Source organism: Ambystoma mexicanum, chromosome 5p (assembly GCF_040938575.1).
Source record: "Ambystoma mexicanum isolate Mex_15411 chromosome 5p, UKY_AmexF1_1, whole genome shotgun sequence".
Lineage (NCBI taxonomy): Eukaryota > Metazoa > Chordata > Amphibia > Caudata > Ambystomatidae > Ambystoma > Ambystoma mexicanum.
In genome coordinates this window covers 132,578,519-133,155,234 of record NC_090930.1, presented here as the reverse complement: position 1 = coordinate 133,155,234, position 576,716 = coordinate 132,578,519, and the positions used below count along the sequence as shown (strand labels likewise).

Sequence of the window (576,716 nt, the reverse complement as noted above, 5' to 3'; positions counted from 1 at the left end):
CAACAATGAAGGTAGATAAAACACTGGAACAGCGTGCTGGGTCCGCAATCCGCAGTCTCCAAGACTCTACGTGACTCCGCTTTCAAAAATCCTCTGTTTTATAAATCGGACCACACGGTCCTACAATGGCATGAGACCACATAGAGACAACTTTGGGCAAAGTTTCTCCAGCCTCAGAAGCAAAGGCATAAGTTAAAAAAACGAATATTAGAGTACTCTTAAACAGTGCAAATAGTTTGAGTTCGCCAGAGGAGTTGATTCAATGCAATCGGTAGGCCAAAGTAAATGGACTAGTGTCTTGTATAGGTAAAAACGGTTCTGGTATTTAAACGGAAAAGTCTTTGCCACGGTTCTCCGAAGTAGTTCACAGAAGAAAGGTTCATATGTTGGGTCACAAGTTGACTAGGCCTGCAAGTTGCCAAAGTTGTACGCACTTTCGCAGTGAGAGGTAAGTTCTCTCTGTCGCATTTTCACTGTACCTTATATTGAAGAAAAAGATGCAGCTGAAGACTTCTGTTCCTGGCAGTTCCTGCAGATCTCCCTGTTCTTGAGCCTCAGTCGTGGGGACAAGAGGGAGGACATCGGGGGACTCCTGCACGGCACAGGGACTGTTCAGAAAGCTGGCAAACTGGCAAATCTTCGATTCTGGTAGCTGTCTTAAAGCGCACAAACTGGTGTCCTTCACCCTGGTTAATCCTAACCATCTCTGAGAATGGTATCCATCTTACGAGTTGATTGGTCCTACCAACTCAAAGGAAAAAGTCGTCCTTGAGGGGATTCTCTGTCGAGGTGGACTTGGCGATTCGGACCTGCAGCAGGGCTCCACCGGCAAACCAACGGTCCAGTAGTTGCAGCAGCCGTCCTCTTCCAGCTCGTCTTCGGTTCTTTCGTTCCAGTGGTCGACTCTGCTTTCCAGTTCAAGAGATTCGCCTTTTAACAGTTTTCTCCCATTCATTCCAGCCTTGCTGCCACTCAGCCAGCTGGGTGGTTGTCCTTGCCGGACAGTCAGCCAGCCAGTCACGCCACAGTGCATTTGGATCTCCTAGGAGACTAAGCACAGGGAGTTTTGGGCACCTCTCTCACTTCCTGCCCACCCCAGACACTCAGGCGCCAGAGGCGGTCTTCAGTCCTGAAGCCTGCCAAAGGCGTAGAAACAAAGGGACCAAACCTAGTTTGGCGCACAGAGACAAAGTCTAGAAGGACCATTCCAAAAAGAAGTGCGAAAAAAAGAAGACCGGGACCTGTTTAAACAAATTGGGATCAAACAAACATGGCTCGCGCTATTTTTAGCTACCGGTGTTCGCAGTCGGGAAAAATCATGGTAATTCGTTGTAAAACCACTACCACCAGCCATTTCGATAGGAAAGGATAGCATTTGACTGCTACATGAGTTTCTAGACATAGGGGATACTAGGTAACCCCTCCAGCACTCTATTGGAAGATAGTGTGTGCCGGGTGTAGGAATTTAAAAAGACTAGTAAAGTCAATTTAACTTTACATTCTCTGGGAAACAGTAGTTTATCCCAGAGACGCTATTTAAACCTTGGGTCAGCCTAAAAGGCTTCCCTGTGTCACTGCACTGAGGGTGCTGTGTGACACACATGAAAAGATGATGCCTATGGAGTTTTCTAAAACCCCATAATTAAAGAACACAAAAGTAAAACACACATCAAAATACATGAAAGAGTGGGAAAAAGGCTCACACTCTTTCCTGGTACAAAAATCAAGCCCTCAAAGTCCAGCAAAGTTGCTGGGGGTCTCTAAGGTGAAGGGAATTAAGACATTTATGAGAATACTCCCTAACAGACACCAACACCACACATCCTTGACTCCCCACGGGCTTCTCCCTCGCGGGGAGTCCGGTGGGATAATGTAGTGTTCGGCAGGCCGGGGGGCGGGGCAAGCAGGATCAGTGATGGCAACAGTGAGTAAGGCACCAAGCAGCCAATCAGGCACCCCTGCGGGATGCCAGCACCCTGCGCCCTTGATCCCCACGGGCTTCTTAATACCCTGGAAGATACTTTGTTGAAGAAAACACTAAGGTATTGCACTGTGTTCCAAGCTGCATATTGAGGCATTAATTGGGTCTGATATCCTTAAACGCCCTAGTATCATGGAAAAAACACTCCCCATATGCAAAGTATATGTCCTCCAAAAGATTCCTTGTTCGTTGATCTTGGGACCATTTTACAGAGTAAAGCGGTTCCATCTATGGAGGCATTTGTTCGATCACAGGAATTCTTTTTAATGGAGATTGGCTGTGATATCGAGGAATTAACACACAATCCCCTCAGGTAAAGAAAAAGCTCTACTTGCGGGGTTGGAGGTTAACTATTGGCCAAATGCAAATCTATCCTTGATATTCTGAATACGCTGTGTTTACACATAAACGCAAAGCCATCCCAAAGTACTCCATGCTTTTTGCTTGTAAAGAGTTAAGAAGTATGTACTTGAGATTTAAATTGAATCAAATTCCGATATTGGAATGTATCGGACCAAGAAAATGCTTGGCTGTCACAGAAGGAACTTGTAGATTGTGTAGTAATGTCAATGTGATTGAAAAATTGAAACACCTGGTTTTATCCTGCCTGCATTTACACAAGCCCAGAGTTTTGTATTTTTATAGGTTTAGTAATCCCTCTTTTATCCATGTTGATGATTGCTTATGGGAGTCTTTTATGCAGGGAGAAAATATCTCCCTTATGTTAGCCCTGGCAAGATTTTTAAGGTTTCTTAATAGCATGTTGGAGTTTTATTTCAGGGTTTAATAACCTTGAAGTAGGTCCTAAGTTTAAGCCATAAATGGTATTTATTTTAATTGCGAAAGTATGCATAATAGTGTGATAATGTATTTTTGTATAAAACATTGGGTTTTGTGTGTGTAAGGATGGACTATAGAAACCAATCACAACAATAAATGTGCATGATCAGGGAACAACCAACTCCCTGCTCTGCACATTTAATGTGTTGGGAAGGGGACACCGTCTTACCACCCCTCCTCCCCCAAGTGCTTCAGAATAAGGCAAATACCATGGAAGGTAATGTAAGAGACCAGGGGGGGAGGTGGGTACCCTTAAAGGCTTCTACACAATCATATTTTCGCATGCTTCATAGATGCAGTGCACATGGAGGAATAGACACCATCTTAGATATTAGCAGCCATATTGGAACGTAAGGTCTAAACGCAGCGCAGCAGCCAGCATCACAGGCGTATGCCACGAACATGAGGCAAATGATAGGCTGTATCCTGCACACTGATGAAAAGGTCCAGAGCCACAGAGATCGATAAACCGTTCATTCTCCCAAAATGTTGCCAACCCTCATGCTCTGTGAAGAAAGTGTTTAGCACGACCATGGGAGGAGGGCTGGGTATCTTTGTATGATACAATCCCACAAGAAGCAGAGCACGGGCCTCCGACCCCCAGCAGTCCACATTCTAAGTTATAGCACCCAACTGCCCCAGCTTTAGGACCTCTGAATTCCAAGGTATCAGCCAGCCCCAGACCACTGACCATAAATCTGTTAGACCACCGATGTATCAAAGAAGATCAGAAAGCAGGGGTTTCCTGCCTTCACTTCTAGGTCATGTGACTTGTGCTGCGAGGTGCAGGGAGGGATGAAATGATGGCCCAGAACGAGGATGAAAAACCTGGAAGGGGTGCTGGCCTGTCTGAGAATTAGTGAAATGTGTGAGTTAGGATGATCCCGGCTTTACCCCCAGCACCCTTGCTCGCCTGTCTGCTCGTACCAGGTGAACTGTGCAGCTTGTGACCGATGATGAATGCAGTATCACCCACATGGAGGAGGTTGGATGGACAGGGCTGGGACCAATGGCCTGGCATCCCCTATGGAGCAGGCAGCCTATGTATAGGGTATCACCAACCACCCGTGCAGGTTTATACGGTATGTAATCATGTCACTGATGACACTATGTACTCTTGTAATGTGCTGCTCATGCAGATTTTGACAGAACGTTCTGTGGCAGCAGGGTTCTTTGTTGGCGCATTCCATTTTTTGGTGGAAATTAACGTGTTATACTTGCAAGTGTTGTATTGATCCTTTTTCCTTAGTGGGTTGTATTTTTACTGGTGTGAGCATCTAAGTGGCTTTTCGACAAATGTAAGAATCCATTTTCTTTTCAAAAGTACGGGGGAGGAGACGGACTTGGGCTAAGCCTCCCAAGCCAGTCTGGTGTGCAACTGCTCCTTTAGATGGTCTCTGGCATCAGCCACTACTAGTTTTAATTTCTATTTGTAATTACTGCTGACTGTGGGTAGTTTTTATATATTTTAAATGTTATTATTTTTTAACTACTTTTCTAATTTGATTTAGTTTGGGGGTGCATACTGGGTACAGATCCATCCCCAGCAATTTAGGATTTTCCACATCCCGGCACTTTGTCACTCACTAATTTAGGATGTTCAGCATCCCAGATCTTTGGCACTTTTAGACTATTTTAGGATTTTCAGCATTCTGGCACTTTGTCAGTCTTAGACTAATCTAGGAGGTTCAGCATCCCAGCTCATTGGCACTCTTACTCTATTTTAGGATTTTCAGCATCCCGGCACTTTGTCACTCTTAGACTAATTTAGGATTTTCAGCATCCTGGCACTTTGTCAATCTTAGACTAATTTAGGATGTTCAGCATCCCAGCTCTTTGGCACTCTTAATCTAATTTAGGATTTTCAGCATCCTGGCACTTTGTCACTCTTAGACTAATCTAGGAGGTTCAGCATCCCAGCTCATTGGCACTCTTACTCTATTTTAGGATTTTCAGCATCCCGGCACTTTGTCACTCTTAGACTAATTTAGGATTTTCAGCATCCTGGCACTTTGTCAATCTTAGACTAATTTAGGATGTTCAGCATCCCAGCTCTTTGGCACTCTTAATCTAATTTAGGATTTTCAGCATCCTGGCACTTTGTCACTCTTAGACTAATTTAGGATGTTCAGCATCCCGGCACTTTGGCACACTTTTTAAAGAAAGGTGTCGGAGTTTTGAGTAAATAAGGATGGCTAAGAAATCGATTGATAGACGAGATAGTTTGGATATAATTCCACAAGACCTGGAAGACATCTTGACACAGGTTAAGGGATCTACTGCACCAGTTTGCGATCAGATATACTCTGGAAAAGGAAGGAGTGACAGGGATGGGGGGGGGGGGTCCCTTGGATGGCTAATACTTTTTAGGGACATATATTGCCCAAAACCCTGAGCCAAGTATAAACCTTTCCAAGACTCTATTTTTGAAAGAGACTGTAAGAGGATTCAATTCAACGCTACAGCTAAGTCAATGCCTAGTCTGGGATACTGATGGAAACCCCTATTGATATATCTTTATGTCCAGTTCATGAGTTCTGGATGACTACCCCTATATCACACCCCTCTCTTGGAATCCCCCTGACCCCACTGAGCCAAGAAGTAGTTCTGTTTTGCAAGTTTGAAAGGTTTATTTAAAAAAAATTAAACAATATATATATATATCACACTTTTATGATAAATTAATAATTAATATCACACTTCAGAACAGGAGCAGTTAACAACAATGGGTAATGTTCTACTAATAAACTGATTTGGTTACCCAGGAGTAGTATAAAGGATGAGGTAGCACGCTTGGGAATAGGAACAGAAGAATAAGGTGGTAGAGAATGCTTTATCTAGTTTCAGATGGATGCAATGTTGAATGAAAATGCAATACAGAAAATACTCAATATGATTTCAACAAAACAATGTAATCACTTTTCTCTGGCAATCCACTCCCCCCCCCATTATGCAATGTAAGGAAATGAAGAGGAGAGCACACAGTTCTTAGAAATGCAATCAAATGTAATTCAGTTCACCCCAGCAAGCTTAGACTACAGAAGTTTGAAACACAGGCCCAAAATGCTTTTATATGTGCTGGCAATGAAGTGAGGAATATGCTGAAAATGGTTTTAATTCCCTTTAGGAGGTTCAGGGTGAGTGAAATATACTTGGTATGAGTTCAGGCTCACTTTAGCAAGGATCTAGGAGTAACTAGCAGGTTAAACAAATTTTTGGCAAAGGAAGGCAAGGAAGCTGCTGTTTTCACACGTGGCTGGATTTTTAACCAAATCGTGAATCGCGGCAAAATTCGCGAATGCGTGAATCACGATTACGGCAAAAGTATAAGGACTCCGGTTCTGGTCTCGGCACTTCACAGTGATCTGGATCAGCTCTCTGGTTCTGCTAACAGCGGTCTGGGTCACTCTGGATCTCTGGCCTCTGGTTCTGGATACTGCTCTGCTTTTTCTGGGTACAGCACTGCTTCTGGATTTTTCTGGCACAGGGTTTTAGGCCAGAATCAACAGCTGGGTCCGGCTGTGAATAGTCTGCAAATGATTTTTGGGCCTGCTGACAAATACTTTTGCTTGCAGTGGGCCTTCTTGCTTCAAAGTTCTGTAGTCTCTGTTTAGCTTGGAAGTCTAAGTGTAGGATCTCTGGATGTGAAGTCGTCGGTCAGCATGCTCCGCAGCAAATGGAATTGAATGTCTCTACCTGTCCCAGCAGTCTCTTTTTATGTGTTTTGAAAGTGGGTGTGTGCCTGGGCCTAGCTAAGCCTGCCCCTTTCTACTTGTCATTGGCCCAATTCTCCCCTCTCCCATGATTGGGGGAAGGAACTGTGAGTCAGAGTGATGCTGTAGGTTTTATGGGTCAGAGGATCCTCCCGTGGTCAGTTTGCCCACAAATCTATATTTGACCTAAAGACATATTTCATAGATACACAGTGGTTTGAAATTACATGCACCCATCACGTATCACATGAGGTATACTCTGTTCAAACTCTGATGTTTCTAAGAGCTTGCATTCAGAAACGTCAACATTTTGCGTTTTTTACTGGTTTTGCAATATTGGTTTTTCATTAAAAATTATACACATATACACGCCCTGTCCATACATACTCCAGTAAATTCCCATGTCTCTAGCTTAAACACAGAGTCTGTAGTATCCATAAATAGCGGGGTTTTGCCCCAGAACATCACACAAATTGGAGTTTGGGCTTGAATCAAAGGTACATTTTTTAAATTAAGGCTCTCAAAGTTATACATTCCTGTCATTTGATTACAAAGAGTTATCAGTGTTTCTGTAAAATATATATTTTGCTTTCAATTCAGTTCTCAGAGTGTTGGATTCCGCCTCCAAGACTTGGGTGGGTCAGTGATCACATGTGTCTTCTGCTGGGAGCTCTTTGCGTGCAGACAACAGTCAAAATCAGCATATTCTATTCAAGTGCAAGAGCCTATTGTGTGGTCTCCAGGAGGCTGCCAGCCAGTCTGCCTTCTATCAATCAAGAGGTCATGTGAGATTCTGACTCCTGGTGTGAATCTCTGGACGTGAGAGGTTTCCCAGCCTTTGGCCTGTTAATTAAATCAGATTGTCTTCTGGGAACAGCATGTGGTTAAGATTTTAATTAACTCCCAGCCTTTGATGTAAAGGCCTCTCCTGCAACTCCTGACATGCAGTTTCCCTGTTTAGACCGCTAGCGCCGCCCTCAGTCAAAAGCAGGTACTGCATGCATTTTTTTGGATCAGTCTTGAATTCAAGCATTTCAAACAAGAGATATTACATGGAAGTATATTTTCCAGGTTCAACAAATGGCATTGGTGTAGTTCTGCAGTAAAATAATTTTGTGCCCATAAATTAGCCATGTTTGACCTGAAGAAAACAAATTCCCAACAGTTATGGGTTGCTTTTGGCAATCAGCATTGCCCCTTTTACAATGGTTTTAGGCTCTGTGCCCTTCTGTGCTCACAACATAGGCAAAAATGGGTGGCACCTTGGGTGACCATCTTGGTGTGCGCACAAACTGCGTGGTTCTCCTGGATTCTGGCGCACATGTGGCCTTTTTGGCTATCTTGGATTTTCTAAGCCCACAGCACCAAATGTTGCAGCATGATAGCTCAAACGTGGGTCAGGACACCCAACAAGACATATCCTGAGTAAACCGATGGTAAAAATGGCGACCAGTCTGGAGTTTCAGATTCTCAATAGCCACAAAATTCTTATGAGACTGGAGAGGAAATTAGATTTGGCTCTGGGTTGTAGGTGCCAGGGCGGAGGGTTCAAGGATCGATATCCTAGGACAAAAGTACCCCCCCTCCAGATGAAGACGGAAACAAAGCAGCTAAAGATACACATATTCTCAAGAGGGGCAATACTGCCCATGCTCCAACAGAGAAAGGGGGAATCGATACCACCTTGTCAGGCCCACACGATAGTGGCTAAAGTCTCCAAGCGAAAGACGCCAATGGGGTAACCGATCACACTCCCAAAATAGTTGGCCTGACTAAATCAGTGCCTAACCCATTAGGGGCACTAATGTCCATACAGAGTGTGGTATCAAAACAGTTCATACTGAAGGCAGGAAGAAGTATGGAGGTGGGCGAGAGGGTGTCCTGTAATCCAGGCACTGATGAACAAAGCAGTAAAGACACAGGTGGAAGGGGTACAATTGGTAAGTCTAACTTCTCATTGGATTTAACCCCCGAAGCAGCACTATTTGATCTGATTCTGTCAAATGTCTCGAGATTGGACATTACGAGTGTGGAAGACACTATTTCGTTGATGAAGAAGGTGACTTATTTTATTAATAATTGTTTGGTAGTTAGGTGTAGTTCTGCGCCGAGGCCAATAATGATATAATCACAAGATGGTATATATAAAAGTGTTTATTAATGCTAACATCCAAAGGATCAGTATCAGCGTTCTAATACAATCCTTGATTGTGTGCATTTCTATGTGAGCCTCTCTGTTAAAACCAACATTAACCTGGAGGTGGCACGTGATAATGTTTCACCCTGCTGCGGGCTTTGTCAAGGCTATTTAGTGTAAATCATCAACATTAGAAACTCAAAAAACATAACCTGTGCAGAGTCACAGGTGATTGTGGGTTGGTAGTATTGTGCAGTACATTGCCTGAGTTTACACCAAATGTCATATTTAGTGTCCAGTCTGTGGTTGGTAGCCTACGTTAGGGTGTTTAGTATCCTTGATTAATTAAAGTTAGCCTTTGCAAAGCTATAGACAAAATCAGTTACATGCATATGTATCCCCATATTATTAGCTGCTTGGATGCATTAGTCACATCAGAAGACTGTTAATATATACATTGGGGCCATTTCCCATTTCACTGTTATTCCTGTGCGTGACAGAGCAGAGAAAGAGGGAGAAAAGAATGAAGAGGAGAGTTAGGGAGCTTTTGTTGAATAATTTAGCTGTGAAATAGCAGGTAGAGTAAAGTGCAGACCAAGCAATCGACCCATTGGCCTTAAAATGGTGTGGTGAGGAACTCCCAAGTGATTGGTCTCCGTATATCTAAGTTGATGTCAAATCGGTTTGTATTTTATATGTGGCCTCATTGTAGGTGCAGCATTATATCTCAGTTTCTAGTTGCATAAGGGTTTCCCCAGTCTGGTTGGCAACTCATGGTGTCTATGCGTGAGAGGCTACTTGCTCATGTGATACTTCACTGTTGCAGAGAGGTGTTGCTGCCCTCGTGATGTTACTGGCAGAGTAACAACATAATAAAATGGTCAGACGCTGGTTGCGCCAGAAGAGGCAGCGCTGTCAATTAACAAGGGACTGTGGTGAAACCATAAGTCAAATTACCTGGATGACGTGAAGCGAGAGTGTGCGTCGAATACAAAAAAGCGATTTCCCCCTGTGACGATGGCTGGCCACAAACTTGCAACATGAACTACCTTCTAATCTCAACTATCTTGCTTTTAGATTTAATGCCAGGTTAACGTTGAGCGATCAAATCGAAAAGTCTTCCTCCAAAATCAAACGGATATCTGGGGATATTTTTAGGTTTGTGAAAACCATTCAACAGACCATGGGCCTTATTACAGGTCTGGTGGTAAGCGTGCTGGTGGTACCGGCGGGTTGCCACTGGACCCGTAAATATTTACTGGTGCCTGACTTCCCGGTGCCACCGGGAGATTACAACCCCGGCGACCCAGAAAGTCATGTGCCAGTAAAATGTAAGTCCCCATTCCCATAGAGTCCCATATGACTCTATGGGAGTGGGGACACGGAAGCACCAGCACTGTTGCTAACGGTGGTGGGGCTTCCGTGACTGGTCTGTCTACCGTGGCCGCTGTGTCGGCAGGGTCAGACCTGTCGGGCATGGTGGCTCCAGCAGGCAGACCTGTAATATGATTGTCTGGAAACAACGATGCTGGTAAGCTTACCGGCACCCTTGTTACCGGACCGGCAGGGTAATAATGAGGCCCCATGTCTTATTATATAGGGGGCAAAGCTATACTAGCCGGGTCTCACGGATGTGAAATTTGGGGTTATGCTTTTAAAGTAAGCAGATATTTCGTTTTTGCCACAGTATCAAGTCAGTCTCTCTTGACCTTCCTCCAGACTCCGCACTGACACCTCAAAGCCGGGCCGGCCTTATTGCAGGACCGCCAGGGGTGCCATTAGCCCCCCGCCACACCAGCTCGGGGGAGTCTTTGAAGGCCTCCACCGAGCTGGTGTGGTGGGAGAAGGCGCGGCAGGCGCCCTATTGAAATTAAATGTGCCCGTTTTCGGTAGAGGGGCGCATTTAATAACAATAGGGTGCCGATGCTTTTGCATCAGTGCCTATTGAAGAATTGGGCGTGCCCTCTGCCCCTGACATGACAGGGGCATGGGGGGAGAGAGCTCCACATTTTTTGTTTTACTGCCTGGGGGCGTTGCCTCCGCTAAAGCCGGCTCTGCCTCTAAAACACTGTAGTGCCACTCTGTTTTACATGGGATTATGCTGCATGCCGGCCGGCTGCATATGCATCATGAACTACCCACTGAAAAATCTAACCATGAACCACAACACAAACTCAGCAATGCCATGCTGGCAGGTAGCATCATAATGGGACCAACATCAAAAGGAGCGGCCAGAGAGTAGGGGGGAAGGAGGGGAACAGGGGTCCCAATGCACTGACCCGGTGGACATTACATTGCACCATTGACTGCTAATTTGACAATCGTTCCCGGAAGCATTTCTTGGTAATGTCGTGAATGGTGCATCCTACAAGTCAATTTGACCCGCCCACTCAAGGCCCCAGATGGAAGCCCCTCCCCTACCATTTGAAGTGTTAGTCCCCATTAAAGTGTCGGCCTAGTTGTACCCCAGCTAATAAGGCGCATGTGATTTGTGTTCAATTTGGGTGATTTTCATGCAGTCCATCAGCTTTTTAGCTTTGTGAACTGGAAAATAAAAAGTACACCGCCATTTTCTGTGTGTAAAGAATTTCGACATCCACATAGCCTTCCTACCAATGAGGGAACCCTGCTTATGTGTAATTTTCATGCACAATTTAAAGTGTCTCATAGCCCCACCTGGAAGTATGCACACACATCCCAAGGTTAAATATCCAAAGAATGTAACTGCAAACTTCAGATCTTTATGTCTCTCTCATCAGGGGTTGGGGTTTCACTACATTTCTAAAACTTTTCCTCTCTCGATCTTCCTCGAGACTCCCAAACGCGTGCCCGTGATAGTGACAGGGGGGCATGGAATGCAAACAACCGCGGGGTAACCTGCAGCCCTGATCCCCATATATCAGGAGGGGGTTTGGCGCCCTTCTCGCTCTCCATGGCAGGGCAACCCTGGGTTGTTTTGCTAAGCGAGGGCCAGCCAGGGTGGCTTTTGGAAGCAATGAGAGTCAGTACTTTTCCATGGGGAGCCGAGCTGCTGCAGGCTGCACCTCCCCCTTACCCCCCCCCCCCCAGCATAGATGGCTTTATCACACGATAGAGCATGCATCGTGCTTTCTATGCGTAAGGCGACATGTACACAGTGGTCGACGTGTAAGAAAAGAAGTAGTGGAACCATGTTCCCTGCAGGGCTGCTCCAGCTCCCCACAAACCCCATTGCCACGCCCCCTCCCATGCAGAATCCAAACCCCCCAACACACGCACCTGCTGTTTAAGGGAATGTACACTGCATTGCACTGAAGTGCACTGAAGTTTCAACTTCTTCCTATACTTTTATTGTAAAAAAGCATTCTGGAACAATTTCTTTAAAAAAAATAAAAGTATAGAACAGTAAAAAAAGTAGAGGAGCACGGCTCCCGCACACTTCGACCCCTGCATGTGTTGTACGTGGCTAAAAGGGACGGAGCCCCTTTGAAAAGACACACACCAAGGCGGGAGGAGGGCGGAAGGGGAGGGACGAGGGGAGGAAAAGGTAGTTATGATGTTAATGGAATAAAAAGAGGTTGACATGAATCTTGGCTCCGTGTGTATGTTTCCCATGTGAATACAGCTAATTACCACAGGACCCTAACAACGAAGCCGACACAAACCCTCGTGTGACGGCAGCATTTGGAGGGCCTGTGAACTCAGCAGAGGTGGATCTGAGCGCCCGGCAGATCAGGCGAGCCTGTGCGCCCAACAGGAAGGAATAATTAAAAGTGAACACACCCCGTGCATAAGATTAGTGGCGCCACAGTGCATGCGCACACGCAAAACACCAGCACTTTACGCCCACATGAGAATCGGTGCCTCTGATCTGAAAAATTAACCCCACTATTTTTCAGATCAGAGGCACCGATTCTCATGTGGGCGTAAAGTGCTGGTGTTTTGCGTGTGCGCATGCACTGTGGCGCCACTTATCTTATGCACGGGGTGTGTTCACTTTTAATTATTCCTTCCTGTTGTTTGATCACCTAAGACCCTCGCCCCAAACTACACCAAAGACACTATATCACAACTAGCAGCACCACCATGCAGCTCTGGACACAGCAGAAGCAAATGCCCAGCCACCACTACCGGGAGTACTCTCCTCTCATGCCAGCCTAATGAGAAGACCCGCACCATTCACACTGAACCCACACCACGACCAGGGTCAGCGATGGGAAGAGTGGATGGAAGAATTCGAAGACTTCGTAGGTGCTATTGGCACACAAGAACCCCCCAACATAATGAGCATCTTCGCAAACGTCGCAGGGAGAGAAATAAAGAACATCATATGCACAATCCCTCCACAAGACCGCACCACCTATTCAAAACTCCTAGAAGCCATCAATGAGAAAATTGTCATAACACCCAAACGTGACTATGAGCGATAGACTTTCAACCAATGTGGCCAACTCCCTCATGAATCTATAGGAGAATTTGTCATCCGCCGTCAAAGAAAGATAACCAAGTGCGACTTTGCCAATTTTAATGATGACAAAGCGATAAGGCTACGCATAATAGAAGGGTGCGTATCTTCGATGTTTAGGAAACACCTTCTAAAAAAGCCTCTTTCCCTCAAGGAGGTACTAGATCTGGCCAGGGTATACGAAAGGGTTGACGTCCAGGCCGCAGCTATTGAAAACCCAAAAAAGGGCGACATCATCGCAGCTGTAAGCCCCTACACCCGATACCCAAATTTGCAAAGCAGAACAACTCCTAGACACCCCTCTCAACGGACACAGAGTGACCACCAATGCTACCGCTGTGGGTTTGAATACCCACACAGGGGACCATGCCCTGCTATTGGTCAGCGCTGCCTACGATGTGGAATGGAAAACCACTTTCAAGTGATGTGCAAAGAACAACTCCCTGAGGGGAACTCAACCCGCCAACGAACTGCCACCCGCACAACGGAGATGCACACTGAACAGCACAACCAACACCCCGTCGAGAGAGGAACAACATACCCATGAACTCCTATCAACGCCCGAACACTGTCAGAGCACTAGAAGGACTCCAGATTGAGCCGGACAGAAAAGATCACAAACTATATGACATCCGCCAATGATATCCAGTACAAACACCAGAGCAATGGGTGACACACATGAGAGATCCTCTGCCACCTCATGAACAAGACATGGACCCATACACTAACTCCCCACCAAGATATCAGCAAGAGGAGAGTGAACAAACCCACTGCCTGCAAGACGTGTACAACAGGGAATACGTTCGACTCCTCAGCATCGACGTTGAGGACACTTCAGCCCCCAGAGTGACGATACAAATGGGAAATACCAGAAACAGATTTGTTGTCGACACTGGAGCGACGGTAAACGTCATGAACGAAGATCTGTATCTCGACATTGCCTCTCTTTACCCTCTACGAGAATCCAGAACGCACATCTTCCAATGGGGAGCGGCCCTACCCATGACATCCAAGGGGCAATTCCAATGCGATCTGACACATCGCGACCTCACAGTGACATCCACAATCCACGTCATAAAGAGCCCGTCTATAGGTCGCTGCCTCCTCAGCTACCGAACGGCTAGTGCCCTAGCGCTGATTGACCTACAATATGACCAATCAGAGATAATAAAAGGACACCCCTCAACACGAGAAACAGTCATGTCAATAACATGCCAACCTCTCTCGAAAGGAGACCTCAAAGATCAATTCCCCAAACTGTTTGAGGGAGTAGGAATGCTCAAAAATGAGGTAATCAAGCTACACATCAACCCTGACATCGCCCCAGTGCCACAGCACCCCCGCAAGGTGGGCTTCCACCTCCAGGAACAAGTGTCAAAGGAGATCCAGCTCCTCCTCCTCAATGTCATCATAGAGAAGGCAGATGGACCAACACCATGGGTGTCCCCAATAGTGATAGTGCCCAATGACAACGAACGCCTACGTATATGTGTCGACATGCATATCCCTAATACTGCCATTCAAAGTGAGAGACACCCAGGTCCAAGCCTGGAAGAAATGCTTATCAGGTTAAATCAGGTGAGACACTTTTCAAAACTAGACCTCAATCAGGGCTACCACCAGTTTGTCCTAGACCCAGCCCCAAGAGCCATCAACACCTTTGCGAGACATGATGGGCTATTTAGATACAAGCAACTAAACTTTGGTATATCATCCGCTGCAGAGATCTTTCAAGAGACAATCAGACGCATAATATCATCCAAAATGAATGCTCTAAACTACAGTGATGATATTTTGATCTTCGATAAAGACCAAGAACAGCACGATAAAGCACTGACAGCCGTTTGCAAGATCCTCCCAGAATCAGGGCTGACACTAAATGAACTAAAATGTGACATCAACAAGACCAGCCTTAAATTCTTCGGCCACATATTTTCAAACAGAGGAATAACGGCCGACCCAGACAAAATAAAAGCCATAACTGACAGGCCCTCACGTCAACGGCGGAACTACGCTCCTTCCTAGGAATGGCAGGATACTGTGCGCGCTATCTTCCAAACTACGCCACAATCACCAACCCACTCCTTACCCTCTTGAAAAAAGGCCACCCTTTTGTCTGGGACCAGCCCTGCCAAGCAGCGTTCACAACTATAAAAGAGAGCCTTGCCAGCCACCGCCAGCTGGCATACTTTCATCCTGAGTGGCACACCATCATCACGGTAGATGCTAGTCCAGTTGGATTCAGAACCATCCTGGCCCAAACTGACACCAATGACAACACACGTCATGCGGTGGTTGCATACGCCAGCCTCGTGCTATCACACACAGAGAGAGCCTATTTGCAAGCCGAGAGGGAGGGCCTTGCTGCAGTATGGGCCTGCGAAAAGTATCACCACTTTGCCATTGGCCGAAAATCCACCCTCGTAACGGACCATCAGGCACTCCTCTCCATATTTGGCAATCCCAAAACCAAAATGCCTCCCCGAATAGAGCGCTTGGGGATAAGACTACAAGAATATGATTATGTAATAATCCACAAACCCGGAGGTGAAGCCAACCCAGCAGACTACCTGTCCAGGCACGCCATGATGAAAAAAGACGATGCCCTAGCCCATGAGGCTGAAGAATACATCTCCTATCTGTCCTCCAACGCCATGTCACCGACAATCTCAACAGCAATATTTGTGGAAAGAAGCAAGGCCGACCCAACAATCAAAGCCGCCGTCTACCTCACCCGCTCCAACAAAGGGAGAGAGTGCCAGAAAAGAGGAAACAGGGGGGAGGAAGCAGACAAGAAAGACCTTGATCGACAAGCCAAAATACACGGAGAACTGACAGCCACAGACCAAGGCATACTAATACGAGGAAACAGATTAGTAGCTCTGAGAGATCTAAGGAAGACCCTAGTAAGACTAGCCGATGAGGGCCACAGGGGGATTGACAACACAAAAAAGATTCTAAGGAATAACATCTGGTTTCCATACATGGACGCTGTAGTCGAAGACATGCTGACACATTGCAGACCCTGCCAACTAGCAGCAAAGGGGCCAACCCCGAACCCCTTACAACCAACCACACTTCCAGCAAGGCCCTGGCAGAAAGTGGCGATGGACTTCTATGGACCCCTGGAAGAAGGAGGATACCTGCTGGTAATCATCGATGAATACTCAAGGTTCCCATTTATCAAGCAAACTCCATCTACATCATTCGCCGAAACAGCACCTATCGTAGATGAACTATTCAGTGAGTGGGGCATCCCCAACATCGTCAAGACAGATAATGGATCCCCGTTCCAAAGACGCGAGTTTGCCAGACTTGCAGACCACCTAGGTTTCCACCACCAAAAGGTCACACCACTCTGGCCCCAATCCAACGGGATGGTAGAGTGGTTCATGGTCACCATCAAATTAACCAGACAGAAAGCTGTAGTGGAGCAGACAACCCACATGCATCTGCAGTATGCTCGGAAGCTACAGGAACACTCAGCACGACACAACGGGAAAACCGCCAGCCGAGCTGATGGTGAGATACCAACCCCGAACACGCATCCCTCAGTAGGAAGACTACACACCAGAAGAAGACACGGCCATTAGAGAACGAGACGCTGAAAAGAAGAGAAAGGCCAAAGAATGGGCCAACAAAAAGAGGAGAGCAAAAGAACCACAGCTAGCGGTAGGACAGGCTGTCTTAGTCCGACAAACCCAGCGAAAGAAAACAGACACACGCTACAGCCCAGAACCTCGGGTCATCACAGCCATCAAAGGACCCATGATCACGGCGACTGAAGATTTGGGGGACATCAACAGAAACTCCTCATTCTTTAAAAGACTATATCTTGATGAGTCAGAAACACAAGAGACAGCCGTTGAAGACCCAAGCGATGAAGACGAAGCAGAACCCCCAGCTGAAGCAATTGGTGAAAGCAGGGATTCTCCAGGCAGACCACACAGAACAGTGAAGAAACCGGTGAGACTCATCGAACAGATGTGACCCGGCTTTTATCTTAAGCATGGGGGAGGTGTTGTACGGGGCTAAAAGGGATACAACCCCTTTAAGAAAAGACACACACCAAGGCGGGAGGAGGGCGGAAGGGGAGGGACGAGGGGAGGAAAAGGTAGTTACGATGTTAATGGAATAAAAAGAGATTGACATGAATCTTGGCTCCGTGTGTATGTTTCCCATGTGAATGCAGCTAATTACCACAGGACCCTAACAGCACGAACATGCTGCGGGGCAAGGCTAGACATTGAAGAGGGAACAGCACTCTGCAAACCCAATGTGGACAAGGCTGGTGGATCTGAACTGGCAGAGTGGACTCAACAAAAACACTCCATACAACTCATCAAACTAAGCCATCAAATAAACAGCTCTACCCACTCCTAAACATTCCCAGCCACCCACATTAGCCTAGCTGCTTTTATTTATTTATTTATTTTATTGTATTCATTTCTAAAGCGCACCACAGTCCGTGGGCATCGAGGCACTCTTACAGAGTACAATAGAATGCTTGCAAAATTTCAGGTATGGGTTATGCATAGTTTCATGGGAACAGGAGGTTTTAGATGAACAACCAGGTTTTGAGAGCTTTCCGCGACGTATAGTGAGGGAGTTCTGCTCTGGCAGAAGTTGGCAGGGAAGCTGACCCGCCTGCTTTGGCGCGTTTGACTTTGTGCAGCACGTGCTGATGGAAGTATGGTGTTCTGGTGGGTCTGAATGAGCTTGCCATAGTTACCTTGTTGGAGATGTAAGGGGGGGGGCTGTGTTGGCAATGTACCTCTCAGTGATGGCTAAAAGGACGCGTTCTCTGATGGGGAGCCAGTGGGCATTACGCCTTGCTGGGCTTATATGGTCCCTTTTGGGAATGCTGAGGGCGGCTCTGAGTGCATTATTCTGGATGATTTAAAGTTTCATTCGGTTTTTTGAGTAGGTGCTAACAAAGAGGAAGGTCTAGTTTTGACCCAATGATGGTTCTGGCAATAGTGAGGCAGTTCTCGGTGGACAGGTAGGGTGTTGCTGCATTAAGTAGTTTGGTTGAGTAGGCAGCAGAGGATGCTAACCTGTCGGGACATCGAGAGGGTGGCTTTTAGGTGGACTCCTAAGGTTTTGACTGATGAGTATATAGGAATACGTATTTTATCTATTGTGAATTCGGTGTATTGGCTGTTGAGATTGTTAAGGGTTTCTTGTGGCCCAACCAGTAGGATTTCTGTTTTGTCTCCATAGAGGCACAGCCAGTTGTCAGCCATCCAGCCCTGAATGGTGGAGTAGGCTGTATTGAAGGTATTGGAGTCTGAGTAGTAGTTACCGGTGAGGGGGAGTAGGAGTTGTGTGTCATTGGCATAGTTTGTGTATGCTATGCCGATGGAGTCAAGGATGTTGAACAGTGGTCTCGTGAAGATATTTTAAAGTGTGGGCAAGATGGTCGAGCCCATTGGGACTCCGCAGTGGATGGTGGTTGCGGTGGCACAGGCTTGTTCTGAAAAAACTCTCATTGCTCTTTCTGCTATGAGTGAGGCGATCCAGGCTTTGGCTTTCGGTGAGAAATGGACAGAGGTAGTGAGGTGGTGACATAGAGTGTTGTGGTCCACTAAGTCAAAGGAAGCTGGCAAGTCTAGGAGGAGGAGAAGGGCCAGCTTGCCTAAGTCCCTGATCTCACCAACTGTTTTTTTAAATCAAGTAGTGCTGATTCCGTGCCATGGCTGGGTCGAAAGCCGGATTACCGTAGTCCTAGGATATGATTAGTTTTGAGGAAGGGTTGGACTTGTAGCTACACTGCCTTACCTAGGATTTTTAATAAAAAGGGGACAGTTATTATAGGCCTGTAGTTGTTGGGTGCAGTGGGGTGGAGAGAATTCTTTTTTTTTTAGGAGTGGCCTTACCCATGCTTCCTTAAATCGTGGGGGGACGAGACCTGAGGCAAATGATGCATTTATACAGGCTGTGGAGAAAGGGGCAAGGGTGGCTGCGCATTCCTTGATAATAGTGGGAGGGTAGGGATCCCCTTTGCATTTGGAAGGTTTCAGGTTCTTAAGGCTAAGGACTTCAGGTTCGGAGACTTCTCTGAAAGTGAAAAGGGGGGAGGTGTTGGGAAGGTATGTTCAGGGTGGTAGTGGTAACTGTGTGGGGTGGGGTATTCAGGCTGTTCTAATTGGTCTGGATTTTGCTGTGTAGGAGGTTTATTTATTTTAGCATGGCTGATTGGATGTTGGAGCATCAAGCTTTATGTTTGGTGAAGGATTGCGCAGGGGGTACTAGAGCTTCAAGTTCCCTGAAGATAGAGACAATTTCCCTGGTGTCTGATTTTGCGTTGGCAATCCTGTTGTTGAAGGAGGCGGCTTTGGCTAAGGAGAGCAGCTTTTTGTATTTGGCTGAAAGATTTTGAATTCTAGTTTTAGGGATTAAGCTGTTTTTTTTTCTCCAGGCGGTAAGGGTGATACGTTTACTGTTTCGCAGTGCAAGTTGCTCTGGGGTGTGCCATGAGTTTGAGTGTCTGATGGTTTTCACTCTACGTGTTATTAGAGGGGCTATAGCATTGCTTGCTTGGGTTAGTGGAGTTGTATAGGTCAACAAGGACGTTGGGGTTCTTAGAGAATGGAGGTCTGAGAAGGGGGTACTTCTAGAAATGGTAGAAGGTTGTCTTTAGTCACGTTGCGCGTGCTACGTGTGGAGCAGGAGTTAGAGGGGCAGTGGCTTGTTTATTTTTCTGGGGTGAGGGGATGGAGAAAAGGAGCATCTGATGGTCTGTCCATGGTTAGGGTGCATTGGAACGTATGGAAGGCAAGCAGTTGAGGTTGGCAATCCAGTCTAGAGTGTGACCTTTGATGTGAGTGGGGTTGGTGACACATTGTGAGAATCCAAGGGTGTCTAAGGCCCTGGCAAGATTATCGGCTTGTAGGTCTGCTGGATCAGTGAGGCTAGGTTCAGGTCCCCCAGCAGGATGATTTTTGAGGAGATCTTAATGTTGTCCTCAAGGAGGTGGAGAAGGTTATCATTGAAACTAGTTGTGGGACCTGGTGGATGGTCGATGATGTGGAGTGTGATGGTGCAGGTGGGGGAGGAGGAAAGCTTGAGGGAAAGGATGTTGCTGTTGTTTTCGAGCGAGGTATTGAGCTGCCTGAAGAGTAAGGACTCTTTGGCTATGAGGGCCGTTACTCTCCCTCTAGCATTCAGGTGGTCCTGTCGGTAGATGGTGTAGCCTGATTAGAGGGCTAGGGATAATGTGGGCCAGAGGCTTCGTGGAGCCACATCTCTGATGGGGCTAGGGCATTTATGTTGTGGGCTGCAGCATGGATATCGAGGGCGTGCGCTGGCAGGGAGCGAGGGTTAACAACAGCACAGTTAAGGTGTGCTAGGAGTTTTGGGGGCAGTTTAGGAGTGGGTGCATTGGTTCTGTTTGCTGTGTGCCCAGGATTAGTGGTATGGTTATCTGTGGAGAGCGGTCAGGGTGGGCCTGGATGTTTCAGCTGTAATATTCTGAGTAATAGAGTTTACATTGGTATTCATATCTGCTTTGGCATGCAAGATATTGACATTGAGATTCATATGCATTTCAACAATATTGTGCGATACATTGACATTGTTCTGCAGGGCGTTGACGGAAGATTCCTTCGGTGGGACTGCAGGAGTGTTGGTAGTCTCAGATTTATGAGCGAGGGCAGCCAATGTGATTTACCCCATGATGTGAGTCAACACCCTTCAGCTACAAGCCATCTTATTCCTGAGCCAACATCTCTTTACATCTTGACCCAAAGGGTCTAGCATTACAAATGCAACAATCTTTGTCTAACCTAAGTGCGCCACCCCCATGATGACAACGGTTATGCCCTTCGACCTAACAGTTTCGATCATTTGGCCCAACTGGACCACTTCAACTGGAACTAGCCATCCAAGCTAATCCACTTGATTTCTGGCACCAAACCTGCATGGGATAGAAATATTTTTAGCAGAACTCCTGTCCCATTCAACCTATAGGGTGTGGCCCACCTGATGCTATGAGTAGGGAGTGGGTTATCTCTGTACATCTCCCTGCATGTCAGAGAGCTTGGAATGTGAGGCCATGTTGGAATGATCTAAGCCCTTGTGTTCCACCCATGTCATTTAGGAATATGCAGCCTAGGTCGTGGCCACTGGGGGACCCTTCGCTTATATGTATTTTACGTAATATGGACCAAAATGAAGCAACAGACCTTAAAGACTTACCTCCGCCTGCAGAGAGTTGCCTTTACAATATGCATGTGGCTTTAGTCCTGTGTCGGGAGGGAGCATGCTCTCTCCTGGTAAAACGATTTGGGTCGAATCATGGTAAAAGCTTGTTGAACCGGATGATCCTGAATCACCTGAAATGTGGGTGATTCATTGTTTATTCTATTGGTTATTTATAAAGCGTCCCTCTGCAATAAATGATGTTTAAAGGCACCACAAGACAAAAAAAAGGGTGGGGGCAGGGGTGAAAAATAACAATAACGGTCCTACTAGGCCTTGTGCAATTCGGATCGTGGAAGTGCAGTCACAAGACGTGCAGGGAAGACGGGAGTGGGGAGAGGGGTGGGGGAGTGCGGGTTAGAATGGAATGGGAAAAACTAGGGTGGGAAGGGAAGTGCCGGGCAGTGTAGAGAGTGCACAAGTGCTGGAGGAGAGGAGGAGGATGAGGAGGGGGGAGAAGAGGGCTCCTCTGGCTAGGCGAGTGCTAAGTGGAGGCCAGGTGGGCAAGTTGCAGGGAATTCAGGGAGTGAGGGTCTAACCGCTAAGTGCGAGGTCGAGGGTGGATGCAGACCCAGCCAGGCTAGTGAGGGCAAGGGGCAGTGCAGGTTAGAAGGGGCCAGGGGAGACCGGGTGCTGGGGTAGACTGTGCAAGGAGGGCCTGGCGCCCTGTAGGTGAGCAGTAGAGGGATGGAAGAAGATAAAAGGAGGGTCTTGAGAAGTTTCCGGAACTTAAGGAGATCCGGCTCAAGTCTGAGAGGGGCAGGGAGGCCATTCCAGAGGGAGGCTCCTGCCGAAGAGAAAGATCTACCCCCAACTCTCTGCTTGAGAAAGCGTCTAATCTGCAGAGAGTTGGATCTAGACTGAAGGGCTCTAGCATGGAGATATTTAGAGAGAGAGAGTTGGATGTAGCGGGGGTCCCAGACCCCTGAAAGCCTTGTGGATGTTGCAGAGGGTCTTGAACTTGATCCTCATAGTCACTCTCAGCCAGTAGAGAGATGTTTGGGCTAGAGATATGCAGCCCTTGGGCTTTAGGCCAAGGATAAATCATGCAGTCCTATTCTGGATTAGTTGATGTGGGCGAAGGGAGGATAAAGGTAGATTGAGGAAGAGGCTGTTGCAGTAATCCAGCTTAGAGAGGACCAGAGCTCTGGTGACATTGAGTTTCTGGGGCAAGGTGAGGAAAGGGAGAATGCCTCTGAGGAGGTACAATGGAAAGTAGGCTTTCTTGGCAAGGTCTGCAATGTGAGGAGAGAAGGAGAGAGAGGAGTCGAAGATGAAGCCATGGTTTTTAGCCTCACAGGAGGTTGAGGGGAGGGGATCCATGGTTGGTGGTCAGAGAGTAGGAGGGAGCAGGGGTCCCAATGAAAAGGATCTCAGTCTCAATGGCATGAAAGCAGAGATAGTTAGCAGCGCACCATGCCCGAATAGCAGTCAGACAGTCCGGAATGAGAGAGGAAGAAGAGGTGGAAGTGCAGGGAAGCTTGAAGGAGAGCTGCATGTCGTTTGCATAACAATGGAAGTGGGGAGATGAGGTGGAGATCAGGTGGGCCAGAGGGGCAAGGTAGATGTTGAAGATCCACGGCAAGAGGATAGAGTCCTGAGGGATGCTGCAGGTGGAGAGTGTGGTGGAGGAGAGGAAAGGGCCCAGTTGAACCTGGGAAGGTTGGTCAAATAGGAAGGAGGTCAACCAGTCCATTGCCAGGTCTGTGATGCTGAGGGTATCACAGAGCCAATTTATATGGGTGGCTTGATTGACTATGTCAAAGGCAGAGGAAAGATCGATAAGGATGAGAGTGGTGGGAGAGTTGGAGTCAAGATTTGAAAGGAAGGCAGTAGTTAGCCGGGCAGGAAGGGTCGGCAGAAGGCTTTTTAAGGAGAGGGTGCACAAGGGAGTGCCTGAGGGGTAGTGGGAAGGAGCCAGTGGCAAAGGGGTGATTGCAGAAATCAGCCAAGGCTGGAGCAAGGGAGGCAATGTTGTCCTTGATAGTTCTTGAAGAGCAGGTGAGCACCTGTTGGAGGAGACTTTCATAGAGGACTAGTTTAGAGACCTCATCAGGTGCTATCGGCAAGAAGAATGAGAGTTGGAGGGAATGAGAGAGGGGGGCCAAGGGAGGCCTGAGAGCAGCTGAGGGAAGAAGGAGGGGAGTAGAGGAGAGTGAGGGCAGGAGTTTTGGTTGTGAAGTGGGAGACTAGGGAAGTGCAGAGGGCCTGGGATGGAAGAGGAGATGTGAAGAATGCAGAAGGATTGACGAGTTGCTTGCAGATTTTGAACAGTTCAGCCAAGTTTTTGGTGGCCCCAGATGCAGGCTTGGATATGGGCCCTCTTCTTCGAGCGGATGTAGAGTCTGTTGTGAGAAACCTGAAGGTGTTTCCCTAACTAGTCACCAAGGATCTGACATCCAGGTGACCATGACATGGCCATCGTTATTGGATCCAGTTGCTGGGGGTGGACCAGTGAGGGAGGATCACCTGGATGGGGGGTCCACAGGGAGTGGGACACCGACGGATGAGATGCAGCATCCCCCTTCATTTAACCCTTTTTCCCATCCTCTCACGTAGGATATTCCAAACCATGCCCAACCCCCCCTTTCCACTGTAGCACAACACCATGGACAACAAACTAACACAAGAGCTGTTTACCTGACATGTCCGCATACCAGGGTCAGGCAAAGTCAGGCAATTGATCAGAATCACATACACCTGATGTCCCTTTACCTTCCCCACAGACATAAAGGATGGAGCCAGTGTGAAAAAAGGCAAACACCGCAGACAGCAAATCGAGATGCTTACAACGTGGCTGTTCAAGAGAAGGAGAAAGGCGGTGGGAAGCGAGAAGGTGGCGAGAAGAGAAGACACCTTGACCTTTTCATCCCAGACCCACAGAACCTTCAGCGAAGAAAATCTAAGACCGCAGACAATAGCCCCAGTGCCATGCTGCAGATGTCAACGGTAAGCAGGACCAGCCTATGTTGATAAGGCAGAGCGAGGGAAGCTCCCGCGCCTGTGGTACCAGCCTTGACTCCAAAGAAGACAAAAGCCCAGCGGTTAAGCACAAACGGTGAGTCAGCGAGGAACCGATAAAAGCCGGGTTGTGTTGAGTGAGAATCGCAAAGGGGCAGCTTTTGAAGCAGAAATAATGAACTTCGAATGAACTGTGAAAAGTGTGAAGGAGAGACCAGTTGCAGAGGGAAAACAGCGCCACGTGGGTGGTGATACGAGAGACTCTGGTCGAGCCCCATATTGAGAAACTACAGAAGCCAGAAGGCCATAGGAAGGCTGCCAAAGGAAGCAAAGTGGTCACATGTGCGGGTTTTGTATTTGTATTTTATTTATATTTATATAGCGCTTTTTGCCAAAGCGCTGCAAAAGAGAATATCAGCAGTACATTAAAATCAATATAATCAATTGTGTTCAGTTAGCCAATAGGAGTCAGACAGGAGACTGTAGTAGATAAGATTATAGGGAGGAGCGAAACAATGAATAAGAGGTGATAGATCGGAGGGATAATGGAAGAAGGTTCCAGTAAAGAGGAGCCAACAGCTAAAATGACTGAAAAACGAGATTGTGCGCAGGGGGCACGTGGAACAGTAAGTAAGAAGAGTCCAGTAGAACAGAGAGGACGAGACGGGGAGTAAAATGAAAGAAGAGAGGCAAGATAATCAGGGGCAAGACCATATAAAGATTTAAATATAGACATTGAAAGTAGAAAAGAGGAAGGGACCCGTACAATCAGACTTTGATCCAAAAGTTGACTAAGAGAAAGGGAAGTAAATCCTGCAGTAAGAAGAAAACCAGGAAATGAATCCCAGGGAGGGATTGAGTCAAGAGTCCCAAGAAACAGTCTGTTTTGGAAATGCTTAAGACATAATGATTTGTGGTCTACAATTGAGAAGGGTCCGCCCGGAAGAGGGGAATCTAGATGTGAGGCCATCACCCTATTTGAACTGAAGAGTACGATTGAGAAGGGTCAGCCCAGAAGAGGGGGAACCAAGGAGTGACTTGTCATCACCCTAGCGAACTTTCGTTTGTTAAAGGAATTTAACTTGACCATCGATGGCCCTAAGGACTGCCATTGAAACTGTCATCTCGTGCTGGAGAAGCAGAGATAGTACGGTGCTCCAAGCTCCCATCCTACCCTGTGCTAAAAGGCAGGGAAGGGAGACCCAAGCCACTGTACCCTGACTTATTATTTGAAAACACTTCTTTTTTTCTTAAAACTTAACCCAACACCCTTTGAATTTAGCATAAGGAATTGGTAGTAGGTTTTCTTAGTATAGGCCTTTTTATTTGACTTGACATCACTAGGACTGCCTTATTTTTCATTTGAAGGTCGACACCTGTCCCCATCTTAGATTTAGGTTTAGATTAGGCGTTTTTCAAACCTGCATACTATTTTCATTGTTCAGTAAATACCCTTGAACTGTGATCACTTCTGTCCGTCTTACTTTTGCCCACCATGAGTTTCACACACTGTATTGCATTGGATGCGCTTGAAGCCAGCCACTTCTGCTCAGCAACTCTGTATTTGTGTATCAGAGATTTAGGTCGGGCTCATACCAGGTGTTGCGCTCGGAGGCAGGCTTCATGCGGATCCTCATGACCGGGCAAAGATGTCCAGGGTGTTGTAGATGGAGAAGCACACCAAAACAGTTTGAGAAGGCCTACCCACTATTTCAGAAGATATCTCAATGGAGCCCAACTCAACAGCCAGAGATGACAAACACACTGCCAGACATCCCGCTTTTTCTTATTCCAAGGAACAGGCAGTTCCTCAGGAATTTCCGTATGTTCCTATATAGAGTCTGCACATTTATACTTGTCTTCAGCCCTGACCAAAAAGAAAAATCCTCCCGATAATGCCATTCTTGGTCTGTCACGGTACTAAAATGGAGTTTGTGTCTGAACATCACATGTTTCATGTTAATATTCTAACCTGCACTACTCCCCAAAGAGTCCTCCTTGCCAAGGAAATCACTCAATGTCAATTTCTCCATCTTAATTGTTAGTTGTCACCCCCAATGTTTATACACTCAAATGTCCCAACAGCAGTTCACAAAGTGGACTCCCCACCACTATTTCCTCTATGGATTTATTCTCACCTCTTCTGGTGGCTTCACAGCAGATATGAAACACTACACCCATCTCCTAACCTTTTGTGAAACACAACTCACCACCCCCTGTTAATGGTGTTCCTTTCTGCCATGTTCTTATGTCCAGAAGTCCTCATCCCTCACTCCTCCCAACAAAAGTTTTGCCAAGACATCCCCCTCTCCACTCGCACATATGTTGCATTCCTGTTGAAACTTGCGGAAAACCCTGTGATAGGTCCCTTTTCTAAACCTCTGAGACCTAACTCTGCTGGCTCAATCCTAAAAAACTAACGTTTCATGGGTGGTGGAACACCCAAGAAAAGGACCCTGGGTAAACGGCTCACTGTATTTGCAGCTTGGGCTCACCGTGGTCCTCCATTGCAATCTCAAATCCATACCCAGCTCACCCATGAAGCCTCATCACCTGCCATCATGGGTCGACACTGCTCGTAATGTCAACGCCAGTCCATACACACAATATTGACAAAGGACTGCTAATCTTCGACCGGTTCTGTCGAATAACATGGGCTGCTTGAAAAACCCAGCCTGGGTCTGATAGAATTGCACACCGAAATGACACCCACTACTGCAGCGCCTGGGGTGGTCTGCCTCGCCGAGCAAAATGTTGGCGGGGGGGTTAGCCAATCGGGTCACTCAAATGTTTTTGGTAAAGCAGGCCACCACACTGAGTGGAATGCATAGCACGACAGTCAGTCAGTCCATACCTCACCGTACAGCCCAACAAAGGAATAGGGTACATTCCCCGAATATCACTCCACAGATGGCCTCAGACAGCTAAGAGCTGAAGAAGGCCTACCAAATGGCTTAGGTTAAACCTGCCTGTACTGTAACCCTAGATGAGCCTCATCCAAGCCTGCAACCAGTAACTAAACTAGTAACACCCTCCCTGTGCAGCATTTGACCACCATTATCTCATGGCTGCACTATGTACAATTCCTCTACTTGGATCACCTTCGATCCACTACACCCCAACTTCTAGTGATCCGGAAGAAGGGTTCTTGGATAGACTTCTGGCCACACATCACAAGTACTGAAGCAACTTGACTCAGTTCCAATCTCCTTCCATGCCATCTGCAAGACTGTTAGGTTAAAAAAAAACTTCCTTTCATGGTACAAATATACAATATGAGACATTCTGAAAGCCACACTGCCACTTGTGAAGTACAATTAAAGGAATGTAAAGACTCCAGGGTCGAATGTCCTTCTTGAGGGGGAGCACAAAGCAAAAAAAAAACTGGACCTTGTACAAGATCAGAACCAGACTCTGGGGACCAACAAACAAACCTGTAGGAATCCAGTGGTGATCCAGGAGAACTGTGACAAATCTCCTTGTCACCATTACTTTACATAAGTGCATGATATGATAGTTTATTTATATAGCGCCTACACACAATGTGTTTCAAAGTGCTTCAAGGCAAGGGAGGGAACAAGGGAAAATACAATGGGCCTCATTACAAGGTAAGCGGTAAACCATGGCACTATTAGCGCCATGGTTCATGCCAGTAATTTACTGGTACCGCCTTGGAGGAAAGGGGAATTACTGCCCTATTCCAAGGTTGGGAAGGCGGTAATTCCTCCTTCCTCCATTGCCCTTCCCCATTCCCATTTTTGCACCATAGGGCATAATGGGAATGGGGAAGGCGCTAATTACGGTACCGCAAATTGCGGTACCGTAATTAGCACCCCGGTCCCTTTGCGGGTTCGTTTTTTTTAATGTACCAACCCGCAAAGGGACCTCGTAGTAAGGTGATAAGGGTTTACCGGTACCGTTAAAATACCGGTACCGGTAAACCCTTACCGCCTACCGTGTAATGAGGCCCAATGACATTCTTACAGGCCATGAACAGTAAGGATGTGAAATTAACTATCGTACTCGGCCTGACGACATGTCATATAGTGCAAGAGTTAAGACCTAGATAAGCAAGGGAGGGGGAGAGTGGGAAGGAAATGGAAACAGACAGGCGACTACCGTACTAGGACTGACGACATTTCTGGTAGAGCCAGAGAAAAACAAAAGGTGAGGGAGAGGGGTGCAGAAAGGGAGGGGAGCAACAAAACAAGCGACTATCATACGAGGCCTGACGACATTTCAGATATTGCTGGATAGGAGAGGGAGGGGAGGACAAGTAATTGTCCTTTTCTTCGTCTGGCCAAACAGGAATTGCCCCTTTCTTCATCTCCCCAAACAGGAATTGCCCTTTTCTTCATCTGCCCAAACAGGAATTGCCCTTTTCTCCGTCTGCCCTTAACTTCGGACGCCCGGACGAGAGACGCTCTTGATCTAAGAGTTAGGAGCAGGAAGGAAGAGGTAGGGCTATATCGTGTGATAGTAAGGAATTATGCCGCCAATCATTTGAAACTGGGTGCTACTATCAGCCATACCTACTGCTGAAGAAAAGGAAGGTACGAGTAGGGGCAGAAATCTCACATTGGGCTCTCAATCACATGATCTAAGCAAGCCTAACTCAATGCTCCAGCCACCAGGCGCCCCATGCACGAAGACAGCCATAGCTACCAAACAGTCCCCAGACTGCAACATTGGACCCAGTGCCCACAACTGCAACCCTTGACTGTGCGTACAACCTGTCAGGTTGCCCAGGGCGCTGCTGGCCACCACGCTATGATCATTAATGTACATGGGAAAACAGGTATTCCATTTAATTTGTGCGCTTGTTAAGGTGCAATTTTGCATGTTTTCTTACATTAAACCGATCCTTACCAGTTGGGGTATTCCTCCTTTTCTTTGTCTAAGTTTCATTGCTCAAGTGCCGTTGGAAGTGGGTTTCTGTTTAAGTTCAGCAGCGCATGGTCATAGCTGTGCTATGGTTATTTTGGCTAGTCCCCCTGGCTATGCATCACTCTCCTGCTCCTGTACTTTTGTATCTCGCTATTGGTGCGTTATTTGTGTTCGCCTTGAGGCCTATGGGTATTTGGCGTGTTAGAAGAATTACATATAAATAAATAAATGGTAGTTGCGCCGTTAAGGTTGGTTTGGAAACATTAACTGGCCCATTTTTGGGATACATTTTGTGCCCCTACCACAAGAATCCACGCAGAAAGATTGTTTAGGGGGACCTTAATAATATGTTGACTTTAAACAAAAAGCTTTCCCTGAATTTGCACTGTTTTTCAATGATCTACAATATCATGTCTGCGTCCTTACCGTGCATAGTCCGTGGCCATTTCCAGTGGACACATTGGGCCTCATTAAAATTGTTGCGGTAAGGAAACAACGCCGCCGGTAGTGATACCGGCGCCGTTGTTGCCATGCCGCAATATTACAAGTTTGCTCGCGGGTGCCCGCGAGTAGACCAGGATGGTAGCAACGTCATCCCCATGGATGGAGCTACCATCCTCCCCATTTCCATTGAGCCCCCTGGGGGCTCAAATGGGAATGGGGACATACCAGCTCTGGGTCGCGCAAAAGGGAATTACTGGGTCATCCAAGGTCGGAATGGCCCGATAAGTCCCCTTTTGCGGGACCTGGAGCTGGACCCGAGTTTGGGGGTAGCCATGCCAATATTAAGGGCATGGCTACCTCCAAACTCGTAATGAGGCCCATCGGCAAGCTAGGACCTTTGGACCTTCCTCAGACTCCCCACTTGGAATGGCCATTGGCCATGTCACGGCCAATGTGTCCCCGGGACATGGCTGCAGGCTGCATTCACAAGACAATTAATCGATCGACCAAAAGATGTGGTCATGCCCATGGGCCCAGCCCCGGAAGCAGCAGACTCCTGCTAGTCCTACTGGGTATGGCCTGCAGTCCTGCCCAGTGGCTACTTTAACTGAGAGAAGGCCGAAGGCCCCGCGCCACAGTCAGCAGAAGCAGGCAGTGGGCCTACTGCTCATGGCCTGCAGCAATGTCCAGTGCCTTATTCGACTGGGGCAGGTTTTTCAGTCTCACCTGAGCACCCCCATTAAAATAGATCAGGCCTTTCAGCTAGTCGCCCAACGCGGCATCTGGGTACAGCCCTAATGCGCCCTTGAACACAGTCTGTAGGCTTGGATGCCACAGTCGGGTTCGGGCAAGTCTGAGGTAAGAACAAATGAGTGTACTCCTGCTACCTCTCATCAAAAGGGAGGTATAATTTACTAGACATTATAATTCTGTCTAACGGTTCTGCAAGTTAGGTCTCCTGAGTTATAGATCCTGAGAATCAATTAGAACATGATAATATCCACCCACGGTATCATTATGCTAAGTGTTGGTAAACATGTATTTATTACATTCACCAAAAATCATAAACAAATGTTTCTATGGACAGTTGTGACATAAATAGTATCTGAACCAACAATTATGACAAATTACAATAGTTTTTTGAAAAGAACAACAAAACAGTACATGATGTACATAATGGTGTGTCAGTGTCAATTATACTGCATTGACAAAATTGTAACATCAATTCAAAGGACGAGAAAAAAGTGCTTATTAAATGAGACACAATTCTGAATGTTTTTTGGCTCAGGTGCAGACTAATTATTCAATGAGTCCACTACTCTATTGTACCTAAGGGATTTCGAAGTTGCCCTTAGATTAGATATAGTTTTAAACCGACAATGAATGTTCCAGGGTCTTGAGATCGAAGATATCTATGCCAAAGTGACAGTGGATAGTTAAGCAACCTCTGTACACAGGAAAACAATTTATTCAAGAGTTTTCCTGTATTCTTCACGTTTCGGCGGTATTGGCGTGTAACAAGTCCGCTTTCATCAGGGCTCCTAGTCTGGGACCCTGTGGGGGCTATAGAGATATCTAGTGAGTGGAGTTATAGTCCAAGTACCAATAATTACTGGGTACTATTGTTATAAGTCTAATCTCTCAGCGCCGGTCAAGTTTCTTACCTGCCGGTGCTGCAAATCTCAAGTCCTCAGCTATGGTCACACTGGTGCTGCATGTCAGACAACACAGGTAGTTTTGTGGAAGCCAGCGGGTTGGGGAGCTCCGAGAGGAAATCAAGGAGTAGGGCTTTCTGTGAGGGTGAAGAAATAAGAGGCAGTTTCAAGATGGTGCTGCAATCCCCTATATCCAGATGGGAAGGGGGGGTCACCTGGTCTAAAAATTCTAGAGCCAAGAGGCCATCATATGTAAGCTCACTGAATAAACAATGTGGGGTACCTGGTATCTGAGTGAATAGAAGTGGCATGTCCAGCAGTGGTTGACTATAGCTCGAGGCGACAATTGTATGTCACTTTCCGTAAAGTGGGTTCCTACAGGAATCAGAGCTGGGTGACCAAAAGCACCCGTTCAAAGCATTAGTCAAAAGTTCCTAAAACACTATTGTATACATGCTATGAATAAAGCAAGACAGAGGTGGCAACCACAACGGTTGCACAGTGTGAAATAACCAGGTGTCTATCAAGGTCCCAAGGTGTCACAGGGTAGTATGTGGACTTACACATCTTATATGTGTTTTCAGTGCTTGTCGGCCGTGGCGCCGTAGAAAACCCCAATGTAATGAAAGGGTGTCCGTGGTGCTTAAACCGTGCAAGGAGAGTGTAAAAAGTGAGGCGTACTACGAGTTAGTAGAACGAAGCTACCCTGGATTGGTGCCCGTATAAGATGAAACCTAAAAGATAAAAGGGTACCCGGGCTAAGGTGGAAGGCCGCGTAGAGAGGATTTAATAATGGTGAGAGACCAGTAGCAGCGTGCGAGGTCACAGCTGGTGAGATGGGCAAACAGCAAAGCAACAAAGCGGGATGTCGTGGCTTACACGTGTGTGCATTCATCCGCAGCCCAAGTAGTGGAAGGTGCTGTCCGGCGTCCGCATCTGGAATGAGACGCGCGCAGGCCCATTCCGAACAGTCGTATATATTTCGTAGTCATAGTAACCGCGCATGTGTACAAAGTGTCTGAGCAGCCTCTAGTATCAGGTTGGCCCTGATGCCTCGTACATGTCTGGACTCCTAGGTCAGGTAGGAAGGAAATCAGAAAGAATACATTCTTTTTGGGAACAAATGCGTGTGCCCTTGCTGGTGGGAAGGATTAAAGTTACCTACCAGATGGGCATGTCCCTGACTGTGTGGCCCTGGAGCAAAAAATAAATAAGGAAACCTATATGAAGGCAAAGAACACAATGTGAGAATGGGGCTCCCAAGTCATATGTAGAGTGCACAAGTTACCTGTGTGCCTAATGCTGTCCCTGACCTATTTTGCACAGGAGCAGAAAATAAATAATCAAACCTGCATAAAGGCAAAGTAAACAATCTGGAAATGGGGCTCCCAAGTCGTATGTAGAGTGCTCAGGATGCATGTGTGCCTGATACTGTGTGTTGGAGTGTATCCTTGCCTGCAGAGATAGAAACCCCCTTGTGCGCACAGGCAAGAGTATGAGGAGTAGTGGGGCACATAAGCCACATGTGGCATGTCAGAGGAGTTGCTGGCACCTAAACAAGGGTAGGCATCGCAGATTCCATATACTATACTACAGGTTGGAACATTTTGTTTAGACCGTGATAGTAAGTGTCTAATCAGGGAATCCACCTGGATTCATTCCTGACAAGGCTGTTTTGGATGTCTGGTCCCCCCTTAATTTTTTCCAACACCCACCAAAGGATGTCATTTGCGGTGTGGTTGGTGGCTAAAAAGTGTTCCACTAGAGGTGCTGTTAGGTTTTTACATCTAATTTTTGATCTGTGTTCAGAAATTCGGGGAAAGTCTGAGACCCGACTCTGGCCCATAGTCCATTTGCCAGGTCGGGGCATTCCCCTCCCCATGGTTTCTTCTGACCCTGTCAGGGAGTGGGGCAGAGGTCCACAACATGCCCCTATAAAAATGTAGGACCTCCCCAGAAAACCTGTGAATTACAGCGATTGCCCTCCTAAAAGTCTACCCCTCCCATTCCCGAGCTTCCCCCCAGATTGCCACTCTGTAGCAGAGCCAATCCCCTTAGTGTGTTTGGGGTCCTGGGTTTTAGCCCCCAAGATACAAAGTGGCCAATGAGGTAACTTATATGTGGGACTGTGTGTTGTAATGGTCAAACCCGGTGTCCAGTCAACTGGTCGAAAAAAAACTGGTCGACTGCAATTTGGTCGACGCAATTTGGTCGAAAACCAAATGGTCGAATTTTTTTTTTATTTATATGTTTATTTTTCGGGTTTTCGTTTAGTAAAAAAAGGGGTTTTTAGAGAAAAAAAGGGGGTTGGGGGGGACCCCCCCAAAAAAATGAAAAAAAAGGGTTAAAATAAATTAAAAAAAAAATCGACCATTTGGTTTTCGATCAAATTGGTTCGACCATTTGTCTGGTCGACCAATTTTTTTCGACCAAATGTCTGGCAACCGTCAAACCCATATAAAGCGATTAATTTTGTGGGTACTTTTGGGACACTTTTAAATAGAAAAATCGCTGTGTGGATTTTTGCGTGAAATTTGCTTTCACACCGGAAACCTGCCTTTTCAAAATGGCTGCTCCAGCTTATTGCTGTAGTTGAGAGCCATCTCCATACATGGAGAATAATTGTAAAAAAAGTATGTTGTGGCAACACCTGTAACTTTGCACCCCTCCAACCTCCTCACATAATTTGTGAAATAATTCTGTTCTTCTATATTCTTTGGGGGGAACGTGTGTGACAAAGTAGGAAGCTGCCCACACAATGCGCGTGGGGTGTCCAACTTAACCATAACGACAGAGTCGCTACCGACTGTCGAAATATTGTGACGTGAGATACCAGTATTTACACAATGCAAAAATATCACACTCTGTCAGCATCTCAGCCAGCACTTTCACTACTCACCGGAGGTCCCTGCCTGGATTCACTCCTTCATCAGTGACCGGACCTCTAGACTGTTCATAGGGGAAGCTGTCACTGACCCTATCCCAGCTCCCCTAGGAGTATCACTGGGATCTTGCCTCTCACCCACGCTCTACAATACTTACACCAAACCCCTTTTCGACCTACTGGATTCCTTGGGTGTCATCTACACCAACATCGCAGATGACACCCATATACTCATTCCCATTGCAGGTAACTTCTCCCAGGACACTCACACAATCAATTCCATCTACAGTACTATACGAAACTGGATGGCCACACACAACCTTTGCTTGAATGATGAGAAAACGAAGCTCCTTATTGAAGGCTGTCCATTTCGTCTAAAAACCTTGACCCATCCTTCTCCATCTACACAGATGATACCACCATCTCTGTTCTAAAACAGGGTAAAACCGTGGGAGTACACCCGGAGGCAGAAATAACCATGACAAAACACATAACTGCCCTTTCGTCAGCCACGGCCTACACTTCGCAGCTCATTTCACTGAGCAGACAATTCCTGATTCCTACCAACTGCGTTACACTCGCACATGCTATCAAAATTGGAGTACTGCAGTGTGCTCCTCATTGGTACCTCTGCCACCAACCTAGTCAAGCTGCAGTTAGTGCAGAACAAAGCACTTCGTGCTGCACTTGGTCTTAAGCGTCCAGACCATATCTCTGCCATCAGACAAGAGGTACACTGTTTGCCAGTAAAACACACATTGAGTTCAAAACTCTATCCCTCACACACAAATGCATAAACAATGCAGCACCCACATACCTCTACGACACAATCACCCAGAAACCACTAGGTAGAGTCCTCAGATCCAATACCAGTATCTCCCTGGTCAACCCCCTATTTTAGGTGTAAAAAGGCAGGAGGCCATAGCTTTGGGGTTACCGCACCCACCCTCTGGAACACCCTCTCGATGGACATCAGAAATGAGCAATTGTACAATGTATTAAAAAAACTTGCTAAAACATTCGCTATTCAATAATTATGAATGATGTCGATTGCAATCTAATGTTATATGTTTAACCTGTTGCTATATGTGTAACATCACTGCGATACCCCAGAGTTTGGCCATTATATAAATGTCATAAATAGAAATAAAATAAAATAAATCAGGGACACGCTAGCCTTTCAAAGCTGAAGTGCCTGCATCAATGTTTGTGGTGTAAGAGTTTTAAAAAAAAACTTTATTGAATTTTTCCATAATTACAACATGCCAAAGAAATCTTACATTAGCATAATAATCAGAATATCAATAAAACACAACAATTTAGTATAATTAAGCTCAGGTAAAATAGAACACGATGACTAAGATATAACTGATAATGATCTGATTATCCAACAACATGTAGACATTATATCAGTATAAGTATATACATTATATACAAATACACAAGACACTAGGCATGACAGACATCAATCCCCCCACCCCAATTCGAAGTGGTGTAAGAGTTCTTAATCCGCGTAGACTTCCATAAAGGCCGATTGGATTCCAGGAATCTGGCAGGCACTCCATCTGCCCTTCCACTGGGATCCACTGGCATGCCTTCCTGCTAACCAGGAATCCCACTGCAACCTTCTTTTGTCGCCAGAGCATCACATCACTGAGGCAACTGGAGGCAGATACTCATATTTTCCCAAAAATGAAGAGAACATAAACACAAATCAGACTTAAACACTTTTTATTTAAGCGCCACCAAAGTGTTTTTTTTATTTTTATTGAGAAATACCTATCTTGAGGATATATATATATATATATATATATATATATATATATATATATATATATATATATATATATTTTCAATGAAAACACTTTGTTAAAGGGATGTTATGGTTACAAGTAAAACCAAAAAAAACCTGAAATTCTCCAGTTATGGTAAGCTAAGCAACCATAACTTGCGCCACCACCGTGCACTGCTAAGAATAACACCCATGACATCAAAGATGACATCACAAATATAAATGATGACATCACTGATGACATCACATGTGCATTTAATTTTCATAGGAAGTCCCTACAAGGGGTTGTGAATGTAATATTGGCAAGAAAGTGTCAGGGGTCATCTGGAGATGTGTTATGAACTACATACTTGATTATGCAATGTATTGCTCGAAAGAACATTCCATTGTAGTGTTGTTTCTAAAACAGGAACCTACTCATACAGAAACATAGGCATTGGCTGCAGCATACACCGTAGACATGTAATATTTCTAATTATCCCATGTTGGATAGTAAAACGCTGAATGCTTCTGTATCACACTTTTGCATCTTGTGAAACATATACTAAGTAGGTAATAATGCATCACTTACTACATGCGTGTACGTTGTCCGGTCAATGGATCGACACCAAAAGGAACGAATGCAATAGGGTCGGGTTAATAGGACCGAAACCAAAGGGTCGATTTGTTTTTCAAATATATATTTTTTTTGGTTGCCGTATAGTAAAAAAAAGAGGGGTTTAGACTAAAAACAGGGGTTTGCCTTTGCCCCCCCCCAAAAATAAAAATAAATAATTCAACCCTTTTGTTTTCGGTCCTTTTGATGCAACCCTATTGCATTTCGGTCCTTTTGAGTCGATCCTTTGACCTATAACCTGCTTGTACTACTACACACAAAACATAAGAGACCACAATGTACACAAATATGGGGCTTATACAGGGAGAGTTAAAGTAAGTAAACAAGAGGCAGTATCATGAGCCACTCTGTATAACCAACATGATTATCTTTACGCATAGGAATGATGGCTGTGTTTCAGGCCTGCTTTTTCCCCTATGTATGTGCATCATAAGATGCGATTGAATTCTAAGGAAAGTACTGTAAGAACATGTGAGAATAGCAACGTCTACAAATGTAATACCTTTTGAATTTTAAGTTTTTGACTGTCAGTGAATAAACTCCCCTGGCCTAGATATGTCAGTGAACAAAAAAAGAAGGGGCTAGACGTGGGCTGTAGGCGTGAGCAAAGTTTTTTCCCATTATGTCTATGGGAAAAAAAATAATTTTTGGACCCTCCCTATAACTTTGCCCCCCCTGGACCAAACCTCACCAAACTTTGCAACTAAAAAAAAGAGTGGGCCATATACTTTTTTTGCAAAGTTTGGTGAGGATTCGTCCAGGGGGAGCAAAGTTATAAGCCGCCCAAAAAGTGCTCTTCCTATGGGATTAACAACTTAACCATAACTATACGGTCACTACCGTGGCCATGTAATATATCATTATATATATAGCACATTGGGCAATGAACAGAAGTTATTTGTTATCCATGTGGCACTTTAACCCGAAGGCATCTAAGCACTCGTCCAAGTCCCTAATAGTAAGCCATGATAAGTTAGAACAGAATAGCTAGGATTTTTTTTGTTGCTAAAAGTCAAAACCCTTGCCACGCCTCAAACTTCAATAGGAAGCATCTTCCAGTGTTTTGATGGCCTTCAGTAAAATTAAAAGCGGAAATTCCAAGAAATAATATACAAGGAGAATTTAACCAACCAATGACAAAATCAGTGATCACAAATCGAATTAAATTGAATGCTCGAGGAGTAGGTGCCAGCAACGAACGCAGATCAAATAGCACAACGAAATGTGAACGATTGCTCAGAGCAAAATACTAACACTTTGAAAAGGAGAAGGAGGTTGGCCTAAGAGCAAGCAACAATGGATACGAAGCAACTGATCAATTAGCACCGTTGGCGGGTGCAACAGCCAATATGGTGGCGCGAAACCCAGGCTGAATCTAGCGATGGAAGCCCGGGTTCAGAGCTACCCGAGTGGTTGACACACCTGGTGCTGCTATTTTCCCACCTCCCCTGCCTCCCCCCACCAAATGCAGCCCCTGCACCCCATCTAGTATCCTTCTCACATCTAAATCTCTTTAGCTCATAAGGGCTCCTCTGCCCAGGCTGCAAGGCTTCCTGTCGAAGCTATGGAAATGGAAGAGGGGCTCTGAGCGAAGCCCCGCCTTCCATTCCTATGGCCACTCTGCCGCCCCGGCCGCTGCTGCGAAAGAAGCAGCGTAACCATTTCTTTCTCTTTCTCTATTGCTATTAGCACTTTGAGGGTTTGCCTTGGGGTGCTAGTTATGTTGCTGTTTATTTCATTGTTTTAGCACTTTGACACCTGTTGCTACAGCGCTCTATAGCACCGCACCGGGGCCCAGCGTTAAGGCCCTCGCTTCCCTCAGGCCTATAACTTGGGCTCTGGACCGTTCCCGGCCGGTGAAGACTCGAAGGGGTGTTGCTAGGTCTGGAAAAGATCTGGGGCTAGCTGGTCTTTTGGTTGTAGCCCCTGAGCTTCTATCCGGGGGCTACAACCAGAAGACCCAGGGGTTATAGTCCACTCAGCTGCCCACTCCAGCAACGCATCTAATGTCTACATGAACTACCGAATGCTCAATTTGCCAGAGTATGACCAACAGTGGTTCTGGGTTGATTTTCTCTGCTTTCTTTCCCTCTGGTTATGAAGTTGGCTTCTAGACTCATGGAAGTAGACTCACTATCCTGCAAGTGGCACGTGGAAACTCCATTTGCCTTATGTCACAAAGCCAAGTGTGATCAATGGCACTCCGACACAGAGATAAAGGTGTAAATGCACATTCCTTCAGAGTGGCAAACATTTCTGGGCCTCAAAACAAAACAAAGACATCATCACAACCAATTCCCAGATCTCTAAAATTTTCCTGAAACAACTAACGAGGAGAATTGATTAAATCATTATTTTATTTATTTATAAAGCGCTGAAGCCCACAGGAGTCAAAGCGCTAAAACAATGAAAGAAACAGCAACATAACTAAAAACACACAGAACAGTGATACCAGTGCAACAAATCAAGAGACAAACTTATCGAAAGACAGCAGAACTTTAAAGGGGAACTCATTCATTAAAGGCCTGGCCGTACTTTTTGTCCATAAGTCTGAACAGGCCACTTTGGAAAGAAGGATTTGGCCACCTGGGGAAAAATGTAACGCAACAACAGGATGGATTCCAATTAAGGGTCTAATACCAAAATGCCTCATCAGGAGTTGGGCGGTATCTCGGCGCTAATTGAGCCGGGATACCGCCCAATGCAATAAGCCTAACTGCAACTTGGTCAGGCGCATTGTGCACCAGAAACTGAGTTGCAGGGCTTATGGGGAGGGAGGACGGTAAGTCCACACATTTCCATTGGGTCTGTTCGACCAAATGGAGATGGGTGGTGCAATCACTGCCGGCACTAATACCGCTGGAGGTAATAGCACCAAAAATGCCCATACCGCCTGCGCATTCAGAGCTAGAGGTGAATGCGTCGAGGTAGGGCTATCCTGGTGATTGGGCAGAGCGTTACCGCCACATTTTTCCACTCCACCAAACTCCTGATGAGGACCAAAGTCTGTCTTCCTTTCTTGGAGGTTACTGTCAATTCTCATTCCCTCTTAGTCTGTGGATTGGCGGGTTAGATGAGTGCCTATGCGCTTCTTTGTGTCTTTACTGCAATTCTTCTGCTCCTCGTCCAGGACACCTGGGATACCAAGTGATGCTTCAGAGCTCACAGAATGATGCCAGCCGCCTAAGCTTATTTACACCCTGTGTCAGGCATCATATCCTCCCTCCCTGTCTAGGGGACCTGACTGTAATTCCCATTCAGCTACTTCCTCGACTTCATGCTCTCTGATACCTAAGGGAGCCCCTCCTGCTTCCTCACTCTGCTCTCCACTCCACCTTCCACTTCTCTTGCACTCCCCTCAATCCTTCCCCACATGCTCATACATTTTCCCCTTCTCAAATCCCTTCTTGCAAGCTTGCAGCATTCCTGCTCCCCCACTTTATCTCATGCAGCCTTGTCTCTGCTATATCTTCTCTGCCCCTCATCTCTGACCCTGCTGCTCCTCCTGCCTGGTGTCTCTTCCAAATACCTCTTCCGTGCTCCTGAACTCTTTCAACCCATCTGGTATCCAGGCACTGTTTCAAATATATAGTTTCGAATGCCAAAGTTTCGAAACAAAATGCACTTTCATCTGGATCTTCCTCCTAACCACTTCCTGATAACTCTACCTCTCCACTCCTACTTGTCTCTCCAAACACTTATATTTATTCATGCCTCGTTCCCTTCTAAATCTCCCCCTCTAACTATCTTGCTCCTTCTGGTATTCCTTCTCTTCTCCTTCTTACTACACTTCTACCTCCTTATTCTACACCACCTCTTTGCCATCCACCTTCTACTTACTGCTACTCCTTCTGGTAATCTCCTTTTCTCCTTCTTTCTCCACTTCCACCTCCTTACTCTTCACCACCTCTTTGCCGTCCATCTTCCCCTTACTCTTACCTCTGTCAGAATCAGAGGAATTCGATTCCTTTCTCACCTGTTTGGTTTTTGAAGTTTTCTTCTTTGCAGAAGTTTTCTCTATCTATTTTGTAGATCGCGGTTCGTGGAGATAGGGGCGAGTCTCCCCAGACGCCACCCTGCTGGCTCAAGGCCAACCAGGTAAGCACCAAGGGCAACTGCCCAAGCAAGGTGTAAGTTTCCAAATGGTCCACGCGGTCAGTTCCAGGAATAAGAATCCAGGAGTGATCGTAAGCAAGAAATCCAGGAAGTAAACTGTGCAAACTGTGTAAATCAAACGGGCGAACAGCAGCCGCCACCACCAGAGGCAGGAAGGTACAAGTTCTGGCGGTAATAGAGACTGCACAAGCTATAGCACAGGAGCAGGGCAGAACAGGTAAGGAGCAGGAAAAAGTGGCAATGTTCCAGAAATGAGCCGAGGCAGAAGGAACAGCAGCGCAACCCCGGGGCGGCACTACCAGGGAAGAGCAAGGAAGTAAACGCAAGTAAGCACAGAGCATTACCGAGGGTTGAGACGCAGCGAACACATGTCTCGAAGGCATTGAATTGAAGTCACTTAACAGAGTAGGGGCTCGAGCCGGGACGTCTGGATTAGATCTACCACTTGTGCAGCTTAATACAGTGTGCTAACTGACAGGATACATAAATCCTGTTGGATCACCACGCTGTGTTACACTGTAAAAGCACCCCTCAAAAGAAGGACGCTCTAAGGAGACGGTCTGTTTTGCAAAATAAAATACTAACTTCTGTAAGTCAGGAAGGAAATCAATTTCCAGAATGATGACCTTGGTAGATATCAAAATAGCCAGAGAGCACCTCTTACATAAGCTATTGGTGAGAAGCGAATGGACGGAACAGGACCAGACGGTGTGGTTGCAGGCAATTGCACCCCAGATCACTGCAACAGGGTCAGACATATGGAGAGATCAGGGTCCATTACATGTGGCCCTGAGTGAACTATATATGGCCCCTAAAGCCAAAGATGAGCACGACAAGATTGTCAGGATAGCGGCATATTTATATTTATATATGGGAGCCATACAGGACAAATGTGCTGAAGGCCAAGATCTGGCAAATAGGCAACAGATGGCATTCGAGAAGGCCCAATCTGACCTAGTCTCTTCTGAGCAGAGGCTGCACAGGAGCCAGGAGTCAGAAAATGAGAGTAGACAGTATCTCATTAAAATCAAAGAGGATATGGGTATCCTGCAACAGGAAAAGTCTGACCAGGATACCAGATTTCTGGCCTTGCAGAAGGAGTACCAAGAAGGTTTGGACGCCCTACTGCAGAGCCAGAAAAAGCTGGAGCAACAACTGGACTTCAATAGGGCATGCGCAGAACAGGTAGTCACCCTGCAAAGCCACCTAGATAGGGAGAAGGCAGAGAGCAACAAACTGATTCTGAAAGACCTGGATACCCAGACAGAATTTGAGGAAGAGCGCCAGAAAGCTGGTGCCCTTAAAAGGCAGAGAGATGACCTGGCGGCACAGATGCAGGCTTTTAGTCAGGAAAGGGACACCTTAGGCCAGGAAGTCTGCCAATTAAAAGGAAAAATTGAAGAAAATCACTTGGCCCAGGGACTGGGTGACCTACAAAAAGAGCATCAGAACTTAATCTCTCCCAGTCCCTGGACTCTGCCACCCCAATCCCCCCTGGTGCACAGGAGCACATGGCCACAGGGATGGCAGATTGCTATCCAGCCAAAGGTATGGGGCTCATAGGCCAGTACCACCCAGGAACGGATGGGCGGGCATCCGGGTATGGGCACCTAAGTACAGTGCAATTTAGTGGGGAACCCCAGGAGAGTAGGCACACTAAGGGCATCCTGAAAACCTCTGCCTAGTTAGGTCTGTCGGGGGGGGGCACCCATCAAATTCTGGCAGCAAGGAGGAATCTGAAGACTCCTCTGAACGTCACAGGACACAGGAGACCAGGTCCCCACATTCTGCCAGCCATTCCCAGGCTCACAGAATCCGGGAAAACCTGGAAGATCAGACGGACACCTCTGGGAGCAGTGCTTCTGAGTCAGAGGATGAATGGACCAGGGTTACCCGAACCAAAAAGGCCAATAAGGCAAAAAGGGCCTTGCTTAGGGACCCCTTAAAACAGATTAAGGCAATAAAGTGTGTCATCACCCCTTATCACAAGAATGCCAAGTATTCTGTTTGGGAACACTTGGAGCTTTATGAGCAAATGATGGAGACTTTCCATTTGAAGGACAGCAGTAGCTGCATTCAGTATGTCAAATGGATGTTCTCCCCAGAATACTCCAGTTTCATTGCGGGGCTGTAGGACCAAAACCATTCAAGATGGTCCACATATAGAGCGGCCATCTTGAAACATTTTTCTGTTCACAGAAATCCCCAAGAGGCTTGCAAGGCAGCCTACAATTTGCAATGTGGGGAGGATCAGGCCCCACAAGAATTTGTGCAGGAATTGAAGCGTGCCTTTGCGCAGACTACCAGAAGGGTGCGCATGGACAGCAAAGAATTTGTTTTTCCATGCCTTACCCAAATACATAATGACCCAGCTAGTGAGAGATTTTCATGAGAAAAGGTCACTAGACTGGGTCATTGAACAGGCCACCCGGATCTATGAGGTGCAGATGCCCATAGAAAATAAAAAAGGTTGCCCCCATTTTAGATTTGGAGATGGGGGGGCCTAAAAACCTGCCTGCACAGAATAACTCTAAGCCCAGAAGGCCCTCGGGCCAGTCACAAACAGGGAGTCAAGGAGGTAGTAACACCAATGGGATCCCTCATTCCCCTGATTATGTAAGTCCCCGTAACAAGGGAAACCGGCCCATCCTGGGTTATGTGTGGACTCCTCCAGCCCAAGGGGGGGTCCAGCCAAGCACCTAACCCAGGGAACTCCCCTCCTAACTTCCCACAGGAGGTCAGAAATTCCCCAAATACTGGGCAGAACTTTTTTCCCAGGTATCCACCCAATTTCCAACCCCAAAATCATCCATCCTTCTTTCCCCAATTCCCTGAGCCCAGACCACTTAATCCGGGAGAGGGGAGGCCAAGGGTGGAGGGGTACCCAAATCTTCCCAACCTGGGGTAAGGGATAGCTACCCCTCCCGGGATCAGCCCAGGGGAGAAAACCGAACCCCGTATCAGCCTGAGCGGGTTTCACAGTTAGAGCGCCAGGTCCAAAATATGGCACAGGATCTGGGTCACATGCTGAGGGCTCAACAGAACCCTCAGATGACCATGCCGGCGCAGAATGCCCCAAACTCTGGGCCTGGTGCTCCAGAACAATGACGGGGGCAGCACCCCAATAACCCACCAGTTCCCAGGGAGGAGGCACAAGGGGAAGGGGGGTGCAAAGCCTGGGAGGAAGCTTCCTTCCCCACTTGTAAACAGTCCCTGGAAACCCAGGAACTGGAAACAAAATCTCCTATGCCTGAAAGTCTGCCACCCAAGGAGCAGAGAGGAGGTAGGAGAAACAAAGGACCCAAACAGACCCATTTTGTGGAGGAGGTACAGATCTTCCAACTTGAGGGAGAGGGATCCTCAGAGGATCCTGGGAAAAGGATCTTCTCCTTCAGAGATGGGGGAACTCCTCCCAAAGAAGAATGGGTCCCAAGGGATCCAAATCCAGACTGGGTAGATGTGGGGACTGAGCTAGCGCCGCCCATCATCTCATCCCAGAACCAACAGCATCAAAATCCCGTGGTTCAAACCAATTCTGGTGACTGCCTCCAAAAAGGGGGGGCGGCCCAGAACCAGAACCAGGGGTGCCCACAAAGGCTCTGATTTCCAGTTGCCAACTTTTTCTTGCAGATTCCCATGACTCTCCGCAGAATTCTGCCCAGATCTCTTCTCTCGCAATGTCTAAAACTAAAAAATTAGCCCACCAGTTGTCCAGAAATGTGCATTATCTGTGCCCCCTTGAGGAGAAGGAGGGAAGATACTATGCCCCGGTACACGTGCAGGGGCAGGGTACAATTTTGGCACTGGTGGACACTGGATCCCAAGCTACCCTTCTGTCCAAAAGGGCCTTTGATGAACTAAATGCAGGAAGGGGGAGAATTACCGAATTCCCCTCACCTCTCTTCCTGGACAACTTCAGAACTTTGACGGGAAGGAAATTCCCAACAAGGGGACTGCAGATTTGGACATTAAAATTGGGCGACACAAGGTGAAACACCCGGTCATAGTAGTGACTCAAGAGGGCACCCCTTGTTTACTAGGGAATGACCTCCTGAGAAGGTTGTCACCCCCTAATAGATTGTGTAAACAAGGTCCTCTGGACCCAGAGTAGCCGACCAATAAAATTAAAACAGAGTGTCAACCATGTTAGTTTAAACGGCACATGCCACATGGTTGAACAAAAATCTGACCAAGTAGAATTTCACTTCCAGAACAACCAAATTCCAGACGTGACAGTAATAGCAGTAGGACAACAGACCAGTGATGGGGGGTCCGCTCTATTTCTGCAAATCAACCTTCCTTCCGGTTTAAGGTGGTATTCCACACTGGAAGGAAACACTCTGAAATTCTTTACTAATCCACAATCAGACATTCCCACTCTGATAGTCCCGAAAGATGTGAAATCAGCTCAGAGCCTGGCTGATATTCAGCAGATTGGAGAGCAGTTGTTCATCCCTGTTCAGTTAAATGATGGGAAGGACTCTGTTCTCACCCGAGTGTGTGTGAACAACGGTAAGAGCTTCATCAGCAAAGCCATGTTCTGCCAACTCCCAAAAGATCCAGCCATTCCCACATTCAAACTGATAGACAAATGGGAAATTGATCTGGAAACACCCAATTCCAAACATCTCCTGCCAAGCAGGTCTATGCTCAAAATCTCCATTGGCAACAAGAGCATAGTCCATAATTGTTGGGTTGTGCAAGCCATCACTGCTGCCTTTTACTTAGGCAGTGACATTCTCAATCGTTTTGCCATTAGTTTGGACTTAATAAACTTCAAAGCTTGGTCCCGATTAGCGGATAATCCCATGGTCTTTGATGATACAGAAAAAGCATTTAGGTCAGCTCAACTGCTGCCTTATGCAGTTGAAATTCAGATTGGAGAGGAAGTCACCATCCCAGAAAGGACCCGACAATTCTCACTGGAAGTGAAAGTTAAAAGAGGACAAAAATTGAAAAACCCTGATGCTTATATTCATCTAAATGCTTCTCTCCAACAGCAAGGGTTGGGGGTAAACCCAACACCATTAGTCGACATAGAAAATGACACCATTCCAATAGAGGTAGATAACAGTGACTTAAAGAGTACTACTCTAGCCGCAGGCACCATTATTGGAATGGCGGTTGATGACCGACATTTCTCCATTGATTTAGGAAATTAACTGTTAGGACCAATCCCCAAGGACTGTTTTGACAGTGACAGTGATAACATTACAACACCAGACAGGATCTTTACCCGGTATGGGAGGAACTTCCTGGTGTACACTTCCTGCCCTTATGGTAAGGAAGATGTGACTTGTGACTTCAGAAGGGATGAGGTGATTTTCCAGGTCCATGAGGGCTGCCTTTCCCAACGAAGCCTCCAGTCCAAATCAGCACTCTGACCAGGGACTTCACCCAGCTGGAGGAGGCCGCTGAGATAGCAAAACCAGAAGTCTTTTCAGGCTTCAGGCAGATGGTGGAAGAGAGAGTCAACCTAGCTGATGCCTGTGTGACTCTGGAACAGAAGCAAAGGTTGAAACAAGTTTTCTTGGATTTTCAAGATCTCTTTGTGGTAGACTCATATAACTGTGGTTGCACCGACATCCACACAATAACAATTCCCATGGACCCTGGCATGACTCCAGTGTTTGTGAAGCAATATCGCTTACCTCTCGCATCCATGGAGTCCCTTACTGAAATAATTAAGAACCTTGAGTCCCGGGGATTAATCCGTCCAGTCCACAGCACCTTCAATAATCCGGTGCTGGGAATATTGAAGCCAAACGGCCAGTGGAGACTCTGCACCGACCTTAGGGAGCTCAACAAACGGGTCCATACTTCCCGATGGCCTCTTCCCTACATTGACCAAGGGCTGGCTCAGATCCAGGGGTCACAGGTATTCACTGCAATAGACCTGACCAATGGATACTGGACTGTGCCTGTCAGTAGGGAGGACCAATACAAGCTAGCTTTTACCTTTGGGGGCCAGCAGTACACATGGACCCAGACTCCCTTCGGATACCTCAACTCCGGCAATTAATTCAACATTTTCCCACACAAGGCCATGCCCGACCTGGGTGCAATGGGTAACATGGCTTATGTAGATGATGTCCTCATTAAAAGTTCATCTGTGGAGGAACACATAGCGGAGATCCGTTATGTTCTGACACAGTTGAGGGCCACCGGAGCAAAACTTTCCTTTCAGAAAGCACAGTGGTGTAGAACCTGTGCTCATTTCTTGGGGCATGAGATTACTCCTCAGGGTCTCTGTCCCCAGGAAAAGAAAGTGGAAGCACTTCAGAAACTGAAGGACCCCACAACTCTGCAGGAACTAAGGAGCCTCCTTGGACTGACTAATTACAGCAGTAAGTTCATTTAGGGCTACACAGAGATCACAAGATCCCTGAATCATCTCTTGAAGGGGGGGGTCAAGTGGGAATGGGGTCCAGAACAATCCGAGGGAGTAAGACAGCTCAAAAGAAGCCTCTCACAAGCGCCTTGCCAAGCTTACCCTGTCAGAAACAAGGAGCATTTCTTGGAGACAGGGTTCTCTAATACATGCTTGACTGCAGTATTATATCAAAAGCATGACAAGGTCAATAAAGTGATCTCCTATGCGAGCAAGACTTTATCCTCCGTGGAGGAAAAATTCAACGATTGTGAGAAGGCACTCCCGGCAACGGTGTGGGCATTGAAGAATTACCGCCCGTTTATCCAGGGGGAACACATCATAGTGGAGACTCCACACCAGCCTCTGCAATATCTCCAAAGTGACAGAATCCAGGCCGGAAATGTGAGTAATTCCCGAATTACTTCCTGGATTCTGTCAATGCAAGGCTTTCCCGTGGAGGTCAGATATGGCCAAAACAAGAAGAGTCCCCTTGCGCAAGGTCTGGCTGACTTGCATGATTGTGCCAGAGAAAACTGTCTCGAGGACGAAAGTCTAAAAATCAAGGACAACATGAAGGCATACCTTCATTCCCCACACAAAGACTTTGAAGAAGACAAGTGTGAGGGAATGCCCACTGTCTATGTGGACGGATGTTCTTACCATGTTGACAACAACGGGGAAAAAGAACTAGTGGCTGGCGTAGGGAATGCATGGGTGAATGAGTCCCCAGAACCCTCCGCTGGATACAAGATTGGTCCCCAAAGTAGTCAGGTGGCAGAGTTGATGGCTGTGCATCAAGCCATCCTCACTGCTGTCCAACATCAACTCCACGAACTGGTCATAATCACAGATTCAGATTATGTACGGAACGGGTTCGTGGAGCACCTGGTTAACTGGAAAACCAGAGGCATGTTATGTGTTAATAACAAACCCTTGAAACATGGGAAGTTAATCCAAAATATTGATGATCTGGTCACCTCGAATTGGATGACCCTCTACTGGAAAAAGATCAAGGGTCATTCCAAAGTGGAGGGACCAGACAAAACTGGAAATGACTTAGCTGACCAGCTGGCCAAAACCAGGGCCACCCAAGGCAATCTAATAGAGATTGAGTCCCTGTTGGGGGAAATCCAGGTCACTACTATCACTAGGTCCCAGACAAATGCTCACAATGATCTTCCAACTGCACAATGGAGTAAGGAGACCTCAGATGCTAATTTGATTACGGCTCAGAAGGGGGATCCAATAATTGGTAAGTTTTACCAACACATTGAGGACCCTGAGAACTGTCCCCTGACGGATACCGATTACATTGGGAAAGAGGACCTTAGAGTGTTGATGAAATGTCCAAAAATGTTCTGAATCCAAGACGGTATATTGGTAAGGAAATCCCAAGCTGGCCATGATCAGTGGGTGGTTCCTACCTCATTCCGAAGCCTGATGTTAAATCACGCCCATGATGCGGCCACAGCCGGTCATAGGGGGTTTCACACAACACTTGAGATCTTAAGAGAGGTTGCATACTGGCTACAAATGGGGCAGGACCTCGACCAGTTCTTGAAGGGGTGTCTTGTGTGTGCACAATTTCAGCCAACATCCCTCACACACCGTGTTCCTCTCCAAAAGAGGGGGATGGTCGGATTTGCAAGTCGACTACATAGGGCCCGTGATTCGCTCCTCTAGGGGGAATAAGTACATGTTGACGGTGACATGTTTATTTACTAAATGGGTGGAATGTCTCCCGGACCCAAACTGCAAGGCAGAGACAGCAGCTGCCCTGATGATCAACCACATCTTTTCGCGTTTTGGTCTACCCCAAAGGATTGAGTCAGACAGAGGTAGCCATTCTACCAGCGAAGTAATGACTAAGATGTGGGAGATACTGGGGGTTAAAAGGAAGCTACACATTGCTTACCGACCAGCTTCTTCTGGTGCAGTAGAACGTTACAACCAAACCATTGTGAGCATATTAAAAAAGTTTGTGGCAGATTCTGGGCCAAGTTGGGATATCCGATTACCTCTGGTCCTAATGGCCATCAGATCTACCCCTTCATCTGCAACTAAAATGTCACCATTTGAGCTGATGACTGGACGCAGGATGGTGCTTCCCCAGCATTTGCTCTACAGGACCCAAGAGCAAACCTTGATCAATGCCTCGACAATGCATGAGTATGTTGAAAGTTTAAGGAAACACCTCCAACATGCTTTAGCCTATGCTCCGCGAAACCCAGAAAGATCAGCCGATAGCATGAAGTCTCACTACGATTTGAAGACTACTGGGAAAGAATACAATGTAGGGGCCCGGGTTTATCTATACAATTTCCAAAGGAACCAGGCCAAACAGCGGAAATTTCTGCCTACATGGAAGTGACCTTTTGAAATTGTAGACAAGATCTCCCCAGTCGCCTACAAGATCTGCATCCCCAAGAGTAGTTTGGCGGAAGGGGAAGACAAGTGGGTCCATATAAATCAGTTAAAGTGTTGCCATCCCAGGCACACTGTGCAGCAACTGGAGGAGTCCTCTGCAATCCCAGAGGGGGCCTCTCCAGATTAATACAAGTCCAACCCTAAAATATTCCACATATAGCCTATACAATTCTATGATTCTTGAATGCAAATGTCTCCAGATGTATAAAATGTATATGTTCGCCCCACCATTAATAATGGTGGGGAAATGTCTACGAATATGTTTCTGCCGCTTTTGATTTGTCATCCTAGGAGAGATAAACCATGGAGATTGACCAAGGAGGACGACCCGGGGACCGGGAGCAAAGATCCGAGGGGCCCGAGGTACCGCCCAATACTCCCATCAGGACCGGCGAGGAGAACCGATCGATCCACCCTGATGGAGGAAAAGATGCTGAACTGTGCCATCTGCGGAATCAGAAGAAGATGATGCGGACATGCCAGCACATGGATCAAAACATCCTTTGCACCCGACTCCCCCTCGACTCGAAATCAAAGTGTAGTCGAGCGGGGGGGCTTGTCAGGTGTATCGACCCACGTTCAAGTTATTATGCTGCAACATTTGGTGCTGTGGGCTTAGAAAATCCAAGATGGCCGAAAAGCCCACATTTGCGCCAGAATCCAGGAAAACTGCGCCGTTTTTGCGCACACCAAAATGGTTGCCTGACCTGCCACTGACCAGTGCGAGTGTGATGGGCCAGAAGCGCCATGAGTGAAACGTGGTGCCAAAGGAAAAACAGCGGAAAAAGCTCTTTAAAATCACCTTTGTTTCTCTGAATGAAAGTTCAAAATGCCTATTTCAAACATTGCAAGATATTCAAAAATCTTACTGAAAACCAGCAGACGTCTGTTAGAATGAAGTCTTGTGTGCATACCAAATCTGGAAAGATGAAGAGCCTAAAATAATGTTCATAACAAAACTGGCTGAGCTGTGGATGTCAGCAGCTTAAGTGAAATGGGATTAAAGCCACTAAAATCGAAATGTTTAAAATAAATTAGTGACCTACTTTTGAGTGTCACATAGGTTGCAACTGTTTAAATGTCATAGTTTTGAACTTAGAATCAGCGTTCTAGCTGCATGTGTCAAAATTGTAAGTTTGATTTGAAAGAAGAAAAATGGGAACAAAAGTGACCTTTGGCTGAAGCGTGGCTTAAAGGGACTGAATTCTGCCCAGCAACTACCCCCAACAGGAGTTTAAACTTGCCCAGCAACTGTATTCACAGGCCTGGCCTCCCTTCTGCTGCCCCACGAAAAGGAGATCACACCTCTCTGATTGAATCAGGGGTGCCGGGGACTGCAGGGAAACAGAACAATGAACTTCCCTTTGCTCCAAGCAATTGCTAAATCAGGGGGTCGTAAATGGCTTCCTCTTGGAAGGAAATGGGAGGGGCACTGCCTCTGTGAGCCAGCTGTGCTTGGAGGAAGTGGACAAACCAGAAATTCCCCCAGGGGCTTTGGGAAACCACACCCCTCTGGGCTAGAGCATAATTTTAGAAAGATGGATAATTCATAGTACATAATTATCAAAATTATATCAATAATATCATGATTCCTGTGATTTTTCTGTGCACATTTTAAGAGGTGATAGGACTCTGTGGTATGTTCTGGGGGGTAGTAGCGGAAAATAGGGTATTACTCCAAATGTCTGTATGTTAAAAATCTGACACTTCATCATCCGATGCCCATATTCCTTGCACACATTTGTGTAAATTCTGGAAATGTTTAGAGGTTGTGTTCTGGATGGAAAGGGCAGAATTCTGTCAGAAGTGAACACAACATCTTACAAAGACAGGGATCGGATGGTTTGGCGCTACAGAAAGTATGTTAACTGGACATATAATATTAGAAAAATTGTACATAGATAAATATGCATTTAAGTCAAAAATAGATTTGTGTGCAAAGTGACAAGGGGAGTGTTCTTTCTGTATGCCATAAAAATGATGTCTCATGACATGGGATGACTCAAAATTCAGTTCCCCAGTCAGGCGACAGAGAATCCTATAGCCTATCAGGATCCTCAGAGCGTTGGTATAGAAAGTTAGCCTTCCCACCCACTTTCAAAAGACATAAAAACAGCCACTGAGACCCAGGTAGGGACATTAACTTTCCACTTCAAACTGATTTCTTGCGAAGCGCTTTGCCAGAAGACTACAGAACCAGAACTTAGAATCCAGACTTCAGAACTTGCAGCAGAGATGCCTAGTCCAAAAGTTGAATCCTTCTCAGCAGGCCTCAGAATCCAGCCACCTAATCAAACTATTCAACAGCCGGGCTGTGCTGTTCGCTTCTGGCGAGAACTTTTGCCGGAACCTGAGACCCAGACCAGACTGCGGTGTCAGTACCAGAACTTTTGCCAGAACCAGAGATCCAGACCAGCAGAGCAGAGCTGACCCAGATAGCTGTGACTTAAGAACCACTCGCTAGAAGTCCAGTCTAAACCTGTTGACCAGATCTTGACGGCCTAGTTCAAATTTATAGTGTGAGTATCCAGCCAGAACTGTGCAAACCAATCTCTTAGTTTAAAATAATCTAATTCAAACCATTTCCACCTATTTAGAACTGCATAGAAATCGTGTGTCTATTCTGTGATTTCAAACCTGTCAAAGTGTCATTTGTCATTTGAATCTTACTTTATTTCTGAGAATCTACCTCCACTAAATTGTCCGTATCTTTTGAACCACATGTCCTAGGAGCGAGATTTAACTTTCATTTTAAAGCTAAGAATATAAGATTTCCAACAAGCCCAAGACTTTCTACTCCTTATAGTTTTTCCGTAATCTTGCTCGACGCACTCGGAAAAAGTGCCGCGAATTGCAATTTGACTCAAACTTCTTCACCTGTCAAAAATAGCTGTCTTTTGCTTCCATTGCTGAAATTCGTTTTCAACCTGATAATCCCTTATGAATGATTGCTAGTGTTGACCGGAACTAATTCAAACTAGCTGTCACCCACCCTGAACCTCCTATAGGGAATTAAAACCATTTTTAGCATATTTTCACTTCATTGCAAATCACATTAAAAGTATTTCTGCATGTTTTAAAAGCATATCGGTTGCTCTAAGCTTGCTAGTGGGGAACTTGAATTTGTATTGCATTGTGATTGTCTTCCTGAAAACTGTGTGCTCGCCTTCCATCTCTTTATATTGCATAGGGTGGGAGTGAATTGCCACAAGGGAAAAAGTGATCATATTATCTCTTGTTAAAACCATATCAGTTTATTTCTGTGCTGCATTCTGGGTTTAGTGGGGTCTCCCACCACTAAAGGATATATATTTGTTTCATGCAGTTTTTTCTTTTGCCTGCTCCTTCTGATTAGGCCAAATATTGAACCATTCTATGCCAGCAAATACACGTGTCTAGTAATCAAATATAATTCAACCAAATTCCCACTTCCATTGTCCCAGAACATAAAGTAATGTGAGCCTAATAAGAATCTCCTCTGAGTTTTACTGGCGCACTGGCAAGACGTGAAACAAAGTAAACTGTGTAATAAGGGTGCCTGTTCCTAGTCATTCTTTGACAAGGGCATGCAGCTTGTTTTTGTGTGATATGATGAAAAATGTGACGTACTACAAAAATGCAAAATGGGTTTACTTTGTGATTCATGTTGTTTTGGAAGAATGATTGATGCATGGGATATGTGGGGGCTTTGAGAGCAGATGCACAAACTAAACTGTGAACACCAAACATTCAAATTTACCAGAAAAGGGAGAACAATTCAAATCATCACTAGTAGCAAGACAACATTTTTAATTCTGTATTTTAATATTGCCTACTAAACGGCATTCATTTTATCGGGGAAACATAAAAGAATAAGCTGTCCCTGCTAAAATTGGAGCACATGCATGCATTTACTTCTTGAGCGGAACATTAAAATGCATGCAAAGTAACTGCATAATATGAAAATGCCTAAGCTTGCCAAAGGAAGAAATACAACAAAAAAACGCTCAATTTTTTATTTATTTGTTTCGTTTACAAAAAACCTTAACAAAACCAAGATAAATACATAGAACATATTATTATAGAAACAGGATAATTGGTACTAAATCCACTTTAAAAAATAACAAATACAATTCATAAGCATATAATACATTCACAGCAGATTAGCAGCATAGTATTTTCCCCCCAAATTACTAATAGAAGATCCATTATCCCAATAAAAAAGTTTAAAAGAATGCAGATTCAGACAACACCAATTCAGTAGTAAAACATGATTCCCCATACACAGCCGATCCATTATGAAATTGCAAAAATATATAGCAGCACTTTTTTCAATCAACCCAAATTCAAATATTTCAAAAAATTATACTACAGCAATTCCATCCGAGATTTATTTATTTATTTATTGGACATTTGTATGGTGCGTAAACACAAATGTTCCATGTGCCACAAGACAAGATGGGCGGGGTAGGATTGGAACAAGGGAATCATGAATGTAGAACAACAACATTATATTGGCCTTGTGACAATCCTACCTTGCAAGTGCTTGAGAAGGTGGTAAGTGCAGGGGAGGTGGGCAGAAGGAGAAGTGCAGGAGATGTGGGGGGCGGTGGAGGCAGGGACGTGCTGGGCGGCCCAAGGTGACATGTGCCAGGGGAAAAAGGGGGAAAGGGAGGATGAGTATGGTTGGCAGGGAGGACCAAGTTGGGCTAGTCCGGGAAAGTGAGGCAGAGGACAAGTGCTGTTAAGGGATGCAGGTGGGACTGGTGGAGGTTGGTCTGCCCCCTGTATGACTCTGAAGGGACCAATCCACAGTCACAGCAGCAGAGGGAGAGTTAGCAAGGGACTAGTAGAGGGAAGGAAGAGGAGAAAAGGAAAGTCTTGCAGAGTTTCCAGATTTTAAGAAAATCCGGCAGTGGGGAAGGGAGGCTATTCCAGAGGTAGGATCCAGCCAAGGAAAGGGATCTACCTTCCACTCTCTGCTTGGAGAAACGCTAGCCCTGCAGATAGTTGGAACCAGAGGACCGAAGGACTCTGGCTGGGAGGTATTTAGGGAGGGAAAGCTGGATGTAAAGAGGTTGCAGGCCTCAGACAGCCTTGGGGATGATGTAGAGCGTCTTGAATGTAATCCTTGTGGTCACTGGGAGCTAGTAGAGGGTTGTTAGGGCTGGAGCGATGCAGTCCCTGAGCTTGAGGCCAAGGATAAGGCTTGCACTCCTTTTCTGGATTAGTTGAAGGGGGGAACAGAGGAAAGAAGTCGATTGAGGAAGAAGCTGTTGCAATAGCGAAGCTTACTTAGAGAGAACCAGGGATCTGGAAATGTTGAGCTTCTAGGGGAAGGTGAGGAAAGGAATAATGTCCCTGAGAAGTTGGAGCTGAAAGTTGGACTTCTAGGCAAGGTCCGTGATGTGTGGAGAGAAAGAGAGAGAGGAGTCAAAGACGATCCCAAGATTATCTGCCTACAGTTGGGTGAGGAGATGGGACCCAGGGAGTGGGGGAAACAAGGAGCAGGGGTCTCAATGAGTAGGATCTGGCATTAACACAGAGATCATTGGCAGAGCATCATTCCTGAATAGCAGTCAGGTATGCAGGAGGAGCAGGTAGAGCATTGCAGCTTGAAGGAGAGTTGTGTGTCATCTGCATAACATTGGAAATGAGGGGAAAAAGTGGAGATCAGGTAGTCCGGAGGGGCGATGTAGATATTGAAGAGTCATGGTGATAGATTTGAGACCTGATGGACGCCAAAGGTATGGAGTGAGGTGCAGGAGAGAAAAGGACCCATTTCCACTTGGGAGGGTCTGTCTGGAAGGAATGAGGTAATCCACACCAGTGCCTTGTCCGTGATGCCTAGGGTATCATGGAGACAGTTTATGGGGATGGAATGGTTGACTGTGTAAAAGGCAGAAGAGAGATGAAGGAGGATCAGAACAGAGGGAGAGTTGGAGTCAAGGCTGGAGAGTAGGTCTTCAGGGGTGTCCAGGAGAGCGGTTTCCATACCTCTGGCAGCCCTAAAGCCGGAATGGTGGTCGTATGGGCAGCCAGCCATTTCGGTGTGGAGGGTCAGTTGGGGGATGACCAACTTCTCCATGAGTTTGCCCAAGAAAGGGGTGATATATGAGGCAAATGCAGCGACTGGCACACGCTTCATTGGTCGAATGACTGAGTGGAGACTGGCAGTGCAGGTGCAGGCGTCAGGGGACAGGGAAGGTCAAGGTGGGAGGAGAGAGTGGTCAGACCAGGAGAGAAGGGTAGTAAGACGGTTAAAGAGAGTGATGTCTGTTGAGATGCGGGCATCAAGAGTGTGCCAGGCTGAGTGGGTTGGGCCAGAAGGAAGGAAAGAGAGGGAAAGAGTGTCACAGAGATTGCGGAAGAGAACAGTGGCCACATCAAGGGAGTCGAGATGGATGTTGAAATCCCCAAGGAAGATACGTTTGGGGGAGGAGGCAAGAAGGGAGGAAGCTATATCACCCATTGTGAGAGGAAGAGGGAGGATGGTCCGGGGTGTCTGTAGATGGTAGTGAGAGTAAGAGAGAAAGTATGTGAGACAGACAGCCTGCATACAAGGCTTTCAAAGGATGAGTAGGTTTGACTGGGGGTGATGGAGGCAGGAACCCACCCGGGGAAGGTCAGAGTCACTCCACCACCAGCCTGATTAAAAGCCTTGGTTAGCCAACGCCGCCTGCTTAGGTCGGAGCTGAGAATACTGCGGATATTTTCCAGCTTTATTTCAGTTTGTTTCAGCAACATTTATTCTGTAGAGGATCCCAGTTCTTTCTTTTATTGGTAGAGCACCCCATCTGGTAAAGAACTCCAAATATGAATGCGCAGCTCCTGTGCATACTCGTATTTTGTAGCATAAACCTCCAACATCCTGCAGTCAGAGAAGAACATTACTTCCCAACCAGATGCATGCTTAAACTTTGAGCCCAGTCTCCATTTGCATCTATGGTAGGCATGGAAATTGGTGAATTTATTGTATTTTATCTAATGGAGTAAAGTGAACTGCAGACAGAGCCATGGTGCTGATGGGGTTTATTTCTCTCCTGCGCTGTCTTCTGTTTAAGTCAGGGCCATCTTAATAGGTTTTGGTGACTGGGGCACAAATAACACACCAAATATGTGAAGAGACCCTGAGACTCTCTGGTTATGCCAGCACTCATCCCCCCTCGGTGCGATCACTGCAAAATGATTAATATGCTGCCAAGGTATCAATTAACATAAGCATGGGAGGGAACTCAACTCCTTCAAAGTCCCCTTACCCTCGCCCTCGATGCTGGAATGAGAATAGTAAATAAGGGACATTTCAAGTGCCACATTAGCTGTCCACAATGAGGGTGCTTGTTTTATAGTTTAGGTATAGGATGCATTTTAACAATAGCAACCCCACGGAAGGTATACAGACTGCAGGCCAAAGATCGGTAGCTGTGTGACAAAAGTGCACCTACCCCAGCATAGGTACAGAACTCAGATGATCAGCTGCAGAGAATGGAAAAGTGCTGATGCATGGATGAAGAAGACAGATTGGATGCAAAACATACATAATCTACACATACCACTTTCTAGACGTAGGATCAAGATTAGAAGTTACCGGATTATCAAACATAGACTGAGGTTAGAAGAGGTCATATGTCTTATGCGATGTTGCATTGAGAGTGACAAAAGAAATGTGCGGTGTGCAATGATCACTATTAGCATATATGGAGCAAGACTATAGTCACTTAACCCATTAGTGTGGATTGTATGAAGAGCGCACCCTAAAAACTAAATTACTTTTTCATGCTGACAATTCTGAAACATTAGTGACTGGTAATTTTGATGGGTTAGGCACTAGCTGATTAAATGAGTTTCCCAAGATCACACAATGTTGCACTTCACATTATTGTTTCCCTAATTCCTGTCATACAGAAATGTGCAATTCTTTTTGATTTTTTTAAATAATACTCTGTTTTTTAGACCTGAAAATATTTTAAAGAATTATTGTAGCTTTATCCTATCCATTATAAATGAAAGTCTACAATTAGCAGAACACTAATTGAAGTGAACCTAAATGGTTCATCTCAGTTCTCCCCTCTATGTAAAGATGTGTATACATCCAACAAAAGAAAGTTTGAGTTCACCTGCTTATAGTCATTGTTTGACGGAGACTTACAGATTGTTATTCGTGAGGTGAAGAACAAGCGAATAATATTTGTGTCAAATAAGCAGACCTTAAAATAACTTGTTAGGGGCCTTTGACATTTGGTTGGCTCGCTGCCTTCATTCCACTCAAATGTACCACATGAAAAGAAAGGGCATGCAATGGGCTACACAATGCTAGCAGGAAAAGATAATGCAAACCCTTCAATTGAAGACACCACAGTACTAGACAGAGGGATAATATTATCTAGTGGTGGCTGGTGAATTATTTAATTGGTGGGGTGTTAATCTTTGTCACATATTTGCAAGACCAACCAAACATAGCGAAGGAGCCCGAACCAACCAAGCGATGTGCGGGAGTCGGGGGAGGGAATTTCTCCCAGCAAGAAGAAAATAGCTTAAAATGGTGCACTACACAAAAACACTCTCAGTGAAAAACTGTTCAAAAAGCCAGACAATTGAAAATAGTTTTTGCAGGGAAATTCACGAAAAAATCCAATAGATGCAAGTCACCAACAGTGCAAAGGAGCATTTCCCAACACATTTTCATGATGCCGCGCACCACAATATATGCCAATATAAAACATATTTTCACAATGGCTGTGCCTATACGTTTCCATGCTGGCTGCACCTATATATGTCAGTACTCACATATAAGAATGTACCCATTCACCTATAAGAACATACTCATGTTTGCATTCTGCATAATGGCAGTAATGATACCATAAGAAAACCTGTCTAAACTGGCTCTGCCCATATATGCAAGTACCTGCGCATAAGACGATACTCCTGTTGGCTTTTGTTAGGGAGAATTCTAATTTCTGTGCTAATTCTCTTCAACTTTATAGAGCCTCAGCTCTTTTGCTGGATTTAGGACTTTTTAATTTTAACCCTGGAGTGAGTGAGACCTTTTTCTCACTCTCTCATGTGTTTTTACCTGATTTGGATTCTGTGTTCTCACAAAGACTCTGGGGCAATTCACAAGAAGGAAGAGGGGAAGCAGCCCAAGAAAGAGGGTAAAGGAATTCTAATTCCCACCATCCAAAAGAGGGCCACAAACTTAGCAAGGGTAACTTCCATGGGAGACCTGATAGGTCTAGTGAACCCTCTGGTGGCAAACCAGAGTGAGGTCAACAGAAACCCCCATTCCAGATAACTTTTGGGAAATGTTTTGTATGTGGGCCTGTAGATCATGTGAAAGGGGATCCTAGATGTAAGGGTAAACCTTCAGGGGTCCACACTTCCTCCTTAGCCTTCATCCCTGAGGGAGGAGCACAAATGGCAAATGCACACTTTCAATTACTGGATGCAGAATCCATTGGAGTTCAAGCCAGTGTATCTTTAGTGTCCCTGGTTCTGTGGGAACAACAGAATGGGGATGTTTATATCTCCATTCCAGATAACACCAAAGAATATTATAAGGACTGTGTTCTTGTAAATGGTCAGGAAACCCCTGCCATCAGAGACACTGGGCCAAGCATTACAGTGGTGGGTGAACGTTTTTTCAAACTCGAGGATGTAGCTAAGGCAGGCAAAGATCATGCTAAACCTGCAGGAGGCCCTATCCAAATGGTTCCTATTCTGCCAGCTCTCATCCAGTGCAATAACATGACTGTTAGGATCCCTGTTAGTGTACTGAATGTAGTGTCTCGGAGAGTCCTGTTGGGAAATGACTCGAAAACTCTTGGAGCAGTTTCTAGTAGCCCCAGGCCTCCCAGCAGAAAGGAGCAGGAGCAAACAAGATTTTCTAGAGAGGCAACCTTAAGAGACTCTCAGTTTGAGGGTGAGGAGATTTCCAATACCTCCAGTCCACAGGAAGGCCACCCTTCAATTTCCAAGAAAAAGAAAGACAAAGGAGAAATCAAGATCACTGGGATAAAGAAAGGTCTCAAACCTAAACCTGTTCATAAGACAAGGAAACCGCTTAGAGGACTATCCCAGGTCACCCCAGTGACCCCTTCTCCAACTGAGGCTGGGTGGGAGGACACCCAAATTCTGTGGAAACAGCTAATGGTGACACAGAGCTGGAAGAAAAGCTCCCATGCATTGGAGATCTGGATCCTACAGACCATACTGAGCTGCAGACTTTACTTGCAGAAGGTGGAAGGACAAAGAGAGTGTCCCTCTCTAGAAGGTCTGCACCAGCAGACAGCTTCCCAGATGGAAGGACAAGAGCCAGGAAAGCATTGGCTTTAGAAGGAGGGTGACCTCCTCTACAGTGAACCTACTGAGTCTACCCCAGGGGACTTCAGGAGACTAATATTGCCTTGGGAGGTGAGACAAAGGTTCCTACAGTTAGCACATGAGATCCCTTTGGCTGGTCATTTGAGCTTCAAGAGGACCAAAGAGAGGCTATCTCTGTAGAAGATGGGGTCTGATGTAGATACATTCTGTGAGTGCTGCCACACTTGTCAGACTTCTGGAAAAAGTGGGCCCAAGAATGTAGCACCTTAAGTGCCCCTCCCGGTGGTGGGAGTCCCTTTTGAGAGGGTGGGGATTTGACATTGTTGGTCCCCTAGACCCTCCAACTTCCTCAGACAACTGGTTTATATTGGTTGTGGTAGACCATGCTACCAGGTATCCTCCGGCCAAACCTATGAGAACTGTTACTGCTAGGTCTTCTCTGACAGGGGATCAAACTTTATGTCTCACTACATGCAGACCATGTGGAAGAACTATGGAGTGACTTGCAAGTTGTCAACAGCCTACCATCCCCAAACCAATGGGTTGTTGGAGAGGTTTAACCGTACTATGAAGAGCATGATAGGAGCTTTAGAGGAACTCCTTAGAATTAAGTGGGACCTTCTACTGCAATGCCTTCTCTTTGCTTATAGAGAAGTCCCTTAAGCAGGGGTTGGGTTCAGCCCCTTGGAACTTGTTTATGGTCATCCAGTCAGAGGCTCTTTGGTCCTGATCAAGGAAGGGTTGGAGAGTGCTCCTTCCCTACAGCTAGTGAGAGTCACTGACTATGTGCTGGATCTCAGGAAGAGGATGGCACTGATGGTGACAGAAGTCTCCAGGCCGGCGTGTACTGGCTATGGTGCCTACAAGGTAGAGGGCAAGTGGATAGCACCTTTCAAGATTGTAGGTAAACTTGGAGAGGTCAACTATTTAGTAGACTTGGACAACCCCATGGAGGCCCGTAGGGTCTATCACACTAACCATCTGAAGGCTTATGTTTCCAGACCAGAACTGGGAGCTTTGCTTCTAGCCTCTTATCAGGAGGAGGAGGAGAGGGGGCCTTTCCCTGATCTCCACAGGGGAAAACCTTCAGATGAGACAATTGAAGGAGTAAAACTCTCTTCAGATTTGACTCTGCAACAACAGGAAGAGTGCAAGGCTCTGTTGAATCAGTTTGCCTCCCTGTTTTCACTGAACCCACTGTTCACCCATTCTCATTGGTGACAGTCTCCCTGTCAAAATCAGGGGTTACAGAATGTCAGATCACGTCAGATCTCACATAAAGGAAGAGGCCAAGAGGATGCTTGACCTTGGGGTTATTGGGCCATCTACAAGTCCATGGGATAGTCTAGTTGTACTAGTGCAAAAAGCAGGAACCAAAAAGTTGAGATTCTGTGTGGACTATAGAGTTCTTAATACAGTCACCACGACTGATGCCCATCCTTTACCCAGGACAGATGAGCTGGTGGACAAACTTGGTTCAGCCAAGTTCCTCAGTACATTTGACCTGACCTTAGGCTATTGGCAAATAGCTCTGACAAACCATGCCAAGGATAAAACTGCATTTTCCACCCCAGGAGGCTTATTCCAGTTTATGATTATGCCCTTTGGACTCGAAAATGCACCTGCTACATTTCAGAGGATGGTGAATCAAGTTCTGAATGGGTTAGATGACTTCTGCCTGGCATACTCTGATGACATTTCAGTGTTCAGCCCCACTTGGGAAGAGCATCTTCACCACCTAGGATATGTATTGCAGGCTCTGGAACAAACCCATCTGACCATAAAGGCTAGTACATTTTCAAATGGGTCAGAGTAAAGTGGTCTACCTTGGACATGAGGTAGGAGGAGGTGAAATAAGGCCATTGCCTAGAAAAGTACAAGCTGTACAAGATTGGGCCACCCCTACTATTCAACCTCAAGTGAGAGCCTTTCTATGTCTCACTGGGTACAACAGGAACTTCATAGAGAACTATGGGACCATAGCTTCTCTAATCTGATCTCCTCACCCAAATTCTCCAAGAAGGTCAGGTGGAATGAGAAGTGTACTAAGGGCTTTGAAGGACTGAAGAAAGACCTTTGTTAAGCACCAGTCTTGAGAGCTCCTGATTACAACCAATCCTTAAGTGTACAGACAGATGCTTCTAATACAGGGATAGATGCAGTTTTGAGAAAGGCAGGGAACACCCTATCTGCTTCATCAGCACGCAGCTGAAGGACCGTGAGACAAGGTGAGCAAGCACAGAACGTGAATATTTTGCCATTGTGTGGTCTCTGAAGATGTTTAGGCCATACTTGTATGGTTCTACTTTCATTATTCAGACAGACCACCAACCCTTGAGATGGTTTATGCAGATGAAAGAGGAGAATCCATAATTGTTGAGATGGTCCTCCAGATTTCACCATTAAATTCTCCTGTCCCTTAGTCTGGTGGGTGAGGGGAATGAGTGTTAGGGATAATTCTCATTTCTGTGCTAATTATTTTCAATCTTAGAGACCGTAGGTCTTTTGCTAGACTTAGGACTTTTTAATTGTAACACTGGAGTGAGAATTTCTTCTCATTCTCTCATGTGTTTTACCTGATTTGGATTATGTGTTCTCACTATTTATGGAGTCTGACAAACTCCATAGGCATTTATTTTTTGTGTGTTGGCACACAGCAGCTTCAGTGCAGTGCCACTGAGAAGTCCTTTGGATTTCTCTTAAGGTTTAAATACCTTTTCTTGTGTGAACTACAGTTCCCAAGAATAGTAAAGTGAAATTTACTTTACTTACCTTTTCTCTTTGTAGGTCCAGCACACACCATCATATGTGGAGTGTTGGGGGGTTACCTAGTAGCCCCTTATACTACATGATCACTACTTTAAATGGCTGGTGGCAGTGATTTATTTTTTCTACCATTGTGCTTTTCTACCGCAGGCTGAACTCTCAGCTTCAGTACAACACCCATGGGTGACATTTTCTCCAAATGGCCCCTGACTTCTTTTTTAGCCATTTTCTGTTTTTGAGGTCTTTCTTGGGTTTTACTCTGTACATCGAAACAGATTTCAGCCCTTTGTTTGTCTTGCCTTTCGCTGGCTTCAGCTCTGAAGCCTGCCTCTGGCTCCACTGTGTCTGCAAGGCCAGGATGTGAGGGAGGGTCCCGAAACTCCCCTGTCCTTTGTCTCTAGGAATGCCTGAATGCAACCAGTCCTGATTGGACAGCCACCCTGCTGTGTGATTGACAGCATAGGCTGTGCATGAATGGAAGACACCTGCTTAAAAGGTGAGGGTTTTGAGACTAGAGGCAGAGTCAACCACTGGGAGAAACACCCAATGAAGAAACCATGAACAAAGCTGGCTTCACCCTCCTGGACCTTTGAATTGCCTGGTGAAGGCCTGCTGCTGAGCTGAAACTACTTTTTCAATTTGACAGGGCACCTCCGGAAGGGACGACTTCTGCCCTTGCGTTAGTGGGACCAACTAACCCTGAGACGAATTCCACTGGACCATCTTCCCCGTACTGCTGCAAGAACCGAATGCCAGGGGTCGAGTAACCCGTAGTCGAGTGCAACGTCTGAAATCCGGCTAAAATCTCCAGGAGTCTCCTACGGACCATCCAGAAGTTGGACGACCAGATTTCAACTCCCTTCACCAGAGTGCAGGACCCAGAGAGTGAAGAGAGCCCTACCGGTATCCAAGATCTGCAACTGTGCTGTTTGCTAAGGGCTGAAACCGCAAAGTGCTGCTGAACCGAAAAGAGCCCGTAGCTGGAAACGAATTCCCAAGTACCGCCGCAGGAGCCCGCCAGGCGGCTTCCCTCTGGTCCCAATGATTGAGGCTCAGGAACATGGGTCTGCACCGCTGTAGCAAGACAGAATCCAGCTGGACCACTCTTCTTCAGACCAGAGTTACTGTTTAGACTTGGGGTACTTACCTCATTGTCTTTTGAGCTGTGCTTTTCTCAGTTGGGGACTGCAATAGCTTATTCTTTAGAGTCGAGTCCAGCTCTTTTTCTCACAGGCTTAATAGCTTGTGACCCTTCCAGTGATTTGTTACAAACTCTCTAACTTTGTGCAAGACTGTTCTGAACTAAGAAGTGCCTCAGTTCCATAGACTGTGTTCCAATTGCCTTTGGCTGTCCTGGCTCCCTGAAGACTCTTCTAGTCCATTGCCTTTGATGTTGTTTGTCCCTCATAGGTGGTAACTTGTTATAGACTGTTATTGCTGGGAAAGGCTTGTCTAGATTTCATTGGAAGATTTAGTTGTCATCACATGTACTGAGAACCTGTTTAACCTTGTCCTTCCCTAAATCTTTCTTTTCTGCAACCTCAGAATACACAAAGTATAACTAGTGTGATATATAAATGGCATCACTGTCCTTGTGAATGAAGTCACTGCAGGGGGTAGGAATTGAGTAAGAAGCATATCCAAAGAACATACATTAACTTGGTCTGATTCTGTAAAGACATTTTTAAAGTATATTTACAGTGTTACATGAATTGCCTTTTTAAGGAACGCTTATTTAAAATGTATGTTAATTAAATAAATAACTATTTATAACAGAAACCTTGAGTGTAAGTGTTACTTGTATTTATGAATTTCATTTGTACAGCTTTACAGCTCACATTAACCCCTCTTGAGATAGACCTGGCTGCTCAGTCACACTACCAACTTGTGTAGTACAAACCTATACCAAAAGTTGGGTTACCTAATGCCAAGCAGATACGTGTTGTGTAGTCTCACACAGTGTGACTGCATCAATTCTTACTACTTAACCGCTTTCCCATTAAAAATGCCATGTCATGTCACAATTAGAAACTAGATAAAATGCAGACCAGTCCAGACAGACAATAACACTTATCAGTTATGCTTCATGGTAATTGCCATGCCAGAGTAAGATATAGCTAGACTGGCTGCATCAAAATGCCAGACTGGCCATGTAATAACGCATATCATGCTTGCTTTATCATAGATGCCCAGTTGAAAGATGACATGCCAGAGTAAGAAATAGCTAGACTGGCTGCACCAAAATGCCAGTCTAGCCATGGAAGAACGCTTCTACGTGTGTGATCATGCTTTTCCAGCAAGCATATGTGTTGTTACATGGCTAGACTGTCATTGTTGTGTCATATGTCTAGCCATTCAATACTGTGGCATGACATGTTTTACTGTCCATCTATGATACATTATCATCGTTGCCAAGTTATAAATATAGACTCCTTGCACAAATCAACTTCCCAGGCCGGCACAAACACAACACTCATTCAACCACACATACGCGCAGCATTCATTTCAAACAGCATTGACTTGCTCATTCAAACACACATTCCAGCACTGAAACAGCATTCCCTTCATCTTCCAAATAGATAGCCACGCATTCAACGAGCATTTCCTCGCTTATTCACATGCATCAAATCACCTATACATCAAATGCTCATTCACACACACATACATATATAACAACATACTGAATTACATGTTTCACTTACGTCAGCCCCAGTCCGGACCCTGCTCCTCTCTGACAATGCCTCCTGTGACAAGGTGCCTCCGGCTGCCGTTTAAAAGAACAGAGAGTAGGAAGCACAGAGGGCTTCCTGGTTCCTGCACAGGCACACAGGAGCGTTGATAACAGAGCTACCCTTCCGGTTGTATGTGTGTGTAGGTGCAGGAGCACCCCTTGCACATACAAGCAGTTCCCAAGCCTGCATCCCCAATGGGCCATGCAAGGCAGGGAAAGCAAACACACTCCTTACCCCGGCCTTGCGTGGCTCATGGTGCATGCACACTGTGGAACTAAAATGTCAAAAGGAAAACGTGATTCCCTTTGATAGTTTAAGCCAGCCCCTGAGCACTCCAGCTGCAACAAGCAGCTGGGGAGGGATCAGAGATTACAGTGGGCTGGGGAAGCTCATCCAAAATGGGTACTATAGATGAGCCACCCCTGAGATGATCTGTCCAAGATCACAGTGTCGCCTGGAAGTAAAGCTGAGATACTGACCTTGACACTTTGGCGCCACTGTCTCCAATTTGGCTACCTAATCACCTCTCCCGACTCATGCAGTATTCTCTTTATTGGGATTGGGAGTGACTAGACAGTTTTTACAAAACTCTTTCAAATCCAACAACGTTGTTATTCTGAATGCAGCAGCTTTCGCTTGGAGTCTCCTAGACTCCCTCAGGGTTGGGGGAGCCCAGGAGACTCCACGCGAAAGCTGCCGCAGTCAGAATAACAACGTTGTTGTATTTATGATTTCCGTGGCTTTCCAACCACATCAATCACAAATACAACAATGTTGTATTTTTAATTGACGCGCCGCAGCTTTTTGTCTTCATTTTACGCACCGAAAACGTAAAATGAAAGTGAAGGCAGCCTTCTCAGCTCTGCTCTGGCTGCAGTAAGCAAAGCTCCCAGTAGGGGGCTTTTGCTGCTTTTTTAGTGCTGCCAGGGCAGAGCTGAGCTGAGGAGGCTGCCTGAAATCACAAAATGGATGCTCCCATGTAAACACTTTGAGCCTCGTTTGCTCAAAGTATTTACATAGGAACTTTCATTCAAAATATGTCCAAACTATGTTTTAGACTATTGTCCATCATTTTAGCAAATAATATCTCTGAGCGCACTATTCCTTTGAACTTGATGTTGCCCGGGCACCATTTTGGCATGTGCATGGCATGCTCATTGCTTTTTGTTCCAGTGGGTAATGTACGGCCGTGTACGCAGTTCAGAAAACTGTGGGACGTTCTCTGTGTGTGTTATTCGAGTGTGACTCAGTATTTCTATCACCAGCGAGATGTGTGTTCCTCAGGGACGTCATTTGGAGGTCAGAGCTGCGACCCCTGGGGTCTCCCTTGCTACCCTGTGGCCCCCCTACATCCCCTAAAAATAAAAAAAAGGGCTGTTTTGTTTGTTTAGATGTAAGCTCTTGGGCTGTGACCAGTGCCATGTGACTCTTTGTTTCTGGAGTGGCTGGCTTTCTTGTTCAGACCTCTTAAAAACACAGGGGACACCAAAAGTATAACACTTTGAGCAGTGACCCAAAATAAAATAGATTAGGAATAACAAATAATTTGATTTTCTGGAAATCTATACAATAATTGCTTGACTCATTAAATGTTTATTTCAGGAACATTTTAGGGGGTGAGTCACTGATTTAGTCCGTTCTTAAACCCCTCAACTCAGCCTTTTGTCCTTCTGAGGTCGATAAATGAGTACCAACACAGGTTGGGTGATATTGTATGTATATTTTTCTATATAAAGCACTTAAGCGTAAGTGCTATCTATTAACACATAATTATCATTTGGCCTTCGACGTCAGCTTGCATTCACATTCATTTGGTAATATGTGCCTATACACATTGATATGCATGCTACATATGGTGATCCATTCTTGTATGAAATGTATATCACATTATAGTGATATCGTAACCATATTTTTTGTAGTGAACTTAGGAACAATGCTATGTGATTCCACTTCCTGTTTTGTCAAGGGGTGAAAGGTTGTGTTCAATTGCTTCCTGTGATGCCACTTCAGGGTGGGGTCAAATGAAATCACTTCCTGCGATGTCATCAGAGGTCAAGGGTCGTGTGATGTCACTTCTGCTACCCCTGGCATTTTGGTGAGATGACATCCTGGTGTTCCTGATGCTAGACTTTTAACAATCTTTCGCACTTGGGGAAAGGCGCTCAGCTAATCAGGTGGCTGGAACAGCAGGAGAGAATCACATTCTCCACATGCTGTCTTCAATCAACCAAGGCCCTACCCCTCTCCTTATTGCCTCCCTGCCCTCTCACGCCACCAAAACAAACCATACCCCTACACCACACCCTCCACACTTAGCTGCTGGAACAGAGCTTTTTGCTCCGCTCGCGGCACTCCTCCCGCTCCCGGCTGCTGTTATAGAAATGGAAAAGGGACTTCTGCAGCCAATCTACTGAGGAAAAAAAATAAACTATTCTCCAGCCCTGGCTGAGGCCCTCACTTTGCTCGGGCCTACCTAGGCTCAGGCTCAGGGACAGTTACCGGCCATTCTCACCCCCCACAGCGGGGGTGAAAGCTATATTCCATCTTTACAAGCTGAACCTGGCTAGTGCACCCTGATAATAAGGATACCAGCACAGTCATTATTCCCTTGCGAGATAGGGGACATATTTTTGAGAAACCGGCACCACTAGAATGTTGGTGTTTCAGAATCTTTAACCATACTGGTTTGTGACTTCCTTTTAGAATAACTGAGGGAAGGTGTAACGCCATTGTGCTAACCGGGCTCAAGGCCCCCCTGCCCCTCACCCCCGAAATGTGAGTTGAGGGGTGGGGCTTCCGCACTTGCTTTTTGTTAGGCAGAGAGGTGAGGGAAGCCTTGCATGTAGCTGGCGGCATTCACGTTTTACTGTGCTAGTGCAGAAAAATGCATTTACACAAATGCAGCTAAACCTTAAAGCTGCTAGTTTCAGGAAAAGCTTCCCTCACCTCCCTGCCTAACAAAAATCAAATGCACACATTAGCAGCCCCTTCCCCACGCATGCGTGCCACCATATAACGTATGTGCTCTTCCACCTCCGAGGGGAGGGGCTGATGTGCACACTTGCTTTTTGTTATGCAGAGAAGTGAGGGAAACATTGTTGCATGCTAGGTCATTATGTATGCATTTATGCATGTGTGCAAGGAGTGTGTATATGTATTATGTTTTTTTTTATTTGTAAATGATTTATAAAAAAACCTTTACAAAGAGAAAAGAAAGTAAAAAAAAAAAAGAAAAATAATTCAGCACAATTATGTAAACAACAATTTCATGTTACATTGAAAATACAGGGACATGAAATGGCACCACATTGATAGACATCTCAAGAAATGAGAAAAGATAAAAACTGTCAAACACTATAAAATCAGAAAAATGTTACTCCAAGCTAAAGAGACTCTTTGAACGTTCAAGACCGTTCTTTAATTTGCCAGGATTTTACAAATGCGGCTACTGAAGCTACATCAGCTTGTGATATCGGGTTCAAGAATCTTGTCCACAGTTCCGTCAAGTCAAGATGTTTGTTGACACCTACAATTTTGCTAAAGTATGACTTTCTTTCAAAATGCAGACCTGGGCAGTCCAGGAACAGATTTGTAATGTTTTCTACAATATCAGTGTTGTTACAACTTCTGCACGCATATTCATTATGTAGTGTGTGTGAATGAGTGTATGATGAGTGGGGGTACTGGGTCCGAGTGTGAATGAGCGAATGTACGGTGAATGGGGCGGGAGTGAATAGAATGTTTAAATGAGTGAATGGGGTGTGTGTGTGTGTGTGTGTGTGTGTGTGTGTGAGCTGATTTTGGCAGGTAGAGGGTAGGAGTTGGGGAGGCATGGGGCTGGGTGTGAGAGGGACAGGTGGGGAAGGGGGGAATTTGCTGAACATGCTATTATAGGCGGCATCCATGATAAAGTAACCATATGTGTTATGTGGCTAGAATGGCTTTTTGATGCACCCAGTCTAGTCATTTATTACTGTGGTATGACTTTTTTTTTGCTGTGCACTTTGCAGTGCTCCCATTACAAGCTGCGTTTTCTCTTCCTGCCGGATCTACAGACATGTTATCACCTCATTGCCTTCTAACACTGGTTCCTCCACATCAGCCACTTGCTGACAAAGAAGGGTTTAGAGCTCTTCAGTGGGCATTTAGGGTTTAAGCTCCTTGCTGGCTGTCCAGCTTGTGATAATCAGTGGTTATTAACCTTATGCTTGTCGCCACGGGTGCCTCCGACAGTTTTCACTCTAAGCAGGGTGCCCCCAACCTTAATGTCGAAAAGGGCCCCCAGACATCTTCAGCTGGGCCTGGTGACTTCCCAACTCTTTACTCCACTGGTCAGGCAGGGGACTTCATCCCACTTGTTTTTAAATGGTGTCTACTGGATCCAGTTGCTGCCATGTGGGCATCTACTGAACAGGCACAGAGAGCATTTCAATTGACTTCAGTTGCTTCTTGGAATTGAGTATTCGTATCTATTGCTGTCAGTTTTGGTTCACATTTTTACACATCCAAATATATTGCTCATGTTTTTTCTTTCCACTGAACGCTTGTAGTCCAGTGTCCAAAAACCTATTTGCCACAACTGGATCTAGTAGAAAACCATTTGTAACTGGTTACGTTGAATTTTAAGTAAGGGTGTGGTAAATGGACTTCGGTAATCACTAAGGCAACCACCAGGCGGCGCTAATCACCCACTCCAAATAGGTTTTTGATGGTTACAATGGAAACCAAGTGAGGCTCACTGCAAGGCCCTCGCAGAATGGAGAACTCTCACTGCCGTGAGTGACTGCTCTGCCACTCGGAACGTGTGTTTTCGCAAAACATAAGCCCTATCTGAGCCAGTAGAGTGTCCTGCCCTGTGCTGCGTGACCATGCCCTTCGTCCTTGGAGAGGCCTCCCTTGTCTTGGTGACTGTAGAGGGGAAGGTTAATCCTGTCACACAGCGCAGCCTGGCCTTGTCATGGCGCCCACTTTACACAGTATCGCATTCCACATCTTTGAGCCCAAGGTCTGCCCCTGGTCACGTGTTGTTGGATATGCGTGCACTCGTTCGTCGTGTTTTTGTTTTCTGTGTCCATCTGACTGCAGAGACCTGCCCGTTTAGGCGCCCCCTAAGCAGGCGATTCCCAGAAGTGGCGCGGGCGCCACCGTGTTGATGGAATAAAGGCGCGCGCCATGCGCGTGTATTTGTATACGAACGAGGGATTTTCTGCTGCTGTTTGTTTCATGTGCATTCAGCATTCGTTATCAAAAGTTCTAACCCGAGGCTCTGAGGCAGCAGCCTTAAACTTTTTCACTATTTGCCCATCTGGTTTACAGAATGTTCTAGATCCTAAAGCCCGTCTGATCTGCGACAATGGCTAATCCCACTCACTAGGGTAAATGGGGGGTTTAGATTCCATTAAAGACCACGAGGCGAATAATATGCATTTACCCGTCCAGCAGCAAAGAAAACAAGCATTGGCAATGCCAAACATATTTGGGCTTTTGGCATTAACTGGCCATTGATGGTAGCAGGTGTGAGTACCTGGGCATCTAATATAGGGGTGGAAGTGGAAAAAAAGGAACTAGTGGTACTCTGACTGCATTCAAAAAGGAGGCAGTGGGATGGTTGGATAAATGGCCAAGAGGGAAGGGGGGGGGGGTGGGGTGGTGCCGGGGAGGGGGATATGTCACCAGACTTTGGCTCAAATAGTTGGATTTCAAGGTGTACAGTAATAATGTCTTATAGAGTTTATTTAAAAATAAAGTATAATAAAGACACATGTACATCATTATAGCAACATGTTAAGCCAAAAGCATATCATCATGGAGTTAGTTTTCACATCCTGAATAGTGAACTATACGTCCCAGAATGCAAAATAATAACCTGAAAAAACGAGTTAACCCCACAGTGCTTACAGTGATTTAAGATACGTGATAAAAGAAGTTGTCTAGTAAACAAAGATAGAGAGGCAGATTCTTTGTCACAATTACAGCACCTATGTTATTCATGATGTTGAAAACATTTGATTAGTGACTTAACGCGACTTTATTTTTTGCATTTCAGGCTAGTGGATGTAAACAAATCTTTAAAGGGGCGCTTTGTGTTGTTTACTTTAACTTTCACAGATTTGAAAGGTAACTGGTGCTTTGCGAGCTCTTTTGAGTTGGAAATGTGCCATCATGCATATGAAAGACTCTGCCACTGATAAAAGAAATGTGTTTGCAAATTGAGCACCATAATGACCTGCAGAGCCGCGGACGCTGCATGTGTGTCTGCCTGGCTGACACCTGGGAAACTGGCAGCGCTTGAATGTCCAGCCTGAGCCGATTGTATGTTTGGCTCAGGAGGAAGAGAGAGTGTCAAGGACGCGTTTCTTGAGCCTTTGAACTAAAGGTACGCTCTGTAAAAATTAAAAGAACTAGTGGTACGGCGCACCAATGATTTATATCACACTTCAATCTCTGATCTAATAACAGTGCCTGACAAATGCACAAACTGTTGGCTTTGCCAATGCTTGTTTTTAATAGGACTTCAGTGAAGGACACACAAAGTGCTAATAAACCAAGTGGCTGAGGCAGACCTGGTTAAGACATTTATATTACACTCGCAGTGGGTTTATAGTAACAATTAAGCCATTCACTCTCAGAAGACTGCTTTGAAAAGACACTGGCAGGCACATCGAGGTCCGTGTCATGAGTCCTTCTTCCTCTTTGCTGCTTGTCACAGCAGACAATCACTCGCAATTTGTGTCCCCTCAATTCTGCGTGTTCGTGTTTCTCTTTCTGTGCTTTAAGCATTAATATACATGTGGTTACTGCTTTGTTAGAATATACAGTTATGTTGCTGTGTGGCTGTACTCCAGAGGGCTGCACTAGCCCCTTGGAGCTTACAAGGTCAGTGCCAACAACCAGACAGAAATCTTTATTTAAGAATAAATTAAGCTATTAACGCTCATTTATGTGCGAGCCCAGTAAATTAACGAGCTGGCTGCTCTATTCAGCGCGTTCGCTGCGTTTCTTATCTGGCGAACAAAACCCTTTATGTTTAGAGTCCGCGGAACGCGGTGCTTCAGCGCATTGGGGCAATTCTGCTGCTCTATTAAACTCTATTAAATGCATTTTTCTTTACTCAAGAACAGGAACACTTTATTGTTGAGGACACATAGACATGGCTGCATGGCATCAGACATCTGAACTCAGTTTGGTTGAGACCCCGCCCCCACACCACTCTGCCTTTAAATTGTCTTTAAAGTGATGTTTGTCTTTGCTGCTCGACGAGTAAATAAATAAGTAAATGCATAATAGGACGCTTTAGAACAAGGGTCCACATCCATATTGCTTGTGCAAGGGCTCAAAGATAAGTTTTCAATAATCTCCCTAGAAATCTTTATCACACCATAAAGATAAACAGCAGAGCCTGGCACTGGGGCTTCAAAAACCCCTCTTATAAACTAGCTTTACATAATATCTGCTTGCTTATAACACACACAAGTGGTTTGTTTTTTTGTGGCTATTTAAAAATGTTCTTCACATCATGATGTACAAAAATAACAAGCTGCATGTCCAGGGAATGACCTTTGTGCTTTAGTTTTGAAATGACACTTCCAAACACAGAAGAGATCTGTTTAGGCTCTCATTACTTTGCACTTTGGTCATTGCAGCCTCCGATTCAGTGGAAAATAAAACTGCAATGAATCGACTTCAACCAAAAACATTGCAAAACTCCGACTTATCAAAAATAACGCACTTCGACCAGAGCACATCGCGCAAGCAAGACATGAGTCCCACTGGCTACCAATCAAAGCAATGCATAGAGTTTACAACCCTCTCCCTCAACCAACGGTGCTTTCACAATACAACACCCACCTTCTTGAACCAACGCATCTCCAAAAGGGACAAACCACTGAGGCTGTCTGTGCTCCTCCCCAACCATGACCCTAGGGACGCCAATATTCACCAGAAAAAGAGCCGGTGGAGCTAGTTTCACCGTTACTGCCCCACGCTCTGGAATGCCCTCCCTCCATGTACCCAAGGTGAACCTTCATACTTATTGCAAATTGTAATTGGTTATTTAAAACGCGCTTATTACCCAGAGGTTTCTAAGCACAGACCCGGGGATCGAGCCAGTGTTGCTCCACGTCGTCTTGCTTCCTTGGCGAGCACATTGCCCCTGAGCTATCCTCCCGATTTTTAAGAAATACATTGAAAACTTTACTATTCAACAAATATGTATAAAACCTGCAAAGCTTTGTTCTATGACGATACTCTATCGCTGAAACCAATATATGTACTAGCGCCGTGATACTTCCGGGTCTGAGTGCTATCAACACATGAAATAAATAAAATAAATAAATAAATCGGCATGGAGCATTTTATGTACGTAGAAAAATGAGTGGAGCAGAAATTCTGACGTAGTCAGACCCTGGTGTGGAAAGGATCAGAGGGGTGAGGGGTTGCAATACTTAAACATTACACCACTTTTGTAATCAGCAGGTCAGAACTTGGCTGCTTTTCAAATAACCTCACACTCTGTAATCCGTTCTGTAAAGTAGCGGCGAACTTTATCGAAATTCGAAGCCATCAGCAGCTTTCTCTCTAGCTCTTCGTTTTTTGGACACAGTGGGCCTTCTTTGAGAGTTGAAAGGACAGGTGGGCTTGCATAACTTGGGGGGGGGAGCACTAAGCTATGCTTCCAGAAGCTGCACTGGGCGCTGGCTCCTGCCTGGGCACAGCATATTATAAACGTATATGGCTCAGTGACTACACACTATAACTCCGAGGAATTGACCTGCAATGCTCAGTTGTGGACTGGCCTATAGGAAACTCTGGAGATTTCCCGGTAGGCCTCTGCACCCTGGGCCCAGGGGTGGACTGGCCTATTGGAAACTCTGGAGATTTCCAGGTAGGCCTCTGCACCCTGGGCCCAGGGCTGGACTGACCTATAGGAAACTCTGGAGATTTCCAGGTAGGCCTCTGCACCCTTGGCCCAGGGGTGGACTGGCCTATAGGAAACTCTGCAGATTTCCAGGTAGCCTCTGCACCCTGGGCCCAGGGGTGGACTGGCCTATAGGAAACTGGAGATTTCCAGGTAGGCCTCTGCACCCTGGGCCCAGGGGTGGACTGGCCTATAGGAAACTCTGGAGATTTCCAGGTAGGCCTCTGCACCCTGGGCTTTCCTATGTGTGGTAACCTATTTTATTTCCAAATGTTCTCATAGGAAAGACTAAGACTAATACCCAGGACATGAAAGATGACATCATAAATGTCATTGATGACATCACTGATGACATCACATGTCTGGCTTCCCCTTTTTTCCTTCACTGCAATATCTAGGCCACATGGTTTTCTTCAGTAACAGGCAGGAACTAAAATTTGAAAACGTACTATATTTGTAGAATTAACCTGCAAGTATGTTCTTACAGTAATTCCCTTGAGGTCCAGTCACATCATATGAAACATATACATAGGGGAAGACACAAGGTTGAACGACAGCAATCCTTTCTGTGCAGGAAGATAATCAGTAGGGTTATCAGCACTTTCTGATAGTTCTGTAGTTTGTTTATTACTGTACTTTCCCTGTATATGGTCATATTTGTATACATTGTACTCACACTACTTTCCTTAGGGTCCAGTCAAATCATGTGATACATATACATAGGGTAAGGAGCAGCTTTGAAAAAGAGAAATGATTTCTCTGCATAAAGATAATCAGTTAGGTTATGAACACTTTCTGCTACTACTGCCGCTTTTTTCCTTACTTCAATTTCCCTGTATATACTCATATTTATATGTATTGTTGTCTCTTTGTGTTTTGTCTGTAATAATGCAATTATGTATTAAGTGGGTTTTATTAGCTACTTGTTACATGTTTCACAGTACACAAAACTCTAATAAGAAAGCAGTTATCATTTCGCTATTCAACATGGCAATATTATGAATATTGCACCTCCATCAGGTATGCTGCACACGCTGCCTATGTTTCTCCATGAGTAGCTTAGTATACTGGATAGAACTTCATAACAGAGTGCTATTTATATCAATGCATTACTTAATGCACTAAGTAGCACATTATATTTATTCCAATTATCCTTGACATTTTTTGGTGAACATTATAATAAGAATCCCTTCTACAGAGTTTTAATGAAAAGTAAATGCACATGTGATGTCATCAGTGATGTCATCAATGACATTTGTGAGGTCATCTTTCATGTCCTGGGTATTAGTCTTAGCAGTGCACAATGGTTGCTTAGCTTACCATAACTGGCGAATTTCAAGGGTCTTTCGGTTTTACTTGGAACCATAACGTCCCGTTAACAACGTTTTTTTTAGTGAATGTCATAGGTGTTTAGTAGCGCAACTTAACCATAACGTCCCTTTAACAATGTTTTTTTTTACTACATTTGATAGGTTTTTAGTAGCGCAACTTAACCATAACGTCCCTTTAACAATTTCTTTTTGCTGAATTTCATAGGTTTCTAGTAGTGGCATGTAACCATAATGTAAACAAACATTTGACTTCATTGCACACCTTCCGAAAAATGCCACATGACCATATGCTGGCGCACAGCGTGGTGACGTGACCGAAAACCCATACACACTTCACAATATGATCTGTGCCTCGTGGACAGAGTGGAAGTACATTTTGTACTGCTGTAGGAACTTGCAACTTCAACATTTCCCATGCACAACTCCAACACCTATTCGTACGCAGCCATTAACAATCTAGTACACAGTACATACTTTTAACAAAACTGCTATTTATCTTAAAACGACATCAGCTAAGGCCATCCCTCCTCCCCAAGAGCCACCACCACTGCTGTAATGAAAGAGCATGAGAAACACTACCCCTAGCTTACAAATAACACACACACAACATTTCCCCCCGTCCACCTACCCCTCCATATTACTGTATGGAGCCTCTTTCCTCAGTTCCATCAGCAATTTTCATTCTTAGCTCTCCTCCCAAAAAAAGCCATCCATAAACAAAATAAATGTTCCTTTATGATCCACCTTTCGCAGTTAAAAAATGAAACAAAAAAAATGCATACACTCCGTCTACTTTATATTTCTCAGTAAAGTACATAGACGCAATAAGATTTTCCAACATTTCCATTTGCAGTTTGTGTTATGCTAATGGGAATATTGTAGAGTTCATCCTCCGTTCCAGGGACTGGAACGTTGGATAAGGGGCCAGCAGGCCAAGTTGTCAGCCCAATCGAAGCGAGAGTGCATAACAAGTTCTCTGGATCATTACCCCCCTCCGACCCTTAAAATGGGGGATGAATGCCATTAACAATCTAGATTTCCAAAGCAGTAACCCGTGCTACTAAAAAAGATGATTTTTTGTCCTAAACCGGGATGTCTCTGGCATCCCGGTTTAGGAAAGAAAATCCCTTTCCAAGATGGCCACCATAGAAAGGGAAGGCGGGTGTTCCATACAGGGCCCTTCTTCGCTTTACATTGTAGCCTGCAAACAGCAAACCCTGTGACCATATTGACATGAGCACATTTTTCTTCCCATTCAAATGTATCATAATGTGCAACAACTTTACCACAAAGCCAGTCCCAGGTGGACATGGCCACTTTAATCCTATGTTTTGTCCCTTCTGGTAACGGCCAGTAGCCACATTGTCCGGATCATGACCGTATACCATAACCCCGACATTCTACCCACTGCCCATGGCTACAGCCTACCCCTCAGTCACTGAAGCTGTACCGCAATTTTTTAAACTACATTATGACACTTGTCAAATACGAAAACACTGCCACATCTCCAACACCATGCTTTTCGGTCGTTGCCAATTAGCCTCACGCACATTTCTTTCCAAATTTTCCAATTGCAAACTTTCTTTTTCCAAAACTGTCAAAAGAATACACAAATGATTCGTCATACTAGGTGTGCACAAAATCCCAACAAACTTTGTGAACTCATTCGCAATCACGTCAGAAGTATTCCAACCATCAGCATTAACCCTCACCTCCCCACACATTATTTCTTAAGTTTCACAAGTGTAACGGTCAGAAAATATTATTATTCTAAGGGTTCGACCATGTATTTTTTTACAAACGTTGATGTATCGCAAACATTATCAGTGTACCTTACCTCATTTTTCCTCTTTTAGAAACATACGAAATCTGACAGCAGAGCGTGTCCATCTTGTGCTAATGTTGTCCATTGCTGCATCTGGCTAAGATAAATCGCCCTGACGTCACTAAAGCATATGGCCCGCCCCTGATCCTCACATGACCAACCCTAGTTATATTCAACACCTTTCTTGATGACATTCCTCTCCAGCGTAGCCAAATGCGCCCATAAGCCCTACGTGCCCTGACACAGAAGCTGAAAATGAACACACATTGACGTACAACATAGCACATCACAATTTGAAATAATAAACCTTTTTTTAAAGAAAACAGTAACACTTTACAATTTGTAAAGTACTTTTATTTCACAATAAAGTGTCAGAGATCATTGGACTATTCCCATATGCAAACAAATTGCAAAATTGTTTCTGCGCTTGTGATTGGAAATGTTAATCGTGAGGCACACGTTGTTCTTTTCCCATACACAAAGTATTCGTTTTCGATAAAGGAATCGCTTCGGGCGCACAGTGAATTCCAGGGCGTCGGCATGAACTTGGGCCAAGACCACATTAAAAGATGTTATGTTACTCCTAAGCGCCAGTGCAGCGTACGGACACATGGGCCCTGCGCGGTCGTCCCACTAAATAGTCACAGTGATGCAGCCGTTCACGAGTACGTGCACCTGCCGTACAAAAAAATCCATCACTTGGCATCTGGAATCCATGGCAATCACAGTAAGGCAGCATGTAACTATTTGGAAAACATAACAGAAAATACGTATCAATAACCACCCTTTATTACAATACATTTATCAATTTCTTAAAGTGGCATACAATTTAAACTAACGATTACTACACACAGCAAACAATTTAAAAAAAGACAAAAAGAACGTGGAAACTGATGCACAAATCGATGTGGTCATACATGACATTTAAAGACATATTAGCGTTGAACATGGGTGAATCTAGTAATAGTGTACAAACGGCGAGATTTTGCACTCCCCATAACTACAAAAAGATGACAACTACACAGAAAGATAGTACTTCAGTTACATTGCCAAAATTAATGATCAGGTAATAAAAAATTAAATCTCGTTCCGGTGTAGAGTCGTCAAAAGCAAACTTACATGATATTGACCATCTCCATTCTCTTCGTGAAACTCAGACAGCAATGTGCTTGCACCAAAGAATCCTCATGAACTGATATTACATGTGTCTTATAAATGTTTGGTATGCATAACTTTATCAAATTTTCCTTATTGCAAACTTTCACTCCGTGCATTCTTACTGAATATTCCCTTTCGCTCAAGGTCAAAAAACAATTGACCGTTATGGGTTCAGTACCATGCGCGGGCCTCCTGAGCTTGCAACCAAAAAAGCAAAGCTAGTTACCTTAATCAGAATCCAAATACATCCTCACTTTGCAACAACATGGCTCAACGCATTCGTGAAAACTGGTACTGCCATACACTTGCAGACCCGCTGTTTCCATCAAACACTGCAGGTGGCTGCCTCAGATTTCAAACTCTAGGACGCCAGTTCGACTGCAATATTATTTTAAATACATTGTAACACAGACACAGTAATTCTTCGCCTGTACTTTACAGACATTATACGTATGACTTTCGTGACAAAAAAAACACCATTTTTTTCTTCCTGCTGCCACATCCCATCCCAGCCTCATCAACCCTCACCTTCCGAGACAGTATTTGATAAGTTTAACAAGTGCAATGTTTTATTTATATGTGTTAGCAGCGATTCCACAGACACCAAAACACGGATGAAAGATGACGGGCGCATCAGAACAATCTAACGCACTTCACGCTCTTCACCGTCCAATTAGTGAACGCGTCACATGTCCGCGGACATGACACTGCCGATTATCCAATTGTTATCTTGTCCGCGGAGCGAACAGGGAAGTGTGACCGTGGAGCGGACATAGATATCACTAATTCTTTGAGACATACTTTTTGGTCGTTTTAAAGAAAACTACTGGACGGATTGTCACCAAATTTACAAAAGCACGCTTTCGGGACCAAGCTCCTGCCGCAAATTTGGTCAAAATCCATCCAGCGGTTTGGGCTTAAGGCGTGTGCAAAGTTTTTCCCCCATTCAGTCTATGGGAAAAAAAGATGTTTTGGAACCCCCCTATATTGTTTCCCCCCTGGACCAAACATCACCAAACTTTGCAAAAAAGAGTGGGCCATATACTTTTTTTGCAAAGTTTGGTGAGGATTCGTCCAGGGGGAGCAGAGTTATAAGCCGCCCAAAAAGTGCTCTTCCTATGGAAACAGCAACTTAACCATAACTACACAGCCACTACCGTGGCTGTGTAATATAGACTCACAACATATATACAATGCTATATTACAATGGGGTTGCTGCTGCAGTCAGTCACCCCTTCACAGTACCTTGAGGTCTGTCCTGGGGCGCTGGCTCTGAATTGTTGAAAGGCTGGAGAGTGCTGGTTGTAGGCTGGTCTTGTTAATATTGGATGGTGAGGGCCCATTATCCACAGGTCTCGCCTGAGGCTTGGCCTCTCTTCTGTTTTCAGGATGACCCTGTTCACCACGTGGGTCCACCACATTTACCACCAGCAGCCCGGGTTCTTGATGCTGTTCTGGACAGCCCCCTGTGCATAAGGGGGACCACCCACACTCACCGCCACACACCTGCAATATTAATCATAATTTAGGGTGGGCCCTGTTGGCTGGGGGGCCCACCAGACATCCCCGCCATGACCCTGCAGCCTAAATATTATTTTAGTGTGGGCCCCGTTGACTGGGGTGCCCACCCAACATCACTGCCGTGGCCTCTTTTAAGTCCATGGGGGGGCCCCGTTGGCTGGGGGCCCACCCGAAATCACTGCGTGGCATGGGCACCATTAACAGAGCCAGCATTGCAATGGGGACTCATCAGGCCCCCTCCTCGCCCACACCCTCAGCAATGCATTATGGAAACGTAGAGAGGGCGAGCCGCGTCTTCACCCGGGCCGCTCTGCTTGGCAGCCCGGGCTTTCTTCACCTGGGCCGCACAACGGAGCGACCCGGGACTTACCCACTGCCTCCTCTTCACCCGGGTCTTACCTTTTCATTGATCCAAACTTCGAGGTGGAGTGCACTTCCACTGCGCAATCTGCATTACCTACTGGGCTGCTCCTGACATACACAGCACGGGAGGATTTCTCAATGACAGGCCTGCCTCGCTGGCCATGAGGCAGGCCTTTGGGGGCACGGCCGGACAGCCCGGTCATTGCCGCGCCCCACACGTGGTCCTGGCTGGGCTTTTCTTGATGGGTCTGAGCAGCCACCGCTGTGGAGCCATAAATGTATCTGCAACCTGTCCGGTCTGGCCGCTGAGCGGGCCAACAGGAGCCACGGCCCAGGGGGGGCGAGCAGCTCCTGACATAGCAGCTCAGCCCACCTGCACAGTCTCTGAGGGGGCTCCCTGTTGCGCCAGTCGAGGCATTAACCTCCCAGGTAAGTCTCTCTTTTCTTTCCCTCTCTTCAACTGTCCTTTTTAAATCCTGCTGGATTCTTCTCTTCTTTCCCCTGTCCAGCCCCTTCTTGGGTAGGGGAGTTCTTTTCTATTGTTCTGTCCTTTACTTCTAACATTCCATCCAGCCACATGGTGGGCTGGATGGATTCTTCCAAATCACACAAAAAAAACATATAAACAAACACTCACTACCCTTCAAAGAAACTTGTATTTATTATTAACTTGGTGTCTGTGTCTTTTCTTTCTGTGTGTTCCCTCAGAGGGCCAGCATGTAGGCCACTAGACGGGCCCCATGGGGCCACGTGCTTCACCGGTCTCTACCGCCTGCTCACAATCCTTGATGTTCCTGCAAAGCTCTTTGCCTGAGTATTGCTAGCTGAATTTACAATATTTTGCTTATGAACCAAACAGGATTTAGGAAGGGAACTCCCCCAACCTGTTAATCTGAGGGCATTGACTGCATTGATTGAGCAGTCTAAAGCCACAGATAATCGACCAGTAAATGCTGCTTTTATTGATTACACATCAGATTTTTAGAATGTGAATCGGCAGCACCTTTGGCAGAAACTCCATAATTGTGGTATTCTGAGTGGATTGCTGAAGATGCTCTGTTGCTTTCTGGCTCGGCACAGCAGGGTGCCTTTCCTGTTCAACAGAAACACATAACGGTCTTAAACAGGGCTGTGTCCTTTCCCCACATTTATTCAATGTATTTCTCGTGGACATTCGTGGTATTCTTAACTCACCGTATGCCTCACTGCCATGGTTGGAAAGCTGGAAAATGCAATGGCTTGTGTACGCAGATAATGTTGAGCTGCTTGACTCCATCCGGGTGTGTCGGGAGGATAGCTCAGGGGCAAAGTACTCGCCTTGGAAACAAGACTTCGCGGAGCAACTTAGAAACCTCTGATAAATAACCAATTACAATTACTCTGCCTGGCTTAGAACTGATGCTAAAGGCATTCCAGAAATACTCTAATCTGCATGGTTTAACAATGCAATTAGCCAAAGCAAAGATCATGACATTGAATTTAAAGACTACTCCTACTTACAATTGGTGTATTAATTATACCAACATAGAATACGTCACTCAATAGCCTTATATAATACATCATCCCATTGGTAAGACAGCTTGGGAGGATAGCTCAGGATCAATGCACTCTTCTTGGGACCAACACAGGTTCGATCCCCGGATCGCGCTGTGGTATATATTTACCCACTCAGCTGTGATTTACCAAGCTGCATATGCGCAAGAAACAGCAATATGGCTGCGCTGGGTCCTGTGCGCGCCAGGTTCTCCAAATTGCGTTTTACAACCACCAAAATAATGGCTGCACCACCCTGCCACACACATTTCAGGCGGGCTGGAACATTGTACACACCGCAGGAGTGTGCCAGTGTGCTCTGCAACGTTTAAAATGGAATTAAGTGAAAATTTGAAGTAAAGCACTATATAACCTCATAAAGCATGAACATAAACATGAATGGGCAGCATTACTTTGCTGAAAATCCCCATAATTCCCTTTAAATTGACACCTTTTTAAACCTTTAGAAGTGCTGCTTGATGCTAAACTCATCCAGTCCTTATGACACCACTGGGATAAAAGGGGCCCTGTAATGCCCAGGATCATCCATTATGTCACAGCAGAACCGGGCCTAATTCCTGAATGACAGCCCCTGTCAAAAGTAACTTTGAAAAATTAACCAAAGACTCTGCTTCCACTCGCACCGGAAAGCACGCGTATTTCTCCACAATGAATCAAATATTAGTTGTCTTCAGAAGACCTTCAACTATCTGAACCTGGTCAGTTTCAGGTATCATAGTTCAGATGAAACTCATGCTTCCAGGAAAATGCCTATGGCTGCAAGGCAGTATTGCAAAGGCAGATGGGGCTGCCAAATCAAAATGAATGAAAGAAATGTTAGCAGTTTTTTAACACATTTGGTAAAATGGTTTTTGCTGACTGAAGAAAAAATGGCCTATTTAAAAGTAAATAGTTAATGAAAGCCTGTTTACTTAGCAATGCTCATGGATTATGTGGCTGGTGATAATATATACATAGGCTATTTTCATTCCACAGGTTTGTTAAATAAAGACTCAGAAATCAGGAAATAAAGACTTTTAAATCAACTGGGTTGAGTTGGCAAGCTCTAAAAAACCTGTTCTGCCAGTTGCTAGCCCTGTAGCTTCCCATAGGAAGGGAGGCACACCATGAACTTCCAGGACAAGATGGTGCGAAGTGCCAGCTTGAAAAACTTTGTATGGGACAGGACAATGAGAGTTCACAAGCTCATCAGACATTCGTCTGTGTTCCAGGCTGGGATAATAGCAGTCCTGGGACACTTACCTGTCAAGTGTGAAAGGGCAATAAAACCTTCAATTAGGCCTGGAAACCCCCTTGCCTGGGAGGAAATGACAGCTGCTTGCAGTAGAAGGAAGGAAAAAAAACAGGATCAAGTAACAAAGGCACCGCCTTTTGGTGCCAGAGACTATATTATAAAGACATTTTAAAGACTCTTATTTCTGTAGCAAGAATCAGCAGAAATTTAAAAGTTTGCAGTGTTAAATCTAATTTTGTGGGCCATCTTTTAAAACTTGGCAGAACTCATTGCCGCATGGGGAACAGAAGTTACGAAATGTGACAGATTCCCAAGAAAGTATTAATGTGGCAAACATAGGATTTTGTACATACATCCCTGGGGACAATTCGCATTTTTGTATTTAATTGTAGAATTTTAGGCCAAATCTTTAATGTGAAAAATTACCAAAATGTGTCAGAAAGGCGAAACAAGGTCGCACAGACTCAAGGTTTGGACTAATCTGTGCTGCACATCATAAGTAACCTGTGGGTATAATTTTCCAAGAGATTACAAGTAAAGAAATGCATGTTTTTGGCAAAATCTGATTTTAAGTAAAATAAATGTGGGAGTGTTGGGACATTGTAAACCTCACCTTATAAACCTGACATCATCCCCTTAGAAATCCAACCAGCAGAGAGCAAGGCAGAGATTACTACCTTAGCCCAATCCTATTGTTAGGGCCGTGTGTAGCAAAGCCTGCCCCTGTCATATACTGTGATGATATCACCTGGCATTATAAATAGGAGTCCCTGACAACACACAGACACACACTGATTATTGACTGATTCCTGATTTCCTACACCGGTGTTCTGTTCCGATTCTGCTTCAGCTAGGCCTCAATCCTAAAATAATCCCCATAACCAAGGGAAACTCTGTGGTGTTGGGAAGCATCCAAATCCAGCTTGGCTTGCCGCCACTCACTGCATGCTGCTGCTATCCTGCTATCCTGATGCCCTATCTTATCCAGAAACCAGAAGTGCTACCCGGTATCCAGTCCATGCCCGCTGATTCTGTCCGGCTGTCCTGTGTTAGACCAGACCCGTGTGGTGACCAGAACCGCTGACTGTCCAAAACCCAAACTGAAAGTGGAATCTGAGTATCCATAGGAACCATAGAAACATAGTAAACCTTGCCTTATTTGTCCTATCCCAATCTCTAAAACCAACCTATCCTTACTTTAATAACTTGTAACCTTGTTAGAATCCTTATCGCAACCCTGTCATTGATTTCTAGTGCAAGTGCTATCTATTTAGTAATTATTGTAATTTAAATTGTAAGCTATCAATCCTATTTCGAGTGATCGGACTTGTTCCGCCAGGGCGGGCGCTGGGGATCTAGGGTTGAACTCATGAATTAACCCTGGAGTTTACCGTGTCCCTCTTTGATATTCTAGCCTGAATGCTCTAGTATAGAGTAAAACTGTTCTTGTCCAAAATAATTTTCTTTTCTGTTTCACTACCCGATTTTTCTAAAAACGCCTCTTATTCTACATTGCATATCTCTCTCAGTTTAATAGCTAGAGACTTCATTTCACCTCCTGATTGTAACTAAGATCTATAGCTACACCCCAGCAAAATAACTGCACCTCACCCGTTTTTATCAAAAACTGTTTGGTTAATTTCAGGCAGGAATGAGCATTTTTACAAAGTTTTACACGTGTTATTTTTACTATCAATGGTTTTAAACCTCCATTCATTTTCGAATTGTATACTTTTGCTCAATCTATTGCTTATGACTGCTTGTAACTTTCCAGTGTTGCTCCCATAGAGAATTGTACTTATTTAAGGATTTTTTGCACACATTCATTGTTTTATTCAGCCATTTCCAGGTGTCATTTTAAAATTGCAAGGGTTTCAAATCCGTTTTTCCTCTCTTGTTTGGGGAGGGAAGGTTGGATTCGAATTGTGCTTCTTATTCCTCTTTCCTGATGACCTGCTGCTTCCTTATATCTATTTAGAATTGATTATTTGTGGGTTGAGGAATATTACAGGGGGAAATCCTAACTTGAGTGCTATCCTTCTAAACATTCAAAAGTCTCTCTATTCTCTGGTGTTTTCTATCTGTGTTGCTAAAGGGTTAATTTAAGTTCATTGCCTACACTCCTATTGTTATTGTCACCACATTGGTGATTGCTGCCCCATATATTTAAAAAAGTGTATGATGTTCTTGAATTTTAAATAAATATATAAATAAATATTTCCTTTACCAACCAACCTGGTTCCTGGTCCACCGTGACCCGGGCTATTTGAAAAAGGGGTGTGATATGAGTGGTGTATCTCTCAAATATTGAACCGATGTATGACAAAATAAGCATTTCAGTTGTGTGCTGCATACTAGGCTGAGACCAGGGTGTATTGCCTGATTGAAATCCTTAACAGCGCTTAGAAACCTCTGTGTATTGAGTGCTTTATAAATAACCCATTATATTATTATCACTCTAATGAAACCAGGAAGATAGCTCAGGGGCAAATGACAACGCAGAGCAACACAGGTTCGAATCCCGGTCCCGCAGTAAGAGACTGGGTCTCCAGTATTAAGTGTGTTACACAAGATTAATTATCTTGGAATCATTATTGAACCTCCAACTAACCTGGAAACCTCATATAAAAAGTAAATGAATGCAATTAGTGACCATATTGAAAAACCAATTTGGGCAATATGGAGGGTATCGTTTGAGACGACTAAAGGTTAAGATAGACACAGTTGTGTTACATGGCTGTGAGATTTGGCCTGTAAAAAACACATATGCGATTTATAGATTAGAGAGCAACTGTCTATATAAAGGTCGCTTGATATGCCCAGTGCTTGCCAAAGGACTATATAAGATCAGACTGAGATCAATGCAGCCTAGAGTGTCACAGCAAATCCATCTATTGCATATTAAATACAAACTGACGCTGAGATTTAAGTATCCTATCTCTTGCTTCAACTACATACCATTTGGGACTGAATTGGGGATAATTCCAAAATATGTGACTGAATTTATATTGATGAAAGGGGAAGATCAATTGTTTGTTTTTATGGCGATTAAAATGCGATGTGAAATAAGGAACATGTTAAAAGAATTTAAAACATTTGTATCAAAGTCCCATTTTCAAGTTTCTCTTTTTCCCTTCTCTTGATTATGCCCTATTCTTTGCATGTTTTTTGTATGTTTTGTATAAAGATCATGTTGATTGTATGAACAAATAAAATAAATAAATACAATCTGAGTCTCGTGTATGGTGTCAGAAGTGGGATGTATACCGACTGATACAAGCTGGGGACCCATACTGTTTACTAAGTTCAGTCCCAAGGCCAAAGCCCCTATGGTAGCCACAGCGGAATCCATAGGGTTTGACCTTCAAAGTACTGAAGAAATTGTGATACGGGGGTTTTCTCTACCGGAGATTTGTAGAGCTGCCACCTGGGTTTATCAAAACATTTTCATCAACCACTATAGGTTAAATGCCTTCCACCCAGGGGTTGGTTCCTTCGGAGTTGGAGTTTTTGTCTGTGGGGATGTGAAATTGGAGTTCTTAAAGATGTGTGTTTTTCTGCACTGTTTTTGGCTCTGTGTCTCATTGGGACCTTTTTACCCATTGCTGCTTTGGTATACCTCATGAGGTAAGTACTGGAATGAGGAAGAGTGGATGTGGAGGTAATGCTCTGATTACTTACCAGTAATCTGCATTACTCCTAGTCCTACTCTTCATCGTCAGAGTACTGATGATCCTCCTCACCCTCCCTGCGGGGAAGGTCCCATGCTCCGGCTTGGTAATATGAAACTGAGTGACATGGCTATGGGGTAGGAGTTATAGGGATAAAAATAAATAAAAGAAGGTCCTGTGTCGGAGGCAGGGGCCTCATGAGGCAAGTACTGTGTCGATGAAGAGTAGGAATAGGAGTAATGAAGATTACCAGTAAGTAATCAGAGCATGCATCCGAACGGGAGTGGAACCGCACTTTTCAGGGCGGAACTACACATACTTGCTAGGCGCTCAAGGAGGTTTGTGGGCAATGGCGTCACACAGCAGGTCTAGATTGGGTGAGCATGAGCGATCATGGGATGGAGATTATTCTCGCGAGAATAATTGAGATCCTGACGAGCAACCCGTGAAGAAGTCCAAGGGCTACAAACGATTTGGTATTCATTCTTGGCGGTTTAGTATAGAATAAAAAAGGAGGATTATCGAAGAAGAAAATACAAAAGTGGTGAAGAGCTTTTACTATGTCGTTTCCTCCAAAGACAGCTACAGCATTAGGGTGTGGTCTGCACTGCTCTGTAGCTACAGGAAGACCTTGTGCACTCCAGCTAGTCTTCTCTTTACCAGTTAACCTTGCCCTTTCCCCTTGTTTTCGTGGGCTATTTTGCATTTGTATTTTTGTTGGATCATTTTTAGTTTGAGCTATTAGGTGTCGCTTGCGCCACCTATAAGCTGAAACTATTGAGTACAGATAGAGAGAATTAGTATATGAGGAGGGAAACAAAGGTTGTAGGTGTTGTTTGGTTTTTTGCCCACCCATTGACTGCCCTTGGCCATGCTAATCCCTCTGGCCATTCCCACCCTGTTCCTGCCCATTCCCACCCTAAACACAGCCTCATGGGAACTTTTTAAACTTGCTATAATCAAGCTTTACCATCAAACTTTGCACTTAAAGTGCCTGCCAGTGTTTTTTCAAAGTCGTCTTCTGATAGTTAATGACTTAATTGGAACAGTAATTAAACGGATGGAATAAGAATGTCTTAACCAGTTTTCCTTCAGCCACTCGATTTATAGGCACTATCGCGTCCTTCATTGAAGCCCTGTTAAAAACAAGCATTGGCAAAGCCAACAGTTTTGGCTTGTGTATAAGTATACTGCATTTGCCAGGCACTGCTATGAGATGCCCAGCCACACACATATTTTATTTTCACCTGCTACCATCAATAGCACTTTCGTACCACTACGGCTGTGCCTAGCAATTGCCTTTGGCCTGGCACCACAAAACACCAAACTGTTGGCATTGCCAATGCATGTTTAAAAGGTGGTTGACAGCAGAGATAAGTACAGGTTTTAGGCTGTGAAGCAGGAGGGGGCAGTGATGTCAGAGATGTCTAGAATCCCTGGATATGAGGAGGTGGAGTGGATGGAGGACAAAGCAGGCATATCAAGCGCATATGACACTCTAGGACAGGCCAGGACTTTGAAGTAGAGCTGTGGGAGCATGCAAAAGATGTTATGTGACTGGGCCGGCCAAGTCCATCGTGGATGTTCACCAGACCGGACTGCTTGGAGCTCTTCAGGGTGCCAGAACACCAGGTCACTTCCGAGGTGTAGTCTGAGAGGTGCAGGTTCTGTGGGAAGGAAATACAGCGCCAGTGAGGCCGGAAGCCAGTTCAAAGTCTGGGTACCGGTCCAGTCCTTCAACATATCCTGTGCTAACATTGGAGGGCGTTCAACGAGGAATGTTGGCAAAAATACTGGGCTCAAAAGGACATGGCGGGGGATGGCTTGCACGCAGGTGACAGGAGAAGGAGGCACAGGGAGCTTTTGAACAAAGACCAGCCAAATGTTATAGTGAGCCTTCACCTCAACAGAACTTGCACAGGTGCCAGACTTCCCCTCAGAGGGAGTTAAGAAATGTAGGAGATGTTATATGACTCTAGCAGTCGGGGGCGGAAGGGAGAGGAACAGTTGTATGGAGTGGAGGGTGATTCTACACTGGCACCACAATTGCCCCCTAATTTCTAGGGTGTGTCGTTTTGTGAGTGCTCCTTGAATGTGTTCTCTAATGTATCCCTTTATTAATAAAATACTTTTAGTCCTGTTGATTTTTTTCTACCCCCCTCCCTGGACCCACCTCTTCAGCCCACATTCCCTCCTTCTTATTGCAAACCCAAAATTGATTTATAGAAATTTAACCACTGGCCCAACCAATTGGGCCTGCCTAGGTGGGGGTTACCATTAGCGAAAAATTGAAAGAAAAACAAACACATGCACACACACACACACACTTTGGGAACATTTTGTTTATTTTAAATGTTCTGTATAATGTATACTTACCAGCACAAGGAATTACCATTCACACCCAGGGGCAGGGTGCTTTGCCAATCAGGTGGCGGAGTCAAAGAAGCGAAAGACATAACTTCCTCGCTTCAGACGAGAAATGAAAGGGGAACACGAATGTCATGTGGAGCGGAAAGCCGCCCCAGCTTGCATACGAGGGAGAAGGACTGGAAGCTGTGGGTAATCGCTCAGGAGAGTCCCATGTTACTGGGCACAATCCCTTCAAAAATATTGGTATGCGGGCTGCCCAGGGCATACAGGCCTGGAAAAGAGCGACAAACAATGGGGAGGAAGAGAGATCAATATTTAACATAAAACCCAGGGAAGTATCCCCATAAAGAGATAACTACAGAAACACCCCGGTTTTGAGGATACTAAAGAATCCAGAAACGTGGAGGAAAATGACAGAAAAAATATGCTTCAAACTAAGAACTGTGAAGCATTTTGTTTTCCCAGAGAACTTAGACTTTTTGTGTTTGAGACATACCTTTAAGAACATTTGCAAACCAGTGAGTGATGGCAGTGAAGCAGAACTGGGAGAGCATGTGACGATTGGAAATACATCCAGGGTAAAGCCTGGAACACTTTGAGAAGCTATATGAAGAAACACATGAGTATAGAGTACTCCATCTTTTCTGGTAGGGCCAGTTAGTGGACAGGTTTGGAGAGAGGACTATTTGCGGGTTTCTTTTGACTAACAATGAGCACCTTAGTTTAGTTTATTAGACAGGGAATCTCCTTCTATCAATAGGGATTGTAAGGCATTTTCTTTAAGTTAAATAAAAACCTGTGAAATGTATACTCTCTGGTCTGAGACCTTCTTCTGGCATACCACATATGGTGTTAGTGTGGGATCCGTACCACCTGATACAAGGATGGGATCCATGAAAGTTCGGGGTCCATGGCCAATGGCCAAAATGCCCACTCAGGCTACTCCCCAATCCATACGATTCAACCTGTTTCATGTTGAAGAGGTCCACTTACCTCTTAGCAAACCCCGCTTAATACCAACAGGCGTGAGCATTTCCCCACCTACTGGAACCTATATTCGACTAGAGAGTAAATCAGGGCTGACCTGGTGACACTCATTAGACGTTGCATCAGGGGTAATAGACCCTGATTATGGGGGAAATACAAATCGTCCGACATAACTATGGATTTAAGCCAATGTGGTTAAAGACAGGGACATAGTAGCCCAGGGAATCCTAGAACAAGCCATCCTCCCGATTCCCCAGGAGGTTGAATGATTAACTGAGATTGTAGGAGGGTCCCTAGGCTCCATTTAGGCAGGCACTGACAGCCCCGGTGAATTAGAAGTTGATGATAGTTTCGCATTAGGGTCCTGTGATGAATCCCGAGATGTCGTCACTTCTCCCTGAGGGGGAGCCCCTTCCCATGAGGCCAGGGCGGTGAGGCCACCACCCAATAGTACCCCTGAGGGTGCTACTCAGCGGGAGGATCTCATGTGAAGAGACCTCCACTCTGGGGACAAGGGAGAACATCTTGGAAGAATGCAGTATACCCACCCTCCAGCCATGCCCTATACATCCCTTCAGTCCTTATACCCCTCTTCCAATACAGACTTCCAAAGTGAGAGTAATTGGCCAACGCATGCAAATGCCACTGTCGGCAGTAAGGAGAATGTCGGATGCACACAGAACAGTGGCAGTGCTTTGTTTTATTCGTATTCGTATTTATATAGTGCACATCAGCCTGAGGACATCGTGGCACTTGTTACAGTATAAAGCTTAGTAACATAGTCATGAGCAGTATATATAAAAGGTTACAATATAGTTATATTACATTTCTGTTTATATTACAATATACAAGACAGGAGTAGAGGAGGAAGTCGCAGTGCTAGGAAGGAAGGTGGTCTTAAGGTTGCTGCGAAGACAGGGATGGAAGTGTCAGCTCTAATGGTGGCGGGGAGTGAGTTCCAAAGTTTCAGTGCAATATAGGAGTAGCCTAGGCCTCCAGCTGTGGCTCTCCTGATGCGTGGTATGTGTAGCTGGTTGGTGTACTGAGCTCTGGTGGGGCGAGGGAAGTGGTCCTTGATATTGCTTCAGATAGGTGTGGGTGCAGTGTTGTTGATGCATCTGTGTGTGATGGTGAGGATTTTCAGAGTAATTCGGTCTTTGACCTGAAGCCACCGTGCTGCATGTCTGGCATGGGATATATGGTCTCTTCTAGGGATGCTCATAGCGACTCTGAGGGCATTGTTTTGTGTGGTCTGCAGTCTTTGAATGTTCTTGACGGAGGTGCCAGCTAAGAGAGCGAAGCAGTAATTGCGTTTAGCGCCTATAGTTGCTCTAGCTATGGCCAAGCAGTTGGGGGCAGATAGGTAGGGTTTAATGGCATAGATGAGTTTGGTGCTGAACGTTGATTCAGAGGCTATGGCGCTGACTTGTTTGTTTATCAATAGATTAGCATCAATGTGAACACCTAGAGTCTTGACGGAGGATGATACAGAGATGGTTGTGTTGTCTATGTTGAAGTTGGCGTATTGGGGCTGAGCTTCGTTATTCGACTAGTGAGTAAATTGGGGCTGATTTTTCTGCCCAAGGAGGAGAATTTCAGTCTTCTCCCCATTAAGACAGAGGCCATTAATTGCCATCCAGGCTTGGATAGTAGCATAGATTTTGTGAAGGGCAGTGACGTCTTGGTAATAGAGTCCAGATAGAGGTATACATACTTGGGTGTCGTCTGCATAGTTTGTATATGCAACACCCATGGAGTCAAGTAGGTCGAAAAGGGGTTTTGTGAAGAGGTTATAGAGGGTGGGGGCTGTGCATGATCCTTGGGGGACACCACAGTTCATAATGGTAGGATCTGCGTTTGCTATGTCGGATTAGACCTTCATGGCTCTTCCTTCGAGGAAGTATGTGATCCAGGATGCTGCTTGTTTAGAGAAATGGGCTGCATGAGTGAGGTGGGTGGTAAGTGTTTGGTGATCTACTAGGTCAAAAGCTGCTGATAGATCGAGAAGGAGGAGCAGGGCAGGTTTGCCTTTGTCCATGATCTGTGAGATTTTTAGGTCTAATAAGGCAGATTCTGTTCCATGCCCGACGCGGAAGCCAGATTGCCTTTTGCCTAGTATGGAAATAGCTTCTATGTATGATTGGATCTGGTTGTGAGCTGCTTTGTCCAGGATTTTCAAGAGGAACGGGACTGTCGTTATCGGTCTGTAGTTGTTGGGTTGCGCTGGGTCAAGTGTGGCCTTTTTTAGAAGTGGCCGCACCCAGGCTTCCTTGAGATTGTTTGGGACAGTTCCTGTTTGGAATGAGGCGTTAATGAAGGCTTAATCAAGGGTGCTAGGTCGTTAGCGCATTCCTTGATGATTTTGGGAGGGCAGATGTCTGCTTTTCAGAGAGATGGTTTGAGGTTTTTTGATGAGATTAAGAACCTCAGCTTCAGTGATGTCTCTGAAGGCGAATTGAGCGTGATTTAAATGACTACACTTGTCTTGTGTAGGGCAGTTAACTTTTTGGTTTGGGATGGCTTTGCAGTGGTTTTGGATTTTATTCTGGAGGAGTTTTATTTTGTTGAGCATGGCGGACTGAATGCTAGCGCACCAGGCTTTGTCTTTAGTTATCTCGTCTGTGGCAGCCGGGGCTTTGACTAGCTCATTAAAGATTGCAAAAAATTCTTTAGCTTGGGAATTGGCCTTTGAAATTCAGTGCTATGGGAAGAGTTTAGGAAATAACTCAACACAGTTAACACATGCAGTAAGGTGTATTGCCAAACAAATTGCTCCACCATTTACCAGAGAAAATGAGATGGACACAACCACACCGGCAGTAGATAGCCCGGCACAACCCCTAATGCCTGGAGAACGTGTTGTCAGAGTGCACACAATAATGGAGGAGAGAAATCAACACTCTCTCCCCGAACCACAGAAGTCGAATGAATTGACACAGGCACCTGATTTGAGTACACAGGACCTTGCTAAAGTCGAATTGAGCCCAAAGCATAGTACTGTCCGTGATACGGTAAACAGTTTTGTCAGCGTTCATACTGTTCAAAGAAAACACGGAAAACACTTATCTGAGCTCCGAGAGGCCCCTCGGGACCTCTTGGAGGTACCGTCGTACACTGTCTGTCTGTGAGCCTGCACGATCCTCCTCGCACACCGCGTTCATCGGGGAAAAAGGAAAAAGAAATATCAGCCGTTCATGCTGGCCGTGGATTCCTTCCGGTGTGCAGTCATTTTTTCGAAAACATAATGTCGAAAGACAATAATGTCGGAAAAAAAATATCGAAAAAAAAAGTCACATTCTTTTTTTTAAAATTATATATTTATTTTGGGGTCCGGGAATAAAAAAAAGGGGTAAAATAAAAAAAAAATTGAAAAAAGGGGGGTTGGGGGGACAACCCCCCCATTTTGAAAAAAAAACCGTATTGAAAAAGAAATTCGACTTTTTTTTCGACATATTTTTCTCGAAAAAATTACTTTCGAAAAAAATACTATGAACCATTTCTTCCGCTGCCCACTCACACCGCACCCGAAATGCAAAATAAGCCACACTGCGTGTGTGCCGTTGCCTACTTATGCTGCCCATAATCGACTGCAGCTGGCAACGCTCACGTAAAGGACTACATTTCTTCCCACAGCATGATGGGATTTGTAGTCTTTGTCCCCTCTTCGTGCAATCCAGCTATACAGTGAACCTTGTCACGCCCTTATTCCTAACATTACCTCCTCTCCCAGGCCTCTTCGCAGGGCCAGGTTTTGCCAGAAGTCTCAAATGAAAGAGTTTCACTAACCTGGGAGCATGCACTGCCTCTGCTGGTTCCCATGAACAATCTTCCGGTCCATAACCTATCCACTGGAACAAGTACCATAACCTTTGATGCTTCTTCTTGACATCCAAAATCCTTTTCACCTCATATTCCTCATGTCCATTTTTCACAATAGGCGGTGGCCGTTTGGTCTTCATCCCGGGAGCTGCAGGTTTAAGTAAAGACACATGAAATATCGGATGTACAAGTAAAGTCTTTGGTAAACGCATTTTCATCGCGGTATCTGATACACATTTACATATTTCGTAAGGACCAATAAATCTAGGCATACATTTACGGGAACCTACCAGTGATAAATTCCTGGTTGACAACCAAACTCTATCCCCAATATGATACCGAGGACTCTCTTGCCGATGTTTATCAGCCTGTTTCTTATATGCTTTCTTTGCTCTTTCCAAATTTTTGCGTGCTCTCAGCCGGACGTCCAAAAGCAACTCTTTACGCTCTTGTAACACCGGCATAGTGTCCATATCTGGTAATTGTTCGGGTATCATGTTTTGCTCATGCCCGTACAAACATTCATTAGGTGCCATTCCCAAGGAACTGTGATAGGTATTATTATATGTAAACTCTGCCAACCACAGTGCCTGCACCCACGAGTTTCTGCCATCTCCCAGATAACCCCTCAGGTATAGTTCCAACGTCTGGTTCACTCTTTCCGTCTGTCCATTACTTTGGGGGTGATAACTAGTAGACAGGGCACAGTTGATTCCCAACATCCGACAGAAGGCATGCCAAAACCTCGATGTAAACTGAGAGCCTCTATCAGACACGATACTCTTTGGCAAACCATGCAATCTAACCACATGTTGTAAAAACAACTCTGCCAACTTGCCTGCCCCTGGGATTCCCACACATGGGATAAAATGAGCTTGTTTGGACAGGAAATCCACCACAACCCAGATGGTGTCAAACTGATTATCCGGCGGAAAATCAGTAATAAAATCCATGGAAAGGTGAGTCCATGCTCTTTCTGGAGTGGGCAATGGCTGTAATAACCTTCTCTTTTATACATGGTCAGCCTTGTTCCGCGCACAATTTTCACATTGTAACAAATACCTCTCCACATCCTTTCTCAAATTTGGCCACCAAAAGTATTTCTCCAACATAATTTGCATTTTCCTCTGGCCTGCTTACTCTGCCAAAGGGGATTTATGACACCAAAATAAAGCCTTTTTCTGTAACTCTTTAGTGGGTAGATACAAATGACCCTGGTGATAAGGCACCCGTACTGCACCGTTCTTGTGGGATGACTATCCTTCCACTTCTGAAGCTGACTGGGTGAGAGGACTTTTTTTATTTTTTTAATTAAATGTTTAGTAACTGCTCCAATGACCTTTTCAGAAGAAATAATGGTCTTGACTTCCCCTACCACACTGTCAGCATTTTGTTGCCGAGATAACGCATCCGCCTTCCCATTCTTTCTACCAGGCCGGAAGGTTACCACAAAATCAAATTCATTAAAATACTGGGACAATTGCAATTGTCTTTGACTCAGGGTTTGGGCAGTCTTGAAATATTGCAAGTTCTTATGATCTGTTACCACTACAACCTGATATTTTGCCCCCAGTAAATAATGTCTCCACTCTAGAAAGGCTGATCTAATGGCCAACAGTTCTTTGTCCGTGATGGAATAATTTTGCTCGCATCCTGTTACTTTTCTTGTGAAAAATGCCACTGGATGCCATACTCCCTCCTCATCTTTCTGTGATAATATGGCTCCTATCGCAACATTGCGAGCATCAGTCTCCACCTGAAAAACTTTCTCCGTGTTGGGATGTCTTAACACCGGAGCTGTAGTAAAGGCTCCTTTCAATTCCTTAAAAGCTTTTTCTGCCGCAGGACTCCAGACAAATTTGTTTGACTTTCGAAGTAATTGTGTGATGGGAGTGACTATGTTAGAAAAATTACCAATGAATCGCCGATAAAAATTGGCAAACCCCAGAAAGGATTGGATATCTTTGATACACTGTGGAGATAGCCATTCCATCACTGCCTGTACCTTTTTGGGATCCATAACAACCCCTGTTGGTGTCAGGATAAATCCCAAAAACTCAACCTGCTTCACATTGAATGCACACTTCTCCAGTTTGACACACAATTGATATTCTTGTAGACGTTGCAACACTGCTCTTACATGTATTACATGCTGATCTGGGGAATCTGAATAAATCAAAATGTCGTCAATGTAGACGATAACAAAAATGTCAATAAATTCTCTCAAAACTTCTTGCATAAAGAACTGAAAAGCCGCAGGGGCGTTACATAAACCAAATAGCATTACAAGATACTAAAACAACCCAAACTTAGTCAGGAAAGCTGTTTTCCACTTATCCCCCTCTTTCACTCTTATCAAATGATAGGCACCTGTCAAATCCAACTTAGTGTAAATCTGTGCATACCGCACTTGATCTAACAGTACTGAAATCAAAGGTAAAGGAAATCTATTCTTGACTGTAACTTTATTTAAAGCACAATAGTCAATGCATGTTCGTAAAGTGCCTTCCTTCTTAGGAACAAAAAATAAAGGTGAAGAAACTGGGGAAGTGGAATGTCTGATAAAACCTTTAGCTAGCATCTCATCCAGATATTCTCTTAGATATTGGTTTTCAGTTTCTGTGAGTGCATAGATGCGACTGCAAGACAACTTCGCCCCTTCCTCTAAGTCAATCACACAGTCATAGGGTCGATAAGGGGGTAATCTTTCAGCTCCTCCCTTGTCAAAGACCTTTGCAAATTCCATATACTGAGCGGGGATTCCTGATTCCACCACTCTCACTATTGGGTTTAGCAGCTTCCTTTCGGCCAACCGCGCTGCGGGTCCTACTTCAGTAAACATGTGTTCCTGACACTTCTGTTCCTCAGACCATAATGTCTGTTTCTCCCAATCAATTCTTGGATTATGCTTTATTATCCAGGGCATTCCCAAAATCAAACCAAACTGAGGTGCTGCTATTAAGTCGAAAGTGATTTCTTCCTTATGACCAGATATGCACACCATCTCCAAGTTCTCTGTTTGCTTCCGAATGGGCCCCGAAACTAACGGGGATCCATCCACAGACTGTACTCCTTCCACCCTCTCCTTGTCTTGTATTGGTAACTCTAACTGTTCAGCCAAAGCAATGTCTACGAAATTGCCCATAGCCCATGAATCAACCATCGCCCATACCTCCTTTTTACACAAGGCAAAACACAATGTCACCAATATATACAAATGAGAGGTTCACACAATAATGCATACAATAATGGAGGAGAGCATTCGACACTCTCCCCTGAACCACAGAAGCCGAATGAATCGACCCTCCCACCGTGGTTGGCACAGGCGCCTGATTTGAGTACACAGGACACCACGTGGCAGCCAATGGGGGGAAGAAGGGTTAGGGAGAGGTTGTGGATAGGGTGTGGGAAATTAGGAAAACCGGATAGAGGTTTAGGGAACACCTAAATTGGATAGGGAGAGGGGAAACACCTGGAAAAAAACCCTGCTTAACTGTTTAAGAAACGTCATGTACTTCTGAGGATCACCCGTAAACCGTTCAGGCGCTTCTAACGGTACACTGCTGGGAGGTTGAACGATTACTGGAGCGTTTCGACTAGTGGCATTTTCCCTTGTCTTAGACCAACTAGCCGCTTCCAAAGGGGTTTGTTGAGCTACCAAGCCTTGTACTTGTGCCTTCAAATTATCTGACTCTTGGCGAGCATGTGCTAATTCTAACTGAATATCTTGAAGTGCCTTTAGCACTTCGGCCAAAGGCGGAGGAGTTGAATCCATTTGGCTTGGGTGGTTATAAGTATCCCAATATGGGGGTGGCTTATTATGTCAGAGTGCACACAATAATGGAGGAGAGCAATCAACACTCTCCCCCGAACCACAGAAGCCTAATGAATCGACCCTCCAACCGTGGTTGGCACAGGCGCCTGATTTGAGTACACAGGACACCAAGTGGCAGCCAATGGGGGGAAGAGGGTTAGGGAGAGGTTGTGGATAGGGTGGGGGAAATTAGAACAACTGGATAGAGGTTTAGGTAACACCTACGTTGGATAGGGAGAGGGGAAACACCGGAAAAAGACCCTGCTTAACTCTAACCTGCCTAATGAGTAATCTGACACTTGCTGTAACCTACACAATCCTGACCAAACCCTAACATATGTTCAACACACCTTAGTACGTGTGCACATGTAGCAGACATACACATAGAGCAAGCTATTATAAACACATGACAATGGAGTTTATTTCCATAGATGAAAAACAAGACACATGGCCCATTGGGCGAGCTGAAGCAACACATAACATACATCAAAGTTTCATGCCCCCCATGAATTGTGAACACTTGTAGGAGTACTTAGATGGTTAGAGACCCAGGCCTATTATAGCAAACTCTGTAATACATTTTTACCCCTCGTGCCTGCTAGTGAAACCACACTGCTGTTTGACAGACTTCAAAGAAGAATAATGTTCGTTTGATTTGTAGCCTTGCTAAAGTCGAATTGAGCCCAAAGCATAGTACCGTCCGTGAAACGGTAAACAGTTTTGTCAGCGTTCATACTGTTCAAAGAAAACACGGAAAACACTTATCTGAGCTCCGAGAGTCCCCTCTGGACCTCTCTGAGGTAACGTAGACTGCCGTACACCATCTGTCTTTGTGCCTGCACGCTCCTCCTCGCACACCGCGTTCATCGGGGAAAAAGAAATATCAGCCATTCATGCTGCCCGTGGATTCCTTCCGCGTCCCACTCACACCGCACCTGAAATGCAAAATAAGCCACACTTGCGTGTGTGCCGTTGCCTAATTATGCTGCCCATAATCGAATGCAGCTGGCAACGCGCACGTAAAGGACTACATTTCTTCCCACAGCATGATGGGATTTGTAGTCTTTGTCTCCTCTTCGTACAATCCAGCTGTACAGTGAACTTTGTCACGCCCTTATTCCTAACACTTGTGTATGTCCACAGCTTCGTGAGGAAGTGGAATTCTCCACAATTCCACCGGCCCTACGAGGTGAACTGTTGAACCCCCCTGGCGGTGAAAGTGAAAGGATCCACCTTTCAGATGTTAGAACGGTGCATGACAGTGTAGCGCCAGAAACTAATGATAACGAAAGGGATATCACAGTGCCATAAGAGAGAATACTGCATAAACTACGAATGAACAAAACCAAATATGTAAATACAGGGAAGTAGAATATGAGAATGTAGCATTAGTAATGTAATTAAGAATATTTAATTGTTCCTCTTATGTTCTGTCTATTTTTCCATTCTTCATTTCTTTTCATTTCTTGCTCAAAAACCTTACTTCTCCACTATAATGCTTTATCCTACTATTCCTGCTCTCATACCCAACCTTATGTCACTCCCAACTATGGCTTAATTAACCCCCACCCCATTTTCATCCTTTCTCTGCTGGTACAACTGCGATGGAGCTAACGCCTCTAAACATAAACATCCAGTTAGATAGCAGTAGGAATAGAATAAGTGCCACAAGGGCATATAGTGACGAATGCGGTCTCAACTTCGTAGCAATCTTTTTTACCGTGACCATGCTTATTTTGGGGATGTATTGGAGTGTTGCTTTTATCTGGGGTTCCCATATAAAAGAGGGGGTAAGATGGAGGGGAAACAGTAATGCATGTTTAAATCTGATTGTTTGAATATGATTACACTATCATCATCAGAAAATGAACAATGTGGGACAACAGAACTCGAAAGATACCTTTTGCACCAAATTATACGCTGTTAACTGCCATCACAATGTTATCCCTCCCAACCCCAGGTTCAAATGAACAAATAATTGTGCAACCTAACATATTAACTTCCAAAGAATGGAGTGAAATGTCTAGTGAAATCTTTTCTGAAATATCTACCTCTAAAATGGTTGAAATACGAAACACCCCCTCAACCTCAAATGTACATTCAGACTTCACCGTTCCACCAAAGGTGTGCCCAGTGTACAATATGCAATATTTAGGGGTAAATGGTACTAACGTTATATGCAACACTACCCAATCGAGTATATGTAAAAGCAAGTTTTTTTATTTATTACCTGAAAATGTGTATACCATATTATGTGACAGGAAGAAATGGTGTAAAATAATGGCAGAAAGTAACCTACCCCTCTCGTGTAACAAGAGGGGGAAAAGGGACATACATCCACATAGTTATGATGCATATCATGGTTTGGGGATGGATAAAGTGGAAGACATTAACCATCCAGGGTAGTCCAATAGTTGGTATTCAGATATGAGCGCCACTGGAGGGCAGGTTACCAATGGAAGTTGCTATGTGTGTTCTTTGATCACCCATGCTTCAGGGTCACCCAAAGTGTGGTACCACAAGAAGTACCTCTATTAGAAATGCAGTGGCTCATTCATCTCGCACTATGCAGGATAAGGAGCACCTTCCAGGCACACACAGTAAAAGTAACACTCATGCCGTCCAAAGACAAGAACTGTAAAAAAAGGAACTACAGGCCCGAGGTGTTTCAAAGAACCTTTCCTGGAAATCGAGGGCACCGGCATTGCAAAGGGAAGATGGCAAAACTCTACCTTATGTGCAAGGCTGAGGGGCTGCGCGGCCTCTCCGATGTGAAACTGGACTATGCAGAAAAACAATGTGCACAAATTTGGAGGAAGCATATCACACGACTAATGTGGATTTCAGCACTTCAGAAGCCAATAAAAGTGCAGGAAGAAACGTATGGACTGTGTTTCTATGGTGAAGGAACAACAGCAGTGGGGCCTAATGCACGCTGCAACAGAACAATCATCCTTCCTGATCTTCGAAAAGGAACAGCAGCACTAATGGACTATTATCAGTATACAGCAAACAGGCATACCTGCACCACCCACCATCCTGGAGGGGCTACTGTGCGCTCGTGACACTACATTCAGCATTGCTGGTAATAACTCAAGAACACCTGAAAGGGGAATTGCTACTATCCGATGGACAATTCGAACCACAGCCAACAAAAGCAACAGCCACTTAAGGGCCTACTTTCTTTTGCATCCTGCCTGAGCCAGAGCGACAGGATCATCTGTTCCGGAAAAAGGCACTCAAACTACATATCACAGAAATCATATGACCTCCTCGCACAGATACGGGACAAATACAAGTTTTTCAACTCAGCAGAGACATTTTTGCATCACTCGTGCCCAGTGTGCAGACAAGAGCAAACGTCAAGTGGCTCCAAATTGTCAGGTGGGAGCTAATAAAGCTTGCTAACGATACTGACGAAGGGTTCAATGTCATAAAGGTAGACGTAAGAGCCCTATGGTTGATGACGATGCAGAACTGATACGTCCTCGACCTCCTCACTGAAATGGAGGGCAGGGTGTGACGAAAAATCGGGAGTTCATGTTACACATTTCTATCTTCTTCAGATGCTGACAACTGGACCCTTTCACACGTGATCGCGGCAGTACATGAGGTTGGGGTGTGAACAAAGAAGGAAGGAGGTGTTGCAAAACGCAGACTGGTTCACCATGGCTTTCGACTGGTTACCCTTGTGGCTTGCAACAGCAATGAAATACTAATACCCATCATTGTGTTCCTCCTGCTCATTTTCTGTGTGTGCCAGTTAGGGCTACAATGCTGCACTGTTGCGGTTCCCCATGGTGCGAGAATGATGGTTAACAATTAGTACTAAATATGGGGACAACAAAAAGGTACTACATGATACGAAAGATATACAGTTGCAAACTGGTGAGAGTGATGATCCTAAATATCGCCCAGTGGCAATGTACCACACCGGGGACGAAGTAGACAGTTACTACCACACTACTACCAAACAGCCCCAAGATCTTGAGAATTATAAGGAAGTGTGGGTGGACCTGGACGGCATTGGGGACTGTATTTATATGACCTGTACTCCTGAGGAATATGCTCGACGCTGGGAGAGTTTGATAAACATGTGTAGAGCATGGATGCCCATAAAAGGTACCCCTGAATGGGATGAAGCAGTAAGAAGGACTGAGGAATGCAGAAATACTGGGGGTGGGTATTCGTTACTTTAAGTGTAACGAAAGGGGGGAATGTTGGGAAGGAGATGGTCCTATCCCACCCCCCTTTCACCTCCTTCCAGTATTCAGATGATGTGTTGGCCAAGAGGGGAGGCACGCAACCCCACAGCATGAGTTTCTTGTAGACTAACGTCGAAATCCACACTGTAAAGCAGTCCCCAGGCCCAAGCCATAGATGCCATTTTGTACTACCAAGAACGCCATCTTTGTACCAGGCCCAAAAATAGTCCCCCTGCAGATTCAGCTCTCACATTCCCAGCACTGCACACAGACAGCCCACAGCCCCACCACCCACTTGCCAGCTCCGCGTGAGCCTTGTTCACATGGAAGTCCAGCCATTTATTGTTGCAAATGTTTAGTATCATTCCCAATGACTGTGCTCTCTGCCGACCGTAAAACCAGAGTAGACCCAGGTCTGAGGTGCCCATTCATCTCCACAAACCTGCCCATGCCCCCTCAGCCCCCACTCTGCCAGGCCACAGTACACTGGCCCGCCAGTCCTCCACTCTCTTCCATGTAGATAAGCGTTTATCTTCTGAACCCCTAGCGCTGACCATTCCAAACCCCCCACTGTGTGGTCAATCCTGTGCTGCAGTATATTGTCGCCTAAAACTAACACACGTCTGGGTATATCACGAGTAATCAGGTACATCAAACACCACAAGGGAGACACCTGGGAGTGAGGGCTGCTGGTGAAAAGACCCCAGGAATGCAGAGATTGGAATAGCACTATATTGTCTTGTGACCACTAGTCGACCCCTCATTCATGTAATGATTTTATGGTACTCATACTTCATGTTCCATTAGTCATTGTTATGTTAGCTTAGATAGCTCGGATTGTTGCATTCTTGCCCTGACCTTCATTGCAGCGATGTGCCCAGCAGACCCATGTGCCACTATACTGCCCGGGAGGCAGCGGCCAATTACAGCCTGGCATCCCCTTTAGAGCAGGCTGCACCATGGTGTTCATCCAATCCAAATTGTGATTTTTGACTGTATGTCAATGCAATAGACGACGACATTGTGTCTCATAAGGTGCTACCTATGTAATTTTCAGCAGAGCGCTCTCGGGCAGCAGAGTTCTTTGCTTGCATGCTTTATTTTATATAATGTTTGTTGATCCTTGCAACTCATCTCCTAGTGTTATACCCTTATGGGGTGTCTACTTTATTTACATATTGTATGAGGACACGTGTTTAATTTGGGTGTGTGCCTTCACTTGCCAGGGCGTAGGCAATGGCCCTGCCCACCATTTCTTGCAAAATATAGCCCCAAAACCTTGTCTATTGGCTGTGTCTGTAAATAGTGTTCTCTTGTTCTCCTGGTTCAGTGCAGAGAACAGAGCATTGTTGTAAGTGGCAAAATGGTGCGTGGTGCACACTTTACGGTGGCACGTTTAAGACAGAAAGTGTAGGGCAGACAACAGAACGTTGCCTTAAGTTATTAAATGGTGCACACTGAACGGTGGCACGTTTAAGATAAAAGTTCAGTGCGGACAACAGAACGTTGCCCTAAGTTATTAAATCGTGCACACTGTACGGTGGCACAGTTAAGATAAAGGTCCAGGGCAGACAACAGAATGTTGCCCAAAGTTATTAAATAGTACACACTGTGCAGTGGAATGTTTAAGACAAAAAGTGCAGGGAGGATAACAGAACGCTGCCCTAAGTTATTGAATGGTGCACACTGTACGGTGGCACGTTTAAGATAAAAGTGCAGGGCGGACAACAGAACGTTGCCCTGAGTAATTAAATGGTGCACACTGTGCGGTGGCACGTTTAGGATAAAAGTTCAGGGTGGACAACAGAACGTTGCCCTAAATTATTAAATAGTGCACACTGTATGGTGGTACGTTTAAGATAAAAGTGCAAGGCAGACAACAGAACATTGCCATAAATGATTTAGTGGTGCACACTGTGCGCTGGAACATTTAAGACAAAAAGTGCAGGGTGGACAACACAACGCTGCCCTAAGTTATTAAATGGTGCACACTGTACCGTGGCACGTTTATGATAAAGGTTCAGGGCGGACAACAGAACGTTTGTTTATTCACTTATATTGCGCGCCGGACCCGAGGGTAAGAGGGCGCCTGAGCAGACAAGGATATTCTCAGCTTAGTTACAGTGCTGTACAGTATTTACAGTGAGTACATAGGTAAACACAGTTACAATAGAGGCAGTGATATACAGTTTAAGAATATACATATTTACATGGTTTACAGTGGCATGGTAGGTTGGGCAGTCAGTTAGCAGTCGTTAAAGGATAGTTCCGGGACTTTTTTTTTATTGTCCCTACGGGTCGGCCATGTGTTTGTAAGCATAAATCGGTAGATCGTAGGAAACTTTCCTATGGACCTTACCCGACTTTTCGCCCATTATCGCACTCGAAATCAGCCTCCATTTTGTGATAATCCTATCATTCCGCCGCATCGACCTGGCTCACCTGCCTTTGCGGCACTAAATCAAATCCCCCGCCCCTGAGCCTGACATCAGCAGACGCGTACTGCCCATTTCAAGCACGTCTCGTGTCAACAATCGCTGCGCCTCAGCTATTGACGTGTTGCCATGGAAATGGCAGGACGCCTCTTTCCCCAATAAGTATAAACACACCGTTTCACAACACACAGCAGCAGATTTTCGATTCCATTATTCTCTCTGTGTTACTTTGAGTATTCTGTGACTCGTTTCAGTGCTCTGGTCAGCTACCTTCGCTGCTTGTAGCCCGTGTGAACACCTGTACCATCTCTGTAAATTATTTTACTATCTTTACCGCACAATGGCCACAATAATGCCGTATATGTACGAGCCCGAGTACACCGAGGAGGAACTACTGGAAAGGCAAGCACGCGAAAACGATGGGGATTCGGACGGCAGTTGGGAGGACCAGTCAACGGATGAAGAGCCTGGACCATGTCGCATGGACGGCGTCTCCACCTGGTGCACGTGCAATCGGTGCGAGCTAATGCCAACTGAGGAGGAGAACTGCTGCTGCCGTGAAAATTCCGGGTGCTTGGCCTACATTTCGGAAAGCGAGCAAAGTCTGCAGGAAGGCGAGCAAAGTCCGCAATGCATCACCGAGCTGCCAGAGTTCAGGGAAGCCTGCCTCTCACGGACAGTGTTGAGGATGATGATGGTGCTTATGCACGAACTTCGTGGCACTGTTCGTCCGCGTAATCCGAGTAACGAGTAAGTATACTCTGTTTGTGATGTCAGTGATGCCACCACTATTTCATGGTCGTCTCCCACATATAAAATTACATTTACATATCATTCGAACGCATGTAAATTGGTTCCATATAGTGCATTTTCTAGATATAATTTTTTTCTAAGAAAAATGACATGTGTTACCTGAATCGACATTGATAAGAAAGTTTGGTCAGTTTAATACAGTTTGCATCTTTTTTTTCACAGGTGGTACAGGCTGGTGGCCTATCGTTGCTTCACTTGGTGGCTTCACGGGAGGCTCGGACACCGCGTTCGGAGAGTAATACCTGCCTGTGCGGTACTTGCCATTAGACAACATTTCCCCAGTGACAGTGGACAATACCGCGGATTTTCCCTCGATGTGCTGCAACCTCAACTTTACAATGTGTAATGTTTATTATTTATGTTTAATTAAAATCTAAAATAAAGCACAACATATATTTTAACAATGGTTGTTTTGATTTTTTAAATGAATCTAGTGTGTCTCCGTTGAATAGCCTTCCAGTGCCTTGTCTTGTCACACCACATGTCTCCGGCCAGCATCCTCCCTCACGCTGGCCGCACACCTTCAATCCACATAACCGTTGAACCCATATATGCAGCAGTCATACATATATTCTTTTGTGGGTTGGCATCAAGCGTTGGCAATAAAAAGCTGTTGGATTTTATTGATACAAAACATGGTTATAGGTAAATAATAAATATGGTTGATCATAATAAATCCTCTTTTTGGGCACCGGGTACAGAGATGACCCCCATATATTCTCCTGGGAGGGTGAGGTATTTATAAACTCACCCCCCTGCCTTCCATGTAGTAGATCCTGCAGCCATCCTCTTACATTCAGTTAGATGGCCTCTCCTTGGTGAGGCCCTGCGGCAAACGGGTCTTGTCTGCACGACCACCGCCCCGATCCACCCCCCTGCCCTATCAAAGGCAGTTCGCACCGGGGTACTTGCGCTGCTGGCAAGTGGAGCTGTCAGGGAGCGATAAAGGCCAAGAGGTGCCAAAGACCATGTACACTTCAAAGTGGTCTATAGAGCATGGGTTGTTGTTCCCATGTCTACCTCCAGACCCCGTGTCTCCTGCCAAGCATCCCCCTCACGATGGACGCCCCCCTGCAATCCACATAAGTGTGTCTCCATTCACGAGTCTTCCTGTGTCTTGTCTGCACGACCACCGCCCCGATCCACCCCCCTGCCCTATCAAAGGCAGTTCGCACCGGGGTACTTGCGCTGCTGGCAAGTGGAGCTGTCAGGGAGCGATAAAGGCCAAGAGGTGCCAAAGACCATGTACACTTCAAAGTGGTCTATAGAGCATGGGTTGTTGTTCCCATGTCTACCTCCAGACCCCGTGTCTCCTGCCAAGCATCCCCCTCACGATGGACGCCCCCCTGCAATCCACATAAGTGTATCTCCATTCACGAGTCTTCCTGTGTCTTGTCTGCACGACCACCGCCCCGATCCACCCCCCTGCCCTATCAAAGGCAGTTCGCACCGGGGTACTTGCGCTGCTGGCAAGTGGAGCTGTCAGGGAGCGATAAAGGCCAAGAGGTGCCAAAGACCATGTACACTTCAAAGTGGTCTATAGAGCATGGGTTGTTGTTCCCATGTCTACCTCCAGACCCCGTGTCTCCTGCCAAGCATCCCCCCTCACGCTGGACGCCCCCCTGCAATCCGCATAATGCCACGACATATACACGTCATTCATTCACAAACACACCCCTGTTTCGAATTCTTTATAACCCACTTCATATTTCTAATGAGAACTTCTTTGCGCTTTGCTAGTCAACCCGTGAAGGTGCTGGTTATCTGCTCTTCGTCTCTGTGAACTTCCGTGACCACTTTGAGCAAACTCGTCAGTTTGCAACCTGTGAACTGCTCCCTGTTCTACCACAAGAAACTACTCTTATCCCTGCATCTCTTTGTTCGTCAAGGTAAGTCCATGTACCATAATCATTTTGCGTCCAATTTTTTAATTTATATCTATTTGCTAGTAGTCATCAAATTGCATCCATGTTTTCTTTTCGTTCACGACAGTACATGCAAGGAACTAGTCACATGTTCTGAGTTTAGTCAAATTACTTTTTCTATTTTTTGAAAGTTATTGAAATACTTATCCGCATGTGAATAACGTGTATAGTTCCAAGAACCAAAACGGACCTTGCATTGAACCTTTTATGTGTCATTTAATGTTTTAACACATTGGTATTCATAGAGAATTGTTGATCTTTACTTTTCAGAACTTTCCATAATGCCTGCCTGTTCCATTGGCGGTTGCCCTTCGAAGACCCATAACAAATCTGAAGATACTATAATGCTTTTTCCCTAAGACAATAGATCAGATAAGAGAATGGGTCCGATATTGCGGATATCCAGCCTCTGAGCTAGAAAGTAGAGTCCTAGAAGTCTTTGCGGACAAGAGGGGTGATCGATACCGCATCTGCAGCAGGCACTTTAGCCCAGACATGTACTCCACATCATTGCTAATAAAGAAGAAAACACCGCGAGCGAGGCGAAAATTGCTCTCAACCGCTATTCCCACTCTATTGGTCCACATCCCTCCACTGGTGAGTCAGGTTTACGTATTTGTCTCTCGGCCTTGCGGTAGTGTGTAGCATTAGCTAACAATAATTTCCCCATTTATGTATCCACTCAATATGAAGGCGGAAGATTCTCCATCCGTGTCGTTATTGCAGTCATCAGCCACTTCAAGCGCCTATCGGGTAATCTTACTTAGCTACTCTGACACTGACTTGTTTTAGGCATGTAAATCAATAGTTTTAATTGATCGTGTAATTATTTTACCTAATGGTACACCACAGTACTCGTCCTCTAGTCTTTGTTTTCAGTTATAATTATTGTTATCCAAAATAATGCAAGTACTGTCTTTCAGGGAGATGCTGAGGAGTCCAACGCATTGACGACAACCGTAGATGTCACTCAGATGCTCGAGGTACGTTTCCGGACAGTTCCATCGATGGAGATCATCAGATCTTGCATTCTTGTAGCGTGATTGTTACACACAATGTTTCTTTCGTTTTTAGCCATTGGTATGTCCTTCTGTCGTCGCCCTCCTATGTCTTCTTTTTTCAATATTGTGTTCATTACTAATGAAAGTCCTATGTTTCAGGGAGTCGATGGAGCATTAGTCCAAGAAGAAGGGGGAGCATGCAGTTACGGGTCAGCGCAACAGCTTGCAGAAGTGTGCACCGCAGTTACAGCGTCCCTTGATGTTCTTATGCATTTCGAGGTATGGATACTGACAGATCAATCATGCGAGATCAAATGACGTGATTACATCCGCTATACTTCCTTCTTTATTAACGCAAGTACTATGTTTCAGGGAGCTGACGGAGCTTCTTCAACAAGAACATCACCCCTAGTAGTTGATGCAGATCTCTGGGTGGTGACACTTCCAACGATGGAGCAAATCGAATCATATTTAGATATCCATTATTTATTTTAGACAACTGATCATTTGTGCAGGTCTATTTAGATGAGCCGTTGACGCCTGCAGAAAGTTTATGTTCTTTTAAACAAAATAGAAAACCATACTAATGCAATTACTGTGTTTCAGGGAGTTGCTGAAGCGTCATCTTCAATAATATCATCAATGGAAGTCTATGCGGAGCCCGAGGTATGGATCTTGACAGTTCAATCTAACTAGATCAACAATGCGTGAACTATTGTCGTTTGAATGTTCTACACAATGCGTTCATTCGTGTTTTGCTATTGAGATGTACGTATGGGTATTGGTCCCCAAGTACATTTTGTGTTTTCAATATTATTATACATACTAATGAAAGTTCTATGTTTCAGGGAGTCGATGGAGCCTCAGTGAGTGATGGATGTGCTTATCATGAAAATATAGTCGTTGCAGCGCGAGAGGAAGTGGAGACATGCACACACGAGTCGGAGCAACAGCGTCCAGATGTTGAAGTTCGAGGCAAGAAAGTTTCAAAGAAAAGAAAGCAAAAGAAGGTTAGTGTCCTGTTCACTATATTATGTTGTCTTTCACTGTCAATAGTTCAATACTGTAAGTTGTGTTTAAACTGAACATCCCTTTTCTAATCTGTCCTCTAGTTGCGAGTGGGTGTAAGAACTAGATCTACACAGACAGTGAAGCGAACGAGAGATGTTGCTTGTCAAACCTTTTGGCAGGGACTTGAGACTGGAGATGCATCGTGCCAATGGGAAGAATATGAAGTGATTGACAACGGAGCTATACCACCACCAGCCATTGATAGTGAATGTCCTCCTGGTAGTTTGGATGCAGTCGGAGATCAATTCACAGAATCCACACCCGCAAAAAATAAGAGCGCGCGAAAGTTGAAGACATTGTTTTTTTCTCCCATCTCCGGACAAGGAACAGATGTTGCAATGGAAGAGAATGAAGTGGACGACAATGAAACACCATCAATATCACTCAGCATAGCGGAAGACGATATCAGAGATTGTACCTTCCATGCGAGTGACATGTCCTCAACGTTACAGGCCGAACCAGCTGGGATGCAGAGTGACAGTATAAGGAAAGAGGCCAAATTCATTGTATTCGATAGCTGTTTGATGGATATTATTATGATGATGAAATGTGGGCATTCGGTTGGTGGGGAAGTATGTGGGGAGCCATTGATTAATGTGACTCGTGCAATTCGAGGCACTAACCTTAGAATACATGCCACCTGTACACAATATCATCCGTTCGCATGGTCTGCACAACCCATGCTGGGGCAACTGCCAGCAGGCAATCTACTTTGTGCAGCGGCCGCACTTTTTAGTGGTTCAAGTTTTAAAAAGTTACAGTATTTCTTTCAGTTTGTGGGAATCCATTTCATTGCGAAAACTCAGTTCTACAAATACCAAACCGATTATCTATTTCCAGCCATCAGCGAAGCTTGGAGAATGGAAAAAATGTCAATGGAAAGTACATTCGCGGGCAAACGCTTCAGGCTAGCCGGTGATGGACAGTGCGACAGCCCAGGATTTTCAGCCAAGTACTGCACCTACCACTTTCAGGACATGGAAAGTAAGAAAATTGTGAGTTCGGTGGTCGTGCAGGTGTCACAAAGTACATCCTCAGTGGCCATGGAGAAAGTTGGCTTTGTAGCATCATTGCAAGAACTACAATCGCGGGGAATGGTGATCGACCTGATAGCCACGGACAGACACGTTTCAATTGCCAAGACAATGAGAGAACAGTACAAAAATATAAATCACCAATTTGACGTTTGGCATCTTGCAAAATCAATCAATAAAAAATTGTCGGCTGCAGGTAAAAAAAAGGAATTGCAAGGTATTTCACAGTGGTCCAAGTCAATCAGCAACCATCTTTGGTGGAGCTCAAAAACATGTGAAGGGTCGTTGGAAATTCTACTGGAAAAATGGCGGTCAGTAATTTTGCACTGTAGCAACGTACATCGATGGTCGACAAATGAACATTTCCACAAATGTGAACATGGCCATTTGTCCACAGAGGAGGCACGGAAGAAGAAGTGGTTGATTCCTTCATCACCCACTCACAAAGCCATTGAAAAGATTGTATTTGATAAAACTATAACAAAAGCTTTGAGGGGACTCACGGAATTCTGCCACACAGGAGATTTGGAGGTGTTCCACAATATGTGCCTCAAGTACAGGCCAAAACGATTGCATTTTGGCATGGAGGGCATGATAAATCGGACTCTTTTAGCGGTCTTGGCACATAACCATAATGTTGGCCGTCAACAAAGTAGGACGACCGGAACTTTAGGGACGCTTCGCTACAATAAGGCCTTCACTAAAAGAAGTAAACAATGGGTGATCAAACCAGTGTTTGAGGATATGCAATATGAGTTTATTGAGAAACTTATCGTTGACGTCCTAGATAGGCACATACATGGAGTGGTGAACGAACCTATGCAGGGGACAACTGCATTGCCACCCAACATTGCCTCTGTTCCATGTCCACCTAAAGCAGAGCTCATTGAGAAATACACATCACGGTTTAAATGATTGTAATTTGATTGTCTGTTCTCTCGAGTCTCCTCATGTTGCAGGCCCATTGCAATTAAACCAAACAGTAATATAAATCATTTTTACAAAAATTATAGAATGTTTCCGTATTACAAACACATGGCCGACCCATAGGGACAATAAAAAAAAAGGCACGCAGACAAGATGTCCCTAAAACTAACTGCAGCTAACTAGAAATGTGTGCTCGCTCAAAGTGAAGGTCAGCTGCTTTGATGTTTTGCTCGGGTGGCGGAACGGCCCACGACCCAATATAAGGTTCTATTGTGATTTGACCTTGACAGGCCGGGACCATCCTGAAAGACTAAGAAAAGATAATGAATAAAATTTCAGAAACGAAACGATGAGCCACGTTCATTAGAAGAAGTAACGTCGGCAAAGAAGGAGTGGTGTTTCGGGTCTGCCCTACACAGAGACACAATGGAAAATGCAAATATAATGTAAGTAACTTTTGATGAGTTTATACCGCAATTTCATTACTATACAGTGGCTTTAAAGACGGGTTCAGTTGTACTTGTTCGTTCTATGTGGCATATTGTTTTCTACCGCGCACTATCTTGAGGAGAAACATCTGCTTTTACTGAAGCACCTCAAAACCTTCCTCTTTGCTTCTGCTTTCTCTCTCCCTCTCCCCTGCTACAACTGGTCCACTGTCTGCGACCTCGGTCCTGGGCCCTTCCACTCTCCACCTGCACTGCCTCCCTGTCAACCCCTGCACTGGGGGACTGTCTCAGTATCCTACAGCCCCCCCTTCCCAGCACTTGTTCTGCACTTACCTTGCACTTGCCACCAGCTGGCCCTATTTATTTATTATTTTATGCTACTTACCTTGTACTCCACTCCCCCCCCTCCCTGCCTCGCCACGCCTTTAAACACTTGTGTACACCCAGTAGCGCTGTCCTCGCTATGATTTTAATAAGGATCTGATGGTGAGACTAATTTCATTTTTTATGTTTTTAGGTACATCATTCACTACTGTCTGTGTCACGAGTACCAGACACCGGCGGACGGCTTCTACAGCCGCCAGTTGCTTCTCCGCGTGAACAACGTTACCACCCTGACCATTTTATGGGACGATCGCCAAGTACAAGTATGCCCTTACGCGGTACTAACGGTTAGATGCAACATACCTACCGTTGTGGTGGCCTAGTGCCTCGTTGTTGGAACAGCCATGCGATTATCAGTGCGACCGAAGAGCTTATTTTTATCGTAAACCAACACCCTGTGTACTGCACACGAACATCGCTTCCCTCAAGACGAACTAATTTGGATCGAGAGCAAATAAAAATGCAAATCGCTGAATATTCTCTAAACATTTGATGTCCAATAAACGTACTTTGCCAAATGTACAATCTTGCCGTTTGCTTTTAAACCACGGTTTCACATTCCGAATTGTGGTGCTGTATTGTGAGATGCTCTAAGACCCTGTGTACAGGAAAGGACCATCGCGTTCCTCAATACGAACTTTTTGGAACATGAGCAAATAAAAATGCAAATCGCTGAATGTTCTCTAAACATTTGATGTCCAATAAATGTACTTTACCACATTTACAATCTTGCGGTTTGATTTCAAAGTACAGTTTCATATTCCGAATTGTGGCGCGCTGTGTTGTGAGCTGATCTGTGTTGGTTTCCGGGTTCTGTGTGGAGTCGCGTAGAAGACGCCTGGGCGCGTTTGCCTACGCAGCACAGTCACGTCACGGATAGAGGCGGGGAATATGAATGTTTTGATAAAGTCTGTTTCAGGGGCGGGGGATTTGATTTAGTGCCGCAAAGGCAGGTGAGCCAGGTCGATGCGGCGGAATGATAGGATTATCACAAAATGGAGGCTGATTTCGAGTGCGATAATGGGCGAAAAGTCGGGTAAGGTCCATAGGAAAGTTTCCTACGATCTACCGATTTATGCTTACAAACACATGGCCGACCCGTAGGGACAATAAAAAAAAAGTCCCGGAACTATCCTTTAAGTTTTAACCACTGGATGTAGTTATGTCTGAATTGGGTATAGGATTGAGAAATCCTTAAGGAGGGCGGTAGGGAGTTCCAATGTTGGGCTGATTTCACCTGAAAACTGTTGCCACCCATTTTGGTTCGTTTGAACCTGGGAACTGTGAGCAAATTTGCATTTGAGGATCTAGTGGGTCTGTTAGGTGTGTATCTATGAATTCTGTCGATTAGGTAGCGGGTAGGTAACAACGTTGCCCTAAGTTATTAAATGGTGCACACTGTGCGGTGGCACATTTAAGATTAAAGTGCAGGGCGGATAACAGAAACTTGCCCTAAGTTATTAAATGGTGCACACTGTACGGTGGCACGTTTAAGATAAAAGTGCAGGGCGGACAACAGAACATTGCCCTATATTACTAAATGGTGCCCACTGTGCACTAGCTCGTTTAAGATACAGTTCAGGGCGGACAACAGAACGTTGCCCTAAATTATTAAATAGTGCACACTGTATGGTGGCACATTTAAGATAAAAGTGCAGGGCGGACAACATACCGCTGCTCTAAGTGATTAAATGGTGCACACTGTACAGTGGCACGTTTAAGATAAAAGTGCAGGGCAGACAACAGAACATTGCACTAAATTATTAAATGGTGCACACTGTGCGCTGGCTCGTTTAAGATAAAAGTTCAGGGCAGACAACAGAATGTTGCCCTAAGTTATTAAATGGTGCACACTGTACAGTGGCACATTTAAGATAAATGTGCAGGGCGGACAACAGAACGTTGCCCTAAGTTATTAAATGGTGCACTCTGTATGGTGGCACATTTATGATAAAAATGCAGTGCCGACAACAGAGCATTGCCTTAAGTTATTAAACGGTGCATAATGTGCAGTGGCACATTTAAGATAAATATTCAGTATGGACCACACAACGTTGCCCTAAGTTATTAAATGGTTCACACTGTGCGTGGCATGTTTCAGACAAAAAGTGCAGGGCGGACAACAGAACGTTGTCCTAAGTTATTAAATGGTGCACACTGTACGGTGGCATGTTTAAGATAAAAAGTGTAGGGTGGTCCACAGAACATTGTCCTGAGTTATTAAATGGTGCACACTGTACAGTGGCACTTTTAAGACTAGAAGTGCAGGGCGGACAACAGAACGTTGCCCTAAGTTATTAAATGGTGCACACTGTATGGTGGCACATTTAAGATAAAGGTTCAGGATGGACAACAGAACGTTGCCCTAAGTTATTAAATGGTGCACACTGTACGGTGGCACGTTTACAATAAAAGTGCAGGGCGGACAACAGAACGTTGCCCTACGTTATTAAATGGTGCACACTGTATGGTGGCACATTTAAGATAAAGGTTCAGGATGGACAACAGAACGTTGCCCTAAGTTATTAAATGGTGCACACTGTACGGTGGCGTGTTTACAATAAAAGTACAGGGCAGACAACAGAACGTTGCCCTACATTATTAAATGGTGCTCACTGTACGGTGGCACGTTTAAGATAAAACTGCAGGGTGGACAACAGAACGTTGCCCTAAGTTCTTAAATGGTGCACAATCTACGGTGGCACGTTTAAGATAAAGGTTCAGGGCGGACAACAGAACGTTGCCCTAAGTTATTTAATGGAGCACACTGTACGGTGGCACATTTAAGATAAAAGTGCATGGCGGACAACAGAACGTTGCCCTAAGTAATTAAATAGTGCACACTGTGCGGTGGCACGTTTAGGATAATAGTTCAGGGCGGACAACAGAACGCTGCCCTAAGTTATTAAATAGTGTACACTCTACGGTGGTACGTTTAAGATAAAAGTCAAAGGCGGACAACAGAACAATGTCCTAAGTTATTTAGTGGTGCACACTGTGCGCTGGCACGTTTAAGATAAAAGTGCTGGGTGGACAACAGAACATTTCCCTAAATTATTAAATGGTGCACACTGTAGAGTAGCACATTTAAGATAAATGTGCAGTGCCGGCAACAGTACCTTGCCCTACGTTATTAAATGGTACACACAGTGCCATGGCACGTTTAAGACAAAAAGTGCAGGGCGGACAACAGAACGCTGCCCTAAATTATTAAATGGTGCACACTGTACCATGGCACGTTTGAGATAAAGGTTCAGGGTGGACAACAGAACGTTGAATGGTGCACACTGTACCATGGCACGTTTAAGATAAAGGTTCAGGGTGGACAACAGAACGTTGCCCTAAGTTATTAAATGGTGCACACTGTGCGGTGGCACATTTAAGATTAAAGTGCAGGGCGGATAACAGAAAGTTGCCCCATGTTATTAAATGGTGCACACTGTGTGCACTTATCCGCCCCTGCACTTTTTGATTAAAGTGCAGAGCGGATAACAGAAAGTTGCCCTAAATTATTAAATGGTGCACACTGTACGGTGGCACGTTTAAGATAAAAGTGCAGGGCAGACAACAGAACATTGCCCTAAATTATTAAATGGTGCCATTTAAATGGGTGTGCACTGGCTCATTTAAGATAAAGTTCAGGGCGGACAACAGACCATTGCCCTAAATTATTAAATGGTGCACACTGTATGGTGGCACGTTTAAGATAAAAGTGCAGGGTGTACAACAGACCGCTGCTCTAAGTTATTAAATGGTGCACACTGTAAAGTGGCACGTTTAAGATAAAAGTGCAGGGCGGACAACAGAACATTGCACTAAATTATTAAATGGTGCACACTGTGCGCTGGCTCGTTTAAGATAAAAGTTGAGGGCGGACAACAGATCGTTGCCCTAAGCTATTAAATGGTGCACACTGTACAGTGGCACATTTAAGATTAAAGTGCAGGGCGGACAACAGAATGTTGCCCTAAGTTATTAAATGGTGCACACTGTATGGAGGCACATTTGTGATAAAAGTGCAGTGCTGGCAACAGAACATTGCTTTAAGTTATTAAATGGTGCATAATGTACGGTGGCACATTTAAGATAAATATTCAGTATGGACCACACAACATTGCCCTAAGTTATTAAATGGTGCACACTGTGCGTGGCACGTTTAAGACAAAAAGTGCAGGACGGACAACAGAACGTTGCCCTAAGTTATTAAATGGTGCACATTGTACGGTGGCATGTTTAAGACAAGAAGTGCAGGGCGGAAAACAGAACGTTGCCCTAAGTTATTAAATGGTTCACACTGTATGGTGGAACATTTAAGATAAAGGTTCAGGGCAGACAACAGAATGTTGCCCTAAGTTATTAAATGGTGCACACTGTACGGTGGCACGTTTACAATAAAAGTGCAGGGCGGACAACAGAATGTTGCCCTACGTTATTAAATGGTGCTCACTGTATGGTGGCACGTTTAAGATAAAACTGCATGGCGTACAACAGAACGTTGCCCTAAGTTCTTAAATGGTGCACACTGTACGGTGGCACGTTTAAAATAAAGGTTCAGGGCGGACAACAGAACATTGCCCTAAGTAATTAAATGGTGCACACTGTGCGGTGGCATGTTTAGGATAAAAGTTCAGGGCGGACAACAGAACATTGCCCTACGTTATTAAATGGTGCACACTGTACGGTAGCACATTTAAGATAAAAGTGCAATGCCTGCAACAGAACCTTGCCCTACGTAATTAAATGGTGCACACTGTGCCATGGCACGTTTAAGACAAAAAGTGCAGGGCGGACAACAGAACGCTGCCCTAAATTATTAAATGGTGCACACTGTACCGTGGTACGTTTAAGATAAATGTTCAGGGCGGACAACAGAACGTTGCCCTAAGTTATTAAATGGTGCACACTGTGCAGTGGTACGTTTAAGATTAAAGTGCAGGGCGGATAACAGAAAGTTGCCCTAAGTTATTAAATGGTTCACACTGTACGGTGTCACGTTTAAGATAAAAGTGCAGGGCTCACAACAGAACATTGCCCTAAATTATTAAATGGTGCCCACTGTGCACTGGCTTGTTTAAGATAAAGTTCAGGGCGGACAACAGAACGTTGCCCTACGTTATTAAATGGTGCACACGGCGTGGTGGCACGTTTAAGATAAAAGTGCAGGGCAGACAACAGACCACTGTCCTAAGTTATTAAATGGTGCACACTGTACAGTGGCATGTTTAAGATAAAAGTGCAGGGCGGACAACAGAACCTTGCCCTACGTTATTAAATGGGGCACACTGTGCCATGGCACGTTTAAGCCAAAAAGTGAAGGGCGGACAACAGAACGCTGCCCTAAATTATTAAATGGTGCACACTTTACCGTGGTACGTTTAAGATAAATGTTCAGGGCAGACAACAGAACGTTGCCCTAAGTTATTAAATGGTGCACACTGTGCGGTGGCACGTTTAAGATAAAAGTGCAGGGCGGACAACAGAACCTTGCCCTACGTTATTAAACGGTGCACACTGTGCGCTAGCTCGTTTAAGATAAAAGTGAAGGGCGGACAACAGAACTTTGCCATAAGTTATTAAATGGTGCACACTGTACGGTGGCACGTTTAAGATAAATGTGCAGGGCGGACAACAGAACGTTGCCCTAAGTAATTAAATTGTGCACACTGTGTGGTGGCACGTTTAGGATAAATGTTCAGGGCAGACAACAGAACATTGCCCTAAGTTATTCAATAGTGCACACTCTACGGTGGTACGTTTAAGATAAAAGTGCAGGGCGGACAGCAGAACGTTGCCCTAAGTTATTAAATGGTGCACACTGTGCGGTGGCATGTTTGAGATAAAAGTGCAGGGTGGACAAAAGAATGGTGCACAGTGATGTTTGCTTTGTTTGTTTTGTTTTGTTTATTCATTTATAGAGTGCACCGGGCCCTCAGGCATCTGGACGTATTACAGAAGATTTGGACATCAAATACATTTGCATGCTTATGTATCTTTTTGCAAAATATACAATTTTATACATTAATTACAGTTTCTTGTTGTGGTGTTCTAGACGCGCTTGAGGTCATTGGCCACATGCACTCACAGGTCGTAGGAGCGCAGCCACAGTTTACCATTATTCTTAAAGGAGTGGAAGGGAGATATGGCTCTTAAGGCATCAGGGATAGAGTTCCATAGTTGTGCCACCATGACTGGAAAGCTAGATCCTACTTTTTTTGGGGTTTGAAGTTGGGGATCCTAAGGCTATTGGATTGCGCCTTTCTGATGGGGCGTTCTGAGGTGTGTTTGGTGAATCTAGCCACAAGGTATTGTGGGGCCTTGTTGGTGAGACATTTGTAGGTAAGGTTTAGTGATTTAAGCTTTATTCTGTTTTTTATGGCGAGCCAGTTAGTGGAGCGTCTCACGTGGGAGATATGCTGCGATTTTGGGATGCCTAAGGCAGCTCTTAAGCCGTTATTTTGGAGTGTCTGGAGTTTATTAGTGTTGTGTTTGCTAGTGCCCAGGTGTAGGGCATTGCAATAATCCAGTTTAGATAGGATTAGTGCGCGTGCAGTCCTGGTGCAACTTTCAGTGGACAGGAAAGGTTTGCATGCATGGATCAATTTACAGGTGTAACTGGTGGCAGAGGCTGTAGCGTTGACTTGTTTATTGAGGTTAAGTGCAGAGTCTAGATAGAAACCTAAGGTTTGTACTTCCTTAGAGACTTTGATCTTAATTCCATCAATGATGAAGGGGAGAGAGTTTATTCAGTCTGTTAGTTGACCCAATGATTAAGAGCTCTATCTTTTCATTATTTAGGCACAATCCATGGGTGGCCATCCATGTTTGTATCATTGCGTAAATTTTATTGATCAAAGCTACATCTCTGTCGTAGTCCCCTTGGATAGGGATGAGAATCTGGGTGTCGTCAGCATAGTTGGTATATGAGACACCCAGATTGTCTAGTATATTGAAGTGGGGCTTGGTAAATATATTATACATGGTTGGAGAGACACAGGATCCCTTTGGTACTCCACATGTGATTGATACTGAATCTGCTGCAGAGGAGGGTGAGAATACTCTCATGGATCTATTCTCTAGAAATGAGTTGATTTATGCAGTAGCTTCCTTAGAGAACGGGGTGGCTGATTTTAGATGGTTGCCCAAAGCTTTGCGGTCAACCAAGACGAACGCGACAAATAACTCCAGAAGGAGAAGAGTGGAAGTTTCTCCTTTGTCTTTTCAGTTGTCCAATTGGTTCTTCAGGTCAATGAGGGTGGTCTCTGGCCCGTGTCCTGGTATAAAACCTGATTGGCGGGTGCCTAATAAGTTGTTAATCTCCAAGTAAGATTGTTTCTGGAGATAAGCAGCCTTATCAAGGATTTTAAGGAGGAACGGTACTGTTGTGATTGGCCTATAATTAGTGGGAATGCTAGGGTTTACTTTCTTTTTTTTTTAGTAGGGGGTAATACCCAGGCGTCTTTGAGGTTGGAAGGAAATGAGCATGATTTGAAGGAAGAGTTAATGAATGTGGTGATGAATGGAGCTAGTTCCTTGACAGCTTCTTCAATAATCAGTGCTGGGCAAGTGTCCCCGAGACAACGGGAGGGTTTGAGAGAGGTGATGATATTTTGATCTTTTCAACCTCTATTGTTGAGACGGAGTTGAATTTGAACTGGTTGCATGGTTTAATTTGTTTGTTGGCTATTTCTTGCAATATAGTTTCTTGTGTTGCTAGTGCAATCTTGTGCAAGATAGTTTTTTTGGCTGCAATTTTCTCTTGAAGCATGGATATTTTGTTACAAAGGGCATCTTGGATGTCAGTACACCAAGTTTTGTTTTTGATACAAGAATCATTGGGAGTGACAGGGGGTTCTAATTCTCTTAGGATGGAGAAGAGTTACCTAGTACTCGAGTTAGGTTTTTTAATTTTTTCGTTAAGTGTGTCTTTTTTGGTTTGAATGATTTCCTTTTTGTACCTGTCTGCAAGGGCAGTGAGATAATTCTTATTCTGATCGGATGGGTTATTTTTCCATCTGGCTTCGGCATGTCTTTTGTTGTTGCATAAGGCTTTCAGGCTGGGAGTAAACCAAGAGTTCAGGTGAGCTATGGGTTTCTCTTTGCTGAGTTTAAGCGGTGCAATTGAGCCGATAGCTGAGTTGATGGTATTATTATTATACAGGTCAACTGAATCCGTTGGGTCAGAAGGTAGGTTCACTGAATTAGTGATAGGTTGGATCAGGGGTAGGAGATTATTGACTGTTACGTTCTTTTTACTTCTTGTTAGGGCGGGTGGGGCCATAGATTTAGCTGAGTTTTTTTTTTTTGATTCAGCTGATGTTACTCAACTTTTCAATTATTTACAGGTACAAAAAGCAATTTACAAATCTATTATTAACAAATTTAGAAATGTCAAACTCATTGTTGACATAAAAGCATCATGTAACAATATCATTCAACGCAGAACTGATTATTACCATAAATAAAAGTAAAAAGAAAAAGAAAAAAAATGATGCAATGCTGAAAACAGTAGGATAAAATCATATGCCACCATATACCAACAATGAAACAATACCATCTAGAATCTAAGTGTGTGGTGATTATGTTTTTTCTACTGTGTATTATTCACTTCTCAACACAGTATTATTTCATACAGAGATCAGAATCACAAGTCTATCATCATACACAGTGTATAGACTGTCTTACTCTCATTAAGCCTAATCATTCAAAGCTTTGCTGTCATCATTCAATTTTAAAAAACACAGCAAAGTGTGTCCCACAGGTAATGGTCTACGGGTAATGTGGTATATGAATTACCTGCACTCCCATTTGATCCGAACAGAAAAAGCACAAAAAGTGGAAGAGAATGGATCACTCCTACCTGGATGTTCTGATCAGTGTTCCCAGATAGTGTCCCAATGTTCTCTGTGTGTTCAAAATCACATCACATATAAAGGCCCAAAATCTATATTTTTGTCTGGGCCATTTCATTCAATTTTTCAACTTCATTGAGCATGAAATCTAACAACAAACTCAGATGTGCTTTTCACAATTTATTGCAAAACATATCGATTCTTTGTACAAAAACGTATAACAATATTGTTTAAAACAAACTCAACTTTAAATAAATATCAGAAAAAAAGGAAAAAAGAGAAGAATCATCCAAGTTGAACAAAATTGTCAATAATAAATAAATGTCGACAAGCTAAGCAGAAAAGAGAAAAAAGAAAAAAAGTATAACAAAGGCTTCCCAATGAGCATAAAAAATCACAAAAATTGGATAGAAATCCTACAATACAAAATGCTGGTAAATAACTATATCAACCTCATTTCTTTCCAAAAAGGTCATCCAATTTCATGACATTGGTAACTGATGAATTTGTGAACAAAAATCTCAATAGTGTTCCAACTCAACTTAAATTGGAGAGTCTAAATTGTTCCACAGTGTCAACAAATGTTCAATTATTTTTGTTGTAGAATTAAGGGTTATAGCTGATAGAAATTGGGTCATGTGTGAACTATAACCCACTGTTTCTTACAGCTCTGCTCAAGGACTATGTATATGGCCTGTCTGTCCATAAACAGGCCCATCACTCACACCTGCTAGAAGAGTCAAAAATGGCGCGGTGAAATACGTTTCGGCATATTGATCAGAAAAAGGCTGCCTTCCTCAGGACCTAAGGTCATATGTGTAAGAGCACCAGCCCTAACGGAAAGGAGATCAAAAAAGAGGAAAAGCAGGTCACATAAAATAGAAAGATGAAAGTGCCTGGCTCTCCAGCCCTCTCGCAACACCACTATGAATTTAAAAAGGTGAGGAGTGAATTAAGAAAAACTTAAAAATAATGATTGGGTATCTGTAAAGTGAAGAAAAGAACAGAGCTTAGGTCATATTGAGATACAATATCCACAGAGAACATGTTCTCTCAAAGTCCGAAGTAAGTGATATAGATAGGTATATAGCGAGAATGCCAACACTGTACGCACATTAGCGTGACCTAATGCAGCCAGAGGAGAGGGAAACTACTTGGAGTTTAGCAGAACATCCAAATGGTGCCACAGTGGCCATGCACGTGAAGTATCCTGTCATAGGGTGGTACAGGGTGTGCTTGTAGGCATACTAGCTACTAGCTAAATGCACTGCTACTGTAAGTGTCCACCAGGGATGGGCCCCCTAGAGCTAAAATTCCTGATCTAGAGTGCTTTTTTGTCAGTGCCCCACAATTTAATATTTATTTATTTTGATGTTGATTTGTATGACATTGAAATGATGGGCCCATCATAGGTGTATGTTTTTGTTTGCATGATCCTACTAGATCAACGTAGATGCTCACTCTAGCTGTTTTTCTTTCTTTTAGCCGTTTTACAGCCCCTAAGAACCAGCAATCCCACAGACACAGACTGCTGCCTGCTTGTGGTCCTCTGCCCCAGTATTGGAATGTACACACACAAGGGGGATGAGTGCCCCTGGTGTATGTTTCTGGCGCTGTGCCCGTCACACACATGCCTGCAAGACCGCCAGCTGGTCCAATGTCCACAGGGTTCCTTTTTTCCAGAGCAGGCTTTTCAACCCAACCGAACTGCATGCTGGGACACATAAGGCAGTAATGTGCATCTGATGCAAAAAGTCAAACTACAAGCTCCAGCATGCAAAGTGCTTTTACCAGAATAAAAAGACCGAACTGAAATAGACGACTGATCTGGGGCGGGATGTTGGTGATGTCATATCTCGGGGTGACACAATGCGCTCAAATGCCGGCAGCCGGTGTTAAACCCTGTTTTTTGGTGCCGCAGCACCGTCTCCTGGGATACAGAGAGGGCTGCGCCGTAGCCCTCAGCATGGTCCCTGTGCCCTCCACTGGGCTGGCCTCGGAGTGGGTTTCCTGGGAGCAGACCCATCCCACTGGGCTGGCTGCAGCTCTGGGCCCTGCCCCCTCGGCTGTACTTATAGCTCGGGATCAGGCTGGCACCGCAATCGGAACTGCCAGCCCACTCTCCCAGTGTAACACCCAGTGTAACAGAGAGCATGATGTCCCGCCGTATCCCCGGGATGCTCCGGCCTTTGCTCAGCGGACTGGGCACGGGCAGGGGCCGGTGCAGGCAGCCGCTGGCAGCCGCGGGCCAGACGCCGGCGGCCTCCAACACCGCTCGGCGGGAGCTTTGCTGCACAGCCCATCTGCAGAGCAGCTCTGGAGACTCGGGGTAAGTGGGCTCGCATACAACTAAGTAGGTGTCCTGCATCCCCTGAGACAGAGGTCGGGGCTTCTCTGCTCATTTAAGGTACGCGAGGCGAACAGACAGCGCTTTAATTTTCAAAAAGGAAACAGACATTCACCATAATAGGCTTTAAGTGGGCCGGAGCTCAGCTCATTTTGGGTAAAAAACCTGCTCTTGCGCTAAGACCTTGACAAGACTCCTTAACCCTACTGTATTCATGTCACTCTGTGTGTCACGCTACATTTGCTTAGTTTTCTAGTTGTCCTACTTTCTATTTGTGCGCCACTTTCTATTTGTGTCCATTTCAATCACCCTCACACTTTCGTTCACTCTGTATAGATTTCTCTTTTTTTTCAGAGCCTGAGCCTTTGGAGCATGGCGCCTTGAAACCTCTCGGTCAGTAATTCCAACCAAAAGCTCAGTATATTCTTGTACCCACTTTAAGTTTGTCAACCTGATCCAGCTATCTCTCAAACACGCTCATCAATCACAGACTGATTCTTCCCTGCTTTGCCACTTTTATTGTGGCAGGCTATGAGAACTTTCATTTTTTTTGCAGATAAGGGCCAGTGAGAATACATTATTTGTCCAGAATCACACACTTTGTTTAAACAGTGAAGCTGAGATTTTAACCAACTGTGTAATTTAGGCAATTGGCCACATACCTTCCACACTCTAGTTTGAGTAAAGATTTTGGTTTTAGATTGCAGGAACTACAATCTTATAGAGGTTAAGTGCACATTTCACAACTCACATAGTAAAGCAACCCGACAACATATGAATCTTCATAAACGAATGTTATGCCAAAAGAGTATCATTGTTGTTTAATTTTCCACATGCTGAATGGGAGACTACAAATGTCAGATTGCAAAGGAATACAATCCTACACCATTATACTTTCAACACTTGACACACAATGTTATATTAACATGTATTTGCATAGCGCCTCGTTCTATAGGTTATGGCGTCGAAGTTCTTTGCCTAAAGGAGGAGTATGATAGAACATGCAGTAGTGGTGGGTAGGGGCAACGTTGGGTAGATAGTTGGGATGAGGATGGAGGATAGATAAGATGCTCTGGAAGACATGAGGAGGATAAGCTGGAGGAGCTATGTGTATAGATGGACCACATTTATCGAGGAGCTAAAATGTATGCTATTGGACGCAGCGCTGAAGGGAGAGATACCTGAGAGTGGTGGTCACCGTATCTAATGAATTTACTCACCTCACCCTGTTGTGCTTGCATATTATGTGCTCAAATATTTATACTGCGTCCATCGCTATGGTAGTGGTTTCACGGCATCTGTCCTTATATGAAAGGTGCCATATTGTGACCCTACCAGCGTGTCGCCCGACCTTCTTCTGCAGAAAGGAAGTTGAGTTTGGGGAGCAGATGACAGGAAAGAGAAATTAGACCAGAGAATGACCAACATCACAGAGAAAAAAACATTGAGATGATTGGGAGGGGATAGGATTGTCATGGGATGAGTGGGAGGGGATATGATTGTCTTGGGATGAGTGGGAGGGGATAGGATTGTCTTGGGATGAGTGGGAGGGGATAGGATTGTCATGGGATGAGTGGGAGGGGATATGATTGTCTTGGGATGAGTGGGAGGGGATAGGATTGTCTTGGGATGAGTGGGAGGGGATAGGATTGTCATGGGATGAGTGGGAGGGGATAGGATGGTCATGGGATGAGTGGGAGGGGATAGGATTGTCATGAGATGATTGGGAGGGGATAGGATGGTCATGGGATGAGTGGGAGGGGATAGGATGGTCATGGGATGAGTGGGAGGGGATATGATTGTCTTGGGATGAGTGGGAGGGGATAGGATTGTCTTGGGATGAGTGGGAGGGGATAGGATTGTCATGGGATGAGTGGGAGGGGATAGGATGGTCATGGGATGAGTGGGAGGGGATAGGATTGTCATGAGATGATTGGGAGGGGATAGGATGGTCATGGGATGAGTGGGAGGGGATAGGATGGTCATGGGATGAGTGGGAGGGGATATGATTGTCTTGGGATGAGTGGGAGGGGATAGGATGGTCATGGGATGAGTGGGAGGGGATAGGGTTGTCTTGGGATGAGTGGGAGGGGATAGGATTGTCTTGGGATGAGTGGGAGGGGATAGGATTGTCTTGGGATGAGTGGGAGGGGATAGGATGGTCATGGGATGAGTGGGAGGGGATATGATTGTCTTGGGATGAGTGGGAGGGGATAGGATGGTCATGGGATGAGTGGGAGGGGATATGATTGTCTTGGGATGAGTGGGAGGGGATAGGATTGTCTTGGGATGAGTGGGAGGGGATAGGATTGTCATGGGATGAGTGGGAGGGGATATGATTGTCATGAGATGAGTGGGAGGGGATATGATTGTCTTGGGATGAGTGGGAGGGGATAGGATTGTCTTGGGATGAGTGGGAGGGGATAGGATTGTCATGGGATGAGTGGGAGGGGATATGATTGTCATGAGATGAGTGGGAGGGGATATGATTGTCTTGGGATGAGTGGGAGGGGATAGGATTGTCTTGGGATGAGTGGGAGGGGATAGGATTGTCATGGGATGAGTGGGAGGGGATATGATTGTCTTGGGATGAGTAGGAGGGGATACGATTGTCTTGGGATGAGTGGGAGGGGATAGGATTGTCATGGGATGAGTGGGAGGGGATATGATTGTCATGAGATGATTGGGAGGGGATAGGATGGTCATGGGATGAGTGGGAGGGGATAGGATTCTCATGGGATGAGTGGGAGGGGATATGATTGTCATGAGATGATTGGGAGGGGATAGGATGGTCATGGGATGAGTGGGAGGGGATAGGATTGTCTTGGGACTCTGGAGAGGACACCTTGGTTTAGAGCAGTTTCATTGTGATGTCAATATCTAGAATTGACCAAACGTGGTGTTGGATGTAGTTGGATGTCGAGTGGTTGCGTGATGGACTTGAAAATACTCAAGCAGGGCCTGGTCGTGTGTATGAGCTTCCACCGCATTAGTTTGTAGTTAGAAATTCCCTACATCAAGGGAGAGCACTGGGTTTGCCAAGCCAGCTGAGAGGCATCAAGAGTCGGACGTGTACAGAGGTATGCCTGGGGAACATGGGGTTAATCGGTATGGGATTAAGTGGTTAAGGGGTATGGGAGTGGAAGAGGAGACATGATGGATGTGTGTCCTGTAATATTAGGTTCTGTAAGAGATGAGCTAGGTAACAATCACTGTAACTTATTTTTTTTAATTTATTTAAAATAAATACATAAATAAAATAACATACATAAAAAGTAGCTCAAGCCTCCAGCTAGGAAGATAATTACAATCCTAGACGGAACCATTCGAGCCACTTGCAGTATGTGAACCCTGGTCTTGGGAGCAAGACCACGCAGAGCAACAGAGGTTCGAATCCCGGATCCGCGCTTGGAAACCAAGGTCAGGTAGGGGATTAGGCACATTATAAAAAACCATTAAAATCTAAAAATATGAACTCCAACACACACTAGATGCCTAACAGCAACATCCTCCAGCTCAGACTTAAAGACGCAGGCTAGCAGAAATTGTGTAATACGGGCACCTGCCTAAAGTGATTGCTTGGCAGAAAACATACAGCTACGCTTGTGTTAAAATGACTTTTGCAAACCAAAGTAACCAAAAAGTGGATGGGGGAAGAAGGAAAGGGTGGGGAAAATGATGTCGCGCACCTCAAACTCCTTCTGATGCATCTAAAGGGTCCTGCAAAACCATTTTGTAAAGTTGGCCCCCTTTTGTGGAGGAATAATGCAAAGGGGGCCATGGATTTGTCTGTTGGCAACTATACTAAATAGGGCGGAGTGCATTGTGGGGCGTGTAGTCTTGTTGCGTCAGTAGTAACTGCTGTGGCCTTCTTTTTGGGACACTTGCACATAAACTCTGAGTGAGGGAAAGTGCATTGTGGGATAAGTTACTATAGGGCCACAGTGCATTCTGGGATATGCTGTGTGTTGGAACCTCTCTTCTGAGTGAGGTATAGTGCATTTTAGGGCATACCGTTCTGTGGGGGAAGGAAAACGGGGGACTCAACAACACAGAGCACTTTGATGTAGGGGTTGTGTCTAGGACTGTGGTTCTGTCCGGCGTCCTTTTGCACCAGGGTCCCTGTGACCCACATAATTGCAATATACATGATAAGGTTAACTTTGCTATGTTCTGATTCACGTCATGACTCAAAGGGCTTTCACATGTTGCATAGTGGCACGTCACGCTGCAATGCAGTGATGTACGGTATGGCCATCAGCACTGACTCAAGACTAGTGAATTAAGCAGTGTTCACAAGTGTGATGGGTGTCCCTCCCACGTGTATTGCCCCTTTAAAATGGGCCATGACGGTGTCATGGCCCAAGCTAATAAAAGGAGCTCCTGCAGGCACGTGAGACAGAGCGGCTGCAGACTCCCAAAGAGGAACGACTGAGTCCGTGTCTCATTATTGATGTAGGCCGCAGGCCTACACGTGGAGGCACAAGCCTGCACACCCTGATGCCGTGGGACCCGCATGCCAGGATGGCAGCCGATGTCCGCACGGTCAGAGACCTGGCAGGCTGTGACCCCACTTCATGGTGCTGATGCCCCATAGCACCAGGGGCCCTGCCAGATGTCCAGGGCAGGCCCCAACCCCCACACATAGTGGGACTATATGGTGCTAACAGAGATAGCACACAGGGGCACCTGCCGGATGACCATGGCAGGCGACCCCCAACAATGGCGACGAGGACGACGAGTCCGCATTGCCTCCCCTGCTGCCTGTAAGTGGTGATGGGGCGGAAGAGGAGTGTTTGGCCCCACCGCGGCTTCGCGTGGCCTGCGCCTCACCGCCACGGCTTGGCCGGTGTGGGCCCGGGCTGCCCCGCAGTGGGGTACACTGGAAGAGGAGCGTTCGGCCCCACCGCGGCTTCGCGTGGCCTGCGCCTCACCGCCCCGGCAAGGGCGGTGTAGGCCCGGGCTGCCCCACGGTGAGGTACATACCCGGCGGCGTCCCGCCGCAATGAGATGAGGAAGGCGATTTGCAGCATCCATCGCCGCACATGGGGGAGCAGAAGCTGTAACAAAGCGGCATGTGGCAGACATCGCTACGCAACAAAAGCCGATGCGGGAAGAATGCCAATTGGATTTTCCCGGCCGCGGCCCTCTGAGGAGGGTGCTCGTGCGGCGGGGGTGTTTGTCTCGTTTGCAGCCCTTCCTGGCCCACCTCCCTCTCTGGGGCAGCATCTCCCGGCGCCGGAGAGAGAAGAATAACGCGGCCGCAGCTGCAAGGAGGTGGAGCGGCAGGCCACCGCTGCAGTGAGTGGATGTGCCCTGCAGGCCTCCGCCCTGGCGACCCCCAACAACTAGTTTTGCTGCATTGTGAAAGATGTGCAGCTCGTCTTGGGAGGATGGCTCAGGGGCAATGTGCTTGCCTTGGAAGCAAGACGACACGGAGCAACACAAGTTCGATTCCCGGGTCCGCGCTTAGAAACCACTGGGTATTAAGGGCGTTATAAATAACCTATCATATCATATCAGCTAACATCGGTTTACCCTTCCGAACATCCCAGCATCTCTACACCAGCACCTTTGCCTGCACGCCACTAGCCTCCCTGCCAGTGCTTTAAGTCTCCAAAAAGTGAGGCTGAGCTGGGGCCCTCTGGTCCCACCAAGCTACGCCGCCGGCGGGTTATCATCCCCTGCCACAACCTCGACGGGAAATGAGCCCGCCGGCCGCCGCCCATAAATAAGTCAGGCAACAGAGTCAGGCAACAGGCAACACTGTGACTGGCAGAATGGCCACCCAGTCGCAGCGTCACACATGAGCGACGCTGTGACTGGCTGACACTTCTGCCAGTCACAGCTGCACGCACTGGAGTTAACTTCCCCGGCCGGCCGTCACTGTCAGCTTTCCTTCTCTTCAATCACCGCTGCGGCGCCAAGTCCGACCCCTGCTGCTAAATTTCATTAACAGCAGGGGCCATTGAAGGGAAGATAAGAAAGCTTATAGCTTATAGGCTGGGGGGAGATTAACCACTCCAGTTCATTTCTGAGGTCTCCACCTCACGGGATGCAGCAGGAGGAAGCAGCACACTGATCACGGTGCATCAGTGCTCACCGCTTTATTCACACTCTTTATTTATCTATTTATGTTTTATTTTTTTATTTTTAAAGTAATGGTCCATTTAAGAACCTTTGTTGTGGACAAGGGCTTGAAAAGGCACATGTGATACTGAAAGCACATACAGAAAAACTAGTTGCCATAAAATATGTTGACAAAAAAGATTTGTGCACTATTTCAATAGTATTTATATGTCCGCGTTTGGTGTGCTAAATGCATTTTTTTGTTGTTGGGACAAATGTTACTTTTCACTGGCATCATATAAAGCATGCCTTTGTTAATGCGCAAGTTTAACATTTCACATTATCTTTTGTTATGATTAAGTCTTGAAAGACAGCCTACAAGCAATTTTTTATAATGTTGTGGAATTGCATTCTGGTTATTGTAGGCTTCAAGATGGGGTGAAAATACAACATGTGTACTCTTATTTTTTTTTTCTTAATATATTTCTATAAGGATTCCTATATTGCAGTAGTACTTCACTTATGATGTGTGTACTTTTCAATTCTGATTTATAAAACTGAGTATTGTTAAAAGCCTAACCTCGTGGTGAGGAGGGGAAGGATCAGAGGACAAGTTTGTTGGGGCGATTTCCCGGTTCCATGGACGTGGGAAGAGAGGTTGCTGGACTGAAACTGTTCTACCTGCCCCGGCGCTGGTTTTCAGGGTACAAGTTGAGATTACATGTGGGTTGACAGTGTCCGCCCACTTTTTTCACAGTGCCAACTCCATCCCAGGGGGGATAGAGGAGATGGAGAGCAAGAGGGGGTCTAATACCAACCTGTGGGTGGCAGGGGTGAGAATCGGTAAAGACAAGGATCTCAGAACCAGCCTGGGGGGTATAGAGCAGATGGAGAGGGAGTCTAGAACCAGCCTGGGGGTAGAGAGCAGATGGAGAGGGAGTCTAGAACCAGCCTGTAGGGTATAGAGCAGATGGAGAGGGAGTCTAGAACCAGCCTGGGGGGTATAGAGCAGATGGAGAGGGAGTCTAGAACCAGCCTAGGGGTATGGAGGTGATGGAGAGTGAAATGGAGTCTAGAACCAGCCTGGGGGGTATAGAGCAGATGGAGAGGGAGTCTAGAACCAGCCTGGGGGGTATAGAGCAGATGGAGAGGGAGTCTAGAACCAGCCTAGGGGTATGGAGGTGATGGAGAGTGAAATGGAGTCTAGAACCAGCCCAGGATGGCAGGGATGGGGATGGGTAGCGAGAGGGATCTCAGAACCGGCCTAGTAATTACACCAACTGCCCCAGTTAAGGGTCCAATAAATAAATAATTACCTTGAGCTTTGATTTGTTACACTTTAAGGCATGTAGCAAGTAGTCTGTTACACGATATGTACTTATTAATTTGGCCAGACTAGTTTTACATGTTCCTCTTTAGGTCACGCCCATCAATGAGGCCACACCCATTAATTATTAGGCCATGCCCCCAGATGAGGGCTCCCCTCAATTTCTTACCCCACTTAAAGCACTGCTCCCTGCCTTTGCACAACATGCATCGCACAAATCGAGCACTCTTTGCATCCCCCAACTCCATCACCCACTCTTCTGCTTCACCATACCTCTACACCAGCCTTCACGCTGGCAATGAGCCCCTAGCTCAAGGCTGGACTGGCCTACAGGGAGCTCTGGAGATTTCCCTGTAGGCCTCTGCACTCTGGGCCTTTTTTGTGTGTTATTTCCAAATGTTCCCCTAGGAAAAGCGTTGGGATTGCTGAAAATGTGTAATATGGGGCTTCTTTGAACATTACTTCCAGGGCCTCTTGCTTTCCAGCCCACTCCTGCCCCAGCATGATGAACATCAACACCCAGCAAGACCCATGCTTGCTTTCTTTCTTTCTTTCTTTCTTTCTTTCTTTCTTTCTTTCTTTCTTTCTTTCTTTCTTTCTTTCTTTCTTTCTTTCTTTCTTTCTTTCTTTCTTTCTTTTTCTCTTTTTCTCTTTCTGATTTCTGCCTTCCTGTCTTTCTCTCTCTCTCTTTCCCTTTCTCTTTCTCTCCCTCTTTCTCTTTCTTTCGCTTTCCTTTTTCTCTTTCTCTCTCTCTTTCCCTTTTCTCTTTCTCGCTCTTTCCTTTTTCTCTTTCTCTTTCTCTCTTTTTCCTTTTTCTCTTTCTCTTTCCTTTTTATTTCTCTTTCTCTTTCTCTCTCTCTTTCTCTATCTCACTCTCTCTTTCCTTTTTCTCTTTCTCTCTCTCTCTTTACTTTTACTCTTTTCTATTCTGTGTCTCTCTCTTTCTCCAATCAGCTCTACATCCTATTTGGAAAGTTTTGTGCAGATTCATCGAATAGCACAAAAGTTATCAGAACCTCAAGACTGGCGGACCCAAAGCGCCAAGAAGCCACGCAAGGTCCGATGTGAATGGAAAGGCTGCGCTGCGGCAGGATGTAACATAGGCGCCGCAGCGGCTGCTCGCTGCCATTCGGGACCCGCATTGCAGCGAGGAGAGGAGCTGGGCGTGTAGGGATATGGGTCTTTCATGTGGGGGCGGGGAATTCCCTGGAAAGCAGCGCGGTGGGCACGGCTACTCTGACTACAGCACAGTGCCTTATTGGAAATGTAGTCTGGTAGGGACCTCTATACTGAGTGAGCCAGAGGGCATTCTGGTATTTGTAGGGAGGTGGAGCTCTGAGATTGCATGCAATGGTAGACATATAGTCAGGCAGAGGCATGCATACTTCTAGAGCGTTGCATACATGTAGTCCAGTGTATGTTTGCAATGGTTGTCAGAAGCAAAGTGCATTATGTTACACGTAATCCAGTATGTAGATCATATGTACTTATGCCAGGGTATATTTACTGAGTGAGCAAGAATGGACTCAAACAGGTGTGTGCATCTATACTGAGAAGGATACAGCATATTTTGAAACTTGTAGTGCTGCCACAGCATCACTGCACGATAAGAGAGCATTCTGGTACATGAAGTCTTTTTGGGTCTCAGCACAGGGTACGACAGCATGGTATCCCATGATGATATTGGCGGTAAAACGCTGTTGAGAAAAAGATGACTGCATGCATTTTGGGTCATGTGTTCTGAGTAAAATAAGGTGTACGGTGGGATATGTAGTTCCCGGGGCGGTGGAATCTGTACTGAGCGAAGGAACACACAGTCTGGAATGTGATAGGTGTGCCTAGTGAAGAGGCTGTACTTAGCCCTCGAGGCTGTATCTGGCAGTTGAGACTGAGCGGGCAATGCCTTATGTTGGATAGGGCTGGCCTGTGTGGCTGCACCGTCATGTGCCTCTCCTGGCCTTGCTTATGGTAACAGCACCTGGGCATGTGAGGCAGAGACACAGGACCTGCTATGGCCGTGGCAAAGCATAGACTATGCAGCTGTCTGTAGCCTGCAAGTCATATGCTGCTCTCGCTCTCCCTCTCTACCGCTCTTGCTCTCTACCTCTCTCGCTCTTCACCCCTCTTGCTCTCACTCTCTAGCTCTTTACCTCTCTTGCTCTCTAGCTCTTCACCCCTCTTGCTCTCACTCTCTAGCTTTTTACCACTCTCACTCTTTCTCTCTTGCTCTCTTCTGCTCTTGCTCTCTTCCTCTCTCGCTCTTCACCCCTCTTGCTCTCACTCTCTAGCTCTTTACCTCTCTTGCTCTCTAGCTCTTCACCCCTCTTGCCCTCACTCTCTAGCTTTTTACCTCTCTTGCTCTCTAGCTCTTCACCCCTCTTGCCCTCACTCTCTAGCTTTTTACCACTCTCACTCTTTCTCTCTTGCTCTCTTCTGCTCTTGCTCTCTTCCTCTCTCGCTCTCTAACTCTTTACCTCTTTACCTTTCTCCCTCTCTCCCTCTTTACCTCTCTTCCTCCTGCTTCCTAGTACTTTTCTGCTCTTGCTCTGTAGCTGTTTACCGCTCTTGCTCTTTACCGCTCTTGCCCTCGCTCTCTCCCTCTCTCCCTCTTTACCTCTCTCCCTCTTTTCCTCCTGCTTCCTAGTACTTTTCCGCTCTTGCTCCGTAGCTGTTTACCGCTCTTGCTCTTTACCGCTCTTGCCCTCGCTCTTTCCCTCTCTCCCTCTTTACCTCTCTCCCTCTTTTCCTCCTGCTACCTAGTACTTTTCTGCTCTTGCTCTGTAGCTGTTTACCGCTCTTTCTCTCTTCCTCTCTCGCTCTCTAACTTTTTACCTCTTTACCTCTCTCCCTCTCTCCCTCTTTACCTCTCTTCCTCCCGCTCCCTAGTACTTTACCGCTCTTGCCCTTTACCGCTCTTGCCCTCGCTCTCTAACTCTCTACCTCTCTCACTCTTTACCTCTCTTACTCTTGCTCCCTAGTACTTTACCGCTCTTGCCCTTTACCGCTCTTGCCCTCGCTCTCTAACTCTCTACCTCTCTCACTCTCTACCTCTCTTGCTCTTGCTCTCTACCTCTACATATGGAGAACCACCACTTATGAGAGATACGCAGAAGACACAAGCTCTTACATGAAAAGAAAAAGAGACAAAAGTAAGAAGAAAACAGCCTGTCATGACTCCCAACAAATAAATAAACAAGAGCGCAGGGCTAAAGAACTCAGTCAGTTTATTAAATACGAGGTCTTTGAGCAAACATGCAGAAAGCATCCACGACCTCATCATTGATATGCTATGTATCACGGAAACTTGGTGACAGGAGCCCATTGGACCCACCTGTACTGCTGCAGCCCCAGAGGGGTATCATGTTCTCTACATAAACAGAGAGACCGGGTTAGTAGGAGGTGTAGATATCATTATTAAGGACTCTATTCATACATATCCTTCCACCACGACCTAGCTCTTTACCATTCTTGCTCTCACTCTCTAGCTCTTTACCTCTTTTTCACTCTAGCTCTTTATCTCTTTTTCTCTCTGGCTCTTTACCTCTCTTGCACTCTATCACTTTACCGCTCTTGCTTTCTAGCTCTTTACCTCTCTTGCTCTCTAGCTCTTTACCGCTCTTGCTCTCTAGCTCTTTACCGCTCTTGCTCTCTAGCTCTTTACCGCTCTTGCTCTCTAGCTCTTTACCGCTCTTGCTCTCTAGCTCTTTACCTCTCTAGCTCTTTAACGCTCTTGCTCTCTAGCTCTTTACCTCTCTAGCTCTTTACCTCTCTAGTTCTTTACCGCTCTTGCTCTCAAGCTCTTTACCGCTCTTGCTCTCAAGTTCTTTACCACTCTTGCTCTTGACCTCTCTTGCTCTCTCACTTTACCGCTCTTGCTCTCTACCTCTTTACCTCTCTAGCTCTTTAACGCTCTTGCTTTCTAGTTTTTTACCTCTCTAGCTCTTTACCGCTCTTGCTCTCTAGCTCTTTACCGCTCTTGCTCTCTAGCTCTTTACCTCTCTTGCGCACTTGCTCTCTAGCTCTTTACCGCTCTTGCTCTCTAGCTCTTTACCACTCTTGCTCTCTAGCTCTTTACCTCTCTAGCTCTTTAACGCTCTTGCTCTCTAGCTCTTTAACGCTCTTGCTCTCTAGCTCTTTACCTCTCTAGCTCTTTACTGCTCTTGCTCTCTAGCTCTTTACTGCTCTTGCTCTCTAGCTCTTTACTGCTCTTGCTCTCTAGCTCTTTACCGCTCTTGCTCTCTAGCTCTTTACCTCTCTAGCTCTTTACCTCTCTAGCTCTTTACCGCTCTTGCTGTCAAGCTCTTTACCGCTCTTGCTCTCAAGTTCTTTACCACTCTTGCTCTTGACCTCTCTTGCTCTCTATCACTTTACCGCTCTTGCTCTCTACCTCTTTACCTCTCTAGCTCTTTAACGCTCTTGCTCTCTAGCTCTTTACCTCTCTAGCTCTTTACCGCTCTTGCTCTCTAGCTCTTTACCTCTCTTGCTCTCTATCACTTTACTGATCTTGCTCTCACACTCTAGCTTTTTACTGCTCTAACTCTTTACCGCTCTTGCTCTCAAGTTCTTTAACACTCTTGCTCTTGACCTCTCTTGCTCTCTATCACTTTACCGCTCTTGCTCTCTAGCTCTTTACCTCTCTAGCTCTTTACTGCTCTTGCTCTCTAGCTCGTTACCTCTCTTGCTCTCTATCACTTTACTGATCTTGCTCTCACACTCTAGCTTTTTACCTCTCTAGCTCTTTACCCCTCTTGCTCTAGCTCTAGCTCTTTACCACTCTTGCTCTCTAGCTCTTTACCTCTCTCACTGTCGCTCTTTGCCTTCTTGTTCTCTTTTTCTCCTTTTCCTCTCATTCCCTCAGGCAACAGTTGTTACTTTTTTCTATTTTTGATAATTATTAGTGTTTGTTCATACTGTGAGTAATGTGCGGGTTCGATAGCACTACCATCTAACAAGTGGAGAGCACACAATTAAACATTGCCCCGGTGCTCCTCGGAGAAAGCAATCTTTGGTTGTAAAGGATGTGACCATTCCAAGACCAATGGCACTTTGAGAGAGAGCATTAGATGTGTATTCTCAGCAAAAGCAGCAATTAAAAAGGGAAATGATAGCTCTACTGGCATTGTAAGCAGACCCCCGACAGTGCTCATTTCTAATCATCACTCTCAGTGCATATGTGAGATCTTGCACTTGTCTTACTGAGCAAAGCACGCTATTAAAACCTAGAATAACTGCATACATGATTTCCTAACATACTCTTTCGGAATACCTCCCTAGGGAAGGGGGCAAATGAAGCCCTGGCTAAAATGAATAAAATCAAAGAGCATTTTGGGAACACAAGAATAACCAGAGTCCTTTATGTGACAAACTTGCTTATGATAAGAGTTGTCTGCTTGAATCACTAGGCACATGGGCTTGGTGCACTTTCCAATGTTTACAACACTTACCCTGATATTCAAGTGTTTGTAACCATGAACCAATGGTCTCCTTGCTAGGTGTACGTACCTCTCCGGAACAGAATGAAGAATGTTGACATGTACGTTAAATTGCACACAGGTATAGAAGCAAGTTACTGTTAAGACGGATTTCTGAACTCTGTCCTGGCGGCGCAGAAGTTCAGAAGGCCAACCTAATTACTTGGAACAGGGTAACCTCTGGACAGGCCAGACCAATCAGGATAGCGATCGCGGCGGTCAAGACTAGGTCTCAAGAGTGGTGAGGGTGACTGAAAGCCCGCAATGAGCACACAAAGCAAGGACACTTACAAACTACTCCAAACAGGTGTTATATTAAAAATATATACACATTTATTCCAAGGCCTTTGCAATAATGACCGTAGCGAGAAATCACAATAAAACTCTAGTAAACCAACACATACCAAACCAATACAATATATATACAAATACAAACGAGTCTAAAGCGTTAGATGCACGAAATGTGTAGTCAACCTAGAAGGGGAGGAAAACAGGCAGTGCGAAATAATGATTAGACCCAGTCCGCCTTCAGAGGCACCTAACTAAAAGGAAGTCCAAGCCCTACGAAGAGTGGAGCCTTGTGCTCAAAAGTACCTGCACACGCTGGTGCCAACGGGCAAAAAGGGGAGTCTCTTCGAGGGTATCAGGCAGTTCAGTTTGGTGCACACATGAAGAAGAACAGAGTTCCGCGACTCAAGCGCAGCCTCCACTGTGGGCAGAAGCAGAGCGCGAGTACTGAAAGGCGTGCTGTTTTGACACAGCGGGGAAAAGCTATGGACTCCTGCAGGAGGGCGACCAGTTCCTAGCAATGCTACTCACCGATCCCCGATGCAAGCAGACCCAGGCTTCTCCGCGTCAGTTTCAGTGCTGGCAGGTTCAGGAGAGCAGGGGACGTCTCGTCGTCGTGTAGATTCTGCAGCAGCAGAGTTGAGTTAAAGATGTCCCAAACGAAGTGAACCCGCACAGTTTGTTACCACAGCAGGGCAACGGAGCGGCCGTGTGTATCTCAGCCAAATGTACACTACTCACTTCAGTTCTGGGAACGCCAAGTGTACGAATCGTGTGAGAGCGACAAGGACTAGAAATACAACACAACCTGGCGGCGGTTACAGAGCAAGACTCCTGGGTAGGCTGGTCAGTCTGCTGGATGGCCCAGAGACACTTCCGAAGGCTTACGTGCAGGAGATGGTGAAGATGCCGAGAATAGCTGTCCCCGCTATTCCAAGGGTTAAAGTACCAGTACAGGCCTTCTGGTTCGATCAGAGGTAGAAAGGGTTTCACAAAGCGACAGCAGTGCAGAGGAGCAGTCCTTCAGCGGGTCACCAGCGATTCCTCGGTTCAGCCTCGTGGTTGCAGGATACTTGGCTCCTGTATTCCTTTGTTCGTGAGAACTCAGGAGATCGACATGGTAGTGGCGTTTCCAGCCCCCTCTTATCCACGGTTCCCTTCGCACCAAAACAGAGGGGACCCAATGGGAGATCCGCTCATCAACACTCACACCATACGTGGACCTATCACGGACCACGGTGGTCCCAGGCATTCACACCACCCTAGACTCTCTGGCACCCAGGATGTGTATTGGGACCAGACATCCCAGCCCACATCCTGGAGACACACACAAGACCTGTAGAAGCCCACGAAAGCATCTGTGTTTCGCGGGAAAGTACATGCCCAAATAAGGAAGGCCCCGGGTCGGCTCGACCTGGGGAAGGTGAAGGGAGCAAGACGGTCAGCGGACAGGACAAAGCAGCCTCGTGGTCTGGCCATTTTGGGAGCCAGGCCATCATTTTGGGCTAAGCGCTAGAAACGTGCTTAAAACGCCAAAAGGAGCTCAAAACACAAGAAACGATCGCTGCCACCATTCCCGTCCGTGATTCACTTGCACCGATCAGTTACAATCCAAAAAGAGTATCTAAGGCCTGTAGAAGGCTAGAGACCCAAGAGAGCAGTAACTTAGCTTCCAGTGCCCTCTTGTGTCATGTTGCACGAAAGCCGCAACATGATAAAGAAACTACGGAAAACAGCGTTTCCCGGTACTGACTGTCTTAAGGGCATGTCAGTTTCCCCGTAAGAATGGAGCGAAACAAAACTAAAGGTCAATATATCCTAAACAAGTGGGATGCCCTATGGAATGAAACCTCAATAAATGTGTTTCAAAAATAGCATGAAGAGGGCCTGAGACTGTGTTCTTATTAGAAAATCATGTTATTCTATTGAAATTTCATAAAACATGTAAATACATAATCTCAGAACATACAAATTCTCTCCTCATACAATAAGTAAGACAACAATTCATTTTTCAACAATAGCAAATGCTATTGTTGAAAAATGAATTGTTGTCTTCATCATGCTATTTTTGAAACACATTTATTGAGGTTTCATTCCATAGGGCACCCCACTTGTTTAGCATAGAAGCAAGTTACGCCTGGACTAATTGAGACAAATATGTCATTCTTTTCAATCCTTTGGCTGTTTGTGTTGCGAGTGTCGCCAGAATCATTCTGTGACATGCAGTCCTGTGTGTGTGTGTGTGTGTGTGCATATATGTGGGGAAAGGTATCTGCATTGAGTATGACAGAGTGTATTCTGTGTCATGGTTCCCATTACCTTGAACTTTAAAATCTCTGACGTGCTTCCTACAACCACTATTTGTGTAGCCTTCCGGGGTGAATCCTTCACTAGTGAATATGCATGGATGCAAGAGATAATGCCGTGAAGTGAGCTGCATTCAACCTATGTCCTTAAAGGGCATGGGGTCTGCAACCTTTGGCTCTTCAGATGTTTTGGACTACAATTTCCATCATCCCTAACCAGCATAGTCAATAGCCAGATATCATGGGAATTGTAGTCTGAAACATCTGGACAGCCAAAGGTTGCAGACCCCTGTGGGTATGGAGGAAAAAGACATTTCTAGCAAGGCCTTTGCTTATACATGCCCACGTGTGTCCATCCACCCCCTCACCCTCTACTCCCAGTCTTCGGTGCGTTCCATGGCATGGCTATTGCTGTCTCTATGGCAACGGTGTACGTGGAGACGGCAGTGGGGGAGTTCAAGGCTTGTGAGGCTGCAGATAAATCGAGGATCAGACAGACACAAAATGAAAGGTCGCCTCTAAAAATGCCCAGCTGCCAGCAGGAGACGGCCGGAACCAGGCAACCCGTTTCTATCATTTCCAGCAGCCATCAAATTCCTTGCTAGGGGTGGGAGGTGATTTCTGAATGCATAGAAATAGTTTGTGATATGTGGCGCAAATGGGGAACGCAGCATTAACCAAGGTACAGATGTAAACAAGTAAACTGCGAAGCACAATACGATTCATGGCAACCTTCTCTATTCCATTTGGGAGATGCTAATCCAGTTCTGGCTTTCATTTAGCATTTTGGGGCGGGTAGTCCTGGAACTACAAGTCCCACAATGCAGAGTTAAAAACGGGACAGTAATACCGTCTCCCTAATGAAATGGCTAATATTGGCATGTATGCAGTACGTAAAGTGTGCTTCTGCATAATGGACACAATGCTCATTATATTTACTTTTTTGATGACTACTAGGGAAGGCCCTACGAAATGTGGGGCTCCGGGTGACAAAAGATTGTGGGGTCCTCTAATTTGATATGTTGTGACATCAGTAAAATCACAACATCACAGATTGAGTCTTTCAATACTCGAGGGAGCTATAGACAGTTCCATTTCCATGCTTCACATTTAGACAAGATTTTCAAAGGTGGGCCAGTACCACTTTTGGATACATTTATTGAATATTGGTGGGCGTCATATATACAAAGGATAGTGAATATTAGCCAGTACCGGATCTAGATAGAAATACAGAGATATTCACCCGCCACATTTAGAAAGAACAGGAACATTTAGCATATCACTTCTAGACAGTGATGCCAAGAACCAACCCACTAACAATTTCACCCCTCTGCATACACCTCTCAAACACTAACCAAAGGCAACCACAACCCTATAACGCAACACACCGCACAAACTTCACTACACCGCAACAACAAAACAAGCCACACATAGCTTCGCACAACAGCACACGATGGCTACCTACCAGAAAGCACCCCCGAGCTCAGTGAACGATGTGAAGCGGGCTGAGGCTGCCAACGGCACATCACTGCTCTCTTGCTCTTTTCACGCTCGTTCCCACTAACTCACCCCCTTCCCTTTTCAGAGCCGCCAGAGGACCACTTCGGTGGTGATAGGGCGCGGTACAAATATCCTTTAACATTAACATTTAAAGAACTTGACAGAAGTAAGCCAAGAGACACACACTGTGCTGTCCACTATATGAATGCTCACTGTTATTATTGCACATGTGGAAATATCACGATTGAGGCACGTTTGGAGAAGCGTACAGTATGAGCTGAGTCGGTTTTTGGGGATTCTAATTTCAGCAGATATGCCTCAGTGAGATAAACCAATTCTGACCCCACGCACTTTGGTTAAGTGGTGAAGCCGGGATTTGAGACCAATCTGAAACCTGGGCACGTGAGCACATATTCCCAGCTGTAATTGGTCGGCATTTTGTTTGTGACCATTTTCTTTGCAGCTTTCGCTTGAAAACAATCAACTACTCACCCTCTGTTTGCCCCTCCTGTGCCGCAAATAGACTTTCTAGAAGCAGACTGGCATGCATCCTAATCAGCGCCAGATCTGTCGCCAAAAACGGCACAACATAAAAGACTTCATATCCTCTGAAGGCCCTGACATGCTTTTCATCACAGAAACCTGGTTCTCTGAGGACTTCCGACCTATTGTTCACAAGGCCTTTTCCCCCTGGCTACACATTGTGCACAAGAGAACCAGCAGGGCAGGCCGGAACGCCATCCTCCGCAATTCACACCTTACCATCTCACACTCCGAGGAACAAGCCTGCAATGAGGACTGACAATCCCTCGTAGTGAAACTGCTTATCAGACCCCCTGGCTAAAACAGAAACATCGCTGATACTCTCAGCGACTCCCTAGCAACCATCCTGGTTGACCGCCCCCACCCCTACCCCTACCTCACCACTCTAGGAGATCGCAACGTATGGTTTGATGCCCCGGATAACCCCATGACACATCCACTCCTGGACAATCTGGAAGCCCTCAACGCAATGCAACTGATATCAGGTGCCACGCACACCGCAGGGCATACCCTAAATGCATTTTCCAGCTCCTCCAATCTGATTTCCACGCTACCACCCCTGTCCACAAATCTGGACGGACCACTCAGCCATTTTCTTCACACTGTCGACGGCAAACTCTCCACCTCGTTTAACTATCCCTGGACCGCCCACCGCTTCCCCACTTCCCTCTATGGAACAAGGTCATAGTAACCTCGAACTTGGCTGACTCCCTGCTTGCCTCCTTACCCTTTCTCCCTCTCCAGGACAGGTTTGCCCTCCATTAGCCATTTCGATCAATGGCTCTTCAATGCCTTCAGACCTCTCACCCCCATCAGATATCTCCTCCCACTGACAAAGCCCTCTCCCAGATGGGTCACCCCATCTCTCAAATCCCTCAAAATACAAAACCTGTTGGATCAAAGCCTACAAGGCAGAAATCTACCCAAAAAAATACTTCTATCGGAACATAATCTCTAATGGCAGCAAGAGCAGCAGTTAACTCCATAAGATCATCTCCAAATCAAAGGCACCTCCCACCACCCCCACAACTCCCAAGCACTCTGTGATGCCCTCTCGGACCACTTTCACAACATAGGGGTCTCGGCAAAGGTCATGTGAAATCACTTCCTGTCATGTCATCAGTGGATTGAAGGGTTTGTGATATCACTTTCGCTGCCCCCAGGCATTTTAGTGAATTGACTTCCGTGCTCAGCACTGCGTGTTTCAAGGCTTTCTTCTTTGCAGGTGTTCTTGCCAATACTTCCTCAAAGTGCTGGTGCAAACCCTCCAAAACATATGGCGAATTCATGCTGAAAGGAGGGTCACGGGCACAATGAGAGAGGGTTTCATTCTGTCAGTCATTCTGCTCGCCAGCCCGAGCTGAGCACCCTCTTTCAGGGTTTGCGCTGTGTGTTTATAGGGTCTCTTGGCTTGTGATGGGTTACTTTGGTGGGCTTTACTCCCAAGAATTGATAAAACTGCCACCCGCCTGGTTCACTTCACTATCAGCGAGCCAGGCAAGGTGCTTAGGGCAAAGGTAGTGCATGTTGTGATGGAGAAACCTCCAGAAAGCTACGGCCTCCGATCACCAAAGTGCAACACTGTGTCTAACAGGCTAATTCCATAAATAGCAAAAATAAAAGGGACAACGCAAACTGCCACATGGCTTATACCTTTAAGTTTTGCACCTGAGAAATGACTAGTCTGAAAGGGTGTGTTGTCTTGGGTATAGTGCATCTTGGTCACCCTGTCATCTCGTTGGAATGTTTCACCCACGCTTGGCCAAGGCAGGGAGCCACGAGGAAGCTTGGTTTGTGAATGAAGTGTACCCAACAGGGCCATATCATAATCCCTCGCCTTGAAACTGTCTGATTCTGACTGTGTCTGTAACCAGAAAAACGTTATTTGGGTAATAGTAGGAAAACGTGCCTTGAGGGTTTCCTGATTTTAAAAAATTGAGTCAAACATGGGAGAGCATAAACAGTGTCTGAGCAGATTGCGAAAGATCAACCTGGGAGTTAAACACAAACCCACCTGCATCAGCCTGCCAATCACACACTTTCCATTGGTACCGTCGCTTCCTTTCAGGAGTGGTGCAGTTACAGGAACTCAGTTCATGACAAATTCTCCCTCAGCACCTCCTGGCAGGGCCCCACAGTCATGACACGATGTCTAGAATCTAAACAAAGAAAATGTAAAATTAGATTTTTTTTCTTCCTTCAGGCTGTGGGTGCACCAACCCATGGGCATGAGGCTGTGGCCCCCGCAGAGGGTTGCGTCCCACAGTGTGAATACCGCTGGATTAGGGGAACATATCATCTTGTAGAAGGTATACAGGTTAGTACTTCATTTGCTGTCTCTTTTCTGTAACACAACCCTCAAACTACTTCTACATATGTATAATACTCATTATAAAGAACAAAAATGACAGCGGATTGGACTATGCAACATTGTATATCAGGTTGCCCCATAGACCCATCGATTGGTGGGCATTCCCCGCCAACCTTGGCCTTTTGACTCGGCTAACAGTACCAAAGGAAACTTAAACCTGAGTGCTTGGATCACATCAGATTACTCCCCACTTTTCCAATTAGTCCATCATCTCTCATCAGTCGGGCCATAAACCAAAGTTTCCCATCTGTAGTTGACCTTGTAGCCTCTTCTCTGTTCTAGGATATTTAAATAAGTTATTGCACATCATTATCTTCATTCGAGGCTTAATGAATAGCCCTTGTTTTTGACTTCTGAATCATGCGTGAAGAAACCACAAATTGTCAATTTTAGCCTCTTATTTACTGATATTTGATTTGGTTATACTTGGTGTCATTGATCCTCTTGGCCTCTAGAGACTTTCTCACCCTACTTTGGGTAGACTTTATGCACTTTAAATCATCCAATACTTGGGTTTTACATATGTTTTCTTCTCTTTAATCTTTGAGAATTATTTCTCATGTCATTACTCATCCGTCTGCCTTCCTCTGTGCTTTACAGCTATTCCTTAAAAATACCCTCCTTGATCCCAAGGCAACATAGACTCCTCTTCGTTTTGCACACAAAGCTGTTCTTCCAGCATCTCCTGACTCTTCAATCCTTATGTATTCACTGAGGTAGTTCAGTAGAATTTGTACACAAATTGGCGTCCGTTTTCGAATAATGACCGTCCTTGCCATGCTATATATTCCTCTATAGCAAGCTTCTATATATCTTTTCTACCTTGCGTTACTACACTTATTGGTCAACAAGTTACTTTTATTTTCTTTTGCGTTCATGATTACTTTATCGTTTTGTACATGTTTCTCTTATCACTTAAGTTACATTGTCACTCTTGTATATTCATATAGTTTCAGAATGGCTTTGAATATCTTCTTTATGACATCACTCAGCGCTCCTTAATGGTGCGTGCATACATCCTTCCATCCGGCATCCGTCCACACTTTCAGTGCGAGGCTACATTCGTTATGTTTGTCTGAGTGCATATCGTCTCCCATACACTGAATGCGGTATAGGCATAACACTTGGCGTCTCACACAGGGCTCTTCTTTTGCTGTTCCAGTATGATTGTGGTGAGGGGGCGGGAGTTAGGGAACATGCGTCCAACTGCTCCTCTACAGAACTATGTCCCTGGTATCCAACTGTTCCCACCATATAATTAATGCTACTAATATGCAAACATGTCCAGGTTGTTAATGTTGGCGCAATTACACTACACCACTGACTCCTCAGCCATACCACGGCACAAAATGTATTCCCTAGTATTGAGCCAAATCCAATGATATGATATGATATGATATGATATGATATGATAAGGCATTTATAACGCGCCTATACACAAGTGTTTCAAGGCGTGAGATGCTTTGCATCTATGAAAAGCTCCATTTACACGCTGTCAGTTTGGTCCTCTTCCTTGCCATGCAGTGCCACCTAAACAGACCTTGGTGTGTGTGGCACCACTGCTTGGCATGAGATGATGTCAGGTGCCGGGATCTCGGTGCCGTGCAACACTTTAATGGTAGATTCTGGCACCAGACCTTCTGGTTTCCCTTTTCCATCCCACAAATCCCATGGCTGGGGTGGGGGGGGGGCATAAACACAACCAGCCATAACATTTAATTGGCAAATGTGTCAACTTTATAGATTGCTGTTTTTGAAGACTGCTACATCTGTACCATTATCATACCATTTTGTAGGCAGCCCTAAGGAGAGGGAAGCAAATGGACCAAGCCCAGCCACCCCCAGTGGTCGGAGAATAGTTTGGAGAGGATAGCGAGAGGGAAGGAAGGGCACTGTAGCGGGGTCGGCTTCCTCACGGTGGGGCGATAGTGTCTGCTATGACTGGGGCCTGGCAGATGGTAACTCCCCTCTTGGGTAAGGATGTACTCTGAAACAGGGAGGGGCTCCGTACCCTAATGTGCATTTCCCTTTGCGGGGGGAAGGGTATGGAGGCGGCGCCATGAGATGGGACATTTAAACCTCAGGCTGTGGTGCCAGTGGTTTTTTGGCCCTGGTAAAAATGGCACACAGGGCTGCTTTGACAGATGTGCAGCCTGAGAAAGGAGCAACTGTCGGGCAGCCTGTTGCCTTCAGGAAGCGAGACCCAGCTCTTTTCATGGTGGTCAGTAAGGAGAACACCCCAATATTGAGCAGGGTCGCAGTGTGTTCCCTTAGTGTTAGAACAGAGCCAGAGTTAATTCAGAGTACCAGTATAGCAGATTGAAGGCGCACTCTTCTAGTGAGTGCAAGCATAAGTGTGGGGTGCGTGTGCGGAGGGGGCAGTGTGCGTCTAGCACCACCTTCTAGGCAAACCTATGAAAGAGGAAAGGACTGGCATCTCTGGAGTAGAATGAGGGTTGTTAGCACACACCTGGGCATGTCGAAAGTCATTCACATGGGCTTGCGTCTAGTTCCCTCACCTTCTTTCTGCTTAGTGTACACACTGCTTTCTTACAATTCTTCCTTTCCTTTGGTATATGTTTGGTGTGGTACACCTCCCTATACAAATTCTGAAAAAAAAAATAGAATGGGGCCCTTTTCCACTTTTCCCTAAATTCTTGCCACTAATCCAGGTGCAGAACATTTGCCCGGGGAAGTTCAATACGTCATGTTTATCAATACTTACAAAGTTGCTCCTATGTTCATGGCAAATACATTTGCATTGCGTTTGCCTGGCCATGCCCTTTTGAGCACCCATTAGAAAACTACTTATGTCTAATCTGCTCAAATGCTGTATTAAGAAAATACACATGCGTGTTTCTTATGTGCGTGCACCACGCGTGTACTTACCATTGTGAATAATGATTATTTGACTGCTTACGTCTGTGTGGATGTCTAGCGTAAGCCTAGAAAATGATATTGTAGGGTGCGGATTGAACCCCCACGCCCCCCCACTGCCGCCTCCCCACAGAACCTCTAAATCTTGCAGGCCCGATGGGACCGGCAGCACCAGCTTTTCCGGTATATATAGACTATTTGATTATGAATCTTTCACATATAACTATGAATGAGGTTCGTAGATTGGTATTGGAAAAAGGCCTCTTGTTCATTTCCAAAATGAAGCATGACCCATTCCAAACCTGTATAGAGATGACACAACTGATCCCTAAGATTTAGCTCCAACTGTTCTTTGGAGAAAGGATCTTTCAGGAGAATGAGAGTGTCACTAATCTGCAGAATAAATCCACATTTTATTAACCACCCTCTGGCAGTAGTGTTGAATCAGTAACCTTTGAAAGTTACATTTTTAAGAAACTTGTAGAGTTAGAGTCCAATTACCAACATGGATTCTGCAATTGCAGTAAAAAAGAATGAATTGCATTTCAATCATTGGCAAATGATGATACCATCACTGTAAAACCTGAGGGGAGTTACAGTAATTATGAATATTGATGACTACTGGAATATGGCAACAACATTATTGAATGATCACTCCAGTTACAGATGGCTGGTGAGTGATCCTACACCTCATATTAAACAGATGATTGGCCCTCTAAAAGCTCTTAGTGAAGGCTATATTAGCTGTAAGGAGTACTATTTTCTTACATCTGTGCACCCAAAATGGATTAGTCCACCCCCTGGACAACGCATTGTCTCGGGAATAATCTCTATTTTAGAGCTACTTTTCCAATTTGTCAACTTCTTTTTGAAAGATGAAGTGACCAAGATGAGATCATACTTTAAGGATACCATAGCCGTTTTATTTATAATTCAACAAATTCTCTTTGATTCGTGGTCACAATTTCTTGTCACCCTTGATATCGAGGCATTGTACACCTGGAACCCACAAGAGGAAATTGTGATCGTAATTGACAAGATCCTTTGAGCAAAAAACCCACTTCTGCCACTACCAATCTCTTTTGTGATGCAACTGACTGAAATAGCTCTAACCAAAAACATTTTCTTATTCGACAATGAGTTCTACGAACCAATTTCAGGCCTTCCATGGGGGCAACATTCGCCCACAGTGTTGCAAATCTATTTTTGGCCGACTTTGAGGAAACCACCATTTATGACATCAGTAATAATTTTGGTAACATGACAAAGTGGGTCTGATATATTGATGATGTGCTGCTCATATTTGATTTTTTTTGTATTTTTTGTTGATTATTTATATGGCGCACCAAACCCTAAGGTAACTGGGTGCTTGAAAGACTTAAGAGTTACATACAGTGTGAGGCAAATATACATTATACATTGACATGCAAGTATGGTTACAGATGGGTCAGTGAGCACGAAGCAGTTGTAAGCAGCTTAAGTAAACAGAGGTCAAATAGATGATGGTTTAATAGGAGGTGGTATAAACATCTTAGAGTAGGGGTTTGTTACTCAACCAGTCCTGGGAGCTTTCCTGACATAGATGAATGACCAGAACCGGTTTTTGAATTTCACTATGACATATAGCGAAACAGAGTTTCATATTCTTGATCTTACCATATCTGCAGACATGCAGGAGATAACTACGACTGCTTATCATAAACCAACTGATAAAAACTACAATTTAAAGCTATCATCCTCAAAACCTTAAACAAAATCTTCCATTCAAACAGTTCCGCAGGTACCAAAGAAACTGCTCCACGTTAGGAGAACATGACAATCGAAACATGTATCACAAAAAATTGCACACATGAGGGTACCCCCAAAAAACAGTACCACATGCACGGAAATGCGCAAGGAATATACCTACGTATATTACCATAACACAGCATGACTCCAGAAAATCTGCTTCAGAAGACATCACGGCAGTACTTAGCTATTCTCCTTTGGCAAATCGTTTAAAAACGTGATATCTTGAATCTGTGGTCTATTTTGAACATGGAAAAAACCATCATCCCCACACCAAGATTTGCAATAAAGCGCAGACGGAATCTGAGGGATTCATTGATTACTACTTACCATGAAAGAGACACTGTTACTCAAGGTACCCTATGAAACACCTGCGGCCCCATTGGACATGCCCCATGTGGACACTGTAGCGTGTGTCCACAAAGAGGAGCCTTCCTTGGTGTCAAAGATCTTTTACCAATTGTAACAGCTCTGATGTTGTTTACTTTATTTCATGTCCCTATGGGCTTAGATATGTGGGGATGACGGCACATCCAGTTAATGTCGGATTGGTGAACATAGGTCCTGTATTAGGACAAAGAAACTAAGGGGGCCAATGTTCTTCGGTAACAACATACACGGATGGACTTCACATAGACAATATTAGAAACAGTTAAAGTCCCTTGTAGGGGAGGTGACATAGCATCCTTCCTCTTTAAGGAACAGCTCTGGATTTCTCATTTGAAAACCGATAACAAGGGCCTATATGAGACCCTTGTTATCAGTTGTCATATCAACTTATCAGTTGTCAGTTATATATCAGTTGTCAGAGTTTATCCACCTTGTAGTAAATGCTCTGTTCAGCAGATCCACCTTTGAATAATAGACCATACTTTGAATAGAGTGGAACAAGTGCTCAGCATACCTGAACTATCATGGAAAATATGAGGAGTATAATAGCACCTCACAGGCAATGTGGGTATGATATTAGGCATAGCATTTTTTGTTATAGGCTTTTGGATTGATTTTATTATACTCTACTACACATTGGTTACATTACAATAGCAGTGTGCCTTCCTCAGCATGTTACTAATATTAACAAACATTGTGACGAAGGGATTAAGGATCAAGACCTTGTGGAGATTCAATTTATTTATTTTTGCATTTGTTGCAGCGCACTGAACCCTGGGGAATCTAGGCGCTAGTCACATTGTGAGACAGAAAAATACAGAATACAGAATACAGAGAATACAAGAAACACACCGGGGAGGGTGGTCATTGTGTCTAAAATCAAGAGGGGATGGAGAGGGAGACAGGTATCAGATTGTCTGTTAGCTCAGGGAGTTTTTAGGTGAAAAGCCACATTTTTAGATTTTTCCTGAAGGTGCAGTAGGAAGGTTCCTTTCTCAGGGTGTTGGGGAGATTGTTCCAGTGCTTGGCGGCCATGAAGGGAAAGCTCTGACCTCCTGCGGTCTTTTGGTGAAGATGGGCACTCTGAGGATATGGCAATTTGTGTATCTTAGAGGGTGAGTGGGGGTGTATTTCTCCACCCGGTGTGACATGTAGGCCGTGGCAGTGTTCATGGTGCACTTGGTTGTAATGGAGAGGGTCTTGCGATTAATCTGTTCATGGATGGGGAGCCAGTGGGTGTCTTTCCTAGACTTTTGTGACATGGCCGTGCTTGGACAGACCTAGGGCTGCTCAGAGGGCATTGTTTTGGATGGTTTGCAGCTTGCACAAGTTACGTTCAGAGGTTCCTGCAAAGAGAGCGTCACAGTAGTCAGGTTTGGCTCTGCTGATGGTCCTAGCTATGGTGAGGTGGTTGGTTGTGGTGAGGAATGGCTTGCAGGCATTCAGTAGTTTTGCAGAGGAGGCAATGGCGTTGAACTGGCGAGAGAGGTCAAGGGTGGCGTCTAGGTAGATGCCAGGGTTTTGGCTGCAGAAGATGTTTGGATCCGGTTGCCGTCAATGTCAAATGTTTTGTAGGCTGGGACCATGCTGCAGTGGGTGTAGTGAGAGCCTACAATGAGGACCTCAATGTTGTCCTCGTTGAGGCATAACTGGTGGGTAGCCATCCAGTTTTGGACAATGTCATTAACTGAGTTGATGCAGCACAAGGTGCTAGGTGCCAGAGAGAAGGAGGATGATTTGGGTGTTGTCAGCATAATTAGTGTAGGATATGCTGAGGGCATCCAGATGATCAAAAAGGGGTTCAGTGTAAATGTTGTACAGGGTTGAGGAGATGCAGGATCCTTTTAGGACACCACAGGTTACTGGTGTTGGTGGGGCAGCCTGGTCGTCCATAAAGACACAGGAGGATCTGTCTGCTAGAAAGTATCTGATCCAGTCTGTTGCTGCTGGGGAGAAGTTTGCTGTTCTGGTGAGGTGGTTACAGAGTGTCTGGTGGTCTGCGAGGTTGAATGCTGCTGATAGGTCCAGCATGAGATGCAGGGCAAGTTTGCCTGAGTCTTTGATTTCATCTAACTGTTTTTATAGGTCAAGTAAGGTGGTTTTGGTTCCGTGCCTTGGTCGGAAGCCTGATTGGCGGAGGCCCAGGATGTGGTTGTCCTCAAGGTATTGTTGGCCCTAGATATATGCTGCACAGTCAAGGAATTTAAGGATGTAAGGTATAGTGGTGATGGGATGGTAATTGGTGGGAATGATGGGGGGGAAGGGATGGTTTTTCTTAAGTAGCGGGAGGATTCAGGCTTCTTTCAGGGCAGTATTTATTAACATAACATAAGAGTGTATGTGGACATTGGGAGCACATTTGGTGCTCGCCTGTTTCTTAAAAAAGAGTGTGGCCTTGATCAGAGAACACATGAACAGAGGGTACACAATCATGTGTTAACCAATAAACGCACAAGAAGAATATGGAAATGAATAGAGATGAAGGGAAACTATAAATGTGGGCATTGTAAGATTTGTCACCATATGATGAATGGACAAATGCATGTAGATTTACCCAATGGAACACATAAAGATATCCAACAATGTGTTGACTGCAACACACTATGTCATCTACGGCATACAATGCCAATGTCTAAAATGGTACATTGGAAGTACCATACGTAAGATGAAAATCGGAATACTGGAGCACTTCAGAAGCATAAGATATAAAGACATAAGATATCCATTAGCGGCACACTTTGTAACAGAACATCCTGAACAAAAACCTGAACTCCTAAAATGTAGAGGGTTTGAAAAAAATTAACAACCCACTGAGGTGAGGAAATAAAGAACAACTCCTTCGCCAGACAGAGAGAAGCACAGTGGATATGTTCTATAGACACATGCTTTTCCGGTCTGAATCAGGACAATGAGCTTTTTAATTTTCTCTAAATTTTTTTTATAATTGTTTGAATTTATAACAAACTGTATTCCTTCCATTTAAATATTGGCAATATTTCACATGAACATGATTCTCCCAACCTTTGATGTATATTTTTAGATTCAAGATTTATCTATTAGATGATTTAGCCATCATCGAGTCAAATGGGGAAATTATTTTGTGATTTTTCAACAATTCTAGCAATACTTTTTGCAACACTTTTTGTTATACTATTTGTTATACAATTTGGTATTCATAATTTCTTACAATGGATGTAACAAACACAACTCACATTAATATCTTAGTAAAGAATATATTTTGACGCTTACTCGGTCTCATTCCGTAATGGCCGCCACTCACAAAACTCTGGTGATGTCATCACGCATGCGAAGCGTACGCGATGACTTCAGACGCGCACATTTAAATTTGGTGGCCATTTTAGAATGCTGTATCCACCAGGATCGGCATTCTACTCTAATATAAGCAGGAGAAATCTTAATACAGCGTTTTCATTAGGTAAGACTTGAGAACTTTATTCTTACTTTGGACTAAGTGAATCGCTAACTCTATGCATCACTAATAATAAGAGAAACCTTAATAGAATTTGAGCGAATTGTAATGAATCCATACTCTGTTTTAATAATGATATTCTACCGTACAAGGAGAATCCCAACAATACGTTCTCACTTCTCACTAGATCAAGATCACCTATGGGTGAGTTTTTAGATCTATTGTAAAATGTATTTCTTGTCCACTAAGAGTTCCTACTAGTTGAACACACACAGTTAACATGTATGAGCTTAATATATGCTTATTGTTATTTTACTAACAGACGCAACAAAGAGATGTAAACCTATCACTAATATAAGACCTGATAGCTCACCTCCTGGGCAGCCACTAGATGAAAGCGGTGAAGCACGCGTAGGGGATAACAAGCAAGGACATTAAGTAGAGGATAACAAACACAGCTTAAGAGGAGGATCAAGGACAAATATCATAATTGTTATTTTGAAGATACCCCAGGACGATCTGAACAACCTTATTGTACAATTGGAAAATGCATCATTAAATCAAAAATGGCACAGCACACTGCCTATTTGAAGTATTTTTGTTCTATTGTTGGTATCAAAACTTAAGCAACATCCACATGGATATTTGAGATTGCTGGTGCAAAGTTCAAGCTCCATTACTTCTCAAAATACTGCAGGATATTGGGCAGGCACAATTTAAAGGGGCTAACTAGCGACAGCCTTTTGGAGCAATTTAATCGAACAAACAGATTCTAATTATATCGCCACAGGTTTGTACTATGTCTGCAAATCTTTTTTGTACATTGAATACAGACCTACAGCCTCGTTACGAGTTTTCTGGTATCCCGCCGGTAATTTCAGCGGGATACCGGCAAATGCTAATACCGTTACAGGCACTTGTCTGCCAGTATTACCGGCAGATTACAAGTGCTGGTCTAAATTGTAAATTACCAAGCCCCATTGGACTCCATAGGGGAGATTTTGCTGGTATTATTGACAACGGTATTACTGTGCCGGTAATAGGCAGTCTTTTGTCGGTAGGGGCCAGATTTACCTCCAGCTTTAGGCCGGAGGAAAATCCTCCTTCCCTACCGGCAAAGTTGTAGTTGGCCGGTCCGCTGAAAGTGCCAGTAAACCTTATTACCAGCACTTTAACCATGTATTGGCCATGTTATAAAGAGGCCCCTAGTGTCTTTTTATCAGTCCCTTGATCTTAATGCATTTATTGGCTTCACTCCCCTAGATAAACGGTAGCATGCTGGGGTTTCTACAAGCCGCTTCCCGCTAGCCACAAAAACAAATGAGATTGTCACTTGGTGAGTCATTTTCAGACTCACATATTTATGGTGGAATTGCGGTGTAAATTGGAGGATATTTGATGGGTTAAGATTTATGAACAAGTACTGAGGACCCATTTGTATGTTTGTTGCTCCCTGTGTAGATACCTATTTCCAAATAAAGAGATATCATTGAAAAGAACTCAAGGCCCGTTCCCAAGACCGTATGACTACTTGCTCTATACATGAGATGTAAAGTATATATGTGGTCCTGAAGAAAGTGGGATAAACTACCATAAACTGCTGAAACCGGTTGTAACGTTATTGCGGGATGTCCAAGTATCAATCCAGCCTCCTTGTGTCTGGATATATGTACCTTTTCTAATTGAGCACTGTTGCACGAATGGGAACACAATTGGTTATGTCTGGAGTAGGGTCAGCTTTCTTTTCTGTCCACTCACCCTAGATAAGCACCTCATCGATGTAATCTAGGCTTGATATAAATATTGGGACAGTTAGTATTGGTTGGAGGGACATGCAATTGACTAGCTAATAGAATATATGAATGAACCGTCGGACCGATGCATCATTGTTTGAGACCATAATATTGTAAATCTAGCTAGGCCACATGCATAGCTGCCAAGTTTCCCCCTTTTATTGTGACATCTTAAGATTTTTGCTTTGTATGCTGGGACTTGTAGTCCTATCTTTAAATAAAACTGCAAGTTTCAGGATGCAAAATCTAGGGCTGGCTCAGTGTCAAACATGAAAGATGCATCATAGCCAGTGGGGGATTGTATGGTTTTTCTTAAATCAGATATGCCGAAACCATATACCAAAAACAAAGATGGTTCTGATCAAGAACAAATGCAAACAATTTGCCTGCTCTAGTTGTTACCCTTTTCAGTTTTGGATATTCGGTGAAACTCGTGCACCACCTGTAAGCCAATTCTTTTGGCATAGGAGTAAATATAGAAGGGTAATGTGTGGAGTGACACACAGCTTGTGGTTGTTTTTATCCATCCAGTGACTGCCTGTGCAATGCTAATACACCCTCCTACCCCGAAACACGCCACGTGATCTCTTTGAGCTAGGTGTATCATGCAGTAACATTAAAGTGTCTGCAGTTATGGGCCTTTGTTGTCTTTCTAGCATGTAATGGCTTGATTGCAGCTGCCCATCGGTTACTGTAAAATGTCTTTAAATATGTCGTAAGTCTTAAGAAAGTGTTCCTTCTAGCAAATTTGATATTATGTGCAATGTATCCCTACCTACAACCAGTTTAAACTACAAAAACCTTCAATCATAATGATGTGTTTATTTATATAGCGCTTTAATCCAAAGCGCTTTACAGAGCACATATTTACATACAATATCACCCAACCGTAATTGGTACTCCTTTATCTACCTCAGAAGGATGCTGAGGTAGCCTTGCCAGGATTCCAACCTGCGACCTGCAAATCACGCTCAGATCGCAGCAGTCGGCGCTCAACCCGCTGAGCTATCTTACGGGCTGTAATGTTCATTTGATGGGGGCCTGCTGTTGGCTTCTGCTTAACGATACAGCACTGATCATGCATGGGCGACTGTGAAAGTCATGCTGATGTTTCTTTCCAGCGAGTGTATTTTATTTTCCGTAGGTCACTAATTCTTTCAGCACTTCTCACTTCATGACTAAGGTTTGACTCGCTATCAAAAGTTTAATGTCCCTATGGAATGCCTCCTACCTCCTTTTCATGATAATTCAGTGTTCAGTTTAGAAAACATCCATCTAGAATTCAGTCAAGGACAGGAGCATCAACTTGAGAACATGAGTATTAACTGCTAATGAAATGTTCATCGCCCAGACTTCTTAATAGTGCCTGTTGCTCCCCGCTAAATGTGCATGAATGCTGGAAGTACATACATGTTATCTTTAAGGTTAAATGCATCTGTGCCACATATACTCACTGTTTCTTTTCCTAATTTGACAGAGTTCTAAATCTATAGGTATGTCTTATTTTGACATAGCTTGTACCTGCTTCATTTTGTAGAGTTGAACTACCTGATAAGAGACAAAGCTGCAAATGGCAATCCTTGAGCTAATCTTTGTTTTTCAACAAATACCCCTTTGCGGTCAGGGACATTGAATTAAGTTGTCCTCATAACTAGCGTGCACCTCCTCGCCGCATGCAAAGCACTGTTGGCAAAAAGCCACGCCTGGTTTAAGATGTCACATAAAATGTTCCTACTTCTCATCAATCGACCATATCAAAAGTAGTTATTTTTTTAATCTGGTAATACAGTGCTAGTCATAACTCTATTTGACATAGCTATGCAACGGGCTCAACGCGGAGCAGCACAGGTTCGATCCCGGGGTCCGCGCGTTATAAATAACCTATTATAATAATAATATAATACATTTGAGGCTATGACTGGGTCCATGAGCAGCTCCTTTTTTATTTATTCCTGCTTTTTAACACACTGTAAACGTATTCCTTTATGCACCAGAGAGCACCGCTGTGTGATTGTGCCCTTGTATCCTGGCCAGTGTCTTTTTTTAGGGGGTGACACAGCAAATCACTTTTTCAAGGAAAATAAGGTTCATCTTCTCTAGGCTTCTTCTACCGTGCTTTTGGCACACCCAGAGATTAATTTTCCAAACTTTTTACCCTGGAATACATTCTTGCTACTCCCATCCCTGCCTCTTTTCCTACGTCACCTCCCATCTCTTCCTTCTCAGCGCCTACCAGTCTGGGCAATGCTGCATGGGCATCCCACAAGCGAGGCAGGGTAACTGCTGTTACCATCGGCAGATGGGAGAGGGGCAGACCCAACCCCCCGCGACTGCTCCTCTCCTTCCCCCCAGCTACAGAGACAAGCAGTCTCGGCAGCACAAAAGCCACAGAAGGGTAAGGTGCGAACAGTCATCGCACCCTTCCTCCAAACAGCAAGGTGCTAAAGCGCCACAAGGAAACAACCGTCAGGCTGGTCCCAGTTTCAAAGATCTGGCCCCACCAGGGGGTCAGACAGTCGGCTATCCGGCCGGGGACTGCGACAACAGCTTCCCCCATCACATACACAACAAAGACCCAGGGCCTCCCGGGATCCTATAAATGAGAGCAACATGCTCAGAGTAAACTGCAGATTTAAAATAATTTCTGTAATATTGCAGGGCGACCTCACAGCGAAACCAATTTAAATCAAACTTGGGGGCTGCCCAATTTTCTGAACCCGGGCAAAAAGGCACCAGTCAACAGTTACCCAGCACGGGCAACAAATAGAATAGGCGCAAAGAGCTTGCTGATAACAACGGTTTAACTCCTTGATAAAACCCCTTCTTTCTTTTTCCTATAGCAGGCATAGAAAAACATGGGGCCCAAACGGAAAACACGGGCACCCGCAACACCGGCGCAGAAGCCCAAATCTCCACAACTGCTAGCAGCCATTGAAGCGGCAGAACACTACGGATGGGCATGGGTTAGAGAAAACATGTATGGCCTACCCAGGGAAGGAATTACCAGCCCACCCAGCCAGGAGGAGGTTTCTGCACCATTAAAAAGGAGAAAAATATCTGAAGGTGCCAGAAAAGGTACCAAAAAATTGTCAGAACTATGCGAGAATGTAGCGGAATTACAGCATCTAATGGTAGAAATAAGGGGGAGGCAGACACCGCCCACAAGGGAACCTGGGGCCTCAAACCCCACCATCGCAATAGAACCTACTATAACGGTTGTCAACCCACCCGTAAGACCACCTATTGCAATCCCGCCACCGCAAACACAGCAGTTGCCAATAGCCCCTACAGCTAGAAATGCTTCAGCCCCCACAACTCCAGCAACTGATCCAGCAGGTGCCCTAAAAGCTTGGACAACCCCAGGCACAGACAACACGGGCGCAACAGGGACACCCGGCAGCAATACAACTGACATTGTAACAATGTGTAATGCACAATTAGATCAGAAAATGAAATCCTTCCAAACAGAGATATTGAATAGATACAAAAGATGCCTGGCATGGAACATTGATACCACAATCAAAGAAGCCATATGGGCCAAAGAATGTATAGAAATCTTTTCCCTAATAGAAGCCCAGCGCAAAGGGAAAGACGCTTTCAGAGACCCCAAAGAAATAGAAGAAAAAGCTATTGCCAGAAACGGCCAGGGCGAACCAAACTGGGACAACTGATTATAGGCTTTTGCCATTTTAGCAACAATATACGAAGAAAAATTCCCTTTGGATGGCAGGAAGATCTGGGCATAAGTTGATAAAATAAGGGAAGTAAAAGTAACACAGACAGGGAAGACATGGCTTGCATACGACATTAGATTTAGGAGGAGCATGTCAGAAAGGCCGGCCATTGAGTGGGATGAAGTCCAGAACGATTTATATACCCTCAATGCCGAACATCCCCAGGAAGAAGATACCATGCAGTCTTCTTCCAAAAATAGCAAAAAATTCCCAAGTAAGCAAATCCCATGACAATGATAAATCCAAAAAAAGGGGAGCAGCCCTTTCGGAGGAACCAGCCTTGGGCGGCTAAAAATAATGCCCACAGACAGAACAAACAGCAGGCTGTCAAATACAACATCCCATGCAGAGATTTTGGGAAAAACCAGTATACATGGGGCAAAGAAAGCGGGTACAAACACGCCTGCACAAACTGCAATGGCGACCATGCAGCAAGCAACTGCACCAGACTACCAGCCAAGAAAGAATGATATCCCAGTTTTAGAACCAGGACTAACGCCCATCAACCCGGGCAATTTTAGGGACGCCCTAAACAGCTACCCTGACAAGGAAACCAGCAAGATAATATCGCAAGGTTTCACCGAAGGTTTTTTTATCCCATTTAAGGGCACTGGGTCACAACACATCCCGATGAACCTAAAGTCAGCCAGGGACAACCCCCAGATAGTAGAAACCAAAATCAAGAAAAAACTGCAACTTGGAAGGGTAGCAGGTCCCTGGGATTTCATGCCTTTAAAAGACTATTTAATATCTCCACTAGTCCTGGTCCCCAAAAAATAACCCGGAAAAATGAGACTAATTCATCACCTCTCCTACCCTAAAGGCCAGCCTTTAAACGACGGCATCCCAAACACAGAATCCGCGGTTTCTTACACGCATTTTCAAGAGGCTGTAAGGCTCATACAAGACTGCGGCAGAAGCGCGCAGATGGCCAATCTGGACATCGAATCTGCTTTCAGACTCTTGACAGTCCATCCAGAGTCACAGCAGTGGTTAGGTTTCACCTTTAACAACAAATTCTACGTAGATAGATTCCTCCCCATGGTGTGTGCAATATCCTGTGCACTATTTGAACAATTCAGTTCCTTTTTTAAATGGGCTTTCCTAAAACAGAGACCAGGGACAAAAATAGTGCACTACCTTGATGATTTCATGGTCATAGGGCCACCAAACTTCGAGGAATGCGGCCGGGCTTTAGCAAAACTCGAGCACATGGCCGCACAGTGGGGAGTTCCCCTAGCGAGGGAAAAAAACACCAAACCAGACACAAACATAATTTTTCTGGGCATCGAAATAGATTCAGCAAAGGGACTCTGCAGAATCCCCAAAACAAAAATATCAGAACACCTGGCAAAAATACAAAACCTGATAATGAGAGTAAAGGGGACCGTAAAGGAAATACAATCCTTGGCAGGCAGCCTCAATTTCGCATCCAAAATAATACCTCAAGAAAGGATATTTGCCAGAAGCCTGGAGTTTAAAATCAAATCACTCACCAAACCACACTTGCATATCCGGCTAGGCAGAGAGGTGAAACAAGACCTGGAAACATGGGGAAAATTCCTCAGAGATTGCAACAGGGTTTTACTTTGGCGAACGCCTCTAAATACCCGGTCAAACAGGGTCCTATACACCGACGCAGCTGGGAGCAAGGGGTTTGGAGCCATACTAGACTCCGAATGGGTGGCAGGACACTGGCCCAATTCATGGCAAACAGCAGGGTGGACAAGAAACGTCACCCTACTAGAAATATTCCCCATCTGGCTAACATTACACATCTGGGGCAGGCGACTAGCGAATACGGAACTTTTGATCTGGTGCGATAACATGGCTCTAGTGGGCTCCATAAACAGAAGGTCTACAAAATGCCCTCTAGTACTAAAAGTACTATGAGCCATTACAACAGTCACACTGCAAGTAAACGTTGTACTCAAAGCGAAGCACATTTCAGGGGCAGATTATAACATTGCTGATGCCTTATCTTGTTTCCAGTGGACAAGATTCTGAGAGCTAGCGCCACACGCCCAAGAACAGATGACGCCAATACCAGCAGAATGCTGGACAATAATGGGAAGACAAGAATAACGCCATCAATGCCAATGCCAGAGAGCACAGGCCGGGATGCCCAACGAAAATCAGGCACCTCAAAAACGGGTGCCAACAACACATTGGCATTAACGTCAGCACCAGAGAGTGCAGGCCGGGATGACAAAGCAGGCACCTCTAAGACAGGTGCCAACAACACATTGGCATCAACGCCTGCGCCAGAGAGCCCAGGCCGGGATGCCCAACAAGAATCAGGCACATCAACAACGGGTGCCAACAACCTCACAGGTTTCCTAACAGAGATGGCAGAGAGGGCGGTGGCAAGCACCACTGCAACGCAGTGCAGGAAGTGTTTGCAAACAGTATTTAAGGCCATAGGTGTAAACCATGTAGAACTTATAACGATTAAAGATATAGAAGTATTTTTAAAATGGGCCCGGGAACAAGGTTTCAAAAGGGATTGGGCAAAAAGACACCTGGTGGTAATTTCATACTTTACAAAAATTCGGGGCGATTCAGACCCCACCCAGAACGCCCTCATCTCTTACATAATGAAGGGATGGGGTAGAATAGAGGGTCCTCAAGTGGACACCTGCCGACCCCTTTATTTCAGCAAACTGGTGCAGGTAGCAAGCCATTTGGAAGCCATATGTTGGCACCCATACGAGATAACGTTATTTAAAACAGCTTTTTTCCTAGCCTACTTCGGGGCTTTCCGGGTGGGGGAACTCATTGCTTCCAGCACCAAGGCCACAAACGGCCTGGGTGTCATGGAAATCAGGGTGAGGCAAGAGAGTGTTAACATAGAAATGCAACAGTCTAACTAAAACGGGTGCGAAAAGAACCATCAATATTTGTTGCATCGACGAAGCAACAAACTGCCCAGTTTGCATCACCAACTTCTATTACGCGCAACGACCCAAAGTAGGGGGGAGCTTTTTAATCCACAAGGATACGTCGGCCCTAAGCCGATACCAGTTTAAAGGAGTGCTGATAAAAGCAATCAGCAGAGCAGGGTGGGATCCCAAACAATTCGGCACTCATTCCTTCAGGATAGGTGCCGCCACTGCAGCATGGCAAGGAGTTTTAGCACCGCAACTACTGAAAAACATAGGGGGATGGAAGTCAGACTGTTATAAAAGATATATCAGACCAAAATTGATATAGCCTTCCGCCCTAAAATTTTATTTCTCCCGCCCCCCCACCCCCACAGAAACAACAGGTGAATCGATGACCACACTACGATCAGCATGGATAGTTGGCCACTCTTTCGTTTTCAGGACAGGCAAATGGGCTGAAGAGACCGAAGAAGGGCCACCGTTCAGAAACACCATTACTTCATGGTGGGGATACAGAGGCCTACGCTGGGCTGACGTCCACGAAACGCTAGAAGAACTGGTGGCATACAGGGACCCCCCAGAATTCCTGATCATCCATCTAGGGGGCAACGATCTAGTTAACACAGCTAGACGCATCCTATGCGAAGAAATCTGCTCCTCCCTAGCCAGCATCTCGCACAACTGGAGGGGGACTGAAATATACTCTCAGCCATCTTACCAAGAAAGATATGGCTAGGGGCCAACTGCTACAAATCTATAGACATATCTAGAAGAAAACTGAACATGACGATAGAGAAATTCTGTATGACAAGAGGACTGGGTTTTATAAAACACCCAGCCATTACACTAGGCAACCCAGACCTTTTTCTCCATGACGGCACCCATCTGTCTAACCAGGGCATGGAGCATTTCTTTCGGGAAATCAATACAACGCTTGCTCACAGAGGCTGTCTCTAGGGCATACTCTTGGGGGAACACGGTCAGCCGGGAACCTGTCCGTGTGTGGCGGCATGGGTCCGAGGGGGTAACCTCAGGACCCGGTGCCCAAAAGTATGATACCATCATGATATGTGATGTTGTTATTGTCATAACCCATATCTGTACAATAAAATCCTATGGCCTTTTTATTGCCAACACTTGAAACAAGTTGTGAGCCTATCATTATGGGTGAGGGTTTGGGGTTCGGCCATTACTAATGCATGCATATGGGTTCAGCAGTTATGGGCAATGCTGCATGGGCATCCCACAAGCGAGGCAGGGTAACTGCTGTTACCATCGGCAGCTGGGAGAGGGGCAGCCCCAACCCCCCGCGCCTGCTCCTCTCCTTCCCCCCAGCAACGGAGACACGCAGTCTCGGCAGCGCAAAAGCCACGGATGGGTAAGGTGCGAACAGTCATCGCACCCTTCCTCCAAACAGCAAGGTGCTAAAGCGCCACAAGGAAACAACCATCAGGCAGGGCCCAGTTTCAAAGATCTGCCCCCACCAAGGGGTCAGACAGTCGGCTATCCGGCCGGGGGCTGCGACAACAGCGGCCCCTATCACATACACAACTAAGACCCAGGACCTCCCGGGGTCCTATAAATGAGAGCAGCATGCTCAGAGTAAACACAATCTGTTTGTGGACCCTGAACGGTGACCCAAGCAAACAGGAGGTTCACTGTTTACTCAGTGTCTTCCAAATCTTCTTGCTTCTTTACCACAGAACCCACCCACCCTACAAAAGGGGAGAAGAACAAAAAGAAGTACAAGGCACTGTACAGTGCCCACAACAAGTCGTGGGACACAAGAAGGCGGCACGGGTCCGAGGGGGTAACCTCAGGACCCGGTGCCCAAAAGTATGATACCATCATGATATTTGATATTGTTATTGTCATAACCCATATCTGGACAATAAAATCCTATGGCCTTTTTATTGCCAACACTTGAAACAATTTGTGAGCCTATCATTATGGGTGAGGGTTTGGGGTTCGGCCATTACTAATGCATGCATATGGGTTCAGCAGTTACAACCTTAACTCCTGTCTCCTGCCCCCACCACCCATTTGCCAACAGGCAAGTTCCACAGACGGCCACCCCGCTTTAACACACACTGGACGTGGGGGCGCACTGGTAAAGTTACGAACAATGGCTTTGCATTACTCTCGCAGAGTCACAGGGTCAGTGAACATATTACCACATTTTATTCAAATACATATGTTAAAAAGTAAATAAAATATAACATACACCAATGGAGTATCGTATCCAAATTCTATATATGGCAACCGATTTCCAAAACACAATCTCATATTTTCTGTCCACGGCTATGTGAAGGCAGTGTTATATTTCATATGCGGTTAGTAACACACGTGAGAGGTGTATTCACAAAAATGCATGTAACATGGCTCTCCCTATTTCCGTGTATACACAATTTTGTATTTCTAGATGCAAAGGAGACACATCTATGGACCAGACTTTTTTTTGTGCTCCATCCTATCCATCTTCAGGACACAGAGAGCCTCATTACGAGTTTGGAGGTACCCATGCCCTTAATAAGGGCATGGTACCCCCAAACCCAGACCGGGTTCCTTGAGTGGGGAAATACTGTGCCATTCCGACCTAGGAGGGCCCGGTATTTCCCCATTCAAGGAACCCAGACATGGTACATCCCCATTCCTATTTGAGCCCCCATAGGGCTCAATGGGAATGGGGAGCATGCTAACAACGGGCCCGGTAATGACGGGCCCGTTGTTAGCATGCTGGGCCGCTTGCGTGACCCGCTAAGGATGTCTGGTAAAACCAGGCGTCCTAAGAGGGTCCCGTGAGCGGACCTCGTAATGAGGCGGTAGAGGGTTAATGGCGCCGGCAGCTCTACCGGCCCGGTTAACCCACTAACGCCAGCCTCGTAATGAGGCACAGAATGTTAAATGAGACGCGTGAGTGTTGCACGTTTCTCCCAGTGCATGCAGTCATGCACTTTGCTGATTATAAGGAAGCGTCATTAAATGAGTCTGTCCCGTTTGTTCTTCTTATTTCCAAACTGAGGTATTACTAGGTATTCAGCCTTTCGTAGTTAATTGGGAGCACCCCAGCCATGGCCGCTTTTCCTTTAGCCCGCTGTCGTGCTGCCATCTTTTGAAGATGGCTAATCCTCTTGTCTTTAAGAGGGTGGCTTCTACCAGCTTTTCTTAATGCCGTGTGGCCCAGGCTGCCACTATTATTCGGGGCCAGTCTGCGTTGCAAATGCTCAATTCGGACGTATGCAATGTACGGTTCACGGACAGAAGCTATTGATCACCTTTAGTTCGGTCGTCAGTTCTGTCTCCTGCCGCCGCCAAACCATGTTCTATTTCGTTTAATGACGCTTCCTTATAATCCGCTTTACAGACAGCTAAGAAACTGAAGCGTCCATGCACTGGGAGAAACGTGCAACGCTTGCACGTCTCATTTAACATACATTCGGTGTCCTGAAGACGGATCCAAAGGAGCACAAAAAAGAGACAGGTCCATAGATGTGTCTGCTTAGCATCTAGCAACACAAAATTGTGTAGACACGGAAATAGGGAGAGCCATGTTGCATGCATTTTTGTGAATACGCCTCTGACGTGTGCTACTAAGCCCACATGAAATATTACACTGCCTTCACATATTAGAGAACAGACACTATGAGATAGTGTTTTGGAAATCGGTTGACATATATTGAATTTGGATACGATACCCAATTGGTGTATGTTCTTATGTTTTATTTGTTTTTTAACATATGTATTTTAATAAGATGTGGTAATGTTTTCACTGGCCCTGCGAGAGTAATGCAAAGCCATTGTTCGTAACTTTACCAGTGAGCGCCCATGTCCAGTGTGTGGAATAGCGGGGTGGCTGTCCGTGGAACTTGCCTGTTGGTTGCATTCCCTGTCCTCATCCACAAGCCCCCCGTTATCAAAAAGGAGGACCTCCGTGCTCTAATATATTACACCGCCACCCCTTTGTGCGTTCATGTTTGCAACTTAAGGTTCTTATTGTCGATGAAACCTCCTTTTCCGGTTGGTCGTTCAGTCCCGTTAAGTTTCAATATTCGGGTCACGCCTCTGCCAAACAGTTATTAGGTTAGGGAGGCATGACAGAAAAAGGGGAAACGGGCATATCCATTCTTTTTATGACTTTGCCATGTTTTGGACACATTTCATGAATTGTTACAATGTTCACACTTTTCCTCTTCTGCAGGGAGTCAGAACTGGCTGTTTATGTTGTGTGCTAATCACTAGTAGACCAGACCATCCATTTTGCATCAGGCACACACATAGTTGGCCAGTTAAGTGGGCCAAACTTTTTTTGCTCTGTCTGAAGTGGCGGAAGTATATTCAAGCACTGGATGCACCAACGACGAAATGCAACATTTTGCAAAGAAAACCTGCTTGAGATGGCGCATTTAGGGTGGAAAACGCGACGTGGACAATCTTTATCCTGAATCCCCCAATTTTTGGCTTTTCACTCACTCTGCCCCCTTCTCTACTCCATACATCTTAACTAAATGTGTGCACTTTCTGGTTGTACATAGACATCACATTAAAGGCTTGCTCCAAAACCTGAGCATGAAACGTAGATGTCTTGGTTTCTTGTAATTTTGAAAAGTTTAAAATAGTAGGATATATTTACTTTAAACACTCGTTGCTCTGATCTATGTTTGAACTGCAGATCGCAGGTTCGAATGCGGGCAAGGCACACTCCGCCCTTTATCCTTCCAGGTCAATATATGAGTACCAATTTTGATTGGTTAATAATAGTAATGTGTGTAAATATGTCCTATGTAAAGTGCTTTAGATTAACACGCTATTTAAAAAACAAATTTATTATAAAAACTAATTATTGTTACCCTTTGCTACAACATGAAACCACCTAAACGTGTAGAGAAAATACTTGTAGGTGACCATGAAAGCTGCAGACTAACCAACCTTCTGCCCGTTTTTGGCTTTTTGAGATGGTGATCATGTAACTATGAAAAACGTATAAAAGTTAAGGATTGCATACTATTCCGTTAGCATAGTGATAGCAAATGTGAACTGAAGTCTTTCTTCTATGTATGCTTAATGAAACACATTGCATGATCTATCATTGGTAGATGCTGGCATTTGGGAAAACCTATCACAGGTATGTTCTTATAGGGGGCATTGCTGGCATGCTGGGGCAAAGCCATTACAGGTTGTCATTACAGGGGCAAGTGCTGGCATGTTGTCCACAACAAGCAACACAAGACTTTGTCCTGATTCTGATTGGCTCTGGCAAATATGCAGCTCACCTGCCTCTTAGACAGATCTGATAAGCTTTCTGGTCGGCTGTGCTTGGTCATGTTGGTGTGATTGACCGCAGCCGTGGGTTAATCTATTTCAATCAATGTCATCTGTTACTTATTCGCTGTTGCTTGCATTTGAAAGTTTGCAACAGGTCCTCCGTAGCAACGGGCACTTTCTGGGGCCAGGGACACAGACACCCTTGCCCTCCTACCCCCTGAAACCTATGCCCTCCTCCAACACCCCTTGAAATCCATGTCACCTCTCCCTTGAGACCCATGCCCCCCTCCCAAGCCACAGAATCAAGGGATTACATACCTTGTGTCATATTCAGCAGAAACATATCTAGGCTTTAAATGGATTATCTAGTTGTTAATAAAATATACACATTGCACATCTCTATGACCCGTTTCCACAAGAGGGTGCTATACTGAAGACATTTACACTTTGTTTTTTGGATAACATAATATATTAGTTTGAAAGAAAATGAAGGAAGATTATTTTTTAAGCACATTTTTATTTAATAACCTACAGTTCAACCTGACAATTTTATTTTTCTTTATGAATGTGTCCAAACTAAACTTGGATAAACATTACATGGCGAAGCAGCAGAGAAACCAAAAAGGCATGTAGCAAACATCACAATGCACTTAGCATTTCAGCTCATGCCCACACAGCAGACAAATTCAACTAACCATAGAAGGAGTGAAATGAGAAGCACCCGGTGAGTGTGCGCTTTCTACTGGCCAAGGCTGATGTGCCTGAAACTCTGCCAAGATTAAACTATATATTTCCATCTAGATTTGCATATTGCAAAATCATTAATTATGTTATAAAATGCTATCTCCTGATCCATTCCAGACTCCATGCTTAACAGAGCCAAAGAATTCAATCTGGCTTTAATCATAAAAGGAAAATAGGGACAGTTAAGAGATATATCTCCTTCATCTTTTGTGGCAACGTGGCTCGAGGGGAAGTCTATGCTCTTAAAAGGGGTGTGAAGGTGAACCAGTGGTGACCCAAACACAGGATCACAGTCCAAAGTAAAGGGAATGGCCAATCAAGGTTCTATAAAAAAATATATATACTTTAATTAAACACACCACCTGTAATAGAACATATAGAAAATACTGTACAAAATCCCACCCCGAAGGAAGAACAGAAAAGTTGTAAGAAGAAACTAGCAACCTGAGCATGGTTCCAGGGGTGGTAGTAGAATTAATAACCACAAAAAGCATATGTCGATGTTGAAAACAGGTGTAATCATGACCTAGCCAGTCTGTACGGCCCAAGTGGACAGAGGGCGCAGTTCAGGGGCAACAGTACCTGCATTCAGTTCTTGGTGGGCACCAGGAAGGGGCAAATGTGGTCACTCTATGCAGCAGAAGGGGTGCTCTCAATGAGGCAGGTCAGAACAGTCCCAGGAATGCTTCACAGTTGAGTGAGGCCGAGTCAGGCCTTAGCCGTTGGGAGTAGGTCAATGAGTGACGCTCCAGCGGTTTGAGTCGGTGGGCAATTGTTATCGAAATGGTGACATTGGGGGCATCGATGTGCATGTTGATGAGGTGGCTGTTCAAGGGCTAGCTGGAATGAGCCAATGTTTTATAGCCCCTGATCAGAGTCGGTGTGTGACTCCTCAGTGATTTGAATCGGGTCCCGGCATTGACAGTCGATTCAGGCCTAGCAGGTACCGGGCTTAGTTAGAACACAAAGCAGCATGAAGCAGAATCGAAGAGCAAGCAATAGTTAGACTTGATTGAGGAGTGCAAAAGCCAGTGCTGGTGGCTTCCCTCTCGTTCATGGTGCAATAAACACAGAGCATCCATTTTGGTAGAACAGAGTGCTTCGGGTGGCTGGCCCTCCAGCTGCTGTGAAGCCCGCTCAGCGGTGACTCGATGACAGGATGGTTCCGCTGAGGGTCTCTCCACAGCAAAGGTCACTACTGATGTGCCCTGGGAGTGGGTAGGAGGCAGATCTTTCTTCTACCTTGGATGGCTCCTTCTTTACATCAGGCTGAGGGCTTTGAAAATCACAACTTTCTCAAAGGAAGTCCAGTGAGTTCTTCTCAGGCGAATCTTCATGTCTTGAGAGGATATGAGAGAATCTCAAGAAGGGGTGGGAGACCCCCTTTTTTATTTTTAAAGGCAAAAGTATACAGGTGATTGGACTAAAGCTAGCCTGACCTAGTGGCCCAATCCCTGTTCTTCAACGGGGTGGACTTTGCCCTTCTGTCACACTCAAAGTGCTTTGCTCGAGAGGAAGTGGGGGGGACAGGAAAGAGAGAGGGATGTAGAAACAAGATGGTGGAATTCTCCTTCCATTGACCAGGGCCTCCTGCCTACTCCAATCGTGCCCTCTTCCCTTCCCACTAAGAACAAAGGCACCTAGAGATGCAGCACTCTGGTGTGAGGCTTCTCCTTTAGAATGGGTGTGCTTCTTTGATGCCTGGGCACAGGACAGCTGCCTCTGGTGGAGGGTGTTACCTGCCCTCACAAAGAGATCAAAGAAGAGGCCCGGTCCTGTAGGTTCCTGTCTACACCCGGCTGACCAGAAGACACATCACCTTCCACAGTAGAGCTGATTTATAGGAGCTGACACACGCGTGATATCAGGTGGGATGTGGTGTCCATGATCTTAAGTAGTATCATGCACCATGCCTAAACTCAGGCATAGCTTTATTTAGAGTTTACCCTGCCACCAGTATGGGTTACTTATGATCATCATAGCTATGGTACGGGGGGGTGCATATCTTAAAAGCCCCCCTACATGGCAGAATCTTGGCTGTCGCTGCGGCTGTCAGGTGGGCATCTTGTGACCTTTGAATCTGCTCTCTGCCACGAGCAGAGCAGGTGCTGTGGAACAGGCTACCGATGCAGCAGGGCACAAGAACACCATGCTTTTGGCATGGAGTTGACAAAAAAGGTTTGCAGATTACCCTTTGGAGATGGAATTACCTGCAGATTTTATGTATTAAGAAAAATCAAAAAAGCCCGGGGTTTGCACCCTTGCCAGATGGCAATTCTTCACACTGCGTACATTCTAAAATGTGACATACATCATGCTCAGGAATTGATTTAAAAAAAACTGCCCTTGATCAAATGGGACCCATGACATGAAAGATGCGTCTCAAAGAAAGCCCAAATCAAAGTAAAGATGAGATGAAGAGGGAAATTATAAGGGGGCTTTGAGAAATGCCAACATAACTTTCCATTGTACATTTTGCATAAACCAGTAAATGGGTGATACTGCGCTATCATTTTGCAACGCTGTTCTTGTTGTAAAAAATATTGCTATGAGGAGAGACACTCACCTCCACTAACTAGACCAGCACCCTAATGACGCTATTTTACTTTACATGACTAGTTATTTTTACTGTGGGTATGTTGTTTAGTAGCACAGTAAGTGCTCCTATCAACAGCAAATATATACACAAATATGAACACCAGCCCACAGACACAGATCTCTGCCACAAGTGCTTCACTCACTGAGCTTTCTTCTTCTTCACTGCGGCGGAACTCAAACTTATAAATATGCATTTCAACTTTGATTATTGCATTTTATTAACATATTCCCCCCACAGAAACATGGGATTGCCAGAAAGGTTGTGCTGCAGTGAATGCACAAACTGGGCATTTAGAGGTTAAGTTGATCTGATCTGAAATTGGTTGCAATACCTCATCAGCACTCTATGCATAATTGTGATGTGTTTAAGTCTTTAAAAAAAGTGTAACAACGTATTTGCTGGGTAGCCAGGTTGAGGCCCCTCCCACAGTACAACATCTCACCATATGCAGACAAATAGATCACACATGCCCGGCCTGTTATCACTTTCCTATTGTTGTCAGCCATCACCTTAGCTAGGCGCTGATTGAGATTTTCATGGTGCTAATGGTTAGGGTGTTGATGCCAGCCCTGCACCAAAGATGAGCTGTAACAGGTGTGCTGAAAAGCGCACACTTGCAGAGAAGTAAGCATGTCAGTGTTTTTTGTTTTTTAAAATGATTGCCAACATTGAGCGGCTGGGACTAAGGCGTGATTGCAGCCTATGTCTGTTGGTTCTAATTTGTCCATCCTCTCCTACAACAGTTTGAAGTGCACATCATTGCCAGAGAAAATCGTCTCCATGAAAGCCTTCACACACCACATTTTGTCAACATCATTCCATCACTATTACTTTCCTGTTGCATCTGGGGATGCAGTTTTTCCTGTCACCTGCTCTTTGTTTTCTCTTAGAGACACAGGCTCCAGGGAGGTTAGCCTGGCTAATAACAACTGTGAATCGAATGTGCCATGGCTTAGAAGTGGAACCAGTATCTGACTCAGATCACATGTTCCTGGCCTATGTGCGGTACAAGGTGCTATACAAACAATTAGAAGACAATGACATGATTTTAGCCCTTACAGCATGCTGTGTGAAAGTATGTATTTATTTATTTAGATATTTGTATAGCACGCCTAACCATCGTGCATCTGGGCACTTATCTTACATAAAAGGTACAATTCTCAATTAGTTGCATAAATACAAAGTACAGGTTATTGACATGTTAACTTGGTTAATTGCAAAGTACAGGTTGGTCATGGTCATTCAGTTAGATACACAATGTGTATATGAACAGGCAGAGGAATCATGACAATCCAGTTATTAACATACATGGTAGATTAACCAGGGTGCTGACATTAGGGTTCTGGTTTTATCTCATTTGCAGGTTAAATGGCCTGAGTTAGTTACATAATCCATTTGTGAAGAGGTGTGCAACTATACACATTGCTTTCAGTATTGTTGCCCTCTTGGGATATACATCCCTGGTTTCTGAAACCATGAACCTGTTTATGGACCCTGTGGATGGGGGAGTTCCATGTCTTGCAGGATCAAGGGCTAAGGGAGGCTGCCACACCAGAAATGCTTTCCACTAAAGTGAGGACGTGCCAATGGCCTTCACAGGCTCCCTCCCACAATGTGATGACTGCATTTATTGCACAGAAAAGCATTTTTTAAAAATGTATATGGTTCATGTTATTTCGGGCACTTTAAATTAACCTGGCAATTAAGTAATCAGGGGTTTCAATGATCCGCTAAACGGGAATCACTTTATCAACCTCTGAAAGGATGAAAAGCTGCATTGGCCTTGACTGGGTTCAGAAACGGTGTCCTACAGGTTACAGAGTTCTGCACCTCATTTCCTTTTCTTTTAACTTTGTGTATATTTTTTGTACTCTGAGCAAGTTATTACAAATCCATCGTAAGGTAAAAGGGGAACTTTTATCTGCCCGTATCCTGATGGATAAAAGCTGATATTTGAGATAGATGGTGGCTGGCCGCCTCAAACATTGGCTACTGCAAGCATAACAATCTGGCCTTGGGGCTGTGGAGGCCAAATTGGAGAATCCTAGAAGTGATGGGACGATATTAGCACACAGCAGCACAGCAGCTGGTGGCTACAGTTTCACATCACATTCAACATAATTGCACTTTTAAACACAGGGAGATGCTGAGATTAGTCCTGAATAACACTGCACTGATCAGGTACTAAAGCTAGGATTTAAATCCAAGTGTCTGCGTGCTAAGCTCAATAGTATGGACACATTCCAATTTGTCATCACTGGGACTTGTGTTCAGATGCCGGAAGTGCTATTCAAAAAAATATTACAACTCAACACATAAGGAAGCACCACACCCCTGCCTTGCGATGTCCAGGGCAGTTTGCCCCTTTGACTGGCATCCCACTTGTGATGGCCCTGCATGGATGGTGAATGTGTGTACCTTCCCCAATTTGATGACCAATCGTCTCCCTTCCCTCAATCCTCGAGGAGGCGAGACCTGAGGAAGAGCTCTTCATGCTCCCGGCCGGCTGTCCTTCTGTGTCCGGCAAGTTGGAGTCAGAAGAGTGAAAGTGGTAATCGTGGGGGGCAGACAATCAGTAACAGTGGTGCCAACCTGCTACACTATGTACCGAGGGAGGGTAGAGGCAGAGAAACCACCTCAGGCAAGCTGCTGCTTTGTGCCACCCGCACAGGAGGAGAAGGATCCGATCCAAGGCAGGGAGGAATCAGGATAGAATCCTGGGCCTACTGCCTCTCAAACTGTGGGCCCTCCTGCTGCTTAGCCCTGGGGCTCAGGGAGTTTTCGCTCACTCCCTTTTGTACCCGGGCCACACCCAGCAGTGACAAATGATTAGCTTACTGCAAGGAGGGGTGGGTCCATCAGACAACATGAGCACCTCCATATCCATCATTACTTTTTTTTAGTTTTGGCTATTAGATGCACTTTAGCACCACCTATAAGCCAAAACTATTGTATTAGAGTACAGATGGGGAGAAATGGCATATGAGGAGGGACACAAAGCTTGTAGATGTTTGGTTTGCCCACCAATTGACTGCCGATGGTCATGCTAATGCCTATGGCCATTCCCACTCAGTTCCTGCCCATAACACATCCGCATGGGAATTCTTTTAGCTCACTTTAATCAAGCCTTACAATCAAACCTTGCACCCAAAGCCTCTGTCAGTGTTTTCTCAAAGCCATCTACTGAGATTGAATGACTTAATTGGAGTAATAAACATGCTGCTGGGGTAATAAAAATGTCTTAACCAGTCCTGCCTTTGTTAACCAGTTCTGCCTTCAGCCACTCAATTTATAACTACTATGCGTGCCCTTACCTGAAGGCCTGTTAAAACAAGCATTGGCAAAGCCAACAGTTTAGTCTTGTGTATAGGTATTAGGCATTTTTTAAAGCAATGATATTAGACACCCAGGTACGTGCACTATTTTGCACCTGGTAAGTGCCTTTCCTATGCCTAGCCAAAAGCCCAAACTGTTGGCATTTTCAATTCTTTTTTTTTTATCTTCCCAGTTCCTGGCTGTCATTCCTGCTCCGACGCCAGCAGTGAGCAGTATGTGTCCAATCAGCAAACTGATTGGTTGCCATGTGGTGGGGGCTGCACAATCCGGGGGAATAATGAGTAATCTTATTAGTTTGGGCTATTAGGTGGCAGCGCCACCTATAAGCCAAAATTATTGCACTAGTGTATAGATCGGGATAAATGGCATCTGAGGAGGGACACAAAGCTTGTACGCGTTGTTTGGCTATTTGCCCACCCAGGGGTGGACTGGCCTATAGGGAACTATGTAGATTTCCCTGTAGGCCTCTGCACCCTGGCCAGGGGTGGACTGGCCCATGGGGAACTATGTAGATTTCCCTGTAGGCCTCTGCACCCTGGCCAGGGGTGGACTGGCCCATGGGGAACTATGTAGATTTCCCTGTAGGCCTCTGCACCCTGGCCAGGGGTGGACTGGCCCATGGGGAACTATGTAGATTTCCCTGTAGGCCTCTGCACCCTGGCCAGGGGTGGACAGGCCCATGGGGAACTATGTAGATTTCCCTGTAGGCCTCTGCACCCTGGCCAGGGGTGGACTGGCCCATGGGGAACTATGTAGATTTCCCTGTAGGCCTCTGCACCCTGGCCAGGGGTGGACTGGCCCATGGGGAACTATGTAGATTTCCCTGTAGGCCTCTGCACCCTGGCCAGGGGTGGACTGGCCCATGGGGAACTATGTAGATTTCCCTGTAGGCCTCTGCACCCTGGCCAGGGGTGGACTGGCCCATGGGGAACTATGTAGATTTCCCTGTAGGCCTCTGCACCCTGGGCAGGGGTGGACTGGCCCATGGGGAACTATGTAGATTTCCCAGTAGGCCTCTGCACCCTGGCCAGGGGTGGACTGGCCCATGGGGAACTATGTAGATTTCCCTGTAGGCCTCTGCACCCTGGCCAGGGGTGGACTGGCCCATGGGGAACTATGTAGATTTCCCTGTAGATTTCCCGGTAGGCCTCTGCTCCCTGGGCCTCTTTTGTGTGGTATGTCCAAATGTTCTCATTGGAAAAGAGTTGGGATTTCTGAAAATGTGTAAATGGGGCCACTTTAATTATTTCCAGTATCTCTTTTAGCATACCAGTCCACCTGTGTGCCCACCGATTAACTACCCTTGACTATGTTAATCCTTATGGCCCTTCCCTCCCAGTTCCTGCACCTCCCCACCCAAAACACCTCCTCATGGGAGCTCTTTCAGCTCGCTGTACTCAACCCCTGCCATCAAACCTTGCTCGCAAAGGGCTTTTCCAGTGTTTTTTCAAAGCAGTCTTCTGAAGGTTAATGACTTCATTTGAGTTGTAAAGACGCTGCTGCTGTAATAAAAATGTCAACCAGGTCTGCCTTCAGCCACTCCTGTTAAATGCAAACCTTGGCAAAGCCAACAGGTTTGGTTGTGTGCAAGTATTGGGCATTTGCCAGGCGCTGCTGTTAGATGCCCGGGTACTTGCACCACTTTTCACCTGCTACCATCAATGGCCTGTTAATACCACTACGCAGTGCCTGGCAAGTGCCTTTCCCATGCCTACACGAAAGCCACAACTATTAGCATTGCCAATGCTTGTTTTGTGTGTCAGATGTGCCTGAAGGCATGCACGCACAATGCACATGTTCTTTTCAGTGTCGAAATGATGATGTAAATGGGAGAAAGAAATAAAGAACGCAAACAATGCTGTCTGGCCTCGTGACTTGGCCACACACCCTTAAGTGCTGCACCCTCTTCTCCAAGCAGTGTCACCCCAAGCCTGCCCTCCCCCGCTCTGTTGGCAGCCGGTACGGCCCCCCCACCCTAAAAAGGGTAGGGGCATTGGGCATGTGCCCCGTTTGCCCACCCATAAAACCGTCTCTGTTGGAGTAGGATTGTTTTGGTGAGGGTTTCAGCAAGACCTTTCATGTCTCTGCCATAAATGCAGCAGTGTTTCGGGGCATTTCGGCTGGTGTTATTTAGGATGTATATTGAGTGGCTCGTGCATGCTCTGGAAGGACCTTTCAGGTGAAGGTCTCCTGTTTGCGCATAGTCACATGGGTATTCCAGGCAATGAGTGTAGGACTCGGGCTCCATAGTGGACAGCTGTATATCAGGACCATAACAGGCAGGCCAGAATAGATGGCGGAGAAGCGCTACCAGTATAATAACCATGTCAGTCGATGCTCGTTGAAGCGTAAGCGCCGTGCACTTGGGAAACCAGCTCAGGGCTCATAAAACGGGGAAGGCGGGCCAGAGTAAAGGGATGTGCCGTGCGTGTTAAGGAGGTTTAGGTAACCAGTGGGCAAGGCAGACCAGGGGTGTTGCTAGGTCTGGAAAAGGTCTTGGCTACGCTAATGACCACGGGACTCTGGGCTAACTAGTCTTTTGGTTGCAGCCACTGAGCTTCTATCCGGGACTAAAACCGAACGACCCGGTGCTACAGCCCCCCCAGACTCCCCTACCAACGCCTCTGAGGCACAACAAAAGGCCACTTGGAAACAGCTGCGTTCTATGCCTTCTCAAAGTTGTCTCCTGTCTTTTTAAGCTCTGTGCTGATGAGAGTTTCGCAGCAAGTGCAAGAATGGGGGTCCTTTGGCTTTTTTTATTTACGAAAACAGTAAAAAGCATGAGTGTGTGTGTATATAATTTGTATTATGTGTCTATGGTTTAAACAATAAAACCTTTGCACAAAATACAATAAACAATAAGAAAAGTTATAAAACAGCAGTAGAAATCTCATTCACATGGGGCCTCATTCCGACCCTGGCGTTAACCAAGGCGTTATTAGCGCCTTGGTTGACGCCGTTATTTTTCCGACTCCGCCACAGTGAATGGCGGAATTACCGCCCCATTCCAAGGTTGGCGGGGTCGGTAATTCCCCATTCACCAAGGGCCTTTCCCCATTTTTGCCCCATAGGGCTCAATGGGAATGGGGAAGGTGCTAATTATGGCACCGTAAATTACGGTGCCGTAATTAGCTCCTAGGTCCCTTTGCGGGTTGATTTTTAACGCCTGCAAAAAGCAGGCGTTAAGTACCAACCCGTAAAGGGAACTCGGAATAGGGCAGTAAGGGTTTAACGGCACCGGTCTCGTTAACGTTGACCGTTAACGCTTACCGCCCTACTCGGAATGACCCCCATACACTATGAAACGTCCAAATTCCTCTGTCACTATACATGAGCCGAGCATAGTTCCTTGAGACCATGTACATAGCGCAAAAAACAAGTTCCTATAAGATATCCTCCAAAACCAACATTAAAAACATGCACTCATTTTTTAAAATATTTCCCAAATATAAAAGGCAGCTGCGACCACAACCAAAGGGCATCCGGAATAAATTTGAGGCCAAAATTGATCTTGTTCAACATTATGCACAAACCTATCATATCCTCTTGTGTGATGCCAACTCCGCTCCTTCCATTGCGTCAGGATATGCAGTGAGGCTTTTATTTTATTGTTACATAATCTACATTTGCGCAAGGCAAACAGTATATTGTCCCAAGCGCCGTGATTGAAAGTGCATGAATTTATGAACTTGGAGTCGAAGCTCTGGCAGCAAGCATAATTTCTTACTGCACTTATCAGACATGCCCTGTCTGCTGCCTTAATCACAGCACTTGCCACTTGCCGGCTGCACCACCAACGTTTATTCCCTTTATTATTTATTTATTTTTATTTATTATTATTGATCTGTTCTCCTCTGCTCCGCACTTTCCACTTCTCCCCACCTCCATGCACTTTTCCCCTTTCTTATGCACTTGCATGTTCTCATTGTCACTGGGCCTAGTAGGATTTTTGTTTTGTTCTCCCCTGCTCCCCTCCTTTGCCTTGTCGGCTCTGAAACACTTGTGTACGAGCGCGATATAAATACATTATATGATAATGGACACTGTGGTGGAAGGTATGGGCCATGCCTAAAACAAAATAGGTATAAAGTATGTAAAATGGGGGGCTCTCTATGCGACAGAACCTTACAAACATTGTTAAATAGTTGAATTCAATCTTTAAAAAAAAAAAAGAAATCTACCCTTTTCCCTACTTTTCAAATAGACTTCCCTTCCTTCTGTAGGGCACAGCACTACTAGGGACGGGGCTACATTAACAATCCTGCCACTCAGTGCCCAGTATTTGGGATTGCATACCCAGGCCCCTGAACCATTTTCCAGGCTTTTGCTCCCTTAGAGTGCCATGTAGACTGTAGACCTGTTACAGCCCGGATGAACGCCATGACAGAAAGTGGCCGATACCGTGGCTCCAGTGGAGACGCGGATATGTCGTGCCGAGCCTTCGGCACCTTGGTTTAGCCCTAACCTGCCGGCACGCAAGCAGGCTTGTAGACGTGCAGAGCGTAGATGGCGCAAAGGCTAGACCCTAACGCTAAATTAGCTTACAAGCAGGAAGTCTTGTTTGCTGATCGCATTATCTACGCGTACTGCTCATCAAAAGAGCTTTCATTAGTGTCCTCAGCGGGTAATCCATCACTTTGCTCTCAAACTCACTGTGATGCTTTAGCACTTTCTTCTGAAAAAAAAATTTGATCTAATCAGGCACTCCATAGTTACCGCTACCCAGAACGACCGGGAGCCCGGAGGTTGGGCCGATTCGCCTATGCCCACTAGCTCCATGGATTTTCTTAATTTTGACCCCGTTAATGATGAGATAGTGGTTGACGCACTAAAGAAACTCAAGCCAGCTTCCCCCCTTGACCCTGTACCACTGCATCTACTCCAGTCTCTTCCTGCAAATGCTTCTAAACAGCTGCTCTTCAATAGTCTTTTCTTTCTGGCATTACTCCTGGCACCTTGAACGATGCTCTTGTTGCGACTCTCTTAAAAAAGCCCACCCCAGCACTCTTTGCTGGTGGCCAACTATCGCCCTTTCTCTCTCCTTCTGGTTCTCATGAAACTCATGGAGGTGATTTATAACACCTCAGCTCTCTTGCTTCCTGGAAGTGAATGAACTTCTTCATCCATTCCAGTTAGGATTCAGACCCCCGGATGGGGACAGTCGGTCATGGTCTTGCTGCTTGATGATTTCGCACTTCTGCTGCATCACAAAGAGGTCGTGGTACTGATTCTCCCTGACCTCTCTGCGGCCTTTGATACAGTGAACTAGCGATTCTTCTGCAGTGTCTGGAACAGGTGGGCATTCGTGGTGTTCCTTTGCTCTCACTGTCCTCTTTATTAGCTGGACGGATACAAACCGTTTCCTTTGGCTCCTTTACCTCCACACCGACAGCCCTCTCTTCTGGTGTCCCCCAGGGCTCTTCTCTCTCCCCACTTCCCTTTAATCATTCTCTCCATCCTTTGGATCTTATTGCTCAGCACAGGGTTCACTTTCACACCTTTGCTGATGATGCACAGTTAGTGATTCATCTGGACTCTCCGACCTTGCAGCCTCCGAGAAAACTTGAACATTTGTCTTGCTAAAATTGGAGATGGATGGTCAAGAACTGGCCTAAACTTAATGGGGAGAAAGCTGAAGGTTTGGTGATTGGAGCTCCCAGCCTCACTACCAACAGGAGTACAGAGTTCTGGCCAGACACTCTGGGGCCATGCTCTACTCCCAGTAGCTCAGTCACAACCTTGGGGCTGAAGCTCTTGCCTTCGAGCTCAAGAGAGGCCAAGATTACAGCTATTTGCAGTTCTGTCTTTTCCACACTAAAATCCTTACGGAAGATTCCTCAGTTCCTGCCTGCTAACTGTAGAGCGCAGGTGGTCACATCCTCTATCATGGGGTTTCTGGACTATTGTAACAGCATTTATTTAGGTCAACCAGCTTTTCTGATCCAGGGACTACAGGTTCCACAGAACACTGCACCATGTTTGCCACTTGAGACCCATCACCTTACCTCATCAGACTATGTTTCACTTGCTTCACTGGCTTCCAGTAAAGGCTCAAAGTAAGTTACAAACTCTGTATTACGCACCATACCTACTGAACATGCTGACTCCTTGTCTGCCTGCTAGGTGCTTATGTTCTCTTGAGAATACCTAGTTTTCGCAAAGTGTGGTCAGGTGGTTCTTGCCACCAATGCTGCAGCAGATGGCTGATCACTCTCAGTTCTGCAAGGCCTTGAAGACTTACCCGCTTCAGCGGTACTAGGGCGGATTTACAGGTTTCTCTTGTTTAGCGCCTTGATGCCTTTGGGCCGTAGCACGCTCTATAAATATCAGTAAATAAATCTAGATCTATTCCCAGTATGACCCCATAATGGGTAGTTTCAAGACAGCAGATCATTTGTGTGTTTTAAAAAAAAGTGAGATCCTTGCATGCATCGATCAGACTTTAGACCTGCCTTTCACATGGAGACAGTAGCTTTGCCAGTCACAAACAATGTCTGCCATGTGCTATATGATTGGGGAATTGCTAGATTGCTTGAGCTCAAAACAACTTTAGAGGTCGTACGTGCTCTCGTGCAGAAGAGATGTGATCTGGTAGTTTGGGCGTGACTGCACCATTTGCGGTGGGATGAAGGCGGATTTTTGTATATTTTTCCCCTTTCAGTAATGACGCACCGTTTAAAAAATGATTTTTTTGAGGGTTGCCTAGAGTAGTCCAATGTCGGTGGTTATGATTCATTACAAACCTTCCAACCATCACTCTTCTTATTATTGTGAATCGCTTGGTAGCATTTAATGATTGGCCATGTTTATAGCTTACATCAGACCGCAGATGGTGATTGAAAGCTGTGTCAGTTTGTCTCTTTTCTGTCTGGGCCACAGTGAGTCATCTCCCACTCATCAGTATCATTAAATAAATAATGCACTATACATTTAGACATCTGGACTAATTGGCTTTGCCAATGCAGGTTTATGATATTTGCTTATAATATGGCCCTTTATACACTGCATCCGTCATGTATCCTGTTTGTCATTGACAAATGGTCGTATGTTGGGGCAAAACCATCACAATTAAGTTTGTTTAGGGGTAAATGCCGGCACCTTGGGACAAAGCAATCACAGGGGTGTCCTTACAGGTGCAAATGCTAGCATATTGGGCAAAGCATCCCAGGTGTGTTCTCACAGGGGCAGACGTGGGTATTTTGGGGCAAGGCCATCAAACTACTTATGTCTGCTCCACCTCTAGTCCTCTTTCTATTCAGAGCACAAACTTTGTAGAGTGGATGCCAAATGCCCCTCTCCAGTCCTTGGAGCATTTCCTGTTTCTAGTAAGCCAATGAATAGAATTGTTTTTGGTACTGTGAACATTTCTCTGTGCTATTTAGAAGGATTTAATCCATCTTGTACCATTCCTATATCCTCCAGAAGTGGTCAGGGCCCTGTGATAGATTGATGTTGTTAAGCAGTTGTTGTACCAGATATGCCTCTTTCAGTTTATAAAGTTTTATTTTATTAAGATCCAAATTACAATCCAAAAGTTTCCAAAAATGACAATAAAACAATCTAACAATAATTTAACATTTGAAATACAGTTTATAATATAATTACATAGTAATGCAAGATAAGAAAACAGAAATGTCAAACCTGAATTGTGTCATAAGGACCAGTATAAGAAAACCGTATAAACACAAGCATGAACGATTGGGTATAATGAGGAGGGAGAGGAAAAGAAAAAGAGAAAAAGTGTAGGAATATAGTGCATCATGTTTAAAAATAAGAAGCAACAGTAATCCAATCAATGTAAACTGTATTAAACTTGGCTAGATTAGACATTCATTTAATTCAAATTGTTAACAAAGAGTTGCCATTTTTTATCATGTTTGGTAGAAAGAGAAGGCGCGTTGGAAGTGCATTTCTCCATTCTATGTACATCACGGATATTATTCCCCCTTCCTTTGAGAGAAACGTTAGTAAAATCTTTCCAAATGGATGTAATTGCGTGAATTGCAAGAAGTTAGGAACTGATCAAATATAATAAAAGGTGTTTTAACTTTTCCTGCATTAAAGGATAAATGTCCTAAAAGGACATTAGTTAGATTTAAAGGAATAGAAATCTTAAAGATGCGCTGAAGGAAACTCCATACTTGGATCCAAAATCATTCAACAAAGAGCATTCAATCAAAAATATGTGACTAAAAGAACCAGAGGTAGAATGACACATCCAACATAACTCATCATCCAAAATCTTGGAAATACATTTTTTAGGAGTAATAAAGGCTGTATTTATGAACAACTACAGAGTTTGGGTTAAATTCACAGAGAGAGATATCACCTTAGCCTTAGTCCAAATCATGGATCACATTTCAGCATCAAAATGAGTTCCACAATCTTCTTCCCACTGCAATTCAGATGACTATTTAACATCAGGTGGTCTTTTTCCCTTGACAATTTTCTAAACATTAGAAGCATTAGAGACATACAGGGAATTCCATGAAGCGTAATCTAATAGGATAGCTAACCAGCTAATAGATATAACGAATTGTGAAGGTCAATTGTAACATATATGTGGGGGACCCCCCACAATCCCCCACCCAACGCCAAACCCCCAAAACCCATATATATATATATATATATATATATATATATATATATATATATATACATATATATATATATATATATATATATGGTCAATTGTGAAAAGGTCTATTGTGACCCTTTAAATTCGGTCAATTGTTCATTTGAACAATTGTAAACGAACAATTTGGGTAATACCATAATTTCTGCTCATGGTGTCCAAACATGCATTTATTAAGTTAAGATAATGACTAGGAAGATATCTTGGCAATGAGAATTTGCTTTTAAATACCTCTGCAGTGAGGTTTTCACCTCCCGTAATTATCTGAATAATAAATCTAACTCCTTTATCAATCCAACATTTCCAACAAATAGGTCTATCATTTATAGTAATCTTTTTATTGTACCATATGAAAGGTGAAAATGCTTTAGGGGGTTTATCTGTTTGATGAAAGAGGAAATCGTAAGACTTAGTAAGATTAATGGGTCTAAAGCGGGGTTCTCAAACAAAGCAAATTCGTTTTAAAGTTTACTGCCCACAATTCTTTTACTCTTCTTAGGACCGCATAGGAAATCAATAGGAATCTTGTTAATAGACTTAAAAAAGAGGATGGGAACGGGATATGGAACATTTGTAAATAGTATAATAAAACTGGTTTGAACATCCTTTCGTTGGCCTCCAATCTTCCCAACCACGATAGGAACAACGGCGACCACAAGGCAAAAGATTCGCAAAACTTTAATGGCAAGCTTTGTAGATTTATCTTAATTATTTGAGAAAGTGAAGAAGCAATTGAGATATCAAGATATTTAATAGAGATTGGACACCAGCTAAAGCCTAAACGGCTGAAATCTTGCTTAATACAGTAAACATTAAGTGGAAGCATCTCAGATTTGTCTTTATTTAACTTATAACCTGATAAATGGGAGAAAAGATCAATCGTGTCTAATAAATGAGGGAGTGTCGCAATCAGATTTTAAAAAAATACTAATTTATTTATTCGGATTTATTTAAAGCGCACGTCAGCCCGGGGGCATCGTGGCGCTGTTACATGAGGACATACATAATCTGGTTACTGTGGAAGGAAGATGGTTACAAAGCAGTTTTCATTACAAGGCACGTTTCGTATCAGACATATTTCGTAACAGACGTATGCGAGCTGGTGTGGGTGAAAGAAGGATGGAGTTAGTTGAATAGAGTGGTTTTGAGAGATTTGCGAAAGGAGTACAGAGAAGGTTCTGCTCTGAGTGCGTTAGGGAGGGCATTCCAGAGCTTAGGAGCTATGTGTGGGAAGCCAATGCCGCCGGCTTTGGCTCTTTTTACAGTGGGTACTCGGAGTTGGTTGGCGTGGTGGCTTCTTCTGGGACGGGTGGAAGAGTTCTTAGTTATAGTTTCAGATAGGTAGGGGGGTGCTGTATGATTGATGCACTTGTGTGTGAGAGTGAGGATTTTAAAGTTGATTCTTTCCTTGACTGGGAGCCAGTGGACAAGTCTTCTGGCCTGTGAAATATGTTCAATTTTGGGGATGTGTAGTGCAGCGCGGAGGGCATTGTTTTGCACTGTTTGGAGTCTGCTTAGGTTTTTTGATGATGTGCCTGCCAGGAGGGCGTTGCAGTAGTCCAATCTGGCTCCTATAGTAGCTCTGGTTATGGAGAGGCAGTTAGGCGTGGTGAGGTAGGGTTTTATGGTGTAGATGAGTTTGGTGGTCAGAGCAGAAGCTGAGGCGATGGCGCTGGTTTGTCTAGTCATTGAGAGTGTGGCGTCAATGTAGACTCCTAGGGTCTTGGCGGCGGAGGAGACAGGTATGCTAATACTGTCGATGATCATGTGAGAATAGTTGGGGCTAAGTTTGGTTAGTGTTTCGTTGGGGGCTAGGATGATGATTTCGGTTTTGTCTCCGTTTAGGCAGAGACCATTGATAGCCATCCAGGTTTGGATAGTCGAGTAGATTTTGAGGAGGGCTTCTGAGTCTAGGTCGTAGTCTCCGGAGAGGGGGAGGAGAACTTGCGTGTCATCTGCGTAGTTTGTGTACGCTATGTTGAGGGAGTCCAGTAAGTCAAAGAGGGGTTTGGTGAATAGGTTGTAGAGGGTCGGAGCAGTGCAGGACCCTTGTGGGACACCACAGTTTATAGTGGTGGGGGGGGGCGCTGTCCTGGTCAGAGTACACTTTCATGGCCCTACCTTCAAGGAAGGATGTGATCCAAGTGGTAGCCTTGTGAGAGAAGTGTGCAGCATTGAAGAGGTGAGATGTGAGAATGCTGTGGTCGACCAAGTCAAATGCTGCAGAGAGGTCGAGCAGAAGGAGGAGAGCAGGTTTGCCTGTGTCCATTATTTTGGTAATTTGATTTTTTAAATCTAGAAGGGCAGTTTCAGTCCCATGGCCTTTGCAGAAGCCTGATTGTCTTTTGCCTAGGATGGTGTTGGTTTCCAGGTAGTGTTGGATTTGATTGTGTGCGGCTTTGTCTAGGATTTTGAGGAGAAAGGGGACGGTGGTGATGGGGCGATAGTTGTTAGGGGAGGAAGGATCGAGAGAGGGTTTTTTCAGGAGCGGGCGGACCCAGGCTTCTTTTAGGCATTGTGGTACAGTTCCAGATGCGAAGGAGGCATTGATGAAGGCTGTAATGATGGGGGTGAGGGATTCTGAGCACTCTTTGATTAATGAAGGTGGGCAGATATCCCCTTTGCAGGTGGAAGGTTTAATTTTTTTGAGGAGGTCCTTGACTTCCGTTTCTGAGACTTCTCTAAAGGCAAAAAGGGGTGTTTGTGAGAGAGAGTTATTGGTGGAAGGTGTGGGTGAGCAGGTGGGGGTGTTGAGGGCTTTGCGTTGTGAGGCTATTTTGTCTTGGAGAGTTTTAACTTTATTGAGGAGGGCAGCCTGGATGCCTGTGCACCAGGCTTCATCCTTGATGATTTCATCTGGGACGGAGGCAGGTGTGGAGAGTTCTTTGAATATGGAGAATATTTCTCTTGATTTGGAGCTGGCATTAGTAATTCCCTGATTGTAGGATTCGGATTTAGCATGGAATATGGCTTTTTTGTAGGTCAAGGAGATCTCTTTAAAATCTTTAAGCGAGGATTGATTAGGTGCTGCTTGCCATCTGGATAGGGCTTTGCGTTTCTTGGTGCGAAGGTCAGATAGTTCTTTAGTGAACCATGAGTTGCAGTGCATAGATTTTTTCCCTTTTTTTTCTTCTAGAGGGGCAATGAGATCGATGGCTTGAGTGAGTGTGCTGGAGTAGATGTTGGCTAGAGAGGTAGGGTCATGGATGAAAGGAGGCTTGAGTTCAGGGATGTCGAGGAGAGGGGCGAGGTTGGAAGCAGTGAGTTTTTTGGGGCTTCTTACTTTAGCGGGTGGGGCATGAGTTAAGGTTTTATGAGTAGGCGTGGTAGGAATGGAGAATTGAATGAGGTAATGGTCCGTCCATGGGAGGGCGGAGATGGAGGTAATTGCAGATGAGCAGTTGTGATCCGCTAGCCAGTCAATGGATCTGCCTTTGTTATGAGTGGGGGCAGTAATTATGTGTTCGAACCCCATGTTTGATAGTTCTTTGGCTAGACTTGCGGCTGCTTTGTCCTTTGGGTCAGCTAGACCAAGGTTAAAGTCCCCTAGAAGGATGCTTTTGGTGGTGCTTTTGAGGTTGTTGCCTATGTTTTGGAAGAGTTGTTTTTGGAAGCCTAAGGGTGATCCTGGTGGTCTGTAGGTGATAAAGAAGTTTATGGTGCAGTTAGGTGAGAGGGCTAGTTTAGCCGTGAGTAGCTCAGCGTTGTTGTCCCATTGTTGATTACACATTCTTATGGAGAGGGTGTCTTTAAAGATGAGGGCGACGCCGCCACCACCTTTGGAGTTTTTTCGGTCCTGTCTGAGAATGGTATAGTTTTGAGGGAGAGCGAGGTAGATGGAAGGACTGGAGGCTTCATGGAGCCAGGTTTCGGATATGGCAAGTAAGTCAAGATTGTGGGTGGTGATAAGGTCATTGATTTCAATGGCATGGGCATGGATAGAGCGCGCATTGATGAGAGCGCATCTTAAGTCTGGTCGTAGGGTGTGTGTGTTGGCGTTGGTGGTGTTGGGGGTGGGCGATGTGTATTTGGGTGTGTGAAGCTGGGGCGTGATAGATGCAGCGTGATGGGTGCTAGGGTAGTGAGCGTGGTCAGAGAGGTGAGTCTGGGCGGCTGATGTATGGGTGCGAGAGCTGAGTCTGTTGTTCCTGAGGAGTATGGAGTGTGGAGTGCTGCGGAGAGTTAGGAGGTGTTTGGTGCGTGTTCTTAGTCTATAGAGCCTGAGGTGGAGTGGGTGATGTCCGGTCGGATTGGTGGGGTAGTTGAGTGTGGACTGGGGTGCAGATGGCGCTGTGGTGTGTATGAGGTCAGATGGTGGGGTAAGGCATGGGTGGGCATGCAGGTCTGGGTGCGCATGCGTCATGCTGTAGATGGCCAGAAGGGAGAGGGATGTGAAGGAGATGGATAGAGAGGAAGGGAGGTGTGTAGGCGCTTTGGGGTGTGTGCCAGGGGGCTGCATTTGTAGACAAGAGATGTACAGCAGGGCCGCAAGGGGCATGCAATAACACAATAGAACAGGGCCGCTAGGGGCAGGCAGTACAGGGCCGCTGGGGCAGGCAGTTACGCAGTGGATCAAGGCCGCTAAGGGCAGGCTAGGTTCGAATGGCAGAATATCACATCAAAATGGCTAGATTCGAATGGCAGAATATCACATTAGAATGGCTAGATTCGAATGGCAGAATATCACATTAAAATGGCAAGATTTGAATGGCAGGGTGACACAACAATTGGCTAGATTCGAATGGCAGAATATCACATCAAAATGGCTAGATTCGAATGGCAGAATATCACATCAAAATGGCTAGATTCGAATGGCAGAGTATCACATCAAAATGGCTAGATTCGAATGGCAGAATATCACATTAAAATGGCAAGATTTGAATGGCAGGGTGACACAACAATTGGCTAGATTCAAATTTGTATGGGCACACTATGGAATGAAGGCTGATTTTTTTGAGGTAGGGTAGGCATATAATTTTTTAGTGGCATAGACTGGGCAGGACAAGGAGTGGCTAGCAAGGTACATATGCATTGAGTGCGTAGCTAATAGTATGACTATGGCATTTTGAGCGGCACATATGAAAGTAACATGCATGTCTCGGGATAGTGCAAGGGGTAGATAAAGCCCGCAGGCTTACCTTAAAGGACAAAGGTCAAGGGACAAGGTGTCTCTGTGTTGCTCCTGCAGTGCGGGTTGCTGTGGGGGAGCTCCTGCTCTGACCCCTGTGCGTAACGGTCTTGCGTAGCAGTGCAGAGCATTAAGGGTGGGAGTAGTCAGTGTCCGAGCAAATGGTTGTGGCTAGTGGAAGCTGCTCGAGCATATGTGGCCGCAGGTCTGTGGCGTCCCGGGGCGAACAGGGGTGGAACAGGGCCTTTTTCCGGGAGGCGGCTTCCGCCTGCCGGCGTTGCGGATTGGGCACGGATAAAGCCTCGTTTCGGTGCCGCGTTGCGACCGCCATTTTGGGGTCAGGCCGGAAATGAGGACAAAGATGGTGCACCTCAGGTGCAAAGGTGTGCAAAAGCACGGATGGACAAATCTGGCAGGGGAAAAGACCAGCTTGTAGGTGCTGCTGGCTTCAAGTGGCCTATATGGACGCAGATTGGCCTCACCATGTGCGTGGAGTAAGCTGGATGCTTAGTCTGCTGGGGTCAGGCATCACGTGCTGGTCGAGTGGCATGGATCACGTCGGTCGTGGTCTTGGCGGTAAGGGAAGGGCTCCAGCCCTCTCACCCTTCGGGGGCACGGAGATATGTTGTCAGCATATGCAGCCAGTTTGTAATTTGGAATTACCACATTTAGTCCCTACAGTGGGCTTCATTATGAGGTTGGAGGTAGCCTTGCCGGTAAAACCGGCAAGGCTAACTCCAAACTTGCAACCGGGTCCGGCACCTGCGAATGTGCTCACGGATGCCACTCTGCCCGCCAGGTCAGAGCTGGCAGGCTGACAGGCACCCGCAAGCACAGCTCGTAGTATGGCAGTACGGTAGCAGCGGTGCCGGTAGCGCTACCAGCACGTAGTTACCTGACCATAATAACGCAGCAGCATCCCCGTCCTAGCTCTGAAAACTTTGGAACTCCCTACCCACTGACCTAAGAGCAGAATCCTCCTTCTCCTGCTTCAGAAAGTAATCAACTGGCTTCTCACCCAGGAGTCACCATAACGCTGTACTACCGTCTTGACATATTCAGCATCACTGTATATATCTCTTCTGTATATTTTTATGTCACTCCGCATTTCCATATGACTACACTTATTGTATTTATCTTCATGTTTTTGCTTTTACTGTATATCCCCTTGTAAAGGTTTGATTGTAATCTGTAACCATGTTTTCATGCTTAATGCGCCTAGATACCTGAGGGATTGGTGCGCTACAGAAACAAATAAATTAGTAAACTTCTGAAGTTACAGTGTTCATGTACGAAAGTCAGATAAAACAAAGATAAAAATTTGAAAGTCGAAATTGCAATGCCATGTACCACAAAGGAGTATGGGGGCATTCCCATAAAAGGATGAAACAGCAGGTAAATCATGCACTTGCCCGCTCCCTTTAGTTATTGAGTATAACTGTTCTAGGAGGGAAATTCATTTTCTGGGATTTCATATTATAATGACTCCAGTGGTAGACAGAAGAAAACAAAAATGATATATGACTGGTAGTTCCAGTGTCCATTGCCTCCATATTTTGTAGTCTTATAAAGTTCTTTAGATCTGCTGGGTCCTCAAATGAAGAGGTTTTACCATTGATGGTAACTCTAAAAGTGCAGGGATGAACAAGGCCATAACTCACATTCAGTTGCTTGAGCAAAGGACAATAGTAGAGCAATTCTTTCCTCCGTCTGGCCATAGCCTTAGACACATCTTGCGAAATAAAGATTCTGTGAACTTTCCATACCAGATGTTTCATTCCTTTTGCCTTCTGTATAATGAGCTGAAATTGTGTATATTCAAGAAGCAGAATGACTTTTGTCCTTGGCTTGGTTTTGTTGTGTCACTCTACTTTTTAAATCCCACTCTCTGTGCCCTTTGTATATTACAGACAATGGTGGAGTGTAGATTTAGAATGCTATGTAGGATTTTCTTGAGGAAAAGTGTGTCGTCCCCTTCAACTCCCTCTGGAAAGCCAAATATACAGAGGTTGTTTCTATGATTCCTATTTTCTTAATCCTCATTTTGTTTCTGAAGGGTATGCACTGATCTTTCCATGTGGACACCATCTTCAGCGACGCTGACTCTTTTCTCTGCTTCTTCAATTTTTGTTTTCAAAATTCGCCCATTGCTCATCCAGATGTTGGAATTTGATGTTTGTAGTCTCCATGAAGGGTTTAAGTGCTCTTATTTCTAATAAAATAGTCTCCATATTAGACTCCAATAGTGCTTGGGCAGGAGGCGGTGAGTCACCACTTTTTGGCCTTTTCAGAGTGGCCACCACTAGTTTTCTTTATTCCCGGATCGATTTGCCTGACTTTTTAAAGAGGCCATGAGAGGCAAATCAGACTGGCTAGAAATCACTCTTGATCAAATGAGCAGCTGCAGTGCCACTATCCCCTTGTTGTTGTGACCAGATTTTAAGAGCACAACACACTCAAAATATGTTGCTTGACGATAGAGGCACTACAATTACAAGAAATCACATTGCCTTTGCACTTCCCATGAACTCGTATTACTAGTAGGCAAAGTGAAAAATATTTTCCATTTATAGTCCTCATTTGGTAAAAGGCCCTATTGAAAGTGTAATATGAGTTTTTCTAATTGAAATGTTCCTAGTGAACTATATCACAATAAATAAAAAAATAAAAAAAAGGTCTCCACTCATTGATAAAATAATAATGAATAGAAAACTAGTAATAGTATAAACCTCTATGAAGAGGAAATACATTGTCAAAATCACCTGAGTGAGAAGATGGGAAAATAAACTCTGGATAGTGGTTAAAATAAAGTAACTCGAAATCACCTGAGTGAGAAGATGGGAAAATAAACTCTGGATAGTGGTTAAAATAAAGTAACTCGAAGAATAAAATTAATCCCAGCATTCAAATACAGCAAATTGTGTTGTGAGATAAACGGGCTTCCAAGAATAGGCCTGCATCAAAACGTCATACGCTGCCCGACGTTGATGACAGGAAACGTGGCATCATTTAACACGCCATCACGCTGCGTTGCGCCTTCGCTCCGTCTCAGGGAAGGCTGTAGAAGGAAGCCAGAAATTTACAGGCGATTGTGGCAGGGGATGGTGATAGGAAGGATGTGATTTTGGACATTAGGATGAAAATTGATCGGTGTGTGCGCGAGGGTATGGATCTGGAGTTGACGTGGGTTCCCAGTCACAGTGGCATTTTGGGAAATGAGTTGGTGGATCTGGCGGCGGGTGAGGGTATGAGGAGGGGAGCGATTGATGTGAGGTTGCCTTTGAGTGTGGATGAGGTGAAGGCTGTAATGATGAGACGGGTCCTGGATGAGTGGCAGGAGAGGTGGGTGAATGGGGTGAAGGGCAGGTGGATGTTCGGTGTTCGTGAGAAAAGTGTCGGTGAAGGTGGATCTAGGGAGTTCAGAATGGAGGAGGGGGGAGGAGGTGATGCTGAATCGGTTGAGGATAGGTCATGTGGGGCTGAATGACTGTCTATTTCGAATAGGGAAGCGTGAATCAAGGGACTGTGCGGTGTGTGGGGTGCCTGAAACGGTGGGCCATTTTTTGATTAGGTGTGAAAGACATGTTACGGAGAGAGAATTGATGAGGGTTCGGTTGACTGCGTTGGGTGTGGCTGAGCTGAGTGAGAGGATTATACTGGGAGGTGATGGGGAGAGAGGCAGGAGGAGGAATAGTGTGATGTTGGATTTTGTGAGGCAGACGGGGAGGTGGGAGGAGTTGTGAGCTTAAATGGAGCCAAATAATAATTAGTGGGTACGGTGCACATCATCCTATAGGATGGGGAAGCGCCTGCGTGGGTCCGCCCACGCTTTCGATAATTAAGAAGAAGAAGAAGAAGGAAGCCAGAAATTGCGCTGCTGTTTGGTAGAGGACTGGAGGAATGAGGTAAGAAAGAGTAAAGCAGAAATATAGTACTAAAATCCCTCGGGAAAATAATATAAAAGAGAAAGGAGCCAGAGCACCATTTCAACCCGCCATTTCATGCGGCACCAAGACCCACCCGCCCTGATATGCCACTTTCAAACGTGTATTCTTAGAGCTCAGAAACGGAGAGAAAAATGATCCTCTTGCCACCGCAGTTGAACGCTGCCAGTCTGACTTGGTTACCCATTTATACTAGAAGGGCTATGCCAACCAAGTTACAGATCAAAGAGATTAATACATTCACTAAACATGACAATCTCATAAATACAACATACAGACAGCACTAACCTGCACATACAATGAACAAATACATTTGGTGAAATACATGTTGCTTTCAAATGTACTCTGAATATGAACATTTCAGAAGTACAATTTGACACTTAAAGGAGCGCTTTAGGTCTTCTAATAAATTATATGCATGATAATACCTGAACCATATTGTTCTTTCACAGGGGCAAATCGGAGTGGGGCGGTTGCCTTATTGTGTAGCATGAGAATTCACGTTCCCTTCATTTTCCAGGAGATGGTTGTTGGGTCCATAGTATACGGTATAGTAGGCCCCGTATCTGATAGCATTTACTAAGCAACCCTAAGAAGCTCTGGAAAAGTGTCCAGAGGACGCAGGATTGAGACAGCGTGGAATCTAGGCCAGCACTTGGCCTAAGGAGATATAACCATGATTGTGACGGGCCACAGCTCTTCGCCAACTTCCGTTTGATGCAACGCTGAAGTTCAAGTCACTTTGCCTTATGTATGGAGTGTCCTGCAAGGGGCAAATGCTGGCAATTATTGGGGGGAAAACAATGACATGTGTATCATTAAAGGGGCACATGCTGGAATTTGGGGGCAAAGACATCACAGATGTGTCTTTTAATGGGCAAATACGGGCACTGCAGAGCAGCTCCATCACAGATGAAGTCTTAAAATAGAAACTCCTGGCATTTTGGGGCAAAGCCATGAAAGGTATGTCCCATGAGGGGTGTGATTTTTGTCTGTCTTCTGACTATACTGTAGATCTTGAAAAGATCAGGACGAGCAGCGGAGCGTCTATTTGTTTTTCTGCATGCACACGTGTTGCCACTTGCTCTCATTTACCATAGCTTCCAATGGAGGACATTGCACCCTATTAATGACCAGAAATCTTAACCTAGCAATGTATAAACCAAAACATATAGGAATTAAATTGTTTCACGTGTACTAATGGCATTTCTGCTTTGGTTTATCTTTTCTCCTTATACAAAACAACCATTTGTGTTCATATTCTTATATATATATATATATATATATATATATATATATATATATATATATATATATATATATATATATATATATATACACACACAGTTCTGTTAAATTCTAATCTTCACACTTAGACCTTATTGTGACTCAATTCATTCCTAATCACACAATTTCTAATGAAACAGTCCTGCACAATCCAGGAATCAGCAGGGACATGTTCATTCTAGTCTGAAATTATAGTCCAAGCATTGGTTAGGGCAGTTTTCATTTCTATTGTCACATGTTTACCAGGGCCGTCTTAAGCACTTCTGGGGCCCTGGGCACAGACTTCTTTGGGGCCCCCCTCCACCAAAATAAAGGAATTAGTGATCAAGAATATCTGACCCGCCCTCCTCCCCACCACAATCACAACCCATAGGTTGATATGCTGCCTCACAGCATTAAAAATAAGGATGTTTACTCCCTTTAAGTCCCCTTACCCTCTTCATTCTTCCTCTAATCAGACTGATCAACAAGTAGCATTTGAAGGCCAACATTATCAGTCTACGAAGAGGTTACTTCTCTTCTAGCATAGATACAGGAGACTTTATTTCAATAGAATCCAGGAAGGTATGCAGCCTGTAGTATTAATGTAGGACTGTATGTAAAAGGTACATGTAATCCAGAATAGACAGAGCTCTCACATTTGCTGCCTCACAGAATGCAAACGTGCTCAAGCATGGTGTTAGGGAGAATTCTCTGTAAAGGCTAATTTCCCAAACCTAGTGAGTCCCCCAGCAGCTTTGCTGGATTTTTTGGGGTTTATTTTTTCTCCTGCTAAGAGTGTGACTCTTTTTCTCCCACTCTTAGACATGATTTGAGGTGTTCCTTTGACTTTGTATGTGTTCTATTGGCTATGAGGTCCTTTTCCCCATAGGGCTTCATGTGTTTTTGATATGTGGGTTACACAGCACCCTCCGTGCAGTAACCCAGGGGTGTCGCAGCGACCCCCAAACATAGACTCCATACCCTGGGACTGACTACTGTCTCCCAGGGCATGTAAAGTCACCATTGGCTTTACTAGTCTTAAATTGTGAACAGAACCAGTACAAACCATCATATTGTGGAACTACTGGTCGGGGCAATTTGATTGCCCCAGGGTCTGTTGTTCGAGGGGGCACTGTCCAGTCCCCTCCGACCGAGTTTTGGCTGGTGGCAGTGGATACTACTTTTTATATTCGACTGCGAATATATTCCTATGGGATTTTCCCATTGTTCGAGGCTACCGCTTTTTAAAATAGCCTCGAACATACCGCAGGTTTATTAAATTAATATAAATTCACCGGTTGGTATTTTTTACCGAAACATGGTTCCAAAATGGCATTTGTGTTCGCTTCTGTGACTCCAACCCAAGTCGAGCCCTTTGTTCCACTTTTTGGCGGGCTTCTCCACAGATGCCTCCCAAAAGTGGTGCCACTCTGTCTGGGTACCACAGGGGGTGTGGGCGTTGGTTTAGGCACTCTGGACTGAGTTGCCTCGGCAACTCAAGTCACACTCTTGTGTGATTGGCCCAAGTGGTGAGCCGCCCGGCTCACCACTTAGCATGTTTGAGTGACAGCTAGGCTGAATGAATGGGGGTTGTCTGCATAAAAGCAGGGCTTTGGGGACTGGAACTTCAGAAGTCGCCACAGGACCTAAAGAACCCGAGGAGGGAGAAGCCGAGCCGACCTGCAACAATGACACCACCGGTGGAGCCCTGCTGAACCGTCTCACCACTTTTCCCGACGACAGAGGAGATCTCCAGTCCGGAGAGTCTTCTTCCTTTGACTGGTGGGGATAACTAGTTTGCCCGTCTTTTCGCCTTCCTGGACCATCTCGTGCCCGCTTTGCCCGTGCCAAGCACCCAGGCAACCAGAATACCACGGTTTACCACTACCACGAATAAAAGGGTAGTACCTTGTAACCGGGAAACTCCGGGAAACTCTGCGACTGGTTTCTTCCCTGGCAGTGCAATGACCTTCATCTTTCCTCCACGTTGAGACCTCCTCTTCCTCTGGACGAAACACCGACTTGCACCCGCTGCCATGAACAACTGGAGCGTTCTTCCCATTTCAGGTACTGTGTCCCGCCTGGCTTCCCTTGCGACAGATCGTTCGGGGTGACAGTAAATCCTCGACTTTCTAACCTGGGTTAGCCTGGGGCCTGTTAACTAACTTTTCCTGACTTGATCTCAATCTTTTGTGAACTATTTACAAAGACTCTTTGGGCATAACCCCACTGTGTGATCCTGGACACATTTTGCTTGCTCTCTCTAAGAGTGGGCCTGGCATTTGAACTTCCTTGCTCTCAAGTAAACTTTGCCTAACCTGCCTCACTGTGGTTCTTTGAAAAGTATTGAGATTTGTGTGCTTTCATAACTTTGCCTTTTTTCCTCCCTTTTTAAATAACTTATTAGAGTGCCATCTTATGTTAAGCGCTCACCTCTGTCTGAAAATAAGTGGTGTTTCTCACTAAGACTTGTCTAATAAGTAATTAGGGTTGTATATATATAATAGTGACTGTGTGCTGAATTTACTTACCTCTTTTTGTCCTAGTGTAATTTACAAGTGTGTCTTTAAATAAATAATTATATACTTTTTACACCAAAGCTCTGGTCAGTGTTTGCTTGTGCTACTGTATCTCTGTACCTATTGTGTATACTCTATATACTGCCTAACTCTTCTTGAGAGAGGTCTGACTGCTCAGCCACAGCTACCAGGTAAATCTGGGTGGTACAGACTGCTACCAATTGGGTTTACTGCCAACCACCTGTAGTCCTAAATCTTTGGCAGTGGTCCCTAAGGGAACTGCACAGGTTTCTGCCTAACACATGGATAGAGCAGACCAATTGGTAGGAAGGAGAAAGCTACACGTACCATAGCATGGATAGTGGATGCAGATTAAAAGCTACCAGGAAGGTGTCTGTATCCAGAAGACTGAGATTATGAGTGGGACATCGTTTTCAAATAGTGTTGCCATTAGAGATCAAAAGAATAAAGTCCCTGTGGTGTGCAATATATCAATGTTCACTATTATAGTGGAACCAACACTGTAGCCAGTGATACCAGGAGTGAGGCTGTTTTGAAGATCATACCTTGAGAAGGAAATCACTCTGAAGGGCTGACAATGTTGAAAGGTTTAGGGACTGGCAATTTCGAGAGGCTAGGCTATACAAGATTACATTAGATGCCCAGAATTACACAAACTGGTTAAGGGGTAAATCTGGGATTTGAGCCAACTCGGCAATTTCTGCATTTGAACACTTTCGTTACCAGTTCTTACCATGAACTAAAATAATCTCATTATATAAAACTGGCTTGCAAAGTACTATCAGCACATAACCAAACATGACCATTTTTAAAAACAAAATATTATAGAAGGGTGTAACACAGAATGATTCTAGCTTCATTCTCTCCATCATCAAGAGATGTATATAAGTTCCAACATACCAAACTTTGTGATTTAATAGATTTAATCTGGGTTGGTCTTTTGTATTTTAAAGCTTTAAATACTTCTAAAACACTGGCTTGTCAAATTGTCATTTATAAACGTGCAGAAAAACCTTTGGCTTTCACAAAAATGCTAAGTGTTTTTTGTGTCAAATGAGCAGACTTTAAAATATGCTTGCCAGAGCCCTTCACCATCTGGTGTGGTCCCTTCTTTCTACCACCCCTTCCACTCAAATGGCCAACATAAGAAGAAAGATCAAGCAATGGGCTAAACGATGCCACCAGCATGCGAGGAGGCAAACTTCACAGAAGACAGCACAATAGTGTACGAGATATTAGATGATTTGACCAGGATGACTATATTGTTTGCTGGCAAAGCCAGGATACAAGCATGAATGCTTTGGTTCCAAATTCTGATACTTATTCATCTCTTGGACTAACAGTTTATGCTCATCGTTGGAGGCGATTGCCTAGGTTTTATAACACCCCATCTGAGCAAACCAATTTCTAGACCTTCACCATAAGGATGACATGTTCGTTTTTATAGCAACGCCTATCTAGTGCAGTTACATTGCTGATAGTAGCAAGACCAAGTACATATGCAGGCAGGTTTATAAACTTCAGACATAGGAAAGGCTCAGCCAGCCTTACAGGAATGTGCTATTATAATCTTGCATATGAACACATATCACTGCAATGAGTGATTAACACACTGAGCTAACTTCTGAACCAGTGTGATACTCAATTTACCAGTATGCATTTCAAATGTGGCTATTGCACATAATCAACATAATTGCCACAGGAAGGAAAGAATGCTACAGGAGTTGTGCCGCAAGGAACACAAACTATATATACCGCAGTGAACACAGAAAGCATGACATGATTAATTGATTGAGGTAAAATGTACTTTCCAAAACAGACGGGCACTAGGTTTAGAGCCTCAGCACCATGCAATACAATATCCTTGTGTGTGCTATTTAAGTCTGTAAAACAAAGGAATCTAACTTCTTTAGATCAGGCAGCCTTGTGGGGACCCCTCCAAGGTAGGGGCCCTGCGCAAGTGCCCCTTTTGCCCTCCCATAAAAACGTCCCTGGTTTACACCCCAGTAACGTCGACACGTGAGGGATTTTGGGTACACTACACGTCACGTTAGGGATAGTGTTACAGTCATGCCCATGTCGACGTCTCCTTTCAATCTTTGAAAGAAAGATGCAATACTCTGCGATTACCACTAGATGTCGGACTATATGCACAGCATGTGAATCTAAGCAGATACAATCATCAGAAATGCTATTACGGTGAGTAATGCATGTCATTTCTCCATTCTGGTATTTGAATGAGAACAAACCCTTTTTTTCAAATTGTGCTAATTCATGTAACACGTTCTTGGTGTGTGCCTTGCATTTTGATAGGCAAGAAAGGGAGATTGACAGTAGGGCGGCATCATGTCTCGGGAGGATAGCTCAGTGGCAAGCAAGACGACACAGAGCAACACAGGTTCGAGCCCCTGGGTCCACGCTTAGAAACCGCTGGGTATTAAGAACTTTATAAATAACCTATCATATCATACATGGCACAAAGCTGCACTGTTACTGCTCCAGTGAGTTGGATCTTGGGATGACCTGGATGAGACCAGAACACCCCTTAACCCCCAAACGATCCTACACTAGCACCACCGCACCCCCCAGCTGCCTCTTATTGAACCTTTACCCCTGCTTACCATTCATCTTAACACATACTTTGGATTCCAATTTAGACAAGGCATTGGAAACGAAAGTATAGAAATGCATTTCATGCATGTTTAAACATAATAGTTTACAAAACCTATGGGGATAGGGTAGTGGGTCTAACTACTTATAGATTCCATAAGCGTTAAACATTTTCATTGGGTTATACATATCTGATGGCTCACCTGGAACCACCCCTATATTGATAAAGGTTAAACTACATCATCTTCACTGCAAGGGGTTGGTTGGCATGCTATTTGATGGGCGTCATGTCTCTAAGGATTTTGATAGGTTGGCACATTGCTTACCAACCTTGGACACTTGGCAGGTTGTCAGGATATGAGCCAGACAGAGTAGAGGAGAGAGGCCCATGGAAGACTCTTCCTTCAATTAAAAGTTACCATCTCTCATTCTCAGGCCATGAGACCAGACAATCCCTTTGTACTTGGCCTTGTGTGGTGCCTCATGTCTACGTGTGCGTTTGGGGAGTACGGCAGGTGTCTCATATGTTTGCTTCTAATGAATGGCCAGTGTTTTCCAATTATGGGTCACATGCAATGGAACTGTGTTTGGAATAGATTTACCTTCTATTTATTGAGCTTTCAGCTAATATTAATGTGTGTGTCATGTTCTCTATTACCACTGGGGAAACTCTTGATTTACTCTTCATGGAGTCTTTGGGCTTACTGTTTGGTTGCACCTCGCTAACAAAGGCTGGTTGTGCTCTTATAAAACTTTAATAAATCTGGGAGTATACTGCTTGTGTTTTGGGAATTGCTATCTCGTGCCTTCGTTCAGCTGTACCGATCTTACGTAATTTCATTTTAGCCTTGGCATCAGTTTTTTTTCACTGTCTGAGCTCTGCATGGATAAGTATTTCTGTGGATTCAGCCTTTTGAGATTTCCAGAGGCTTTGAAGCCTGTGCTCATTCAGAGACGTGCTTCTGCTTCCATTGTTAATAAGATGGCTGCCCAAGTACACTCCTGCATCTATATTTGCATGTCGTTCATGTTGTATTCACCATATATATTGGTCTATATATTGGTCATGTTAGTGTCCTTCACACCTGTGGATGCTATGTTAATTTTCTTAATGTCTAAATGCATATATTTCCTATTGTTCATGTTCTTCATGTAGAGTGCATATTTGGTTCATATCTAGTGCATGTTTTTCTACTTTTTCAACCTTAGTTTGAATGCTATTGCCATCTTCAGCTCACATTATTCCCAGGGACGCCATTTCACCAAAATACCATGGGTAGTGGAAGTGACAACACACAACCTCTGACCACTGATGACATCACCGGATGTGATGTAATTTGACCCCTACCCAAAGTGACATCACAGGAAGCAATGAAACGCAACCTTTCACTCCCAAAACAGGAAGTGGCATCACATAGCATTGTTCCTAAATCCACTACGAAAAAATATGGTTACGATATCATTATAATGTGATATACATTTCATACAAGAATGGATCACCATATGTATCATTAATATCAGTGTGTGTATAGGCCCATATTACCAAATTACTGTGAATGCAAGCAGACATCCAAGGCCAAATGATAATCATGTGTTATTATATAGCACTTATGCTTAAGCGCTTTATATAGAACATATATACATACAATATCACCCAACCTGTGTTGGTACTCATTTATCGACCTCTGAAGGATGAACGGCTAAATCAGTGACTCACTCCCTGAAGTGTCCCTGAAAATAAACATTTAATGAGTCTAGCAATTACTGTTTAGAATTCCCGAAAAATATAGTGGGCCTCATTACGAGTGTGGCGGTAAGGGGTTAACGGCACCGGTAAGGATGCCGGTGCCGTTAACCCCTTACCGCTGCATTCCGAGGTCCCTTAGCGGGTGCCGCTAAGACCGGCTGGTAAAACCAGCTGTCCTTAGCGGGAGCCGCTAAGGGACCAGGGAGCTAATAACGGGCCCATAATTTACCGGCCCGTTATTAGCTCCCTCCCCATTCCCATTGAGCCCTACGGGGGCTCAAATGGGAATGGGGAAGGGTTTTTTGAATGGGGACTTACTGGGTTGTCCAAGGGTGGAATGACCCGGTAAGTCCCCATTCAGAGAACCTGGACATGACTTTGGAGGTAGCCATGGTGCTAATAGTACCATGGCTGCCTCGAAACTTGTAATGACCCCCATTATTTGTTACTCCTATTCTTTCTTATTTAGGGCACTGCTCAAAGTGTTACACTTGTGGAACCCCCTGTTTTTTTAAGAGGCCTGAACAAGAAAGCCCGCTACTCCAAAAATAAAGAGCCACATGGTGTTGGCCACAGCCCAGGAGCTTATATTTAGGAGTAGCAAGGGAGGCCTCAAGGGTCATAACTGCAACCCCCAAATGATGTCCCTGATTGTTCCCAAACCTGCTATACCTGCGGGGGATAAGGCCGAAATGGCTGTCTCAGTGAGTAACATCTCTCACCTTTGATGTGGGGAAGGGGCAGAAGCAATGGGTGATGAATTTATCTGCCTCCCAACACATCTGCTGATGTAATAGGCACTTGAGGCCACACCTGATCTGGGGTGTGTCACTTTGACACTTTACCTTGCATTTGGTGATGTTCAAGGCATAAAACCACACCATTGGCGCACGTGAGACTGCACTTGGCACATGACAGCCAAACCCTGTTGGCATTGTGCATGCTCTTATTTTCTGGAGATTGTTTTGTATTGTTTATTTATATAGCGCCTATACACAGGAAAGTGTTTCAAAGCGCTCAAGTAGGGTGGGAACATGGGGAAAAAACAACGCTCAGAGCCCTTGAAATTCTGAGACGATAATAGTCTGCACAGGCAGAGTACGTGCAAAAATATAGTTAACAGTTGAGATACAGCAAATAGGCGTGATGGCGATTCTGCTGTTTTACCAGTGCGATTAAGGGGAGAAGGCAAGGGAGAACAGACAGACGATCTTCATGCAAGTTGCATTTCGATTGAGCAAGTCCATAGACGGTCACAGGGGGGGGTCCAAGTGCACCCATTCAGCAGAGACATGGGTAAAGTACAGATATAGCCACTCTCTTCGGTTATTTCAAGTGCAGTGAGGGTGGGTGTAGGGCTCTGAGGCAAGTGTGAGAGAGGACTGGCGGGGGTACCAGGGACCGGTAAAACTCTGAGGTACACCAGCCGGCCAGTCAGCAAGCTGTAAGGAGGAGGAGGGAGAGATGGAGAGAGCAGAGCGCTAGGTTAGCAGGGTAGAGGGAGAGAGAAGGCGGAAGAGAAGAGGAGGATCTTGAGGAGTTTCTGGAACTTAAGAAGGTCAGGCTCAAGATGGAGGATAGCAGGGAGGCTAATCCAGAGGGAAGCATCTGCTGAGGATAAGGATCTCCCTCTAAATCTCTGCTTGGAGAACCGGCTCACTCGCAGAAGGTTGGAGGAAGATGAGCGGAGGGCTCCTGGGAGACAGTATTTAGATAGGAAGCGTTGTAGGTAGGTAAGTCCCAGGTCCCAGAAAGCCTTGTGGACAATGCATAGGGTCTTAAACTTGATCCTTGCAGCTACAGGAAGCCAGTGAAGAGATTGCAGCACCGGAGAGATGTGTCCCTGGGCTTGAGGCCAAGGATAAGTCTCAAGGTTCTGTTCTGGATGAGTTGCAGAGGGCGCAGGGCAGAAGAAGGGAGGTTGAGGAAGAGGCTGTTGCAATCCCCCAGCCTAGAGAGAACCAGGGCTCTGGAGACAGTGAGCCACTGAGGGAAAGTGAGGGAAAGGTAGAGTATCTCTGAGGAGGTGTAGCTGATAGTTAGACTTTTTAGAGATGTCTGAGATGTGAGAGGAGAAGGAGATAGTGAAGTCAAAGATGACCCTGAGGTTCTTTGCCTCGCAGGTGGGTGCAGGCACAGGGCCAAGGGAGCTCGACCAGAGTGAAAGTGGGAAAGTGGGAGCAGGGGTCCCAATGTGAACGATCCCGGTCTTACTGACATTGAGGCTGAGGTCGTTTGCAGCACACTAAGACTGAATAGTGGTCTGATGGTAGGCAAGGTTTGTATGCAGTACCCTCTGGGAACACAACAAACAACTCTGACTACAGGTACAGAAAACTGAACCTTTGGTATAAGCTTGTACTACACAGTTTTGGTAGTGTGTTGAGCTGCCAGGCTTATCTCAAGAGGGGTCAATGTGAGCTGTAGTGGAGTTACACAGAGATTTACAGTTACAAGTATTCAAATAAACCCTTACACTCAAGTTTTCTTGAATAAACAATTATTAATTTATTTATCAGTCAGTTGGAATAAGCCTTCTTCAGAAGGGAGTAATATAATAGTAACACTCAAATACACTTTATGAAATACACATTCTTAATATCTCTAAATCAGTAGATACCCTTTTGGGATGGCCCACAATCACTACCTACACCCTCAGGTGACTTCAATTACTATGGTGCTGGGGACATTAATATATCACTGTTGCATTTAGGATCATATGGTATTAAGTCAAAGGAACAGATTATCTAGAACATACAAGAGACCACAAATATTCTTAAGCAGGCAAATACTTTTGGATCCCTCCAGAAAGAGTCATTTAGTACAAAAGGCTAAGCCAGAGTCAATGGGAAAACGTCCTATATAGGATGAAGCACCTCTGGTGATGGAAAAGTCTTTGCACAATGTTCTAGAGGTCTTTGAAGAATCAAATGTAGGCCCACAAGCTGATTAGACATGTGAGTAGTAGAAGATGCAAGCAACTCTACAGAAAGAGGTAAGTTCACTCAGACTTTGTATAGTACCTTTAAAATGAAGAAAAGATGCAGGGGATGACTCCTGTTCCTGTACAGCTCTGCAGATCTCACTATTCCTGGGCCTCAGTCATGGGGAAAAGAGGGAGGACGTCGGGGGACTCCTGCAATGCACTGGGATGGTCAAAACTTGCAACCGGCAAACTTCACTTTTAGTGGCTGTTCAGTGTTTCAGCTTCTCTCTTCTACCTCAAATAACAACACTGTGGTTCATGGCTGTCGAGATGGACTTTCCTTGCTTCTGGGGTCGGCACTCTGTTGAGGAGACTCAGGCTCGGTCAGTCCTGCTTCCTGGGAGTCCGTAGGGTCTTCCTGGAACTCTAGGACAGCTTAAAAGCAGTGCACACAATCTGGTGTTCCACTCCCTGGCTATACGGTTTCCAGCAGCAACTCTGTGGAAATTCAACCAGCTCCGAGATGGGTGTCCAGATGGCTTACTTTGGAGTTGATTGGTCCCACCAACTCAAGGGGAGAAGTCGTCCTTGCAGGGGCTTCTCTGTTGATGCCAACTTGGCATTTCGGCAATGCAGCAGGGCTTCATCGGGCAAACCAACAGTCCAGGAGTTGCAGCAGGCGTCCTCTTCAAGCTCTTCTTTGGTTCTTTCATCCAGTGGTCGACTGCCTTCCAAGCCAAAAGACTTGCCTTTTATTCAGTTCCCTCCCATTCATTCACGTCCCTCACTTCCTGCATACCCCAGACACTCTGGAGCCAGAGGCGGGATTCACTCGGGAATCCCGCCAAATGCAAAATTAACAATGGGACCAAACCTGCTTTGGCGCGCAGAGTAAATCTCAAGGAGGACCTTCCCACAGAGAAATGGTGAAAAAAGAAGACCGGGGACATTTTGACAAAAATGGCACCCTTGGGTGCTTTACTGCAGCTGTGAACGCAGCCTGCGGGAAATGCACATCATGGTAGTTAAAACAAAACCACTGTCACCAGCCATTCTTTGAGAAAAGGATAACATAAAAAATGTTACATGAGAAGCTAGACAAAGGGGATACTAGGTAACCCCTCCAGCACCCTACGGTAGGATAGAGTGTGCTGGGTCTAGAAAGTTACTAATGTAAGTAAAGTCAATTTCACTTTACTGCTCTTGGAAACAGTAGTTTAACCAAGATAAGGTATTTAAACCTTGGGGAGTCTGAAAGACTTTCCTGTGTCACTGCACTGAAGGTGCTGTGTGACACAATGTAAACGATGATGCCTATGGAGTTTGTCAGACTCCACAACCAAAAGAAACACAGTGTACAAAATCACATTAAAATACATGAGAGCGTGGGAAAAAGGGTCTCACTCTCTCAAGGTTTAAAAAAATCAAGTCCTCATAAATCCATCAAAGTTGCTGGGGGTCTCTAAGGTGGAGGGAATTAGCACATTTCGGAGAACTCTCCCTAACAACAGACAGTCATATATGAGCGAGGAGGCGGCGGCTGAAGGTAGCCTGAAAGATAGTGGAGTATCATCCGCGAAACACTGGAAGGTAGAGGTGAAAGTGGCAATCTCATGTGCCAAGACAGCCATATAGACGTTGAAACACCAGGGGGAGTGGTTATATTTCTGGGGAACACCACAGGTTGAGAGAGTGATAGTCGAGTGAAAGGCTCTGATACCACCTGGGATGGGCGGTAGAAGAGAAAGGAGATTAACCATGCCAGAGCCTGACCTGTGATTCCTCAGGTGTCATGCTGACGTGTGATCAGGATGTTGTGGTTAACCGTGTCAAAGGCAGAGGAGAGGTCAAGGAGAATGAGGACAGAGAAGTGTTGGTGTCAAGATTTGAGAGCTGGTCTTCCCAGGTATTCAGAAGAGCAGTTTCCGTGCCTCTGGATGCTCTAAAGCCAGACTGATGGTCGTGGAAGCAGCCAATAGATTCATTGTGGAGGGTCAGCTGAGTGATAGCCAACTTCTCCAGGAGTTTGCCCAAAAAAGGAGTGATGGAGATATGGCAGTAATTTGCTGGAATGGAGGGGTCGGCAGAGGGTTTCTTGAGCAGAGGTTGCACAAAGGAGTGCTTCAGTGCAGTTGAGAAAACTCCGGTGGAAAGGGAGAGATTACAGAAATCAGCCAAGGCTAGGCCGAGGGAGTCGATATTGTGTTTAATGGTTTTGGAGGGGCAGGAGTCCACGTGTTTTAATGAAGCCTTCATAGACTGGACTTGTCTGGTGACCTGACCGGGTGTAATGGGTGAGAGAGAGGAGAGGCTTAGAGGAGGGTGGGCCAAGGGAGGCTCGAGTGTTGGCTGTGGAGTGGAAGAGATGCAAAAAACTAAAAGCCACTCACACACTTGCACCAGATCCAGGTAACTCGTTTTTGTAATACACAAAAAATGAGTATAACCTTTACATTTTATTATACAACGGCCTTAATGTACGTTATCATTTTGCCTACCCACATGTGTGGCTTTCAATGCATAAATGGTGTATGTCTCTGATTTGTTTATCTGTTATCATGTAGAAAAAAGAAATACCCAAAAAACCGAGGCCGAAAACATCAAGACTTTTGGATGAATTTTGGTGGGAATTTGATACCTTTTTAAAAAAAATAGATAGTGTTTAGGGTTAGGGTAAAACAAGGGTGGGCACGGTGGGGTCTCCCCCCGCATAAAAAAACAAAGAAAGAAAACGCGTTTTTATGTTGCTATTTTAACGTATATCTAGTTATCTGAAGTGCAGACATCTGCCGGTGGATAAAGGGAACATCCTGCTCAGGCACTCCCTTTAATTTTGCCAAGGAAGATATTAACTCTGTGTGAGCCGGATCTTGCCACTTTTGACACCTTCAGATAGACAAGCCCTTTGATGCACTCTAGGAGCAGAGCCATTACTGGAAAGCAAAGCACCATCCATAGGGCGCAGCCATGCTGAAACCCTGCATGTGTGTGAGTTTCTAGGTGTTTTGTGTTAAGAGCTTCAGTGTGTTTGTGTCCTGGAAGGAGACATCATATGCCCCTAGTTATTAGAGACATTGTCTAGGGTGTTGTGGTATGTAAGTTGGTTGTAGAGGTGCAGTGTTGTTGTTTGCCGGCTGATTGGAGGGATATTTAGAAGCCATGTGCGCGTGGCTTAGTTGGTTTGCAGGTGGTCAAACATTAGGACTATCCGATTGTAAGATCCATTACCAATCTAAGATGGAGGAACATATTGATTAAAATAAAAATATCTGTAGTCTATATAAATAGAGGTATGATTTTCTTTAAGTAAAGGCTAGCCGATTCAGTTATGAGGGCTTCTTTAATTTACTATAAAGGCAAATCCGAAGCAATGATCCCATAATGCAGCAGTAATATGGTGCTTTGCACAGAAAATAAGTGTCCAAGCCGCTCATTGGGGGTCTTCGAGGGCACATCAAAGGAGATACCTTACATTGGAATTAAGCGTTAGCCCATTAAAGGGTACAATATATCGGAGTCCTCCACATACTGAGCCAACTAAGGTAGGATGCCCAGATTTTCGAAAGAAAAAACCGCGACAGGCCACCAACATAAAGGTAGGACTACAATTTGTCAGCGACTACCATCACCTTTCAATAGTGTGAAAAAGGGGTGCAGTGTAGAATTCCAGACATTCTTCTGGATATAAACTGTGCCTTTGCTGTGCTTGGTAGTACAGGAGAAGCCATTTCTAAAGACGTCTCTGTGGCACACTCAATTAAGTGTGTGGCTGTAAACTGAAATGTTGGGGGTGAGGGGTTTGAAACCCAGCGCAGGACGGCTGAGATATTGCTTAAATGCTAAGGTAAAATTACTAAATTCTTGTAACCTTTGTTGGGTAAGTCCCTGTTAGGCTGGATTGTTGGTAAATGAGCATTGTAAATACTCCCATGCGGTTGAACCCCCCAGAGTCCGCCATTGATCACACTACATTTCCCAAAACCTTAGGTAACACCCAGCTTCTGCTGCATGGCATGCAGTCCCGTGAGCTCACTACATCCGGCACCAGTTGGAGGGCTTAGTGCTTGGCACGCCTTTATAAGAATCCATAAAACTCCCTACACATGCAAAAGAGCGGGTGTTAAAGTATTACTGAACTCGAGGTTCAGGAGAGATTACTGCAATACAAGCCTTTCTTTTGTTATTGGCTACAGACCTTGCTGGATGAGTGCTGCGCAGCCAGAAATCTACCTTTCTGAATCTCACATCAATTTGCCTGCCAAAAGCGCATAGATTAGTGCAAGCATCCGATTTTGATGTAATGATGTGTTTATTTTATATAGCGCCTTAATCCAAAGCGCTTTACAGAGTACATATTTACATACAATATCACCCAACTGAAATTGGTACTAATTTATCAACCGCAGAAGGATGAAAGGTTGACTTGCCAGAATTCGAACCTGCGACCTGCAGATGACAGCAGTGAGTGCTCAACCCGCTGAGCTATCTTACTGGCATGTTGCCGTTAATACATAGCAATCCTACTGAATCCAAGTGTCTCCCACCAGGCGTACGTGGCAGTAGGCATTTACACCCGTTTCTTCTGCAACGTTTAAAAGATGAATACAAACCCGGGGATGCCCGGATTTGTGTTCATCTAGTGCACGTCATAGTGTAAGCAACACACTCTGCACTAAGGAGACTGCAGTACACACTTTTTTGTTTCTTCGTTCAATTTGCCTAACAACCACCCCTCCTAACCCAAGGTGCTTTAATAGGAGCTTTAAATTCATAATCAGTCAAATAAAATCTGAAGTGTAGTGTGTATTCGACTTTTTCTTTAACTTTGGGGATTTTTAATGACTGCTTAACCCATGAGGTAGGCACTTTAACGTTGCATATGTGAATCCAGCCTTTTTATTGTCATTTCTGCATATGCAGTTGTTTTAAAACATCGTTGTGACTTTGCAGCAGATCAAGAATCCTCTGGCCCTGTCTCTACCCTCACCCCAGCTCAGGGTAGAGATGCCCAGCGACTCCATGTCATAATGCACACCCTATTCCACTCCCAGGGTTTGCTTTTGCCTTAGTGCCTTAGTTTTATTGTCAATTCAAGCGACCCGTGTTCTAGAGGGGCAGGTGGAGGCCTCTTCTCTAGTCCCCGCCCCTTCACCACCATCCTATTGGAGTAGCAGACAAAGGCCTATCATTGGAAATTCATGCGGAAGTTTATGGGACATGTCTATACCGCTGTCCAGTCAAATGGTTGAAAACTTTTGATCGAATGACTATTTGATCGACAGTCAAATGGTCGGGGAAAAAAAGGTCGAATTTTATTTATTTATTTATATTTTTTTGTTTGGGTTGGTAACAAAAGGTTTTTAATAAAGAAAACAAGGGGTTGGGGGAACCCCCCCATAAAAAAAAACAACCCTTTTTTTCGACCATTTGACTGTCAATCAAAAGTCATTCGATCCTTTTGTTTTCGACCAGATGACCTACAACCGTCTATACCATGTCGATTGTATGACAGGCAATATGCACTCAGACAGCCATTCAGAAGACACCCTCATATTGAGACAATGAAAGAAAGTTACCAAGAAGGATGCCAATTGCCTAAGTGCCAGCAAGAGGCTATGAGAATCATAGATGAACTCTAAACAAAAGTTTGATGACAGCAATATGATGTTATAAAGAAGATATATAAGCCTAAACCAAAATAATGTGAAAATACTTAGGATTGATGAGCAGAAGTATTAAGAGAAACATGTACCAAAAGATGATGTTATTGTGAAAATAAGAAGATGAAGTAACTTGTCAACCAAAAACTGTAAATACGCTGTAATGCAAGGTAGAAAAAGAACATAAAAGCTTGCTAAAAAGAGGTGTGTGTTACAGGGCCTGCGGTAGCGGCCCTGTGGTTGTAGTTAAGTTGCTCAACTCATAGGAAGAATACTTCTTGGGCGACTTATAACTTTGCTCCCCCTGGACGAATCCTTACCAAACCTTGCAAAAAAGTATATGGTCCCATCTGAATGATCTTGTCAAGTTTGGTGAGGTTTCGTCAAGGTGGGGCAAAGTTTTAAGGGGGGTTCCAAAATTTTTTTTTTTCCATATACTCAATGGAAACAAAAGTTTGCTCATGCCTACAGCTCAAACCGCTAGACGGATTTTCACCAGATTTGCGGCATGAGTGGTGGCCTGGGCCCCAACACGTGCTTTTGTAAATTTGGTGTAAATCTGTCCAGTAGTTATTTTTAAAACAGCCCAAAGTAGGTAAAAAAGCATTTGTGATATCTGGGTTTGGTCCGCAGACTCACTTCCCTGTTCTGTCCACGTACGGGCATCCGATTGGCCTAGAGGACGACGTGATGTCCGCGGACATCAGATGCAGCCACCGATTGGATGGTGAAAAAGCGTGCAGTGTGTCAGATTTTTGGAAACGTCTGCCATGTTGGGTTCGCGGACAACTGCCAGTGTCTGCGAACATTGCAGTAAAAACATGTTAAAAAAACAACATTGCACTTGTCAAACTTATCAAACAATCTCTGGGGAGCTGAGGGTGATGAGGATGGGATGGGATATGGCCGTAAGAAACCAAAAGACAGGTGTTTTTCATCCCCGAAGTCCGCGAACAGTCCGGATGTGTGGTTGCCGTTCTCTGATGTTCGCAAACACTTCAGATGTTCGGGGACATCTATGCCATTTCTGCATTACAGGGTTGGTAGCAGTTTTTGGATGGCTTATAACTTTGGCGCCACTCAATGAAACTGCATGAAATTTTCGAATTTTATTCTAGACCTGATTTTGAATGGAAAGTGTGGAACAAAATTAGAGGGGGGGTCCCAAAATAATGTAAAGGTTTATAAATGTGGTGCCATTTGAGAAATTGACAAAGGTTTTCAGAAACATTATAGACCCAACCCTGGATGTTTGTGTAAAGTTTGAATGGCGTTTGTCAAGTGGGGGTTAAGTTATATGACTATTGTATGTACACACATTTTGACACTTTTGAAAACATAAATCATGGAGGGATTTCAAGCAAACTCGTGCAAGGCGTATTGGCAAGGACCTGAAAGCATGGTTTTGCAAATGTGACCGTGTTTTATTTTTTGACAAGTGTCATAATGTAGGTACAAAAAATAGTGATATATCTTTGGTGACTGAGGTATAGCCTGTGGCCATGGTCAGTGGCCAGATTGTCCGGGTCATGGTATAAGGTCATGACCCGGACAATCTGGCTACTGGCCATGACCGCGAGAGACGACAAATGTGGTTAAAGTGGCCATGTCCACCTGGGACCAGCTATGTGGTAAAGTTATTCGATGGTGGGATAGGTTTGAAAGGGAAAACAAAATGTGCTTGTGCCATGGAAAGGAAAGAGGGGCTCTGTACAGAGCCCTGCCTTCCCTTTCCATGGTGGCCATCTTGGAAAAGGATTTTCCTTCTTACAGCGGGATGCCGAAGGCGTCCCGATGTAGGAAGAAAAATCTTTCATTTTTTCCTTTAGCACCCCGGGTTCCTGCTTTGGGAACCTGGGGTGCTAATGGCCTTCATCCCCCATTGCAGGGGCTGGAACGGGGGATAATGGTCCGGAGCCCTCATTATCTGCCTTGATCCGCTTGGACCGATAACTTAGGCTGCCAGGCCGTTATCACAGTTCCAGTCCCTGGTACGGTGGAGGAATGCCACATTATTCCCATTAGCATAACACAAAATGCTAATGGAAATGTTGGAAAATCTTATTGAGTCTATGTACTTTATTGAGAAATGTAAAGTAGATGGAGTCTATAAGATCTTTTTTTAGTTCTATTTTTTTTACTGTGAAAGGTGGTTCCTAAAGGAACCTTTCCTTTGTTGTTTTTTGATGTAATTTATTTTTTGCAGGAGAGGTAACAACGTAAGGTGGCGAGGGAAATGAGGGAAGAGGCAACAAGCACTAATATGGAGGGGCAGGTGGACAGGGGAAGATGTTGCGTGTGTACTACTTCTATGGTAGGGGGCAGTGTTTTTCATGCTCCTTGATTACAGCTTCAAAAGCACTTTGCTATTGTTTCCCCCTGCAGAGTGGTGTGTTGCAGTAGATACAGAGGACTGTTGTCTTCAAAAGATATGGATCAACAGCCTCTTTATTTGCTTGCAAGGTAGCTGGTGGGATTTTGTGTCCCACCGGAATAGGCTGTGTGGTTAGAGTATTGGTTGAGGTAGATGAGGTGGAGGAAGACAGCCTACTACTTGCTAAGAAAGGTACAACCTTTCTGAGCACATTGCAGTGGTAGGATTTGGTGTAGCGGCACATGGAGCTGGTCCCGTAGGAGTACTGTCCAGTTAGTCCGCGACTGTTACAATGTTGCACTCAGTGCATTTCACTTTGGTAGCTTTAGCCTTTGGTACATTCCCAACGATGGTAAATAACTGCCACACCCATGATTCTCTTTTGGTGCTAGAGGTAGGCACTTCTTCTACCTCATCTTCTTGGTCCTCTTCATTGTCCTTGTAAGTACTGCACTTTTTTTTTGTGTAGGTGTAAGTTCCTAGATCAGTAGAAAATGCAGTTCCGAACTGTTCTCGAGGCACAGACCCAATTGCGAAGTGCAGACGCCTTTGCCGACACGTCATAATACAGCGCACGAGCGCATGGTCACGTGACACTGTCCAGAAGGTCTGTGATGATGTCAGACATTCGCGGACATCGACGGATGCAAAAACAGTGGAAAAAGTTGCAAAAAGTGTATAGAAGTGTTAAAAATGATGCTAGAAGGTAGAAAAAAGGTAGCAGGCGCCCCTCTCTCAAAAGAACAATGCTTGATAACCTGCTCAGTGGTTATTAACCACATTGAGAGTTTGCAGCCATCTGCTTTTTGCTCACTGAACCTTTCACAGAGGGGAAATATCCATTTGCATATAAGTCTTTGTCTTTGTCAAAGCGTGTGTTGCAAACTCTCATCTCAGAACAGGTTATCATGCCATGTTCTTTCTGGAGAGGAGCGCCTGCTACCTTTTTAGAAATAGATGCTAGGAGGCAGGAAATGGCAGAGTTTTAAGGTGAAACTTTGTAAATTAGACAGAAATATTGCTATATTGGGGTAAGTATGATATTAGTAAGTTGTTGGAAAATAGCATGCACTGGTAGAAACCCACAAAATTCACTGAAAAAACTTTGTTAAAGGGACATTATGGTTACAAGTAAAATCGAAAAACCTCAGAAATTCGTCAGTTATGGTAAGCTAAGCAGTCATAACTCGCGCCACCACCGCGTACTGCTAAGATTAACACCCAGGACATCAAAGATGACATCACAAATGTCATTGATGACATCAGGTCAAGAATCAGGTCAATGACATACAATGGACTAATTGTGACAGCCAAAAACAATTTGATGCAGCTTAAACACATGTTCTGTTCTGTCCATGTGCTGCTAGACGAGCCGAAAGTCCAAGGTTGGATAGGGTTGCAAACCAATCACTGGGCCTGCCACGCACTTCCATATAAAATGTTGCAGTTACTATCCCGCTGTCATATTCTCTTCTATAATCAGTATGTGGCATACATAGAAGTATCTCAGGGCGTGTCGTACAGACAAGGGGCAGCCAATGAGATATTAACACTTATATTATTCTATAAGTAGATATGTTCCCCTAATCCAATCCCTCCCGGTGTTAGGTTTTTAAAAATGCTACGTAGGGAGACGTCATGAATAACGTATGTAGACGTATATAAACCCTGTGCAAGCAAACTTAGTTGTGAATACCGAGCATCTACTTTGATAGCTGTATTTCTCCCTGCTTTCTTTCATTGAGATTAAATCAGTATTTTACCATCTTCCTTTGGTCTGTCCGATTATTTGGTCTGTGATAATTATTGGTAATTCCATCTGGCACACATAAGACGCTTCAAGGTGCTAGAGCACACTACAACTCCCTGGAGGCGATTGATGGAGACGTGAAAGCCCAGTACATGGTGTTGCTCCTAACCCCAGGAGGTGATTGATGGAGATGTGAAAGCCCAGTACATGGTGTTGCTCCTAACCCCAGGACGCGATTGGTGGAGATTTGAAAGCTCAGTACATGGTGTTGCTCCTAACCCCAGGAGGTGATTGATGGAGATGTGAAAGCCCAGTACATGGTGTTGCTCCTAACCCCAGGACGCGCTGGTTGGAGCCGTGAAAGTCCAGTACACATGATGGTGTTGCTCCGAACCCCAGGCGGCGATTGATGGAGATGTGAAAGCCCAGTACATGGTGTTGCTCCTAACCCCAGGACGCGATTGGTGGAGACGTGAAAGCCCAGTACACGGTGTTGCGCCTAACCCTAGGCAGCGATTGAGGGAGACGTGAAAGCCCAGTAGATGGTGTTACTCATTACCCCAGGAGACGATTGGTGGAGACGTGAAAGCCCAGTACACGGTGTTGCTCCTAACCCGAGGACGCGATTGGTGGAGACGTGAGAGCCCAGTACATGGTGTTGCTCCTAACCCCAGGAGGCTATTGGTGAAGACATGAAAGCCCTGTACACAGCATTGCTTCTAACTCCCGAGCATTCAGAGCAGTCCCAAGAGACCGCACCAGCCTTTACAAATTAGAATATAGAATTAATATCATACATAGAATCAATCCAAAGTTATTGGCTATTCTTCCAAACTGTCCTATCATCGCTGTCCCGCCCCTTCCAACACTATAATATGGGAAAGGAGAGCGTTCCAAAGATTAGGAACCTGCAGAGAGATCCTGTTCCGCTTAGATCTGAACATTATGAAAGTAGGAGAAAAATCAAAAGCTGAAGGAATTGATCAGGGAATGCACAGGCCGAACAATACAGGTGACTAGGCTGAGACTGTAGGACTAAACATGTTAAAAATACATTATATAGTGCAATTTCTAGCTATTACTTCAGCAATAAACCCCAAGCCAGGGATGGGAATTACTGCATCAGGTAATGCCCCTGGGCCCATACTTAACGATGGCCCGGGCATTACCACATGCGGTAATGCCCTCCTGGTGAGGGGCTTATTGCTATTAGTACCCCGGCCCATTAGACCAGGGCACTAATAGTTAATTTTTTTTATGTTGTGTGACGCCTTCGGAATGGGGAGAAAGGACTGTACGTAGTCACGTCTCCCTTTCCATGGCAGCCATTGAAAAACGAATTAAAAAGTAAACAAAAACGATGGCCGCCAGGGAATGGCGAGAAGGGACGAAATGTAGTCCCTTCTCCCTTTCCATTGTGGCCAGGGCGCGGATGCAATCGCTCCAACAAAGGCTTTGTTGGGCTGGTAATGACCCGGCGTGGGCCAATGAGCTTGCTTGTTACAAGCTCATTGACCCTCGCCTTGATGTAAAACAATCCATGGCACTCTCACCATTGGCTGGCATTTCTATAAAATCCTCCGATACATGCAGAAAATAGATCTAATGCTAGGTACTCAGACCATTGTTAAGGATGTGTCTTGTGTGCAGAGTGGTGGCAGGTTCCGATAAGCCAGGGTTGTCCAATCCAGGTCTTGAGGGCATGTAACCTTACATTCCTCATTTAATATTAATGAGAAAAAATGTGCATACATTTAGAATTAGTGTATGCAAATTCATCTCATGGATATTAATGAGGAGTATGCTGAAAACCCAACATGTTTCCGGCCCTTAAGGCCTGGAGTTGGAGAACCCTGTGTTATACCCATGTGTCATGGCAATGTCATATTCCATTATGCCCATTTAGCCAAGAAACAGGTTTACATATTTACAACAGTAATATCAGAAACTACTACGCCCACTTTGTTAGGTAAGAATTGATGCAGTCACACTGTGTGCAACTACACAATACTTATCTGCTTGGTATTAGGTAACTCACCCTTTGGTATAGGTCTGTACTACACAAGTTGGTAGAGCAGCCAGGCCTATCTCAAGAGGGGTAAATGTGAGCTGTAGAGCTGCAGCAATACATTTCGTAAATACAAGTGGCCAAGTAACACTTTCGTGAAAGGTTTAAGGAATAAATAGTTATTTATTTAATTAACATCAATTTTTAAATAAATATTCTTTAAAAAGGCAGTTTGTTGTAACAATATAAATATACTTTAAAATTACTTTTCAGAATTGTTGGCACAAACTCCCGGGTAGGCCAGAGAGCCACCAGAAGTTTGCAGACTCTCGGAAGGCCCAATACCTTCCTCGGGATAGACAGAGGACTTAGCCAATGGCAAGTTCAAACTGCGGTATATTACAGACAAAACCAACGGGGATCAGCACAGGAACAGAAAATATACCAGCACATCTCAACTCCTCCTGGCTCGCAGGCCAGTTTTGATGCAAAATTAAGTCACTGCTTTATCACTATCTGGGCCTTCTCCGGAAAACCTAATTGGATACTGAGTAATATACCACCTATAGTGGACAGTATATATGTTATTCTACTGGCCCTCGCATGTCATGTGGTTGGTGTGGTCCACCCCCAAGTCACATCAATATATAACAATGTTTCAGTGTGTGGGTCTTACCATTGGTTCTTGCCTGTCGCTACCCACACCTAGGATACTAACCTATGATTGACTAGAGCTGATGACCCCAGGCCTGGGATCCGCAAAGGTTCTCATCTCTCAGTGTACCTTTTTAAGGTAATAAGGACTATGGGCCTCATTACAACTCAGACGTTAAGGGTTAACGCCGTCGTTAACCCTTAACGCCTGATTCCAATTTTAACGGCTGCTTTTAGTAGGCGTTAAAATCCATGGCGCTAAACCGCCTTGGTGCTAATTACGGCACCGTAATTTACGGTGCCGTAATTAGCGCCTTCCCCACTCCCATTATGCCCTATGGGGCAAAAATGGGAATGGGGAAGGGTAAATGGGAAATGGGGATTTACCGCCCCACTCACCTTGGAATGGGGCGGTAAATCCGCCACCCACCATGGTGTAAACGTAGTTTACACCATGGTGGTAAAGTTGGTGTACTTACTGCCTGGGTCGTAATGACCCCATATGTGTCTGCATTCTAACTGGGATGTACCATCTTAGTATATGAGAGTGCTCATTTGCTCAGTGCAACACTTGTTTCAGATTGTAATATCTTTATTGCAGATCTCTATCTGGTAGCCTGAGATCGGCTCCCTTTGCCAGCGCTGGTTGCTGTCCATTGTCTGCGTTGGCCGGGTCACGTGTTCAGACACCATGATTTTGAGCTGTGAAGCTCTGAATTATGAGGAATTATTCCTATTTACTGCAGCTGGTGCCTTTGTCGTCTAGGGAATGGAATGTAATCCGTATCTTGTGGCCTTGGCAGTGCGTTGTCTCACACGTCTTGCTCTTGTCCACCCTGAATTCAGCTCAGCTCAGCTCTTGCTGAGAGGCCTGTGGCCTGCTGTAATTTTCGTAAACCATTGTAATGCGGTTTCTACAGTGTTCGTACTATACTACATTCTCCATAGGTTAGTCACACTTGGGTCTGTCGGGTCCCATAGGTGCTCCTGCAGTTCCATAGGGTTATTCGCATGTAAGCATCTGCAAGCTTTGCTCTGGATCTCTTGCTTCTTGCGGTTTCTGCGTTGCTGCATTTGGCTAATGGCAAAAATAATAAAAGCAATGACAGTGGGGGTCATTATGAGCTTGGAGGTAGCCATGGCGCTATTAGCGCCATAACTGCCTCCAAACCAGGGTCCGGTCTCACTGAATGGGGATTTACCGAGACATTCTGACCTATGCTGACCCGGTAAGTCCCCATTCCCATTTGAGCCCCTCAATGGGAATGGGGAAGGCGCTAATAATGGGCGAGCAAATTGTGGGCCCGTTATTAGCTCCAAGGTCCCTTAACGGGTCGTGCAAAGAATGGCTGGTCAGACCAGCCGTTCCTGCTGGGACCCGCTAAGGGACTTCGGATTATGGCAGTAGGGGCTTAATGGCACCGCCATCATTAACGGTGCCGTTAAGCCACTACCGCCATATTCGTAATGACCCCCAGTATGTATATGTATCTGTCCTCTAACTGTATAACTGTACGCTCATGTTCTTTGTGTATTTGAGTGCGTGTTTATGTCCTGGGGTGCAGATGGCACGTGTGCTTCATGTCAGACGCTGCTAGGTCGTGTTGTCTCTAACGATGTCAGCAACATGGCTTCTTGGAGCTTTAATCAAGACTGTCAATTGAAGTGTATTTGGTTATAGCCTGGGCTCCTCGACCACTCCGGTGTAAATTTGTACCGCACCTAGTCTGACCTATAAGCTTGCCTACAACCTTGAAGGGTCCAAGCCATTTATCCTGTAAGGCCCTCTGCCTTGTAGGTACCATAACCAATACAAGCTGGTCTGGAGTAAACTGTACCATGTTGGCCTTCTGGTCGTGCCAATGCTTGACCAGAGCCTGACCTGCTTTCAGGTTTTCTGAAGATTCTGTCATCGTCAGTGTCATCCTCTTCCTGAGGCCCAGCACATAGTCAGTGACTCTCACTGGCTGTTGGGAAGGAACACTCTCCAACCCTTCCTTGATCAGGGCCAACAGGCCTCTGACTGGATGACCATAAAGAAGTTCAAAGGGGCTGAAATCAACCCCTGCTTGAGGGACTTCTCTATAAGCAAAGAGAAGGCATGGTAGTAGAAAGTACCACTTTCTTCTCAGGGGTTCCTTAAAGCACCTATGATGCACTTCATAGTACGGTCAAACCTCTCCACCAACCCATTGGTTTGGACATGGTAGGCTATTGAGAACTTGTAAGTCACTCCACAGTGTTTCCACATGGTATGCATGTAGTGGGACATAAAGGTTGATCCCCTGTCAGAGATTACTTCCTTAGGAAAACCTACCCTGTTAAAAATACCAAGAAGGGCATTAGCCACTGCTTGAGCAGTTACAGTTCTCATAGGTATGGTCTCAAGATACCTGGTAGCATGGTCTACCACAACCAATATAAATCGGTTGCCTGAGGATGTTGGAGGGTCTGGGGACCAACAATGTCAATCCCCACACTCTCAAAAGAGTCTCCAACCACAGGGAGGGGCACTAAAGGTGCTGCATTCTTGGGCCCACCCTTGCCAGAAGTCTGACAAGTGTGGCAGCTCCTAAAGAACTTATCTACATCAGCCCCCATCTTGGGCCAGTAGAAGTACAGAGATAGCCTCTCTTTGGTACTCTTGAAGCTCAAGTGACCAGCCAAATGGATATCATGTCCTAAGTGTAGGAACCTTTGTCTCACCTCCGAGGCACTACTACTCTCCTGAAGTCCCCTGGGGTAGACTCAGTAGGTTCACTGTAGAGGAGGTCACCCTCCCAGTAAAGCCAATGCTTCTCTGGCTCTTGTCCTTCCATCTGGGAAGCTGTCTGTTGGTGCAGACCTTCTAGAGAGGGACACTCTCTTTGTCCTTTGCTGAAGTCTGCCCTAGAGGGTCCACCTTCTGCAAGTAAAGTCTGCAGCTCAGGATGGTCTCTAGGATCCAGATCTCCAATGCGGGGAAGGTTTTCTTCCAGCTCTGTGTCACTAGTAGCTGATTCCACAGAATTTGGTTGGTCCTCCCAATCAGCATCAGCTGGGGAAGGGGTCATTCAGGTGACCTGGGACAGTCCTCTGGGGGATGTCCTTGTCCTATGAACAGGTTTAGGTTTCAGATCTTTCTTTTTCCCAGAAATCTTGGATCTCTCCTTAGTCCCTTTTCATTTCTTGGAAGTTGAAGGGTGGCCTTCCTGTGGACTGGGGGTTTTGAAAAAATCTCCTTAACCTCAAACTGAGAGTCTCTCAAGTTTGCCTCACTGGCCAAACTTGTTTACTCCAGCTTCTTTTTGCTGGGAGGCCTGTGGGTACTAGACACTACTCCAAGAGCCCTCAAGTCATTCCCCAACATGACTCTCCCTGGCACTTCATTCTGTACACTGACAGGTATTCTAACAGTCATATTATTGCACTGGATGAGAGCTGGCAGAATAGGAACCATTTGGATAGGCCCCCCTGCAAGTTTAGTGGGGCCTTTGGGTGCCTTAGCTACATCCTCAGGTTTGAAAACACTCATCAACCACTGTTATGCTTGCCCCAGTTTCTCCTATGGCAGGAGTCCCATGTCCATCTACAAGAACACTGTCCTTATAATATTATTTGTTGCTATCTGGAATGGTGTTATGAACATTCACATTCTGTTGTTCCCACAAACCTAGAGACACTAAAGATACACTGGCTTGAATTCCAATGGGGTCTTCAGGCAGTAGTTGAAAGTTTGCACTTGCCATTTGTGCTGCTCCCTCATGGATGAAGGCTAATGAGGCAGTATGGACCCCTGATGGTCTACAGATCCACATACAAAACATTTTCCAAATGTTTTCTGTAATGGGGGTTTCTGTTGACCTCCCTCTGGTTTGGCTCCAGACGTTTCACTAGACCTACCAGGTTTCCCATGAAATGTACTCTTGTTATGTTTGAGGCCCTCTTTTGGAAGGTTGGAATTAGCATTCTCTTTACCCTCTTTCTTTTGTTGCTTCCCCTCTTCCTGATTGTGAGTAGCCCTAGAGTCTTTATGAGTGGCCCTGTTGGCTACCCATAAGTCAGCAGCTTTTTAGGATCACTTTCCTGGGAGTCAGCCAAGTGCTATCTCAGCTCAGGAGAGCAGGCATAAAAAAATACGGGACTAGTTGCATTCCTCCAAAGGTGTGTACGCTGTACCACTTAACCAAACCATCTACGATCTTCAAACAATCACATACCCAGGTAGCCCAAGGGGTACCATCAGTCTTTTTGAGGGTCGTAAACCTCTTAAGGTACTGGGAAGGAGTCTTCCCCAAATCTGGCTGTTAATGCCAGCTTAACTGACTCATAATCCTTTCTGTCACTGGCACTCAACTCCATAACAGCATCACAACCAGTTTGGGGGAGCCTAGCCATGAGCCAAGGAATCAAATCATTCCCACTTATTCCTTGCCGACCATAGGTGTATTCAAACGTACTCACCTAATCTAACACATCAAATTTATACATACTCACTGCTTCTTTAGGCAGGCAAGGCCTCTTGGCTCTAGTAGACCTAGAAGACCCTGAAAGGGAAGCAGAATCAAGGGGCATCTTTCTCCTTTCCATTTCATGCTGCATTTCTCTTTCTCTCAGTTTCATCTCTTGATGTTTGTTTTCAGATTGCACACCCCGTTTCTTGAACTCCAACACTAATCTTAGTCTCTCAAGTGAAATATATTCTGGGTTTAGATTTGGACCTTGTGGGGTAACAATGGGAAGTGACTGAGGTATAGGGGCAGGCTGTGGAAGAGGGTGTCTCCCTTCTGGAGACTCCTCTGACTCTTCTTGTAGATTGGAGTGTAACTCTACTAGCATCCTCATCATTACCTTCCACATCATTTTCGTTAGTAGGTGTTATAGGCCTACTACCCAAACTTTGGTGATTTAACAACCAATCAATTCACATGTTTCCTTTCAGAGTCAGACCCCTATTTTTACACATATCTTTCAGTTGTTCTACTGCCAGGTAAGTCACGGCTGACTCATTAAAGTTATCCATATTTGGCACGTTACAATTGCTTACTTTTTGGTGGAGCTTAGCCTTGTGGCTAGATTAGTGGAGCGCAAGTACAACAAATAGTCAATGTAACCACTCTACACCAATCCTACCACTAGTGTTCGTTAAGAATTGGTGCAGTCACACTGTGTGAGACTACACAACACTTATCTGCTTGGTATTGGGTAACCCTCCTTTTGGTATAGGTCTGTACTATGCAAGCTGGTAGTGTGCCTGAGCAGCCAGGCCCATCTCAAGAGGGGTACATGTGAGCTGTAGAGCTGTAGCAATGAAATTAGTAACACTTATTTAGTAATAATAGTTATTAATTTATTAATGTTTAAATAAGCATTCTTTAAAAAGGCAATTTGTTGTAACAATGTAGATATACTTTAAAATTACTTTACAGAATCAAAACAAGTTAGTGGATAATCTTTGGATATGCTTCCTACACAATTCCTATACCCTGCGGCGACTTCAATCACAAGGACAGTAATGGCATTTATGTATCACACTAGTAAACTTTACAGATTCTGACGTTGCAGAAAGGAAAGGTTAGGGAAGGAAAATGGTTACACAGTTCCTCAGTGTATGTGAGGACAAGTAAATCTTCCAATGAAATCTAGATAAGCCTTTCCCAGCAGTAACAGTTTACAGCAAGCTACCACCTATGAGGGGCAAACAGTATCAAAGTCAATGGACTAGAAGAGTCTTCATGGAGCCAGGACAGCCAAAGTCATTTGGGACACAGTCTATGGATCTGATGTACTTCTTAGATCAAAGTCTTGCGGAAAGGTAGAGAGTCTTTTAGAAAAATCACTTGTAGGGTCACAAGCTGTTAATCCTGTGAGAAGAGAGTTGGAATCAACTCTAAAAGGTAAGCCAAGGCAATTCCCAAATGAGAAGAGCGTGGCTAAAAGGCAATAAGGTTAGTACCGCAAGCCTAAACAGTACCTCTGGTTTGAAGAACAGTGGTCCAGCTGCATTCTGTCTTGCTACAGCAGTGCAGACCCTTGTTCCTGAGCCTCAGTCGTGGGGACAAGAGGGTGGAGGCCTGGAGGGCTCCTGCGGTCGTACTTGGGAGGTCGTCGGCAGCTACAGGCTCTTTTCAGTTCAGCTGCCCTTCGTGGTTTCAGCGTGTAGCAAACGACACCGTTGCAGATCTTGGACACCGGTTGGACTCTCTTTGCTCCCTAGGCCCTACACTCTGGTGAGGGGACTCTGGATCTGGAGGTCTTGCTTCTGGATGGTCCTTTGAAGTCTCCTGGCGCTTCTAGCCGGATTCGTTCTGCGGCAGACATTGCACTTGACTACAGACACTGCACTCCTGGCATTGGGCTTCCGAAGCAATGGAGAGGCACAGCAAGATGGGCATGGTGGTCCAGTGGAGTTCGTCACGGGGTTAGTTGGTCATTCCATTCAGAGCTTCTCTGTTGAGGTAAAAAAAAATAGTACGGAACAGCAGCAGGGCTTCACAGGGCAATTCAAAGTTCCGGGTGGTTGCAGCAAGCTTCGGTCACTTTTTCTCCGTCGGGTGTTTCTCCCAGTGGTCGACTCTGCCTATAGTCCCAAAACTCTTTGCTTTTTTTAAGCAGGTTTCTTCCATTCATGCACAGCCTAGGCTGTCAATCACACAGCAGGGCAGCCAGCCAGCTAATCAGGACCAGTTGCATTCAAGCATGCCTAGAGACAAAGGACAGGGGAATTTCGGGACCCTCCCTCAAATCCTGTCCTCCCAGACACACTGAAGCCCGCCAAAGGCAAGACAAACAAAGGGCTCGGATATGTCTCAACGCACAGAGTAAAACCCAAGAAAGACCTAACAAACAGAAAATGGCGAAAAAAGAAGACCGGCCCGTTTTGACAAAATGGTCACCCATGGGTGCTGCACTGCAGCTGAGGGTTCAGCCTGCGGTAGAAAAGTACAATGGTAGGAAAAAGTAAACCACTGCCACCAGCCATTTAAAGTAGTTGTTAGGGAGAATTCTCTCTTTAGGCTGAATTTCCTAACCTAGTGAGTCCCCCAGCAGCTTTGCTGGATTTCTGGAGTTTGTTTTTTTCTCCTGCCAAGAGTGAGACTCTTTTTCTCCCACTCTTGGACATGATTTATGGTGTTCCTTAGACTGTTAATGTGTTTTATGGGCTATGGGGTCCTTTACTCCATAGGGTCTCATGTGTTTTTACTATGTGTGTTACACAGCACCCTCCGTTCAGTGACACAGGGGTGTCATAGTGACACCCCACCATAAATTCCATACCCTGGGACTGACTACTGTCTCCCAGGGCATGTAAAGTCACCATTGGCTTTACTAGTCCCAAATTATTAACAGAAACCGGTACAAACCATCACATTGTGGACGTACTGGTCGGGGCATTTCGATTGCCCTGGGGTCTGTTAGTCGAGGGGGCACGTCTCCGTCCCCCCGATCGAGTTTTGGCTGGTGGCAGTGGATACTACTTTTTATATTCGACCGCAAATATTTCCCTATGGGATTTTCCCATTGTTCGAGGCTACCAACTTTAATTATTTAATTCTCATAGCCTCGAACATACCGCTGGTTTATTTAATTACATTTTAATTTGCAGGTTGGTATTTTTTGCCAGGACTCGATTCTAAAATGGCGTTTGTGTTCTCTCTGTGACTCCAACCCTAGTCGAGCCCTGTTCCACTTTTTGGCGGGCTTCTCCACAGAAGCCTCCAAAAGTGGTGCCACTCTGTCTAGGTACCACAAGGGATGTGGGAGGGGGTTTAGGCACCCTGGACTGAGTTACCTTGGTAACTCAAGTCGCACTCTTGTGTGATTGGCCCAAGTGGTGAGCCGGCCCGCTCACCACTTAGCATGTTTGATTGACAGCTAGGCTGAGTGAATGGGGGTATGCTGCATAACAGCAGGGCTTTGGGGACTGGAACTTGAGAAGTCACCACAGGACCTGAGAATCCGACGAGGGAGAAGCTGAGCCGACCTACCAAGATGACACCACTGCTGGAGCCCTGCGGAACCGACTCACCACTTCCCGACGACAGAGAAGATCTCCCGGCTGGAGAGGCTTCTTCCCCCGACTGGTGGGCACAACCATTTTACCTTCTTCTCTTCACACTCCAGACCGGTTTGTGGTCGAATTGTCCGTGCCAAGCACCCCGGCAACCAGATAGCCACTTACCACTGGACCGTGAATCAACGGACCGCTCCTTTTTACCTGAGAAACTCTGCGGCTGGTTTCTTCCCTGGCAGTGCAACGGACTCCTGTCTTCCTCCCCGATGAGATCCTCTCTTCCCCCAGCCGAAGCACTGACTTGCATCCGCTGCCAGGAACAACTGCCCCCGCTGGAGTATTCTCACCACGTTAAGGTACCGTGTCCGCCAGGCCTCCCTTTCTAAAGATTGCTACAAGGTAATAATACCCCCTTAACCTTCTGGACTGGGCTGGCCGCCTTCAACCTCTAACTGGTCCCTTTCTTTGGTCCAACTCCTTTTTGAGCCGTTACAAGACTTTTGTGCACTGCAACCGTGTGACCTTGGACACATTTCGTTTTGATCCTCTTGAAGCGGATCCGGCCTATTAAACTCTAACTTCATGGTTTTACTTTGCCTTCCTCTTGTTGTGTTCGTGGAAAAGTGTTGGGATCTGTTTCAATTTATTCTCTGCTTTTCTCTCCCTTTTTAAAACGAATTATGAGAGTGCCATCTATGTTAAGCGCTCACCGCTGTCTGAAAATAAGTGGGGCTTTACTTAAGACTTGTCTAATATTCTTCTAAGGGAGTGTATATCTTTTAGTGACTGTGTTTTTGAATTGCTTACTATTAGTGCCTGTGTGTTTTTCTAGATGTGGTTTTAAATAAATAATTATATCTCTTTTACACCAAGCCCTGGTCAGTGTTTACTTGCTCTATTGTGTATTTTCGACCTATTGTGAATACTCTGTATGCTGCCTAACTCTTCTTGAGGGAAGTCTGACTGCTCAGCCACAGCTACCAAGTGAATCTGTGTGGTACAGACTGCTACCAAGTGGGTTTACTGCCAAACACCTGTAGTCCTAAATCTTTTGAGGTGGTCCCAGAGGGAACTGCACAAGTTTCTGCCTAACAGTAGTGAGAGTAACATCAAATTGTTACATGAGCATGTAGGATAAGGGGCAACTAGGTAACCCCCCAAGAACTTCACATACGATGGTGTGTGCTGGAACTAAAAAGAGAAAAGATAAGTAAAGTCAATGTCACTTTACTATTCTTGGGAACTGTAGTTCACACAAAACAAGGAATTGAAACCTTATGAGAAATCTAAAGGATTTCTCAGTGACACTGCACTGAAGGTGCTGTGTGTCACCATACAAAAAAAGACACCTGTGGAGTTTGTCACACTCCAAAATAGTGAAAACACATAATCCAAATCAGGCCAAAAGGCACGAGAGATTGAGAAAAAGGTCTCACTCAGTCCAGGGTTAAAATTAAAAAGTCCTAAGGCCAGCAAAAGAGCTGGCGATCTGAATTAGCACAGAAATTAGATTTCTCCCTAACACACTTACTAGAACATTCTTATATTTTAACATGCAAAGTTTACACAGCAGTGCCTGATTCCATAGTGCAGTAAGGCCAGGTTTTATTTTGCCTAGTTGGCACAGCAGTGCCCAGGGACGTCATCTTTGATGTCCTGGGTGTTAGTCTTAGCAGTACACGGTGGTGGCGCAAGTTATGGTTGCTCAGCTTACCATAACTTGTGAATTCCAGAGGTTTTTTGGTTTTACTTGTAACCATAACGTCTCTTTAACAAAGTTTTTTCACTGAATTTCATGGGTTTTTACTAGTGCTATTTTCCTACAATTTACTAATATCATACCTACCCCAATATAGCAACACTTCTGTCCAATTTACAATGTTTCACCTTAAAACTCTAAAAAAGTAGGAACGGACTGCTTCCGTTCCTGGATGAGCTCGCTCACAAGACCCTATCTGGGGTTTCAACCAATGCTTGAATCAATTGTCTCACTCTCTTTCAGTATATATGATTTGTAATCATGAATTCACAATTCTGTGTATGATCCTTTGAATATCATCATTTATTCCTGGCTCATCAGTGTCACATTATTTTTAGCCAATGCATTTCGGACTTCCGTCCATCGTCAGGGCTATTAACACTGCTACTTATTTATAAGTAAAGATCCCATCATCACAACATTGTTCATTAGTGCAATTCATTCCCCATTTAGTCATCATTTTATAAAATCAAACAAAAGTAAATTACACATACCAGATAATTGTTGTAGTCCAAGGATAAATTTAGAAAAAAACAAAAGCAAAAAAGAAGATTCATTGTAATACATTATTTTGTTAATTATCCACTGTTCTAAAACCATATGCTTGTGACTTAAATTTGCTACCTGTTCAACTTCTATCACCCAGAGTATTTCTATTGTTTCACTCTGCATGTATTTCCTGAGCAGCTCGCATTCCCTGTGGAGTCAAAAACTTGCAATTAGGTCCCCGTATTGTTCTATTTCTCTTGTCCCGCTTAGCACATACTGGCATCACCCTCATTCACTATTTCCATCTATTCCTTACCTTTTACACTCCGTGCTGTATGATCGCGCTGGCTGCCCAAAAGGAGCTGCCGCCGTCACTGATTGCGTCTATAAATGCTAATCTTTCTGCGCATGCGCATGGCGTTCTGTCCCACTATCTATGTCACCATTCCTTCATGGTGGACATACGTTTATATATTTCAATTATGGGCACTCGCGTTTGCTCTAAATGTAAATTTATGTCTCTAAAGCAGAAAGATTTAAGAAGTTTATACATGATATGCGGAACGTTCATTTCTGCGCATACGTGTCTATTGTAGACTACATTTTCGGATCCCGCGCGTGCGCATGGATATGAAAGGTAGTGTTTCTCTACGTTTTTGTGATTCCTGAAAAGCAAGTATTTATAATGAAAATTGAGAGGGTGAGCTCCCATAAAAAGCTGTGAAAAATAATTGAAAGAGTGAATTAGTTAAAGATAAAGCGGTGCCCACCCCACCTCCCATTCTCACCTTAAAACTCTGCCATTTCCCACCTTCCAGCTTCATTTTTTACTCTTCTATACACTTTTTGCAACTTTCTCCACTGATTTGCATTTGGCAACATCCGCAAACGTCTGATATCATCATAGACCTTCCGGACAGTGCCCCGAGACCATGCACTCGCACGCAGCATAATGATGTGTCTGTGAAGGCGCCCACACTTCGTAATAGGATCCATGCTTGGAAGACTGTTTGGAAGTGCATTTTTCGACTGATATAGGAACTTTCAAGCTCAAAATGTACCCTTGCACAGCTCCTACACCTATACCAACTCATTATCCATTAGCAAGCTAGTGCCAAGCACATACTTGAAGAATATTAGTAAAACTTCTATTTCTCTTCAAAATGGCATCGGATATTGTCCTCCCTCCTCCCCAAGAGCCACCACCACCACCACCAGTTGGAGGACCTATACAACAGAAAACCTCAGTACTTCCAAAGACAATGAAGAGGACCAAGAAGATGAGGTAGAGGACGTGCCTACTTCTGGCACCCAGAGAGAATCATGTGGCAGTTCTTCACCACTGTTGGGAGTGTACCAAAGGCTTAAGATACCAAGGTGAAATGCACAAATCGAGAACCCCGGGTGCTAAAAAAGATTCTTACTAGAGCGGGATGCCTGCGGCAAGGCGTCCAGCTGTAGAAAGGACAACCCTTTTCCAAGATTGCCACCATGGAAAGAGAAGGCAGTGCTCCGTACAGAACCCCTCTTCCCTTTCTATGGCAGCCTGTAGAACCCTATGACGATATTACCACGAGCAATTTCTTTTCCCTTTTAAACCTATCCTACTTTTGAATAACTTTACCACATAGCTGGTCCCAGGTGGACATGACCATTTTAACACCTTTTTTCATCCACAACAGGCGATAACAGCCCGGCAGCCCAAGTTATCGGCCCAAGCGAAGTGTGTCTGTGTGCGTCCTGATGTCTGCAGGCTTTAGCGTGTTATAAATAAATAAATAATGTTCCGGAGTCCTTGTTATCTTTCATTGCAGCCCCAGCAATGGGGGATGAAGGCCATTAGCAACCCTGGTTCCCAAAGCGGGAAGTCGGGGTGCTAAAAAATAGATTTCTCTTCTACAGTAGGAAGGACAATCCTTTTCCTAGATGGCCACCAGGGAAAGGGCACGAGGGCTTAGTACAGAGCCCCGTTACCTTTCTATGGCAGCCTGCAGAACCCTATGACCGTATTACCACAAGCAATTTTTTTTTCCGTTTCCAACCTATCCTACTTTCGAATAACTTTACCACACAGCCGGTCCCAGGTGGACATGACAACTTTAACACCATTAAACGTGCCTCGCGGTCATGGCCAGTAGGCAGATTGTCTGTGTCATGACCTTATGCCATGACCCAGACAATCTGGCTACTACCCATGGCCACAGGCTATACCTCCATCACCAAAGGTATATGACTATTTTTTGTACCTACATTATTACACTTGTCAAAAAATAAAACACAGGCACATTTGCAAAACCATGCTTTAAGGTCCTTGCCAATGCTCCTCATGAGTTTGCTCGAAATCCACCCATATTTAATTTTTTCAAAAGTGACAAAATGTATGTACATACAATAGTCATATAACTTAGCCACCACTTGACAAAATCCATTCAGTCTTTACACAAACATTGAAGGCCGATTCTATAATCTTGTTCAAAACATTTGTCCACATTCGTCAAGTAGCAACAAAGTTATAAGCCATCTAAAAATGTTGAGAGCCCCCTCTAATTTCTCCCCCTCTTGAGAAAATCCCACCAAACTTTAAAAAAACATTTATATCTCGATCCAAAATCGTTTTCCCAAATGTTGTGCAGATTTGTCAAATGACACCACATTTATATGCCTTTACAATATTTTGGGACCCTCCCTCTAATTTTGCCCCCCTTGACAGAATCCCACAAAACTTTGCAAAACCATTCAGTATTAGGTCTAGAATTAAATTGTAGAATCACGTGCAGTTTCATTGAGTGGCGCTAAAGTTATAAGCCATCCAAAAACTACTTTTCTCCAACCCTGTAATGCAGAAATAAGTACAGATGTCCTAGGACATCTGAAGTGTCAGCGGACACCACAGGACTGCCCCAGGACATCTGGAGTGTTTGTGGACTGTCAGGGGTGAAACAACCCGTTTTTATTGCTTTTTATGGCCACATCACATCCCATCCCATCCTCATCCCCCCACCTCCCCAAAGATTGTTTGTTGAGTTTGAGTTTGACAAGTGCAATGTAGCTTATTTTTTAATGTCTTCGCCGCGCTGTCCGCGGACCCCAAAAAAGTCTGCGAATCCAACATGGCGGGCGTTTCGCAGAAGCCGATGCATTTCATGTTTTCTCACCACCCAATCAGCGGCTGTGCCCCGATGTCCGTGGTCAATGCAAAAGTCCGCAAATTCTTCTGGGCCAATCAGAGGCCAGTCCACAGACCGAACAGGGATGTTAGTCTGCGGACCGGACATAGATATCACTAATTGTTTTGCTTTACGTTTTGGTCCTTTAAAAAAAAAAAAACTACAGGACGGATGTACACCAAATTAACAAAAGCAACTTTCGGGACTGAGCCGCCGCTGCTGCCACAAATTTGGTGAAAATGTGTCCAGCGGTTTGGGCTTTAGGCGTGAGCAAAGTTTTCTCCCATTATGTCTATGGAAAAAACTCACTTTTGGGACCCCCCTACAACTTTTGCCTCCTTTGACAAACCTCACCAAACTTTTCAAAACAATTCAGAGTGGGCTATATACTTTTCTTGCAAAGTTTGGTGAGGATTCGTCCAGGGGGAGCGAAGTTATAAGTCACCCAAAAAGTGCTCTTCCTATGGGTTTAGCAACTTTCCCATAAATACATGGCCACTACCGCAGGTCATGTAATTACAGGGCCTGTAGTCATGGTTACATTTCTCAACTCATAGGAAGAGCAGTTTTTGGGCGGCTTATAACATTGGTGTTTTTCGATGAATATGCCACCTCTGAATTAATTTGCAAAGCTTTGAGTGGTTTAGTCAAGGGGGGGGCAAAGTTATAGGGGGTGGTTCCCAAAACTTTTGAAATCCGGATACCCATGAATGGAAAATAATGTTGCTTGTCTCAACAACCCAAACCGCGGATGGATTTGCACCAAACCTGTGCGCAGAAAGGCAGACTGGTCCCGAAAGCATGCTTTTGCAAATTTGGTGTTAATTCGTCCAGTAGATATTTAGAAAATACCCATAATGTAAGTCAGAAATTAGTGACATCGGCGTCCGGTCTGCGGACCCCGCTAGGCCAATCAAAGAGCCGGGTGATGTTCACGGACAACGTACACGCACACTGATTGGACAATTAAAAACTTGAGGTGCATTAAAACTTTTCAAATGGACACCATGTTGGATTTGTGAACTGCACCCTTAGTCCACAGTCATTGCAGTAAAACAAAACACAACATTGCAGATGCCAAGCTAATGAAACCATCTCTGGGGAAGTCAGGGGTGAAGAGGATGGGATGGGATATGGCCAGAAAAAGCCAAAAATCAGGTGTTCATTCTTCTCTGATGCCCATGAACATCTCAGATGTTCGGGGACATTGCTGTGATGTTCGTAAACTTGACAAATGTTCGAGGACATGCATGCATATTTCTGCATTTGGCGCCATTCAATGAAACCATTACAGTTTTCAATATAATTGTAGAACCAACTTTTAATGCTTTTGGAAAGTTTGGTGCCTTTTTCAACAAGAGGGGAAACATTTGAGGGGGGGGTCCCTTATACATTTGGTGCCGTTTGACAAATCTCTATTGAAGTTTGTAAGAAGAGTTTAGACTCTTGCTTTTGCAAACTCTGGTGGGATTTTGTCAAGAGGGGGCAAAATTAGAGGGGGGTCCCAACTTCTTTAGGTGGCTTATAACTTTTTGTGACGTTTGACAAATCTCCACAAATGTTTGCAACATGATTATAGACCAAATTGGAATGTTTGTGCTAAGTTTGAATGCATTTCATCACGTGGGTGCTAAGCTATATCCTTTTTATTTTGGTACCTTTGTTTTGGCACTTTTCAAAAAACAAAACAGATGGATTTGCAGCAAACATTTGCGAGGAACATTGGCAAGGAATCAAAAGCATGGTTTTGTAAATGTCTGTGTTTTACATTTTGAAAAGTGTCATAATGTAAACACAAAAAGAGTGATATACCTTTGGTGACTGGGGGAAAGCATGTGGCCATAACCAGTGACGAGATTTATTTATTTATGTATTTCTTTGTCATTTGTAAAGCACACAACTTGTAGGTATCAAGGCGCTGTTTGCAAATGAAAAAAAATGTATAAACATTTTCTAGCATAGTACATTGAGAGGTAGCTGTTACATTCAGATAGAAGAAAATAGTAGTGATGCCTTTGGACAGATCACAAAAAGTGGCAATTTTGCTGGCAGCGGAGTGCTGCCAGAGTGAAGTCCTGGTTGAATTGCAAAGTCTTGAGGTGCTTGCGGAAGGCCCAGTACGATTATTCAGTTCTGAGCGCTGGCGGTAGAACATTCCAGTTCCTTGAGGCTATTACCAGGAAGCTCATCCCTCAGCTCTTTGTAGACTAAATCTGTGGGTGATAAGTAGTTAGCATACATAGAGTGGGTGGGTCTCACAGAATTTGCTTTTGTGAACTTGAGTGATGGGTATTGTGGGGCATCGTTAGTGAGACATTTGTGTGTGATGGCTAGGGTTTTACAAGTGATGCTTTCTCAAAATGGTAGCCAGTGCACACTTCTTCTTGTAGCAGTGATGTGCTCTCATTGAGGGAGGTTCAAGGCAGCCCTAGGTGCATTATTCTGTATCACCTGCAGCTTGCTGATGTTGTGCGAGGATGTTCCAGCAAATAGGGCATTTCAGTAGTCCAGTCTCGATTCAATGAGCGTGTGGGCAATGGTGAGGCAACTGTCAATAGAGAGAAACTGTCTGCAGGCATTGATTAGCTTAGTGGCGTAGGCCCCGAGGAGGGGATGGCATTGACCTGTGTTGTTAGCGGAGTTGAGGTAGAACCCTAGCATCTTAACATCGCTAGAGACCGCGATGGTAAAGCCGTCAATGACAAAGGATTTGTGAGAAATGTCCAGTTTGCTTAGCAAAGTTTGCACGCTAACCAGGAGGATTTCTGATTGGTCATCATCAAGTCAAAGCATGTTGGATGCCATCCAGGTCTGGAAGGTCTGGTAGGTTGAGCTGAGAGTGCGGGAGTCTGTGGTGTTATTGCCTGGTGATGGGGATAAGTAGTTGCCTATCATCCATGTAGTTTGTATAGGTTATGTCTTTGGCATCTAGGAGGGCAAAGAGGGGTTTAGTGAAGATACTGTAAAGTGGAGGTGATACTTAAGACCCTTGGATACCCTGCAGGTAACCAGAGCTGGGGAGGCAGAGGCGGAGTCGGAGAAAACTTGCATGGATCTGTTGGTAAGAAAAGAGACGATCCAGGTAATGGGATTGCAGCAAATGTGCGTGAGGAGCAAGGACTTGAAAGCTTGCTTTTACAAATCTGGCATGTATTTTTTTTTTCAAAGTGTCAAAATGTAGGTACAACAAATAGTGATGCATCTTTGGTGCCTGGGCATTGGGCCAGGCCCTCAGTAAGGACAAATGTCTTCTCTAATTTGCTTATTGGGGCATGTGGCACAGCCGAAGCACATGCTCCTTGATTGTGGAGACTGGCGATGGCTGCAAGCCATGAGCACTGGCCATTGGTCACATTATGGGGGTAGAGTTGACACTGGACTAGGATGCAGGCTAGGTGTAGTGGATAACGTAGATGGTTTGGTGGAGCTGGGGTCGAGCATCATGCCCTAGGCAATTCAACCATGACTGACATCCCCAGCATGCGCTGCTGAAAACGATACACATCAGTATGCGCTGCAAAAAATGTTTTTGTTAAAGGAGGTTTATAGTTCTTTGATATATGTTTTAAAAGAGGAATTATTAATAACTTATATACAGTGCTGTAACATCATGAAACCTTTTCACTAATAAAAACGTATGAAATTCACTGAAAAAACATTGTTAAAGGGACATTAATTTTAATTTTCACTAATAAAGACCTATGAAATTAATTGAAAAAAATGTTTTAACATTTTGGTTGCAAGGTAAAATCGAAAAACCAAAGAAATTTGCCAGTTACTATAAACTATGCAACCATAACTCGTGCCACCACCATGCACTGCTAAGACTAACACCCAGGGCATCAAAGATGACATCACAAGTGGTAACATTGATGACATTACTGATGGCATCACATATCCGTGGTGCTTGTTTTTGTTAAGTGACAGTGGGAATTTTAAGGATACTTAATCTGGTCATACTTCATTGAAAACATGATACACATACTCTAAAGTTGCTGTATTTATTGACTTTAACCTTGTGCTATGTTCTTAGAGTACTTTCCTTAGTGTTTGGCCTGAGCTCATACTGCACATACATGGAACAATAAGCAGGTCCCAGACAGACAATTCATTTTTTATGCATGATGATGAACTGTAATCTCAATTTCATTTTCTGGTCATGGTGTTTCTTTCCTCCTAACTAGAGTGTCCATGCATGTGCCTCAGATGTGTATGCATTGATGCTCTCCATATGTATTTTCTGTACTAACACCTGTAGTAATTCTTGTATTGTCAGCTGTTCAAGTTGAACATTCGTCAAGATTCTGATAGGCTTGGATTTATGGTTCCACTGGCCAATATTACTAGAATAAAAATACTCTACTTCAGTGGTGCATGCTGCAGCCATTGTTTGTGGTTATGTACTATTAGATTTAACAACAACACTTCAATAGAACATTTCTGTTAGAATAAGTACATTTTGTGATACATGGAGTAAGTAGCTCATGGGAGGTCTCGCGATCACCCTTCATATGTTGCTAGCAACATTCTAAAAAAAACCCATGTAGGGGCTTTTCATCAGAAATGATGTTATATGTGATGTTGTCAGTGATGCCATTTATGGTCATCTTTGTCCCATATGTTAGTCTTAGCAGTGTATGGTGGTGGCGTGAGTTCTGGTTGCATAGCTTACCATAACTGGCGAATTTCTTTTATTTTTTTTATTTTACTTTTCTAACGATAACGTCCCTTTTAAGAACGTGTTTTTCAATGAATTCCAAAGGTTTTCATTCGTGCAACTTACACACAACTTCCCTTTTAACAAGGTTTTTTTCAGCGATATAAAAACAGTCCTAGCGAACACATCTTCGCACAACGGGCATAAGGGGTATTTCTCTGTAGACTGGTACATTAAGTGCTCTAGGAACAGAAGACCTCGAAAAATATACTCTGGTTAGTTTGATCGGCAGCACAGCAAACCTAGCTATTATTTTCCCCATCCCCCCCGCTGAACCCCCCTGCATGTAATATTTGACTATATGTTTAATCTCTTTTCATTTTAATAGTTTTATTTATGCATGAGAACTTGTTTTTTTGTGTCTGTTTTCCAATTGTATTCCCAAGCGATAGTTCCTGAAAGTAGAACATTATATTGGAAGAATTCCCCAATCTCTAGTCCTGTTCAGTTAACCGGCTCAAACCAGCTTCAGCAGGCCTACCGCGCGGGACCCGATCTATGAAAGAAGGTTGGTGCGCCTAGAAAATATTTAAATAAAAATAGAGCTAAAGCCTGCAAAACAAGATCAAACTGAGCATGCTTCAAATGCAGGCAGAATGCAAAGTGGGACAAATAATGCAGGAATGTCTACAGGAAAAATGTTAAATTAATTAGAATTCTATGGCCTTGGAGAAAGAAGCGTTTTACAGGAAACACGTGTGGCCCTATTGAAGTAATACTCAAATCTTCCTTTTCTCGAAGAACATATAATGAAAACAAAAAAAATACAATGTAGACAAACTTTAGTATCCATACATTTAAATGAATTTTCTACAAAAAAAGACGTTCTAATTTCTGCATGGGAACTGGGGGCTTAGGCAGAAAGTCCATATTTTCTGCAGTAATGTATGTGGCGCGCTGACCACAGCATATCTGCCAGAATTTGCAAAGCATGCTGGGAGCGTGGGCTGCTTTTCGTATGCTTGTGCATGATACCAGCAAAATTCAGTCTTCTTTTGTCCCATGCAGTGCTCTTCAAACCTTTTCATACCAAGTCCCCCCATTCCCCTGAGTAGAAATATTGATTCTTGCCCCCCCCACGGCCCAACGGGTGTCCAGGGGGGGGGGCAGGCTCTTTAAAATACAAGCACATTTCCTACTGCTTATATTTTCTATGTTTTCTATTAAAAGCAGTCACCTTAACGCTTGTTTTGTATTAAAAACAGTAATCTTAATCACTTTTTAAAGAGTCTGGCGCTCCCCTAGACATACTTTGCTCCCCCCACCCACCGGGGGGTCAGCCACCCAGTTTGAAGACCACTGCAGTAGTGGTAGTGCTAACTGCTGGGCTGCACAACATTTGGGCGTAACTTCTCATTCAGCATTTGACAAATATGAGTTGCTATGTAGACAAAGATTGATTTGGCATAGAGTTAAGACCTGTGGGCTGCAACATCATGGCAAGGCTTTAGCCATGAAGGAAACAATTGGGTTATGGTCTGAAGGCAAATTATGCAAAATGCTTAAAATGGAGCTAATAGTTACAAAAGAACACAGCATTTTCTAGGGTGCTTTGAAACACAATTTCTTGTTGTATAAGTGCCTTGCAAATGCACAATTAAAACAAACGGTGCTGGGGCAAATGTGGTAGGTCCTTGGGCTTTATGCAGTGGCATTACTATAAATCAGTATTGGGGGGTCAAACCGCAGATATAAATGCAACCTGATGATGTGGGGTGGTGGCACATCAAATAAGGGTCAACAGGCCAAACTTGTTTTAGTATACCTATATTTTACCAATCTGGTTAAGAAAAAGTGTCATTAAGCATTTTCAGAGTAGGTTTAATGCACTAAAAGTTTTGCATCAAGTTAATATACATCCTAAAAAGTTAACTTTTGTTCAACGGAGGATAGCGCAGGGTCCACATGGTCATCTTGGAAGTAAGACTGCGCAGAGCAACAGAGGTTCAAATGCCAGATCTGCACTTAGAAACCAAACGCTGGTATTAAGCATGTTATAAAAAAACCAAATAAACAATACATAAAACAGTTGCAAAAATGCCCTTACACTCAGCAAGAAAAACTGCATTCTTTTACTTCAAGCAGACATCACTCCCAGCACAGCTTCCAATACTGTGTAGTACGAGGTGGTATTTAGCAGAAGAGTCATCGCTTCCGGGTTGGCTTTAAATAATAGCTGGTCACAAATAGTCAATTTAACAGAAGAGATATCCCTCTTGCCTCATTTCCAAATGATAGTCGAGGACAGTCTGTTCAACAGATGAAATGTCAAATAAAGGCGCCAGGTACAGGGGGAACGGAGGCAACTGCTCCCTTCACACTTTTCCCCCGCAGAATTGTTCAGTTTTCAGTTTCTGGCTGTACACCCCAGTGGCGGTTGGTGATTCTTTTAATTGGAGGGGCGTACGTATAAGCCCCAAATATGACAGTGTGACAGAGCGTACCAAGGGAGCCTGAACCAGCTAAGTGGTGTTATGGCTTAAAATGGTGCAAAAATTGGGTATAATGCCAAACGGTTTCCAATTGGTTTTGTACGCTAACACATAAAAAAATTCTGTTAGATGCAATTCACCAAAAGAGCAGAGGAGCATTTCGTCAAAACACATTTTCAGGTTGCCTTTGCCCACAATATATGCTAGTATAAAAACATGTTCACGCTGGCTGCGCCCATACATTTCCATGCTGGTTGCACCAATATATTCCATTATTCTCATTTAAGCACATATTCATTTTTGCTTTACGTATAAAGCCAGTAATGATACTATAAGAAATCATGTTCCCACTTGTTCTGCCAAAATATGGTATTATCTCCATGTAATGTATAAAAAAGGCACCTGGTTAATGTCTTGCTCTACCCAGGTAGGTAAACGTTTATCGGACCCAATTGAGCAAGGTCATGAAAAACCCAGAGAGAAAGAACACCAAATCCTGACAGTCAATGAACACACATTTAGTTAAGATGACTGCTACATTGATTCTTATTTAATATATAAGCAGCAAGTGTTATGTACACAGTAGGTACACAAGGGATACTCAACTAAATACATGGAACAGACATGGCGTGATACATAAATAACAAGACCCAAGAACACATTTTTGGGTTTAAAATTTCCAGCAATTACATCCTCTATGTTCCCTATTAGAGGATGATATGAGCAATGACAGTGTAATTGCAGTACAGGTTGACAAGTGTGTAAAAAATGTGTAGTGGTGAAGAATTGTTAACACAAGGGCTATGGGTCAACACAACTGTGTTTCAGCCTAGGGGCTATCCTTGGGTAGCTGTCATTGGATCGGCCTTCATCAGGACAGAGAAATTGGTACACGTGAGAAATTCTATGTTATCGTAATCAATTGCTCAGTGGCAAGAAATCTGCGAATCCACGTCGTCGCATAGAAGCAGGAAAAAGTTCCAAAACCACTCAGGTCAGCCTGTGGCCTGTAAACCGGATGAGTCGGGAGAACTAGGTCATGGAAGGTGATTCACCAGGAGGTGGACTGTATGCAACAATCCAAGCAGGACTCGCGCGGTTCATGGATGGAATCCAGCGGCCCGTTGGAGACCTCGCTCTCCATGTAAGAACATACTCCAGTTGGCATTGCCATTAAAAATGCCCTGCCACAGTATGACAACATGTCCAAACTGGCTGCATCAAAATGCCAGTCTAGCCACATAATAACACTTATCATGGTTGCTTTATCAAATATGCCAATACAAAATATCATGCCTCAGAATGAAATGGCTAGACTGGTTGCATTAAAATGCCAGTCTAGCTACATAATAACACACAATAAACATTCTTGCTTTATCATAGAAGCACAGTAAAAGAAAATGCCATGTCTGCCCTCTAGGTTCCCCAGTGCCTCGCACACACAATGTGATTATGTGTGCATGTGAGGTGCTGGGGGGCCAAGGGAGTAGGCATGGTATTTTTTACTGGGCATATATCACAGAAGGCCAGAAAAACTAAATACCATGCCTGCCCCCCTGGGATTCCCCAGCACCTCGCACAGGGAGCTTGGCTGATGCACAAACCCTCTTCTGCCAAAATCAGTTCCACGTCCCAGTACAAACATACAAGCACACACATTCACACAACCTTCGCAGACAGTTGCTCATTCACACTCACTCATTACACACAAAACAAGCATACACACATACATACACATATTTAAAGTTACATACCATCTCCCTCGGTCCTGATGTTCCCTCCAAGTGCTTCAGCTTCTGCGTAGCATAAACAGGAAGCACGAAGAAGAGTGCTTCCTTGTTTGTGCGCAAGAGTCAGAGCGGTGATGACAAAGTGGCCCGCTCAGTTTGTATGTGCGAGGTGCACAATAGCGCTTCCTAACGCACATACAAACCTCCAGTTCCTCAGCTAGCATCCCCAATGGGCCATGCAATGTTGGGGAAGCAAAACTCCCATGGCCTTACATGGCTCATTGGCTATGTAAGGCTGGGAAACAGAACTGTCAAAAAGGAAACCGTGTTTTCGTTTAACAGTTCAAGGCAGCCGAGAAGTGCTCCCTCAGCGGGAAAAAGCAGCCGAGGGAGTGCTTAGTGTTTGCACTGGGCTGGCACCTTGGCTTCTTCATAATGGGCGAGGATGCCTGTGGGCCGGCACCCCTCACCCATTATGGAGAAGCCGCCACTGGTACACTGTCAATGAATTTATGCACAGGTCAGTGTAACTGGAGATTAAATACGGTTGACTTTGGAGTCATGTGCATGAACTGGACTGTTGTTAATGCAGGGATTCTGAACACATTAAGGGATCCATAGAAATGTCCTACAGTAAAAGGCTACATGGGCAGCTCAGCACGTTGAGGGACTGATGCTAAGATATTATATATTTAAAACTGGCTGGAAATCATATCCCTTTTTGCAATTTCTTTAAAAAAAATAAGTGCTTTAAAATGTGCTCAGCGAGGGGATGGGATGTGGTAGTTTGCTTATATTTAGGGCAATGAGGGGGAATTTCTGCCCCCATAGTGAAAATCTAAATCTGACACCCATGAACCCACAGTTTAATTTCCTAATAACTGCTGTGAGCACAGTAGAAGCATTTATTTGTAATCATGCAGGTTGACAAGCATATAGCAGCTTTAGAAACATATCCTGTGATAAAATACAAAGGAATGGGTACAAAAATCACAGGGTATGTGTGTGGTAGTTCTACAAGAAAAGTAGTGAATGTAAATTTCAGTTTGGAAACGTCTTTTTTTTCTAGACACGTGTAAGATGTAAATTTGGAAAACAATAGTGTGCCCAGCAGGTAGGTAACCTGCTTTTAACAGCGATGGCCCCCATCCCAGTGGTATTCATGGCCCATTGATTCCTGTGGTGTCCAGAAAAAAGAACTCCGGCTCAGCAAATGGAACCTACAAACGCACAAATGACGAAGGAGCACTTTTAAGGCTCCTGGAAAGAGTTATTTGCCAGAGGGGGGCAGGCTACCAATTAGGAAAGGGCAAAGCAGCCAATAGGTGGGGGTGGGGGGCAATCGCCCCCATAATCCCCTCTCAAGGGACACCTATGGCTTTATGGTCCATGAGTAGAAAATCGGTCTTGACTAAGTGACACAGTTTTCATCTCCATTGATGCCACTTTAACACAAGTTCACTAAACCCTGGGGTGTTCTGCAATCTGTGGCTCTACAGATGTTTTTGACTGCATCTCCCATGATCCCTCACGGTTGACTATGCTGGCTAGAGCTGATGGGAGTTGTAGTTCAAAACCTCTTGAGACCCAAAGGTTGCAGACCCCTGAAACCAGAAGGGACAATATATGGGAAAGTGTTCTGTTAGGAATATTTTAACTGCACACCATCATACCTGCCTAGTCTCTGGGTTTTTCCCCGGAACTCCGGGGAAGAGCGTGAAGTGTCCGGGATTACCGGCAATCCAAGGAAATCCGCCCATGCCTCGATGTAATTGACTACAAACACACCGTTATACTGGACAATCACATAAGGTGTGGGTAGAAACTAAGGAACTGCGGCAGATCGGAAGGTGGGGCTCCCAGTTCCCCTTTTAGCCACATCTCAGTCCTGCATTGACGTGAAGAGAGTGGCACTTGCACACACAATCTCGACTCACTGCGGAGGAAAAGAGGCTTGGAGAGCTGCTGCTTCAGTTTGTTAAAAAAGGGGAGGAAGGCTCATATGAAAGCATCCGTAGCGTTGCTTTTACCATTGCAGTTTTAAGATGTATGAATAGTAATTCAAAGAACAGAGAATTTTAAGTCCACAACAAATACTTTGGTTAACATCACGTGATCCGTGTTTAATCTGAAATTTACCTAGCACTAATTTTGGAAAAGAGGCATGTCTCCCAGCCGTTTTTGGTTTGTTTTTAAAGTGGTCGAGTTGGGTGGGGCGGGTCATGGAGAAGGGGGCGGGGCATATGTGACTTCATTCTCTGGTTTTGCGTTTGGGAATGTAGGCAGTGCACACCATTCCCATGGAAAGACTGGTTGGCACTGATGCGGAAATTAAATTGGCCCACTAGAAGCATACCATGAGCCTGCATGGTGGCACACATGTATTTTCTTTAACGTTCCAGCTGGATTTGGCAACTTTCCAGTCAACGGCTGTGTCTCTTAGCCACAATTTCTGTGCCACGAATAAACTGCCTACATTTCCAAAAGCAAAACCCGGGGAATGATGTCACTGATGCCCCGTCCCCTTCCCCAAACCCCGCCCACCCGACTCAACCACTTTAAAAAAGAAACAGAGAACGGCTGCTCTCTGGAGAAGGTCCTCCTCGCTCGACTCAGCAATTTCACCTCCGAAAGAAATCTACTAGCAAAGGAACAGGTTGGATTTCGAAAGGAGCATGCAACGACTCATCAGCTACTGAGAGTGGTGGACACCATCAGCCACGGACTCAACATCAAGAAGTCCACAGGAATCGTCTTCCTGGATATCGCCAAAGCATTTGACCGAGTCTGGCACGAGGGACTGCTGCACAAGATGATAGGCCTGGGATTTCCGAACTACCTGGTGAAGATGATTGGAAGCTACCTGAGAGGCCGCACCTTCCACGTCGCCATGCTGTCCGAGATGTCCTCATCACATCCCATCCGAGCAGGCGTGCCACAGGGATCGAACCTCGGACCCTTCCTGTTCAACCTCTTCACCAACGACATCCCGACAGATCTCCACAAGACGGACCTGGCGCTGTATGCAGACGATGTTGCAGTCATCTCCCAGTCATTCAGCGAAAAGGAAGTGGCGAAGAACCTGCAAGCTTCATTGGATACCATCGCGAAGTGGTACAGCGACTGGCGGATAAAACTCAACACCAGCAAGACAACTGCAACACTATTCACCAGAAAGAAGATCAAGGAGCACCCACACATCAGCCTCAACAGGGAGATCATCAAATGGGAGAGCAGCAGCCGCTACCTCGGTGTGACCTTGGACAGCAAACTCAACTGGGAAAGCCACATCGAGAATACTCAGCAGAAGGCAACAGGAAAGATGGCAGCGCTGTACCCACTCCTGAAGAGCAAGTCCATGCCCCTCCAGACAAAGATCAATGTCTACAAGGCGATCATCAGACCAACCCTGACGTATTCCTCCCCAGCATGGATGACCTGCCATGAGCGACACCGGAAGAGTCTTCAGATAGTCCAGAACAAGGCCCTGCGGATATCGTCTGGAGCTCCAATCTTCACAAGGATAGCAGACCTTCACAGAGACCTGGACATCGAGATGTTGGGCGAACATCTAGCAAAGCTGAGTAAGAACTTCTGCCAAGGACTGGATCAGAACCCGAACCCTCTGATCAGAAGACTCACTGCCACCACTGCAAACCCCTTCAACCGCTACCCGCGGCCCATCACTGCGAAGACCCTGTGAAACCAGCTCAACTGTGACAAGACCACACAGAGCAAGAAGAATACAAACCCATGACTACATACTCAACCCGAGAAGATGGAGTAATGAGGCTCAAGCCTCGGTATCCAAAAATCACAGCTGATGGATAAAAATCTATCAGCAAGAAGAAGAACAAGCGCACGGCTGCGAGACACGCAAACAGGCAAACAAAAGAAAGAGCAGTCTTGTTTTATTTGTGTGTGCGCACGTGTCACTCTCTTCACATCAGGAGATGCTGTTAACTGGGTGGCGGTCTTCAGACCTGTCAAAGATCCTTAGTTGCTGCCGACACCTCGATGCGATTGCCCACAGATGGCATGTGTGTAGTCAATCCCATTGAAGTTTGGGCGGATTTCTTTAGATTGCTGCAAACCCCAGAGCCTCCACGCTCTTCCCCCGGATGAAGAACGTAAAAACCCAGAGTCTACGGGGTACACCCGAGACTAGGCAGGTATGGTGCCACGATACATGACCACACAATGGGGCACACGCAAAACATGCCAGTACCGAGATCGGCAGGAAGTTACTGCCCTTGATGTAGAATGAGAGCGTCCAGCACTCCGTGCTCCTGGAGGGCATGGGACTGCAGGTGGCACTCAGTGGTAGCACATTTAGTGCTTCAGTGTCAATGGCGCATGGCTGCGCAGCCACGCCATGCCGCATGGCCAAAGCCCATTGAGTTACTTGCGGTCACTTCTTTGTGCACAGTTACTCAGCATTACCTCTTTGTGAATTTGCCCCACATTCTCTCATTGGTTCATTTGTTTCAATTTCCAGCTTCATTTGGACTTTGACATGGTAGACACTAAAATAACTCTCCAGTAATGAGGACTACTGAACGTAAAGCTGCAAACAATTACTTTTACTCTAAGAAGAAAAAAAAACGTTTCTGGCCGGTCGTAGTGTGGTTTGGGGATGCTGGGGTGGCTGGAGTAGGGTTGGAGGCCCCCTTGAGGGATCTGGGCAATGTTCCTCTGTTTCCTCATGGAAATAGGTTGGGGTGAAATTAAGCAGTGCTGAGTTGAGCAGGGGCTTCTAAATCCATAGGAAGCTAAACCACATTTAATATATAATATGTACACACAAATACAATTTGTGGGCATCATTTCTTGTTTCAGATTATCAAGTTCAATAATGTAGTTCTTTTGAAATGCCTTTATTATGACCGCCCACCCTGCTTTACATGTAAAATGTGTCTGGTTTATTGTTCTGGGATATTGCAGCATAGAAGACTTTCACATATGGCCTTGCTGGAGTCTGAGCTTTACCGCATGTCGTGACTGCTGACCTTGTCCAGTGCCGCAGATAGAAGGACACGAGTCAGTTGCCAAAGTCAGTGATGAAGGCAAGGACGCCTTACCCACACATTTACATTCCCTGTTTTCGTGGTATCATGTGTTTCGACTTCATGCCTTTACCTTGTAGAGTCAGGCATTATCTACGTTACTGCACTTTAAGGTATACATCTCATGATTGCGAAGGCTGCACAGTTTATGTATTCTCGTCTGTGTTTTGAGAGATGGAAAAAGTAGCTTGGCGAGTTAAGCACCCACTACCGAGACACCCGAGCGAGACCAATTTACATAGAAGTTACTCTGGTTTACCCTTGATTTAAACCTGGAGAGAATTATTTAATTCACAAAGAGGGAACTATGAACAACTCTAACTTAGTCCCACTACTATTGTAACTTCCTTGTGAATAAAATAGCCCCCTGAAGGGTTAAATCGGAGTTAGTTGTTTGCTGTATGGCCTCATCTGTGGCCAGCCTGCAGGACTCTGGCTCGAATTCCGGCATGGACAAACCAGCCCTTTACTCTTCCGTTTTCCGCGCAGGAATTCATGTGGGACTCCTGGCGGTGCAGCTCTCTCTTTTGGTTTGGTGAACGGACCCGTGGGACACCCTTATGGCACCCATGGGTGGGGGGCCCGCAGAGCAGGGTATGGGCTGGTGGCAGCTCCATGCTGCATTTGACAGGTGCGCGGAGTATCCTCCATTTTGGGATACCCCGGCCCTGCCATTGGAATCAGTTGATTCCTGATGGAAAACAAAATGGCCCCTGTGGCCTCTTGCTTTCTATTACCTATTACCTTGTTTCCCCAAAGTCCTGGGAAGCCCTGACTCTGTCCCTTCCCCCTGACTGGCTGTTGGGTGGAAGTGCCATATATGGTGTTGTTGTGAAGGGCCGGCCAGACTAGCTGGAGCCTTCCCGGTGATGTATGTCGTGGGTACTTCCTGTGTGTGGGACCTGGGTGAATGGAGTATGTGACCAATATGCACTTCTTGTTGTGGTTGTCTGGTTTCTGGCATGAAAGACAAAGACTGAGACAGCCCTGCCCGAAACTGGCCTGAATGCAGTGTGTAGTGTTCAATGGCTTGGTACTTGTCCCAATCCACATTCCTTGTTGTGAGTGTCTGAGCGGGAGGAGGATGGCCTGAATGCACTGCGTGCCTGATTGGCTGACTGACTGCATGAATGCCCTTCTGGATGATTGGCTGCAGAGTGTGACCTAGCAGTGTGGATGGGAGACAGAATAGTATATCTGGGGACCTCTCACCACTGGAAATTGTTCAGAAGCTGAAGTCCACTACGACGAGTAACTGGAGTAACTGAAGCTTGAACTTGAAGCCCCGCTGGAAGAGAAGAAGTGCTGTTGCTCTCCTTCACAATCTGAAAGCTGCTGTGTCTCCAAGGACTGACCCAGAGAGGACATGGTAAGGCGCCCTCTTCCCGAGCTACGAGGGACCATCGTGCACCAGCTGATCTTTGCCAAAGCTCCCTGGTAGATAGACCTACGACAGGCTGCCGACCCGAGATGGGGACTGCCGTGGAATCCCAAAGGGAAGTACCCGGACTGTTGTCCGCCACTGTCGACGACCGCCGTCGCCGAGCAGAGCCGCCGTGCTCCCATTTGCCTAAGAACTTCAATTGATCATCAGACGCTCTCGTCTGCATCGTCGCCCGCTTTATCCCGCTGAAGAAGGCCTAACCGGCGACGCGCCGAGGAGCATCTGCCGGTGGGTTTCCCACCACCTAAAGACCACAGAGACGCCGACGACTCAACGCCCTTGCTGGGCCACAGTTCTTCATCCTCTCTTTGCAGTCCAGAACTATCGTCACCGAGGTGCCCCGCACGCCTCTTCCATGCAGGACGCCAACGCTACGTCGTCAACGAGCACCGCTAGGAACGAAGCTGCCACTCCACCGCCGTAGTTCAACCTGTTCTCCGTCGGACGTTCGAAAACCCTTGACTCCTACATTAATGGGGGGGGGCACTCAAGAAGGGCCGTCAATTCCCCGACACTGAACGCTGAGGTCCTCGACGCCTCTCGACGATCCGTGGCTCCTGCTTTAAAGGGAGTCACTCAAGAAGGATCGGTCGACACATCTTTGGAGAACTCTACTCCACCAGGTACATTGGGGGGGTAAAATCTTAATAGGAGGAAATAAGACTATTGAACAATATATGGACTGGGCTTGTGCTATATATCTTTATTTACAGTTTGCCCAGGTGGGGGGATCTCCACCCAGAACTGTGCCTATGGGTAGGGGTCAGGATTCTGCCTATTGCTTCAACCATCTTGCGTTCCATCCTATCTCTATTCCTGGTTTCCTCATTATTGATCTGTGTGACATTTTAACCGTACAGTTGATGCACTTTAATGAGATTTGATAACATTGGTGGTACCACTTTAGAATTGTATATATTTATCATTGTGGATTTCCGAGTACAAAGTGCGTTATTGTGATCGTGTACATACCTTTGAATATTAATTATATAAAGACTGTGTTTTCAGTAATACAGTGTGTGGGCATTCCTTTGTGGGGGTTCGGGGAATACACAAGTACCAGCCTGCATCACCTCCTGAGAAGCTAGGCCTTGATTTCTCGAGTATGTTACCAATAATAGAGAATCTTGGCTGGGGTCCTCTGTGCCTCTCCTCTACCATATAGAGAGCGGAAGTACAGACACCCCCTACCAGTCTTTACAAAATTCAGTAAAAAATCTTTGTTAAAGGGACGTTATGGTTAAGTTGCGCTACTAAAACCCTATGAAATTTAGTAAAAAAACTTTGTTAAAGGGACGTTATGATTCGAAGTAAAAACGAAAAACCCCAGAAATTCGCCAGTTATGGTAAGCTAAGCAACCATAACTCGCGCCACCACCGTGCACTGCTAAGACTAACACCCAGGACATCAAATATGACATCCCAAATGTCATTGATGACATCACTGATGACATCACATGTCTGGCTCCCCCTTTTTTCCTTTACTGACATATCTAGGCCACATGGTTTTTTTCAGTAACAGTCAGGAACTAAACATTGAAAAGGTACTATATTTGTAGACTTATCCTTCCAGTATGTTCTTACAGTAATTCCCTTAGGGTCCAGTCACATCATATGAAACATATACATAGGGGAAGACACAGGCTTGAAAGACAGCAATCCTTTCTGTGCATGAAGATAATCAGTAGGGTTATCAGCACTTTCTGATAGTTCTGTTTTTTTAAATTACTGCACTTTCCCTGTATATGCTCATATTTGTATACATAGTACTCACACTACTTTCCTTAGGGTACAGTCACATCATGTGATACATATAAATAGGGTAAGTAGCATCTTTGAAACAGAGCAATCATTTCTTTGCATTAAGATCATTAGTTATGTTATGAACACTTTCTGCTACTACTGCTGCTTTTTTGCTTACTTCACTTTCCCTGTATGTACTCATATTTGTATGTGTTGTTGTCTCTTTGTGTTTTGTCTGTAATAATGCAATTATGTAGTAAGTGGATTTTATTAGCTACTTATTACATGTTTCACAGTACACAAAACTCTAATAAGAAAGCAGTTATCATTTCACTATTCAACATGGCAATATTATGAATATTGCACCTCCATCAGGTATGCTGCACACGCTGCCTATGTTTCTCCATGAGTAGCTTAGTATACTGGATAGAACTTCATAATAGAGTGCTATTAATATCAATGCATTGCTTAATGCATTAAGTAGCTCATGATATTTATTCCAATGATCCTTGACACTTTTTTGTCAACATTATAATAAGATTCCCTTGTACAGACTTTGCATGAAAAGTAATGCACATGTGATGTCATCAGTGATGTCATCAATGACATTTGTGATGTCATCTTTGATGTCCTGGGTGTTAGTCTTAGCAGTGCACGGTGGTGACGCGAGTTATGGTTGCTTAGCTTACCATAACTGGTGAATTTCAGGGGGTTTTCGGTTTTACTTGGCACCATAACGTCCCTTTAACAAAGATTTTTTACTGAATTTTGTAAAGACTGGTAGGGGGTGTCTGTACTTCCGCTCTCTATATGGTAGAGGAGAGGCACAGAGGACCCCAGCAACTTAACAATAACGTCCCTTTAACAAAGCTTTTTACTAAATTTCACAGGTTTTTATTAGTGCAACTTAACCATAACGTCACTTTAAATGGATGAAGGCCATTAGCATCCTAGGTTCCCAAAGCGGGTGCTAAAAAAAGGATTTTTCTTCCCACACCGGGACGCCTGCGGCATCCCGGTGTAGGAAGGAAAATCCTTTACCAAGATGGCCACCAGGGAAAGGGAAGGCGTAGTTCCATACAGGGCCCCTCTTTGCTTTCCATGGCAGCCTACATAAGGCAAAAAGAGAACTCTATGACCATATTACCACAAGCACATTTTTCTTTCTTTTGAAATCTATACCAATTTCGAATAACTTTACCACAAAGCCAGTCCTAGGAGGACATGGCCACTTTAACCCCATGTTTTGTCCCTCATGGTCATGGCCAGTAGCCAAATTGTACAGATCATTCCCTTATTATATGACCCGGACAATGTGGCCACTGCCCATGGCCACAGGCTACACCTCAGTCACCAAAGGTATATCACTATTTTTTGTACCTACATTATGACACTGGTCAAAAAATAAAACAAGGGCACATTTGCAAAACCATGCTTTCAGGTCCTTCTCAATGCTCCTTACACAAGTTTGCTGGATATCCACCCATGTTTTATTTTTTCAAAAGTGTCAAATATATGCACAAACAATCGTCATATAACCTAGCCCCCACTTGACAAATCCATTCAGACTTTACTAAAACATTTATATCTAGATCTATAATCTTTTTACAAACCTTTGTGTAGATTTGTCAATTGATGCCACATTAATAAGCCTTTACAATATTTTGGGACCCCCCCTCTAATGTTGCCCCTCTTGACAAAATCCCACCAAACTTCCAAAATCATTTATATCTATATGTATTATCAGTTTCCCAAATTAAGTGTAGATTTGTCAAATGACACATCATTTATAAACTTTTACATAATTTTGAAACCACCCTCTTGTTTTGCCCCTCTTGACAGAATCCCACCAAACTTTGCCAAGAGCGGGTGAAGTAGTTGCGCACGTGCACGGTTTTCGTTTGCACAAGTCACTAACTCTGCTGTGGTCTTTATTGATACGTGTTTCTTCCAACGCGTGTGCGCAGACTTCTCTGCTGCGTGAAATCTCCTATGAGTGTGTGCTTTGCAATGTGAACTCTTCTACGCGTGAGCGTGGTCTACACCGCTATGTGTTTTCCACAATGCGTGTGCGTGGTCTTCGCAGCTATGTGTTATCTACAGCACGTGCGCACGGTCTTCGCAGCTACATGTTATCTACAGCGCGTGTGTGCGGTCCTCATAGCAACGTTTTTTCTACAACACGTGTGCGCGGTCTTCGCAGCTAGTGTTTTCTATAACACGTGTGCGTGCTCTTCGCAGCTACGTGTTATCTACAGCTTGTGTGAGCGGTCCTCGCAGCTATGTGTTTTATACAGTGCGTGTGCGTGTTTGGATGAGGCACATGTGAGTGCGGATATATCTGTTAAGAGCGCACGTGCAAGTTTGAAAAAGAAACACTGCTACGTGCTTCCTTAAATACGTGTGCGCGGTCTTCTCAGCTACGTGTTATGTGCAGCGCGTGTGCGTGGTCTTCGCAGCTACGTGTTATCTACATTGCATGTGTGCGGTCTTCTCAGCTACGTGTTTTCTACAACACGTGTGCGTGGTCTTTGCAGCTATGTGTTATCTACAGCGTGTGTGTGCGGTCTTCGCAGCTACGTGTTTTCTACAGCGTGTGTGCGCGGTCCTCACTGCTACGTGTTTTCCATTATCTCCTGTGAGCAGCCATCATTTCTGCGTGTTTTCCTTAACGCGTGTCCGTGTTCGGATGAGGCGCGCGTGCGAGTTTGAAAAACAAAGTGTCTGCGTGTTTTGACTGGCACGGTATATGTCAAGAGGGGGAGAAGTAGTTGTGCGCGTGCGCTTTACCACGTGAACTCTTCTATGTGTGAGCGTGGCCTACACTGCTACGTGCTTTCTTCGTGTTCGGACGTTTTTTAGTTAACACATTTTTTTGCTTCTTGCAGTCATATTCCATCCCAGTTTCAACACCCCTCACCTCCCCAAAGATTATTTGATAAGTTTGACGAGTGCAATTTTTTTTATATATGTTTTACCGCGATGTCCGCGGACACCGGACGCGACTCCAAGATGACTGGCGTCTCCAAAAATCTGACGCACTTCACGCTTCACCCCAGCCAATCAGAGAGCATGTCACATGTCTGCGGACATGACGCAAGCTGCGGTGTCCTGTCTGCGGAGCGAACATGGAAGTATGTCTGTTGAGCAGACATAGATATCACACATTTTTTTGCCTTACGTTTTGGTCATTTAAAAAAAAAACTACTGGACGGATTTACTCCAAATTAACAAAAGCACACTTTCGGGACCAAGCCTCTGCTCCTGCTGCAAATTTGGTGAAAATCCGTCCAGCTGTTTGGGCTGTAGGCCTGAGCAGTGGCGTCGCCAGGAATCAAATTTAGGAGGGGCACAGAGGGGGCCAAAGACAAAAGTAGGGGGCACAGACAAATGTAAGAGGAGAACATGGTCACTGCTAGTCTTAGGCAGGGGGACACAAGGGGGGGCACATGGTTTCACAGAGGGGTCCCCGGCCCCCGCACATCCCCCTAGCAACGCCACTGGGCGTGAGCAAAGTTTTTTCCCATTATGTCTATGGGAAAAACAGAAGTTTTGGGTCCCCCCTATAACTTTGCCCCCCCTGGACCAAACCTCACCAAACTTTGCAAAAAAAAATCAGAGTGGGCCATATACTTTTTGCAAAGTTTGGTGAGGATTCGTCCAGGGGGAGCGAAGTTATAAGCCGCCCAAAAAGTGCTCTTCCTATGGGATTAGCAATTTAAGCATAACTACACAGCCACTGCCGTGGCTGTTTTTTATATATACATATATAAAAAGGTAATACTGTTAAACTGCATATCGCACAATCGCACAACAATGACAGGGGAGCCTCTGCAAACAATGCATTTCCTGCATAAATTAAGTTCAAATTCATTGTAGCACGACTTGTGTTTTGCTGCAATGTATTTTTCTCAATAAAAGCTTGCATTCCTAAGCAGATGATTCTCTAAGGATGTCTGCAGCTTGGGAAATGAGCATGCGCACAGCCATCCTTTGCCTGAGAGCTGCGGAAAACATTGCAAGAAGAAGGTCCGCGTGTTCTCGCGAGAGCCCTCGGAATCCTCTGATCTCGCAACCATTCTTTCCATGCATCAAAGTCATCAGTGTCACACTCCGAATATAGGGGTCAGTGTTACAAACACCTTATTATTGGGGCGAATGTTGTCACACATGAAAGGCCCATGTACTTTGCGATAAAAGGGCCTGTATGCTTGAATCACTGAGGTAGGCTGGGGCCCTCACCACTGTTAATGCCCCCCTCTCCCCTTGTCATAGGGGTTTTTCCAAAGAGAACAACAGGATTGTACTGGATCATCTTGGAATGGTGATCTTCTTTCTGAAAATAACATCAAATATTGTTATATGCCATAATAATTGCCCACTCGAAGATGGTTTTCATGTATTGACCTCAGAAGGATGAAAGGCTGAGTGGGCCTGGCCGGGATTCAAACCTGTGAGCTGCAAATCACACATAGCTCAGCGGGCTAAGCGCTTGCTGCTGAGATCTCTTACTAGCGCTTGCCAGTAAAGTTTTAAAATATATATATATTTTTAAAGAATGTCCATTTCTAATGATCACTTCTACAAAGAGCCTCTTTGCTGTGTTAGTACAATTGAATTATTTCCTTTCTTTACTTGGGTAATAGCTGTTTTTGCAAAAGCATCTCCTCACTCACACCCAAAGAGATTTGTTTTTTCCCTTCTGTTAGCGCAACAGTCCACAACGACTGGGCTGGCTCTAGCAAATGCACACAGGACAACGCGGTTCTCATCTACATAGAAAGAGACACCGCCGTAGGGTGAGACATGGAGAAGGAGAGAGCAAGGGAGCACAATGATACGCCGGGCGCAGCTCATTCAGTTTTAATACATTTGCTGTAGGAGACCTACATACAAATCTCTCCGCGCTGGCTTGAATACTCGTATATTTCTCATTAGTGGACGTTTTTACAAGAATTTAAAGTGGTATTCCCTCCAAAAAAATGAATCACAAAATAATGCTGAAAATGCAGTTTTTTTAAATCAAAATTTTCAGAGGGACTGCGGGGGATTCCCACCGCATTTAAAATACAAAAAAGGAAAGTCATTTTGAACATTCGATTTAAAAAAAACTGCATTTTCAGGCTCGTTATTTTAAATTCAGTCTTTCAATAGTGCCTGATGTAGCCTCCTGTAACATGAGGGGAGGCTTGCCAGCCTGTGTACACACACCTTTTCTCATGCCTGTAACCATATGCGTATTCTTGCACTAATCTACCATGGGCTTTCTGTAACTAGCGCCTAGATGCCTCAGGGGCTTTGTGTGCTGAAATAAATGCTAAATAATGCATACATGTAGAACATTTAAAGTGACTTCCTATAAAATATGATGCTTATAAATGTTGGAAAGGCCAATGTACAAAGACTCAGTCCTTATAAAAAATATTGTTCTAATTAAAACAGTTAGTCACAGTATAATTTGCGCATTAACTCGTATAACGCCACTACTTCACAAGACTCGCTTTAAGACACACTTCAAGTATAGTGTATATCTGAGCTACCAAATATGTAATGTGAGTGTTTGAAGTGGCTGTATAATGTGATTTAAGGTTCCATTTGTAGTCTGATGGTCTTTGTGTATGTTAGGAAAATACCTTAGGAGTGAATGTTTGTACTGTAACGTTGGCCTACTCCACGTGTTTAGATTTTCTGTTTTGTTACCTTTTATTTTATTGTGCATTTGTATACATCAAGCAAAAGTGCCCAGTGAGTTTTGAGGGACTCTTGTTAACGTTGGCATTCCAACCATTTGTGGTTTTCACAATTTTGTAGTCAGTAATATTAACTTTTCGCAAAAACAAAACTTCACCGATTCCCATTTTCTTTTGATGTGTTAGTGTTGTTTGTCTGTTACACATATGGTATTGTTGGGGGTGGGTGTGTGCGCGCACGCGTCGTCCACAAATTCATGTTAGTTGTGTTTTTCTAGTACGCGTGTGCTGTTCGTGATGGGTGTGTGTATGTGTCTTCTGCAAACACTTATGTGACTCGTGTTTCGGTCTTACGTGAAGAGCATGGTGTGATGTGTATGTCGGCGCAAGCAAATGCGCCCATCAACAGCTGTGAATAGCATTTGCCCGATCTGTGTAGAATGCGTTTGTGCAGGATTCACCCACAAGTGTGCTGTTGAATGTTGTGTGTGTCTTACCTGTGTAGTATGTTTGTTGCGGCGCTTTAATGTTGAGATGGCGCGTGCCTGTGTGCCGGTGAGTGCATCACCCACACAATGCTCCTGTCATTCGAGCACACCGTTGGCCAGATTTTCCCAATGTATGTATTTTAGCCCAAGTGCGGCGCAAAAATGGAGCACCCCGTTTTACAAAGGACATATTTGAAGCCCCTTTTCACCCCCTTGCGTATTTGCACAAATCGGTGGGTGCATTTAAAAGTGCACCCAAATTCACAAATGCAATGTGCTTTGAAATGCACAGAAATTAGGCAAATTACTCTGCACACGTTGCGAACAGACACACGGGATCCCCAAATCATGACTGAGCACAACATGCATGACCGGGTCAGAAATGATTGAGGGCGTCTTCACATGTCTCACGGTTTTAGTAAGCGCCATGTCTGGGAATAAGTTGATCCGAGAAGGTGGCCCTTGTGATTATGTCGTTCTGGGATGTATATGTCTACATATGTTGTGTATTAATCTTTTATGTAACTAATGGATGCTAAATATTGGCTAGTTTCTTAGCAGAGGATCATTGTGTTATCCTCCCGTGTAGGCATGGACATTTCACGATGCTCCCGAGCTGATGCGCGCTATACAAATTTGAATAAATAAATAAATAAATAAATACTGGTCATTTTGTACAGTTCAGGAGGTTTTATTAAGCTTCTCTGCAATTGTTTTGTTACCTGGTTCAGCGGATCTTGTGAGCCACTTTGGCACAAGCCACGTGGAGTTCGTATCATTTGAGTGCAAGCGTTCACACCTGTCTTTTCAGGGCTACCAACTGTGACGAACCTGAGGATGTCGTACCTTCTCCCCTAAGGGGAGATCTTTCCCATGGGGTCAGGGCAGTGCGTCCACAGAACAATAATCCCCACGGGGTTGGAGCACTGAGGGGAGATCACATGGGGAAGGAAAACCGGATTCGGGACGACTATTCTCAGGAAACGCGCTATGCCCCAGTGTCTGTACTGCCAACCACTTCTCCAATACTTCTCCAATACTTAGTCCCCCCCGCCAGAGTCAATGTGTTTTATTGTCAAGTTAGTCAAACTAATATACTTGACAAGACCGCATACCAACCAAGTATTTTGCATCTACATTTAAAAGTAGTACTGAGAAGAAAGATGACTGAGAGTCCGAGGATTGGGGCGGGGGGGGGTGGAAGAGAAGCTAGAGCAAGCAGTTCTAGGAGTCTGTAAAGAAGGCATGATATCAACAGTAAGACAGACACAAGTGACCACAATTCAAGGGTGTTTATTGAACTTCAAAAAGGTTTGAAAAACACCCATCCAATCCTAAATCTACAGATGGGAGCAAGCTACGACCATCAAATACTAACACAGTCTTAGTGGTGTCTTGTCAAAATAAAAGGGATTATACTAATAAACCTTTTACCAATCCTTACCTCTAAATACAAATAGTGTGGGAAACAGTGTGTGAAAAAGAAAACAGTTGAGAAAATGATATGTCAGGATGGTCAGGCCATTGGCCTCCCTTCCCCACGTTTTCAGCACGGACAAAGTCTTTCACTTGAGCGCAGCACAGTTTCTGGCTTCTTTAGCACGAGGATACAGTTCAATCATTGGCATCAGGGCCTTTTGTGCTCAAGTCTCTTTGCTTATCAAAGTCTTTCCATTCAGAGGGCCTGATGCAACCAAATAACTTTTCCTCTCAGAATTTCACAAGTACCCAATTTAGGTGATTTGCTATTCACCCCAGATCCCCCTCACCTGGACTCGTATCCCTTTAACAGAATGTTGGTCACCTAAGATACCCCTAATCCGGGCTCAGATCCTCTTAACATAATGTTCATCGGAGATTCTTATTCGGGTGACTCGCGGTTCACCGCGGATCCCTGTCAGCTGGGCTCAGATTCCTTTTCCCACAATCAGTCTCCCTCTGCTGGGCTCGGACCAATGTCAATTAACATCAACTATGGAAGACCTTTGAATGTGCACAGGGTTTGGCTTGACCCGTTGCAGGACCACTTCGATTTCACAATTCCTTTCCTTTTAACATTTGCCACCTTTCAGTTGGATACATAATCAAGACTTTTGAAAGAGCACCCACGTGGTGCCGGACCTCTCTGTCTACAGTATTGTATCTTGGCTTCAAAGGTCAGTCACTGATCTGCTGTTTTGATTATATTTGCATCACTTGCCAAGAAGCTTCATACACTGTTCTCTTCAGTTTTCTCTATACAATGTTGCCGCTTGCAACCTTGGTTTTAACACAGACTGGTCTGGTATCATTCTCTCAACTCACCGGTTGTGTTGATTTCAGTGGTGCAGCTATGTTGTAGGAGCCAAGGACAGTACCACGGTGCAAACGATTCTCCCCGCCTTGACTATCAATGCGGGAGAGACCCGGGTACCTCCGACACACAATGCAGGATCCTTCAGCTTTGATTTCGGGTCTTGCGTTTGCTATTTTGGAAGGCTTTTGAAAGTTACGGTCTTTCCATGAAAAGGTCAAGGGCACTTCCCTTCTTTAATCCTTTTCAGTCTCGCTGTCTTCCGCCTTGTAGTAATCTGCCATCATGGAACTGCTGCTTCCTCATGTGCTTTGCTTTGCTCAGAGTGTGCTTTTGTGCTCCGCCTTTTATCCGTGTGGGGAAGTGTCATGGAAGTCAGGTGTGTGTATTGATCAGTAATTGGCTGACCGTGCCTGACCATTGTATTGGGACACGTCAGGTATACGGCTCTGGGGTCAGTCCATTTTCTCTCACAGTGAACTGTCCGTGAGAAAGTGTTCCCATTGGAAGATGGGGTGGGGTTAAGTTGTCAAGTATCCTATCTGCAAGGATGGGGTAAAGGTGTTACAGGGAAGGGGAAACCGTGTCTCGCCATCCGGTGTACTCTTCCACTCCCTGAAGAGACCCCTCATCCGGGTGATCCTCCCACACTGGTCCACCCCCAGGAACTGGATCCAAAAGTGATGGCTGTGTACCGGCCACCTAGTTGACAGATCCCCAGGGACTAGCGGGTGAGAGACCTTCAGGTTTCTCACAGAAGGGATTGCGAGTCTGGGACCCGTACCCATATGGAAGTGAAAGTATAAGTGTGTCTGCGACCCCGAGAATAACCAAGAGAGAGGAATCATATGTTTGGCAGGAGAGTGAACCAATCTTATGCAACAACGAAGTGCGAGTCTGGGATCCGCATCCATATGAGAAGCCAAGAATAAGAGGATCTGGCACCCTGAGTAAAAAAGAAGCAAAGAAGGGAAGGCTGTATGCTTGGCAGGGGAGTAAACAAAGCCGTTACAACCCTACATTGCGAGTCTGGGACCCGTGCCCATGTGAAAAGCAAAGTCCTGAAGCAACAAGGAATAAGAGGGTCTGGGACCCTGTTAGAGAAAGAGACAGTCCATGGGAGGCCAACGGCTTGACAGGAGAGTAAACCAAGCCGTTCAATTACTTGAGAGTCAAGGACCTGCAATCACATAAGAAGTTGAAAACAAGTGGTCAAGAACTCGAAGTGAAAAGGACATAATCCTATGCTTGGTAGGGAAGTGTGCCAAACTGGTGGGGTAAAAACTGTGAATCTTAGAAGTCTGTCCTTGTGAATTACCCAGTGACATCTACCTAACAGGATACAGGGCTCAGAAGCCCAAAAGGAATGAAAGCAGAAGAAGCCTAGGGGAAAGGAGCCTTGCAATCCTATACTTATGAACACTGTTTATTTCATCACTTTTGGTTGCCCGAGAGACTGGGAACTTTTCTGTTCATTGAAACTACTAGGAACACTTTATTTTGGGATGAGATCATCCTTACACAGTTGGTTGAAGTTGTTAGTGTTAGGGACGGAGGGAAGCATTCGTGACACAACAGTGACATACTTTTTGGTTTTGGACATCCTGACAATTTCACTAGTTTTCTTTGAGGCAGGGCAACCCCTCTTAGCTCTAGGGACAGATATGCCTTTTCCAACCTTTTCTTGATTAATAAACGTCTGTACCCATTGTGTCCGAGCCTTACTTCTGCAGCCTTACACAATTCTTTCATGGCATATTTAGCAGTCACATTTTGGTTGTGCTTTGTCTTTTTAGTTACAGCTGGGAGTGATGACAGAAGATTGTGCAGGTGTTGTTATTGTGTGGGGAATGTGGCTGACAAAGGTGTTAGTGAAGCCTTCCTAGGTGAGCTTTCACTTGGTTCTGCAGGAATATATGATTGGCTGGTACTAGTAGGTACTCGTGTTTGAATTGGGTGTGAATGGGAGTTCAAATCTGCTCATGCATCAGGAAGTGATCAGTGCAAAATGGTTGCCATACTGTGATCTTTTATGAAGCTTATCATGACATCTGCCGTTTAACCGTGTGTCGGATGGTATGTATCAGACCTTGCGCCGTTTGGCCGATTCTGAGGTTGATCATGTTGGAAATGAGTATTAGCTCCTGGTTTATTGTCTTTCGATTATGGGTGACCTTAATTTATGGATTTTTTTATTTGTGATGTCAAGTACAGACACCATTTGATGGGGAAATATACAAAAATGTCACCCCCAGAACTCCGACTGCCGAAAATTCAGACTTGTTATTTTGTTGTTGACCCCCCCTTTACACCACATATATATATGTGTGAGAGGGGTATGGCATATAATACATGTATGGGGGCTGCAAGGGGTCTCCCCCGCATATTTATGTGGTGTAAAGGGGGTTTAAAAGAAAAAAAAGTCTGCATTTTCGGCAGTTGGACTTCTGAGGGTCGCAGAAATGACATAGATTTGCATGTAGCCGTTCAGCCAGAAAACAAGTCCTTTTTCCCCAGAGGGTGATGACTATCAGTATGTAATGTAATTTTCCATGTGTATAGCGCCTTTTCCCATTGTTATGGCCTCAAAGCGATGTAGGTAAACGCCCTCTGCGGACTGAAGTTCAAGGTATGAAAAATTCATCAGAGGAGTTTAGAAAGCGTGTGTGTGCGCATTATAGCCAATACGAAGGAGGCTAGGAGTGCCCAAGTCCCTACTAGCTACCCATATCGAGCTGGCATGTGGATTTGTACTGAGAGGTAGTCTGAGAGTATGTGAGTGCAGGAGACTCATGTTTCTTGCTAGACCACATTTTTGTTATGGCAGAGATGTTGTGCAATGTGTCTTAAGAGTGGTGTGTGGTAGCAGATGCGTGTATGTGGGTGGCCTTGCCATCGGCTGTTTTTCATGACCATAGAGTGAGATACATACACGTGTGTTCTGGCTGGGTTCTTAGTTTTGTAGATGTGGCGTGGATTCTGCCCTGTGTTCTGCTGGAGTTTATTTTCTTAGTGGCTCTGTACATTACATTCACAGGTTCATTGATTCCCCGAACTACCTGCAGGGTGGTTGAATAACCCAGTGTGTGACATGGGTTTGTCAGGATGCAGGAGGAAAAAGCCAGGTCTTGAGGGGCCTCCGGAAGGCAAGGTAATCCTCCATGTCGAACGCTAAGGGGAATGGAGTTCCAGATGGAAGGGGCTTGGATGGAGAACGTGGACCCACACCCCATTCTTGTCAAGTTGAATATATGGATCACAAGGAGAAGCACACTTAGGAGAAAAACAGAATGACTACCCCTCTCTTTTGTTCCTTAATGAATGCCTATCAGTAACTTGCATCAATCTGTTTATTCATTCAGCAGATAAGTCAGCTCTTTACAAAGAAACACATTTTCTCAATATCAAAATCATATATATTTATTAAATCTGCCTTATTTTAAAAAACACAGCTAAAAGAAACATGTGATCACTTATATCAATAACATATACAAAACACACGACCCACTGAAATCTGTGCTACATTCAAGAGGGTTATCACATTCACCAAATATTTTTACACTCTTTTTCAAACAAATTTTCTTAGAAACAATTTATTTGAAAAACCTGTTTTCAGGTGTGTAAAATATTGGAGATACAGACACGTGGACCATAAAGTATAGCACTTCTATATCAATACAATTAGTGCAAGAGGGCCAAGGATAATGTTCAATGTTTCTTATCCTCTCTATGCTTTCTGATCTAATCTCTAATTTTGGTCAACAATACAGTTCGCTTATATCAACCATTATCTTGGTGTTGCAAATAGAGTTAGGAAAAACAACCAGATGAGTGTTTCCTTTCAAGTCGACATATGTTTCGGCCACTCGAACATATACTGCACAATCTCAAGTGCTGTCAGTCTACTTATTGTTTGGGCCATCTTCAGGACCAAGTAATTTTTTTCGAGAATTCAATTCCTCCCCAAATAGATGCATCTTCAATATCAATCTGGCATTCACAATGCTCAGTTAGGGACGTTGAGAAAATTCAAATCTGGACCATAGTGCAGTCAAGGTCTAGGTTTCAGGTGCATCAGGCTACCTTCCTTAGAAGTTTTATCAAGGATATTTACTATCAGCCATCTCAAGGAATTCCTACGTGACAGATTCAGATATCTCAGTATCTTCTCAATTGACTCAAGGTGCTTCTCTAACTTCGTGGAGTCAGGCAGTGGTCTCTTAAGAGCAGCCTGTAATGCCACAGAGTTATTCAGACGTTTTACGAGTTGGAACTGTACTGGAAGATAAACAAGTTTATCCCGTTTTTCAGAAATTAAGAGACCACTGCCTGACTCCACGAAGACAGAGAAGCGCCTTGAGTCAATTGAGAAGATACCGAGATATCTGAATCCGCCATGTAGGAATTCCTCGAGATGGCTGATTGAAAACATCCTTGATAATACTTCTAAGGAAGGTAGCCTGATGCACCTGAAACCTAGACCTTGACTGCACTATGGTCCAGATTTGAATTTTCTCAACGTCCCTAACTGAACATTGTGAATGCCAGATTGATATTGAAGACATCTGATTGTCTGTTGTAGCTGAGAGGTCTGTAGATTAGTAAGAAGCTGTGGGTAAGCGATGAGTTTATGAGAAATTTCACAAGGAGGGATTCGGAGCCTACATTGCAGGCTTGTGCCGTGGTGTGTGAGAGGGTGTGGGTGGGGGAGTAGGGAAGGGTGCGGGTACAAGGGGAGTATTTGTCAGGGGAGGGCAAAATATCTCTGATGTTAAGGTGGAATTGGGAGGCTCTGAGTATTCTTTTAATGTGAGCAAAATAGTGATGTTGAAGTACTGTTTCTAGGGACGAGGTGTGGGTTGGGGGAGGAAAGAGGAGGGCGAGAGAGAGGGGATTGCAGGTGTCTAATTGGAGGAGGGTAGGGGGCAGGGGAAGGTGCAGGGGGTGGCTGAGGGGGGTTGTTGATGAAAGGAGTTTGGAAGAAGGGCAGGGTGTAAGGTCAGAGATGAAGCCAGGTTGCTGATTTCCAGGGGATTCTTGCGAGGACTCGGAGGAGCTAGTGCCGGGGGAGTTGACGGAAGTGGTGAAGAGGAATTTAGCCAGGTTGGGAGAGGTAGGGGATTTCGTAAGGGTGTAGGTAAGTGGTGCAGGCAGGAATCTGCAGGGAGATAGTGAGCGGTGTACAGAGATGAGAGGGTCCTGGTGTTTCAGATTCTGTATTTGATGGGGTTCTTGGGAACCTCTGGCGTGTGTGTGTGTGTGAGGGTCCTTGGGGTGGATGATGAAGGGGTGTTGGAGAGGCAGGCATGAGGGGCGCTAAGGGTGGTGAAGACTAAGGCGTGAAGGTATTGGAAGGGGGAATGCCGGGACGCCAGTGAGGAAGTTTGGTGGTAAGATATGTGGGAGGGGGCAGAGGGAGGCATATGAGTGGGGAATACTCCACCCGAGGGTTGGATGTGAGGAGGGTGATTTGGTGGACAAATGAGTTGGCCGTGTTTCTGGTATGTCAGTGCGCCTCTGACCTGGGACTTGGTTGATATGGTGGATAGTCTGTTGCGTCTGCTCTGGTGGCTAGAAAGATGAGTGGTCATGGCCCTGCCACAACACAGTGTCGATACTCAAAATGCAGGTAATGGTTTATACAGTGCCTTTAGTAAAATTGCAGCTTAATTCAATACAGTGGCTATACTCAAGATGCCACGAAGTTCAACCCCAAAGGCTATCCTCGAAAATGCAGCTCGTATTTATACAGTGGCTATAGTAAGAAAAATGCAGCCAAGTTCAAAGCAGAGGCTATATTCAACGATGCAGTTAATATGTATACAGTAGCTATATTCAGGGATGCAGCTAAATTTAATAGTGTCTATGTTAGACATCACAGACAGCCTGAAGATCACTCAGGAGCACGAGGATGTACACCACATACCAAGAAGAATGATTCACACCGATGAATGATAAAATGCAGTGCAGAGCCTTCATCCTGATGGGTGTTCTCACACCTTCTATTACTGGAAACTTGCATCCGGATACAGGAGCTTTATGAGGAGAGAAGGTACAAGGGTTAACTTAGCAGTACAAACGAGATGAGCAAAGCGAGAATAGGCCCATGTGAGATGGCTTACCCTCTCCTGCATGGGCATAGAATTATTGATATGATATGATATTTTATTTATATCGCGCTCATACACAAGTGTTTCAGGGCGTGACCAAGCAAAGGGAGGGAAACAGGGGAGGAAACATAGAGATCTTACTAGGCCCAGTGACATAAAGAACGTATTAAGTGCATGGAAAAGGGGGAAGTGCATGGAAGGGGAGAAGTGGAAAGTGCAGAACAAAGGAGAGAGCAGAATAAATAATAAGTGAAACAAATCAATAAATAAATGCAGTGAAAGGTGGTAGTGCAGCCAGACAAGTGGCAAGTGCGTGATAAGTCAGATAGGGTATATCTGATAAGTGCAGAAGAAGAGTGGGGGGCTGTATGGGTACAGATACAGATCCCAGTGCCAGGGGTGACCCGGAGGCAATGCCGGACGGAGGCAGGGTGAGCACGTACCTGGGCCCAAAGGACAGGGGGTGGCCAGGTGCACGGTGCAGAGAGAGAGAGAGAAGCAGATCAGCAGGGGAGAAGAGGGGCAAAGGCAGAAGCGAAGAGGAAGGTCTTGAGGTGCTTCCGGAACCGGAGATAGTTCTCCTCAGGTTTCAGGGTGGTCGGGAGGCTGTTCCAAAGGGAGGCCCCAGCTGAAGACAGAGATCTACCCCCAGCTTGTTTCTTTGAAAAAAGACTGACCCTGAGGGAGTTAGAGGCACAGGAGCAAAGGGCTTGAGAGGGGAGGTATTTACAGAGGGATAGTTGAAAGTATTTTGGACCCAAGCCCCAGAAAGCCCTGTGGACAATGTAGAGGGTGAAGTGGGAGAATGGAAGACCAGGCTCCCGTCCTTCACCTCTCGCGCTTGGCCTAGAGGGTCACGGCCCAGACACCCGCCGCGAGAAGAGTTTGTCCAGTTACCAGACGACCAGGTACCCTGGTACAGGAACATACGGATGTGTCCACCTGCCTGCCCAGCAGTCCGCACTGGCCATGCCGACACCTGCGGCTCGGATCAGCTAGACTAAAAACCACACGTCGTTAAAGATGCCATGACGACCTAAACGACGGGAAGCACATCTGTACAAATATACACACTTAACATTTCCACACCAATCTACACGAAGAACATACTCAGTGCTCTGACATAGGCGACAGACATACTCACGGACGTACATCTTTATTATTTTTACATAGGCTTTCAGAATGCAGAAACGCAAGATGCATCATGAACTCACCTATAACGCCGCTTGCTCACGCTTCTCTTGAAACCCGTTACCACCATGAGAGGTATAATAGAAACACGATACTGGTCATGGAAATATATGCCACTATGACCTAAAGCACCCATGTCCGAAATGGATCACTATACACCAGGCCCAAGTAGGCCTCAAGCAAGAGTTCCCGTGGACATTAACAAAGCAAAAGTCAGGTTGCTGATCCTGCAGAATGAGCCTGGTGGAGAAATCAGCCAAGGTCGCAATGTTGCAAACCCACATCCAAGAACAAATCATCAAAGGCACGATGTTGCAACCTCGCACTCCGCATACCAACGTTAAAGTCATATCTACAAATTAAACCAGACACACAGTGGAAAAGCAATATTAATTGTGCAGAATTGTGCCTCAAACACGGTCCCGCCCCACGTGACCAAGCCGAACCTGACGAGATGCCAAAACCCAGGAGAGAAAAGGCGTCTGGGTCCCTCACTACGAGACACAGGCCGAGACACGTGAAAGGCTCAATGAACACCTGCTACAGTGGGAGCGGTCAGCCTTCCACCTATGAATAAATCCTCACATTGTCTGCACGTACCCATATTGAAACATTGTTGCAACCACAGGTACACCGAGAGCTGGGAACAACGGTGGTCCCAGGCTGGGGAGCTCACGGATGCACCAATCAGAACATGGGGCTCTTATCTCAGACGTCAGTAACATTAGCCAATCCTCAGAGGTCTTCATGTAACAATTCTTATGTATCTAATTATAGGGACAACCCAGATATACCACCTGACTACACCTTGACCACTAATATCATTCTCTATATGTGTACTATACTAACCCTACCACTCGAGCAACCAATTAAGAGTGGCGATAGGTTTTTTTGTTAACTTTCTGAAGTGACGCAAGTAGCGCGTCATAATGCAGTAAAAAGGGCCTGCGAGCCCCACAATTGTGTGTGTCAGGACGAACGCGTGCGCTCCTTGACCCATCCCTGCCGTTTGCATAATAAACAGCAGAGTCGCCTTGCTCCTTGTGTGTGTCTCATACTCTATCTCATCTGGGATATACGGGAGGAGTTGGGGCCTCCCTGCCCGGAGGTCTGCGGACGGCCCGGCCGACCCCGGCAGAATTTCCCCCCGACAAGTTGGAGGCACCGCTGAGATCTGTTTAAGATCAACTTTTATTTTTTAGTTTTTCCAGGCACTCCCGTTGCGAGGAGGCCCGGCGGCGCGGCCCCCTCTGCCGTTGCCCCCTTCTGAGGACTACAGGACCATCGCGGAGCCGCGAGAAGACCGGACAGCGCAATCCGGATATTGGCCCTCGGGAGCCGGTTGAGAAGTATCCCGCCCGCGGTCGGCGAGTGTCCAGACGTGGTCCAGACGAGGGGAGGTGGCGAGCCGCTTGGAGGGTGCACGCAGTCGAGCGGCCCTGCATCGAGAGAACTTGGTGAGCATGACACGCGCAACAAGCAATGCGAAATTGTGAGGGAGGGGGAGGAAGTAAATAAGGGAGGGGGGAGGTATTGTACAGATGTGCGGTGAAGGTTTAACTGAGCGTTGCTAATGGAATGAATGGTAGTGAAACGAGTGCGAGAACAGTCGGCTAACGTTACGCGAAAGAGGGGGCGGGGCACGAAAACATCACGTGCAGCCGCTCGTAACAGTCAGCTAACGTTACGCGAAAGAGGGGGCGGGGCACGAAAACATCACGTGCAGCCGCTCGTAAGAAACTGATGGCTTAAAGTGCGACTAAGTGTGAGGGTGGGTGTGTGTGGTTTCCTACGACTTGACATTATTGATCAATGAGTAGATGAGGTTCCCTATTGTTCGAGCAAGAAACTCGATAGGTAGATGACGTTTCCCTGTGGCAGGTAGCTAGCTACATAGTTGCCCAAAACGGAAGATAATTGGCTGGTTAAGCCCTCCTGTTGAGGGGCGTATCACACGCGAGGCGACGCAGCGTGCGCAGTCCGGTTATATTATTGATGAGATTACCTTGTTCCAGGAGAGACAGGAAGACAGCTGTAGGGTTAGCGGGGTAGATTGCAAGTGTATTTTGAACTTAAAGAACATAACAAGAATATACCAGTAGCTCGAAGAAATCGGTGACGTCACCAGTAGGGATTTAATAGGATATCGCGAGCACAAGGAATTTTGGGATTGAGAATGGTGGGGAAGAGAAGCATGATAAAGGAGCTGATACGGAGATAAACTATAAACCAGTGGATCGAAAGAAGAAGGGGAAAGGGGCGTGGCTGCGCACGGAGAACGCCGGCCACGGCGAGTGTAAAAGGGGGAGGAGAACGGAGAAACAGGACGACTGTATAAGATCGTCGTAAGGGGTACGCAGCCGCAGGGGGCTGCGTGCGCTTCGGCCGCAGGGGGCTGTAGGGGAAGGAATATAATATAACATCATATTTATTATTATTGCATAATTTGTCAAAGGATTGTCGTAAGTCCCCACACTTGCGGGGCGAGGTAAGCAATACAAGGTTGTACATTATAAACTGCTAGTAAGGGGAAGGGTAACAAGGGGAGTGCAACTATGTCATACGGGAGAGGGTCGGGAGGGTGGGGGAACACCCTCACTACCCCACTACAGCACATATGCACCACATTGCCACCACACAGGGAGAAGTTAATTAAGTACAGCATAGAGTGGACCCAGGGGACAGACAACAAAATGTTAACACCATGGCCGCCTAATGGTAGTTTCGATCCATATGCCCAACATTCACTACTAAACCATCTGCACAATACATACAAGGGGAAGAAGTTGGCAAACCATGTGGAGGTGTTTAACTTATGGAGGATGTTCCAGGGGTCTCGACCAGGACCAAATGGAATGTTCACTATGGGGGAAACACCGGAAGAAAAGGAGATTAAGAAAGAAGGAACGGGTGGGGAAAAGGTGTGCGAAAGTACAAAGAATACGGGGAACGAAAGACAGGGAGGAGAAAAGGTTGATAAATCGGACGACATAAAAAAGGAACTGAGCAATGAGATACCCATAACACCGGGAGTAAAAACAGAGGGAGGAGGGTTGTACCCTTTAAGAGAATTAGGAGAAATAGAAGGACAGTTAAGGGCGGCTGAAGGATACTCAAACCCGGCATACAGCCCTCCACCATATGTGGCTCATGGGAAGATACCAATGGGGGAAGGGAGGATTAGAGAAGAGCAGACTGTAGAGATAGGAAACGATGAGTGGGTAGCTGCACAGATATTGTTGAAATTACGAGGCTCACTAACTGGAGAAGAAAGGGAGGCGGTAAAGAGAACAAATGAGGATAGTGCCAGAGAGAGTGAAATGAGGGGAGAGGAGCTACTACGGCAGAAGGAAGAGATTTTGGAGGAAAGATTAGCAAAACTAAGGGATGAGCAGAATGAACTGATCAAACAACTTGAGAGGGAGGAAAGAGAGAGAGTGAGGAAAAGGAAAGAAGGTAAGGACGAATTGGAAAAATTAAGGGAACGAAGTGAGGAGCAAAAGAGAGAAGCTGAAAGGGTAAAAGCAGCAGCAGATAGGGTATCAAGAGTAGTACTGAGAGAGAAGAAGAAGGAAGAAGAAGAAAAGGAAAAGGAAATGGAATTATGGAGGAGGAGGATAATATCGGAGACAGCTAAGAAATATGAAGAAGGGAAGGTAATAGAGAGTATAGTAGAAAGAGAAAGGGTGAAATGGGAAAGGAAGAGAGAGGATGAAAGGATATTGGAACAGATGAGCAACGAAGTAATGGAGGAACTGAAAAGGAAAAGGGAGGAAAATAGTAGGGAAATGGAGGAGAGAAGTGAAGAAGGAAGAGAAGGGAGGGGTAGGGAGAGTGAAAGATGGGGAGATGTATATAAAAGTAGGGAGGTAGCAACGACATCAGCACTAGGGGGGACAGTTGTTAACAACGAAAGGGGAGAAAGAGACATAATAGATTTGAAAACGGTAACAATAAAAGGAAAAAAGGCAGAGTGGGGGGTGCCATTTATGAATGATTTTTGCAGTGAGGAGGAAGGAGGAGTGGAGAAGGATGGAAGAAAGAGTGAAAGGGAAAGCTTAGATAAACTGTACCTCACTAGAACAAACATAGATTCGCCCTGGATAAGTAGAAGATGGGAGGAGCTGGAGAGAAGTAAGGAGGAAGTGAAAAGAATAGGGGAAACACAAACCAATGAAACCACGCCACCCACATCCCCATCACGCCGCCCTCCCACGTCACTACCTACATGTTCAACCACTGCACGCTCTCTGCAAAGAATAAAGCTCGCACCCTTCATGAACGAACTTACACCCTATGCATGTCGGCTTAGGGACCTCCCTAGTCGCAGGCAAGAAAGACAAATAAACATACCCATATTGAACACAGGAAATGATGAAAGAAGGGGGAAGGAAGAAGAGGGAGGTAGGGGCAGAGGTAGTAAGGAAGAATTTGAAGTAGTAAAAGAAATGGGGGAAGAGGAGGGGTGTGAAGACTCAATATCATGGAGCGTAAAGGGTGACACAAGACAGAATTTAATGCCACTGCTGGAGAGAGGAGGGGTTAGACCACAGTATGTACCTTGGAAACATACGGATAAGGAAAATATAAAATGTAGGCTCCCATCACTAAGTGGAGGTGCGGGTAAGTGGATATATGAAATGGAAAAACACACCGCAGGACAGAAACTGGCAGTAGGAGATGTGAAGGGCCTGTTAATATCAATATTAGGGGATAGAGCGGATGACATTTGGAAAAGAGCGGGATTCCATGGGGTAACAATAACAAACACATCGCATGATGGGGCACCATTTGCAAACTGCAGACATGCGCTATGGCAGGCACTGAGAGTGCAGTACCCAGACACATCAGACATAGGAGCCATTACTTCCCGTAAGATGGGTGAAAATGAGGATCCTGTTGATTATATCCAGGATATTCAAGAGAAGTGGCGCATGGAAACTAGAGAACAATGGGACAAAACACCAGCCATATTTTATCATATACTAGTACAAGGGCTCCCAGAAGGAGTTCAGAAACAACTAAAGAAAGTAGTGGGAATGGAAGCAAAACCATGGCCAGAAATACAACTGACTATAGTACATCACTGCAGGACATGGCAAGGAAAAATGAAACAAAAGGAGGAGGACAGGAAAACAGAAGAGGCCAAATTAGTACAGAAAAAACTTACTAAATATACAATGGAAGGGGCACTAATAACTACGCCCACACCAATGGCCCAAAGCCCAACGCAAGTAGTGGCTGCACAAGATCCGGCTCAAATAACGCCCCCACAAGGTGTAATACAGCAAGTGCCGCCTCTGCAATTACACGCACCAAACATGGGAGGAGGGTACCCAATGCAAGGAACTGGGTATTATAGTTATAACAGAGGGAGAGGAGGGTTTATGAGGGGGAGAGGATATGGATATAATACCCAGCAACAGGCTGGGGGACTTAGAAATTACTACCCCACAGGGCAACCCGTATACCAGGACAACACAGGGAGCTTCCCATGGCAAAACAGGGAACCACCCGTGTGTTGGAGCTGCGGACTATTAGGACACATGTCACGTACATGTAGGGTCAGGCCAGGAACACCAGCATGGAATGAACAAGCACAACCTAGGACATCACAAGAACAGCAGGGCATACAACAACAGCAGATGTCACAACAAGGGAGTGACCAACAACAACAAACACGACAGCCACAAACCTATTCACTGCCTCAACAACAAGTGGCGTTAATACAACCACCACCCCAAACTGAACGAACACAATTGGGTGGGGTGACGGTGTTGGGACACAACCCTTACACAGGGAATGGCCAATCATTGTACCCCCAATAGGCCAGCCCACAGACGGCCTTGGTGTGTCCCATCCTGTCAGTAACACCTAATAGTGCGGAGGAACCACGCATAGAGGTAACGATAGGTGACAAAAAATTATCATTTCTTGTTGACACCGGGGCAACTCGGTCTTGCATAAGGGAAGGTAAATTTAAGATGTCAGGCGAAGCCATGAACACCCAAGGATTTTCTGGGGCTAAAGGGTTGGTTCCATTTACTAATAACATTCCCTTATGTATTGGAGATTATGATCTTTCAGTTCCACTTTTGTATTATAGTGCCTCACCAGTAAATATACTGGGGAGGGACATAATGAACAGGTTGAATATGACGATCTCCTTTACAGAGGATGGCATAATTTGCTCTACTCCAGGGATTAACATGCTCGCAGCACGACAGATTTTGCAAGCATACTGTGGACAGACAGCGATTAGGGCGGAGCCAGTAGATGGCGAAATATTCCAATATGGCACAGACATGGCATTTGCATGGATGCCAGGGATAGAAGGGAAAATATGGAGGAGACCAGCAGCCTATCTATTCCGACCAGAAACACCAGGTAATGAACTAGAAGGGAAGGTGTTTGTAGTAGACATTGAGAGCATTATTGCAACAGCTGATTATGTTGCTGTGCACGCCCAAGATAAAGAAGGGAGAGCATGGAGGGCGGTGATAGCACTAGCAGAAGGATGTAGGCTGACCCAGGTGTCAGATGAAGAGCTGTTCTCAGAAGAAAAGGAAGAAAATGAAATGGTGTTCATGATGAGTGTAGAAATATGGCTAAGAGTGGCTCACAAACAAGTAGCACAGAAAATTGCAATGGCACTTGAGGCACCCGCAGGCACCCCAGTCCCATTTTTTAAGGAGGATATGTCAAAGGTGCCCAAATCATTATGGACTATTAGCCCTTATGACGTGGGATGCATAAAAAGCATAGGGGGTGTAAGGATAAAATTGAAAAAAGGTGCCATACTGCCAAGAGTGAAACAGTACCCATTGTCAAAAGAGGCAGATGAGGGCATATATGAAACCATAACGGCCCTTATAAACAATGGCATATTGGTCCCCTCAGAATCACCATGTAACACAGCTGTGTACCCGGTGCGCAAAGCTAAAGGGGGGTCTTGGCGCTTCATACAGGACCTCAGACCCTTGAACAACATAGTAGAAGCAGAGTATCCAGTAACAGCAAACCCGGCCACAATATTGTGTGGCATCCCAGCAGAAGCATCACGATTTACAGTGATTGACCTTAAAAATGCTTTTTTCTCAATACCATTACACCCAGACTCACAAGATTTGACAAGCTTCACTTACCGAAATACAAAGTGGAAACATACCAGATTACCACAGGGGTATTGTGAATCACCCTCAATTTTCAATAGAGTAATACAGATGGATTTGGGTAACGTTGAGGTGGAAAGCACAGTGTTACAGTATGTGGATGACATAATAATTTGCAGTGCAAACGAAAGCAAATGTAGAGAGGACTCCCTAAAAATGTTGATAATATTGGCTGAAAAGGGGTACAAGGTAGACATGGAAAAGATACAATACTGTCAGGAACAGGTACTTTACATTGGCCAACTGATATCCCAACATGGAAGAAGGATTGCACCACAAAGAGCACAGGCCATCTCAAGCACTCCCGTGCCACAGACTGTGAGAGAACTGCAGCAATTTCTGGGGCTGTGCAACTACTGTAGAGCATGGGTATTTGATTATAGCTCATACATAGGACCCCTGCTTGAGGGTTTGAAGGAAGCAAATAAAGGGGAGAAAAAGTTGGGATGGACTATGGAAATGAGGGAGGCATTTGACGAATTAAAAGACGCGATATCAACTGCTCCAGTACTGGCATCCCCAGACTATGAGCGGCGCTTCTTTATATTTTCACATTGTGACTCAGCAGTGATGAAAGCAGTGTTGGCCCAAAAAACTAGCATGGGCTATAAACCAGTAGCATTTTACAGCGGTCACTTAGACCCTATAATGTTAGGTCACTTCTCTTGTGAACAAGGTCTTGCTGCAGCTGCTTTTGCAGTAGAAAAAGCATCAGCAATAACTATGGGGTGTCCAACTACACTATTTGTGGAACATGCATTATTTGCGATATTGAATAAACCTAAGTCCACACTAACGACACAGAGGGCATCAGGTTATGAGATTATTTTGTCTAAAGCTGAACTAGCAATTGTTAGATGTAGCACGGTTAACCCTGCAAGGTTCCTAGCAGAAGTAATTGAAGAGGGAGATTACGCCCACGACTGCACCCAAGTAACTGAAATGTACTCATGTGCTAGGAAAGTTGAAGAAAACGCACTAGAGGGAGGTGAGCTTTTGTTTATTGATGGGTCATCAACTATTGATCAAGGAGATGGGATACGAAGGACTGGGGCAGCAGTAGTAAAAATGATGGAGGCACCGGTGTGTGTGGCTATGAAGTGTGTACAACTACCACAGCATTACTCTGCTCAAGCCGCGGAACTCGTTGCACTAATATTGGCATTAAAGGAAAGTTTTAATAAAAGAGTAACTATATATTCTGACAGTGCATATGTTACATCCGCTGTCCACTCAGGGCTATCAAAATGGAGAAGAAGAGGGTTTAGGAGAGCTGATGGCACTCCAGTACAACATGCCCTCTTGTTGGCTGAACTAATTGAAGTAATAAACGACCCCCAAGAATTAGCCCTAGTAAAATGCACCGCACACACCAATGGAGAAGACTACGTCTCAAAAGGAAATGCAGCAGCAGATGCACATGCGAAATATGCTGCATATTTTGGTGAGATATGGAACCCCACAGACTCACAGAGAGGGAGAGGGAGGGGAATAGCTAGGGAGATGTTAATAAGAGAGGGGTACACCCATCTCCCAGCCACACAGATTATGGAACTACAAGCGGCTGCACCAATGGCCGAAAAAGAAGTATGGGTGAAAAGAGGATGCACAATGTCACCAACCGACGCACTATGGCGCCAGGGTGGCACTGGGAAAGTTGTAATACCGTTGACACTATTAAATACCGCCTTGAGCCAATTACACCACCCTGCCCATACAGGCAAGGAAATAATTGCAGCACGAATTCGAGAAGATTGGTTTTGTCCCGAGTTAACCTCCCATGTGTCAAATTTTATCAGCAATTGCCTAACATGTCAACAGTTTACGGCCGGTCATACTCTAAAAGTGATAAGAGGTACCATACCCCGGCCAGAAGGACCTTTTCGGCACCTTCACATTGACTATGTTGATATGATCAACATCTGTCAAGGCAATAGGTATATGATTGTAGTAGTATGCCCATTTTCTAGATGGATTGAAGCAGGGCCCTGTTCACACCCTGATGCGTTTAGAGCAGCCAAATTCATAGTAAGGGAGGTCTTCCCCAGATGGGGAGTGTGCGAGGTGCTAAGATCAGACAATGGCCCCCATTTCGCAAACGAAATGTTCCAGCATATCACATCCCTGCTGAACATTAAACACAAATTTGCATGTGCATACCACCCACAGGCTAATGGTGTATGTGAACGCCTGAATGGCTTATTGAAGGAGGCAATGGCTAAAATACAACAAACAACAAAGAAAAGTTGGTTGTATTGCCTTCCGTTAGCATTATTTGAGCTTAGAAACAGGCCAGGGTCCGACCACCACCTCACCCCTCACGAAGTGGTAACTGGACGACAAATGCGCCTTCCCCTAACACCAACATCAAGGGCATTCACCGACCACGAAAGTTCAGCGAATGTGTTAGGTGATGAAATGTATCAATATGTGTCTTCTTTGATTACTAGTGTCGTGTTTGTGTCTCAACAGCTCGAGCGCACACGGGGCGGGTCTACCAGCAATCAAGAAAAAGACGAAAGTACGGAATTGGGAAAGGAGAACTCGTGCAAACTTGCCAAAGGTGACCACGTACTACTTCGCAATTTCAATAGAAAGTGGAACCAAAAGAGGTTCACTGGCCCCCACCTGGTAGAGGACGTATCAACAAGAGCAGTAAAACTAAAGGATAAGCGTGCCTGGAACCACCTACATGACGTAAAGATTTACAAACTGCAGACCCGCCCCAGCGCCAACGACAGGTCCATTGAAAGAACAGCAACAACATCCCCGACAGCGGAAGAAAGTTCCACCACAGACAACGACCCAATTGTTCCCTCGGAAACAATAACTTACGAAGAAGGGGGTGATCCCCATGCTGCCCACCCCATGATCACTCGCTCAAAGAGTAAAAATACTTCCGCCATTTGAGCACAAACCCCCCCATTGACTGCTAAGTACAGGTGTAGCTAAAACTGAAGGACATGCTTGCACTAATACACATGTAAACACGTGAATGTTCTCTTTTTCTCTCGCACATACAGGAACTGCGTAATATTGTATTGTTAAGAAAAGCTAATTAACAAATTCAGTGTGCAGGTGTAGATGGTGCTGCCAGACGATAACTACCCAGAGGAATTGTCACACCAATTTGTATACGAAATAAAGAGGCCAACATACTTAAAAAGGAGAAGGGTACGTGTCTACTACACAGCCTTCCTCCTGGCCATAGAATATCACATGCCCCACCTCCGCCCATACTTGCCGGTCTTAAGAGACCCATCACTTAGAGTAGCGTGGGAGCAGCTCTTCGCCTGGGCACTGAATGACTACTTGATAGGGAGAGCTTAAAACTAACATTTAATAACGAGCACTTTTGAGAATTTTTAGGCGGGCAACTGTAACGTCGCAAGAATAAGCTGCCAGGACCGCAGCAAGGTAAGAGCAAAATGCCGGTGAAATTAGCATATGTAATAAAAATAATAGGGATTTTTATGATCACCGGGTTCTTGGCTGCCTCTGTCTGGCAGTACAGCTATGCTATCGATTTTATTGCTGCACCCAAACTTAATATACCCCCGTCCTCTGCTGCAACAGGTGTTACGTCAGGTGGTAATAGTAACATTGCACCCAAGCAAAATAGAGTTAAACGCAGCACATACTCAGACAATAAAGGTATTGATAATTATGTACAAGACTCAGCACACGTCACAAACAACATATGGTACCAGCACATGACCCGCATTGGTAAGCAGACAACTGAGGATAGCTGTTACGTTTGCTCATTAATACCATACGCCATGAGCGCTTCACGAACATTTGTTGCCACAGAAATAGATGAAAAAACAGCACAGTGCATAATATATTTGGCCCTGTTCCAAACGAAAGGAAGGTTTCAAGGAACAGTAGTGCACATGACATGGAAAACACGAGACTCATACCCATATGAAAACAACTTCCTCAAGACCTATCTGAGTTATCACAAGACCAGTTTACATGCTGAAGCATTCAGGTACATAACAAGTGGCCCTGTAAAAGGAGAAACAAAGAAGGTAACACTGCAGTATCTACCATGTGATTGGTACGCCACTGAAGTTCCGGGTAAACAAGGATGTTGGGAAAGGCCGCTACTGACGATAACAGGAAAGGTGTACCTGGGCAACAACTGGGAGATAGGAGTAATTGGCAGCAACATGGTAACAAAAGAAACTATCTCAACTATCGAGACACACAATCATCGATGTTGGACGACGTGGATCAAATATGTACCAATGCTCACGTGGGTAGAAGAAGATGAAGACCCGATAACTATACTACCATTGACTGCGCCCAAAGTATGCTACCAGCATAAAGGAGAGGTGGACGTAGGATATAACACCAATTGTGCAAGCCTGATGGAGTTACCTGAGGGGGGAGCGGGAACAGCAGTAATAATGGACCATTATTGGGCCTGTGGAGAAAAGGCATATCATACACTGCCTCCCCTGTGGAATGGTGTGTGCACAATGGTACACGTCAACGTACCATCACTAGTGGTACCTAAGAAGCATGTCGATGTGGCGAAATTTCCTAAAATGGATGAAGGAGATAAGAGAAGAAAGAGATCTGCACCACTTCAGAAGGAGCAAGGAAACAGGACCAACAGCAATGACACTGTCCTAAATAGGAGAAAAAGACAAGGAGAGCCATTGACAGGAAATTACCTGTGGGGAAGGTCGGAAACGGAACTAACATCAATACCGCCAGAACACAGACTATTCAGCAGAGCAGCAATGTTCTTCTCCTCAATAATACATCCGGGACTGCAGGCATACGCAAACGCAAAATGGCTCCAAATAACCAGGTGGGAACTAATGATGACCATCAATTCAACAGTAAATGGGTTCAACACAATTAAAGAGGAGCTGCGAGCTGTCAGGATGGTAGCACTCCAGAACAGATATGTATTGGACCTTCTCACAGCAATGGAAGGAGGAGTTTGTGCAAAGATAGGACAATCTTGCTGCACGTTCATACCTGCCAACGATGCTGATAATGGTACACTGACAGAAGCAGTTTCACAACTGGCCCAGATGCACTCCAAAATGATGGACGAAAGTAACGGTGTAAACAAGGATAAGAGCTGGTTTTCACTATTATGGTCATGGATGCCATCTTGGCTGTCAGATGGACTGAAAATAATAGTGGGATGTGCTATTTTGGCTGGAGCTGCCCTGATCATAATTAGATTTTGGAAGGCCCGGAAGGCACGCACGACTGACGAGTTGCTGGAAATGGTGGGAATGCACCCCTTAATGCCAGCAGACGACGGCCAGAATACAGGTGTGATAATACAAGAAAGGGAGAAGTTGCGCACCCAAATCATCACCAATCATCTAGACCCACCATCAGTGAAGATCGAGAATCCAAGGAACCCCAGGAGCTACATAGGAAGATGGGTATACTGTACTCCTGGAGGAACATGTGAATACATGTATTGGTCATTTGAAGATCATGTGAACCATTATGGACATCTCGGAGGGATAACTAAGATATGGAGAGTAAGAGGAGATAACGAGAAGGATATGTTTGTGGTCGACAAGTCGACCAGAGGGGGGACTGAAGTGGGAGAATGGAAGACCAGGCTCCCGTCCTTCACCTCTCGCGCTTGGCCTAGAGGGTCACGGGCCAGACACCCGCCGCGAGAAGAGTTTGTCCAGTTACCAGACGACCAGGTACCCTGGTACAGGAACATACGGATGTGTCCACCTGCCTGCCCAGCAGTCCGCACTGGCCATGCCGACACCTGCGGCTCGGATCAGCTAGACTAAAAACCACACGTCGTTAAAGATGCCATGACGACCTAAACGACGGGAAGCACATCTGTACAAATATACACACTTAACATTTCCACACCAATCTACACGAAGAACATACTCAGTGCTCTGACATAGGCGACAGACATACTCACGGACGTACATCTTTATTATTTTTACATAGGCTTTCAGAATGCAGAAACGCAAGATGCATCATGAACTCATCTATAACGCCGCTTGCTCACGCTTCTCTTGAAACCCGTTACCACCATGAGAGGTATAATAGAAACACGATACTGGTCATGGAAATATATGCCACTATGACCTAAAGCACCCATGTCCGAAATGGATCACTATACACCAGGCCCAAGTAGGCCTCAAGCAAGAGTTCCCGTGGACATTAACAAAGCAAAAGTCAGGTTGCTGATCCTGCAGAATGAGCCTGGTGGAGAAATCAGCCAAGGTCGCAATGTTGCAAACCCACATCCAAGAACAAATCATCAAAGGCACGATGTTGCAACCTCGCACTCCGCATACCAACGTTAAAGTCATATCTACAAATTAAACCAGACACACAGTGGAAAAGCAATATTAATTGTGCAGAATTGTGCCTCAAACACGGTCCCGCCCCACGTGACCAAGCCGAACCTGACGAGATGCCAAAACCCAGGAGAGAAAAGGCGTCTGGGTCCCTCACTACGAGACACAGGCCGAGACACGTGAAAGGCTCAATGAACACCTGCTACAGTGGGAGCGGTCAGCCTTCCACCTATGAATAAATCCTCACATTGTCTGCACGTACCCATATTGAAACATTGTTGCAACCACAGGTACACCGAGAGCTGGGAACAACGGTGGTCCCAGGCTGGGGAGCTCACGGATGCACCAATCAGAACATGGGGCTCTTATCTCAGACGTCAGTAACATTAGCCAATCCTCAGAGGTCTTCATGTAACAATTCTTATGTATCTAATTATAGGGACAACCCAGATATACCACCTGACTACACCTTGACCACTAATATCATTCTCTATATGTGTACTATACTAACCCTACCACTCGAGCAACCAATTAAGAGTGGCGATAGGTTTTTTTGTTAACTTTCTGAAGTGACGCAAGTAGCGCGTCATAATGCAGTAAAAAGGGCCTGCGAGCCCCACAATTGTGTGTGTCAGGACGAACGCGTGCGCTCCTTGACCCATCCCTGCCGTTTGCATAATAAACAGCAGAGTCGCCTTGCTCCTTGTGTGTGTCTCATACTCTATCTCATCTGGGATATACGGGAGGAGTTGGGGCCTCCCTGCCCGGAGGTCTGCGGACGGCCCGGCCGACCCCGGCAGAATTTCCCCCCGACAAGGGTTTTAAATGTAATCCTTGCATCCACTGGGAGCCAATGAAGGGATTTCAGAGCTGGAGTGATACGATCCGAGGGCTTGAGGCTGAGGACAAGTCTCACAGTCCTGTTCTGGATTAGTTGTAAAGGGCGAAGAGTGGAGGTAGGTAGATTTAGAATTGGCCCGTTAGAGTAGTCCAACCTAGAGAGAACCAGAGCTTGGGAGACAGTGAGCTTCTGGCGGAAGGAGAGGAAAGGCAGATTACCTCTAAGGAGGTGTAGCAAGAAGTTTGACTTTTTAGAGACATCAGAGATGCGTGCAGAGAAGGAAAGTGTGGAGTCAAAGATGACCCTGAGGTTCTTAGCCTCACAGGTAGGGGTAGGAGCAGGGCCAAGGGAGGCCGGCCATAGAATGCGGGGAAAGGATGGTGAAGGTCTACCAATGAGGAGGATCTCAGTCTTGTTTGCATTTAGACAAAGATCTTTGGCAGCACACCAATTTTGAATGGTGGTTAGGCAATCAGCAATGAGGGAAGGCGTGGGAGTGGCTAAAGGAAGCCTGAAAATTAGTTGGGTGTCATCAGCATAGCACTGGAAGTTTGACCAGAAAATGGAAATGCAGTAGGCGAGAGGTGCCAGGTATTGGTTGAAAAGCAAGGGCGAGAGGTTAGACCCCTGGGGAACACCACAGGTAGAGAGGGAGATGGCGGATAGGAAGGACCCAAGTGTTACCTGGGAGGGTTGATCAGAAAGGAAAGAGGTCAGCCAGCGCACAGCCTGATCGGTGATACCCAGGTTGTCACACAGAAGATTGAGCAGGATGGTATGGTTGACCGTGTCGAAAGCAGAGGAGAGATCGAGAAGGATGAGGACGGAGGGAATGTTGGAGTCAAGGTTAGACAGAAGGTCTTCACGTTAGGGACTCCTTCTTTAAGTGAAGGATCCCAGTATAGCAAAGACGCTAAGAAAAGTAAGGGGAATAGTGTAGATACCTGACCCAGACCCAGGTTCTTGAAATACTATTAATTAAGGTAGATAGGGGTTTATGGCTGTGTCTTTGGAAGTAGAGCGTTCATGAAAACATAGAATCTATAAAAATCTATTGTATTAAACAATGACATATATTTCTAAAAGTTTCGTTTAATCCAAACAGAAAAATCTGCATAGCAAATTAATAAACAAAGCACAAAGTGCTTTAGTGCAATTCTACTAGGTCTAAATATGACTCCTGTTATAGTCACACAGAATAATTATCTCAAAAAGTGTCTATGAACCTCTCAAATGACTAAGATACAGTAATTCATCTTCTCTCCTATCCTAGGAGGTGATTATGGTTGGTATTACATTCGTGGTCTTATAGAGCATTATATAACCATTTGCTCTACATGTTTCTGTTCTTGTGCTTATTTTGCTGATAATTCCCCAGGAGCTATTTTCATAGTCAGGATCTGTAAATTACAAAAATATGGAAAAGAGTAGATATAACAAAGTGCATATGTATTTTTGCAAACAATGAATCTGTGTGTCATATATTCTTTCTTTTAAAACCGACACCTAAACTGCCCGACACTTGTAGGGAGATCCATATAGGTTCGCGATGAGTCCGCAAGAGAATTGCCTGCTCATTTTTGTAGGTGTTATTCCTGATGTGATGTCTTATGCAAGTTTACATCGAGTAATCCAACAGGAACATATTTCCTGTGCCCGATCCATCTTTTCATGTTCAGGATGTGGGTCTGAATTTTAGTATCTTATTGGAAAGGCTTTACATGCCAATTGTTTTTGGGTTAGCATTCCAGGTGGATTCTGTGTAGGCACAGGTGCCGAGATATTCGTTTTGTATCTTCCTTCAAGCATAGATAGCTGCTCATATATCTGAAGGCTGGAGTAAAGCCCTCTGCCTGGTGCACCTTAAGGCAGTCTCTGTACTGTTTTTGCCGGCTCTTCAGTGAATGTTCCTGTTTTGATTTATTGACATTTTTAGAAATCTATGTCATAGTTTAATAAAATTGATTTTGATTAATTCTTTGCTATCATGAACGCTCTACTTCCAAAGACACTCACAGTATAGCAAAACATAGACTGGAAGATTATCCAAAACAAGAACAAATGACTAACTAAATACCTAATACTAACTTGTTTATCAAAAGTCTGTTACTTCCATTGTTGGGTTCCAGAGAGCAAAACCGGTGCAAGAACACCAAAAGTGGTGTCTCGTTGTGCCTTTTGTGCTTCCTGGTATGACGCATCAGTGTCACGTGATCATGCCTTGCAGCTTGAGGAAAGCACCTTACTCCATAGTGTACTACATGCTGACGTGATGATTTGTAATGTCAATACTGCCGTACTTCTTGGGATCTGAGCCACAGGCTCCCCAATCTTCATAGAACCGGAACACTCCACAGGACGCGGTAAGCCTTGGAGTAGTACGCCGGGTAGCGGGGAACCAGATGTGAATTCCGAACAGTCTATACTCAGAAAATGCAGCTAAATTCAGCACAGTGGCTATACTCAAATGCAGCTAAATTTCATTTTATACAGAGGCTATACTCAAAATGCAGCTAGTATTTATACAGTGGCTATGCTAAAAAATGAAGCTAAGTTCAACACAGTGGCTATTATTAAAGATGCCACTAAATTCAACGCAGTGGCTATGCTCGAAAATTCAGCCAAGTTCGAAGCAAAGGCTACATTTAAAGATGCAGCTAATATTTATACAATGACTATATTCAGGGATGCAGCTAAATTCAAGGTAGTGGCTATAGTGAAACACTTGTGTATAGGCGTGTTATAAATGCCATATCATATCATACTAAAAAGAAATGCATCTAGTATGCATAGAGAGGCTATACTCAAACATGAATGCAGCTAAATTTAACACAGCGGCTCTGCTCAAAATGTCATCGCGACCTTCCTCTTTTCTTCTGCCTTTGCTCCCCCTCTCCCCTGCTGATCTGTTCTCTCTTGGCACCGTGCACCTGGCCACCCTCTGTCCTCTGGGCCCTGGTACCTGCTCACCCTTCCGCACTGCCTCCGGGCCACCCCTTGCACTGGGGTCTGTATCTGTACCCATACAGCCCCCCCCCCCTTTTTCTTCCTGCACTTATCATACCTACCCTGTCTGCTGCCTTAAACCTAGCACTTGCAAATTGCTGGCTGAACTACCACTGTTTGTTGCCTTTATTATTTATTTATTTATTGCTATTTATCTGTTTCTCCTCTGCTTTGCACTTTCCACTTATCCCCCTTCCATGCACTTTTCCCCTCCCCCTCTCCTTTGCACTTGCGCGTTCTCAATGTCACTGGGCCTAGTAAGATCGCTGTTGTGTTCTCCCCTGTTCCCCTCCCTTGCTTTGTCGCGCTCTGAAACACTTGTGACCGAGCACGATCGAAATAAAATATCAATATCAATTAGCGTACTGGCATGAATGGTTGACTTAGTGGTATGGTGTTTTAATAAGATGTATGTTTTTTTTGTAAAGGGTGTACCCTGAATATCATTTGGGAAGCTCAATATGACCTAATATTGGGCCATTCAGAGTGATCTCAGATGCAGGATAATATTCCATGCTAGCATTGATTTATATGTCCTGATTACCTTTACCTTTCTCTGCAGGGTATCTGACGAGAACATCACAGTGCATTTCATCAACAGGGATGGAGAGACCCTGACCGCCACTGGCAAGGTGGGGGAAAGCTTTCTCGACGTGGTCATGAAGCAGAACCTGGACATTGACGGATTTGGTAAGCTGTTCTCCTGTTTCTTCAGATTCATGCTTAAGGTGGCTGAAATTTTCCGGCAGGTGACTCCTGCGTTAAGTGTCCCCACCTGCATCGAGAGCAGGACCAGTGCCAGCAGTCATGCTCTGTAGCCTGCATAAGCCTTCATGTAGTCTGAATGCATTATATCATGTTTAAGGCAATACAATATAGATCTGTTGTAATCTGGACTGGAGGCAGGCCTTGGAGTGGATTTCCTCATTTTTGATTGTTGACCTACAGGGAGTGGCTTTATCGTTTTTTGTCTTTTCTTATCACCCTCTTCGTGTTGTTTTCCCACAAGGTTCCATTTTTTATTTGTTTTTATATAACCTTTGTTTGTGCTCATACAATTCTTCCGGTGATTTCTGGTCTCTTTGTAGATGAGACTCAAGTCCTCGTCAATTTGGATGGGATCTGGGTTCCCTGCCTTTTAAAGAGTCACCAGTGATTGGAGGGGTGCAAACTGGTTAAATGTTAATGCTGTCAATTCTGAGATCCACCTTGTAGTAGTAGCTCTTATTTATGGTCATGCCAGTTTGGGTAAGTTCCATGAACCGCTTCCGTCTGTCTGCAAATTCACCGCACAGCTCTGGTGTACGTTTAAAGTCTTAGTTAGAGTTGCCTCCTTTTTTTACCGATGGCAAATTCTCAATAAGATTTCTGCACTCCTGTCTTTCTCAATCATGAGATTAGTGGAGAAGCTTAGTTTATGATAACACACTTCTTCATTTATGATAACACACTTCTTAGTTTATGATAACACACCTCTTAGTTTATGATAACACACTTCTTAGTTTAGGATAACACACTTCTTAGTTTAGGATAACGCACTTCTTCGTTTATGATAACACACTTCTTCGATTATGATAACACACCTCTTAGTTTATGATAACACACTTCTTAGTTTATGATAACACACCTCTTAGTTTATGATATCACACTTCTTAGTTTATGATAAGACACTTCTTCATTTATGATAACACACTTCTTAGTTTAGGATAACACACTTCTTAGTTTAGGATAACACACTTCTTAGTTTATGATAAGACACTTCTTCATTTATGATAACACACTTCTTAGTTTATGATAACACACTTCTTAGTTTAGGATAACACACTTCTTAGTTTATGATAACGCACTTCTTCGTTTATGATAACACACTTCTTCGATTATGATAACACACTTCTTAGTTTATGATAACACACTTCTTAGTTTATGATAAGACACTTCTTAATTTATGATAACACACTTCTTAGTTTATGATAACACACTTCTTAGTTTAGGATAACACACTTCTTAGTTTATGATAACGCACTTCTTCGTTTATGATAACACACCTCTTAGTTTATGATAACACACTTCTTAGTTTATGATAAGACACTTCTTCATTTATGATAACACACTTCTTAGTTTATGATAACACACCTCTTAGTTTATGATAACACACTTCTTAGTTTATGATAAGACACTTCTTCATTTATTATAACACACTTCTTAGTTTATGATAACACACTTCTTAGTTTAGGATAACACACTTCTTAGTTTATGATAACGCACTTCTTCGTTTATGATAACACACTTCTTCGATTATGATAACACACTTCTTAGTTTATGATAACACACATTTTAGTTTATGATAGCACACTTGATTCTGGGCAATCAAAGTACATTCTGCAGTATTCAGTTGGTGAAGTACGCAGCAACCTACTGGGTGGTGGTGGGTGAAGTTGAGTGATGCCACTTCTCCTCTGACCTCAAAGCCTGTCACAGGTTGGCAGCCATTATAGGTGTAAAATTGAGGGTTCTGCCTTTGATTAATATGTCTGTGCTTAATTCACTGGGCCAGTCATGAGTAGGGCCCTTATTTTCTGATATGTAAACCTCCCCTTTATTCCCTTGGCCACACTCTGTATCCGTGTCTGTTCTTGGTACTGCACATGATGAAGAATAAGACTGTCCTTTTCGGTTCTAGCACCTCGTCTATGGAATTCAGTGCCTTTTTAACTAGGCTTTTTAACATTTACAAGTAAACTAAAAACCCGGCTATTTTCTTTCTTCAAAGGAGATCATGGCCCTGATTATAAGTTTGCAGGTATTCTGCCGGTACCAGCAAACTGCACTTACTGTCTCCACCACCCGATATCCCAGCATTACTGGGATATTACAGGCAGTGGAGTGCTGGTAAGGTCCCATTGCCATGGAGTCCTATAGCCTCACACAATGATTTGGGAAATCCCATCCCATGGAGTCCTATAGGACTCCGTGGGAAGGGGCTTCCTAAATAACCGGCACCGTTAGTAACAGCGCCGGTGAGTCAGACATTTGTCTGCCGTTAGGGGCCTAAACTCACAGAAGGTCAGGCCTTCCGCGGCCCCCACTGGCAAACTTGAAGTGTACCGAGAGAGAGAGAGAGAGAGAGAGATAGAGAGAGAGAGAGAGAGAGAGAGAGAGAGAGAGAGAGAGAGAGAGACTCGGGTGTGTAAACATGCACATGCTGTGGGGACTTGATTTCACTGTGGGGACCTAAACCCAAGTCCCCACATGGTACTGCCTTCCAAATGACTTAAAACAACTTAAAGACATCTGTGCCAATTTTTAGAACTTTTAAAAATATGGCTTTGTGGGGACCTGTGTTTATTTTGGTGTGTTGATTTTTTACTCAGCTCTGCCCCCGCAGGCTGGGTGTGGTATTGCAGTCATCAACACACGGACAGGAATTTAAACACACTTGATAAATCAGATGCCCTACATACTTAGACAGCAGATTCATGGGAACCATTTATACACAAATTCAATTGTGTTTTAAATGGCCTGAACTCTGCGTTTAAATGTAAAAGAATGAAATTAAGCTGTTTTTTGTGTATTTTGTATGTTTACAGAATTGAATATAATTGATACGCAACATACGTCTTCCCTCATTGCACAACACACTTCCAGATTCATTTTAAGCATTGGCTACTTTGTAACAAACCAATCACAATGTGACTTACTTTAGTTCCTTATTTTTCTGTGATTTTGTTGAAGTCCCCATAGGGGTGGCGTGTGATGATATTGAATTCCACACTGTGAAGACAACACATTATGTGCACTGATGTCATCTTGTCTATAGTCTGATATGTGAATTAATTGAATGTTGGCATCACATTTTGTCTGATTACACAAACATATTCACAGGGTTAATGTTTAATTGATACTAATTTGGTTTCATTACAAGTTCATCTCTAAGGGCCAAAGTGGCAGTAGTGGAATTGCCGCCACTTTGATCAGTCTGCTGATATACAGGTTATTGAAAATGGACGCTAATTCCTCTGGTGGAATTAACCCTGAAGAATTTAGCACTGGAGGAATAAGCCATGAAAACCAGTGATAATTCCCCCGGGGATACATCCTCAAGTGGAATTAGAGCTGGAAATAAAAATGCTTATTCCATCCTATCTTCAGGTTAAAATACTGAACGAAACACAGCCAAAAATAGTGGCCGATTTTAACCAAAAATACCCAAAAGGCGAAGGAAAATGCATTCAGGTGATGCAAATGAAGCCACAGATGCACCCAATTGGCCATACAAGGGTATGTGAATACGAATAGTATGTAATGATGCTGAAGTCCCAAAAGAGCTGATATGATGGTACTGAGTCCACCAAAAGGATGGTGCGTGGTCATGATGAGGTCTCCGTTGGGATGTTGTTTGATGACAAAGAGGTCCTCACAGGGATGGTGTGTCATGGCATATTAGGCCCCATAAGAATAGTTTGTAATTATGCTCAAGGTCCCATAGAGTTGGAATGCAATGATATTGAATCCTCCAACTGGATGGTGTGTGCTGATGTTGAGGTCCCCACAGGGTTGATATGTGATCATATTTAAGTCCTCAAATGGATGGTGTGTGCTAATGTTGAGGTCCCCACAGGGTTGATATGTGATGATATTTAAGTCCTCACATGGATGGTGTGTGCTGGTGGTGAGGTCCCCACAGGGATGATCTGTGATGATATTTAAGTCCTCACATGGATGGTGTGTGCTGATGTTGAGGTCCCCACAGCATTGATATGTGATGATATTTAAGTCCTCACATGGATGGTGTGTGTTGTTGTTGAGGTCCCCACAGGGTTTATATGTGATGATATTTAAGTCCTCACGTGGATGGTGTGTGCTGATGGTGAGGTCCCCACAGGGATGATATGTGATGATATTTAAGTCCTCACATGGATGGTGTGTGCTGATGGTGAGGTCCCCACAGGGATGATATGTGATGATATTGAAGTCCTCACGTGTATGGTGTGTGCTGATGTTGAGGTCCCCACAGAGTTGATATGTGATGATATTGAAGTCCTCACATGGATGGTGTGTGCTGATGGTGAGGTCCCCACAGGGATGATATGTGATGATGTTGAAGTCCTCACGTGGATGGTGTGTGCTGATGTTGAGGTCCCCACAGGGTTGATATGTGATGATATTGAAGTCCTCACATGGATAGTGTGTGATGATGTTGAAGTCTCCTTAATGAAGATGTATAATGATATTAAAGTTTTCATACGTGGGCTCTTTGACATTACATGCCTTACAGATATATTATGCTTCAAGGAAGAAAAAGAGAGGTTTTGTGAAGATGTTGAAATAATTTAAGAAAGTATTTATAGGCCCGAGTGTGTTTTATGTTAATTTGAACTCATGTAATGGTAACGTTACATCAAGCTCTACTTAGTACATGACCAAATCAGCAATCGAACGAAATCTCACCTGACAATGGGGGTCATTACGAGTTGGGCAGTATTCTGTCTGTAAATCCACTGGACTTTCGGTTACTTCCACTTGGTCTGGCAGATTTAGCGCTGGATTACACGTGGTGATGGCAGAGTATGTTTCCATTTTTTCACATTGGACTCTATGGGGCATTTTTGGCAGAATTACTGCAGCAGTAATTCTGCCGCAGTAATTTCACTGAAAATGGGTAGAAAGTCAGCAGAGTTAGCTCCAGTTCATAGCTGGAGGTGAATCCTTTACATTTCTGCCAAACATCTGCCACATTTCACCTACTTCACTGTGCCCATTTATTTAACATGAAATTCACGACTGTCCTTCTTTACCAGCATGTTGAAGCTGTCCCTCAACTCCATTTAGGAGATTTGTTGTTGCTTCAGAGACCACGGCCCAAAATTCAAAAGATAACTTGGCCAAGGTGCAGGGTGCATTTAGTGCTTTCAGGGCAAGGATGCCCGTAGTTAATATCGTGTGCCCCTGAGCATCCAGTCTCTTGCTCCCCCTGTCAGGAGACAAAAGGGGGAAAATGTGGTTTGGAAGCTAGCCATCATGACCTTCACCACCAAACCTTATGCAGATGCATGGGTGGAGCACGGCAAGACCACCCCTCTTACATTTCTTGGAGGCAATGCTGAGCTCACCTCTGGTATGCCTATACCTATCCGACCTTACCCACCGACCTAGGCATACCTACTCTTTCTCTACTCTGAGTTAGTGTACATATTTCTAGTGTAAATTTCAATTTTTATTTTGTGCACATTTGTGGAAAAGGATTTGATTATATTCTTGTAATAATTGTGATTTGCCACCACAGCAGATAGAAAGGCACCATCTTCATTAATGGGGTTCCAGCAGCCAGCTGGGCTGAGCGTGAGGGGTTTAAGACTGACCATTAATTAATTATAGGTGATGTCGCATGGAGCACACCCCTACAACAGGTGCTCAAAATGACGGTGTCCCTAGAGTCCCTCGAGTCCCTCACAGGCTAGGTCAAGTGCCTGGGTAAAGACCTTGGCCTAGCAGGGACCAGCATCCTGGTCTGCCATGGCCCTATGAAAGTCGACGCTGAGACATTGCCCCTTACCATCCACAGGTGTTACCCAATATTGTCCTATCCTCTTTGGGCATTAAACACCTGGCCACTGTTAAAGGCTAGCCTACCATCCACACCACCTATGCCTAGCTCAGGCCCTGCCCTGCCCTTCCTTGACCAACACTGCATGCATTCACCCTGCAGTGACCGCTGTAGGTGCCATCATAGCTGCACCAACAAGCAACCCTAGTTCACCTGGGTGTAGCATGCACCAGTTCTACACCAGAGGATAGAGGCACCATACTGAACTCTTCCTCCATGGCAAATGCTTTCAAGCATATTTTGAATGAGGGTATCATGACACCAGCAGAACATGGACCCTATATCTGCCTGAGACCCTACTCAGGTGGGCCACCGACCACGAGATGTGAAGAGGAATATCAGGCATTGAGGGCATTGCAGTAGTCGAGTTTCGACATAATTAGGGCTATCGCTAGGGTGCTGCTGCTCTTAGTGGATAAGTAAGATTTTCAGGCATGTATAGGCTTACAAGTGTACGCTGTGGTGGATGAAGTGGCGTTGACTTGTTTTCCCATGTTCAGGGTGGAGTCTAAGTAGAAGCCTAGGGTTTTAGTCTCTTTAGCCACTTTGATGGTGATGCCATCAATAATAATGCAGAGTATTGTGCATCGAGTTTATTGAGTTGGGCTGGAGCACCTAGGATTAGGATTTCTGTCTTTTCGTCATTCAGGCATAATCCATGGACCGCCATCCATGACTTGGTAGGTGTTGTTTAGGAAGGCTAGATCTCGGTCGTAGTCGCCTGATAGTGGGAGTAGTATCTGGGTATCATCTGCATTGTTGGTGTAGATGATCCGTAGACGGTCCAGTTTGTCGAATAGCGGTTTAGTGAATATATTATACATGGGGGACACACAAGATCTCTGAGGCACACTGCATGTGATTGGGGAGGGGTCAGCGCAGGTGCCTGAGAGAAGACCCTCATCGACCTGTTAAGAAAGGGTTGGATCCAATCAGTGGCTTCGTGCGAGATGTTAGCCGCAGTGGAAAGGTGCTTGCAGACAATAGTGTGGTCCACCAAGTCGAAGGCGGCCGTCAAGTAGGAGGAGCAGGGCATATTGCCTTTTGTCCTTGAGTAAGTCAATTTGCATTTTTAGGTTGATCAGGGCGGTTTCAGTACCATGAAGTGGTCTGAAGCCTGATTGTCTGAGTCCTAGGAGGTTATTTGTTTTCAGAAAGTGCTGGATCTGTAGGTAGGCCACCTTATCTACAATTTTAATGAGGAATGGGACCGTGTAATTGGCCTGTAATTTGTGGGGATGGTTGGGTCTAGGGAGGCTTTCTTTAGCAAGGGTATGACCCAGGCGTCCTTCAGGTTGGTTGGGAATTTGCAGGTACGAAATGAAGCGTCTATTAATTTTGTCATAAATGGGGCAAGGTCTCTGGCAGCTTCTTTAATTATTTGTGGGGGGGGGCAGATGTCGCCTTAGCATCTGGAAGGCTTGAGAGATGTGATGGTTTTTTCCACCTCTATGATTGTAACTCGTGAGAATTTGAATTCAGGAGTGCATTTCAATTGGGGTTTTGCCGTTTCTGGGTCTGAGTCAGGTTTGGCAAAATTGAGACTTTTGGCTACAATCTTTTTTTGGAGGGTGTCTATTTTTTTTTGCAGAGCATTTTGAATGTCTCTGCAACATATTTTATCCTTGGTACAGGGATCTTCAGGGGTTATGAGGGATTCCAGTTCCCTCAGGATCGTTAAGATTTCCTTGGTGTTGGAACTGGCTTTGCTGATCCGGTTGTTGTAAGTTTCTCTTTTAGCTCAAAGGATTTCAGCTTTGTATTTACTTGCTGATTCGGTTAAATGGAGTTTATTTTCTTTTGATGGGAGATTTCTCCATAAACTTCGAGTTTTCTTTTTTCTGCGTGCATGATTTGTAACTGTGGGGTGAACCAGGTGTTGAGATGGGCTTTGGGTTTGCCTTTACGCAGTTTGAGAGGCGCGATGGCGTCTAGCGCAGAGGTCATGGTGGCGTTGTACATTTCAACTAGTTTGGCTGGGTCCACTGATTCTGAAGCGGTGTTCAAGGTGGGTAGTAGGAGAGGCAAGAGCCTGTCGGTAGTTATATTTTGTTTGCTCCTCGTAGGGAGGGCCGGCACTATCAGTTTGGTTTTGGTTTCTACTCGTTTGGTCTGAGTGGTGAAGGAGATGAGAAGGTGATCTGTCCAAGTTAAGGGTAGGATAGATGATATGGGTGTCTCTGTATTGATATCCGCTACCCAGTCAAGAGTTCTATCTTTCTGGTGAGTAGGTTGATTGACTCTTTGAGTAAGGCCCAGTTCAGTTAAGACGTTGTGTAGTGCCTTGGTTCGTGTATGGTTAGGGTCATGAAGAACCCAAATTGAAATCACCTAGCAGCAAGATTTGGGATGAGGGCTTGATGTTGTCTGAAAGTAATGTCATGACGTCTTCTTCGTAGGTACCAATAAGGCCAGGGGGTCTGTATATTAAGTGAATTGTAAGGGTGCTAGTCTTGGACGTGGGAAGCTTAACTGTAAGTAGTTCACAGGACTTAAGAGTGGGCGAGGGGGTTGCTCTGAGCCGTAGGCTAGATTTGGTGATAAAGGCGATGCCACTCCCTTTGCAACGAGACTCTGTCAGCTCTCACAATGGTGAAGTTGACTGGTACGGCCAACACGAGGGAGGGTCCTGCTGCTTCATGTAGCCAGGTCTTGGATACAGCTAGGAAGTCTAGGTCACCTGTGGTGATTAGATAGACTATGTCTGTGGCATGGCATTGATTAGACCTCCTTTTAGATGGGGGATAGTCATGGGCGGGGGGGTTGGTTTAAATTTTTTCTAGAGAGTCTATTTTTCTTGGGTGTCTTTGAGGTTGCGAAATGTATCAAGTTAGGAGTGCAAGGTTTGTCTTGCGGGTTAGACTGTAGGGCAAGGTTATTGTTAAGTCTAGCAGAGCCTGTCATTTCTGACCATAGTAGAGCAAGGTTGGTTAGGAGTGCATTTCCTGGCATATAGATTAATTCATTGTGCTGGAGTTAGGGTTGCTACTCTATCCGGTTTGGTGTTGACCTTAGAGGAGTTGGGGGTTTTGGACAGTTCAGGTAAGAATGTTGTGGGTCTGATGTTGAGGTGACATGAGTTGGTGTTAAGGGAAGGTAGGAATTTCTACGGTTTGATCCCTAGTGAAGGGGGCAGGCTCATAATGGTTGTGACTTTGGGAAGCTCTGAGGTCGAATGATAGGTCAGCGTGAGGTGATGGCGAGCCTGAGCTAGACTGAACAGTAAGGTAGCTAGGAGGAGGCAGGCAACATGCATGTTGTGGTTGGGAGATATAAGAGGGGGGATGTTCCCCATGGGGTGATAACATGGGGTATACAGTACGCAGGTGAGATACAGCTCAGTAAAGTTTGCAGAAGCAGTAGCGCGGCATTTGAGGCATAATTCAAAGCGATACAGAAGCAGGTGTGTCTGACATGATGTCTGGTATGCTACTGTGCCAGTAGAGCTGTCCCACAATCAGTGGCACGGTTCAAATGGCAGTATAAAACCTTTAGAAATAGCCATAGAATACAGCAATACAATAGGTAGATGCTGGGCACACCATAGAGTATCACAATGCAGTGTCTCGATGCGAAGCAACTATAGAATACAGCAATGCAATGGACGAATGCGGGGCTCACCATAGAATACAGGAATGTAGGGCTCAAAATGCGAGGCTCACTAGGGAATACAATAACACAATAGGCAGCTGTGGGGCTCTCCCAGGCATACAGCAACACACTCGGTGAATGCTGGGTTCGCCCATTAGTACAATAATACAATAGGCAAATGTGGGGCTCACCCAGGAATACAGCAGTACAGTAGGCAAATGTGGGGCCCACCAAATAGTACAATAATACAGTGGCTCAGTCTGAGGCACCCTAAGGAATACAGCAATGCAATGGGCAAATGCAGGGCTCACCAAGGAATACAATAGTGCAATAAGGAAATGCAGGGCTCTCCCAGGGATACAGTAATACAAAAGGCAAATGTGGGGCTCGCCCAGGATTACAGCAGTACAGTAGTCAAAAAGCGGGGCTCAATCAGGATCACAGTGGATAGGTATCAAGAGGTTGGCTATAATATGGTGAACGCAACCATTAGGTACAGAGAAATCAATATTCCAAAAAGGGTCCTTCTTGGCAAAGAATCCTAGCAAGTGGAGACCAAGGCTAAAATCACTCAATACATATGGCAGGATATTGGGTGTCCTAATGAGATTGGAGTAAAGTAGACTCCCTAAGGATTGATCATGCAAGTATACATTCACATGCACAAGAATCAGCAATTGTGGGAAGGCGTAGAAATAACAGTAAGCAGTAAATACCAGTTATATGCTGAACGCGGCTGCAATATTACATTGATATTTGCATGTATTTTCATATATCAAAGAGGTGGCAAGCAAGCTATAAACACATATGGTTATGTTACAAGTACTGGCAACATTTGTCATTAGTTCCATCAATAAAGGCTATGGAAAATATTTCGTATGTTGAGCTATATTGGTATTAAAATGGTAGTCCTATGTGACGTTCTTGGTGGACATCAGGATGGGAAAACCGATTTTGGTCATGGACCTGCGGAGTGGGTACTACCAAATCCCAATGCATCCTGTGGGTGTTGAGAAAACGGCATTCTCCTGCTTGCTTGGATTGTACAAATTCATCAGGATACAAGGGGTTTCTGGTGCACCAGCAAATTTCCAACACCTCATGTAAAAGATTGTCAGTCACATGAACCACCTGAAGGCAATGGTTTACGTGAATGATTTTATTTTGTTGAGAAGGACCTTGGAGGAACACAACAAGAGGCTCATGAAGGTGTTTGATCGCCTAAGTGAGCAAAGGCTAAAGGTCAGTGTGAACAAATGCCAGTGTTGCTGAACAAGCATTAAATGCAGCGGAAACATTATCGCTGTAGACAGCATTCCTGTAGATCCCGCAAAGACGGAAGCCCTCCTCACCTGGTCAAGACCTCAGAACTTGAAGGAGTCACAGAGTTTCCTTGAATTCTTTAACTGCTATGTAGATTTGCTGTGGGATTTGCCAACATCGCACAACCACTTGTTGTCCTCATCAAAGGATACCTGCCTAACTAGATGAGCTGCAGGATTACCATCAACTCTGCAGACCATTTACACAATCCACATGAGCCCTTTGATGATAGGCGGACCGACTAATGCCAGGAGGCATTCAAGGAGACGTGGCCCCTCACTACTTGAGCTCCTCGAATCCTCAAACCAATTCTGGGCTACACGGATCCTCAGTTGCCTTGCATCTTGCACATTGATGCAAGTCTTCTGCCTAGTGATTGTGTGTTGATCCACACCCTGGGAAAGAGTGGACAGAACAAGCTGAGTCACACGTGGGAGTCTCAACCATTCATCATTGAGCATCAATTGGGAGTGCTGAATGTCTACTGACTGTGGTTAGGAGGACAGCCAAGAAACATCAAGACCTTGCAACGGAACCATCTGCTCCAAGTCCAGGATGTGTTTTAGCTGACACCAGCAGTGAGAGGAGAGGACGTGAACCTGAATCTGAGAGTGTTCATTTGAGACTATTCCTGATCACATTGCTCCTGCTAAGTTGGATGCAGCAGGGATCCCTTACCCATTCCTCCACTGGAATATGTTCCGGTGAAAGGCGTCGATGTTTCGGCGGTCTGAACTGTGGAGATCGGGCGAATTCCACGCAGTAACCGTGGGCGACCATCTTTAAGACCCACTGGTCTGAAGTTATCCCCTCCCATGCCTTGAGGAAAGAAGTTAAACCCCCCCTGACCGGGGAGCCATGGGAGGGGACCTGGACTTGGTGGTCATTTCTGACCGGCAGTAGACGCTCCCTTGGAATTGGAGCCTCTGCCCCTGTTCCTACCCCGCTTCTGACCTCTTTGGGGGTAGTAGGTGGAGCTTGTAGAAGGTTGACTTGCGTTGAAGGTGCCAGTGCCAAAATTGTTCTGAGCGGCGCGGGCTTGTCCTCGAAAGGACCGCCAAGAATTATTGCCCCTATGCGAAGAGGGTTTCTGGGAAATCTGGTGCAGCGATTTAATAGTTTCATGCTCCTTTTTGGCCGTCTCCAACGCATCGTCCACCGCCTTCCCAAAGAGGTTGGCCTCTTCGATGGGTTTGTTGATAATGGATGCCTGGGTTTCGGGCCTGAAGCCCGACGTACGCAACCACGCATGCCGTTTTAGGAGAGTACCCTGAGTGAGAGACCTGCCTGCTGTCTCTGCGGAGTCGAAGGTATTCTTCACCACATTTTGATTGGCCAATTTACCTTCCGAGACAATAGCTAGAAGCTTGGCTCTGGTAGGTTCAGGAACCTCTTGAAGGCCTTCCTTGAGTAGGTTCAATTCAATTGAGCGGTATAAGCCGCCGCAGACGTAATCCGTTTCCCTAAGGCATACAGCCGTTTAGACTCCTTGTCCGGGGGGGATTCACCCGTGGCGAGGGGAACCCCTGCTCTTTTGCGAGTGTTAGTGACTACCAGCGAGTCTGGGATCGCATGTCCCTTGATGTACAACGGGTCGGTGGGAGAAGGGCGGAAAAGCTTTTCGACCCTCGGGTTCACAGCCCTAGTTTGAGCGGGTGTGAGTAGTGACCAAACTCAAAAGGGGTATAGACTGGCTTGCTGGGGGTTTTTCATTGATGATGTCCTCCGCGAAATCTTGTTCGGGCAAGGCAGATGGGGTGTGAGTCTAATTGGTAAATTGTCTTTTAAAATGAGTGTGATACCTCCTCCTCGTGTATCAACTCTGTCTGATCTTAGGATAGTATATCCTTTTGGGATAGCTAATGAAAGCGCTGGACATGCAGCGGCTTGCAGTCAGGATTCAGTGACTGCTAAAAAGTCTAGTTGTTCTAACTGCATGATCTCCGCTATCTCAATGGCATGGGCGACCAAAGATCTCGCACTTATTAATGCTCCTTTGAGAGTATGGCAGGGTGGGACTATGGATGACAAGTTCTATGTAGTTTGTAGAGGGTTGTCTTTAGATTTATGAGTATGGGTGTCAGGGGCAGGTGTGGATCTGTTGTTACCGGGTACTAAAGTTCTAGCTAAGGGTTCATACAATTTAGAGAGTCTTGCACAGAGTCTTCTATTTCTATCAAAAGTAGTACATGGTTGTGTTATCAATAGTTCTTGCATAGTTGGTTTAGTTAACTTTTCTTTACTTGTACAAGATGCTAGTGTAATGTTAGGGTGGCTATGGTAAGGGTAGTTTACCAATATATTTGCTATCAAAGTAGTGGCTAGTGCAAGGCGAGTCAGTGGCCTCCTGGGAAAGTACATTTTTTAGGAATGCTAAGGTAAGTAGGCACAAACGCAGACACGGTTTGGCAGTGGGAGCAATCAGAATGGTTGGCCGAGCTAAGCTAGGCCCTATCTGCTTTTCCTTATCTGCTGAATTTGAGGAGACCTGCTCGTATCTTTTTGTTAAATCGAAAAAAGATATGTACTTGGTTGTCCTTAACTTCTCGATTAAATCGTCAATGCATGAAATTTGATCATTGTCAAAGATGGAGATTGAGTTCAGCTTCCTAAAATCTATACAGAATTGCCACGAGTTATCAGGTTTGGCAACTAGGAAAATAGGGGAGGACCAAGAACTCTCAGAGGGCTCAATGATATCAGCCTTGAGCATCTCCTCTATCTCCTGTTCAATAATGTTTCTTCTGGTTTCAGGGATCCTATAAGGCTTTAGGTTGATAGTTTTCCCTGCCGGTGTGCAGAAGAAATGGAACAAATTATCGACCCTCCCTGGTTGTTCTAAAAAAACACTTAAGGGAATTGAGCCAGTAAGTCGCCTATGTCCTCTTGGTGGGATAATGGCAACTCAGGTAAAATCAATTGGGTCTAAATTTCTGGATCAGTAAGGAGGGTGGCCATAGTGACTGTAGGTGTCTCACTGGGATCTACTTTCCATTCTTCCAGGAGATTAACAAGATAGACTTGGTTTTTCTGACGCCTACCAGCTTGGGAGATTTGATAGTACAGAGGACTTTTTTTTTCTAGGACTTCATAGGAAATTATCTTATTATCCACTGTCAGAAGGAGAACTAAAACTGATTGCCTGATAGAAAAGGATCGGGTTACATCATGTTTATTATATACTGCCTTTTGCTGTTCTTGAGCTTGACCTAAGTGTCTTTTTACAATCTCCCTTACTGATGCCATATGCGCTTTTAATTTCTGGGCCATTTGGGAAATGGGTAAAATGGCCTCCCCGCTCTCCTCCCAGGTTTCTTCAACATATCCAAAACATCCTGGGTTCCCTTCCATGCAGTAACTCAAAGGGAAAACACCCAGGGAAGTCTGACAGTCTTCTGGACTGCGAATAAGACCCTGGGTATCATTACTTCCCAATTTTGCCCATTGAATTCCACCAGTTTCTGCAAAATTCTTTTTAAGGAATGATTAAACTGGATTGTTCATCTTTCCTGCTTCACAATGCTTTCCTTGCATCTGCACAGGCCACACCTCCGGCGTCTCGTATTGGCGTTATCTGCCAAGTTGAAAGTTGCGGGTTCCGCGACATGCCTTTGCTCGACCTCCACAAGGCATAATGATGTCAGGGGGCTTTCCCTGCGCACAAGGCTCTCCTCCTTCTCTCCTACTTGTCCCATGTAATATATTTCTCTTGTTAAAGAGACATCTTCCTTTTCTCTTACAAATAGGTTTCTTTTTGCATTGCCTTCAGCCAACAGTAAAGATGCCACATTATTTGATCTAACATGTATGCAGCCATGGTAGGTGGCCTAGGGAGTTCCTCAAAGGAACGGGAGTCCTTGTCCCCAAAGGGGGCAATTGCCTCGACACCTAGGGAAGTCTTGCAGTGTGGGCACATCTCTCTAGCCTCACAGGGGGGCTCTCCCTTGGGGCAAAGGGATGAATAACTGCAATTAGTCAAATAACCCTGGAAAAAATTATAGAATTCTGGCCAGAGTATGGTGCAGCAGGCATTAGGTGATTGACAGCTGTACCTTTCAGATGCAAAAAGGCATATATATGAGTGGTAGAGACTGAGGCCCTCCTAACTCCTCAGGTGACTGTGTGATGGTCGGAACTGAAGTTACACATCTGAACTGCAATGTATCTCTCCGAGAGATAGGAGGCATACCAGTTGAGAACAGTACCTATGAACCACATTCTATCTAAGAGCAGGCTTGTACATATGCAATAGTCAACCGTGTTCAACGTGGCAGAGAGGTTACGGAAAACCAAGAGGCAGGAGTCCTATTTAATTATGATTTGGAGAGCATCATGTATGACCTGGATGTCTCAGTTTCACCAGGTCTACATCCACATGGCCATATTGGTTAATCCAATTATAGAGTTGATTGGAAACTGCCTTCTCTATGATTTTACCAATGACCCAAAGGATATTGATTGGTCAGTATTTAGTAAGGCTGTCTGAGTTTAGAGTGGGGTTTGTGAGGATTGGGCACATTAACCCTATTTTTAAGGTGCTCTTTTAAGGTGCTCTGGAAATTGGCTAGATCGAGTGAGGCATTGTCTTTTTGGAGTCTAGGGTAAGGGCAGATTTTGAGAACTAGTTCATGATGGAAGTGGTAAGGATGGTCTTTGTATGAGGCCAATGTTGATGATGGAAGGGTATCAGTGAAGTCCTTGTGAATATGGTTTGTGAAGGATGTCTGGGGTTGTATTGCATGAGGGCTGATCGTGAGCGGTATGTTGCCTGATTTTATATATGTTGGTGATGGAAAATGTGTTAATTGTGTTACATTCTGTGGAACTGCAATTACTGTGTAAGTCAATGTCTTGGAACAGTGTTTGACTGGCACAAAGAGGGCTTGTGTCCTGTTAGCAGCTTCTGTGATAGCCATGTCGAACAGAGTTTTAGCTTTAGTGGTGAGTGCCCAGCATGTACTACATCATGCCATTAAAGGGAGGAGGTCCTTGGGTTTATGTGCTTTTCACCAGCATTTTTCTTGTATTCACATAGTGTTATGTCTACCAATTCCTTCATGGTTTGGTTGAAGGTTGTTAATAAGGCGTCAACATTGTAGTCTGTTTGCTGGTATTACAAAACTATGTTCTAGGGTATCTGAGGGTACGTTCTTAAATGAGCAGCATCTGATCCCAATATTCTAGAATGCTTTCTACCTATATTCATAGTTGCCTCTGCAAAATAATAGGTATACATTGACTACAGGTTCATCCGCATATAATAAGCATGCTATCTAAGAGTTTCATAACCTATAGTTAATTGCATGTTTCTGTAGCACATATTTTGTCAAACCTGCCAGGAAAAGAGGACAAGATGTGGGGCAGAACATAGTCCTGACCCAATTCATTAGTGACACCTGACAGATAAACAAATGTTTAAAAATCCATGCTTTGTATTTTTAATTTTGGTGTAGTTATTTAAGTGGAGAGATAAAGTTATGCTATAAAACGATCCCTTTAGATACTTCAGGATTCTAACTTGGCCCAGGGAGTGGCTCTCTCTACTTCATGAATTTCTGACCATACATTGCCAAACCAGTTTAGAAGACCCCTATGAACCTGCATTGTCTGCTCCTGTGCAATCTGTCCTGAAGCCTTGCACTGCTCTTGAGCTAGGTCTTTGCTTTAAACAATAAAATAAAATGAATGGTGGAAAAGCGCTTCTGCAAACATGCCTTTTGTACTTGGATAAGATTCTTACTTTTTCACACTTACAACTCTGCCAGGATAGGTTTAATAAAATGGTCTAAAAAGTTCATCTATGTGAGCAGCCTGTTTTATGAATTGAAGTCGTATTCCCTCTCTCCGAGTCTGAAATTAAATAACTATTTAGGATGCTTTTAAATATAGGATATAAAATGTAACTTGTCATGCACAAGACACCATTAAAAGGTTTTTCAAACTGCCTGGACCTGGGAATTCTGTCAATGTTAGTCCTGCTAATCCGGTGGGTAATTTGGAGCCTTTCCTTACATTGTTATTGTCTGTGGCCTAAAAAATACTGCATCCAATCCCCTTCAAATTCATACAAAGCCTTTAACCACAGCATGGGTCCATGACCATTATTTTGTGGCTTCATAGAAATAGAGAAAAGGGGGCATATTCATGACAGGGGCCTATGTGAACATTCTCCATGCAGGTCCCCATTCTGATCTGAGCTGATTTTAGTAGCCTGGTGGGTGAGATAAACAGCTTAAAGTTATGGGGTCTATGGTTAGAATACCAGAGAGACATTGTGGAGTAGTGTAGTAGATGCAGTGTTACTCTCATGTATAATATAGAAGACACTAGTAGTGGATCACTGGATTAGACTATCCCGGTCCAGTTCCCCCTCCCATGAAAGGGAGACTGCTGTCTGAATGAAGAATTGCCTTGAGCAAGATTGCACCTGCAGTGGTAAGCATTGTTGATTGTTGCTGGAGGAGCTTTGATGGGCTTGTGTGCTGGGGCCACTCCAGGAGAATATCTACTTCTGGACCCCTGATTGATGGAGCTGATGAGCGCTACCACTACGGGTGGGTGCCAGCCTCCACTACAGTTCCTAGAAAACTGACTAACCACGCAAATAAGGAGGCAGCCAGTCATGTGTGTACTTTAGGTGCTGGGCCATGGCTCCAAATAAACAGACATCTGAATTGTACCTAACCTTCAGCACACTTTCTGTTCTTAGGCACTGAAGCATCACAAGCCACCTGATGGCTGTGCTTGTTAAAGATCATTTTTTAGCAGCGCCAAACCCACTGTTGAACTACTGGAAAATAGGATCTACATTCATTGACTGTTCACCTCGAGGTCTCCAGCATTGACCCCCATTGATCATGATTCAATCATGGATGATGGACAATAGTCTTGCTCTTAATGTCTCCAGATAGAGTTGATTAGAACAGGTACAGCAGCCCGGCTCAAGAAGTTAGACCCCAAATACTGGGAGATCCTTACAGCTGGCGGATCTATTACTACGCTTCCCAAAGTAAGGACACTGGGTGTTGTCTTTGATCAAGAACTTAATATGAAGGTGCATGTTAACAGTCTTGCCTCTTCCTCGTCTTATTATATTAAGTTGTTGACTCAATTTAGACCTTTGATGATCCATGACAACAGCATGACTATTACTAGAGCCTTTTTTGGCTCAGGAATACACTACTGTGCCAGTGTGTTGAAGGGCATCGGGAAAGAAGCACCCACCAAACCCCAGACCGCTCAAAACAGCAGTGTTCGGGCAGTAGAAGGTCTAGGTAAAAAAAGAGCTCACATCTCTGAACTAGAAGAGCGCTTCATTGGCTTCCAGTTCATGCCAGGATCACCTTTTGTCTGCTCTCCTTAACACATAAATACTTGAAGAGCCTTAACCCAACGTATCTGTCAAACAGGTTGTCCTAGTTTCTGGCTCACAGAGCATTGCGGTCTAACAGCACCCACCTTCTGTGCATGCCCAGAGCTAAATTGACCATGGTCAATCAGGGAGAATTTCAGTATAGCTCAGGGGCAAAGTGCTCGCCTTGGAAGCAAAGCGACATGGAGCAACACAGGTTTGATACCCGGGTCCGTGCTTAGAAACCTCTGGGTATTAAGCGCATTATAAATAACCTATCATATCATATATCACTCCCAAATGCTGGAATGCCCCACACCGCCAAACTTAGGGCATGTGTCTCTCTTGGCTGCATTGAACGTGGCTTAAAGACTGTGCTCTTGTCTTGACTCTTCATGCTGCCCCTTCCCTAATATGCTACCAATCTGTTTGGTATATTTTCTGTTCTTCGTCATGTTTGTCCTGTTGGCACTCTTAAGGCCGTTTGTTTCAGCCTTTTACAAATAATAAATAAATAAATAAATAGAGTACAAAATATTCACTATTTTGTGTGACTCCTAAGTACTGGCCAATCGAGTGAATTAGCAGGAAGTGGCATGCTTAGGTAAGTACACAGTATCCGCACTGAGTAGAGATAGAGCCAAAATAATATTGGCACCAGGCTATAAAGTAAGAGTTTAAGAAAGAAACACTAAAAGGAGAGCCCCTTTTATCATCTGAACATCGAGGCCAATGGCTTTAAATTAAATGGAAACACCCTAATGACTAAGCCATGATGACCCTCATTATGTTGACTTGCATTATAGAAGAGCCTATCTTGTTGTGTGCTAAAGCTCATATCCTCAGATCAGAGGCTGAAGCACTGACAAGAACGCTAGTACAATCAAACCATCACCTCGACTATCATTAGAAACATTTCTGTTCTAAGCATCCCAGAGATGCATAACAGATTTCATTATATAACAGTATGACACTGACTGACTGTGCATCTACGAGTCATCTTGAGACCAGAGTCAGACAAACATTTTTCACAGGCCCACACACACAGCACAAGTCTGACAACGGGCAGATCAGCTGCAGCGGCCTGCAGTGCACTGCGGACGGATGATGATGAATGGATCTCCGCTCGGGAGGCTCGGCTATGGCCCGAGGGAAGCCAGAGCTGGTGGGTTACGTGGGCACAGACAAGCCAGAAACTGTCTCCAACAAGAGATACTGCAGTCGCAAAGTTAGTCACTGTGACACGTCCGATAGCTATAACTTACCCAGCTCGGCCTGTCACAAGACCCGATATTTATGCCATTACTTGGTCTTTTGTAGCCAGGAGGCATGGGTGGTGCCACAGCAACTCTGGGCCTGCCGCAGAAAACCTGGAGACCCCACGCTCTCCCCCAGACACCTGGAGATGAGCATAAAAACCCAGAGTCTATGGGCTAAACCCAAAGACTAGGCAGGTCTGGAGGGTGTAGAGGTGGGAGGCAGCTTTCGGTTTGCAGAAATGTGTATGAAAGGGAACGATATTCTCCTGACTTTCCGAAGTTGGGCTCTGTACATACCCTTAGTGCAGTGGTTTGTCCAATAGGTAGCTGTTGTGCCAAACAATGCAAAGTAAACTGGGTCGCACTCTAGATTTGAATGTTCTTGGGAAAAACAGAGCGCTACAAAGTAGTATTTATAGGTGGGAACTTTAACAAGAAGCTCCAGGGACATCCAGACCTGCCTACATTTGAAAATCAAAAACTGAGATTTGTCAAGTGATGCCAGTTGATACTCTGCCCATATTTGCTTACGGTTGTTCAGCAAATGTAAAACAAAAAAAATCCCAACACTGGCTGGATGATGGGTGAGGTTATTGTGCAGAATTATATCAGCATTCCTACTTGCTTCATCCCACTCTTAAAATGTTCAATATTAAACCAATGCCAAATAAACAGTCAGCATATGAACAAGTATACATCCCTACAAAATGCTGCCCCCAAAGTAGCTCATTGCATTATTTTACAAAGCATACCACATATGATATATTTCTATGGCACTCGTACACAAGTGTTTCAAAGTGCGACAAGGCAAGGGAGGGGAAAAAGGGGAGAACAAAACAACAATCTTACTAGGCCCAGTGACATTGAGAACGTGCGAGTGCATTAGCAACAGCACCCGCACATATCCATTATGAAACTTAGAAGATCTTGTAAGGGCAGCCCTGGCACAAGGATTTCCCTACCTAAGAACGCAAATTATTTATTTGTAAGGTTAACAGCTATGTGACAAACTAGCACAAGCATTCTGAATTTCAGCTGGAGTGGAAGATACATGCAGGACCATCCCAATCTATGTTAATACTTAACATATCAGAGTTTTGAGACCCTGTATCTGAATTGAGAGAGGCCTGTAAATGGCAGGTTTCCGTTGCAGGTAATCTCTGTCAGATTTCCCAAACGTTTGTAACTGTGCATGTCATCCCACAACACAATTTAGGATTGCGGTCGTTTGAGGCTGCAGAAAAAAAATAATCAAGCTCTGCGTCTTATGTTAGGCAAAGGCTTATTAGAAATGTTTGGCAGGGTTAAATAAATATTTCATGCCCTGTTTTAAATCTCCAGGTTTTCACCTGCACTGAATTGGTTTCCTAATTCTCTTCCCTTCGTGCTGTGCCATACATGGCAGCAGTGAGCCCTTATGTAAATTGTTGAAATGATTATCAAAGTGAGTTCTTCAGCGGGCCGATTCTTCGGTATTTTATTGATTTAAAAGGAAACCAGAAAATGTTTAATTAAACTAAAGGAAAAGATTCCAGTACTGTGCATTTAAATGTTTCCGTGTTCTTTCCTACTTTATTTACATTGCTAAAACAGCCGAGATAGGAGGCTTTCATTCTGTTTGTCTCCCAAAGCTTGCCTTGGCTTTGATTGGGGATCAGATTACACCAAGGCGAGAGCCATTGTCGTGCTTAAACTCTGTGCTGCTTGGAATTTCACACCTCTTTGATGGCCTTGAGCTGAGAGCTAGGTGGAGGAGGGGGAAGCTCAGGTTTGAGCAACTAACCACGTTTTTGAAAATGTTAGTTCTACCAGTCACAAAATCAAATGCATTTTCTTCTTTCCTCTGTTTGCACTGATGTTTTTACAGATTTATAATTCGACACATAGACTGTAGCAAAAACGTGGTGGCTGATAGTTTCAACTTAAATGCATGGTTAAATAGCATTGTATTTCATTCCGCCAAATGCTACAAAATATGTAAAATTATATAAAGAATATATCACTTATAAGTAAAAAAAAATAAAAATGAAACACCCTCTCTAAATGAATACCCTATATATATTGTGAGCATGTTACCTCTGAAATTAAAAGCTCCAGATTAATAATGAAAAGCAACATTAGTGCGATTGCTGGAACCTATTTCAAATAAGAGGTAATAATAAAACACAACCATTGGCATTTTGTAATTATAGGCACCAGGGTCCAAGGAGAAGAGCAGAGGCGTAGACAGGGTAGGGCCTGAGGGACAAGGCTCACCCAAAATCTGTAAATGCCCACTCAGCAGCGCTGTGTGGGCATTTACAGATTTTCTTTTCAGTGCAGTGGGCCCAACTACATTAGATTCAGGCCCCATTTGCCAGACAAACCTGGCTACGCCTCTGGAGAAGAGTGTAAAGTTTCCAAGGAGAGCGCGAGAAGGGATGCAGGTATGTAAGTGAATGAGAAGGGGAATAGAGCAAGGGGGGAATCCATTGATAGAGGGTTCACTTGATGATGAGCAAGAGGAAATATGAGCAAGAAAGGGTGAAAGTGATTGGTTAAGAAATCAAACAAAAGTGTGAGAGGAAGGATGAGCGGGGTAGAGTGAGTGGGTGGGGTAGAGAGAGCGAATAGGGTGGGATGGTTAAATAGAGAGGGGATATGGCATGGGTAGAATGCGCTGGGAACCAGCATGAGATCCAATCTGAGAAGCCCCCATAAACATGTGAATGAAAAGAGAAATCTTTCTTCTCTCCATGAAACAGCCCCAGGCCACCACCCCCAACTCCTGAATAAAAGACCCAAAGGATAGCGCATGGCTGAAATCTAGCTTGGCAACTGGCAGAGTATTGGCCACCAGATGATTGGGTACCTGATTGAAATCACCCCGTATCAAAATCAGCCCTTCTTCAAAGGGTAGCACATGAAGGAAAACATTGTCTAGGATCTTGCCCAGAATTAGGGGCACACAAAGGAAAGCAAACTGAAAAAGCGTTCCCAGAGTAAACATCGCATACACAGAAATCTTATCTGGGGATCTCGTAGGATTTTAATCTTGAATATCGGGATCTGCTCGCCAATCAGCATCACCACCCCCGCTTCTCAGCCCCAGAAGGCAAATGATTCTATTGTAAGAATTCTATTGAGAGAGACATATCTCTCAGTTCACTAAAGATAGATTTCCTTTTCATCAGGGAATTTAACCCTTGCACATTCCATGTGCCCATCATAATTAGGTCCTCCAACCCCAAAAAAGTGGCTACCTTATCCAGAACACATCATATGAGCAGGCTATACCAACCCCCTCATCAAATCTAGAGACGCTCCTTCATAGGTTATGTAATACAACACCAGTCCCACAGTAAAAATGTTTAACCCAAAACCCAATCCACCCTTTACCCAACAGTTAACAGTGCTCAAACAGGAGCAAAAAACAGATATCTCTACTTCCACAGGGGAATCCGACTTGGAAGGTAATAAAATACTCCAAAACCACACCCTAGCTCCCCCGCCACAACAACCAAACTCTCATAGCAACTGTAGGATTGCGCAAGTCTTCTTGACCGGACCTTTCACCTTCCTCCCCCTGCCCACCTTCATCCATTTTTGTGAAATTTACAGACCAGGACCTGAACTCCGCCACCTCAGGCTCCCCGCCCCCGCCTGCCCGGCATTCAGCAAGTCCTCTGCTTCCTTCAGCGTCCAAATAGTCCATCGCTTTCCTTGGTAAGCGAAATTAAGTGTGGTAGGAAAACCCCACCTGTAGGACACCTCTCTACTGCGCAACCAGTGGTCGGAGCGCCCTCCGCTTCGCCAGAGTCATGGATGCCAGATCATGAAACAAGGAAAGTGACATGTTATGGAAGGACACAGTCAACAAGGGTCGGGCCTCAGTCATTATGCGCTCCTTCAGTTTGAAAAAGTAGACACATGAGCATATGTCCGGGAGCTTGTCCTGTGCTGAATACATCCTGGTCCTGGTGCAATTCGATAGCCGAGTCATCGGGTAGCTTCAAAATGAATTGAAAGATGACTGGCACATAACCAGGGAGTTCGTCATCCCTTACCACAGAAGAGATGCGACGGATCTGAATTTTATTCCTGCAGGATTGATTCTCCCCATTCTCCTGCTTACCTTCCAGGGCGTCTGCACGTACCTCCAAGGCCTCCAATCTATTTAGAGCACTCACCCATTTCATAGCACTGTTCACATAATGTGTCCTCTACTTCAGAAACCCGCAGCTCAGCTTCTGAGACCCTCTTATTTAGTGCCAAAATCTTTTGGGAGAGTTCCTCCATGCTTTTGTGGATTTCCTTGCAAATTTCCACCAGTAGTTCTTGCAAATCTGATTTGCTGGACATTTGTGTGAGCATGGCTGGAAGCGGATCAGCCCCATGGACATGGGCTGTTACCACTTCAATATGCCTGATCTTGTCAGCAGGCTGCAGCATTGTTGAAATATATCCTTGTTTGCCTGGTTTGGGTGTTTTGCTAATTTTGGCCACAGGAGGCAGGGGAATCTGGTGGGTCAGTGTTTATGACTGGCAATGATACCTTGTCTTTTTTGTTTGCAATTTTGTTTTGAAGCATAGCTATTTTGTCCAAGAGTGCATGCTGTATGTTAGCACACCAAGTTTCGTCTTTCTGACAGGTGTCAGGTGGGCTGGTAGGAGACACAAGTACCCTCAGGATGGTGAATAGTTCCTTGCTGACAGATTTAGCATTTGCTGTGCGCTTAATGTATGTGGCGTTTTTAGCAAGCCGTATAGCTTGTTTGTATTGTTTTGTGGAGGAGATGAATAGATCCATGTTGTTTTTCATGGTGCAGCTTTCCAAATTAATTCAGCGGCACATTTATTAGATCTAAGATTCTTGAGGTCAGGCGTGAACCAGGAGTTTAGGTGAGCTGTCTGTTTAGGTTTGCAGTGTTTGGGTGGGGCAATTTTGTCGATGGCTTGGAGGATAGTAGGGTTGTAGAGATCTACCATGACTGATGGGTTGGCATGGGAGTAGGTACCTTCAGTGATGGGGCCTAATAGAGGGAGCAGGTTTGTGCGTTTGATGTTACGCGTGTTTCTTGCACGGGTAGCTGGGGTTAAGTGTGAAACAGTTTTGTGTTGGGTTTGTCTAGGGATAGTGAATGTGATGATGTTATGGTCTGACTAGGGGCAAGGGGAAGTAGCTCTAATATTGGTTGTTAAATTTAGGTCTGCAAGCCAGTCTAAAGTACGGCCTTTGTCTTGGGTAGCTTGTTCAATTCGTTGAGTAAGTCCAAGAGCGGCCATTGGGCCTCATTCCAACCCAGGCGTTAAGGGGTTTACGGCGCCGTAAACGGCGCCGACCCTTAACGCCTGATTACAAGGTCCCTTAGCGCCATGGTGAGTTTAACGCCTGCTTTTTGCAGGCGTTAAAATCCATGGCGCTAAGGGACCTTGGAGATAATTACGGCACCGTAATTTACGGTGGCGTAATTATCTCCTTCCCCACTCCCATTATGCCCTATGGGGCAAAAATGGGAATGGGGAAGGGTAAATGGGAAATGGGGATTTACCGCCCCACTCACCTTGGAATGGGGCAGTCAATCCGCCAACCACCATGGCGTAAACGTAGTTTACGCCATGGCGGTAAAGGTACGACCCAGGCGGTAACTTACCGCCTGGGTCGTAATGAGGCCCATTGTGTTTTGAATGGTTGTGGCATTGGGATCTAGGCTGTTGTAGAGGCCAAGGTTGAAATCACCTAGAATGATGGTTCGTGAGGATGGTTTTGTGTTTTTTGAGAGGAGTAGAGTTATATCCTCGTCAAAGGTTTGTAGTGGGCCTTGTGGTCTGTATATGATGTGCATGGTGGTGGTTGCAGTGTTAGGGTGAGATTGGTTGATTGAGAGAAGTTCCCCAGAGGGGAAAGCTTGGTCAGGTGATTCTCTAATGGAACGGTCAGATTTAGCAATCAGGGCAACTCCACCTCCTTTGGTGGCGGTTCTATCTTTTCTGTAAATTGTGAATCCTTCTGGTATGGCTAAAGAAAGTGCAGGGCCTGCAGCAGGGTGCAGCCAGGTTTCTGTGACCGTTAGGAGGTCAAGATGGTTCGTAGTTATGAGGTCAGATATGTCAAGGGCATGTGCTAGGAGTCATCTAGCGTTGAAGAGACCGCCCTTGATGGTGGTTTCACTGATGGTGGTAGTCTGAGTGTCTTTTGGGGTGTTGTGTGATGGGGAGAGAATAGTATGGCTCAGTGCATCATTGGGCTTAGTGGGATTGTTAAACATTGGAATGGTTTTGGTATGGCCAGGTATCAACTTAGGCCTGGATGCTGTAGTAAGTTGTTGGTCCCATCTGCTGGGTCTGGGCTGCACATTTGCTTGAGCGGGGCCAGAGAGCAAACAGTCATGCTTAGTAGGGTTAGGTAGCAGGTGTAATTTTGGAGGGCTGGCCTGGGTGGAGCATAAGGTAGAGTATGGGTTACGGGCAGTTGGTCATATTCAGTGGGGTTGGGTAACCCAAATGAATCAGTGGGTCTAGGCATACTGGATTCAGGGCTAGGCATAGTGACTTCAGGGCTAGGCATAATAAGGTCATGGTTGGGTATAGTCTTTTCAGCGCTAGGCATAATCAGTTCAGGCCTAGGCAAAGTCAATTCAGTGCTAGGCATAATGAGTTCAGGGCTAGACACAATCTGTTCAGGGCTAGACATAATCTGTTCAGGGCTAGGTACAATCAATTCAGGGCTAGGCATAATCAATTCAGTGGTATGCACAATCAATTATGGGCTAGGCATTATGAATTCAGTGCTAGGCATAATGAGGTCAGGTCTAAGTATAATGAGTTCAGAGCTGGGCACAATGAGTTCAGGGCTAGGCATAATGATTTCAGGGCTAGGAATAAAGGGTTCAGGGCTAGGCACAATCAATTCAGTGCTAGGCACATTCAATTCAGGGCTAGGTATAATGAGGTCAGGTCTAAGTATAATGAGTTCAGGGCTAGGCAATAATGAGTTCAGGGCTAGGCACAATCAATTCAGGGCTAGGCACAATCAATTCAGGGCTAGGCATAATTCAGTGCCAGGCACAATCAATTCAGGGCTAGGCACAATCAATTCAGGGCTGCAGATCTGTGCTGCAGATGAGAAATGTCCACCAGAGCTGTAGATGCAGGGGTATGTACCGTGCTGTGATATGATATAGTTATTTATATAGCGCCTATACACAATGAGTTTCAAAGCGCTTCAAGGCAAGGGAGGGAACAAGGGAAAATACAACAACATTATTACAGGCCATGAACAGTAAGGATATGAAATTAACTATCGTACTCGGCCTGACGACATTTCAGATAGTGCAAGAGCTAAGACATAGATAAGGAAGGGAAGGGGAGAGTGGGAAGGAAATGGAAACAGACAGGCGACTACCGTACTAGGCCTGACGACATTTCTGGTAGAGCCGAGAAAAACAAAAAGGTGAGGGAGAGGGGTGCAGAAAGGTAGGGGAGGAACAAAACAAGCGACTATCATACTAGGTCTGACGACATTTCAGATAGTGCTGGAGGGGGTTGGGGAGGAAAAAACCATTAAGGGGAGGGGGGAGTTGACAGACGAGGTAGCTAACATACTAGGTCCAGGGACAATTCTGATAGAGTAAGTGCATAGAAGAAAGTAAGGGGAGGAGATAGGAAAAGGGAGAAGGGAAAGGAGTAGAGAACAGAGAGTTAGCAGTCAAAAGAGTGGAGAAGCAAGAGGAAAGAGTGAATACAATTGCAGAAGTCAGTAGTAACACATAATGTTGCAAACCAGGATACAAGATGAGGATGGGAACAGCATGAATCAGGTCCACCAGTACAAGATGCAAAGGAAGTTCAGCATGAGAGTTGAGAAAGGGTGACGCACCATGAATGAATGAAGTCCATAAAAGTCAAATCCAGCATTGGCCACAAGACGGGGATGGTGAAACCAGAATTTATCAGGACAGACTCCTGCAGAAGTAGGATTGAGGGGGGTTAGGGGAGAACAGGGTAGAAGAATCAAGCAAAACAGGCAACACCTGTGTGCGAGAATGGTGGGGGAACAAGGGACCATCAAGGGGGACCAGAGGGGGTGGGGATGGCCTTTGGGGACAGAGGGAGTAAACACATGTTGGTGCATGCTTACTTGCTGTCTGAGCAGGGGGTCGGGCCCTGGGTCCTCCTGGTCCGAACAGGTCCAAACAGGAATTGCCCTTTTCTTCATCTGCCCTTTGCTTCGGACGCCCAGGCGAGAGACGCCCTTGATCTAATAGTTAAGAGCAGGAAGGAAGAGGCAGGGCTAAGAAGGTGGGTGGTGCTTAGGCCAGATGACCTAGATCCACTTGCACCTGCTCCCCATCTGCAAAGGAAAAGAGGCTGGAGGGCTCCTTAAGTAGGGAAAAGGAGCGGCAAGCAGGAGGGCATCAGGTGGGCAGAGCTTGCTAAGTGGTGAAAAAGAGCAGCAAGCAGGAAGGCACCATTTGGGCGGGGCTTGCTAAGTGGTGAAAAGGAGCGGCAGGCAGGAAGGCACCAAGTGGGCGGGGCTTAGGCCAGGTGACCTAGATCCACTTGCACCTACTCCCCATCTGCCTATCATCCCTATGTTATCTCTAGATTGGAATGGTGGTGTATATTTGTGCAGCCAGCCTGGATAATTTATTTTACGTTACTGCATTATGGGTAAAACCAACATGAGTGTGTGCATCCTTAGGTAGCAATACTGCCATAATATTGGTGATGCCACTGCAAGCATGGACATGTCTACTTACGCTGGCATTACAGCATTACTTGCAAAGCCAACACAAATGTGTCAGGTGGGATCAGCGGCATATATTGGTTTAGCCTGTTTGTGTATGTTTTCTCACCCTGGCATTAGTGCATTATGGGCAATGCCACCATGGGTGCGTTCTTAATGGGTATACATGCATATATATGTGCAAGCTGCATTGACCTGTTTTCTTACAGTTACATTATTTGCAATATAGGCAAATCCAACATGAGTGTGTTCTTATTTAAAAAAATACTCTAACTGACCACAGACTTATCTCACTCAAACTAACACAACCACTTCTCGCACCGCAATCCGCATGCACTTCACCACACAGCTAGAACACATAAACCACACCAACAGCACACCAACAGCACAAGAGGACTGACATTGCCCCGACATTGCCCGGATACTCGCACCAAAAGCTCAGCACCCGGTGTATACCGAGTTGAAGCTGCAAACAGAACACCACTCCTCTCCCTATCCTACTCCCTATCCTACTCCCTCTTCACCCTACTAACCCATCCCACCTTCTCGTTTGCAGATACGCCAGAGCGCCTGGGACCGACGCTGTTGGTGACGGTGCGCGGTACAAATGCCTCTAACATTTAACATATAGCAATATTGCCATACATTGCCACAGCCAGTAAGAAATGGTCTTCTTACAGTGGCATATTTTCTGGGCAAAGGAATCTAGAACATGTTTTTTCAAATGGTACTGTGCACTGTCTGTTACTTGGCTTAGCTTCTTTCATATAGTACCCTTGAAGTGCTTGGAAATAACATTGCCTTTTACCAATTTTTTTGTAGGAAGTGTAGTGTAAAATGCATAATTGTAACACTTTCTCAGGGGGAGAACCTCCCTGAACTCACATTGGTTGTTCACTACGCTATGATCTGCTAAAGCATATTTGTTGGAAACATTTAAACACCACCAATGAAAACATAAGCCGATCCATTACGCATGCTTCCAACACCTTTTATTTAAATCCGGAATGTTTCATGTGAACTAATGTGTATTTGTTTGCTTTCTGACCCTTTAGGTTACATACTGTTTATTTTAGAAAAAGCAGCCAGAGAAAGATCTGATAACAGACTGTGGACCTCATTACACGTAGTGCGGTAAGGGTTTACCGGTACCGGTAAGGACACCGGTACCGGTAAACCCTTACCGCCTTACTATGAGGTCCCTTGCGGGTTGGTACTTTAACGCCTGCTTTTTAGCAGGCATTAAAAACAAACCCGCAAAGGGACCAGGGTGCTAATTACGGTACTGCAATTTGCGGTACCATACTTAGCGTCTTCCCCATTCCCATAGAGCCTTATGGGGCAAAAATGGGAATGGGGAAGGGCAATGGAGGAAGGCGGAATTACTGCCTTCCCAACCTTGGAATAGGGCGGTAATTCCCCTTTCCTCCAAGGCGGTACCGGTAAATTACTGGCATGAACCATGGTGCAAATAGCACCATGGTTTACCGCACTATGGGCCTCATTAGGACCCTGGCGGAGTGGGTTTCCGCCAGCGCTAATCGCGGCGGACCCGTCCGCCGTACTACGAGTTCCCTTAGCGCCATGGAGGTTTTCTCCGCCTGGTTTTACCGGGCGGAGAAAACCATGGCGCTAAGGGACCTCGTTGTTAATTACGCCGCCGTACTTTACGGCGGCGTAATTAACTCCTTCCCCACTCCCATTATACCCTATGGGGCAAGAATGGGAATGGGGAAGGGTAAAATGGGGATTGGGGATTTACCGCTCCGCCAAGGTCGGCATGGGGTGGTAAATCCGCCAACCCCCATGGCGCTATCGGCGGCTTTCCGCCATGCTCCGCGGTGCATTTAGCACCGCGGATTCCGCCAGGGTCGTAATGAGGGCCATGTGTAATGAGGCCCTGTGCCTCATGGGTTTAAAGGGAGCCTTTAAATTGCATGACATGCCTGTGAGTTTAGTTGCATGGTAAGGTGCGTGCTGCAAAACCTAGTGAGCATTGAGAATCTCAAGTCCCATCAAAACATTATTGTGGCATCTGGTTTAAGGAAATGGTCATAATGCCTACAGTATCACGTGGAGTACTGCTTGCGGGAATGAAAACAATGTAAGCTTTTTTAATGAGCAATCCTCCGAATGTAATAGTATATTTTAAGATTCCTAAATATGCATTTTTTGTTTCTACTTTTAAAACTGAAGTGCACGTCATATGTCAGATACAACACAATTATATGTTCCATTGCTATAATAAAGATCCTCATATGTAGCACTAATATTGTGGAAACATGCACATGCCGTTCTGTGGCACGGGGCTGCATTTCCAGGAACAGATACATTACTATTACAAAAGCACTCAGACCAGGAAAGCTTCTGGTGTCCTATGGATGTGTGACTGACATGCTGTATGCTTGCTTGTCACTGCAGTGTCTCATGTGTGTGCTGCTGCCGCATTTGTGTGCTGCTGCCTCCCTGTAACATGGGGTAGGCACCGTGTATTTGCCCTTGATTTGACTGTGTCTCTATTTGTACTCTGATGCAGTTCCCCGTAACAAGAGGCGAGCTTTCCTATGTTTGTACTTTATGCACTTCTCCAGGTTCCATGTCTTCTGCTTTGTTCTGCTTTGTAACCTCGCACTTTATGAAACTATTTCCATAGGTTAAAGTGCCTTGTTACCCCCGGGTTTTGGGCGCTATACAAGAAGCATAAATGAATAGATGTGCTGGTTTTGACATCACAAGGGTAATGTCTGGCTACTATAGTGGCCCAGAGTTCATAAGAATAATAACTTAAAACAGCTTTTGTCAATTTGGGGCTCTTTAAGTAATAATATTACTCAATTTGAATTGTATAACATTATTTACTACTTACATGTTTATACTGAAGGGTGATTCTTTTTTGAAGTTGGCAAGAAGAGCAATCTTATCTGTTAACTTAAAATGTGATATACATTTATTTTGTGTGTGCGGGTTGAACAAGGAATTCGCTGCTGCACTTCACTTTTAAGTAATTGATTACTTGTTTTGCAATACAAGCAGTCCATAGCAATTGTTTTGTTCCTTCTTTAAAGTTACCTCCCAAGTAGAGCGAGTTTACATCCATTCACATGGAGAACTTTGTGCTATGCAGTTACCAGGAGAGCAGAGAGGGGGATGAGGCGTAATTGCGTACAGCCTTTGTTATGGAGAGTTTGCCAGCCACCCTTCACACCTTAACTCCCTGGTATCCATGGCAATTGGAATGTTTCTTCAAAGGAGGAGGCTCGCCCAGCACACCAAGGACAAGCAGCACGGGCACACTGATGGGAACAACATTTGGCAGATAGTTTAAATATTAATGCCATGAAATGACCAGGCCTCACGGCTCGTGGGGAAACAGCATTTTTTCATTAAATGCTGCTGATATTTAAGTTTCTTAAAGTCATTTATGTTTCCGGACTATCAGAATTAGCGTTGAAGCTGGCAGCAATGTCACAAAGCCTTTGCTCGATCCATACAGTGCCTCAAAGTACTATGAACTGCCAAACTATCTTAATGCTGGTATGTTATGCTGCCACCGCATTTTCACTACTGTGGGCAAGCGCTCCGCATCTGGGGCACTCCTGACCCCTGGGTACAAGGGTAAGCGACTTTAGTATGGGGAGCCATCCTGCAAGTACATTCGTTCTGCCTTATTCAAAAGCAGTGTGCTTCCTACCCATAAGCGAGCAGCGTAAATGCGGCAGAGAGACTTTACTTCCTAATCACGGTAAACCTTTGCAGATTTTGGGGGCAGAGAAAATGTCATTTTTCAATGCATTTATTCTTTTACATTTAAAAATCCATTCGGGTCATGCACTGGAGTGCGGTGGCAAGGGCACGCCATCTTTTAGATCCAAAAGCTTCTGCGCTTGCATGCCTCCTTAATTTGGCGAGGTGTGCATACCTGGTGCTACAGAGGTCCGGGAACAAAATATACTGGCAACGTACAGGCGCGGTCTTAACCTGACAGAAGGTGCAAAGTAAACCCAGTCACATTGGTCCACAATTAAAAGAACTCCACATAAAGCAGAACACAATAGGGCATCCCAATGACAACTACAACGGGGGCTGAGTCTGACGTGACTGCCAGAGCAGCCGCCGGGGGGGCCTCATGACGGTGGGCTTGCGTGTATGTACACACTGCTGCCACGTGTTCTAAACTGAAGCCATCCGTATCTTGAATGTAAGACCATGATGGAACACGATATGATATGCCATTAATAATGTGCCTATTCACAAGTGTTTCAAGGCAAGACAAGGCAATGGAGGGGGAGCAGAGGGAAGACAGACAGCGATCTTGCTAGGCCAGGTGACATTGAGATCGCACAAGTGTAGGGAAGGGGGAGGGAAAAAGTGAGAGGGGGAGGGGGCAGTGCAGTACATGGGATCAACACAACAGTAGAAATAAATAAAACATAATAAAATAAAAGGCAGCCAGCTGGTTGTAAGTGCAAGGGTAAGTGCAGACATCGTGTGTCAAGTGCTGGTGGGGGACCGTAGGGATGCAGAAACAGCCCCTGAGTGCAAGGGTTGACAAGGGGGTAGTCCAGATGTGCAACTGGCGGGGAGGGGACCTGGGCCCGAGATCAGAGGGTTGCCAAATGACCAGGCAGTATCAGTTTCAGCCAGGTGATCAGCAGGGGAGAGGAAGAGAGAGAAAGCAGAAGCAAAGAGGAAAGTCTTGAGATGCTTCCAGAACCAGAGAGGGTTCATCTCAGGTTTCAGAGAGGCAGGGAAGCTGTTCCAGAGGGAGACTCCCGCTGAAGAAAGAGAACTACCACCAACTTGTTTCTTGGAGAAGCGACTGACCCTGAAGGAGTTAGAGTTGGATAAGCAAAGAACTCTAGAAGGAAGATATTTACGAAGAGAGAGTTGAAGGTATTGAGGCCAAAGAAGACTTTGTGGACAATGCATAGGGTTTTGAACTTAATCCTCACAGCCACTGGGAGCCAGTGCAGAGTTTTCAGTCCTGGAGAGATAGGATCCCTGGGCTTGAAGCAAAGGACAAGTCTTGCAGTCCTGTTTTGGATGAGTTGCAGAGGGCAGAGAGTAGAGGCAGGCAGATTTAGAAAGAGGCTGTTGCAGTAGTCTAGCCAAGAGAGAACCAGAGCTCTGGAGACAGTGAGCTTCTGGGGGAAGGAGAGGAAAGGAAGAATACCTCTGAGGAGGTGCAGCTGGTTGTGTGACTTCTTAGAGACGTCAGAGATGTGAGGAGAGAAGGAGAGTGTGGAGTTGAAGATGACCCCTAGGTTTTGTGCCTCACAAGTGGGAGAAGGAAGAGGGCCAAGAGAGGCCATCCAGAGAGTGGCAGACATGAAATGTATGTGGCTGAGCCCCGTGTCTGCAGACACTGAACGCCTTGTGTGTGACACACAGTTTGAAGCCACACACATACACGGTAGGATAGGAGCCAGCGGTGAGGGACACGCTGGCAGTAGTAAAGTTTCCAGAACGCTACCAGAGCACTACGGCAGGTACGTGCTTCCATAACAACACGGTCCCAGGCCTCTAATACCGAAGCCCTGCACTTAACACAAGCGGAGCTCTGTAGCAATCACACGCGGGCACTAGTACCGTCGTAAGAATGCAACCGGAACACTTCGGCGGGTAACTGCTTTCAAAACAACACGGTCCCAGCTGGGAGAGAAGGGTAAGAGTGTCACATATCTGCAGCACTATACACCCTGCCTGACGTAATTGGTTAAAAGCCACATACAGGCCTGCATAGCAAAAAGCCTCACTCTCAGCCGGTCTACCATACAAGTGCATGACATGTGGCACGAAAGGCAACAAAAAGGCCCCCATGGATGCTTTTACAAATATGCACACCGTGGAGGAACCAGATCTCATCCAATAGAACACCCCGGTGGCGAGCCAGGCTCCTGCAGAAATGAACATGGACACATACATGACAGCACTGCAAATTTGATGATATAGGCAGCAATATTGCCTCACTAAGGGCCGACCTGCAGAAAGTAATCAAAAGAGTAACGGAGGCAGAAACCCACATGAGCACACTGGAGGACACATCAGCCGCACATGGCAAGGACACTGAAGACATAAAGAAAGGTTTAAAAGCTGTTTGCATCAAATGTGACGACTTGGAATCTAGGTCATGGCGTAACAAGTGGTGGGCATGGCCGAGAGGTCCATAAATGTTCCAATGGAAGTGTTCCTAGAAGAGTCACTCCGCACAATGTTCCCAGAGGCGCAGTTCTCTACGCAATTCCTCATGGAGAGGGCTCATAGATCTCTGGCCCCACCACCCAAAGCAGAGGCCCCGCCACGCACTAACATTGCTTGTCTATTGAACTATCACGACCGTGATCCGATACTCCAGATGTCGAGCGAAAAGGGCACCCTGACCTATGGTTCTGCAAGAGTCCACATATACCCTGACTTTTCCAACAGAGTGTAGGTGGCCCAGCGAACATATGACCAGGTCAAGAAAGCGCTCAGCGATGTGAAGATACCTTACGCCATGATGTTCCTAGCTAAGCTCCGAGTGCAGCACTCAGGCTGATCCCATTTCTTTGAATCCCCAGAGGAGACCATGGCATACATTGAGCGGAACATTCCAGCACAATCTGGCAACAACTGACATTTGGCTCTATCCACTACAGTCACGCAGAGCTCACAGTCGCTGTGCCCACAAGGGCATATTCCCGAGAGGATCTCCAATTCCGCTTGAATCAAACTGTGCAGCTCACATTGGTTCAAAGAATGAATGCCACCAGTTGTGGCCACACGCTGCTACCCACTGTTAAAGACATGGAAGTTTTGGAATGGGAATACACTGTCCAGTTGAGGGATGGTGACGGGGGAAGGGAGGGGAGGTAGTTGAGGAATGGTTATTCAGAAAAACTGTCGATTTTGTTGGAAATAAACTATATTACGGTTGACTACCCTTCATATATTGACTTATGGTGGCGATGGCCGGGCTGGACCGTATGTTTAGGCTCCTCACTTGGAATATTAAAGGGTTGGCCAATCCTATCAAAGCCCGGAAAATTCCGGCCTATGCAAAAAGACATAAGATCCACATTCTGATGTTGCAGGAAACACGCGCAGCATAAGGTGGTGGACGCATTTGCGCGTGACTGGGGTCCGCTGCGTCTGAGCACTGATTATTCCTCGCAGTCCAGCGGTGTGATGACCCTTGTACACCAAAACACAGGGATTCAACTTACAAAATCCATAATGGACACATTGGGGCGTTATGTGATTATCTGGGGATCAATGGGCAATCAAGATGTCGTACTTGTCAATACATATGGCCCAAATGTGGATGAACCTATGTGTATCTGCACATTTTTGATCTGATATCGCTGCTGGATGACTACAAAGTTATATGGTGAGGCGATTTCAACACCATTCTCGACCACATAGGGACAGAACTACTAAGGCCCCTCGGGCGCTCACCAAAGCTGCACACACGATTCTTCCGGGTATGTCCTACTGACTTTTTACTGATGCCTGGAGAAAGCCACACCCCGAGAAGAGGAGTTTACCTTCCATTCCGCTGTGCATAATTCAAGCTCCTGCAGAGACTTCTGGCTGTGTTTGCTCTAATGGATTCCCCATGTAGAAGATTGTGTCATCCTCCCACGTACGCTGTCTGATCATTCGCTGGTGCTGTTGGAGGTTGGAATGGCCTACCTTGAGCAGGGCCCCCATCTCTGGCGGATGCCATTGTCTGTGTTACAGGACAATGCTATTATAGAACCCCTTAGGGTCAACAACACAGAGTACAGGGTCGTAACATGGGGTCAGTGGGATCCATGGCCACAGTGTGGGTATCATTCAAGGTCTGGTTGCGGGGTCATCTACTGTGACTGGCTCATGTTACATTATGGGCGATAAGAACGGAAGTGCAACACACTGAACTCACTCTGCGCTCCCAGGAAAACGCACATGCCCTATCACCTGGCGAGGATGCTCTTGCGCCCTTACAGGCGCAATTAGAGGAATATGGGAGACTAGCAGACCGGGAAATATTATATATTACTCACCTGACAAGGGCAGGCAATACGGGAGGGGGATAAGGCAAGTAAGACCCTTGCCAAACTAATTAAAGCAGAACACCATGTTAAACCCATTACCAGTATCGTTGTAGGGGACGGTACTGCTCACACGGAGGCCCGTGCAATCAACAACGCCTTTTTAGAATTCTATTTATCCCTATACACAAACTCAGACCAGGTATCCACAAGCGAATTAGACCAATACATGGAATCGATTTCGCTTTCCAAACTTGCACAAGAGGACAGGGAATAACTGGTACTCCCCCTAACACTGGAGGAGATCGGGCAGGCAATAAAAGACCTGGCAGCAGGTAAGGCCTTCGAACCTGACAGTCTCCCGGTAGATCTATATAAATGATACATGTCTGAACTGGCCCCCAAATAAATGGCGGTGTGGGAGGAGGCATTGTCAACCGGAACACTCCCCGTGACCATGAGGGGAGCAGTCATCACAGTCCTACTCAAACAGAACAAACCTCTGCACAAGCCCACATCCTACCGCCCCTTATCGCTGATAAACGCTGACACTAAAGTATTCACCAAAGCTATTGCGAACAGGGAATTACCCCAAATGGCTAAACTAGTACACCCCGACCAATCGGGATTCATCCCCACTATGTCCACCTCCCTAAACCTATGCAGGTTATTTGCCATAATTTCCCAACTAGACCCCAAGGCAAGAGTGATAGCGATCTGCCTCGACGCTGACAAAGCGTTCGATTCGGTATTATGGAAGTATATGTATGCTGTGCTGGGATGGTTGGGGTTCGGACCCCAGTTCCTGGGTTTTATAAGACCCCTATATAAGGACCCAAGTGGTACAATCAAAACAAACCACACCCTTTCACCCGGCTTCACATTACACAGGGGCACACGCCAGGGATGCCCACTATCCCCCCTCATTTATGCCCTCGCTATAGAAGGTAAGGCAGCATTAATATGGCACAGACACACTTGTCAGGGTGTCAGATACGTGCCCCCCCCTGCAATTGAAATCGCTATACGCAGACCTATTATATATTAGAGACCCAGAAAGTAACTTAGCCTTGGTAATGTCAGATATAAAGGATTTCTCCAAATACTCCGGGTACAGAGTCAACCCGGCCAAATCCGAAATCCTCCCACTGACACACGGGACACAACATACGGATTCCATGGCAGATTTTCGCTGGTCCCCATGCTCCTCTCGTTACTTGGGTATCGTGGCCATGGACCAACACACTCTATACACAGCCAATTATGAACCATACATCTTGCAGCTGGAATCTAAACTGAAAATCTGGAACAAACTACCGATTTCGGTGCATAGTCGTATAGCCTTGCTGAAGATGGTAGTGGTACCAAAATTTCTGTACCCTTTCAGTAACATTACGATTGGCCTGGTAAAGCACTTTTTGTCAGGCTATGGACGTTAGCATCCAACTTTGTTTGGGAGTTGTGAGAATGAGCTGGGCAAAGCTGTGTGAAAGGTTTGACACTAGTGGCCTTGTCGCCCCCGATTTCGAACTATATTATTATGCTGCACAAGCGCAATTCGCAATATATTGGTTTCAAAATACTGAATAATACGCCCACATACAAGTGGAGAAGTACACAGCCGATCACACAGACATATGCTCCATGATTTTTACTAAGCCATATGGCAAGATTAAGGAGGTAGATCGAGTTGCCTGTACGGTGCGAGCATGGTCCAGGCTATTTCAGAGGGTAGGGAGCAGAGAACCATATAGCACCACTTCCCCCCTATGGCATTACCCAGATATTGCCCCCACATTTGACACAATGCTACAAAGGGCTTGGATCCCTTGATGCAATTGACAGTGGGAGACATGTTTCCGGGAGGTACATTCGTAACACTGGACGAGGTACATTTGATCAAATATGCCATTCAAACCTATTATAGCAAATAAGGGGAACGGGGTTGCGGGGATTGCCCCTGCTCCCCATGTTTACTATAATCAGAATTGGGATAGCGGGTGTGTCCCCCGCGTAAATTAATAAAAAGATGTAAAAAAAAAAGAAAGGACCCTGTGGCTCTGGTTCTCAAGTACGTAAGTGCAGAGAACCGGTGTTGCAGAGAGTCAGGGGAGTTGACTGAAGCACCCAAGGAGGTGTGCTGTAAATAGGTAAGTGAAGGTGATGGGGGAGGTGTATTCCTAATGTATGGGTTGTTTGAGCATAACGGTCAAGTTAGCTACGGTCTTTTCGGCCGTGATTTTTTCTGTTATTGGCAAACAACCCTAATCCCATGAAGGTAGGAATAATAGAACTCTTTGGACGTAGTTCCAATAAATGAAAGGAGACCAAAGCAGTCTCCATGGAGGAGCAAGGCCTTGAGCTCCTTCCTGAAATTAAGAAGCGAGAGGAGGAATCTGGTATTGAGTGGGAAGAGATTCTAGAGTCTGTGAGCATAGATATTTAAGGCCTGTCTTCTGGTTCTTTCCTTCCTGCACTGGCAGAGTTCATGTCTGCACATGTCCTTGCTTCTGATGGATCTTAACCATCTGCAATTCCTGAACTTCCCAATGAGATATTGTGCGGACTTGAGGGTTATGGCATCGCAGAAGATGCAACAGGATTTGAAGTTGATACATAATTGCAGTGGGAGCCAGGGACATTCAATGATGTGGTCAAATTTGCAGAGACTTTTGATGAGGCATGATCCAGCATGTAGGACATGTCTTAGGGGTGCCAAGGTTATCACTTGAAGGCCTTGCAGTAGGGGATTGCCACTAATATTACCCCTGAGCATCTGAAACCATTTTTTTAATAGATCCCAACATTTACAAAATGCAGAAAAGGTTATATGAGAAAATATCCACTGCTATTGATACTTCAGTAGTAGCAGTAATTTATATAGCACCTTTTCCTGTTATTATGGGCGCAACGCGCTTGTGGTGGGAACGCCCTTGGGGACCGAATCTCAAGTATGGGAAAATGCTCAAAAGGCTTAGAATGCGTGTGTGCATTTGGCCAAGATTAGGGATTAGATGGGCTGGCTAGGCTCCAGTAAGCAACTCAAGAGGTCAGGCATGTGGGTGGGTGCTGAGGGGGGGTCACAAGTGTGTGCGAGTGCGAGAGACTCGTTATGTGTCCAGCTTCACCAAATTTTGTCATAGGTTGTCGCTGTATCCTAGTGGCAGAGGTGTTGAGGCAAGTCTGGGGTCAGTAGGCTTAAAAACTTCAAGTGTCCAGCCAGACCAAATTTTGTCGTAGTTCGTAGCTACATTCTAATTAATGTGTGTGGATAGATAGCCGTGCCTGCGGCAGATACCCACTGAGGTGCTGCGTTTATATGTACCTAAAGCTCTGATAGAAGTTGTTGTGTCATCAGATCGTCTGTGGGGAAAAAACAGCGACCATTATAGGACCTATGAGCAGGCTACCCTCAAGTCTACTAAGCGCAATGGACTGGCTGTCCTAGTACCTCTACTGGGCGTGACAGGCAGGCTACCCTTGGATCTAGGATAATAGTATTCTCTAAACACAATACCTTTTCTATCCCCAAAATACAGCTACGGTAACATATTTCATGCCTCCAGCAATTCATCTAGGTGCAAAAAATATCCTGCCCCCAAAATACAGCGAGGTCACACATTTCATACCTCAACAATCTATCTAAGTACAATAGAATTCCTACCCTCAAAAAGCAGCTAAGTGCATTTAGACACATTCAAGCTTCTGAAGAATCAGAAAAAGCAGCCTACTAGTAAACCTTGGCTTACTCCAGATCTTAGGGCATTGAAATGGCTTCTGAGACAAGCTGAACTATTCTGATTAATTCATGGAGTCCAGTGTCAGTGACTTGTGGTTATTTAAGTATTTTAAGACCCCTGGCCGATCTTGTCCATTCCCACTTGCTAACCTTCTTCATGTATGCCAATGATACCTAGGGGGTCTTCTGACTTGGAGGTGACTTTGCAGTAACCTGGTGTTGACGGATGATCTTTTTAGGAAATGCATGGTGGAGACTGGCCAACGATGAAAAGTAATAGACTAAAATGTAATCCCTCAAAGACAGATGTTCTGCTTGGCACAGCAAAAAGTAGTTCAAATACTTTTGTTGAAAAATTAAGCTCACAGCTTGTCAATTCCTGGCTTCAACCCTTGGATCCTGTGTCTTTGTGACACAGGCACACAATTTTACCATCTTAGAAAACATAATTTCAATGATTTTTATATTACCATCATGACTTACCATTAATGTCGGGACATATTCAGCATTATCATTACACATACACTCTGGAGGGACTTCAACATCACACACCATATTTGACGGGATTTTAACATCAGTATTGTTAACATAATTTCTCTGGAGGACTTCAAGATGAGCATTATTACGCACCATCTCTGTGGGGTCTTTTACATTATTATCACACACCATGTATGTGGGGACTTCAACATCCTCATTATCACACACCACCTCTGTGGGGACCTTGATATCATAATTACACACCATCACTGTGGGGACTGTCCTATCATTACTATCACATACCATCTTTGTGGGTATTTCAGAATCACAATTCGGACAAAACATTTCTGTTGGGACTTTACTATCAAGACACAGTGATGCTCTGTGGGGTCTTTAAAAGCATGATCATCACACATCTCTATGTGCACTTTAACGTCACAAATTTCACATATTATGTATGAGGGGGATTTTAACATAGCTGTTATCACACTATATATTTGTGAGCACATAAACATCATTATAATCACACACCATCTCTGTGTGGACCTTGACATATCATCACACAGCCTCTCTGTGAGGACCAGAGCATCAGTATCATCACACATCATCTCTGTGAGGACCTGAGCATATCATCACACATCATCTCTGTGAGGACCTGAACATCAGTATCATCACACAGCATCTCTGTGAGGACCTGAGCATCAGTATCATTACAGAGCATCTCTGTGAGGAACTGAGCATTAGAATCATCACACAGCATCTCTGTGAGGACCTGAGCATATCATCACACAGCATCTCTGTGAGGACCTAAACATCAGTATCATCACACAGCATCTCTGTGAGGACCTGAACATCAGTATCATCACACAGCATCTCTGTGGGGACCTTAACATCAGATTCATGACAAACAATCTATATTGGGACCTCTACATCGCTTATGTCACACATTATGTATATTGGAACATTAACATCATAATCATTTCACACCATCTTTGTGGGTACTTCAACAGTGGTATTACTACACAGCATCGCTGTAGGGTCTTTACCATCATTATTGTCACACCCCATCTCAGTGGGCACTTCATCACTATCATCACAGAACATCTCTATGGGAACCAGAACATTATTATTATCACACACTATATCTGTGGGGGATGCTAACATCACTTATGAAGCACCATCTCTGTAAGGACTTTAGCATAATATGAATCACACACCATCTCCGTGGGGACTTCAATAACAATATTATCACACTCAGTCTTTGTGGGGACATTCCCTTTACCACAATCATGCAGTATCACTATTGGGAAATTTACTTCACAATCATCAGATACAGTCCCAAAGTATTAAGTGACATTTGGATCATCATACTAATCATACAGATCATTGGGCAAGATAGCGACTGTGAAACAATGAAACCTGAATTCAAATCACTGCTTCCAGTCTTGATGACAGTATATGATCCTGGTAATGCATGCCATCCTTCTCTGTGCCAGGTCTCTTTTCTGAAACTTTCAGTCTTTTTGAAATAGGATTTTATACCAGAATTAAGAGCTTTTAAGTGAATATTTTATAAGAAATGCACTACCTCTACCATCTATCTGTTGAGCATCCCTAGGAGGCGGGGAGGTACCAATTGTTTAGAAATAGAATAGTATAATGTAAAAAGAGTGCTGTAAAACCTTTAGTCATTTGCATATGAATGTATTTAATTCCAAATAAGAATGATGAAATAAGTCCCCACAAGGATGGTAATACATGTTCAAGTCCCAGCAATGATGGTACCGGACACGTAATTAAAAATAGCCATATTTGCAAATTTAAAGTTGGATCCTATATTATGAATTTTTTCTGAATATATTTCTGCTATTTGCATGTTTTTAAAACATTGGCAAAGCATAGTCCCCACAAGGTAGGTATCCACACATAGTCCCCACAAGGTAGGCAAAACGTGTATGTGTGTGTGTGTGTGTGTGTTTTGGATACTACATGTTTATTCAGACCTTTCAGGATATTGCGGCATGAAATTGACAATTTTGCAGCACAAAAAAGTAACTTTTGCGGCACAAAATTGTACTTATTGCAGCATTTTTGCGGTACATTTTTTAATGACTTGAGGGTGTGAGATTGGCATATTGCAGGAAAGAGTCATTGTGTGAGGCTACAAGAGAGCCAGGTTGTCATTATTTGTACCTTTTGGGTGAAGTTAATAGAAGAGACCTAGATGTCCCTGGCTTGACAGAACAGGATTTGTTTTGCTCTACATTTTTGGTTTTATGTGCATGCCTATTTAATGTTATTAACTTTATTGATCATTATCACTGGTAATGGTGAAAATATGTCCCTTCTATGTTCTCTAATCCCCAAACGTCCACACACGTCTCCCACCAACACCCCTTACACTCGCCAATTCCTCATCACCACTTACACCCCCCAATCTCTCACTCATGTGCATACTCACATGTGCTATCACATTTCCAAGTCACAGCTCGCACTCCCCCAGCCTCTGCAACACTCAAAGCCATACGGCCAACACACACCTTACGCTCCCCAATTTATCCCGCAGTCCACAGTCCTTCATCCTTTCGTGCTACTTCTGCATCTTGCATCCTTTCTACCAGTCTATCACACACAACTCTCATATTTTCTTCCAATCTGTAGCTCACGGCCTCTTTCCGCCGCCCAACCACTTTCTCTCTGCTTTCTGGTCCACCACTCCCTGTGTAGCCCACACTACTTCCCTGCTTTCTGGCCCAGCACTCCAGCTCTGGCTCCTACCTTCCCCTTGTGGCCCCCTGCTCTCCCTCTGCGTTCTTGCTTATCACTCCAAATCTGGCCCTTCACTCCATCTACTTCTCCTTTTCCCCACATTTTGTGACTATTTTTAAAATGCTTTAAAAATTTACATTGCACATTCAAAACAGGGTTTCTTTAGTTTTCTTCACATTTCAAAGCGCATCCTGTTTGTAAATTCAGATTTTTAAAATGCACAGAAATGCTCCCTGAAATGCACAAAGCGGAGAAAAGGGACATCCAAATGGACACATGTAAGGGGTGCCCATTCTGATGTCCTTTGTGGATTGGACTGCTCCTTTTTTTAAATTTTTTTTAGTTTTATTTTTTGTATTCTTTTTGGACTTTTTTTGGCACAAGTGATGAGATGTGCTAGCGCATTTAATTAATTGTACCATTAAAAACCTTTTGAGAACGTGGCCCCTTGTGTAATTTTATTTTTTAAAACAGCGTTTTTTGCAAAACTGTCCGTTTTCACGCCTTTTTTAGAAAACTGCCGTTTTCGCGGGATCGCAAAATCGCTTTATGCGGGGGTGTCTGTTTATGATGCATTCAGCTGTAAGAGTTTGCATACTAAACCTAATATAAAGTTGAGTAAAAATAAAGGGTGGATCAGAGATAAAATCTGAGGAGCGGAGGCAATACATTTATACATTGACAGTTTGCAAGCTTCAGACTGGACTGTAGAGTTTTAACGCTTTTGGGAGGGATACGAGTCCGCTTTGAGATATTCCGCCACTGTACGAGTGACGTCTGGAGATAATTTCTCTAAGAGAAAGATCATTAAGTCTGATGGTTCTGTCAGACCTGCATGGTACACATGGTTCGCCAACAGCCTCTTCCTTGGGTGATGGTACCATTGGCACCCCGGCAGACCGTGTTCCAGATTTTAGGGTTCATTGCTGTCATTTGAACATTCTGGCGAGTCTAGCTGTCCCCATCTTTTCCTCAATCTCTGATTCCCAAACGTTCCATCTTGTAATGGCGAAAGCTCTTATGCGCTTTTTAGTTGGACAAGTTATGCCGAAGGCGTGTGGCTTAATACAAATACTTGGAAAACCTTTCAACTCAGTTGTGTCTCCCATTCCTTCCTATAGATAAGTTCCTATTTCTAAGGCTTTCTTCATTTTCAGCAGACGAGGGCTCTGATTCAAAAGCTCATTTTGTAATCTATGGTGGCCATACCTCTGCAGAAAGACCTCCAAAGCAATGATTTCTTGTGGATTGTCTCCCTATTTTTAGCAAATTTCCCTTTCTCAAAATCCACTGTGTTTCAGTTCCTCACATATTTCATTCAGGCTCAGTCCACCTGTGCACAAGGAGCATCTGAGAACTTCTGGAAGTGTGTCCATCTTGGATACATGCAAGGCAGCGATGTTGGATGCTCTTCATACTGTTTTCTGACCTCAGTCACTAGACAGTTACTTGAGGAAAGATTACACCTTGGACCAGGTGCATATCCTTAAACACTAGTGGCTTAATAGTTGAAACTCAACTTGAGTGAGGGATGTGAGTTAGTCTTTGAAATTGAGTCTTCTGACTTGTTGATGGAAGTTAGATGTTTATCAAATTTGTAGAAGTTTTTATTCCATATTGCAACCAAAATCCTGAATGGTTAATGAAGATTACAAATACTCAAAAGTGCCAACACTTGTTTCGACCTTCTCACAGTCCTTTTCAAGGCTGGGCTTGTCGCATCCGTAATTTGTCCAAATGATGTATAGAGAGTTTCTCGTGTTGTTAGTAAGTGAAGAGAAAAAGTTGCCAATCCTTGCCTTATTAGATGGTGAGAGGGACTTTTGGGGCTGTGTAAGTTGGCCTGCTGAACAATGCTGACCCCGGAGGCACTGCTTAGGGGATCTCGAAGTCCTCCTACCCATTTTCACCCCACCCATATTCCAACCCATAAATAAAGCCCCAAAACACTACTTGGTGACAACTCTGGTGAGCAGCATTTGCGGCGTATGATTGCAAACCATGGGAAAAGCAAAGGATGTTGTAGAGGGGTGTTTCGAACCATCACAGTCCTCTGGTCAGACTTGATCACAAACTTAGTCTTACCAGGAATCTGCGCCAGCAGGAGTAGAAAAAGAGACCGCTGTGCGGCAGGGCGGCTCACCACAAAGAACACTCTGATCAACTAGGAAGTCCAAGGGTGTTTATTCAAATTACGAAACGTCAGAATGGCCCCAGGGTTTAAGGTTCTTCTGGGCGTTTTGGGTCCTATTGGGAGAATTGACGCTAGAGCTGTCCCTCTCTGTCTCAACTTCCCCTGTCTTCTCCCCAAGTCCCTATCCCAGGCATCCCTAATGGGGATGTTAGTAACAGTTGATCAGTGCCACCTGGGTCTGACTTGGGACAACAGATGTTTTCATGAAGACAATGGCTACCTGTCTCTCCAGCGGTTTCTAGGCTTTCCCTAAGCTAGCCGTTTAGTAATCTTAGGAAGTTAGGGATGGTGCCTTCTTCCACCCGGTTTCATGTTCACTTCATTCACACCTGCTCCTGCCTTACCCTTCTCTATACTGTTCTCTTAAAGATCTTCTCCTCCCACCACGTTACGGTCCCTTCGATCTCTCACTGTGGCTTTCCGACTCCACCCTTTGATCTTACTTCTTCTCTTACTCCTGTTTTTACTATTGCTCATACCAACTACCCATCTGCCCTTGTTACCTCCTTTGTTACCTCCTTTCCCTGTTTCTTCTCACTCTACTTTCCCACCTCTTACTGTTCATCTATTTATAATCTTTCACTCTATGCCAAAAGCTCCTCCTATTCCCCCACTCACCGTTGTTCTTCCCACTCTCCATCTAATATTTTTCTCACTTCATTGCTGACAGTTTCCCTGTACTACCATTACCTCCTACTACTATTATTATCAGACGCTTCTATTCACTTGCGCTCGCTATCACCCTCTGCTACCAATAACCACTCTACTGCTTGTTTCTCTCAATTGCTACCCCACTATTCTGGCTACCTACTGTCTTTACTCCCTACTACTACTACTACTACTACTACTACTACTACTACTACTACTACTACTAATACTACTACTACTACTACTACTAATACTACTACTACTTCACGAACCTCAGGGATATGGTGCCCTGCTCACCCCTTCCACTATCCTAGATCCTGGAGATATGGTGCCCTGCCCACTCCTTTTCCCTTTTGGCCACTCCTACCACTACCCCTCTGCTACTCCTACTCTACCACTACTACTCACACTCTATACTCTCACACTAAAACACTCCACAGCCCCCCTTCTTATAATATACTCTGCACTCCTTTCACTCTCACCTCCTCTGGTCTTTTGGATGTCCTCCACCAACTCGTGTCCTCACCGAACGGACCCACATTGAAGCATGCACACAGGATTGTAAAGGGGGTCCTTCCCCCCACACACACCCCACGGCTCCATCAGACATTCATGGATTCTCATGCTCCCATCCATCAGACAGAGACAGGTAAAAACAGACACCTGGGAGTCAAAACATGTCTTTAGTCATAAAGAAAAAAGAACACACCCCATGCATGTCTGCAACCAATCTATCTTTATAGATGTTCTAAGATTATGCAACATTTGTATGCAAATTAGCACCTTGTGAATGGTAGGCTTTGATATGCGAAGTTAGTTAAAGGGCAAACATCCCTCCCTCACCATTGGATAACTTTATCACATTAACACAAGATTTTTACATTAGCATATCTGGCATCCACAATTTTTCTCTGACGCACAAAATGAATAAGCCTCTTTTAGACTTGGCTAGACACAACTATGAAAGTGCTCAACTCCTGCCAAGAACATTCGCCATGCGTCAATATCTGCACCTTATCTATTTTCTGAGGTTATGCCAGGTTTTCTGGTACACAACACTGTTAGAGAATATATATCCTCTTATTTGGCACCATAAATAATACAGCTGAGCTTTGAAACTAATTTTGATGGCACACTTTGTACACGTTCTCCACAAGAACTCAAGAACATAGATACATGTGTCAGAAGCCTTTATTAATTGCCTAGCCTTTTCTCATTCTTGTCTGATTTCTATGCCAATTCCATTTTCAACCTACCAACAACATATCTTCTTACAAGATGCTGCTGTAATCCGTATGTCAGTCCTTCTTGCTTATCTCAAAACCCTTGCCATGGTTTATAGTTCCCCATACCTGTCTTTTATAGGCCTGAAAACCATTTGCACTTCAGTATCCATTTTAAATTACATATATATCTGACACTGTGCTTTTCTTCTATCCCCTTAGCACCTATAGAGTGTGTATAATATATTTCCCATGCCACCCCAAACCAAGTGTGTGCAGTGATCCCTTATTGCTAATGTACTCTTTACTTTTTTTAAAAAAGGCAATTTAATCCTGATTTCTAAAATGATGGACAGGAGAGTGAACTATTTGACCTACCTGCCATTTTATCTATATATCAGTTGAGTGGCGAGAGTTTGGCACGCCCTGTTCAGGATTCCTTAAATACCCCACCCTTACCAGAATTTTCCACTTACTTTAGCTAATAGCTTACCTGGCTCCAGGGGGTGTGATGGGGGAAGGCTTAAAAGGGCTGGTAAGCCTGGCCCCTTTTCTGGGATGGACACTGCTATGGTCATTGGCCGTTGCATGTAGAGCCTCCGTGGGGCCTTTTAAAAATAATCATATTCCCTGGTGGGCTAGTGGAGGAAAAGGCCTTTATTTAATATTTAAAATTATCACTTGTGGGTTAGCAGTCCCCCTGTGGGTACAGACTCCATTAGACAGTCTGCTGGAGCCTGCCAGTGTTGTGATGGATGTGGTACCCCTTGGTGCTGCATCTATCCTTGCCGCATCCTGCGGCAGGTGTTTTGCCATTTTCGGCACCCTTTGCCAGGGATGCCGCTGCTATCTTTGATGTCTTCTGGGCGCGGCAGGGCTCTTCCTGACCCTGCCGCCGGCCTCTGCTATTTCCTGAGGCCGGCAGCCGCACTCCAATTGCGCCATTACCGCAGGTAAAGAGGGGTATGGAGGGGGCCTTCCTGCACTCAGGCACCCGCATTGGGTTGGTGTGGAGCCACAACGCTGGCCCTGTCACAACTGCTATACACTGTATGGGGGATAGCAGACAGATCAGGCAGTGACCACATTCACTCAGCAAAACCATGGCAGAATCAGGCAGCTGCTATGTCGGCCCACTGATTCCAAGGAGAATGGGGTCCCTCATAAATCCATGACCCATAGAAATCCTGCCCGACCATGAACCCTATAGGTTATACTCGGAGAGAGGTGGAAATCTCTGCTTGGTTACATTGTTGCCCCCACATCTGTGCTTGGACTGAATGAAAGCTTTTTTGTTAGAAATACTTGCATCTCAAGTCATCTGTTGAGTACATACAACATGGTATCTTTCAGTATGGGATTTTTTCATGAAGTTTTTTTATTTGTTATTTTTGCATGGCTTTGGTGAGGAAAAGCAGTGAGGGTGTGGAATGTTCTCAGCTATTTTTTAATAATTCTAATCGGTTCAACGAATATTACTGTTCTGGAAATGTGCTCCCTACATTTGAGAGGACTTTGTGAAGCTCTCCATCTGAAGCCAATTATGTTTTCCTGAATGACTACTAAGTTACTCTTGGCATTATTTGTGTTACCCTGTGCCGCTGTTTTTCTGTCATGTGGCCAGAAGGATCCACAAATGTCCTCTGGAACATAACTGACCACAAAGGTACTTTTTCTCTTTTGGTGATTTTCCCCGGTTTGTGTCCGCACTTAAGTTACGAGTACTATTTGTTATAAGTGCATAGAGGTGAGGGAAAATCATAAAGTTCACTAAAGACTTAAGTGACCGAAACATTCACACCGTCTTTTTGGATTCCTGCTGGTTTGGCAAAATATCAAACCTTGACTCTCGTTTTAAGGTTGGGTTCGAGACCCGAGACTCGAGCTAAATTCGAGCAGCCAATTGGAGCTCATGGCCCATTTTGCTGAGATTAGGAGAATTTGAGAGTTTTGGGGGAATTTGTTACTTATGTGTAATGTGTGTTGTGTTTCCTGATAGCTGTTTGAATAACCTTTTTTTTTAGCATGTTTATAGTTGCATAACTTTACACATGCATTCAATTCAAAAAAGAAAAGGAAAAGAAAATCAAAGTGTAGTATATCATAAAATATAGAGCATTTCGTAATCAATTAAAAGTTCAATAAAACTAAACAATAGCAACATATACCATCTTCATTTACCCAGAAAAAAGCAGTTATAAAGCTAAAATCAATTAAATCCCTGTTCGGCCAACCTAGCAGACACCACTTTCCAGACTTGTACAATAACCTTTGTTTGACTATAGCTTATGGTCGTGATTTTGATATTTGTCGATCCTGGTTGTTTTCCAGTTTGTCCACTTGTGTGACTTTGTTGGGGTGCCTCTCTAATGGCCCCATATTACACTCCTTTAAAAATAAAATCTCATGTGCTTCCCCGTGCTCTGTTTTTCCCCTCTTGGTGTCACCCAAATATTAACACAAATGCAGTTTCATAACAGCTTTCCTTTCCTATGTGAACTATGTGTGTGAATGCAAAATGTCTTCCTGTGCTGTGTATACGTCTGCTTTCCTGCTCTTTGTGTATGCTCTGAGAACATGTTTCCATTGTGAGTCTTGCGTGAATCCCTTTGTTTGTCTTTCTCCCTTGTTTTGTATTTTGCACATTGACACCGCAGGAAACACAAGGCACCCTTAGCCACATTGGGCACCTTAGAAACATTTGTGTGTTGCACATTGACACCTTCAGCAACATCTCCCTTTATTTTGAGGGAGTGGTGGGGGAGAAGATGAGGAGCTGGACTACTCCTCAACTTCCGTATCAGAGGTGAAGGCAATCAGGCAGGAGGGTGAGACTGAGGAGGAGGAGGAGGAGGAGGAGGAGGAGGCACAGACAGAAGTTGAGAGAGCGCATGAGGAGGGGCTGCTGTACGATTCTAATCCTTCGAAATGGGGCAAGACGAGGGGGACAGAGCTTGGGCTGGACTCTAGAAGGAGCTGGTGAGGTGCTGGGGGTGATGGCTTCAGAGACAGGGTTCCTGCTGAATGTGGGTGACTACACGATACTTGAGCTTGGTGGAAGAAAGTGGTACCACAGAAGCAGTGAAGGGGAGCCAGAGGTGGATGGGGATGATGGGGAGAGCTGGAAGTGGTGTACTGAAAGAAACTGGAGAGCACCATTTTGAGGAGCCAAAGAGGTTCCCAGAGCAGATGGTTCAGTAGACCCGAGAATGGGGCCAGTGCAGCAATGCCAGCCTTTGCTGAGCAGGCATGGAAGGCAAAGCTTCCCTTAGAGTGCCATGGGACCACTAGAGTGATAGTGCGTGGTATAAATATCCTTAGCAGTTTAAGGTGGGTCAGAACTCGCTTGTTCTGGTAATTGGGCTACTTCAATTTGCTGTAGGGTGTGACAGGTGGGTGGGAGGGGGTCATGGTAACCGAAGCAAGAAGGCCCTGGGCACCTTCTTGATGATCAAGCTTTGTTGGCTGTGGCACAAGGATTGGCACGCTGAGCGCACATCATGTGCCACAATCCCTGCGAGTGCAACACCCTCCTCCAGCGTTGACGGCGGTGATACAGGAGTGATGGAGGACACTCAAAGCTCATCCACTGACACACACTTGCAAGTGACCTCGATCCCCCTGACTCTGGGCCATCCCAATGGTTTTTCTGACCCTTCCCCCGGGAAGACCTGGAAAAATGGGCGAGTCAAAGTTGATTTTACCTGGACTATATAAAACATGTACCATTAACTAAAGGGTGTTAGGAGTGTGGTAGCTAGGACTTTGGCTCCATTGGTTGATAGAGCTAAATAGACTGCGGCAGATGCTCCATGAATACAATATTGGTATTAATCGGACGGTGGAGGACAAGAATGTAACACTATGTAGAAGATGTTGTGTGGCTCCGCTGGCTGGCGGAGCCAAACAAAATGGCTTCCTTGCCGGTAAAAAAATGTATTAAAATGAGAACATTGATCTCTGTACCGCCCACCATTGATTTACCACCTGTGTCTAAATGTAAATGTCTTAAACATTTGTAGAGCCAAATAGAATCTGGATGAAAAGAAAACTAAAATGTTACTTTTGCAGTGCACTCACGTGCCTCTGGGGTGTTGCTAGGTCTGTAAAAGATCTGGGGCTACGCTATTGTTGGGACTGTCGGGACTAGGTGCTAGCGAGCCTTTTTGGTTGTAACCCCTGAGCTTCTATCCAGGGCTACACCCAAAAGACCTGGGGATATAGCCCCCGCAGCCCCCACCCCTAGCAACGCCGCAGCGTATCTGACTAGATGGAGTGCTGCATGGTCATGGAAGATTGCTGATGAGCCACTGCTGTCAGTGTGGAGTGTTTAAGTGCAAAATGGGCGCTCTTTGCAATTTTTCCAATATTTAGTGGTTAGATTAGAATATAGGCAAAATTACCTTTACTCTTCACTTTTCCATTAAGTCGGCAGCAAAAAGTTGCTGTCTACCACAACTAACGATTGCGGGAGGCATTTATAAGGGCTTCGCATGGACTCCACCTGCTTTTACTAGGTGGTCATTTCAGGCAGATTCCATAGGCATCCAGTGCATTGCCCCCTGCATGAAAATACATGCTGACATTAATGCAGCCTCACTTGTAGAGTGGAGCCTGCACAGCTGACAGATGTAATATGTCCTACCTCTTTTACAGATTTGCCTTACAACTGTAAGAAAATTCGGCGGATCTGGAAAAAATGGCAGTCAACACTTTTGTAGACACTTTGACTCATAGATTCACCCCAAACATAACTCCCTCTTGCAGTAGTCGGTCACTGTGTTGCTATTTCTGTGAATGCACTGAGGCCTGGGGCGTGTTACGCGTTAAAGGTAATAAATAATTATAATAATAATAAATAAGATGCTTCAGCGTATGGAGGGTTGAATTCCACTGAGTCAGCATTTTGATTTCTAGATGGTTCTGAGGGGGCTGTTGGCATAGCTTTGGCTTTCCTAACTTATTTTGGGCAATGTAGGAATGACTAAAATGCATGCAGCTGTTCTGGGCGACACTTACCATGCCACCCAGTGACAGGTACTGGCTTATGAAGTAGGTCACCACTAGTTAGAGAACATTAGCGGCACAAGGAATTGTGCATGGTTTCGCCTATTCACAGGACAGCTACTGCATTAGACCATTATCAGGGAGACGAGGAGCTTCAATCTCATTTCCTTTCTCTCTGAGATCCATTTCCTTCTGGGACTTGCTGTCAAACCCTTGTGTGCACCATGTGGTCTCCTGGGCTTTGCTGGCAAGTGGCAAGGGTGGAGGTCGGGCAGTATCCAGTGATGGATATGAAACCACGTGTCTTTAGTATAGGTCCACAGCATCCATGGCCAGTTATTTTTCTTACTCTCACAATGGCCCAGCGCCATTCCATTCCATTCCCACTACTTCCATAAAATGGTCATAGAATCATGATATGATATGGCATTTATAACACACCTATACACAAGTATTGTGACCTCTGCGACTCTCTCTCACTCTCTATTCTCCCATCTGGGCCTACTCACTCTGCTGGGCACACTCTTGATGCTCTGATCTCTTCTGACCTTCCCCTCTCCGTCCCTCTCTCCACTCCTCTCTCCTGGAGTGATCACTTTCTCCTATCCTCCCACCTCACCCTGCCTACCCCACAGGTAAAGCCACCCTCATCACTGCCACCCACCTTCTCGGTCATCCGACCCATGAAGCGTGTGTCAGTTGAGGCTTTCGCTGCTACCTTCTCGCCCCCCCCTGCCCCTTCGGCTGACTCCCACCCTGACACAGCCCTCTCCATGCTCCACTCTGCTATATCTGTTACTCTTGATTTCCTTGCCCCCGTCATGAGAATCCGCCTGAAGCCCAAAGCCAAATGTAACTCCTGGTACGACTCGGATCTCGCCACCCTAAAACGCAAGTGCAGGGTTGCAGAGAGGAAATGGCGTGCTTCATGTTCATCCTCTGACAAACTGGCCTGCCGCCTGCTCCAAAGGCAGTACCGGCTCTCCGTTCTCACCAAGAAGAGAGCCCTTATCCAAGCCCGCATCTCTGCGGCATCAAACAACTCAGCCGAACTCTTTAAAATCTGCAAGGAGCTGGCCAACCCTGTTGCAGTCTCTACCTCTCCTGTCCCCTCCCAGGCCCTCTGCACTGCACTGGCCTCTCACTTCATCTCTAAAACTCAGGACATCCTGTCCTCGCTCTCCTCCTTTCACCTCCCTCCCTCCCTACCCGGCCCTTCCTCTGGCCCTTCTGCGGTCACCCCTCCTCCCTCTTTCTCTGCCTTTCCACCTTTCTCTGCTGACGAGGTTTCCAGACAAGTCCGATCTATGAAAGTCTCGTCTAAACAGGTTCACCCCTGTTCCTCCAAAACTATCAAGGACCACATCGACTCCCTGGCTCCTGCCCTGGCTGACTTTTGCAACCACTCCTTCGCCTCTGGAGTCTTCCCTTCCCCCCTCAAGCACTCCCTTGTGCACCCTCTTCTCAAGAAACCCTCTTCCGACCCCTCCTGCCCGGCTAACTATCGCCCTATCTCCATCACTCCCTTCCTGGGCAAGCTCCTGGAGAAACTGGCCATCTCCCAGCTTAACCTCCATGCTGAATCTGTTGGTAGTCTTCATGACCATCAATCTGGCTTCATAGCTGCCAGAAGCACGGAAACTGCTCTCCTGAACATCCGTGAAGACCTGCTCTTGAACCTTGATTCCAACACTCCGTGTGCTCTCATTCTGCTCGATCTCTCCTCTGCCTTTGACACTGTCAACCATGCCATCCTGCTCAACCGTCTCCGGGAAAACCTGGGTATCACTGGTCAGGCTCTGGCGTGGTTGACCTCTTTCCTTTCAAATCGACCCTCCCAGGTCCAACTGGGGTCCTTCCTCTCCGACATCTTTTTCTCCACCTGTGGTGTCCCCCAGGGATCTAATCTCTCTCCCTGGCTGTTCAACCAGTATCTGGCACTCCTTGCCCACCGCATCGCCACTCTCTGCCCTAATTTCCAGTGCTATGCGGACGATACCCAGCTCATTTTCAGGCTACCCTCAGCCTCCCCCTCTCCTTCCCTCATCTCTGACTGTCTGTCTGCTATCCAAGAATGGTGTGCCGCCAATGACCTCTGCCTTAATGCCAGTAAGACTGAGATTCTACTCATCGGTACTCCCACTCCCTCCTTCCCTGTAGCTCTCTGGCCTGCCTCCCTTGGCCCCCTCCCTGCTCCTACCTGCAAGGCAAAAAACCTTGGGGTCATCTTCGACTCCACACTCTCCTTCTCTCCTCATATTTCTGACGTCGCCAAGAGGTCACACTACCAGCTGCACCTCCTCAGAGGTATTCTTCCCTTCCTCTCCTTCCCCCAGAAGCTCACTGTCTCCCGAGCCCTGGTTCTCTCGAAGCTGGACTACTGCAACAGCCTCTATCTTAATCTGCCTGCCTCCACTCTCCGCCCTCTGCAACTCATCCAGAACAGAACTGCGAGACTTGTCCTTGGCCTCAAGCCCAGGGACCGTATCTCTCCAGGACTGAAATCTCTACACTGGCTCCCAGTGGCTGCGAGGATAAAGTTCAAAACCCTCTGCATTGTCCACAAGGCCTTCTGGGGCCTGGGTCCTAAATACCTTCAACTCTCTCTTCCCAAATATCTTCCTTCCCGAGCCCTTCGCTCATCCGCCTCCAACTCCCTCAGGGTTAGCCGCTTCTCGAAGCAACGAGCTGGGGGTAGATCTCTCTCCGCGGCAGGGGCCTCCCTCTAGAACAGCCTTCCTGCCTCCCTGAAACTTGAGGAGAACCATCTCCGGTTCCGGAAGCACCTCAAAACCTTCCTCTTTGCTTCTGCTTTCCCTCTCCCTCTCCCCTGCTGAGCGGCTAATTAATTTTCACTGAAGCTGCACTGATCCTGCAATTGGACCACTCTAAACGGCCTCGGTCCTGGGCCCTGCCACTCTTCACTTGCACTGATGCCCTGGAACCCCTTTGCACTGCGGGTCTGTCTCTGTATCCCTACAGCCCCCCCTCCCCCAGCACTTGTTCTGCACTTACCTCACACTTGCCACCAGCTGGCCCTATTTATTTATTTATTACGTACGCCTCTTACCTTGTACTGCACTTCCCCCCTCCCCTTCCCCTTGCACTTTTCCCCTCCCCTACCCCTGCACTTGCACGATCTGAATGACACCTGGCCTAGTAGGATCGTTTTCTGTCTCCCCTTGTACCCCCCTCCCTGCCTCGTCGCGCCTTGAAACACTTGTGTATAGGCGCGTTACAAATACCATATCATATCATATCATATCATCATATCATATCATATCATATCATATCATATAAGTGTTTCTAGGCGCAAATGGTTGTGATGTTCACGTGAAGTAGTGCTGAATTGGCACTGGGGATCGGGATAGGGATGTTTCATCGCAGGAGATTTGATCAAAGCCAAATCCATCGAATTTTGTCGGCTGAAATTTGTCCGCAAATATATGTGGGGAATGGGTAAGGGCAATAATTAAGGTGGGGCGTAAGAAAGGGACGCCCGGGGCTCTCCCTCAGAATATATTTTCGCTCAAATGGCTTAAAAGAAATACAATATTCAATGGATTTGGATTCAACCCAATCTCCTCGATGAAATCACATAGAACCATGGGGTTCCATGAGGCCTTGGAGATACCCAAAGCCATAGATCTCAATGACGGAGTAGAGCAGTACTTGTATTGCCAACATTCCACAAGGGTGCCATTAAATGTACAGCGTCTGGCAATATGTTGAACATGCTCAAATGCTCAGACATGGAGAGCTGGCTCATCGTGGGGAAAATACGTTATCCGCGTGCAGTGGGGTCTGCTGGTGTAGATGGTGTTCCGTCATAGCAGGTGAAAACCTGGGAATCGGCAAGACACTCTGGTGTAGTGGCATGGGATGGTGGCGATATTGTGCCCGTTTACGGCCGGTGAGGCGTGATAAACGGACCCATCTCCTTTTACTTTTGACAAGCATGTGGATGATGCCATCTTAAGTGGGCCCAGCAAGAAGAGGTGCCCGAATTGGTTCCTGGCTCCCCTCGCAAGAAACGTACTCTCATATATGGCAGTGGCAAGACGTGCTTTACTGATGTTCTGCTGTCAAATAACTTCACAAGCCTGATTATTTGTGTGGCCTGGGGAGGACCTTAACTTCTTCTTTCTTCATTGGCTCTGCTTGCTGTATTTTGCAGGGGGTGTCGTATGGGGGCTATTGTTGACTGAGGAGGGTGTTGCTATTGATGTGACTGACTGCAATGTTATACTACCACTAGCAGATGTACTGTTCTTGCAACAGACCTCTACTGGCTCATAGGGAGTGCCTGGCGCTTGCGTTCGGTGCTCCGCTCTTGCACTTGATAATTCTATGAGTAAATCAATGTCTGCCCCCTCTTGCTCTACCTCGTTCTCTCCCTCGCAATCCATGGTATCTTGAAAGAAAAAGTGCCTGAGTCTCCATCTTGAACCAGGGTATGACGCATCATCTCCGTCATGCTCTACGTTGTCTTCTGTTTCCGAACAAAATTAGTTTTGGGATGTTTTCAGAGTCCCTTCTTGTTTATTGAGTGCAGACTACTCTTTCTTGCTCAGCTGATGTCATCTCTTCTCTCGCGTGTATCTCAGAGGGTAGAGGGGTTAAACTTTCTTCTCCTCTCCTTGAACGTTGCCCTCTGTTGCTGAATGGAAATGCAGCACAGATGCATGCATCTTTCTTCCCGATTCACCAGATTCATTTGAGACGGATGCCTGTGTTTTATGCAGAGGAAGAGATTTGTGGCTACTGCATTTGTATTTGTATTTGTATTTGTATTTGTTTATTTGTATTGCGCAACCTGCCCGAGGGCATCAGGGCGCATGTTTAGAAAGGTGGTTACAGAAGAGTGTTACAAAGATAGGTACAAATATTACATTACATTATATATACAAGATTTACAGCAAGAATAGTAACAGAGATCATAGAAAATGCATTGACTGGCAGAGACGTCAAATATACAGTATGTACAGTGGGAGGCCTGATGAATGGGGTGGCCGGCACACACCCACATACTATCTGTGCTTCTCCAGTGCAGCCAGCTGCTGATGTAGCAGGTGAAAAACACCCAACAGATAGATGCCTGCTCCGCCCCTTCCTCATCCCCTATCGCGTTTGGGTACCAAAGCAGATTCAGACATGTTCATTTTATTCAACTCCTCCCTACAATAAGCAGACCACTCAACACTGCTTCGGTGGAATCCCCTGCCTAAAAAATTCACACGCGCAGAAGACTAGTTTGGGGTACCAACAACTTCCACATGCAGAATTCAGGTGTACCAAAGAAAACTTTAACATAGTCTCCTACCTACAAAATCACGTGTGCCTAAGTCTGCTTTGGTGTGCTCCTCTGTCTACAAAATCCATGTGCGCTTAAGACTGCTTTGGTGTGCTCCTCTGTCTACAAAATCCATGTGTGCTTAAGACTGCTTTGGTGTGCTCCTCTGTCTACAAAATCCATGCATGCTTAAGACTGCTTTGGTGTGCTCCTCTGTCTACAAAATCCATGTGTGCTTAAGACTGCTTTGAGATCTTCCCTCAACATACAAAATTCACATGTGCGTGAGACTACTTTGTGATTTCTTACCCAAACTGTCTAGAGCTTTGTTGTAATTTCTCCTGCCTCGTCAAACATCAACTCCACTGTTTCTCGAGGGTCGACTCACCTGCCGCCACATGGATGTGACGTCAAACCCAGTGGATTGTTCGAACCTTGGGGGAAATCCCTATCAAATGTTACCTTGTGGAAATTCTAGGGGTTCAGTTTTACATGAGCCGTCCTGCCCATGCTTATTTATTAAGAAGAGAAACCCACTCTTTGGGGCTGGCTTTAGACTGGACACTGTTTGCGGTGCAGGGGAAGTTCCTGCATGAAAGCTTTCTCCCATGATTTAACTCTAGTACCGCGACGCACACATCCCAACAATGGATCCATTCCACCATCTGCAGCAGCCTCTAGGTACACTTGTGGAATCCATTGGACGGATCTGCTGTGAGCCTGTATTCTCTTGAGTTTTGTGTTCTGTACAGTGAGGTATGCTGGTAATCTACAGGTGAAAAGATTAATTGATGCACCGGTATCTTCCCAATCTGTCCTACCAGTGTTTCAGTTTATTCATTCTCCATGTTTGCTTTTTCCACAGTGGTGTGGAAACATTTCAATATATATATAAAATACATGGATGTCAATATCATTGTGTGGTAGCTGGCAAAGAATGGGCCTTTTTTATAGTACTTCTTAAGGAGGGACATGTGTGGCATCTGGCTGCGTGATGCAGATCTCTCGAGCCTTTCAGTGTGTTAGTTTCCAGGGTGGTCAGTTGGAATACCACTGCCTTGCAGTGCGGCTGCATCGATCGGGTGTGCAATTGGCACGTACAGAGCCTTTAGTGTTCGTTCAGCCGGCGGCCGATGAATCCATTCTATGTGATTTGGAAGATATCTCCCTCATCATTCGCAAGATCAAGGCCTCCAGAGCCCCCGGGCTGGACGGGATAGCCAATGCTGTGACCAAAAGAAATCCTTGCTTCTGGGCTCATCTCCTTTACCGACTATTTGCTTATGTCATCAAAATTGGTGAGACCCCAAGGAGTTGGCACAAATCCATACTCGTCCCGGTGCACAAAAAGGGGTCCAAATAACTTTTCGTCTACTGGCTATGCTGGATCCCAGCGGGCAGATCTTTGCCACTATATTATTGAATCGGTTGAATAAGTGGGCAGAGTCAGCTAATTTAATCAAACGCCAGCAGACTGACTTTAGAAAAGGTTGTAGTACCACCCAGAGCATATGGGCCTTACCACTCTTAATGTTGGATGCCGTTTGCCATACAGATTGTCATCTATACCTCTATTTTGTGGATGACAAGGCAGCGTTTGACAGTTTGTCCCGGCCGAGACCGGGATAAGCTGGAGCATTGGGGGGGGTGAGGGGATGGACCCCCTTTTACTATATTTCATCAAACTACTTTACACTGAAACTTCCGTTACCATCAGGCTGACCCAGGAGGGCCACACATCAGAATCATTTGTCACTAACATTGGCCTCAAACAAGGCTGCATATTGGCGCCCCTGCTATTTAATTTATATGTTGCTGTCATGGATGATGCACTGCAGGCAGCTCGTAATTTTCCTCCCAAGCTTAGGAACGAGAGCACTGTATGGCTCTCGTATGCCGACGATACTGTGTTGCTCGACAAAACAACCATTGGCCTGAAGCACTTCTTAGAAGCCCTCCATCAGTCTGTGGTAGCCAATGTTAGGCAGAAACCTGTGCAGTTCCCTTAGGGACCACTGCAAAAGATTTAAGACTACAGGTGTTTGGTAGTAAACCCACCTGGTAGCAGTCTGCACCACCCAGATTTACCTGGTAGCTGTGGCTGAGCAGTCAGACTTCCCTCAAGAAGAGTTAGGCAGTATATAGAGTATACACAATAGGTACAGAGATACAGTAGCACAAGCAAACACTGACCAGAGCTTTGGTGTAAAAGTATATAATTATTTATTTTAAAGACACACTTGTAAATTACACTAGCACAAAGAGGTAAGTAAATTCAGCACACAGTCACTATTATATATATACAACCCTAATTACTTATTAGACAAGTCTTAGTGAGAAACGCCACTTATTTTCAGACAGAGGTGAACATAAGATGGGACTCTAATAAGTTATTAAAAAGGGAGGGAAAAAGGCAGAGTTATGGAAGCACACCAATTTCAATACTTTTAAAAGAACCACAGTAAGGCAGGATAGGCAGAGTTCTACTGGAGAGCAAGGAAGTCAATTGCAAGGCCCAGCTCTTGGAGAGAGCAAGCAGAAGGGGTCCAGGTTCACACAGTGGGGTTATGCCCAAAGAGTCTTGTAGATAATTTGCACACAAAGGATGCAATTAAAGTCAGGAAAAGTTAGCTAGGTTGTCCCAGGCCAGCCCAGGTTAGAAAGTCGAGGCTTTACTGTTACCCCGAACAATCTGTCGCAAGGGAAGCCAGGCGGGACACAGTACCTTAAGTGTGAAGGAAGCTCCAGCGGGGGCAGTTGTTCCTGGCAGCGGGTGCAAGTCGGTGTTTCGTCCAGAGGAAGAGGAGGTCTCGCCGTGGAGGAAAGATGAAGGTCGTTGCACTGCCAGGGAAGAAACCAGCCGCGGAGTTTGTTCGGTTAAAAGGTACTACCCTTCTCTTCGCGCTAGTGGTAAGCCGTTGTATTCCGGTTGCCAGGGTGCTTGGCACGGGCAAGGCGGCAACGAGATGCTCCAGGAAGGTGAAAAGAAGGCAAAACTGGTTATCCCCACCAGTCAAAGGAAGAAGACTCTCTGGACTGGAGATCTCCTCTGTCATCGGGAAAAGTGGTGAGACGGTTCAGCAGGGCTCCACCGGTGATGTCGTCGTTGCAGGCCGGCTCAGCTTCTCCCTCCTCGGATTCTTAGGTCCTGTGGCGACTTCTGAAGTTCCAGTCCCCAAAGCCCTGCTTTTATACAGCACACCCCCATTCATTCAGCCTAGCTGTCAATCAAACATGCTAAGTGGTGAGCCGGCCGGCTCACCACTTGGGCCAATCACACAAGAGTGCGACTTGAGTTGCCAAGGCAACTCAGTCCAGGGTGCCTAAACCCCTTCCCACACCCCCTGTTGTACCCAGACACAGTGGCACCACGTTTGGAGGCTGCTGTGGAGAAGCCCGCAAAAAAAGTGGAACAAAGGGCTCGACTTGGGTTGGAGTCGCAGAAGAGAACACAAACGCCATTTTAGAATCGAGTTCTGGCAAAAAATACCAACCGGTGAATTAATATTAAATAAATAAACCGGCGGTGTGTTCGAGGCTATAAGAATTAAATAATTAAAGTTGGTAGCCTCGAACAATGGGAAAATCCCATAGAGATATATTCGCGGTCCAATATAAAAAGTAGTATCCACTGCCACCAGCCAAAACTCGATTAGGGGGGACGGAGACGTGCCCCCTCGAACAACAGACCCCGGGGCAATCGAATTGCCCCGACCAGTACATCCACAATAGGATGGTTTGTACTGGTTCCTGTTCATAATTTGGGACTTGTAAAGCCAATGTTGACTTTACATGTCCTGGGAGACAGTAGTCAGTCCTAGGGTATGGAGTCTATGTTTGGGGGTCGCTACGACACCCCTGGGTTACGGCATGGAGGGTGCTGTGTAAACCACATCAAAAACACATGAGACCCTATGGAGTAAAAGACCCCATAGCCCATAAAACACATGGAAAGACAAAGGAACACCTCAAATCATGTCTAAGAGTGGGAGTAAAAGGGTCTCACTCTTAGCAAGAGAAAAAAAGAAACCCCAAAAATCCAGCAAAGCTGCTGGAGGACTCACTAGGTTTGGGAAATTAGCCTTTACAGAGAATTCTCCCTAACAGCCAATAAGGTGATAATTAACGTGAGCAAAACCAAAATCATGGTAATTGGAAAGAGAGCGGGTGGCAAGATTAAATTCCCCTGGCACATGGGTGGAGAATGTCTTGAGATTGTAGACGCTTATACCTACCTGGGGTTACCTGTGAGGGATATTTGCATGCCTGCCTTCTACATGGAGGTGTTACCACCCAAGACAACTAGGAAGTGGCCGGCTAGCAAAAGCTTGATGCATAAGGGAGGGGGTCATTCCATCAAGGGATTGCTTGAGGTCTGCATTATTCCCCGGATCTTCTATAACCTAGAGGTTCTATCTGCTAGCCATATAAACTGGCTTGGCAAAGTAGAGGGGAAACGGCTGCGCTCCTTGTTGGACTTACCCTCGGCAGTCCCGGTGGATGCACTGAGGTTGGCGAGATTTAAACTGGTGGTGACAATTGATCAGGCCGCTGGGTCAGCCCTATCGTTACTGGGCCTTACTGTTGATCATGCTCGCCTCGAGCCTGGATATCGTGCTTATGGGGACTTGATAATCACAGTGAAAGAGCACCTGGAAACCATAGGATTTTTCTTGCCCGCCGAGAACGAAGTCCCAATTTTCCTAACCAAATTGAAAGACAAGACTCTGATGTGGGATCGATCTCAGTCTTTATCTAAATCATCTGGAGAAAAGCGAGATATGTTCATTATGACATGCTGGGATTTTCTTCGAATCTTCCCTGCGGATATCTTATTAAGCTACGCAAGCCAGCCTTGCTGCGTTTCATCCGGTGTTCACGTTTTGATATTCTCCCTGTATCGGAATACACTGGTGCCTGAAAGAGCATCCCTCGGTCCGCTAGATTATGTCGCATTACTAGGAATCGCATTGAGAGTGCTAGACCTATACTGACTGACTGATTGGTGATTTATAGAACACCATGATTATCTTGTTCTAAATAGTAACATACAGAATTGGTAGTATGTTTTAACTCTGTCTGGCGGCTACTCCCCTTGTGATACATTCTATACTGACTGACTGACTGACTGCCGCAGTTGACTGACCATTATATTGAGACATATGGAAAATGTTTGAATTCTCCAAGCAGTCTTGGTTCTCATCAGTTTTGAGATTATGTGCAGAATCATTGTAAATACCTGCGCGGGGCACCATGTTCGGGAACGGGTATTAAAACGACTCATTGGCCCTCATTACAACACTGGTGGTAACCAATGGCGCTATTAGCACCATGGTTGCTGCCGGTATTGTAACGAGTCCTCCATGGTGCAATGGGGAATTACCACCCCATTCCAAGGTTGGCGGGGCGGTAATTCCCCATGCACCATTGGCCCTTCCCCATTCCCATTTTTGCCCCATAGGGCTCAATGGGAATAGGGAAGGTGGTAATTACGGTACCGCAAATTGCGGTACCGTAATTACCTTCAAGGTCCCTTTGCGTGTCCCTAATTTAACGGCTGGTCCAGACCAGCCGTTAAGGACAGGAGCTGCAAAGGGACCTCGTAATTAGGCGCTAAGGGGTTAACGGCACCGCAGCCTTTTACGGCGCTGTTAACCCCTTAGCGCCAGGGTCGTAATGAGGCCCATTGTATCGCCCCACCACTGTATTGGCATTATTCACTGGTCCTTGTCTCGGGCATCCTAAGAGCACATTGGAATGTATGCACTGTGCTGCGTTGAATGTAACTTGATTTTAATGTGTCTTATTGTTTTCTATTGTGTCCATTCTTGTTTAATAACAGAATATATTATAATTGTATTCTTCTTTTGTATTATGTTTTTTTAACGTTGTCTTAGCGCAAAAGGCTTGAGTGGTCTAGCCATATGCACTTAAATAAATAAATAAGGAGGGACATGTGTGGCATCTGGGCGTGTGATGCACATCTCTTGTTTCAGTGTGTGGGTGTCCGGGATGGTCAGATGCAATACAACTGCCTTACTTGTGGCTGCATCGATTGGGCGTTCACATGTGTGGATCAACCAATCCATTCCAATGCTGGATCATGTGAAAGCCGGCAGGATAGCTCAGGGGCAGCGCGCCTGTCTTGGAAGCAAGACAATGCAGAGCGCCACAGGTTCAAAACCTGATCCTGCATTCCGGTACTAAGCGCATCAAACAAGATTACAGACTGTAAGAGGATTCAATTCAACACTACAGCTAAGTCAATGCCTAGTCTGGGATACTGAATGGAAACCCTTATTGATATATCTTTACGTCCAGTTCATGCGTTCTGGATGACTACCCCTATATAACACCCCTCTCTTGGAATCCCCCTGACCGCACTGAGCCACGAAGTAGTTCTGTTTTGCAAGTTTAAACGGTTTATTTGATAATTTAAACCATATATATATATATATATCACACTTTATAATAAATTAATAATTGAATCTCACACTTAATCTGAGCAGTAATAAATAATGGATAGTCCGGCACTAGCACACTTCTTTATAATCAATGATGAGTGGTTATAGGATGGATACGATAGCAACAATACTTTTATGGTTTCAAATGGATGCAATGTGGAATGAAATGCAGTACAGAAATTAACTTGATAGGATTTCAGCAAAAGACAATGTAATCACTTTCTTGGACAATTCACCCCCCCCTTTTATGCACTGTAAGGAGATGAAGATGACACAGTTCTTAGGAATGCAATCAAATGGAATTCAGTTCAATTCCCCCCCCAGCAGCTTATACAACAGATAGGAGTTTTGAAACACAGGCAAAATGCTTTGAATATGGTGACAATGCAGTGAGAAATATGCTGAAAATGGTTTTAATTCCCTTTAGGAGGTTCAGGGTGAGTGAAATATACTTGGGATGAGTTCAGGCTCACTTTAGCAGGGATCTAGGAGTAACTAGCAGGTTAAACGAATTTTTGGCAAAGGAAAGCAATGAAGCTGCTGTTTTCACACGTGGCTGGATTTTTAACCAAATCGCAAATCGCGGTAAAATTCGCGAGTGCGAGAATCATGATTACGGAGAAAGTATAAGGAGAAAAGGTGAGATTCTGAGCTTTCAGAGGAAAGTTAAACCAAGTTCCTAGCCCAAACGGTTCCAAAGATACGAACGATTAAATAAAGGTAGTTTTTCGGATTTGAAATTTTAAAAGTTCAAAGCGACAGTTTACAGCTTGCAGATAGAAAATGACAGGTGACAGCTTTGCAAATGACAGGTGACAACTAGGAGGCAGTTCTACTTAGATTAAAATAGTTTGGATTATATTATTTTAACAAGAGATTGGTTCTGCACAGTTCTGCTAGGTACTCACAATATATTTAGAAATAGGCCTCGCCACGGATCTGGTCAACAGGTTTTGGACTGGACTCCGGTTCAGCTCTCTGGTTCTGCGAACAGCGGTCTGGGTCAGCTCTGCTCTGCTGGTCTAGCCTCTCTGGATTCTGGATACTGCTCTGCTTTCTAAGTACTGCTACAGGTTCTGGAGATTGATGGATTTGAAGTCTGGATCTCTGGATGTTGTATGGTCCGGCAGCATGCTCCGCAGCAAATGGAATTGAATGTCCCTATCTGTCCTGATTGTCTGCTTTTATGTGTTTTGAAAGTGGGTGGAGAGGCTAGCTTTCTAGGCCCTACCCCTATCTACTTGTCATTGGCCACTTCCTCCTCTTCCCCTTGATTGGGGGAATGAAATGAAGTGTCATCATGATGAGGTCTGTTTATGATACAGAGAACCCACCCCTGTCAACTTTACACACAATCTATATCTGATACAAATACATACTTCCCCGATAGACAGTTGTTTGGCATTGCATACACACATCATGCATTTACTGATGGTAGCCCCTGTTCCAATTCTGTCGTTTCTCGGAGCTTGGGTTCAAAAATGGCAACATATTTCACTTTTTGGTCGGGTTACCAATATTGGATTTGTCCCCGCATTTACACAAATGTTCGCAAAGCATGTGGGCATTAGGTGGTGGAGTGTCAGATTTTTAACATACATACATTTAGAGTAATATCCTCTTTTCCGCTAAAACCCCCCTGAACATACCACCGGGTCCTACCACGTCTTCAAATGTGCACAGAAAAATCACAAGAATAATGATATCACTTATAAAATTTTCACAAGTCTGCTCTATGAATGATCCATCTTTTTAGATTTATGTTCTGGCCCCAAAGGGGTGTGGTTTCCCCCAGCACAAGGTTGAATTTCTGGTTTTTCCAGTTCTGCCAAGCCAGCTTGCTCTCACAGGCAGTGCTCCTCCCCTTTCCTTCAGGGAGGAAGCCACTTTCACGACCCCCATAATAAAACATTTGGCTGAGTCAGGACAGGGCTTTGTTCAATTTCCTGCAGAGCCCAGGTAATTCAATCAGAGAAGTGTCATATCCCTTTTGGTGGGAACAGCAAAAGGCAGCTAGGCCTGGGAACACAGCTGTTGTGCAAGTCTCAACTCCTGTCGGGGGTAGCTGGTGGGCAGAATTCAGTTTCATTAAGCCAGGTTTCAGATAAAATGTCACTTTTTGTTCCCCAGTTTAAGTCAAGACAATTTTTACATATGCAGCTAGAATGCTGATTCTAAGTTCAAAACTATGACATTTCAACAGTGACAAACTATGTGACACTCAAAAGTAGGTCACTCAGTTAATTTAAACATTTTCGATTTTTGGTAGTTTTAAATCCAGTTTCAGTTAGGCTGCTGCAGACCTGCAGAGCTCAGCCAGTCTTGTTATGAACATTCAAGTCACTTCAGAATATAACTTTACATTGTATCCACCTCTCAGTAAGTCTTTCTTTGGCCTGCTTTGGGTTCATTTATTCAGTTTTACACAAAGGTCTGGGGGTTTTAAAACGCCGGCTTTCTGATAGTGGTGAGTACTGGTAATGCAACCATTTTTGGGATTTAAGAAAATGAATTCCCCACAGTTCTAGGTTGCTTTTGGCAATCAGCATTGCCATTCCCAATGGTTTGAGGCTACTGTGTGGGTAGTCCAATGGTGGTTTTAGGCAGTGCCCTTCTGTGCCCATAACATCGGAAAAAATGGGTGGCAGCCTATTCTTCATGCATTTCCCTGGGCATTTTCTGGGAAGCTCTGGCTATCATGATGTTTTCAATGCCAGTACTGCACAGTTTTTGTGGTAGGGCTCGGATGCATGGGTAAAAACATCCCACAAGCCCCCCTCTTGCGATGGCCATTCTGTTTCACTGATGGAACTCGCAAGATCTGGGATGTTTCCTCATCTTCTTCCAATAGATGGCACAGTTCAGCATCTTTTTCTCCATCCGGTCGGATCGATCGGTTCTCCTCGCCGGTCCTGATGGGAAGATTGGGCGGTACCCCGGGCCCCTTGCGTCTCTGCTCCCGGTCTCCGGATCGTCCTCCCTGGCCAGTCTCAAGGTTTTCTTTCTCCTAGGACGACAAAGGAAGAGCGGCAATACCTATTCATAGACATTTTTCCCTCACCATTGATATAGTGGGTTGGCATATAAATTTATAGTCAAAACATATGAACATGCACATTTCTTTTTGCATTCAAAAACGAAAACACCCACATTGAGAAAGTCAGAATTTGATAGGCGATATGTACGATATTTTAAGTTAGAACTGAATTAATCTGAGACAGTACCCCCTAGGATTCCAGAGGATTCCTCCAGTTGTTGCAGAGTGTGCCTGGGATGGCAACACTTTAGCTGATTTATATGTACCCACTTGTCTTCCCCCTCTGCCAAACCGCCTTTGGGGATGCGGATCTTGTAGGCCACAGGGGAGATCTTGTCTATAATCTCATAGGATCCCTTCCATGTAGGCAAAAATTTTCGCTGCTTGGCCTGGTTCCTTTGGAAATTGTATAGATAGACCCGGTCCCCCACTTGATATTCCTTCCTGAAAGTTTTCAGGTCATAGTGGGTCTTCATACTCTCAGCTGATCTTTCTAGATTCCGCTGAGCATAGGCAAAAGAATGCTGAAGGTGTTTCCTTAAATTCTCCACATACTATGAGTTGTGGAGGCATTTATCAACGTTTGCTCTTGGGTTCTGTAGAGCAAATGCTGAGGAAGTACCATCTTGCGTCCAGTCATCAACTCAAATGGTGACATTTTGGTTGCAGATGAAGGGGCAGATCTGATGGCCATTAGGACCAGAGGTAATCGGATATCCCAACTTGGCCCAGAATCTGCCACAAACTTTTTTAAGATGCTCACAATGGTTCGGTTATATCTCTCTACTGCCCCAGAAGAAGCTGGCCGGTAAGCAATATGCAACTTCCTTTTGACCCCCAGTATCTCCCACATCTTTGTCATCACTTCACTGGTGAAGTGGCTACCTCTGTCTGACTCAATCCTTTGAGGTAGACCAAAACGGGAAAATATGTGGTTAATCATCAAGGCAGCTGCCGTTTCTGCCTTGCAGTTTGGGGCTGGGAGACATTCCGCCCACTTGGTAAACAAGCATGTCACAGTCAACATGTACTTATTCCCCCTAGCAGAGCGAATCACGGGGCCTACAAAGTCGATTTGCAAATCTGACCATGGCAGTGTCATCCCCCTCTTTTGGAGGGGTGCACGGTGCGTGAGGGATGATGGCTGAAATTGTGCACACACAAGACACCCCTTCAAGTATTGGTCAAGGTCCTGCCCCATGTGTGGCCAGTATGCAACCTCTCTTAAGATTTCCAGTGTTGTGTGAAACCCCCTATGACCGGCGGTGGCCGCATCATGGGCGTGACTTAACATCAGGCTTCGGAATGAGGTAGGAACCACCCACTGATCGTGGCCAGCTTTGGATTTCCTTACCAGCAAACCGTCTTGGATTCGGAACATTTTTGGACATTTCATCAACACTCTTAGGTCCTCTTTCCCAATGTAATCGGTATCCGTCAGGGGAAAGTTCTCAGGGTCCTCAAGGTGTTGGTAAAACTTACCAATAATTGGATCCCCCTTCTGAGCTGTAATCAAATCAGCATCAGGGGTCTCCTTGCTCCATTGGGCAGTTGAAAGATCACTGTGAGCATTTGTCTGGGACCTAGTGATAGCAGTGACCTGGATTTCCCCCGACAGGGACTCTATTTCTATTATATCCCCTTGGATGGCCCCGGTTTTGGCCAGCTGATCAGCTAAGTCATTTCCAGTTTTGTCTGGTCCCTCTACTTAGGAATGACCCTTGATCTTTTTCCAGTAGATGATCATCCCATTCGATGTGACCAGATCATCAATGTTTTGGATCAACTTCCCATGTTTCAAGGGTTTGTTATTAGCACATAACATGCCTCTGGTTTTCCAATTAACCAGGTGCTCCACAAACCCGTTCCGTACATAATCAGAATCTGTGATTATGGCCAGTTCGTGGAGTTGATGTTGGACAGCAGTGAGGATGGCTTGATGCACAGCCATCAATTCTGCCACCTGACTACTTCGGGGACCAATTTTGTATCCAGCGGAGGGTTCTGGAAACTCCTTCACCCATGCATTCCCTACGCCAGCCACCAGTTCTTTCTCCCCGTCGTTGTCAACATGGTAAGAGCATCCATCCACATAGACAGTGGGCATTCCCTCACACTTGTCTTCTTCAAAGACTTTGTGTGGGGAATTAAGGTATGCCTCCGTGTTGTCCTTGATCTTTAGACTTTCGTCCTAGAGACAGTTTTCTCTGGCACAATCATGCAAGTCAGCCAGACCTTGCGCGAGGGGACTCTTCTTGTTTTGGCCATATCTGACCTCCACAGGAAAGCCTTGCATTGACAGAATCCAGGAAGTAATTCGGGAATTACTCACATTTCCGGCCCGGATTCTGTCACTTTGGAGATATTGCAGAGGCTGGTGTGGAGTCTCCACTATGATGTGTTCCCCCTGGATAAACGGGCGGTAATTCTTCAATGCCCACACCGTTGCCAGGAGTGCCTTCTCACAATCGTTGAATTTTTCCTCCACAGAGGATAAAGTTTTGCTCGCATAGGAGATTACTTTATTGACCTTGTCATGCTTTTGGTATAATACTGCCGTCAAGCACGTATTAGAGAACCCTGTCTCCAGGAAGAACTCCTTGTTTCTGACAGGGTAAGCTAGGCAGGGCGCTTGTGAGAGGCTTCTTTTGAGTTATCTTACTGCCTCGGCTTGTTCTGGACCCCATTCCCACTTGACCCCCCCCTTCAGGAGATGAATCAGGGGTCTGGTGATTTCTGCGTAGCCCTCAATGAACTTTCTGCTGTAATTAGTCAGTCCAAGGAGGCTCCTTAGTTCCCGCAGAGTTGTGGGGTCTTTCAGTTTTTGGAGTGCTTCCACCTTCTTTTCCTGGGGACAGAGACCCTGAGGAGTAATCTCATGCCCCAAGAAATTAACAAGGGTTCTACACCACTGTGCTTTCTGAAAGGAAAGTTTTGCTCCGGCGGCCCTCAACTGCGTCAGAACATAACGGATCTCCGCTATGTGTTCCTCCACAGATGAACTTTTGATGAGGACATCATCTACATAAGCCAGGTTACCCCTTGCACCCAGGTCGGGCATGGCCTTGTGTAGGAAAATGTTGAATTCATTGCCGGAGTTGAGGTATCCGAAGGGAGTCCGGGTCCATGTGTACTGCTGGCCCCCAAAGGTAAAAGCCAGCTTGTATTGGTCCTCCCTACTGACAGGCACAGTCCAGTATCCATTGGTCAGGTCTATTGCAGTGAATACCTGTGACCCCTGGATCTGGGCCAGCCTTTGGTCAATGTAGGGCAGAGGCCATCGGGAAGTATGGACCCGTTTGTTGAGCTCCCTGAGGTCGACGCAGAGTCTCCACTGGCCGTTTGGCTTCAATATTCCCAGCACCGGATTATTGAAGGTGCAGTGTATTGGACGGATTATTCCCCGGGACTCAAGGTTCTTAATTATTTCAGTAAGGGACTTCATTGATGCGAGAGGCAAACGATATTGCTTCACAAACACTGGAGTCATGCCAGGGTCTGTGGGGATTGTTGTTGTGTGGATGTCGGTGCGGCCACAGTCATATGAGTCTACCGCAAAGAGATCTTGGAAATCCAAGAAAACTTGTTTCAACTTTTGCTTAAGTTCCAGAGTCACACAGGCATCAGCTAGGTTGACTCTCTCTTCCACCATCTGCCTGAAGCCTGGAAAGACTTCTGGTTTGGCTATCTCACCGGCCTCCTCCAGCTGGGTGGAGAAGTCCCTGGTCAGAGTGCTGATTTGGACTGGAGGCTTCAGGTGGGAAAGGCAGCCCTCATGGACCTGGAAAATCACCTCATCCCTCCTGAAGTCACAAGTCACATCATCCTTACCATAAGGGCAAGAAGTGTACACCAGGAAGTTCCCCCCATGCCGGGTAAAAATCCTGTCTGGTGTTGTATTGTCATCACTGTCACTGTCAAAGCAGTCCTTGGGGATTGGCCCTAACAGTTCATTACCTAAATCGATGGAAAAATGTCGGTCATCAACCGCCATTCCAATAATGGTGCCTGCGGCTAGAGTAATACTCTTTAAGTCGCTGTTATCCACCTCTATTAGAATGGTGTCATGTTCTATGTTGACTAATGGAGTTGGGTTTACCCCCAACCCTTGCTGTTGGAGAGAAGCGTTTAGATGTATGTAAGCATCAGGGTTTTTCAAATGTTGTCCTCTTTTAGCTTTCACTTCCAGGGAGAATTGTCGGGTCCTTTCTGGGATGGTGACTTCCTCTTTGATCTGAATTTCAACTGCATAAGGTAGCAATTGAGCTGACCTAAATGCTTTTTCTGGATCATCAAAGCCCATGGGATTATCCGCTAATCTGGACCAAGCTTTGAAGTTTATTAGGTCCAAACTAATGGCAAAGCGATTGAGAATGTCACTGCCTAAGTAAAAAGCGGCAGTGACGTCTCGCACGACCCAACAATTGTGGACTATGCTCTTGTTGCCAATGGAGATTTTGAGCATACACCTGCTTGGCAGGAGATGTTTGGAATTGGGTGCTTCCAGGTCCATTTCCCATTTGTCTATCAGTTTGAATGTGGGAATGACTGGATCTTTTGGGAGTTGGCGGAACATGGCTTCGCTGATGAAGCTCTTACCGTTGTTCACACACACTTGAGCGAGAACAGAGTCCTTCTGATCATTTAACTGAACAGGGATGAACAACTGCTCTCCAATTTGCTGAATATCAGCCAGGCTCTGAGCTGATTTCACATCTTTCTGGACTATAGGAGGGGGAGTTTCTGATTGTGGATTAGTATAGAATTTCAGAGTGTTTCCTTCCAGCGTGGAATACCACTTTACACTGGAAGGAAGGTTGATTTTCAGAAATAGAGAGGACCCCCCATCACCAGTCTGTTGTCCTACTGCTATTATTGTCACGTCTGGAATTTGGTTATTCTGGAAGTGGAATTCTACTTGGTCAGATTTTTGTTCAACCATGTGGCATGTGCCGTTTAAACTAACATGGTTGACACTCTGTTTAAATTTTATGGGTCGGCTAGTCTGGGTCCAGAGGGCCTTGTTTACGCAATCTATTAGGGGTGACAACCTTCTCAGGAGGTCATTCCCTAGTAAACAAGGGGTGCCCTCTGGAGTCACAACTATGACCGGGTGTTTCAACTTGTGTCGCCCAATTTTAATGTCCAAATCTGCCGTCCCCTCGACGGGAATTTCCTTCCCGTCAAAGTTCTGGAGTTGTCCAGGAAGTGAGGTGAGAGGAATTTGGTAATTCCCTCCCCTTCCTGCATTCAGTTCATCAAAGGCCCTTCTGGACAGAAGGGTAGCTTGAGATCCCGTGTCCACCAGCGCTGAAATCGTACCCTGCCCCTGTACTTGTACCGGGGTATAATATCTTCCCTCCTTCTCCTCAAGGGGGCACAGATAATGCACATTTCTGGACAACTGGTGGGCTAACTTTCTGGTTTTGGACATTGCAAGAGAAGAAATTTGGGCAGAATTCTTTGGAGAGCCTTGGGAATCTGAAAGAAAAAGTTGGCAACTGGAGATCAGAGCCATTGTGGGTTCCACTGGTTCCGGTTCTGGGCCGCCCCCCCCCCTTTTTGGAGGCAGTCATCAGGATGGGTTTGAACCAGAGGATTTTGGTATTGTGGGTTCTGGGATGAGATGATGGGCGGCGGTAGCTCAGTCTCCATATCTCCCCAGTCTGAATTGGCATCCCTTGGGACCCATTTTTCCTTGGGAGGAGTTCCCCATCTCTGAAGGAGAAGGTCCTTTCCCCAGAATCCTCTGAGGATCCCTCTCCCTCAAATTGGAAGACCTGTACCTCCTCCACAAAGTGGGTCTGTTTGGGTCCTTTGTTTCTCCTACCCCCCCTCTGCTCCTTGGGAGGCGGGCTTTCAGGGGCAGGAGATTTTGTTTCCGGTTCCTGGTTTTCCAGGGGCTGTTTACAAGTTGGGAAGGAAGCTTCCTCCAAGGCTTTACACCCCCCTTACCCTTGTGCCTCCTCCCTAGGAACCGGTGTGTTATCGGGGTGCTGCCCCCGTCATTGTTCTGGAGTACCAGGTCCAGAGTTTGGGGCATTCTGCGGTGGCACGCTCATCTGAGGGTTCTGTTGAGCCCTCAGTATGTGACCCAGATCCCGTGCCATATTTTGGACCTGGCGCTCTAACTGGGAAACCCGCTCAGGCTGATACGGGGCTCTATTTTCTCCCCTGGGCTGATCCCGGGAAGGGTAGCTATCCCTTCTCTGGTAGTACCCCTGGTTGGGAAGATTTTGGTACCCCTCCACCCTTGGCCTCCCCTCTCCCAGATTAGGTTGTCTGGGCTCAGGGAATTGGGGAAAGAAGGATGGATGATTTTGGGGCTGGAAATTGGGTGGATACCTGGGGAAAAAGTTCTGCCCAGGATTTGGAGAATTTCTGCCCTCCGGCGGGAAGTTAGGAGGGAAGTTCCCTGGGTTAGGTGCTTGGCTGGATCCCCCCCCTTGGGCTGGAGGAGTCCACACATAACCCAGGATGGGTCGATTTCCCTTGTAACGGGGACTTACATAATCAGGAGAGCGAGGGACCCCATTTGTGGGGCTGCCTCCTTGGCTCCCTGTCTGTGACTGGCCCGAGGACCTTCTGGGCCTAGCATTATTAGGTGCAGGTAGGTTTTTAGGCCCCCCCATCTCCAAATCCAAAACGGGGGCAACCTTTACCTCTGCCACCTTGGCCGCAGCAGGGGTGCTGTTGGTTTTGGGGTTTTTGGGCTGGTTTTTTTTTTCCACCGGTTTCTGCACCTCGTAGATGCGGGTGGCTTGTTCAATGACCCATTCTAAAGATCTTTTCTCATGAAAATCTCTCACGAGCTGGGTCATTATGTATTTGGGCAAGGCATGGAAAAAAGTATTAACAAATTCTCTGCTGTCTGTGCGCACCCTTCTGGTGGTCTGCGCAAAGGCACGTTTCAGTTCTTGCACGAATTCTTGTGGGGCCTGATCCTCCCCACATTGCAAATTGTAGGCTGCCTTGCGAGCCTCTTGAGGATTTCTGTGAACATAAAAATGTTTCAAGATGACCGCCTTATAGGTGGACCATCTTAAATGATTTTGGTCCTCCAGCCCCGCAAAGAAACTGGAGTATTCTGGTGAGAATGTCCATTTGACGTACTGGATGCAGCTACTGCTGTCCTTCAAATGGAAAGTCTCCATCATTTGCTCATAGAGCTCCAAGTGTTCCCATACGGAATACTTGGCGTTCTTATGATAAGGCGTGATAACACTCCTTATTGCCTTTATTTGCTTCAATGGGTCCTTAAGCAAGGCCCTTTTTGCCTTATTGGCCTTTTTGGTTCGGGTAACCCTGGTCCATTCATCCTCTGACTCAGAGGCACTGCTCCCAGAGGTTCCTGTCTGATCTTCCAGGTTTTCCCGGATTCTGCGAGCCTGGGAATGGCTGGCAGAATGTGGGGACCTGGTCTCCTGTGTCCTGCGCCGTTCAGAGGAGTCTTCAGATTCCTCTTTGCTGCCAGGATTTGATGGGTACCCCCCCCACTGACCTAACTGGGCAGAAGTTTTCAGGATGCCCTTAATGGGCCTATTCTCCTGGGGTTCCCCACTAAATTGCACTGTGCTTGGGTGCCCATACCCGGATGCCCGCCCATCCATTCCTGGGAGGTACTGGCCTATGAGCCCCATGCTTCTGGCTGGATAGTAATCTGCCATCCCTGTGGCCCGGTGCTCAGGCGTGCCAGGGGAAATGGGGGTGGCAGAGTCCAGGGACTGAGAGAGATAAAGGCCTCTGGTACTAGGGCTCCTGAGGTTATGCTCAGGAGTTTCCCTTTCTCAGCGAACCTGGTCTCTATCCGCCCCTGCTCCCTGTTGCAATGCAAGAGCCTGCGCCTTCAGTTCCTCAGTTAAGGCCTTACTAGACTCTATCAGTCTCTCCTGTATCGCTACCTGTTGTTGGAGCCTATCATTGTGCTGGCAGAGAGCCTCATTCTCTCTCTGCGTTTCCTGATTGGTCCTGGAGCACTGGGCCAGTCTTTGCTGCAGGAGGGTTACCTCCTGAGCTGTGTCCCTATTGGCCTGCTCCTGTCTTGCCAGAGCCTCCTCCACCCTCCTGGTGTGCTCTAGCAAGTCCTGGTATTCTTTTTGGAGGTCACCCAGTCCCTGGTGGGCCAGGTGATTTTCTTCCATTTTTCTCCTTAAGTGGCAGACTTCCTGGCCTAAGGTGTCCCTTTCCTGACCAAGAGCTTGAATTTGTGACGCCAGGTCGTCCCTTTGCCTTTGGAAGGCACCAGCTTTCTGGCGCTCCTGATCAAACTCTGCCTGGGTATCCAGGTCTTTCAGGATCAGTTTATTGCTCTCCTCTTTCTCTCTGTCTAGTTGGATTTGCAGGGTGGCTACCTGCTCTGTGCATGCCCTGTTGAAATTGATCTGTTGCTCCAGCTTTTTCTGGCTCTGCAGTAGGGAGTCCAAACTGTCTTGGCGTTCCTTCTGCAAAGCCAGAATTCTGGTATCCTGGTCTGTGTTTTCCTGTTGCAGTATATCCATGTCCTCTTTTATTTTAATGATATACTGCCTACTATCATTTTCTGACTCCTGGCTCCCCTGCAGCCTCTGCTCAGAAGAGACCAGGTCAGATTGGACCTTCTCTAACGCCATCTGTCGCTTGTTCGCCAGATCTTGGCTTTCCGTACATTTATCCTGCATTTCTCCCATATATAGGTACAGGTATGCCGCTATCCTAACCATCTTGTCTTGTTCATCCTTAGGAGCCATGTATAGTTCACTCAGGGCCACATGTAGGGGACCCTGATCTCCCCATATATCTGACCCTGTTTCAGTGACCTGTTGCGTGATGGCCTGCAACCAGACCATGCGGTCCTGGTGAGTCCACTCACCTCTCACAAATAACTTATGTAAGAAGTGCTCTCTGGCTATTTTCATGTCTACTAAGGTCGTCATTCTAGAGATTGGTCTCTGTCCTGACTTACAGAAATTAGTATTTTATTTTTGCAAAACAGACCTTTTTCTTAGAGCGTTCCTTTGAGGAGTGCTTTACAGCGTAACACAGCGCGGTGATCCGACCGGATATGTGTATCTGGTCAGCTGGCACACTGTATTAATCTGCACAAATGGTAAATCTAACCCAGAATATCCCGGCTCGAGCCCCCACTTTGTAAGAGGATTCAATTCAACATTACAGCTAAGTCAATGCCTAGTCTGGGATACTGAATGGAAACCCTTATTGATATATCTTTACGTCCAGTTCATGCGTTCTGGATGACTACCCCTATATAACACCCCTCTCTTGGAATCCCCCTGACCCCACTGAGCCACGAAGTAGTTCTGTTTTGCAAGTTTAAACGGTTTATTTGATCATTTAAACCATATATATATATATCACACTTTATAATAAATTAATAATTGAATCTCACACTTAATCTGAGCAGTAATCAATAATGGATAGTCCGGCACTAGCACACTTCTTTATAATCAATGATGAGTGGTTATAGGATGGATACGATAGCAACAATACTTTTATGGTTTCAAATGGATGCAATGTGGAATGAAATGCAGTACAGAAATTAACTTCATAGGATTTCAGCAAAAGACAATGTAATCACTTTCTTGGACAATTCACCCCCCCCTTTTATGCACTGTAAGGAGATGAAGATGACACAGTTCTTAGGAATGCAATCAAATAGAATTCAGTTCAATTCCATCCCAGCAGCTTATACAACAGATAGGAGTTTTGAAACACAGGCAAAATGCTTTGAATATGGTGACAATGCAGTGAGAAATATGCTGAAAATGGTTTTAATTCCCTTTAGGAGGTTCAGGGTGAGTGAAATATACTTGGGATGAGTTCAGGCTCACTTTAGCAGGGATCTAGGAGTAACTAGCAGGTTAAACGAATTTTTGGCAAAGGAAAGCAATGAAGCTGCTGTTTTCACACGTGGCTGGATTTTTAACCAAATCGCAAATCGCGGTAAAATCCGCGAGTTCGAGAATCGTGATTACGGAGAAAATATAAGGAGTAGGAAGTCGGTTCTAGGCTTGTTGAAAAGGTGAGATCCTAAGCTTTCAGAGGAAAGTTAAACCAAGTTCCTAGTCCAAACGGTTCCAGAGATACGAACGATTAAATAAAGGTAGTTTTTCGGATTTGAAATTTTTAAAGTTCAAAGCGACAGGTTACAGCTTGCAGATAGAAAATGACAGGTGACAGCTTTGCAAATGACAGGTGACAACTAGGAGGCAGTTCTACTTAGATTAAAATAGTTTGGATTATATTATTTTAACTAAGAGATTGGTTCTGCACAGTTCTGCTAGGTACTCACAATATATTTAGAAATAGGCCTCGCCACGGATCTGGTCAACAGGTTTTGGACTGGACTCCGGTTCAGCTCTCTGGTTCTGCGAACAGCGGTCTGGGTCAGCTCTGCTCTGCTGGTCTAGCCTCTCTGGATTCTGGATACTGCTCTGCTTTCTAAGTACTGCTACAGGTTCTGGAGATTGATGGATTTGAAGTCTGGATCTCTGGATGTTGTATGGTCCGGCAGCATGCTCCGCAGCAAATGGAATTGAATGTCCCTATCTGTCCTGACTGTCTGCTTTTATGTGTTTTGAAAGTGGGTGGAGAGGCTAGCTTTCTAGGCCCTACCCCTCTCCAGTTGTCATTGGCCACTTCCTCCTCTTCCCCTTGATTGGGGGAATGAAATGAAGTGTCATCATGATGAGGTCTGTTTATGATACAGAGAACCCACCCCTGTCAACTTTACACACAATCTATATCTGATACAAATACATACTTCCCTGATAGACAGTTGTTTGGCATTGCATACACACATCATGCATTTACTGATGGTAGCCCCTGTTCCAATGCTGTCGTTTCTCGGAGCTTGGGTTGAAAAATGGTAACATATTTCACTTTTTGGTCGGGTTACCAATATTGGATTTGTCCCCGCATTTACACAAATGTTCGCAAAGCATGTGGGCATTAGGTGGTGGAGTGTCAGATTTTTAACATACATACATTTAGAGTAACATCCTCTTTTCCGCTAAAACCCCCCTGAACATACCACCGGGTCCTACCACGTCTTCAAATGTGCACAGAAAAATCACAAGAATAATGATATCACTTATAAAATTTTCACAAGTCCGCTCTATGAATGATCCATCTTTTTAGATTTATGTTCTGGCCCCAAAGGGGTGTGGTTTCCCCCAGCACAAGGTTGAATTTCTGGTTTTTCCAGTTCTGCCAAGCCAGCTTGCTCTCACAGGCAGTGTTCCTCCCCTTTCCTTCCAGGAGGAAGCCACTTTTACGACCCCCATAATAAAACATTTGCCTGAGTCAGGACAGGGCTTTGTTCAATTTCCTGCAGAGCCCAGGTAATTCAATCAGAGATGTGTCATATCCCTTTTGGTGGGAACAGCAAAAGGCAGCTAGGCCTGGGAACACAGCTGTTGTGCAAGTCTCAACTCCTGTCGGGGGTAGCTGGTGGGCAGAATTCAGTTTCATTAAGCCAGGTTTCAGATAAAATGTCACTTTTTGTTCCCCAGTTTAAGTCAAGACAATTTTTACATATGCAGCTAGAATGCTGATTCTAAGTTCAAAACTATGACATTTCAACAGTGACAAACTACATGACACTCAAAAGTAGGTCACTCAGTTAATTTAAACATTTTCAATTTTTGGTAGTTTTAAATCCAGTTTCAGTTAGGCTGCTGCAGACCTGCAGAGCTCAGCCAGTCTTGTTATGAACATTCAAGTCACTTCAGAATATAACTTTACATTGTATCCACCTCTCAGTAAGTCTTTCTTTGGCCTGCTTTGGGTTCATTTATTCAGTTTTACACAAAGGTCTGGTGGTTTTAAAACGCCGGCTTTCTGATAGTGGTGAGTACTGGTAATGCAACCATTCTTGGGATTTAAGAAAATGAATTCCCCACAGTTCTAGGTTGCTTTTGGCAATCAGCATTGCCATTCCCAATGGTTTCAGGCTACTGTGTGGGTAGTCCAATGGTGGTTTTAGGCAGTGCCCTTTTGTGCCCATAACATCGGCAAAAATGGGTGGCAGCCTATTCTTCATGCATTTCCCTGGGCATTTTCTGGGAAGCTCTGGCTATCATGATGTTTTCAATGCCAGTACTGCACAGTTTTTGTGGTAGGGCTCGGATGCATTTGTAAAAACATCCCACAAGACGATCGAAGCATTTACAAGAGGCCAGCCGCTGGCGTTGAACGCTTCAACCGCACCCCATCTCCGATCCAGCAACCGACACAAAACCCCACCACCGGGGTCCTAGTGTGGGGTGTGTCACACCTTTAGCTGTGTAGCTCAGTCAGGTTTCTGACTCATTGGAACTCATTATAAGGCTGGTGGTAGATCTGCCAGAATACTGGCAAATGTCAGTATCGGGTCCGGCAGCGTTGTCACCGGTTTACGAGTGCCAGAGTGACGATGTTAATCCCCATTTATGATTTTCTGTCATTACCGGTACTGGCACCAGCAATACCGGTGCTGGTAATGATGGCTTTTTTGCCGGTAGGGCTCCTGCCTTACCTTCAGCTCTAAGCTGGAGGTAGCACAGGTGCCCCTCTGGCAAAACTGTAGTCGGCCGGTGCGGTAAAGTGCCGGTATACATCAATACCAGCACTTTATTACGGGACTGACCGACTAATGATGCCCATGTCTGGTTTGGAAGGCTGTGTGTGAGCGCTTACATCCGCTCCTCTGCAGATATGACTTCGGTGCATCCGTGTTTAAGTTTCTTGGGGTGTTCATCTTTCAAGGCCTGCCCATGAAACCACAATTATTGTGCAATGCCTACAAGGAGAAGTCATCTTTAGTGACCTTTTGGAATTTTAAATCCAAATCTTCCATGAAAGTGCTAATTGTCATTGTGTGATGGGCCTACTGCATTTCAATCCTCCCTGCAGTTGATAAAATTTACAGACCAAAAAGGTAAATATTTGCAAAACTCAACTGCCTGTTTTTAAAATCTAAAAAATAGTTTTGTGGAATGTTGTAATTTAGTAACAAAATGTTCAACTACAAGCCAAATGCCCTGTTTCAAACAATGTTTATTTTGATAATCCAGCAGGGAACAGTTGCAGAAATCTCAAGTTGCCCGATGCTATGAGCGGCAGCACTGCCAGCCTGACCTCCTTTTCATGCCGTCTGGACGGAGTACTGGTACGAAAGAAGCTGCCAAGTGACTTTTTAACCAGCAGTGCTTTGTATTTGGAGATTCATGATTCCAAAGTTACAGGAAAAGCAAAACTACAAGTCCCAGAATGCAAAGTGCGGTTGCCTGAATAGCAAAAACAGAATAAAACTACCACCGGACCACTTAGTGATACTAAAAGCCTGGTTGGAATGTAGTCCCCTCTCTGTAGATCTTCTGGCGGTCCCGTATCGGGTGCTAGATATTGAGGAAGTCCTGGCTCTTACGCCCATATCGCTCTACAAATGTGTTTCTTGTATCTTCGTAGTCAAGCATTTGAAATGGGAAAACTTCAGTATCATATAAGAAATTAAAATGACATGAGCCAAACACCAACATCTCATATCCTACATGGGGTGGGGGCGGGGGCGACACAGGAACTCCGATTCTGTATATATTTGGAAATATGGGTTTTAACCCCTTACCTGCCAAGGACGAGTATGCTCGTCCTTTTTGCATAGACTTGCATAATAGCCTGGCACTTGAAGGAGTTATGTTACAAAAGTCGACAGTTGTTTGTCAACATGCTTAGGTTTATTGCCCATCAATGACTACTATTCTGTGGCTTACCCAACCTTCGCTATCGCTGTACTCTGCTGCTGGCTGTGGCATATCATGTTTTCAGCCTTGGCTAAGATCTTTCCCAGGTAGTCGTGCTTCAGTGCCTTGCAGACCAGAATCTGGCTTTTAATTGGATGGGATCTAGTAGAGGGCAGTTTATGGAAAGTGAACCTTCGGCGAGAGCACCGTGCCGGATCTTACTAGTACACAGAGAGCAGGCGCTTCCAAGCTGCACAGAGCAAAACCTCCGGAGTAGCTTCCCCCCTCTCTTCTTACTAACTCTAACACCTCCCTCTTACAGAATCTAGCGCCAAGAGGACACCCAAACAGCACAGGTGACGCTATTAAAAAACCCAGTTACATTACATTATATCTGAACGTGTTGTGATTGCTTGTGTGCTTCTTAAGGTGAAGGTGTGATCATTACACCAGTGTGGAAGTTGTGAGTACACGCCCACACATGCTGGTCCCCATTCTCTTTAAGAAGCCCCCAGTAGCATTATGCAAGCATCAGCCTTCTGTATTTTTCCTCTTTGAAGCTCCAGAGTTGATAAGGAGATTACACATGACTTCAACCACCGCTTTCACTCGTTCCAGCAGCGAAACAAGGCACCGCAGCAATATGCACAACTTCCGGAAGAAAGCTCGAGAAAATGGTTGATTTCTAAACACATAACCCTTAATCGCCCATTCATTCCCTTTCCGGCTGGGCAGGATTGTCAAGGCTTTCCTCGATGGCCCCTTCAGCCTTGTAGCCCAGCGCGCCGCCTTTACTATCTAGTAAAAATATTAACCCAGCCTCGGAATGACGAAAGCGGAATGCTATCGACGCAGGCCTACGTGCTCCGAGATAAGACGGACGTGAGCGGATGAGTCAGGCTTCCCGCCGTGTGCGCAAGGTCAATGGCGAGGTCAGTGGCGTGCTCTGCGGCTGCGCCCTGTGCCCTGCCAGGCCACGTGGACTTGCAGCTGGGAATAGTCGACGGGGAAGCCCTGCAGGCCATCCTTGGACTATAAAGACGTTCGCCGCATTTTCTGCAGCACTTAAGACTTTGACCAAGTGTTACAGAATACTTTTTCAACAACACCTGATCCAGGACTGATCAATAACACCTAATCAAGGACTCCTCCCGATAGACACAGACTGATGCATTGACCGCAATTCGCAGTACTGCGCTACTGTTAAAAGACGCTAGGCCAAACTCTGGACAGTGCTCTGCTGCTCTCGAGCTAGCTCCAATGTGATAGGGTGCTATCAAAGTTGTCTCTTTAGCAACAAGCATTCTGTGGTCTTGAGGCTATAATTCAGTGTTTTGCTTCCTCTGAAGCTTCTAATTTACCAGTCGTATTTGTAGAGCGCACGTTCAGCCAAAGGTACATCTTGGCGCTATTGACGGATAACCTGACGTTTATTGTTACCTAGTGTTTATTGTTACCCAACGTTTATTGTTACCCAACTTATTGGTACTCATTTTATCAACCTCGGAAGGGGATTCAAACCTGTTATCATGAGTCAAACACGGGTCCCTGTAGTGGATGCATTAGTCCACTGAGCCACAGACCCTGCTTCCCAAAATTATTGTAGCTATTTTGACCCCTGGATTGCATCTTTTTAAGAACAAAAGCGCCTAATATCTGTATTCGCAATCCAGACATATTGGACACTTTGAAAGTAGAATGATGAATCCACATTTGAGCAGGACCACCAGCAGCCCTTCCCGTATCGCCTCCTCTTTCGCTAACCACATTCCTCTTAGGAAGTAGTTACCCACACTCTGACTGCCCCTCCCATCTGGAAGAACTCCCAAGTATCTGATGGGCCGCTCCTTAGCCCCCTATGATCTGATCACCTTCTGGGTATTATTCTGTCTCACCCGCTCTGACTGAGCAGGGCGCTGAATTCTCTCTATTTTGTTAAATACATTTGTATCACCATCTCTATGTAAAAGGTGCTTCTCCTGTGCAGGTGAGTCACCTCATCCGAGGGGTGCAGTCCCAGCTCACATGCATAGAATCACTCTGCTGATATGGTTGAGGAAGAGACGTGTCCAAGGAGTGGCCTAGGGTGGCACGTGCTACCCCTGGAATCTGATTGAATACCCCAGGTGCCACCCCATTATCCTAAACTATGATCGTTATCTGTGTGCGCGCGCGATTGTACTTCATGCCACCCATGCATAGGTCAGTGCCCCAGTTAGGCCACCCCAGTAAAAAAACCTTACAGAACATACAGCTCCGCAGACGTTTCTTGACTTCACATAGATGGTCCAGCATCCAGCAAGCGACCCAATTACTGCTGGGGAGACATGCTGCGGTGTTATCAACCATTCTATACATTGTGTGTGTGTGTGTGTGTGTGTGTGGCGCGCTTGTGTGTGCGCACGTATGCAGCCTCCCATGTATGTGTATGTGTCTCTGCATGCAAGTGGGAGTGTTTTCTGATAAAGTCACATGCTGGAGGCTGGAGGATGGTAGTCAGGTGCCCCTGACGTTGAGGACCACGTGATGTAAGCCTGGCAGAGGCACGTGGTGGAGCGACCAGGCTCCATAATTCACCCCTATGCTTGTTTTTTTTTAACATGCTATAGTGTCCCAAACACCCCTAAGTGAAGAAAAATACAACGCACCACACATGCTGCGCTAGAGTTGGGGAAAGAATCCTGGCGCACACGGATATGCCATCGTATTTGTTTATCAACCCAGTGCTTAGTTTGTGTTGGGTGTTTGCCAGGGCTCAGCCCTGGCACTTATTTCTGAGCCCCAGCACTTATTGTCTCAGACTCACTTTAATTATAAAGCGGTGATAGTCAGTGCATCCATCAACCACAATGATCAGATGCGAACTGTAGTGTCACCCCAAATATGTCAACACTGTGGGGAGCAGCTGTCGGTGGTGGCAGAGATGGTGCCCACCCGCAGTGTCATAGGATTTCTAGAAGATATTTATGCCCTGGCAATTATTTTTGTTACATATTAAGCACTGGGTCAGCCACACAGTGATGCAGACTGGATTGATATGACAAAACTTTGTGAGGGCTGTTCACTCAAGACATTTTGGAGCCACTTCTTTACACTTGAGTGCTCCTACATAGGTCAAAACCCCGACATTTTGAGTAGTTATGGTTTAAATGACATGACCGTCCTCATGGACAGCAACCATCGAAGTGGTCTGTATCCAAGATGGTGGACGCTGGTAAAGCAAAGTTGGCTAACGGAGTGGGGCAATCCACTTGCCAAGTGCCAGCATCTGGAAGTCTCATCATACAAATAGTCGGGGCAAACCACAAGACACACATGTAACCCCACACACCTGCACGCATTGTAACTATACCCTGACCCGTGTAAGAATAAAAGGCAATCGCGAGGACGGGAGATTGTGCCTATCAGGAGTGCGGAGAGTCCGGTCGAGATTGTGTGGTGGAGCAGTAACGAGGAACATATATGGCGGAGCAAAGCTGAGGGCATGCAGGGGAAAAGAGGGAAGCAAGCGCAAGTGGGGAAAAGAGTCAGGAGTGGAGGTGGGAGAAGGAGCGTCAACAGGAGAACTGGGAGAGGGTTAACAGAGGAAGTAAAAAAAAGAGCATGGTAGAGGAGGCAGTGGAGAAGAGCAGAGGGTCTGGAAAGGAGACTGAGAGGGTCAGATGAGTGAGAAAGAGGAGCGAAGGAGGCAGAGAAGAGACATGGAGAGGGATGAAGAAAGAAAAGAAAGATGACTGTAGAAGGATGGGGAGGACAGGCCAGAGGAAGGGAGACCTAGAAAAATACAGAAGGTGGTAGCAAAGAAATAAGTGGAGCGATATTGGTGGAGTAGCCAGGAGACAGGAAGGGAGAAAGACCAGCCAGGAGGGTAGGAAGAGCAAAACCAGTGGATAGAATGAAAGGAGGAAAGAAGGATAGAAGGATTATTAAGGGAAAAGGGCAGAACGAGAAAGGAGGTGCAGGAGTGTAGGGTGCCGGCAAGAGGCAGGCTCAGACGCTTGATCCTGTGCCAACTGGAACGGTGGTGGGAAGGCCTGACTGGGGTTTAGAATAGCCCACAAATGGCAAAGGGGGTCATGGAGGAGAGGTGAAGTCTAAACACCCCTGGCCCCAACACTTGCTAAAGTAACTGATCCCCAACCCCCAGTACAGAAGACCCAGGGTACCCAGGGTGGTGCTGCTGGTACAAGACCAGGAGAACCATCCTGGCACATCTAACCAAAGAACGGAAAACGTCTACACACAGAAGAAAAAGAAGTGCTGGACACTGACAATGTCAAAGTCTGCGAGGGACTTTTTCCCCCGCCAAGAGAGCAGAGTTGTTTAGGGGAGTAGGCGAGTACAGAGGAGCACAGATCTATGGAAAGACAGACCAGGTAATATTTACATCGAGAGTTCCGCTGGCTGGGCCCAGTTAAAAGGAATCCTTTTTATTTTTTTTTATTTTTGTTACTGTTGGTGCTAATACAATTCATTGACCTTACGGTTTGGCTTCAGGTTCTCGGAGCATCCTGTGGGAGTACCTGGCCTGTGAGGGCGGGTACCTGGCTGACAGGTGCCCCAATCACATGCCAGGTAGGGTGTGTCTGTGCTGGGCCGCGGAGGTCAACCATGGCACTTCCTGGCATGTGGCACTGATGCTGGCCTATTGTCATTTCTTGGCGGTCCTGTGGAACTGCATGTATGTTTTATGGGGGCAATGTATACATTAGCACGATCATGCTCAACTTGCACACCTGGCATGGAATTGTTGAACTGGCATGACCATTGTCTGCGTGCAATGTAAAGCTGGCATCAGATAGAACTGAGGAGATTATATATTTACTTGCATGACAAATGGGAGCTGGTGAAGCTGGCATGTTGACAATGGCATGGGCTTTCTTAATTAACCGTGGACATCTGAAACCGACTTGGAAATGGTAAATTGGCATGGCAATATGGAAAATGAAAGGCTTGATCTGGCATATTTGAGACCCCCTAATGTGTTTGAGAGGCAGCACTAGAAGCCTGACACATGGCGCTTCATGTTGTTAGGAGCAACCCTGATCTTATTGACAGCACCTTTGGTTATTTGCACAACAGTCAGATATACTCCAGCAGGAATTTAACAGGTGGTGTCAGCACTGGCATAGAACAGCAATTCTGATTGCATATTATAAACTAGCATAGGACATGTACATTACATGTCTTTTAACCTTATTTAAAACGGATATGATATGATATGGCATTAATAACGCACCTTTACACAAGTGTTTCAAGGCGCGACGAGGCAAGGCAGGGGAACAGTGGGAGGACAGAGACAACGATCCTACTAGGCCAGGTGACATTCAGATCGTGCAAGTGCAGGGGCGGGCGGAAGGGGAAAAGTGCAGGGGGGACAGGGGGTAGGGGCAGTGCAGTACATGGGAAGGAGAGTAAAAATAAATAGGTAATAAGCAAAAATACAAGTGTGGCCAGCTGGTGGTAAGTGCAAGGGTAAGTGCAGACATCAGATGTCAATTGCTGGTAGGGGCTGTAGGGATACAGAAAACAGCCCCCAAGGGCAGGGATTCCAAGGAGGCAGGTACTTATATATCTGCTCTCACAATATTTAAAAGTACCATCATTTTCAAAGGTATACGATGTATGCGTGGTATTTTCAACCAACCCAGTATCAGGCGCTGCTTTAGTGATGCTGTACAAATAGATTACTTCAAACATGCCCTGTGCATCTCGTGTTTCTATCCGGCAACCACTTCTGATGGCGGGAATAAACTTTGCTGCTCCAGTGTACACCGGTTAACCTGGCATCTAAAGTACTGCACACATACTCCAATGCGCGGAGAGGGGTCTTACTAGAAATGTGTCTCTTCAGTCAACGCGCGGTAATAGAGCGTGCTCATAACATGTGACGCTGTAGTGAATTCAGGAAGGGGTCGGCGGCCTTCAAATCAGGGGTGTTGCTAGGACTGGAAAAGGTCTGGCGCTATGCTAATGTCGGGACTCGAGGCGAGCTAGCCTTTTGGGTGTAGCCCCTGAGCTTCTATCCAGGACTACAACCAAAAGACCCGGGGCAATAGCCCCCTAAGCCCCCCCACCTTGCAACGCCTCTGCCTAGGATAGTGTGCTGAGATGCTGCAGTGATTAAATGACTCCTACTCAGCCCCACTCTACTACTAAAGTAGCAGTGATCCCAATCATAAAGGTGAAACAGGCACAAACCAAAAGGGATGTCTCCTTCAGCTTCTGTGGTAGCGCGGGCCGAGCTCAGGCTATACCCTCAGGAGGGGTATGACCTAACCACATTAGCAGCCCAACTGCACTAGTACAAGGACTCCAACACAATATGCAACTGAAGGTGTATGAAAATATAGACTTTTAGCTCAAAAACAATATGCAAATAACTAACTAAAACACAAGAAAGAGCACACCCCTCCAAAGAAACACAGAAAAGGCAAATGTTCATGAAGGTGCTTGGTCAATGTGCTGCTCGGGATGCGGCGAGTCGGACGCTTCCGCAATGCCGGAGTCGGCGAGGTGGGGATGTTCTCTGGTGCAAGACTGCATATAGGACACATGTTATGCCAGACTTGGGAGCTGTGGTAGTGAAGCTGTCTAGCCCACACAGCAGGTTCCGGAATCAGCACTGACGTATCACCAAATGAAGGATGCTGCCTCGCGGGTAGGCTGAGGAGGCAAGCTGGGAGCCAAAGAGTACGCCATGGATATACAATGGGAAATGGTTAATGTAGCTGTAGCAGACTCCAGCAATAGCAGCCACTAGGTATTCCTTCACCTCCCATCTTCTCTGTCACTCTTAGAATGCTCACATTGCACATACACGCCACCTCCCCCCGCCCAACACGTCACAAGCTCTTAACTTGCAATCACATGCAGGATACAACAATCCACTACCAGGGGCACACAATGGAAATCCATTGTGTAGAATTGCTTGACAATCAACAAACAATGTGCACATGTATCCACCGACATAACATAACGTGTATTTATCCCCAGAGGGTCATCTTGGCGCTATTGACAGATAACAGATGTTTATTGTAACACAACGTAATGGTGCTCATTTTCTCAACCTCAGAAGGATGAAGGTCCGAGTGGACCTTCCCAGATTCGAACCTGTGACCATGAGATCAAACACAGTTCTCTATAGTGGGTGCCTTAGTCCACTGAGCAACAGACCCGCCGGAACAAGATGGCTTTGTGCTGAGGGAAGGCTGGTTCCAATTTGGGCACCTTATCACCGAAGACCCATATAAGGCAATACCATGCATGTGTGATGCCAAGACCCTGGGGATCCACAGCAGGCTCATTCTGCCCTTCTGTCACCAGTCACAACATTGCCAGCATCTTGTACCATTACCCCACAACCGCCTCCCGGCCAAGGCAATCCTATTTATTACCTCAGTGAAGCAAACTATGGCATGCGTAATTCCCAAGATGCCTCCCACCTATGAATTGGCCCTCAGTCCCTGAGACATTCAATCAAGGCACAGCATGTCACAAAACACACAAGGTGATGCCTGCTAATTGCTGCTGTCGCAGTAATGTTGGGTTTGGAGTCATTGCATGCTCATGTGTTGAATAACCAGGGCTTCTAGCTGGTAAATTCCCAAGCACTATCACTTTTCACGACTCACTGTACCATAGGTGAATATTGTAGTCAGGATGGCACCTTACCAGTATTAGGGCAACGAAGCCCATTTCCACATGGATATGTGGCCCATTGGCAAAAGCCCAGATCACATTGCCATCACTGCACTCTCGATTTCCTTTCTGGCTTCTAGCATCGGTCAGTAATCCTTGGAGTGGAGGTCATGCCATTTGCCAGTATGCTACACTAAGCGCTGGAAGATTTGATGGCCGGCCACAAGGGAGAGGTGACCACTAGTAGATTGGGGAGGAGGTGGTGGCATAAGGTTTAAACTTGACTTTGTGTTAGCTGCATTAGAAAAGGTACATCGTCAATGTGTTCATAATATGGGAAGGGAGTGAAGTGGCAGCAATGACTCATTTTGTGGAGTGGCTGATTAACCAGGATAGATGTCTACAACTCACGATGAATCATAATAGTTCACAGATAGATTATTTAGACAGTACCATTTTCGCTGGTGTTGCAAGTAAAGAACTGGCTGTAAAACTCTACCACAAAAAAATAGACACACAGTTGAATTTTCACCCAAAACATACTAGAGAAAACCTCCCCTTTGGCCAATTCTTTTTTTTTTTTTGATAATACATTTTATTGATTTTGAGACAAACAACATAAGCACACTGTCTAAACAGGTCATTGATTGTTTCCCACCATCATTTCAGACAACATTTAAAATCTGAGTTCACTGCCCTTTTGCAGGAGCTACATTTGATTCCCCGCTTTGATGGTACCCTGGATGTCGAGGGGCGCCACATTCTCTCTTCTTGTCCACTTATACAAAGTCACCTTTCAATGGGCGTCTTCCCACTTTTGCCATACTTTCTGCGCCTTGGCCGGACATCCTCTGGCCGTGTATACCCTGTGCTCCATTGCAACACAGATGTCTACGTCTGTCTTCCATTGTCCATAACTCGAAGTCGTCTCCGACCCCCATTTTTGAGCAATATTTCTTTTGATAAGTGCGGTAGTGGTGAACACAAACAGCTTTTCATATCTTGTCAGGTCAACTTCATTGTCTATTCCCAGCAGCAGCAGCTTAGGATCTCTGGGAATCTCTTTGCCTAGGACTCTAGATAATTCGGTACAACATGCGTCCCAGAACTGCTGAATGTGTGTGCATGTCCACAGTATGTGAAAGAAGGTGCCTTCCTCTGTTTTGCATCGCAGGCAGGTTGGATCATTTATCCTTCCCCATTTATAGAGGGCCACTCTAGGATAGTATACTCTGTGCAGTATCTTTAACTGAATCAGCCTAAGCCTTGACAATATGGCTACCTCCCAAGGAAACATCAGAGCCATGATCCATTCTTCCGGTAGCATTGCACCCACATCAGTCTCCCATTTGGTCTGTAGTGCTCGCAATTCTGTCATGCCAAAGGAGGTTATGGCACTATATAGGACCAATGTCACTCTTTGAATGATTCGCTCCAGGAAAAGGTTCCTTTCAATTGGGGTAAATTCCGGCAATGCGGTCATGTCAGGGAGATTGCCCTGTAGTGCGTGTTGCAACTGAGTGTAATGGTAATGTTCGGTTTGGGGAAGTGCGAGGCTGAGCGCCAGCTCCGTGAATGGAATTACGGTGCCCTCTCTCATGACATCACCCAATGTAAGTATTCCATGTTGGGACCAGAGCGGCCATTTGGGAAGATTATATACACCTGGGAGATTTCTGTTATTCCACAGTGGTTGGGCTAGTGACAGCTTATTGCCCCATCCAACAAATTTGTGTGTGTCCGTCCAGATTTGGGTTATATGTGTCCACATATTGGAGGTGTTTGGTCGGGCCCTTTTCCTATAAAGATATTGCATGACAGGGTTTTCAGGGGTGTCAGCTTCTAATGAACGGTTATGCGGCACAGATTTGTCCCCGTGCAATTGGTCATTCACAGTTGTCAATTGGTTGGCCCAATAGTATATCTGTATTCAGGGAAGCCCTATTCCGCCCTCCCAAATGGATCTTTGGAGCGTGGCAAGAGCTATGCGGGGGGGGCCATCATTCCACAGCAACTTCCCGATTGATTGATCTATTTTCCCGAATACGTTTGGGGGGACGTGAAGTGGGGCATTTTGTAATATATATAGGAGTCGGGGCAGGGACATCATTTTAAAGAGCGCTGCTCTGCATAGTAGCGTCAGGGGGAGGGATGCCCAGTGTTGGGAGTCTTCCGCGAGTCTTGTCATCACTGGGTGTAGGTTTCTGGGGACATAATCATTAAGATTATTTGTGACGAGTTTACCCAAGTACTTGAACTGCTCCCTTTCCACCTGGTAGGGGCATTGTGGGGGTATCGCTTGTTCTACCTGTCCCAGCGGGAACAGGATGGACTTAGCCCAGGTAACCTGCAGGCCGCTGCAGGCGCCGTATTTTTGTAGCAATCCGGTCACAATGGGACAGGATCTTACTGGATCGTGCAGGTATACAAGCAAGTCATCCGCATATAAGGAGACTTTGTCTTCCCAGCTTTCTGACCAACGGAAGCCCTTCCATGTCTCATTGCCTCTCAATATTATCACGAGTGGCTCGATTGCTCTCGCGAATATCATGGCTGACAGTGGGCATGCTTGTCTGGTTCCTTTTCCTATTTCAAAGGGGTTTGATACATAACCGTTTACTTTTGTGACTGCTATTGGTGATTTATACAGTAGTTTGACCCAGCTCATGAATTGGGGCCCGAAACCCATTCTTTGCATGATCTCCCAGATCGCTTCCCAGTTCACCGAGTCGAACGCCTTTTCAAAATCTACCGCCAACAGGGCTAATGGGCCCTGAATGGTGGGCGCGTTTTCTATCGCCGTATGTAAACGAATTATGTTCATGCGCGTGGATCTTTGTGGCATGAATCCACATTGATCCGGGTGAATCAAGGAGGATATAATTGGCTGGAGTCGGTTAGCTAGTGTTTTCGCTAGGATTTTGGTTTCGGTGTTGATAAGAGAAATTGGTCTATATGAACTGCATCTATCCGGAGGTTTGTCTGCTTTGGGTATTACCACTATAGTGGCTTGTCTCAGGTCTCGTGGGAGGAATCCCTCACTGTGTGAAGTTTCATATATTTTCAGTAAATGTGGTGTAATTATGTTTGTGCCTATTTTTTTCCACACCTCTTCCGGGAAGCCGTTGGGTCCCAGGGTTTTCCCGGGTTGGAGGTCCGCCATGGCTGCGGACAGCTCGTCCTCCGTGATGTTAGTGTCTAGGAGGGCAGTTTGCTCGGGTGTTAGGGGGGGAAGGGTGATTCCCGCTAGGATTGTGGTATCAATGGGGGAGGTCGGTGCTTTGTAGAGCTCCCTATAATAGGAGGCGAACCCCTCCACGATGTCCCGATCCACCATTAACAGTGTGTCCCCCTGTGTCCTAATCGCTCTGACATGTCTGAGCCCTTCATCTCGCTTCTCCATCCATGCCAGCATTTTGCCTGCTTTATCCCCGGTTTCGTACACTCTGGCCCGCATTGCTGTGTGTGCCTGTTTGGCGTTATCTAGGGCGACATTCTCTAGTTGTTTTTGTGCTAGTTGCAATGCCCGGAGAGATTCTGGTTGGCCTTGGGTTATATGAGCTGCCTCTGCCTTCTGCACTTGCAATTCCGCTTCCTGGATTGATTTAGCTTGTCTTTTCTTATGGGCTGCGATCCAGGAGATAAATTCCCTCCTTAATAACGGTTTATATGCTTCCCACACGGTATTTGGGCTGCCCACAGAGTGTTCATTCACTTCAAAGTACGATTCTGTAGTTTTTTGTACATGCTCCAACAGCTCTGGGAAACCCAGGTAGTAACCGTTTAGCCACCAGTTAGGTGGGGGGGGTCGTTCTATCGGTGTTAATTTCTATCATGAGTGGGGAGTGGTCTGATATGCCTCTGGGTAAGAACTGTGCTGCACTTACTAGGCGTATTTCAGATGTTGGCAGAAAGAATTAGTCAAGCCTTGATAATGCGGCATGTGCCCCAGATAGGAACGAGTATTCCCTCGTGCCAGGGTGTAGGTGCCTCCACACATCTTTCAGTCCCATGGCGTCCGTAAATGTGGCTAATTTGGTACGTGTGGAGGGGTTTCTCGCGCGGACATGTTTGCGATCAAGCTCCTGGTTCATTACCTCATTGAAATCTCCCCCCACTATCACCAAATTCGAGGGATCTGCAGTAATTACAGGTGTTAAGTCGTCAATTATGGGGGTAAATAAGGTCGGTGTTGTGTAAATGGCTAACATGGATATGGTGCACTCCCAGAGAGTCCCGGTTATATGTACATATCTGCCCCCCGTGTCCTGTGCAACGGATAACAGCTTAAAAGGTAATCGTTTGTGTATTAGGATCAGAACTCCCCGGGCCCCCATGGAAAAGCCTGAATGCAATGCTATGCGGTAATTTGTTCGCTTGAAGAGGTTGCAGTTCGTGCCCGCTGAGTGGGTTTCCATTACGAAAGCTGCGTCTGGCGCATGTCGATTTAGTTGTTGTAAAACAAGGCGCCTCTTAATGCTACTGCCCAGCCCGTTCACATTCCAGGTCATAATCTTAATGGACTTGGTGTTATTCCTATTGTTGGATTCCATCATATCGGATAGGCATTGGTTGTGACGGGTTGTGCTGTGTGTCCTGTGGTAGTGAACCTTGTCTCTCGGGTGGGAGCCAGAACCCGACTTAAAGTGTGCTATAACTTCTGTGCCCGAGTGGAGCCACAGGCCATCTTAAAACAAAAAACCAAACAAACAACTTTTGATGCAACTTCAAACTCCCCTCCCCCCTCCCCATACTCCGCCCCAACATGAAGTATCTGTCGCCCGAACATCAGTCCGAGCTCGCCAACGGTTTGCTCAGACAACAATTAACAACCCCTACAACTTCTACAACTGTTCCCAAGTAACTAGGGGGGTGCGTGCGTCCGAAACAGGCGCTATATGTTTCCTCATCCGTGTCAAATACCTTGCTTCATTGCTTCCACTGGATGCCAATCCCCCGTCCTGGGGCCCGCCACTTGGGTGATCTCTGCTGCCTTGTCTCCCCTCTCAACCCTCACCCTCAAGTGGTGGCATAATGTCATCACGGTTCAGTGGATGGTCCGGGGGGTCTCTGGCCGGAGGATTGCCAGGGTGCCTGGGTCTGTTTCTTCGATTCGGTCTCCAGTCGCCATCTATGTGTAGTTCTGCCCACCTCCATGCCTCTTTAGGATCAGTGAAGTGGACCGTTGTCCCTTTATGGAAAATTTTCAGTTGGGCTGGAAGGATTAGGCCATATTTGACATTCAGAGAGTGCAGCTGTTTCTTGATTTGCTCAAATGATTGCCTCGCCTTTTGCACTTCTCTTGTATAGTCCGGAAATAAAGCAATTCTGGAGCCATTGTGAGTTATCGAGCCCCTCGTGCATGCCATTTGCAGCAATGCGTCCAGGTCCCTGTAATTTAGGAACCTTGTCACCACCGTGCGCAGCGGGGATCCAGGCGAGGGACGTCCAGTGGGCACTCGGTGAGCTCGTTCTATCGAGAAGAATTTGGAGAAACTCTTTTTATCGAATAGATCGATGAGTGATTGCCCCAGGAACAGTTCCATGCAGTCACCTTCGGCCTTCTCAGGCAATCCTAGAATGCGTACATTGTTCCGTCTCGATCTGCCCTCTCTTTTGTCTACTCTCGCTTCCAGTACCTTCAGGCGGACCGTAGTTCTATGCAGTTGCTGCTCCAGGTTCCTCTGTCCATCCTCCGTCCCAGATATGCGCTGCTTGGCCTCACCGGTGCGGGATGTCAACTTTTGAAGGTCGTTACGTAGTAGCGAGACATCCACGCTTATTCCATTGATTTTCTGTTCCATGGAGGCACAGGAATCGGCGATCGCCGCCATAATGTCCTTCAGAGAGATTGCTCCTCTTTCCTCCTCCATTGTTTCGCTGCAGTCTTGCTCCAATGGCGCATTCGCTACAGCGGTGGTGAATTGGTCAATTTTGCTTTGAGTACCGGTTTTTCTGGATTTTTCTTTTCCCATGTCAGAGGTTTTTACACAGGAGTTTCTGCGTAACATGTGTCGCCAATGTGTCCGATAAACACCTTAGCCTATCGATTTGGGCGGCTGTGTGCTGGGGGCCAGTTAGGGCTTGGCACGGGGATAAGTCCTGGTTTAAGGCGCCTCCAGCCCTTCCTTGTGCAGGCTCTTCACTTACTCTCATGTGGTGATGCAGCCATGTGCCGCGTGTAGGGCGTCCGAGGGAGTTTCGTCCGTGATCGCTGCCCCTTCCACCGGGACTGTTCTGGTATGCGTCCTCTTCAGGCGTGACACCTTCTCTCCCCCGGATCGCCTGGCGCATGAGCGGGAAGCGCGCCACTCGTCTCAGCAGGCAGATCTCGGGACGGAGGCGAGGCGGCCCTCCTCTCCCGGACAACCTCCGCGCAGCCCCGCTCTGCCCTCCGCCGTACGTTACTGTCCACCTGCACCCGCCCTGTGCCGGGGGACGTCCCAGGCCCGCTCCCTGCACCTCTCATCCCCTTTAGCCGGCGTCCGTTCACAATCTCGTATCTTTGCTGCATAGGCAGGTTTACATCGGCACGTAGCATGGCGCCATCTTGGAAACGCTTCCTTGGGACACTTCGGGGAGATCTCTGTCCTTCAGTCGTCTCGCTGTTGCACTTTTCACTACAGTTTCCTCCCGAAAATTTGCAGCAGCGGTCCCCCTCGCCTAGGGTCTGATTAAAAATTGTCGTTCGACACGGATGGCAGGTGATTTAAGCAGGATGTATGTAGCGGGCCCGGGAGCTCGAAGGCTCACGTCCGCATCGTTCCCCCCCCTCTGGCCAATTCTTGAGGATAAAAAGGAACAGTGCGGCTAAAATGGACTACAGAGCAGAAGCAGAGCTCCTGAAAAGTAAATTGATAAAAAGAGAATACCCTGAATCACTGGTGAAAAAATCCTGCAAAACAGCTAACAGCAATAACAGGAATACAAGAGCAATAAAGAAAAAACTCTGTGAAAATTGTATTTGTGAGCACTTACTCAGACCGGTCAAATGAGATCACTAAATCCATCAAAAAGAATTGGAAAATCCTGCACGAAGACAAGACGCCCTAGGACCTCCGATAATGGCTTTTAAAAAGAGCAAAAATATAAAAGACTAAATTATGAGAAATGACATCCGTTGCAAAGTACAGAAACAACCGAGGATCACTGAAACATGGGGGATGGAGACCATCAGAGGATACGTATCGTGTGGTAAATGTAAATGTCATGCCACTACGGAAGGAGCAAAGGAGGTTGACATAGGTATGAAGACTAAGTGGATTCAAACATCATTAACAAACTGCAATTAAAGAAATGGTAATATATTCCATCTGGTGTCCCTGCCCAAAGTTGTATATAGGAAAGACTATAAGAAAAATAAAAACACGGGTTAGTGAACATAAGAGCTGTATCCGAAATTAAATAAAAGAAGCACCGGTAGTAGACCATTTCTGAAGATTAGGACACGGCTGTGAAGAAATAAAAAGGACCGTGTTAGACAGACTAATAAGAAGCAAGGACCCAAATGCAGATAAAGACCAGCTGCTATAAGAAAGAACAAGAACTGATGTTCCTTACTAGATGTGACCAGATCGGGTTGAATGAAAATATCGAATGGCACAAGATAAAATTATAAGGCTGACCGAGAGAAGAGCCTAAATAATAGTTTATGCTTCGACCTTAAAAGGATTAAAATAGTAAACACTATAGAATGAGTGAAGGGCAGATGATATGCAAACACAACGGCAGCTTGAAGACATAACTTGTTTGAGGTACAGCAGGCAGTATGCAAAATATTTTTTGCGAGATACCTACCTGAAGAAAATTACAAATGAAATATAAGACTTAGATGAATCGATTAAGGCCCAAAAAAGTCAAAACAAGAGTTGAGTAGAATGGGATATCGCACCTTTCCTCCTCCCCTCGAAGCCTATAATAGTAGTCATGACAACGATAGAACAGAGCAAGCTATAGGAGATTGGAAATAGAAGACAGCCACTGAACCACGAATGAGGAGCTCTAAAAAATGAGTGCACTCACAGCATACCCGACCACATGAAGTAGTATCTATATTTATATATAGAGAGCGCCCTTATATCACTGTGATTTAACAAGTAAAAATTGTATTCTAATTCCATGAAGAATATAGATATGAATTAGAGTTACAATGGGGAATAAACAATGAATGCAAATTAAGAACCCACAGTCATAAGAATATATATAATAGCTACATTTTCTGTAGCCCATCTGTAAATAACTGTCATGCAATGAAATATTGTGTACTTGAGAAATGCCCTCTTTAGTTCCCTCCTCCTCCTCCTCACCTGTACTGGGTTCTTCAGAGGAACTGTCCGTATGAATGGCTCTTCTTTCTCTCCAGTGGTCCAGTCCTTTCTTAGTGAGTTTAGGACGAGCTCCACCGGAGGCCACCTTGCCAGCTGGCAGACAGCTAGGCAAAGGGGGCCCTCAGGGAGCCTGCCCCCAAAACCAGGGAAAAGCGTAGCTAAAAAACCCTGGTGTGCTGGGATGTTGACAGCACTACAGATGCTTTGAGAGGAAGGCTTGCCGTTGTAGTGAGAAGAGTGGACTCCGATTCCCAGAAGGCAATACTGGCGGTGGAAGGAAGAGTTTCAGCCTGGGTAACAGGAGCGGTGGACAGGAAGGATATTGCACCGAGGGTAGAAGAGGGAGAGCTGAAGGCTGCAGAGGGAAAGGAGCGTACCAAGACAGCAGCACGCGAACTGGAAGCAAACAGGACAGGAGGAACGAAGGAAAATACTCGAGCCAAGCAAAGGGGAAAGAGGCTGCTCGAGAGAGGCAGGAATACAGGAAGCCGAGCCGGAAGGGGAGAGGCTCGGAATCGAGCGAGCAGCACAAGCGGGCGGTCAAGTAGGAAAACAAAAGGAGGCACAGGCGGAACAAGTGCGGAGAAAACACAGCGTGAGAACCTAGCGGAAAAGCAAGGTTGCAACGCCTCGACTTCCGTGTGTGACGCCTATATGAATGCGTCATGACGTGCGAGGGCGCGTGGAAGACTAGACCGCCGGGTGTAGAATGGAATCAGCCCTTCTTCCATTGTCTCCATAGTTTCCATGGCGTGCGCGTCATGACACTAACAGAAGAAAACTGTTAAAATATGGTGTCCAAGTTAGATGGCGATGGAGAAATTGAATCGCCCCTTGACACGTGATAAGGTAACCTAGGGAAACCAAGCGCGCCAGGTGAAAATTCTGTGTAGCGGATCGGGTAAGCGAGAAGCCGATGCCGAAAGGAGACATGCAGTCAGGAACGACACAGCTAAAAATCGAGTAAGTCTATCACTTATATCCAGACATACAGGTCCCCCAGGGGTTATATTAACCACAGACTAAGACCATATGACTAATAGGTCGTTTTCGCTTTGGGCAGATGATCGTTTTTATCCAACAACTGGACGAGGGCCATGAGGATTGAAGACATAACATGGCCGTCTTAAGCAGCCGTATAATTGAGATAACTATTGAGAGAAGCACACTCAGACTGTTTATAAAATGATACCCACAGAGAGTTACAAGAGGCAGACAACGAATTTGAAGATCATGCTACAATGCAGGACGAACTAATATGGAATATATAGCCTAGATGTAAATAATATCAGGCTAAGTCGTATATAGGAAGAGAAATAAGCAATACTAAAGATTGCATTAGGTAAAGCCTATGTATGTCTAGTTGAAAAGTGCAATGATCGTGCAAAGGTACGGTAAAAAGAAGCACCATAGAATCTGTGCCTCCCAGTAGCACAGAGAAGTATACTTAGAAAAATGTAAATAGAAAAGAAAAAAGGCTACTTATTATAACTGATATCATAGCTCTTTATAAGTGAGCATCGAGCCCCTGAAGAAGTTCCGTAGATTAGAACTGAAGATAAAGGAATTAAGCATGTTGGGCACTGTTAGAGATACTAGATCTATAAAAAGATCTGTTAACTAATTGCAATATTTACACAAGATGATGGGGATCAAATTGGAAGCACTTTAATACGTACACACTTTAACTTGCACACTGCACTTGAGATTGGTTTTGTATTATGTGTTTTTAAATGTACAGTTGTTTTATGAATATATGGTGATATCTGGATGGTTTAACTAAAAGACAATGTTTTAAGAAATGAACATCAAAAATATTTAATAGGATTGATTTTGACGGCTCTGTGTGAAATTGAAAATTTCGACTTGCTCTATGCAAGCAGTCCACGAGGGTTTGTTGTATTGTAATGTAAGGATACTTGTGGAGCGCTGAAAGGAGCAGAGAGGAAGAGGGGAAGCAACCCACTCTAAAACAGAAGTGTTTTGAGTTGTTTACGAAAGCTGGATAGGACATGGATGCTCCTAAGATGCTGCGGCAGAGCATTCCATAATGATGGGCCCAGCACAGAAAACGCTCTGCCGCCAGCCCGGGCGAGCTTAAAACGAGGGACATACAGCAGAAATTGGTTGGCATTGTGGAGTGCCCTTTCTGGTTGGTAGAGGGAAACCTTAGATTGAAGATATTGTGCTCCCACAGAGTGAATAGCACGGTGGACCGGGCATAAGATCTTAAAATTTACCCTAGCTTTAACTGGCAACCAGTGAAGGCATTGGAGAGGTCATATGAGTGGGAAAGCCCAGGCGTATTGAGAGTCAATCTGGCGGCAGCGTTTTGCAGAATCTGAAGCTTATGGATTAACATATCTGATTGGCCAAGATAGATGCCTTTACAATTGTATTATAAAAATGTTATTATAAAAGTGTAAAAGTCCAGGTCATATCCCCCTGCTGCGTTACCAAAGTAACCCTGGTGTCTCCCATAGTTTAAGTGAGATTGGTTTCCAGGCAACCGCAGGGCTTATTAGTCGTGCTATACATGTTGCTGGCTTCCGCAGTGCCCTTTACCGTGTGGTGATGCATTTTATAAGCCACTAGGAGCCTCTAGATGCCGTCCTTGGTGTGGTACAGAACAGCAGCTCTTTAAACTAGTTCTGCAGTGCCCTACATGTGTTTGCAGAATTACAGGCAAGCCATAGCTTGCCATGCCACCAGCTAAAGATCTCTGTGCTGACCCACTTGAATTTAACTCTGCACATACTGGAATACCTTTGTGAGAGAGGAAAAGGAGTCTTTACCCTTTTGTAATGGCTTGGCAGGTGAAGAACGATGGTCTGGAGGGTTGCCCAGAGCAATGCCAGAGGTTAAGATTAATTCTAAACCTTCCAGCCATCATCTCTTTTGCTTTTCCTTGTGATTGAGGACTGCAACACTGTTCCGCAGTGATTATTGTACAAAATGTTTTCTGAAAGTAGAGTACAGTGATTGCGCAAGGCGGCCTCATTAGGAAAAAGTGAATACACATAAGGAGACCGGGAGAGGAAACTAGGGTCAGCATCAGTGCAGACGTCCACAGCCCGGAAGTGAGACCAGAGAAACAGAGAGTGAGAAAGGACTGAGAAGGCCGTGCATGAATTGCATCGAGGAACTGAGGGGCGGGAACAATGGTGAGATGGTGGCCATGGAGAGAGGGAGAAAGGGAGGCAAGGGACCAGATGAGGTGTATAAAGGTAAGAGGATTCTGTGGGGGTGAAGCAGACTGGGGGCTTGGCAAGGGCAGAGATTTAATATTGGTGCCGTGCGGTATTTGCGCATTCCGTGGGGGCACCCACTTGTATTCGGCTCAGAGACTAATAGTGCAATGGGGGTGTAGAGAGTGTTCAGTAAGGGTCATGCGGATCATGGGGCGAGAGCAATGGGGCGGGCAGGGAGTGTAGACGAACAGAAAACAGAGAATGTTGGGGGATTTGGGTGTAGCGTGATCATCATGTGTGCAAAGCCAATTAGTGGAGGGGGAAAGAGAGGAATTCTGGAGTTTCCATGGAAAGAGCCTTGTTTGAAGGACTCAGTGCAAAAGAATATTCCATATGAATCACTGCAGGACGGTCATATATGACTGCAAGTGGTGTAGCCGTGCACTGGATGACGCATACCTTACACCCATTCACAGGCAGATGCTGTGACATATGTATTTACTTCAGCAGCCTTTTCACATGCCATGGTCAGACATCCAGGACTGAATGCCTAGAAGTCTGGAAGTAAGAGCAGGGTGCATATATGGGGGAGCGGGGAATAAGTGAAGGCAGGAAAAAGCTGAGAATCCGCCAGAGAGACCAAAAGATGACATGATATAGGCAAGAGGAATCCTGTAAAAAAGGGGACCTGTAACCAAGCCCTGTGGGACGCCATGTTGTGAAGGAAGTAGTGGAGAAATTTGGCCTGCCCAGGCAACCGAGTCAATACGTTTTGAAAGATGGGAACTAAAACAGTAGAGTAGAGAGCATCTGAAACTGAGCTGTAAGAGGGAGTGGAGGAGAAGAGAATGGTCAACAGTGTCAAAAGCTAGAGACAATTCCAGAAAAACCAGGAGGAAAGATTGCTTTGTGTAACGGGCAGACCACGTGGACGGTGGTTTCCATGAAATGGGTAATAGGCCAGATTGGTATAGTGGGAGAAGAAAAGTATTGTTAAGATGAGCAGATCCCTGAGAATAGACAATACGCTCTGAGTTTGGAGAAGAAGTGAAATGCGCCGGTAGTTCGAGGAAAGGAAAGAGTTGAGAGAAGAGTTTCGAAAATGGGCGGGATGTGGCATGTTTGATCGAAAAAGGGAAAGTGAAAGGTTGCAGGGAAGAACTGAAGGGTATAGTGAGATAAGGAAGGTGAAAAGATTAAAGATGTGGAATTAAGGAGGAAAGGAGAGAATCAGAAGGGGCTCTTGTAGGATGAGTGTCGGATAGAAAAGAGGGCGTATCGGTCACAGAAAGGGAAAGAACAAAGGACATAAGGTGAGCTAGATTGAAGGGGAGATAAAGATGAAGAACTGAGAGGAGTCACCTTAGAAATTAAGAATCAAGATCAGATGCAGAAAGAGAAGAAGATCGAGCCGGAACAGAGGGCTGAGGAGAGCGGATACGTTACTGATCTGAAAGAGTCTGGATGAGAGGAAAAGGAGGTGAGGAGATCAGAGTAGTAGTGTTTGGCTAGAAGTAAAGCGGAGGAAAAGGCAGTGGGAGAGAAGTTAAGATGTTAAAGTCTGAAGGAGCGTTGGACTTCACCGACGTTCAGCACAGGGTCAAGTACGTCACGAGGAGCAAAGGGACGCAGTGAGCCATGGTTGTGGGGTGGGGAGGCTTAAGCGATGGGGAGAAAGGAGAAGCAGGTCTTGGCTACACAATCACTTCCAAACACAGTACAAAGAACAGGAAGCACCCGCACAATCACCACCTATCCAGAGCACCATCAGTCGTGTACAGGGATATCCCCAATTGGCAGTATATGTAGTGCTCCCTTCTTAACTATTGCCTATATGGACCTGCTAGGCAGATTTTATAAAACAATCCCCCCTGCGCATATTTCCTCTGTAATAATCCCCATTAAGGACGAATTGGTTGGACATATTAGACGGTATGGGCAGAATAAGGCACCATAACCAACAGCGGGCACTACATGGCCCCACTAGAAGATGGAGGGAATCATGTCCCTGCTGCCCCATAAGTACAAGTAGGAATGGACCCCCCTGGAAGAATACGTTTGACCTCCCCTTTACTAGGTAACTTGGAAGCGATAACTATCGGGCAGTTTAGTTAATAATGATCATCGCGAGCTTTATAAAAACGTGACCCCGTTGGGTAGTGTTCACATGCCTGCCTATCTGCATGGGTTCCAAGTCACGTGCTGGAGTAGCAGAGCAGCTAGAAGCTTAGGGGAGGAGGGATTTCCGGAGGGTGAGTAGTTGGGTTCAGTAGAGCCGTCAATGTTTCACCAGATGCTCTTCAGGTGCTTAGGTCCATGCCGAAGTGTAGGATGGAGGAGGCAAGCCATGTCTGTGTTGTGAACTTAGTCCAGAGACTGGGTGTGTAGCAGGAAAAACTGCCCTCTTGCAGTTGTTTCCAGTCTGGCGATGTTGTGGCTTCTGGGGATGTGCTAGTATCCAGACATTTTGAGATTCTCGACCAGGTAGAGTGGTGCTTTAGATGTGAAGGTCGATGAAATCAACATAACCGATTTCGTCAAAATATTGTTTTTATTTGATTCAATTTCACCTCAAATGTATGCGGTGGGGGAGATCCCCCTGTAGCCTTTCCCCATTTCTCTCGCCTTAATTACTACCTTTATCCCCCCCACCCCCAATATATTTGCGACAAATTCGGGAAAAGAAATTCCACATTCTCTTGCGATGAAACCTCCCTATCCTGATGTGACTGCTTTGTAGGTGATGCAGGCTGCCTTGAACATGTTTGCTTGAAGTGCAGCTTCTTGAGGATGGGAGTGATATAGTCAAATGTTCTTAGTCCGGTGATAAAGTGTGCCGCAGCATGTTGGATATCTCTCATGGGCGCTGAGGTGGCATCTGGGACTCCTGTGCGTAGGTTGTTGCCACTTGTGGAAGAACACAAGCTGGTACCATGCTGCTTAGGTCTTCTTGGCAATGTGTGCTTTGAATGGTATATGTACCCTTTCGGCATTATAATAGGCAGTAATGATTACTATGAGGCGAATTGCGTGGCCGAAGTTGGCTCTGGAGATGGAGCAGCAGAACACAACTGAACAGCTTCCTGCAGACTCTCGTGCTTCATGCAGCGACGACTTGTGAATGATTCTTTCAGAAGGACAATGGATACAACATTTTTGTTCCTTTAAGTTTGGGATCCTGATGAAGCATTCCCAGTATGCCGCGAAACATGTTGCGGCAAAAAAAAATGTTTTTTTGAAGAAAGCAAATCATTTCATATAAAACATAAACAGCGCTGGATATACCCTGCAAAACTGAGACATGAGCTACGAAATGAACAAACACAAATGTACAGAAACACATTAAGAGTGCGTGTCAAATCACCAGGTGTCTCACAACTTCAAAGCGTCTCGCTAAGGGGATATTTGGTTTTTATTCTGACTGCAGATTTGTGTTGAGTATTCTGTTTTTTATTTGTCTAGTAGTTAATCTTGTGTAAATGAAAACATTCTGTTTTTCACTTTGTAGCTGTTCCTATGTCAATTATTTACCGTAATGTTATCAGCTATTCAACAAGTTATGTGAGGCCAGTTGCGCAACTCTATTTTCCACTTGCTGGTGGACGCACTGCCATCGTATCTATGCCATCCTACGCCCACCACGGTTGTTGGATATTCAACAACCTGTCCCTATGGGCAAGTTTGTGGCGCTTCACCACCCATGGGACAGGTTGCAAGTCAAGAATTTGCTCCAAGTTATTGGTCCATCGAAAATACCAAAACACTGATTAACCTCTTAAGTGCCAAGGACGAGTATGCTCATCCTTTTTGCATAGACTTACATAATAGCCTGGCACTTACACCAGGCTATCAAACCTTTTCCTGTATGCAAAAGAATTCAGCACCAGTTTGCTTACATCATACTGAATGTGGCAAACAGGTTTTTGCCCCAGACCGTATTATCTAAAAAAAAAATCATTGCACCAAATATGACGTTTCTTGCATAACATGAAAAGAAGAGTAGTGAACACATTTTTCATGTTAGGCAGCAAACATAGTACACATACTGTCTGTTTTCTAGTAAAACTTGTAGCAATATTATCGAAGTATTTGCTACATTTTTAGCACAGGTGTAAATCTTAGCCTCCTACTGGCGCAAGCACCTCTGTGCGCTGCAAATGGAGGGTGCACAGGTGACCAAAATTGTGGCCACGCATGAGGGTTCATCTGAATGCTGGCGAATAGGCAGTGCAGGGGTTTGTTTGTCACACAAATGACATGTATGTTCCCATTGAAACTCGTTCTCAGGAGCATGGCGGCCTTAGCGGCGGCAGCACCACAGACAGTGAAACAAAAATGTGGCACCCCATGTGCCCCTGGTCAATGCTGGGGGTGCGTAACCTTTTTTTTTTTTTTAACTCCCCGCTCCCGCTCTGCAGCAGGGAGTTAATCACTGGAATAGGTTGCCAATGCTAATGCATCAGTGCCCTTTTCTAATGGAAAACCACCTTGCTCCTGAGCTAGAGCAGGGAGGTAATCACTGTGCAATAGGCACTGATGCAAAAGCATCAGCGCCCGTTTCTAATGGAAAACCACCTCGCTCCCGAGCTAGAGCAGGGAGGTAATCACTGTGCAATAGGCACTGATGCAAAAGCATCAGCGCCCTATTCTAATGGAAAACCACCTCGCTCCCGAGCTAGAGCAGGGAGGTAATCACTGTGCAATAGGCACTGATGCAAAAGCATCAGCGCCCTATTCTAATGGAAAACCACCCTGCTCCCGAGCTAGAGCAGGGAGGTAATCACTGTGCAATAGGCACTGATGCAAAAGCATCAGCGCCCTATTCTAATGGAAAACCACCTCGCTCCCGAGCTAGAGCAGGGAGGTAATCACTGTGCAATAGGCACTGATGCTTGGTAATCACTGTGCAATAGGCACTGATGCAAAAGCATCAGTGACCTATTGTTGATAAATGCACCCTGGTTCCATGCTGGAAAGCCCAGAACAAGAGCAGGGCACATTACATTTCAATAGGGTGACTGCCACGCCCTCTTCCACCACGCCAGCTTGGGGGAGCCCTTAATAGACTCCCCCGAGCTGGCATGGCAGGGGGCCAATGGTGCCCAGGGTGGTTCTACCCTGGGGCCGGCACTGCCCTAAGGCCGGCCCTGCTCACGAGTGAGAGAGAGGGAATCATTGTCACATTTTATTCATCCATCCATGGTTCTTTGGCCTGCTTCCAACTGGGTACTTGAAACTATAAGCCTCCTTACGAGTCCAGCGGTAACACTTTTCAGGTGCCTGACTTCCTACTGCCACTGCACCATTACAAGTCCCAGCAGATTGGGAAGTCAGGCGCTGTGAAATGGAACTTCCCTTTCCCGTGGAGGGAATGGGAGACGGAAGCACTGCACGCCTCCGTGAAAACTCTGCGGGTGGGTGCCGTTACTGTGTTACCTGCAGAGTTGTATTGTGGCAGCCCGGAAATGGGAACAGTACGGTGGAACCGGCACTCATACTTCCAGACCGACACACTCGTAATGACTAAAAGGCAAACAAATAAAGTGACTTTAATTTTTTATTTCAGAGTCTAATTAGGCGGGAGCTCCCCCTGGTGGGAATATGCTGTAGCTGTCACCTGAAAAGTTTGGCTCTTGTTTGCTCATAGGGGACCCAGCCTTTGTGCAGGAACGATGTTCACATTGCAGTGGCTGTGCACGATCCCAGATTCTCACATCTCATCCCACGCCATGGATGGCGAAGGATCTGTCAATGCTGTCGGCAGCGGAGAACATTGCCAAGAGAGTAATGAAGAAGCGGGGACAAATTAACTAACATTTGCAGTGGTGCTAAAAAATGAACAAATGCTGACCTAGCATTGAAAGGAGCAACCTGATTTTGTCGCAATCCGTATTATATAAAAACGTTTGCAGTAGAGCAAAAATGAATCACACCTTTTCTGTACTATTTTCGCTGCATATTATAAGAAATGTGCTTGCTACATTTTTTTTCATTATCTGCGCAAACAGAGTAATTAAAACAGCCTGTGTCATTTTCTCCAATTGAAAACATTTTCACGTGATATGGATTGGGATTAAACCCCCTTTGCTCCCTTCGGATGTATGTGATCACTGCGACGATTTATCTGTGACAGCCAAAAATGTGGACTGTCGCAGTACACGTTTCACTCTATATATAGGAGGGGGAGACCCCCGCATCTCCCTCTACTCTGTCCAACATATATAATTTACTGTACCCATCCACCACTCTTCTCTCCAAGCAGGTGCTCGCCGTCTGGCTGGACATGGATACCATCCATGACAAAATGCGAGTCACACAGGACAACCTGAAGTCCAAACCTATAATCCAGGCTACTGTACTCGCTGCACATGGCGCTGCACGTGCCACTTCATCAGAAATACTCAAACAAGGTCTTGGAGCCACATTGAATCAGGAGGAGGGGGGCATTCACTTCCAAGTCCACCCAGTTTACCATTAAATACACCAAAGCTAAGAAATCTAAGCAGTCGCTGCCTTCCAATGTCAGTGGCGGAGTAGTCAGCACCCATGTTGCCCTCGTCCCACCCAAGTCTGGAGAGCAGCGTTGCAGCATGCCACGCGGCACAGATTCTGCATCCAGATTATGCATTATAAAGATCTGTGGTTTGGACCTGTAGGGTTATATTCCGGAGAGCAGCCCATGGCTCTGACCATGAGTAACTACTGCCCCTCTCGATAATGGAAAGCTAAGCCAAAGCTGCGTCCCCAGTAGGTGAAGTGCACGTCAAAGCTGTACTCGTGTACACCTGCAAGAAAGTGGCCGTAAGGGTGCCACCTAACATACCATTGATATGATATGGCATTTATAACGCGCCTATACACAAGTGTTTCAAGGCGCGACGAGGCAAGGGAGGGGAAAAAAGGGAGGACAGACAACGATCCTACTAGGCCAGGTGACATTCAGATCGTGCATTGTGCTTTTCACTGGGTCTACACAAAAGGCATGAACACAACTGTGCCATCGCTTATAGCACCAACCTCATTACTGGCATCGTAACAAACACAGCAGATTGGCAGTGGAGTAACTTTGCTGAAAGTGTTGGGGGGGCGGAGGGGCATGACATCTAAAGGAAAGGGGCCCCTGCCAAATAAGGGGGACAAAATGGTGTGCCACAATAGTTGGGGTGGGGGGACAAACACCCTTGTCACCCCCTAAAATGACACCCATGCAGATTGGTGAAGGACATTCTATTAACGGGCGACCGGCATTGACAGTAAGAGTACGGTTCTCTCAGGTCTGTGACCAGGCAGAAGACGCGAGCCTCTCGGCAACCATGAAGATGTCTATACAAACATTAAGTGGAAAAGCTCCACATATCAGTTAGTGAAAAGTGGGGGCTGCCCCACAAGGCAGAGACGATTTGAAGAACAGGACTTGGTACCACAACCCAGAAGAGATTATAACGGTTTAATAGGTCCTGCAAAACTGCCACCCCCTTCCAGTGCCATTCCCAGGAAGATTGAATGTACCTTCACAGCCCAGGGTCTGGCTCAAGCCACAGAAGAAAAGGTCCTAATAGTAAAAGGCCCCACTCCCTTCTGTTCCGGCACAGAGGGACTGTGGAAGGGGGCACTCCCTTCTGTTCCGGCACAGAGGGACTGTGGCAGGGGACTGCTGAAGACTTAGGGTTAGCACCTCAAATCCAGCCTGCTCAATCACAGGCGGCTGATTAGCCAGAGCACGTGGAGTCCTGTTGCATCTCAGACCTTCTTTCAATGGATCCCGTTCAGTGGCCAGAAATAGTATTGAAAAATCCCCCTCGCCCGGCTGCGAGGGAGTACTGCCCGAGGATCGCACCACAGCCCCGCGTGAAAGCCTGGTGGTTCAATTAGGGAAGCAACAGCAGCTGGGCATGAGCGGGGGAGGTCTTGGGCTGAAGGTCTTTCCATCCCAATCGATGTTCTGTTTGTGAGATGCTGCACTCTGCGTATCACGCTAGCCCTCGCATGTTGCTGACATGGAAAATGGAGCGCCCAGCAGTAGCTCGGTCTGAAGGCCATTATTCGTTAAGCACAGACCTAGCTCGAGAGCAGAAGAGCACTGTACAGATAGTGGGTAGCTGCCATTGGGCTGACATCTTTTAAGAGTAGCACAGTAATGTGTGGTCTGTGCGTCAGTATATGTGTCCATTGGAATTAGTCCTTGGTCAGGAGTTGAAGGATGTTTTGAGAGATTTGCAGAATTGGAGAATTGTGGGAGCTTTCCGAGCTGTGGATCGAGTTCCAGATAAGTGACATGTGACACGTAACCGCCAGGCATGCCGGTGTGCCACTCATGACTGCTGTGTGGATGATGCATGCAGTCGTGAACAGTATCCTGGCTTGGAGCGGAAGTCAATGTAGTTTGCATACGATGCGGGAGATTCGGTCAACTTTCTGTGCTCCCATAATAAGACGTGATGGACTGCTTTTAGGGAGCAGCTGGTAGCCTTGTTGGGAGAGCATTTCCCCCATCGATGTGAAAAATCACAAGGGCCTGCACTATGGTCTGGAAGTCCTGCAGCAGCATTAAAGGGTTTGATTTTTCAAAGGGTAGAGATTCAGAGCCAGGCTATTTGGGCCTTCTTGCTTATGTGTTTCCGGAAGGACAGGCTGCTGTCAATGGTGAAACCTAAGGATTTTGCTGAGTCCGAGAGTTGTGGATCAAATCCTTCTTGGCACATATCATTGAGCCATTGTTGGACAAGTTGTTTTTTAGTGGGTGGACTGATGAGGACAAATTCAGTCTTAGATGGGTTTAGTTTGAGGGAGGCAGTCGATATCTAGGTCTGGATGATGACTAGGCAATTTCAGACATGAATGATGTCCTGCATGCTAATTACCCTCATGTACAACCGAGTATCATCCGCGTATTTGTGGATGGCTATATTGGGATTTTTGAGGAGAGAGCCCAGAGACTCTGTGTAAAGATTAAAAAGGATTGGTGAGAGGAGGGAACCCAGTGGGGCCCCGTCGGTAGAATGCAACACGTTCATCTAGACAGCCTGGTGTATGCCTGAGAGGTAAGAGGTAAACCAATTCAGAACAATCCCAGAGAATACCATCCTGTCAGCAAGGACACAGTGGTCCAAGGCGTAGAATGCAGCCGCGAGGTCAAGGAGGACGAGGGGGCAAGAGGCACCCTTATCCAGGATTTGGAAAGTATCATCCACCACCTGGATGCAGGCTGTCTCGATGCTACACTGGGGCAGAACCCTGACTGATAGTCATTTAGAAAGTGAAGTTGTTCGATTCTGACAACTACTTTGTTCAAGATTTTGCCAATAAATCGGAGGTTTGTAATGGGTGAGTAGTTGTGCAGATCGTTAGGAGCCAGGTTTATTTTTTTCAAAACAGGTTATATGAGACCAGCATTGAGGATGTCCGGGAATGATCCTTCTGTGAGGGAAGCATTAATGATGCTGAGGAGCGCTTTGTGCTCCTGGCCTGTCATTTGTTTAATGGTTGGTGCCCACGATTATATCGTCAGATAAGAATTTGTTTTCAGGGAGGCAATCATTTGTAAGAGATCCTGGGGAGAGACACAGGAGAGAATTCGGTCTGCAGGGGCAGTGTGCGTGCCTGGGTGCTGTGAGAGGTTGATTCGATGGTCTCTCAGATTTTGTGATGATTCCATCGCATTTTTCCTGAGTTTCTGGTACCGCTGGGTCGGGTGAAGGGTTGGTACAATGCTTTACTACTTCAAAGAGGGCTTTTCTCCTGTTAGAGGCTGTCACACTCATGGTGGAACAGTAAGCAGTTCTGGCCTCGGTAATCTGCATCCTACAGATTGAGCTGAGAGATTTGAGGTTGGTGAGTTTTCATGGGTTGTGGTTTTTACGCCCCCGTTTCTCCAGGGGTCTGATTGAGCGTTTGTTGGAGGCTAGCTTAGTGGTGTACCAAGGGCGGATGGTTTGGTCTTTGTCCAGCTGAATTTTAGGGGGGCATGAGTATCCACCAATTTCATAGCAGAGTTGTTGAATAATTCCAAGAGGCCCGAGACATTCCCTGTGGTGAGGGATGTATGCAAAGTTTGCTTCTAGCTCTTTGAGCGGGAAGGTTTTGAATGAGCAGCGGTGAGCGAGGGGGAATTTAGCCTGACCTCTGGTGGCCGTAGTTGAGTGGGTGACTGATAATGGGATGGCGGTGTGGTCAGACCAGTCAAGTGGGATAGGGTCTGCACAGGTAATGTGGGGGGATCACTTGATGTCCTGGGCTTACACACCTGACCTTTGTGCCCAGTAGGGTAGCCACCACCATCCCAATAAGAGATGCTAACCCTTGCATTGGACTCTGTCCCCGGGGGTTTTCCAGGGAGTTCCTAACAGTTTCCAGATTATGAATGCCAGATATAGCTTTGAGGCTGAATAACTGAGATTCTGAGTTAAACCGAGCAGAAGGGACGGACGTTCTGTTATCCAGCCCATTTCTCTATTTTCTGACTCATTGCTATTGGGAATACCGACAGTTGGAGCCCCTGATTTATGCCAGATAACCAAGCTTTCTCCATTTCCTTCTTCCACTATCTCTTCCTTCCCCTGCTTTCTTTCCACTCTTACCGGACCTGTATTTTTGCCCCGTCTCGATTATCTCCACTGCATTGAGAATCAACGGCCTAACCCATCACGGATATCAAAACCCTTGGAAGTGAGAAAACTAGCAATGACATTTGGATTGTTTAGTCATCCCTCATATCATAGCCAAATCTATGAACCTCTGCTTCATGGGTCTCCATACCTATTAGACATTTCGATAAAAAATGTATTCAACTTCTAAAAATGAAATCATAGGCGTTATTTTATGGCAGCAGTACACAGCATAAATCCCCGTAACATAAAATAGCAAGTCATATAGCAACGATTATCCATGTATTGCTGCTTTCAACCCTGCAGCATCATTTGCAACCAGAGTGATTTACCAAATACAGTTGATGCTCTTTCCATAGCAAGTGTGTCTTCTGAGTTTTTGGGGTTTCATAGCTGGTGTCTGCACCTGCCATTGTTTCTGAATCCTTAAGTCTACAATAAAGGTACATTTCTATGATGTCACTTCCTGTGATTCCATAGCGGGGCCAAAGGTTGGGTGATGTCACCTCCACTATCCCTGTGGGTTTGATGACATGTTGTCACTGGTTTAGAAAGTATTACATTCCACTCATGCTGCTTCTTTCCCTACAGGTGCATGTGAAGGGACGTTGGCCTGCTCTACGTGTCATCTTATATTCGAGCCGAATGTCTACGACAAGATAGACCCCGTTACCGACGAGGAGATGGACATGCTGGACCTGGCATATGGACTGACCAACACGTAGGTTGCACCTTCATCACAGTCCTTGAAAATTGTTTCCTGGGTCCCTGTTGGACAGTTTACTTGCATGAGGCCATTGAAGTAGAACTCTAAAACTCAGGACATCCTGTCCTCACTCTCCTCCTATCACCTCCCTCCCTCTCTTCCCGGCTCTTCCTCTTGCCCTTCTGCAGCCACCCCTCCTCCCTCCTTCTCTGCCTTTTCCTTTTTTTCTGCTGACGAGGTTTCCAGACAAGTCCAATCTATGAAAGTCTCGTCTATACAGGTTCACCCCTGTTCTTCCAAAACTATCAAGGACCACATCGACTCCCTGGTTCCTGCCCTTTTGCAACCACTCCTTCGCCTCTGGAGTCTTCCCATCCCCCCTTAAGCACTACCTTGTGCACCCTCTTCTTAAGAAACCCTCTTCTGACCCCTCCTGCCCGGCTAACTATCGCCCAATCTCCATCACTCCCTTCCTGGGCAAGCTCCTGGAGAAACTGGCCATCTCCCAGCTTAACCTCCATGCTGAATCTGTTGGTAGTCTTCATGACCATCAATCTGGCTTCAGAGCTGCCAGAAGCACGGAAACTGCTCTCCTGAACATCCGTGAGGACTTGCTCTTGAACCTCGACTCCAACACTCCGTGTGTTCTCATTCTGCTCGATCTCTCTTCTGCCTTTGACACTGTCAACCATGCCATCCTGCTCAACCGTCTCCGTGATAACCTGGGTATCACTGGTCAGGCTCTGGCGTGGCTGACATCTTTCCTCTCCAATCGTCCCTCCCAGGTCCAACTTGGGTCCTTCCTCTCTGATATCTCTTTCTCCACCTGTGGTGTCCCCCAGGGATCCAATCTCTCTCCCTGGCTGTTCAACCAGTATCTGGCACTCCTTGCCCACCGCATCGCCGCTCTCTGCCCCAACTTTCAGTGCTATGCGGACGATACCTAGCTCATTTTCAGGCTACCCTCGGCCTCCTCCTCTCCTTCCCTCATCTCTGACTGTCTGTCTGCTATCCAGGAATGGTGTGCCGCCAATGACCTCTGCCTTAATGCCAGTAAGACTGAGATTTTACTCATCGGCACACCCACTCCCTCCTTCCCTGCAGCTCTCTGGCCGGCCTCTCTTGGCCCTCTTCCTGCTCCTACCTGCAAGGCAAAAAACCTTGGGGTCATCTTCGACTCCACACTCTCCTTCTCTCCTCATATATCTGACGTCTCTAAGAAGTCACACTACCAGCTGCACCTCCTCAGAGGTATTCTTCCCTTCCTCTCCTTCCCCCAGAAGCTCACTGTCTCCGAGCCCTGGTTCTCTCAAAGCTGGACTACTGTAACAGCCTCTATCTTAATCTGCCTGCCTCCACTCTCCGCCCTCTGCAACTCATCCAGAATAGAACTGCGAGACTTGGGACCGTATCTCTCCAGGACTGAAATCTCTACACTGGCTCCCAGTGGCTGCGAGGATAAAGTTCAAAACCCTCTGCATTGTCCACAAGGCCTACTGGGGCCTGGGGCCTAAATACCTTCAACTCTCTCTTCCTAAATATCTTCCTTCCCGAGCCCTTCGCTCATCCGTCTCAAACTCCCTCAGGGTCAGCCGCTTCTCGAAGCAACGAGCTGGTGGTAGATCTCTCTCCGCGGCAGGGGCCTCTCTCTGGAACAGCCTTCCTGCCTCCCTGAAATTTGAGGAGAACCATCTCCGGTTCCGGAAGCACCTCAAAACCTTCCTCTTTGCTTCTGCTTTCTCTCCCCCTCTCCCCTGCTAATTCTTCACTGAAACTGCACTCAATCTGCAACTGGGCCACTCTCACCGACCTCGTTCCTGGGCCCAGCCACTCTCCACTTGCACTGCCTCCCTGGCAACCCCTGCACTGCGGGACTGTCTCTGTATCCCTACAGCCCCCCCTTCCCTGCACTTGTCTACACTTACCCTGCACTTGCCACCAGCTGGCCCTTTTCTTGTACTGCACTTCCCCCCTCCCCTTCCCCTTGCACTTCTCCCTTCCCCCTACCCCTGCACTTGCGCGATCTGAATGACACCTGGCCTAGTAGGATCGTTGTCTGTCCTCCCCTTGTTTCCCCCTCCCTGCCTCGTCGCGCCTTGAAACACTTGTGTATAGGCGCGTTACAAATGCCATATCATATATCATATCATAAGAACGACTTCTTACAGCAAAACTTAAGATGTCTGTAAAATAGAAAGAGGGAAGGTAATTGGCCAAGGCATCCATTCTCCTGTTGCCATGGTACCGCCTCTACTTTATAATACTGATGTACTTGGAAGGGTCTGCATCCTTGAGAACTGTCTGTCTGAGGTTGATACAGCTATGTATACATTAGTTCTGCCCTATCAGACAAAGCCATTTTTTGGAGCAGAAATGCATGCTTTTCAGTTAATTTGCATACCCACAATTCATTTCTCAGTGGCTGTGACGTGGAGGAAGGGCTGAAAGGAGGGCACTGGGGCCTGTGTGACGTGTTGGCTGCAATGGCCTATTCTACTCTCAGATTTTTATGGTAATTAGAATAGAAACTTCTCCTCTAGGCAAAAGACTACAATATTGTGTGTGTTGACGAGTGTGGTGGACAAAATCTGCCTGAAAATCTGGAGAGGGGCCCTGAGATTCTTAGCATCCTGTGACATGGACAACCTTGTATCAGTCTGAAGACCCTCAAAAAAATGTGTCAGCTGGCTGTGCCGCAAAGATACATTTTATGTCCTGGTCCTGCAAATGAATTTCCCATTTCCAGTACCTAATGTAAGAGAAGTATGTAATACACAGTGGCCGCTGGTGAATTTTTTAGTTGGAGGGGTGTAAATATTTGCCATAAATATGCGAGAGCTTGGAAATCCGAGCCAACCAAGTGGTGATTCTCCTGTGAGAAAAGGTTTTGATTAATGGGTTAAAATGGTGTATTGTATAGCACGCTTTCCGTTACAAATTGTATAAAAAGCCAGACCGTTTGAAATCAGATTTGTAGGAAAACACAGACAAAAAAATATCCTATAGATGCAAGTCACCAACAGTGCACAGGAGCAATTCCTCAATGCATTTTCATGATGCATTTGCCCACAACATGTCTGTATAAAAAACATTTTCACGCTGACTGGCCATACATTTCCATCCTGGCTGCACCTATCTATGCCAGTATTGCTATATATGAACAAACTCAAGTTTGCTTTGCGCATAATCACAACAATGATAGCACAAGAAAACATGCCCAAGTTGGCTGTGTCCGCATATACCAACACCGACTAAGAACATACTTCTGTTGGCTTTGCCATTAAAAATGCAATGTCACAATAAGAAAACCTGTTCGAACTGGCTGCACCAATGTAGGCCAGTCTAGATACATAAAACACTTATTTTTTTGCTTTATCATAGATCCCCAGTAAAAATGGCTGTGCCATAATAAGTGCTGTGTAACGACTCTTATCATGCTTGCCTTATCATAGATGGTGAGTAAAAAAATGTCATGCCACAGTAAGAACTGGGTATAATGGCTGCACCAAAATGCCGGTCTACTCACGTAATAACACTCATGTTTGCTTTATCATAGATGGCGAGCCGGAGAGCCACATTGTCAACCCCATGGCCCCCCATTAAGTCTGAATATGCGGGGAGGCGCTGGAGCGTCCCAACATGCTTTCAAATATGCAGTTCCTCAACCTGCATTGCCAATGGGCCAGGCTGGGGAAGCAAAATACTCTTGGCCTTGCGTGGCCCATTGAACATGCATTATGGAGAACATAAACTGCCAAAGGGCCATCAAATTTGCCTTTGCAGTGTAAGTTGCAGCTCCTTCATGATGGGCAAGTGTAATGGGGGGTTGACGCCCCCATTCTCGACACTTTGTACAATGTTATTATATTCCTTAATACATTGTTTGCATATGGAGAGGTTAAGTGCACCCTATTTTGAAATATTCTAAACAAAAGAGATGAGTATGCCAAGAGCAAAGTAGAAGTATGCAAAAACTATGATGAAGAGAATACAATTTGCTATGCTAAAATGGGTGAAGCAAACTGGGACAAGACCGCAGAATGGGTACAGCACAGTCGCAAGAGATGCAGGGCGTTAAAGGAGGGGGGTATAGAGAAGAGATAGGAGAGGTAACACAGGATGCCAGGATGGGGTGCTGAGGGTGGTGGTGATGGGAGAATAGGGCGCGGAGGAAAGCGAGTGTTGTGGGCTATTAATGTGAGTGTTTCGAAAGGTGTATAATGAAGGAGGAGAGGGAGCTACATTCTTGGTGGTTGATTGACCCCAGATCCTACGCCTGTCTGCCGTTTGGGTATGTTAGGCAGAAACCTGTGCAGTGCCCTTAGGGACCACTGCAAAAAGTTTAAGACTACAGGAGTAAGCAGTAAACCCAATTGGCAGCAGTCTGTACCACCCAGATTTACCTGGTAGCTGTGGCTGAGCAGTCAGACTTCTCTCAAGAAGAGTTAGGCAGTATATAGAGTATACACAATAGGGCTAAAAATACAGTAGAACAAGCAAACACTGACCAGAGTTTGGTATAAAAGTATATAATTATTTATTTAAAAACACACTTGTAAAAATACACTGGAACTAATATGTCAAGCAAGTTCAAACACAGTCACTATAAGTATATACACCTCCCTAGTTAATTATTCGACAAGTCTAGGTTAAGACACCACTTATTTAGCAAAACAGAGGTGAGCGCGTAACCGTAGATGGCACTCCAACAGATCACACCTGAACCGGAGAAAGAATTATGCACACCATTGTTCCCTGTTTTTGAGTTGTAGCTTCCCCCTCCTGCAACTGCCCCCACCACCTACCTTTTAACTATGGCGTGAAAGAGCCTTGGATTATCTTGTCTGTAGACCTCAGGGAACAGGCATGTTGACATTTGAGACACATAAGTAGTTGTCTTTCCCACTGGTACATATTGGAACCAATGCACAAAAATGTGTGCTCGCTGAGATTTGATGCCATTTTTCCTTGCAGCTCCACCTTGCACTTACCCAATTCATGTAAGTCACTTGCAAGATAAAGGAGGACCCGCCTGCAGGCACAAAAGACCGTCACCCAGTTCTTCCGTGTATATTTAGGTATGGGTAGGTTCTGTACTCTTGAATATGTATTGCCACATGGGCATTGTGTGGGTGGCATTCTGAGGTCCGCCCCCGGGAATCTCGGGTTTGCGGCAGTGGTCGAAGTGTACAAAAAGAAGTAGTGGAACTATGTTAACTGCTGGCCTGCACCCACTCCCCAGAAACCCCATCACCAGGCCCCCTTCCAAACACGGTGCAAACCCCCAAACACATGCACCTGCCTTTTAAGGGAACGTTTAGCACAGAGCACTGAAAGTGCAAGTTTAAACTTCTTCCTACACTTTTATTTTAAAATGAAACGATTCCGGAACGGTTTCTTTTTTTAAATAAAAGTATAGTAACAATAAAACTTAATTTTAAAAAGTGTGGGTGTACCGCTCCCGCTCACTTCGACCACTGGTTTGCGGTGATGGGCCTTTAAGAGCTGTGACTGTAAATGTATTTTGTACACCTCTGTTCAGGAGGGGGATGTAAAATAACATGGACATGCTCATGCCAAGCATGAGTGTTTCTATTTTGGGTAGCTTCAGGGAAGACCATGCACAAGGGAAAGAAGTTTATATCTGCCAACAACCAAAGTCCATCTTGAATCAATATATGCCTTGGCCTTTGGCAGAACACCATTATTTACATTCTGCACCTCGAAATCATTTTGCGCCGGCAGATTTACTTTTGTGAATCAGTCCAAGGGGAAAACAAGGCTGTTTTGTGCAATTGAGCAAAAAATGGACAACGGGTTCTGTCAGTCGGCGCCATTGAGTTTTTAGCAGCCAACACGCCCCTTATAGCTCTAATTAGCAGAATTACTTTGACCCGCCAACACTCTCTAAATGTGCAGGATGCTCTTACTCATTTTGCATGTAGTTATCTGCTCTCTTTTCAGGGGAATGCTCACACTGCTGTTGCTGTTTGTTATTCTGCTTGTCCTGGTGCCTCAGCAGCCATCTTTATTAGAAGAAAGCATGCATGCAGATTTTTGCTTACTGGGCTGTCCCATTGTATGTGCTTTCCTCTTTGCGTCATTTGTCTCTTATTTAATTCACTAAAGACACATAACTTTAAATAACTGCACAGGCTTTGGGATGTTGGAGCAATTGGCAATGATAGTAACCAGAGGAGAGAACCCACACCTTTTAGAAGAGGTTATTTCAGATCAATTGGTCAATTGCTACTGTAGCGGAGCTCAATCGCTGGACTCTATTTGAGGTGTGGTTAGTTTGTCAACTCTTTATTAGCAGCTCTGCAGGAGAACACAGGCAAGGAAAATCTAGAGGCATATCGTGTTGCGTGTTCTATTTAATGATCGCACCTGACTAGTAAGAACTCTGTCCTTGCTCTCAACTCAGCTCAGAGAAAGGTCTAGCGTTCTTCTAAAGCGACAGATGAAGCTATCAGCAACTGGACTGATCACACAGGGCGTCTCCCCCTGGCTATTACAGAGATGATTTAGTGCACTTGCTACAATGATTATATTCAGAGTATGCTGGCCTCAAAGTATATTCCCTTCAGAACTCACTGACACAGCAATTCACAACCCACAAACCTGGTGGCTTGCTCACTGGTCCTGCAACAGCTCCACGCCACTTCTTGTGTCGCTCCCTAATGAGCACAGAGCCTCATTCCAGGTATGGTGGTCCGGAAATAAGGGTGCTGATAGCAACGTACCAGCACACATTCCAGACCACCAATCCAAACCCTGTCCAGCCTCCCAGCATGGGGCTTAATTCACATTTCCAATCCAAACCCTGTCCAGACTCCCATCATGGGGTTTAATTCACATTTCTAATCCTAATCCTGCCCAGCCTCCCAGCATGGGTCTTAATTCACATTTCCAATCCAAGCCCTGACCAGCCTCGCAGCATGGTTTTTAATTCACATTTCCAACCCAAGCCCTGCCCAGCCTCCCAGCATGGGGCTTAATTCACATTTCCAATCCAAGCCCTGTCCAGGCTCCCAGCATGGGGCTTAATTCACTTTTCCAATCCAAGCCCTGTCCAGCCTCCCAGCATGGGGCTTAATTCACATTTCCAATCCAAGCCCTGTCCAGTCTCCCAGCATGGGGCTTCATTCACATTTCCAGTCCAATCCCTGTCCAGCCTCCCAGCATGGGTCTTAATTCACATTTCCAATCCAAGCCCTGTCCAGCCTCTCAGCCTCCCAGCATGGGTCTTAATTCACATTTCCAGTCCAAGCCCTGTCCAGCCTCCCACCATGGGTCTTAAATCACATTTCCAATCCAAGCACTGTCCAGCCTCCCAGCATGGGTCTTAATTCACATTTCCAATCCAAACCCTGTCCAGCCTCCCAGCATGGGACTTCATTCACATTTCCAACCCAAGCCCTGCCCAGCCTCCCAGCATGGGGCTTAATTCACATTTCCAATCCAAGCCCTGTCCAGGCTCCCAGCATGGGGCTTAATTCACTTTTCCAATCCAAGCCCTGTCCAGCCTCCCAGCATGGGGCTTAATTCACATTTCCAATCCAAGCCCTGTCCAGTCTCCCAGCATGGGGCTTCATTCACATTTCCAGTCCAATCCCTGTCCAGCCTCCCAGCATGGGTCTTAATTCACATTTCCAATCCAAGCCCTGTCCAGCCTCTCAGCCTCCCAGCATGGGTCTTAATTCACATTTCCAGTCCAAGCCCTGTCCAGCCTCCCACCATGGGTCTTAAATCACATTTCCAATCCAAGCACTGTCCAGCCTCCCAGCATGGGTCTTAATTCACATTTCCAATCCAAACCCTGTCCAGCCTCCCAGCATGGGACTTCATTCACATTTCCAATCCTAATCCTGCCCAGCCTCCCAGCATGGGGCTTAATTCACATTTCCAATCAAAGCCCTGCCCATCCTCCCAGCAGGGGCTTATATCACATTTCCATTCAAGGCCTCCCAGCATGGGTCTTAAATCATGGGACTTAATTCACATTTCCAATCCAAGCCCTGTCCAGCCTCCCAGCATGGGGCTTAATTCACATTTCAAATCCTAAAGCGCTTTTTCAGCAAGGGCTGTTCGTGAAGGGCTGTCTGAGGTTGTCAGAAGTGCTGCTCCTTTTCGCCTGGATTTGCTGCAGTGTTTGAATATTTCCATTCCAGTGCCACGGCGCATATTTTTTTTTTCTTTCTCACGGACTGTTTTCCAAGTCCTCAAGCACCGCCCACCCTACCCACAAGCCCATATACATCAAAGCCACGCGCTTTTGCGTGCGCGCTTTTTCGGCAAGGGCTGTTCGTGAAGGGCTGTCTGAGGCTGTCTTGGGCTGGGTTGGCTGGTGGCTGTAAATACTCTTGGCTGCTTTTAAGGGCAAGTTGTTATCATTTTTTATGTATAGGAGCACACACCTTTCTGTAGTGAAGGAGTTTGTTTATTTTTTGCCCCTTTAGTAAAGCTATATCCTTATCTTTTATATAATTGTTGGCGTGCAGTACTGTCTCGCTGTCTAACAAACTAGCATGCAGCGTGGGCGGCGCCCGCTCCCAGGTAGGCTTTCATTCCTCTTAGTGTGCTAAACAAACAAGTATCACCTGATTCCAGTGAATATCGTGGTCCTTCGTAAATATACCCTGAAAACAGGTATACCGGGAGTTATTACAGCCTGCTGCTGTGGCTCGTTCTTCCCTAAAACAATCTGTTTTACCCTTTGCTATCCCTGTTGGCCCAAAATTACAACGATCCCAGTCCCTTACTTCTGATGTCCAAGTTCACTCTAATACAAATGCCTCTAAAGGAGGAACAGATCTGCTGACGACTACTCAGAAAATGGCGCCGACAGTAGATGGCGCCTTGGTCTCGACAGCTACGGTCACCGCTGAGGGGCCGCAATTGCCGTTGATAATGCAAGACATAAATTCTAGATCGGCTATTCCTAATACAGCCATCCAGGTCGAGATCCATAATCCCCCCACTACAGTCGGAAACAACTGCTCGAGCACTGAAAGCATAGTGAGTAATGGCTTTAGCAGGGAGGTCCCAGATACAACAATGGAATCGGCATGTCTTGCAATAGAAACACAAGCTATTATGTCTACAAAACTAGCCATGCAAACCCCTTGCTCCTCTGATCAAGATACTAATATAGCCAATTATACACACCCTAGCACCACTTTGCAACTGAAAGAAAATTCAACTTCAATCATGGAACCCGTACGGTGCTCGGTGGCAGCGCAGGTAAACCGGCGCCAAGCTTACGAGCAATTGCGTATAACAGGTGAAGTGGACGAGGACGATATGGAATTCTTGAATTCATCAAATAACTCATCCTGTCCCACTTTGGATGTGTTATATATTTGCTCGAATACCGGTGACTTGATACAACTGCAAGAAGATACTGCACATAACGCTACCATTATTCCTGCCAAAAAAACTCCCTCTCCCCAATCCATTGACCTTAATCCTGCACTATCTCAAGTGCTGGATAAATCCCAGAATCAAACTGTAAATGAATCGTTATCATTCATAGCGCCTACTCCCAGGCGCACAAGATTCTTAGAAGCTGACCAAACCTCAGAATTTTTTATACACAAAACCCTAGACAAGCGACTTTCATTTCCGGGAGCACCAGCACTAAACAATACGTTGAGTGCAATGAATACAGCTCTGCTAACTATAGCAAAATTATATGAGGTATTAGGTAGCACGGTGTCCTACCAAACACAGATTTTAGAACATTGTTTTGGCAAGGACTTTACTACTGTAACTAAGAGCCAGACTGTTCCCAACGATACCCAGCATGTAATCAATATACCCGGAGATTCTAACAGTTTTACATTTAAGAACAGACCACACCAAACTCCAAATTCCAAACCCATAGACGTGTCTCAGTCCATCACAGTGCAAGAAACAGTAGATTCTCGAAATCCTGTATGTATCAATGCAGGTCATCACTGATGATACCATGCAACCATCGGTAGATTCTGGCTTGGCACAAAACCCAGTCAACTTTTTTGACATGTTTACTCAATCTTCATCTGTGCCAACAAATAAAGTGCTAACCATCCAACAGTCGAGAAAAGAGTGGAAAAAATGAAAAAAATGACTGAAAAAAAGGAATCATTGTCCCAAGTCTAGAGATAAAGTACGAAAATGTATCAAAATTTCCTCTCGACTAGAGAAACTATCTGAGCCTTCAGTCCCTGAAAAAACTACTAGCCAGATTTTAGTATCATCATATAAGCCTCTTAATGATTTGTGGCCCTAACAGAACAGATCCCTAGGACAAACACTCCAACCTTATCTATGATTCCACCCAACATTGCACCAGTGCCAGCTATGAGGCCCAATATTGATCCCGGGGAGCACAATGACAATGTACCTCTCATTTCTTTGACTTATTATTTAAGCTCGAAGAAGAAAGTTGAGACAATAATCACTCAGCTTCAAGAGGAAATAAGAGCCTCTATTAACGCATACACAATGCATTCTCCACCAACATCACAACTAGTATCCCCACCTCATGTAGAGATTGCCCAGGCTGCAATGACCACGACCATGGAATCTCTTAGAAATACAGTGGATAAATCTGGTGCTGAAAAGTTAAACCATCCTGTAAATGCTCAAATCCTTAATGACAACAATAGAAGTCACGAGAGAATCCTTGAGAATGAGCTATCAACCGAGTTCTTTATTGAAATCATCCCCTGATCATAACATTCACCTAGAGCCACTATCCCAATTTACAACTCCAGCACAAGAACTCAGAGAATACATAACGTCTTCTATTGACGCCTGTTAGGGAGAATTCTCTGTAAGGCTAATTTCCCAAACCTAGTGAGTCCCCCAGCAGCTTTGCTGGATTTTTTGGGTTTATTTTTTTCTCTCCTGCTAAGAGTGAGATTCTTTTGCTCCCACTCTTAGACATGATTTGAGGTGTTCCTTTAACTTGCCATGTGTTTTATGGGCTACGGGGTCTTTTACTCCATAGGGTCTCATGTGTTTTTTTGATGTGGGTTACACAGCACCCTCTGTGCCGTAACCCAGGGGTGTCGTAGCGACCCCCCAACATAGACTCCATACCCTGGGACTGACTACTGTCTCCCAGGGCATGTAAAGTCACCATTGGCTTTGCTAGTCCCAAATTATGAACAGAAACCAGTACAAACCATCATATTGTGGATGTACTGGTCGGGGCAATTCGATTGCCCCGGGGTTTGTTGTTCGAGGGGACACGTCTCCGTCCCCCCTGCTGGAGTTTTGGCTGGTGGCAGTGGATACTACTTTTTATATTCGACCGCGAATATATCTCTATGGGATTTTCCCATTGTTCGAGGCTACCAACTTTAATTATTTAATTCTTATAGCCTCAAACATACCGCCGGTTTATTTATTTAATATTAATTCGCCGGTTGGTATTTTTTTTGCCAGAACTCGATTCTAAAATGGCGTTTGTGTTCTCTTCTGTGACTCCGACCCAAGTCGAGCCCTTTGTTCCACTTTTTGACGGGCTTCTCCACAGAAGCCCCCAAAAGTGGTGCCACTCTGTCTGTGTACCACAGGGGGTGTGGGAGGGGGTTTAGGCACCCTGGACTGAGTTACCTTGGTAACTCAAGTCGCACTCTTGTGTGATTGGCCCAAGTGGTGAGCCGGCCGGCTCACCACTTAGCATGTTTGATTGACAGCTAGGCTGAGTGAATGGGGGTATACTGCATAAAAGCAGGGCTTTGGGGACTGGAACTTCAGGAGTCGCCACAGGACCTAAGAATCTGAGGAGGGAGAAGCTGAGCCGGCCTGCAACAACGACACCACTGGTGGAGCCCTGCTGAACCATCTCACCACTTTTCCCGACGACAGAGGAGATTTCCAGTCCGGAGAGTCTTCTTCCTTCGACTGGTGGGGATAACCAGTCTACCTTCTTTTCGCCTTCCTGGAGCATCTCGTGGCCGCCTTGCCTGTGCCAAGCACCCCGGCAACCGGGATACCACGTTTTCACCACTATCGCAAACCGAAAGGGTAGTACCTTTGTACCGGAGAACTCCGCGGCTGGTTTCTTCCCTGGCAGTGCAACGACCTTCATCCTTCCTCCACAACGAGATCTTCTCCTCCTCTGGACGGTGCTGCGACTTGAACCAGCTGCCAGGAACAACTGCCCCCGCTGGAGGATCCTCTCCATTTAAGGTACCGTGTGCCGCCTGGCTTCCCTTGCAATGTTTGAACGGGGTGTATTAAATCCTCGTCTCTCGAACCTGGGTTAGCCTGGGCCACCTTAGCTAACTTTCCTGCACTGAACTAAACCTTTTTCGAACTACCTCCACAAACTTTGAAGACTCTAACTGTCTGATCTTGGGCATCTTCGTCCTGGCTCCCTTGAAAGTGGGCCTGGCACCTAAAATTCCTTGCTCACCAGTAGACTGTGCCTTCCTAACTTACTGTGGTTCTTTAAAAAGTGTTTAGTGTGTATGCTTCCATAATTCTGCTTTTCCCTCCCCTTTTTATTTAACTTGTTGGAGTGCCATCGAACGTTAAGCGCTCACCTCTGTCTGGAAATAAGCGGTGTTAACTAAGACTTGTCCAACAAGTAATCAAGGATGGAAATATGATAATAGTGATTGTGTTTTGAACTTATCTTACCAATTTAGTGCTAGTGTGTTTCAGAAGTGTGTGTTAAATAAATAACCCCAAGCTCTAGTCAGTGTTTGCTTGTGCTACTGTATTCCTGTACCTATGTCGTATGCTCTGTATACTGCCTAACTCTTCTTGAGGGAAGTCTGACTGCTCAGCCACAGCTACCAGTGAATCTGTGTGGCACAGACTGCTACCAAGTGGGTTTACTGCCAAACACCTGTAGTTTTAATGCATTTAATGCATTTGCAGTGGTCCCTAAGGGAACTACACAGGTTTCTGCCTAACACTGGTGTACAGCGGTGGGATTTGTATTGAGTATACATTTTAGTGTGCTTAAAGATACCTTAGTGCAACTAACCACAAAGCTTAGCACTAAAAGAAGTATTTTCTAAAAACCTGTCAACTATGGAAAGTTATAGTCCCTTGCTACAAAAACTGCTGATTGTTTAAGAGTTTTCTGTAAGCATAAGAATCTCCTGGCTAAAGGCAAGAACATGGAGCTAATAGAAAGGTTGTTAGCAAACCAAAGTCTGGATGGTGGTTCAGAGGAACCTACCACTCCAGCAACTGTAGATAACAGCAATGATATTGATATGAATGTTAGTATTGATAACTTTGAGTCAGAAGCAGAAGAGGAGGTGGAAGAGTTGTCTCCCCTGGGCCTCTCCCTGCCCTGCCAGCTGTGCCTACTGGACCCTTACCAGGTCCCACACTTAATCCTCAAAATATGGAACTAGAAAAATTGAAGCTTGAATTAGAATTCAAAAGAATTAATGCTCAAACAGAACAACGGCACCAAGAACTAATGCTCAGAGAAATGGAGGTCAACCATGAGCTAGAAATTAAAACATTGTCTATGGAAAGTGCTTCTCTCTCCGAATCCTCTAGGAGTTCCAGTCCCAAAAGACCCTGGATGCCTAAGGAATTGGTGGGTATGTATGAGCCAAAGTTGGATGTGTTGGACTGGTTGAGTTTGTTTGAATATAATCATGGGCTCCAGAACATTACAGGAAATGAGTTACTTTCCTGGTTGTTCTCTAGGCTCCCCCCTGTTGCAACTGATGTGGTAATGGAGTTGGGGGAGGAGGATAAGAAGGATTATGAATGTGTGAAACTAGCTTTGATAGCTAGATTTGGGAAGACCCCTTCCCAGTACATTAAGAGGTTTAGGACCCTCAAAAAGCATGATGGTACCCCTTGGGCTACCTGGGTGAGTGAAAGTTTGAATAACTTAGAGGGATGGATTAAGGGTTACAAGGTGAACACTTATGAAGGAATGAAGAATCTTGTGATGTTGGAGTCAATTTATGATGCCTGCTCTCCTGAGCTCAGACAGCACTTGGCTGATTCAAAGGAATTAGATTCCAGGAAACTAGCTAAGGCTGCTGACTTGTGGTTTGCCAACCGGGCTACTCACAAGGACTCTAAGGTAACTCAGAAAAAGGATGAGGGAAAGCAGCCAAAAAAGGACTCCAAAGAGAATTCTAATAATTCCAATCCCAAAGAGGGCCCCAAACAGAACAATAGGGGTAAACCCCAAGGAAAACCAAATCAGAGTAGTGTACCCTCTGGTGGTAAACCAGAAGGAGGTCAGAGCAAGCCACCATTCCAGAAAGCATTTGGTAAATGCTTTGTTTGTGGCTCACCTGACCATGTGAAAGGAGATCCCAGATGTAAGGGTAAACCTTCAGGGGTCCAGCTTGTCTCCTTAGCCTTCGCTCCAGAGGAGGAAGTACAAATGGCAAGTGGAAACTTTCTACTGCTGGCTGATGAACCCATTGGAGTCTCAGCCAGTGTTTCTTTAGTGTCTCTGGGTCTGTGGGAATAACAGAATTTAGATGTGTCAAATCACTATCGGTAGATTCCGAGGAGCTTAGAAAAAACCCTTCAAAGGCTAAAATGGCACTAACCTGATCTGACAGCAAGTCCCTGGTATGCAGCAAATGTAGAAATAAGAATCCCCCTGATCGATCTTGCTCCACCCACTCCGGGGGTAAAATACACCAGAGCGGGTGTGAGCAAGTCCTCCCAGGGAAACCCTCAGGGGAAGAAAACCCTGGACGATGGTGTTCACAGGTGCTCCGGGCGTGTCTTGAGGTAAGCCAAGGTCATCTTGATGATGTCATCTGGGAGTATACAATACAGGTAAGATAACAGGTAAGAATATTTAGCACAGAACTTCAGGAGATGTGCAGAAAAGGCAGAGATCTACACTTACTGGAAGAATGTTGAACTCTCAGCCAAGAGATTCGAAGTTATCGGAAATCACGATTTCTGGTCCCTAAAGCCGGAAATGTTATATCAGTTTCCCTTGAAGAGAAAAGATATGCTTTCTGTAAGAGAACTATTATGAAAGGATAGAGGACCAGGGAAAAGAAAGAATGCTAACTTACTTTGAAGGGGATGGTTGAGGGAGCGGCCAGTCAGAGAGGGTGCCGGAAGCACGAGAGTTGCCGAGGGAAAACAAGGTTCTGTTAAGCCTGGAGAGGAAAAGTAACAAGGAGGAAGGAAGGGAAGGAGAGTGAATTGCAGGGAAGAATAGTGACAAGGAATCACGTAGTAGTGAACGTCTATCTAGTGGCAAAACCTATGAAGCGCCCCATTCAGGAGTAGCGACGCGGCAGGTATCCGTGTTTCCTTTCCTATATGGGATCATGTGACCGCTCGCCTGCGTCGTAGAAGAGCGTGAAAAGTCTATACCGTTGTGAGCCGCTACGGGAAAGCCGTCCACGGCCATCTTGGACAGGCGGACGCAAAGGGCTCCGCACATTCGACAGCGCTGCCAAAGCGACCAATGCCGCAGAGATGTGACAGTATGCCCCCTCCTTAGGGGGGGCGAACCCGGTTTACCGGGGTTGAAACGAAAGAACTGCCGTATGAGTCTAGGGGCATGTACTCCTGTGGCAGGTTCCCAGGTTCTTTCAGCAGGAGAGTAGCCTTTCCAATCTATCAGGAACTGCAGTCGGCCTCTATAATACCGGGAATCACAAATACCGTCCACCTCATATTCTGGACCGGTGTTTGTCATAACCGGAGGGGGTTGTGCCTTGGTAAGACGTTGGAAACGGTCCTTTACTGGTACCTTGATCTGAGAAACATGGAATACTGGATGTATGCGGCACCACGATTGGGGTAAGGCCAGGCGAACAGCGACAGTCCCTACTAGTTCTGTTATTTTAAAAGGGCCAAAGAATTTAGGAGATAGTTTAGATGGAACCAGATGTCTCGGAAGAAATTTAGAGGACAACCAAACCAACTCCCCCACCTTTACTTCCGGCATCTCACGGCGATGACGATCAGCAAACCATTTGGTCCGATCTTGTGCTGTTTGGAGAGACAGTCGGGCCATTTGTTGTCCACTCCGTATGTTTGCTATCAAATCTTCGATCCCTGGGCAACTGGTGGAGGGTGATGATACTGTAGGCACAAAAGAAGGGTGAAAACCATAGGAACAGTGGAAGGGACTGGTCTTTAATGAAGAGTGGGTAGAATTGTTGTAAGCGAATTCTGCTAAGGGAAGTAGATCGACCCAGTTGTCCTGTGCTGCAGAAATAAAACACCGTAGATAACATTCTAAGGTTTGATTGAGGCGTTCGGTTTGTCCATTGGTCTGGGGGTGGTATTCGGAACTCAGAGCTCTCTTGATTCCCAATGTATGACAAACTTCTTTCCAGAAGCGAGAAGTGTATTGAGGCCCTCTATCAGATATTATGGTGTCTGGTAATCCATGTCGGGAAAATATCTCTTTGATAAATAGCTTGGCCATGTGGAATGCTCCAGGGATCCTTATCAATGGGATAAAATGTGCCATCTTGGTAAAATAGTCGATAGTGACCATAACGCTAGTGTTGTTGAAGGAAGGAGGAAGATCCACGATAAAGTCTGTGGAAATCACTTGCCAAGGTTTATCCGGGATGGGCATGCGAGCCAATAAACCAAATGGTGGGGATCGCAAAGACTTAGATTGTATACATACAGTGCATGCTGCTATATAATCTCGTATGTCAGAGTTCAAGGTGGGCCACCAGAAATGTCGCTTAATCAAATCAAGAGTGGTTTGATAACCCCGATGTCCCGCAGCCCGGGAATCGTGACACATCTGCAGAACCTCCACTTGCAAGGAGGGAGTAGGGATAAGAACTTGTTTCCCATGGAAGTAATAACCTCGATCCTTCGTGAGATGGTGCGATGATACAAGATCTTCACATACTTGCAAATGCTGAGTAGTGTCTTGGTGGAGCCTTTGTAGGAATACGGTCAGCACTGCAACAAATTTGGCATTTGGGAACAGTTTTTCTGAACGAAAATGGTGAGAAGGTAAGTCCTTTCGGGAAAGGGCGTCTGCACGAAGATTTTGACTTCCTGGGAGAAATGTGAATTTGATTCGGAATGGTAAGAAAAAATGGGCCCATCTAGCTTGTCTACTATTGGTGGTCTGAACTTGCTGGACACTCTAAGATTATGATGATCTGTGCGGACATTAATAGGGAATGGCAACCCCAGAAGAAGATGTCTCCATTCTTCAAAAGCTCTTTTTATAGCTAAGAGCTCCTTCTCAAGCACTGAGTAGTTTATTTCCGAGGGGCTGAAGGTCTTGGATAAATATGCCACTGGTCTTTCTTCGCCCTCGTCTGAGCATTGTAGAAGGACAGCCCCTAAAGCATGGTGGGAAGCATCTGTCTCCAAGATAAATTGCTGAGACTGGTCTGGCGTCAATAATACGGACGCTGAAGAAAATACGTCTTTTAAACTTTCAAAGGCTTCCTGGGCTTGACCTTCCCATGCAAATACCACTCCCTTCCTTAATAGTTTAGTAATAGGGAGGATGATTCTGGAGAAATTAGGAATGAATTTCTGATAGAAATTCGCGAAACCAAGAAAACGTTGAACGTCCTTGATATTGGTTGGAGAAGGCCATTCCAGTACTGCAGAAACTTTCTTGGGATCCATGGAGATTCCTTGTGCCGAAAGAACAAATCCCAGAAATGTAACACTATCTTGATGGAAGGCACACTTCTCCGCCTTGCAATACAAGAGGTTTGACTGCAAACGATCCAAAACTATGTTCACATGATGAATATGATCTTCCATACTTGAAGAAAAGACTAGAATATTGTCCAGATAGATGACAACAAAATGAAGGAGAATATCTGCAAACAGATGGTCCATAAAGCGCTGGAAAACAGCAGGGGCGTTAACAAGGCCGAAAGGCATGACTTGATATTCGTAGTGGCCAAACGGGGTCCGAAAGGCAGCCTTCCACTCGTCCCCTGGAGCAATCCGTATCAGATAGTACGCTCCTCGAAGATCTAGCTTAGTGTAGACTGAAGCCCCCTGAACGGCTTCTAGGATGTCTGGTATCAATGGCATTGGGTATCTATCGGGCACAGTGGTCTTCTTAAGGCTGCGGTAGTCTATGCAAGGTCGCAGTTCTTCTGATTCTTTCTTTGGGATAAAGAATAGCGAGGCTCCTGCCGGAGATTTAGATTCCGTAATAAGGCCGTTCTGAAGTTTGGCATGCAGGTATTCCTTAAGGACCTTCTTTTCACGTTGAGATAGAGCATACATACGTCCAAAAGGTAGCGGGGAGTCAGGCAGTAAGTCTATATGGCAGTCGTTTCTTCGATGAGGAGATAACGTAGGGTATTTTGGTGTTGCAAACACAGACTGAAAAGATTGATGACATTTAAGTATAAGTCCAAGTTGACTGACCAGAGGCGCCGAAAGAGGACTAGTCATCTCCGACGGTATGTGAATTCCAACAGTGTCTTGGGAAAGGCAATGCTTTATACAGTGCTCCAACCCTAAAAATAGGGTTCCTGCTGTACAATTTATGTAAGGGTTGTGGACCCGCAGCCAAGGAAGACCCAAAATAATTGGGAAATGAGCAGTTTTGATCAGATCGAAGCCAAGGGTCTCTCTGTGGGAAGCAATTATGCAGGTAACTGGTCTGGTATGTTCCCGTATGGGTCCCGAGCTTAAAGGATTACCATCTACCCCCTGAATAGAAGTGGTAGAAGATTTAACCTCTCTAGCAATCCCTCTTTCTGCAGCCCACTGGTCGTCCATAAAATTCCCAGCTGCCCCACAGTCCACCAAGGCAGGTATGCCTCTTAATGTTTGGTCTGGTAATAAAATGGTCAAGGAGAGGACTACCATAGACTGGTCATCAGAAGACACTTCCAAGGATAATCCGAATCTTTGTGGGGAATATGCTGTCGGTAATCCTGCCATTTTCCTCTTTATGGCAAGACTTTGGCGTTTCCCTGCACCGAACTCGGTGCACGACGAGGTGGGACTATGGGGCAATCACGTAGAATGTGTGAGGAGGACCCACAATACATGCACAGACCAAGGGTCTTTCGTCTCCCTCTCTCCACCCCAGAAAGAGGGCCTCGGACCAAGCCAATCTGCATGGGTTCGTCCCCTGAAGGTGACTTGCTAGGAAGGGGGTGATATTCCGGCAGTGCCCGGACACTCTGTCCCTTCCTTTTCTCATGAGAGCGTTCATGCAGCCGATAGTCTATTTGCATTGTAAGCGTAATCATATCGGCCAGGTTTGCTGGATGGGGAACTTTTGCCACTTCATCCTTAAGTTCCTCAGACAACCCTCGACGAAAGAGTGTAAGAAGGCCATCATCAGGCCATCCTGTCTCAGCGGATAATTGTTTAAATTGGGTGACATAGATCATAAGGTCTTTATATCCCTGTTTTAAGTCTAAGAGTCTTTCCTGAGTTGTTATTGTGACTTCTTGGCGACTAAACATTGATCTTAGGCTATTGGTGAATGCGGGGTAGGAGTCGAGAATGACATTACCTGAAGTGACCAGCGGGGTGGCCCAGGCTAATGCAGGACCGGTCAAATGTGAGATTAGGAAACCCACCTTGTCTTTATCCGTCGGAAAAAACCGGGGCTTGAAGGTAAACTGGACGGTACAACTATCTAGAAACTCCTTCAACTTGTGGGGATCCCCATCAAATTTACCCATTTGTAAAGAAGCTGAAGGGGTCTCAGATAATGCTCTAGCGACTTGTTGCCTAAGTTGGGCATTATCTTGTTTAAGAGACTGAACTTCGAGAGACATGGCTTGCATCGCAGCCATGAGTTGCTGCATTTGTTGCTCCATGGGAATTGCTGGAAGATCAGGCGGGTCGCTAACTGTCAAATCACTATCGGTAGAATCCGAGGAGCTTAGAAAAAACCCTTCAAAGGCTAAAATGGCACTAACCTGATCTGACAGCAAGTCCCTGGTATTCAGCAAATGTAGAAATAAGAATCCCCCTGATCGATCTTGCTCCACCCTCTCCGGGGGTAAAATACACCAGAGCGGGTGTGAGCAAGTCCTCCCAGGGAAACCCTCAGGGGAAGAAAACCCTGGACGATGGTGTTCACAGGTGCTCCGGGCGTGTCTTGAGGTAAGCCAAGGTCATCTCGATGATGTCATCTGGGAGTATACAATACAGGTAAGATAACAGGTAAGAATATTTAGCATGGAACTTCAGGAGATGTGCAGAAAAGGCAGAGATCTACAGTTACTGGAAGAATGTTGAACTCTCAGCCGTGAGATTCGAAGTTATCGGAAATCACGATTTCTGGTCCCTAAAGCCGGAAATGTTATATCAGTTTCCCTTGAAGAGAAAAGATATGCTTTCTGTAAGAGAACTATTATGAAAGGATAGAGGACCAGGGAAAAGAAAGAATGCTAACTTACTCTGAAGGGGATGGTTGAGGGAGCGGCCAGCCAGAGAGGGTGCCGGAAGCACGAGAGTTGCCCAGGGAAAACAAGGTTCTGTTAAGCCTGGAGAGGAAAAGTAACAAGGAGGAAGGAAGGGAAGGAGAGTGAATTGCAGGGAAGAATAGTGACAAGGAATCACGTAGTAGTGAACGTCTATCTAGTGGTGAAACTTACGAAGCGTCCCATTCAGGAGTAGCGACGCGGCAGGTATCCGTGTTTCCTTTCCTATATGGGATCATGTGACCGCTCGCCTGCGTCGTAGAAGAGCGTGCAAAGTCTATACCGTTGTGAGCCGCTACGGGAAAGCCGGACACGGACGCAAAGGGCTCCGCACAATCGGCGGCGCTGCCAAAGCGACCAATGCCACAGAGATGTGACAAGATGTCTATAACTCTATCCCAGATAATACTAAAGAGTGCTATAAGGACAGTGTCCAGGTGAATGGTCAGGAGGCTCCTGCCATTAGGGACACTGGGGCCAGCATAACTGTGGTGGATACATCTTTTTTTCAGGCTGAGGATGTTGCTAAGGCACCCAAACGCCTCACCAAGTTAGCTGGAGGGCCTGTGCAGATGCTTCCCTAATTACCAGTTCTCATCCAGTGTAATGACATGACTGTAAAGATACCTGTCAGCATACAAAGTGAGGTGCCAGGAAGGGTTCTGTTGGGTAATGACCTGAAAACTCTTGGAGTAGTGTCACAGACCCCCAGACCACCTAGTAAAAGGTTACAGGAGCTCACCAGACCTGCAAGGGAGAGAACCATGAGAGGTACTCCCCAGGAGATGATGAAGAAAGATATCACTCCTACACCACTGCAATTACAACTTGCTATCACTGCGCAAAAAGAAGCAAAGGGGAAACCCAAGACTTCCAAGAAACAGCCAACAGCAAGCACTCCAGTGATTCCAACAAGGACTTCCGCAAGGTTGTCCAAAGTTACACCTGTAACTCCACCTCCAGCTGAGGCTGAGAGGGAGGTACAACCCTGTATGGTGGAACTAGACTCTGAAGAAGAGCTAGTGGAAGGCCAGGAATTCATTGGAGATCTGGATCCTGTTGACCATCCTGAGCTGCAGTCTTTACTGGCAGAAGGTGGACCCAACAGGGCAGACTTCAGTAAGGGACAGAGAGAATGTCCAACTCTGGAAGGCCTTCACCAACAGGCAGCTGCTCAGGCTGATGGGCAAGAGCCTGGGAAGTATAGGTTGCACTGGGAAGATGGCCTCTTCTACAGTGAACCAACTGAGTCTGCACCTGGAGACTACAAGCGGCTTGTAGTACCTCAAGAAAACAGACAACAGTTCTTGTAACTGGCCCATGAGATTCCTTTGGCTGGTCACTTGAGTTTCAAGAAGACCAAGGAAAGGCTCTCCCTCTACTTTTATTGGCCAAAATGGGGGCTGAGGTAGATAAGTTTTGCAAGAGCTGCCATACCTGCCAGACTCTGGTAATGTTGGGTCCAAGAATGTGGCACCTTTAGTGCTTCTCCCAGTAGTGGGAGTCCCATTTGAGAGGGTAGGGATTGACATTGTTGGTCCCCTTGATCCTCCAAACTCCTCAGGCAACAGGTTTATCCTTGTTGTAGTAGACCATGCTACTAGGTACCCTGAGGCAATTCCTATGAGGACTGTTACAGCTCAGGCTGTGGCTAAGGCCCTCCTTGGTATTTTTACCAGGGTTGGGTTTCCTAAGGAAGTAATCTCTGACAGGGGGTCAAATTTTATGTCCCACTACATGAAAGCCATGTGGAAAACCTGCAGAGTTACTTACAAGTTCTCTACCGCCTACCACCCTCAGACAAATGGGTTGGTAGAAAGGTTCAACAGAACCATGAAGAGCATAATAGGTGCTTTAGAGGATCCCCTTAAGAGAAAGTGGGACCTTCTATTGCCATGTCTTCTCTTTGCTTATAGAGAAGTCCCTCAGAGGGAGTAGGTTATTCTCCCTTTGAACTTCTCTATGGCCATTCAGTCAGAGGTCCATTGGCCCTGATTAAGGAGGGGTTGGAGAGTGCTCCTTCCCCCAAGCCAGTCAGAGTGACTGTCTATGTGATAGGTCTCCGAAGGAGAATGTCACAAATGATGGCAGAAGCTATCGATAACCTGAAAGGTGAACAAGCCCTGGTCAAACATTGGCACGACCAGACGGCTAACATGGTTGAGTTCACTCAAGACCAGCTAGTTCTAGTTATGATCCCAACAAGGCAGAGGGCCTTGCAAGATAAATGGATGGGACCCCTCAAGGTTGTGGGTAAACTTGGAGAGGTGAACTATCTGGTGGACTTGGGCAATCCCAAGGAAGCTCCTAGAGTCTTCCACACTAACCGACTAAAAGCGTATGTCTCCAGACCTGCAGTAGGAGCCCTTCTTCTAGCTTCAACAGAAGAGGAAGAAGAGAGCGAAGCTCTACCTGAACTCCTCAGAGTCTTACCATTTGACGAAAAGATTGAAGGAGTAAATCACTCTTCAAACCTGAAACCTGAGCAACAAGAAGAGTGCAAAGCCATGTTAAATCAGTTTGCCTCCCTGTTCTCACTGTCACCAGGCTTGACCCCTTGGGGACAGCATGATCTACTCAATGGGGACTGTCTGCCAGTCAAAAGCAGAGGATATAGAATGTCAGAAAATGTACGAACCGTCATTAAAGGGGAGGTCAAGAAGATGCTTGATCTCGGGGTAATAGAGCCCTCTACTAGCCCATGGTCTAGCCCAGTTGTGTTAGTACCAAAGGCAGGATCCAAAGAATTGAGATTCTGCGTGGACTATAGAGCTCTGAATGCAGTCACCAAGACTGATGCCCACCCTTTGCCAAGGACAGATGAGTTGGTGGATAGATATGGTTCAGCCAAGTTCCTTAGCACATTTGACCTTACGTCAGGCTATTGGCAAATAGCCCTGACAGACCAAGCCAAGGAAATGACTGCATTTTCTACCCCAGTTGGCTTATACCAATTTAAGGTTATGCCTTTTGGATTGAAGAATGCACCTGCTACATTCCAAAGAATGGTGAATCAGGTTCTGAATGGGATGCAGGACTTCTGCATGGCATACTTGGATGACATTGCAGTTCAGCCAAATCTGGGAAGAACATGTGAACCACTTAGGATATGTTTTGCAGGCTCTTGGACAGGCCAATCTGACCATAAAGGCAAGTAAATGCCAAATTGGTCAGAGTAAGGTGGTCTACCTTAGGCATGAGGTAGGAGGTGGAGAAATAAGGCCTTTGCTCAGTAAGATTGAAGCTGTGCAAAATTGGACAATACCTACTACTCAAACCCAGGTGAGAGCTTTCCTAGGCCTCACTGGGTATTACAGGAATTTCATTGAGAACTATGGGACCATACCTTCTCCTCTCCAAAATTCCCTAAGAAGGTCAAATGGAATGAGGAATGCAATCAGGCCTCTGAAAACCTGAAGAAGGCTCTTTGCCAAGCACCAGTACTGAGAGCTCCTGACTACCACCAAACTTTCATTGTGCAAACAGATGCTTCCAATGTAGGTATAGGTACAGTCCTCAGTCAACTGGATGGGAAAGGTAGGGAGCACCCCATTTGCTTCATCAGTAGAAAACTGAAGGATCCTGAGACAAGGTGGGCAACAATCGAAAGAGAATGCGTTGCTATTGTGTGGACACTGAAGAGGTTTAGGCCATACTTGTATGGTTCTACTTTTGTTATTCAGACTGACCACCAACCCTTGAGATGGTTAATGCAAATGAAGGGAGAAAATCCAAAACTATTGAGATGGTCAATGTGCCTACAAGGGTTTGATTTCACCATTGAGCACAGGTCAGGGTGTCACCATCAAAATGCTGATGGACTCTCTAGGATGTATATCATCGACTAGAGGTATGAGGTTCATCCAGGAGTGGATTAAATCCTCCTGTCCCTTAGTCTGGCGGGGGAGAGTGTTAGGGAGAATTATCTGTAAGGCTAATTTCCCAAACCTAGTGAGTCCCCCAGCAGCTTTGCTGGATTTTTTGGGGTTTATTTTTTTCCCCCCTGCTAAGAGTGAGATTCTTTTGCTCCCACTCTTAGACATGATTTGAGGTGTTCCTTTAACTTTGCATGTGTTTTATGGGCTATGGGGTCTTTTACTCCATAGGGTCTCATGTGTTTTTTTTTAATGTGGGTTACACAGCACCCTCCGTGCCGTAACCCAGGGGTGTCGTAGCGACCCCCCAACATAGACTCCATACCCTGGGACTGACTACTGTCTCCCAGGGCATGTAAAGTCACCATTGGCTTTGCTAGTCCCAAATTATGAACAGAAACCAGTACAAACCATCATATTGTGGACGTACTGGTCAGGGCAATTCGATTGCCCCGGGGTCTGTTGTTCGAAGGGCACGTCATCGTACCCCCTGATCGAGTTTTGGGTGGGGGCAGTGGATACTACTTTTTATATTCGACCGCGAATATATCTCTATGGGAATTTCCTATTGTTCGTGGCTACCAACTTTAATTATTTAATTCTTATAGCCTCGAACATACCGCCGGTTTATTTATTTAATATTAATTCGCCGGTTGGTATTTTTTGTCAGAACTCGATTCTAAAATGGCGTTTGTGTTCTCTTCTGTGACTCCAACCCAAGTAGAGCCCTTTGTTCCACTTTTTGGCGGGCTTCTCCACAGAAGCCTCCAAAAGTGGTGCCACTCTGTCTGGGTACCACAGAGGGTGTTGGAGGGGGTTTAGGCACCCTGGACTGAGTTACCTTGGTAACTCAAGTCGCACTCTTGTGTAATTGGCCCTAGTGGTGAGCCGGCCGGCTCACCACTTAGCATGTTTGATTGACAGCTAGGCTGAGTGAATGGGGGTAAGCAGCATAAAAGCAGGGCTTTAGGGACTGGAACTTCAGAAGTCGCCACAGGACCTAAGAATCCGAGTAGGGAGAAGCTGAGCCGGCCTGCAACGACGACACCACCGGTGGAGCCCTGCTGAACCATCTCACCACTTTTCCCAACGACAGAGGAGATCTCCAGTCCGGAGAGTCTTCTTCCTTCGATTGGTGAGGATAACCAGTCTACCTTCTTTTCGCCTTCCTGGATCATCTCGTTGCCGCCTTGCCTGTGCCAAGCACCCCGGCACCCGGGATACCACGTTTTCACCACTACTGCGAACCGGAAGGGTAGTACCTTTGTACCGGAGAACTCCGCGGCTGGTTTCTTCCCTGGCAGTGCAACGACCTTCATCTTTCCTCCACGATGAGATCTTCTCCTCTGGAGGACGCTGCGACTTGCACCCGCTGCCAGGAACAACTGCCCCTGCTGGAGGATCCTCTCCATTTAAGGTACCGTGTTCCGCCTGGCTTCCATTGCAACCGTTTGAACGGGGTGTATTAAATCCTTGTCTCTCGAACCTGGGTTAGCCTGGGACACCTTAGCTAACTTTCCTGCACTGAACTAAACCTTTTTCGAACTACCTCCACAAACTTTGAAGACTCTGTCTAACTGTCTGATCTTGGGCATCTTCCGCCACGCTCCCTTGAAAGTGGGCCTGGCACCTAAAATTCCTTCCTCACCAGTAGACTGTGCCTTCCTAACTTGCTGTGGTTCTTTAAAAAGTGTTTAGTGTGTATGCTTCCATAATTCTGCTTTTCCCTCCCTTTTTATTTAACTTGTTGGAGTGCCATCGAACGTTAAGCACTCACCTCTGTCTGGAAATAAGTGGTGTTAACTAAGACTTGTCCAACAAGTAATCAGGGATGTACATATGATAATAGTGATTGTGTTTTGAACTGATCTTACCAATTTAGTGCTAGTGTGTTTTATAAGTGTGTGTTATATAAATAATTATATACTTTTACACCCAAGCTCTGGTCAGTGTTTGCTTGGGCTACTGTATTTCTGTACCTATTTTGTATGCTCTGTATACTGCCTAACTCTTCTTGAGGGACGTCTGACTGCTCAGCCACAGCTACCCAGCTACCAGTGAATCTGTGTGGTACAGACTGCTACTAAGTGGGTTTACTGCCAAACACCTGTAGTCTTAAATCTCTTGCAGTGGTCCCTAAGGGAACTGCACAGGTTTCTGCCTAACATTCACATTTCCAGTCCAAGCCCTGTCCAGCCTCCCAGCAAGGGTCTGCATTCACATTTCCAATCCAAGCCCTGTCCAGCCTCCCAGCATGGAGCTTCATTCACATTTCCAATCAAAGCCTTGCCCAACCTCCCAGCATGGGGTTTAACACACATTTCCAATCCAAGCCCTCTCCCGCCTCCAGCTTGGGGTTTAATTCACATTTCCAATCCAAGCCCTGTCCAGCCTCCCAGCATGGGGCTTCATTGACATTTCCAATCCAGGCCCTGTCCAGCCTCCCAGCATGGGGCTTAATTCACATTTCCAATCCTAATCCTGTCCAGCCTCCCAGCATGGGGTTTAATTCACATTTCCAATCCTGTCCAGCCTCCCAGCACGGGGCTTAATTCACATTTCCTATCCAAGCCCTGTCCAGCCTCCCAGCATGGGGCTTAATTCACATTTCCAATCCAGGCCTCCCAGCATGGGCCTTAATTCACATTTCCAATCCTAATCCTGTCCAGCCTCCCAGCATAGGGCTTAATTCACATTTCCAATCCAAGCCCTGCCCAGTCTCCCAGCATGGGGCTTAATTCACATTTCCAAATCAATCCATGCCCAGCCTCCCAGCCTGGGGCTTAATTCACATTTTCAGTCCAAGCCCTGTCCAGCCTCCCAGCATGGGGCTTCATTCACATTTCCAGTCCAAGCCCAGTCCCGTCTCCCAGCATGGGGCTTAATTCACATTTCCAGTCCAAGCCCTGTCCAGCCACCCAGCATGGGGCTTAGTTCACATTTCCATTCCAAGCCCTGTCTCGCCTCCCAGCATGGGGCTTAATTCACATCTCCAATCCTAATCCTGTCCCTCCTCCCAGCATGGGGCTTAATTCACATTTCCAATCCAAGCTCTGCCCAGCCTCCCAGCATGGGGCTTAATTCACATTCCCAAATCAAGCCCTGCCCAGCCTCCCAGCATGGGGCTTCATTCATATTTCCAATACAAGCCCTGTCTCGCCTACCAGCATGGGGCTGAATTCCCATTTCCAATCCTAATCCTGTCCCGCCTCGCAGCATGGTGCTTAATTCACTTTCCAAATCAAGCCCTGTCCAGCCTCCCAGCATGGGGTTTCATTCACATTTCCAGTCCAAACCCTGTCCAGCCTCCCAGCATGGGGCTCAATTCCCATTTCCAATCCAAGCCCTGCACAGCCTCCCAGCATGGTGCTTCATTCACATTTCCAGTCCAAGCCCTGTCCAGCCTCCCAGCATGGGGCTTAATTCACATTTCCAAATCAAGCCCTGTCCAGCCTCCCAGCATCAGGCTTAATTCACATTTCCAATCCAAGCCCTGCTGCGCCTCCCAGCATGGGGCTTAATTCACATTTCCGATCCAAGCCCTGCCCAGCCTCCCAGCATGGGGCTTAATTCACATTTCTAAATCAAGCCCTGCCCAGCCTCCCAGCATGGGGCTTCATTCACATTTCCAGTCCAAGCCCTGTCCAGCCTCCCAGCATGGGGCTCCATTCACATTTCCAGTCCAAGCCCAGTCCCGCCTCCCAGCATGGGTCTTAATTCACATTTCCAGTCCAAGCCTTTCCAGCCTCCCAGCATGGGGCTTAATTCACATTTCCAATCCAAGCCCTGTCTCTCCTCCCAGCATGGGTCTTAATTCACATCTCCAATCCTAATCCTGTCCTGCCTCCCAGCATGGGGCTTAATTCACATTTCCAAATCAAGCCCTGTCCAGCCTCCCAGCATGGGGCTTAATTCACATTTCCAATCCAAGCCCTGTCTCGCCTCCCAGCATGGGGCTTAATTCCCATTTCCAATCCAAGCCCTGCCCAGCCTTCCAGCATGGGGCTTCATTCACATTTCCAGTCTCTTAGGGAGAATTCTCTGTTTAGGCTGAATTTCCTATCCTAGTGAGTCCCCCAGCAGCTTTGCTGGATTTTTGGGGTTTATTTTTTTCTCCTGCCAAGAGTGAGACTCTTTTACCCTCACTCTTGGACTTGATTTGGGTGGGTTTCTTTGAATCTAAATGTGTTTAATGGGCTATGGGGTCTTTTACTCCATAGGGCTTCACGTGTTTTTGTGATATGTGTTACACAGCACCCTCAGTGCAGTGACACAGGGGTGTCATAGTGACCCCCAGTATAGACTCCCTACCCTGGGACTGACTACTGTCTCCCAGGGCATGTAAAGTCACCATAGACTTTACTAGTCTTAAATTCTAAACAGAACCAGTACAAACCATCATATTGTGGACGTACTGGCTGGGGCAATTCGATTGCCCCAGGGTCTGTTAGTCGAGGGGGCACGTCTCCGTCCCCCCTGATTGAGTTTTGGCTGGTGGCAGTGGATACTACTTTTTATATTCAACCGCAAATATTTTCCTATGTGATTTCCCATTGTTTTAGGCTACTATCTTTATTTAATTATTTACGGTAGCCTCGAATTTACCGCCGGTTTATTTAATTAATATTAATTCTCCGGTTGGTATTTTTTGCCAAAACTTGATTCTAAAATGGCGTTTGTGTTCTCTTCTGTGACTCCAACCCAAGTCGAACCCTTTGTTCCACTTTTTGGCGGGCTTCTCCACAGAAGCCCTCCAAAGTGGTGCCACTCTGTCTGGGGTACTTAGGAGGGGTGGAGGGGAATTTAGGCACCCTGGACTGAGTTGCCTAGCCAACTCAAGTCGCACTCCATCCTGATTGGCCTAAGTGGTGAGCCGGCCGGCTCACCACATAGCATGTTTGAGTGACAGCTAGGCTGAGTGAATGGGGGTTTGCTGCATAAAAGCAGGGCTTTGGGGACTGGAACTTCAGAAGTCGCCACAGGACCTAAGAATCCGATGAGGGAGAAGCTGAGCCGATCTGCCATGACACCACCACCGGTGGAGCCCTGCTGGACTACCTCACCACTTTTCCAAACGACAGAGGAGATCTCCCGCCAGAGAGTCTTCTTCCTTTGACTGGTGGGGATAACCAGTTTCACTGTCTTTTCGCCATCCCGACGCACCTGTTGGCCGCCTTGCATGTGGCAAGCACCCCGGCAACCGGGATACTACGTTTTACCACGACCGCGAAACAAAGGTACCTCCTTTAACTGGAAAACTCCGCGGCTGGTTTCTGCCCTGGTAGTGCAACGACCTTCATCTTTGCTCCAAGTCGAGATCTTCTCTTCCCCTGGACGACGACGCAACTTGCACCCACTACCAGGAACAACTGCCACCGCTGGAGGATCCTTCCCACTTAAGGTACCGTGTCTCGCCTGGCTTCCCTTGCTACCGACTGTACGGGGTAGATTTAGCCCCCGGCTTTCGAACCTGGGTTAGCCTGGGACACCCAGGCTAAACTTTCCTAAGCCTCTCTAAACTCTTTTTGAACCCTCTGCAAGACTTTCTAAGCCTAGTGTAACTGTGTGATCTTGGGCGCATTTGTGCTCTGCTCTCTCTAAGAGGGGGCCCAGCCTTTGGATTTTGGCTCACCAGTGACTTTTGCTCTTCTGCCTTGCTAATAGTGTTCCTGAATCTTAGAGTGGTGTACCTTTCCATATTCTGTCTTTTTCCCTCCCTTTCTCACAAACTTATTGGAGTGCCATCTAGTTAAGCGCTCACCTCTGTATGAAAATAAGTGGTGTTTTACAGTGACTTATCTGATAAGGAAAAAGGGGTGTATATATTATAATAGTAATTGTGTTTAGAATATTTTACAATAAGAGTGCTGGAGTTTTTTACAACAGTGTGTTTTTGAAATAAATAATTATATACTTTGATACCAAAGCTCTGGTCAGTGTTTGCTTGTATTGTTGTATCTGAGTGTCTATTGTGTATTCTTTGCATACTGCCTAACTCTTCTTGAGGGAAGTCTGACTGCTCAGCCACAGCTACCAGGTAAATCTGGGTGGTACAGACTGCTACCAAGTGGGTTTACTGCCAACACCTGTAGTCTTAAATCTTTTGCAGTGGTTCCTAAGGGAACTGCACAGGTTTCTGCCTAACACTGGTGTACAGCGGTGGGATCTGTATTGAGTATACACTTTAGAGTGCTTGAGGATACCTTAGTACAACTAACCACAAAGCTTAGCACTGAAAAAGTAATCTTTCTAACATGTCAACTATGGAAACTTATAGTCAAGAGTCCCTTGCTACAAAAACTGCTGATGGTTTAAGAGTATTATGTAAGCATAAGAACCTCCTGACTAAAGACAAGAAAATGGAATTAATAGAAAGGTTGTTAGCTAACCAAAGTCTGGATGATGGTTCTGAGGAACCTACCATGACAGAAAATGTAGATAACAGTATAGAAATTGATATTGATCAAAATGTTGATAATCTTGAGGTAGAGTCAGAAGAGGAGGGTGAGGCTACTGTGACTGTCCCCCCTAGGCCTCTGTCTGCTCTACCTGCTGTACCTACTGGGCCTTTGCCAAATCCCACACTTAGTCCTCAATATCTCGAATTAGAGAAAATGAAACTTGAAGTAGAGTTCAAGAGACTGAATACTCTGGCTGAACAGAGACATCAGGAAATGAATCAAGAACTAAGGCTAGGGGAAATGGAGCTCAAGCATGAGCTAGAAATGAAGAAATTATCTGTTGAAAATGCTTCTCTCTCTGGCTCCTCTAGAAGTTCCAGTTCTTAAAAACCCCGGTTGCCTAAAGAATTGGTTGGTATGTATGAGCCTAAGTTGGATGTGTTGGATTGGTTGTCTCTGTTTGAATATAATCATGAACTCCACAACATCACAGGAAATGACTTACTCACCTGGTTGTTCTCTAGGCTTCCCCCTGTTGCAACTGATGTGGTAATGGAGTTGGGGGAGGAGGATAGGAAAGAGTATGAATGTGTGAAACTAGCTCTGATAGCTAGATTTGGGAAGACCCCTTCCCAGTATCTTAAGAGGTTTAGAACCCTCAAAAAGCATGATGGTACCCCTTGGGCTACCTGGGTGAGTGAAGGGTTGAAAAACTTAGAGGGATGGATTAAGGGTTACAAGGTGAACACTTATGAAGGTATGAAGAATCTTTTTATGTTGGTGTCAATTTATGATGCCTGCTCTCCTGAGCTCAAACAGCACTTGGCTGATTCAAAGGAATTAGATTCCCGAAAACTAGCTAAGGCTGCTGACTTGTGGGTTGCCAACAGGGCCACTCACAAGGATTCTGGGGTAACTCAGAAAAAGGATGAGGGGAAACAGCCTAAAAAGGACTCCAAAGAGAATTCTAATGCTGCAAATTCCAAAGAGGGCCCAAACAAAACCAGAAGGGTAAGCCACCAGGGAAACCACAGCAGAATAGTGTCTCCTCTGGTACCAAACCAGAGGGAGGTCAGAACAAGCCTCTATTCCAGAAGGCATTTGGTAAATGCTTTGTTTGTGGCTTTACTGACCATGTGAAAGGAGATCCCAGATGCAAGGGTAAACCTTCAGGGATCCAACTTGCCTCCTTAGCCTCCGCTCCAGAAGAGGAAGTCCCCATGGCAAGTGGAAACTTTCTATTGCTGGCTGATGAACCCATTGGAGTCTCAGCCAGTGTTTCTTTAGTCTCTCTGGGGTTGTGGGAACAACAGAATTTAGATGTGTATAATTCTATCCCAGATAATACTAAAGAGTATTATAAAGACAGTGTCCAGGTGAATGGTCAGGAGACTCCTGCCATTAGAGACACCGGGGCCAGCATAACTGTGGTGGATGAATCATTTTTCAAGGCAGAGGATGTTGCTAAGGCACCCAAATGCCTCACCAAGTTAGCTGGAGGGCCTGTACAGATGTGTCCCCAGTTACCAGTTCTCATCCAGTGTAATGACATGGCTGTAAAAATACCTGTCAGTGTACAATGTGAAGTGCCAGGTAGGGTTCTGTTGGGTAATGACCTAAAAGCTCTTGGAGTTGTGTCACATACCCCCAGACCCCCTAGTAAAAGGTTACAGGAGCTCACAAAACCTGCAAGAGAGAAAACCCTGAGAGGGTTATCTCAGGAGATGATGACAGAGATCACTCCTTTACCACTGGAGCAACCCACTGCAGTAACTACCAGATCAGGAGCAAAGGGGCAACCCAAGACTCCTAGGAAAAAGTCAGCAGCAAGCACTCCAGTGCTTCCAACAGTTACACCTGTAACTCCACCTCCAGCTGAGGCTGAGAGGGAGGTACAACCCTGTATGGTTGAACTAGACTGAAGAAGAGCTAGTGGGGGGCCAAGAACTTATTGGAGATCTAGACCCTGAGGAACATCCTGAGCTGCAGTCTTTACTGGCAGAAGGTGGGCCCAGCAGGGCAGCTTTCCGTAAGGGACAAAGAGAATGTCCAACTCTGGAGGGTCTCCGCCAACAGGCAGCTGCTCAGGCTGATGGGCAAGAGCCTGGGAAGTATAGGTTGCACTGGGAAGATGGCCTCTTCTACAGTGAACCAACTGAGTCTGAACCTGGAGACTACAAACGCCTTGTAGTACCTCAAGAAAACAGACAACAGTTCTTGCACTTAGCCCACGAGATTCCTTTGGCTGGTCACTTGAGCTTCAAGAAGACCAAGGAAAGGCTCTCACTCTACTTCTATTGGCCAAAAATGGGGGCAGAAGTAGATAAGTTTTGCAAGAGCTGCCATACCTGCCAAACTTCTGGTAAGGTTGGCGCCAAGAATGTGGCACCCTTAGTGTCTCTCCCAGTTGTGGGAGTCCCATTTGAGAGGGTAGGGATTGACATTGTTGGTCCCCTTGATCCCCCTACCTCCTCAGGCAACAGGTTTATCCTTGTTGTAGTAGACCATGCTACTAGATACGCAGAGGCAATTCCTATGAGGACTGTTACAGCTCCGGCTGTGGCTAAGGCCCTCCTTGGTATTTTTACCAGGGTTGGGTTTCCTAAGGAAGTAATATCCGACAGGGGGGTCAAACTTTATGTCCCACTACATGAAAGCCATGTGGAAAACCTGTGGAGTTACTTACAAGTTCTCAACTGCCTACCACCCCCAAACCAATGGATGGGTAGAAAGGTTTAACAGAACCATGAAGAGCATGATAGGTGCTTTAGAGGAACCTCTGAAAAGAAAGTGGGACCTTCTACTGCCATGCCTTCTCTTTGCTTATAGAGAAGTCCCTCAGGAGGGAGTAGGTTATTCTCCCTTTGAACTTCTCTATGGCCATCTGGTCAGAGGTCCATTGGCCATGATTAAGGAGGGGTTGGAAGGCGCTCCTCCCCTCAAACCAGTCAGAGTGACTGACTATGTGATAGGTCTCCGAAGGAGAATGTCACACATGATGGCAGAAGCTAGTGATAACCTGAAAGCTGGACAAGCTTTGGTCAAGCATTGGTATGATCAAAAGGCTAACATGGTTGAGTTCACTCAAGACCAGCTAGTTCTCGTTATGCTCCCAACAAGGCAGAGGGCCTTGCAAGACAAATGGATGGGACCCTTCAAAGTTGTGGGAAAACTTGGAGAGGTCAACTATCTGGTGGATCTGGGCAGACCCAGGGAAGCTCCTAGAGTCTTCCACACCAACCGACTGAAAGCGTACATCTCCAGACCTGAAGTAGGAGCCTTGCTTCTAGCTTCAGCAGCCGAGGAAGAAGAGAGTGAGTCTCTCCCTGATCTCCTCAGAGGTGTACCTTTAGATGAAAAAATTGAAGGAGTCAATCTCTCTTCAGATCTGACACCTGAGCAACAAGAGGAGTGCAAATCTATGTTAAATCAGTTTGCCTCCCTGTTCTCACTCTCACCAGGCTTGACTCCTTGGGGACAGCACGAGATACTCACTGGTGACTGTCTGCCAGTCAAAAGCAGAGGATACCGAATGTCAGAAAATGTGAGAACCCATATTAAGGGGGAGGTCAAGAAGATGCTTGATCTCGGGGTAATAGAACCCTCTACTAGTCCATGGTCTAGCCCAGTTGTGTTAGTACCAAAGGCAGGATCCAAAGACTTGAGATTCTGTGTGGACTATAGAGCTCTTAATGCAGTCACCAAGACTGATGCCTACCCTTTACCCAGGACAGATGAGTTGGTGGATAAACTTGGTGCAGCCAAGTACCTCAGCACATTTGACCTTACGTCAGGCTATTGGCAAATAGCCTGGACAGACCATGCCAAGGAGAAAACTGCATTTTCCACCCCAGTTGGCTTGTACCAGTTTAAGGTCATGCCTTTTGGATTAAAAAATGCACCTGCTACATTCCAAAGGATGGCGAACCAAGTTCTAGCTGGGATGGAGGACTTCTGCATGGCATACTCGGATGACATTGCAGTCTTCAGCCACTCCTGGGAGGATCATGTGAACCAGCTAGGACATGTTTTGCAGGCTCTTGGACAGGCCAATTTGACTATCAAGGCAAGTAAATGCCAGAAAGGTCAAAGTAAGGTGGTCTACCTTGGGCATGAGGTAGGAGGTGGAGAAATAAGGCCTTTGCTCAGCAAGATTGAAGCTGTGCAAAATTGGACAACACCGACTACTCAAACCCAAGTGAGAGCCTTCCTAGGCCTCACTGGGTATTACAGGAATTTCATTGAGAACTATGGGACCATAGCTTCTCCACTGAATGTAATCTCCTCTCCAAAATTCCCTAAAAAGGTCAAATGGAATGAGGAGTGCAATCAGGCCTTTGAAAAACTGAAGAAAGCTCTTTGCCAAGCTCCAGTATTGAGAGCTCCTGACTACCACCAAACTTTCATTGTAAACTGATGCTTCCAATGTAGATATAGGTGCAGTTCTAAGCCAACTGGATGAGAAGGGTAGGGAGCACCCTATTTGCTTCATCAGCCGTAAGCTGAAGGATCCTGAGACAAGGTAGGCAACAATAGAAAGAGAATGCTTTGCTATTGTGTGGGCACTGAAGAAGATTAGGCCATACTTGTATGGTTCTACTTTTGTCATTCAGACTGACCACCAACCCTTGAGATGGTTAATGCAAATGAAGGGGGACAATCCAAAACTATTGAGATGGTCAATCTGCCTGCAAGGGTTTGATTTCACCATTGAGCACAGGTCAGGGTGTCACCATCAAAATGCTGATGGACTCTCTAGGATGTATGTCATCGACTCGAGGTATGAGGTTTATCCAGGAGTGGATTAAATCCTCCTGTCCCTTAGTCTGGGGGGGGCGAGTGTTAGGGAGAATTCTCTGTTTAGGCTGAATTTCCTAACCTAGTGAGTCCCCCAGCAGCTTTGCTGGATTTTTGGGGTTTATTTTTTTCTCCTGCCAAGAGTGAGACTCTTTTACCCTCACTCTTGGACATGATTTGGGTGTGTTTCTTTGAATCTAGATGTGTTTAATGGGCTATGGCGTCTTTTACTCCATAGGGCTTCATGTGTTTTTGTGATATGTGTTACACAGCACCCTCAGTGCAGTAACTCAGGGGTGTCATAGTGACCCCCCAGTATAGACTCCATACCCTGGGACTGACTACTGTCTCCCAGGGCATGTAAAGTCACCATTGACTTTACTAGTCTTAAATTCTGAACAGAACCAGTAAAAACCATCATATTGTGGACGTACTGGCTGGGGCAATTCGATTGCCCCGGGGTCTGTTAGTCGAGGGGGCACGTCTCCGTCCCCCCTGATCGAGTTTTGGCTGGTGGCAGTGGATACTACTTTTTATATTCAGCCGCGAATATTTTCCTATGGGTTTCCCATTGTTTTAGGCTACTATCTTTATTTAATTATCTACGGTAGCCTCGAACGTACTGCCGGTTTATTTAATTAATATTAATTCTCCGGTTGGTATTTTTTTGCCAAAACTTGATTCTAAAATGGCGTTTGTGTTCTCTTCTGTGACTCCAACCCAAGTCGAGCCCTTTGTTCCACTTTTTGGCGGGCTTCTCCACAGAAGCCCTCCAAAGTGGTTCCACTCTGTCTGGGGTACTTAGGAGGGGTGGAGGGGAATTTAGGCACCCTGGACTGAGTTGCCTAGGCAACTCAAGTCGCACTCCATCCTGATTGGCCCAAGTGGTGAGCCGGCCGGCTCACCACTTAGCATGTTTGAGTGACAGCTAGGCTGAGTGAATGGGGGTTTGCTGCATAAAAGGAGGGCTTTGCGGACTGGAACTTCAGAAGTCGCCACAGGACCTAAGAATCCGACGAGGGAGAAGCTGAGCCGACCTGCCATGACACCACCACCGGTGGAGCCCTGCTGGACTACCTCACCACTTTTCCAAACGACAGAGGAGATCTCCCCCCGGAGAGTCTTCTTCCTTTGACTGGTGGGGATAACCAGTTTCACCGTCTTTTCGCCTTCCCGACGTACCTCGTGGCCGCCTTGCCTGTGCCAAGCACCCCGGCAACCGGGATACTACGTTTTACCACGACCGCGAAACAAAGGTACCACCTTTAACCGGAAAACTCTGCGGCTGGTTTCTGCCCTGGTAGTGCAACGACCTTCATCTTTGCTCCAACTCGGGATCTTCTCTTCCCCTGGACGACGACGCAACTTGCACCCACTACCAGGAACAACTGCCACCGCTGGAGGATCCTTCCCACTTAAGGTACCGTGTCCCGCCTGGCTTCCCTTGCTACCGACTGTACGGGGTAGATTTAGCCCCCGGCTTTCGAAGCTGGGTTAGCCTGGGACACCCTGGCTAAACTTTCCTAAGCCTCTCTAAACTCTTTTTGAACCCTCTGCAAGACTTTCTAAGCCTAGTGTAACTGTGTGATCTTGGGCACATTTGTGCTCTGCTCTCTCTAAGAGGGGGCCCAGCCTTTGGACTTTGGCTCACCAGTGACTTTTCCTCTTCTGCCTTGCTAATAGTGTTCCTGAATCTTAGAGTGGTGTACCTTTCCATATTCTGTCTTTTTCCCTCCCTTTCTCACAAACCTATTGGAGTGCCATCTAGTTAAGCGCTCACCTCTGTATGAAAATAAGTGGTGTTTTACAGTGACTTATCTGATAAGGAAAAAGGGGTGTATATATTATAATAGTAATTGTGTTTAGAATATTTTACAATAAGAGTGCTGGAGTGTTTTCAACAGTGTGTTTTTAAATAAATAATTATATACTTTGATACCAAAGCTCTGGTCAGTGTTTGCTTGTATTGTTGTATCTGAGTGTCTATTGTGTATACTTTGCATACTGCCTAACTCTTCTTGAGGGAAGTCTGACTGCTCAGCCACAGCTACCAGCTAAATCTGGGTGGTACAGACTGCTACCAAGTGGGTTTACTGCCAACACCTGTAGTCTTAAATCTTTTGCAGTGGTTCCTAAGGGAACTGCACAGGTTTCTGCCTAACACAGTCCAAGCCCTGTCCAGCCTCCCAGCATGGGGTTTAATTCACATTTCCAAATCAAGCCCTGTCCAGCCTCCCAGCATGGGGCTTTAATTCACATTTCCAATCCAAGTCCTGTCGCGCCTCCCAGCATGGGGCTTGATTCACATTTCCAATCCAAGCCCTGTCCAGCCTCCCAGCATAGGGCTTCATTCACATTTCCAATCCAGGCCCTGTCCAGCCTCTCAGCATGGGGCTTAATTCACATTTCCAATCCTAATCCTGTCCAGCCTCCAAGCATGGGGCTTAATTAACATTTCCTATCCAAGACCTGTCCAGCCTCCCAGCATGGGGCTTCATTCACATTTCCAATCCAGGCCTCCCAGCATGGGGTTTAATTCACATTTCCAATCCTAATCCTGTTCAGCCTCCAAGCATGGGGTTTAATTCACATTTCCAATCCAAGCCCTGTCTCGCCTCCCAGCCTGGGGTTTAATTCACATCTCCAATCCTAATCCTGTCCTGCCTCCAAGCATGGGGCTTAATTCACATTTCCAATCCAAGCCCTACCCAGCCTCCCAGCATGGGGCTTAATTCCCATTTACAATCTGAGCCCTGCCCAGCCTCCCAGCATGGGGCTTCATTCACATTTCCAGTCCAAGCCCTGTCCAGCCTCCCTGCATGGGGCTTAATTCACATTTCCAGTCCAAGCCCTGTCCAGCCTCCCAGCATGGGGCTTAATTCACATTTCCAATCCAAGCCCTCCTCCAGCTTCCCAGCATGGGGTTTAAGTCACATTTCCAAGCCAAACCCTGACCAGCCTCCCAGCATGGGGCTTGATTCACATTTCCAATCCAAGCCCTGCCCAGCCTCTCAGCATGGGGTTTAATTCACATCTCCAATCCTAATCCTGTCCCGCCTCCCAGCATGGGGCTTAATTCACATTTCCAGTCCAAGCCCTGTCCAGCCTCCCAGCATGGGGCTTCATTCACATTTCAAGTCCAAGCCCAGTCCCGCCTCCCAGCATGGGGCTTAATTCACAATTCCAGTCCAAGCCCTGTCCAGCCTCCCAGCATGGGCTTAATTCACATATCCAATCCAAGCCCTGTCTCTCCTCCCAGCATGGGGCTTAATTCACATCTCCAATCCTAATCATGTCCCGCCTCCCAGCATGGGGCTTAATTCACATTTCCAATCCAAGCCCTGTCCAGCCTCCCAGCATGGGGCTTCATTCATATTTCCAATCCAGGCCCTGTCTAGCCTCCCAGCATGGGGCTTAATTCACATTTCCAATCCAAGCCCTGTCTCTCCTCCCAGCATGGGGCTTAATTCACATCTCCAATCCTAATCCTGTCCTGCCTCCCAGCATGGGGCTTCATTCACATTTCCAATCCTAATCCTGTCCAGCCTCGCAACATGGGGCTTCATTCACATTTCAAATCCAAGCCCTGTCCAGCCTCCCAGCATGGGGCTTAATTCACCTTTCCAATCCAGGCCTCACAGCATGGGGTTTAATTCACATTTCCAATCCTAAACCTGTCCAGCCTCCCAGCATGGGGCTAATTTCACATTTCCAATCCAAACCCTGTCCAGCCTCCCAGCATCTGGCTTAATTCACATTTCCAATCCAAGCCCTGCCTCGCCTCCAAGCCTGGGGCTTAATTCACATCTCCAATCCTAATCCTGTCCCGCCTCCCAGCATGGGGCTTAATTCACATTTCCAATCCAAGCCCTGTCCAGCCTCCCAACATGGGGCTTCATTCACATTTCCAGTCCAAGCCCAGTCCCGCCTCCCAGCATGGGGCTTAATTCACATTTCCAGTCCAATCCCAGTCCTGCCTCCCAGCATGGGGCTTCATTCACATTTCCAGTCCAAGCCCAGTCCCGCCTCCCAGCATGGGGCTTAATTCACATTTCCAGTCCAAGCCCTGTCCAGCCTCCCAGCATGGGGCTTAATTCACATTTCCAATCCAAGCCCTGTCCAGCCTCCCAGCCTGGGGCTTCATTCACATCTCCAATCCTAATCCTGTCCCGCCTCCCAGCATGGGACTTAATTCACATTTCCAAATCAAGCACTGTCCAGTCTCCCAGCAATGGGCTTCATTCACATTTCTAATCATGCCCAGCCTCCCAGCATGGGGCTTCATTCACATTTCCAATCCAAGCCCTGCCCAGCCTCCCAGCATGGGGCTTCATTCACATTTCCAATCCAAGCCCTGTCCAGCCTCCCAGCATGGGGCTTAATTCACATCTCCAATCCTAATCCTGTCCCGCCTCCCAGCATGGGGCTTAATTCCCATTTCCAATCCAAGCCCTGTCCAGCCTCCCAGCCTGGGGCTTCATTCACATTTCCAATCCAAGCCCTCTCCCGCCTCCAGCATGGGGCTTCATTCACATTTCCAATCCAAGCCCTGTCCAGCCTCCCAGCCTGGGGCTTCATTCACATTTCCAATCCTAATCCTGCCCACCCTCGCAACATGGGGCTTCATTCACATGTCCAATCCTAATCCCGTCCAGCCTCCCAGCATGGGGCTTCATTCACATGTCCAATCCAAACCCTGTCCAGCCTCCCAGCATGGGGCTTAATTCACATTTCCAATCCAAGCCCTGCCCAGCCTCCCAGCATGGGGCTTAATTCACATTTCCAAATCAAGCCCTGCCCAGCCTCCCAGCATGGGGCTTAATTCACATTTCCAGTCCAAGCCATGTCCAGCCTCCCAGCATGGGGCTTCATTCACATTTCCAGTCCAAGCCCAGTCCCGCCTCCCAGCATGGGGCTTCATTCACATTTCCAGCCCAAGCCCTGTCCAGCCTCCCAGCATGGGGCTTAATTCACATTTCCAATCGAAGCCCTGTCTCTCCTCCCAGCATGGGGCTTAATTCACATCTCCAATCCTAATCCTGTCCCGCCTCCCAGCATGGGGCTTGCTTCACATTTCCAATCCTAATCCTGCCCAGCCTCGCAACATGGGGCTTCATTCACATTTCCAGTCTAAGCCCTGTCCAGCCTCCCAGCATGGGGCTTAATTCACATTTCCAATCCGAGCCCTGTTCAGCCTCCCAGCTTGGGGCTTAATTCACATTTCCAATCCAAGGCCTGTCCAGCCCCCCAGCATGGGTCTTAATTCACATTTCCAATCCAAGCCCTGTCCAGCCTCCCAGCATGGGGCTTCATTCATATTTCCAATCCAGGCCCTGTCTAGCCTCCCAGCATGGGGCTTAATTCACATTTCCAATCCTAATCCTGTCCCGCCTCCCAGCATGGGATTTAATTCACATTTCCAATCCAAGCCCTGCCCAGCCTCCCAGCATGGGGCTTAAATCACATTTCCAATCCAAGCCCTGTCCAGCCTCCCAGCATGGGGCTTAATTCACCTTTCCAATCCAGGCCTCACAGCATGGGCTTTAATTCACATTTCCAATCCTAAACCTGTCCAGCCTCCCAGCATGGGGCTTATTTCACATTTCCAATCCAAACCCTGTCCAGCCTCCCAGCATCTGGCTTAATTCACATTTCCAATCCAAGCCCTGTCTCGCCTCCCAGCCTGGAGCTTAATTCACATCTCCAATCCTAATCCTGTCCCGCCTCCCAGCAGGGGGCTTAATTTACATTTCCAATCCAGGCCCAGTCCTGCCTCCCAGCATGGGGCTTAATTCACATGTCCAGTCCAAGCCCAGTCCAGCCTCCCAGCATGGGGCTTCATTCACATTTCCAGTCCAAGCCCAGTCCTGCCTCCCAGCATGGGGCTTAATTCACATTTCCAGTCCAAGCCCTGTCCAGCCTCCCAGCATGGGGCTTAATTCTCATTTCCAATCCAAGCCCTGTCTCTATTCCCCGCATGGGGCTTAATTCACATCTCCAATCCTAATCCTGTCCAGCCTCCCAGCATGGGGCTTAATTCACATTTCCAATCCAAGCCCTGCCCAGCCTCCCATCATGGGGCTTCATTCACATTTCCAGTCCAAGCCCTGTCCAGCCTCCCAGCATGGGGCTTAATTCACATTTACAAATCAAGCCCTGTCCAGCCTCCCAGCATGGGGCCTAATTCACATTTCCAAATCAAGCCCTGACCAGCCTCCCTGCATGGGGCTTCATTCACATTTCCAGTCCAAACCCTGTCCAGCCTCCCAGCATGGGGCTCAAGTCACATTTCGAAATCAAGCCCTGTCTCTCCTCCCAGCATGGGGCATAATTCACATTTCCAAATCAAGCCCTGTCTCTCCTCCCAGCATGGGGCTTAATTCACATCTCCAATCCTAATCCTGTCCCGACTCCCAGCATGGGGCTTAATTCACATTTCCAAATCAAGCCCTGTCCAGCCTCCCAGCATGGGGTTTAATTCACATCTCCAATCCTAATCCTGTCCCGCCTCCCAGCATGGGGCTTAATTCACATTTCCAATCCAAGCCCTGCCCAGCCTCCCAGCATGGGGCTTAATTCACATTTCCAAATGAAGCCCTGCCCAGCTCCCAGCGTGGATCTTAATTCACATTTCCAGTCCAATCCCTGTCCTGCCTCTCAGCATGGGGCTTAATTCACGTTTCCAATCCAAGCCCTGTCCAGCCTCCAGCATGGGGCTTAATTCACATTTCCAGCCCAAGCCCTGTCCAGCCTCCCAGCATGGGGCTTCATTCACATTTCCAATCCAAGCCCTGCCCAGCCTCCCAGCATGGGGCTTAACTCACATTTCTAATCCAAGCCCTGCCCAGCCTCCCAGCATGGGGCTTAATTCACATTTCCAAATCAAGCCCTGCCCAACCTCCCAGCATGGGGCTTAATTTACTTTTCCAAATCAAGCCCTGTCCAGTATCCTAGCATGGGGCTTCATTCACATTTCCAATCCTAATCCTTCCCAGCCTCCCAGCATGGGGCTTCATTCACATTTCCAGTCCAAGCCATGTCCCGCCTCCCAGCATGGGGCTTAATTCACAATTCCAGTCCAAGCCCTGTCCAGCCTCCCAGCATGGGCTTAATTCACATATCCAATCCAAGCCCTGTCTCTCCTCCCAGCATGGGGCTTAATTCACATCTCCAATCCTAATCATGTCCCGCCTCCCAGCATGGGGCTTAATTCACATTTCCAATCCAAGCCCTGTCCAGCCTCCCAGCATGGGGCTTCATTCATATTTCCAATCCAGGCCCTGTCTAGCCTCCCAGCATGGGGCTTAATTCACATTTCCAATCCAAGCCCTGTCTCTCCTCCCAGCATGGGGCTTAATTCACATCTCCAATCCTAATCCTGTCCTGCCTCCCAGCATGGGGCTTCATTCACATTTCCAATCCTAATCCTGTCCAGCCTCGCAACATGGGGCTTCATTCACATTTCAAATCCAAGCCCTGTCCAGCCTCCCAGCATGGGGCTTAATTCACCTTTCCAATCCAGGCCTCACAGCATGGGGTTTAATTCACATTTCCAATCCTAAACCTGTCCAGCCTCCCAGCATGGGGCTAATTTCACATTTCCAATCCAAACTCTGTCCAGCCTCCCAGCATCTGGCTTAATTCACATTTCCAATCCAAGCCCTGCCTCGCCTCCAAGCCTGGGGCTTAATTCACATCTCCAATCCTAATCCTGTCCCGCCTCCCAGCATGGGGCTTAATTCACATTTCCAATCCAAGCCCTGTCCAGCCTCCCAACATGGGGCTTCATTCACATTTCCAGTCCAAGCCCAGTCCCGCCTCCCAGCATGGGGCTTAATTCACATTTCCAGTCCAATCCCAGTCCTGCCTCCCAGCATGGGGCTTCATTCACATTTCCAGTCCAAGCCCAGTCCCGCCTCCCAGCATGGGGCTTAATTCACATTTCCAGTCCAAGCCCTGTCCAGCCTCCCAGCATGGGGCTTAATTCACATTTCCAATCCAAGCCCTGTCCAGCCTCCCAGCCTGGGGCTTCATTCACATCTCCAATCCTAATCCTGTCCCGCCTCCCAGCATGGGACTTAATTCACATTTCCAAATCAAGCACTGTCCAGTCTCCCAGCAATGGGCTTCATTCACATTTCTAATCATGCCCAGCCTCCCAGCATGGGGCTTCATTCACATTTCCAATCCAAGCCCTGCCCAGCCTCCCAGCATGGGGCTTCATTCACATTTCCAATCCAAGCCCTGTCCAGCCTCCCAGCATGGGGCTTCATTCACATTTCCAATCCAAGCCCTGTCCAGCCTCCCAGCCTGGGGCTTCATTCACATTTCCAATCCTAATCCTTCCCACCCTCGCAACATGGGGCTTCATTCACATGTCCAATCCTAATCCCGTCCAGCCTCCCAGCATGGGGCTTCATTCACATGTCCAATCCAAACCCTGTCCAGCCTCCCAGCATGGGGCTTAATTCACATTTCCAATCCAAGCCCTGCCCAGCCTCCCAGCATGGGGCTTAATTCACATTTCCAAATCAAGCCCTGCCCAGCCTCCCAGCATGGGGCTTAATTCACATTTCCAGTCCAAGCCATGTCCAGCCTCCCAGCATGGGGCTTCATTCACATTTCCAGTCCAAGCCCAGTCCCGCCTCCCAGCATGGGGCTTCATTCACATTTCCAGCCCAAGCCCTGTCCAGCCTCCCAGCATGGGGCTTAATTCACATTTCCAATCGAAGCCCTGTCTCTCCTCCCAGCATGGGGCTTAATTCACATCTCCAATCCTAATCCTGTCCCGCCTCCCAGCATGGGGCTTGCTTCACATTTCCAATCCTAATCCTGCCCAGCCTCGCAACATGGGGCTTCATTCACATTTCCAGTCTAAGCCCTGTCCAGCCTCCCAGCATGGGGCTTAATTCACATTTCCAATCCGAGCCCTGTTCAGCCTCCCAGCTTGGGGCTTAATTCACATTTCCAATCCAAGGCCTGTCCAGCCCCCCAGCATGGGTCTTAATTCACATTTCCAATCCAAGCCCTGTCCAGCCTCCCAGCATGGGGCTTCATTCATATTTCCAATCCAGGCCCTGTCTAGCCTCCCAGCATGGGGCTTAATTCACATTTCCAATCCTAATCCTGTCCCGCCTCCCAGCATGGGATTTAATTCACATTTCCAATCCAAGCCCTGCCCAGCCTCCCAGCATGGGGCTTAAATCACATTTCCAATCCAAGCCCTGTCCAGCCTCCCAGCATGGGGCTTAATTCACCTTTCCAATCCAGGCCTCACAGCATGGGCTTTAATTCACATTTCCAATCCTAAACCTGTCCAGCCTCCCAGCATGGGGCTTATTTCACATTTCCAATCCAAACCCTGTCCAGCCTCCCAGCATCTGGCTTAATTCACATTTCCAATCCAAGCCCTGTCTCGCCTCCCAGCCTGGAGCTTAATTCACATCTCCAATCCTAATCCTGTCCCGCCTCCCAGCAGGGGGCTTAATTTACATTTCCAATCCAGGCCCAGTCCTGCCTCCCAGCATGGGGCTTAATTCACATGTCCAGTCCAAGCCCAGTCCAGCCTCCCAGCATGGGGCTTCATTCACATTTCCAGTCCAAGCCCAGTCCTGCCTCCCAGCATGGGGCTTAATTCACATTTCCAGTCCAAGCCCTGTCCAGCCTCCCAGCATGGGTCTTAATTCTCATTTCCAATCCAAGCCCTGTCTCTATTCCCCGCATGGGGCTTAATTCACATCTCCAATCCTAATCCTGTCCAGCCTCCCAGCATGGGGCTTAATTCACATTTCCAATCCAAGCCCTGCCCAGCCTCCCATCATGGGGCTTCATTCACATTTCCAGTCCAAGCCCTGTCCAGCCTCCCAGCATGGGGCTTAATTCACATTTACAAATCAAGCCCTGTCCAGCCTCCCAGCATGGGGCCTAATTCACATTTCCAAATCAAGCCCTGACCAGCCTCCCTGCATGGGGCTTCATTCACATTTCCAGTCCAAACCCTGTCCAGCCTCCCAGCATGGGGCTCAAGTCACATTTCGAAATCAAGCCCTGTCTCTCCTCCCAGCATGGGGCATAATTCACATTTCCAAATCAAGCCCTGTCTCTCCTCCCAGCATGGGGCTTAATTCACATCTCCAATCCTAATCCTGTCCCGACTCCCAGCATGGGGCTTAATTCACATTTCCAAATCAAGCCCTGTCCAGCCTCCCAGCATGGGGTTTAATTCACATCTCCAATCCTAATCCTGTCCCGCCTCCCAGCATGGGGCTTAATTCACATTTCCAATCCAAGCCCTGCCCAGCCTCCCAGCATGGGGCTTAATTCACATTTCCAAATGAAGCCCTGCCCAGCTCCCAGCGTGGATCTTAATTCACATTTCCAGTCCAATCCCTGTCCTGCCTCTCAGCATGGGGCTTAATTCACGTTTCCAATCCAAGCCCTGTCCAGCCTCCAGCATGGGGCTTAATTCACATTTCCAGCCCAAGCCCTGTCCAGCCTCCCAGCATGGGGCTTCATTCACATTTCCAATCCAAGCCCTGCCCAGCCTCCCAGCATGGGGCTTAACTCACATTTCTAATCCAAGCCCTGCCCAGCCTCCCAGCCTGGGGCTTAATTCACATTTCCAAATCAAGCCCTGCCCAGCCTCCCAGCATGGGGCTTAATTTACTTTTCCAAATCAAGCCCTGTCCAGTATCCTAGCATGGGGCTTCATTCACATTTCCAATCCTAATCCTTCCCAGCCTCCCAGCATGGGGCTTCATTCACATTTCCAGTCCAAGCCATGTCCAGCCTTCCAGCATGGGGCTTCATTCAGATTTCCAATCCAAGCCCTGCCCAGCCTCCCAGCATGGGGCTTCATTCACATTTCCAAATGAAGCCCTGTCCAGCCTCCCAGCATGGGGCTTCATTCACATTTCCAAATGAAGCCCTGTCCAGCCTCCCAGCATGGGGCTTCATTCATATTTCCAGTCCAAGCCCTGTCCAGCCTCCCAGCATGGGGCTTAATTCACATTTCCAATCCAAGCCCTGTCCAGCCTCCCAGCCTGGGGCTTAATTCACAATTCCAATCCAAGGCCTGTCCAGCTGTTAGGCAGAAACCTGTGCAGTTCCCTTTGGGAACACTGCAAAAGATTTAGGACTACAGGTGTTAGCAGTAAACCCACTTGGTAGCAGTCTATACCACCCAGATTTACCTGGTAGCTGTGGCTGAGCAGTCAGACTTCCCTCAAGAAGAGTAGGCAGTATGCAAAGCATACACAATAGGCACTCAGATACAACAATACAAGCAAACACTGACCAGAGCTTTGGTATCAAAGTATATAATTATTTATTTAAAAACACACTGTTTAAAACACCCCAGCACTCTTATTGTAAAATACTCTAAACACAGTTACTATTATAATATATACAACCCTTGTTCCTTATTAGATAAGTCTTAGTTAACACCACTTATTTTCATACAGAGGTGAGTGCTTAACTTTAGATGGCACTCCAACAAGTTCATGAAGAAGGGAGGGAAAAAGACAGGATATGGGAAGGTACACCACTCTAAGCTTTAGGAACACTATTAGCAAGGCAGCAGAGCAAAAGTCACTTGTGAGCCAATGTCCATAGGCTGGGCCCACTCTTAGAGAGAGCAGAGCACAAATGCGCCCAAGATCACACAGTTACCCAAAGCTTAGAAAGTCTTGCAGAGAGTTCGAAAAGAGTTTAGAGAGGCTCAGAAAAGTTTAGCCAGGTTGTCCCAGGCTAACCCAGGTTCGAAAGCCAGGGGTGGCACAGTCGGTGGCAAGGGTAGCCGGGCGGGACACGGTACCTTAAGTGGGAAGGATCCTCCAGCGGTGGCAGTTGTTCCTGGCAGTGGGTGCAAGTCTCGTTGTCATCCAGGGGAAGAGAAGATCTCGACTCGGAGGAAAGATGAAGGTCGTTGCACTGCCAGGGAAGAAACCAGCCGCAGAGTTTTCCGGTTAAAGGTATTACCCTTTAATTCGCGGTCGTGGTAAAACGTGGTATCCCGGTTGCCGGGGTGCTGGGCACAGGCAAGGCGGCCACGAGATACGTCGGGAAGGCGAAAAGACGGTGAAACTGGTTATCCCCACCAGTCAAAGGAAGAAGACTTGTTAGGGAGAATTCTCTGTTTAGGCTGAATTTCCTACCCTAGTGAGTCCCCCAGCAGCTTTGCTGGATTTTTGGGGTTTATTTTTTGCTCCTGCCAAGAGTGAGATTCTTTTTACCCTCACTCTTGGGCATGATTTGAATGTGTTTCTTTGAATCTAGAAGTGTTTAATGGGCTATGGGGTCTTTTACTCCATAGGGCTTCATGTGTTTTTGTGATGTGTGTTACACAGCACCCTCAGTGCAGTGACACAGGGGTGTCATAGTGACCCCCCAGTATAGACTCCATACCCTGGGACTGACTACTGTCTCCCAGGGCATGTAAAGTCACCATTGACTTTACTAGTCTTAAATTCTGAACAGAACCAGTACAAACCATCATATTGTGGACGTACTGGCCGGGGCAATTCGATTGCCCTAGGGTCTGTTAGTCGAGGGGGCACGTCTCCATCCCCCTGATTGAGTTTTGGCTGGTGGCAGTGGATGCTACTTTTTATATTCAACCGCAAATATTTTCCTAAGGGATTTCCCATTGTTTTAGGCTACTATCTTTATTTAATTATTTACGGTAGCCTCGAATATACCGCCGGTTTATTTAATTAATATTAATTCTCCGGTTGGTATTTTTTGCCAAAACTTGATTCTAAAATGGCGTTTGTGTTCTCTTCTGTGACTCCAACCCAAGTCGAGCCCTTTTTTCCACTTTTTGGCGGGCTTCTCCACAGAAGCCCTCCAAAGTGGTGCCACTGTGTCTGGGGTACTTAGGAGGGGTGGAGGGGAATTTAGGCACCCTGGACTGAGTTGCCTAGGCAACTCAAGTCGCACTCCGTCCTGATTGGCCCAAGTGGTGAGCCGGCCGGCTCACCACTTAGCATGTTTGAGTGACAGCTAGGCTGAGTGAATGGGGGTTTGCTGCATAAAAGCAGGGCTTTGGGGACTGGAACTTCAGAAGTCGCCACAGGACCTAAGAATCCCACGAGTGAGAAGCTGAGCCGACCTGCCACGACACCACCACTGGTGGAGCCCTGCTGGACTGCCTCACCACTTTTCCCAACGACAGAGGAGATCTCCCGCCGGAGAGTCTTCTTCCTTTGACTGGTGGGGATAACCAGTTTCACCGTCTTTTCGCTTTCCCGACGTATCTCGTGGCCGCCTTGCCCGTGCCAAGCACCCCGGCAACCGGATACCACGTTTTACCACGACCGCGAGACAAAGGTACCACCTTTAACCGGAAAACTCTGCGGCTGGTTTCTGCCCTGGTAGTGCAACGACCTTCATCTTTCCTCCAAGTCGAGATCTTCTCTTCCCCTGGACGACGACGCAACTTGCACCCACTACCAGGAACAACTGCCACCGCTGGAGGATCCTTCCCACTTAAGGTACCGTGTCCCGCCTGTCTTCCCTTGCTACCGACTGTACGGGGTAGATTTAGCCTCCGGCTTTCGAATCTGGGTTAGTCTAGGACACCCTTGCTAAACTTTCTTAAGCCTCTCTAAACTCTTTTTGAACCCTCTGCAAGACTTTCTAAGCCTAGTCTAACTGTGTGATCTTGGGCGCATTTGTGCTCTGCTCTCTCTAAGAGTGGGCCCAGCCTTTGGACTTTGGCTCACCAGTGACTTTTTGCTCTTCTGCCTTGCTAACAGTGTTCCTGAATCTTAGAGTGGTGTACCTTTCCATATTCTGTCTTTTTCCCTCCCTTTCTCACAAACTTATTGGAGTGCAATCTAGTTAAGCGCTCACCTCTGTATGAAAATAAGTGGTGTTTCACTGTGACTTATGTAATAGGGAAAAAGGGGTGTATATATCATAATAGTAACTGTGTTTAGAATATTTTACAATAAGAGTGCTGGAGTGTTTCAACTGTGTGTTTTTAAATAAATAATTATATACTTTGATACAAAAGCTCTGGTCAGTGTTTGCTTGTATTATTGTATCTGAGTGCCTATTGAGTATACTTTGCATACTGCCTAACTCTTCTTGAGGGAAGTCTGACTGCTCTGCCACAGCTACCAGGTAAATCTGGGTGGTACAGACTGCTACCAAGTGGGTTTACTGCCAACACCTGTAGTACTAAATCTTTTGCAGTGGTCCCTAAGGGAACTGCACAGGTTTCTGCCTAACACTGGTGTACAGCGGTGGGATTTGTATTGAGTATACACTTTAGAGTGCTTAAGGATACCTTAGTACAACTAACCACAAAGTTTAGCACTGAAAAAGTAATCTTTCTAACATATCAACTATGGAAACTTATAGTCAAGAGTCCCTTGCTACAAAAACTGCTGATTGTTTAAGAGTATTTTGTAAGCATAAGAACCTCCTGACTAAAGGCAAGAAAATGGAGTTAATAGAAAGTTTGTTAGCTAACCAAAGTCTGGATGATGGGTCTGAGGAACCTACCATGCCAGAAAATGTAGATAACAGTATAGAAATTGATATTGATCCAAATGTTGATAATCTTGAGGAAGAGTCAGAAGAGGAGGGTGAGGCTGCTGTGACTGTCCCCCCTAGGCCTCTGTCTGCTCTACCTGCTGTACCTACTGGGCCTTTGCCAAGTCCCACACTAAGTCCTCAATATCTCTAATTAGAGAAAATGAAACTTGAACTAGAGTTCAAGAGACTGAATACTCTTGCTGAACAGAGACATCAGGAAATGAATCAAGATCTAAGGCTAAGGGAAATGGAGCTCAACCATGAGCTAGAAATGAAGAAATTATCTGTCGAAAATGCTTCTCTCTCTGGCTCCTCTAGAAGTTCCAGTCCTAAAAGACCCCGGATGCCTAAAGAATTGGTTGGTATGTATGAGCCTAAGTTGGATGTGTTGGATTGGTTGTCTCTGTTTGAATATAATCATGGGCTCCAGAACATCACAGGAAATGACTTACTCACCTGGTTGTTCTCTAGGCTTCCCCCTGTTGCAACTGATGTGGTAATGGAGTTGGGGGAGGAGGATAGGAAAGAGTATGAATGTGTGAAACTAGCTTTGATAGCTAGGTTTGGGAAGACCCCTCCCCAGTATCTTAAGAGGTTTAGGACCCTCAAAAAGCATGATGGTAACCCTTGGGCTACCTGGGTGAGCGAAGGGGTGAAAAACTTAGAGGGATGGATTAAGGGTTACAAAGAACACCTATGAAGGTATGAAGAATCTTTTTATGTTGGAGTCAATTTATGATGCCTGCTCTCCTGAGCTCAGACAGCACTTGGCTGATTCAAAGGAATTAGATTCCCGAAAACTAGCTAAGGCTGCTGACTTGTGGGTTGCCAACAGGGCCACTCACAAGGATTCTGGGGTAACTCAAAAAAGATGAGGGGAAACAGCCTAAAAAGGACTCCAAAGAGAATTCTAATACTGCAAATTCCAAAGAGGGCCCCAAACAAAACCAGAAGGGTAAGCCACCAGGGAAACCACTTCAGAATAGTGTCTCCTCTGGTGCTAAACCAGAGGGAGGTCAAAACAAGCCTCCATTCCAGAAGGCATATGGGAAATGCTTTGTTTGTGGCTCTACTGACCATGCGAAAGGAGATCCCAGATGCAAGGGTAAACCTTCAGGGATTCAACTTGCATCCTTAGCCTTCGCTCCAGAAGAGGAAGTCCCAATGGCAAGTGGAAACTTTCTACTGCTGGCTGATGAACCCATTGGAGTCTCAGCCAGTGTTTCTTTAGTCTCTCTGGGGTTGTGGGAACAACAGAATTTAGATGTGTATAATTCTATCCCAGATAATACGAAAGAGTATTATAAAGACAGTGTCCAGGTAAATGGTCAGGAGACTCCTGCCATTAGAGACACTGGGGCTAGCATAACTGTGGTGGATGAATCTTTTTTCAAGGCAGAGGATGTTGCTAAGGCACCCAAATGCCTCACCAAGTTAGCTGGAGGGCTTGTGCAGATGTGTCCCCAGTTACCAGTTCTCATCCAGTGTAATGACATGGCTGTAAAAATACCTGTCAGTGTACAATGTGAAGTGCCAGGTAGGGTTCTGTTGGGTAATGACCTGAAAGCTCTTGGAGTTGTGTCACATACCCCCAGACCACCTAGTAAAAGGTTACAGGAGCTCACAAAACCTGCAAGAGAGAAAACCCTGCAAGGGTTATCTCAGGAGATGATGACAGAGATCACTCCTTTACCACTGGAGCAGCTCACTGCAGTAACTACCAGATCAGGAGCAAAGGGGCAACCCAAGACTCCTAGGAAAAAGTCCGCAGCAAGCACTCCAGTGCTTCCAACAGTTACACCTGTAACTCCACCTCCAGCTGAGGCTGAGAGGGAGGTACAACCCTGTATGGTTGAAATAGACTCTGAAGAAGAGCTAGTGGGAGGCCAAGAACTTATTGGAGACCTAGACCCTGAGGACCATCCTGAGCTGCAGTCTTTACTGGCAGAAAGTGGACCCAGCAGGGCAGCTTTCCGTAAGGGACAAAGAGAATGTCCAACTCTGGAGGGTCTCCGCCAACAGGCAGCTGCTCAGGCTGATGGGCAAGAGCCTGGGAAGTATAGGTTGCACTGGGAAGGTGGCCTCTTCTACAGTGAACCAACTGAGTCTGAACCTGGAGACTACAAACGCCTTGTAGTACCTCAAGAAAACAGACAACAGTTCTTGCACTTAGCCCACGAGATTCCTTTGGCTGGTCACTTGAGTTTCAAGAAGACCAAGGAAAGGCTCTCACTCTACTTCTACTGGACAAAAATGGGGGCCGAAGTAGATAAGTTCTGCAAGAGCTGCCACACCTGCCAAATTTCTGGTAAGGTTGGCACCAAGAATGTGGCACCATTAGTGCCTCTCCCAGTTGTGGGAGTCCCATTTGAGAGGGTAGGGATTGACATTGTTGGTCCCCTTGATCCCCCTACCTCCTCAGGCAACAGGTTTATCCTTGTTGTAGTAGACCATGCTACTTGATACCCTGAGGCAATCCCTATGAGAACTGTTACAGCTCCGGCTGTGGCTAAGGCCCTCCTTGGTATTTTTACCAGGGTTGGTTTTCCTAAGGAAGTAATATCCGACAGGGGATCAAACTTTATGTCCCACTACATGAAAGCCATGTGGAAAACCTGTGGAGTTACTTACAAGTTCTCAACCGCCTACCACCCTCAAACCAATGGGCTGGTAGAAAGATTTAACAGAACCATGAAGAGCATGATAGGTGCTTTAGAGGAACCCCTGAAAAGAAAGTGGGACCTTCTACTGCCATGTCTTCTCTTTGCTTATAGAGAAATCCCTCAGGAGGGAGTAGGTTATTCTCCCTTTGAACTTCTCTATGGCCATCCGGTCAGAGGTCCATTGGCCCTGATTAAGGAGGGGTTGGAAGGCGCTCCTCCCCTCAAGCCAGTCAGAGTGACTGACTATGTGATAGGTCTCCAAAGGAGAATGTCACACATGATGGCAGAAGCTAGTGATAACCTGAAAGCTGGACAAGCTTTGGTCAAGCATTGGCATGATCAAAAGGCTAACATGGTTGAGTTCACTCAAGAGCAGCTAGTTCTCGTTATGCTCCCAACAAGGCAGAGGGCCTTGCAAGACAAATGAATGGGACCCTTCAAAGTTGTGGGAAAACCTGGAGAAGTCAACTATCTGGTGGATCTGGGCAGACCCAGGGAAGCTTCTAGAGTCTTCCACACCAACCAACTGAAAGCGTACATCTCCAGACCTGAAGTAGGAGCCTTGCTTCTAGCTTCAGCAGCAGAGGAAGAAGAGAGTGAGTCTCTCCCTGATCTCCTCAGAGGTGTACCTTCAGATGAAAAAATTGAAGAAGTCAATCTCTCTTCAGCTCTGACACCTGAGCAACAAGAGGAGTGCACATCTATGTTAAATCAGTTTGCCTCCCTGTTCTCACTCTCACCAGGCTTGACCCCTTGGGGACAACACGAGATACTCACTGGTGACTCTCTGCCAGTCAAAAGCAGAGGATACCGAATGTCAGAAAATGTGAGAACCCATATCAAGGGGGAGGTCAAGAAGATGCTTGACCTCAGGGTAATAGAACCCTCTACTAGTCCATGGTCTAGCCCAGTTGTGTTAGTACCAAAGGCAGGATCCAAAGACTTGAGATTCTGTGTGGACTATAGAGCTCTTAATGCAGTCACCAGGACTGATGCCCACCCTTTACCAAGGACAGATGAGTTGGTGGATAAACTTGGTGCAGCCAAGTACCTCAGCACATTTGACCTTACGTCAGGCTATTGGCAAATAGCCTTGACAGACCATGCCAAGGAGAAAACTGCATTTTCCACCCCAGTTGGCTTGTACCAGTTTAAGGTCATGCCTTTTGGATTAAAAAATGCACCTGCTACATTCCAAAGGATGGTAAACCAAGTTCTAGCTGGGATGGAGGACTTCTGCATGGCATACTTGGATGACATTGCAGTCTTCAGCCACTCCTGGGAGGATCATGTGAACCACCTAGGACATGTTTTGCAGGCTCTTGGACAGGCCAATTTGACTATCAAGGCAAGTAAATGCCAGATAGGTCAAAGTAAGGTGGTCTACCTTGGGCATGAGGTAGGAGGTGGAGAAATAAGGCCTTTGCTCAGCAAGATTGAAGCTGTGCAAAATTGGACAACACCTACTACTCAAACCCAAGTGAGAGCCTTCCTAGAACTCACTGGGTACTACAGGAATTTCATTGAGAACTATGGGACCATAGCTTCTCCACTGAATGTAATCTCCTCGCCAAAATTCCCTAAAAAGGTCAAATGGAATGAGGAGTGCAATCAGGCCTTTGAAAAACTGAAGAAAGCTCTTTGCCAAGCTCCAGTATTGAGAGCTCCTGACTACCACCAAACTTTCATTGCACAAACTGATGCTTCCAATGTAGGTATAGGTGCAGTCCTAAGCCAACTGGATGAGAACGGTTGGGAGCACCCCATTTGCTTCATCAGCCGTAAGCTGAAGGATCCTGAGACAAGGTGGGCAACCATAGAAAGAGAATGCTTTGCTATTGTGTGGGCACTGAAGAAATTTAGGCCATACTTGTATGGTTCTACTTTTGTCATTCAGACTGACCACCAACCCTTGAGATGGTTAATGCAAATGAAGGGAGACAATCCCAAACTATTGAGATGCTCAATCTGCCTGCAAGGGTTTGATTTCACCATTGAGCACAGGTCAGGGTGTCACCATCAAAATGCTGATGGACTCTCTAGGATGTATGTCATCGACTAGAGGCATGAGGTTCATCCAGGAGTGGATTAAATCCTCCTGTCCCTTAATCTGGGGTGGGGGGGCGAGTGTTAGGGAGAATTCTCTGTTTAGGCTGAATTTCCTAACCTAGTGAGTCCCCCAGCAGCTTTGCTGGATTTTTGGGGTTTATTTTTTTCTCCTGCCAAGAGAGAGACTCTTTTTACCCTCACTCTTGGGCATGATTTGAGTGTGTTTCTTTGAATCTAGAAGTGTTTAATGGGCTATGGGGTCTTTTACTCCATAGGGCTTCATGTGTTTTTGTGATGTGTGTTACACAGCACCCTCAGTGCATTGACACAGGGGTGTCATAGTGATCTCCCAGTATAGACTCCATACCCTGGGACTGACTACTGTCTCCCAGGGCACGTAAAGTCACCATTGACTTTACTAGTCTTAAATTCTGAACAGAACCAGTACAAACCATCATATTGTGGACGTAGTGGGTGGGGCAATTCGATTGCCCCAGGGTCTGTTAGTCGAGGGGGCACGTCTCCGTCCCCCCTGATCGAGTTTTGGCTGGTGGCAGCGGATACTACTTTTTATATTCAACCGTGAATATTTTCCTATGGGATTTCCCATTGTTTTAGGCTACTATCTTTATTTAATTATTCACGGTAGCCTCGAACATACCGCCGGTTTATTTAATTAATATTAATTCTCCGGTTGGTATTTTTTGCCAAAACTTGATTCTAAAATGGCGTTTGTGTTCTCTTCTGTGACTCCAACCCAAGTCGAGCTCTTTGTACCACTTTTTGGCGGGCTTCTCCACAGAAGCCCTCCAAAGTGGTGCCACTGTGTCTGGGGTACTTAGGAGGGATGGAGGGGAATTTAGGCAATCTGGACTGAGTTGCCTAGGCAACTCAAGTCGCACTCCGTCCTGATTGGCCCAAGTGGTGAGCCGGCCGGCTCACCACTTAGCATGTTTGAGTGACAGCTAGGCTGAGTGAAATGGGGTTTGCTGCATAAAAGCAGGGCTTTGGGGACTGGGACTCCAACCCATCCAACAGGAACATCTGAAAGATTTTCTTCTTGAGATGCCCCTCCTTGATTTCAGACATCCAGCCAATCCGACTGGAACGATGGTCCGAAGCAAACTACACACAAATTGCACAGATCATGAAACTGTGCCTTGCAGAAACAAAAGATGCCTAACCCCCCACATATCAACATTACAGATACACTAAAGTTACCCCACACAGAGCAGAACTGGAAAATTATGGGATGGTTTACATGAGCTTCCACCAATATTATTTATTTGATTATGTGCATGAAGGTTTACATGAGCTTCCAGCAATACTATTTATTTGATTATGTGCATGAAATGTCCCGGGCGTGGCTACTTGTTGGGGAAACTAGTCAACCGCTCCATAAACGCATCAACCTCCTTCGTCAAAGTGTCAAGCGATGTACTAGCAACGAGAGTCCAGTGGGGGAGCATTTTTCAGAAGCTAATCATACCCCTAATGATCTCAAGATTGCTGTACTCCGGGGTAATTTCAGGACTGAAAAATCCAGAAAGACCTATGAATGCAATGCATGCACAGTTTTAATACACTGACAGGGGGCTTAAACAGATATTGCAGTTTCATGAGTCAGTATTCCAACTAATAGACATTCATGTTTTCCACTCATAGCGATGCAGGGATCACAGAATCCAGACCTGACACTTTCCATAATTGTTTACAAAGCCGTTCACAGACCTTCAGCTGGCAATTCACCAGCGCCACCAGCTCCTCCAAGGCAATGAATTGTTGCCACACCCACTCCAAACCAGCCCCGTCTGCCCTCAAAATGCCCCGCTTGAAGAGCTTCCCAGACACTTGTGAGGGCCCTTTTCTCTAGTCAAACCCCACCCATTCCTCGTGATTGTGATGTTACACAATCCCAATATGGTATTTGATGCAACATTACTACACTGGGCTCCACAAGTGCCAGGTCTAACACAAAAACTGGCTGGATGTACTCTTTTTCAGACTTTTTGAGGCACAGGCCTGATATGTGGATGATTGTGCTACCACTGATCTTGCAAAGGGACTGGCCTGACATAGCGAGCTTCGACTGGACTGGACTCGACATACAATGACGGACACTTAACCATCCCCTCCTGCCTTCCTGAGAGCCCTCTAACAGGGTGGGCTGTTTTTTGTGTTTTCCTTTTACTTGCTGTCCAGTTTCACTGACTTCTATCCCACTTAACAGGGTACCATTTAAACAATGAAGATTGCAATGTGTGTGGGAGTTGCACATGCAATACATGCTTTTTGAGCAAAATTACAAATCTGGTAAAGACAGGCACAGATAACGGGGTACCTGCAGCAGGGGCTATGTATGCTGTAATGTGGTGATGTTTTTCAAATGATTGAGGAAGTGGAGACATTCCACGAAAGCTCACAAATATGCAAAATAATTGACTTTGTTAGCCTTATTAAGGTATTGATCCATTGTTTTCTTCTGGGTCAACATTCTATTGAACCCTTGCCTAACACGGTACAAGTGAACTGAAATATGGGCCTCATTACGAGAATGGAGGTAGCCATGGTGCTATTAGCGCCAATACCGGGTTCCTGCAATGAGGAATTACCGGGTCATTCCGACATTGGAGGACCCAGTAATTCCTCCTTGCAGGAACCCACCTCCATTCTCATTTGAGCCCCCGTAGGGCTCAATGGGAATGGGGAGGGAGCTAATAATGGTGCTGTTAATAACGGGCCGTTATTAGCTCCCTCTTCCCCTCGCGGGACCCGCTCAGGAAGCCTGGTTTTACCAGGCGTCCTTAGCGTGTCCCGCAAACGGAACCTCGTAATCGGCACTCCCGCAATGCAGGGTGCCGGTCCCGTACCGGCACCCTTCATTATGGGAGCGCCAGGGTTATATTGGGGCCCATAGTGTGTCTAGGGTTAGTATGGGGAAGCGGGTGGGATAGGGGCAGGGATAGCGAGGTCATGGGCGGGGATCACCCTATGTACAAAATAAATGAAAAAATGTTGACTTACAAGAGTCGAACTAGAGGACCATAAACTCATTGTGGTTAATGCAGCCACATAGAACAGCCAAGTTAGAAGTAAGGTGAGTCGAGCATTCACTGTAGAGATTCTGATGCTACTGAGAGCCTGCAGAGGTGGATGGCAACATGTTAGTGGCCACAGGGAGAAGATGAAATGTAACCAGTTGCTGTGCCAGAAAGCATCGCACTCCAAAAGGGGAGGGAGTGACTGCTGAGATGTCGCGCCGTGCTGCAGGAGACGTTCCTTGTGATTAATCTTTCATTCCCACTCTCGTCTACAGGTACTAGCAGTTTGCAGCACCATATGCACCTGCAGTCTTCCAGCCTCATTCTCTCCTTAAGCACCTTTTGGGAACCACTGCTACTGATCTTTCATACCTGCATTTACAGTGGCAGGCAGAAGAGCCAACACACTGTGGGGCCTTCTGCCTGGATCTCAGCCTGCCTCATCCGCTACCAGCTGCCATCCTCTGGGCATTGCTTCACTGTGGCGTTTAGTCCGCACTCACAGAACACAGGTCGATCCTTAGCGGAAAGTCCATCCACACCATCCCATCTCGGTGTGCTCCCTGAGGGGTGTTTCTGCTGCTCTGGGTGTACCCTGTAATTCTAAAGGCAGTACCACCTGTTTCCCCCTGTTTCATAGAGTGCTGTATTCAGAGGCGCAACTAGACTATCATTTCAGGGTTTGGGGCTAACCCTTCAAAAGTTGGAAGAGGGGCTAACTTCATAGACTGTTGGGTGAGACGCAAACGTTCTTTTGTGGGGGTGTTCTCACAGCATGTTTGTGGAAGCTGGGGTCAAGTTAGCAGAAAATTGTGCAACCTGAGGCACATCATGCCACTGACGCTGCCTCTAAACATGATATGATTGAAGGACACAATGCACATTTCTCTTGGTACTGGCCACCGCGCTAATGCTGTGGTTGGGATTGTGCATGTCCATCTACATTGTAGTATATTCCCATTTAAGTCGCCATCTTGCTATGGGCTGCAGCTTTTCATCTTAAACCAGTAGATCTCATGGATATAAACTCAGCGTTAAAAAGTAGCTTCGTTTTCAATCACTGGGCCTCATTATAACTCCGACGGTAGCGGTGCCGGTAAAAATGGCAGGCTGCCGCCGGAGTTATACTTATTTCCAGGAAAAAGTAACTCCCCTTTCCCATTTGAGTCCAATAGGACTCAATGGGAATGGGGAGGACGGATGCGCTAGCTCTTTGTGCAACAGTGCCGGTGCTTCCGTCAAAGTCTGTGAGCGGCTGCCTTTCCGCCCACCAGGTCGGACGTGGCGGGTGGGACGGCACCCGCCCGCAGAACTCGGAGTGTGCCGGTCAAGTAACAACGGTGCCGGTAGCTTACCGGCACCGTTGTTGCCGTGACTGCCACACTCCTAATGAGGCCCACTGTCTTTCTGTGGGCATTCCTGACCAAATGTGGTGTTGAGGTCATCTAACTTTGCACATTCTACTGAGAATCCTCTGGTGAAACTTCAATGCTAAAATACTGTTATCTCTCCCCTTTACATCTGAAACCAGACATTTAAGGGCCAGGGGTGTTGCTAGGTCTGGAAAAGATCTGGGGATAAGCTAATGTCGGGACTGTCAGGCCTCAAGGCTAGCTATAGCCTTTTGGTTGTAGCCCCTGAGCTTCTATCTGGGGCTACAACCAAAATACCCGAGGCTAAAACCTCCCCAAACTCCCACCTAGCATGGCCACTGTTAAGAACTGCTGTGAGGATGAGCTGTCTCCTATCCCCTTCCAACACACCTGTGACCTTCAAATGCTAAAATACCATCACCATTTCAATTGCCACAAAATATACGCATGCGAAAAGTGCAGTTGCTAACCATTAAATGCGTAACCGCAGTAATTTCTGTGATTTGTCCTGCCTGCTGACGGCTCTGAAGGTGAGCGAGATTAATTCAAAGTAACCCAGAATTGTGTGGGTGGGGGATGAAGACGTATTTGCCCAATGATTGTTGCACGCCTGATAGTATTCAGGGCAGTTTCTTGACAATATTGCACCCAGGGGCAACCTCTAAAATACACCCTCCTCCTGTTGCTCCTTCACTGCTACCCCGCACTGCCCCCCTCTACAACATTATTAAATCGATGCAATTAAAATACCGTTTTGGTGAATAATATTACAAACAGGAATTTATTTTAGTCATCTGATATTAATTATTATCTAAATGAAGGGCTCTCTTGGTGCTGCATACTTTTTCCAACAATTTTGCTCTCAGTTGTAAGTATAGCAAGGGCCAATAACTTTCTTCAGTTGGCAAAGCCTGTTCCGAATGCTCCAGGGGAAGAATGGAAGAGGGTGTGAAAGAAAGAGTTAGACGGAGGGCGGGGGAACGGGGCAGTTCTCACCTATATCAAGTAAGGCTACAAAGAGTGCTGCAAAGCTGCTTCAAAGCACTATCAGAAAGGCAAGAGAATTAGGTAGGCTATGAGGTGAAAAAGTCATGTTGCCATGTGATGTGTGCTATGCACTCGCATTATAATAATACCTGTCAAATGGTCTTTGTGCATAAGCATTTAATAGCAAAATCTACTATATATGGACGATATCTGTGTAAGGTGTGGAGCTCAAGACCCTCCTCTTCAAGGAAGGGTTCTTCTCTAACAGCTATATCCACAAACAGTCCCCACCTATACTGAAACTGAGTGATCCTCTCCCCCTTGTTTTCTCACCTAGTTGTTTGTAGCTTGCCTGCTGCTAATCCTCCCGTTGTTATCTCCCTGCTGTCACAAATGTGATAGATTGTGACCTCAGGCCACAACATGAATGGAACAAGGCCAGGCACCAGATAACATTTTGTATGTTATGTAGAATATTTTAATCGGGCAAAATCTAATTCAGGGGACCTTTCCACCCACCCGAAACTACTCCATCACACTGTTCCTTTATTTAATCAAGTTTTTTTAAAGGAATTTAGGAACCCCAAGTCAATAACATCGATCCCTTACAAATTCCCTCCCTTTTCGGGACAAACACACAGGGTTCCACAGAAGGTTTATTTATTAACAAAATAGAAATACTTATTGAATCAGTTTAAAAATAAACAAATTGTTTCTTCCTAGAAAACCAATGCTTAGAATGAATCAACACACTAGTCACTTTAGTTTTTAATGCCACTGTTCTGGAAATAGAAACTTTAGTAACACACTCATTTCACCATAAGTATCTATGCATTTAATTCACTCTGAGCAAGCAGGCACCAACTATTTAATGCTTGAGAGTCCAGGAGGAATCTTATAATGTTTTTAGGCTAAATTTCCTTCTGTGATGTTTCTATTTAATTATCTTGTAAAAGTGTCCCTTTCTCACTTTCAATGGGAAACTTCAACCAGCGAGAAAAGGGGTAGCAAACAATCACGCTCTCCCTTTGGTCTGATGCAACTTAGCTTTAACATCAGTAGTCTACTCAATGGCGTATCCAGGAAGTGACTTCAATTACTTTAATGGTCTTGGTATGCACGCAGTGAAGTGTCCTATGCTGTTCTGTGCTTGTACATTGCCAAGAAAAGGAGTCCAATGATCTCCCCGTATACAGACTATAGCTACTGTTTCATTGATCTGGAATTCCGGAAGCACATATGCTTATGAAATGTTTGCTTATTTCCCAGGATGTACAGTTGGTTTCTATACCCCCGCTTTGATAGTATTACTCCTCTCAGGATTGTTTCCCCTTTAGATCATACTTGCATATGCACTTCTTTTGGCTTTATCATAAACCGGTGGGCACCCTCTTAAGGACTGGTTCAATTCTCCCCCCTCTAGGAACAGGTTGGCATCAGTCAAGAAGATGCGATCAGCTTTCTACCACTGCGTGTCTGCTGTCTCTTCCACCGAAGAAGGCCTGAGGCTTTAACTCCTGCTATGCCTCACATGGTGCTGGTAGAATCCAAAATGGGTCCAAGAGGAGGGCAATCTATTCCTTCTCCTTCCTGTTATAAATTCTTCTTTCTCTCCATCAGTCAGTGAGTGAGTGAGTCTGCCATTGTCTCCTTTTGTTTGGGCTGAGTGTGTGTTGAATCTTAGATTGGGGAAAGTATACACACCTCAAAAGGTGGGGTTACTGTGCTATATAATTGGCCAATTTATGGGATTGGACAGTGCTCCAAAAGTGACAACAGTAGACCTACCCCTCTGCAGTTATTGGGCATATTAATGAAGAGGGCAGTCTGATGGGAGTAACCTCTAGACCCAGTTTCCCTCCCATTTAATGTGATGTTATCTGAGGGATTTCTTGCATTAAATATTGCCACATTCACAGCTAATGAATTCCAAACAGATTCCTCTCTCTGGTACGAATCAATTGATGCAGTTTTTTTTATCATGATAGGAAAATGATTAAATACTTACAGATTTTGGCTTATGACTTATTGATACTTTTCTGTACACATTATTTTTCAATCTGAATTTGACAGGCTCCTCCCTGTGGACGCTATTACATACTACACACTAGCGTGCGCTATTTCTTCAGAGAAATAAAATGCAAATTCACCCAATTAGAATACTGAAAATGACCTTGCACACATGTGTAATTATATCTGGTCCAGTCTTCCCCATGACTAGGTTATAGTACAGTTGTTATCTTTCCGGATCTTTCCCCACCAGTTCCATCTCCGTGAGAAAGCATGGGATCTGTATTTACATCTCATTTTGGGGGAGGCGGCACGAGCAGAATAAAGATGTCGAGAGTTCAGTTCTGGCTGATGCTTGATTCAGGTCACTTTCTCCTCACTGACACGTTCAAAGTACATTTTTCTGTGCCCTCCGATGATACATTTTCCATTAATGCAGTTTATCCGCTTTAATGAACAGTTGCAAAATGCTTTCTGGGTCTTGGATATCTTTATCTCCAGCCTTGTCAATTATAGTGGCTGCAACATTTTGCACATTTTGTTTGCATGTGTGTTTTTCAATGCCGTGAACAGGATGCAGGTTGCATGTTGGGTTTGGACACATTGCTCTGCATCATTTCTTACTAATTCAATTTCCCTATAGGTCGTCTGTCCCCGTTTGTGTGGAGTTGGGAGTACAATGATTTTGTAGGGAGTAGAAACGTACTTCTCCATTCCAAATGGGCTATTTCAATGTGAATAAAATATATTTTAACTCTAAAACAGAAATCTTTGTTAACCATGCCTCTTTACAGCTAGTAATGTGTGCATATTAAACGGTTCACTTTTACCCTAAAGTTCCTCTTCAGATCAAGCAGTAATAATCTTCAAGCTTCTTCCTGTGGCGCTGCTATGCAGGTACCACTCATCCTAACATATCCATGGATCTGCGTGGCTGGGAAGAGGGGCGAGGCTCCTATGTGTCCCCGGGTTCCTATTTTTTGTTGGGATTGTTTGTACTCTCTATTTTTTGTTGTTCACTGTTTGCCTGTGCTTTATAGAGTGGAAAAGGCTGTGTACACCACGTGTCTGTAGGGCTACGACCAGGAACACCCACATGTCCACTGATTAAAGTTGTATTGCAAAGCAAGTTGTGGGATGTTCTTACCCATGCATCCGAGCCCTACCTCAAAAACTGTACAGTACTGACATGGAAAACATCATGATGGCCAGAGCTTTCCAGAAAATGCCCCCCAGGGAAAGGCATGAAGAATAGGCTGCCACTCATTTTTGCTGATGTTATGGGCACAGAAGGGCACTGCCTAAAACCACCATTGGACTACCCACACAGTAGCCTGAAACCATTGGGAATGGCAATGCTGATTGCCAAAAGCAACCTAGAATTGTGGGGAATTCATTTTCTTAAATCCCAAAATGGTTGCATTACCAGTACTCACCACTATCAGAAAGCCGGCGTTTTAAAACCACCAGACTTTGTGTAAAACTGAATAGATGAACCCAAAGCATGCCAAAGAAAGACTTACTGAGAGGTGGATACAATGTAAAGTTATATTCTGAAGTGACTTGAAGGTTTATAACAAGACTGGCTGAGCTGTGGATTTCAGCAGTTTAAGTAAATTTGGACTGAAAGACACTAAAAATCAAAATGTTTAAAGGAAATGAGTGACCTACTTTTGAGTGTCACATAGGGTGCAATTGTTTAAATGTCATAGTTTTAAAATTAGAATCAGCATTTTAGCTGCATATGTAAAAAACGGTTAGTTTATTTGAATGCAGAAAAATGGGTAACTAAAAGTGACATTAGCTGGGGCCTGGCTTAAGGAACTGAATTCTGCCCACCAGCTACCCCCGACAGATGATGAGACTTGCACAACAGCTGTGTTCCCAGGCCTAGCTGCCCTTTTGCTGCTCCCACCAAAAGGGATATGACACTTCTCTGATTGAATTACCTGGGCTCTGCAGGAAATTGAACAAAGCCCTGTCCTGACTCAGGCAAATGTTTTATTACGGGGGCCGTAAAAGTGGCTTCCTCCTGCAAGTAAAGGGGAGGAGCACTGCCTGTGAGAGCAAGCTGGCTTGGCAGAACTGGAAAAACCAGAAATTCAACCTTGTGCTGGGGGGAAACCACACCCCTTTGGGGCCAGAACATAACTCTAAAAAGATGGATCATTCATAGAGCGGACTTTTGAAAATTATTTAAATGATACCATAATTCTTGTGATTTTTCTGCCCACATTTTAAGAGGTTTTTAGAACCGGTGGCATGATCTGGGGGCAAGCTAGCAGTTAATAGGGTATTACTTAAAATGTATGCATGTTAAAAATCTGACACTTCATCAAGTAATGTCCATACTCCTTGCGCACATGTGTATAAATTTGGGGTAATGTCCGATATTGCGAAACCAGTTAGAAAGTGCAAATGTCGCCATTTCTGAATGCAAGCTCCCAGGAAGAGCAGATTTGGACAGGGTATACCATCAGTAAATGCATGATGGGTGCATGCAATTTCAAACCACTGTGTAGCTATGAAATATGTCTTTTGGGTCAAAATATAGATTGTGTGTAATTTGACAGGGGTGGGTTCTCTGTACCATAAACAGACCTCATCATGATGACACTTCATTTCATTCCCCAATCAAGGGGAAGAGGATGAAGTGGCCAATGACAAGTGGAGAGGGGTAGAGCCTAGTGATGCTGCACACACACCCATTTTCAAAACGCATAAAAGCAGACAGTCAGGACAGATAGGGACCTTCAAATCCATTTGCTGCGGGACGCTCTGCCGGGAAAATCCATACTTTACCTCCATCAATCTCTAGAGAAAGCTGTGCAGAAAGATCCAGACTTCAAATCTATCAATATCCAGAACCAGAGACCCAGACCAGACCAGCAGAGCAGAGCTGACCCAGATCACTGTGAAGTGCCGAGACCAGACCAGAGTCCAGTCTAAAACCTGACCAGATCCGTGGCGAGGCCCATTTATTTCAAAAATATATTGTGAGTACCTAGCAGAACTGTGTAGAACCAATCTCTTAGTTAAAATAATATAATTCAATCTATTTTAATCTAAGTAGAACTGCCTCCTAACTGTCACCTGTCATTTTCTAGTTGCTAGCTGTCACTTGTCTTTTTTGAACTTTAAAATTTCAAATCTGAAAAACGACCTTTAACATATCGCTCATATCTCCGTGACAGTTTGTATTAGAGACTTGCAGTAACTTTCATCTGGAAGCTGAGATCCTAGGCTGTCCTAGGACCCCAAAACGATAGTGCTAGTCCTTGTAGTTCCTCCGCAATCGCGAAAAACGCACTCGCGAATTTGCCGCGATTTGCAAATTTCTCCACGTGTGAAAACAGAAGCTTTTTTACTTTCCTTGCTAAAAATTCGTTTGCCTCAAAGAACCATCCCTGAATCATTGCTAGAGTGAGCCTGGACTAATATTAACTAGATACCACTCACCCTGAACCTCTAGAGGGAATTAAAAGCATTTTAGCATATTTTTCACTTCGTTGCCAGCACATATAAAAGCATTTTGGGCCTGTGTTTCCAACTTCTGTAGTCTAAGCTTGCTGGGGTAAACTGAATTACATTTGATTGCATTTCCGAGAACTGTGTGCTTTCCTTCCCTTTCCTTGCATTGCATAAAGGGGGGAGGGGATTGCCAGAGAAAAGTGATTACATTGTTTTGTTGAAATCATATTGAGTATTTTCTGTATTGCATTTTCATTCAACATTACATCCATCTGAACTTATATAAAGTATTCTCTACCACCTTATTCTTCTGTTCCTATTCACAAGTGTGCTAGTGCCAGACTATCCATTATTGATTACTGCTCAGATTCAGTGTGATATTTAATTATTAATTTATTATAAAGCGTGATATATATATCTATTGTTTAAATTATCAAATAAACCTTTTTAACTTGCAAAACAGAACTACTTCTTGGCTCAGTGGGGTCAGGGGGATTCCAAAAGAGGGGTGTTATATAGGGGTAGTCATCCAGAACGCATGAACTGGACATAAAGATATATCAATAAGGGTTTCCATTCAGTATCCCAGACTAGGCATTGACTTAGCTGTAGTGTTGAATTGAATCCTCTTACAAATTGGGGGCTCGTCCGGGATGTTTGGGTTAGATCTACCATTTGTGCAGATTAATACAGTGTGCCAGCTGACCAGATACACATATCCGGTCGGATCACCACGCTGTGTTACGCTGTAAAGCACTCCTCAAAGGAACGCTCTAAGGAAAAGGTATGTTTTGCAAAAATAAAATACAAACTTCTGTAAGTCAGGAAGGAACTCAAATCTCTAGAATGACGACCTTAGTAGACATGAAAATAGCCAGAGAGCACTTCTTACATAAGTTATTTGTGAGAGGTGAGTGGACTCACCAGGACCGCATGGTCTGGTTGCAGGCCATCACGCAACAGGTCACGGAAACAGGGTCAGATAAATGGAGAGATCAGGGTCCCTTACATGTGGCCCTGAGTGAACTATACATGGCTCCTAAAGCTAAGGATGAACAAGACAAGATGGTTAGGATAGCGGCATACCTGTACCTATATATGGGAGACATGCAGGATAAATGTACTGAAAGCCAAGATCTGGCGAATAAGCGACAGATGGCGTTAGAGAAGGTCCAATCTGACCTGGTCTCTTCTGAGCAGAGGCTGCAGGGGAGCCAGGAGTCAGAAAATGAGAGTAGACAGCACATCATTAAAATAAAGAAGGATATGGACATCCTGAAACAGGAAAAGGCTGACCAGGATACCAGATTTCTGGCCTTGCAGAAGGAGTACCAAGAAGGTTTGGACTCCCTACTGCAGAGCCAGAAAAAACTGGAGCAACAGTTAGACTTCAATAGGGTATGTGCTGAGCAGGTAGTCACCCTGCAAAGCCACCTAGATAGGGAGAAGGCAGAGAGCAATAAACTGATTCTGAAAGACCTGGATACCCAGGCAGAGTTTGATCAGGAGCGCCAGAAATCTGGTGCCTTCCAAAGGCAAAGGGACGACCTGACGGTACAGATGCAGACTCTTAGTCAGGAAAGGGACACCTTAGGCCAGGAAGTCTGCCACTTAAAAAGGAAAATGGAAGAAAATCACCTGGCCCTCCAGGGACTGGGTGACCTCCAAAAAGAACACCATAACTTGTTAGAGCACACCAGGAAGGTGGAGGATGCTCTGGCAAGAAAGGAGCAGGCCAATAGGGACACAGCTCAGGAGGTAACCCTCCTGCAGCAAAGACTGGCCCAGTGCTCCAGGACCAATCAGGAAACGCAGAGAGAGAATGAGGCTCTCTGCCAGCACAAGGATAGACTCCAACAACAGGTAGCGATGCAGGAGAGACTGATAGAGTCTAGTAAGGCCTTAACTGAGGAACTGAAGGCGCAGGCTCTTGCATTGCAACAGGGAGCAGGGGCGGATAGAGATGAGGTTCGCTGGGAAAGAGAAACTCCTGAGCATAACCCCAGGGGCCCTAGTACCAGAGGCCTTTATTTCTCTCAGTCCCTGGACTCTGCCACCCCCATGTCCCCTGGCGCACATGAGCACAGGGCCACAGGGATGGCGGATTACTATCCAGCCAGAAGCACAGGGCTCATAAGCCAGTACCACCCAGGAATGGAGGGGCGGGCATCCGGGTATGGGCACCCAAGCACAGTGCAATTTGATGGGGAACCCCAGGAGAGTAGGCCCATTAAGGGCATCCTGAAAACCTCTGCCCAGTTAGGTCAGTGGGGGGGTACCCATCAAATCCTGGCAGCAAGGAGGGATCTGAAGACTACTCTGAGCGGTACAGGACACAGGAGACCAGGTCCCCACATTCTGCCAGCCATTCCCAGGCTCGCAGAATCCGGGAAAACCTGGAAGAACAGACGGGAACCTCTGGGAGCAGTGCCTCTGAGTCTGAAGATGAATGGACCAGGGTTATCCGGACCAAAAGGGCCAATAAGACAAAAAGGGCCTTGCTTAAGGACCCCTTAAAGCAGATTAAGGCAATCAGGAGCGTCATCACGCCTTATCATAAGAACGCCAAGTATTCTGTTTGGGAGCACTTACAGTTGTTTGAGCAAATGATGGAGACTTTCCATTTGAAGGACAGCCAAAGCTGTATTCAATATGTAAAGTGGACCTTCTCCCCGGAATACTCCAGTTTCTTTGCGGGGCTGGAGGACCAAAATCATTTAAGATGGTCCACCTATAAGGCGGCCATCCTGAAACATTTTTCTACTCATAGAAATCCTCAAGAGGCTCGCAAGGCAGCCTACAATTTACAATGTGGGGAGGATCAGGCCCCACAAGAGTTTGTGCAGGAGTTAAAGCGTGCTTTTGCACAGACCACAAGAAGGGTGCGCACGGATAGCAGAGAATTTATTAATACGTTTTGCCATGCCTTGCCCAAATACATAATGACCCAGCTCGTGAGGGATTTTCACGAGAAAAGATCTTTAGACTGGGTCATTGAACAGGCGACCCGGATCTATGAGGTGCAGAAGCCAATAGAAAATAAAAATAATGCGCCCAAAAACCCCAAAGCCAACAACACCCCTGCTGCTGCCAAGGTGGCAGAGGTAAAGGTCACCCCCGTTTTAGAGTTGGTGATGGGGGGGCCTAAAAACCTACCTGCACCTAATAATTCTAGGCCCAGAAGGTCCTCGGGCCAGTCACAGACAGGGGGCCAGGGAGGCAGCCCCACAAATGGGGTCCCTCGCTCTCCTGATTATGTAAGTCCCCGTTACAAGGGAAATCGACCCATCCTGGGTTATGTGTGGACTCCTCCAGCCCAAGGGGGGGATCCAGCCAAGCACCTAACCCAGGGAACTTCCCTCCTAACTTCCCACCGGAGGGCAGAAATTCTCCAAACCCTGTGCAGAACTTCTTCCCCAGGTATCCACCCAACTTCCAGCACCAAAATCCTCCACCCTTCTTTCCCCAATTCCCTGAGCCCAGACAACCGAATCCGGGAGAGGGGAGGCCAAGGGTGGAGGGGTATCCAAATCTTCCCAACCAGGGGTACTACCAAAGAAGGGATAGCTACCCTCCCGGGATCAGCCCAGGGGAGAAAACAGGGCCCCGTATCAGCCTGAGCGGGTTTCCCAGTTAGAGCGCCAGGTTCAAAACATGGCACGGGATCTGGGTCACATACTGAGGGCTCAGCAGAACCCTCAGATCGGCATGCCGGCGCAGAAAGCACCCAACTCTGGACCTGGTGCTCCAGAACAATGACGGGGGCAGCACCCCGATAACTCACCGGTTCCCAGGGAGGAGGCACAAAGGGAAGGGGGGTGTAAAGCCTTGGAGGAAGCTTCCTTCCTCACTTGTAAACAGCCCCTGGAAACCCAGGAACCGGAAACAAAATCTCTTGCCCCTGATAGTCTGCCTCCTAAGGAGCAGAGGGGGGATAGGAGAAACAAAAGACCCAAACAGACTCAGTTTAAGGAGGAGGTACAGATCTTCCAATTTGAGGGAGAGGGATCCTCACAGGATCCTGGGGAAAGGATCTTCTCCTTCAGAGAGGGGGGAACTCCTCCCAAAGAAAAATGGGTCCCAAGGGATTCCAATCCAGACTGGGGAGATATGGAGACTGAGCTACCGCCGCCCATCATCTCATCCCAGAACCCACAATACCAAAATCCCCTGGTTCAAACCCATCCTGGTGACTGCCTCCAAAAAGGGGGGGGCGGCCCAGAACCAGAGCCAGGGGAACCCACAATGGCTCTGATCGCCAGTTGCCAACTTTTTCTTTCAGATTCCCAAGGCTCTCCACAGAATTCTGCCCAAATCTCTTCGCTAGCGATGTCCAAAACCAGAAAGTTAGCCCACCAATTGTCCAAAAATGTGCATTATCTGTGCCCCCTTGAGGAGAAGGAGGGAAGATACTATGCCCCGGTACAAGTACAGGGGCAGGGTACAATTTTGGCACTGGTGGACACTGGATCTCAAGCTACCCTTCTGTCCAGAAGGGCCTTTGACGAACTGAATGCAGGAAGGGGAGAGAATTACCAAATTCCTCTCACCTCACTTCCTGGACAACTCCAGAACTTTGACGGGAAGGAAATTACCGTCGAGGGGACGGCAGATTTGGACATTAAAATTGGGCGACACAAGTTGAAACACCCGGTCATAGTTGTGACTCCAGAGGGCACCCCTTGTTTACTAGGGAATGACCTCCTGAGAAGGTTGTCACCCCTAATAGATTGTGTAAACAAGGTCCTCTGGACCCAGACTAGCCGACCAATAAAATTAAAACAGAGTGTCAACCATGTTAGTTTAAACGGCACCTGCCACATAGTTGAACAAAAATCTGACCAAGTAGAATTTCACTTCCAGAATAGCCAAATTCCAGACGTGACAGTAATAGCAGTAGGACAACAGACTGGTGATGGGGGGTCCTCTCTATTTCTGAAAATCAACCTTCCTTCCAGTCTAAAGTGGTATTCCACGCTGGAAGGAAACACTCTGAAATTCTATACTAATCCACAATCAGAAACTCCCACTCCTATAGTCCAGAAAGATGTGAAATCAGCTCAGAGCCTGGCTGATATTCAGCAAATTGGAGAGCAGTTGTTCATCCCTGTCCAGTTAAATGATGGGAAGGACTCTGTTCTCGCTCGAGTGTGTGTGAACAACGGTAAGAGCTTCATCAGTGAAGCCATGTTCCGCCAACTCCCAAAAGATCCAGCCAGTCCCACATTCAAACTGATAGACAAATGGGAAATGGACCTGGAAGCACCCAATTCCAAACATCTCCTGCCAAGCAGGTGTATGCTCAAAATCTCCATTGGCAACAAGAGCATAGTCCATAATTGTTGGGTCGTGCGAGACGTCACTGCCGCCTTTTACTTAGGCAGTGACATTCTCAATCGCTTTGCCATTAGTTTGGACCTAATAAACTTCAAAGCTTGGTCCCGATTAGCGGATAATCCCATGGGCTTTGATGATCCAGAAAAAGCTTTTGGGTCAGCTCAATTGCTACCTTATGCAGTTGAAATTCAGATCAAAGAGGAAGTCACCATCCCAGAAAGGACCCGACAATTCTCCTTGGAAGTGAAAGCTAAAAGAGGACAATATCTGCAAAACCCTGATGCTTACATACATCTAAACGCTTCTCTCCAACAGCAAGGGTTGGGGGTAAACCCAACTCCATTAGTCAACATAGAACATGACACCATTCCAATAGAGGTGGATAACAGCGACTTAAAGAGTATTACTCTAGCCGCAGGCACCATTATTGGAATGGCGGTTGATGACCGACATTTTTCCATAGATTTAGGTAATGAACTGTTAGGGCCAATCCCCAAGGACTGCTTTGACAGTGACAGTGATGACAATACGACACCAGACAGGATTTTTACCCGGCATGGGGGGAACTTCCTGGCGTACACTTCTTGCCCTTATGGTAAGGAAGATGTGACTTGTGACTTCAGGAGGGATGAGGTGATTTTCCAGGTCCATGAGAGCTGCCTTTCCCACCTGAAGCCTCCAGTCCAAATCAGCACTCTGACCAGGGACTTCTCCACCCAGCTGGAGGAGGCCGCTGAAATAGCCAAACCAGAAGTCTTTCCAGGCTTCAGGCAGATGGTGGAAGAGAGAGTCAACCTAGCTGATGCCTGTGTGACTCTGGAACAAAAGCAAAAGTTGAAACAAGTTTTCTTGGATTTCCAAGATCTCTTTGCGGTAGACTCATATGACTGTGGTCGCACCGACATCCACACAACAACAATCCCCACGGACCCTGGCATGACTCCTGTGTTTGTGAAGCAATATCGCTTGCCTCTCGCATCAATGGAGTCCCTTACTGAAATAATTAAGAACCTTGAGTCCCGGGGAATAATCCGTCCCGTCCACAGCACCTTCAATAATCCGGTGCTGGGAATATTAAAGCCAAACGGCCAGTGGAGACTCTGCGCTGACCTTAGGGAGCTCAACAAACGGGTCCATACTTCCCGATGGCCTCTTCCCTACATTGACCAAGGGCTGGCCCAGATTCAGGGGTCACAGGTATTCACTGCAATAGACCTGACCAATGGATACTAGACCGTGCCTGTCAGCAGGGAGGACCAATACAAACTGGCTTTTACCTTTGGGGGCGAGCAGTACACATGGACCCGGACTCCCTTCGGATACCTCAACTCCGGCAATGAATTCAACATTTTCCTACATAAAGCCATGCCCGACCTGGGTGCGAGGGGTAACCTGGCTTATGTAGATGATGTCCTCATCAAAAGTTCCTCTGTGGAGGAACACATAGCGGAGATCCGTTATGTTCTGACACAGTTGAGGGCCGCCGGAGCAAAACTTTCCTTTCAGAAAGCACAGTGGTGTAGAACCCGTGTTAATTTCTTGGGGCATGAGATTACTCCTCAGGGTCTCTGTCCCCAGGAAAAGAAAGTGGAAGCACTTCAGAAACTGAAAGACCCCACAACTCTGCGGGAACTAAGGAGCCTCCTTGGACTGACGAATTACAGCAGAAAGTTCATTGAGGGCTACGCAGAGATCACCAGCCCCCTGATCCATCTCCTGAAGGGGGGGGTCAAGTGGGAATGGGGTTCAGAACAATCCGAGGCAGTAAGACAACTCAAAAGAAGCCTCTCACAAGCGCCTTGCCTAGCTTACCCTGTCAGAAACAAGGAGTTCTTCCTGGAGACGGGGTTCTCTAATACGTGCTTGACGGCAGTATTATACCAAAAGCATGACAAGGTCAATAAAGTAATCTCCTATGCGAGCAAAACTTTATCCTCTGTGGAGGAAAAATTCAACGATTGTGAGAAGGCACTCCTGGCAACGGTGTGGGCATTGAAGAATTACCGCCCGTTTATCCAGGGGAAACACATCATAGTGGAGACTCCACACCAGCCTCTGCAATATATCCAAAGTGACAGAATCCGGGCCGGGAATGTGAGTAATTCCCGAATTACTTCCTGGATTCTGTCAATGCAAGGCTTTCCTGTGGAGGTCAGATATGGCCAAAACAAGAAGAGTCCCCTCGCGCAAGGTCTGGCTGACTTGCATGATTGTGCCAGAGAAAACTGTCTCGAGGACGAAAGTCTACAAATCAAGGACAACATGGAGGCATACCTTAATTCCCCACACAAAGTCTTTGAAGAGGACAAGTGTGAGGGAATGCCCACTGTCTATGTGGATGGATGCTCTTACCATGTTCACGACAACGGGGAGAAAGAACTGGTGGCCGGCGTAGGGAATGCATGGGTGAATGAGTCCCCAGAACCCTCCGCTGGATACAAAATTGGTCCCCGAAGTAGTCAGGTGGCAGAATTGATGGCTGTGCATCAGGCCATCCTCACTGCTGTCCAGCATCAACTCCACGAACTGGTCATAATCACAGATTCGGATTATGTACGGAACGGGTTCGTGGAGCACCTGGTTAATTGGAAAACCAGAGGCATGTTATGTGCTAACAACAAACCCTTGAAACATGGGAAGTTGATCCAAAACATTGATGATCTGGTCACCTCGAATGAGATGACCATCTATTGGAAAAAGATCAAGGGTCATTCCAAAGTAGAGGGACCAGACAAAACTGGAAATGACTTAGCTGATCAGCTGGCCAAAACCGGGGCCATCCAAGGGGATCTAATTGAGATTGAGTCCCTGTTGGGGGAAATCCAGGTCACTGCTATCACTAGGTCCCAGACAAATGCTCACAACGACCTTTCAATTGCACAATGGAGTAAGGAGACCCCTGATGCTGATGTGATTACCGCTCAGAAGCGGATCCAATTATTGTTAAGTTTTACCAACACCTTGAGGACCCTGAGAACTTTCCCCTGACGGATACCGATTACACTGGGAAAGAGGACCTAAGAGTGTTGATGAAATGTCCAAAAATGTTCCGAATCCAAGACGGGTTGCTGGTAAGGAAATCCAAAGCTGGCCACGATCAGTGGGTGGTTCCTACCTCATTCCGAAGCCTGATGTTAAGTCACGCCCATGATGCGGCCACCGCCGGTCATAGGGGGTTTCACACAACACTGGAAATCTTAAGAGAGGTTGCATACTGGCCACACATGGGGCAGGACCTCGACCAATACTTGAAGGGGTGTCTTGTGTGTGCACAATTTCAGCCATCATCCCTCACGCACCGTGCGCCTCTCCAAAAGAGGGGGATGACACTGCCATGGTCAGATTTACAAATCGACTTTGTAGGCCCCGTGATTCGCTCTGCTAGGGGGAATAAATACATGTTGACTGTGACATGCTTGTTTACCAAGTGGGTGGAATGTCTCCCAGCCCCAAATTGCAAGGCAGAAACTGCAGCTGCCCTGATGATTAACCACATCTTTTCCCGTTTCGGTCTACCTCAAAGGATTGAGTCAGACAGGGGTAGCCACTTCACCAGTGAAGTAATGACAAAGATGTGGGAGATAATGGGGGTCAAAAGGAAATTGCATATTGCTTACCGGCCAGCTTCTTCTGGGACAGTAGAGAGATATAACCGAACCATTGTGAGCATATTAAAGACGTTTGTGGCAGATTCTGGGCCAAGTTGGGATATCCGATTACCTCTGGTCCTAATGGCCATCAGATCTACCCCTTCATCTGCAACCAAAATGTCACCATTTGAGTTGATGACTGGGCGCAAGATGGTGCTTCCTCAGCATTTGCTCTACAGGACCCAAGAGCAGACACTGATAAATGCCTCCACAACTCATGAGTATGTGGAGAATTTAAGGAAACACCTTCAACATGCTTTTGCTTATGCTCAGCGGAATCTAGAAAGATCAGCTGATAGCATGAAGACCCACTATGACCTGAAGACTTCCAGGAAGGAATATCAGGTGGGGGACCGGGTCTATCTATACAATTTCCAAAGGAACCAGGCCAAACAGCGAAAATTTTTGCCTACGTGGAAGGGACCCTATGAGATTATAGACAAAATCTCCCCTGTGGCCTACAAGATCCGCATCCCCAAAGGCGGTTTGGCAGAGGGGGAAGACAAGTGGGTCCACATAAACCAGTTGAAGTGTTGCCATCCCAGGCACACTCTGCAACAACTGGAGGAATCCTCTGGAATCCTAGAGGGTACTGTCTCAGATTAATTCAGTTCTAACTTAAAATATCCTACATATCGCCTATCAAATTCTGAGTTTCTCAATGTGGGTGTTTTCGTTTTTGAATGCAAAAAGAAATGTGCATGTCCATATGTTTTGACTATAAATTTATATGCCACCCCACTATATCAATGGTGGGGGAAAAATGTCTATGAATAGGTATTGCCGCTCTTCCTTTGTCGTCCTAGGAGAAAGAAAACCTGCAGGCCGGCCAAGGAGGACGATCCGGAGACCGGGAGCAGAGACGCAAGGGGGCTCGGGGTACCGCCCAATATTCCCATCAGGACCGGCGAGGAGAACCGATCGATCAGTACCGGATGGAGAAAAAGATGCTGAACTGTGCCATCTATTGGAAGAAGATGAGGAAACATCCCAGATCTTGCGAGTTCCATCAGTGAAACCGAATGGCCATTGCAAGAGGGGGGCTTGTGGGATGTTCTTACCCATGCATCCGAGCCCTACCTCAAAAACTGTACAGTACTGACATGGAAAACATCATGATGGCCAGAGCTTCCCAGAAAATGCCCAGGGAAAGGCATGAAGAATAGGCTGCCACTCATTTTTGCCGATGTTATGGGCACAGAAGGGCACTGCCTAAAACCACCATTGGACTACCCACACAGTAGCCTAAAACCATTGGGAATGGCAATGCTGATTGCCAAAAGCAACCTAGAATTGTGGGGAATTCATTTTCTTAAATCCCAAAATGGTTGCATTACCAGTACTCACCACTATCAGAAAGCCGGCGTTTTAAAACCACCAGACTTTGTGTAAAACTGAATAGATGAACCCAAAGCATGCCAAAGAAAGACTTACTGAGAGGTGGATACAATGTAAAGTTATATTCTGAAGTGACTTGAAGGTTTATAACAAGACTGGCTGAGCTGTGGATTTCAGCAGTTTAAGTAAATTTGGACTGAAAGACACTAAAAATCAAAATGTTTAAAAGAAATGAGTGACCTACTTTTGAGTGTCACATAGGTTGCAATTGTTTAAATGTCATAGTTTTAAACTTAGAATCAGCATGTTAGCTGCATATGTAAAAAACGGTTAGTTTATTTGAATGCAGAAAAATGGGTAACTAAAAGTGACATTAGCTGGGGCCTGGCTTAAGGAACTGAATTCTGCCCACCAGCTACCCCCGACAGGAGATGAGACTTGCACAACAGCTGTGTTCTCAGGCCTAGCTGCCCTTTTGCTGCTCCCACCAAAAGGGATATGACACTTCTCTGATTGAATTACCTGGGCTCTGCAGGAAATTGAACAAAGCCCTGTCCTGACTCAGGCAAATGTTTTATTACGGGGGCCGTAAAAGTGGCTTCCTCCTGGAAGTAAAGGGGAGGAGCACTGCCTGTGAGAGCAAGCTGGCTTGGCAGAACTGGAAAAACCAGAAATTCAACCTTGTGCTGGGGGGAAACCACACCCCTTTGGGGCCAGAACATAACTCTAAAAAGATGGATCATTCATAGAGCGGACTTGTGAAAATTATTTAAATGATACCATAATTCTTGTGATTTTTCTGCCCACATTTTAAGAGGTTTTTAGAACCGGTGGCATGATCTGGGGGCAAGCTAGCAGTTAAGAGGGTATTACTTAAAATGTATGCATGTTAAAAATCTGACACTTCATCAAGTAATGTCCATACTCCTTGCGCACATGTGTATAAATTTGGGGTAATGTCCGATATTGCGAAAGCAGTTAAAAAGTGCAAATGTCGCCATTTCTGAATGCAAGCTCCCAGGAAGAGCAGATTTGGACAGGGTATACCATCAGTAAATGCATGATGGGTGCATGTAATTTCAAACCACTGTGTAGCTATGAAATATGTCTTTTGGGTCAAAATATAGATTGGGCCTCATTCCGAGGCTGGCGCTATCCATGGAGTAAATAGCACCATGGTAAGCAACCATGGAGCTATTTACTCCATGGAAATCCGGCATGGTGAATGGAGTAATTACCGGTCCATTCCAAGGTTGGAGGGACCGGTAATTCCCCATTCACCATACCGGTTCCCCATCCCCATTCCTGCCTCCATATGCTCAATGGGAATGGGGAAGGAGTAAATTACGGCACCGTAAATTACGGTGCCGTAATTTACTCCAAGGTCCCTTTGCGGGTTAAATGCCAACCCGCAAAAGGGAACTCGGAATATGGTGGTAAGTGTTAACGTTCACCGTTGCCATTAACGGTGACCGTTAACCCTTACCGCCAGCCTCGGAATGAGGCCCATTGTGTGTAATTTGACAGGGGTGGGTTCTCTGTACCATAAACAGACCTCATCATGATGACACTTCATTTCATTCCCCAATCAAGGGGAAGAGGATGAAGTGGCGAATGACAAGTGGAGAGGGGTAGAGCCTAGTGATGCTGCACACACACCCATTTTCAAAACTCATAAAAGCAGACAGTCAGGACAGATAGGGACCTTCAAATCCATTTGCTGCGGGACGCTCTGCCGGGAAAATCCATACTTTACCTCCATCAATCTCTAGAGAAAGCTGTGCAGAAAGATCCAGACTTCAAATCTATCAATATCCAGAACCAGAGACCCAGACCAGACCAGCAGAGCAGAGCTGACCCAGATCACTGTGAAGTGCCGAGACCAGACCAGAGTCCAGTCTAAAACCTGACCAGATCCGTGGCGAGGCCCATTTATTTCAAAAATATATTGTGAGTACCTAGCAGAACTGTGTAGAACCAATCTCTTAGTTAAAATAATATAATTCAATCTATTTTAATCTAAGTAGAACTGCCTCCTAACTGTCACCTGTCATTTTCTAGTTGCTAGCTGTCACTTGTCTTTTTTGAACTTTAAAATTTCAAATCTGAAAAACGACCTTTACCATATCGCTCATATCTCCGTGACAGTTTGTATTAGAGACTTGCAGTAACTTTCATCTGGAAGCTGAGATCCTAGGCTGTCCTAGGACCCCAAAACGATAGTGCTAGTCCTTGTAGTTCCTCCGCAATCGCGAAAAACGCACTCGCGAATTTGCCGCGATTTGCAAATTTCTCCACGTGTGAAAACAGAAGCTTTTTTACTTTCCTTGCTAAAAATTCGTTTGCCTCAAAGAACCATCCCTGAATCATTGCTAGAGTGAGCCTGGACTAATATTAACTAGATACCACTCACCCTGAACCTCTAGAGGGAATTAAAAGCATTTTAGCATATTTTTCACTTCGTTGCCAGCACATATAAAAGCATTTTGGGCCTGTGTTTCCAACTTCTGTAGTCTAAGCTTGCTGGGGTGAACTGATTTACATTTGATTGCATTTCTGAGAACTGTGTGCTTTCCTTCCCTTTCCTTGCATTGCATAAAGGGGGGAGGGGATTGCCAGAGAAAAGTGATTGCATTGTTTTGTTGAAATCATATTGAGTATTTTCTGTATTGCATTTTCATTCAACATTACATCCATCTGAACTTATATAAAGTATTCTCTACCACCTTATTCTTCTGTTCCTATTCACAAGTGTGCTAGTGCCAGACTACCCATTATTGATTACTGCTCAGATTCAGTGTGATATTCAATTATTAATTTATTATAAAGCGTGATATATATATCTATTGTTTAAATTATCAAATAAACCTTTTTAACTTGCAAAACAGAACTACTTCTTGGCTCAGTGGGGTCAGGGGGATTCCAAAAGAGGGGTGTTATATAGGGGTAGTCATCCAGAACGCATGAACTGGACATAAAGATATATCAATAAGGGTTTCCATTCAGTATCCCAGACTAGGCATTGACTTAGCTGTAGTGTTGAATTGAATCCTCTTACAAAGTACCTACCTGTTCTCCAAAGCACACGTTCTTCCAAGAAGCAGAAACCACTTCTTGGCCTTAATGGAGCTGTGCAACAACACTTTTTTTGCCCCAGATCCTTTTTTGCAATATTTTAATTTTAAAGTGATAGCCAAGTATTCTTGCATACTTTATTTGTGATAAGAAACATGCAATCATTTGGTAATTGTTTCATGGTTTCCACACATGGCCACAATGTTTAACTATGTGTAAGGCAAGAAAGCATGGCACATCAGCCAGTAAGTACTCTCTCTGGGTAGAGGGGCTTGAATGGGGATCTGCAACTTGTGGTTCCCATGGTGCTTTGAACTACGAATTCCATGATCCATAATCCCACACTATTGTCTATGCTGGCTAGGATTGATGATAGTTGTCGTCCAAAAATTCCCCGAGAGCCAATGGTTGCAGACCCCTGCTCTAGAAGATGGCATGTTACTGTTACGCATACACCAATGTGAAGTCTATTTACTATCTCTCAGAAGTACTTCTGCTCTGAGACATCCATAAGCAACAATGGGCCTCATTACGAGGCTGGCGGCCGCAGAATGAACAGTGCCGGTAAGGAACCGGCACCGTTCATTCCGGGCCGCCACATTACGAGGTCTGCAGCGGGTCCCGCTCTGGACGCCTGGCCAGACCAGACGTGCAGAGCGGGTCCTTCTAGCAGTCCAGGATGTTAATAACAGGCCTGTCATTAACTGGCCCATTGGGGGCTCAAATGGGAATGGGGACGTACCGGGTCCAGGTCCCGCAAAAGGGAATTACCGGGCACTGCAAGGTCAGAATGGCCCAGTAAGTCCACTTTTGCAGGACCCTGACCCGAGTTTGGGGTAGCCATGCCGATTAAAACAGCATGGCTACCTCCAAACTCGTAATGAGGCCCAATGTCTTGTTGGAAGTATAGATCATTAAGAATATGTGTGTTTGTTAATATCCATAAATGCTGCTCCTCAGAAATCACTGTAAATACATAAATGCTTCACTGGCCCATGCCATTCCACCAATATGTTACTCCTTGTTATGATTCTGCAGTCCCTTTACTTGACAGCGCCCTCTCGTATGGCGGCAGAAACAGTATTTGATTGGGGGCGCTGTTGAGCAGCCGTCAAGATGGCTGCCTAGCTCTTGAGCTCCGTGCACAGCCGCTCTTCATCCGATGACATCTGCGGGCTAATGCAGTGCTGCGACTATTCGACCGACCCACTGGCATCCCTATAGCTGTAGCTACGTGTCGATGTGATCCTGACTCGGATCGGACCTTGGGAACTGGAGATCCACTCTGCGAGACCCTCGGGCCTACCCCGCAGCATCCCTCCACTGGCCCGCCTGCGGTGACGTACATCGCTGGGCCTGTGATTTGTGCCGGGAGCGCCGCAGACTGGGTCGCACTTTTCGCCGGACTGGCGCCCACTGTTCGGGCCGTGCCCTCTGCCGACCATCCTGGATTTTCTTTGGGCTTCGTCTAGCCCACTCTCCCCGACCGTGAGGCCCGGCACTAGAAGGCCCCTGGATGTCTCTCCTCCGCGCGACTCGACACTTGGACGGCGCGCCTCACTGGGGGGAGCTGCGCCCACTGCTGGGCTTGGCGGCGGCGCTTGACTGGGGCCCGCTAGTCTGACATTAGCGGCCTTGTCGCGCCCTACGACCTCCGCTCTGCACCATTGCCGAGATCGGATCTACCTCCGGCGACACCCGAAGACCTGAGAAGTTACACCTACTTCCCGACTGGACACTTGCAGGCTACATACCAGGTGAGGGGCTGCTGGGGCTGCGGCGCGCTGAGGCCCCCGTTACCGCTACAGACCATCCCCGTCCTGGGCCTCGGTCCCCGTGCCGGGCGGCCCCGGCTGGCTCCCGCGCCACTCTGATCGCTCTCCAGGCCCGTGTCCCTACATCCCGGCGGACTCGGGTCGGTCCGCTCCCGCCACCCCCCGGGCGCGGCGACCCCGGACTAACTCTGGGGCCCACACTCTGGCGTGGCCTGCTGGTCTTCACCTTCATCTTCACGGCCCCATGCAACACCCGCATAAGCACTAAGGCCCTTACTCCTGCGGTTGGTACTCTCCATGGTGCTCACTCCGGGCCTGTTCTGGACACCAGCATCACCCCCCAGAGCGGTTGGATCGCGCCATCCCTGCTGCTACTCTATACCTTCCTGACGCCACAGCTCCTATCACCTATGTCGGGATCTGCTTGAATTGGCGAGCTGGACCATTGTCATCTGCCTTGAACCTCTCCTGCTTCTTCCCACACGAGTCTTCACTTTGGCCGCTCGGGGCCCCGCCACGACATTCACGATGTCCAACAGATCGAGGAATAACAACAAAACCGGGGCCATGGACAAATTCGCTAAAGCCGCCCTGAGACCCGACTCGGCCCACGCACCATGCGACCCTGCTGATGAACCGCCGGGCGCAGAGGCACCCACTACTGACCTCACAGCGATAATGGAGTCCATGGCTAGAAACTTTGCGGCCTTTCATGAAAAGCTCGATGACATTAATGCCAATGTAGCCTCACTGAGAGCCAAACTGGATCAGCAGGGGGCCCGAATCACGGAGACCGAAAACAGGATTGGCACCAATGAGGATAATATATCTACACTCCAGGGCACGGTGTCCACTCTGGTCTCGGATATGAAGGCGGTCAAAGCCAAATGTGATGACCTCGAATCTAGGTCACGCAGGAACAATATACGCATCGTGGGTGTCCCTGAAAATGCGCTGAAGGGTCGACTGGAACTAGCGGTCGAGGAACTCCTGAAGAAACTACTGGGTAATCCGGACATGTCTCCCTTCTTCACCATTGAAAGGGCCCATAGGGCGCTCTCACCTCGGCCTAAACCCGGTGACTTTCCGAGACCCATCATTGCCAAGGTCCTGAGCTTCAAAGACCGCGACCTAATTCTTTGCCTCGCACGGGAGAAAGGCGAGCTACGCTTCGACTCACAGGTCATCAGGATCTTCCCCGACTTTTCCACCGGAGTTCAGCAGGAACGTCGCCAGTTCCTTGGAGTGAAGAAACTCCTCAGGGAAAGGAACATCCCATATGCTATCCTCTTCCCTGCACGCCTGAAGTTCACGTTCAACGATAAACTATACTTTTTTACAGTGCCTTCTGAGGCGGTTAAATTCATTGAGGCACATGTTCCGCTCCATCCTCCGGCTGATGACAACATGAGTAACGAGTGAACTCTATAATTGCCTTGTGATGCCTTGATACTATGCTAATGTGTGGACTGAGTCCCGCCTCTTTCGGTTCGCACACGCGAGCGATCACACCTCTGTATCCACTTGTATGCAATGCTTTCCTATGTGGGCTTAAGTATTGCTCCTTGAGGAGCAACTGTCACCTCGTCCAAGTCACCCTACCACACTTACTCCTGCTGCCTTCTAATATGCACAGCTCCCGTGGTCTGGCCGCAACCGTTCCCCTCTATCCACGACCACTAGAAGGTGGTTCCTCTCATAGCTCCGCTTGGGCTGGGTTGCTGAATCTATGTGATATGTGTGTTGCTCGCTGCGCTCCATGGGACGGGACTGGGGTATCAAAGTATTGCCCGCTAACAATGTTCGTTCTGTAACGGAACCAATGGTTCCTAGCGTGCTCCCGCACGGCAACGGCGCACCCCACTGCGACTGCACTGGTTTTGTATACGCCCTTATTGTGGGCCAGCCCCTGTTGGGCTTTTGCGCAGTCTGGGCCATGTTGGGGTCGGCCCGGCTCTGCACAGTCGAGGGTGGGTATTGTTTACACTGCTGCAGTTGGGTCAGCAGTGAGGGTGGGGGGCGGTGATGGGGTATTTGAAAAAGACGGCACACTAAGGCTCACGGCGCACACACTGGCAATACATAAGCGCACTCCCGACCTGAACCCGACAGTGAACACTGCTGCTACACCTGGGATGTTCATTGATACGGGTACACCGGGATTAGAGATCCGCCATTGACATGTCTACCGTTATAATGTCCTGGAACATTCGCGGATTGAGCAATCACACCAAGGCCCGCAAGATCATGGCCTTTGCTAATAGACATGGCTGCAGGATACTACTCCTGCAGGAGACACACTCCAATGCCCACATTCCGGGCACCATGGCCCCGTCATGGGGTCCCAATAGATTCTTCACTTCATACTCCTCCCAATCCAGGGGAGTCCTCACAATGATCCACAAATCGATCAAATTCGTCCTGCACAAAAGTTACGTGTGTCCTGAGGGTCGCTATATCATATTACATTGCACGATAGTGAATAGAGAATACCTACTTGTTAACACATACTGCCCCAACGTTGACTCTCCTGAGTTCTTTGATGCGGTAACTGCCATACTACTGGGCTACGTGGGGGTCCAGATTATATGGGGGGGTGACCTAAACCTTATTCTTGACACTGTCTTGGACAGGACTGGCACGTCCTCCCGAGCCCTTACAAGTGCCGCACGCAGGTTGTGTGGCCATATGCAGACGCTCAATGTCTGCGACGCCTGGAGGACAGTACACCCCGTGTCCCGGGAGTACACTTATTACTCATCGGTCCACGACAGTTCGTCTCGTATAGACCTGTTCTTAGTGTCCAAGGAAACCATGGGAGGGGTGGAGGGGTCCTGGATTCTCCCCCGCACTTTATCTGACCACGCTCCAATCGCACTTTCTGTGAGGCTGGGTATACCCACTCCGACTCTGAGCACTTGGCGTTTCAAATCTGAGGCCCTCAGGGACATCGTCTTTAGAGCTGATATACTTGCAGACATTATATCCTTTTTTGACCACAACTCTCTTCAGGACACCTCAGCCGCGGTTCGGTGGGAGGCTTTTAAGGTATACATTAGGAGGATGTCCATCTCGCGGGAGGCTGGGGTGCTGAAAGCTATCCGAGCCAGCCTCGATCGCTCTGAAGCTAAACTGAAACAGCTGGAGCAGCAATGCTCCACTGGCGCCGATCCCGCCTTACTTCTCCAAATCAGCGAGGAACTGCAGGCATATAATACGCTCGCTACCAATGAAGTCCAGTACTTCAGCCGCCCACAGGCTGCCAGGAAATATGGCGAGGGGGACAGACCGGGGAAGACATTGGCAGGAGTGGTGAGGGGGGAATTTGGCCGAGCTCAGATCACCTCCATCAAAGATGCATCTGGCAATGCACAGTGGGCTGACCAACAGATCTTGGAGATATTTACCGAGTTCTACAGGTCTCTCTACTCCCAGCCTCCCGAACACTCCGAACGACACATGCGCGAGCTGCTTACTCAGATCCCCACCACCGAAATCTCCCCTGCTACCCGCGACCAGCTGGACTCCCCGATAACGTTGGACGAAATAGTAACCTCCATATCTAACCTGCCCAAAGGCAAGGCGCCGGGACCTGACGGCCTCACGGCTGAGTTTTACCAAGAACACGTGTCCGTACTGGCCCCCAAGTTGCTCGAGGTCTGGGTCGAAGCGCTCCGCTCTTCTATTCTTCCCCCGTCCATGCGTGAGGCCGTCATCACGGTACTGCTCAAGCCTGGCAAACCGGACGACGAATGTGGGTCTTACAGGCCCCTTTCCCTCATGAACCTAGACACGAAAATCATTGCTAAGACCATAGCTAACCGCTTTCTCCCCATTATGCCATATCTGGTCCACGAGGACCAAGCGGGCTTCGTTCCCGGCAGGTCCACCTCACATAATATAAGAAGACTGTTCAATGTCATGTCTCGCATAAATCAAGAGGCCCAGGCCGTGGCGGTCACTCTGGACGCTCAGAAGGCCTTTGACATGGTCTCCTGGAACTACACGTGGCTGGTGCTGGAGACGATGGGAGTTGGCCCAAACATGATCAGGTTCATTAAGCTACTATACACCTCCCCTGTGGCCCGGGTCAGAGCCAACTCTTTGACATCCGACCCCTTCACACTCTTCAGGGGTACCCGGCAGGGCTGCCCCTTCTCCCCGATCCTCTTCGCCCTCGCAATTGAGCCAATGGCGGATTATGTCCGTGCTCGGCATGCCCGCAAGGGGATACGGCTGAAGGATGACCCCGAAATCATATCCTTATATGCAGATGACGTGCTATTATACATTAGAGAGCCCGCGACCCACATTGACCCCATCACCCGTATTGGTACCTACTCTGGCTTCACGATCAATTACTCAAAGTCGGATATCTTCCCGCTCACGAAATCTACCCAACAACCTACCACTGAGTACCCCCTTCGTTGGTCTCCGGACGGTGTCAGATATCTGGGGGTGCAGATATCCTTTACCAAATCTACTCTGATAACCGACAATTACTCCACCGCAGCGCAAGCTGCCGAGGCCAAGATGTTAAGATGGCGGTCGCTCCCACTATCCATGGCTGGTCGTCTCTCCCTAATTAAAATGATCCTGCTCCCCAAGCTTCTTTACACTTTTAGCAACGTTCCCGTGTGGCCTGGGAAGGCCTACTTCACTAAATTGCATACACTATGCGCTCAATTCCTGTGGCACTCCGGTGCAGTGCGTAAGAAGTGGTCTGACATGGCGCTCACCTATAAACAAGGGGGGTTCACCGCTCCGAATCTGTTACTCTACTGGACTGCGGCCCAGGCTCAACATGCCACCCATTGGTACCCGGGCTCCCCAACGCGACCACATGTTAAGTTAGAGCGACTAGCAGCTGCCGGTACCAACATGATGTCCCTTATATTACATCGCCATTACACACCTGATTCACCCATTGACCCTGTCGCCACGACCATCCACGCATGTGAACGCTTGCTAAGCCCGACGGACGGGTCCCCTCCCTACTACAGATGGCTCCCGGTGTGGCGCCTGCCTGCTCTGGAACCTACACACGATAACGCCCTGGCCCAACACTGGGGAAGGCTGGGGTATCGAGCGCTGTCCGATTTCTACCCAGAGGGCAAGTTCATTGACCCCCAAACGTGGTTACAGGGCCACACTAGATCCGCCTTGGAGACCCTCCAGTACTATAGGCTACGGGCAGCGTTCCGCACTGCATGGCCCTCATTTCCCGATGAGCCCACGGATAACCCGGCGATCGCATACATTGCCAACTCAGGCGGCGCCCGTAGTGTCGTCTCTTCACTATATAGGATCCTTCAGGAGTCCATCACAACTCCAGCACTTAGGGCGCGTGTCGACTGGGCGAATGAGCTGGGCCTGGAGTTGTCTGATGGCGACTGGGGCGCAATGTGTCTACATACTCAAAAAGTCTCCTTCAATTTCCACTACCGAGCCATACAGTACAAACTTCTCAATAGGCTTTACTATACTCCACACAGGACCTCGGCGTTCGCCCGGGCCACTGCGACCGGGTGCCCTCGCTGTGGATCTGAGGGGGCTGATCACTTGCACATGTTTCTGTTCTGCAGGGAGCTATCTGGGTTCTGGGAATGCATCTTGAAAACGCTTTCTGACATAGCTGAAACTGTGGTTGATCCTGACCCCTTGTCGATTCTGTTCGGGGTCTGGAAAACTGATGGAACCAGGCGCCTAGCTAAGTTCCTAAACATAGGCTGTATGATTGCTAAAAAGTGCATACTCCAGAGCTGGAAAAGCCCCGCTCCCCCGGCCTTTCAGAAATGGTTGCGCTTACTCACCTGGTCGCACAATTGCGAAGAAGAATACTTGTCCATGCTCCCCGCCCAGTCTCGCCCCAGGAACATTTGGGCTGCATTCAACACCTACCTCAGTATCCGGGACGAGGCCACCCCCGAATCTGGTCTGTCTCCTGCCCCGTCGGGCTCTGATCCCACCGGGTGAGCCCCCACCTTGTTCCCTTGTCTTTGGATTGCTATGCTCCCTCTCAGATACCGCCCGGCTGTTCATGTTGTGATTGCTGTATCCCTTTTGATGTGTTGCTCCAAGATGTTAATGCTATGTACCTACTGCCTTGTGTGTGCCTTGTGTACTTCTGCCGTTCAAAAATAAAAGTTTTAAAAAAAAAAGAAACAGTATTTGATTCACTTCCTGTCTCAATGGGCAACTGGGAGAATGTCACCTTGAAATCCTACTTGTCATGATACAAAGGAAAATTAAGCCCAACCCAGAATACCATCCTTTTTTCAAAAGAGCCTAAAAGTACATGTATGTGCATAGAGGTATTATTCTCGAACCAAATGCATTCAAGGAAATAACTTGTTTATATGTATGCCTCTTTTATTTATTTATTTATTTATTTTATTTATTCATACCACGCCGACAGCCCGCGGACATCAGGGCGCCACAAAAACACACTGGGACAAACAGTTAAGAGGGGACAGACTAGCGTATGTGATGTGGTATGGTATTCCTTTTTAAGGTGTTGCTCATTATTGAATCTTAATACCACTAAGTGAGGCTAAAGCGTTTGGCTCATGGGTGGTGGTTTAGGCCCATTAGTTTTGGCTTAAAGTAGGTGCTTAAAGCCACTTAGTGGAAGCCCTTCTTTTGGGTCCTGGGTGGTCTGGGCTCATGGCTGGTGGTGTAGCAGGCCCATTAGTTGTAGCCATTAATTCAGGCTACATTGCTTTGGCTCAGAGGCCTTGCTTATGCCCACTCATGGAGGCTACATAGATTTAGCTCATAATAGGTTCCTTAGTGCCACTGGTACATAAGTGCCACCCGGTCCTGGCACCTGGGTGACGCTTAGGTACCACTCAGTGAGGCTATACAGTGTTAGGTCTAGGGGGATCCTTTAGCCCAACTCAGTGAAGAGACTCAGTGAAGTCGCAAGGTGTTGGGCTTTGGTTTGGTTTATAGGCAGTTGTTTAGCTCCACTCAGTAAACCTACCTGGTTTTAGCTCATAAGACATGCTGTAGTGACACTGTTAGTCTTAGCATCTGGGGTCACTTTGGCACCACACAGTTAGGCTACATAGTTTTGGCCACCAATACTCTTGCAATTGGGTGACGTTTAGTACCGGTCAGTGCCGATAAGTAGTTTTGGTTCCTAGGTGGTGCTTTAGCGCCACCATTATTTTCGGCTTCTGGGTTCACTGAAGGAGGGCTAGGCTGGCAGAATGCAGGGCCAATGAACTTCAATGCCGTTGTCGGGCTCCTTTACCCATGCTGGCCACCTCTTAAGTATCCCTGCTTGGCATGTGGGACAATGCCTGCATTACTGAACTACGACCCTTTAGCAAGACCATTGGCTTTGCCCATGCGTGTTTAAATGCATGTTGTAGTAAGCCAATGACTTCAAGAGATGTTTGTGCCATGCCATCTAAAGTTCCATTGTGTCTTCTGTATTCTAGATCTCGTCTCGGCTGCCAGGTGTGTATGAAGAAGTCCATAGATGGCTTGACGGTCCGTGTTCCCACCCAAGTGTCTGATGCAAGGCAAGATGCAGAAGTGGGACAGAAGCGCAAGCAATAGACAACTGCTTATCCCCACTGGAAGCCAGACGCCAGACACCCCCCCCCCCACCAAGATCCCCCGCTCCTGCGGCTGCAGTGTTTTGAGATTTTATTGTGCAAAAGCACAGATATGTGGAAGGCTCTAGACTTGGCTCGCCCCATCACACTAGGAGAGGAGCAATGTTGGAAACGGAGATGATCATTAGCAAATGTAATGTAATTCCACATCTACATTGAAAATACCACAAGTGCAGCAGATGTGAATCTTGGAAACAAAGGCCGCAGACGTTTGCTACCAAAAACTCACTTAATGGTCAACATCATGTAGGGCGATAAGGTGAAGAGTGGAGCATCTTTCCTGGACAATGACATTCCTCTAAGAAGTGTTGACTTCCCGCCTGTGCCCGTGGAATCATAGGTCATGGAGTAACATTGCTGCTCTCTTGCTGGCGCTTAAATGTGAAAGCATTGAAACTGACAACATTCGTAGACACTTTTGCTACTCTTGTCTTAACTATACAATTTTTCAACAGAAATCAGGAGCAAATCAATTATATCTGCCGCCCCCAGTCTCCCCACTCCCCTCATGCAACCATTTCTTTGGACATCTTACAGTTTCTAAAACATGTCTGTATCCTTCCACTGGACATTTTGTGTTTGCATTTATTCATGGTGGATGCTTTACTAGAGGGACAAAAACAGAGAAAAAAAATAAGGGCGATTGGTTGTAAAGTTTCAATAGCCATTAATTTTTATGCATCAAAGTCTATATTTCTGGTTATTTCACTTGCTCCTTCTACAAGCTAGAATTCCTCTCTTTTTCTCTGCCTAATGTTACCTTTGCTTTTGATTGTTTAGTCATGTGATAACACCCTCAGAGAATTTTAATATTAAATATGAATTCAACTAAAGATTCTTTGGGGTGTATTTGGTAGAACACGATATTGCGGAACGACCCTCCAGTGCCGTCTGAAGAATTTCTCAAATTGGGCCTTAAGGAATCCAGAAAGGACTTGGGTATGAACTATTGCTAAGAAAGAGTTCCAATCATTCATAGGGAAGCTAATGGGAAGGGCACTGCTGGTTATCGAAGAAAGTTAAAGGAGTTTGTAGGGAGCGCTACGCTAGAGCGTTCGATTGGTGCATATTTGATGAATTTGTTTGACTATGGAATGGTTATTGAGAGTCTCTAGGGCAGAATTCCACCTCTTTCCTTTACTTTCTATTCCCACCTTTTCTTCTATAACCCTGAGTCTGGGTTCAAAGACCAAACGTCAGATTTCTTTTGTTCCTTCATCTTGTTTTTGATCTTAGATGGTGGCCCGTTTCAATTTTTCAGAAAAACACAATATTTACTTCCCGAATCTTCGCTATCGGGCTGATCGAGGTTGGCAAGTCATTCCCTCCCACCGCCCCGCTACCAGGGCCTCTTCTCTGAGGACATTCATCAGGTATTAATTCATATATTGGGTGTTTTGGGGTAATTCAGAGAGATGTTGCTAAGTGTCTTGAGCCATAATGCATGATCGTAAACTACTACATTGATATAATGTTTGGAATTCCAGCTGTTCCTAAGATTTAGGGCCTCATTACGACCCTGGCGGTAAGTTACCGCCAGGGCCGTGACTTTACCGCCATGGTGCTAACTACGTTAACGCCATGGCGGTAAGGGGATTTACCGCCCCATTCCGACCTTGGCGGGGCGGTAAATCCCCAATCCCCATTTACCCTTCCCCATTCCCATTTTTGCCCCATAGGGCATAATGGGAGTGGGGAAGGCGTTAATTACGCCACCGTAAATTACGGTGGCGTAATTAACACCAAGTTCCCTTACCGCCATGGTTTTTTACACCCGCTAAAAGCAGGTGTAAAAACCGCCATGGCGGAAAGGGAACTCGTAATTGGCGGTAAGGGGTCGGCGCAGCTAACGCTGGCGCTAACCCCTTACCGCCAGGGTCGTAATGAGGCCCTAAGTCTTAAATGTATATAGTATGTACCAATTCAATTTCTAGGGTGTGCATTGCTACCGATTGTGTGTTTTGGTCACTGGTGATATTGGAAGGGCACTAGACGAGCCCCAACAATATACCCAAAGGTTTGAGAACATATAGCTTTAAAATAATCATGTCACAATCAGCAAAGGGCAATTGGTTTCATGATATTGGCGGTCATTACAACCTTGGTGCTAAGTGCACCAACTTTACCACCATGGTGTAAACTATGTTTACACCATGGTGGATGGTGGATTTATCGCCCCATTCCAAGGTGAGTGGGGCGGTAAATCCCCATTTCCCATTTTCCCTTCCCATTCCCATTTTTTGCCCCATAGGGCATAATGGGAGTGGGGAAGGCGCTAACTACGCCGCCGTAAATTACGGCGGCGTAATTAGCACCATGGCGGGTTAGCGCCATGGACTTTAATGCCTGCCAAAAGCAGGCGTTAAAGTGGGAATCCGGCGTTAAGGGTTAACGCCGTCGTTAACCCTTAACGCCGGGGTTGTAATGACCTCAATTGACAAGAAAACTTGAATTAATCACCATTAGTACCCGGCGAGGGTCAACTAGAATGTAACATGCATTCCGATTGGCCCTCGCCGGGGCATTACCCTGCCGGGAATCCCTTGCGGACTGTAGGTGCCTTTGGTTCCCGACGGAGGCGTGGCGGCCCTTTAGACAATGAGGGGGCTCGAAATGGGGCAATCCCCACTACGAGCCTCCCCATGGCTGGAGGCTGCCTTTGTCCCCCGCCGGTGACTCAGGTAAGTTTTATTTTTTTCCTCCACCCTCCTCCCCTGCAAACTAGCCCCTCCCATCCCAACCCCACTTACCTTCTTTTTTCTTCTTTTCTCGGGAGCGGACATGCTGGGAGCAGACTGTTCCCAGTGCGTCCGCTCCCGATGGCTGCCATGGAAAGGAAAAACGGACTAATTTTTCCCTTTCCCGGCGGCCATTTTTTTGTTCTTTTTTTTCCCGAATATTGCCAACATTGCCAACATTGGTTCCAGAGTAAATTACTTGCTAAACACTTATTATTCAAGGACAGGAGTTGGCGGGTTAACTGTCAGACCGTAGCACAGACACCCTTTTCCAAACAAATTCCTCTGGAAATAATCAGACCAAGGACCAATACCACATTCCTCATATGTCCCCTCCTCCAACCATTGACCCCCATCCCAGGTGCCCCCTTCATCTTCAAGTGCAGCTCCCAAGCTTCAAGCACTGCCTTGCCCTGTCCAATCCCCCAATTTCCCGATGGAGCAGAAGACACTGGAATAAAATGGTACCCTCAATGCCCTCAAATGGGCTAGCACCTTTTCAGAAAGCCAGCCAGAGGCATTGCGTGGTCTACAGGGAGGGGGTGATGAGCCTGCCTGATTCCTTTTCAAGTCTACCCATTTCATGAGATTGACCTCCAGCACAGATTCAGCCCTTCTGTATCCCTTTGCCCTTTGCTTTATTGTAGTCTATATTCCCTATGGCTGCAACACATTCATTCACTGACACCTTCAGCAACATCATCTGCCATTTTTCTTCCCCACCAATGCTGGGTTCCAACATCTGGGTACACAAGCCCTTGACATCAACGTCTGTGGTCAATCGAGCAGGTTGAAAGTCTGTCACATCCAGCAACTGGTCAGTAGGGGCACCTATTCCATGGAATGCACCCTTATTGACACCGTCTGTGCTTTTTGTAGCCTGTCAGTAGCCACAGCAGGCATGGAGCAAGAAGTGGTACTTGACATTTTGCAATCGGGTCCATGCAGAAGAAGCCGAGACGGATGCCCTCACAACTCCCACATCCAGCCTCTAGGGCAGGACTGGCCCTGATTAACACCATGGCAGGCCTCCGGACCCAAGTTGAGAGGGGTCCCCATCCTCTCTTGACAGGGTCAGATCTGTGAAACTGTCACAAACCTATTATGTCTGCTTGCTCCAGCATCTGGTTGGGGCTTTTCTTTCCCTCCCTGCATTGCATTGGGCAGCTGCTGACTCTCTTCTGGAACACCTATGTATGTTTGCCTACATACATGCTCATTGGAGTAAAGCTAAACAAGTGGGGGACCTTGTGTAGTAATATCGCAGACAGCAATTGCTGTACTCTCTCATCCAGTGTGGGATCCACCGTTTTGACACAATGGCTTCAATCTTCTGCTTACAATGAGTTATGTGTACTCTGTGCATGCATGGGAAGAGCCTGAAATTGCAACCTTGCCCTCAAACTGAAGGTTGTGTAGTTATTCCACCGTGTTACGACTTATTCGACGCATCACACACACGGCATTGGCAGTTGACGTAGCCAATTCCATGCATGTGCATAAAAATCCCTGAAGGACTGTAGAAAGCCCACAGCGTAACAAGGTCACCAATGGTAGTTTGGCACTAGCTAGCCTTCAAACTGTGGGGCACGGCGCATCAGTGGGGGAGCGCGAGAGCCCATCATGAAATGTACAAAAATACATTTTAAAAAAAGAGTTCTTTTTTTTAGATTGGAGGAAATGGGCAGGGGCGGCTCACGTGGTCGGACTGGAGCATAAACCTGTCTCAGGCACCAATGAAAAAGTGGGCTGCAGATTCAAATAGATATTCATTCCTTTAGTCAAAGACTAAATAGTACCGCAGGAGGCGTTTAAAAAAAATGCAAGCAAGTTGTGATATTTAAAGAATATTTATTCATCAGCAATGGTCAGAACTACTAGCGGCAGTGAAGTAACACTATGCTACCCACAAAGTGGCCCACATTGACCAAAAAAGTGCCCCCTACCTCAAACAAAACTAAGGGTCAGTTGGATGTCACAATGTCCAAAGTAAAAATGTACTGTGTCCAAAGTACTATTCTGGCCCTCACACTCTAAAAATCAACTCTATGTAAAAAGGGAAAATTTTTTTGTCCTTCAAACGTGTACAAACGTTCAAATAAAAAAAAAAAAACAGGTGTAACTCCAACACAAAGTTCCGGAAGGATGGTGTTCCTTGTCCCAGAGGGTGAGTCCCTTCACCTGGATTTCTCTTTGTTCTGTTTTATATTCAAGAATATCAGTTCCTTAGGTTTCTCTTGATCAACAACACAACTGGTAAACAAAACTACGCGGCTGTGAGTGTGTCAGTCCATAACTTTATTTTAAAAGTACATCCAAACACAAACACATTCATAATACAAATAATAAATATATATATATATATATATATATATATATATATATATATATATATATATATATATATATATCCTTTCATTTTGGTAAACAACACTTAAAGTTGGATGCTAGGGTTCTGAACATCGCTGCTATGGGTTAGTGGGCACAATTCACAGATAGATAAAGTCCAAGTCACCAGAGAAAAAGGCAAGCTGTCTATTCCAGGGGGGTTAGTCGTGGTCTTCTTCCCCAATGGAACTACATTTGCACAGAGTGCTGTGGCCTCGTTTCATGGAGGTGCACAAAGTTCTACCCGGAGTGGGAAGCAATTTCTATCGAGGTATATTGGGGGGATGCCATCTCATGTCAATGCCCAGAAGACTGCTGGCCACTCTCTGCTCCCTAAATTCAATCCGTATAAAGTCACCCCCTGGTAGCGCAATCTGGTACAGTTTTCAATATTCTCGTGAATTACGGATAGACAGCCAGGGACAGCACAGAACCAATGAATACATGTGTTTGTGTGCGCCTCCCTGGATTCCTAGCGGCTGTGGGCCAATTTTGGGACTTGTGCAAGAATACAAACCCCCTACTGCGGGTTTCTCTCGACTTGTTATTCTTATACTGCACAGACTGTTGTCTGCCAGCCCCTTAACGGGCTCCATAGGTGGCAGGGTGCTGAGCCAACTAGCCAGCCCTGCAGGCCTGCAAACCAACCATGGAATTTGTACTAGGTGGACGATCTGCCCAGAGGGCTGCAATCTGGCAGGCTTTCCTCCTGTGTGACTGTGTAATCGTGTTATGGGGTCGGGGATTCCTGGGTATGTCATAGACTAAGGGCCCTTGCCCAGCATGACATTGTTGTAGTCGGGGCCCTCTACCTTTGCACTAGAGTCCCAAGACATATTAACACTAATTTTAGTAATCAGAGCACCGGGATTATAGGGTATAACTACATATTATCCCCACCAAAAATATTGCTGTATATATGGTCGTCTGGAACAGCCATAGGCGATATTTTATGGGGGGAAAATTGTTGGGGTTTTTAGGAGCAGGGGTTGTGGGGGAGTCCCCCGCAGGTTCCATGCCTTAATATCGGCACAAAAATATGGGAAATTCACACATGGAACCGATTTTAGCTGTATGCCCTCTGCGATGGTTGTGGGGTCCCCGGGACATCCCTCAAATTAGATGTAAACTCACCCACTGTTCCTACCCTTTCGTGTGCTTCGAGGAAAGCCAGTAGTCTCTTGAGGTTTGCCAACTCCGTCAGGACGAGACTACATTTGCATCCACTGACCGCTACCGCCCCCTTAGAGGATAGATCAGGGGTAAGCTCAGCAAATGCATTGTGGAAGATAGTTGAATGAGGCACAGTGCAGCGCAGCTGGCGACCACTTTCTGCGCAAGCATCCCAGCCCATTTTTCTTAGTCTGGGCCTGTGCGAAAAAGCCTTGCATCGCCCACATTGCACAGTTTGGTTTCAGCCCCTTCTTTGGCCACTATTTCCATTGATAACAGCCGAGTTGTTGCAGGCCGGAGGCGGTGTTAATCTAGTGGGTTCTACATGTTGACTCTCCAATGTAATGGGCTCATCTGCGTCTGCATTTATCTCTGTCATAACCAGAAATTCCCCCACTTCTGGCATGTTTGATGACATGCTGCTAGTGCAGTTCTGGCCCATGTTGATCCTCATGGATGCTAGTGCACCTCCAGCCATGGCGGGACTCGGTAGGGGGATGTCGGGGATATCCCAGATGGCAAGGCTAGTCACCATGCACTTGGTTCGTTTTTGGGGAGTTGAGATTGACTTTGAGGTCTCTGTGTCAATGGTGACAGGGCAATGGCATTGTCAGCCCCTACACGAAAGTTAAATCCACCTGGCACCGTCGCAGACTACTTGACAGATCCTCAGGCAATGGCTGACCAACCGTGGCATTGGTTATGGCAAAAGCTGAGGTCCCTGGCGGAAGGCTATAACTGTCAGGACCACCACTGCTCATGACACATGGGTTACTCTCGGTTTGTCCTTATCACACCACGCGTCCTGGTTCACCCCAAGAAACTGCTTTATTTCTTTAATCAAAATATATGCATCTCGCATGATTTTTATGGGACTGCATGGCCGACCGATTCTTATCTGCCCAGGTACAGAAGATTTCGCTGGGATTTTTTGCTTGAGGGTTAGCATTTTCTGGGTCTAGATGCTACTTGGCAGGGCATAATAGGAGTAGGGGTGATGAGTGTGATGAGGGGTGCTCTCTTTAGCATCCATGGAAGTGATGGACATAACGTCAGTCTTAGGCCAACCCCCCGACCTCCTGCTAAACCCAGCTTCTCACCTGGTCAGGCGCTTCAAGTCTTCAATCCTGCTTCTTTTTCCTAGGTCGGCAAAAGGGGCCCAGCAGTTCCGTGAGGTTGGAGTCCTCACCCCCTTTGGGCACCGAACACCCTGTGTGCACCAAACACCCATGCCCTTTCACCACGGGCTTCACCCTGCGGGGGGAGTCAGGAGTTCAAATGGTGGAGGGGGCGTGGCTTCAAACCGCTTGATACGGCACCCCCCTGGAGTTAATCCTGGCAGTCTGCGGGAAGTGCTGTACACCGGTGCCATTTATGAGTTTGTATCTTGGTAGGATACCTGGCGTATTCCCTTGCCAGGGTTTTATTCTTCTTCTCTTAATCAACAACACAACTGGTAAACAAAATAACTTGGCTGTGAGTTTGTACCTTGGTAGGATACATGGCGTGTTCCCATGCAAGGGTTTCACTCCTCTTCTCTTGATCAACAAAGCCATCATTAGTCCTGATCTATCCTTCTCAGGACCAATTTAGGTGATGTATTTCAAATACACTTTTCAGCATGTCCTTACCTGGTGTGCTTCAATACCAGGGCTTTCCCCTATAACCACACTTGCAACTGTCTGGTATACTTTCCTGCCAGGGCTTTCTTATACAAACATACTTGCAACGGTCTGGTATATTCTTCTGCCAGGACTTTCTTATTTGAACACACTTGCAACTGCCTGGCACGCCCTCCTGCCAGGACCTTCTTATATGTACAAACTTGCAACTGACTTGTATATTCTCCTGTCAAGGCTTTTTTCATGTGTGTTTTGGGTACACTCCCACACTTGATAGTTTGTTCTGTTTGTTCTGATTGATCTGGGATCTGCCTGGTTTACTCTTCTGCCAGGGCTTTTCTTATATGTGTACTGCGCACATTCACAAACGTAACAGTTTCTTATCCTTATTCTGTTTTGTCTTAATTGATATCTGCCTGGTGTGCTATTACACCAGAGCTTCTCTTAGAGGTGTATTGCAGACATTCACAAACGTGACAGTCTCTTATGCTTATTCCATTCGGGCTTTTTATCAGTGGTCGAAGTGTACGAAAAGAAGTAGTGGAACTATGTTCCCTGCTGGCCTGCACCCACTCCCCACAAACCCCATCACCATGTCCCCTCTGACACACAATACACACACCCAAACACTTGCACCTGCTGTATAAGGGAACGTTCAGTGCAGTGCACTGAAAGTGCAAGTTTCAACTTCTTCCTATTTTTTTATTTTAAAATGAAACCATTCCGGAATGGTTTCTTTTTAAAATAAAAGTATGGGAGCTCTAAAAGGTAATTAAAAAAAGTAGAGGAGCACCACTCCCGACCGCTCCCACTCACTTCGACCACTGCGGTTTTCATAAAATATTTATTTACTCGTTCTTCCTCATGTATTTCATTTAAGATGATTCAGTTTTGACAATGTTGCCTATATGCCCCGGTGTCTGTGGTTCTCTGGGGTGCCATCACCGGTTCTTGTTGGCGTGCATTGCTTCTTCTGCTGCGAGCTTGCAGCAACTCTACGGCGCTCCACTCCCTCTCAGTGTTTCTGCTTGTTTTTGGCTTCTCCGTGTCTCGCAGCTCCCGCTCGCCTATTCCGTGTCGTCCCAGGATTACGTGAAGTGGAGGTTGGTTTCCTAGTACCGGAGGACGCCCAGAAACCTTGCATCTGCTTCTGGCGTCCTCGTGACATACTCTCCTCAGCAATCGACTCCCTGCTTCTGTGTCGGTGAGCCAGTTGGCTCCACAGACTCCTTTCTCGCCCCATGCTATCTCAGACCACACTGAGAAAAGCAGCGTTCCTCAGCCAGCATTCGGTTGTCAGCTGCTTCACTGGTTTAAAAGTCCTGATATCAGGTTTGTTCTTCCAACCACTAGAGCGCAGCATGTGCTCTTGACGTGCCGTGATCCTCAATATTCAGTGCTTCTTTTTCGTCCCACTATTCTTGGACTTCTGCTAATGGTAGTCTGTTTCTGATGACGTATATTCAAAGTCTGGAAGAGTGCTCTCAATGATATTAAAAGGCAAATCGGTTCATGATGAATATGCAGAGTCCGGAAAAGTGTTCTTATCGATTTTAAAAGGCATGTCGGTTATTAATGGCTTATATGTGGAGTTTGGTAAGGTGTTTTAAGGATCTTTCCTAAGTGGGTGAGAGGAGGTGTGACAACATGCCATCAAAGCATGGGGAATGGCAGGGGTATCCTCAAAAGAAGAAAGGGTTACCATGGCTCGTCCAATGCTGTCATGGCTCCATCCTCAGGGCTGCCTCCCCCCATGTGGTCCTCCCTCATATAGCTGCCCCCAGGGTCGGGATCAGGTAGTGGCTGACGTCCCCTGGCCACATGGGGAGCGGCTACTGCCGGGAAAGAAGTGATGACACCATCAGATTCATCAGTCTCTTAATCCATCTCTCTACCTCTCTCTCTTGGTCTCCCTCCATATCCCTCTCTCTCTCTCTGTCCGTCTGTCCTTTTCTCTCTCTCCATTTCTTTGTTTGTCTCTCTTTTTGTGTGTTCCACTAATTTTATTTCTATCCGTCTTTCATCCCCATCGATCCAGTCGTGCTGCGGCCCCCTAGTTAGCCCACTAGAAATTATGAGCAATGACAAAATGTAGATTCTTTCATTTTTCAGTGCTGCAGAAAATCTGAGTCTGAATAGGGAAACACTGACGCAAAATGTGTTTGTGCTTACATTTCCAATTTTTACAAACACTCTGTGGTGTGTTTGAATGCTATGCTATACTACTGGGATTTATCAAGCGCACCTCTGCCATTTATACAGCCTCTAGGCACAGTAGTGGATTTGAAATAACGGTGGTTGGGTTAGGCTACTGGGGAGAGTGGACAAATGCAAGATCGCTTTGCTGCTGTGTTGATGTGTACGTTTCGGAAGTACCCAAATTGGGATATTGCTAACAGTGACAGTAATTGTGTGTCAGTAATCAATTGGGAATCTCATTTGTTTTCTTTTGCACTTGGTACAAACATGGAATTGCATATTTTATGTTTTAATGTATTTATTTGTTTCATTGTAGCGCTCCAAAAGTGCTGCTGAGCACTTTCTTGTTCCCCATGCACCCCTTTCACTACTTGGCTAATTTTCTATTTCCACTGCTAGATTTAAGGTCATTTAAAAAAAAAAAAAGATTCTAGATTTTCGTCGGATACATTTTAGCATATTTAGCAAATAATTATATTTACATTAATGGAGTGTGTTCCCTCATTAATTAGATCGTTTATAAATATTTACTCATAGCAGCAGATATAGCTTGGCTACATGCACCTTTGCCTTCATGAAGACATGTTAATGTGGAGGGAAATTGTGAAGCGCAAAGTACATACATTTCCGCTGTAAAAATGGTGCAAAGTCATTATGTGTATGGTATAAAAATATAAATTCACATCGTATTGCAAATACAGTGTATGTGTTTTCATTCCTGAAGCTCATGATTATAATGTCATATTTACATAGAAGAACAACTTTAATTTTTCATGAATGGCCTGCGTAGAGTAATATACTTAACTGCGGGAGTCGGCGGAGCCTACAATGATTTCTTATGGGAATTCAGAATGAATGTTCTCGCCCTCAGCACTTAAGGGGTTAATAGGATGTTGCCACTGTATATGTGACAAACATGAATTGGTTAATGTGAGGGGTCAGAAATGAAAGCCGGAGACAAAGTTGTCATGTGTTTGGTTAAAGACTTTCATTGACTTAAATGGGTTGGGAAAATGCCTCTCTTGCCCTGCTCTAAGAGAAATTCCCTACCCAAAACCAAACACGAAGGAACTGTCTGTGTCAGGATGTCTGAAATCAAAAGCCACTCTTGTGTCCAAACCTTCTATCCTGACCCTCACTCTACAAACAGAGTGATAAGGGAAATGTCTTCAACCGGATATTGTCAAAAAAGGGTCCATAAATAAAAATATAACGGCTCTATCGTATTTGTTTTTCAAGGTGGACAACCCTTGGTTCCTGAGGGTGACTCCCTTCCTCTGGACTCTTTAATGCTTGAATAATGTATTTTCGTCTAACAATTCTTTGGCTGTTTTTTTGGCGCACAATACTCTGGTTAGGCAAAAAGTTATTTGTCTTTATCAGTCTCTCTTATAGCTCAGCGGCAACGTGCTCGCCTTGGAAGCAATACGACACGGAGTAATGCAGGCTCAATCCCTGGGTCCACGCTTAGAAACCTCTGGGTATTAAGTGCGTTATAAATAACCTATCATATCATATCATGGTCCATCAGTCTTGTCAGGTTTAGTGTGGTCACTATAAATATAACCACCTTCCGGAAATGGAATGTGACCCAATACTTCTTCCACACACAGACGGCTGCCCTTCCCTGTGCAATCTTTTTTTGCATGCTAGGTTGCAGGTGCGTTTGACCCTCTACACACTTATTTTGCCAATACAATGATCAAGCCCAACTTGTCTGTCGAAATTATCAATAATCATTCTGCCATCGAATCTTCTTGTTTCCACTACCCTTCCTATGGATTGTATCCTCCCCCTCAATACATGTTAAAAGGACATCTGCAGAGGTATGAGCGATGCATTACACTACCTTCTATTTAAAATGTCTCCTTGAATATTAAAATCTGGCCTGGGCTCTGACCTTCCTGCCTGATAACATTGGAAGTGACTGTCCCCATTTCATACCCCTCTCTCTGACTATTACGTCTTCCTCATTGCCCTTGAGCACCAGATGCCTTCCCAGTGGATCAAATGTCCTTGCTGCCTCATGGTTTGGAAAGACAAAACACATCCCCTGAGTTGCACATTTCCTTCACCTCATGGTCACATGCTTCATCAGAAATGGTGAGCCTGTCAAGAAAATGACCACTGTTACTCAGAAGATCGGCTCCCATCTCAGCTGGGATTACCATGCCAAAAATCAACAGAACCAACTGAATGCCTTCCCAATGAGCTCTTCTCATCATATGCCTTCCCAATGTCAACATTGGGAAGGCATCTAGTTCATGTTGAGAAATACTCGCTGGTGGACGTTTATCAATCTGGTTTCTAGCCACTGCACGGAACAGAGACGGTATTGGTGGCGGTTTGGGAGGGGTTACTAAACTTGTCTGACAAGGGAGATCGAGCCTTGCTGGTGATGTTGACTCTCTCAGCGGCCTTCGACGCGGTGGACCATTGCATACTCCTGTCACGCCTGATTTTGGTAGGGGGAGTGTTGGATCTCGCTATTCCATGGTTTGACTCCTTACTGTCTAACCGCTGGCAACGTGTGAAATTAGCAGAACATTACTCTGATGTTCAAAAACTGAATTGTGGTGTCACCTCATGTTTAATCTCTATATGCAACTGTTAATGAGCATTGTCAGAACATATGATGTGGGCTTTCACGCATATGCAGATGATACTACGATCTACCCAGTGCTCAAGATAAGATTTTGAAGTGGGAGAATTGTACTCAATATTTTTTAAAGTTGGGAGTAAAATGATTTTTTAAAGAGGAAAAATGTAAGTCCATTTCCCAATGGGAGTATTTAATAAGAGTCCATTTTTGTAAACTGTAAAACTGAGATGTGTTTGTAATAATTATTCCTTTGCACCTAGTTATTTATACACATTAAAAAAGCTGCATGTTTGCTTCTTCCAATCATCACGCACTAATAATAGTAGTTCCTTCCTGTGGTACTATGAGCACTATTGGAACAAACCTATCCATGGATCTGTGTGGTTGGAAGCAGGAGCTCAAAGTCCTACGTGTCTGTTTCCTGTTTTTTGCTGGCAATAATTCTACTCCTTGCTTTTCTTTGGGTGTATTTGCCTATTTTTAGGGAGTACAAGTGGCTGATACACCCTTATCTGTAGGGCTGGATCTACCTTAGAGTTTGTTATTCAAAGTAATCACTCCATAACCTTGGTCAGTGCTTGGATACATTAGGACTATGGATGTCCCATAGTCGTCTTCAATTAAACCCAAGGAAAAAAAGATTCTGTTTGGACCTAAACACTTGCTAGCAGATGAAGCAAGATGTCCTCCATCCCACTGCTTTATGGAGTCAAGGCCTGCCTTTTCCTCTAAAATCTAGAATCTTGGGTGTATTTGGGAATCAAATCTGGGAAGCAGTAATCTGGTTGGAGCCAAGGTGCGATCCGTTTTTTTACTGTCTGCGCCTTCTGAGCCTTGCCCTCCCCTTTATACTGCAGAAAGATCACTCCACTGTGGTGGGGGCACTAATTAACTCACAACTTGATTATGGTAATAGTTTGTTGGCAAGCATTCTAAAAACACAACTCACTAGGATACAGAGGGCTTAGAATGCGGGTGTGCATCTCATTTATGAAGCCTTGAAATCTGCTGCGATCTCACCCTTATGTAGATCGCTCCAATGGCTTTCTGTCCAGAAGAGAATTGATTTAAAAATTCTATGATTTTTCTTGAGGTGCTTACACATCCTGGCGCCTAAATACCTTGCAGATAAACTGACATGGTATGTTCCTAGACGATCCCTCGGCTCATCAGATAAATGTCTGTTGACTATACTATTTTATTTTGCTTGTTACAAATAATTAAATTCTTTGTATCCTCCCCTGACCACTTCCCGATGGAAAGACTGCATATCCATGTGACTACTATGAATAACATGTTCTCATTCCAAACACCGCTATTCCTGACTGAGGGAAAATAAAGTTAACTGTACATGATGGCATGCAATACTACCCAGGGTGAATATCGCCTTGTGCCAAAGCTGTGCCACATCTCCTCAACTGAATGTCTATTAACCATGAAGCAGTTTACAGTAGAAAGCTATGCCAGTCGGCTTTCTCTAATATGTTACCAACATGAATGACAAGATCTTACCAAGGGGTTAGGTACCCCCTTGTTGCACAGGAGCCACTATGTTTGACAGTAATTGAAAGGTCCTTTGAATAATTCATGTATTACGACTGTGGTCTCTCCTTAGCTTCCGGTTCACAGTGGGCAGGCCCAAGTACCCAGAGATAGATGTAAAATCCTCAAATGTATGTACAATGGGAAAGGCTGAGATGTTTGTGTTTGCTGTCTTTAATTTCTTGTGGCTGGAGAATGAAAGTGAGGCTGAAAAAGACTGTGTTACATCGACTCAGCAAGCTGATGCCATCCTGGGCAATGTGCTCCTTCTCATGGTCCTGCAAGGATCACAAGGTTCTAGATCAAGAACCCTGCCTTGTATCTACATCGGAGTCAACCAGTATTTTCCCTGCCCAATAGAGCAGAGAGGGTCCTTATGATCAGGGGCTCGCTGTCTTGGCTGTTTCTTATTTTATACCATGGGTGCTCCGGTGGAGCCCTGAGGCCCCTTGTAGCTCCTTGCCATGACCCTGCAACGGAGCCCATCTATAAGGAGAATGAAGGAGGAGTCTGCTGGTGATGCAGCAGGGTACGGGGAGGGAAGCAAGAGCAGCATGGAGAAGGGTTGCTGCTGCATGGGGCCAAGGAGGATGAACGGGCCTTGTGAGCGAAGGAGTGGAGAAGAGCATGCAACATACCACAATATTGGAATGACTCCTGGATGCTGAGTGATGCTTTCCAGGAAGCCATTAGCACCGTGATGTCTGGTTCAAGAGTCGAGAACAGTCCGCCTGCTAAAGGTTATTTAGAAGCGTGAATATTTTTGACAGTCTGCAGCTGCTCTGTCAACCGTTCTTTTTTATTTTCTCACCTATAAGTCTGAACTGTTAACTTACCACCTACCCCTGATAAGGAGCTCAGACTATTCGATTGTGGTCTGTAGCATGGACCAGGAGATTAGATGTTTGGGGAATCTCTGTCCTCCGCAGGTGCCTCCCACTGGAATGGCCTTCCTGGCCCTCAGACCTGAGCCAGATCTCTTTGAGTTCCGGAAGCTTCTCAAGTTCCTCCTTTTCTCTTCTTCCTTCCCTCTCCCCCTGCCCTGCTAATGCCCCTATCTGCCTCTTGACTGGCTGACTGGGTCCTTCAAAGTCCTACAGGGCACCAGGCCCCCCTATCCCAGTCTACCCCTGCACCTGGTCTTCCAAGACCCCCCAATCCTGCACTTGCCCTCTGGACACCTCCCCCAGACTAGCCTGGCTGGGCCTGCACCCCTGTAGCCCTCCAGCACCTTACCTAGCACTTAGCTCATGGACCTTAGTCCCCTGCACTCTCTGCTTTCCCCTGGCCCTGTCCACCTGGCATCCCCGGGAACCCGCCTTTTTTCTCATGTGCCCTTCCGCCCTAATCAGCACTTCCCCTACCCCTGCACTTCTTGTCACTGCGCTTGCACGATCAGAATATCACAAGACCTAGTAGGACCATTTGTTGTCATTCCTATACCCCCCTCTTGTCTTGTTGCGCATTGACACACATTGTGTATAGGTACATTATAAATACCCAATAATAATAATATGGTTGGCGGGCTAAAGGAGTACTGTTTACCATTAACCTGTTGCCTCATTTTATTGTGCCTACTAATTAAAGTTATATACACAGAAAGAAAAAAGCATTTTACAGTCTGCATGTTTTATATGTTGCCTTTCTTGTTTTTCATTGAGTATAAAGGGCCTTCTGGGGTTGTCCCATCTCCCCCAGGAGGAGGCCCTTTTCACACCACGTTCAGTTAATGATCTTTAATTACTCAAGTTGTATGCTCTTGTGGTAACTCCGCCCACTCCTGTGCATCGAGGGGCTCCGCCATTGTCTGTCCCGAAATGTCATGCAGGTAAGAATGGGATTAGACTTAGTTCAAGGAAAAAACAAAAAACTATGAAAGGGTGAAATAAATTCAGTTCATTATTGAAATGGTGAAAACAATTCACATTTAAGTACATAATTTGGAAAGTTCATTCAACCCATTGATAAACAGGTGCACCTGTATATCACATAATGTAAACCATTGTCACATAACAAAACTTACAAAGTTATATCCAAAGGCAGCAGAGAATACTATACCAAATCAATCAATCGAATACAAACAAATATAATAGGTCTAATTAAGTTAATGGAAATAATATCAGAAACACTATTGGCCAGATCGAAATGTATGTAGAAATTGAACATAGAACAGACAATTAAAAGTAATTTAGACTTCTAAGCATTATAATTCAAACAAAATAGAACATCTGAGACAGGGTTTCAAGATTGCAGGTTAAATTTTTAATATACAATATATATAAAAATAAAATATATTCGAACGGACCTCAGTTCAAACCACTACCAATCGCTGGCAAGTGCAGAAGTGAAGTGCCTGAATGGTTCACCAGGCTGCTTTTTATACAAAGCTGAGCCTGCATCAACATAGATCATTTGTTATTCATTTGCAAAGGATAATAACACAAATATATTTAAACTACATATACAATAATTCACATAATCCCAAGAGTGCAGGACAATATTGCATATTCAACAGATGTTATTGCTATGTCAAGAGTCTCTACTTTGCTTATGGATTAATCACATGCTTTATCCCCCAGTTCACGGACAGTGACTTGTGTTTAAGGTCCTTAAACACAAAACCCGCCTGCCCTTCGTTCCAACAATGGTCACCCTATTTGCACAACCTTTAAAATATACCTTTTGTGCTTTTAACAAAAATGGAATGGCTGAACACTATGACTCAGTGTGTAACTAACCTCTGCTTAGTGCAGTCAGTCTTTACATAGCATTTAGCTAAGAGAATGAAACCATATTGAAATTGTATGGGAGGACATGCCTTTAATTTTATTTAACCTAGTTTTATCAGTGACGGCCAAGCGGCTAAAACATGCACTCTACACAGACCCAGCCTTTTCTTGTAATCACTGGCAGAAAAAGCCACAAACACATTTCCATTTTGATTTACTCGGTGAGACTGACAAATGAGACCCCTTTTTGAACATTACTAAGAGAAGAGGGTTTTAATCACAAAAAGGGATTAGCTTAGGGCTAAGAAAATGCATATTATTATATTCTAACATAATAATGATCAATAAATGGTAACTATAGAAGCAGGTGACTTGTTTCGGCTAACACTGGCTTCTATTTCACTGGTTTACCTTAATCAGGACTGTAGTACACCGCGTGAAAACAAATAGATTTGCCTTTCTTCAAATGATTATAGGAAAAAAAAGTGGCAATTAATGAGGAAGGGTCTAATAAAACAACCTTCATCCAGTATTAGCATTCACATTCGGAAAGAGCTGAAGCCAGGATTTTCAATAGTAGAAAACCTATTCCAAACGACATATGTACACTCAACTATGAGAAAAACGGATGAATGCAAAATATGCTGCCAATGAATGGTTTCCTCATAGATCTTAAACAAATTCAAGTTATGATGACCTTTATTGGACTATCTGAAATTATTATGCTGAGATGATAGATGCCTTAGCTTTGGAAGTCACAGAGTTCTTCATCAGCTTGTTGTCTCAAGATAACTGGTATACATATAGACATTGAATATGGAGTTTGTATTCATCATTATTAATTGTCATTGTAAACTATATCTGTGTGGTGCGAATTCTATCTCTAAAATCCACAATAAAAATTGCATAGCCTCATCTCTTTTCTATTTCTCATCCTCCCATTAATAATTGAGCTCACTGCGCACGTGCTCACACCATTTCATTCTGCACAACAGTTTTTAATGACATCATGGACCCTTCACTCATTTACTTTTTTGGCCATTGGGGCCATGGAGTCTTGTCCCTAAAGCCGACCTCCTAATTGTAATGGGTGTGAATCAAATACTATATTTCTCCACCACAATGGCTTTGACATTCATTGCTTCAACACCCAAAGATCCTTAAGAAAAGTCATAATAATGCTAATGATAATAATATTATTAATAATAAATAGGTTTCAAAAGAACACTCCCTGTCAAATTACTCCTTATTTCTGAGAAGTATAATAGCTCTTATTTGTATCCAGTATTTTGTGTGCACGCCAAGGCAACAACTGTTTTGTTATCACTGTTATATGCCTCTTACGTCATATCCATTTCTTAAATCAGGTCGTTCCTACCATTAAAAAGAGTAAACAAGCAGAAAATGGTATGCATCCAGGTCTCCTACATTCTTTGATGTTGCCGCGTTAACCACCTTTTACTCATCACCTATCATTCCATGCACCAATCCAATGCCTGCCATAATACCCTTGGTAATGACCTCTTTTTTGTTTATTTTAAGTGGCACCGGCCTCCAATATAGTCACTTTAAAACATGTATCAGGAGGTGAGGTGTGGGGTGTGTAGGGAATGGGTCTTCAACCGCCATATGATTTTTATTACAACTCCCATCCGCTCTAGCAACCAGAGTACATTTCTATGGATCATGGGAGTTGTAGTCCAAATGTCTGGAGAGATAGGTTGCAAACCTCTGGACTACGGGGAAGAGGAATGAATGTGTTGAATGGTAACACAAGAAAGTACATTACTGATCTACAAACACTGAAATGGGCCTGTACGTTTCAGATTCAGGTCGACTAATTCTATTTTACAGGCACGTGGGGGTTTTATTTGCAATTATCTAAAACAGGGAGTACAACGGATGTTAATGGACGTCGTGCAGCATAATCTCAAAGTTTATCATGAAAAATCACACTTATATAACATAAATTCGTCATACGTGACGTCATACTACGAGGCAAACTAAGAAAACCTGCATGGGATTGTGGTTGGCTCAAGGGGAATGTCTAAGTATACTTTCTATATGGGATAGGATTGTGATTGGTTTTCTACACTGCTGCGGGCCACTAATACCCTTCTCTAGTGCAAGTCTTCTTCAACAATTATAAGATACACAACATATTATTGGCTCTCAAACTATAAGGCACTTGGTTATACAGCCTTCTACAATTGGATGGCACACTTGTACCCTTCTGGAACATTTGATTCTCTAGCAGCATGTAAGCTGGTACCCCAGGTGCTGGTGGGTGAACTTGACTGTGTCTGCCCACCCAATTTGCCCAACATCTCTCATCACTCATGCCGTCTGCCATTCACATTGTCTTTGAACTTGGCCTTGTAGTAGCTTCTCTTCTATGGGAATATAAGGGAGTTCAGGCACTCATTAGATTCACCCTGGTGCACCATGCTCTTCATCTATTTTCATCCTCAGCTCACGTGATCAGAGACCATGAATCTGCTCATACTATAGCATTTAATAGTCTTTAATGAAGAAACTTGGCACTCATAGGGGGTCATTACGAGGTAGGAGGTAACCATGCCGCAATTAGCGCATGGCTACCCCTTACCGGGTACCGGGTCCGGGTTCCTTGAATGTGGAATTATCGGACCATTCCGACCTTGGAGTGCCCAGTAATTCCTCATTCAAGGAACCCATCCCCATTCGAGCCCCCATAGGGCTCAATGGGAATGGGGAGCATGCTAACAACAAGCCCGTTAATAACGGGCCCGTTGTTAGCATGCTGGGCTGCTCGCGGGACCCGTGAAGGCCGCCCGGTAAAACCAGGCGTCCTTAGCGGGTCCCGCGAGCAGAACTCATAATGAGGCGGTAAGGGGTTGACGCCTCCGGCACCTTTACTGGCGCCGTTAACCCCTTACCGCCAGGGTCAGAATGAACCCCATAGTGTTCTCTCTGTGCAACTTAGAAAGGGATGCCTTGGCTTCTCACGTATACTGTTCTTTGTCAACTGATAACCAGTTCTTGGCTACTTCCAGTCTTTGACATCAAGCCAAATAGCCTCTTTGGTCTTGCTTCGAATTCAAGCATATTCTTTGCTGCGACACACACGTAGCTTTCAGTCCTTCTTCCTTCATTGAAACTCGCTTACTAAAATTGAGATCTTGAATGTCCAGAATTCTATATACATATTGGCGGCACCACCTGCCATCTATGTACTACGCATATCTAACCTTATGATCACTTAGTCTACTTGTGTTACAGTATCTGTACAATTGTAAAATGACTTGTAATTTCTGCAGTGTTTTTCACACTTGCAATCTTTATTCCGCACATGAACGTTTTCTCGATTCCTTACTTCGCCATCAGATCCTATATCACCTATTCATTCTCTCTGGTCATCCTTCTTAGTTCATCACTCTCATCTTTCGTGACATCACCAGGTTCTTCCTGTCACATCTTCACACTTCTTCAGGCACATCCCTTAGGAGACCACCATTCTTTCGAAGATACTTCGTATAGGGTCTTCTCAATGGATACCTCATCTCAAAGACTCTTCATGGTAAAGGTACCATTACTGGCATTGCGCATGTCGCAATTTCCGGTTTCCAACATATAGGCAAAATATGTGCAGGACTTTCTGTAGACGTATTTGGTTGCTCCTCCACAGTATCCTCCCAATCTCGTGGAATTGAGGGGGGATTATGAGGACGAGTGTTGATCCTGATCGGGGAGATATGGTCAGATAGTGATATGGTCAGGTAGTGAGGGATCTTGTCCTGGAGGAACTCTAGTCAGTGTGGTGGAGGGCGCCGTCAGTGATGCACATGGCTTTAAAGGTGGCCCATCAGCTGATAGGGAGCCAGTGTAGTGTTCTCAGGGCTGGGGTAATATGTTCTCTAGTTGAGAGGGCGAGCAGGGGTCTGGCTGCAGAGATTTGGATTTGTTAGAGTTTCCTGAGCTGATGTGCTGGGACGCCTATATAGAAGAAGTTGGCATAATCTAAGCGGGAGCGAATAATGGCAAGTATAAATGAGAGTCGGATAGGTAAGGGAAGATTCGCCTTAGGGTGCGTTTTTAGAAGTTGCATGTTCTTTACATAGAGTTGCTGTGTTGAGAGAGCGATAAATCCAAATCCATTGTGCATCCTTGATTTTTACAGAGGCAGAAACTGCCCGAAGGGCTCCTAGTCTGAGTGGCATGGGAATTGGTTGGTGGATGAGGGCGGCATTACTGCATAGGAATATTTCAATTTTGCTGGGGTAGAGGAGACGGTGGTTGGCTGTCATCCAGTGATCGGCTGTAGCGAGCCAGGAGGAGAGGTTGCGTCAGGAGGAAGTAGGTGTTTTGGGGATCTTGATGTCATCTGCATAGCTATAGCATGAAAGGTTGTGAGAGTGGATGAGTGCCGGCAGCGGGCTGAGGTAGAGATTGAAGAGAAGGGGTGACAGGGAGGATCCAGGAGGGACCCTTATCAGGACAGGGTAGGGGACAGAAGTAAAAGGCGACAGGAGCATGATTTGCGATCAATTAGAGGAAAGATTAGATCCATTTCTGTGCGGAGTCTCTGATGCCTAATGTGTGAAGCCTGTCCATGAGAATTGTGTGGTCAATGGTGTCAAAAGGGGCAGATAGATCGAGCAGGATTAGAGCAGCGCATGCTTCCGCATCAGCCATTCTTTTTAGGTTGTCCCAGATGGACACAAGAGCAGATTCAGTTCCTCTAAGAGGTCTGAAGCCAGATTGGGCAGGGTCGAGGAGCAAGTAGGCTTCAGAGAAAAGGCAGAGTTCTTTGTAAGCTGTGCGGTCAAGGAGTTTAGCAATGAAGCGGGTGTTAGACATAGGTCTTTTTGAAAGAAGGAGAGTGTTGAGAGAGGTTTTTTTTATAGAAGGGGTTTGACATATGAGGTTTTATTTCGAGGAGTGGGGTTAGCCCTCTAAGTCGGCTCAAGGAGATCCTTGAAGGATTTAAGGGACTTGAGAGAGAGTGTGCACTACTTCAGAATGGGGCCTGATCTCTGAGAGATGCATCTAGTCGGCAGGAGGGGGATCAAGGCATTGGTGATTCAAGAATCGAATAGATCGATGGATGGATATCCACCCTGTGATAGGATGGCTGGAAGGGTGTTTGGAAGCGTTACCTCGTCTGCTTGACCCTTTTCTCCTTTCCATCTCTTAATTTCCCGTTCTATGTCTGTTGATACATTTGATCTCTCACCTTTCTCTTCCCTATTTTGTAAGACCTTAAAGGTCTCCTCTTTTCTCGTAGTCTCCTCTGGACTGTTATCACTGCTGTAAAACCGTTAGGGTTTATGCTGACTTTATTCCATAGGGGTACTGTGAGGTAGGGGATTGTTGGGGTAATTCTCCCAGGCATACCAGAGGTTATCTGGGGGTCCACCCGACGCTCAAGGGCCCAACACCCTTCCCCAGAATAAATGGAGGACTCAACTAAAGGCAAGTTAGAACTGCAGTTTATAACAAAAACCAACAGGGATACATGTGCATCGCTGTTTTGTAGATAAATTACGTCATCCCTGGGACCCTTTCCCGGAAAGCCTATCACCACAAATGATTGAGTATCAAGAGCGAGAGTGATATTCCATATAGAAGTACCCCATAGAGATTATTCTAATGGTTCTTGTATGTCAGGTGGCTGGCCTGTCCCGTCTTGAACCCAAGAAACTATCTGTTAAATTCTTGAAGAGTAGTGTGCTTACCATTGGTTCTTGCCTCTTGCCATCCACCCATGATTTTCTATCTCGTGATTGGCTAGAGCTGATCTCCCAAGGCCTGGGACTTGATTTGGTTCTCAGCTCTCTGTGCACCTCTTCAAGGTGATGTGAAACGATTATGTGGCTGTATTGTATCTGGTAGTGTACGATTGTTGCCTGCGAGAGTTCGTACCCATGTTTGCAACACTTGTTTAATTCCTCGTCTGGTTTGCTGGGATGACTGTCTGTCTGCTATCCAGGAGTGATGTGCTGCCAATGATCACTGCCTAAATTCCAGTAAGACTGAGATTCTCCTCATCGCCACACCTGCTCCCTCCTTTCCTGTTTCTCTCTGGCCGGCCTCTATTGCTCCCACCTGTGAGGTGAAAACCCTCAAGGTTATCTTCGACTCCACACTCTTCTTTGCTCCTCACATCTCTGACATCTCTAAGAAGTCACACTACCAACTGCACCTCTCAGAGGTATTCATCCTTTCCTCTCCTTCCCCCAGAAGCTCACTGTCTCCAGAGATCTGGTTCTCTCTACGCTTGACCTCTGCAACAGCCTTGTTCTAAATCTGCCTGCCTTTACACTTCGCACACTGCAACTCATCCAAAACAGAACTGTGATACTTGTCCTTGGCCTCAAGCCCAGGGATCGTATCTTTCCAGGACTGAAATCTCTGCATTGGCTCCCAGTGGCTTTGAGGATTAAGTTCAAAACCCTCTGCATTGTCCAAAAGGCCTTCTGGGGCCTAAATACCTTTAACTCTCTCTTCCTAAATATCTTCCTTCTCAAGCTCTTCACTCATCTGCCTCCAACTCCCTGAGGGCCATTTGCTTCTCCAAGCAACAAGTTGGTGGTAGGTCTCTTTCTTCAGCTGGGGCCTCCCTCTGGAACAGCTTCCCTGCCTCTCTGAAACTTGAGGAGAACCATCTCCGGTTCCGGAAGCCCCTCAAGACCTTCCTCTTTGCTTGTGCTTTCTCTCCCCCTCTCCCCTGCTGAACTCCTGGCTGCATCTGAAATTGTACTGGTCACCTGGATACCCTTTGTTCCTGGGCCCAGGTTCCCTTCCTGCCAGTTGCACACCTGCACAGCCCCCCTGGCAACCCTTGCACTTGGGGACTGTTTCTCTATCCCTACAGCCCCTACCAGCACCTTACACCTGATGTCTGCACTTACATGCACTTGCCACCACTTGGCTGCACTTCTTAATTATTGTATTCATTGGTTTTTATTTATTCATTGTTATCCTATGTATTGCACTGACACCTTCCCTTTACCCCTCACACTTTTCCCTCTCCCTCCTCCCCTGCACTTGCGCGATCCCAATGTCACCTGGCCTAGTAGGATGGTTTGTCTCTGTCTTCCCTCTGTTCCCCCCTCCCTTGCCTCGTCGCACCTTGACCCACTTGTGTATAGGTACGCTATAAATGCCATATCATATCATGACTAACTCTGCTATGTCGGAGTGTCAATAATGACATCAGCATTGTGGCTTCTTGGTGCTTAATCGAGACTGTCCATCAGGGTATTCCCATCCACATTCTCTGGTGTCTCCCCTATACCTGTAAGGATATGCACTGTATTGGGTCTCTAAGGTTGATTGAGGGGATACCTTTCCATGTATGCATCCGAAATAAGATGGGTGACATCGAGCGTTCCTGGCTGTACGTTCTGTCATGTTTCTGGGGGTGAGGATGGGCATTCCCAGGTCCCTCTTTTCAGTCCCCCTTCTGGTCGACCTGTCTACCACTTCAGTATATGGTACCACCTTCATCCTTAGTAGCCATATCTTTACCAGTCCTCCGAGGTGTCAGTAGTCATTTGCATGGTCATCAAAATTGCAGGTCATGCATTTGCACTCTCCTTCTAGGCTGCACCATATCCATCTTCCTCCATAATTCTTGTTGTTGTATGGATTGTCTAGCTTCACCACCTCCTGGGGGAGTAGTGGACATCCCCTTAGCCTTGCTCTCAACTTGTCTCCTCTACTTTCTTGTCCTTTGCACCTCCTACAGTCACATCCATCATCACCTACATTCCTATCGATTTCTCTGTCATCTTGCGGTATTCAATTTTGCAGATCTTTACCACATATAGTGCCACTAGTACCAATATTAGTGCCCCTAGCAATACTTTAAGTCTGTCAGCCAGCCATGAAGGCATCCATGACCAGAGATATGCTATCCAGCTTTGGCCTTTTCCAGTCCTCTTGGCTTCTTCCTCCATTTTGGCATGCATCTTGGACAATTGTGTCACCACTTCAGTCAGTGTGCCATTCTCTCTGTCATTGGCAGGTACGAACGTGCAAGAGGAACTCCCTATTTTTGCGCAAACTCCTCCTTCTGTTGCTGTGAGATGGTCCAGAACATATCTATTGTGGAGTTCCATCAACCTTACTGCTCAGAGCACTTCTTTTATACCGTTGAATCCATTCACTGTAGAGTTTGTCAGCATCAACTCCCACCTGGTAATGTGCAACCATTTCGCGTTTGCATGTGTCTCTACTGCTGGAACCACTGACGTGAAAAACATTTCCATTCTGCTGAACAACCTATGTTCAGGTAGTACATCATCTAGGGATGTTTCTGACTCTGATGAGAAATAGTTGTCTCTTTTCACTCTACTCACTTCCACTGACCGTTTCTTTCTTCCTGTTTCTCCTACTCCCACTGACTTCTTTTTTCTTGTGCTAGTGTCCTTCTCTGGGAAGTCATCAAGTTTTATATCCTCCTGGGGCACTACCAGTGATGGCATATTGATGTGAACCAATGAGCAAACTCCTCCCCGGTTTGGTGGCAGCTTCTCGTATGCCTTGGATCCACACACCCAATAATGATCCATCAGTACTGTGGTGCCTATCTTCATTGCTGGATGATTTTCTGTGTACCGACATTCTGTATTATCACCAACTTTCACTTCTCCCTCATTCTTGTAGTACAATGCTGGCTTCTTCAAAGGCATTATAGGCAGCGGTCAAGCATTATTCTCCACCCAAGTAAGCAGTTTGCCACTTGCACCCCATTGCTTCATGCACTTGTCATTCTCTACTGTGTTCACTGGTGATTGTACTAGTTTGTGTGTTTTTCTTCCTACTACTCCATCTTTCCACCCTTCTTCTGTGCACACTTGACCATACACGAACATCTGTGGTCTTTCCCAACATCCTTGTTCTCCTCCTATTTCTTTCACCCCTCTCTTCAGGCAGGGCAGCTCCTTTTGTGTTATCATTTTTGTGTCGCCTATCAGCAGCCCATCAATTATATACTGTATAGCTTGATTTAACTGCCAATAATTGTTCATCATATCTAGAATCTTTATGTAACCATCTTCGTACGGGAATGTCACCAGAGATATCCATCTTAATGTTGCTGTTTTCCCTTGAAATATTCCTTGAGTTGTAACCATGGATAGGTAAATAAGGCATTGGGCTCTTACTGCTGGTATTTCAGTTGCTATGAACGTTCTGGAGGCACTCATGGCATAGGGGATTAATGAGCAGACATAACAGCTCTTCTCCTCGCTGGTTTCCATACCTACTCGGGTCGCGTGCTTGTACCACATATTATTAGACACTAGAGCCTTCTCAGTGAGATACAGATCTACTCCCCTCATGTCTGTGTCAGCACTGCTCTTACTTCTTTTTACCGTGCTTTCAGTGCTTTCCTGTCCACCTGACATGGTCGTTCCACCTGCTGGGGTCGGGGTAATATTAGGAGGGGATACAGTGGTTTCACTAGACATGAGCAATATTCTCCAGAATATGAATACAAAAACTCCGCTTGGGAATAAGAGACACAACAAAATAAGCACATTTTGTATTATTTCACCCATCTTTACCTGTGCTGCTGGATCCTTGTGCAGCTTGAAGATATCAGTTGCGTGCCAGGAAATGCGCACAAGTGAGCTTTCTTTGTTTTGTGTCATATTAATTTTAAGCCCAGTTGACTATGTAGTTGCCTATGGCAAATATGAATAGCTTCTCCCACACAGTTCTAATTCCAGGATCTCTTAGTATGGCAAGACCTGAAGGGTTCCCTCATTCTAGTTGCGGGTAAGCTTGGCCAAATATGCCAAATATGCAATGAAAACAAGATAATATACCCTAGGTGGACATGCTCGGAATCAGTTGGGTCTTCTAATAAAATGGACGATTGGCCCGTATCAGGTTGTAAATCATTGGGCAACATGAACAATCACCATATATCACAGTCACACGTTCACAAAGAGTGTATTTGGAGAATAAAATAAGACAGGGTATCCTCACTCTGGATGTGTAGGAAATTCTTGCCCTAACTCTGCTGCCCTTGAACGAGTAACCATTGGGTGTCCTCCGCTCGGCAGTGTAAGTTCCGAATTATCTTATAGATCTTCTTGCTGGTGATCATTGGCCCTGTCAATCTCGTTGCCAGGTGAGGCCACAGCTTTGTAGGGCTTGATGTCTGAGAGGTGGTTCCACACACTTTTCCCTTCGTGTTTGACTGCTCTTCCTTTCACTGCTTCAACTGTGTGCGGGCCGGTGAACCTGTATGCGTCCCATCAATGGACACAATTCTGCAAAAGGACCTGATCCCCAGGAAAACAATTGTTTTGTGAAAAAAAGTCTTTGGGTCAATGACACCGTCGCTTTCTCTGCTGGCTTCAGGGCTTCCCTGTTGTCGTTATATCTGGCAAGAGATAAAAGAGGCACTGGCAATCAAGGAAGTAACATAATCATACATTTCCTGGCCTAGCACAGCTGCACTACTCTCTGCGTCTTTTAGTGCCCTTGTGGGTGGAGCTGGAGAAGTTGCATGCGCTGTCATGGTGGTCAGACCAAGGTTTATTGCGCAATGCAAATAGTGCTGCGGGTAAGCAATGGAGCCAATTCTGGTTTGTACTCATTTTTGTTTTGCTAATGCTTTCCTTCAAAAGGCCATTGAGGTGTTCACACATCCCGTTCTCTTGCAGGTGATAAGCACAGGAAAATGTGTGCTGAATACCCAGCAACATTGTGATGTGCTTGAACATCTTGTTGACGAAGCGAGGGCTGTTGTCAGACCACAGGACGTCACACATGCCCCATCGTGGGAACACTTCCCAGACCAGGAATTTTGCTGCCCTGAGTGCATCAGAATGGGAACAGGGGCCTGGGATTCATCTGAAATAAGATGGGTGACTTTGAGCATTCCTGTCATGTTCCTGGGGGTGAGGAGTCATAGAAGTTTCTGTATTATCCTTGAGGCCCGTATATGAATAGGAAGCTGTGGGTGAGGGTGGGGAGGAGGCAGATCTTTACTAGTAATGATTCCCATTCAGAGTAACAGGGTAGAGTCTCAGTGGATATGACTGAGAGGTGTTGTTTGTGGAGGATGGCTAGTCCGCCTGCTCTGCTCAACCTATTTTATATGATCAGGAAGTAGCCCAAGTGAAAGCCTCATGTGCATTGGGTCCATAGTTATCGGTGAACCTTGTTTCTGTGATGAATAGGATATTGGGATTATCATACGAGAGGAGGTCGAAAATGTTGTATTTGTTATTTAAGACAGATCTGGCATTAATGAGTATGCAGGAAAGCTGGTGTGGCTTCAGAGAGGTGTTGTTTGTGGAGGATGGATATTCCTCCTGCTCTGCTGGACCTGTTTTGTGCGATCAGTAGCCCGGGGGAAGGCCTCATATGCTATGGGTCTATAATCGGCGGTGAACCATTTTTCTGTGATGAATATAATGTCAGGATTCTCATACGAGAGGAGGTAAAACATGTTGTATTTTGTTTTGAGCCTGATCTAGCGTTAATGAGTATGCAGGAAAGCTGGTGTGCCTTCCCGTGTGGGGTCCGCGACGGGGTGGCAGAGGAGGTTTCTGCAGGTGGTGGTGGATAGTTGTGACGGGGAGCGAGCATAGAGAGCCAGTGTGCCACTCTTTTCTGGGCGGTGTTGGTGACAGGCGGGAGAGGGGTTTTAGGATGCAAGGTGGGGTGGATGGGGGACTTAAGAAGGGGGGAGGCCAGATTGGCTGTAATGGTAGCGGGGAGTGTTGTTGGCTAGGTTTTTGGAGTACCAAGGTGCGACTCTGATCTGGGCAGGGTGGGGATTGCTGATGCACCTAAATTCAACACACCCTGTGGGAAAGTATTGTCTAGATTAAGAACGTGCAGTTTGTGAAAGAGTACCTCGAATCAAACCATATACGAGTAAAAACCACTTAAGTTCAAACCGAACTGCGGGTGAGATGCAACTAGCTTCAAACAAGTGCTGTGGGTGAAAGGCACCCAGATTCAAACAGAACTGTGAGTGACATGCACCTAGACTCAAACAGACACTGCTTGTAGAGTGCACCTAGATTCAAGCAAGTACTGCAGCGAAGTGCACCTAAATGCAGAAAGTCACTGCAGGCAAAATGTACCTAGAATTCAACCATATACTGTGAGCAAAAGCACCTAGATTCATACAGACACTGTGGGCAAAGCGCACTTAGATTTCGCCCGTATACTGTGATCAAAAACACCTAGGTTGAAACAGAGACTGCAGGTGAAATTCACCTAGATTCGATACATATATTGTTTGCGCAATGCAACTTCTCAATTAATCTACATGCAATAATTTGGCTAGCTCACACCCTCAGGCTAGGAGCAGTATTAGGCTATCTTACACTTAGCACTTTATCTTGTTAGCACTTTATCTTGTCAGCACTTTCAGAAATGACCAGCATATATTGTTTATGATTCACAGATGGATTTTTAAAATATCTGTCAGTATATGTTAGGTTATTTTTATTTTTAGATGTGTGCTTTGACAACTTTGGATAACTTATCCATAGTGATATATACTTAAATGTATTTTATGATGTTACGGTGTGAACATATTAAATATTTTATATGTTATTATGTCGGTTTCGATAAATATTAAAATATGATGTTTTTAATGTGTTCATTTGACTGAGCTTTCTCCTTCTCCACACTTTGAATCAATTGTGATTTACATATTTTGTACTTATCCGTGTGACCACCTTCCTGTTCCTCCTCTAGCTTACACAATCAGGTTAAGAGCAATATTAGACTGGCTTACACAATCAAACTAAAAGCAATATTAGGCTAACTTATGCAATCAGGCTAAAAGCAATATTAGAGTAACTTACGCAGTCAGGCCAAATGCAATATTAGGCTAAGTTACACAATCAGGCTAAAAGCAATATTAGGCTACCTTACGCATACAGGCTAAAAGCAATATTAGGCTACCTTACGCAATCAGTCTAAGAGCAATATTAGGTTGGCTTACACAATCAAGCTAAAAGTAATATTAGGCTAATTTACACCCTCAGGCTAGGAGAAGTTATCACACCCTTATTTACAGTTATTACACCCTCAGGCCAGTATCAGGTTAGCTTACACAATCAGGCTAAAATAAATATTAGGCTAATTTACACAATCAGGCTAAAAGCAATATTAGGCTGGCTTACACAATCAGGCTAAATCTGAGTAGATGTATAATATCTTGTAATAAGAATTTAGGGGCTTTGTGGGAGAAGTACACCTAGATTTAGACCCTATATTGTGAGTGAAAACAACCTAGATTGAAACAGAGACTGCGGGTGAAAGCACCTAGATTCGACCGGACACAGCGGTTGAAAATCACCTAAATTCAATACATATACTGTGAACGCAATGCACCTAACCAATCAGGCTAAATGCAATAATTAGGCTAGCTTACAACCTCAGGCTAGGAGCAGTATTAAGCTAGCTTACACAATCTGGCTAAAAGTAACATTTGGCCAACTTACACAGTTCATTGTTAATTGCAATGAACTTTCGACTTCCATGTATTGCTGAGGACAAAGCACCGTGTACAGAAAGTGTTGTCGAGGCCCCAGTGGAATGGACGACCAGCCGAATTTCCTGGGTGATTGTTGTCTGATAACCTGCCAATAACAAGCATCTGGTCCTCTTATCACAGTCCTGGTGCGAGGTAAGTGCATATTCCAAGTGTCCCATTCCCTGTCCCCTCCCACTACCGTGCACCCTTCGCCCCTTCCACTACACAAACCCTATACCCAGTGCCCTGCCTCTCCTTCACCCCACCTCCCCAGGACACCCTCCCCGCCCCCTGCCAAACATCCAGCCTCTAGTAATCTGAGCCCACAAAATGCCTGTGTTTTCATCAAGCTGGAAAGAAACACAGTGAAAAGAAATGCATCATGCAATCCTTGTGTCCCCAAAGCATGTAGCTTCATGCACTTCTCTAATTTCTAATTACGTATCAGACATGCCAAAGACACAAAGCCAGCCATACATGACTGTGCCTGCAACTTGAATGCAAAGCAGACGAAAGGAAATCAGTGCAGAGATGTTCTGAGCTGAGAAGGCAGGCTTCTTATGCTGGTGGCGTCTGATCCCTCTAGGTGCAGTCTTGTGTTTTGGCTCGGGAAGGGGGTTTCTGTTTGAACCCGGAAATGAAAAGAAACTGACCTGAAAGCATTGTTGCCAAGATAGCTCAGTGAACTACGAGAACGTTTTTTCTTTCTAGCTCCATGTGGGCTCGGCACAGCCTCGAACCCAGGGTCGAGCTGCAGCCAGCTGAAAGGCCCAGGCTGAGCCGAGCTTCACCAGGATCACCCACCTCTTGTGCTGCAGCATCCACCCACACACTCTTTGCTGCCCTGCAAAAACAGGAAGCCTGTATTTGTTTGCCTATCAGACAACAAAACAGCATTGAATGAGAGGGTGAGAGACTTGCACGTCGATGCGTGCTGTATAAATAAACGGTGCGTTCCCGGCCGCGGGAGAGCGACTGGGAAGCCCCGAACTAGAAAGACGTGTGTCAAGTGTGGTCCTTCCAGGTTGGGGGTTTACGGGACCGCATGGGGCAAAGGACAAACCCCCAACAGTGGCGACGAGTGATGTCGGATGCCCGGGCCCGGCAGTGAAAGCATTCCAAATTTTTTCCCTGAAACGGAACGATCGGACATTTCGTTTCACGCCGTGGCTGCGGATCGCACACGCGGCTGGCGGCCATTTTGTCGGTGAGGCCGTGGAACTTCATCAGGCTCCGGTTCGGAGGGTGAAGGTGATCCAGGTCTAATTTTTGGATATTCTGCTTGCAGGCAGATTAATCTGCACGCCCATGCCTGGTTTGTGGATTTTACTCCAGATTTGGACTTCTACGTCGAATGAAAGCTAGGAGAAGGGCTAATATGGCTGGGCCTGCTTAGCCCACTTCATTTTCTCAGCTTAATTTTTGGAACACCTACACCCTTGAGTCTTGCAGCAGCAAGGGGACACGGTGCTTCTTCATCCCTTTCATCATCAGGACGCTGTGGCTTCATCTTCGCCCCCTTCATCATCAAGGTGGACTGCTACAGTGGAGATCTTCATGTTGGAGTTCTTCTGTCTTCTCTTCGATCTCCTTGTTGCTGGAGGCAGCCTCAGGTAAGCTGACGGCAGGATACCACCGCCTCTCCCCCAGGTTGGACTGGTGCTTTGCCTGGGTGGGGTGGTCAATCCATGAGGAGGTGGTGGGTGGCTGAGTTGCGGCCCTCAGGACCCAAGGAGTGCCTGTGCGCTCAAGCCCATGAGTGACATTGAAGAGCTGGACGGTGGGGCTGCGGCAGCCGCACAGCTTCCCCAGGACGGTGGTCAGGCGACAGCTCATCGGCAGATCTTTCAGCCCCTGGCGCTTCCAGTGCAACAACCAGTGGCGGCTCCGCAGCTGCCCCCTCAAGTTCAAGTAGGTGGTCTAGCTCCTGGGCCTCAGGGGCCACCGGCAGTACAGATTGCTGCTCAGCCAGGACCTCCCATCATGGCTCAGGCACGAGCCCAGGCGGCCCTGCAGCCCATCCCCGAATTTGATGCATCGGGCCCACCATCCAGCATGGGGCCCCGGTGGAGGAGGTGGGTTGGTCGCCTCGACATGTATTTCAGGGCCGCTCAGGTGATGGACGACAACAGCAGGGTGGCTACGATGCTGTACTCCGCGGGGCCTGCGGTACAGGAAATTTTTGAGTCGCTCACTCCAGTGGATGCCACCTATGATGCGGCCAAGGCATTACTCCAGGCCCACTTTCTACCCCTCGCCAACGTGGACTATGAAAGATTTGTTATGCTATCCGCCAAACAAAAGGAGGATGAGACACTGGACACCTTTTATGGACGCCTGCGCCGCCTTTCCCTGGGCTGTGCGTGGGGGGACGCGGAGGACATGATGCGCACGATGCTGATTCAGGCGTGCTCCTCCGGCAAACTCAGGAGGCAGGTCCTGAGAGAGCCGGGTATTACTCTGCCCCGCATTCTGGAACTGGGCCGGTGCCATGAGGTGGCGGAGGCTCGGGCAAGCAAGATGGAGGCGGGGTCCCGCTCAATAAAGTCGGAGGGGGCGTGTGCCGTGTGGCGTGGCGTGTTAGGCAGAAACCCGTGTAGTTCCCTTTGGAAACACTGCAAAAGATTTAGGACTACAGGTATTAGCAGTAAACCCACTTGGTAGCAGTCTTTATCACCCAGATTTACCTGGTAGCTGTGGCTGAGCAGTCAGACTTCCCTCAAGAAGAGTTAGGCAGTATGAAAAGTATACACAATAGGCACTCAGACACAATGGCACAAGTAAACACTGACCAGAGCTGTGGTATCAAAGTATATAATTATTTATTTAAAAACACACTGTTTGAAACACTCCACCACTCTTATTTGTAAAACACTCTAAACACAGTTACTATTATGATATATACAACCCTTATTCCTTATCAGACAAGTCTTAGTTAACACCACTTATTTCCAGACAGAGGTGAGCGCTTAACTATAGATGGCACTCCAATAAGTTCATGAAAAAGGGAGGGAAAAAGGCAGAATATGTGAAGATACACCACTCTAAGTTTTAGGAACAATTTTAGCAAGGCAGAAGAGCAAATTTTACTTGTGAGCAAAAGTCCATAGGCTGGGCCCACTCTTAGAGAGAGCAGAGCACAAATGCGCCCAACAGCACACAGTTACACTAGGCTTTGAAAGTCTTGCAGAGAGTTCGAAAAGAGTCTAGAGAGGCTCAGAAAATTTTAGCCAGGGTGTCCCAGGCTAACCCAGGTTCGAAAGCCGGGGGCTAAATCTACCCCGTACAGTCGGTGGCAAGGGAAGGCAGGCAGAACACGGTACCTTAAGTGGGAAGGATCCTCCAGCGGTGGCAGTTGTTACTGGCAGCGGGTGCAAGTCTCAGCGTCGTCCAGGGGAAGAGAAGATCTCGACTTGGAGGAAAGATGAAGGTTGTTGCACTGCCAGGGAAGAAACCAGCCGCGGAGTTTTCCGGTTAAAGGTATTACCCTTTTATTTTGCGGTCGTGGTAAAACGTGGTATTCCGGATGCCGGGGTGCTTGGCACAGGCAAGGCGTCCATGAGATGCATCGGGAAGGTGAAAAGACGGTGAAATTGGTTATCCCCACCAGTCAAAGGAAGAAGACTCTCCGGCGGGAGATCTCCTCTGTCGTTGGGAAAAGTGGTGAGACGGTTCAGCAGGGCTCCACCGGTGGTGTCGTCGTAGCAGGTCGGCTCAGCTTCTCCCTCGTCAGATTCTTAGGTCCTGTTGCGACTTCTGAAGTTCCAGTCCCCAAAGCCCTGCTTTTATGCAGAAAACCCCCATTCACCCAGCCTAGCTGTCACTCAAACATGTTAAGTGGTGAGCCGGCTGGCTCACCACTTGGGCCAATCAGGATGGAGTGCGACTTGAGTTGCCTAGGCAACTCAGTACAGGGTGCCTAAATCCCCCTCCACCCCTCCTAAGTACCCCAGACAGAGTGGCACCACTTTGGAGGGCTTCTGTGGAGAAGCCCGCCAAAAAAGTGGAACAAAGGGCTCGACTCAGGTTGGAGTCACAGAAGAGAACACAAACGCCATTTTAGAATCGAGTTTTTGGCAAAAAATACCAAGCAGAGAATTAATAATAAATAAATAAACCAGAGGTATGTTCGAGGCTATCGTAATTAAATAAATAAAGATAGTAGCTTCGAACAATGGGAAAATCCCATAGAGAAATATTTGCGGTTGAATATAAAAAGTAGTATCCACTGCCACCAGCCAAAACTCGATCAGGGGGGACGGAGACGTGCCCCCTTGACTAACAGACCCCGGGGCAATCGAATTGCCCCGGCCAGTACGTCCACCATATGATGGTTTGTACTGGTTCTGTTCAGAATTCAAGACTAGTAAAGTCAATGGTGACTTTACATGCCCTGGGAGACAGTAGTCAGTCCCAGGGTATGGAGTCTATACTGGGGGGTCACTATGACACCCCTGTGTTACTGCACTGAGGGTGCTGTGTAACACACATCACAAAAACACATGAAGCCCTATGGAGTAAAAGACCCCATAGCCCATTAAACATCTAGGGTCAAAGGAACACACTCAAATCATGTCCAAGAGTGAGGGTAAAAGAGTCTCACTCTTGCCAGGAGAAAAAAATAAACCCTAAAAATCCAGCAAAGCTGCTGGGGGACTCACTAGGTTAGGAAATTCAGCCTAAACAGAGAATTCTCCCTAACATGGCGGCAGAGGAGTGAGAAGGCCTGGTGGGGGACCCCGTGACAGAGCTGGGAGAGCGGGGGAATCTTGCCAGAAGTGCGGCTACGACCTCCCCCACCCGACGGAGTGCCCGGCGGCTGGGAGAACAGTTTGCCCCTCTGCATCCAGTCTTCTTCAGCCAGGTGGCGCGGGCAGGAGCCCCCACCTTCCACTGGCCAGGATCAGCTCATCAGAGCTGCAGCACCGTGCTACGAGGCACGTAGAGGACAGCTGTGCATCCAGGCCCCCACAAGCCCCTACCAGCACCTTTGTGCTGCCCCCCCTCCCAGAGGAACTTTTCACCTCCCTACTGGCCACCCCTTACCCAGAAGCGGCCCGGGGTGCGCTCCAGCAACACGCCGAAATTTGAAAAAAAAAAAAAAGAATCAAAACAAAATGTCGGGCGCGATGCGGCGCCAGAGCGAGGCTCGGCATCCTGGTTGCTAAGCAACCGTGCTTCTTAGCACCGAACATCCGCCGGCAGGCGGAAGAGCCGGCCACACTCAAAGGCCACTCTAAGGCCCTGTTTGCCCCTGTTCGCCGCTAACGGCGCGTGGCGAGTTCCCCTACTATTCACTCACGAACCTCTGATGCCCCATGTCAATACATTGGCTTACACTGGGGAACGCAGTGGCTAAGTAGGTGCTCACGACACGGCAGAAGCAGCGGACCTTGCTTGGAAACCTTCCGGGAACAAATACCTGGTAAGCGCGGCCACATTGCGCTACTTTCTAACTCTGTTTTTGTGTTGGTCTGCCAGACTCAATTTTGCTTCATTTGGTATAAAGGCACACAAGTGCTCCGAGTTGCCCCATAAAGGCCTAGGCAACGTACACATGCATGCCCCTCAGCCTCTGTATCACTCTCATGCTCATTGCCTTACTCTGCACCCACCTTGCCACCCTCTTACCCTCCACATATAGCCACGTACTCAAATACTTTGACGCACTCCAGCCAACACACAACCGTATCGTATATGAGGTGTGTTGTGCCTTATGGTCGCCCCAGACCACATTTGAACTGTGTTGTGCCCTATGGTCGCCCCAGACCACATTTGAACTGTGTTGTGCCTTATGGTCGCCCCTGACCACATTTGAACTGTGTTGTGCCTTATGGTCGCCCCTGACCACATTTGAACTGTGTTGTGCCTCATGGGCGCCCCTGACCACATTTGATCTGTGTTGTGCCTTATGGTCGCCCCTGACCACATTTGAACCGTGCTGTGCCCTATGGTCGCCCCAGACTACATTGCCTGTCCCTGACCGTATTTAACCTGTCTCTGACTGCATTTAGCCTACATATGATTGCTCCATCTAGCCTAGAGATACCTGACTTTTGCAAACCAACAGCCTAAAACCAGGCCACAATGATACTAACTTTTATTTACCTGTCAGCCCTTTGGACCACAATGCCTAAAGTAAACCACTATCCGAGGCCCACACTACAGGGCATACCGCCTGTAGATGAAGGACTCTTAACTCCCCCCCTAGAGCCCAGCCATCAACTTTCACACTCACTTATTACCCACCAATCACTAACACACCTTCCCTGTGACATCGCAAATAGAAACGCAAAACTACGCTCGAGACTACCTAAAATTTACGAACCATTAGCCAGACTCAATACCTCCTGCAATAGAAGTAACGCTAACATCCGAAACACTCCCCCTGTAATAATTGACCTCCATCGCAACAACCGCCTAAATAAGCAGCCCAACACCAACAATAGCATACCAAAAAAGAAAAGTAATGCTACCCAGGCCACAGTAAAGCCGAACATCCAACTGAAGTGCGCCCTTATTAATGCCAGGTCACTAATAGCACACGCTACTGAAATTGCGGATCTCATTCAAATAGGAGACTATGACATCTTCGCCATAACAGAAACTTGGCTGCACAAAGCTGCAGGACCTGCCCTAATGCTTGCCTTACCCCATAATTACACCATACTTAGAGAAGACAGAGTCAACTCTCGAGGAGGTGGCCTAGCTATTATTGCTAAAAATAATCTCACCCTAAAAATTGACTCAAGTTCAACAACTAACTCCTGCGAATCATTAACTGCTAAACTCCTCGCATCTCCCTCTCAAACTATTACTATTCACCTTATCTATAGACCACCTGGCCCTATTGGCACGTTCGAGGAGGACATTTCCACAATCCTCTCAAACAACCTAAAAACTTCATCCCAAGCTATCCTTCTGGGAGACCTAAACCTAGGCTACAATGACCCTAAAGACCTGCAAGCAACTAATATCACTAATGTAATCTCAGAACTAGGCTTCTCCCAAAAAATCCTACAACCCACACACGAAAAAGGCCGTATACTTGACTGGGTTGCTGACTATAACTGCAATACAACGATTGTCGATATCACCCCACAAATCTGGACTGATCATGCACTGATAACTTTCCTCCTAAATGTTAACTTGGCCCTACCTATTGAAAATGTCCTGGCTCCCCCCTTGCCAACTAGAAACAAAAAACTTATAACTACAGAAAAACTGCTACCACTCATCCTCCCTAGATTAAACTCTCAACCTGACTCATTGGACACCTCATCACTAGTAAATGAATTCAACTCTTCTATGGCTACAGCTCTAGATACTATTGCCCCACTGAAACTGAGAAAGAGCAAGCCTAGAGCTCACCTAAACACCTGGTTTACTCCTCACCTTAAATCTCTAAGACTTGAAAAACGTAAATGCGAATCTGCTTGGCGACTAACCCCAACAGAGACAAACAAAATTACACTCATCAATGCCTCTAAGATCTACAAAAATGAAATAAAGAAAGCAAAAAGAGAAAACTTCAACAACAGAATACTGCAGGCCAAATCTGGAACGAAAGAACTATTCCTTATACTAAAGGAATTAGAAAACCCCATTCCTGTCCAAGATAATTGCGACAAAAATAAAATATGGTGCTCGAACATCCAACAAGCGCTAAATGACAAAATTGCCACACTCCAAACAAAAATTGAGATAAAGAAACAGAATATCCCACCCTCAACTAACCCAAGAGGCAAACCTCCAACCAGCACTAAACTAGACTATAAATTTAACTTCTCGAAAGTAACTATACTCGAGACTGAAAAGATAATACTCTCACTCAAGCCATCCAATTGCCGAGGCGACCTATGCCCAGCCCAACTAATAAAGGAAGCGGCCAGAGACCTCTCCCCATTCATTTCTAAGCTTATTAATGCCTCCTTTGCTTCAGGCACAATACCAGATAACCTCAAGCAATCCTGGGTCCTCCCCCTCCTAAAAAAACAAACACTGGACCCATCCATCCCGACTAACTACAGGCCTATCACAACGGTACCCTTCCTATTAAAAATCCTAGACAGGGTAGCCTACCTACAGATCCAAAAACATCTGGAGCTGCACCACCTTTTAGGCACAAGACAATCAGGCTTCAGACCCCAGCACGGAACTGAAACCGCGCTCATCGATCTTAAAACTCAGGTTGATGAGCTGAGAGACTCTGGAAAGATGGCCCTACTCCTCTTACTGGACCTCTCTGCAGCCTTCGACCTGGTGGATCATGATGTGCTCTGCACCCACCTAGAAACAGCTGCCCATTTCTCCACACATGCCATCGCATGGATCAAATCATTCCTAACCGGTAGAACTATGAGAGTCTTCTCTACTTCTGCTGCTGCCGACCCTGTATCCATCACATGTGGAGTCCCACAAGGTTCTTGTGTCTCCCCCACTATGTACAACATCTTCACGAAGCCATTGTTCGATGATCTAGATGATCTGGGTGTTACCTACACTAACTATGCGGATGACACTCAGATTCTCATACCACTTTCAGGGGATTATGAACAAGATTTGGCCTTGGTGAACAAGATTTATCTCATCATTCAGGCATGGATGGCCACCCACGGGCTATGCCTGAATGATGACAAAACGGAACTTATCATACTGGGGAACAAACAAAACATCAATAGATTAAAAGAAGAATACTCCTCCTTCATCATAGACGGCAATATTATCAAGGTGGCAAAAGAAGTAAAAACATTAGGGTTTTACCTTGATTCCCACCTCTCCCTAACCAAACAGGTGAACGCAATGGCATCCAGCACCGCATATACCTGCAAGCTGATTAGAGCCGCAAAACCATACCTATCCACTGCCAACTGCCTAACCCTTGCTCGAGCATTAGTGCTGTCGAAATTGGACTATTGCAACGCACTATACTTAGGAGCCAATAAACATACGTTGCAAAAAATTCAAACACTACAGAACAATGCTCTTAGAGCAGCCTTAGGAATTCCAAGAAGGGAGCATATTTCAGAAGCTAGAAGACAATCCAACTGGCTCTCCACAGTGGACAAAATCAAACTCAAGACAGCTTCTCTAACTTTCAAAAGTATCAACCATCTAGCACCCAAATACCTAGCCGCTAGATTCAACAGAAAAATCTCCACTAGACCCACTAGAGAAGCATACTCTAACCAGTTAGTGATCCCCCCATTCAAACTAAGTACGGCCGGAGGAAATAGCTTCCCGGTCAAAGCTGCCCAGCTTTGGAACTCCCTCCCGCCCGGCCTGAGATCTACCCAATCCTACGCCCTCTTCAGATCCAACTGTATCAACTGGATCAAAGAAAATGACCGATAGTCCCGCCCTACACTAATATAACTACTGTCCTACAGTCGTACTATGTACATAACTAAATACTCTCTATCTTCCTACTGCATATTTCCTGTATATATTATGTTATATGTTTATATTATGCACAATGTATACTCTCCCTATTGTCCTGCATTATGTAATTTCTACTATGTATAACCACCATTTGTAAGCATGCGTAACCTGTAAAGTTTAAAGTATCCTTGAACAACGCGCCCGGTTACCCTCGGGTTTGGTGCGCGCTATAAATAATAAACAAACAAACAAACAAACAAACATGTGGTAGGTGCGGCCTGCCTGACCATTTCTCGAGGGTGTGCAGGGCAGCCCCGCCCGTGATAGTGCCGAGAGGCCCGGCTCGGACTTGGGCTCCACACCAGAACCGCCCGCCAAACGTGGCCCAGGTCGACCAGGGTGAAGAGGAAACCCAAGGGGACGAGGCCGAGGAGGAAGAGGAAGAGAACATTTTCTTTGTTTCCAGCATGGAAGTCCTGAAGGGGAAGGGCAGGAGGGAACCGAGGTGTGTGGTGGAGGTCGACCACTTGCCAGTCCCGGTGCTGGTGGACACTGGAGCCTCGGTCAATGTGATGGCCCGGGGGCACTATGATGCCCTTGTATCGCCCCCAAAGCTGGTCACGCCGAGAGCCCCCATATTTGCGTTTGGAGGACTGGAACCAATACCGTTGGACTGTGCCTTCGTGGCAAGTGTGGAGCATGAGGGCTCGCGAATCAAAGCCCGGTTCTATGTGACCCCTGTGAGCAATAACACTCTGCTGAGCTGTGCCGCCGCCGAGGCTCTCGGAAATTGTCAGCTTCGCATACTCGGTGTACCTCAAGGACATCAATGATCTGCTCGACAAGTATGCCGCCCTCTTCAACGGCATTGGAAGGATGACCAGTGACCCGGTTAGTTTGCACATCGATGACTCTGTGCAGCCCATTGCATTGAAACACCGCAGGGTACCGTTTCATCTGAGGGAGCAAGTTGACAAGGAGCTGGACAACCTGGTGAGTCTAGACATTATCGAGAAGGTCGAGGGCGCGACCCCCTGGGTGTCCCCAATTGTTGTGGCTAGGAAGCCCAAACAACCCAAATCTGTCCGGATCTGTGTGGACATGAGGCTGCCCAACAAGGCCATTAAGAGGGAGCGGCATCTCACCCCCACCATCGATGACATTATTGCCGAAGTGCAAGGGGCTTGGTTCTTTTCCAAACTAGACCTTCGAGCAGGGTATCATCAGGTTGTCCTCCACCCTGAGTCCAGGTACATAACCACATTCACTACTCACCGTGGACTATACCGGTACAAGAGGTTGAGCTTCGGGGTGTCATCGGCGGCAGAAGTCTTTCAGAACATCATTAGAGGCGCCCTCGCAGATCTGGAGTGTGTCCTGAACATTAGCAATGACATTTTGGTGTTTGCAAAGACCGAGGTGGACCATCTGAGGAAGCGGCTACAATCTCTAGGCCTCACCCTTCATCGGGACAAATGTGAGTTCCTGCGTCCCTCCATCGAATTCTTTGGGTTTGTGTTCAAGGAGGGGGGGTCTCACCGGAGCCGAAGAAGGTCCAAGACATTAAGAAGGTGCAGCCCCCGAGTCGGTGTCTGATGTAAGAAGCTTCCTCGGGATGGTGACCTACTGTGGGCGCTTCATCCAAAATCTCGCCTCGATGTCCGAACCACTCAGAGCACTGAAGAAGAAGGAGTTGGCCTGGCACTGGGGCCCACTGGAGCAATTGGCTTTTGAGGACATTAAGAGTGCCCTGACGGCAGAGGACACCATGGCTTTTTTCGACCCGGCGCTGGCGTCGGAGATCATTGTAGACGCCAGTCCGTTTGGCCTGGGTGCTGTATTGACTCAAGTGGACCGAGATGGGAACATCCGGCCCGTGGCTTACGCCAGCAAAGCGCTCTCGGAAACTGAGCGAAGATACTCCCAGATTGAGCGGGAGGCGCTGGAGGTCCTCTGGGGTTGCAGACATTTTCGACTCTATGTCTTGGGGCATCCAGTGACAGTGGTGACAGACCACAAGCCCCTGCTTCCCATTCTGGCAGGGTCATCCTCGAAGCCCCCGGCCAGAATCGAGAGGTGGATGCTTGCTCTTCTCGTGTATGGAGTTACACTGGTGCATCGGCCGGGTGTCAACAATGCAGCGGACTACCTCTCCAGACACCCGGAAGTGCGTGGGGGAGAGGAGAATGACACCTGCGCGGAAGAGGCCGACGAGCACGTTCGAATGGTGGTGGAGGCGGCCACGCCGAATGCGATACCTCTGTCAGAATTGGAGACTGCCGCGGCCGAGGACGAGTGCTTTCAGATCCTCAAGCACTCAATGCAGCACGGCTCCGGGAAGTCCATCCTGGAAGCTCTGGCGGGGCGGACCCAGGAGGCCAAGACAGGACTTGAACAACTATGGAAGGTCAAGACGAGCTGTCGTTCTCGGCGTCGGACCTTCTGCTCCGAGGTGACTGGATAGTGGTCCCCCAGTCCAAGGTAAAGGAGGTGATCACCTTGGCCCACCACGGGCATCAGGGAGCCGCCAAGACCAAGGCGAGGCTGTGGCTGAAGGTATGGTTCCCGGAGCTTGAGCGGAGGGTCGATGACTTTGTGGCGGCCTGTGTATGGTGCCAGGCGGCCTCTCCTCTACAGCGAGAGCCAGCGATCGAGGTGATGCCCCGAGGCACGCGGCCTTGGGAGGTCGTCCATGCGGACTTTGGGTCCACGTCCGTAGGCACCCACTTCATCGTAATAGTCGACGAATACTCACGATATCCGGGGGTGGAGTTTGTCGAGTTGGTGGCCTTCGAGCATGTGGTTGTGGCCGTGGAGAAGGTGTTTGCGACCCATGGCTTCCCCCACACCCTGTGCTCGGACAACAGGGCGCCGCTCCAGAGCGAGCGGTTCTCCGAGCTGATGGAGCGCTGCGGGGTTCAGCACCGGAAGGTGTCCCTGTTGTGGCCCCAGAGCAAATGGAGACGCTGAGAGACTGATGCGGACACTCAACAAGACCTTCAGGATCACTCAGGGAGAAGGGCAGTCACTCCAACGAGCCCTATACCAATTCCTGCGGGTGTACCGCACCACCCCCCATGCCTCCACGGGGGTGGCTCCGGCTGAGGCTCTGTTCAAGCGATGCCCCCGGGGTCTGCTACCCGAAATCGGGGAAAAAGAACCGGGAGTGATTGACAACCAACAGGTGGAGGCAGACTGGTGGGTGAGGATTGAACAGGAGAACATGCGACGGGGTCTCCGGCCCCAGCTGCTCGAGCCGGGGGATGAAGTCCTCATCCGCAACCGACACCCCCATGGAAAGCTCTCGCTCCCCTATGAGCCGGAGCCGTTGGACGTGGTGGCTGTAAAAGGGTCCAGGGTGACCGCCTCGGACGGAAGGTCTGCTGTCACCCGGAATGTCAGCTTCTTTAAGAAACTAGGTGACCCCAGAACTGAGCCACCGCTGGAACCTGACTTGACGGAGGTGCCTGAGGACGGCGGAACCCCCTTCCAGCCCACCGGAATCCCCGGTCCTGGGGACATCTGCAGAAGGACTTCCCGTGCCGGAGGTAAGCGGGAGGTACCCCCAGAGGGCTGGGCGAGGGAAACCTGGTTACCTCAGCGAATACGTGCTGGGACATTTGTTTGGTCAACCGGAATGAGGGGATCCGGGTGGTTGACATTAAAGGGGCTGTGGGCGTGAATTGTTGTTGTTAACTGTTGTGTGGTTTGCAGTGTATAATGAAAAGCAGTTGTGTGTCCTCCCTGAAAAAGGAGGAGTGTGGCGCCGCCCCGTGATGGGACGCGCACGCGGCGGCGTGACGTTGCATGTCGCCGCGTGCTGTATAAATAAATGGGCCGTTCCCGGCCGCGGGAGAGCGACCGGGAAGCCCGAACTGAAAGACGTGTGTCAAGTGTGGTCCTTCCAGGTTGGGGGCTTACGAGACCGCATTGGGGCAAAGGACAAACCCCCAACACCGTGGTTCCACTAATTGTGAGCTGCATTATTTCTGTTGTCGGGCTTTGGGCTTTTTGCTTGATCTTCATTTCAAGATGGAAAAAGTCTGGTCATGTTCCTATTCCTTTTCTATAGCAACTGCATTTCAGCAAATCTGCCAGCAGGTGGCAATGCTGCGCTTGTATTCTAGGTCTCATTATACTAGGTGTGCTGTTCACTTGCATGACAGACACACACTTTCTATGAATGTAGCAATCCACAACGCTGCTGTCATATGGTGACCACCTTCACAGCCAGGTGTGCAATTTGACCCAATAATTCACATAGTGGGGTGGTGTCTACCTTCATAGACCTTTTGGGGCTGTTGTAAAGATGCTTCCATTGGGTTCCCTTGTTCACACTAAAGGAATGTTTGTGGAAGCCAGTGTCAAATAAATCACAAATCGGGCCACTAACATTGCTCAAAACATGTTGGGATTTAAAGACAGCCTACCTATATGTGTTGTTAGCTGCAGGCATGGAAATGCTGTGGCTGCGATGTGGTGTGTGCTTGTCTTTGTTGATTGCTGGTTCATGATGTTTGCCTAGGGGCATCATATTGTGTTCACTTGTAAGCCTGAGTCATGCAACGGTTGGAGTGTCTTTGAGGTGCCAGTGGGCAGTCAGAAGGGAGGCCCAGGTCAAAAGAATACACAATGTTGGGCTTCAATATGCCTCCTGGCTTAATGTAATGTCATATAGAATGTAGGATACAAGGCATAGCAGGGCATATCAAAGAGTGGCACTTCTACAGTGGTGCGGAGTTGTGCCATGCACATGGAACTCCGTTGACAGGTGACAGCAGTGGAAGAAACGATTGTTGGTCTGTTGCAGTCAGTCCACTATGCTAGAACCTGAGGTGTCGTGACTGGATTGGATGAATATATTTAATCCTTTCAAATTAAGTGGTATGGGACTGAGGCAGGGCCTTTCTTCTAATAATGACATTTTAGGTGACAGCCGTGAGGGCCATCAGCAGTGACTAACCAGATAACCAAATTTAGGCCCTTTAAGTATTAAATTGCCTCCATTGTAATGGCAGGTTGTGAGAAGAAAACAATTTGTATGGGGCCACATATAAAAGTGGCCCTTGATGAGGAATTGTCATCTGGGCGAGATATAGAAGCCCTGGATTCTTTTGATTTTTATGAATTAATAAAAAGGATGCAGTTAATTCCCTCTCAGAAAGACCGCCCTTTCAAATAGCTCCATGCCAAAAGCACAGCTTTTTGGCGATGGTGCTTCCTTTTCTTCCATTGGTGGTGATTGTTTTTTAATGATTTCCTGTTTTGTTTCAAGAGTGATCCATTCTCTCGCGGGATTGATTGAGAACATCTGTCGCCTTTCTGGGCACTGGATAGTCAGACCAGGATCATTAAACCTAGCATCTGTAGTGGGCTAGGTGCCCTAATATTTTACAGTGTTTTAGCTGCCCTAAGCCACTGAATACCTGTTTCCCGGTACCCCTGGGGAATGTCCAACATTTAGAGTTTTGAGGACTGAAACATGTAGGGTCAGGCAAGTGCGATTAGGGCAATGTATAGTAAAGAAGTGAGGGTTATAGGTGGAATTAGACTCACACTGGGTTTGAGGGGCCATTTCTTTCATTTATACCAGGTCTTTGTATTCTTATTGATTTTGTTCTATTATTTTGGATTCTATAACCCTCATTACAAGTCCGGCGGTAACCGTGCTGACTTCCCTGTGCTAGCGGGCTATTCCAAGTGTGGCGGCCGGGAAGTCAGGCACCGGCAATTTTGTTAGTCCACATTTTCATGGAGTCCCATAGGACTCCATGGGAATGGGGACACGGGAGCACCGGCACCGTTTGTAACGTGCCAGTGCTCCCGTGAAAACTCTGGGAGCGGGTGCCGTCCGGGCCGGCAGGTCTGACCCTGACGGCACCTGCCTGCAGAGTTGTAGCGTGCCGGTCCGGAAACAACGGTGCCGGTAAACTTACCAGGACAGTTGTTTCCAGACCGCCAGTTACAATGAGGCCCAATGTGCTTTTAATATTGTTGCCATGGATTAATACAATATTTTTAAACTTGATTATAAACATCTACGCCCCATCATTCAAATGTCTCCCTATGTTAGTTACCCCCCCTATCCCCCAACTCAAATGAGTGAAGTTCCCCTGGGGGATTGTGCCCCCTGCGCCCACCTTTTCGGAGTTCACATCTGTGCATTCAAGTAAGTCAGCGGTGGCTTTTCAACAACAGGGGGAGCCAGTGAGTTGCAAGGAATGACACACTCCAGGCCCCGTTGCATGGGCAGGAAGCAGGACTCAAGGGGATGGGTCGATTGATACCTCGGACAGCTCAAAGTGAGAAAACATCCTGGCGGTCTGACAGCGGTGTAGAGTCTTGAGGTAGTGCGTGTTAGAACTAGTAAATAAAACCCTTAGGTGTGTTGGCATGTGTGTGTGTGTTTCTATGAATGCAATGTATATGTGTGTGCAGGGGAAAGGGGAATGGTCCTTGCAGCGGGCGGGGGTTTGGAGGTGCCGGCAATGAGAATTTGGATGGCAATCCTGGCATATTATGGACCCTGGCTGCAAGACAAAATGTTATGGCCCAATAATAGCAGTGGGTGCTGCGGAGTGACTGCGTTCCCATTGGGCTCTTTATGAATCACAATAAACAAATAAAAATAAATGTACTGGCACAGCCAGCATGACAATGTGTTCTTACAATTGCAATTTGGGCATTTTTAGGACCAATGTTTTGGTGCTGGACAGCAAAATGTTTTCAGATATTTTTTCTAAATTGTAAAGAGTTTCTTAAACATATATTGGTGTCTGCATTTCTGGGTAAACAATGCTAATGCTTTGTGAACTATTTAGTTACAAGCTCACCACAACAGGGCAAGGAGAGTGATGAGCTCTCCGCCACTGAACAGCCAAACATTTTCCTAAAACTTTATGAAATTCAACATAAAATATTAATTTCATTTTCCTGAATCCGTTTTTTTTTTTACAAATTGGTAATGATTCTTATAACCAATTGTAACATAAATGTTAAAACATAATTCTATAACAGAACTTATAGTTGCTCTTTTATTTAATTTTCATAAAAAAGTATTCACAAAAGATTTTTTTACTGAACATATTTCTCAAATGTTACCACATGGTAACAACATGTATGAGATGTAGACCATAATAAATGTGATATTCTAAATTTTGATCAAAATTGTTTTCAACCATTCACACCAAAATGTAATTAATCTGTAAACATGTCAGATTCATTTTTATCAATGTTCTTTTAATAGCTCAATGCATTTCAAACGAGTCCGGCGGTAGCCGTTCTGGTGAAAATGGCACGGCTGCCGGCAGAGTAATTTTTTTTCCGGCACCCGGCAATGGGGACTTACCGGGGCATTACTGCGGGCCCAGTAATTGCCCATTGCCAGGCGCCAGAAAATATTACTCTCCATTCCCATTCGAGCCGGCTCAATGGGAATGGGGAGGACGGATGCACCGGTACCATTCATGAAGCTTGCCGGTACCGTTGTTTCCGGACCGACAAACTACGAGTTCCTACGAGCGAGTGCCTTTACACCTGGCAGGCAGAAAGGCACCCGCTCGTAGGAACTCGTAGTTTGCCAGTCCGGAAACAACGGTAATGGCAAGCTTACCGACACCGTTATTTCTGGACTGGCAACCTTGTAATGACCCCTCTTCTAAAGTGAATTTTCCTGACTTCCTCTCAACACATTTGATGTAGAAAGTAACTTATATTGTTGAGGTCCCAAAAATGAGGGCACAGCCAACTTTAGTCTGTATTTGTATTGCCAATTCTGGCATATATTGGCATTGTCAGGATGAACATGTCTTCTTACAGTGGCAACACTTGCAATATTATGCATTGGCAATGCAATTGTGCTCTTACAGTGATAATACTGGCATTTTTCGAACAGCAGTTGTGTGGCCCAGGGTCTTTTCCAACTGCTCCACCCCTGTTATTTCCTATGAGCAGTTGAATATGGGGCAGCCAAGGTTGTCAACATATGGAACTGCTCACCCACCCTCTCAAAAAGGAATCCCTCCACTTCCCCTTCTGCCCTTTGACCTCTCACCAAACACCCTCCCTGTTACCTTCTGTTCAGGGACCCCTTTATCTGTACCTGATACACACCCTTAAGACCTCAGGGATCAAGTTCCAAAGTCATATATTCGGGGGGCGGGAGGGTGGACCACGTTTGGGAGGGTCTAAATCAACATACTAGGAGAGAACATCTCTGACCCTCTTATGGGAGAGGCTGGTAGTTGGCTGTTATTCACAGAGCACTACTGACTCTAATTTGTGAGACGTGTGATTCATATCAGCCTCTGTTTCAGGATCTGGTGGAACTTATAGGATAGGACTTTCTCCAGGGCTTTTGAGCACTACATTTATCAGTGTATTTGGAGCTGGCTAGAGGGCATTTCTGTCATCTCTAGAATTTGTCTCGGGCTGTCCCTCATTCCTAAGGAGCCCAAAGGCCAGCCTCTCCCTTGGAAGAATTTCCCATGTCAGAGGGGGACGTGCCCTCAGACCCCATTTGACGGGAGCTCAAGAGGTTTGGTTCCCCATCTCTCGTCTGCAGGCAAATGGCCCTACAGGGATCCCTCAACAGAATAATCCTTGTCCTGAGTTGGGCAAAGACTCGATCTACCATAATCCTTAAGGTGGCATCAGGGCACATGCTGCAGCTCTTCTGGCCTCTGTCTCTTTCAGCAGCAGGAGAATTGCAGGCACCCTGACTCTCTCAAGGCTGGCTTTTGTACACCTCCCTATTTCCATGTCACATCAGGCCAAGCAGCCTCTTTCAATTTCTCACAGGCCTGCCACCTACTGCAGCATGACGCTCAGCACAGTTCCCTCACTGAAGACAATAGCTGTTTAAAGAGGCTGACGAGTTAACACATTAGGTGCCAGCAGTCCTCTGACCCTTACGTTTATGCCGTGCAATGTGTTTAGATGCATAAGGAACAAAGAAACAGCTTTGCAGCCCCAGATAGAATATCCTAGGTACTACAATACACACATTAAATTGATCATGTATGTAAATCAGTTGCTGCAGAGTGGGAGGATAGCTCAGGAGCAACGCACTTGTCTTCACTGAGCAACACAGGTTCGATACCTGGTCCCGTGTTTAGGGGCTGGAGTCCAGCATGAAGCGTGATATAAGAAACCATTTTTCTTTTTTTGGGAACGCTCTCCTTTTGAGGACATCTGAAAAGTCATGTGTGTAGTTGCGCAATTTGCCCAACACACACATTTTCTGTGAAATGGGACCAATGACTTCAGCGCCTTGTGAAAGGCATATTAACCATAGCCCTCAGAGCAGGAGAAAGAGGAGCAAAAACCTTTTCAAAATAATTTTTCAGCCCAACAGCCATCCCCTAAATATTCACATCAAAGGGGATTGCAGGATTTATACATCATGCGCCAACAGGATTATGGCAGAGAATTCTAGGGCATGAGATAAATAGGGTGACACTTCTAGGTCTGCCAGGATGTAGTTCAGTAAAGAGCTCAATTACACAAAATCCGCTTATTTAAGGCCGTTGTGAGATGCTAGACGGGTCTTCTTTTTAAAAAGAAATCATGAATAAAGATTTTTCCAGAACATTGAAAGATTTAGAATTGAACAAATTATGTATTACTCCGGAAATTGCCTCTAAATCAGGGATTATGCAAATGTGCAAAATGGCTTTGTATGGAATTGCAGAGTGGTCTGAAAAAGGCCCAGATCACAGCAAGTCAGTCCCACAAGACCACATTTATAGTCCTGCTATTCTCTTCTCCAAACCATTGGTATCCGAGGCTTTTGTCCAACTGGATAAGTGAAGCCAGGATCACAGAATGCATTATTTGATAAATGCATTGTTTGCTAAATGAAACACACCAATACACAACTTAGTAGCGGCCATCCTAGCAAAAACTGCTCCGTGTGTACATATGTGTACATCATTTTTTCGAACTGTCCATGTGAAATACACTCAACATTCCTAGCACTTCATCTGTGCCTCACCAATGAGCTCAGGCTCCCCAGCACTTATCCCCTGCCCTCTTTTTTGCTGCACTTGCACGTTCTGAATACTCACAAGGCATAGTAGGTTCATCCTCTTCCCCCCCCCACTGCTCTAAAATATTTTGTTTTTTTATGTATTTCAATGAATTTCCCACTCCTGCTCCCTTCCTGTGCCCCGTGGGCGCTTTGAAACAGTATTGTATTATTGTATAAGCACCTAACAAGCAAAAAATAAATAAATAAATACTTTTTGTAAACTAATTTCGTTTTGCACGGTGCCTATTTCTTATTGTACACCGATGCCCACTCTCCTGTGCAGATTCAGATGTGAAACCAGAAAGAGTATTGCTGCAATACTTCAATTGCAGCCCTGCCAAGAAGCACTGGTGCACAAGGGTTTGATCACTGCTCAGAAGTGCAGATGATGCACCATGAATTCTACAGCCGGCTCCCCTGCTTGCTAGTTCTGCTGCGTCATTAAAAACATCTTTACTAAGCCCCTCTTTGAACTCTTGGATGCTCAAGGCGTCTCTTACACCAGCTATGCGGACGATACCCAAATCCCCCTCCCCATCTCTGGGAATTACCACAATGGCACTAATGTCCTTAACAAAACCTACCAAATCATCCAAGCCTGGATGGTGCAACATCTCTGCCGAAACGACGAAACAACTGAGCTGCTCATAGTGGGGGCCCAAACGCGCTTAAACAAACTGGATGACAAATAGAAAGCCTTCGCCAGTGATGGGATCACCAAGCCTGTCATGAAGGAAGTAAAGACTCAAGGGGTCTACCTAGATTCCACCCTTTCATTAACAAGGCAGATTAATGCTGCTGCCTCCGTGGCAGCCTTTACCACCCAACTCATTAATGCCTGCAGACCACTGCTCACCATGGAAAGCTGCTGCATCACACTATCCAGGGCACTTATCCTGTCTAGACCGGGTTACTGTAACACATTATTTGCTGTTTCTACCGGGGGTATCATCAAAACATTACAAGTTATACAGAATAACGCCCTAAGATCTGCCTTGAATATCCCAAAAAAGGAGCACATAACTTCAGCCAGACGCAACGCCCATTGGCTGCCGGTGCAAGACCGTATCACATTCAGAGCTCTTTACATCCCGCACAAATGCCTGGCAAACAAAGCGCCCAAATACCTCTCCAACAAATTCACTGAACCCACTTCCAACAGACCCACCCGGTCTGCCCACTCACCCCTCCTGACCATACCCAAATAAAAACGTGAAAAAGCAAGAGGCTGCAGCTTCCCCGTCATGGCTGCTGAACACTGCTAAGATCAGATCCTTCATATACTGGTCCTTCCGCAAGAACCTCAAAACATGGCTCTTCGTGCAAGACCCCTAGTTCACAAGGCCCGCTCGCTCGCCCTTAATACGCTCCACGAACCATCCAGACTATTTCGATACCCACCTTATGCATGCACTGTTTTTATGTCTGTCATGTTACCAGATGTAAAAAATTAAATAAATAAATAACATAAACCAGCTGTGATTATAGCACCCCTGCTGAGAAGTGCTGCAGTCGTTCAAGCAATAGACGCCGGTTTTAAAAGTTTGGGCTGACCAGTTGAAAGTATGGCAGCCCCCATGTACTCCTGCCCCAATAATTAATAGGAGCCTGCCAAATGAAAGTGTGGTAGCCCTCATGCCCTATTGCTGCTGCCCCAATAATTGATAGTAGCCTGCCAATGCAGCCCTCGTGCACGCTTGCAGCTGCCTCATATAATAATAATTAATAGTAGCTTGCCAAATGAAAGTGTGGCAACCTCATGAACTATTGCTCCTGCCCCAGTAGTTAATAGTAACCTGCCAATGCAGCCCTCATGCACTATTGCTGTGTTCCAATAATTATGAGTAGCCTACCAAGTGAAAGGGTGGAAGCATTCATGCACTGTTGCTGCGGCCCCAATAATTAATAGTAGCCTGCCACATCAAAGTGTGGCTGCCCTCATGCACTATTGCTGCTGCCCCATTACATTAATTGTAGCCTGCCAACGCAGCCCTCATGCACTATTGCTCATGCCCCAATAATTAAAAGTAGCCTCGCAAATGAAAGTTTGGCAGCCCTCATACACTATTTCTGCTGCCCCAATAATTAGTAGTAGCCTGCCAATGCAGCCCCTATGCACTATTGTTCCTGCCCCAATAATTAATAGTAGCCTCCCAAATGAACGTTTGGCAGCCCTCATGCACTATTTCTGCTACTCCAATAATTAATAGTAGCCTGACAATGCAGCCCTCATGCACTATTGTTCCTGCCCCAATAATCAATAGTAGCCTGCCAATGCAGCCCTCGTGCACTATTGCAGCTGCCTCATATAATTATAATTAATAGTAGCTTGCCAAACTAAAGTGTGGCAGCCCTCATGAACTATTGCTGCTGCCCCAATAATTAATAGTAGCCTGTCAAATGAAAATGTGTCAGCCCTCATACACTATTGCTTCTGCCCCACTAATTAATAGTAGCCTGACAAATTAAAGTGTGGCAGCCCTCATACACTATTGCTGGTGGGCCAGTAATTAATAGTAGCCTGCCAATGCAGCCCTCATGCACTATTGCTCCTGCCCCAATAATTAATAGTAGCCTGACAAATTAAAGTGTGGCAGCCCTCATACACTATTGCTGCTGGCCCAGTAATTAATAGTAGCCTGACAAATTAAAGTGTGGTAGCTCTCATACACTATTGCTGCTGGCCCAGTAATTAATAGTAGCCTGACAAATTAAAGTGTGGTAGCCCTCATACACTATTGTTGCTGGACCAGTAATTAATAGTAGCCTGCCAATGCGGCCCTCATGCACTATTGCTTCTGCCCCACTAATTAATAGTAGCCTGACAAATTAAAGTGTGGCAGCCCTCATACACTATTGTTGCTGGACCAGTAATTAATAGTAGCCTGCCAATGCGGCCCTCATGCACTATTGCTTCTGCCCCACTAATTAATAGTAGCCTGACAAATTAAAGTGTGGCAGCCCTCATACACTATTGCTGCTGGCCCAGTAATTAATAGTAGCCTGACAAATTAAAATGTGTCAGCCCTCATACACTATTGCTTCTGCCCCAATAATTAATAGTAGCCTGACAAATTAAAGTGTGGCAGCCCTCATACACTATTGCTGCTGGACCAGTAATTAATAGTAGCCTGCCAATGCGGCCCTCATGCACTATTGCTCCTGCCCCAATAATTAATAGTAGCCTGACAAATTAAAGTGTGGCAGCCCTCATACACTATTGCTGCTGGCCCAGTAATTAATAGTAGCCTGACAAATTAAAGTGTGGTAGCCCTCATACACTATTGCTGCTGGCCCAGTAATTAATAGTAGCCTGCCAATGCAGCCCTCATGCACTATTGCTCCTGCCCCAATAATTAATAGTAGCCTAACAAATTAAAGTGTGGCAGCCCTCATACACTATTGCTGCTGGCCCAGTAATTAATAGTAGCCTGACAAATTAAAGTGTGGCAGCCCTCATACACTATTGCTGCTGGACCAGTAATTAATAGTAGCCTGCCAATGCGGCCCTCATGCACTATTGCTCTTGTCCCAATAATTAATAGTAGCCTGACAAATTAAAGTGTGGCAGCCCTCATACACTATTGCTGCTGGCCTAGTAATTAATAGTAGCCTGACAAATTAAAGTGTGGCAGCCCTCATACACTATTGCTGCTGGCCCAGTAATTAATAGTAGCCTATCAATGCAGCCCTCATGCACTGTTGCTCCTGTGGCAATAATTAACAGCAGCCTGCCAAATGAAAGAATGGCTGCCTCATGCACCATTGCTGCTGCCCCAATAATTAATAGTAGCTGTATAGCTGACCATGGTGGTCTGTGTTATTCCAGGAAAGTTGATCAGCCCGGCTGGGCAGTGCCACATTTAAAGATTCGTAGCCTGCTATAACAGCTTGGACTGGCCAGTTGGGCGTATGTAAGCGCCCACGAGCAGTGTTGCTGTTGCCCCAAAAAAGAAGTAGCCAGCTGTGCAATCTACTCTGATGGTAGGCACTGTTCAGGAAATGTAGCGCAGCCTGTAGGAACAGTTCTGTGAAATGCGGACACTAGCCCATTAACACGTACAGCTGGCAACCAGAAACTCTGGCACGTTACAGGTAAGTGCTCACACTGTCCTAATTAAACGATGGCATTTCTGCTGAAAAGTGCCTGCAATAAATGCTTACTGATGCAGCTCTGCTGAAAAGGGCTAGTACTGCCCATGAGAAATGCCTCTATGCTAATGTGCTGGGCTTTATATAGTGCAAATCTAGCTGCAAGGCAATAGATGGAGTAATTGTGCCCAATCAAAGACACTGACTAAAATCAGAAGGAAACACAGAACAAATAAATGCACAGTTGCTTTCTAAAGCCGGTAAACATAGGCATAGACAATGCAGGGAAACTGTGGGAGGGTCTGCTTAACCACCTGCCTCCTTTGGGCTCTCCCGGTGGCACTGGCATTGGAAATGGCGAGACTAATGTAGAAGCATCCTGTGACATTGAAGGTATTGCAGCGATGCAGAACAGTGCTGTTAATGTTCCATTAAATCTATGCCTGTTGCGACTGTGTTATCCTACTCCTGCCCATAATGCCAGAATGAGTGTGGGATTGCTTAGGCACTGAGCCTCAGAGTTTGGGCTGGACTCCTTCCTTTGGGGACAGCGCCCAGGCAGGCGGTTCTATCCTGGTCCCTTTCTGTATTGGCATGGCACAGTCAATTTAAAAATGATGGAATGGCGTGCTACTTACTATGCGGATTTCTAGTGGCAGAGGGTCAATGACTCCAACATTCACACATTCCTAAATTGTAAGGTTGGGACCAGAAATGGGTCGCAGGAGTTATGCGCGTGTCCGCAACTGTTTGTCGGCCACATTTCATGAGGGTGAGGTTTTAGAAGCAGGTGCTGTGCCAAACTACGCCTGCTTCACTGTGCTGCGAAAGAAGGCGGCCTGCACGTTTCTCTCTGCCACTCATAGAAAGCAGAGGCAATCAGGGGCATAACGACGACCATTGGTAAAACTAATGCAGCTGCACGTGGGTGCACACTACAGCCTGGTAGGGTGGGGAGGCGGGAAGGGGGCAGTCCCAGCCACCCAGTAGATGCTTCCGGCACTAGAATGTTATTTATCTCATACTGATATGGGGGAAGGCTGTACTGTGTGATAACAGCCCACTGTCCAGAGGTAAAGGTCAAAGGGAAGAATGGGTTTTACCAATGCTTATTTTGTAAGAAAATAAGGGCCAGGGCCCAAATATTTTCGTGCACGCTTGTTACGATGCGGGTGGGCAGTACCACATCATTGCAGCCAACACGCACAGCTGATCCCCACAGTGTCGACACATTTGGGGTTAAACTACAGCTCACACTTGCTCATTGGGGTTGATGAATGGTCTGGCTATCTCCACCTCATAATCAATATCAGTCTGAGACAATAAGTGCTGGGGCTGAGAAATAAGTGCCAGGGCTGAGCCCTGGCAAACACCCTCACAAATTGAGCAGTGGCTTACACAGCACTGGTTTGAGAAGGCAACGCTGAGTCCGAGAAGCGCCATCGCGTGAAGAAATTCACACGATATGTTATGTTATGTTATTTTGCATTTATATAGCGCCTTATATACCATTGGTATGGTCTGAAGGCGCTGGTAGGTTGAACACCCTTGGGAACCGAAGTTCAGGTCAGTAGAGAGAGTAGAGAGAGTCAAGGTGCATGTGAGCACCGGGTATGTGTGCAGCTGGTGCAGTATTTATGTAATAGCTGCTTTGTAGCGGTAGGTGTGGTGGTTGAGAGATCAGTAGTATGTGATCATTCTGGCAGGGTTTATCCAGAGCGAATGTGGCTGCGTTAGGCCTGAGGAGAACGCCTGCCTGGGGGTGTGTAACCAGCAGTGTTTACTTAGAATGATGTGGAGTGAGCGGCGGATGTTGGTATGAGAACAGTCATACCGAATGGTGTCATAGTATCTCTGTGTTCTAGTTGAGTGGTGGTGTAAAGAAGAGAGTAAGCGTGGTGGTGAGATATAATAGGTTAAATGCTCTTTCAAACGTTCCCTGCATTCCAAACCATACTATGTACGTCAGGCACCATGCATTCATCTGTTTTGCTCACTCACCCGCTCTACGCACTCGTCCGTGTCACACTATGTATTCACCCCCTCTACGCACTCATCCCTTCCACACATTCATCCAATCCATGCACTCATCCCCTCCACACTGTGGGATGTTTTTACCCATGCATCCAAGCCCTACCTAAAAAACTGTACAGTACTGGCATTGAAAACATCATGATGGCCAGAGCTTCCCAGAAAATGCCCAGGGAAATGCATGAAGAATAGGCTGCCACTCATTTTTGCCGATGTTATGGGCACAGAAGGGCACTGCCTAAAACCACCATTGGACTACCCACACAGTAGTCTGAAACCATTGGGAATGGCAATGCTGATTGCCAAAAGCAACCTAGAATTGTGGGGAACTCATTTTCTTAAATCCCAAAAATGGGTGCAGTACCAGTACTCACCACTATCAGAAAGCCGGCGTTTTAAAACCACCAGATTTTGTTTAAAACTGAATAAATGAACCCAAGGCAAGCCAAAGAAAGACTTACTGAGAGGTGGATACAATGTAAAGTTATATTCTGAAGTGACTTGAAGGTTTATAACAAGACTGGCTGAGCTGTGGATTTCAGCAGTTTAAGTAAATTTGGACTGAAAGACACTAAAAATCTAAATGTTTAAAAGAAATGAGTGACCTACTTTGAGTGTCACATAGGTTGCAATTGTTTAAATGTCATAGTTTAAATTTACAATCAGCATCCTAGCTGCATATGTAAAGAATTGTCTTGACTTAAACTGGGGAACAAAAGTGACATTTTATCTGAAACCTGGTTTAAGGAACTGAATTCTGCCCACCAGCTACCCCCGACAGGAGATGAGACTTGCACAACAGCTGTGTTCCCAGGCCTATCTGCCTTTTGCTGCTCCCACCAAAAGGGATATGACACTTCCCTGATTGAATTACCTGGGCTCTGCAGGAAATTGAACAAAGCCCTGTCCTGACTCAGGCAAATGTTTTATTACGGGGGCTGTAAAAGTGGCTTCCTCCTGGAAGTAAAGGGGAGGAGCACTGCCTGTGAGAGCAAGCTGGCTTGGCAGAACTGGAAAAACCAGAAATTCAACCTTGTGCTGGGGGGAAACCACACCCCTGTAGCCAGAATATGGTTTTAGAAAAAGATGAATAACTCATAGAGCGGACTTGTGAAAATTATTTAAATGATACCATAATTTTTGTGATTTTTCTGCCCACATTTTAAGAGGTTTTTAGAACCGGTGGCATGATCTGGGGGCAAGCTAGCAGTTAAGAGGGTATTACTTAAAATGTATGCATGTTAAAAATCTGACACTTCATCAATTAATGTCCATACTCCTTGCGCACATGTGTGTAAATTTGGGTTAATGTCAGATATTGCGAAACCAGTTAAAAAGTGCAAATGTCGCCATTTCTGAATGCAAGCTCCCAGGAAGAGCAGATTTGGACAGGGTATACCTCCTGTGATATGTGATGGGTGCATGTAATTTTAAACAAATGTGTACCTGTGCAAATATGTCTTTTGGGTCAAAATATAGATTGTGTGTAATTTGACAGGGGTGGGTTCTCTGTATCATAAAAAGACCTCATCATGATGACACTTCATTTCATTCCCCCAATCAAGGGGAAGAGGATGAAGCGGCCAATGGCAAGTGGAGAGGGGTAGAGCCTAGTGATGCTGCACACACACCCATTTTCAAAACACATAAAAGCAGACAGACAGGACAGATATGGACATTCAATTCCATTTGCTTCAACGCGCTCTGCCGGACCATACCACATCCAGAGATCCAGACTTCAAATCCATCAATCTCCAGAGAAAGCTGTGCAGCAAGACCCAGAGAGAGCAGAGCTGACCCAGATCACTGTGAAGTGCAGAGACCAGACCAGAGTCCCGTCTAAAACCTGACCAGATCCGTGGCGAGGCCCATTCTAATTCAAGAATATAGTGTGAGTACCTAGTAGAACTGTGCAGAACCAATCTCTTAGTTAAAATAATATAATTCAATCTATTTTAATCTAAGTAGAACTGCCTCCTAACTGTCACCTGTCATTTGCAAAACTGTCACCTGTCATTTTCTAGTTGCAAGCTGCACTTGTCACTTTGAATTTTAACATTCCAAATCCGAAAAACAACCTTCACAAAATCGTTCATAACTCCGTGACCGTTTGTCCTAGAGACTTGCAGTAACTTTCCTCTGAAAGCTTAGAATCGTGGCTTTTCTACGAACCTAGAACCGCATTCCTAATTTGCCGCAATTTGCAAATTTCTCAACCTGTGAAAACAGCAGTTTTCTTGCTTTCAGTTGCCAAAAATTCGTTTAACCTGCTAGTTACTCCTAGATCCTTGCTAAAGTGAGCCTGGACTAATATTAACTTGATACCACTCACCCTGAACCTCTAGAGGGAATTAAAAGCATTTTAGCATATTTTTCACTTCATTGCCAGCACATATAAAAGCATTTTGGGCCTGTGTTTCCAACTTCTGTAGTCTAAGCTTGCTGGGGTGAACTGAATTACAGTTGATTGCATTTCTGAGAACTGTGTGCTTTCCTTCCATTTCCTTGCATTGCATAAAGGGGGGAGGGGATTGCCAGAGAAAAGTGATTACATTGTTTTGTTGAAATCATATTGAGTATTTTCTGTATTGCATTTTTCATTCAACATTACATCCATCTGAACTTATATAAAGTATTCTCTACCACCTTATTCTTCTGTTCCTATTTACAAGTGTGCTAGTGCCAGACTATCCATTATTGATTACTGATCAGATTCAGTGTGATATTCAATTATTAAATTATTATAAAGTGTGATATATATCTCTATTGTTTAAATTATCAAATAAACCTTTTAACTTGCAAAACAGAACTACTTCTTGGCTCAGTGGGGTCAGGGGGATTCAAAGAGAGGGGTGTTATATAGGGGTAGTCATCCAGAACGCATGAAATGGACATAAAGATATATCAATAAGGGTTTCCATTCAGTATCCCAGACTAGGCATTGACTTAGCTGTAGTGTTGAATTGAATCCTCTTACAAATTGGGGGCTCGGGCCGGACTTTTGGGTTAGATCTATCACTTGTGCAGATTAATACAGTGTGCCAGCTGACCAGATACACATATCCGGTCGGATCACCATGCTGTGTTATGCTGTAAAGCACTCCTCAAAGGAACGCTCTAAGAAAAAGGTCTGTTTTGCAAAAATAAAATACTAATTTCTGTAAGTCAGGACAGAGACCAATCTCTAGAATGACGACCTTAGTAGATATGAAAATAGCCAGAGAGCACTTCTTACATAAGTTATTTGTGAGAGGTGAGTGGACTCATCAGGACCAGACGGTCTGGTTGCAAGCAATCGCACCCCAGATCACGGAAACAGGGTCAGATAAATGGAGAGATCAGGGTCCCCTACATGTGGCCCTGAGTGAACTATATTTGGCCCCGAAGGCTAAGGATGAACAAGACAAGATGGTTAGGATAGCGGCATACCTGTACCTATATATGGGAGACATGCAGGATAAATGTACTGAAAGCCAAGATCTGGCGAATAAGCGACAGATGGCGTTAGAGAAGGTCCAATCTGACCTGGTCTCTTCTGAGCAGAGGCTGCAGGGGAGCCAGGAGTCAGAAAATGAGAGTAGACAGCACATCATTAAAATAAAGAGGGATATGGACATCCTGCAACAGGAAAAGGCTGACCAGGATACCAGATTTCTGGCCTTGCAGAAGGAGTACCAAGAAGGTTTGGACTCCCTACTGCAGAGCCAGAAAAAGCTGGAGCAACAGTTAGACTTCAATAGGGCATGTGCTGAGCAGGTAGTCACCCTGCAAAGCCATCTAGATAGGGAGAAAGCAGAGAGCAATAAACTGATTTTGAAAGACCTGGATACCCAGGCAGAGTTTGACCAGGAGCGCCAGAAAGCGGGTGCCTTCCAAAGGCAAAGGGACGACCTGGCGGCACAGATGCAGGCTCTTAGTCAGGAAAGGGATACCTTAGGCCAGGAAGTCTGCCACTTAAAAAGGAAAATGGAAGAAAATCACCTGGCCCTCCAGGGACTGGGTGACCTCCAAAAAGAACACCAGAACTTGTTAGAGCACACCAGGAAGGTGGAGGATGCTCTGGCAAGAAAGGAGCAGGCCAATAGGGACACAGCTCAGGAGGTAACCCTCCTGCAGCAAAGACTGGCCCAGTGCTCCAGGACCAATCAGGAAACGCAGAGAGAGAATGAGGCTCTCTGCCAGCACAATGATAGGCTCCAACAACAGGTAGCGATGCAGGAGAGACTGATAGAGTCTAGTAAGGCCTTAACTGAGGAACTGAAGGCGCAGGCTCTTGCATTGCAACAGGGAGCAGGGACGGATAGAGATGAGGTTCGCTGGGAAAGAGAAACTCCTGAGCATAACCCCAGGAGCCCTAGTTCCAGAGGCCTTTATTTCTCTCAGTCCCTGGACTCTGCCACCCCCATGTCCCCTGGCGCACATGAGCACAGGGCCACAGGGATGGCAGATTACTATCCAGCCAGAAGCATGGGGCTCATAGGCCAGTACCACCCAGGAATGGAGGGGCGGGCATCCGGGTATGGGCACCCAAGCACAGTGCAATTTGATGGAGAACCCCAGGAGAGTAGGCCCATTAAGGGCATCCTGAAAACCTCTGCCCAGTTAGGTCAGTGGGGGGGTACCCATCAAATCCTGGCAGCAAGGAGGGATCTGAAGACTCCTCTGAGCGGTACAGGACACAGGAGACCAGGTCCCCACATTCTGCCAGCCATTCCCAGGCTCGCAGAATCCGGGAAAACCTGGAAGAACAGACGGGAACCTCTGGGAGCAGTGCCTCTGAGTCAGAAGATGAATGGACCAGGGTTACCCGGACCAAAAGGGCCAATAAGGCAAAAAGGGCCTTGATTAAGGACCCATTGAAACAGATTAAGGCAATCAGGAGTGTCATCACGCCTTATCATAAGAACGCCAAGTACTCTGTTTGGGAACACTTGGAGCTCTATGAGCAAATGATGGAGACTTTTCATTTGAAGGACAGCCAAAGCTGTATCCAATATGTAAAGTGGACATTCTCCCCAGAGTACTCCAGTTTCTTTGCAGGGCTGGAGGACCAAAATCATTCCAGGTGGTCCACCTATAGGGCGGCCATATTAAAACATTTTTCTGTTCACAGAAATCCCCAAGAGGCTCGCAAGGCAGCCTACAATTTGCAGTGTGGGGAGGATCAGGCCCCACAAGAGTTTGTGCAAGAACTGAAACGTGCTTTTGCACAGACCACAAGAAGGGTGCGCACGGATAGCAGAGAATTTATTAATACGTTTTTCCATGCCTTGCCCAAATATATAATGACCCAGCTTGTGAGAGATTTTCATGAGAAAAGATCTTTAGAATGGGTCCTTGAACAAGCCACCCGCATCTACGAGGTGCAGAAACCGGTGGAAAACAAAAACCAGCCTAAAAACCACAAATCTAACAGCACCCCTGCTGCTGCCAAGGTGGCAGAGGTAAAGGTCACCCCCGTTTTAGAGTTGGAGATGGGGGGGCCTAAAAACCTACCTGCACCTAATAATGCTAGGCCCAGAAGGTCCTCGGCCCAGTCACAAACAGGGAGTCAAGGAGGTAGTCCCACAAATTGGGTCCCTCGCTCTCCTGACTATGTAAGTCCCCGTTACAAGGGTAATCGACCCATCCTGGGTTATGTGTGGACTCCTCCAGCCCAAGGGGGGGATCCAGCCAAGCACCTAACCCAGGGAACTTCCCTCCCAACTTCCCACAGGAGGGCAGACATTCTCCAAATCCTGGGCAGAACTTTTTCCCCAGGTATCCACCCAACTTCCAACCCCAAAATCATCCATCCTTCTTTCCCCAATTCCTTGAGCCCAGACAACCTAATCCGGGGGAGGGGAGGCCAAGGGTGGAGGGGTATCCAAATCTTCCCAACCAGGGGTACTACCAAAGAAGGGATAGCTACCCTTCCCGGGATCAGCCCAGGGGAGAAAACATGGCCCCGTATCAGCCTGAGCGGGTTTCCCAGTTAGAGCGCCAGGTTCAAAACATGGCGCGGGATCTGGGTCACATACTGAGGGCTCAGCAGAACCCTCAGATCGGCATGCCGGCGCAGCACGCACCCAACTCTGGACCTGGTGCCCCAGAACAATGACTTGGGCAGCACCCCGATAACTCACCGGTTCCCAGGGAGGAGGCACAAAGGGAAGGGGGGTGGAAAGCCTTGGAGGAAGCTTCCTTCCTCACTTGTAAACAGCCCCTGGAAACCCAGGAACCGGAAACAAAATCTCTTGCCCCTGAAAGTCTGCCTCCTAAGGAACAGAGGGGGGGTAGGAGAAACAAAAGACCCAAACAGACACAGTTTGAGGAGGAGGCACAGATCTTCCAATTTGAGGGAGAGGGATCCTCAGAGGATCCTGGGAAAAGGATCTTCTCCTTCAGAGAGGGGGGAACTCCTCCCAAAGAAAAATGGGTCCCTAGGGATGCAAATCCAGACTGGGGAGATGTGGAGACTGAGCTACCGCCGCCCACCATCTCATCCCAGAACCAACAGCAAGAAAATCCCCTGGTTCAAACCCATCCTGGTGACTGCCTCCAAAAAGGGGGGGGCGGCCCAGAACTGGAGCCAGGGGAACCCACAATGGCTCTGATCTCCAGTTGCCAACTTTTTCTTTCAGATTCCCAAGGCTCTCCACAGAATTCTGCCCAAATCTCTTCTCTAGCAATGTCCAAAACCAGAAAGTTAGCCCACCAGTTGTCCAAAAATGTGCATTATCTGTGCCCCCTTGAGGAGAAGGAGGGAAGATACTATGCCCCGGTACAAGTACAGGGGCAGGGTACAATTTTGGCACTGGTGGACACTGGATCTCAAGCTACCCTTCTGTCCAGAAGGGCCTTTGATGAACTGAATGCAGGAAGGGGAGAGAATTACCAAATTCCTCTCACCTCTCTTCCTGGACAACTGCAGAACTTTGACGGGAAGGAAATTCCCGTCGAGGGGACGGCAGATTTGGACATTAAAATTGGGCGACACAAGTTGAAACACCCGGTCATAGTTGTGACTCCAGAGGGTACCCCTTGTTTACTAGGGAATGACCTCCTGAGAAGGTTGTCACCCTTAATAGATTGCGTAAACAAGGTCCTCTGGACCCAGACTAGCCGACCCCTAAAATTAAAACAGAGTGTCAACCATGTTTGTTTAAACGGCACCTGCCACATGGTTGAACAAAAATCTGACCAAGTTGAATTTCACTTCCAGAATAGCCACATTCCAGACGTGACAGTAAGAGCAGTAGGACAACAGACTGGTGATGGAGGGTCCTCTCTATTTCTGAAAATCAACCTTCCTTCCAGTTTAAGGTGGTATTCCACACTGGAAGGAAACACCCTGAAATTCGTTACTAATCCACAATCAGAAACTCCCACTCCTATAGTCCAGAAAGATGTGAAATCAGCTCAGAGCCTGGCTGATATTCAGCAAATTGGAGAGCAATTGTTCATCCCTGTCCAGTTAAATGATGGGAAGGACTCTGTTCTCGCTCGAGTGTGTGTGAACAACGGTAAGAGCTTCATCAGCGAAGCCATGTTCCGCCAACTCCCAAAAGATCCAGCCATTCACACATTCAAACTGATAGACAAATGGGAAATGGACCTGGAAGCACCCAATTCCAAACATCTCCTGCCAAGCAGGTGTATGCTCAAAATCTCCATTGGCAACAAGAGCATAGTCCATAATTGTTGGGTCGTGCGAGACGTTACTGCCGCCTTTTACTTAAGCAGTGACATTCTCAATCGCTTTGCCATTAGTTTGGACCTAATAAACTTCAAAGCTTGGTCCCGATTAGCGGATAATCCCATGGGCTTTGATGATCCAGAAAAAGCATTTAGGCCAGCTCAATTGCTACCTTATGCAGTTGAAATTCAGATCAAAGAGGAAGTCACCATCCCAGAAAGGACCCGACAATTCTCCCTGGAAGTGAAAGCTAAAAGAGGACAACATTTGAAAAACCCTGATGCTTACATACATCTAAATGCTTCTCTCCAACAGCAAGGGTTAGGGGTAAACCCAACTCCATTGGTCAACATAGAACATGACACCATTCTAACAGAGGTGGATAACAGCGACTTAAAGAGTATTACTCTAGACGCAGGCACCATTATTGGAATGGCGGTTGATGACCGACATTTTTCCATAGATTTAGGTAATGAACTGTTAGGGCCAATCCCCAAGGACTGCTTTGACAGTGACAGGGATGACAATACAACACCAGACAGGATTTTTACCCGGCATGGGGGGAACTTCCTGGTGTACACTTCTTGCCCTTATGGTAAGGAAGATGTGACTTGTGACTTCAGGAGGGATGAGGTGATTTTCCAGGTCCATGAGGGCTGCCTGCCCCACCTGAAACCTCCAGTCCAAATCAGCACTCTGACCAGGGACTTCTCCACCCAGCTGGAGGAGGCCGCTGAAATAGCCAAACCAGAAGTCTTTCCAGGCTTCAGGCAGATGGTGGAAGAGAGAGTCAACCTAGCTGATGCCTGTGTGACTCTGGAACAAAAGCAAAAGTTGAAACAAGTTTTCTTGGATTTCCAAGATCTCTTTGCGGTAGACTCATATGACTGTGGTCGCACTGACATCCACACAACAACAATCCCCATGGACCCTGGCATGACTCCTGTGTTTGTGAAGCAATATCGCTTGCCTCTCGCATCAATGGACTCCCTTACTGAAATAATTAAGAACCTTGAGTCCCGGGGAATAATCCGTCCAGTCCACAGCACCTTCAATAATCCGGTGCTGGGAATATTAAAGCCAAACGGCCAGTGGAGACTCTGCGCCGACCTCAGGGAGCTCAACAAACGGGTCCATACTTCCCGATGGCCTATGCCCTACTGTCAGGCTGAGATCCTGGTGTCTGCAGAAGCTGCTGAGCCCCCGACAATCCACCCAAAATGTGGCACTCTGAGCTGATATTATAAACTGCTCAGTTTACCTCACTTCCAGGGGAAAGGGGGAAGGGACAAATTAACAAACACCAGGCTGGAAGCTAAAGGCTAGCTGTTTCTTCACCTGTAGCAAAACATAAACATATAATACACCTTGTTATTCATGGAGTACTATACTAACCTTAATTATCAATGTCCTTTACCAAATAAAGTAAAAACCATACCTGGAACTTCTCAACAAAATGCCCAGAGAAGTGATAAGCTGACTAGACTTCCTTACTAGTTGACTTGAATCTCAACGATCATTCAGCCTTCTTAGTAGGTCCATGAATGTGAAATTAACTTTGCAGGTAATCTTCTTTAAACTCAAGAAGCTTGAACAAAGTCTTAAGTTCATTAAAAGTAAATGGAAGTTCTAGTGTTTCTGGAAAGAACTTATATTTCTTCTTATTATTTTTTTTTTAGAGTGACTTTACTTCATAAAACTGTTCTTGAAACTTGCAACAAAAATTCTCACGTGGAAATATCTTGAACATGCATAAGAATCCGAACTGCGTGAAGAACGTAGATGCGCTGAAGACTAAACCGCGGGAAAAACCACACGCGCTTATCCAAGGAGCGAGAAAACTCACACGCGCTGAAATCGAAAACCGCGGGAAAAATCCACACGCGCTTTGTCCAAGATGCGAGCACACGCACACGCGCTGAAGTCGAAACCGCGGGAAAAATCCACACGCGCTTAGTCCAAGATGCAAGCACACGCACACGCGCTGAAGTCGAAACCGCGGGAAAAATCCACACGCGCTTAGTCCAAGATGCGAGCACACGCACACGCGCTGAAGTCGAAACCGCGGGAAAAATCCACACGCGCTTAGTCCAAGATGCGAGCACACGCAACGCGCTGAAGTCGAAACCGCGGGAAAAATCCACACACGCTCAGTCCAAGATGCGAGCACACGCACACGCGCTGAAGTCGAAACCGCGGGAAAAATCCACACGCGCTTAGTCCAAGATGCGAGCACACGCGCTGAAGTCGAAACCGCGGGAAAAATCCACATGCGCTTAGTCCAAGATGCGAGCACACGCACACGTGCAGAAAACCAACCGCGGGTAGAAAAAACACACGCACAATAGTATCACGCGACACCAAAGAGCTCGCGCTAGATTCTCAAGCCAAGACTTTCACGCGCAGGCTTCTGTTAACGGAAAAAACCACGCGCTCGATAGATAACGTAGCGTAGCAAAGCCAAACATACGACAGCAATATAGTTCTTAATTAATGTTTTCATATGAACTTGAAAATCAGTTTAACTCTTCTACAATGACATTATAAAAAGAGTTTTGAGTTTTAAAAGAACTTATCTTGTGAAGAGTCTTGGAAACTTATTTTCTTGGATAACTCGAAATCTTCTTACTCCTGTTCAGTGACAAAATGAAGCTCCGTAAGATTCCTGTTTACTTTTCCAAAGAAGCCGCTCGACTGCTTGAAACTTGAAACCCCTGAACAAGTTAAGCAGGAGCAGCTTAGTACACGACCTCTCAGCTGGGCAAAGACGATGAAAGGCAGTTTAGAATGTTCACTGTCTTCCCTATAAACAATCACCAGCCAATCAGAACTTAGACTGAGGACCTCCATCTTGGCTTGGGGCATTCTCCATAGACTGCAATGAATGTTAAGGGCAAAATTGGCTGTTTTAAAATTAAACTCATCATAACTTCCAAAAACCTTTCTATACTAATTTTCCCCATACCTAATGTAATTCAGAATATGTCACTGTATCCTGACAGTACCTGATACCTACATTGACCAAGGGCTGGCCCAGATTCAGGGGTCACAGGTATTCACTGCAATAGACCTGACCAATGGATACTGGACCGTGCCTGTCAGCAGGGAGGACCAATACAAGCTGGCTTTTACCTTTGGGGGCCAGCAGTACACATGGACCCGGACTCCCTTCGGATACCTTAACTCCGGTAATGAGTTCAATATTTTCCTACATAAGGCCATGCCCGACCTGGGTGCGAGGGGTAACCTGGCTTATGTAGATGATGTCCTCATCAAAAGTTCATCTGTGGAGGAACATATAGCGGAGATCCGTTATGTTCTGACCCAGTTGAGGGCCGCTGGAGCAAAACTTTCCTTTCAGAAAGCACAGTGGTGTAGAACCCGTGTTAATTTCTTGGGGCATGAGATTACTCCTCAGGGTCTCTGTCCCCAGGAAAAGAAAGTGGAAGCACTTCAGAAACTGAAAGACCCCACAACTCTGCGGGAACTAAGGAGCCTCCTTGGACTGACTAATTACAGCAGAAAGTTCATTGAGGGCTACGCAGAGATCACCAGACCCCTGATTCACCTCTTAAAGGGGGGGGGTCAAGTGGGAATGGGGTCCAGAACAAGCCGAGGCAGTAAGACAACTCAAAAGAAGCCTCTCAAAAGCGCCTTGCCTAGCTTACCCTGTCAGAAACAAGGAGTTCTTCCTGGAGACGGGGTTCTCTAATACGTGCTTGACGGCAGTATTATACCAAAAGCATGACAAGGTCAATAAAGTAATCTCCTATGCGAGCAAAACTTTATCCTCTGTGGAGGAAAAATTCAACGATTGTGAGAAGGCACTCCTGGCAACGGTGTGGGCATTGAAGAATTACCGCCCGTTTATCCAGGGGGAACACATCATAGTGGAGACTCCACACCAGCCTCTGCAATATCTCCAAAGTGACAGAATCCGGGCCGGAAATGTGAGTAATTCCCGAATTACTTCCTGGATTCTGTCAATGCAAGGCTTTCCTGTGGAGGTCAGATATGGCCAAAACAAGAAGAGTCCCCTCGAGCAAGGTCTGGCTGACTTGCATGATTGTGCCAGAGAAAACTGTCTCGAGGACGAAAGTCTAAAAATCAAGGACAACATGGAGGCATACCTTAATTCCCCACACAAAGTCTTTGAAAAAGACAAGTGTGAGGGAATGCCCACTGTCTATGTGGATGGATGCTCTTACCATGTTGACAACAACGGGGAGAAAGAACTGGTGGCCGGCGTAGGGAATGCATGGGTGAATGAGTCCCCAGAACCCTCCGCTGGATACAAAATTGGTCCCCGAAGTAGTCAGGTGGCAGAATTGATGGCTGTGCATCAAGCCATCTTCACTACTGTCCAACATCAACTCCACGAACTGGTCATAATCACAGATTCGGATTATGTACGGAACGGGTTCGTGGAGCACCTGGTTAATTGGAAAACCAGAGGCATGTTATGTGCTAACAACAAACCCTTGAAACATGGGAAGTTGATCCAAAACATTGATGATCTGGTCACCTCGAATGAGATGACCATCTATTGGAAAAAGATCAAGGGTCATTCCAAAGTAGAGGGACCAGACAAAACTGGAAATGACTTAGCTGATCAGCTGGCCAAAACCGGGGCCATCCAAGGGGATCTAATTGAGATTGAGTCCCTGTTGGGGGAAATCCAGGTCACTGCTATCACTAGGTCTCAGACAAATGCTCACAACGACCTTTCAATTGCACAATGGAGTAAGGAGACCCCTGATGCTGATTTGATTACCGCTCAGAAGGGGGATCCAATAATTGGTAAATTTTACCAGCACCTTGAGGACCCTGAGAACTTTCCCCTGACGGATACCGATTACACTGGGAAAGAGGACCTAAGAGTGTTGATGAAATGTCCAAAAATGTTCTGAATCCAAGACGGTTTGCTGGTAAAGAAATCCAAAGCGGGCCACGATCAGTGGGTGGTTCCTACCTCATTCCGAAGCCTGATGTTAAGTCACGCCCATGATGCGGCCACCGCCGGTCATAGGGGGTTTCACACAACATTGGAAATCTTAAGAGAGGTTGCATACTGGCCACACATGGGGCAGGACCTCGACCAATACTTGAAGGGGTGTCTTGTGTGTGCACAATTTCAGCCATCATCCGTCACGCACCGTGCACCTCTCCAAAAGAGGGGGATGACACTGCCATGGTCAGATTTACAAATCGACTTTGTAGGCCCCGTGATTCGCTCTGCTAGGGGGAATAAGTACATGTTGACTGTGACATGCTTGTTTACCAAGTGGGTGGAATGTCTCCCAGCCCCAAATTGCAAGGCAGAAACCGCAGCTGTCCTGATGATTAACCACATCTTTTCCCGTTTTGGTCTACCTCAAAGGATTGAGTCAGACAGGGGTAGCCACTTCACCAGTGAAGTAATGACAAAGATGTGGGAGATACTGGGGGTCAAAAGGAAGTTACATATTGCTTACAGGCCAGCTTCTTCTGGGGCAGTAGAGAGATATAACCGAACCATTGTGAGCATATTAAAGAAGTTTGTGGCAGATTCTGGGCCAAGTTGGGATATCCAATTACCTCTGGTCCTAATGGCCATCAGATCTACCCCTTCATCTGCAACCAAAATGTCACCATTTGAGTTGATGACTGGGCGCAAGATGGTGCTTCCTCAGCATTTGCTCTACAGGACCCAAGAGCAGACACTAATAAATGCCTCCACAACTCATGAGTATGTGGAGAATTTAAGGAAACACCTTCAACATGCTTTTGCTTATGCTCAGCGGAATCTAGAAAGATCAGCTGATAGCATGAAGACCCACTACGACCTGAAGACTTCCAGGAAGGAATATCAGGTGGGGGACCGGGTCTATCTATACAATTTCCAAAGGAACCAGGCCAAACAGCGAAAATATTTGCCTACATGGAAGGGACCCTATGAGATTATAGACAAAATCTCCCCTGTGGCCTACAAGATCCGCATCCCCAAAGGCGGTTTGGCAGAGGGGGAAGACAAGTGGGTCCACATTGACCAGTTGAAGTGTTGCCATCCCAGGCACACTCTGCAACAACTGGAGGAATCCTCTGGAATCCTACAGGGTACTGTCTCAGATTAATTCAGTTCTAACTTAAAATATCCGACATATCGCCTATCAAATTCTGAGTTTCTCAATGTGGGTGTTTTCGTTTTTGAATGCAAAAAGAAATGTGCATGTCCATATGTTTTGACTATAAATTTATATGCCACCCCACTATATCAATGGTGGGGGAAAAATGTCTATGAATAGGTATTGCCGCTCTTCCTTTGTCGTCCTAGGAGAAAGAAAACCTCAAGACTGGCCAAGGAGGACGATCCGGAGACCGGGAGCAGAGACGCAAGGGGCACAGTGTACCGCCCAATATTCCCATCAGGACTGGCGAGGAGAACCGACCAATCAGTACCGGATGGAGGAAAAGATGCTGAACTGTGCCATCTATTGGAAGAAGATGAGGAAACATCCCAGGTCTTGCGAGTCCCATCAGTGAAACAGAATGGCCATCGCAAGAGGGGGGCTTGTGGGATGTTTTTACCCATGCATCCAAGCCCTACCTAAAAAACTGTACAGTACTGGCATTGAAAACATCATGATGGCCAGAGCTTCCCAGAAAATGCCCAGGGAAATGCATGAAGAATAGGCTGCCACTCATTTTTGCCGATGTTCTGGGCACAGAAGGGCACTGCCTAAAACCACCATTGGACTACCCACACAGTAGTCTGAAACCATTGGGAATGGCAATGCTGATTGCCAAAAGCAACCTAGAATTGTGGGGAACTCATTTTCTTAAATCCCAAAAATGGGTGCAGTACCAGTACTCACCACTATCAGAAAGCCGGCGTTTTAAAACCACCAGATTTTGTTTAAAACTGAATAAATGAACCAAAGGCAAGCCAAAGAAAGACTTACTGAGAGGTGGATACAATGTAAAGTTATATTCTGAAGTGACTTGACGGTTTATAACAAGACTGGCTGAGCTGTGGATTTCAGCAGTTTAAGTAAATTTGGACTGAAAGACACTAAAAATCTAAATGTTTAAAAGAAATGAGTGACCTACTTTGAGTGTCACATAGGTTGCAATTGTTTAAATGTCATAGTTTAAATTTAGAATCAGCATCCTAGCTGCATATGTAAAGAATTGTCTTGACTTAAACTGGGGAACAAAAGTGACATTTTATCTGAAACCTGGTTTAAGGAACTGAATTCTGCCCACCAGCTACCCCCGACAGGAGATGAGACTTGCACAACAGCTGTGTTCCCAGGCCTATCTGCCTTTTGCTGCTCCCACCAAAAGGGATATGACACTTCCCTGATTGAATTACCTGGGCTCTGCAGGAAATTGAACAAAACCCTGTCCTGACTAAGGCAAATGTTTTATTACGGGGGCTGTAAAAGTGGCTTCCTCCTGGAAGTAAAGGGGAGGAGCACTGCCTGTGAGAGCAAGCTTGTGCTGGGGGGAAACCACACCCCTGTAGCCAGAATATGGTTTTAGAAAAAGATGAATAACTCATAGAGCGGACTTGTGAAAATTATTTAAATGATACCATAATTCTTGTGATTTTTCTGCCCACATTTGAAGAGGTTTTTAGAACCGGTGGCATGATCTGGGGGCAAGCTAGCAGTTAAGAGGGTATTACTTAAAATGTATGCATGTTAAAAATCTGACACTTCATCAATTAATGTCCATACTCCTTGCGCACATGTGTGTAAATTTGGGTTAATGTCCGATATTGCGAAACCAGTTAAAAAGTGCAAATGTCGCCATTTCTGAATGCAAGCTCCCAGGAAGAGCAGATTTGGACAGGGTATACCCCCTGTGATATGTGATGGGTGCATGTAATTTTAAACAAATGTGTACCTGTGCAAATATGTCTTTTGGGTCAAAATATAGATTGTGTGTAATTTGACAGGGGTGGGTTCTCTGTATCATAAAAAGACCTCATCATGATGACACTTCATTTCATTCCCCCAATCAAGGGGAAGAGGATGAAGTGGCCAATGACAAGTGGAGAGGGGTAGAGCCTAGTGATGCTGCACACACACCCATTTTCAAAAACACATAAAAGCAGACAGACAGGACAGATAGGGACATTCAATTCCATTTGCTGCAACGCGCTCTGCCGGACCATACCACATCCAGAGATCCAGACTTCAAATCCATCAATCTCCAGAGAAAGCTGTGCAGAAAGACCCAGAGAGAGCAGAGCTGACCAGATCACTGTGAAGTGCAGAGACCAGACCAGAGTCCCATCTAAAACCTAACCAGATCCGTGGCGAGGCCCATTCTAATTCAAGATTATAGTGTGAGTACCTAGTAGAACTGTGCAGAGCCAATCTCTTAGTTAAAATAATATAATTCAATCTATTTTAATCTAAGTAGAACTGCCTCCTAACTGTCACCTGTCATTTGCAAAACTGTCACCTGTCATTTTCTAGTTGCAAGCTGCACTTGTCACTTTGAATTTTAACATTCCAAATCCGAAAAACAACCTTCACAAAACCGTTCATAACTCTGTGACCGTTTGTCCTAGAGACTTGCAGTAACTTTCCTCTGAAAGCTTAGAATCGTGGCTTTGCTACGAACCTAGAACCGCATTCCTACCCCTGATACTTTTGCCGCAATCGCAAAAAACACACTCGCGAATTTGCCGCGATTTGCAAATTTCTCAACGTGTGAAAACAGTTTTCTTGCTTTCAGTTGCCAAAAATTCGTTTAACCTGCTAGTTACTCCTAGATCCTTGCTAAAGTGAGCCTGGACTAATATTAACTTGATACCACTCACCCTGAACCTCTAGAGGGAATTAAAAGCATTTTAGCATATTTTTCACTTCATTGCCAGCACATATAAAAGCATTTTGGGCCTGTGTTTCCAACTTCTGTAGTCTAAGCTTGCTGGGGTGAACTGAATTACAGTTGATTGCATTTCTGAGAACTGTGTGCTTTCCTTCCATTTCCTTGCATTGCATAAAGGGGGGAGGGGATTGCCAGAGAAAAGTGATTACATTGTTTTGTTGAAATCATATTGAGTATTTTCTGTATTGCATTTTTCATTCAACATTACATCCAGCTGAACTTATATAAAGTATTCTCTACCACCTTATTCTTCTGTTCCTATTTACAAGTGTGCTAGTGCCAGACTATCCATTATTGATTACTGATCAGATTCAGTGTGATATTCAATTATTAAATTATTATAAAGTGTGATATATATCTCTATTGTTTAAATTATCAAATAAACCTTTTAACTTGCAAAACAGAACTACTTCTTGGCTCAGTGGGGTCAGGGGGATTCAAAGAGAGGGGTGTTATATAGGGGTAGTCACCCAGAACGCATGAACTGGACATAAAGATATATCAATAAGGGTTTCCATTCAGTATCCCAGACTAGGCATTGACTTAGCTGTAGTGTTGAATTGAATCCTCTTACAACACCAAGAGGCTATTGGGCATACTTCTATATGCACTTTTCACAAAGATGCTATTGGGTACACTTCTAAATGCCCTTTTCACAGAGAGGCTATTGGGCACACTTCTGTATGCATTTTTCACAGAGAAGCTATTGGGTACACGTCTGAATGCACTTTCCACGGAGAGATTATTGGGTACACTTCTAAACTCAACTTTTCACAGAGAGGCTATTGGGCATACTTCTAAATTCAACTTCTAAATTCAGCTTTCACAGGGAGGCTATTAGGCACACTTCTAAATGCACTTTTCACAGAGAGGCTATTGGGCATACTATTAAATTCAGCTTCTAAATGCACTTCAAATTTAACTTTCACAGAGAGGCAATGGGCACACTTCTGAATGCATTTTTCACAGAGGGGCTATTGGGTACACTTCTGCATGCACTTTCACAGAGAGGCTATTGGGCACAGTTCTAAATGCACTTTCCACAGAGAGGCTATTGGGCACAGTTCTAAATGCACTTTTCACAGAGAGGCTATTGGGCTCACTTCTAAATTCAACTTCTAAATTCAACTTTCACAGAGAGGCAATTGGGCATACTTCTAAATTCGACTTCTAAATGCACTTCAAAATTCAGCTTCCACCTAGAAGCTATTGGGCACTTCTAGATTCAGCTTTTCACAGAGGGGGTATTGGGCACACTTCTAAATACAACTTTCCATGAGCGGCTATTGGGTACGCTTCTAAATACAATTTTCACAGAAGGCTATTAGAGATTCCATCTATTGGGTAATTGGGTAATATGCTAACAATCACCTTTCTGAGATTCCTTCTAAGTGTGGCATATGTTAATGTTAAAGGACATATGTACTGTGCACTATCACCACCGAAGTGGTCCCCTGGCGCTCTGGCGGCTCTGAAAAGGGGAGCAGATGGGGTGGGTTAGTGGGAATAAGCTGGAAAAGTGCAAGAGAGCAGTGATGTGCTGTTGGCCGCCTCAGCCCGGTGGGTCCGTTGGCTGGGCTTGGGGTGTTTTACGGTCCGTAGTCGTTGTGTGCTGTTGTGCAAGTTTGTGTGTTGTTTTTTTTTTGCATTGTTGTGAAGTTTGTGTGGATTGCTGCGTTTTAGGCTTGTGGTTGTGTTCAGTTAGAGCTTGAGAGATGTATGCAGAGGGATGGAATTGTTAGTTGGTTGGTTAGTTGGCATTGCTGTCCATTGCAATTATGGGATTCCATCTAGGTGTGGCATATGCCAACAATCACATTTCTATCCAGATGCAATGCAAGCTAGGGTGCAGAAATCTAAGTGTGGTGCATGTTAAGATTCACATTTCTATCCAGATGCGGCGCAAGCTAAAGTTAACAATACTGAGTGTGGCACATGCTAACAATCACATTTCTATCTAGGTGCGACGCAAGCTAGGTTTCAGAATTCTGAGTGAGGTACATGTTAACAGTCACACTTCCATTTAGATACGGCGCAAGCTAAAGTTAAGAATTTCATCTAAGTGGCGCAAGCTAATATTCACATTTCTATCTAGATGTGATGCAAGCTAAAGTTAACAATCCTGAGTGTGGCACATGCTAGCAATCACATTTCTATCTAGATGTGACGCAAGCCAAGGTTAAGAATTCCATCTAAGTGTGGCGCATGCTAACATTGTTAACCCTGTCTAAAGATGACGCAGGCTAATCTTAACATTTCTGTATAAGTGTGGCACTAGTTAACATTGTCTAGTGTGTTAGTGCGTAATGCAAAGCAACATTTACAGTCAGGCCAAGAATGGAATTAGGCTTGTGGTCACAAATCTCTCTATGAATGCATGGCGTAATTCTATGGCAGTCTACCTTATGGAGAGGTGAGGTAGAGTGGCGAGGGCTTTCTGGAGTAGCGTAATTGCTCTACACCCCACTCATGCCACACTTACAGTTTTGTTGCTGTCTGTTGGCTGCTGGCTTACTTTGCTTCCCCTGCGGACACCTGTAGACATGCCTTGGAGCCGCTACTGTAGGAGCCGCCCTTTGCCTCGAGGCCCTTAGCCGAGGGGGCTGCCGGGCAGAGGGCTGCCCTGGGAAGGTCTGTCATGACCAGGTGGACGCACCAATCAGGGGAGGTGGACGGGTTGGAGGGGGAGGGTGGGATTGTGAAAAGGCCAGACATAAACAAAGCACTACACCCCACAGACTGCACCCTTTGGATGCAGCCCAGAAACAGAAACAACAGGCTCAGAAGCCAAAAGAAACACTAGAGAGGCACCAAACTAGCACAGAATGCTCACCAAAAAATATAGATACATAAATGATTAAATAAATGTAAAAAAAAAAACATATATATATATATATATATATATATTTAAAAAACACTCACACCACCCCAAAAGAGTGCATAAAGCCCGCCAAAAACGGATTACAATCATTGTGAAACTACTCACTCAGAATCAACCAGCCCCTAAAGGTGCTTCCACACTGGTTTCTCCTGCCATATCCTTCCTCATGGCAGTCCTCAAATCAAATGGAAAATGGCTGCTAGAGCCAAGCCACAAACACAAACACACCTGACTTTTCTAACCAATTGCAAGAGGGGAGGGTGGGACTGGGAAAGGCCAGACATAAACAAAGGACTACACCCCACAGACTGCATCCTTTGGATGCAGCCCAGAAACAGAAACAATAGGCTCAGAAGCCAAAGGAAACACTAGAGAGGCACCAGATTAGCACAGAATGCTCACCAAAAAATATAGATACATAAATGATTAAATACATTTTTTAAAAAATTCCCACGATACTTGCCTCCAGATACCTATGAGGAACTGTCCGTCCGGTAGTATTCTGAAAGGTTATATCTGAGCATGACAGCAACGCGACTACAGCTGTAATGCAGAGGGTTGATACACACCAATACTAGAAAAAAACCAGCTAACACCGGCCATTTACGCCTATAATTAACGCGTTCACCATTGATGTTGGCTACCGTAACCTTCTACAATTGGACCAAAAAGGATAGCGCACATTCCCACGAGATGAAGGTCGGCATTAAAAATCTTCACATCAGTGCCAGGTGAACTATATCAGCTATGCAACTGAATTAGGATCTCAAGAAGAAGCCCCCATTAATTCACATTGGTAGAAACAGCCGAGTAAATAGATACAGAGACATTGAGATAATGAATGAATTATTGATCATTAAAGACTCAGAATTACAATGTGTTTGCTCCTGAAGAAGAGAGAACTCTCTCGAAACACGTAGAGCCTTGTTTATGTTTTATTTTATTGTGAATATACAACTATGTACTGAAATTAGGCAATGTTATTTTAGATTTTTACTAGATGGATTGATCAAAGAATATGATTTATGTGATTGAAAGGTGTTAGAAATAGTTTTCCTGAATAAATCACAGTTGCTGGTGATCTAAATACTCATGAAATTGACCTATTATTGAGCTTGTTTAAAGATTTGTGTCAACATACAGTAACTATTAGTGGAGTTTTGACTGAAAGATTTCTTTAGTATTTATAGGTGTGCAAGGGACGGGAGTGTGCATGAAAATTGTCCATTTGTTAAACAGGGATTTGCAGGCAGAATGGCGCACAAATCCCGTTTTTTTCGGCGCAAATAATCCATGAATTACTCCCTTTATCTGTTTCTTAGACATATTACTGACTTCCGATACCAGAGTCAGCTTATTCTCCCCTGCACCCTTACTACGTATGAACCTATGAAGAGCCAACTGTGGGCTCTAAATTTATGAATTCATGTACTAACTATTCATTTTAAAAAAAGGGTGTGCTAAGCCTCTCTTCTCTTTGTAAATTACATTTTGCCCCCTGAGCCATTATCGCTCAAATAAACTTGCAGAGACAGGAGCATTTTTTCCACTAAAGAAATTATTGTTTTCGTTCTATTTCATTTCTTTGCAATTGAAGTCTCATGAAATCCTGGCTGGAGACTTTTAATTAAACTCATTTGTTGGATTCAAATCGGTTTCCTTGGAATATTAATGAACTCTTATGCCTGGAACAGGTTTTCCTGTTTGTTACTGTCAGAAAGACTCACAACTATTTAAACCTTTACATTTTTAATGTATGTTTAAAACTTGTTTTCACTATTCTACAGTGGACCACGTGTTTTTAATGTGTGGCTAAATAACGCATTTACAATTATTGCAGAAATAATGCTTGCGATGTTTGTATCCATTGCTGATTGTTAAAGTCCTTGCAGTAGAAATCTTTTGACCTAACCGATAACTTCAAGGAATCATGCACTCAGAAATCACAAGACCGAGAACGTGCAATGATTTTGACCAAGCTCCAGGGCTCCTGTGGCTTGATGGGGCTGACTCATAATGATTGTATTCAGTGCTTGCATATGCTGATATCTTTGGTGCCTCAGATATTGCAGTGATTAAAAGCTGTATTGGATGTTAGGTGGCATCTGTCACCTTGCAGAGTCCCACCTTGCAGACACATTATCAGAGCCATTGCACCATTCTCAACACTCCAGCTTCTGACATCATGGGGCAGGATTATCTTTTGTAGACAGAGGATCTAAAAGCATAGGACTCCATGTCACCAGGACACTGCTCCAGTCCTGGGCTTTGATTTAACAAACCTTTGAGCTTCAGCTGAAACCATTGGACTAAGACACCTGATAGAAATGTTTTGTAAAAGGAAAGCCAAGGAATGGTAAAGGAGTTCCTTGGTGACACAGAGTCATTTGGTAAACCTAAGCATGGTATGGTATGGTAATGTTTGTTTATAAAGCGCCTATAAACAGGCAAGTGTAGAGACAATCCTTTCAAGTAAGGGAGTCTGTGGGTATAAATGTATTGCAAAGGTGACCTACTGTCTTTTGATATGGAATCACTAAATCAAAACGAAAAAATGAAATCAAGAATGCCAGTTATGCTATTGAAACCAAATGTCCAATGCCCAGTTTACATTCCGAAGAAGACCTTTGGTAATCACGCATGCTTCCAAACACTGTGCATCATGTCCAGAGCTTCTCATTTTGTACACACATTCACATAGATTTATTCTGTTCATGTATCAAGCTGGCTATATTCTAATCAATGCTCTGTTGTCCAGAACTCTCCCGAACCTGCCTTGGCACACACCTTGTGGCCATTCAGTGAACAAGAGGCCTCTTGTTCTGGAGTGAGGCTTGTTCATTCAATTTCAGAACGGCTTAAACTTGCCATGTCCCTAAATATGAGATTTTATACTGCATCCTTTTTGTTGTTGTGGACATGGGCCTTGATACAAGTTTGGCGGTCTGAAAGTAAAGGTGCCGGTAGCAACGTACGGCACCCTTTCCAGACAGCCATACTACGAGAATGACAGAAGAGGCACGGAACACCCGGTAGGCCTAACCTGCCGGGAATTCAGGCCCTTACCAGCATGTTTTTCACTGAAGCAACGGCATCGTTTAACAACGGTGCTGGTGCTGCAGTGTCCCCTGTCCCATGTAGTCCTATGGGAGTTCAGGGGAATGGGGATTTACCGTACCACCGCCGCTTCTGATATCCTGGTAACACTGACATGCCAGGCGGTGGTAACGGTGTTACTGCGTTAGCGGTAACCCACCACCTACCAGCAAGTTTTACCAGCAGCCCCATAATGAGAGCCATGGATTAAATCAGTTTTCAGTTGATGTTTGATTTTATGTGGTAGCTACAGTTCAGGCAACTGGCCAGCAGGTGGCAGTGCTACACTTGTATCGTCAATGAAGTTTACCTATCACTTGCATGGACCGCACACTATTCTCATGGCTATAGCATGCTCGAGTATCTATTTCTGGAGCAAACACTGTAAGCCAGGGGAGTTGCTAGGTCTGGAAAAGACCCGGGGCTATGCTGATGTCGGAACTGCTGGGACTGGTGGCTGGCTAGTCTTTTGGCTGTAGCTCCTGAGATTATATCCGGGGCTACAACCAAAAGATCAGGGGCTATAGCCCCATTAGCCCCCCCCCTAGCAACGCCCCTGCTGTAAGCTGTTATGCAATAGCCTTCACAGCGTCAGAGGGGGCACAGGGCCCAATGAAAAGTAAGGGCTGCTTGACGGGACAATAAGGGTTGTGGCGAGATAGGACACAACTCTGGGTCCGATGGTCACATCAGTAAAAGTGAACGTTGAGGATGGCAAAGGGATCAGACTTGCTGGCGGGTTCATGCCACAGCAGAAGACTCCACATGAGACTGAGAAGCAGCAGATGGTCGGAGCAACTGGCCCTTTGCATTATGGATCAATGAAGATATTGGAGAGGGAAAGTGGTAGGACGACGTCAAAAAACATAGTGGAAGGACAGCAGCAGGAAGAGGGGTGCAGGTGCGGGCCATTGTGGACGAGCGGCCGAGGTGGTGATTTAAGTGGGATATAGACCTAAGAAGCAAAAGTGAAGGGCTTGGACAATGTAAATGCTTCCATGAGTATTCACCAACTCTCAGGCCTACTTGTATTTCGATGTCTTCTGCTGGATCAGTAGCAAATAAGCATGGATGGGCATAAATGAGTGATGGGGGGCATACAAGGTGAGTTGGACAAAGACTCTTCCCCGCACCGATCAGTACTACATTTTCATTGGGTGAAGAGATAACGATTGTTGCCCTTGCATATAGTGAATTAGTAAATAAGTAATAGGAAGGCAGCATGAAAGAATTAAATTAGAGGTAAGGTTGTAGAAGAATGCATGTCAGGCAACATACACATTAAGGACAACACACTTGAAGGGCAACTGTCCATTATGAGACCTCATTCAGAGACCATGTTGTACCTTAGCCACAGGTTTTGAGGCCTTTCTGGACTGCCTAGGCATGTGTTGTGATGCATGCCCAGCTCCCCTGACCCCCAAGCGTTTCCGACTGAGAGTATTATGCTAGGAGTGCATGTACCTAATGACACAAGGTGGCAAGGGGGAGGTGTATATAAGGGACAAGAGGATGTAGAAATGTGTAGAAAGTGTAGAGTTTGTAGATATTTGGCATTCTAAGCAGCAAACGTATAATGCACTGCTGCGATTTTGGAAGCTAGGCCCAGAGTGGTCAGGACCCAGTACCGGAGCATGATAAACTTGGGCCATAGCAGGAATACACTCTCCCATCCCCATCCCCATCTCAGACGGTAGGATAGGCAGTTCATCAAGTAAGATATAAGCCTCTATTGTTTCGCACTGTAAGCCCTGTATAGGAAACTGGCATAGTAAACTGGTGTTGGAGAATCCCCTTCTATCTTACTTTCAGACCAATGTTACCCCAATAGCACATTCCAGAGATGATTATCATGCTAGATAAGGAGTGTTAGTGCCAAATACCAGAATTGTTCTGATAGTGGTAGACCCTGAGGTGTTCGGTGTTGTGTATTCATCCGACCAAGGCATTGAAGAAATTGACTGACTATGAGTTGTTTGAAGACAAAGATGGCGAGGGAGATATAGCACTAGCCATATGTGTTCCCTGTGAAATAACAGTTAAATATAATCACGTCCCATGCCCCATGTTTGTGGCAGGAAGTGTCCCTTCTTTTACCCAAGAAGATTTAGCACATGTCCCAGATGTATTATGGACAACTAATCCCCATGATGTATGTCTTATGTGAAATATTGCCCTAAAACGTATCACCCTCAAACCAGGTGCAGTGTTGCCCAAAGATAAGCAATATACACTGTCCAAGGAGGTGGAGGAAGGAATAAATGACACCATTAATGTGCTTTTACACCAAGGAAGTATTGTAGCTTCCAATTCACCCTGTAATACGGCCATATAACAGATAAACAAATCAAAAGGGTCCAGTTGGAGAATGATTCAGGTTTTGCGCCCTTTTAAATGACATACTACATGCAGAATGTCCATTTGTTCCAACCCCTGCAACAATATTATGTAACATACCTACGACAGCTACCCACTTTACTATCATCGATCTCAAAAATGAATTTTTCTCGGTGCCCCTATACCCAGATTCTGAATATCTCACAGTGTTTACCCATGGCAGGAAGAGATTCCAACACACAACGTTGCCCCATGGTTATTGTGAATCACTCAGTATTTTCAACAGGGTGCTCCATGCAGATCTGAGCAATTTACACGGGCCCGGCACCATTGTTCAGTACAAGGACGATTTGCTAGTGTGCAGTACAAGCGAACATCAGTGCAGAGCAGACTCTATCACTCTTTTACAATTGCTGGCTGACAAGGTGTACAAGGTGGACAGACCCAAATTACAGTATTGTCACAGGAAGTTTTATACCTAGGCCAGCTCATTTATGCCCATGAGAAAAGAATAATACCTGAACGTACAGATGCCATGTGCAGCACACCACAGCCAATCACAGTAAAAGACATGCAGACATTTCTGGGACTATGTAACTACTGCAGGGCCTGGATCTTAGACTACACCACTGATACACAACTGTTGTTGCAGGCACTCAAAGAGGCCCAGAAGGCAAAAACTACTATCACATGGACTGAGGACATGCTCACTAGCTGTAATGATCTAAAATGAGTGATTGTCACAGTAGCAGTGTTAGCAACACCTGATTATACCAAGGACATTTACCTATTTTCACACTCTGACTGGAAAACTATGACAGCTATACTGACACAAGAGCACAATGTGCCATAAGCCCCAACCATATTAAAGCGGTATGCTGAACTCAGTCATGGAGGGCCAATTTCCATATGAGCAAGCACTCACTGCTGCTACATTTGCCATAGAGAAGTCAGCGATGATCACCATGGGATGTTCAGTTACTTTGTATGTGTAGCATGCAGTTTTTGCTATTTTAGAGAGGGCTAAATCCACGTTGACTACAGAGCGAGCATCATCATACAATATCATATTGTCGAGCCCCAACATTCCCATAGTGTGATGCAAAAGAGTGGATCACACAAGATGACAAAGTAAATGACTGTGCCACTTATAAGGGACCAGACGATGACACCCCAAAAGCCTGCGACTATGCCCTTGATGAGGGAGAGGTGTTCTTTGTCGATGAGTCAGCCACAATTGACCCAGAGACAGGGAGAAGACATACAGACGTGGCTGTGGTTGGCCTAGTAGATGGGGAGTATGAGACACTGGTGCAAAAAAGGTTGCCAATGTATTACTCGGCCCATGCGGCTGTACTGATCATACTCATAGAAGCCCTAGAAGAATCTTAGGGTTGCCGAGTGACGATTTACTCTGATTCAGCATATGTCACTACTACCGTGCATTCTGGTCCAGCCCGGTAGAACAGGAGGGGATTTAAAAGAGCAGATGGGCCCCCGCGCAGCACGCTGCCTTTCTAAACAGATTAATATATGCCCTATCTCAGCCTATGCTAGCAGCAGTGGTGAAGTGCGCAGCCCACACTAACAACCCTAATGAAATTTCACTCGGAAACACCACAGCCGAAGCAGCGGCCAAACATGCAGCACATCTTCCCATACCCGAGATAGCTGAATACCCTGAGGTTGTAAATATGCAAGTACAGTTGCCACTGCCACACACCTCTTCACTGATTACAGAAACAATTGAGTTACAGGCACGGGCACCCCAAGAGGAAAAATTGGTGTGGCAAAACAAAGGGTGTCCACAATCCCCAACTGACTTAGTGTAGAGACAGGGAACCACTGGAACGTTGGTAATGCCGTATGAGTTGATGGTCATTGCATTTGAGCAACTCTACTATCCTCCTCATATGTCTAAACAACATATTGCTGCAGACATACAGGAGGACTGGGTTGTCCCCAATATGCAAGAACTGTTGAATCTCTTTATCTGTAACTGTAAACAACAAAACACATGCACTCCTTACTAGTATGGTGGTAGGTGGTACAATTGGAGGTAACTCTGTTACAGCTAACTTTACCACTATGCCAAATTATGAGGTTGGGTCTGGAGTGGAGGATTCACCACCAGGAAAATCCTGGAGGTAAATTCGACCAATCACCACTGACAAATCAGCGGAATCAGTGCCAAAAAAGCACCATTGGGTCTAATGGACTCTTCATAAATGGGGACCTACACCTCCACCACTTCTTGTATTCTGGTGGAAATTTCGCCAGATCAAGTGGCAATAACGGTAATTGTTTTGAATTTTTATTTTATTTTATTGGTTTATTCAACCTTTAAAATAAAAGAAAAATAAAAAAAAATACAAAACAGCACACAGATCACTCCCTTACGAATTTCCCTTTCCTCCCTCCCACCCTCCATAGGTAGGCTGATTTGGGATCAAGACAGACCAATACAGTCTTCCTTTCGTCTCATACAGTACTAGGCCGTGAGTCTTCTTCCAGCCGAGTTTTTAGGAATTGCAAGAAATGTATTAGAGCAAACAATGCTGCTCTATTGAGTCCTTCAAAGAGAACTTGCCACCACTCTTCAGTGCTCCTTGTACGGTATGTGTTGATCACGGGGGAAAAGCAACGGCCCCTTTGTTGCTCCAGAGACCGGCAAGACATGGTCAGATGTTTCAAGGTTTCTTTGGCCTCATTGCAAAATCGACAATTAAAGTTGAAATTCGTCTGTTTAGACCAAGTTCCCATGCGATCTTTTGTCGGGAAGACATTTAGTCTGAAGCGCATGTATAAGGCCCTTGCATGCTGGTTCGGAAGGCACATTAGGTAGTTAGCACGTTGGTCAAATGCTTTACCCTCACCTGGTACTTCGAACATTGATGAAGAGCCTGCTCTTCGGTCACAAGTTTGTATCCAGTCCAATTTCCAAAGCTTCTTCTTAGCAGCCTCCGGATTGTTCAATAACAGAGAGAGGGTGATGTTGTATTCTTCCAGTAGAGCTTGAGACAGGTGATTCCAGTTCTCAAGAATGGTATTTGCGTTTTCCAAATCAGGCCTGTGTAAAATGCCAAATTGGGGTACCGAGTCCATCAACATTGTTTTACAATATAAACTTAGCAGATTCCAAGCGACTCTAGCGTGCATCGAAATCAACCCTAATTCATAACGTATACAGGTAGTTGATGTACCCTTTGGTAATTTCAGCACTTGTGACCAGAAGATGTTTTCTAGTGTATTCCAAAGCTCGTCCGAGGCTCCAAATGCATTTTCACCTCCATATATCAGAATGGGAACCTCTTTCTGTTGATAAAACCTAATGATTGGTTTTAGAGAGAATTTCCCATATCTGTTATTGATCAAAGAAGCTTGGGATGCTAACTGATGACACTTGTTTTTGGCTGCTTCAACCCAAGGACCGTCGTTTCGGCCCGCACTAATTCTCATGCCCAAATATGTTGAATGTTTTGCAAGCTGAATTTTGTCCTTGGCAATGTACCAGGAATGTTTCTTGCCCCTGCTACAAGAACCTTGAAGTTTTTCTAAGATCAGAATTTCGCATTTTTGGTTGTTAATAGACAGTCCATTCGCTGTTATGTATTCGTCTATTAAAGTCATTTTTCGTTGAAGCCCTATTGGGGTCTGATCTATCAATACAAGGTCGTCGGCATATACCAAGTAATCAATGGGTGTACTGTGTATTTTTGGGGGAAATGTGTTTGCACTAGAGAAGACTTCTTGTGTATCTGATATGAACAGGTTAAAAATTGTTGCAGCCAAAGGGCACCCCTATTTTACACCTTTGTGTGTTTTTATTTTGGCAGACAGTGTGCCTGTCATATCCAGGCGAATCTTAATGGAGGTTTCCGTGTGCAGTTCCCGAATTGCATTCACTGGGCTCGTAGGGCAATCCCACTTGATTAATTTCTTCCACAGCAACTCTCTATTGATACTGTCAAATGCCTGCGAAAGATCTATCATTGCCAGGTACAGCTTGGTGTTTAGTCTGATGGTTTCCATCTTTAATATGTTCAGTATAAGTAGATTAAGGCCACATCCAACCCCCTTTACAAACCCTGCTTGTCTGGGGTCAATGTGATTGGAGTCTTTGGCCCACTTCAGGAGTTTCCATTGGAGCAGTGTTGCATATATTTTCCCCAGGACATCAAGAAGCGCTATGGGTCTGTAATTTTTTGGGTTTGAACGATCCCCCTTCTTGAATATTGGCACCACAACAGCACTTTTCCAGGAACTCGGGGTTGCTCGATTCAAGACAATCCGCTTGAATAAAGTGACACATAAATCTGCCCATGAGTCCGGTGTTAGGGAGAATTCTCTCTTTAGGCTGAATTTCCTAACCTAGTGAGTCCCCCAGCAGCTTTGCTGGATTTCTGGAGTTTGTTTTTTTCTCCTGCCAAGAGTGAGACTCTTTTGTCCCACTCTTGGACATGATTTATGGTGTTCCTTTGACTGCTTATGTGTTTTATGGGCTATGGGGTCCTTTACTCCATAGGGCCTCATGTGTTTTTACTGTGTGTGTTACACAGCACCCTCCGTGCAGTGACACAGGGGTGTCATAGTGACACCCCACCGTAGACTCCATACCCTCGGACTGACTACTGTCTCCCAGGGCATGTAAAGTCACCATTGGCTTTACTAGTCCCAAATTATTAACAGAAGCCAGTACAAACCATCATATTGTGGACGTACTGGTGGGGGCAATTCGATTGCCCCGGGGTCTGTTAGTCGAGGGGGCACGTCTCCGTCCCCCCTGATCGAGTTTTGGCTGCTGGCAGTGGAAACTACTTTTTATATTCGACCGCGAATATTTTCCTATGGGATTTTCCCATTGTTCGAGGCTACCAACTTTAATTATTTAATTCTCATAGCCTCAAACATACCGCCGGTTTATTTAATTAATATTAATTCTGCGGTTGGTATTTTCTGCCAAGACTCGATTCCAAAATGGCGTTTGTGTTCTCTTCTGTGACTCCAACCCAAGTCAAGCCGTTTGTTCCACTTTTTGGCGGGCTTCTCCACAGAAGCCACTCTGCCGGGGTACCACAGGGGGTGTGGGAGGGGGTTTAGGCACCCTGGACTGAGTTACCTTGGTAACTCAAGTCGCACTGTTGTGTGATTGGCCCAAGTGGTGAGCCGGCCGGCTCACCACTTAGCATGTTTGAGTGACAGCTAGGCTGAGTGAATGGGGGTCTTCTGCATAAAAGCAGGGCTTTGGGGACTGGAACTTCAGAAGTCGCCACAGGACCTGAGAATCCGACAAGGGAGAAGCTGAGCCAACCTACCACGACAACACCACCGGTGGAGCCCTGGAGAACTGAATCACCACTTCCTGACGACAGAGAAGATCTCCGGGGTGGAGAGGCTTCTTCCGCTGACTGGTGGGCACAACCAGTTTACCTTCTTTTCTTTGCACCCCAGACCGGTTTGTGGTCGAACTGCCCGTGCCAACCACCCCGGCGGCCGGATAGCCACTCACCACTGAACCGCGAATCAACGTACCGCTCCTTGCACCTGAGAAACTCTGCGGCTGGTCTCTTCCCTGGCAGTACAACGGACTCCTGTCTTCCTCCACGACGAGATCCTCTCTTCCCCCGGACGAAGCACTGACTTGCATCCGCTGCCAGGAACAACTGCCCCCGCTGGAGTGTTCTCACCACTTTAAGGTACCGTGTCCGCCAGACCTCCCTTTCTAAAGATTGCTACAAGGTAATAATAACTCCTTAACCTTCTGGACTGGGCTGGCCGCCTTGACCCTCTAACTGGTCCCTTTCCTTGGTCCAACTCCTTTTTGAACCATTACAAGACTTTTTGTGCACTGCAACCGTGTGACCTTGGACACATTTCGTTTCGATCCCCTTAAAGCGGATCCAGCCTACTGACTCTGAATTCACGGTTTTACCTTGCCTTCCTCTCTTGTTATGTTCTTGTAAAAGTGTTGGGATCTGTTTCAACTTGTTCTCTGCTTTTCTCCCCCTTTTAAAACGAACTATTAGAGTGCCATCTACGTTAAGCGCTCACCGCTGTCTGAAAATAAGTGGGGCTTTACTTAAGACTTGTCTAATATTCTTTTAAGGGAGTGTATATCTCTTAGTGACCGTGTTTTTGAATTGCTTACTACTAGTGCCTGTGTGTTTTTTGTACATGTGGTTTTAAATAAATAATTATATCTCTTTTACACCAAGCCCTGGTCAGTGTTTACTTGTTCTATTGTGTGCTCTTGACCTATTGTGAATACTCTGTATACTGCCTAACTCTTCTCTGAGGGAAGTCTGACTGCTCAGCCACAGCTACCAAGTGAATCTGTGTGGTACACACTGCTACCAAGAGGGTTTACTGCCAAACACCTGTAGTCCTAAATCTTTTGCAGTGGTCCCAGAGGGAACTGCACAGGTTTCTGCCTAACACTGTTGTACAGCGGTGGGATTTGTATTGAGAACACACTTTAGAGTGCTTGTTGAACACTTTAGGACAACTAACCACAGAGCTTAGCACTAAAAAGCTGATTTTCTAACTATGTCTGCATGGAGAGTTATACCCTGGAATCATTGTCTGCCAAAACAGCTGATTGCTTAAAAGTAGTGTGTAGACATAAGAATCTCTCTGAGAAGGGCAAGAAAATGGAACTTATATAAAGATTGTTAGAAAACCAAAGTCTTGGTGGTACAGAGGAATCTACCCCCCCCCCAGCAAATGTAGAAAACAGTGATGGTATTGATCTGAATCAAAGTCATGAGAATGAGTCAGAAGAGGAAAGTGAACCTAATGAAGTTAGCCACTCTGAGCCTCTGTCTGCCTTACCTACTGTACCTACTGGGCCTATACCAGGTCCCACGTGTAACCCTGCTTATTTTGAACTTGAAAAAATGAAGCTTGAATTAGAGTACAAATGTTTTTTAGCTCAATCTGAAAGAAACCAAGAGCTAGAGTTCAGAAGAATGAATGCCCAGGCTGAGCAGAAGCAAGCTGAGTTAACACTCAGACAAATAGAGCTTAATCATGAATTAGAAATGAAAATGTTGTCTGTGGAAAATGCTTCTCTCTCCTCTGGTTCTTCTAGGAGTTCCAGTCCCAAAAGACCCAGATGCCTAACGAATTAGTGGGTATGTATGAACCTAGATTGGATGTGTTGGATTGGTTGAACATGTTTGAGTATAATCATGGGCTCCAGGACATCACAGGGAATGAGTTACTTCCCTGGTTGTTCTCTAGGCTTCCCCCTGTTGCAACTGATGTGGTAATGGAGTTGGGGGAGGTGGATAAGAAGGATTATGAATGTGTGAAGCTAGCTTTGATAGCTAGATTTGGGAAGACCCCTTGCCAGTACCTTAAGAGGTTTAGGACCCTCAAAAAGCATGATGGTACCCCTTTGGCTACCTGGGTTAGTGAATGTTTGAAAAACTTAGGAGGGATGGATTAAGGGTTACAGAGTTAATACTTATGAAGGAATGAAGAATCTTGTAATGTTGGAGTCAATTTATGATGCCTGCTCTCCTGAGCTCAGACAGCACTTGGCTGATTCAAAGGAATTAGATTCCAGGAAGTTAGCTAAGGCTGCTGACTTGTGGGTTGCCAACAGGGCCACTCACAAGGATTCTCGGGCTACTCAGAAAAAGGATGAGGGAAAACAGCCAAAAAGGGACTCCAAAGAGAATTCTAATAATTCCAATTCCAAAGAGGGCCCCAAACAGAACCAAAAGGGTAAGCCACCAGGGAAACTAAATCAGGCTAGTGTACCTCCTGGTGCCAAACCAGGAGGAGGTCAGAACAAGCCACCATTCCAGAAACCATTTGGTTTCACATGCTCTACTGACCATGTGAAAGGAGATCCCAGATGTAAGGGTAAACCTTTAGGGGTCCAGCTTGTCTCCTTAGCCTTCGCTCCAGATGAGGAAGGCCAAATTGCAAGTGGGAACTTTCTAGTACTGGCTGATGAACCCACTGGAGTCTCAGCTAGTGTTTCTTTAGTGTCTCTAGGTCTGTGGGAACAACAGAACTTAGATGTCTATAATTCTATCCCAGATAATACTAAAGAGTACTATAAGGACAGTGTCCAGGTGAATGGTCAGGAGACTCCTGTCATTAGGGACACTGGGGCCAGCATAACTGTGGTGGACAAATCGTTTTTTCAGGCTGAGGATGTTGCTAAGGCACCCAAACGCCTCACCAAGTTAGCTGGAGGGCCTGTGCAGATGCTTCCCCAATTACCAGTTCTCATCCAGTGTAATGACATGACTGTGAAGATACCTGTCAGCATACAAAGTGAGGTGCCAGGAAGGGTTCTGCTGGGTAATGACTTGAAAACTCTTGGAGTAGTGTCACATACCCCCAGACCTCCTAGTAAAAGGTTACAGGAGCTCACCAGACCTGCAAGGGAGAGAACCATGAGAGGTACTCCCAAGGAGATGATGAAGAAAGATATCACTCCTGCTCCACTGGAGATGTCAGCTGCTGTCTCTAAGAAAATAGAAGAAAAAGGGAAACCTAAGACTTCTAAAAAGAACATCACAGCCATCACTCCAGTGCAGCCAACAAGGACTTCCCCTAGGTTACACCAGTAACTCCCCCTCCAGCTGAGGCTGAGAGGGAGGTACAACCCTGTGTGGTTGAACTAGACTCTGAAGAAGAGCTAGTAGAAGGTCAGGAACTCATTGGAGATCTGGATCCTGTTGACCATCCTGAGCTGCAGTCTTTACTGGCAGAAGATGGACCCAACAGGGCAGTCTTCAGTTAGGGACAGAGAGAATGTCAACTCTGGAAGGTCTTCGCCACCAGGCAGATGCTCAGGCTGAAGGGCAAGAGCCTGGGAAATATAGGTTACACTGGGAAGATGGCCTCTTCAACAGTGAACCAACCGAGTCTGCACCTGGGGACAACAAACAACTTGTAGTACCCCAAGAGAACAGACCACAGTTCTTGCAGTTAGCCCATGAGATTCCTTTGGCTGGTAACTTGAGTTCCAAGAAGACTAAGGAAAGGCTCTCACTCTACTTTTATTGGCCAAAGATGGGGGCCGAAGTAGATAAATACTGCAGGAGCTGCCACACCTGCCAGGCTTCTGGTAAGGCTGGCTCCAAGAATGTGGCACCTTTAGTGCCTCTCCCAGTTGTGGGAGTCCCATTTGAGAGAGTAGGGATCGACATTGTTGGTCCCCTTGATCCTCCAACTTTCTCAGGCAACAGGTTTATACTTGTTGTAGTAGATCATGCTACTAGATACCCTGAGGCAATTCCTATGAGGACTGTTACAGCCCCGGCTGTGGCCAAGGCCCTCCTTGGTATTTTTACCAGGGTTGGGTTTCCTAAGGAAGTAATCTCTGACAGGGGGTCAAATTTTATGTCCCACTACAGGAAAGCCATGTGGAAAACCTGCGGAGTTACTTACAAGTTCTCAACCGCATACCACCCTCAGACAAATGGGTTGGTTGAAAGGTTCAACAGAACCATGAAGAGCATGATAGGTGCCTTAGAGGACCCCCTTAAAGAAAGTGGGACCTTCTACTGCAAAGCCTTCTCTTTGCTTTTAGAGAAGTCCCTCAGGAGGGAGTAGGTTATTCTCCCTTTGAACTTCTCTATGGTCATCCGGTCAGAGGTCCATTGGCCCTGATCAAGGAGGGGTTGGAGAGTGCTCCTTCCCCAAAGCCAGTCAGAGTGACTGACTATGTGATAGGTCTCTGAAGGAGAAATGTCAAATGATGGCAGAAGCAAGTGATAACTTGAAAGCTGGACAGGCATTGGTCAAGCACTGGCATGACCAAAAGGGTAACATGGTTGGGTTTACTCAGGACCAGCTAGTTCTCGTTATGATTCCAACAAGGCAGAGGGCATTGCAAGACAAATGGATGGAACCCTTCAAAGTTGTGCATAAACTTGGAGAGGTCAACTATCTAGTGGACTCGGGTAACCCCACGGAGGCTCCAACAGTCTTCCACACCAAGAGACTAAAAGCGTATGTCTCCAGACCTGATGTAGGAGCTTTGCTTCTAGCATCATCAGAGGAAGAAGAAGAGAGTGAAGCTCTTCCTGATCTCCTCAGAGGCTTACCGTTAGACAAAAAAATTGAAGGAGTAAATCTCTATTCAAATCTGACACCTGAGCAACAGGAAGAGTGCAAATCTATGTTGAATCAGTTTGCCTCTCTGTTCTCACTTTCACCAGGCTTGACCCCTTGGGGACAGCATGACATACTCACTGGTGACTGTCTGCCAGTCAAAAGCAGAGGATATCGAATGTCAGAAAATGTAAGAACCCACATCAAAGGTGAGGTCAAAATGCACCTGCTACGTTTCAAAGGATGGTAAACCAGGTTCTGAATGGAATGGAGGACTTCTGCATGGCATACTTGGATGACATAGCAGTGTTCAGCAATTCCTGGGAGGAACATGTGGACCACCTGAGAGATGTTTTGCAGGCTCTTGGAAAGGCCAATCTGACCATAAAGGCAAGTAAATGCCAGATTGGACAGAGTAAAGTGGTCTACCTTGGACATGAGGTAGGAGGTGGAGAAATAACGCCTTTGCCCAGTAAGATTGAAGCTGTGCAAAATTGGACAACACCTACTACTCAGACCCAGGTGAGAGCCTTCTTAGGTCTCACTGGGTATTACAGGAATTTCATTGAGAACTATGGGTCCATAGCTTCTCCCCTGAATGTCATCTCCTCTCCTAAATTCCCTAAAAAGGTTAGGTGGAATGAGGAATGCAATCAGGCCTTTGAAACCCTGAAAAAGGCTCTTTGCCAAGCCCCAGTACTCAGAGCTCCTGACTATCACCAAACTTTCATTGTGCAAACAGATGCTTCAAATGTAGGAATAGGTGCAGTCCTCAGTCAACTGGATGGGAAAGGTAGGGAGCACCCCTTTTGCTTCATCAGCCGAAAGCTGAAGGATCCTGAGACAAGGTGGGCAACAATCGAAAGAGAATGCTTTGCTATTGTGTGGGCACTGAAGAAGTTTAGGCCATACTTGTATAGTTGTACTTTTGTCATTCAGACTGACCACCAACCCTTGAGATGGTTAATGCAAATGAAAGGGGAAAATCCAAAACTATTGAGATGGTCAATCTGCCTTCAAGGGTTTGATTTCACCATTGAGAACAGGTCAGGGTGTCACCATCAAAATGCTGATGGACTCTCTAGGATGTATGTCATCGACTAGAGCTATGAGGTTCATCCAGGAGTGGATTAAATCCTCCTGCTCCTTAGTCTGGGGGGGCGAGTGTTAGGGAGAATTCTCTCTTTAGGCTGAATTTCCTAACCTAGTGAGTCCCCCAGCAGCTTTGCTGGATTTCTGGAGTTTGTTTTTTCCTCCTGCCAAGAGTGAGACTCTTTTTCTCCCACTCTTGGACATGATTTATGGTGTTCCTTTGACTGCTTATGTGTTTTATGGGCTATGGGGTCCTTTACTCCATAGGGTCTCATGTGTTTTTATTATGTGTGTTACACAACACCCTCCGTGCAGTAACACAGGGGTGTCATAGTGACACCCCACCATAGACTCCATACCCTGGGACTGACTACTGTCTCCCAGGGCATGTAAAGTCACCATTGGCTTTACTAGTCCCAAATTATTAACAGAAGCCAGTACAAATCATCATATTGTGGATGTACTGGTCGGGGCATTTTGATTGCCCCGGGGTCTGTTAGTCGAGGGGGCACGTCTCCGTCCCCCCTGATCGAGTTTTGGCTAGTGGCAGTGGAAACTACTTTTTATATTCGACCGCGAATATTTTCCTATAGGATTTTCCCATTTTTCGAGACTACCAACTTTAATTATTTAATTCTCATAGCCTCGAACATACCGCTGGTTTATTTAATTAATATTAATTTTCCGGTTGGTATTTTTTGCCAAGACTTGATTCCAAAATGGCGTTTGTGTTCTCTTCTGTGACTCCAACCCAAGTCGAGCCCTTTGTTCCACTTTTTGGCGGGCTTCTCCACAGAAGCCTCCAAAAGTGGTGCACTCTGTCTGGGTACCACAGGTGGTGTGGGAGGGGGTTTAGGCACCCTGGACTTTGTTACCTTGGTAACTCAAGTCGCACTCTTGTGTGATTGGCCCAAGTGGTGAGCCGGCCGGCTCACCACTTAGCATGTTTGAGTGACAGCTAGGCTGAGTGAATGGGGGTCTTCTGCATAAAAGCAGGGCTTTGGGGACTGGAACTTCAGAAGTCGCCACAGGACCTGAGAATCCAACGAGGGAGAAGCTGAGCCGACCTACCACGATGACACCACCGGTGGAGCCCTGCAGAACCGACTCACCACTTCCCGACGACAGAGAAGATCTCCCGGCTAGAGAGGCTTCTTCCCCTGACTGGTGGGCACAACCAGTTTACCTTCTTTTCTTCGCACCCCAGACCGGTTTGTGGTTGAACTGCCCATGCCAAGCACCCCGGCGGCCGGATAGCCACTCACCACTGAACCGCGAATCAACGGACCGCTCCTTGTACCTGAGAAACTCTCGGCTGGTCTCTTCCCTGGCAGTGCAACAGACTCCTGTCTTCCTCCACGACGAGATCCTCTCTTCCCCCGGATGAAGCACCGACTTGCATCCGCTGCCAGGAACAACTGCCCCCGCTGGTGTGTTCTCACCACTTTAAGGTACTGTGTCCGCCAGGCCTCCCTTTCTAAAGATTGCTACAAGGTAATAATAACTCCTAAACCTTCTGGACTGGGCTGGCCACCTTGACCCTCTAACTGGTCCCTTTCCTTGGTCCAACTCCTTTTTGAACCATTACAAGACTTTTTGTGCACTGAAACCATGTGACCTTGGGCACATTTCATTTCGATCCCCTTAAAGCGGATCCAGCCTACTGACTCTGAATTCACGGTTTTACTGTGACTTCCTCTCTTGTTATGTTCTTGTAAAAGTGTTGGCATCTGTTTCAACTTGTTCTCTGCTTTTCTCTCCCTTTTAAAACGAACTATTAGAGTGCCATCTATGTTAAGCGCTCACCGCTGTCTGAAAATAAGTGGGTCTTTACTTAAGACTTGTATAATATTCTTTTAAGGGAGTGTATATCTCTGAGTGACCGTGTTTTTGAATTGCTTACTACTAGTGCCTGTGTGTTTTTCTAGATGTGGTTTTAAATAAATAATGATATCTCTTTTACACCAAGCCCTGGTCAGTGTTTACTTGTTCTATTGTGTGCTCTTTACCTATTGTGAATACTCTGTATACTGCCTAACTCTTCTTGAGGGAAGTCTGACTGCTCAGCCACAGCTACCAAGTGAATCTGTGTGGTACAGACTGCTACCAAGAGGGTTTACTGCCAAACGCCTGTAGTCCTAAATCTTTTGCAGTGGTCCCAGAGGGAACTGCACAGGTTTCTGCCTAACATCCGGGTTACGCTTAATAGTGTGATTTGTTAAGCTGTCCGGACCCGGGGCTCTAGATTCTCGCACACTTTTAATTACAAGCAGGAAATCTGTTCTCCCAAACTCCAGATCCCATTCTGGTCGGTGGGTCACAAGTTGTCAGTGGAACTCCTTTACTAAATCGGGCTGAGTAGTACTCTACTCATGCTTCTTCGGTCACAGCGATAGCCTGAAGGGCATGTTGGGGTGCTAAATTGCTGTTTATCAGTTTCCAAAATTGAGCTGTTTTCTTTCCCTCCATTTTGGATAGCATGTTCTCAGCGTCATTTTGCAACATGATTGCCACATGGGACTTGAGCCAGTTATTGTAGTTTTGTTTAAGTATTCTTATCCTCTGTTTTGTTTTTTCATTCACAGGCCCCTTAATCTTCCTTATTTCTTTCTCTGCAGTACGCACACATCGAATTTATGTTTTGGTCTTAATTCGCCTTGATTTAGATTGTGTTTACGTTCTGCAAAACTTGACAACAGATGTTGGTATTCAAGGCCTTCTGTGTTTCTCATGAACTTAGCTGTTATCTCCTCTATCTCAGTCTCAAGGAGGTTTACTCGGATCCTACTAGAACCAGTACTAACAGCGTATGGCCAGCAAGCACCTGCATGTTTGTTCTGTTTTTCAAGGGTGAGTTGCACCATTTCGTGGTCGCTCTGGGTCATTTCGAGTACGTCTAGGCGCAGCACTCTCTTGTGGATATTTTCACTAACAAATATGTAGTCTAACACTGAGTTTTGGTTCAACCTTCTCCAAGTGGGCTTAGCTGGCGTATCACCCAGAGTGTTCCCATTCAGCATATGCATTGCGCAGGATTCCATTTCTGTGCACCATTGGGACGCTCTGGGCACAAGGTGTTTTTTCTCATTTGAGCATATAATGTTTCGGTCTCCACATAAGATCAGATCCAGCGGCTGTGTCTTTTCAAATAACTCATCAATCACTGTTGTCACTATGTCTGCGAACCCTTTTGCTTCAACTGCTTGATGGTTCCAATTGATGGTATGTAGCTGCTCACTCTTACGATTCACAGACTGTGAAACACTTATTGTAGTTAACTGGATGTAAGGCGACACATTGAGTGATTCAATTATCCTGAACCCAGAGGCCTTTCTGACTGCTGTCAGTAAACCAGCCATTGGTCTTCACTTAGACTGACGTATCGCAGGGTTGAATGCAATTTCAAATCCTTCAAGTAACGGAGATTCACTTAGCCATTTCTCTTGTAGGCAAATAAGGTCCGGATTTTTTGCCCATCGGTGTTCCACGAGGCCAATGTGCAGATACTTCTGGGCTCCACTTCCTGGCGTTAGGTTTTTGACACCTTATTTAGATTAGCCAAAAGCCAAGACCAGTCGGACACACTGTGTGAAGAGTTGGATGCTGGCGAGCCGATGGCCGTTGACATTGGTGGATGCTGGGCTCCCTTGATTGTGATCCTTTTCGGTTCGTCCTTGTGTGGCAACGCCGCACAATCCACAGACAACGGAAACACCGTTGTTGGAGCCTTTGTCGTTGCAACAGTAGATCTTGATTCATGCTCTTGAGAGCGGTCGCGATTGCACTCAGGCTCTATTATAGAGTTATCTCTTTTCGTTGGAGGTAGCCACGTACTTTGATCCACTCTTATTATGTCAAACCCTAATGACATCAGCACAGGACCGGCATCAAGTAGGGCGTCAGCAATCAGTTTCGACTGCAGATGTAAAATTACAGCATCGTTTTTCTTTTCATTGAAAAATTCTACAATTGTAAGGTCCTCAGAGGCAATTGCTCTTAGGCTTGGAATCAAGTGGCAGAGCCAAATTACATTGTGGCGGTTTAGAATTAGGTCATCCGAGGATACAATACGTTCTAGTAGAAGGCGATGTAAACCATGCTGGAATTTGCTCCGTGAAGTTTCCTCCTTTTTCTCGAACATGCGCTGGCTACTTTTAGCATGTTTTTGTCTGTTCTGGTGATCTTTGTGATACAAAGTAGATTCAGGCTTGTTGCTGTCCAAATTGTTGGCCCAAAATGGGCCCGATAGACCAGGCAGTACAGGCTCATTAATCCCAGCCAGCCGGTCCTTGCCGTTCAGTTTGAGATCGGGATTGACGGATCCTTGTGCTGCACATAGGTTGTTAAACTTTGCTTCCACCAGTTTACGTTTGTCAGCCAAGGTTAAAAAATGTGAGCACTGGTCCACCTTCCCAGAGGAACAAACACGCAGAGGATCAATCAGTTGACAAACTCTCGTCGGATTTCTTTTGTCGTTGCCTTGGTTCAGCCCTGCAGATGTTAGACACGCTGCAGGAATAATTGGCTTCATGGTAATATCAGGAACCAAAGTGTTTGCCAGTTGTTGATCACACTGAGGCATGCACGGTAGAGAGCCTTGTATCAACCTTTCCTCTGAGTCTGTGCCAGACATAGCTACTGACAGCACTTTAGGCAAGGGCGTCTGGCCAGAGACAACCTTCTTAGCTATACTAGGCTCAGAGGGGTTCACAGAGTGAATCTCATTATCAGGTAGAACCGATGCCGGCAGACAAGGCACTTGCGAGGTAGTTGCATTAGTGTCATTGCTAGGCAGTTCTTCATCATCATAGGTCGATATGTTCATCAGCGAGTCAGAGACATCACTAATGCACGTATGCAAGGCTTCCAGGACTGTTGACGACTCCTTGGACACTTTCACCATCTGCTTGCTTTCCAAAGGTTTACTTTTTGGTAGCAGACCATTGACTGTGACATTCACAGTTTTTATATTGCGTAAGAATTTTTGTGAATTGGTGGCTCTTCTGTTCACTTTCCGTGCTGGTAAGTTTTTGGTTTTCTTACCGTGACCACTTAAGGCATGTTCGTCACTTTTATTTGTTTAGTGGGTATCAGTTGGGATCTTGAAGATGTCATATATGACGGCCGACTGCTCAGCAGCGTCCACCGTCGCTCTAGGTGGTTCCTTGGACACCGTCTCCTGGTGTAAACTGCTAGCAGATGTCAACTGTATTTGAGGGTTTAGTAAAGCTAAGTTAGCCACGTCGTGGGCCTCTTTTACAGCTTTCTCAAACCCGCTTGCTACGGCGGAACAGGGATCCCTATCCGGGATAGAAGTTAGCGGACTATGTTCAGCACTGCTGGTTCGGTCCACTGGCCTTACACTGCCAGTCAGGTCAACCGACCGTACCTGTTCCAAAGGAACTGCTGGTAGGACCAGGATGCCAATTGTGCTTTCCGTAAATTCCACATTTTTCTTAGGCAATGCTGCTGCGCATGCCGGGTTGGTGAATAGATTTACTGTGTTCTAATCTGGGACAAGAGCGAGAATTGTCTAGAACAGTGGCCGGAATACACCTCTGACACTTAGCAACGGTTGATGATCCATTCGGTGTTGTGTCTTTTTGAAAGATATTCAAAGCTTCTTTTGCAACCACAGCCAGCAGTTTTTTGTCGATGTTGGAGTTCCTTACGTTGTCCAACAAAGCTGCAAAAGTTGCATCTGTCTTCTTGTTCGTCTCTTGCAGTATCGCCTTGCAATCAAAAGACTCCTGTTCAATTTTACACACGTTGGTTGTCAACGTGTGGACTGCAGAAGCCAAGTCTTTCATGTTGTCATTGAGTTGCCCGTACATTTTGAGGAACGGTGCAATGGACATACACATAGATGACATTATCAGAGCCTGCAGATCTTGCGAGTTTTGTGTGTTACCTAGTGCCACCTGCTCAAACTCGCCACGGCGCGCACTTCTTTTTTTGCGAGTGACACGGCGTCTGATCTTTGGAAATGGTCGTTCCATAAGAGAGGAGTCAGAGGACACCTGCTCTGAGTCATCCTCACTTGCTGATACAGGTATTGCACTCCCACTTTGATCTATTTGCGACTCTTCCAGTGAATTAGCTGCGTTCAGTCGTTCGTTATGGTGAGAACTTTTCGCCTTTTTGTTTTGAGAGCATCTAAGACTGGGTGAGATGCTTTCATCCCTTCTTCAGCGTTTGACAAGGCAGCGGACTCGATGCGATTTCAATTGTACAGAATTTCAACGTGGGGCAGCCTAGTCAACGGATCCGTGATTAATAGGCTGTCTGACGTTGTTCCTGTATCGCCTTTCGGCGTTCTTTGTTTATTAATGCGAGTAAGGTCAGTCAGCAGTTTATTCACAACCCCAAGGGAATTTCTGCGGTCCATTCCGACTACACTAGCGTTGATCAAGGCAAGATCGGACTCCCTTGATGTTGCCGTGCAAAGAGCGTCTGCTGGATTGTATTGCTGTCTTACCACAAAGTCATCTGAGTGATTAAAAACCACGTCGTCATTTTCACAGTTCGAACCGCAATCAGAGGCACAGTGGAACTCTGTAAGTGTGGCTCCACCTACTGATCCTATTGTAGACACTGCACTAAAAAAGCAGCCGTGAGGTAACTCTCCACTGTAGGTGAATCTAGGTTTACGACTTTTTGACGGACAGTTGATACCGTGGCAACTCGCCACACAATGAGCCAGGCATGCATTTCCAGACGCGATGATCATTTAGCTCCTGACACTCGCTGTCGCGGGAGAGTTGTCAGTGTCGAGTGCGTTGCTATCCATCGAACTTTGACATAGATCTGCCATTGCCGTTACATTGCTGTTACTGGAGTCAGCCACAACGTCACTCACAGTACTCCCGCTCACCCCTTTGAGGTGCAAACCAGCCGGTACTCCACCCGTGGACACATCGTTGTTTACAACCAGAGGGAGCATGGGGGGAAGATCCCGAGCAGGGTGCGTGTTTGTGTCATTTTCAGCACTGTTTCCATTGTTATTACCAACTGTACCTCCTGCACAAACATTTGTACAACTGGCACTAACTCCCGACATGAGGTCACATACTTTCGTGTCACTTACTTGAGGCTCATCTAGGAGTTCTGTGATGGCCAAAGAAGGTACCGGCTCAATTGTAGGGACACAATCATGCCGATAGAAGTGTCGCAGATTGCAAGGGTTGTGGTCACTGGAGTTGTGAGTTTGACTGGCAGCGCCGCTTCCAGACGCCGTTGAGCGCGTGTTTTAGAGGGAGGAGCAGCTTTCATTGCCGCACAGAACCGTGCAGCCCCCTCGAGCTTCCTTGAACTTCCTTGGACACACCGACTCTGCGCCCGCTCCGTGGGGGAATCGACTCTTCATAGGCACGCAGGCACGCCCACAATGCAAGGGACAGTGTAGACAGACTGCAGGGTAACAGGTCTCTGCGCCAGTAACTCCGACTCTACACAGACTATTGT

At 45.9% G+C, this 576,716-nt stretch overlaps 1 protein-coding gene across 1 annotated transcript; it reads left to right on the top strand.

Moving 5' to 3' along the window:
• The first annotated feature begins 122,892 nt into the window (after positions 1-122,892).
• On the top strand, positions 122,893-487,821 carry LOC138480784 (adrenodoxin-like). The gene is made up of 4 exons (XM_069612526.1): positions 122,893-123,255; positions 277,439-277,566; positions 388,671-388,800; positions 476,992-487,821. Exons 1-4 carry the CDS (start codon positions 123,080-123,082, stop codon positions 477,110-477,112), a joined length of 555 nt encoding a protein of 184 aa, XP_069468627.1. The 5' UTR covers positions 122,893-123,079; the 3' UTR covers positions 477,113-487,821.
• The last annotated feature ends 88,895 nt before the right edge of the window (positions 487,822-576,716 follow it).

Excerpts from the sequence above, each read along its gene's own strand:
- LOC138480784 (XM_069612526.1), top strand. The coding sequence starts at position 123,080 with ATGATGTCCCGCCGTATCCCCGGGATGCTCCGGCCTTTGCTCAGCGGA. Across the intron at positions 277,567-388,670 it reads CCTGGACATTGACGGATTTG|GTGCATGTGAAGGGACGTTG; the intron begins GTAAGCTGTTCT and ends CTTTCCCTACAG. Across the intron at positions 388,801-476,991 it reads GCATATGGACTGACCAACAC|ATCTCGTCTCGGCTGCCAGG; the intron begins GTAGGTTGCACC and ends TCTGTATTCTAG.